Below are 563656 nucleotides of genomic sequence, written 5' to 3' on the forward strand. Positions count from 1 at the left end.
CTGTATGTTTGTATGTTTGTAACCGACTTCTTTGGGCGCGATTTTGACCCACTTTAGAGCGTTTTCACATTATCCGATCCGATATCGGATATCGGAAGCCGATAGCCGATATCCGATATCGGAGGGAAGTAAAATGTATGAAATATGTACCTGTCTTTCACATTGTCCGATCCGATATCGGATATCGGAGCCGACACCGATATGCCCGTGAGCTATCGGACGATAATGTTCAGTGTTGCCAACTCAATTTTCGAAAAGGCAGTATACCAACAGCAAAAAAGCACTAGTTTGTGTATTTTCAGTCTTATAGGGCGCTAAATCTTTAAAAAAATTCTTTGCTTTAACCTAAAATCCTTTCTATAAAAAGAAACCTTTTTTTATTAAGAAATCACACATTTAAGTATTTATAGGCATTAAAAATACGATTTATACGGCAGCTATTTTAATTACCGTATTAAAATATACGGCAATTGGCTGAACTGAAGTAAACAAAAATATATTGCGTTCTTAAATTCAAATATCTATCTTCGAAAATATTAGTGTCTATCATCTTTATTTTAACTCATTCTGCCTCGCTCCTCCTCCTACTCGGATGTTGGTTGTGCTGTTTATTGTATTGTTGTCATTGAGTGCTTTGTTTTTAACCGACTTCAAAAAAAGGAGGAGATTTCACACCGATTTTATTTTTATTTTGAATTAACAACAAAGAATATTTGAAAACTCTTACTTCTAAAATAATTGCTTATGACAATAAAATAATTTATGTATCTTTACTTACAGGAAATTACAACAATCATATTATAAAATATATATTTGAACGGGTGACAATATTATTTACAGTGTAATAAGAAAAAGAAAAGAAAATGTGAACAAAGATTGTATCACTTAATAAATTTATCATAGGTTCTACATGAACTTTTATAAATGTATATAGTGAAAAAATTACTAAATGACTAGGTACGTCTTGTTATAAATACATTAAATAGATTTTGAAAGGTATTTACTGATACATAATATGTATTACTAAAACTATTAACTAATACTAGGCTGTAGTAGGTATTGATATAAATTTATTTAATTTATAATGTGTTAACATATACTATACAAATGACCGATATCAAAACTATTTACATCACATCTAAATAATATGCAGTAATTAATGATATCAAACCTTTTTTACATTTTACTTTTCTTTTTTGAAGTTGTTTTTTTTACGTAGTTATTTTTTATGTATGTAAAACTATGATCTATCATTTGAATTTTTTTTAATTATACCTTTTTTATCAACTGGCAATTTAGTTTAGTTTTCTCTAAAAATTTCTGGCAACACTCATGATGATATCGGAAGAATTTTATCGGACAATGTGAAAGGGAAAATTGTATCCGATATCGGATATCGGCTATCGGCGTCCGATATCCGATATCGGATCGGATAATGTGAAAACGCTCTTAAACGGCCAGATTTCGTTCAAACTTTGTAGATTTATTGAGGACCGATGACAATACACTAATTTGATAAAATTTTCTATTTTTTAGTTCGGTTTTCTATAAAAAGCGTGTTTTTTAGTTTTTTTAAACTATTAGGTATTATTTTTTACACGCTTTATATTAGCTTCACCTGTATGTTTGTAACCGACTTCTTTGGGCCCCATTTTGACCCACTTTAAACGGCCAGATTTCGTTCAAACTTTGTAGATTTATTGAGGACCGATGACAATACACTAATTTGATAAAATAAATAATAGTTTAAAAAAAAAACACGCTTTTTATAGAAAACCGAACTAAAAGCGTGTTTTTTAGTTTTTTTAAACTATTATTATTATTTTCGTTTTTATCAAATAACATGTCGATCCAAACGAGATTCAGGTTCGGATTTTTGACGCAAAGATGAATTGTGGTTTTGTTCGGGATTCCGTAGCAAAAAGCCATGCACGGAATTCTGATAATTTTGTAGGCCATTAAATATGACATTATGATCTTTAATTTTAAAATATTCACACTTTTTACATATAATGTGTTTAAAAGTCTTAACTCATTGTCTCACATTACATTTTCAGATACCCACTTTATCCTATAGATATCTACATCGAGATATATGTACTACTAGAGAGGTTATTCCATACAAAAACATTGCGCGCGGCCGATGTGGTGGGGTACGTGTGGAACGAGCGAGGCGTGGCTTCAAGTTCAAAGATTAAGCAATGCGTGCAGATGCGACACATTGTGCAATCTGTTTACTCGGTACTATCTGGTGGTACTGATACTAGGGAATTAATAAAAAGAGGATTTTATATTAAACTATGTATTTTAATTTCCTTTAAATAATATCAATTTAGTAAGCTTTTGTCGTTGTGTGTAGTAAGCAATAGTTTTATCAGTTTTTGCTTCATGATGTAAGAGTATTGGTTTATAATAGCCCTAACTAAATGGATACGATGATTCAATGTTGATGGCGTTTACGTATAAGAAACTCACATTTTGAAAAATCTCACGTGAGATTCGAGGATGGGGGAGGGGCTTGAATAAAATCTCACGACATCTCACCAGGGGGGAGGGAGGGGCAGAAAATTTAAAAAAAACACCTCACGTAATTTATGGACGCCCCCTTACTCGATCACAATTTTTGTAACGAATGTGAAAGACGAAACAATAAATACGCAAAGTGGCTTTTACTATAAACGGAACTACATTTAAAAATATACTTTATTTATTGAGTTATAAGGTTGCTTCCATTCTGTTTATTTACATTCTCAAAAACATCAATCGCCGCAGAGGCGGCTTGCGACAAAGGCGGCTTGTGTCAAAGGCCTCGGCGATATCATGAACATAATATACTTTAGGCAAACTTGTAATAAGATCTATTTTACTTTCTTATTAGTCCATTTGACAAGGATATTGGGTAAGATACCTATTGGAATAATTTTATTATTATGTATGTAGTATGTACTTATTAAATCCGCGAATAAAAAAAAATTTAGTCGTGAATATAGAAATTGGGTCGCATTTTTTTAATCCGCGAATAGTGAAAACGCGAATAAAGGAAGCGCGATTAAGGAACTTTTACTGTATTTGTTTCTGTGAATGTTGTGTTTATTTGTAATTGTTGTGCATAATAATTTATAAATCCTATTGGAACAACTGTTGATGAACCTTTTTTTAATAAATAAAAATAGGCAAATAAATAAAATAACCTACCGTTTTACTTTGCGTAGTCGGGTAAAAGTATAAATATTTAGGTACTACACCACGGTAATCTTTCCTAGTATATATTGTATATAGATAGTTAAAAAATCCAGTTACATTTTTTTAACAGACTCATCGATAGTGTCACGTCTGTGCTGTTAGTCTATGAAAAATGGCGCGAAACGCAGAACGCGTGGTGATTTTTCGCAAAATGATAACAATATTAGTAAAATGCATGACTTACTCATAATAAGGAAACTTACTGGTGAAAAGTCACTCCTCGGGCTTTGTTTGTATTATGGGAACTGTTAAAACAATTTCTTAGCACACGCGAAGGCATTTTGAACAGAGCAATAACACGTGTTGACGCGGCAAGCGGGGGGCACAGTCCGGCACAGACTAAAGAGACTTGTGATTCTTACCTCTAGCTCGTGTTAAAGAGAGTGTAGTAGCGATCGCCTCTCTAGTGTACATATATCTCGATGAGATATCTATAAGTATTTTTGGTAACTCATGTTTGCAGTATAAATAAGTTTACTTTATCTAGTATTTCACTTCCCATATAAGATCTTATATAACCGACAACAGTTTACTATCACCCCACTTCATAGAAACAGTTCCGCTCGCTTTAATCCTACTACTATAATAATTATAAAGGCGAAAGTTTGTAAGTATGGATGTATGGATGTTTGTTACTCTTTCACGCAAATTCTACTGAACTGATTACAATAGAATTTAGCACACATATAGAGGATAACTTGGATTAACACATAGGATAGGATTTATCCCGGGAATCCCACGGGAACGGGAACTATGCGGGTTTTCCTTTGAAAACGCGGGCGACGCCGCGGGCGGAAATCTAGTAATCCATAATCCAGTTAGGTGTTTGCGATCGTTAATTCACTTAACACACTAAACGCTGCTTAATTGTGAAGTTCGTGATCGAGCTGCTGGAGTGACGAGCAAACAGGAAAATTAAACAGATTTTACATTGTTACGCTTAATTATTGCCGCATGCAGAGAGTCTAGATAATATTGCTTAAGTTTACGTTTTATGTTTATTTTGGTTATACAATTTCTTAAATTAATATCCAACCCATTCAAGATATCTGGTAACAAGAACGCGGTACGTCGTTGGCCATACATGTTTTTTGAGAATGGTTTAATTAATTTATTAAGAGTAGTGTTCCGTGTATGGTAAGAGTGTGAATTTAATGTTTGATATTTTGTGTTGAAGAAGTTTTCTTTGAGCAACTGAAATTCAAATTTATAATTAATTGGCAGGACACTGCAATGTTTGAAAAGTTTAGGTATGTCATTTTTAAATTTTATTTTTATTTGCGGCGACACAATTTTTTTGAGAATTCGAACTTGTAGGTTCAGAATGTGTGATGAATGAATGTAGGAGTCGACAGGATCAACAGTTTCACATTCGCAAGTTGTCGCACGTGGTTTACAATGCATACACTTATGCGTATGATTTTTTATACCTTGATATAGATTGCCGTTTATGTGGGGAGATTTGATATGCATTAATTTCGTTTTTCGTGAATTTATTACTAATCCAGCATCATGACACCATCTGCACAGGTTATCAAAGTCATCTTGAAGCAAATTCATCGCTGTGTCAACATTTTTATGGGATACTAAAAGGCATGTGTCGTCAGCAAATTGAAATATCTTGGAGTGTTCTATTGCTTCTCCCATTTTATTCACGTATGCCAGAAAATGCAAGGGGCCCAGCACAGAACCCATGTCCACCTTTCGCGCGTCCACCTGCGCTGTTCCCATGTCCACCTTTGTAGCATCACTATACGTACTACCAATTCTGACAAAGTTGTTGCGATTTTGCAGATAACTTTTGCACCAAGCCAGTAAAGTACCGGCCAATCCACTATCCTCCAATCTATATATTAGTTTCCCATGATCAAGGGTTTCAAAGGCGCGGGAAAAATCAATAAATAGCACCAGAATGTGTTTTTTTTCGTTCAGATTTAAGTTTACGGTATCAGTAAAGTCTGATAGAAGGGCATTGGTGCTTTTTCCAGATTGAAAGCCGTATTGATTAGTAGAGATTATATTATTATCATTATAAAATTTATGTATTTGATCACTAATAACTTTTTCGACTATTTTATCAATTGACGAGAGTAATGTAATTGGCCTATAGTTCACAGGGTCATCGTGCGTCCCTTTTTTAAATATTGGTCGGATACATCCTACTTTTAGCTTATCTGGATATTTACCTGTCTGGACCGAGATGTTTATAAGGTTAACTATAGCAACAGTAAGATTTTCTGATATATATTTAACGTCCACATTTCTTATTCCATCTATGCCGGGACTTTTTTTATTGTGTAGATTTTTAATAACACTGGAGACCCTATTGTGTGTTGTTTTTTGAAATCTCATACATACATTTGGCGGGACATTTCTAGACTCTTTAAATAGGCGTTCAGTGCAGTTTGGAATAATATTTTTTATAGAGTTATAAAATTCAACGGAAAATTTATTTGCAATTTGTTTCACTGATTTGGGCTTCAAACGCTTTAAGTATTGATTCATCAATACTTTTTGACTCCCTACCACATATGTTATTTATAACTTTTTTTTGTTGTTAACTTGGTTGCCGGCGGCAGTTTGCTTGCGGTTTCGATACGGAGTGGTAGCGTTGTCGTATTCATATAATATACAACATTATTTAATATAAGTTTATAACGAAATGACAGAATTTAACTGGGATGACAGTGCAGTACTTTTATTAATAGAAAAGTAAGAAAGAAAATGAACCATTATGGTAAAGCCGGCGGCCTGCATTCAGCGGCAGGGCGGTCTGAAACCTGGCGGCATAAGCCGGTGGCATATTGTGTGGATGCGCCAAAACACACAAAAGGTGTGCAGTACGTGCAAAAAGTTTATATGTTCTGACCATTTTGAAATTGTATGCTTATTTTTTTTGCAAAATACTGATTAGACTAGGTATTTTATGTAAATATTTTTTTTGATCTCATAATATAATGTGAATTATGTGATATAGCGACTGAAAAGGAGGTATTTTTTGTTATAGTTGTTTTTTCTAATCACAAAAGATATAGTTGTATGTTTTATTGATTATTTTAAATAGAAAATATATAGTAATGGAGATTTATAAATAAATGAACAGACTTTTTAATTTATTTGTGTACTTTTTCTTGTTCATATTTAATATGGTATTTTACCCTTGTAGACCACGCGACCTCACACGTCACTTTTAGATACGCGACTACTGTAGGGTTAAATAAAAAATGATGATTGCTTCAAATTGAGTTAACATTATAAACAACATATTGAGTGTTTAAAATTGAGAGTATATTGAAAATTGTTTTAATTATTAAATTTTATAAAATCAATATCAGGCCGCCCAGGTTTCACCCATGGTAGAGGGTACATACGTATTGCTATAGCACTTGGGGATCACTTACTTATCCAATGATATATTTTTATCAGTCCAGCAGATTAGCGTGTTCAAACAAACAAACAAACCCATCAGCTTTATATTGTTATAAGTACCCACATAGATTTAAAAAACCATGCTAAGCTGTTATCTTACTGAGTGTATCATGTATGGAAAATACTTTACCTTATGTATTATCTCGAAGATTACTGGCTGACTTATCAGTTATCATATTAGATAAACTAAATGCGTCACTTGTAGGAATCCGTAAACGCATCCGCATGTGTATAAATAGATATAAAATTTTCTATTACTTACGTAACTTTATCGATTGCTACAATGCTATTTTATGGAGAAATAAAATATACAGGCTCAGTGGCGTGCCATGACTGAGGCCTATGTCCAGCAGTGGACAAGTGTAGGCTGACAATGATGATAATGATGATGATAAAATACACACACTTTTAAAAAAATGGGAAATATTTTGGTTTTCAGAATATTTTATTTATTTTTATATCCTAGCGAAACGCCAATGTAATAAAGTATGCTAATAATATGTTAACAAAGTAAAATGACGTTGAAGAATTGAGTTCTAAATTTTTTTATACGATTTTACTAACCGACATCTAAAAGGAGGTTCTAAAGTTGATTGGTACATATTTGTTTCTATAATAGCGGCGATTTTATAGCTTATAGTATGTACCAATTTTAAAAGTATTATTTAAAATAAGGGATGTTAACTTTCCATTCACATATTTTATATATTTTCATGTGTAAAGTATGTTTGCTTTTCAGTGAATGGTGTTAAGTGGTCAATGTTTGATCTATCAATCAATTGTTATCTTAACATTACGGTCACATTCATATGATAGCATAATAAGATTTTAGTAAATACTATTATCGTGTAACTCAAACAAGATTAGATAAATATAAAAAAGTTACTAGTCATTAGTACCGACTATTGTAGTATTTTTATTTTACTATGACTTTGCGTAATCCCGCATGCATGTGATCAATGGTAGATATTATACTTTATCTGCAATGCTTTCTTATAACGACTTATTCATATAAATTTTTTAAAAGAATTCAGTCATAAAATGAAGCAAGCAACATGCATGATCTGAACGAAATTATAATTAAAAGATTCCCTTCTTAACCTTCAATATTTAATGCCATAATAGAGCAAGAGTTAATTTATATCTCTAATTTGTTGGACCCTTCTCAGTGGTCTGTCTAAAGCTGATTATCAAAGTTACTAACTAACAAATTAAATTACTAAAGATGTAGCTAAAGTTATTAAAGGCCTTTGCCTAATAGGGACCTGAACCTCCTCTGATAATGTTATTTCGCGTACTTCAAGCAAATTATCACTGTCATCAAATACTGTATAATTATTTTAATGAAGAACCATGAAACTCTTCAACTTAATAGTGTAAAACAACTCCTTAACTACTAACTACGTAAGTATTTAACACTTAATAACTTTCATCTAATATCAAATGATAAATGCTTTGGAAATTCATGGTACAGCTATAGCAGTGAAAAGCTTAAACATGACGAACATGTCACATACGCATTGCTCTATTGTAGGACACTGAAAATTTCAGGCATTTTTCAAACACTTATTACAGTTGTGAATTATTAATGTATTTTATGCCGAGTTATGATTTTTTCTACAAAGTATATATTTTGTACGCAATCATTCACTTAAAAGAAAAGTGTAAAGAAAATAAGAAAAGAATACACATTTTATTGTTCGTGAAAATCCTTGTGATTAATGACGGTGAAAATAAATATTCGGACGTAGGATTGTTAGCAAAAGTAGGCCTATTTTGGAGATAAAAATAATCTTAGTGGAATTAGCTGGGTAGACGCCCGCGTTCAGACGCTCAGACTTAATTCTGTCATGAGACTTGAAATTAATTTATATTAATAAAAGTTGAGTCTAAATAAATTTAAAAGTCATGATTCCGAATACAATCTTGATTTTAAAATATCGATCGCGTGGTTTTGGTATAAAATATTTAAAATCCTGAGTGAGTTGAGATCTTGTCAATACCAATTTATTTCATTGTTTTATATTCCTTTATTTTGTAGCTCTAGCATCTAAGGCCTAGCCTTAAAATTATATCACAGTGCCATAGTATGCACATATTATAATCTTATTAGACACTGATTAAACGCGCGGCAGAATCCGCGATAACAGTTAACACAAGCGTAATAATTTAGTTTCAGGCTTCCCTAATTATTAGTCATCAGGCGAAATGTATGTATAGGAAACTAGGAAAGATTAAAGTATTGACTTAAGACTCATCAAAAATACGATTTTTTATATTGTGTTAAAACTCAAATGACACTAACAAAAACCGAACATGTTTTTTATCGTTCTAAAATATCACGGAACTAACAATGAAATTTATTTATAAATTGGTGAAATGAATTAATATTTCCCTCTTAACCTTCGCATTTATATACTTATTATATTAGTTGCTACCCGAGGCTCTTGATAAAGTTTAAAATATAAAAAAAAGACGGGTTGCTCCGGGAGTGCCGGCAGAAGTGAAAACTTGATTATTAACGTTGAGCATGTTTGATATCCATCCGTCTTACGCTTTTTCGATCAGGTTACGTGTCCTGACGCGAGTTTAAGATTTTATACCCATTACAGAAAAAGTGCTCAACGCCGCTAAAGAAGTTTTCTCTTCAAAAATATTCAAAAAATGAATTGAGAACCTCCTCCTTTTTTTTGAAGTGGGTTAAAAATAATAAACTAATATAATTTCTACAACTAGTACCCAAAACAGTGCTGTGCTCTACTCTACTCTACGAAGGTACAGTTACAATGAAAATTCTGTGAGCTAGCACTCTATTTTCACCGCAACCGCACACTGCATATTCATTAAAATTAATCAATTTTGCAAATGGCGTTTACACGAACTTACTGTGCAATAATTTCTAGCTTTTGCTCTATTACCGAGAATAAAACAACACATAGAATTAAGAGATTTGTGACGTTTCGAGAGAAGAGAAAGAGAGAAGAAATTCGAATATATTATACAGGGTGTCCCGCTCTTGGTATACTAAGCGCGAAGGAACTTGTAGTTTTGCATACACTGATCACGTAAAAAATACTTTAAAAAAAAATTACGTCCAAAATTTTTTTCTAAATTTTTCCTGAAAATCCATGTTTTCTTCTCTAGCTTCGCGCAGCCGGCATATACCGCTTCTCTAATATGAGCATTTTATCTATGAAAACATAATCTTAAACGATAGCTCACGTGCTGGTGGCAAAGTTGGGCGGCTCGCTTGTTATGGGTGTACATAGAGTTTTAAGAATTCATCTATTTGAAAAAAAAATGCATCTGGAATTTTTTAATTATTTTTTACGTACTCAGCGTATGCAAAACTATAACCTCCTTTGAGCTTAGTATACCAACAGTGGGACACCCTGTATAGTTATACAAAAAACCTAGTTATAACAATGCAAAAAAAAATACCAAAAATCTATATATACATATCTTCTTATATATAAAAATGAATCGCAAAATGTGTTGGTAAGCGCATAACTCGAGAACGGCTGAACCGATTTCGATAATTCTTTTTTTATTATATTCCTTGAAGTACGAGGATGGTTCTTATGTAGAGAAAACGTAAATATTATGTACCACGGGCGAAGCCGGGGCGGACCGCTAGTACATAATATATAAAACTCAAAGGTGACTGATATAGTGATCTATCAACGCACAGCCCAAACCACTGGACGTATCGGGCTGAAATTTGGCATGCAGGTAGATGTTAGGACGTAGGCATCCGCTAAGAAAGGATTTCCCGAAATTCTTGCGGGAACAGGGAAAAACGTACAAAGTCGTGGGCGGAAGCTAGTATAACATAAAACAGTAATTATAATAATAACTTTATCTAATCAACATTGGAATGTGTGATTAAATAATGGTATATCCTTGAAGAAGTAGAAACAATTGTATCTATCTATTAACAATCAATTACCAAATAGTAAGAATTGAAATTTTCAGTAAACGAGATACCAAAGGATAAAAACAGGCTTTCAAAAAATAAACTTATGAAATTATTGTATTGCCACAGAACTTTGGTAAATGTACTTTTGGATTAAATCTGTCCGTTTAAAGTGGGTTAAATCGGATCTAAAGGATTCGGTTACCATTACTAATTTTTTTTTTTTAATATAGATAAATATGCTTTATTGATATCTGACGGAAAAGATAAATCTCGATCGCGTCAGTGGGCGTTTATGGAAGCAAATCGTAATTTGTTATCAAAACGAACAATATAGGTACCTATTATGAAACCGTCCAGATACAATTGAAAATATTTTGTTAAAGTATTTTAAATATCAATTTAGTATAATAAAAGGTATTATCATAAATGACATCTAGAACATTTTGATAACTCATAAGTCCTTAACGTAAGTATAGATAAAGCTTGGCTACTGAAGTAACAAGTACCTAAGTATTTAAATCAAACTATCAATATTCATAATTTCAGTGGGCTATTGGCTTACATTTTTCAAATTCCTTTTTACCATCGCTGAAATTGATTTTCACGATACCGAAGGCTAATAAAGTTAAATAAATGATGACCAAGAAATACATTTCGTATTTTATGTTGCATTAGGGTTCCGCAAGGACGCTTAGAAAATTTATAAATATTGGACCGTTTATAGCGTCATTAAAGTAACTTAATGTTCATTACTTTGGAACATTTCTTTTAATTCTTTAACGAGTATTTTACTCATCAGATTATTTTCTTATTGTTAGATAGAAATGTGTCATTCAGCCTTATATTATACCTACAAATATAAATAATAAAATGAATGAAAAACTTAAATTCTACAGTTTTCCTTGTTTTTTTTTATGTCCTATTTAAAAATAATTAGACTTATAAGTATGGAACGTATCGTTTATGTAAGTTATGAATTCACTGTGACCACACAAGCGCAGCCAACTCTTTAAAGTGTGGTTAGTTGTAAGCGATAGTTTTAGTTAACACGTGTACCGTCATAATATTAAGATTGCTAATATGTTTGCTTATCATCCCTAAAAAATATACCGAATTTACGTTTGTACTTACGTTACGTAATGGTCGCCTTATCGATTACACAAAGGACTCCTCTGTAAATATGTAAGTTTATGGTTATTGGTTTAGTTAAAACGATCTTTTGTTGGATAACTCTTGACCCGAACCAATATAAAATTTGGGGAACGTGGACGTGACATTTCATAACAAGATTTTCATTAAGACTCGGAAATTTCATATTGAAATTTTAGTCACCTTGGCGTTGTCTATAAATTATGTTTAACTGTTAAGACCAAAAATACACAGTGTATTTTTGGTCGATACTGATTTTTTTCAAATATTTATCGTACTATACTTACTTATCACGATCTACAAAATCCGCAATATGTATAATTTGTCCAAACTGTGTTTTTAAAGCCTTTTAAAACCAAAAAAAAAACTGTACTGTCAGCATTGAGATAATATTATTATGGAGACGACACCGCCTACATCACTCATGTTCCGCTCAACATACGCCATATGGCGTATGTTGAACGGTTTTTTTTAATAATGGTTTTAAAGTGAAACGCATCAAATATGCCTTCGTGTGTGTTACGATATTGCACAAATAATACAAATAATACGGAAAAGTGCAAAGGAATAACTTTCATCGGTAAGTACCTAACTACACTGGTCATCAAAAAAATCGACCCACCTACACTATGTTTGCTATTTATCGATTATTTCACAAATAAGTCGTCTTTTATTGTTGTATTTTGTTGTAAGGGTCTGATAACATGCTAATCATTATGTTTTTCGTAAATTTTACTGCACTTAATGATTCTTAACAAATTTTTATACAGAAATACTGTACAGTGTTGATTTGACGGTTTACGGCGGGACAAATTATGCCCGTGTTCCCAGTTCCAAAATGACTTTTTTCGGGATCTCTTGTTCATAACGTTAAGTTTAATTATTGATGCTGTAGTTTTGATTAATTTTCTCTCAAAATAATGGATACTGCTGTAGCTGAGAGGGCCTAAACTGTGGCTCTACTAAAACAGGGGTTATGTCAACTTGCCGTGGCTAAAAAGTAAAATCTGAGCTGTTATGCAGTTCGGTGAGTTTACCAAAGGTTTCTAGAGACTGGGCAGTATCGATAAAAATATTGATCTGCAAGAAATAGGGCGGCAACTCAAAGGGACGACCCCTAGATAATGTAATCAACTCTACAAAATCGACAACTGTCTGGTGTAGATCTCTAGTGACGCCTGCGTGATGATAAGGAGGTGGGTATAAATGACAGAACTGTTAGAAGAAGACTTAAAGAGTAGAACCTAAGACCACACAAGCCAGAAACAGGGCCATAATCAGCCACAGCTCATCGACAAACCAGACTTCAATTGACTCGAAATCACGCAAACTGGACTATAGGCCAATAGGAGTCAGTACTTTTGAGTGACAAGATGCGAATGACTTTATATGGTGCTGATAGACGTCTTTATGCCATGCGATGACCAAATGAACGATTTGTTCAGTGCTAGGTAAGAGAAACGGTCGATTATGATGGAGGCTCTGTAAAGTTCTAGAGGGGCATTTCTTTGACAAGACGCACGGAGCTTGACGATAAAAAGATGCTCATTAAATGCTGTTCAATACATTACCGAGGTTTTGGACTATCATGTGGTGTAATATGCCGGCTGTATCTGCAAAAAGTTTGAGTCTATGCATGATAATGCTCGGAAACACGTAGAGCGAATCGTGATCCAGTATTTAGAAGAGGTCCGCATTAGAGTTACACTCTGGTTAGCAAAAAGTCTCGATTTGAAACCTACAGAGCACATGTGGGACAATTAAAAAATAAAGCATAGAGCTCGTAATTCAGCCCCTACAACAATAGGAGACCTGAAAACCGCCATTAGGGAAGATTGATAACGAATTCCTCAAGAGACCATCAAAATCTTGATTATTTCTTTAAAATAGTGAACGCAGGCTATCATTCCAGAAAGAAGAGAAAGTACTGAGTATAAATTCGAAAGAAACGTGATCATAAGTTTCATGATTACAAAATAAACTGCATTTGAAATTAAATAAAGAAAAAGCTGAAAATTGAGGATTTTGATCTTTATTCGAAATTGTCAATTTTTTTATGATGTTAAATGATTTTATGTGTTTATATTCGTGTAAATATGCACGTTGAATTAATCAGTTCAGTTTCCAAACAAATTTTTTCTTTAGTTTGTGAGAAAAACGCAATTTTCCGTAAAAATGCAGGTGGGTCGATTTTTTTGATGACCAGTGTAGATAATAATTTTTAAAACTTAGTTAGAGCAAAAAAATGGCGCACAGATTTCGTTCGTGGTGTCTCCTCGATATGTACTATTATTATCTCAATGACTGTCAGTTTTCTCTTGCTTCTGCCACAATTTTACGGTGTATGAAACTGCCCGCTGATGTATGGCATAGCCTAGTTGCAATTCCAAAACTTACCTTTATTATTTTTACGTAGAAGAATAATGTTCACTCTTTCTCAATTATTGAAATTTGCGGAGCTTTATTTCTAAAATGATAATCTTTAAAAGTTCAATTATCATGTGTAGGTACATGTTACTTGTATGAACTTAAATGCATGTATAATGCTGTTAACCTTTTTTTACTACTACTCACAATAAAACGGGACATTATGTAATATTTTTCCTATTTTTTGGTACGTTACTGCCACAAAGTAAAGGGTAAGTGTCTTCATTTCCGTTTTGAAAACCTTTTACTGAGTAAAAGAAAATTCAAGATCTTTGAATCCGTCGCAAAGTTTTGCAGGATAAGGAAAAGGATTTTATTAGGTACAAGATCCAGTCTTTATTCGTCAATAGGCTTGAAAATAAATCGATTACATACAATTAAAGCTACAATTCTAATTCAATTAATATTTTTCCTTGAAAATATGAGTAAATTAAGTTAGAAGTAAGCAAACAGGAGGCCATCAGCACCCATCAGCTTGTCAGGTTTTTAATTTTTATTTATTTATTTTAAACGGTAAGGTAAAATGATAAAAAAACTACATAATGACACTTATATTTATATTTTTCGAGACGAAACTCTACTTTTATAATGTACGAGACCCATTTAAAAAGTTTACAGCTCATTAGCTTAGAGCGTATACGCACTATGCGGGTAGCCGCATTGCGGCCTGCGGGTAGCCGTCCGGCTGACCGCAAGCACAATTATGTACGTAATATTCATTTCTATGCGCACTGCGATGCGGTTACCGCAGACCGCACAGTGCGCATAGAAATGAATATTACGTACATAATTGTGCTTGCGGTCAGCCGGACGGCTACCCGCAATGCGGTTACCCGCATAATGCGTATACGCTCAAGTGTCGTAAAACGTTCTCCCGACAGCTACATTTTTACCGCCCTCCTTTTAAATTAAATAAAAATGACCCTAAGACACTTTTGATATTGAAAAATCTAGAAAACAAATTAATTATACAAAAATTATATTTGCTCAAATGCAAAATTGACAAATTTAAACGTTCGTTAGGCTGACAATTTGTTCAAGCTGAAAGTGGAACGTGATTCCAATTAGTTGAGTTATAACGTTGAGTGATGTGGCTGACTCTCATTTACGGCCGAATTTGCAATCAAAATGACAAAGCATCATTATAGTAAAGAGCTATCTAAAAATAAATAACAATTTAAACAGCTAGAAGTATGTCATTTGTTTCACAAAAATCTTCGAAATGAGATAGACAGTAGAGATGTTCAATTGTACACCCTTTGAAAGAAGAAGAAAGAAAGAAGAGAAAGTCACGAAAGTGTTCTAGTCTAAATAACAAAAAATTAATATTAGATATATTATGTCGGTAATACAATATGTAGGTATTAGTATAATAACACGGACCAATTTCAAGTTTCTACCTACTGCAATAAAAATATTAAATCAGAACATTATGTCCTCTTATGCGCGACGGCTATTGTTTTTTTGAAATACCATTCCAGTATGCCAAATCACAATACAGCGATATCGATTTACAGCATTTTGCAGATAAACATACTTTCCTTTTTATAAAATTAATCATTTATCACACTCACAACTCCAACTTGACTCGAGTCACCTGAGTACAAAAGCTTTAAAAATGTCTAAGAAAAGATTTTCAGTGTTTGTGATTTTATTTTTATTTTGTAAGTACAAGTTCTTTTAAGAAGACAAATATGAATTTGTAAATATTTATATGTAATACAATTTATCGATTATAGGTCATCCACAACATATTAAAAGCGAAACATATTCAACAATGTACAATGACGAAGAAATTCAAAATCTTAATCAAGGATCTAAACAAACGGTCCATACGTTAAAGGGTCGTTTTAATGAAGAAGCACAAAGGCTCGTCAAATGTGGAGAAATAGAAGAAAATACGAAAAATATTACTCAAACGGCCCCGACAAACAATGAGTCCCATATAAATCAATCAATTGATGAAAAAACTGGCAACGGTATGGATATTGCGGATGTAGAAATGAAAGTTTTAGCTGAAATGTTGAAAGACTTTGAAGACCATCCCTTGCGACTTGATGAGGATGAACTCGTAAAAACTGTTAACAATAATACAGGTTCACATTCAAACGATTACGTAGTGGACAAAACTCACAAAGAGTTTGAATTTGAATCTTTGTTGATTAAAAATGAAGCTGCAAGCATGTTCAGATATACAGATGATGACAATGATGATAATGATGACAATAATAGTACGATAACTACTAATAAAAATATCACTCGAAGAGTTTATCCTTACGATTCAAACCAGGCACAAATTCCGCGAAACTACTACAATCCGTTTGAAAACCCACCACCACGATCTAATATGCAATCACCTGTTACGAATGCGGATTTAAGTCGTAAGGTTACGAAAGCTAATAATCTTAATAATCAAAATCATCAAAATAATCTAAATAATCCAAATCATGCAAATAATATAAATAACTTAAATAATCCGGGTAATCTAAATAATTTAAATTACAATTACAACTCCAACCCACCATTGGGCAACGTGAACAAGGAAATATCTCCATTGAATGCCGCTCGTGAAACAACAACAGTTTCTAACGATATAGCAAGTGAGTACAAAAACAATGCGTTAAAGCAAGACATTGATGATATGGACATAGATTTATTCAGCCATTTAAATCGCAATTTTTCCTCTGAGGAGTTAAGAAATATCACAAGTGATCCAACTAAAGGTTTTGGTATTTCAGACATGGTCAGGTCGAATTTGATGCTAATCGATCACCCCCGAGTTTGTTATGCTTGTAGTAGCACAGTTAGCCCTTCGTGCTGGTCTCCAGATAGAAGAACACCAACAAAATACTGCCGACAGGACCATAACGCGTGTTTAACGAAACTCTACCGACATAGAGGTAAATAAATAATTAGGAACCTTCAAATGTAGAAAACATTAATTTCCTATTGACAAAGTGTTTATTTGCAGGTATATCTTTCATTATTCGGGACTGCGGTGACGCCTGCTTGAACAACAACTTAGCTGAATACGGCATTCGATACAAATCTTGTACAATTTGCCACTCCGATTTATGCAACGGTGCTTACTCTGTACAAATTTATGCACTAAATATTATAATTATGCTATTAATATCATCGTTTTACAAAATCACTATTTAAGCTCTGTATAAAAGTAATTATATTGGTCCTTATAATATACTTAACCTATTATTTTGTTACTATGTCTGTATTTTTATTTAGTTCCCAATGGGAATATATATAGCAATGTTATTATGAATTATAATAAGGGAATCTAGTCATCCGCACTCACGGTTTTTTTAAAGATTATCAGCAATCTGTCCTTTCAAGGATGCCGTTTGCTTTTGACTTTATAAACACACACGCATATTTTTTTATGATAGGTAGGTACATATTTTCTGGACCGTCATATATTTTCTTAAGTATCACTAAGACATTTTTTATTTTTTGGATATAAGGAGGCATATTTTATTTCTTGATGTGCTACCTCGGGCACGTCACGGTGCGGTTTGCGGATGACTAGTACAAAAATGAATCTCTATAAATGGATCGAAAAACAATCACTGTGAAGTAAGTAAAAGTGTAAAGGAGGAGTAATTATATGTACTTATAAGGATATATTATTTCTTGTAATCATATTTAATTAAATACTTCTCTAGTACTACTCAATTTTAGAGCGCATAAATGCATTTGGATGAAAAAAGAAAACTCCTTCACGAGTAGTACTAGGTATACTTAGTCATATAAAATAACACTTGGAAATTTATGCAATTTTATAGCAAAGCACAACCAGACCAAAGTTTTCTTTAAAAATTCTATTCGTTAATCATTAGTATAAACTTCGGAGTTCAGTTGCGCCTGCGCCGGTGTTGTGTAGTGGTTGTGTATGTACGCTGTTAAGATTTGTGATACCATTGTGTTTAAGAATGCAAGTCGCCATGAATAAACGATTTTTGAACGAGTGTGGAAAATCATTTAAAATAAAAGGGAATTTAACAATTGTGGAGATATTGTGTTTTTCTAACAGTATTTAATCGTAAGTAAGAAGTAAACTAGAATAGTTTTGGCAAGAAGGTGAGAATAGTTTAAGAAAAATAAATAATTTACTTCACCGTCTTTAAATAGCATGTACAGTGTACACACATACCTACGTCTAGTTGTCTCGTGATGTGTTTAACAATGCTTGGCACTGAACCGGACCGAGTAGAAAACATCTAGGTTTTCTAACTGTAGAAAATATAGAAGTGTCAATAATAACGCATTTAAATTCAAACATTGTGCCTACCAAAATTACACTTGTAGGTACACAGACATAGTGTAGGTACATCATAGATCATCCGTATCTCTCCGACTAGAATCTGTGCGGTGCAAGTTGCTAAAAGCTAATCTAAAATTAAACTCTGAAACTTAGCTCTGAAAGTTCGACTTCTATTTCTTGCTTTTTAATAAAATTTTAATTACCATAATTTTAATTTTAATTATTATCAGTATGATAATAATTTAAATTTTAATTATATACCTACACAACGTTTACAACAATCACGCTTTTGTATTTACATTATCTTATCAACATTCTGTAAAAATATGCTTACGCTTTGTAAGAACTTTCGGTGTCAATGAGCAAAGTCATAGATATTCAGCTCATTCATTGACTGCCAAAAAGGCCGCGCACGTGTGGTTTTAAATACAATAAATTAATAATACTTCAAATACAATGCTTGGGAATGACATTTTTATAATGTAAGGATTTTACAGAGTAAAGATTTTTTAATCAATGTGATCATTGCAAACTTTTGCCATAAGGTCGCGTTGGTCGCGTCTGAAAATAGGCAGGAAGGTCCACTTCAGCAATAGAGTAATGAATTAAGTTCAAAAAATAATTATTAAATGATGGAATCTTGAAGAAATTATAATTCCATTTATTTAATTAAACCCCTGTAAAGGACGAATACTATGGACGTCATTTGCCAGTTTCTAGGTAGAAATTCTAACCACAAATTAAAAATGTACTGTTAACGTTCCTGGCATATGCTATTATATATAACTGCCAATGATAAACGTCAGCCAGGAGTAAACACTTAGTAAACATATTAGGATAACAATTTACTCAACGGTTTTGGAACGGGACGTTCCCCGAAGCGGGGGAATAAAATTAAGAATTATAGCTTTATAGAGTGTAAAAACGAGAAAACAAAAGTATTAAAAATGTCCCTTTATGGGATATTATAATATGTATTATGAGGGTAGCAACTGTAGATCGGCGTAAAGGCTAACAGGCAACCGACCACAGCCACCGTTTGCCAGCGAATCTACCAGGTGAAAGGTAAGACGTCAGACGAATTTAGACAGGAGCTTCTACTCATGAAACTGAACAACTTTTGTTCTACAACTTTTCTGAATTCGTAAAAAAAATTGGACTTTGAAAGGAAACTTCGCAAATCAGCTGACCGATTTCCATACAAAGTCCAAATTTTTTTCTACGAATTTAGCAAAGTTGTAGAACAAAATTTGTTCAGTTTCATGAGAAGAAGCTCCTGTCAAAATGCGTCTGACGTCTTAACCAGTCACCCTGTATACAATATACACCTATACTATCTATACTTCTATACTAATATACTAATTATAATATTATAAAGAGAAAAGGTTTGTATGTATGTATGTATGGTTTTCACGCATAAACTACTGGACCGATTTTGATGAAATTTGGCACAGATAATCTTTAGACCCTGAGAAAGAACATAGGCTATCTTTTATTGCGAAATGTGTACCACGGGCGAAGCCGGGGCGGACCGCTAGTATTATAATAAAATCGTAGGAAAGTCAAAATTGTACATTGAACATTTTTTTAAAAGAATACTTGGGGCGTGATCCACACTAGGTACCGAAGCCAAAAATATAGTTTTTATAATTTTTGTCTGTTTGTCTGTATGTATGTCCGGTCTAATCTCAAAAAGTACTGCATGGATTTACTTCAAATTTACTTACAGAGATAGCTTTAGACCTGAGAAGGGACACAGGATAGGTTTTATCCCGGAAATCCCACGGGAACGGGAACTATGCGGTTTTTTTTTGACTAAGCGCTGGCGAAAAGCTAGTTTTTCATATATTTTGTATCGACGCACCGCACACGTTAGCTGGTGGCAACCACTCGTAAGTGTCTGCGACGAAACATAAACGTAAAAGAATGTGTCAAGTAGCTGTCGCTGGCCACTAGTGGCCTGTTTGTGCCGACTCTTACAGTTACGACTAGGTAGAAATTTTGAAAAATAATTATCAAATTAAACAAATAGTAACGGATACCTACTCATGCTGTTTCAATTTATTTAAAATACTATAAATACTTATTAACATTTTTTCAAATAATTTCTAGGTAATAGATAGCTTAGTAAAGCTAACTGAATAATTATTAGTCTACCTACCCTCCATGACACAAATAAAGTGATCAACTTTTAAAATCCTTGATGAATTAAACTGTTTATACATAGATTACTCTTTAATTAGTTAATTATATTAGGTACGTACTAGTTACGTAATACAATCGTTACAAATGTGTTTAGTAATTATTAATTAACAATAATTTTATTATTGAATACTGACGCATCATGACTAATGACGTCGATATTATCGGCGGTCGATATCCTATAGTGACACTGACGTAGCAACACGAACGATTTGTAGGTGGTAGGTGTAAAGTGCAAACAATTTTATCAATTATCATTCTCTGTACCATGTCTGTACCTAAATACAATTAAGTTATATCTACTTATTTTCAATTTAGTGAACTGTTAAATGATAAGCAAAAAAGAATTACCTTCGTATACCTACTTACCTAATAAAACGGATCCTAAAAATTGAAAAGTATCTTATTCTAATGATATTTCGGAATTAGTATTCGCTCCCGGTATAATATTCGCTCCCGGTATAAAATAAAGTACATAATAAATCAGATATTTTCCTAGGAAAATTGATTTTTATAGTTACCTACTTTGTCAACAAAAGTAAGAATTTTTTAATTCTAGTTGTATTTGAATATATTAAAAAGTTTGGAAAATCCAAAAGTGCACGCCTCATAATTTTTTTTAATAATTATTTATTAATTATTATTTTTGTTTATTTAATAACAATTAAACCACATCGAATCAGACCCTGAAAAATGAAAGGGTTCTATTCCTGAGCATACTCAAGCGTAAGAGAAAAAAAAAGACTCGATTAGTAAAGTATTTCGGTCGCTATCGTGTTAACAAGAAAAAGGATCCGCACATACAGACACACGGACGTCCAAGACAGAACTTTTTTAAACTGTTTTTTAACTAGTTTAAATAACAAAAATGACATCAAAAATATCATGAATGTTAAAAATAGTGTTTTTTCTTAATATATGTGTGTATGTATTATCTTACAAGTGCAATGTATGATACATAAATAGATTTTATAGATTTATAGATTTATTTATTTGTCAGAATTGTGGTAATATAATATAAGGTCACATGATTCAATCAACAAAACAGTCCACACAATTCGCCAAACAATTGGCATACAAATTTTTCACGATTACATTGCAGATTATATAAACATACATACATCCAATAACATCAAAATTAACAGGTTTTTATTAATACATATCACGCTTTAAAAAATTCATTTAAAGAATAGAAACATTTTTCCGCCAACCATATTTTCAACCTTCTACGCATCAAATTTCCTGGCATTTCACGCAGCTCTTTAGGAATGTGATTAAATACCTTTATGCACATCACACTAGCATTGTTTTGAAAGAGCTTAGATCTACAATTTGGCAGCAATAGGCGAGTAGGATCCCTAAAACCCAATTGGGAATTGTTTTTGGTTGGTTTGAAGAGTTCACTGTGCTTTTTTACAAACATACATATTTCCAATATATACAAACCAGTAAGTGTTAAGAGACGCTTTTCTTTGAATTGAGGTCTGCAAGAATCAAGAGGACCAATATTACACAAAGCTCTTATACACTTTTTTTGTGCGAGAAATACGTTGGAAACATTGGTAGAGTTACCCCAAAATATAATCCCATACCTTAAAACTGAGGTAACGTAGCTGTGATATGCAGTTAGTGCAGCATTAAAAGTTACAGTTTTTCTCAACCTCCTTAACGCAAAGACAAACCTGTTTACCCTCCCAGCCATCGCTTCACAGTGTGCCTTCCAATTACAGTTTTCGTCTATGTTTAATCCGAGAAATTTCATTGATTTCACCCGCTCCAACGCCCCACCACAGTGCGCAAGAGTTAGGGGTTTATTCTTAGTATTGTAATTGGAGAATTGTATATATTTAGTCTTCGTCATGTTAGCAGATAAATTATTATTTTTAAACCATGTCAAGATTATATTTAAATTGTTGTCAATTATCATATTATAATTAGAATCAATTACTTTACGGTCGTCAGGGAAAATTATAGAAATGTCATCAGCAAATAATACGCAATTGTAGTCAATAATGTCAGGTAAATCATTTAAATATATCAAAAATAATAAAGGTCCCATTAAACTGCCTTGGGGCACACCGTATCTATTAAATAAAAAAGGTGAGTTATAAGTCGTCATTTCCAGCTTTTCATTGATTCCATTAATTACAACCATCTGTTGTCTCTGACTAAGGTAGCTTTGAATCCAATCTAATGCAGGACCTCTAATACCAAATCTCTCACATTTATGTATTAAAATTTTATGATCTACACAGTCAAAAGCCTTTGTCATGTCGAAAAATATTGACGTAACAGGAATCTTTTGATTAATGCATCTAGTAACTTCATCTATCAAATAAAAAGTTGCCAATGTAGTCGATTTATTGGCTTGAAATCCTGTCTGTTCTTTCTTTAAAACTTTAAATTTAACTAAAAACTCCATTATTCTGACGAACATAGCTTTTTCAATTATCTTTGAGAAAATTGATATTAGTGTAATAGGACGATAATTTTGTATGTCAGTTTTTATTCCTCTTTTGAATAAAGGCTTTATGACTGATAATTTTAAAGATTCTGGAAATACACCTTGCGTGAAAGATTGATTAATTAGGTGAGCAATCACATGACATAAGTTATGTTTACATTCTTTAAGAATTTTTGTAGATATAGAATCATAGCCTACTGCCTGAGTATTTCTAAGAGAATTAATGATCTTAATTACTTCTTGGCTTGTGCATGGACTGAGAAATATAGAACTGCTACTTGCATTTATTTTGTATTTATAATGTTGTTCGTCGTTCTTAATAATGTTAGTATTTGTCATATTTATAAAAGACTTATTAAATATATCAGCAATCTGGAATGGATTTGTTATATTAATGTCATTATATGTTATTATGTCAATACAGTTATTATTTGTTATATTATATGTCCCTTTATTTTTTATTATATTCCACGTTGCTTTCGTTTTATTTTTAGAATTTACTATATATTTATTGTTTATAAGTCTTTTAGAACAGTCGATACAAGATTTCAGTATTTTATTATATCTTCTGTATTTTATCTTTGTTTCAGCAGAATTCGATTTGTAATATAGAAATCTTAGTTGTCTTTTAAAGATATTTTAAGTTTGAAAAATCAGATGTTTTGCGCGAAGTGACAGTAGTACTCACCTCAACGCTTCGCTTATGAGGCGTGCAATAATAAATTTTTAACTTCTATGATTATATCATGATTTTCTCAACGTCGATAAGAAATCAATAGGAAATTAATAAAATGCAAGAAAAATAAATTCTTTATCAAGTTTTTGTTGGCTGGCAACTCAGTAATCTACGATTTCTGTGCGCGGCTCGCGCCCTTCGCGTTCCACATTTCACAGTCGTGCGTAGGTCGTTTGTAGTACGTCGTGTCGTGTGATTTTAGCGTTAGATCGGGACGGTTGTCACTGGTTGTAATTTATACAAAGCTCAACAGAAAATTTGCAGCTTATTATTCATTCTTCGTGTATAACAAAAACACAAAAAGTAAGCATTTTAATTTTATAATTATTAACAAAAGAAATTTTAGAATTACACCGTTTTCGTAGTTTATTAAATATTATTTCCTCTATGACTATAATATAACCTCATAGCGTTTTGAAAATTACTTGGTTGTCAGAAATTAACAACACGCTAATTTTATTGTGTTTTTCTGTTATATTCGTGAATAGTTACCCATTATTAAATGATATTTCTATTGTAAGGTTATTGCACATGCTTACGTAATGTGCTCGTGACAAAGCCAAGTCTAGTTTTCCCACTGACATTGATTTCCACGTTATCCTGACCTACTTTGAATGGAAACTTGGTATAGTTTAAAATTAGCTTAACTTCTAATACGGTTTCATGGTCTCAATGGCACATATCTAACATTGCTTGCTTTCGTCATTGACCTTTGTGTTATGTAATGTAGTCTTGAAATAATGATTCAAGTGCACAATATAATACAGGATGGTGGGATTAAATGAGTTATCGTCTTGATAAGTCTATATTGGTGTTAATAGAAGATAGATTTTCTGACAGATATTTTTTTAACACTTTTCCTGTTATATATTTCGTATATTTTTTACAGCAGAACAATGGGTGTACCTGCTGGTAATGCTGAAAATGGAAAGAAAATCTTTGTTCAAAGATGTGCACAGTGCCACACTGTAAGTTTAATTACCTACAATATATTATTTTATGAAATTGTTCAAGGGTGTGATATTATGATTGTTTTCTATGATAAGGGAACTATTAATAACTATTTGTTTTAAATAAGAAAGAGTAATTACTTACACTAAGAAAAACATTTCTAACCATTGCAAACATTTTACACCATAGCATAAATTATTACATCATACCAATGCATCCAATGAGGATAAATTGGTATTCATGGCTGTGGCATATAAAAACTTCCTTGTAATTTTTTAATTAATTGGTAAATTTTACTTTTCCACAGGTTGAAGCTGGCGGTAAACACAAAGTAGGCCCCAACCTAAACGGTTTCTGGGGACGCAAAACTGGCCAAGCTCCTGGATTCTCATACTCAGATGCCAATAAGTCCAAAGGTAATATAACATAACCTTATTTATTTCCTTCTATTTTTTCATTGAGATAGTTTTACTTTTTATTTTACATTTTTTTCATTTTGTTAATTTCATGCGTGACTAAGCATTTGTGGTAGTGCTCTACATTTCACTTGCGAAGATCAAGAAATTTTTAGTACTTTCATAAATGCACTTTCTAAGATATTTTTTCAATTTATATATTATAAAAGAAAATAGCATGTTCCCATTACGAATAGATACTAGGAGGAATAATATTAAAATATTATTTTTTTTACTTGATATCTTAGTTTCCATCTTTTATCAACATTCCTCTGATGGTTACATCATACACATCAAATTATAATCAATCAAATGCTGATTTTATATTTGCAAGTCACTAAAACAAAATATGAAAAGATTATTTGACTGTATATTAAAAATAATATTTCATTCAAACACTTTCCTCTTTTTTTTTTAATATTTCACTTATGTGTGAAGAGTTAATAAAAACAGAAAATTCCATTAGGTATATTATGTTGTGCTGTTATCATTATATTTTTAATCATACATACTTCCATTGTTACAACTTACAATATAATTATTAGGTAGATTCTGTGAAAAGTTAATATTTTCATTTCATATCTTATAAAAAATGGAAGGCGTTATTCAAAGTTCTACAGGCTTATTAGTATTTTTAAAATGTAAAGTATGAGCTTTGTAAATTTCTCAGGATTGTCCTTGAAACTTATTTAAGGACAAAGAATGGAAAATTTCCAATCCATATACATCATAGTTTATTACATACTGTAGTTATTATCAGCATTGAAATTTGAAATTCTCCATATCAATTACAATAGCTTCTTTGAAAGATTGATGTGATTACACACTTATGTAACATATTCTCTAAACCCTTATCATATCTAGGTTATGAAAGGAGATATGATTTTTGCCCTTGACTTTAGCATTGTTATCTTAAATTATCATTAAATTCTATCAAGTAATTTATTAATAATAATGATTGCATTTTGCAGGCATCACCTGGGGTGAGGACACCCTGTTTGTGTACTTGGAGAACCCTAAGAAGTATATCCCTGGAACTAAGATGGTGTTCGCCGGTTTAAAGAAGGCCAACGAACGCGCGGACCTCATTGCATACCTCAAGGAAGCCACTAAGTAACTTATATGAACCTAGGAAAAAATCATAGAAATAGAATGTTCCGTTGCTATTGGCGCCCTTCTAATTTCTTAGCTAAATCAGTATCCTTATTGTGTAATTATGTATTTATTGTACAATCATACTTCATGTGACACAATAGTATAATTAAAGTTTTGTCGCTGTGATTATAGGTATAGCAATGGATTGGTCTGGTGGTCCAGACCTATCCTTTTTCCGATGGCCCACCATAGAATCTCGTTGACAGTATGTAACAGTTAAATTGTTTACTATTGAAGTAAATGCAGTTGTCTAGTGTTTTTGACCTATGTCACTAGATAAAATTTGCTATACCTAATATTACACTGTGACAAATGTGTGCGAGTACAGCAAATGTGCGTAAACTATTGTTTGACAACAATAATTGTGTATGGTAACTATGTTGTGAATGTTTTTGATGTTATTAAATTATTAATAAGTAGATATCATTCATAGCATTTTATTTGTACCTTAAATGGATCTATTTAATAGATTCCATGGTTTGTTACCGACTATTAGTTTAATTAAATTTATGATAATTAATAAACAATTACTAAGTTTTTTTTATTTATTTTTTCAAATCCTTTTTTATGTTCAAATAGGTATTTAAGTTTATAGTTATCTCTATATTTTATAGGGCACATTCTATGAAAAGGTTCCGATTATGATATAGGTAACATTCCTAGTAAGGCATCCTACATAATGGATTAAAACGCGATACGATTATGCTTACGTAGAAACAATTATACAGGCTGATAAGGTGTGTAAGCCAACCCTAATCTGTGTAATGAGGAATAACATGTGATCGTATTTCAAATAGTTTCCAAGTAAATAAATTTCAAGTGCTTGTCAGATTGCAATACATGAACTCACTGATGTAAATAATATGAATCCTAAAATCAATTTATATGTGTAACGAAGAATAAATAGCATGTTCGATGAGAAAGAGTAGGCATAAGTAGCTAGCTATTCTGTGGCATAAGTGCAAACGAAAAGGTTTGATGAAATTTATATTGAGAAATATTTAATATCTCTGCATTGTTCACACGTGTTCATAAAATATATAAGTAGCAGTAGTTAATAGTGTTGCTAATAACTCGGTGGCTCGATAATGAACTTTTAAAATTTCGACCAACGTATGAACACGTAGGTACCTGTGTCCGTATATACATAGTAGTCTTTGGGTACCTGCTCGATTTGACCCATCAATGCAATGCTTAATGCAATGCGTCATTGGTTATGCACTCGTGCACAGTGCTAGGCATAGAAATCTAAATAACAAGACACATAGAAGTGCTATAATGTCATAATTCGTATGAAATAATGAAAACCGCTGTCGCCAAAATCAACACATTTACACCTTGGCCACGGACACCGGCGGCGCGACGGGCGGCGCGTCAATTCGCGCGGCGCGGTAAGCACGCCACGGGCAGTTGCGTTCGCCGCCGCGACCAGTGTAGACGAGGAGACGAGATGGCTTTATCAAAGTTAGCTCGACATTGTTTGGAGAGTAGCAGCTTTTTTGCTCAAGATTTAATGTTTGGAAGATATAGTGGAGTACACGAATTAAATAGAAATCGTGTTACAGACGGAGAATTCCACCAAAAATATGAAAAATATAGGCATGATGAAAAATTATGTTGCGGGTGGCTAGACTTCCAAATAGCTGGTCTAGTTAGAATTTCTGCAATAAAAGCTTCCGTCTCCATTTTCGCGAAAAAAAACAAACTATTTTAAATTAAGTTCGCTCCGGGAGTAGTCGCCGCGTCTGCCGCTCGACTCCGTGGCCTGCGCCGTAATAACTCATACATTTGTTTCGATCGCTAGTCGTGCCGCGCGATTCGCTCGGGGAAATTCGCCGGTCGTCTCGCTGGTCGCCGCTGCGCGTGGCATGCCCAGTACATTTCCATACATTTGATTCATTCGCAAGACGCGCCGCCAGTCGCGCCGCGCGAATTTTCGCTATAGCGAATTGTCCGTGGCCAGCACGTTAAACCGATAGCTAAACAGTACACACAAGTAAACTATGCCTTATAATGGACAGCTTGCTTTTAGTGAAAACTAACTTAAATATTAAATTAAGCTTTTTAATATGTATCCTAACGCACGAATTTACGGTTTATTTTAGAATAACATCCCTAAGTATATGAGACGTTTTGTTTCTTTTTAAAGTGAAACTTTTATTACATCGTCTCAAACTTTTTGGTCTGTGTAGCGCATGTCGCGTGTATCGCGGCTGCCGAGTAGGTATACCTACTCGGCACGCGACATGCGCTACACAAAGCAGTGTTCGGAACCGTTCGAACAGTTTCACTTTTACCGTGGTTTCATAAAACCACACAACATTTTTCTCCAATAAGGTTGAAATTTGTGTTAAACGTGATAATAAGAATGCTCGACTGTGTCATTCATTGTTATTTCGATTACTATGGTGACACTCGTAATACTTTTAATCTTATATATAAAATTCTCGTGTCACAATGTTAGTCTGCATACTCCTCCGAAACGGGTGGACCCATTCTCATGAAATTTTCTGTGCATATCGGGTAAGTCTGAGAATCGGCCAACATCTATTTTTCATATGTACCACGGGCGAAGCCGGGGCGGACCGCTAGTATTCTATAATTTTAAGGAAAAACGGCATTATTTCTAAAAAAAAATATTTACCGATGAAATATTATTCCTTTATTAGTATAACTAGCGGTCCGCCCCGGCTTCGCCCGTGGTACATATTTACGTTTTCTCTACATAAGAACCATCCTCGTACTTCAAGGAATATAATAGAAAAGAATTATCGAAATCGGTTCAGCCGTTCACACGTGATGCCGTGACAACGCGAAACGGGTTCAGACCCGCCGCCTTTTTATAGCTCCCGCCGCGAAGCGCGTCGAACGCGGCAACTGATACACAAAAATAATCCTTATGGCATGATTCTGTATTCACGCGCGATGACTTATAGCGTATTTCATGTATAACTTTGGTGTTTCTACACCGATTTACATGATTCTTTTACTATAACCTGCCCAGGAGTATGAAGAATAATTGTGCCAAATTTGGTTAAAATCCGTCGTGTAGTTTTTGTTTCTATAACGAATATACAGACAGACAGACAGACAGACAGACAGACAAAAATTTTACTTATTGCATTTTTGGCATCAGTAGCGAGCCCTTATCACCCCTTCATAGTTTTTTTTTAAATATATTTCATGTACAGAATTGGCCTCTCTACAGATTTATTATAAGTATAGATTACAACTTGTGGAAGAATTTCCGCAATGGGAAATGCTGAAACACACCATGTTTACGCACATACGTCTCCAGAGCAACTGAACTGTGACGAACACACTGGTGGCACAGCTGGTGATGTGAAAGTCACCTGAGTGGCGACAAGGTCACGCGCGCTTACGACTTCTAGTGTCTTGTTATTTAGATTTCTGGTGCTAGGATAGTTTCACGGTAATAAATATAACCTACCGTTATAGTGTTGAATAACGATTCATATGGAGGGTCATAAAGAAGTACCTTTACAAAATAATACACGGTAGAAAATAATGACGATTCAAAGTGAATCGTTTGGAAAAATTATGAACTAGAATTTAAATTAAGAACTAAAATTGATTAGCGCATGTGCACAAAGCACAATCGATACCAACTTGCGAAAATATTGATTGAAATGTACAAAACATGATTTAGGCAATGTGCGCTGTTTAGGAAGTTTATTAGAGACCGAGTAAAAAGTTAGACAATTATTTAAAGTTAAATACATTAATTTACGTGTATTTAACTAATTTATGTGTTTTATTAAATGGTTCTTGATAAATTAGGCCACAATTAGGCAAATAGACTTAGAAATTAGTCACGATTTCTTCGTAAAACCTTGAATTGTGAATTAAAGTCTTAGATCATTACATAACGATATAAGATTAAAGTGCTCGTGGCGAGAACTTTGGCAACTCATTGCTCGCCACGAAAGAAGTCTCGAGTCTTGACGGTAATAATTAAATTCTAAATTCTAAGGCTTTTCCCGTGTTTTCCAATTACAGCACTAGAGCGCATTATGCGGCATAATGCTTAACGTTGAATGTTCCAACTACAGCAACGCTTCGCACAATGGAGTATTATTTTTCGTGTACTTTTCCTACAAAATTAATTTTCTTTTGTCTATGCTCTGATTTGAAAAAAAAAATGTAAGCATGACATCTGACAGTTCTGAATTCTAACGTCACTGTCAAGCAGACATGAGGCAAGTGTCATCTTAAATGACAGTGATTATTGCTGCAAAATAAGATTTGCAGTTTATTTTTGCTTTCGTAATGAATTAAATGAATGATTAAAGACTATATAATATCATGAACATGATCCATGAACCTCGCATGTGTAACGTGAAAGAGTGATATACAATTATTCTTAGAATATTTTACTGGAAAATTAATTTAAAATTTAAATGTTGCGTGAGTGAAAACCAATTCAGCGTGTTTCAAGTTCAATATTAATGCCCACCTGTGTTTACTGGTAAGTTGTATACAAGATTATTAAAATTAGTATCGTATAATAATTTATACTGTGTAATGCCCGAATATCCTTGTTTTCCTTTTACTATCGATTATTTTGTTGCTTACCAGATGATATCAAGAGCAATTCTATTGATAACCAAAGCAGGGTTAAGTGACGACAGTTCTTGTAAAAATGGCAAAGGCGTACGTGGTATTGAGTTTTCATGAAACTTTGTTGCACCAATCTGATGTTGAACTTTTGACTGGACCACACTGGCTAAATGATACAATTATATCATTTTACTTTGAATACTTAGAGAAGGTGAAGTTTAGTGATTCGAATGACATACTATTTGTGTCACCAGAAGTAACTCAATGTATAAAGATGGTATCAACGGAAGAAATAAAGATTTTTTTGGAACCTCTGAATATAGAGGCGAAAAAGTTTGTGTTCTTTGCTCTGAATGATAACAGTTCACCGGATACGGCTGGTGGATCCCACTGGAGTTTACTGGTTTATTCTAAAGTGGAGAATTGCTTTTTTCACCTTGACTCTTCTTCAGGAAGCAATCATAATGTAGCATGGGATTTTGCAAGTCATTTAATGACTTACCTATCAAGAGCAGGTAAGATACTACATTATTATTTTATAATTTACTTTTCGTTTTGATACTTAAATTAACATAAGTATGTATGAAACATTTGAAAGCAAAAATTTTAACTAAAATTATTTTTCTCCTTAATACACGGGTATCACCAGAAGGAAGATACCCATTTCTTTAAATATTGAAAAAGAATTATGAGTAAATTATGCTTTATTTCAGATTTAATTAATTTTGTGGACAAGGAGTGCGTGCAACAAAGTAATGGATATGATTGTGGAATCCATGTTATTTGTAATACAGAAAGATTAGCGGAATTTGCTAGAAGTCATAGAGAAATTAATTCATGTGATATGATGATGAGAATAAACCCAAGCTCAAAGAGGAAAGAAATACTCTCTATAATACACAATCTCGCTGGTTCTCGATAATTGTGCCTCATGTTTACAATAATTAATGTTGTTAATATTGTTTCGCTTTGTTAGTGTAAATTAATGTTGATTAAATGATGAAATTGTTATATAGTTTTAGTTTAGTTTTATTAACACAATTTGATGTTAGAAAATTTTGTAATATCTTAAATATGATCTGTTTAAATTATAAATTAAAATTAAATTTATATAAATAATTAAATTTGTATAGTATGCTAAGCATGAATTTAACCCAGGATATAAATGAGTCATTTACTTATATAGTTCTACATAATTTGGAAAAGTCTCATATAATATTCATCAGATTAGATAGCGGTATTTGATTAAAATAAGTTGTTTTGGATAGTTTTTCCAGGACCAGATTAATCCGTCAGTCCTCGGATCACAGACACAATAGAAAATCTATTGTGTCTCGGCCCGATCGGGCCGCTCGGTGGTCAATGGGTTAAGATAAAGAAAAGATAATTATTATAATTGCTTTTTTATTTGTGACAATAATCCATATAATATTAATTCATAGAACAATTTCAAATTTTAGTGCAAAAGCATATTAATCTCGTTAAATCTCATTAAATGCTTATTAAAATATACTTTTTTCAAACATTTACAAATTATTTATTATTTTAGAATTTATAATTTCCAACTTGTTTTTGAGTAATTATTCTTTATTAAACTTTGACGATTCTTCTTCCATTTAATGGCGTATTCTAGGCACATACTTTTCAATTGTTCAGTAAATATTTTGTAATAAAATACAAAACATGTGGTGTAGCATGTGCTACTTAATCTGCTTTTTTATTTAAAAGCCTTTCTCATATAAATGTATTAAGTTAATCCTATAATACTGATTTTAAATAAGTGTCTATTTTGAACTATTCTGTGGCTCTATCCAACCTCCGAAAGCTTTGTCTAGTTCCTCAGCGAAAGCGAGACATAATCTGTCATTGTTATGATTTGCAATTACTTGGATACCAACGGGAAGGCCTTCTCGGCTGAGTCCTAATGGAATAGTAGTAGCGGGGAACCCAAGACAATTTATTATCGCAGTATACCCGAAATTCATAGATCGCAACACTGGTTCGTTGTGATACAACGCTGGGGTCGGATGTGTCGGGTACAAAAATACTCCGTCATCACCCAACATGTCTTTAAATATATTTTCCAACTCTTGTCGAAGTTTAACATACGCTTTGTACTTTTCGTCTTCGTATTTTATTCCTCCATAATCAAGGAGCGAAGTAAATAATGCGATCAACGTATTTTCCGAGCAGCCAATGATGTTTTTAAATATCTCCTTTATGATGGACACAATGCTACAATCTTTCATGAGGAAGGTGCCGAATAATTTGGTACTCTTCATATTTGTAAACCAGATTGGTAAAGATTTTCTCAGCAGTGATATTTTTTTCTCTTCTGCCACTATTTTGTGCTTTACGTTCAAATATTCTACGACTTTTAACATGGCAGTTTCAATATCTGGGTCAACAGGGTCTGTGAGTGGAGCATTGTTGTTTATTTGGTAGAAAACCTTTAGTTTCCCAACATCAACAGGTTCATTAAGGTTCAGTTTTTTACTGTTCTCACCGGATATAATCTCTAATATCGGTTTCATATCAACTGCGTGTCTCGTCATTGGACCAACACCTGTAATAATTAGAGGTTTAGTTTATAATTATTATAAGTTTCTAATATGTAGGTAGGTACCTACTTAAAAAGTGAAAAACATGGAAGTCACACGTAATTTCAATGTCATATCTGTGAGATTATAGAATGTTACGTGTCCTTTGTTTATTTCCCGTTATTACACATAACGTAAGGAAATTGTAATCAATAAATTAAAAAGTACTGGTAGTATGGCTCTAAAAAAATAAATAACAAAAAGTCCCAGTAGATACAATTTCTTATATTTATTTCAATACAACTAAAGTGCAAATAGAGTGCGGAACTTCAAACAATATGTTACTGCCATTAGGAAGCAAGGTCCCGCTTTGAAGGCAAAACAAGGAAAATTACTTATCAAGATCGCAAATCATTTGTACGGTAACTATATCATAGTAATATTTATGTAATTCTTCTTTATTAAATCTACAGTCTGAAAACTTACCCAAAAATGAATTTATATATTGGGTGTTCGGTGTTGGGTATTGCCCATGGTTAGAAACTATGTTACGTGAAGGCTTGTGTCCAAATATTCCATTAAAGAAAGCTGGCATGCGGATTGATCCTCCTATGTCCGAACCTGCAAGAAAAACAAATTATTATGAGTATTCAATACACTTCACGCATTTTTATAATTATTCTAGCTGTCCCGGCACGTTTTACGTTTTTTCTCTCCATAGGAACCTTCCGTGAGTCGTAACAAAAACGTAAAAAAAGAATTCCGAATTGGTTGAGTTTTACGCTTAGCAACAAACAAATTCATTCAGATAGATTTGAGAATCAATTAGGTATGTCGTCGGTATGAATCTGAAGTGAACCGGGGGTGATGTAGGAATGCTTTAAACAAGTGAGATAAAACTATTACTGTAAAGTGATTACCTACAGCTTTAACTTTCATGATTTTTATTAATACCTATGTAACTATAGTGTATGGGAGGAATTTTTTCACATTCTATTAATAAACAAAGATAACCATACATATCTAATTTCTAATAACTTATATATACCTACCTACCTAAATCGTTTAACTAAAAAAAATATATAATATATGTACCTACAAATGATTGTGTCTAATTTAAATAATTAATTAATTGACAGAGAGGAATTAAATCTGAATATTTTTACATATACAGGGTGTCCCACTGTTGGTATACTAAGCTCAAAGGAGCTTATAGTTTTGCATACGCTGATTACGTAAAAAATACTTATAAAATTCCAGACGCAGTTTTTTTTCAAATAGATGAATTCTTAAAACTCTATGTGTACATCCCTAACAAGCTACCCGCCCAACTTTGATACCAGCACGTGACTTATCGTTTAAGATTACGTTTTCATAGACAAAATGCTCACATTAGCGAAGCGGTATATGCCGGCTGCGCGAAGCTAGAGAAGAAAACATGGATTTTCAGGAAAAAATTAGCAAACATTTTTTTATGTCATTTTGTTGTTTAAGTATTTTTTACGTGATCAGTGTATGCAAAACTACAAGTCCCTTCACGCTTAGTATACCAATAGTGGGACACCCTGTATAAAATTCTCGTGTCACAATGTTAGTCTGCATACTCCTCCGAAACGGGTGGACCGATTCTCATGAAATTTTCTGTGCATATCGGGTAAGTCTGAGAATCGGCCAACATCTATTTTTCATATGTACCACGGGCGAAGCCGGGGCGGACCGCTAGTTTTTACATAAAGGTATTAGTAGCCTTGGTTTGTATAATTGTTTGTATATTGTATTAAGTAATAAAAATTGTAGGTTGTAACTTGTAATATGTATTAAATAGGTAGGCCAAGGCGAAGTTTGAAGTACATTTTGTACGCATAATAAAGTAGAGGAAGAGAAAGTTTGAATGTCTTACCTAGAAGGAAGGTTGAACAATTTTTTTACCAAGCATTGTGCAAAATTTGCAAAATTTCTACCCATTAATTGCATACTCATTACAGTTATATGTAAGAAAAAAAACGTACTCAATACCTAATATACACAACCTACGTGCTAAATACATACTACATATTATATTTTTTTTATATTTAAGATACGTCTTTATACCATTTTATATTAGAAAATCAATAATTTATATGTACTAAGTATTATACTAGATACCTACTTATAAGTTTTAGCCGAGTCTCGGTGCACTGCACGGCTCGTGATAATAATATTATTTCTATAATAACGTCCTTGAAGTAAATAAAATAATTGGTGATGTATACTCAGACGAATTGTGATATTTAATTTTCAAATGTCCGAGTGCACTTAATTAAACCTGTTATGGCAAATTGTTCAAATGGAGGTATCAGTCATGAAACGAGTTTATACAAGATAGAATAACAAGAGTAACGCCCGTAGCACACCTCCGCTGCGAAACCATGACCGCGGAACCGCTAGATGAATTCCGCTGTGATCAAGTGTAGTTTGAGTAGCGGAACCGGCATCGGCGAAACCTCATGCGAGTCAGTCCGGAAGCAACGATCAAAGCGAAATGTCGTCGTTATCGGAGTCAGAGGAAGAAGAAATATTATTGTGGACTTTAACTTTGAAAAGACATAAAACTCGTAGAATTTGGGTGCATGAGATTAATAAAAAAAAGAAAGAAATCAGGAGAAAACCTACTATGTAATGAACTCGAGTCCCATGAAGATCGTTTCTATACATATACATATGTATTTTTAGAATGATCCCTCAGAGTTTTGATGATTTACATACTCTTTTACAAAAACAATGTAGTTCCGCGTTTTATTTTTGCCGGTTTTGACAAACACGCGCGAAAACATTGCGGCACCGCAAACAAATAGCGGCGTGAGCGCGGTAGTGTGGCTGGCTTTAGAAGAGATCGGCGAAACCGCGCGAAGAAAGAGATAAAAAATAGTTAGATGTATGTGTTAGAACAGGCAGTTTCGCTACTGTTCCGCTTCTCGTACACGGGACAAGACAGAGCGAAACTACTGCGGTTCCGCTGTTACAGTTCTGCAGCGGAGGTGTGCTACGGGCCTAATAGGTTTTATCTTATGCGTGTACAACTACACAATTAAGATTTTATTATATTTCTATTTAAAACAAGCTTATTGAGCCCGTGTCACACGCGCGGCTTCACTCGCAATTTACGTGTGTAAAAGTTCCTTAAGTATACACATCCGATCAGTGGATTTTGTAAAGAGTAAAAACATCTATACTTAAGTACTTTCTTATAAAATTTTACTCACCTATACCAAAAATACTGCCACCAGCGCCTTGCATGGCTCCCTCACCCCCTGAGGATCCACCGACAATCCTTGTAGTGTCATAAGGATTATTGGTTCTTCCATATATGTGATTGTGTGTTTCCCACCTGGAATAATACTGCGTATTAATAAAATTTATAATTCAAAGAGATCTAACATAACGTCAACTAGAGCAGAACTAATACTTTACAGACTACACTAGATAACTAAAATAGCCATAAATGTTTTCGGTACTACATAATTTATTGTACCAGACTATGAAAAAATACAAGCGATAACCCACACAGTATTCGAAAAGGAAAATAAAACTTAACCTTTGGCACAATATTTCTATCACAAAAACTAATAATAATTCTATCACGCTAACTGGGTGGTCATTTTATTCGAGAGATTCTTGCCTAGAAATGGTCTGCACTCAAATAAAAATGAAAATGAAAGTAACTACACTAGAAACGGATTACGAACGTCGGACAGCATAGAAAGTTGTACTCTCGGGCAAAAAGCCACCTTTTATTATAATATGTAATTAATAAAATCTGCATTGGAGATTAAACAACGATGCACGTTGATAGATGACTATAAATACTGCATTATGTGTATTTATACGTACTTATCTTGACCCTGAATGTATGCTTAATGAATATTTATCGCCATAGTGACCGTAAAGCTAGAAATAAACCATCTGTTTATAGTTTAAAATAGCCTTTATCCCCATGCCGACTGCATTCAGCTGATTTTCCCACATTCTCGACAAGTACGTTATCCTGACTTTCAGCATAAAATTGATATACATATTTGTCATGATACTAGTCAACGAGGGTGTAGTTATCTTTTAATAATATCATGCAATTAAAAGTTGCATGATACCCTCCCATCAAGATCGATCCGGGCCTTATTTTATAAGCTATAGCTTCACGTTTTCAGTGGATTAATGTTTAGATACCATGGTAAAGTATGTATATTCCTTACCACATGCACACTTCAGGTACGTTCGAGGTACCAATTATTATGGCTCCTTTATTACGTAATAGTTTAATGACTTCGGCGTCCTCTTCGGCTATGTAATCTCTCCGGGACACGACACCAGCAGTTTGGTGAAGACCTGAAAGTTTTAATAGCGCAATGAATTTCTAATATTGAGAAATGTTTATTCGATAATAAATAGGTTTTATCTGTACTATTACCTCTTCTGTGGTTTTATGTAGATATATAAATATTGAATATAAGTATATAGCGCAATGAAAGCTGCTTATAAAACGGTGCAACCGCTTTGGATATTTGCCGGAGACAGAAAGTCAGAGAGAATATGTTCAAAACATGTTGTTTTTAATTATAATATAAACAGATACTCAGAGTATTTAAAAGATGATTCAGATAAAGAAATTACATATAAACAAAATAAGAAACTAGTCATCGTAGCGTAACGAGTAAAAGGTCGATTTTAAAAACAATTGGTGCTATAGCATATGTGCGTGTTGTTAAAAAACAGTAAACATGAGTTCTACAAACCAATAGCACAAAATAAAAATGCCAGTACAAGTTACACTTTTCGTGTCATAGCTGAATGATTCTAGACGAACTACTGGTTATTTACATAACATGTTTCTATAATATATTATGCATATATAGCGACTCATTTAAAAAAACAAAAAAAAATGTTTTTTTTTTATAATCGTAAGATTAGGTTTTGGATCGTATCATCAATCATCGTGTGTTTCTTAGTTTATACTTCTTATTTTTACTTAGTAATTTGTTCAGAACATTTCTTCTTGAGTTGAGATGATATCCTGAGGTTCAAAGGTCTAAGTTGCAAGTCATATATTTGTGAATTTATATTTAAACATTGGATATGAGTCAAAACATAGTATACATACTCATACATTATATACTATAACATTATTGTATTAAAAATCTCATGATATTATCATTCATAAAAAAGTGGTTTTATGTAAACAAAACAAACAAGCAATTAAAAACGAAAAAAAGAGACGTTATTATATTTTATTAACATAACAATACATAGTATGTCATGTATACAGTAATCAGTATACATGCAACAAATGAAAAGAAAATTTTTGTTGGCGTTGATACTTTAAGCTGATAATCGTACTCTTACCTTTTACACCGATACTGTCTTTACAAGTAAAAGGGACGCCGAGGAAGGGCTTCTCTTTGAGCAATTCGTCAGCGGATTTAGTTCCACTCTGTATGAGTGCATCGGCCTCCCGAGCCTCTCTATACGCTAACTCAAATCGATTTTCTATGAAACAATTCATCGGTGAATTGATATCGTTTATTCTTTTGACGCATTCTTCCAGTACTTCCACACTTGTTATCTGAAAATATTCAATAGATAATTAGGAAAATAATACAAAGCAGTAAGATGACTTGATCTTAAGGTATTATAGTTATTTTATGTGATCTTTTTGCATTTGTACCTATAGCTTATACTTTAAACAAAAACTATAGGCAGGATCCTAATTTAAAAAATCTGTAAATGTATGTCAATTGTTATTTGTTAATCATTACTATAACTTGAAACTTCAATTAACATTCCTAATCGAAACTACAAAGATATTCAATTTTAGTGGATAAGAATGTTGCTACAGTTGGGAAGTACCAGCAACCAACTGGACGCTTTATCTTTCAAAAGGGCCGGTTTAGATTAACTAATTGGTAGTTGACATACTATATTTTTACAGTTGACATTCCCATAGAGAACATGGAAGTTTCCGTAATTAATGTTTTATTGAAATATGACGCACCTAAAATATTTACGTACGCTTGGTACTGCTCAAAAACTTATTTCACTGCTCACTGTTACCTATTGTTCGTTCTAGTACTATAATTTTAGTGTTTATTGCAGTTTTACGGCTTTACCGTTTGATTTATATATGAAATCATAGCTCGGGATTAAATCAGAGCTCTACAAGAAGACCCTGATGTGCAATAAAAAACACCACGATAAACAATTTCGTGAAATTGGAACGAAAGAATAACAGATCAGAACATTTTTTAGAATTAGTTTTGGAAACGATTAACAGTTCTATCGTAATACAATAATAGTTGTATCATTGTATGCATCTAAATAGTAAGTGCATCGTGCCCGCGGCGACTCTTCAGTGGCCAATAACCTGTGTGACTATTGGTTGCTCTTGGAACCGTGTTGGAAGCAAGTGGAAAGTCATTTACTGTTAAATTTTGATTAAACGATAGAGACAGGTAGTCTGTCTTTTTGTTCTCATTGAATGTAATGATGTAAAATTATTATTTGGGGAAAACAAACGTAGTTGATATTGAAAATGAAGTGTCTGAAATTAGATATTGAAACGGAGTGTGATTCAAATATTCCAGGCAATAAATAAATATTATCTATCCATGACACATACTGATAAAGCAAACTTCGTAGGGATATGGAATTGTTATAACAATATTGCAAATTTTAACCTCACCAGAATTGCTACCACCTACTTCGTATATACTAACTAAATAAATAATATTAATCTCCGCAATATATTAAAAGATATGTAAGTCATGCAAATTTGTATAAACACATGATTTACATAAAACATAGCAAGTAGGTATTCCAGCTCTAAAAGATTCGCAACGATTGTATTTTGGGATGTTTTATAGGCAGACACTTGAAGACATAAACTAAACAAAACGTGTTTATTTGTTTCACCTAGATATCTTGCACGTTTTTATTATTTACTTTTCTGTAAAAAGTTTATTTGATATTTGATTATTTGCCATATAAACGCTACACATAACATCATTTCAATAATTCAAAAAGTATAGAATTAGTAATTATTGCACGACTCATAATGCCAAGCATTAGAGAGTGCTCTACGATCGAAAAATTTGTTGTGCCTTGGTTCCGAAAAAATTTAATTTATTACACGATTAGTGGATTACCCACGTAAAATACTAAATCTGCACGTCATTTTATAGATAATTTAATTGAAATTAATACTGTCACTGGTAAAAAATGGATTCAAGATAATTAAACCGGAATGAAATGTTGAAATAGAGAAAAGAAAATTCCCGTCGATCAACACCTTTTTTCGGTTGAGACACGATAGCTTGTGTAAAATTTAATCGTATTATTTTTTATTAGCTTTAGATATACTATGCGGAGATTGGTATTGAAAATGATGATATCATTCAACATCGTTTAAATTACGAAAAACTAAAATTATATTCTTCTCTTTTCGTCGAAGGAATGAGCATTATGAGTCGTGCACTCTTGGATTTTCCAAAATATTTGAATGATTTATAAGTAATTAAAATTTCATCAGATATTAAAATAGAAAATGTTTCATATTTTTAGGGATTTTTATAGTCATCTATCTTGTGATGAACTACCTACCTAACGATTCTAAATTTTTCGGGAAATTAATTGAGGATCAAAGGGATAACGTAATTTGTATACACAGGGTTGTTCTTCTAAAATTGTATTCATCGAATTTAATTTTTAGTTTTATAGCTTTGGATATTTTTCTATTCGTTCATCATTTCATCGTTCAAATTTAAATTACTTTTATGCAGTGTGATAGAGTTGCAAAGATGAAAACCGATCACATAGATGAGACAATTTTTATTTTCCTGTTATGTGTCGACTGCTAATATAAGTCATCTATGAAAATACTCCGTTTTATAATAACTGTGTTGATTATACATAATGTTATCACGTAAAGTATGACGTAAAATAATAAATTAATCGCAATTATGACCAAAGTTGATTATTCCAAAGAAAGTAAATAAAAAAATATACAAGGCATCATGCTACTCTTTCTCTTTGTGCAATCTTTACCTATTATCTCCTAATCATCTCGATATTATTAAAAATTAATAATCAATAAAATATAGTATCCAACTAAAGTTATCAACATATCAAAAGACCTTCATTGATTTTCGTAGCTTCGTCTGATAACTTATCTCGGTATACATATCTTTAATTATGCAGTGAGTGTATAAATTGCAAATGACAGTTTGAGTTTATTTTCATAGTGATCTTTTTTAATCTTCACACTGAAGATTCTGAAAATTTATAAATAACTAGCAGTCCGCCCCGGCTTCGCCCGTGGTACATATTTACGTTTTCTCTACGTAAGAACCATCCTCGTACTTCAAGGTATATAATAAAAAAGAATTATCGAAATAGGTTCAGCCGTTCTCGAGTTATGCGCTTACCAACACATTTTGCGATTCATTTTTATATATAAGAAGATTTCTGATCAGGGGAAATTACCCACGAGTTCCTTAAGAGTTTACGCCATAATAAATGAACTCACAGTTTCGGAAATCTAATTTAATACGGTATAAACATTGTCTTATCATTATCTTAGAAGTTAAAAAATAAATAAATATTGTCAAATCTACCTCTTTATTTCTAATTTTTCTGGCCACTTCAATAGCCGGCTCTTTCAGAATATCACTTTTTATCGGTGGGATTTTCTTGCTATCATTGTAATAATACAAACTGAAGAAAATTCGAGCTATCCTAGCTATAAATCTTCTTAAAACATGAAGCACTTTAAGTTTCATGGGTGTTTGTTTATCTAGCTCCATATTACCGGCAACACGCACTCAACACTAAAGAATTTTCACTGAATATTTAGCACTGTATAGTCTTATTTCAATCGTGAATCAAGGGTCAGAATAAACGGGTATATCGTGATGATAAAACTTGTAAAAGTGGAGCTACGCGCGTCCGCTCCACGTTGCGTGTAGCTACGACTCAATTATTACAGAATACAGAACTCCAGCGGCAACAGTCAACACTGAACTTGTTTTGTATATATGTATGGTATTAGTCACTGTACGTCTATCTCCCTCCCACGCCTCGAGCCGGCGAATGCGGGGCAAATGGCGTCATATTATCCAGTAAGTACTTAAGTATCGAAGAATATGAGGAACTGTCTGAATTGTCATCCCATTGAGTGTCTGTGGAGTTAAATTCTGAACGTTCATTCACTCAGGCATGTATTTTCTCATATCTGTTATCAATATATTACCTATACGTTCGGTACATTCAATTTGTAGGATTTTTTGATAAATCTTAAGCAGTTGAATATGTAAATTTCTCAATTTCAACACATAAGCAGATTTCAAATTAAATTAAAAGTCTAGAAATCCACGAGTTTTATTTTTGGACCTCACCAATGGTCCAAAAACAAAACTTAAAATATGCATTCAGGTAAAATTAAGATCTTCAGGCATAAGACATTTCAGGATGAAGGTGTATCTTAGTTTTGGTGTTCTACTATATTGTATAATTAGGTTTCCTTCATTCACATTTACCATATAAATGGAGAAAACTGTGTTTTGTGTAACGCAATATATTATGTGAATTACCCCCGAATGCAAATGTACGACATCTGTAACTTGTAAGCTTATCTACCTGAACTAGCATGCTTTTTTAAGAAGATTCACTTATAATAAATTCTTCTAGTTCCATTTTCTAGTTACTTACTGAAATATATTTTAATTGTTTTAAATAATCTTTAAGCTAAATATTAAAATATCAAAACTATTCCTAACCTTTGCGGAGTGATTTGAATTTCAACATTCCTACGATGAATTCAATATTTTCCTCGTTTATAATTGGATATGAAAGAGACGCATTAATAGTAACAACATCGTCATTTGTATAATATATTTTTTATTCATTTTATTATACTGAATTAGATTTTTTTTAATGTTTAAAAAAAGTATCGTTCTCAAAAAATAAGTAAAGTCACAGAATAATAACTAGTAGATAGCTAGCTAGCTACATCTTGTACAAACTACATCATAGACACGTCATTCACTGGCATCTATTTTTATACTGCAAATAATTATTTTCCTTGTAATGATGCATTATAAAATAACAAACCGTTTTAATGCAGGACTTTGCGATCACTCAACATTATTTGTTCTGTGTTTCTAATTAAAGTTTCTTGTGGTAAATTTAAAAATTACGAAAAGTGATTGCGAAAGTAGTAAGTACTTAATATTCTAAATTTAGCGAAAACTGGTACAATATACTTAAATAACTATTACTGGTTTGTCCTGAAATTACTCGAATAATGAGAAAATAGTGAGAGTGTTTTACGTGCCTCCGAGAGTCAGCAGCCTCGAGTCTCGAGTCTCGACCTTCTATTATAGGTACATAATTGAAGACAACTTCTTTCAAGTTTTTATGAATATTGATTCTATTCAAAAAATATTTACGTCACGCTTTAAACGACTTTTGTGTATGTGTGTTGCAAACAAAAAAACGGCAATTAATGGCTTTACGAAATGATGACAAATTTATGAAAACAGCCATTACCGGTCAAAGATACATTTGACCGGAGGCCTTTATATCAATGTAAGTGACAACAGAAATCAATAAAAGAAGTTATTAAAGTTTTGTTAAATTCACATTTATTTTTTAAATTATTTCTCCATTTTAAGTACCTACTACCTACTTTTATTGATAGATGACACTAAAAAAGTTTCGAAGACCAATAGTAAAAGGTCATCGAAAATCCTGTTTGGAATTCAATATGCTCACTTTATTTTCTCCTTTGGGGTTCAACCCAACCACCAAATTCTTTTTCAAGTTCTTCTGCGACTGCTAAACATAGCCTATCGTTATTATGATTGGCAATCACTTGTACTCCTATTGGAAGCCCACTGCGGTTCAAACCTAACGGTACAGCAGTGGCAGGAAAACCAAGGCTATTAATAATGGCAGTATATGAGAAGTTGTGGGGCCTAAATAGCGGTTCATTATGATATAGTGCTGCTGTAGGGTGTGTTGGAAATATAAATACGCCGTCCTCTCCCAGCATCTCTTTGAACATATTCTCTAATGTTTCTGCAAGCATACGGTTTTCCCTATATGCATCACTCTTTAGATCAACATTATCAGCTAACGCAGTCCATAAAATGACAAATGTGTTGTCAGAACGGCCACATATACTTTTGATGATTTCTTTTATAATCGCTTGCTTACTGCCGTCACTGTCTTCCATTATATAGGAACTGATTTTTGTCTCGGACGCTGTACTCGCATACCAAATAGGTATGGACTTTTGTAAAAGCGTTATATTTGTCTTTGCCGCCTTAACTTCGTGTTTTGTTTCGAAGAATCTAATAACTTTTTTTAAAGCTGATGCTATTTCATGGTCGACTGGATCTGTTAGAGGAGCGTGGTTATTCGTTTGGTAGTATACTTTAAGTTTTCGCATGTCAACAGGTTGATCTAACTTGAGTTTGTAACCGTTTTCTCCAGATATAATGTTTAGGAGGGGTTTTAAATCTACAGCATGCCTCGTCATTGGTCCAATTGCTGCAAAAAGCATATATATTACAAAAACATTAAAGCTAATAATACAATGACCAATTCTTTTGACACTAAATTCTTAACAGTTACCTAAACAGGCATTCTCTTGCTCTGAATTTACTTCGGGGAATTGCCCATCATTAGAAACTATTTTCCTGGTAGGTTTATGACCAAAAATTCCATTAAAAAAAGCTGGCATACGAATTGAGCCTCCGATATCCGAACCTGAAATAAATGAATGAAGTTTTGTTTATATAATTATCTTATAAGTTTTTTTATAAAAATTAAAAAAAATAAACTTAGCATTTTATACATTTATATCAAGTAATCTTTTTACGTAATAAGTGATTCATTACAAATTGGAAAAATTATAAAAACTTATGATAACGAACGTACTTGCTAATATGATAAAATTTGATGCTAGTGATTGCACAAGATCTACTATATGAAATGAAAAGTGTAAAAAAATATAATTAGAATCATGGGCACGATGAAACGAAACTATGTATTTTATTTACTGTATAATTTAAAATCATGTATTCTTTACCAATTTATAAAAGTTCTGTAGGTATCTATTTAGTAAATTATTTTGCATAAACCGTCACTGTTTAAATAGTTTAAGTTAACAATAATATTTCATTACATTTTTTATCATCGTCGTTGACTATATCTGCAGTAATTTGCAATTTAATACGATAAACCTTGACAAAGGTTCAACTGTGCAAGCATGAAGCATCCAAGATAATCTGTAGGTTGATAATATCAATCATTTACCTACAGCTATACCATTGATTATAGAATACATATACATAGGATATACACAGTATACTCTAAGCTATACTGTGTATTAAAATATTAAGGGTGCACTCACACACATCAGTCACCGTCAAGTCACCGATGACTGATCGGTGACGGTTTGTGTACGTATCCACAAACACCAGTCACCGTCATGTTGTCCGTCAGTCACGTCGCCGGTTTGACTGAATCATTGAACACATACATCAGGTTAGTCAGTGATTAGACGTGTGTCACGCTAGAGAACATGTAGCAATTATTGACGGTAGCACGACGCTGACTGAACTGAGACGTGACGGCACCGGGTGAGTGGGGATAAAAGTATGATACATGTATGGAAAGATTATTTGACGTGCCTGACCGGTGACGTCACTGATAGATTTCGTGCCGGCGACTGTCGTGTGGGAACAGAGTCATACTAGAACTATTGATACATATTTTTTTTTAATCCTGTCCGGTGACGTGCCGTGACGGTGACTGATGTGTGTGAGTGCACCCTAACACATATATTCGTTATTTTTACCAATAAAATCCATACTAATATTATAAATGCGAAACTCTGTCTGTCTGTCTGTTACACAATCACGCCTTAACTACTAAACCAATTTCCATGAAATTTGGTATAGAGATATTTTGATACCCGAGAAAGGACATAGGATAGGTTTTATCCCACGGGAACGGGAACTATGCGGGTTTTTCTTTGCAGCGCGGGTGATGCCGCGGGTGGAAAGCTAGTAGTTGTATACGTAGTATATTATTATTAGTCTGTGCTAGTAGTAAATAATTTTAATCCACTATTCTGAAGAAAAAGAAGAGAATTGCGTCAGGACTTGGCGAAGCCAAGAGAACTCACGTTCCATCAGAATACCTTCGTACATCCCGCATCAACATACTGTGTCAAACTTCATAGCGATAATACGACGGGAGAGAAATCATGTATTAGATATTTGAACATTAGTTGAATGTTAAGGTAGCCCGACCACGTTAACTTCAGCGTTATCGGCCAGTGACATTACCTACTATGATTTTAGAGGCTCGCTTTATTGCAGAAGTTCTATAATGTAATGTAATTGACTGAGGTATATTCCTTATATAACGATGGGGACTCTTCCTTCAATTTGGCATCCTATTAATCCATCATTGTCATTTCAATTGTGTTAACTTACCGATACCAAAACAACTTCCAGCCGCCGCTTGCAAAGCTCCTTCTCCGCCTGATGACCCACCAACTATTTTCGTGGTATCGTAAGGATTATTTGATCTACCATATATTTTATTGTAACTTTCAAACCTGGAAGAATATATTGTTGTTAAAATATTTAGCATAGGGAGTAGTTATACAGAGGCATCAGTTTCACTTCTTGTTTCTGGCAGTGAGAGTTGCTATGAGAAATCTCCTTGCCAAAAAAATCTGAATTCCAGTTAAGTGAATACTGTAATACACATTAAAATACCAGTGAAACATACCATAAGCACAATTCTGGCACATTTGTTATACCAATAATAATGGCACCTTTGTCTCGGAGTAATTTAATCACTTTGGCATCGTTGTCTGCTATATTATGCCTTGCAGAATATATACCAGCTGTATTATGGAGGCCTGAAAATTATACGTATTTCGGTTAAAATGAAATATGTAGTACCTACCGAATATGAACCCATATAATAAATTACATACTTCATGAAATATTAGAGTCTATCTAACTAGTCTCTTTATTTATTGCGTATCCACGGCAATTAAATAACTATACTATTTGCAACTGATAGTAAATAAATGTAAAAATGGGAAATAACAGCAGAGATAAATGTCACAAAGTACTATTTTCAATCCTTATTGATGTTACAATACATTGATCGGTTATTCAACTTCCTTGTTATCTGGTACATTGTAGTATGCATTGTACAAAAAATTGTACCTACTTAGATAAAAATCTGTTTTTTTTTTTTATTATTTCAATTTAACAAGTAATCGGATGTTAGCACTAAAATAAGTTTTTTTTTTTTTAAATGTATTGGCTGTTTTTATTTACGGGCACTAAACGAAAAGCGAGGGAAATAGAGGGGGTATTTATAGGTATGTGAAAACTGAAACGGCTATCGTGCAACGGTGCGATAAGCAAACAAAGCCGCCTGCGAAAAGCTAGTAACTATGGACTATAGAGCATAAAGGATTAATACGAAAATCGATGGCTGAGTCACTTGGCAGACATATCACGTTTCGTAATAAATTGGACAACATTTGTTATTCACTGTGTCATAAAGTGAAACAAAATAACTTATATATATATATGTATATCATTCCTATATTCTATCTAAAACAAACTCCTTTTTTTAAAAACTATGGTTTTTAATCTAAAGTTTAGGATCTACGAATGTTTATTACCGATCGGCGATCCTTTTAGATTAGTAAGATATAGTTAGGTACCGGTAAAATCATTTTTTTTTAATGAGACCATTTGAATGTATTATGTAATCACGTTTCCCTAGCTACACACAACTTTCAAATATAACTATTACATTATTATTATGTAGTCATATTACATAAATACGTAACATTAATTGGTTAACAATTGTGTGAAAACTATGAATGTTATTCTTGATTTAGTGTTAGAGGTAGTTACGCATTGTTTGTAAAAATTATTTATAATTTATAGCAATACCGTAACAATTAGTAAATAACTTGTTATAACAAAAAGAGACCTTTAGATTTCAGAGCAATGGCTATATTTATTTATTATAGGTACACGCTGAAATTTAGAACTGTTGATGTAACGTATTACCTATTAAAATTAAAGACATGATGCCATTTCTTATTCATTATGACCTATTTGTAATTTCTTTTTGATCTCTAGGTACAAAAAATATGAAAACGTTCTTTTTATACGTACTTAACATAAAATGGTAATACCTTTGACAGAAATACTGTCTTTAGTTGTAAAAGGAACGCCAAGAAACGGCTTCTCTTTCAATAATTGTTCCTCGGACTTAATTCCACTCCTTATGTATGAATCGGCCTCTTTAGCTTCTTTTAAAGCCTCGTCGTAGCGATTTTCAATAAGGCAATTGAGTGCTGAATTCACATCGATTATTCTTTTTATACATGCCTCTAAAACCTCGACGCTTGTTATCTAGAAAAAATGGAGAGTATGGTATTAATTACCGGCTTGTCATTTTAATTAGAATTTATTTATGGAATCTTTTTTTAGAACACGTATTGAGATATCTGCAATGATACTATAAGATAGCGGATGTACTGTAAGTTTGTATTATTATCCTTATCTCTCTACAGTTCGAGGAAGTACGTAAATAGGTGTATAATACGGGTATATAGACTACGATAAAATATAAAAAAAGTTGGACGAATGCCGAAATTCATTCACTGTTCATTTCTATTTTATAAACTCATCATTATTTTCCACAGTTTATTATTTTATACAGTCAAAAATTAAAATTGTCATTTTTATATTTATATGTATTGGGACTAGCGGTCCGCCCCGGCTTCGCCCGTGGTACATATGAAAAATAGATGTTGGCCGATTCTCAGACTTACCCGATATGCACAGAAAATTTCATGAGAATCGGTCCACCCGTTTCGGAGGAGTATGCAGACTAACATTGTGACACGAGAATTTAATATATAAGATAATAAATAATTTACCTCTTTACACCGAATTTTTCGCGCCACCTCAATCGCCGGTTGTTTCAGAATATCATAATGGATTGGAGGGATTTTCTTCTTGCGACAATATGAAAATATACTGAAAATAAACCTGGCTACACCAGCTATAATAACTCGCAGCCAATTTAATATTTTATATTTAATCGGATGTATGGAATCCATTGCCTCAATTAATTCCGCATGCAGATTTATTACGGTTTTGTATTAAAAGTGGGAACGAGCACTGGCTAAGACTTATCAGCCGAGTATAATGATTTATGAACACGATATGAATTCCTTAATTGTTATCACACGGAACGAAATCTAGCATACAGTTATATATATTTTCCAAAACGATGACTGATAACAAACATGTATCACAGTCACAACTCTCATAAATATAAATATACAAAATATATAGTTGTTATACTAATTGGAATTTCGAAGTTGTGATTAGGTTCACAAAAAAAAAGAATTACGTAACATAGAGTGAAAAAAATTGGCAATGGTCAAAGTTCAGTTGTATAGCGATTTATAAAAAACATTTTCTTAACAAATATAGAATTTTGAAAGTTCCACTACGAAAAAATATTTTAATGGCGAATGACGATAAGGTTTTCTAGCGCGCAAGCACAGTGCAAATCTTAATTATTTTAATTTAGCATATTTTATGAAAGTATTGTAGTGTAGTACATATAACATATATTATATGTGGTGCATATAATAGCGATTGAGTATACATAGTTTATTTATGCAATATAATATCTTGTTACAGATAAACATGTCGGACGCATCCAAAGATGAAGAAGACGGCGCGTCGCAGAACGACAACCTAAATATATCCTTACCTACAGTTTTATGCACCGATACCTCCGACCCAGAGCCTTCTCAAGCAAATATTATATCTTCAGAATCTAAATTATCCCTACCGTCAGCCTTAGGAACACCTACTTCACCTCTAGTGGTTAATAGTCCATTGTCTTTGCCCAACTCTCCGACTCCCTTTGTGAAGTCGCTACAAACATGTTCCAATAAATCCTTAGACGAACCTCAGACTGGATCAAAGCAAAAGCAACAGAACAATACAATGAGCAATTCTGTAAATAACTCTGGATCAGCGACAGGTAAGTTTTGAATCGTTTCTTATTCAGTCAGTTTACTGTCAGGGAATTTCCTGTTAAGGTGATGAATTAATTTTTCTAACATTTACGGCCCTTTTCAAACCTTCGTAATTTTTATATTATTAAAGTTGTCGTGATGAAAATTCTTGACAAGAAAGTTCAATAGTAACACAATACGTCTACCGTTTTAGAAACATGATTCCATGATATTTTCTCGATAGAAAAAAAATACAAAGTTCTCATTGTTATTTTTTTATAATCTCTGGCATCTTCAAAATAACAAACGTAAAGTTACGACTTTTTGGATATTAACTATAAAATATACAACCTATACGTCTACCGATTTAGAATTTTGAAATATGCGATGGTTTTGAAATAAACAAGAAATACTTGAAATTAGCGCGCGACCAGCCAATATAGCGAGAGCCGCCCTGTACCTTCCTACCCCGATCGCTGCACGAGTCATTCCCGCTACGGCCGTCACACGGGGAACTTGTGTCGCTCGCGCAATCGTAAAAAAGGGTGACAACACGATAAGACAAAATGAGACAAATGGGGACAATAAAGAAAATAAGAAGAAGAAACATAAAGGTTGGAGAAAAAAGAATGCTTACAATTGGAACAAATTAATGAAGAAGTTGGTTTTATTTTAAATTTGATGATAATTGTATTATAGACGATGTTTGATATGTACCCCTGTTTTAAGTACATAACGAATGTGTAAGATTTTTTTCATTTATAGCATAGATAATCTTTTCAGAAATCCGGAATCCAGAAGGAAAATAAACCCACTGATTGTTCACAATGTGAACCCACTCCTTTGTAAGTACCTTTATTCAGTCAAAAATGTATGTTATCAACGTTCTACTGGTTTTATCGCATGATTCCATTTTTAGCAAAAAGCAACAAAGTGCAAAGAAATAAAAAATCATGGTGAAGTTAGTGGAAGTATGGCGGACGTGATACGGAACAGGAGCTCATTGGAGTAGTATTATATTTAAAAAAAATACGAAAAAATTTCAAGAATTACATTTCTTAGTAGGTGGTAGATAAGTATGTTGTATAAAGAATTTGATGTTGATATTTATTTCATTTATACTTACTACACCTGTGCGGGAAATTGCTTAGTACTAAAACAGGTTTATATTCATATTTACATAGTAATGTGAGTTTTAATTTCGAAAAATTTTGTGTAAGAATATTAAATTGAGTTCCTGGGTGATCTGGAAACACAATTGGGCCCGGAAGATGGCGCTGCAGTCACTCCTCCTAATCACATGAACCGATTTGGATGAATATTTGTGTGCACATTTCATTGTTGTGGGATGATTGGTTGATTCGTTTTCACATTAGCTAATATTATGTATTTTTGTTGTAAACTTAATTTAATGTTTATAATACATTATTATTGGTTTAAATAAGCCAGTGTTCGTCTCACATTGCTGTACCTGCCTACCTACCCTACCAGGGCCTAACTTTGTTCTGGCTATTTTATTTTGATTATTTGTAATGAATAATATATGATCAAACGAACTTCAGAGTGAAGTTCGATCATTATTATATGAATCGCTTCATTCGAAGATATTATTTACTATGTAGTTCCCTTTTTCAATGCTAGCAACCACGCACGCCTTTAGATTTTTTTAAATTTTTTATTTGAGGGTATTACGACCTGACAAGTATTTGCTTGCTTTGTACGATATTCATTATTTTTAGAGCCTGTTGTTATCTTACAAAACTTTGGGTTAGGGTGTGGTGGGTGTTAATATCTTCGAATGAAGCGATTCATATAATAATGATCGAACTTCACTCTGAAGTTCGTTTGATCATATATTATATTTCATCGCTTCATTCTTCAGATATTATTTACTATGTAGATGTTAAGAGATAAAAGTTTTGTAAGAACCATTTTGTGTGCAAGTTTAGAATACCGAAAACGTAAACATCAATATTATTAATTTTGTTTTATAAATTAACAAACATATAATTTAATACTATTTCTGTTAAATCGATTATGCAAATTCGTTCTCATTAATTACATTAAGTTTATAGAACCTTGCAAAGGTTTTACGTATATTATATACCACTAGCACAAGCAGCGGAAGTTGAATCGTGTCTTGTGCTATGTGAACTAAATATTGAAATGTTGACACCACTTTCCGATAACACATATTTTTTGATCCAACAACTGATTGTTTGTGACATAGATGTAATCAGACAGTACAGTAGTGGGAAAATACTTATATTTTGTTTGAAATATGGAAGTATAAGAAAAGGTTGGTCTCTACTTAAAGCCGAAGTTTTTAAGAGGTCTGTAATGAAAATTTTAGCTCCACTGTCTGAGAAATAAATATTATTAATATTTATAAGAGATAACGTCTGCACTCGCTGTGCTGTACACAGCGCTAATAAAATAACTAGTTAATTTTTTATTCAATTGTACCAAATTTACGTTTCTATTAGGGAACCAGCTTGAGATATGGTTCAAAAGTCAAAACTAATTGTGGGTCCCAAGAATAATTGTATTTAGGCATTCATCTGACCCGATATTATTTCCTAATATTAGAGATAGGCAGACGTGTGAGTTTAAAGTACCACACGAAGCCCCTTTGTTAAACTCTTCTGTTAAAAATTATATAACAGCCGCTACTGTACTTTCAAAATTGGAAATATTCCAATTTAGACAAAACTGCCACCATAATTGATTTGTTACGTTATATTACTTCTTAGTATTACTGGAAAGCAATGCCAACATTAGTTCGATAGTTTCCGATGGGATGTATCTCCGTAGGAAGGCTTCGCGGAGAGCCTCGCTGCAGCCAGCGTAAGATGTGAGTGCAGTGGGCGCGACAGGTGACTGGGATGAGAATTCTTTAGATTCGTATCTATTTTCAAATATATAATGTTTGATGCTATTATAGCTCTCTGACGAGAGGAACCCATGGCTGCGAAGGCCACCACGGAAAAACTTGTATCCCACACGCTTCATCATTAACTATTTTTTGTAAACATCTCAAAAAATAAAAATAAATGGGGAAATGCGTAAAAAATTATATTATTCCAATTTATGGTGAATGCGTCGACACATGACGCATGGGTCGGGACTCGGGATGCCACGACACTTACTTTCTGCATTTAGCATTGGTGCGAGAAGCGAACAAATCAATATCTGCTTTACCTTAATGCTCTTCCAAATTTTTTGATATGTTTCATTACATAAACTCCATTCGATATCAGGATTTATAATTCTTCTTGACTCTTTGTCAGTGTCGACGTTATCTTTACTATTAATATAAGACGCGAACCACCATAATATGTTTCGATGCTCGCACCATTGCCACATTTGCTTTGTTAGTTTGTTAAGGTGGGGAAATTGTATGCCACCCATTCTATTTATGTTACTAACAGCAGTTTTATTATCAATTCGTAATAATATTGCACAATTAGAATAGGTATTTGCGAATGTTTTTAAAGTTAAAAAAGACAGCCATTAACTTTAAATAATTTATGAGATTTTTTCACATTCTTTCCATGAACCATGTACTCGATTATTATTTCAAAAGTCACCCTAAGAAATCTCTAATGTAAATTTTGGAGATTTCATAAAATTTGTTTTATTATATATATATGTTGTTGACCACCGGTTTAATTCACCCAGAATATAACTTGATAACTGAACTTTGGAATCGTAATTATTGTTATGTTGATTTAAAAATAAATATTTTTGCCGTTCTAACATCATAGTATAAAGCCGTATTTAATAGCAGGACAAGCTGCTATCAATACACCTATTAGTTGTGAAAATTCTCGGATTGTACAAATAGGTAATTTTGGAAATTTATTAACTAAATGTGCAATGTTATTACCTTGATCATCAGGCAAAGAAAGTAGGATACATGAATCGTATATATATATAAACCCAAGGAATTTACATTTCTGACTTGGAATCAATGAAGCTTTTTTTTTTTTTTTAATTTTGATTACAAAGCCTAGACAAGACAATAGTTTCATTGTCTCGTTAAAATTATTTAGGCATTCTGTATAATTTTTACCTATACATAAAATATCGTCGAGGTAAATCATTAATTTAGTGAACACTCTTAGCGCAATGGAAAGACCATAGGGCATAGCTTTAAACTCTTAAGTCACACTATTACCTTGTTTATAAAATGTTTATAAATTTTGTTATTTATAAAATGAAAACGTAAAAATTTGCGAAATACCGGCTCAATTGGCATTAAAAAGGTAAGCTTCTTCATGGCTTCTTTAAGGTCTATTGTAGCCGTTGAAACCATTTTCGGGAATAAGTTTCGACGCCGTCCTACGATCTTCGATTTTAAAGTGACATTTTGATATAAATTTATTAAGATTAATTAATTATTATATATTTGAGATATATTTGCCCTTTATTGGGTTACAAACATGAATAGCTCCCAAGTCTATAAGGTTATTTATTGCCAAAGACATGTCAACTTTATCTTGCCCCGACCAAAATTGAGTACGCACTGAATTTTGAAAAACTTCGTTAGAAAATGGTAAATCCACACCGTCTTTAACCCATTTAAGAATGGTTGTATTATTAGTAATTTTACGCCAGAAATCGTAAAATAACGTAATTCTTTATTGTTATTGTGGTGCACAATATTTGCTCGAGCTGGTCATCTTTGGCTGCGAAGAGGGGGTTGGTCTCTTGTAACCTCCTCGCCCCCCCCCTGTTTGACTGAAAGCGAGAAGGTGTGTGCCAGTTTCTGGAAACTACTGCGAGATGTGTATGCTGTATGAGCATGTGAACTAGAAGGTTTTGGTGTGGAGGATGTTCTTTATTTGTTGACCCTGTTTTGTAATAACCTTCGAAGCTTTTATTGTATCAGATAAATTGTCTCCAAACAATGTATTATCCCTTTCAGAATGATCGACAACTTGCAAAAAGTTTTGTCAAAGCAAGGCGTAATAAACTTTTTTCTTGTTTCCGTTTGTCGATGATGGAGGTCTGAGAGTATGCGACATAATATATAACTTAATGGCCTCCATCTTATTTTCGTTACTACGCAAGTTTAAGCCTTATTAACGGCTGTTATAACGGCCCCCAATTGTTGCAGTGAATTAGCCATTTTCTTATCCCGGAATTTACCGGATTCAGGGGTAGCAGCCTGAGTCTCCGGATTTTATGTAGGAGCCTGGAGTAATACGCAATTTTCGGGAATCTAATAAGTTTTAAGAAAACTTTCTCTTGATTCCTTTATCAACCCTTTCTTAAGGCTCGACAACCATATTTTGGCGAGACTTTCGTGAATTTTTTCACCATATTCTGGAATCTCATCATTAGCAATGCTGCTAAGATATCAGGTTCTAAGTCAACAGGCTCCGATTGAGGAGCCGTGATATCAACCATTACTGGTTCATTCGCTTGAAGCGCAGTTGGATCAGTCGTATTGTTCATAATTCCCGGCAAAGAATTTGTTGGTGGATCATTTACTGGGATATCTGGATCCGGTAACAAAAAGTTTGTTATCGAGGGTACTTATAAAATTATGATTTAGGGCTATTTTATTTTTTACATAAGCTGATATTCAACTAACAAACCATCGTGCTATTATCTCGAATAGCCTCCTGGTAATCTGGTAATTATTAAATAAGTAATTATATACCAATAAAGATTAATAATTTTCCAATAAAATTACCATTGTGATATCATCGCGGATATCCTCCCGGCTTTTATTTTTATTTTTTATTCTATTAAAAAATTTTCGATTTTAACCGTCGTGATGCTATCTCGAACATCCTCCCGGTATAAACATGTATATATATCAATACATTAATGATACTTAAGTATGCACTCGAAAGTAAAAAATTACATAACCTTTGTGATGCCATCGCGGACATCCTCCCGGCATAAATGGAGTAATTTGTAAATATCATTTCACTTCTAGAAATCATGAGCTATTAAATTACCTTTGTGATGCTATCTCGAACATCCTCCCGGTATAAATATGTATATCAATACATTAATGATACTTAAGTATGTACTCGAAAGTAAAAAATTACATAACCTTTGTGATGCCATCGCGGACATCCTCCCGGCATAAATTGAGTAATATGTAAATATTATTTCACTTCTAGAAGTAATAAGCTATTAAATTACCTTTGTGATGCCATCTCGGACAACCTCCCGGTATAAACGAAAAATATTTGAATATTTTTCTACGCTTCAATTTCGTAAGTTATAAGAAACTTTCATACGTCGTATTACAGAACGAAATAAAGACACTTTAAAACTCCAAAGTACTTACTTGTATCGTCTTCGGATTCCGAAGATGATATTATCTATAGGTTTTATGCGACGATGTTTTTTCTTCAACTTCCTAATCTTCATACGATACTAATAAATTTTCTCCTTCGAATTTCTCTTCAACATGACGAAACTTGCACTTATTTAAGACGTCCGTACGTTGCGGCGCACGAAAAAGGAATGAATATCGTACAAAGCAAGCAAATACTTGTCAGGTCGTAATACCCTCAAATAAAAAATTTAAAAAAATCTAAAGGCGTGCGTGGTTGCTAGCATTGAAAAAGGGAACTACATAGTAAATAATATCTGAAGAATGAAGCGATGAAATATAATTACAATTATAATAGAGTGCAAAAAATAAATACATGCGTCAATATATTTTGTGTTTTTTTTAAACAATTTTTCTATTTAAAAAAATATCATTCCGACCGCGGCTTTGCCCGCTTGGAATTAGGTTATATCGTGAATCCTGTTTTATCCCACAGAAGTGTTCAGTTCGGATAAAAAGTATCCTATGTGTAAATCCAGGCAATTAGCTATATTTTATCAAAATTGGTAATGTAGTCTTGACGTGATTAAGTAACAACTAACAAAAAAATATACAAATTAACATCCAAAGTTTCGCATCAGTTTTACTGTATTAGTGATATCTTCCACTCTTGACTTTGACTGAGAAGAATTAGGGTTTATAACTTCTTTCAGAAATAGTACCTTTCATTTCTGGGCATGATGTAATATCTACGTCAGCATCAAATTCTATCTAAATCAATTCAGTAGTCCGCGTTATTGATTACCATTTCATTTTTTCAGAGTAACAATATTTTTTGTTATTTTAAAGATTATTTATGACCTGTATTATTTTGTAATAAAGTAAACATTACGAAATAATAATAATTATTAATAATGTCTAAGTAGTTGTTGGAAAGAAGATTATTTGTTTATAAGCAAGAAAATAAAACCAATAAATCAACAATTGAATAAATGTATAACAATATTATAACTGTATGACGACTCCATACATGTTTGTCCCGAGTCGGCCAGCGGCAGCGCGGCGAGTTTGCAAGAATGACTTCGCGCACACCCGCGTTCGCGATAGCGAGCTATTAGACTCCGCCCGCCAAGCAGTGGATTTTTTTTTGTGTATCGTCTTAATAATTACAAAAACAAAGGTAATTCTGAATTTTAATGAAAGTTGAGCCATATATTTACCTATTATCATAACCTTGCGTTTAAAAATAGCTACAAAGAGCAAATATTATCCTTTTGTAATAACGAATAAAGATAAGTAGAAAACTTCTAACTTCTTATCTTCCGAAATTCATAAAACAAAGTTTATTAAAACAAAGTAATGATTACACTGCGGATGTAAAATATAACGTTGTGAGGGCCAGTTAAAACCGTTGCTGGCGAAGCGAGTAAACACACTTATGATAACAGCAATCAACTTGCATAATAATCTGGATTATAATTTGTAGACTATCCAGTTTTCCTCATAAATCTGGCTGAAAATGGAAAGCACTGCCAATGCCATGTTCCGCAGTTCGGCGCAGAGCGCGGTCGAGGGCGGGCGTATGTAGCTCACAATATGCCGCCTTTAACTTAATCATATACTTTCTTCTATGCGTAAGAAGACGTGAGGTCGACACGCGTAATTTCTTACGACAAACAAACCTTGATATTATTTTATTGTTTAAGAATACAAATTAACTTTTTCATATAGCTACAAGCGAGTAGAGGATGTGCATCTCTTTTTAAATTATTGAATTATGTTTATTGAAAAGTAATTGGATGGATTGTGAATGATGCCGTGTTGTGGTTGCTGGTGGAACGGCAGACAGAGGCATCGACCGCCCGACTCTACCACAGGTGGAATAATAAATATTTTTTTGAAATGTTTATAAACAATTATCTTTTTGATGATGGTTAAAAAAACTAACTATAGTATCTTAAAATTCATCCCTAATTTTAATTATTATGGTCTAGTGCATTTCTATATGCCATTTGGCATTTATTGTGCCATGCCATAAAATTATTCGTAGTGCAGTTACTAGTATTAAAGTTTTGCTGATTGAGCTGATTAATAATGATTGATATAATGACTCTAAACAGAGACTGTCAATTCTATTTCCGTTACTTTTTATTTACTTACAAAACTCCCAATTTATTTTATAAAATTCGATTGGAATCGATTCTATAAGTATCCACAACTAAAAAAATTTTATGAATAGCCTTTTACTTTTTGTTTTACCCACTAGCAAAACACAAACTTCGTGAGGTTTCTCTCAAAAGGTGGCATTTTAAATAATATTTTCATCGGTTATTATTTCATATTATACATGAGAAACAATATTTTTATCAATCTTTTATAAATTGATTATTTTTAAAACTGGTTATTTAATTTTAAAACACATAAAATCGATTGAAACATCAAAACAATGGAATCTTTACTTAGATCCTTTAATAAAAAATGTTTTGCAGGTCATTAAAAAAAAAACCTCTACTAGCCAGTGTGAATGCATACAATATTTTTATTTTTACGCTGGCTGTAGTCACGGAATGTAAAAAAAAAATTGTAATGTTCCTAATTCAAAACTCATTACTGACGTAAATGAAAGACTCCAAACGAATACTTTGTTCGCACTTATTGTAAATCAATCATGATTTTTTCAATAAATGGTGTGAAACTTGGTATATTAAGTAAATTGTGTAAAATTAATCTCATTTTGCATATAAAGTGTTTTTTAAATACCAAATAGTTTAATAAAATTGTTAAAAAATTCGTCAATGCAAAAATAAACACCTCGATACTTTGTGTTTCAACTTATAAGTTATCTTCGTCACAGGTTCCTATAAGGATCGCATTGATACGTAGCATATTAATGAATATTATTCATTGCGTGGCTAATAGTTTAGTTTTTGGAACACCATACGATTGCAAACATGTGCACAATGTTCTGGTGTGTTTCTCGTGAAAATAGTGATTTATCAGAGACTAGCAGTGCATCAGGTAAGATAAATACCTAAAATAGTTGTCTAACGATAGGGTTACCAATAATTGTGTATTTTATACATAAGTGCTTTAAAAACGCATTATAATACAATTTAAAAAATATTACAAGTTTTCTGAGTGATAATTACAAATATAAAATCCTATATATTAAAGTTGGGAATAAAAAAAAGAATGCTTTTGTAAAAGTTGAAAACATCTTACAAAAGAACACTAAATGGAAATGCGGGAAATGGAAATTAAAATGTAAAAGCGAACTATCAAAACTTGAGTCTGCAGAGTTAACTAGCTGAAGTGAGGTTTATTTAAAATTCTTATTTGTGTATTCAGTGGAGGACGTCAAAGCGAACTAACCAACCCGGGATAGTGGGCTGAATTTGTGAGAGATTTTTTAATTTCCTGAATTGGTGAAACTAAATTGAGTCACGTAGGGAGTTCGCTGGGTGTGCTTTGTGAGGACTTTGATCATACCTTTTATATCTAACCAGCGAATTGTTGAAATCTAGTTAACTATGGTTATATCTGCTGCCAAGTAGAAAACAAAAGAGCAAATGATATGTGATGCAATTGATCTTTGCTGCTTATGCCTAATGTGAAAGATATTATTATTAAAAGAAGGTTTTTATTTCATACTATGCATGACATACAATATATTTATCAATCTTTTATAAATTAATTATTTTTAAAACTGATATTATTTTTAATATAATACGAATCTATCCGTTTGCAAACTCAGAGTCAGAAACGCGAACTAAAAATAATCGTGATTAGTGCACATGAGAGAATGATTATTAAAAAAAATATTAGATTATTATTTGTCACATTGAGATGCGTGATTTTCAAACTATTGCATATTAGCATTGCCTTTTCAGTTTTCACCTTCATCGCGTATCAGAACAAGAAACTAACAACCAACTACAAACTCGGTTTAGGTACTACCCTATAAAATAGAATAGAATTTCAGTTAATTAACGGGTTGTCCGAGTAGAAACGTTTTAGAAACGATAGATAAAGTTGTCCATCGGACGAAGGTTCCGATAAAATCAATTATTTTGTCAAAGTATTGAAGGAAAACAACTCGAGATAGGATTATTCGAGCTTGGCGAACCACATTTTAATACAAGTTACATTGAACTCGACACGGACTCTTTAATTATCGTAAAATTCATGAACGCTGCAAGATAATTATACCTACTAGTTTTTAGGTTGTCAGAACTTTCATCGTCTCAAATTGTTGTTGTATTTTTAATATTTAAAACTATAAAGTGTTCTTGAAATTAATACATGCAACAGTAATAGATACGTAGTATATTATTATTAGTCTGTGGTAATAGTATAAAAGTACCAATAAATAAATAAATGTTTAATTTATGACCATGACCAAATTCTATTGAATAGAATAGAATCTATTCCATTGTGCCACCATCGACAATTATTAATGTAGCATTACTATTCTAACTTCCAGTAATATAAAAAAGATAAATTAATAATACTTACAATTCAATTGAAATATATGAACCACCACATTACCTACAGTTAAGTCAATAATGACGTTAAGAGTTAAATATAACCCTGAAAATATAATTCCGAATTGGTCGGCAAATGTTTGCAAAAGCCAAATTTGGGTCAACTCTGTTTGCCGCTTGTAAAAGTCCCGATGTCCGATGTTTGCTTGCATGATGTATGGGATGAATCTCTGGGGAGTTACGGCTCAGTCATAAATCCTGAAGGAAATTTAACGGCAAGCATATTTCGCTAATTAGCCCTGTGGTTTTGCTTAAATTACATTTACCTTCAAACTTCTAGCGAATTTATTATGTCGTAGCTTAATGAATACCTAATATTAAAATATTGTAGGTAAAACTTAAAATTATATTGAAATAGAATTGATTGATATTAAATAGAGTTAACCTACATTTTGGACATTGAAACTCCATTATGTAAATTGTTTATTAAGTGGTCGATTTTTCACAATATCTACAATTGAAATAGCGTCGGTGGTATAGGGCCAAAAATAGAAATATAAATTCTTACATAATATATGTATTTATATCTCTATAAGAACGGAGTAAAAGCAATAAGGTACCCATTATTTTATTACATTGTTAAGAGCCCCTTATACTGAAAGTTTAGGCATTTTAGGCACTGAGACGGCTCGCGCCCGCGTTGCGCAGGAGCCGGCGCGGCATGAACTCCGGTGACCTATGAAGGCGGGCGAATACGCCACAGTATAAATAAATCAGTAGTTCGATTTTATTTGCTATCGTAGGAATGTATTTGATAAATAAATTTACTACTTATCCTATACCATTAAACGAGCAAAATTTGCATATTTATATATTTGTTTGTATATATACAGTGTGGAAGCTTTCGATGTGCCCTGAATGGAAAGTACTTGAAATACTAGGGGTAGCAAATTTTTCTGAAAGGTAAAAAAACTTTGCCGCTATTCCTATTCAACAACCCATATAAAAGAGGATCTCAGGCAAGGTAATTTTTAAAACATTTTACAAGGTAATTTTTTTAAATCACTACATAGTATATAAAACAAAGTCGCTTTCACTGTCCCTATGTCTCTATGTCCCTTTGTACGCTTAAATTTTTGTAACTACGCAACGGATTTTATAGTTCTTTCGATTCCCGGTCGAAGAAAATGAATTTTTGAAAATCTTTGAATGCAGTTCTATTTCTTTTTAAAAATAAAGGAAATTTGCTATCTCCAGTATTTCTAGTACTTTCACCCAGGGCCCATCGAAAATTTCCACACTGTATTTACAAACAAATATATTAATATGCAAATATTGCTCGTTTAATAGTATAGAATAAGAAGTTAATTTATATTTACAACAATAATCCTAGGATAACAAACAAAATCAAACTACTGATTTATTTATACCGTGACGTGCTCGCCGTTTTACTCGCCGCTCGGTTCTAATACGCGAGCGGCGACTACAACGTGGTCGGGAGCAAAACTAGCACAGGTCCTCCTTCGATGACGTCCGGCTGGACTCTGGCGGCACTGACGTGGTGCGCGCGAGTCGCATTTTACGTATTATATTTTATATAGAAAAAAATAAGGGCTAAATTATAAATCTATCCAAAAATTTCCCTGTAAAACCTGATTAGTAAATTAAATGTAAAATTTTCATAAACATAGCGTTCCCCTAATTCTCATAAAACTGATTATGCTTTCAAAATCGATGTTACTTCTGATTTTTTTTTGATCGAGTTAAATGTTTAATATTGTGTTTTTATCCAAAAAAGTCACTAGATCAAACGTTTATCTGTGCTATATATTTTTTTAGGATTTTAAATATGATGATTTCTATCCAAAAACCATGATTTAGAAACATACATTTTGAACAATGGGGCCTTAATTAAAACACATCGGTACAATGTACATAATATACGTAAAGTACACACGATGTGACGCCATGCAAAACGTCTAAGTGAACTTCCCACTTTGCCGATAAATAGCTTTACAATGAAGTTACCACAGCCTCTTAGTAATAATATACTGGGTATAAACTACGTACAAATATATTATTACCAGGATAGTATTAATCATTGTAGCTGGATTATATTTCTGTTTTATCTAATTACTTTGTTTGTTATTTGATATCCCCGGTTGTTTTCTTGTTTACGATGTTTCGCTATATTATTGGATTTATTCGCTCGGGAACATTATTAAAGGAGGTAAACATGAAGCTATCATAGCCGTGTATGGATTATGGGTTGAGGTTACAGTTATTAACAGTATGAACTATATTGTTATGCACACGTTATGAATATGACTCCTTGACATTTATGTGTTGTGAGAAGGAAAGTCAATTACATAAATAATAATAGAGCTGTGAAATGTAAAATTAATAATACAGTTTGTAGAATATAGTCCGAACAGAATTTCAAATAAATTTTTCACTTCTTAATAAAGTGTAACGAATTAATTAGTCTATTTTCTTCGGCATTGAACATTAAACTATATAAAGTCTCAAAAAATATTATAACATTATTTAAAACTTTATAGTTTATTAACTTCTTTATAGTTTCTGTAACAATCCTATAGGATTGTTACATTCTTAAACTCTAGTATAAGTATCTATTAAGTATTTACTCTTTCTTAATTCATTATGTTTCACCACAAACAAACAATTTAACGTGTTTACACTATTTAGACAGCTGAAAGATACGAGGTATATACTTTATCCATATAAAAAATAGTTCCAAAACGTACTCTCTTGGAGGTTATCTAAAAGAAAACAGCTGTTAGTAGGTATAGTATAAAGCTAGATCTCCAAATAAAATAGTTGTGACATGAGTAATTTATGAGGGTTCTGTTTTGCCATGAGTCTGCGGAACCCTAATTAAGTGCGTTGGCATACCGGGATCTCGTGGGTTTTGTCTTTTGTGTAATAAGCAACTTGCATTGCGATTTATTCATAAAGTATTGCATTTCTAAATAAAGAGAAATTAATTTATATCTTTAATACATACTTTATTTTTGATAATGATAAGACGATCTTCCTTTATTGCTATACTGCAGTAGGTATATACCTAACGTTAAGAATTCAGTTTTACTTCACACACTTCTAGTTTCATGGTTTAGGAGTAAAAATATTGTAAAAGATAGCGAAACCTCCGCGTTTTAAATGTTGGTACGATATAATTTCAGCTTTGGGGAGTCGATCAGTTCCTAGTTTTATCTAATGACTACTACTATCTGAATCTGAATGTAAAATTATTGTATAAACTATTTTCCCGCTTCATTTGCTATGTCCCTGTCTAGCTAACCTTGTATAATAATATCATATACTAAGGCTATTCTGGACTAAACTATAAAAGGTCTAAGTCTAGATATCACCAGTACCTACAGTATTACTTATAACAACCTGTATTATTTTTTTTCTAGCAAAATATATTAATTTCATTGCATATTATCGGATATACTTTAGTCTAGACTAAAAGAAAGTTTCTCATTAGACACAGACAAAATAGTATTATTAAAAACAGCCCAAACCGGTTTAATTCTAATTTTGGAAATCTTCGCGAAAGCGGTTCAATGTTTCAGATTTAAACGCTATCAGATTCTATTATATGCAATATCTATTATATTGAATCGTTAACAATGGACTATTGTTAATTATTTAAAATAATAATTTAAAAAATATATTCATGAGTTTTCAATCTATAGTGGTTTAAAGTTAACTCAAAAATGGAGCATTTTCGTAAATTTTCTAAAAAATCTTAGAGAAAGTGTAAGAAATGTTATAGTATGCTATATATTCGTGATCTACTCAATAAGCTCTTTCATTTGATACCCCACACGGCATGTTTTGGAAATTTTTATTTTTTTCTTTGTACCTATGCCATATTTAATTACCGGGGTACGGGGAGGGGGACCACAAAACTGGTTGGCAACATCTGTCTATAGGATGTCTGGGATCTATACAATATATATCAGAAGTCAGATTTAGGTCCGCTATTTTTGCAAACGAACATCTTGGAGCCAGCCTTGGTGCATTTAATTTTTATATTTGTTACACTTCATTATGCTGGCTGGCTGCTATACAAATAGATCCTAATAGGAATAATTAAAACTTATAACCAGACCATTACAGAGTTAAAAAACCTTCTTTTCACTATGTTAAAACTTAGAAGTACTATTTTTTTTATTAAAAGAAATTAAGAAAATCAAAGATAGTTCCCGGTTTGATAGCCATTGTAAACTTATTCTAAGAACGTAAACGGAGATTGTAGAGATTGCACAACTGTCGTAAAGAATAATTTTACTCCCGTAATAACGATAAAATTATGCTAGAGCCTTATTTTAATATTGTTATTCGCATACATTTGTAGGATTTTCTATACTTTTGTTACTAAAGTATTTTTATGTAGCATCCACGTTCAGTTATTATAAAGAGTCGAGACGTAAAGTAGACTACATACACTATTTTATTTTGTAATAAATTACAGATTTAATATGCTATATTTCAAATTATGTACCATAATGAAATATACATATACATATCAAGTACTTGTAAATATTTTTTCCCGATTATTAATTTGTGAAAATGAAAATAGATTTGAGCAGCATACAAACAAAATTACTATTGAAAATGGAATTGTCATATAAAATACATATTTATTTTTACGTTAAAAGTTAACATAAAGCTGAACAATGAAAACGACAATTTATTCAAACACACTTTGAAACTTGTGTTATTGATTTCTGTTCTTGCAATGCTTGAAGCTGAAAGCTCATTTCATACAATCAATAGGACGGCCTTGTTGTCTCTACAGTCAACAGTGTTATTATATAAACAAAGAAAAGCAATAATATAAGTAGGTACCATATGTGAAGAGCGAATGATTAGATATTGTGATGTAGTATTTTTTACTAACGTTCCCAAAAACGGCGAACGGGTCTCAATTCATAAATTCGTAAGCGTATAGACTATATCCATTATTCTTACACCCTTACCGTCTTACAGTTACGTTAATGTATTTGTTTTTCTTGGAAATATCGCATGAATCATTGATATAGACCAAAATGTATGTGTTCTTAATGTTATGCCTAAAATGTTGATCTTTAATGGCTTATTTGAAGGCTAACAACACTTACCTATACGTAGAGAAATATTATTAAGACTTGATTAATTTTGTACGATGTTCAATGTGAATGTTGACGATATCACAAAGCCTAATAAGTTATAGAATATTATTATAATTGGAAACCAACCAAGCTTGGGGTGGATAATTATAAATGCATAATTCAAAAACTTTTTACGACTCCCATGAGAAACAAATTCTTGTTTCATTTTCTGAATTTTTTACGACATAGACACGACTGAAGAACAAACTAACGTATTCATTATTCAATGTTTATCATTGTCTATCATTTTAAATATTATCAAGGTCGGCTCCATATTGGTCAGATCGAGAATTTATAGTTTTCTGATATAGATTTTCTGCCTTTCGGCGTTTACCGATTTAGCTTTGATAGCAAAAGTGGAAAATATATTAAATATTATGTTATTATATTTTTGCATTGACTAGTCTATTATTCGTAATATAATTTATCGCTAATGCTTTAGAATTTTTTAGAATACCCAACCATACAACATAGATGTATGTACATATTATTATTGGTATTGAGAACCTGTAACAACCGAATATGTAGTGTACTTAATATATTGTGTTCTGCGCTCATTTAGATAATTACGGCCAATCATCCTACACTAAGTTTCCCTTGAGTGATATACAAATTACATCTCTATAGTCTATACTCTATGTAATCTCGTGTATCCCGTAGATATGTGAGCAAACATTCTTTGACTAGCTTTTGTCGATATCATGAATACCTTTACACATTAACAACCCTTAAATTTCGTCGTGTCAAATATCTTCAAAGTTAAACATTTCAATGGATCCCTTATCCCAATATTGGATCATGTACTTTTTGTTTAAATTCTGTCAATTTATTCTTAATGAAAAAAATATTTTTGAAGGGGTATTTTACATTTTTTTTTTTAAGAAACATCAACTTAGAAACACACAGGTTTGAGAAAAGCAAAGTTCTATGTGCAACCTAGATTCAAAACATCTTTCGTTGAGTGCTAGAGCCGGTATTACAATATGGATCCGAAAAATGTCTCTAGAGAAAATCAAAACACAAAATAGTGTTATCATAACAATTACAACAATTCAAATGTCTGTACTGTTTTTGTCATATCATAATGTTAAATTAATTTTTTTGACAAAATCGAAACCATATTTTATTCAAATTCAAATTATATTTATTTGCAAGAATGTAGTTTAAATTACAGATGTTTTAATTACAATATTACGTGGCTAATACATTCTACGACAACAACAAACGAACACACTACAATTTATACACGATTACAACACATACAATTCAATTTACATCAGCCCCCCTAGTCAAGTGGCTTTCTGTTAGCGTAGCGTTCAATAGAATAGACTACGAATGTATGAGATTGACGTAACCTGTAGATACGTTTATCTACAGCCTACGTCAATCTCATACATTCGTAGTCTATTCTATTGAACGCTACGCTAACAGAAAGCCACTTGACTAGGGGGGCAGATATATTTTCATAATCGAGAAGTATTTTGTACTACTCGTTTCATAGAAATGTTACATCAGTCAGTGATTAGTCAATAATTAATAATATTTTAAGTAGCGAAAATATCAAATATCTATAGATAATATCCATCATGTGATCAAAAGGGATTTTTATCACATGATGCCTTTGTAGGCACTTTTTAGCTTTTAATAATAATGACTCGTTCTAATTTCCACGATTGCGTAGAATCTTTTAAGATCCACTTTATCCTGTTAAAGTGAAATTTGATATAACTTACTTTAATAGTTCAACCTAGTGGTATGCAAATGGATATTAATTACTCAAATTAACAATATTAAAAAGATTTTTCATGTACTTACTGAATTGGAAGATAAATCTAAATTAATTGACACAAGTAGATGAATGTTATGACGTCAGAGAATAGATTCATGTCTGTTTTATCGACGTGATTGATTTTTACTCTCATAAATATTTTATGAAGGTTAATACGTATAATGCCGTCTATAAGATGATATCTAAATATATATTTATAAGAAGTTACTTATGTAAGAAGTTTCGTAGGGAAATATAGTTTCTTTGTTATTTAGTTAGCTTTCAAACGAGTAGGTATACTGCCTATGCATCCAAGTATCATACAATAAATAATACGTTATACCTACTTATAAGTAAAAAAAAAAACCTTTAACCTGATCAAGGAAAATCAAAACATTTTTAACGAGGTCAAAACTGGTTTTACGCTGTGCTTTATTTAACAAAAAATATTTCCTTGACAAATTAAGTATACTTAATTATTATTAGAGACAAAAGTTCATAAAAAAATAATTTTTAAAAAATAAATAAACCACAGATGAGATGAGATCATTTATATATTTGAGATTTTTTTTAACTCTATTAATTAAAGATTTAAGTATGTATTCAAATAAATAGAATCATCCGGTTTGTATAGAACAACTGAAATAGCATGCACTACGCTTCATTCACGGCAAGGCTTGAATACTCTTCTGTATAATCATACTTTGTGACATAATTCATTTCAATTAACAAACCTGTGGCAAACGTTTCCAACATTCTGTGTTCTTCACACATTTCAACGTTTAATACAACACTGATATTATATTATTTATATAATTATCTTAATATATATAAATCTCGTGTCACAATGTTTGTCCTCAATGGACTCCTAAACCACTTAACCGATTATAATAAAATTCGCACACCATGTGCAGTTCGATCCAACTTGAGAGATAGGATAGTTTAAACATGTAGGTACCACGGGCGAAGCCGGGGCGGACCGCTAGTATTCATTATATAAAAGTTCAAGTGCTATCAGTTTATTATCAGTGTTTTGTCTCATTTTTATCAGAATAGAAAACGTGTGTAAAAAGTAGCATGCAACAGTATAAAATAGATTCTATAAAAACGGTATAAATCGAATCGCGCTTTACCAATACTACCTCTTTACAGTGTATTCTGTAGAGTCTAAACCCTCTTAAAGTACTTGCCTCTTTATAGTGGCATATTTTGCATATGTCACCGTATTATCATGAACTTGACAACAATCGTATCCCTCATCAAAGTTTCGTTTCGTTTCCTATTGTACACAGATGCTAAGTCGTATTTATATTGGCAGTGCTATTCAATACCAGATGTATGTTTTCATAAGTTAGTATAGTAAAATATAATTTAAAAAAATAAGCAGAAATATTTTCGTTAATATAATAAGTTAAATTTTCTAGGTACATATTACGTGCACAGTTAAATATTATCTCAACCGTCGCTCATAAGCCTGAACCGCATACTGATCATAACAGAATGAGGGCTTAATAAAAATCCAGCCTACCTAAAATTCTCATTTTCATGACGATGCTAGCTCCCACGAAAATACAGATTCCCGTTAGGAATATATTTGATATTCGCTCATAACTTGTGTACCGCCGATTCGATATTTATGAAATTTGGTAAACGAGGTGGAATATTTGACACAAATTCAATATTTAAACTTAACATGTGTGAACTCTGTCAGACGTTTGAGATATGAGAGGGTTGAAAACAAGGTCTTGAATGAAAGGATCTCATTTGTACTTTACAGAACAGTTTTATCATGTCTTCATACAACTGGATTTAATTTGGATTCTGTATTTCATGTCTTCGTGTACCTATAGGGATAAGTTTGTTAAAGTCTCGTTTGTGAACTCCGACGTTACATAATATGAGACACGTACGAATATGAAGATTTCCGTTGTTAATTAACGCCAAAATGAAACTGACGGTCCTAGCTGACGGCAAACTGTCTTTTACTTCTAATTCTTTTTGTTCTATAACAATTGACGATCCCCGATGGATTCTGGAAATGTCAAGTTGAGTTTAGAGGCTTTTAAATCTGAGATTTGTTAAAAAAATCCGCTGCGCTAGACAGTAGAAAATAGTTTTTAAGGAAAATTTATTTATACTGATCTTGTTAGAGATTAATAAATGACTGTTGGGAATATAAGATAATAAATATTGACACCGATGAAAATTGATCTGATAAAAATTAATGTGGCCGAGTACTTCTTGAAAAAACTTTAACGTTAATAAGGACAACCACACTGAATGTCAAAAGGTTTTTGTTTAGCAAATTTGCATCTAATCAATATTACATAGAGCTCTGAAAACGATCCATCCAAAAAACAATTAAAGGTAACCCTTAATCCGCTGGCTTTCATTTACCTTTCTAAAGCTTAGGTCGGATTGTGTTAAATAAAATATACAACCAAATGGAATACAATTGTAGCAACACATAATAAACTTTTAAAATTATAAGTATTTTATTTATTTCACACTTTTAAAATTTGTATGATGGCTTATTTGCAATTATAGCAAATGGTATTTAATAAACATGCTCTATATTTTCATGTAACTACATTATAAGATTAACTGGATCATGTATGTAATCTTTAATATGTTTTATAAATAAATATTTCCTTCAGGCAATTGAAACGAATTTCCTTGTTTTACCATACTAAAACAATATTGCTGATCCGTTATAAAAATACCCCAGCGTTGTAAAAACCAATATAAGTCCACTTTTATCTTTTCGGGATGTTATATATTATTGACAAAAGTAGAAAATACTGTAATCTAACGTCCGTATTTTTTCCCAAAGCCTTTGATTACTACATGTCTGGCAATAAGACTTGCTTCATTGTGCTTTTATATAACATAGAATCACTTTATTGTCTTTGTTATATTTTTAACAAATAAGATAATGGAGTATGTAATTTCTAATAAATTAAAACCCTATTAATGAACAATTTTTTTTCGTCTAAAATAATTATTTACCATAGCATTTGATTGAGTGATGTTAACACAGATGTTTGGCGTATAAGTGATTTGAGATCGTTAAATTTACTAAAAATCCTAAATATTTCTATTCAAATTTAAATCGAAAATCCCACACACGTCTAGAACATAAAAAAGGATGATTTGAACCTTATCCGGCTATGAATCTCGAGTACCCTGTAAAAGTGAGTAATTTCAAAAGGGTCATTTAGCCCACAATATGTGGTATGAAAAGCGTACAAACCTGTAAAAAATTAACAACACTTCACACTTGTTTTAATGTAAAAAAATCATCTCAATATCATTCCGTGTATTATAAAGAAAATTATTAAGTTTATTATTTTCTAATTATTTACTGTTACAATCAAATCTTGTTAATATTTCTCAATTAATCATATTATTTAGTACTGCAGTCTCTTCTAGTATTTGGTACTACTACAGTACAAACATTTCTCTCTTAAATCTCTAAAAAGAAAAGACCTAAAACAACGTAACATTCTTAGCACATGACTTATAACATGGTTACACAACTACCCTCGCTTGCATAGAATTACGATACGTTGGGAAATGTTTCCACAATAGCTGTGTTTTACCTGAAAATAAAACACATATTAAATACTTACCTATATTTGAAGCTTACTTCATTGAGAAGGCACCTAGCTTTTTCCGCCTATTTTGCCCTCTCTTTCCGTTGTATATATGCTATCTCTCTCGCACATCTCTCCACCAGGTGGCGGGGCGCACGATAATGTGCGGGCGCTGGATGTTTTTTCATTGAGTCGAAATCCACAACAGGTGGACGTTAAGTGTAAGCTTCAAATATAGGTAAGTATTTAATATGTGTTTTATTTTCAGGTAAAACACAGCTATTAAACACTTGACCGTAATTTGAAGCTTACTTCATTGAGACCTGCTTGTTACCCACCTGGTGTACAATGTGACGCCAATGTGAATTTGAATACATAAGTAATTACTTATTTCTTTATTTGAAAGAGTAAGGTGTGCAGATAGTATACTACTAATAAATCACACAAATTTTTATATTATATAATATATTAACAATCCCAGATGAAAAGTTAATCAAATAAGAACCAAAAAGTTAATCATAATGATTAAAAGTATTAGAACTTATGAGATTGGTTCAAGCGTACCTTAGTTAACCTTTTGGGCTTGAAAAGTTAAAGTTACTACAATTTCCACTATCTTTAGCGTAAATCTGCGAAAGCGCCAGTAACGACTTTCAATTACGCATTTAGATGTTACTTACAAAATGAAGCAACAGCTGATCCCGACGAGGCAAAAATACCTCAAACTCAAACCTTTATTTATTCAATTAGAACTCTGCAGAAGCATCATTGAATCATCTTAACATAGAATTACCAAATGTCTCAACTCACACAGTTTTAACCCAACCTGCTACAAGCGGACAAGAAGAGACCTTGGTCCTTACTTTTGGGGTCAGAAGTAAATTAAAAAGGTCACCCCTTGAATAAGGCAATAAAATAACAAAACAGGTAAATGGTTTAAATTATAATACAGATTTTTAACATCCAACTAAACCGTGCGGTATCTTTTAATGTTTAGAGCCAACGTCGCAATCATAATCTAAACATGGCTGGTACTTTCAGTACAATGCATGAATTATTTATTTAAAACTGATAGGTCATAAACTCTGTACTGGAAACAAATATACTGAACTCAAGAGACTAAAATGATAAAGAGCTTATCTGTGTCCCAAAACTGCAATTACTACAGCTAAGTACGTTACTTTTAATCAATTCAGTTTTAAGATATAATTATGATTTACATCAGAACTTATATACCGAAAGTCTCGGGAGTCGGGACTACATAACGTGACTTATTTATAATAGTGTTTGTGCATAACACTAGGCAGTCAACAGCTATATGAACGTCAGATAGGAAAAGAGCCAAATTTATCCAGTCAGTAATAAAGGATTTTAACTATACTTATTATAATTCAACCAACTACTACTAGCTACTCCGTACGTCTTTTGGGTAGACGGAGGCAAATAGGATTTTTATTCCAACTATATCATTTGATATTTTGAAAATGTACTCCACATTTTCATACCGTCAGTCATTTTGCAGATTATAGTGGTGCAGCACTGAACACGGTCTATTAGGTGGCTGGTGCTGCTGACCGGGCCTTCAGTTCCGCTTTCCAGAATACCTTCACCCTTCTAGGTGCTACTACTACTGAAATAGCGGTACTCTATCGCGTCGTTCAGGTCTCTAACTGACAGGATTTCTCATATTATCGTAACAACCTCGCTCGTTCTAATGCTGGGGCCACACTAACGGGAAATGCCAATAATTAACGCGATAATGGACGTTAACTTTAGGTGTAGCCAGTATTATTTAACAACGGCATTAACATTGCCGTTTGGTGAGGCGATAGCTTTATCGCGAGAATTAACGCAATGAAGCGGTCACACTACGTCCATCTTGCTAGAATTTTAGTAAAATTAACGCCGTTTTTATCGCCAACAATCGGCATTCACGTTGACCGTTCAAGTGTAGCCACCCACTTAACGCCTTAAAAATTATCGGAATAATTATCGCGATAAAGGGCATTAGACGTTAGACGTTAGTGTGGCCCCAGCATTACGAGAACAAATTATCGCCAAGGAATTCTGCTGCAGGATAATGGCAAGAGAGATTATAAGCTTAACTATGCATTATTATGCTCAGGAATATGGTGGATTTTGAATACTATCGTCGTCTGAAAGTATCTCCTTTCGATTAACTTCATTAAGGATGCAGATCTGATCCCATCTTTGTTCCGTAGGAATGCTACGACAGTGTAAACGTTACACTGGACAAAGAAAATTGCCCTAAATATAGTCGGTTATTCCAACATCCGTAATATGGCTAGCCTACCTTGCTAGCCCTTGATTGTAACTGCTACCAATGCAGGCATTGCTCTCGTGTTGTCCACAGTTGTGCGAGTGCAAAAATGAAGAACTGAGCTCGTGGGGAGCTATGTCCAATGAATCTGTGTTAAGATTATGACAGTATAGGACAGTTAGCTGTGGATGCGAAGACAGGACATTACTTTATTCATCCGTAAACACGCGAGGCAGCCACGGACAGCGATATAGCAAGAACTAAACTAGCAAAGTTTAGTTCGCTTACCAGACTTATATTTTAAAAGCCGTATAGTCTGTACCTACTGCATTTCATTTATTGCCCCCCCCCCCCCTCAAAGCAAAGAAATGAACAGTCATTTGGCAGAGCTTTCTCGTTAGGGTAGGGGTTCCAAGTAATATCTAATAATAAGAGGCTTTTGTTTGGATAGATTGACTTTCCGTTATTAATTATCCTCTATCCTATGTAACTCAACAGTCAGTATTCTCAGCATTCGTTGAGTACTTAAACGTTTTACGTTAATAGTTGTATATAACTTTATTATACAATATAATAATCCTGGTGGGATGACAAGAAACTTGTCTAACAAACGATTATCCTAATCCCTCAGTGATTTATTGTTTGAGCCCTGAAGAAAAATCACATGGGTGCAATAATGAGGTCAAATGGGTTGAAAAACGAGTCAAATAAATTGCCTACAAGACCGGGCAACTAAAATAGGCCTATGAGAGGTCAACTATACGTAATCAATCGTCATTTGTTACATTCAATCGCTTTGCGATTAAAAAATCTCTTCCGATGTTTCATGTCAATTCCAATTTCCATAATTGGTAAACCAATGGTGGTTTCCTGATTCCTGAAGCGTAAACTTTTAGGATACGAAGTATCAATTTCATGCGCCCATTATTTGACGTCTCTAACCTTTATTGTATTTATTAGGTCATATTACTATACTGCCCACTGTGAAGTAGATTTCAAAACCTTTTTCTACCTACCTTAGAAGAGTGAAGATCCGATACGGTCATATCCAAAACTTCTTTCGTGGGTCCTCGTTGACGAAAGCAAATATCTATGATCATTTTAATGATCAATCCTTTGTATATTTGCACCAACCGCCATCAAAGCCCCGCGAGGGCTGATATATATTTGCACCATTTCCCCGTGGGGACGGTTGTTATCAAAGCCCCGCGAGGGCTGATATATATTTGCACCATGTCTCCGTGAGGTACTGTTGTAATCAAAGCCCCGCGAGGGCTGATATATATTTGCACCATGTCTCCGTGAGGTACTGTTGTAATCAAAGCCCCGCGAGGGCTGATATATATTTGCACCATGTCTCCGTGAGGTACTGTTGTAATCAAAGCCCCGCGAGGGCTGATATATATTTGCACCATTTCTCCGTGAGGGACGGTTGTAATCAAAGCCCCGCGAGGGCTGATATATATTTGCACCATCTTTTCCGTGAGGGACGGTTGTAATCAAAGCCCCGCGAGGGCCGATATATATTTGCACCATTTCCCTGCGAGCGACAGCTGCGCGAGGGATGTTTGTAACTAGAAATAAGTAGGGCCTGCCAAAAAATGCTTAAGAGACACCCTGCGAGGGTGGATTTGACCTGGCTAACCCCTGCGAGGACTAGTGGCCACATTTATGTATTCTGCTTCGAGCAAGAATACACCTTAGTGCTAATATAAAATTAGCAGTAAATAATCATTCAAATAATATAGCAATTAACAAGGTCCTTTAACTTATTTTCCAATGTTAGCGACAACTGTCCAGGATGAATTAATAAGAATTGATTTGACAATGGTAATTAATTATTATGTTTATATAAAAAAGGACTAACTATTTAATCAATTCATAATTCAAATCAATTCACTAAATTTTAAAATGAACTTCGATTCATATTTATTTTTGTTCATGCAATCGATGTAACATTTAGTTGCTTTAAATCCGTTAACATTCCTTACGAACGCAACCATACCGTCGTAGGACGTTATATTTAATTGCACAAAATAATCTCCACTCACCCGCAATTTTTTACTTTTTGTCAAGGTGTACAAGTTTATAATATTATTCTAAAACGTTAGAAGTGAATTGTAAATCCTTTGAAATAAATGTATCTAAATCTAATTTATATTAATGTATATCGATAATTATTATACGATAACCCTTTCAGCACAAGTTCAGTAAACCAAAGAATTTAATTGTAAAATTTTGGTACTTACTCGTTTTAACAAATCAAATTAGCCGTGTGTAATATGTCTATTTTCACATAAAAACGGATCAGAATAATACTCATAAAAGGACACGTATAGACTACGGATAGTTTTGAATGTGTGGTACATTCATGGTACGTATCTACTATAGGTACATGAGCGAATTCCATCATTATTCAGTTGAGCGGTAACTCCCGTACGATTTATAAAATAATATCTCAACATGTTCTGACATGTCGTGACTTCTTGGAGCTGACTCATCTCGTTCGATAATTTTTAGTAATAAACTATGATAGGAATTCCGAACCGTTCCTAGCGATAACGACAATGTAATAAAGTCGTAGCAATGGATTGTATGCCTGTAAAGCTTTGAGTTGGCTCATATCCATACTAAGTATTTTTATATTTTTATATTATTGTAATTTTTCTACGAAAAATTCACTTGTAACCTTGTAATAAAAACACATTATTAAAAATGAAATAAAATATTAAAAATATCTATGTATATACAAGAGAGGGTATTTGATATATCTAGTAATATCAAATAATCACAAAAGTAATATTAACGATTCGAGTAAAGCCGAACGGTAACACCGTTAAAATAGCTTTAGTCACAGTATTAAAAATTCAAATATTAATTAGTACATATTGCATAATGAAATATTTCAAAAGAAAAGTTACTATTTCAAGTAAAATGTAACGGTTGTATCGTTAATTTTAAATATCTTTATTCATGCTATTAAGTATTTAAGCATATTGAAAAATAAACTATTGCTGAAGGATTCATTAAAAACCTCAGCATTTTAAATAAAGTCCAACGATTATACCGTTGACTTTAAAGATTTTTACTCATTTTTAAGTAAAATATCATAAGAATAGATGTAAAAATAACTCACTGTACCGATCCGACGGGATACACTTTTTTAACACTTTTAGCACTTGCTTTAAGCAATACTTAATAGCACCAAGGTTGTAGTCTTGTAGACAACCTTCTCGCGGCGGAAGCTAGACGCCAATGAAAAAACATCCAGCGCCCGCACATTATCGTGCGCCCCGCCACCTGGTGGAGAGATGTGCGTGAGAGATAGCATATATACAACGGAAAGAGAGGGCAAAATAGGCGGAAAAAGCTAGGTGCCTTCTCAATGAAGTAAGCTTCAAATTACGGTCAAGTGTTTAATAGAATATTATTCAAAAATAAAGCCACGCTTCCATTTTGTTTTATGGAATGAAATGAATAAAATTATCATTCGTATAGGGTTTAGCTTTTAGCGGCGGGGAGCGTGAAGGTTTGTTTGATATGTGAATCTAAAAATGTTTAAAAATAAGTATACGAATTCAAAGACAAAGGGTCTCTGTAATTTCGAGATGTACGATCACAACATAAAGATAATGATTTATAAACTGATATGATATAAAGTAAACAACGGGAAAAAACAAAGAGCTTTTTGGTAAGTATCATTATTTTTTTAATGCCGATACATACCAAATAAATTTCAACCTGATATTCCTGTAAAATATTGAACACGGCTTACAAATAAATTCGAACCTTTTGTGTAATTGAAATATAAAACGTGGCTCGTACGTTTAATAAGTTTGAGTTTACCAACCTTGTAGGCTTTAGGTATAGAAAGGATTTTATCCGAAAGAATGAAGAGACCTATGTAAAGAAGACGTTCGATTATTTTCTTGTAACAATTAATTGGATTACTTACACAATAAATTATAACGCTCATTCGTTAAATAAATTACAGCGTTAACGCTAAATTTGGAGCTGAAAAGAAAAATTCCGTCAATTACTGCCATCAAAGGAGATAATCCTAAAGTTTAAACGAATTTCTTTGTTAGCGTTCCTCGTCACGTCTTTTTGATCTACCTTAGCTGTGTTGTCTATTTTATTACCTTTTATGTTTCGTTTTGTTAAAGATTTATCACCTTGACAGCATCGATTTAACTATAGGTAACATTTTTCTCGAATAGTCTATGTAACATGAGTCTATTTGCGTTAGTTTAACCGAGAATTCATCAAACGATTGAGAGCACTAAATCTAAAATGTATACCGAATTTCGTTTGCATTGAAATATAAATTGGATGATTTAATGTTGGTTAAAAATGTAAATGAAAAAATGTGATAAAGTATTTCTAATAAAATTAGGTACCTATGTACAATGATATTATATATAGAAACAAGAGGTAGATACGTTACTAACGCACCAAAACGGAAACCGTGAGGGCGTTTGTCCACTACAAGGAATTTTACGGTCCGGCATTCCGATTTTTTACGGTCCGGTATGGCACGCAATTAATCTAAATACTAGCTTGTGCACTATACGTAATTTTACTGTCCGACATTTTACTTTTCCCTATTCCGGATGGTTTTTTGAGTTTACGAGTCGCTGTAGGTATAATTGTTTTCGAGTGCCCACTTGCTTGGATTTTACTCTTTTTATTGCATATGCCAATTGAAAGCAAGCTCTTGTTTTACTTTCTTTTAGCTGGCAATGAGATTTGAGAAGTCGGTATTGTTATTTTATATACATTGACCAAGCATTGACCTATAATTATTATTATCTAAGTAAGTGTTGGTAAGTTAAAGTTCAAGTGGGAATAGATTTAGCTCCTCGTCACCGATTAAAATAAATAAGTGAAACACGCATTTTAAATCTCTTACGGAACTTTACTTTTTATTATAACGAAGTAATATAATATTTCACCTTCTATATTTTTACTCTTTTCTTGTAAAATGCGAAAACAATCATTTATGATAGTATTATACCGCCATACTTCCTTGAACTGTACCGCACTGATCCGAGTAAAGACGGACAGGTGCACAAGCAATTCATCGGTTTTTTCATGCCACACCGGACCGTAAAAAATCGGAATGCCGGACAGTAAAATTCCTTGTAGTGCACAAGCGCCCTGAATTGGTCCTAATTGGGACCAGTGGAATCAGTCAGATTGTGACTTGTCACAGCGAACGCACATGCTGATATATACGTTAAAACTATCAATAATGCCTTCTTGTGTGTTCAGAAAGTGCACAAATTACGATAGTAAAATAAAGAAAGATAGAGGAATATCATATCACAGGTAAATGTATTAAAATATTATAATTTTAGAGCAAAAATAACAATTTGCAATTATTAATGAATGACACTTGCTTGACACTTGTATTGAAATAATGAAAGGGATAAAACATTGCTTCAATCACTAGTGTGACAAAGCTAGCGTACACTGTGTTCAAAGATTATTATGTAGATACGGTTATTTTATTAGTTTGGATTAGGGTAAGTACTTGACTATTTTAATATTTTAAATTCACATAGTGCATGTTATAAACAAATATATCTATTTATTCTGTACAATAAAATCGTAATGGCACAAATGTTTGTTCATTGAAGATAAAACAACCCTGGCGACTCATTATGGTCACCTTAACATTAAGTCATTTTTATAACATTTTTTTAGTATGTTTATCTGTCCGCCTGTTTGGACATACATGACGTAAATGCAGATTTTGATAAATTAACACAAATCCATTTACATAAATACAGAATAACATCATCATCATCATCATCAGCATAAGCCTTGAGACGAGTATACATACATTTGAATTAATATGTTAACAAGCATTTTCTGAATGTAACTACAACTAGTATTTCATTTAAATCTGAATCGTTTTTATTTTTGAATAATTTCCTGTATAAATACGTTGAAGGATTATTTAAAAGGTACATAGCTATTTGACTTTTCCATAGATTCCCTTCCGACGAGGTCAATCTACAATTTTGGATCTCAGTTGTTCGTCAACAAAGGTGCGAACATGACTGGATGCCTTCAAGTAGTAGTAGGATATGTAGTAGTCATTTTAAAAATGAGGATAAATATACATCAAAGAAAGGATTAACGCTACTGATGAAAAATTCTGTTCCCATTTTAGAGGTAATAATTTCCACGAGTACCTTTACTGTATGTAATTTTGTTTGACATGTTTTAATTGATTACTTTTTTACGAGCCTTCATGTTGAAATAGCTGGATTAATATAGATGAAACTTTGAATGAAGATATAGATTAAAGCCTAGATAATTCAAACATCTTATCTCGGTTAATTTAAAAGTTTACAAGAAAATAACTGCCAGTAACACGCGAGACGCAGCTATTAGTTAATAGGATTTTCAGCTAGTGAAACAGGAAATATAGATTTTAGCTATTTTTAGTATTTCAAATATATTAGACTTTAATTTCTGTTAAACATTAATAGCTGTTAGGTTACCGGAGCGCCTAATAATATGTATGTAATTAATGATTTTACTAAAATTATTTCTATCCCTTGTTTTAGAATAATGAGAATTTAACCCCCGAATGTAACTCCCCCAGCTGTATCGAAGACGTAGACATATCGGATATGACCTCTATTTTCGATAGTCCCAGAAAGTTTGCTCTGAATAAACGAATTAGTCGGCTCATTGCAGAAAAGAAAAAATTACAAAAAAGGAACAGAATTCTTAATCAACAAAATAAAAGGTTAAAAAAAAAGATAAGTAGCATGAAAACTATTGTAAAAATATTGAAGAAGAAAAATTTTTTATCAGAACATCAATTTTTGGAGCTTAATCTTAAGTCTGAAGTGATTGACTTATTTAATAGAATTCATAACAAAAAAAAGTCTAAAAAATCTTTCCGAACAAAATATTCCCCATCACTCAGGAAATTTGCGTTGACACTAAACTTTTATTCCTCTGCAGCTTATAAGTACGTAAGGCGGGTATTTCATACAGCCTTACCACACCCGAGAGTTCTTGGAAAATGGTACGAGAACACTTCTATTTCCCCAGGATTTACAAATCAATCCTTTGAGATTTTAAAAAATAAAAGCCAACAATCGGGAAAAAGATTATTATGCACTCTAGTGGCCGATGAGATGGCCTTGAGACACCAAACCGTATGGACAGGCAAACGTACAGACGGACTTGTAGATTTTGGTTGTGGTTCTTCTAGCACTACTATTGCCACACAAGTTTATGTATTCGTATTAGTGTGTCTTAACGAGAGTTGGAAAATCCCTGTGGGGTATTTTTTTGTTAATAGTTTGACAGGTGAATCCAAGGCTGAATTGCTAAGGATATGTTTGGTCAAATGTTTTGATTCAGGAGTAGATGTCGTTGCCTTGACTTTCGATGGTTGTGCGACAAATATAGCTGCCTCTAATCTTCTGGGTTGTAACTTAAATAATGCAATGAACTTGAAAACAACATTTAAACACCCGTCTTGTAATAAAGAAATTGCTGTACTTTTGGATCCTTGCCATATGATAAAATTGGTACGCAATGCATGAAAAAAGTAGCATGTATGTATTATGAATTAGACTTAGTAACAAAAGTATCATTTTCTAAAAAATTGACTTAAATTATTTGTATTTCAACAGATTAAATAATAAAAAAGTTAACACAACATACCTTCAAATATGAGCCGTTTTATAGCACAGTATTAACACATTCTATTAAGGCGTGGCTTTTAGCAGAGCTTTCAGGTTTATTAAACGATAAATGTGATTATAAACACATTTCTTTCGTAATTGGATTGAAACGATTGTTAAATATTTTTCTTGACACTATTTGGTGGGGTTTTTTTTTTTTTTATACAGAATATCTATAAAATCTTGAACCAATTGACTATTACGAGCATTATATAGTTACTATTGACGTATTCTGCTTTATGTAAACTATGTATTCAAATATTGTTTCAATTAGTACAGTTAACAAACACCCAGCTCTAATGAATGGAGATCAATCACACACAATTGAACTATATCGAGTTGAGTTACAGCTGCTGTGAACCGGATTATTTTGATGTATTATTATACAAATCTCCTAGAACATTTCTCAAAGAAACTGAAGAGCTTAGGGTACATTAACAGGCAAGGAAAGCAAAATAAGCTAGATTTAGGTTTAAGTAATCCCATTTCCGAAGAACTATTGTTATATTGAGCCATGTATTGGAACATAAATCAAACAAGAAACGTCATAAGAGCTGCTACATTATTAAACACGTCGTGTAGCTCATAGCTACGACTGCGAGTGCCTTTTATTCAATTTAGCATTCACCTTTGGGACAGACATTCAAATATCGCGTAAAAGCCTCCCATATCATCGTCCTCATATCTCTATCACAATTTTCAATATGACAGCATCTATACAAAATGATATGATAGCATTATTTTAATAGGTTTATAGGCATTAGATCAATAATTTGCTAGCTTCGTAGAGGCTGCTTTAAAATCCATTAACGTAAACCTCTCAAACTGTTTTGTTTACAGTGACTACAGGCCGATGTATCTTCGTCACGCTTTAATAATGTATAAACATTCCACGCTGAAAAAATGTTATGTCAATCATCTGATTTAAATATTCATGATGGTACGGGAGCCAGGAACAGATTTTATGACCAAGTTCCTCTCAAGCGGTAATTAGTAAAATGCATCAAAGTATAGTATTATGAAGCCTCGTGAACGTCAGCTGGAGCTCGGTTGGGGGGAAGAGCGGTTGTAGCCTCCCGTATCAGCTGACGGTTTTTCCACCAAGATACAGCCAGCTGACCTATATATTTATCCACAGTTACATATAAGCTATCATCAGGTAAATTTTTGTTTGAGAGGAAATCACGGAAAATAAATTTTTCTTTAAATTTAACTTTCATGTTCGAGACACCAGCTGACATATATTCCACCATGTTGTAACCAGCTGATTATTTTTTTTCGTTGAGATATTGGGTTAGCTACAATTTGACAAATTTTTAGCTGAGAGGAAATGAATGAATGAATGTATTTTTTTTCCTACGTGCGTGGGAGGCTACAACCGCTCACCCCCCCAACCGAGCGCCAGCTGGCGTTCACGAGGCTTTATAATACTATACTCTGAGGCGTCTGACGAATTATCTCTTGAGAGGAAATAATTAACCAAATTTGCACCTGGCTCCCTAGATATCTTCATAATTTTGTAGTACCTATAGAATATATTTCTGTGCTGAGTGATGATCCATGTTAAAATGGTAACTTTCTTCCGTATTTCATTTGAATAAACATTTTATTTTTGTGAACTTTTGAAGAACAAAATTGCGAAAAAGATCGATACGTTGAGTCATAAAGTAAACGATCCGTGAATAACGATTTGTTTACAAAACAATAAAATACGAGTGTTTATTTGGAAACTCCTATAATTTACAAAGTTTGCAAATGTTGGGTGTACATTTACTTACCAAATTGCTAATTGGAGCTCAGCTTTACTCAAAAGTTATTGCATATATCGTCCCTCACATGACTAAATGTCGTAACTAGCAACGGGAAAATTTTACAGGGCAACCTATTTTCTGTTTAGAACTTGATATCTAGAGCTGTTGCAAATGCCAGACACGTCTTACATGCAAGATTATTGTATACATAAAAAGAGAAGAGCATCATTGTTCATACAGTACATGGTCCATTTACATATTATATGTATTTATTTATTTATTTACACATAAAACAGTTACGTCACTATGTGATAACTTTGTTTTTTACTTATTTCCGGAAGGTGACACTTACGCCACCATGTATAGGGGTTTGGGCAGGTAAAATAAAGTATAACTGTTTAGATTATTGTTTATAAATAACAACAAAGTATATTGTTTTATAATTTTTTATTGGCAATCACAATATCTTATCTAATCACAGCATATTTCGTTTAATCTTAACGGTAGGAAATGCACTTAAAGCAGTCTTGGAATTGTAATGAATTGTTATTTGTAATGAATAACACTTTGTTTGTTTGTTAGTTATTAAAGTTACTAATTACAAAAAATAATAAGAAATAGTATGCAGCTAAGTATACAAATATTATTTTATATTTCTATCTAATTTTTGTAATTTTTAATTTAAATTACTAACTTAAACATTTTACACAGTGTTTATTAATCTTATTATTTTAATTAAACATTAGGAAATGCCACTATCAGTATTAAAAATGTTAATGTATAATTAAAAAAAAATACTTCCTGAAAAGCAAAATAAAATCAAAAATTAAATTAAATATCAACTTTGATAACTTAAACAAATATAAAACTGGAACATGTTACCACTTTGCTAACAACAAAATCAGAATCAACAATAATGAAAACTACCTAATGCGAAAGTGATCTATAAAACTCAATATATTCTGACGATCTAATTACTGGTGTATTGCCACTAGTTAACGACATCAAGTCGTTATATTTTTCTGCTGAAATTTTAGGTCGCTCAGGATTAAGAACAGGAATTTCTTCATGAAGGCAAGCTGAAACCTGTCTTTTCAAAGATAAAGATCTTGTTACTGTATCAGCATGACTTGTTTTGAAAAATAATTTTCCTGGTTCAGTTTTAAACACCGCATATTCCATCATTTCAGTCCAATTAATACTTTTTCCTGTGTCGTCTTTTCGGATTGTAAGCAACCGTAATTCAGTTGCAATTTTTTTAAAATTTAGGAAGTCTGAGTAATCAAATTTTATCACCTCGTACGGTTTGTTCCTTCGCGCTAATTTGAAAATAGGTATTAATTGGCTAGGTATAAAAATATCACCTGCTTTCTTCAGTGCGTGAGCAATGGCACTGTGAGCGGAATCTCCCTCACTCTGACCGTGGCAAGGTACTGAGAAACGTAAAACAATTTCCTTTATGTTTAAAGAATTATTTATAACATACAGTAACGTAGATGCAACGACCGAGTTTTTATTTTGGCCGCTGCATCCATCAGCAAACAAGTAAACTAGTTGGATTCCTTGGTCGTCACTTTTCTTCAAAAAATAATAGAGTGCAGATGATATTTCACATGATCCCCTTTTACTTTCTCCTTCGTGCCAAGTGAAGCAGTAACAATCTCCCGTTCCCATGTCGTAAATAGTAAAATTATATACCGAGAGCCGCCTTTTGTAGAATACTGCACTTTCATTACTGATAGGTAAGTTGATGACCTGTTGTAGATCAAAAGTTGCACATTGAACTTTTGATGGCGTTTTTTGAGCTTCGTTTTTGCATACTGCTCTTTTCTGACGAAATAAAGATTTATCTTCTTGGTGTTTATTGAATCTTTCACTCAAACGTGATTTTTCTTCGTCTGAACCTTTATGGAACGTCATGCAAAGACTACATTGGTCCTTTTTAGGACGATGGAATGACAAATTCTTGGATTTAAATACCCGGCGGTATAAGGATAAACTCGGCTTTACTGGACTATCCTTAAGGTCGTCACGAAACATTTGATACATTTTTCGTACAGTTAAATCGGAATTAAGGTACTCACGAGTACTCTTTTCGCGGCAATAATGGGATTCTACCTTTGGGTACCGGTCTATATGTTCTTCTATCAATCGCCAACATTCCCTGTCATTCTCTAAGTGTGATTCTCGCCGGCCTCCACGCTTGTCCTTTTCAACAACACCTGTGATATCAACTTTGTCAAGAGCAGTTCTCACGCTTCGTTCAGAAATATTCAGAGTAGTTAAAAAGAATTTCTTACATACTTTTTTTAAAACATTTTCAAGTGGCATACGGTAAATCAAAGTGTATTGTCTTCTAGAATTTGTCTGAGCAACCTTACGTTTCGGGAGCACTCTCTGAACATGTCGAACTATGTATTCTCGTTGACATTGTAAGTTACCTTGTGCCCAAAACTTCACAAATATATTTTGTCGAATATCTTCATTAAAAAGATAACAATCTCTTTGGTATTTTTTACAAGTGACAACGTTACATGAAGCTTTTATTTCTCGTCTTGGTATTGTTTTTTTGGTTACCTGGGTGGTATATTCCTCCCCAGTATCTTTCAAAACTTTATTGAACTTTTTTTTATCAAACTTTTTTTTTCTAGTAATATTTGCCTCTTTTGGCGCTCCTTCCACATAAAAATCTTCTGGAATGGTTTGTATTTTATCATAATCATTAAGCAGACTTGGAGATTCGGAATGCGTTTGGCCGGCATCATTAGGTCGAATATAAAGATGATTTTCGCAAGAATTATCATTTATTTCGAAATGTTCCCAGCAGAGTAAAATCTGACACCTAAAACATGAGCTGAAGACTTCACCGTGACATCCAGTTACCTCACAAGATTGAATATGGTAAGAATCTTCATTTCCTGAATAAATTAACTGTTTTGCGTCTGAAAAAGTGTGTTCTAAGGGTACATTATTGTTATTATCGAATATTATATTATCTTCCATACAGACAGTTGCATCACTTGAGACTGATCTTCGTCGTGGGCTCGATGGTAGGACATAGTCAGGATCATTGGGCTCTTCAATATCAACATTGCAAAATGGTTCTTCCTTATCTGACTGCATAACATGCCGTTTTACTACGTTAATCAAAGGCTCATCATCTGAAGAATCATCCTCTTTGCTGTTCTCCAACGGATTCGAATTAAGTTCTTCTGTCATAACGACAGTTCCGTAGTACCACTTTTTCTTAAAATACATCTTTACATGGGCACCAACACGAGTAACGGTATCTCCTTTCTTAGTGCATTTTAATTCCTTTGTAGAAACACAGTTCCTAGTTCCATCATCCCACTTTACTATGACATCCATTTTTAATAGAAATCTGTAAAAAGCAAAACAGTATTCATTCATTTATTTAATTTAAGAAACCAACGGCTTACAATATTTCTTATAAATAAAATTAACAATAATTATCAATGAAATTTTCATTTCATAGTAAAGTAGCTATGTACCTATACTTAATCGAGAACATTTTATTGTTGCGTTGTCGATATTTAATTTAAACACTAATATGTAATTAAATAGATTTCCTTTTTCGAATGTTAGTACCTAGTAATATCATTTAATTTTAACAATCGTCAAAATATCTATATCAAATAAAGAACTATCCACGATACAGGACTTTTGTTAGCATTTTAGATATTTTAAATGTTAAATAGAAGCAAGTAAAGGTATAAACATACTCACGATAACAAGTTCAAACACGTTTTCACTCCCCGGTACTGCCACAAAACACACTATCATACGCGTCGTCTCGTCGCGGCAAACTGAGACGCGGTGGGTGACGTGGCGACTGGCGAAACGGACGTTCTCCCCCCGCCCCCGCCCGCATTTCTAAGTCATTTACGATTCTAACGCTTAATCTTATATATAAAAATGAATCGCAAAATGTGTTGGTAAGCGCATAACTCGAGAACGGCTGAACCGATTTCGATAATTCTTTTTTTATTATATTCCTTGAAGTACGAGGATGGTTCTTATGTAGAGAAAACGTAAACATGTACCACGGGCGAAGCCGGGGCGGACCGCTAGTATTTTATATAAATCAAACGCGTAAATGACAGCAGTTTAAGTCAATATTCTCAAAAAGAATATCACTAAATGTCGTATAATACCATACGCCACAAAAAACAAAAATGTATAGTTAAAATGGATTTCACTAACAGTCGTATGGCATTTACTTCAGTTAGTCATATTTGTTTTTTTTTACCAAGCAGATACGTCAACAGTGCAGGTAGCTCTTTCTTTACAACGGCCATAGATAGAGATACGACGATTAGTGGAATACGTTTGGAAATTAATTTTAAATATATACAAGTAGATAAGTCAGTTTTGACAAAAATGTCAGTTACGACAGTTAGTCATGCGAGGGACGATATGTGTCTGGTGCGTATACTTTAAATTTGCCGTTAAAAAAGTCTATAAACGTTATTGTTATTCGTAGAATATTTAACTTGAGTGAGTAACAATATACTACTTAACTATGGATACGGTTCAGTATTATTATGCTCAACATTCATGGAATATTCAAGCTGCAAATTTCATAAAAAAAATGAAACGAATATTATTGCCTTCTTTTAGTGCATTATCCTCCTCTCGACAAACACCCTCGTTGCTGAAACAAATATAAGCGCTATCAAAGCAGAGTGCGAAGACCGAGTGTATAAAAGAAAAAGTTATATCGGCAATAATTTCCTCGATAATAATTTTCCTCCTAGCGGCAGTTATTCCGCCTCATTTTCCTTGTTTAGTTAGGTATAAAAATAAAAACACTACGGAACCCTCATAAAAGTACCCTTGTGATATAGAAGCTTATATTTATCGCCTCTGGTTTTAATATATCTTGATGGTGCAGACTAGATACTATTTTTATTAACGAGTTATGTTACTAACCTAAATCTAGCCTATTTATCACAATTTCACTTGTAACTGCCTCGGAGATTCGGTGGCTTCGTAGCAACAAGTCGTAGTAAAAATCATGATATATTACATATTTATATTTAATTACAAATCCATTCAATTTTCCCTTCGAAACTTTTCTCATCGTCATTCATTTCATTCCCTTAAAAAGGTCGAAAATATGACATCCAAAAGGCGGAGTCGTCTTACAACGAGATTATATTGTCAATATCCTCGATTTCCTCATGATTCAAGGAGAGTACAAACTTTACTCGCTAATATTGATACAGTGAGAGCCAATAATCAAACACTCCAGTTGAGCTAGAGCACTGTGCGATTAAAGCATGTCTACAGAATAAATAAGCTTTATTTTGACTTGTTTACTTAGTGCAGTCCTGAATAAATTGGTATCACTCAACGGTTCAGCTTGCTTTCAACTTTTATAAGATATCTCGGAGCTCTTATAGCTTAGCTATAAAATTTCGACGAAATTGGATTACACTTGTAGTTGATATTTTGTATTTTCAGGTTTCTCGACGAGAACTGCAATTTTTCAAATTGTACAACATAATAAAAACTAAGACCATTTTGATTCTTACAAAGTAGGTCAAACATTTGTCAGTATAAGTTTTTTTCATTAATTCCTAATGAACTTTTTATTTATATTAGAAATCTCTGTATTTTATTCTAATACTCTGTTCTAAATAATTATAGCATTTGCACAAAGAGTAAATACGTAACACGGAATAGGAATTAATTACGAAGTTTATTCTCACCTTGCCCATTTAAACATGAATATAACTCTTATAACTACAACATAAGGCGTTAATTACTTTTCCGCTACCGAATATGGTTTATTTCATATACGTTTGTATTTTATAGCACCCACGGTTTTATGGAGATAAAATATTAACACCGTTTAGGATACGGGTATTGTAATTCAGAAAAATAGTATTATAACTTTAACCAAATTGAATGAAAAAAGCCTTACCTGATCATAGATTAATCTTCATTATATGTATTTCAGATACCTTTGGAAATTTAATTAACCGGCCAAACTATCAAGGGATTTTGAGATTATACGCTCTAGGCTAAAATGATATAAATTTTCAATGTATTGAATAGTTAATGCAGTAGGGTCAAAAATCAATTGAGATATTTGAATATAATTTTAATATCATGACGTGGTAAAGCCCTAACACGGACTTTTACATGAATGGCGGACACGATGAAAAAAATTAATAGCAAACTTTGCGGCTACATTCCAGGGATAAATATTACTTAGAAGTTTTATAAAACAATTTTAATTTACAGGCTCGCTTCTGCGTTCTGTATGGGGATAATGAATATTTTATCTTGTAGATATATATTTGGATATGATATACCTAGCATTTGAATTTTTATTAGCCCTTGATATAATCGTCTTATTACGCCGTAAATGTGTCAAAAGTTTTTGATCTAGCTTGTGTAATAAACTCCTCAGTGTGTTATTAATAGGGTGTCATGAGAAATAACTGATCATTACCCAGAAATTCTCTCCATTAACCACGTTAGAATTATTATGTAGGTATTCTTTGCTATTACCGCCGCGGCAAGCTATAATGTCTACATTATACCGAAATTATACCTCCAACTTCCAAGGCTGTACTATCTTCTTTTGACTCCGTTTTGCTCGTCTTAAATAGGTATCATTATAATAATGTTATGTCTCTTATATATTTTGTTTTTTTTAGAAAACTCAAACCTAGTTTACTTTTATCTGTGATTTATATAAAGCATTGATGTGATATTTATTAAAAAGCTCTATCAACATACGATGAACTTTATTGAGATAAAATTGCCTATACTATGTTGAAATATTTAATTTTAATATCCAATGTAATTAAAGCCAAAATTTTAACGAAGTTACCAAAAGTATTACGTCAAATATGCTATTTATAGCTTTATCCTATTTGTGAAAATTTTACGTCATCAAGAAGGCAATGTAATTGAAATCCCCGCCCACATACACTGATGAAACTTGATTTTAGACCTTTGTAGAATATTGGAGACTCCATTACTTTAATACAACGTAATGTGCGGATAAATCCATGAGCTTAAAAGATTTCATCACATTTTATAATAAGCTTCAATATTGTTCCTTCACATGTACCAAAAAATGTTTTCTAGTATTATATATCTATCATAATAAAAAGCAAACTTCTAAACAATTTCATTAACTCCCCAACATTTTGGTATCCTCGAATTGAATTCCAATGGTTCTTCAAGAAACCTGTCTGGATAAACTTTGAAAACTTTGATGTCGATTTATATTTCAACTCGGAACGAAAATTAAGCTATTTATTTGTTCGGAACTGTTAAGTTTCTGTAATTTGTTTGATTATCGAGTTGCGGGTTTTCATATTAAAATAATTTTTACTACGCAATAAGTTTTAAGTAATTCGTTTTTGGATGTCAAGTTTGGTAAATAATGATTTAATACTCATGCATTTTTCTAAATGTGGTAACTCTTATACATAATGTTATTTTTAGCTTTCTCTAATGTTATGATTTTGTTATAGGCAACCCTCGCAACAAATGTGCTCTTCAACCTGGCCACAGTCTTATGGACTGGATACGATTAGGGAATTCCGGAAAAGATCTCACAGGCGTCGGTGGGCGGATGCGACCTGTTTCGCCTTCAGAACTTGCTTTACATAAGACACAAAGTATGTACCTATCAGTTTAAATGTCAAAGTTACATATTACTAACTTATACATATTACTAACTTAACTCATAATTTTTTTTACTTACATAAATTTACTTCACGTTCTTACTTTATAATTATTCGGATTTGGATTGATCATTAGGAAAAGCATTTTGTTTTTACTAGAGAAAGTTTAAATTGTTTGTGTAGCATATTCATTTAATAGATAAATTACCTACTGAACTTTTATTACAGATGATGCTTGGCTAGCTATTCGTGGACGAGTTTATAACATTACCTATTATTTACCATATCATCCGGGAGGTAGGTAACTCAATAATTTGTTAAAATCTGATTTATTTAACATTTTATTAAGTAACAAAATCTGATCAATGTATGTTATCAGGTCCCGAAGAATTAATGCGTGGTGCTGGAATGGATGCTACAGAACTGTTTGATAAAGTACACCCCTGGGTGAACTATGATTCCTTATTAGCCAAATGTCTGGTAGGTCCACTTTCGTTTGATCGACCAGACGCTGAAGAACTATTCAATAGTTCGATATCAAGTACAAAATCAGACAAACTAAAAGAGCCATCGAAAGCGCAGGAACTCGTCAGGAAATCAATGGAGAACCTAGCCAATTGCATAACGCCCGTTAGGAAAAAGATAACGGCTAAAAGCGAGGAAAATGTCAAAGGTAGTCCCCCGAGTAAGATTATGCAGAGCTTAATTCAGTCGAGCGATTTACCTGTATCGATCAGCCGAAGGGCAGCGTCGAGTCCTGCTAAGACGATAAACAAATTGAAAGACTCGCCGGCCTCATTGCGATTCGATTGGATACAAACATCAGCAAAGCTTATAATTTCCATTTACACTGGACCTTTAGCTAACCCCGGTGGGTGTGCGAAGTTGTTAGAAGGATCCTTATTGATCGAGGTTGCAACCGACAGCTGGCTCAGAACAATTAGACTAATACCAGAAGGAAACTTAGTGGAACCGTTGCAATTAAGGGTATTTTCTGAAAGCGGTAAAATTGAAGTAAGTTATATTAAATATCTTAAAATAGAAATATGGCTTTAATATCATTATAAATGAATATTTATTTGCTAGTGCGTTGAACTTACGTCTATACTTTTCTATTTTATTGTTATGTTAGTGCTTTTTAATTTGAAGGTCGATACCCCGTTCAGGGTTCACATGACTTGTTATTTTGCTTTACAAAATAGATGGAATTAAATATATGAACGGATTTGATCTACACTACTGAAAACTCGTGGCTCCGTCAATTATTTTTTTAAACTCTTTAGCGTATGGTACCTATACTCGTTGACATGACATAGGATATGTTTGCCAATGAAATTCACCGAAAATGAACAAGCAGCACCTTTTAAGTCATTAAAAAACCTTTTTACTACACCACATAGATATACTTAAATGTTAATACCATACTATTATCTTTACTTGTCCTGCATAGGTAGTGGCCATGAAATCCGAAAATAAAGTGTGGAAGGGATGTGGTGAAACGATTTTCGGGGAGGCTATTCAAATAACGACTCCGAGGAAAATGGAGAGCCGTGTAATGGACGTCTGTAAAGTGTCCCATGACACCAGCCTTATTACATTGGCTCCGATAGCAGGGCCGGCTCTGGTCCCTTTGGGCCACCACGTTCGAGTTCATCATACTACAGGTTATTCTGCTGTGTATTTTGAAGAACTAATATTTTTATTTTATATTAAATTAACTTGTCAATTAGTTTAGTAATTAGGCAGTATATAGGGGTAAGGAAGACCCTTGTGTAAGGGTCTAAGATAGAATAATTAAATTGACCTACCTTATTGCTGAATCATGCCATCGTGGTTGTACCTCTAATGTCTTTATTAATATTATACTTAATGTGTTCTTAATGTGAAATTTTTCTAGATTCTGAATGTATCCGGTCTTACACACCGATTGGAGACGGTTGGGACAATCAGCGCAATGAATTCAGTGCTCTAAAATTAACGATTAAGCGCTACGAACTTGGAGCGCTATCTCCGCACCTAACATCCTTGAAACTTGGTGATTTAATTACGATATCGGGGCCTTATGGGAATTTTCAATTGCTACAGGTATGTTGGAGAGTGATTGCTTTTGGTATATACTTCCTTTAACTACTTTAGTCGCATATATATTCTGATCAATCCCCTTCTGGGAATAGAGCTAGCTTTAGGATATTAATAATTTTATTACCTTTCGTCACGCTTCCATATTTAGGTCCATAGTTCCGTGTATCTTGATTCATATAGAATTGGCGTGATCCACACGGAGTAGAAGTACGATATATATGTATATACTTATTACATAACCGTGTTCCGCACGAAGGTTGAAAGGGTATATATAATACATTCCTAATCCTTCTTGTAAAACAAATCGCACCAAGACACATGCGGAGGCGTTAGTGATTAATTGCTTAGGATGCTATTAATTGGTGTGTTGAATAACATAATTATGTAATATAGACCTAGGGCTACTTTTAAACGACCTTTACTTTGTTAAAAAAGTTAGACATTTGACCAGAAATAAGCACAAAAAGCTATTTCAGTGGTTGTGCCTTTAATCGTGTAATTCCTGTCTTACAATATGGAATATTTATTTCTATTTTTCCTCAATTTCTTAAAAGGGTCGACTTATGAATCGGGTTAGTCCCGGACATCAACTACGATTCAGTAACACGCCTTATCACGAGCAATCTTGCGAGAAATATCTAGATAGTTGAACTATACGTTCTCGTTGATACCTTTTAGGATTGACTTCACAGATGTTTATTTTCGATAACCTTTAGGATTTAAGTTTTTGCACGTAAGGTTTCCCTTTTTTCATATCTATATTTTAATATGAAAATAACATAACAATTGACACATATGAAAAAATGAGATAAAATATGAAATAAAGTAGAAGTAATCTGTAAAGGAAGACGTCTAACCGTTTGCTCTAATAGGTACATATACCATACCTACACACATTAAATTTTTTGCGTAAAAGAATTCACCTCGTAAAATTTACACACATAATAATATATTGAAGTATTGGCCCGCAATTCATCAATCATAACTTCTACGTCATCTGTTACAACGAAAACAAATTTTAATATATTATTTTTCGTTCTAGTTGAAAGCAGTGAAGACTTTATACCTTATAGCAGCTGGTACGGGAATAACACCAATGTTAGGCTTGCTGAGGTTTATGTTGGGAAGATCTAATCCTAAATGGTAAGGTATAAGCTCTAGAATAAAGAAACTAATTGGCAGACTTAAGGTGATAACTGATTATTATGATGTACATATTACTAATATTCATTGATAGCTATCATAATATGTAGATACATTTTGGTGAGGTTATCCCTTTTTATGAGGTTTAGATAAGTTTATCTTAACTACAAACTTGCTCGAAAAATGTTGGGTGAGCTAGCGATAAAAACGTTTCAGCTATTAAGTATATTGACAAACAATTTATATTCTCAAAAAAGCCATAAAATTCAAAAACACGGTATTTCAAGAAAAACACATCTTTATCTCATATTTCAAAATGTAAATAATTTAATTTAAAGTTTTAACATTACCACCAATAATGTAATAAATAAAATTACACAGCGATTTTCAAGACCTTGGAACGTTTTACTTGTACACTAGATGCTTATTAAATTAAAATTTTAATAAATGTTTCTCATTTCAGCGAACGATTACATTTAGTATTCTTCAACAAAACAGAAGAGGATATACTTTTCAAAGATAAATTTGATGAAATGTCTCGACAAGACGACAGGTATTTATTAAATTACATTTTGTAACGATAGATATTTTCTCGCCACTCTTTTACGTGAACGAGGTTATCTATTGTTCACTTGATACTAACAACTATTAATTACACTTAATGAAAGTATTAATTTTGTTAACCATTTATGATTCAACTAATTAGTTTTATACCTTGACCTATATAGGTATCTTTTGCTTGGCATTTTTCGTTTAAAAGAGTTTATATGCTTAATTCCTTAGACAATTTAGTTATAAGTAGGTATTATACCTACCTATAATATATACCTACTTACTCTTTAATGAAATTATTAATTTTGTAAAGTATTCACTCCCATATAATATAAAAAAGGAAAATAGCACCTATGGCTATATTTTACTACTAGACTCGTATTGTTTTTTTTTTTCGATGTAGTTGTTGATCCTAAAAAATTGATTGATTACAGATTAAACGTATTGCATGTCCTGTCAAACGAACCAGCTTGGACGGGTCTGAAAGGAAGAATAAGCCTCGACATACTCTCTCAAGTGGTTAAAAAAGAATCTATCAATTCCTCGGAAGAGAACACTCATTTCGCATGTCTCTGTGGACCTACGGAGTTTACACACACCGGCATGGACTTATTAAAGAAAATCGGCATGAAAGAAAGCCATATACATGCGTTTATCGGATAATAGATATATAGAGCTAATAAAATTATTATAATAATGTGATGTGCAATGTATTTTTAAATAGTTTTTACATGTCCTGCACTTTTAAAGTATATTTCTATAAATATGAAGGTTCTGGTATTTAAAAGACAAAATAGGTTATATATTGATTACCTAATTAGTATTAAATAGAAATCATAATTTAGTATTGTTAAGATTATGCAAAAAGCACTAAGCACGTCCGGTGAGTGAGACATAATGTAAGTAAACTTTGAATAGTACTACGTGGCAATTTTATTATTTCCTTAAAATCCGAAATACTGTAAAATAAAATTATCATCGCGATATAAACTAGCTACATCCAAATACTAACCTATTGAATATACGTACATAGGATAAGTTTTATGTATGTTCCTTTAGGCCTCGGATACACAATGAAGCTTTGATATATTTACCTACATTATTTACATATTGATTACATACCTATAAAAAAGTGAAAATCGAAGTTTTATTTGGGGTATTGCTCGCTCAGTGTGTATTACAGGCCTTCATATAATCCATCCATAAAAAAATTAAAATACCTTTGCATTTGAATAACTACCTACAAAAAATCTCATTTATTTTATATTACGACAGAAAATAATAAATAGCAGTTTAATTTTCTATTGACGCTCAAATAAATAGTCTGCATTGTTATATAAAATGGATCAAAAAAATTATTTCGGATTAGTTTTTAAATTATAAAGTTGTAAATAAATCTTCTATTATACGATAGTTCAAACTTTAAAGTTACCTTTAGAAATCAATTTATATTTTCTAACCTTTAAAATTAAATTTTGGGACAGTGTCTAATATAGATTTAATATAGTTTTAGTAACAAATTTTATTTAATACTTAGGTGATTTGGTTTGTTGTAAAAATTTAAAGTGCCTACATTCCAAGTAATATTTGTTTTAAGTGTACATTGTATTTTTTGGTATGCAGTTGGTTTATAAATAAAATGAAAATACTGACAGATATGTTTTGTTATTTTCTCCCAATTTATTAAGTTTCCCAATATACTAACTACTACTTGAAACTCATAGCACGATTTTGATAAGGTGCTGAGTGAGCATTGCGAATAATTCAGAACACTAGAAATAAGATCCATTACATATGCGAATATTTCATTAGCAGCGCCACATAGAGTCAACTAAGATTGTGTTTCCCGGGAACTATATTATATAACACCAAGAAACTTAAGTCTTTAGGGTCAGCTAATACTCTCCATGGAAAATCTGAGTAATTACTAATGTTATAAGCTTTCCTAGAGAAATTTATTAAATATCAAATTTCATAAGATAAGATCAGGGTCGTTAGGAAAAAGGGTTGTTAAATAAAACACAATATAAAGGAACATTGTTATATTACAACAAAACATTACACGAATCATATCAAACTAAATGCAGTAACAAATCCTCAGCACCTTTGGTACTCTCACTGCCCTTTTCATAACTTATCACAAGTGAAAATCTTCACCGGCCATATTGCGAGCGTCGAAAAGCAAAATAAAATGCGAGAAAGCAATGCGGGATGTTTTGAAATGTAGTATTACACGATCAAGTACTAGATATAAGATATGACTTTATAGCAATGATATTGTAAGTAGAAAGCTGTAGATAGGTTAGGGAGCGACACGTTAAAATGTGCCTTATAAGTTCAGTTGTCTCTTTTTCGCTAACGATAATTCAATCATGCCATCTCACTTTAACGCCTGTGCGTTATTGTGCCGTTTTTGAAGATCAAAATATTATGTTGTGTTGGTAATCTTTCCAGAACTTTTTACTTATCATTGCTTAATAGAGTATTAATATTCTAGCACTGGACATGTATGAAATTGTGTTGTTTGAAAATCGGCTGATATTTTTAAGACATTTGATACGTTTCCTATTAGCGACTGTTATTCTGTGCATGCGCCTAGATAACCTTTTTTTTAATAACCGAGATAATATTAAGTGACACAAATTGACTTGTCGTCTAATACATAACTTATTATTTAGTTTATGGAACATTGGGATAATGACGAATTATATAGTGCCAAAATTTGTAAATATGTAAATATATTTATAGACAATATATGATAATAAGTTGTTAATCGTAATTCAAATATTCCAGATAGAATTTAGGATCATTCCTGATATATTAAACAATAGTTCACTTTTGCCGTTATTCCAATGCATCATAAACCTTGAATAGCAGATAAAAATAAAATCTATTTTAATATAGAGATAATAAAAATATCCGAATCATAACAAGCTTCCCTTTTGGAATGCAACCAAACCAAACTTAATTTATAATTTGACGTAGTAAATGGTAATGCCAACCGTTAGTTTTACGAACACAAAAAATGTTTTTGTTGAAATTCATTCAATTACAATTTAACATTTATATACTTACTAGTTACATTGTCATTATCAATGCGGTTCATATCCGAAATTTCACGAAAAAATTAAATTTAACGAATGAAATTAGACAATGGATTCCAAGACAGAGAAAAAAGCTTATAGTCCGGGATACATCGCCCATTTTTGCAAGTGACTACTATCAAGCTAATTTTTCGTGAGTAGCTTTATTTTGATGAGATGCCCAATAATTTCATGTACAAAACTCTCGATTGTGGTAGCTAACAGAGGTAACAAGGATAAAAATTTTTGATTTGACGGTTCTCAAATATTTATTACGCCATTTGTAGGACAATATTTCTGTTGAATTATATAAGTATTAAATCAGTGAAAATAAAAAAATCAGCTGGTTAGTAATCATTTATGATGACTTCGTTATCGATACACATTGGAAAGGGGGACTCTTTGATCAAACCATAGATTTTGTAGGACAAATATTTTTTCGAATAATTTAGATAATTATCTTGAGATTGAACAAAAAAAAACATTCAGCTAGTAATTAATATTTGAGAACCATCAAATCAAAATATTTTATCCTTGTTTCCTCTGGTAGCTACCACAATCGAGAGTTTTGTACATGAAATTATTGGGCATCTCATCAAAATAAAGCTACTCACGAAAAATTAGCTTGATAGTAATCACTTGCAAAAATGGGCGATGTATCCCGGACTATTATTTATAATGCTTCTTTGTATTCACAACATTACATTTTTAGAGACAAATTTTTGATAGAACACCAATATTAAAACATATTGTATCAATATTTTACGTAAAATTAAAGACACCGCACATCAAACATCAATGCAATATTACATTCCTACCATGTCGTATACCCTATTTACAATACATATTATTTTGAACTACTGTACATATAAAAGGATTATTATACAATTATGTTTCTAATTACTCATAAAAACACATAGAATTTGAAAAACAGAGAAATCAGAGATATGTAATCAAAATTGTCTTTTAAATGCATACTTTGAATTTGTACTGTTGTGTGAGATTTACTAGAAATTTTTGAACCAACGTTTTAATTTGCTTGTGATGTGTTATGATAATTAAATTTGAACACTGAAATTTCCGTCTAATTAAATTACTGAAATAGACATCGAGACACAAATTTTTCAACATCGAGAATATAATATAACACTCCGCTAAAACATTTATTTATAACTGTGACACGCAATACTTGCTTATAGAACATGAAAGTTAAATGCCTAATTTTATGCAATATATTGATACTTACTCGGTTTCAAACATGAGTACAAACTAAAGTTGACTTAAAGTTAGCATCTTCTAGCTACTTTCTTAAATATAAGGGATTCAAGTCTCAAGTAAAGTTCAAATACAACCCTGTCCTTGTAATTTGGGATTTAAAAGTTATGTGAAGGCACAACATTTGTTGTGATAATTTTTTGTTCTTTTATGAGAACTTGTGACCTTTAGACAGGTTATGAACATTTTATAGGATATTCTAGGGCTTGTATATTTTATTAAGTACTTACTCATATTAATTTTTAATATTATTATTGATATAATCGACGACTAAAGACGGGGACATGGATATCGTGAAATGTCTTTTTGTTTACTTTTTCAATTTTAATTCCATATATAAATGGACACATTATTAAAAGTATAATCCAGCGACATGTTTTTAGAAATATCTTTATTGTCAAAGAAAATTACGTAGATACTTTACATCGAAAGAAAATGGTATGACTCCTATTTCAGAAAAACTACTTATTTTTTAGTACATAATATTATGCCAAATATGTAATTCTTTGAACTGTCCATAGTAATCATTTACTAATGAACTTAAAACTTAATGCTTCACAACTAAATGAGCATAATGAAAATATTTACAACAATAAATTACACAATTATCAATTATATAGGTACCTTTACACCATAATTTGTCCGAATTTATACAATATGCATAGATAATAAAACATTAATTTATAAAAGGTTTTCAACCAAATTATTCGTACCTATTGCTTTTATGAACTAAACATATTCTACCAATTTGTAACCAAAACCGAAGAACAAAATTTAAAATTTGAATAAATATAAGAAATTTCGCGCACATTCGCCACAGATAACAAAAAGATTTGTATTCTAAAATTAAAAAAAAAGAACAATGTTTCTTAACGGCTAGTAATTTAATCTTTATTGACATTTTATGCGTTTACATCGTTCACGAAGAGAACATCGCGATCTTTGAGGCCGACGTCGACGAGCTTAGAATGGCCGCGAGATAGGACACGTTTCGGGAAATTTGTCGTGATTTCAAACTCTTCAGGCGATTGTGGATGGCTGAAGACGAAATCGTAGAGATCCTGAAATGATAATGTTACTTTCATTATACAATTTTTTATAAATTAAAACCTTACGGTATGTTTCACAATCTCTAAATAATATGTTTCTAATTTGGCTGAAACTAAACCAACAAACATATAGGGTCTCAGCACACATATGGGATCGGAAAGGGATCGTAACCGTAACGCCTTTCGCCTCGCTGTCAACCAGGCGTCAACCTACCGTATGCACATAACGAAAGCGTATCAGCAGCGCCTGTACGTCAACTCGGCTACGGCTAGGCGACACCGCGCTTACGCCTCGCCGGCCCCTGGCTGACCTGGTTGGCACCAGATCAGTTTGAATCCAAACGTTAAGTGTAGCGCACGGTTATGTCTTGGTTTACAATACGTGAGTTGGCTATCATAGCCATAGCACTTGATGAAGAGGAAAAAGAAAATAGCAAGAAAAAAAGAAAAAGATATTGGGTACACAGTATGAATAAAGCAAGGAGTACTGAAGGGGAATTTCGGACTATAAAAAAACATTTGATGGATGATGAAGAGAAATTTTATATTTATTTTCATATGCCGAAATATCTCTTTTATAACATATTGCAGTCTATAGATGAATGTATAAGGAAGAAGAATACAACATTCAGAGAAACAATATCGCCCGAAGAAAAACTAGCTGTAACGTTAAGGTGAGAAATTGCATTTGATTTTGGAATTTTTAATCTGGTCTACATAAATATTTGTACTATAATTTTAATGTTTGTATTATCTCTATTGTTCTTTTTTTTAAGTGTACAAAAAAAATACTCGGTTCCGAAACTACAAGATAGATTAATTTTTATCCTCTGTCGATAAAAAATATTTCTTTTGGAACGCAACCCTCATTTGCGATCAGGTGTGCACAGGGGATGTACGTTTTATGTCTGGTGTATGTGTGTATATATTTTGTGTGATTGCGTAAAGTATTTTAGTAAATGCAACTTTTTTGTAGTTTAGGTAAAAAAAAATACCCATAAATCACATATTTTTTTATTATACAAAACTATATTATTAAATCCAAAAATTATGGCAATTAAACAAAAATAGCGCCACAACAAAAATACAATCATTGTATAAATTAAAGATTGTTTGAAGTATCAAGATCGTCAGCATTTGACGCGCCATTTTCTTCTAAGTTTGAAATATTAAAATCATGAATGTTTGAAGCGCCAGATGTTGATTGTATCTCGTGGCTAATGTTATTTAGAGTGGTATAACCTCGAGGCATGTCATCTTCTCTTTGGGGAATGTAAGGGTTGCGATAACTATAATAGCTTTGTTTCTCTGCGATTTCTTTTAACTCCATTTCCGAAACTGCATTATATATTTTACTTTTCATAACAGCTTGGTTATATTCTGAAAATTTTTTAACCGTTGCCGCAATGCTCTTAAAAAATGTATCTATCTCATCTTCTTTTTTGGTTTCGTTGTGATTTAATAAATATTTCATTAAAGTTTGTGACGCTGAATTTTTTTCAATATTAAGTTTTTTTTTTTTTGAAATTTTGGATGCAACTGAAGATGCAGAAGACTCAGGACGCGGCGAAAGTGGAGTAGTTTCCGCTTGTAAGTTTTCTGGAGACTGAATTATGTTTATTGAGTTCTGTGAATCATCATTACCCAAGAAACTGCTAATATCTGAACCGTCATCATCATCAACCGAAGAGATCGTATTTCTTTCTTTGTAATGAGGTACTAAAAAACTCATTTCATCTTCAAAGGTCCACTTTTTCGTCGTCGGGGCTGCCTGACCACTTTTAGTTTTACGCTTCTTCATAGCTCGTCGGTGAGACTCTCTAAGATTTAACCAAGTTTTCTTGCACTCAGATTCTGAAATAAAATAAATCATGGTTAACTATATCAAGCGCATGTAGTTACACATGTATGTGTGAAAGGGAGTACGTACACACACATTCACATAAACATATACACGTATTATAAAACGTATATTAAATATACATTTATTGTTGCAGGTACTTTATAACTGGATCTACATTTACTAATTTATCATCGAGCTTCCGTTTAGGAGAATCAACTATTCGTTTGATAGTAATAGATGTGTGCAATGCAATAATAAATAAATTAATGCCAATTCATATACCTCAACCAACTACAGCCACATGGCAAGGAATCGAAGAAGGATTTAAAAATAAATGGAACTTTCCGAATTGCATAGGCGCCATTGACGGCAAACATGTAAATATAATTGCACCTCCCAATAGTGGATCGTTGTTTTTTAACTATAAAAAAACATTTTCTATTGTTTTGTTAGCTATAGTTGATCCTGAATACAGATTCATAGCGGTTGATGTAGGAGCCTATGGAAAAAACAGCGATGGCGGAATCTATTCATCATCTACATTTGGAAAGGCACTTGAAAGAAACACATTCAATATTCCATGTGACAAACCATTACCAGGAACTAATCATGCAATGCCACATGTATTTGTGGGAGACGAGGCATTTCCATTGAAGACATATTTATTAAGACCATATCCTCGCTCAAATACACGGAGACTATCAGATCCTGAACGGCAATATAATTACCGCTTATCACGAGCTAGAAGGGTAGTTGAAAACGCTTTTGGAATTTTATATCAAAAATTTGCGATTTACAACAAAAATATTAAATTGCATCCAAAGTTTGTAGATAAAGTGGTATTAACAACTTGCATTTTACACAATATGATGAGGACATATAACATTGAGATGAATTTACAGGAACCGAACAGAACAGAACAGGACATTACAGTTGAATTCGGCGAAGACCGATTGTTAAGTCAATTACCAAGTATTAGTGGTGCCCATATGGCTACCGCTTTTAATGTACGTGAAAAGTTCAAAACATATTTTCAAACTTCTACCGGACGAGTTCCATGGCAGTAGCTTTTAGCTTTAAATATTAATGTTAATTCTTAATGGATATTCCAGTTAAATTTTTCATTATAATTATATTAATCACAACTGTTTTATTTCCCATACATACCTACATACGCGAAAAACATTAAATAAATAATTAAATAGGAGTAGGTACTTACCAGATTGCTTTAAAGTAATACTTATTTGTTTCCAAGCCTCGTCCTTTTTTATAGTATTGCTGTATTTAGCATCACTTAAGTCATATAAATATGGATATTTTCTCACTTCTTCAATAAGTTTCTCCCTTTGCATCGTTATTTTGTGTTTGAATCGAACTTAAAATTTTAAATAAAACATACGCGCAACACGAATGAAATACTCCTTGCGAATGGCGGCGTCTTTAGCAGGCAAGTCGCGGGAGGGGAAAGGGGAAAGGGTGGACAAAGAGATGTGAGCTCGGGTACGGAGAGACGTAAGCGCGGGGACGGAGAAACGTAAGCGCGGGGACGATGAGCCGTAAGCGCGGGAATTCAAGTTCGGAGCCTGTTCCGAGGCGAGGCGATTACGTTATTATTCCGATTAGTGTGCGTTGCAGTAGGGAGTTTAATACAAACCATTCTGAACGGCTCGAGGCGATACGGTGACGATCCCTTTCCGATCCCATATGTGTGCTGAGACCCAGGCGAAAAGAATACAGAGTTAGTGAAAATTTGGAAATTAGTTCGTAATTATGCGTTTATCGTTCGCTATTATTAAATTAAAGTATATTTAATAAAACACATCCAAGGAACAAAACTTCAATTAAAATTAAATCCCAAAAATTTCAGTCATTTTTCCTTCTTAATTCTACCTTCTCTTTCGTCCAAATAATACAATTACTCAAACAATGATAATAATTATAGACTTACCTTAGTGGTGTTAGCAAAAAGGAATCGCCTTGTTAGCCTCTCTCCAGTTGGCAAACGGATAAGTAAAGCCAATGCTTCTGGACCAGCTTTTGGCTCTTCAGGTAACTGTTCCGCTATTGCAACTCTTGCTGCTTCCACCTGTAGATAAATTTTAAATTATGAATTAATAGTTACCAATGTAATGCATACTTTTGTTCTTAAAACTACATTATTACTTAAACAAATCTATACTAATATTATAAAGCTGAACAGTTTGTTTGTTTGAACGCTCTAATCTCAGGAACTACTGGTCAGATTTGAAAAATTCGATGTTAGATAGCCCATTTATTGAGGAAGGCTATAGGCTATATATCATCACGCTACGACCAACAGGAAGGGAAATGCGGGTAAAACCGCGAGGCACAGCTAGTATATCTATAATTTAACAAATCGCTAATTCTGTTTGTATTTTTCAAATAAAACATAGGAGTGCCAAAGTCGACTTCATGTATAAATTTAAAAATTTTCAAGTACGTAATAAAAGGCAGTCCATCATGCCACCTGGTTACAAACCTCCAGTTTATGCCGTTCCTCCTGTTCCCTTCGCTGTAGATCCTCGTGCTCGCGTTGAGCTCGAGCAGCTCTATCGGCTGCACGACGCCGCTCCTTCTCTTGGTCAGCGGCTAAAGATTCGGCGTATGCTTCGTCTTGGGCAGCTCGGAGACGCGCTGTTACTTCGCGCTCCACTCTGAAGATAGTAAAAAGTAAAATTTTTCTTCTTCTATGCATTGCTGAGATAATGAAATATAATAATAATATTATTTGACTAGCTTACCGCCCGCGGCTTCGCCCGCTATGTCTAAAATCTAATAAATTATATACTAAAACCTTCCTCTTGAATCACTCTATCTATTAAAAAAAACCGCATCAAAATCCGTTGCGTAGTTTTAAAGATTTAAGCATACAAAGGGACATAGGGACAGAGAAAGCGACTTTGTTTTATACTATGTAATGATGATGAATGATTAAATTTAACAGTTATTTTTTTTTAAGACAGTTTTTTTTTAGTAAGAATAGCTATCATGTATTTTGAAGTGCAGAGTTAACACAAGTGAAGCCAGAGCATGTGGAAAGTGTATTAATATTTACAAAGTGCTATATTTGGGTATTTAATTTAAGTTTCAAACTGATGGATGAATACAGATTATACTGCTTACTAATGTATTTAAGAAAAACTTAAACATTTATGATAAGTAAATGAAATAAAAAATAAATTATATGTGTACTTCATTACCTGTCGGCTCTAGCAGCAGTAAGGTACGGTTCATTTTCCGAAACGATCCTCTGTAATCTATTTATGAGTTGGTTCGGTGAACATGACCCTTCGCTCCTCGCTACCACAGTCATACGGTGATCTCGCACACAAACCACACATAGCAATGGATATCTCCGCCCACCAACTGATTGTGCGACCCTCCAACCCTCTGAGGTGTCAACTGAACAACCCCAGAAGAGAGCATGAGTATTGATATATTGGATTACCCCTGGATCTGTAAGAGTATTCCTGGAAGAAAATAAACAATGTGTGTATCAAGATTCAGTAGCTTAAAAGGTTTGCTAAAATTGTTAGTGTTATTTTTTATTCGCAATATCAAACAATTATAAATTAAAGTGAGAAGAATATTAAATTTACCTACCTGTAAATTGAAACAGTTTTCTGAGTAAGAATCATACAATATACAATATAATATATAAAACAATAAATGGAATGCAATTAGGCATTACATTTCTGTTGTATACTGTAACAGCATTGTATGCATAGATTACCTGCAGAAATTTAATGTCTCTGGTGCAGACTCTGAATGTAAGTATACAATGAGGAACCTCAGTTCATTTTTGGCATCATTCAGTGCCTGAGCATAAGTGCCCTGGTAGAATACAGGGTGTGGGTTGAAACGTGAATTGTAGTTGTTTATGAATCCCATGACATCCCCCAGGGGATCTGTGACCACTGAAATAAATATAATTATTAAATTAATTTAATTTATAAAGTAGAAAATATGGATGCAGTTAAATGTTTACAAGTAAAATATGCAGGTTCATTGAATGAATTGTTAGGTAATAATATGTTCAAAAAATAACTTCCACACTACAATCAATTCATAATAATAATAGTTTAATAAAACTAAAAAAACACGCTTTTTATAGAAAACCGAACTAAAAAATAGAAAATTTTATCAAATTAGTGTATTGTCATCGGTCCTCAATAAATCTACAAATCGCGACCAAAGAAGTCGGTTACAAACATACAGGTGAAGCTAATATAAAGTGTGTAAAAAAAATTATAGTAACATATGAATACTTACATCTTCGGTCATCATTCCTTATGAAACTTAATAATAAATTCAAAACTGATGATATTGTACTATAGCACACAGATACAACTAGGTTAACTACATAACGGAAGAGGCCAGTTACGCCGCCAGGTCCTTCTGGGGCATCGTCTGTGAAGACTTGTTGTGCTATGTGGTCGTGAACGACTGGGGGCGCCCGCGCTTCTGTGGCAAACACGGAAGGCCTGCCTTCCCTTATATTTAGTTGCTCTTGTATCGCTACCTTAAATTAAACACAAAAATTGTCAGTAAAAGTAATATAAAGATCTGTGACCTAAAAAACGTTGTTTGATCGATATAACATACTTTCGATATAAACTTACCTCCAAATCCCACTGATGTCTTTGTAAAACATCTCTACATATTGACATATCCTCGATACCCGTTAAATCTTGAAATTGCAGTATTTTATCAGTTTGTTCTGTGGTCAGGCCCATCGCATTGTCTTCTAGATCCATTTTTTCGTAAAAATAAACAACAACAAAATCGCAAACAGTTATTAAATATTCGTAAATCTACATACGTGTACTTATCTCCTTAAACCTATGCAATTATTTTAAAGTTATATTTAAATACTTTAATTTTATTTTTAGTTTTTAAATGAACAATAACTAATCTTGTTTCAGTTTTCCGACATCATCTATTGAGATATGTCATTATTGTGTCCATAGATAATACTGTTGTGTCATTCATCATTGTCAAAACCAAAAACTCGTGTCAAATAAATTAGCGCTATCCAAGAAGCATATATCTAATCTCGCAGTTAACAATTAACAGGCTAGTTAATTGCTCCGAGTATAAATTATTACACTCTCTACACTGGAGATTGCACTATGATCATTAACTTGTAACAAGAAAATATGACCTTGAATGACGCCTGTATGTTTTTTTATCCCTTTCACACCTAACTTGGCAAGTTGGTGTGAAAGGGATAAAAAGAGAACCAATTTTTGATCGTTTTTTTATTGTAATATTTATTTAATAACATATTATAATCTTAATGAATGTTCATATAGAGAAATAGAGTTCATACACGGAAATAAAATACCAATGTAAGGTGAAATAGGACTTTATTTATTTAGAATCTTTTAGTGGTGGTTGTTGCATATTCTCTGGGACAGCTTCAGGTGGAACTGAGGGATCTTCATCAGGATCGTCATATAAGTATCAAGCTCAGCTCAAGTGGCTCCCAATCCGTCTTCGCCGGAACGTGCATTATTTGCAGCTACTATATCGTATCCTTTTTGACCCTAAGACCCCTTCCTATCTCAAAAATAAATTTAACTTCCTGCATTGTGAAAATTATTCTCTTCGTTCTGTGGATAGGCTTGTTCTGGGCATTCCTTTTCACCGCACACACTTCTATGGCGATTCCTTTGCGGTTACTGCCATTAAACTCTGGAATGCCTTGCCGATAAATATCAGACAAGCCCAAACGCTATCCACATTCAAAAGCCTTGTCAGGAATCATTACTTGAATCTTGCTTTTGACTCGGGATAGTATATTTTAGCTCATGATCTCTCTTTCGCTGTAATTTGCCTTTTTATACTATATTATTTTATATATATTATTTTATATTATATTATGTAAATGTATTACGATATGTATTGTATGTATTTATTTTACTTATGGTATGTATATATAATTATAGGTATATACGTATGTATATATATATGATATCTATTATTATATCTATTTATTATTTATAGTATATTTATTAGTATTTTTTTTTCTATTAGTTTTATATTACATAATTATTGCGTATACTTTTTACCCACCTCCTTTTTTTCTATTATGTTATCCCATCATCAGTTGGTTGCCTGGAAGAAATCACTTATAAGTGATAAGGCCGCCATCTGTGCTGTGTCTTCTTTTAGTATAAGTTTTCTTTTTGTAATTTTTTTTTGTTGGCAGTACAATAAAGTATTTAAATAAATAAATAAGTATTCTGCCTAAGAAATTCAATGAAAAACAAAATAGATTATTTTATCATTTCAATGAATCTACATTGCATCTACATCGAATTAAATATTTATATATTTATAATATTTAATAACACATATTGTAATATTTATTTAATAACATATTATAATCTTAATGAATGTTCATATAGAGAAATAGAGTTCATACACGGAAATAAAATACCAATGTAAGGTGAAATAGGACTTTATTTATTTAGAATCTTTTAGTGGTGGTTGTTGCATATTCTCTGGGACAGCTTCAGGTGGAACTGAGGGATCTTCATCAGGATCGTCATATAAGTATTCTGCCTAAGAAATTCAATGAAAAACAAAATAGATTATTTTATCATTTCAATGAATCTACATTGCATCTACATCGAATTAAATATTTATATATTTATAATATTATAAAAATGTATTTATTTCCCTTTTCCTACCTTTATTTCATTTAGTTCAGGCGCCCGGCTAAAAATACTTTCAACAAATTCCTCATAGAACACATTTCCATTTCCAGAAACATTTGCGTCACGTAACATTTCTAAAGTTTCCGATTCATTAAAAACATCACCATAGGTATTCACAATTACTTTTATTTCTTCTATGTCTAAAAAACTTCTCTTTTCTGTGTCGAAAACCTAACAAAAATATAAGTTTTAAAGTTTATTTTGTTAGAAATAAAAACAAAAAACATAAAATATCGCAGCTATTGGCCCGTAATAAATAAACAAGCCATTTATTTCGTATGGCGAAGAGCATTTTATGCGTCATCAGCCATTTCAAAGTCTAGGAATCAGCTTTCAGTTTATAAAATATGTAAATGTGTGAAGTCCCATGTCCCCTGGCTAGTGAAGTAAGGGACAGATGCATTAAGCTTTACATTATGCATACATCTGTTTCACTGATGGATTTTTCTTTAGGGATAAGTCTGTAGGTGATCAATCTGGCAGGCCAGACCGAACTTTTTTTTTTGATTCCACCGGGTATCGACCCCAGGACCCCTCGGTTCTGCGCTCTCGCGTTAACCACTGTACCAATGAAGCGGTCCTATTCACTTATTATTCATTCCGTTATTTTTGTGGTACATACGTGGGTACATACATATAATTATTTAAATAACCTCTTAATTATGATATATTTTGTTAATAATTTGTAACACTTTTTATACCTTAAAAGCTAATTTTAATTCGTGTTTTAAATTTGGTATCAACGTCCATTTATTCAACATATAAATCATTTGTTCTTTTGTTAACATTCTTGATAGACCAGCTTTTAATTTTTCTGCTTCAATCATAATTTCTCCATAGGATGGATAATGAAAACTTCTTCTATGAATTCTACCAATTATGAATTTTAAAATGTTAATCACAATATGCGATAAAAGTTAGAGAATAATAGAGTTTTTTTTTTGTTTAAGATTCTTATAAAAATTGTGCGTGACACTGAAAATTCTGAATACCAAATCATAAAGATATAAGTGAATACCTTATCTTAATATTTTAATTATTAAACTTTTTCTTTATTGAAGTGAAACTTCTTTTATAAGCGCATTGAGAGTAAAATTTCACGGTCAAGTCATGGCAATACCGTTACGTCATGGATTAAGGCGACGATTTTGCCAAAGAAGTTTCACTTCTGACACATCGTTTATCGATCTTTTTTTATATATTTACTTTTTAAGCTCCAAAAACTGTTTGAGATCGTCTATAGTTATAACATTTATGGGATCTCCATTGTTTATAACCAAACGCGGCTTAGAAGTTGCATCAAACCACTCTGAAATTTCTATTAGTTGCTCTTCAGTAAAATTTATATTCACATTTCTCAATGGATCATAAACATCAAATGTTCCCATCTTTTGTAAACTGGTATAATAATTTATTGATAATTAATATTCAAAAGTACAACAGAGAAATTTTGAAAAAAAGACGTCTTCCAACTAGACAATATTATTAAATTAGCATATTGATTGTCATGAGCTGACATAAACATAAATACAAATTTATCTATGACTACAAAATAAAAAAAAATAGCCGAGCAAAGAGTATATTGTGGAGGCATGTCATCAAATCAAAAGGCATGGTAAAACTGTGGGAAAAACATACAAAGAAAGTACATGTGTATCTATTATAAATGTTTAGACTAAAAAAATAATACCCAGTTATAATAAATATTTATCTAAGAGGGACTTGACTGTGATATTTTTAGGATCCTACTAGCACTATGTTGCCCCATAGAGCTATAAATTACAATAATTTAGAATACTAAAGTAAAAACATCTCTTTGTGAGAACGGTTTCAGTTTTTAGTCAAAATATATAATTCGGTACAAAATAATTTTGTATTTTAGAGATCTGTGTGTCGAAGGAATTCAATATGTTGATTTGATGTTTAGCAATACATAATATATCAATATATTATTATCAAATACTCATAAAATATTTCGTGAACATGAATGCTAATATTCAAATCGACTCATCTTCTTACCAAGAAAAAGCAAAAAAAAAAACTGTATAATGGGTTTTGACAATTGACAGTTGAAACTGACATGAAAACTGAATTTGCGGAAATTTGATCAGAAAATAGAAATACAACAAAACATTAGTCAAATTACAAATAACAGTATGCTAATTATCTAAATAAAATGTTTGAATCTGATGATTACGATCAGGTACATAGTAATAACTTTCGACGGATAATTTATTTTAAGTATTAAGTTTTTTAATGTATGGTTTTTTGCAGGTATTATCCCAGTTAGATTTGCCCGAGGTGTCCGAATCGGGCAAACTTGTTAAAACACCACAGTTTCAGAGCAGAAATGCAACCACTATTGATACATCCACGGTAGAAAAAGTGCCTTTGATTAATAACAAATTAGAATGTAATTCTCAAAATAAAATAGGTGATAAAGCAATAGAGCTTAAAAGAAAAGCAAATAATGAAAATGAAATATCACCAAAGCATACCAAGAGAAAAATTATAAATTCACATTTTGATCATACAAATAAAAGAAAGTTCCCAGGTCCTGCTGGTTTACTTACAGGAACTTTGGAGGAAACAAACAACAATCCATTATGTCAGATGGAATTACTTTCACAGGTATTATTTATGAGGAATAAATTTTATCTCCATGTAACCATTAATTTTATATTAACCACTCAACCACCGACAGGCCAGATCCGACCGCGACACAATAGATTTTCTATTGTGTCTGTGATTCTGGGGCCTGATGGATTAAACTGTTATCTAAAAGACTTATATGTGACATTTTTTAGGACATAGACTCAACACAAAATAATTTGCAACAAGGTCTCTTTGAAACACCCCTGTGGAAGAGGCTTTTAGAAGATACAAAAAGTATTAAAAATATCAACACGATCAAATCAATAAAACAACAGGCATTAGCCGGCAATCTCAGGAGAAGGAAGGCGGAAATTGTACAAGCTTTTGTAGTAACTATAGATAGATCTGCTATAGACCCTTTAATAACATTAAGAGATGCAACAGGTATTATTAATTAGCTATTTTTTTGTTATTTACATGAATTTATGATTATTACATTCAATTACCTTAAGGATTTAACTATTATTCCAAATTTATTATAAAGAGACCAACATTATCTTAAAAGAGATGCAGTCTGTAATTATATGTATCAAATATGAATTTGTATTCATGCTATACGTATCATCAAAAGCAAGAATAATATCAAATTTATAGAGCCAATCAAATTTCATACATTATATATATTTCAGGTCACATAAAATGCACCCTGCACAGGGATGCATGGACAATCTTTGGACCATACATTGCATCGGAATATTGTGCTCTAGTCCTCAAAAATCCAACTGTGCTAACAACTGGCAGTGCTTTTAAAAACCATTACCTGAATATTACAATAAGTAATATATACTACATATATAGCACGGCAATTGTAAATGATGAAGAGTTGCCGAATGGTTTTGTTAAATTGTCTAATGAGGAATTTATGATTATAAAGCGTGAGAAACAAATATCAGGTTAGTGATTGCTTTCATATATGATATACCCAGTTCAATTCCTTTTTTTAAGCTGCATAAGGGAAGTCAAATGTAAATAATGGAACAGCCACTTGATGCTATGAAAATAATGTTCTTTATGATTATATTATGTAACATAAAATTGATTTACTACAGAATATTTACTTGTAATTGAAAACCACCATTTAATTTAAAGTAATTTACTTAATCTGATGCAATATAAATAGAAAAAATAAAAATTGTAATATAAAGCCTTGTTTATCATTTAAATATTTAAGTATATCTTTTCGTTTCAGATATTAATAGCTCACCTACCATACAAGTTGATGAAATGGAGGAACTTGAAGGCTTAGATTTTTCTGATATCTTTTAAAATGTTAAATATTATGTTAAAGTGTAAATATTATATTACAGTTTTCTATGCAAGTAATTTTTTTATTACCACCCTTGATCATTACGATAGACTAGCTTTTCGTACGAGAAAGAAAAACCCACATACCCACACAACCACATACATACCCATTTCAGGTATAAAAACTCCAAGTTATATGTGTGCTAAATTTCATTGTAATTGTTATTTGCATGAAGGAGTAACAAACATACATACACATACATCCATCATCACAAACTTTCGCATTTATAATATTAGTAGAGTAGGATTATAAGAAAAGTATTATAAAATCTTGCATTGGTATTTGTTAAACAGACAAGACAAAAATTGTGCTTTTCATTCTTTATTCAATAAATAAATTGTATATTTTATTATCAAGTTGAGATCCATACAATATGTACATTCATAGTCAATTCATTCAAATGTATAATTTGTATTATATCATAAAATTATTAAAATTACTGCTAATACCAAAAGAAAAATCTTTTATCCAACTTTGATATGCTTTCTTAAAAGATGTTTTGAAAGTGAACCCGCATATAAAAATATAGAAGAACACATCTTGCATTTGTATCTTGCGTCTGTTGTTTGTTCACTGTCATTTGATTCTTCTTCATCTGTGTCCTCGTCAGACATTTTGAAGTGAGATCTAATATGTCTGAGCATCATGCTGACTCTTGATGTTTTATGCTGAAAAATTGAGTGAAATTTAGCAGGATGTTATTTTATTACCATACCCAGTATCCTTTAATTACACTTTAATTATAAAACTTACAAAAAAAAAAATATTAAATCTTTGAAATATCTTAAAATAAAAATTAAAAAATCGAGAAGTAGAAAATGTGCAAGATGTTTCTATATCTGAAAAACAACCTAAATAAAGAACAAACTAGTCTTAAAAAATTAAAAACAACTTACGTGACATTCATTACATACAAATTCCTTTCTGTGACCCAACTCTACAACTTTATAGGGGTTGTTGGTATTTTTAGAATGAATTCTGAGAAGAGAATCAAAATCGAAGTCCATTTTGTGAACCTATAAGAAAAAAGAAAGGCACTTTATTAAAAACGTTGGAATTTCAAAAAATTCTTAATAATTGTAAATTCCAAAGCGTGTTTGTAGGTTTGTCTTTCTTTTGCGTCGTAACGGAGCAATATAATATCTTCATTTTTGTGACTAGAGATAGTTAGGGTAAGCTACTTTTTACAGCCGTAAGACATGTAGATCCCACGGGAATTGCCTCCAACTACGGAGGCGAAGCAGCGGACAACAGTAGAAAGTAATATAAGACTATACAGCAAATACAATATTAGCAATAACATTAAAAATACATTATCATTAATAAATAAATTATTATCATTAAATTAATATGATTTCTTACCTGTAAGTGACATTTTAATTGCGCTTTCCTCTTAAACACGGCCGCGCACGCTGTACACGCGAACACCGGTTTGAGTTTTGGAGATGGTATTTGTCTCTCTTGTAATTCAGTTAACTTTTTAGATTTTAGAAGAATAACTGAAAAAAGAAAATATTTTTTTCTAAGTTTTTTATAAACAATTTTATTGAATATTAATTACTCTTCATATGACTCTGTACTATAATCCAGAGAAAACATTTGTATTTTTTTTATAAGGAATGAACTCAAGAAACTACCGACGCAGAACATAGACCCTTTTTTATCGGGCGTAGCTGAAAAAAGCAGTCAGTGCACTTATTTACATTATTCATACGATAGATTACTAGTTATGGTATAGCCCCTGGCAAACATCTTGGCCAAAAAGTAGCGTGGTGGGAGGAAGCTATAAAAATTAAAAATGCATATAAAAATGTTCTAAAACTTGATGTGCAAACTTTCCCCACCACGCTACTTTTCGGCCAAGAAGTTTGCCCGGTGCTATACTAAATTTTGAATCAATCCAATTAAAATCAAGCAAGAAACAAACCTCGTTTATTCAATGTAATAGACATGCGTGCTAGGCCATCTGGACTGTTCACTTCTTGCACATGAATTTGTAGAAAAGTGACGTCAACATCGCCACCTTCGTGCGGCCTTTTGGTCTCTTTGTCCTTGTCATCTACAGACACAAGAAATTAAATTAGATTTTTAATATTCGCAGAAATTTCTACGTTTATAATAGTTCCCATTACGCACGGCAAGTGCGCTTTTTAAATTTCCCTAACAAATGCTCTATAAGAAATACTTTGACGATAGTTTCCGTCTTGGCTCTTGCGCTTCTGAATATGATCTGGTTATTAGGCATTATTGACAAGCAATCGTTAATTGGTTTCTAGTATAAATTTAATATTTTTGGTTTAATGGCATTCAAATGCTTTATAAATATAAATTTATAAAGAATAGAAAAAATTCGATCACGAGTTTGGTTTCTAGTATGTCTAATTCATTATATTATAGGATAGAGATAGTTTAATTTAATTATAATTAGTAGTTAAATATACCTTTCATTTCTTTTATCTTTTCAAGCATATCTGGTATGTATTGGAAGCCCCACTTTTTCTCATCTTGTTGAACTACTTTTCCTGTAATAATCATTGGATCACTTTCTTCAGTAGAGGTTTGATCTTTATTTTCTGTAAGTATAATCTGGAAAGAAATATAAATATAATATTATGCATAACTAAAAGTAATTTTAACTGAGTAAGTCAGTAAATATTAAATTGAAATATTAACTTCCAAAATGTTTTAATTAGTTTCTAATCTCTTATTTTCCTAAGTCAAACAATGTAACAAAATACAACATACAATAAGGCAGAGATAAGAAAATCGAGATTTCCAATCAAAAATTCTATCTATGTGCTTACAAGTCGTAACTTTGGCTATATAAGTACTTGTAACTATATACCTTGGTCAAAATTAATTTCCTTTCTATAACCGCGGGTTTGAACGCCGGCACTCGTAACAATTGTTGGATAACTTTATCCACATTGGCAAATACTTCTTCCTCGCTCAATGGTTTAATGTTACCTCTAACTGCTTGCTGAATTATCTTTTCTATTTTTTGGTGGAATGCACTTATCGTTGGGTCTAAAAAACATAAAATTTACCTTTATTATTACAAACAGCTAATAAGTTGATGTTATGAAACAAAAGATGTTTCGGTATTTTTATTTCTAAAAAAAAAAAACGTTATTAAATATAAAACGTGCAACAATTCGATAATTTCTGGCAAATTAAAAAAAAAGGTAACAAAGTTTATATTTAAAGATAGTCGTATTGGAATAATGATATTAGGGATACATACAAGTTTTAGGTTTGCATTTCTTTGATATGTCTTCTGGAGTAGTTGTTTCTATTGGTGGTTCAGGTTCTTTTGGCTTAGCAATTCTCGCGACCAACCTTTTACCATTTACTGTTTTACCTATAATAATTTCTTCAGGAATTTCTGAAAAAGTGTTAAATCTTTTTTATTAATAACTGCCCGAATCCCATTATTTAGCATCAAACAAAAAAATTTCTTATTAGAATAATGTTACCTTCCAACGAAAATTTGGTTTTAATTTTTATCGTGTTACTATTGATTCTTGGATCACTTTTCTCATATTTCTCAGCCAGTTCATTTATAGTGTTCTCAAGAAATTCTGTTTCTAGGGGCATCAAATCGGGAACTTTTTTATCACAAATTGGTAGGGCCTCTGGTTCTATAAAAAAATTATTAACAATGCTATTTATTTTGAAACATACACAAACTAGGTATTAGTAGCAAAAAGTACTTAACTATATTTTCATTTTTCAAGTAGTTGTTAGGAATACATACTTAAAAAAAAATTATATATTATATTTTTTGAGGCAACATAAGCATTTTTTAATTTTTAGGTACTTAAAAAATTTGAACACACGTCATGTATATTTGCTATTTTATTTACATATTAATGATTACAATCAATTATCTGTATTTTAATAATATATACTATTAGAGCTAGCGCGCACGAGCAACTTTGTCTCCGCAACTATTTTGTCTCTCCCATCAACTGTATGGGGAGTTGCGTCGCTACGTGCGCGCACTTTCATACTAGCCCATGGGTGGAGAGACAAAATAGTTGCGGAGACAAAGTTGCTCGTGCGCGCACTGTCTTATACATACCATCAATTGTTTGATAGGACTGAATATCTATTGTTTGTAAGTTGATTTGTTCGCTGTTCTCAGTCACATATGGGATAGTTGCTTGCTCAGCATTTACATTATTGGGGATACCTTCGTTTAATACCATTTTAGCTGGTAATTGATTACTGCAAATAAAAAATAAATAGAAAGGATTTGTTATTTATTTTTAAATTATTTAAGAAGGATACTATTTACAATTTTATTGATATTTTTAAACATTAATAATACCTTGCAAATGGTTCACTATAGCTTGGTTCTGCACTGACCATCTGTGCTCTTAATTTTTGAATTAACTCTGAAACCAAACGAAAGAGTATTATTGAATAAAAAATGAAAGCTACTGTAAAAAACAGTTAAATAAATCTATCAGTTTAATATATCAGTATGTATTACAATTAAATAAAACTATACTAATATTATAAAGCTGAAGAGTTAGTTTATTTGATCGCGCTAATCTCAGGAACTATTGGTCTGATTTGAAAAATACTTTCGGTGTTAGATAGCCCATTTATAGAGGAAGGCTATGGGCTATATAATATCAACAGAAGCGGAGCTACGCGGGTAAAACCAATGGGCGCAGCCAGTTAATAAATAATAATAATAATAATACGGGCATTTCTCCGCAACTCGACGTCAAGCGCCTATTTTGCGTGAGAGAGGGAGGTGGGGGAAACCAGCTAAAATTGAAACCACCCGAGCTCCTCCATGAAGCCAAGCAGCTTGTGAGGGCTGCCAAAGGCTTCGGGGAGGGACCCGGGAGACCCCAGGTGTCTTGCCCTGTACTCCGCAACCCCCTTACATTCCATGATGACGTGGGCTGCCGTTTCCTCGGTCTCCATGCATGCTCTGCATAGCGGACTGTCTGTGATCCCTAGATTGAAGAGATGTTTGTTAAAGGGGCCGTGCCCTGTGAGGGTCCCTGTTATTACGCGTAGTTGCACTCTACGTAGGTTGAGAAGCCGACGTGCAAGTCTCGAGTCAATGTCCGGTAGGGCTTCTCTGGCTTGCTTGCAATCAGATCTGCATGACCATTCCGCTCTCTGAGCAGTGCTAGTGAGCTGGGTAATCATCATCCGGGTCCAGCTAGCAGGTAGCGGTATAATGGGAAAAGGTCCCATGACCGGTGTTTCAGATGCCCTTCTGGCTAGTATATCAGCGGCATCGTTTCCACGTGAGCTACTGTGTCCTTTTATCCATTGTAATACTAGGGAATTTCCCAGGTCACATACCTTAGTGAGGGCTAAGTGACACTCAAGGGTCAACCCTGAAGTGAATTCATGGCTTTTGATTGCCATGAGTGCTGCTTTACTATCCGATAAGATCCGAATCGAATAGTTTGTTACATTTCTTTTAATTATGGCCGAAGCTGCAAGTAGAAGTCCTAGGCATTCAGCCTGAAAGACTGTATTATGGGGTCCCAAGGGGTGCGAGATGTTAATGTTTAGGTCCTCAGAGAAGACCCCAGCACCCGTGCCATTTCCAGTCTTAGACCCGTCCGTGAAGATTAGTAGGTCTTCAACGCTGTTGTGTTCTGACGTGTATTCACGTAGCTATATCTTATATTTCTTGTCAAAGATGAATTGTTTTGGGATCTTATCACTTATGGCGCAGCCAGTTATTAATAATATTAAAAATTGGTCAATAAAGTTATAAAATACTTACGAGTATCATTAGTTATGTCATGCAGACCCAATGTATCTATTAAATAAACTTTATCATTAGTATCTAATAGGATCCATCCTTTTTGTTCTAGTATTTTATATTGTTCATCAGTTATCGTGATCTAGAAGATGAAATCATAAAAATTATCCGATATATCTTAACAGCTGTTTGCATGTAGTATATATGTTACGGCTAAAGGTAGGTGAGAACATAAACTTAAGATTAGCCGGCTAAACTTAGGTTTATTTTCGACGAGGTGTTAATGTTAGTTTGTTCTATCTTTAGCCGGCTAAACTTAAGTGTAACCGCAGGCCCGTGGCTAAAAATGTCGGGGTGGGTAGATTTGGTTACTATAATACATGTAAGGAACAGGGCGAGTGTTTTCTGGCACTTCGCCGGCTGCTGCCGCAGCACGCTCGCTGCGCTCGCTCGGCTCGTGCGGGTCTTAAGAGTTCTAACCTAACCTAACCTAGCCACCAGCTTTCTGCCCTGAGTCGGGGTGGGTAGATTTGGTTACTATAATACATGTAAGGAACAGGGCGAGTGTTTTCTGGCACTGTGCGGGCCCCTCAAGCCCTCCACCGGCCCGGCGCTAACCAAATCTACCCACCCCGACATTTTTAGCCACGGGCCTGCGGTTACACTTAAGTTTAGCCGGCTAAAGATAGAACAAACTAACATTAACACCTCGTCGAAAATAAACCTAAGTTTAGCCGGCTAATCTTAAGTTTATGTTCTCACCTACCTTTAGCCGTGACATATATACTATCTATGTAAATTACATTCAAAAACATTTTCAATCTACTGGTTCATATTTTTACAAGTATTAAGTTGTAAGTGACAACCAAAACTGAACTACATAATATTGTAGGTTTCTTTTGCATATATTGTTACAAATTGCAGTTAATATTTAAATAAATTGCAAATCAACAATTGATACCTCTGTACATCCATTATTTTGTATAGCATTGGCCTCTAAATTTTCATTAATATTTACACCCATAGGAACATTCATATCAGGCAAAATCATCTGTTCAACAACACTCTCTGCTATTTGGCCAACAGTTTGTTGCATCTGTAAATAACATTATCACAATTAAAAAATGAATAAATTAAGTACTTTTTTTCTTGCTAGATGAGCCGGTGAACTTTGTGTCACCCGTGACTTTTTTTTTATATTTCTAATCATAGACTAGGAGGCTTAAATGATGATATAACCTTCAATAGAAAGTTAAAAAAAAAACGTAAATATAAAATTTAATATTCACCTGAACTTCAGAAGAATTAGAAGGTTGTTGAAGCAAATAATTATTACTATACATGCTATTTGATTCTGTAGGTAAGATAAATTCATCTGGAAATATATTTATAATTAATGCCTAGTTAATTGTAATATAAATAGCAAATAATAATAATTATGTAAACCACATAGATTATTATATTTTCTATTTCAATACAATTATAATAAATATTATTATCAAATAATAATTTAAGTAACTTAAAAATAAAAATGGAAATCTCTTACCTGGTACCGAAATTAACTCATTTGAATTGTTAACATCAACATAAAATTGCTGAGGTGCAACATCATATACAGGCTGCACTTCTTCTAACACATTTTCTACATTTTGTACTTGTGTTACATACTCGACAGGTCTATTCACTAATATAAATAAAAATTGATATTATTATAATTAATAGTAATAAATTTTCCCAATATAGTAAGTTGTTTCAATTGATAACATGAGCTAAATTTAATTCTTTTCAAAAAATAAGTTATATTTTGTATTTAATATTAAATCTTGAATTATGTATATAAAGATGCAGATTTTCACTTACTTGCAAGAAATGTCCCATCATTCTGAAGAATAAATAGTTGGTCAGTGTTTTCTACATTGTTTGGTTGAAGATATTCAAAAGTTTCATATCCATTTGCATCCATTTTTTATATAAAGTCTATAAATCAATACTCTATAAAATATTCCTATGCCATTTCAACCCGGTACATATTTTTAAATGAACACAGACCAAATTTTGCATATTACAGATTTGTGTAATGTTGTTTTCTTTTTCGCAAATTATGATTTAAAATGTCAACTGTCAACGTCAAGTGTCACTCAAAAATATTTTTTTTTATTCGTTGAGAAACATAGTTTCGTTTTACGTTTTGCCTTAGGGCATCGTAAAATCAAATATGTAATTAAGTACAGAAAATGCTTCACAGGGAACAGTGTTTCTAAAAGCATGAACATAATTTTTTAATTCTATCGATTCATGAATGGGAGCCTTAAAATCGCCAATGACCATCATTTGTATGATATTATTCATCATGATATCTTTTTGAACAGGTGTAGCATGCGTATCCCAATCACACAAGTGAAATTTATTGTAGTGTACATCAGGCCTCAGACAACATTTTGCAAGTGGCAAATCAAATGCAAATCCATAGTAAACAATAGTGCCATTGGATTCTAAAAGTTTTAGCAACACATCTTCATACCTGCCTCCAAGGCAATTTAGGGCTAGTACAGGTCTAGTTAAAGATGTGGTAAAACTAGACAATTCTTCAGCTTCTTCAAGGGTGTACACTACAGTTGCGCCTAAATTTAACAGATTCCTTTTAACACTTTCAAAACCACAGTGGTTGGCAACTATGTTTATTGAATTAATCCCCCAAGCTCTACAAAGTTGAATAACAGATTGTCCACATGCGCTGTTGGCAGTATTTTGTATAATAGTTTCACCTGGTTTAAGTTTTCTAAAATCTCTTAACATTCGATATGCCATACAAGGTGAGGTGGTAAGCATAGAAGCTTCAGGTAGGGGTAGATTAGGTGAAATTACATGAATGTCTCTTTCATGGTAAATACCGTAATATCGCCAAGTACCCATCATTTTAGAAGTGATGACTACTCTTTCATCAGGTTCCACTGTGCACACATGGCTCCCTACTTCCACAACTTCACCCACACCTTCATCTCCTGGTACGATTGGCAACTTAGGCAAGCAAAAATTCCTTCCTGCAAACACAATGTTTTTTTAATAATGATGCAGAAGATATTATTAATTAGTCTTTTAATTATAATTGAACATTTTAAAAATGTCATTCTTTTTATAATTTAAGTGTCTTTAAAAGGATTAATATTGTGAAATAAGTTACTTAAGTATTTTAAAGTACCTAACTGTACATTGGACGGTCATTGAAACAAAAAATAAATTATGATACAATTTTTATTTACAACTCTAATTATTGATAGTCATTTTAACATAATTTAAATAATAACATAAAGTTCATTTTCTCAGAAACTTTTGTACTATGTAATGGTTATAAGTTTCCAATTGCACTTCTAGTTGGTATAAGCAAACCATTCAAGGAATGTAAATTACATTTACATTACAAAGTAGTAAAGACACCCTTTTATTAATCACCAAATTCAAAAAGATATTTGCATCCAGCAAATCCCTGAGGTGTGAGTGCATTCTTCAAAGCTTCCTGATAATTATCAAACTTAACCATTTTATGTATTGGTGCCTTTAGTCGTTTTGATAACATCAATTTGATAATTTCTTGAAGCATTTTTTCTTTGTCTGCCTCTGGAGCATTTTTATTCCATGCAGTCATCCAAAATCCTCTGCAGCTATTATTTTTGAAAATAAATGCTGATGTGGGAACAATTACAGGTTCCCTTGACATACCTCCATAGGTGACCATAATGCCACCATGATCCATATATCTAAATAATTCTGTGGCACTTTTGCCACCAACACAATTCAAAGCAAGCTGTGGTTTCTTAACTTCACCTTTAAATATAGTTATTTTGCGCATTTCCTCTTCTGTGAAAACATATGTGGCTCCTAGATCTTGAAGATACTTCTTTAATTCTGCAATATCTGGCCTATTTCTGACAACATTTACAGTCTTGATACCCCACGCTTTACATATTTGAATGACATTCTGACCACAGGCACTATTTGCTCCATTTTGTATGACAACATCTCCTTCCTTTAGGCACACAAAATCACAAAGCATTCTTAATGCTGTGCAAGGATTAACAGTGAGTGATGCTGCTTCTACATTTCCTAATGCATCTGGAACAACTAGTAATGATGATTTCTGAAATGTTCCCAAGTTTCTCCATGTACCCTGCAGAGGAACTGTGACTATAACTTTGTTTCCTTTCTTAATTTCTTTCACATCCGATCCAACTTCAACTACGCAACCTACTCCTTCATTTCCAGGAATTGAAGGGAGCTCAACTTTGACTGGATACTTTCCTTAAAAATAAAAATCTTTTTAATTAGAGTTTATTAAAAATTCAATGGCACATGGTAAATACTAAATAACAAAAAGAACAAAAATATAATACCTTATTTACTTCTTCTTAAATCAATGAAATCACAACACAAAATTAGTAATTACACATGCAATGTTTTTTTTCAACAAAGTTATTTTATGCCAAAATCTGAAATTAAATAAATACCGAAAGGATGTATGGTATAGTACCTTGTATCGTATTTATGTCTGCAGGATTGACTGGAGCAGCTAGCATTCTAACTAACACTTCCTGACTTCCTAGAGGTGGAACTTCACATTCTCTGTATTTAACCACTTGTAGAGGATCGCCAAATTCTTGGTAAATAAGCTGCTTCGACATAAGGTTGCGATGCTGGTTTTCTCGAATTATTGTACATACCTTCTTTGGTTTGAGAATGTTCAATGCAGTTTTTGAGAGTGATAAAATTGTCAATACCTTCATTGTACTTTGTCTTGTTTAAATATTGCTACTTGTAGTTTTATGAAATTCGTGCAATATTATATAAGGATAATTTGATAGTAGTAAGGTGATTGTTAGAAATCTATGAAAACATTTTAAGATAAAAAGAAAACCGCTGAAAATTATAGGTATATTTATGAAATTGTGTTATCAATTTTGACAGTGACACTTGACAGTGATAGCGATCCAAAACAAACGACAGCAGGTCACTTTCGGCAGAACAGAGTAATAATTCTATAATGAAATGTATAATTTAAATTATTTTAAAGTATTGTAATATTATGATTTCAGTAAAAGTAATAACTGGTAATAGTGGTAAAATAGATGATATTTCAGTTTTCCTGAACATCACATACCTTCAAAAAAAAAAAGATTATCTATTTATCACCTAAGTAGCTTTGATATCTCTTGGATATCCCATATAAATACGATACAAACTCTCAAACTCAAACAAATGCATGTGGAAAAGCACTTATGAATCGTCACAACATGGTCACAGTGGTCAAAACTTTGGTCACAACATATTTTACCACTAACAACCGGTTCAGAATGCAGATTCAACTGAGAAGACCGACAAGAAACTGTCTAGTTTATGATTTCCGTTTTTCAGCATCAAAAGATTAAGTTTAAGAAAAGTTTTGATCCGTAACTTATCACGTCTTGCATTAAGCGCATCATACCTACTTCGGATAAACCTTAGGACAAAATAATGTTCTACTTGGATGAAATAAAACTTAACTTTTACTTTAGAGCATAAATTTTATTACAATAATAATATGAAAATGGAAATTAAATAATATATAGAAATTATATGTTAGTGTTTTGTGTTATTATAGATAAGTAGGTACAAAATTTCAAAACTACGATTTACAAATACTTTGTGGTGTAATGAATTCATCAGTGAGGAAACGGTTAACACGCATGTCGAGGTCTTTCTTCGCTGTTGGTGCGGTTGAACTATGAGGCGCGGATGCTTCAGGCGACGGGAGCCGTGGTTTAGGTGCTCTAAATTTTCGTGCTCTAGTCAATTGCCACGCGTTACTGCTGTTACGGAAACCGCCATGTACTAAACCGACATCTTTGTCCACAGTCGCTGGAATTGGTCTTGGGGTACTGGGGAAATCGAATTTAAATTACGACTTATGATATTAAAAGAATTGTAAATAAGTTATTACCCATCTACATACAAAACTTTCAGAACTACACAAGTATACGAATATGTAAATTACAATTACATATTTTAACGCAGAAACATCTCAGAAATTACAATTTATACTTACTAGCCTACTGCATTTGCCGTTCTTATTTTCGCAGGCGCAATAACTGATGGTAGATCGGTTGATATATTTCTTTTGAGTCCTGAAAGTAATATTAGTTATTTATTTTTTTAATCGTCATTATCACTCCATGATTAGTTACTATATTACTCGGGCCTCAGGCCTGCTGCTGTTATATTTAAAACTAGCTGTGCCCGCGACTTCGTCCGCGTGGAATAGTGACTGCATAGTAGTTACTACTTAACACACAATTATTGAGTAAACACGTCTTGAAACACGTACTATCATATACAACTAAATTATAAGTACTTATTACACATTATTATAAAGTTAAGAAATAAAATAAATAATAACACAAAAGAACTGTTAGTAAAATTTATTACTAAACTGAGCTAGGTATAAAACTTAGGTACAGAAGAGTTCAAAATTTCCAGGATGTGGTTATTCTCCCGCTCCCATATTCCTTCTACTTTCACAGACGTTCAACTTTTCCCTTTCACCCCTAGTAAATGGCAGAACCGATTTTGATCTAAACCATGTCTAATCATACCTATATATTATGTACATGTCATATCCTTTCGTTTGGTAGGTACTCCATTTGGATCATTTATCCCCACTATCACCCCTAAGGTGCCCTATATGTAATAAACAGATTAACCAATTTTGATAAAACATGACTAATTGTAATTCACACGTCATTTGATATGCCGCTTGATTATATTATTTGACCACATTCGATTATTCATTCCCACTTTTACCGCTATAAATCAATAAATGGATGAACCGATTTTGATTAAATATGCCTCATCATACTTCTCACGTCAGGTCATGCCCTTTCATTTGATATGCCACTTGGGTATATTATTTGACAACTTTTATTCCCACTTTTATACCTATCTATACATATAATAAAATCGTAGGAAAGTCAAAACTGTACATTGAATATTTTTTTAAAAGAATACATAATCCATGATCTATAATCGATATAGAAGCCAAAAATATAGTTTTTAGAATTTTTGTCTGTTTGTCTGTTTGTCTGTTTGTCTGTTTGTCTGTATGTTTGACCGAGCTAATCTCGAAAAGTACTGCATAGATTTACTTCAAATTTTGCATGAATATTCCTAAGAGGTCGGGTGAGGATAGTTTAAACATATTATCATGATATCACCTTCGGGGGAGGAGCTGTGAACCTTTATTTTTCTTACATATTCTGTGTACTACGACAGCGTACAATCTAAAGACTCATGTTTAAATGTTGGTTTCGAGTAAGCCATGCTATTATCTAGCTTTACAAAATAAAAACTATGTCATTTACGTAATTTGGGCAGAGAAACAGTTAAATGAATCTTAGCAGTATAAAGACAAATTTGAAACAGCGCCATCTATGAAGTGTTAGAACAAACACACGTTAACTATTGGAAATTAATAATCAAATGACGCATATATAATATGTTGTTTGACAATATCTAGATGGACACTATAAAAATTATGCCATTTAAGTAACTTGGGAAGAGAAACATAGTTTAAAGAATGTAAGTTGTATAATGTTAATTTTGTAACAGCGCCATCTATGAGATTTCGTAAAAATCAAATCAATTTAGATGTTAACACTACCGAATACACAGTTGGAAATTAATTAATAATTTAAATATAATTATGTTATTTATTTAACTCTTTAGCCCATATCTTCCCTTCCCTATAAGGTATATTTCGTGTAAATAATAAATATACTACATTTTTTAAAGTGAGTGAGATTTTTTAAAGTTAAAGTGAGTAAGTAAAACAAGACACCATTATCTACAGTTAATCTAATATTGATTGCGTTCATTAGTTACAATTTTAAAAATCTTTGTATTTTATAAATTTACTAGCTTACCGCCCGCGGGTTCGTCCGCTTTGTCTAAAACCTAATCACTACATAGTATAAAACAAAGTCGCTTTCCCTGTCCCTATGTCCCTATGTCCCTATGTCCCTTTGTACGCTTAAATCTTTGAAACTACGCAACGGATTTTGATGCGGTTTTTTTTAATAGATAGAGTGATTCAAGAGGAAGGTTTATATGTATAATAACATCCATTAAATAGTGGAGAAGTACTGTTATTTTTGAGGTTTCTAATGTGATGTCGTAAAAAATTACATTTTTTCCGCTTACATTGCAAACGCAGGCTGAACCCTACGAGTTTTATCAAAATAATATACTAAGTATTATACACATTGAAAAGGTCTACAGAAAAGTCCGCGATGGTATATGTCTATCTCTTATGGATAACCCACAATACCTTTTTTTGTCATTTACTTTTTACGACAAATAATGGCTAATTTTCGAAGCGATTTTAACCAATACAGCATTAATCCTAAACCAATTAAATACCTTGAATACATTGTTCATTTAATATAGATCTATATGGCCCTTTACACCGTATGATTTAAGTGAATATCTTCGAAGATATTACAGTTTTAAAAATTGCGGGACGTAGCGTTTGCGGCGGTACCGGCTGGCCGCCCGGCTATAGTATATTTTATACCCGTCCGAAGCCGGAGCGGGCCGCTATGTTATTATATACAACGTTCACAGTTTTTCTGTAGTGTATTTAGTATCAGCATTGCACCCGTGCGAAGCCGGGGCGGGTCGCTAGTATCCAATAAATGGATGAACCAATTTTGATAAAATATGTCTTATTGTACTTTACACGTCATGTCTTTCATTAGATACGTCACTTGAGTATATTTGATAAAATTCATTTATTTATTCCCACTTTTACCCCTATATCAAATAAATGGATGAACCGATTTTGATAAAATTTGACTAATTGTTTCTGACATGTCGTCTTTTTTCATTTGATATATCACTTGGGTATAACCTACATTAACAACCTACATTAACAACTAACATTCATTTTTTTCATTCCCACTTACCCCTATATAATATAATAAACAACTAATGTAACAAAAAAACGCATCTAATTGGTATTACCCGTTAGCGAGCTACGGTGGCACAGACAGACACGCAATACACACATAGCGGACATAACACCCCTCTTTTTGCGTCGGGGGTTAAAAATAATACCTACGACATAATTTCAAAGACCTTTTATATAGAAACTTTACCTAGAAGTAACCATAATGCTACATATTTGTGCAGGTTTTAGACTTATGAGCAAAAATCTAAATAAAGGTCCTTTGACCCCCCCTACTACCCCCTCAGCATAACCACCCCCCCCCACGCTTGGGGACTTTCGATATGATCATCTGGACATGTCAAGGAATAACTTTAGCGTATAATTTACGTAATAAAGTACCTAATTCATGTATAGAATGCCTTAGCAAATGTTCGCTGTGATTACTTAAATGGTCATAACTTTTTTATTTATGAACCGATTGACATGAAATAAACACTAAATGTTAAATGAAGCTTACCACAATATATTAGTGAAAACCGCATCTAAATCGGATAAGCCGTTTCTGAGATTAGCGTGTTCAAACATACAGACAAACAGACAAACCGACAAACAGACAAACAGACAAACAGACAAACAGACAAAAAATTTTTTAACAACAGTTTTGGGTTTGGGATCGATTTAGTAATAACCCCTGCTAATTTTTTTCTACATATTTTCATTGTACAGACACCACTTTTCTAGAATTTTATTATATGTATTGATAAAGATGACATCTTACTTAATTTATCACAATCTCAGATGAATAAAAACTTTACATTGGTTAAAGATAATTTTATTTTACCTGAATATTTAATTTTTTTGATTGCGCTACGATCTCTCCATTTTTGTGAGCACACGGGACACATTGAACGACGAATAGACCAGCGTGGTATATCCTCTCTTTCTGGAGAAGTTGGTTTTTGAAACGCAGGTATTTCTACTTGAGGCTATAACGAAAAGAAAATGGAACTATATAAGAGACAGAAATAGAAAATATTTTATGGATAGATGCAATTCATCCGAAAAATCATAAGAATTATTTTGAGAATTATAATGATTTTAATTCCCTATGCTCTCGTATTTTTTTAGGATTAAGTAATGATTTTTTTTGTAGCTGAAAATCATTAATTAAGTACCTATTACATTATGTAGGTGCTCATATTAATTTGTAGGATTGACAAATATTTTTTTGTGGCTCTGAAAAACATTACCAATTAAAAATGTGAAATAAAAATAATATTACCGGTGACGTAACAGAAGCTGTAAATGCCAATATCGAAGGTATGTCCATATCGCGACGTGTGGATATGCGCGAGAAACGTGAGCGGGAAACGCTGCGTTCCGTCATACGCATGTTGAATCCATGCATGCAGTATGGATCGTTCGATGGGTTGCTGTAAAAATATAAAAAAATGTGCATTTAAATTATATGTCTTATTCACCCGTAAATCTGTGGTTGACTTTGAAAATGCAGCAAGGTACAAAACCTAATGAAAATTTCAAATTCGAATATATAGAAACCTAATGAAGTTATAATTGCGACTAGCGCTTTATATTGTCAAAACTATACCTATACATAACATATACATACTACGTTAATTATTATTAATTACATATTTCACAGCCTTAGAGCGTATACGCATTATGCGGGTAGCCGCATTGCGGGTAGCCGTCCGGCTGACCGCAAGCACAATTATGTACGTAATATTCATTTCTATGCGCACTGTGCGGTCTGCGGTAGCCGCATCGCAGTGCGCATAGAAATGAATATTACGTACATAATAATTGTGCTTGCGGTCAGCCGGACGGCTACCCGCAATGCGGCTACCCGCATAGTGCGTATACGCTCTTAGACGTATTTTATCAGTCTGAACTGCGAATATCCTATCGAATAAACTTATTAACTTCTTCAAAGAGTAGGAATTGACCTGAAACCATGATACAAAATATTTTTGAATAGAAGACCTTTTTATAGTCCTATCAGCTTTTGTAAATGACTATATATACTTTTTATTGAATCACTTATTGCCGTTTGCCACGAATTTTTTACACGGCAAGGCAATTCTCATTTTAATATTCAATTAATCACAATTGCATTTACGAAATGTTGTAATCAATACACTGTTACTTAATAGCCTTTGTGTTACTCGGCTGTGGGAATATGAATTAATAGACATAATTTTATAGAGAGTGAAAGCTGCGAGAAAATTCAATAAAAACCTTTTTAAACAACCTTGGCTCTTATACTAGGTATTGTCTCGTTATAAATAGGAGTTGTTCATTATTCTATCATGGATTCGTTTTACTTCCTCTGGGGACGTTTTTGTTTGTAATGTACGTATCGTAAAAAATGGCGATGAAATCTTTTCCAGTATGCTCTATGTTAATGCTATCACACATTTACGTTTATTTGATGATATTGCAACATGGTTTGAATTTGAATTTGATGTAATTACCTGTAACCATGTACCACCCATATTTTTCGACTATTATGTTTAAAGAGACCATTTATATTTCAATTAAATAAGACCATTAAAATAATAACGTACATTTCGCCGTTTTATTATCCAACTTTGTGCTTATTTAAATCCTGCCTTTATAAACTATAAAATATAGCAGAATATGTTTTACAACTTTTACAAGATAATAAATGAATTTCTAGGAAAAATCTGGTAATTCAAGAAACTGATAACATTACTCGTCCACGTTTTCACTGGGTAAAGCAGGCGTGATGTCTTGTATTTCATCTCGAATTTCCTGGCTGCGTGATCGAACCATGTCCAAGAGAAGAGTATCCATTCCCCCTAAATCGGGATATCTGTCAACACAGATAATATTGAAATCTTTAACCTTTTTATATAAATTTTTGTAAACTGCATATCTTTAAATATATCAGTTTATGGACTTTATGGTAGTAATTAGGTACTTAATTATAGAACAGCCTTACAATATGCTTAGTTTAGTTACAATACATAGTCTACCTCCCATTTCGAAGAACTCGAAATTTTGATGTTTTACATAATATGTACTTATTATTAAAATAATAATGTTCCTACAGCCTATTTATAAAAACTCTCTCCTACTCGTGTAAATTTCTAGATAAAGATCAGCTCTAATGAATCATAGTTCAAGTGCAGAATAATAGAGTTATTTGATATTCAAATAGACATTAAGACTCGTGCTTCTATGTATTTATTTAGAGCACACCCCAGACGGCTCATAGACCGTGATATGATAACGATTGATTTGAAAAGGTAGAAATCAAATATTTTCCGAGACAAAATCACTTCCACTTTGTTATTTCACTCGCTACTTCTAAGAACTGTCTGAAGAACAAATATTTTGATAAAATATTCTTGGAATAATTAAATAATTGTAATGATTTATGTGCAATAAATCATTAGTAGAGCATTTTATTGACTAAGTATCAATTCACATTATTTCTTTCTTAGAGATTTATTCATATTTTTTTTATAGAAAATATAGCGACTAACTAGCTGATAGTAAAAATTAAAATGAATTACTCTGACGAGTCCTTTATTGCACCAAATTATCTTATATATAAAAATGAATCGCAAAATGTGTTGGTAAGCGCATAACTCGAGAACGGCTGAACCGATTTCGATAATTCTTTTTTTATTATATTCCTTGAAGTACGAGGATGGTTTTTATGTAGAGAAAACGTAAACATGTACCACGGGTGAAGCCGGGGCGGACCGCTAGTTTAGAATATTCTTTTATATAGCATTTTTTATTAAAGTTGTAATTATTATCTAGCTGCTGATCTATTCACACTCTACTTAGTTTTGGCTTGTTTTCCTAATACATACAACAAGTATGTAGTTATAAACATGTTTAGTTCCGCATACAGCAGATGTCTTGAAGATGATACGTTATTTTCTATTTATGCAACGTATTTATCTAGCTTCCGATATGGTTAATGTAAGCGTCGTGCTTATGTTATGCAATAATGCTATTTACTTACTGCTGACAGCTTCGATACGTGTTTTCACTATGCTGTGACATGAGGGACCTAAAGTACGGTGGAGTTGATATCGCAGAGATCGTGGATTCCTCACGACTGGCTCGTAGTTTAACGAGCAAGGAGGCGTAGGGAGAGGACTCATTGCTCATGAATGAAATACGGCGCGGCGGATCTTCTTTTGCCCTAAAATATAAACTATTGTAGAACCTTACCTATTTAAACAGACTTAAGAAATACACACAAACGAATGAACAATTTTTTATAGTCCTGAAGCTTGGGATAAAACAAGAAGGTATTTTTAACCAGTTTCCGATTTGCTATCTTACAATGGAGGTAAATACTAATCACTTCAGTATTTCCATATCTTAGGTTTTAAAAACATTGATTTAATGAAACCTTTTTAGCTAAAATCCAACACAAATTTATTGGCTCTACAAAGTATACCTACAAAACAAATAACTTTACTGCTCTATAATAACTTTAAACCGTAAAAACTTAAAATAGCTTTAAATTTTACTGAGAAAAACGTTCATATTTATTGTGGTTTCAGTGCTTATTGAGAAACACATCTCGTCGATTTCTGACATCCATGATTCACTCGAGTGACTCAGCCTGGAGGTAACATTTGATAGTCGATGCAACTTACGGTCCAATCAGTCTTGGCGAGAGGCATTACATTAGTTAGACTGAATAAATGGCATAAGCGGAACAGGTATTACTTAAATGTGTATGATATTTAGAGCAATACCTGTAGGTACCTAATGTGCAGCTTACGTATTAATTATCGCATTTAGAAATTATTTACTGATGGTGAAGGGTTTAAAACTCAGCGTAAGTACAGTTAAGTTTTAATGTAGGCTATTAAGTTTCTTAAACTATGCCGGAAATAAATTCAAAGTTAAAAACAGTTGATAAATTATTTTACAAGTATAAAAGTAAATGTAAGTTGTAACGGTCATCGTAAATGTTTTAATATGTTTTACAGTTGTCTGTTATATTTTATTATATGACGAGGAAAAACATTCGACATTGTTGTTTTAAATATACATACAAAGTTAAACCTCTCGAAGAATATAACTTTGAATATCGCTCTTTCCAATCACCATCTTTCTTCCAAGCCATTTGTACGGATCTGAAGCAAAAAACAAATGAGATACATCAGCAAGAATCCAGTATGTAAGTATCCATTCAATAGGACATCGACTTATTCATAATTCTGATTGCAGTTGCAATAAAACTACAATTTACACGAAAAACATTTTGAAAGGCGAAATTTTTTTCTGCAAAATAGAGCAGAATTGCAAGTAAGAAATATGTCTTTATAGCGCTTTAGAAATAACGTTTACTTTCATCTTCGTTTCTAATCATCATTATCATCAATCATAACTAATATTTATTAATTGTTCTGTGGAAAATAAGTTGCATTTTAAATATTATGTAGACGGCTATCTTATGTACTCCATTGAAATGTTACATTTTTTAGGCCTAACCTTGCATTTTTTAGTGGACGCAATTTTATGTTTTTGATGTGTAGGGGGGGTCAGTGAGTAGCTAAAACCAAGTTTGTGGGGTTGCCACCCTTGTCCCACGGCCGCCATCTTGAAAATAGCGGTTGAAATGGTTTTTACGATATATCTCTTAAACTATTTATCTGATAAAAAAAATTGTTAGCATTATTTGTTGCAAATTAAATTTTTTACAACTTTTGTCCAGTAACTTTTTGTCGTAGAACTATAAATAAAAAAGTTATAAGTGAAAACGTTCAGAAATTAGAGCTTTTTATATTTTTCAATAAAACTTTTTTTTATCATTTTACGAAGAAATGATATCAGACCATTTTTGTAGATTGTTTTTTGAGGAACAACTTTTATATACAACATTTTTTCATTACGTCAATAGCTCTCGCGTTATAATAAGCGCGTTATAATAGTTAAGAGTACTGAAAAATAGTACTCACTTCGGAGCGCTGTAAAATCTTAGCTATTTACTTAATGAAAAAATGTTGTATATAAAAGTTGTTCCTCAAAAAACAATCTACAATAATGGTCTGATATCATTTCTTCGTAAAATGATAAAAAAAGTTTTATTGAAAAATATAAATATCTCTAATTTCTGAACATTTTCGCTTATAACTTTTTTATTTATAGTTCTACGACAAAAAGTTACTGGACCAAAGTTGTAGAGAATTTAATTTGCAACAAACAATGTTAATAATTTTTTTTATCAAATAAATAGTTAAAGAGATATATCGTAAAAACCATATCAACCGCAATTTTCAAGATGGCGGCCGTGGGACAAGGGTGGCGACCCCACAAACTCGGTGATAGCTTCACACTGAACCCCCCTACACATCAAAAAAATAAAATTGCGTCCTCTAAAAATGCAACCCCAAATGTAACTTTTCAATGGAATAATGTGCCTCTTGATTATTTTGAGATGGTAATATGTATATATGTAGTATTCTCAAGAACAAGATACCAAATATGAACTTTATTTCAATGTCACTAAAGTGAAACGTACCAAATAAATAAATTTGGCAAACTCATACTGTTATTTTCAATTCTGGTAACCAATATAGCATTGTTTGAAAGTTGCTAGAATCCAAGTCAATGTTCAAAGTCGAAGGTCGTTAGAGTGTGGTGTCGCAAAACCGCATACGATTTGTACTTGTATTTAAAACAAACGAGTTAAATGATTGATAGTTATAAACTTAGCCACAAAAGAAAGTAGAGAGCAAATTACTATTTTATTTTGGCCAGTGTAAATATTTACTTTCGAAGAATTAATCAACATTACCTGAAGTTGGTAAACGTTTCGATTTATCGTAATTATCACTGCAAGTTTACTAAGTGTGCATTAATGCATTAGTTTAAAAAAAAATATAGATTTTATGTGCTGAAGGCATTACGAGGTAAAAGTATCTTTTAAGTTGCAAACAACCTCGTCAAGTTCTTGAACTATTTTGTGAAAGATACTTACTGCATTTCAATCGGCTCAGGAATGGCTAAGGTCTAAACTAAACAAATATTGATAAAATCTTAATAAAATATTCTTCTTGCAATCATTGTATAAATATTTTTGGTTATGTTTGAAATGTTCAATTTATGACAAACTCTGATCCTGACGCTATAATATGAAATAGGTTTTATTCAAATTGATAATATTGATGTGTGTATTGATATTGTGAGGTTTTTCATAATTTAGTTACCTAGGTACCTACTATTTTTATTTTATATTACATATCTACATTTAACAATATTAAATACAACAAATGGAACGTCGTAAAATCTTATTAAAAGTTTAAATTTTATTGAATAACAGAAATTAAACAAACATTAATATTGATGAATGAAAACAAGTATGCATGTACTGATAAGCCTCTTGTAATATAAGCAAATTACAATAATTCAAATGTCTAGTTGGTACTTATGTAAATTACTTCAACGTAACCAGAGATTATGTATTATGTTCCTTATTGTTGTCCACTTATCTAGTCCTGAATACCATTACATAGATTACTGTATATGAACACGATTGCCTTGAAACTGATCCATATAATGTAAAGAACTATACTAAGTTGTACGTATGTGTTATGTAAAACCACAAAGTTGAATCTAGATTAAGTTATAAAAAGTAATAAAGTTATTTACGTTGTAGTTTCATTAAAATTCGCAGTTAAAATTTGAATTAATATAATATTTTACGAGACTATGTATCTCTGTAAGGTTTTTTTACGATAAAATCTTTTGAGCTTGTAATATCAGTTAAATTTGACCCTAATTTGACCGTAATGTTTATTAAATAATGTTTATTTATTAGAAATTTTCATCGATTTGAGAACTTGGGAATTTTTTTCACTTTTCATGTGCATAATATTTTGTCATAAGTAAATATTTATGTACCTATTCATTATTTTTAGATGATCTTGATAAAAATGTGAAAATCATATAATAAAAAATATTCTTTCGTTTTCATCAATACAATAATTTCTGCTCTATCCATGCTCTCTATCATGGATAGAGCAAAAAACCCTTATGCATAAATGATGTACCTATGTGATGTGTGATTTTTATGAGTATACGTAGCTAAAACTTGGCACTAAATCTGTGAGGTGAGGATAGTTACCATAGAATTGCTAGTTAGATGGACAAATACTGTTACGGTTCCGTTAAGTGGATTGAGAGCGTCCTGAATCAATGTCAAAAATCTCGTGGGAGCGTTGCTGCTCATTGTGAAAGACAAACGAACATTAGTAAAGTGTCATAGCTTTGATACAGCGAGATTCGATAAGTAATTGGAAGTCTAGCTGTTTTGTTATGGCGCGGCCGCGGCGGGGGCGTTCGCAGTTCGCGCCGCAGCCGCCTCTAGTCATTGAGATTGCGAACAACCGCGCGCACGTCGCGCTCTGTCCTCACCACAGTGATAACGCGCCCTACTTTACCGATATATACGAAACCGATCAACGTAACTTTACATTTAAATTTATTTCGAATCGTTAAATTGTTTTTAAATTTCCGTCGAAATAACCGCTCACAGTGGACAATCGGCGCAGCTTCAAACCGGCTCTGTGACCATATGATCAGCCGGACCCGTCGAATTCGTGCCCTCTCGTAGTAACGATGCGGATTAACAATTGAAAAGTGCAACGAAAGACGGATCTGTAGGATGAGTCAGAGTTGAACTTTCTCATGCTAAAAAGTGTTCAAGTTTTGTGACTTTGCGGGAGATGTGATTGTTGACATCGAGATAGTGTGTAAAGTGCGATGGCTGGTGCTAGTGAGGAAGGGGTGGGGGTGGAGGATAACACGCCGGCTCCAGAAGCCCGTAAACGTGGGCTAGGCGGGTCTATGTCGTTGAGGACCCGCAAGCTGGGCCGGCGGCTTTCGCGCAGCATGTCTATAGTTGCGCTAAAGTTGCCGGAGAAGGCACAAAGCATCACGCGCACATCGACGAAGCTTATGCGCTCCGGCAGTAGGGACAAAAAGAACAGATCCTTCGAGTTGTCTGTTATTCTGCCGGACAAAACACAAAGACAGGTAAAAACCTTTTGCTACTAACGGCAAAATTATATTTGTAGAGTAGATACCACACCTGGTTCGTTTACAAAAGGTTTCCTGATGTTTTATTGTGCTACAATATTATGTATGATTCATTATCTATTGCAAATTTTACTTTTCATGAAAAACTTGTTGCAATAAGCGGGTATATAAAAATAGACACATGTTATGCTCTACATTTTCTTGTTAGCAACACAATACGTACATGGATAAAACTTTACCGTTTATGCATGCGGCTTTAATCTATTTCTAGCGGTAAATAATAGATTATTGGAAAAAGTATATATGAAGTGTAAAAATGGAAAATAATTATTCGCAAGGAAATGTTTACGTTCGATATATTCAAAGCACGTACGAAAAACATTAAATCGTATCCAAATGCGTTTTGCTGTAGTTTCGCTGCTGTCGCTTCGCCCACATCACTGATTTCTCCATTGATATAATAACGATCTACAATCACATTTGAATCCGTCAAGCATTGTTTGCCATTGTCATTGAACCAGGGAATTGCGCGCTTTACTCGACTATTGTTTGACTACCGGCCAATTGGCTGCTAATACATCATGATTTCATATTTATTTTGTATGACTATAAAATTTTATGAATTGTGTATTTTATCCCTTAGATCATTACTTTATGATCTAAGGTTTTATCCACAATGCATAAACCAGCTCTATATCATAATTTTTTGCACGTTATATGTTGAACTAGGTATTTACAAAATGCTTAATCTTTGTGATAGTAATTACCTAATTAGTTAATAAGTTTCAAAATCATACGGAAATTAAGGTTAAATAAAGTTCCGTAGTTACTGTACCGATTAATTAACACTTTTAAAGTAACTTCCTTTTAAGTAAAGGACGCATTTGATTCCGGCAAGCATTCATTTAATTGTTGCAACCAATTAACAACACTGTTATGTTAGAATGTATTAAATTTTTTAAATGAATGCAATGATTTATACCCCGGTATATTTTTTAGGGTTAAACATATTGTGTAATAAATACAATATATTAAGTAATACCTACGAGCGATATTTCTATTGAAGAAACAAATTATGTAGAGTCCCACTGTGTCCCACATAAAAATTGACGTTATAATCGCAAATTATGTGGCAAAGAAAAACTAATAAAACATATATAAAGATGGATTTTTTTTTAATTCTATGGTTAACCCTATCTGCAGGTACGCACTGTCCCTGAAGTTGGACTTTATACCTTCCATATTTTACCTGATCATATAATAATTTATGGTAAAACATAGGTGTGTCACTTTAAGTTGTCACCTTTGCGCAGATTTTCTTGTAATCAGTGTTTCCATGACATTTTAATGCGAGGTCAACATAAAAACACTTTAAACAAAAACAAAGGACTTTTTGCTTTATAAAAGATTGCATGCACTTTCAGTACCTAATGACCTGAGAGAATACTAATAATTTGTCTCGTTTAGCGAATAAAATACAATCATCTTGTACTTATCCCAATGAGGAAGGACGCCTACATAGCCTGTGCTTGATTGTTGTGGAATTGTGGATTCAGGAAATCACAAATCATCGCCACATATTGCTAGCAATTCTAAGCAATCTGTGGATGTCGTCGATCCAAAACAGTGGGTAATGGGGCCTAGATTGAATAAATTGGCATCGGTTAACGAGTGAAAGTGATGTCGCAACTCGAGCGCACTTCGTCAGTTTGGCGTGTGCATGTTAACATGCGGGCTATCAGCTACCGGCTTCCGGCTACCTGATGCTTCACTAGACGGCCTTATGATTCATGACGTCAATTATATAATTAGGAATACCTTCTAGAGTCACACCTAGTAAATAGCTTTTGGCGTCTGTTTATTTTGGCAGGGTATTTGTGATATGAGCGAAGTGTTTAATGTATGATCAATATTGCTCTTGTTTATATCGCACTAAAATATTTCTCGGCACGAGAATGCAAATGAACCATTTCAATATATATTTTCAAGGGTAAATCTTTAATATAACCTGTTATATGATCACATCGATAATAATAATTATTAGATTCACTTTCACTAGATTAGTGTTCTTAAACCGGTTTATGTCTAGACTCTTTACTAGGACCCTTCCAGCGATTTAATATTTCTTTACATAACCTTTAAAAGTATTGCAAATTCTAAAAATATTTAACGGCTCTTATTTTAAATACCTATTGATTTCACAGCTCGTAAAGCAATAAGAATGTTTTTACCGTCACTTAAATGTAATGTTACGTCTTAAACATACGTTTATTTTCATTCGTTTGCTCACTGTTAGTAAACATTAATCTATTGTGTTTGGAGTTGTGCCATTTTCATTGATCAGCAATTTCATTGTATGTAACGAAAGGACACTTTGATTAGATCATAATATTATGAAGCATTTTATAGAAGTGATGATAATAACTACAATTATATCTCTCTTTACGTAATAGTTGCATTCCATTTTGTAACTAACTTATTTGTTTTCGTAATTGCGATGTTATACATGGTCATAAAGGTATAATTTGGTTGATACTTACATTTTGACTTATAAAGGTTTCACTACGAATAGTTCGTTATTTTAATATCCAAGGCTACTTTTTGATGAACACTTTTTCTGAATCAAGAAGCTTGAACCGGTATAATCGTTAGCAAACTGGACATAGACTTTCCTATGTTTACTATCCATATACATAATTTTACTGTCTCGTAACTTCGTAAGGTAGTGGATAAAAACTAGGGATAAGAAACGTAAATAGTAAAACTGAAATCGAGATAACTTTTAAGGGTATAAAAACAGGCTTTCTTTATCGGTAAATAGAACTCGCTACCAAACTTGGTAATAATTAGCAATTTGCCCAATGCAGTTATCTTAATTAATCAAATCTTGGTTAAACGATTTATTGGAAAAATTTATCTTGAAATACGGAATAATCTGTAGGCTACAATTAGAAATAAATCGACACTATTTATCCTTACAAATGTTACACAAAACATGTCATTTTACACTTGCAATCTCCGTTGTATCACGTTGTAGGTAGATATATTATTATCTTCCTGTAATTATTAATCTTATCTTTAATATGGTATGCGCAGCACAACAAAACAACATTTGGTCATATTTTTGCATCATTTTAATTTTTACTATTCTGCCGTATAACGATGTCTCGTGTTAACAATGAACCACAATGCTTTGTGACATCTACGTGACTTGATTCTATAAATACGTGAATAACACAACACACAAAGAATGAAATAAATTACTTTTAAAAATCTTGGTTTGTTTTCATCATATTTTATATTAAATTAAGTAAACTGGAAGTTATTACATTATAAACTGATTTTTTTTTGTGTAACCATGTACAAACGGTTTATTTTATTGGGTTTTTAAGGAGCGTAGGTATGATATTATGTAATTTCCTTTCTTTTTTCTATCGTATATCCGTTCTTTTAAAGCTGACGAGGCATTTGCAAAGACATAACTTTGGAAATGTTCGTGTTGATAGCTTTTCTACAGGCGACCCAAAAGCTCAATTTGCCAGTTACCTAAAACTAAATACTTAATTAATTATTGAATACTAGGTAATAATATACGGATCACTGCTTATAAAATGAATTCAATTGAAGAACTTTATAGTTAAGCAATTTTAATTAAAATAATCTGTTGTGTTTTGTGCAATTAATTTTATCTTTTGTTACAACATTCAGGGGTCTTGTAATGGTTATAGCTGTTGGTTAAATCCATTGTGCAGTTGTCGTTATAATATATTCTTATAATTAATTATTATTTGAATTCAAATAAATGATTATCTGACAAACATACACCTACGAAATAACATTAATACTGGTAATCGCGAACTCTCACGTATAAAAATTCACAATAATGCTGCAAAATGTGTCTGACAAGTGTGAGACGCCGACGCGGACGCTTCAGCCTTCAAATGTTTGAAAATTATGGATTTCTGCAGATTGAGGCAATCATCATGACGTATCAATGACAATGATATAGGTTTTCTGAGCTTCTATTTTATTAAAAATTAGTTTATTAATTGCAAATATTCCATTTAAAAATGATAAGTATGCAAAAAAAAATGTTAATTGTATATTTCAACTCTATCGATTATTCAATTATTACACTAAAATTGTGATTCGTTTAATGCAGATTTTATTACAATAATGACTTGATATACTTTTTCTAGTATAAATACAGGAGGCAATCGATTGCGCAGTGAAGTGTAAACTCTTTGATGTTCAATGAATCATGAAATCGGTGTAGGCGATTCAACGATTTTCAGGGACAGGCCAAGACCACAAGTTCTTTCGCACACTTTAAAGATATCAACAATACTACTACCAATTGTTTAGACAAAAGCCCATCTGCTGCTGCATCGCCTTTTACTTCGCAATGTTTTCAATTTGCGATTGTATCATTATCATACTTGAGGACATAATATTTAAAATCGACCACGAATTTCCTGTAATAATTGTTTAATATGGTAACAATGATACAATTTTTGGGTAGGTTATTATTATATTATAACATGTTTCCAGTGGTAACAAATTATCAAAAGCATATAATCTGTTTTCTGGATAATATAGGAAAAATGCCGTAGGATAATTAATGCCCAATGCTTATTTTAAATTCAGTAATCATAGAAAGTATAATAGTAGTGGATATTATACAAGATTGAAAAGTCTTCCGTTATAACTTAGGTATAATGAAATGCATCAACGAAATACATATATAGATCACACTCGGCCAATTCATTATCAAAAGATTTTATTATCATACGTATGAAAGCAATGATGACGAGTTTATCGTTCATAAAAACACTTCGTTATTATTATACATAAAAATTATGTCTTTTTTTTATAAAAACTAGTTTTAGGAGAAATATGAAACTAGTTAGGTACATTTTAAAAATCTTTAGGCAAAGCCCTACGTATATTTTAAACTTTAAAGAGTTTAAAGTTTTCAACAGCCCTTTATAAAATGTTTACGTACGCAAATAAAATGTATATAAATCAGGTACATGAATCTCTAAAGCAAAGTTTACGTTAACTATGAGATTAAAACTTTATTTTTATCTACAGTTTGACGTCAGATAATCATTGAGCTGAAACAATACACAGCTGTAATAGCTTTTGTATAGTTTTTCAAAGTTGATCTCATTTCAAATGACTATGTTATTGTAGCGTTATTTCAATATTGTGATAGCATTAATCGTATTAAAAAGCGAAGCGAGGATTAAGATTAAATGTTTAATAATAACTAGCTGTTGCCCGCGACTTCGTCCGCGATTAGGTCGTTTTTCGTCATTCGTCGTTTAAAAAAAATACGTGACACTTTATTTTTGAATGTTCTTAATTATTGTCTCTTATAAAATTTAACTACTTACATTAAAATTGAACACTCTGATAAGAAAATCTTAAAATCTGAAGAAAACATGAATGAATGTGATTTAAATTCTACATTACTTAGTATCAAAATATAATAATCTAAATTAAATGTAGATTAACAGTTTGAGCACACCATTATAGAATATGTACTTAAGTATTAAATTACGTTAGTTAACATAGTAACTTTACTAAAAACACGATGACTATCTTTCGCGCTCGGTACCACAAACTAAGCATGTTTGTGGTAAGTGGCCCGCGTGACGCGTCACTTGACCCCCTGCGAGTTCCCCTCCGTTGCTATGCGAAAATACATTCGTTGCTCTATTTTAGGAAAAATTTGTAATACTGTGGCCTGGGCGTTATAACACGTCCAGGGAGTTCCTGAGTGCCGATATCACCATCTTGAGGAAAAGCTTCTAATGTCGATTTAAAACTGCATACATACGAATTAACCTGTTCTAAAATTGTGAAATGAGTTCAGTTTTAAATTTGAGAAATATTGATTTCTTGTATTCCACTATTCGTTGTAGTCGAATACAAAATATACCTATTTAAACAAACTTAGGTTGGCCTACGCCTCAAAAGGGATCCTATCAAAATATGGTAAAATTGACCTTGTATCTTAAAAGTAAGCATGAACGGACCTTCTGATAATTATTGAGCACCAAAGGATCATTTGAAACGCGCTACTATAAGAGCGAATATTGTCTAATAACAGTTTACATTGCACAGTATGTTCCTCTAAAAGTAGTGATTTCAAAGGTTCCGGTGTATCTTCAAATGAAAGCCGACTTCCTTACTACACTTTAAAGCATTACAAAAAGAACATACTACGCCTTTACAGAAGATGATCTGTAATCAATTGTGAGGTTATAAGCAAACCCACTTTTATATTTGTCAGACCACACCACCGAATTCGTAGATTGTTTACCTCAAGTCATTAAGACTATGACGAAATCTGTCTGCAGTAAGACGGGCCTCTCGCTATTCGTCCGTTTCCAGAGACCGAATAGTTTCAATTCTTAATCTTTCATTAAACAAACTTATTAATCGTTCTTGTCTCATATAATTGTAATATTCGCGTCCCTACTCTAGTCATTGCTTATACCTACTCATGTTCATCTTCAAGAGATCGAATAATATTATGATGCACCCTATTATTTGTCAAACGGTCTTCATATTGAGTAAAGTTTCAGATTCTCGAGATAAAATATGACTGTCGTGATCAGTAGTGAGACGTAATTCCCTCTCAGTGAGGGTTTCGGTCTCACGGGATAGTACAATATGCCGTTTGCGATCAGCTGTGAGACGTCATACCCTCTCAGTGAAGGTTTCGGTCTCACGGGATAGTAGGGGAGACCGGGTTTGGTTGTCTCACGGGTTGGTTGTCACAGCGGTCTTAACACAAAACTGAACTATCGAATAAGTCTGTTGAACAGCGTGGCAAGAGCGATACAGTGACAACGCTGTCCCCACTTCGCGTCAGACGCGCCCCGATCTGCCGTGAGGGCCTCACACGTGTTTATTGTTTTCGCACAGATTTTTTATGATATGAGGACCGAATATGCTCCTCATAACATCACTTTTTGTGAACGAAACGACAGCGCGGTTTAATTTAATGCCAACACCATTAGAAAAAAGGATTATTATTAATTGGGAAAAAATCTCATGATTTAAGCGCATCACACACGGTGAAGATACTATAATATTTTATCTTAAGATACTGTTATATTTTATTACCCACAAAATTTCGCGTCATTTGTAAAAGGATGGCGGTTCTACAGGGGTCTTAGTACGCAATGACAAAAAGAAAAATGATGGTCCGAACGCTGATACCGGATGCGTTAAGATACCGTGATATAAAATATAACAGTATCTTAAGATAAAATATTATAGTATCTTCACCGTGTGTGACGCGCTTTACACTATTAACACTCTTTTAACATAAAATATAAGTCTGTGAGTGTGTAAAAATAAATCCAGCTAATTACACATCAAACTTATGTTTATAATTAGGTATACGACATGAAAATATATTATTTACCAAGCAATAATAATACAGATAAGCAGTGGTGGCTCAGTGGTGAGACCTCGGACTTCGAATCGATAAGTCCGGGGTTCGAGACCAGGCGAGCGCGCAGGAAATAAATTGATTTTTCAATTTATCTGCGCATGTTGTAACATCACCACTGCTCGAACGGTGAAGGAAAACATCGTGAGGAAACCGACATGTCGAAGAATTAAAACAGTTCGATGACATGTGTCATCCGCCAACACGCACTTGGCCAGCGTGGTGGATTATGGCCTGTACCCTCATAAGAGGCCCGTGTCCCAGCAGTGGGAACGTATATGGGCTGATGATGATGAATAATACAGATAAATACTGAACATAAGTAGGTATAATAGATATTAAGTAGTATTAGTTAAAATATACTTTGACTGTTGGTCAAAGTTTATTTTTACTAACAACATGTAAATGAAGAAGAAATAATAATTACCAACGAACTAACCTTTTCTATAATACTTAACACGGCACATTTTTCAAATTATCTTGATCAACCCTGCTCAAAAATTTGAGGGTTTTGTTGGAACTTTAATATGTCAAAACAGCTATGATATATCTAAACTACGATACAACTTGCTTGCGGAAATGCTCATTACAATTGTGAATCTAAAGAATAACTAACAACATACTATTCAATTTTATTGAGCTGATGAATATCTTTTGCCTGGAAGAAATCACCGTCGCCTAATAAATATACTGTGTTTTCTTATAAAACCGTTACTGTATAATTTATTTTATCTACTTAAATAATGAAAATGATATTATATTTATAAAATATAAAACATATTATGTAAAATGATTAAAAATAAATAAATGAAGCAACTACGATTCAAAGAAAACATCTTTTTCAGTGTTAAAATGCTCTTAGCAATCCTGGATGATGAACTGTATCATGTACTCTGATCCCAGTACGGTCGGTACCTCGATAGCCATAACGATAAATATTATAATCAGATAACCGCAAAGTCAAAATAAAAACATTACTTGTACAGTTGTTTGTGCAAAATTTACGTTTCATTTGGAATAACATTTTTTTCGGTACTAAAACGTAGTCGTTTGATATGTGGTTGGCTGCCCCTCCTCTCCTTCCTGAAAAATATCCTCCAAAATTTCCCGATATACTTCCAATGATTGAACCATTGGACGTTGGACATTAACTTCAGTCAAAAATTGACGAAGCGGATGATTACTAATTTCCACTTAATCCTCGCTGCTACTATCTTTACCATCAAATCATCAATTTTCAAGTGGTGTTGTAAAAATATCAGCAGAAATCGTCTTCCAAAGGCGATATAATTTTATGAGCATTGAATCAGTAAATAACAAAATCAAAAGTTAACTGTAAATCTATAAAAAAAGCTACTTACAAATAAAATTTTATCAAAAACTACTGTTCCCAATGCACCTCAAAATAATAAAAGAATTCATCATTTTATTATTTCATTCTAAAAGTGTAATATAATACCTACCAACAAAAAACATGAATTGCTATCATTATAAAAAATAAATACCTATAAGTAACAACTTACTTTTTGTGGGAACGCATGATGGTGAAAATTCACAAAACACGAAGATTGCATTTGATATTTTTGGTTTTATGGCATTCAATTGCTTTATAAATATCACTACATAGTATAAAAAAAGTCGCTTTCTCTGTCCCTATGTCCCTTTGTATGCTTAAATCTTTAAAACTTCGCAACGGATTTTGATGCGGTTTTTTTAATAGATAGACTGATTCAAGAGGAAGGTTTTAGTATATAATTTACTAGCGACCCGCCCCGGCTTCGCACGGGTGCAATGCTGATACTAAATACACTACAGAAAAACTGTGAACGTTGTATATAATAACATAGCGGCCCGCTCCGGCTTCGGACGGGTATAAAATATACTATAGCCGGGCGGCCAGCCGGTACCGCCGCAAACGCTACGTCCCGCAATTTTTAAAACTGTAATATCTTCGAAGATATTCACTTAAATCATACGGTGTAAAGGGCCATATAGATCTATATTAAATGAACAATGTATTCAAGGTATTTAATTGGTTTAGGATTAATGCTGTATTGGTTAAAATCGCTTCGAAAATTAGCCATTATTTGTCGTAAAAAGTAAATGACAAAAAAAGGTATTGTGGGTTATCCATAAGAGATAGACATATACCATCGCGGACTTTTCTGTAGACCTTTTCAATGTGTATAATACTTAGTATATTATTTTGATAAAACTCGTAGGGTTCAGCCTGCGTTTGCAATGTAAGCGGAAAAAATGTAATTTTTTACGACATCACATTAGAAACCTCAAAAATAACAGTACTTCTCCACTATTTAATGGATGTTATTATACATATAAACCTTCCTCTTGAATCACTCTATCTATTAAAAAAAACCGCATCAAAATCCGTTGCGTAGTTTCAAAGATTTAAGCGTACAAAGGGACATAGGGACATAGGGACATAGGGACAGGGAAAGCGACTTTGTTTTATACTATGTAGTGATTAGGTTTTAGACAAAGCGGACGAACCCGCGGGCGGTAAGCTAGTAAATTTATAAAATACAAAGATTTTTAAAATTGTAACTAATGAACGCAATCAATATTAGATTAACTGTAGATAATGGTGTCTTGTTTTACTTACTCACTTTAACTTTAAAAAATCTCACTCACTTTAAAAAATGTAGTATATTTATTATTTACACGAAATATACCTTATAGGGAAGGGAAGATATGGGCTAAAGAGTTAAATAAATAACATAATTATATTTAAATTATTAATTAATTTCCAACTGTGTATTCGGTAGTGTTAACATCTAAATTGATTTGATTTTTACGAAATCTCATAGATGGCGCTGTTACAAAATTAACATTATACAACTTACATTCTTTAAACTATGTTTCTCTTCCCAAGTTACTTAAATGGCATAATTTTTATAGTGTCCATCTAGATATTGTCAAACAACATATTATATATGCGTCATTTGATTATTAATTTCCAATAGTTAACGTGTGTTTGTTCTAACACTTCATAGATGGCGCTGTTTCAAATTTGTCTTTATACTGCTAAGATTCATTTAACTGTTTCTCTGCCCAAATTACGTAAATGACATAGTTTTTATTTTGTAAAGCTAGATAATAGCATGGCTTACTCGAAACCAACATTTAAACATGAGTCTTTAGATTGTACGCTGTCGTAGTACACAGAATATGTAAGAAAAATAAAGGTTCACAGCTCCTCCCCCGAAGGTGATATCATGATAATATGTTTAAACTATCCTCACCCGACCTCTTAGGAATATTCATGCAAAATTTGAAGTAAATCTATGCAGTACTTTTCGAGATTAGCTCGGTCAAACATACAGACAAACAGACAAACAGACAAACAGACAAACAGACAAAAATTCTAAAAACTATATTTTTGGCTTCTATATCGATTATAGATCATGGATTATGTATTCTTTTAAAAAAATATTCAATGTACAGTTTTGACTTTCCTACGATTTTATTATATGTATAGATTAAGGTCAAACATTTATTCTTCTGATAAAACATTTACCTACAGATAAATACGCATGCACAATATTTTATGTAATATTTTAATTAAAAGCTTCTTAATAGAAACATTATGTCACATTAAATAGGCCATGTGAAGTGGCGTTACAACATCAGCTGAAGAATGATAATAATATCTCATTAGTTTACAAGACGCTCAGAGAATGTTGTCAAGTTTTTCAATAGCTGAACTAATTATGAATTACCGAAATAGACACCCCCAGGAGAAAGTGACACGTGCGTTTGTTACTTTCGTTGAACACAAAACATTTTTGGGTCACACAAGATACTCCCGAATACCGAACGGGTTTTAAAATATTTGTGCCATTATGTCACCTTGGTCTGACATATCATAATTTTGCTAATCAACGAAATGTCTTCTTGTCACGTGAGTAATGAGCGTTTGGAAAAACTTTTATTAACATAAAGACAGCCGAAATAATTCAGTGGTCGGTATATTTAAGTGTGTATTAATCGTCCGCTTGCTCTCTTTTAGTAATGAAAGCATGTATAGAATAACAAGATATCTGTGTTAAAAATACAGAACGTTTTTCACATTCTTCGTATGCCAATGCAAGTGTAAACTTGGCCTTAATTAAATCATACAAGAACAAATAAATTACTATGTTATATTATGAAACCTCTTTGCATAATTTTAGAAGACAATAATCGCTCTGCTTCTGTTCATACCTCGCTCATTCGAGAACTCAAGACCTTTAATTTTTCACTATTAGTTTATGTTATTCTATAGACTTCACAGCTCTACAATATCATTACTAAATTATGAAGCATTCATAAATAGGATACCTACCAAGTACCAATAGAATTTTTAAAATAATAACTTTCTACTAAGAATGCTACTCATCGTTTGAATATTGTTTCTCAGAATTTCTTTTTACTTCAGAGTATAATATTATGTTGAAATTATAATTATGTATGTTATAAATTATAAACATGATTCAAATACATACAGCATTAAATGTCCTTCTCGGTCATCAAGCCGTTGGAGGTAGAGCCGTAGGATTTATTATCGTAAAGAGCACTTGCAATTTGCATAAGAAACGATCTTGACGTGCGCACTTCGAGGCAAGGCATTCGGGCCAGGGGTGAACACAATTTAATAAACGACCGTACATCTGTTTGCATGGACATGATATTTTGTCACAGCTTATACTTTGTTGCTTTCATTAACACATTATTGCACAATTACATAATTTCAATATAATCGTGGCACGACTCGCTTTGGAGGTTTTCTTTCTAGCACGTAGAAGCGTTTTTTAAGGCTGCAAAATGTTTATTTTATTTTTTTAAGTCGTACCTACGTGACAATGTTATTAACTACCTACTGAAAACGTTTAGAAATATTTTTTTAGTATGTTGTCGAAAACATAATTTTGCTATTATGTACTTCTAGTACGTAGCATACACAAACTAAGCTCTATATTTTTGCTATGTTATACATATATATGTATTACGTTTGATCAAGGCATATACACTAGAGAGAAAGCTAAATGTAACACTATGAATTTAAATGTAAAGCAATATTGCTTATAGGAAAGTACACTAGAAATGCTGAAAATTTGAATGAACATATTTTATTAGAATAAAATGAGTCGGTTACGTTTCAATGTGGCAAATTAACTTCACAATTTCTTGTAGAAATTCCACTGCAAATTTTTTTTAATAAAATCAAATGAAAATACTACAATAATAGGTACTTCTAATACATGCAAAGAATTTGTATAATTTAAAAATGTATAAATAAATGAAGATAACTTTTGCTATACGACGAAAAAATTTTTTTTTCTGAATTGTAATGGCGTGGGCGTGGAAAACTGCTTTCTATTTGGATACTATCATCTATTCTACAGTTGCTGCAGCAATCATCTTACAGAAACAGAAAATGTATGTACCTGTAGTACGAAATTCACGTCATAAATTACAAAAACCCACCCAAGAAGTTACAATTTCCACAATTAGATGGTTTGCGTGATGTCGTATTACGTGCGAAATAAATGTTACACCTAGTTTCATACTTAATTATCGACTTCCGTTAATATATCTGTGTCTAGATAAAACAGGTGCAACATAGAAATTAGTTATCATAGTCTAGAATTACTAAACTCAGGAGTCAGGCATAAGCTTCGCAGATTGAATAACCAGTACCTTATCCAGATTCCAGAACCATACTTGTACCAATATGACTTATGAGTTATGTTTGATGGAAAATGTCCATACTTTTACGATTTAAGACTTTTAACAAATGTAAAGAGTCATTTTTTTATCCAGGAAGATACACAAGAAATGGAAAAACTGGTGAAAAACGTACACTACTTACTATATATTACACACACAATAATTTATTCTGACACGAAACTCTATACGTATGTACATGAACAATTAACATGTTTAAGCGTCTAGTTTGAATTTCCTTCATATATTGATAATTTGATAATCCGTTATTTAGTTAAACTGAATAAATATGAAGCACGGAAAGTATTTATTGCTAGTTAAGTCATAACGGTGTGGCTCCTTTCTTTTAAGTAGGCAACGTTTTGAATGCATTTCGCGACTCTTTGAGATAATAACCGTTCACAGTAAATCGATAGCTTGTATGACACTTTCTTTATATTTTACTGTGAAATTAGAAAGATAGTGCTTTTACCTCTTTAACTTTCATATTCATGTTCAGGATTTCGCCGGATTCGATTAATTATTATCCGATCGTGTTGAATTGTGTCGTCAATCAAAAGGTAATTAAACATCTATTTGAGAAACATCCAGAACAACTAAATACTAATCCGAATTTGAGTATCGATTAAAATGTAGAGTATGAAATAATTTGGGGAAATATATACTACTCGAGCTAAATTGTTTATAGGTAGGTATCTCGAATATTTCTCAGGAAAAGATAAAAATATTGTATTTATAACAAAGAATTAATATTTACAATAAAGCGATCTAATTAAAAAAAGCAAAAGGAAACTCACAGTGAAACCTAATAAAGAGCAATGTGTAGGATTTAAAGGTTATCTGCACTTATAATAATAGAATGGCACTTTCGAAGGCAAGCTCCGATTCCTAACTACATCCGTATTCATATCGGTCTTATGTTAATTTCAACCTTTAACATAATTTTATTAGATAAGCAGCAATTTTGTAATGTTTTTCATTCGTACACCTACTTTATAATTATTGTGTTTATGCATCATAAAATACCCCATGAAATATCGTCTATGTATGACAGTATTCAATTCATATAAGGTAAGGTTTGTTTTTTTACGCAGTTTGTAAATAACTCAAAGTTTTCCAAATCACTTAAATAATTAACTTCAATATAATCCTAATCTAATATACGAATTATATTTTGAGTTGACGCATTAATAGGTACAGATATTCTTAATTTCTTAGGCGATATTAATTAATTTGTTGTTTAGTGACACTCGAATTGTCTTGATTGCTTTTGTGATTTAATATTATAGGTATTTTCATAGAATAGAGTTGAGTTCATAAGCTATAATGGTATGTAACCTTGTATTACCACAGGGTTATAGTATTATTTTCGTTACTCGTCAATTACAATAAGCGATTATTATCTCGCTACGGTTGCATGATCGTAACTCGTAAGCCAAGTTGAGGCATCATCTATTTTATTTTATTACTGTTAAGAAATATCTATACAATAAATGCTATCAAAGGCTAAACATTTACTACTATCGAACATAAATTGAAAGTGAGAGGTACTTTCTTAATATATCTATAGAAAAACTTTTTTTAACGATATTTTAAAAATTTAAATAATTGATAGTGTTAGTCTATCTTAATTCTTACTGCACTTATAGTCATTCAACTTACAGACAATAATATGACAAATCCAAAAGTTATAAGTTGGCTAGTAGAAGTTGTAAACTATGATATCTTCTAAAATATGTATAATAAGTCCGTGTCTATGACCTGAAGATGGCAAATAGCGCCCAAAAGTTTCACACGATAATAGACAAAAAATCCGCTTGTTATATATTCTTGTTATTGCGTAGTACCTACCTATGCATGTATTACACGAAATGTTTTAACCTAGGCCAGGATAAATAAAACCGGCCAAGTGCGAGTCGGGCTCGCGCACAAAGGGTTCCGTAGCAGCAAATATAATAAATTACAGTTAAATCAACCTATCTCAAAAACTATAAGAGATACTTTGATCAAACCAAAAATCGTTGAAAGAGTTAATTAGCATGCATCACCTCTATTTTTTTTAGAATTTTATACCCCGTAGTTATAAAAATAGAGGGGGGGGGACATACTTTTTACGACTTTGAGAGCTGATATCTCAAAAACCGTTCACTTTAAGAAAAATGTTTTTTAGAAAACTTTATATCATTTTAAAAGACCTTTCCATTGATACCCCACACGGGTATGTACATCGAAAAAAAAAATTTCATCCCTCAGTTACATGTATGGGGGGCCCCACCCCCAATTCTTTTTTTTACTATTTAGTGTCATATTTTTGTAGCGGTTCATACAACACATATTCCCATCAAATTTCATCACTGTAGTACTTATAGTTTCCGAGTAAATCGGCTGTGACAGACGGACAGACGGACAGACGGACAGACGGACATGACGAAACTATAAGGGTTCCGTTTTTGCCATTTTGGCTACGGAACCCTAAAAACGGTTTATTTTAGCAAATAATTGCAGCGCTAAACCGCATAATCGAAAAAGTAATGTAGGTAGGTTATAGGTACCTACCATATTAACACAAGTAAGTATAATTAGATTGTTCTAGTATTGGAGTGTTACCACATTTACCCTATGTGACAAAAGCCTTTTTTCAGATAACAAGAATATCAATATCGAAGATAACATCATACCTATATCTATCTTAAACATTAAGTTTATGTTTTAAAAAACACGTCTAATTTCCTCAAACGTGAGTGTCGATGGAGAGTAGCTACCTAATGATAGTTTTATCTATGTGAGCAGGTATATTTTTATTTAAACACATTGAATATTTTAGTAGGTACTTCTGTTTTCTGATTTCTTTTTAAACACATTGAATATTTTAGTACTTCTATTTTCGCACTAAAGCTAAATAATTTGGAAAATCCAAAAGTGCACGCCTCATAATTTTTTTTAATAATTATTTATTAATTATTATTTTTGTTTATTTAATAACAATTAAACCACATCGAATCAGACCCTGAAAAATGAAAGGGTTCTATTCCTGAGCATACTCAAGCGTAAGAGAAAAAAAAAGACTCGATTAGTAAAGTATTTCGGTCGCTATCGTGTTAACAAGAAAAAGGATCCGCACATACAGACACACGGACGTCCAAGACAGAACTTTTTTAAACTGTTTTTTAACTAGTTTAAATAACAAAAATGACATCAAAAATATCATGAATGTTAAAAATAGTGTTTTTTCTTAATATGTGTGTGTATGTATTATCTTACAAGTGCAATGTATGATACATAAAGACATTTTAAGTTTGAAAAATCAGATGTTTTGCGCGAAGTGACAGTAGTACCCACCTCAACGCTTCGCTTATGAGGCGTGCAATTGTTATTACACAATTCCTACAAACCGAGTGCCTAAAACCTTTCTTGTCTGATGAATAAGAGAAATGTTTTGAGGAATTTTCTGACAGTTTAATGTTTACCTGTACTTTTAAATATACAACACAATCTTATCAAAAGATACAGAAGAAAGTGTTGCATAGAGTTCTCACAGAAATCGGTAGTAGCACTTACTTACGTGAATTGCTTGTATTGTTTCGTTTTTTACTCTGTTTTGCGGCGTTAAGCCACAATGACAGTACAATAGGCAATAGATTAACGAGTCGCAATAATTGCATTGAAGAGATATGACTCTTATTAGAATGGTGTAATGGTCATTATTGCGACGGTCATTTAAGAGTAGATGGCTACTGAAATTGTCCGGGTGTTCATTACATTTTCAACTGAATAATGGTGACGACAAATTGTTGCCGTAATGATTGCGGAGTTGCAAATCAGCGTCTGTATTTTTCGAAATACAAAATCCGATTTTAGACATGGGGAATACATTTTAGTTTGTAAAGTTAAAGCTACGGCACAGGTTACGGCAAGCGAAAAAGTTGAAGATAGATTTTTTTATTTTATCTAGAAATTCCTATTTATTAGATCACTTTTTTAGTTTCTTTATGAAAATCGAAGTCAAAATCTTCTGGTTGTAACGCCAACGCACTAGCATTCAGACCAAGGAGACAGTAAAACGATATATTCATAGCTGTAACAATGATCGTCAGTAGTTTTACAAAACTGTGTCGTTCTATAAAATTTATCGATGCCAAACTATAAAACTTCAATTTGACACGATTATGGAGGAAGCTGAAAGCCCAAGGTTTTGGCTGCCACCATTGTTTACTAGTCTTTTGTTCCGAAAAGCACGTTTTTCATTAATATCAACAAAAGACTAATTACTGGTCGCCAAATGAGTATAAAAGAGAAATACTTTTGTTACGACATTCAACTATTCGTACTTCTTTTAGTTATTTTCTGTGAAAAATAATATTTCTACGTATTACTAAACCATAATAATAAACTATACAGTATACATTGTAGTGAAGACTGACCCAGTAAAAGAAAACGTATGTAAATACGAGTTACGACTGCTTATTAGAGTCACCAAGTGTTACTCATGTGTGTAAGGGTGTACGAGTAGGTCACATAATTGGAGTGTTTCAGGAAAGAAAAGTTGTTTTTTTTGTTTAGGTGTCTTAGAATTTATAGTCAAGAAAGGTTTAATGTGAATTAGGGAGTGGTTTTCGGGGACACTTTCCTAGATTTGCCCTCATAAGACCATACGATATTTTAATTTAATTTTTACCTAAGTACGTATTATTTAAATCTAATTGCAAAGTAAACTATTTGCTTTGAATGAGACTTTGCTAATTGTGATGAGAAAATAAATAAATTTAATTTAATTGAATGATATCATTTTTGTTACAAATATTGTGCACGTAAACAATGATTACGCCTTGTATAGTAATGTACAACAATGGATCTACAAATAAAAATGTGTTTGACGGACATAACACTATATTCCTTACAAGTCTATGTTGGAGAACAAATATTAGTGTTCATATTGTATTATACACCAGATTTGTACACGTGTATAGAACTTGGCAAATAAAGTGGAATTGCATTGTGCTCGTGATCGTGCGAGAAAGTTATAAGTGGGTATAGTATACAAGTTCCCTATTTGGCATTTAAAATTAGATTCAATTACGTATGGATTATTTGTTTTCGATTATGTATAATTTTTCTTTATTTACTTACGTTGTTTCATAGAAAAAAATTTAAACCAAATCGTTTTAATACGTTCAGAAATATCAAATAAGTGATTAATAAATAAATACATACTTAGTTAATTAAATTTAATACCTATATTTTGTTTACAGCAATAATCATATTAATATTCCTACCCATAGATAAGATTAAACGCTACTTTATTTGTTAAAGCTTAGGAAAAAACTGAAGATACATATTTTTAGGAAAGTAGGTACTTACACTATATGGTTCTTAGCATTACTTTCATAACTGATAAGTCATAACCGAAGAGATAAACTAGCGAATAGCCGATAAAATCCGCTCCATAGAAAGGAAACACATTTTGTTACGCTCCAAATTTCATAATTGGGGTCAATACCGATTTTGGCGATTATACATAAGTGTGACCAGCACATTGACAAAATATTGTTCAAATAATATCTCGAATACATCGCGTGAAAGAATTTCATATACAACTACATATTGTATACTCACGTATTTCCTTGACATTAACTAATTGTATAGCGTGATATAAAACAAGTAAACTTATCTTTATTTCATATTTGCGACGAGGAAATCCCAGAAAGAAAAAGTTCTGAACTATTTCCTCAATAATTAAGACTGCGTTGGTCTTACTCAAGATGTTTCCATTGCTAAATTGACTATTTTGTTAGATTCTAGTCTAAATTTCATTTCAATTTATAACATTCTAAACGGTTACAAATTCGAGGCTCATAAGAAACCAAATCCTTATTAAAATTATGGTGAACGACGATCATATAAATATTTCAAAATTTCAGAAAAGCCTTCGCGAACCAAACAGATTTTCAATGATACAGCTATATATACGTTTCACACCTACGTATCTCCTTTCATGTTGGTCACCTAAATGCAAATGTAGTTTAGCCTTTTGTGTATAATCGTTGGTCGTGAAGTAGAACAGAGACTGAGTAGTAGGTAGGCGTAATATCCTTAAAGACACTTGCAAAACAAGTTAAAAGAAATAAAAGTAAATATGGCTAACGGTTGCACATTGGTCTTAATAATCTAGACTAGATATGTAAATAGACTTTTATCATTACATCTCTCCTATCCTAAAACGCAAAATTGGAGAAAATTAAACTTGCTAGTTATTTAGTTTCTGTTCTCGTGTTCTTTATCAATTCCAGGGATTTTAGGTTAAAAGTTTCCAGTAACAAAAAGTGCTTTACACCTCACATGAGTATGATGTTTGGACTTTAGATATGAATAATACGACGACGGCAATAAAAATGCAGCTAGGCATACCTAGAATGCTAAATACGCTTATGTTCCTGTATAGAATCTTTGTGTTGCTACAACACAGAGATCATTGTCCGTGTATGTCAAACGAATATAAATCAATTACTATAATCCACATTGATCACAGTAATTGCTGTTTCAGCCCACGTACTATCCCGTTGTTTTGTATGAAGCCACATTTGAGCTTTGTTTAAAAACATTGACACAAATGGTAATGGCAACTCGAATATAGTTTAACAGTCTGGGTTAAACTTGCTTAAAGCATAAGAATTAACATATTTAAAAGTATATAATATTACACATTATAATATATTCCTTATATTAAAAAATTAAATAGGGAGAATTTACAACAGGAAAAGATAGTACAAAATATAGGAATACATTCTGGAGCCGTAAAAAAGTAATCAATCACGTTAAACTTTTTGTCAGTTGCTTTGTTTTTCCGTCGTTAATCTATCGCGTAAAAAGTGAATCGATTTTACCTGGTACTACTAGAACCTAAGTGTATTAACGAACAAAAACATAATAGACCGGGAGATACTGACACAAAATTTCGAGTCATTTGTAACAGGATGGCGGTTCTACAGGGTTCTTAGTACGCAATGACAAAAAGAAAAATGATGGTGTGAACGCTGGTACCGGCGGCTTAGTCGCGTGGGCGTTAGTCGAACTCGTCGGAAAATAGCGAAAGTCAAACGATTTGTAACAGTATGGCACTTATTTTTCCTGGAAGTTTGAGGATCAAATAATATAAATACAAAATTTCAAAGATCTAGGTGTTGGAAATCTTCACTTATATAAATTAATACTAAATTAATTTTTCAAGTATGACAGCACTTTTTCCCCCTACTAGAAGTATGGCAAATATAAAAATGGTCACATTTTATCAAATACTCTCCAAAAATCCAAATGCAATACTGGTACAAAAAGTTTGGCGAAGTAAATTTTTTTTGCAGATTTTCGGCGGTATGGCGACCATTTGGAATCGTCCGAAAAGTATGGCATGGCGATTTTCGTAAATTGCTGCACGACGATGGTTACCTGTGCAAAAGTTAGCCTGGTACAAATGGTTGAATAATTGTTTTATTTAAATCAACATATTCGCGTCGGTATGGCGGGCTGTAAGTCACACCGGAAAAGTATGGCATGACACTACCGCCTACTTCTTTTTTATGGGCTATCGGTAAATACTAAAATTTTTGTGTTACAAATCGTTTGACTTTCGCTATTTTTCCGACGAGTTCGGCTAACGCCCACGAGACTAAACCACCGATACCAGCGATCACACCATCATTTTTCTTTTTATCATTGCGTACTAAGACCTCTGTAGAACCGCCATCCTGTTACAAATGACTCGAAATTTTGTGTCAGTATCTCCCGGTCTATAAACAATTGATTTTAATTTAAACTGTTATGATTGTTATTGATACCAACAAAAATATATGTCTGACTGAAATAGATTCAAATCAAAGGCCTTGAAAAATATTACCACTAGGTATCACCAAAAGGATCTAGAATGAATTGCAAGTAAGGTTAAAAAATTAGAATCTAGATGATATTTTTTATGCCCGACTTACGTAATAGATAGTATTATACTATCTGTAGTAAAAGCATCGTTTTTGAATAAAAAATAGCTCGAAATTTAAACAACTTTTAAAACAAAAACAGTCGATAATTCATTCGCTTTGCAATTCAAAAGAGATCATTAGTCAGTGTTAGATAACATTTTGGGATCGATAACATTACCTCTTTCTATTTAAACAAAATCGTGAGGTTTATGTTTTTGTAAATGCACTTTCTACTATGAATTATGTTTTATATGGAAACGTGAGTTGCATTCGTGCGGAACTGGGTCTATCACAGTTTTGTTTCTTGAGGTCAGCTTGTCTTAGAATTCAATCCATAATTGTGACATGCATGACGAGTATTTGAAATGAATGAATATTCCAATAGAGCATATTTTGGCATATTCTGATAGAGGAAATTTGTTTTTAGAAGCAAAACTTGAAGAAATACTGGCAACAAGATAACTTGAAGGAATACTATACTGCAGAAGATCATTTTATACTCTACTGAATATTTCAATAATTCCGTTATTACCATTATAAGAGCAGCAACAATTCAGTACTCAAAGCTTGTTCGTTCGTTCGTTCGTTTCAGCCGTGGGACGTTCACTACTTGACAAAGCCCTCCCCTTAACTTCCCGAACGCTGCCCATCCGAGTCGGATTCGACGATTGACAACACATTCCCAAAGTTGGACCTGCCTAATTGGACGGTTTGTCCTAGGTAGACATAAGGACATGAAGATATTAGAAAGTAATGTAGAAAAATAAAAATTTATCAATATTGTCAGCATTACTTCGATAGTGTTAGAATTTAAAAACATAATGGATATAAAATGGACATCAGATGAAGCCAATTAATATGAATGTCGCAACAAGGCTTCTGGACTTCCTTCAGAGTTCTGAGAAATTCCTTCCCTTCACTTTTTATTGGAATAGCATTACATATTTATAAATACAGTTTATGGATGTTTGATGAGTTTATTGTCTGATTGATGTATTATTTAAATCCACTGGTAAGAAGACTTGAATGATAATATGTAGCCAATGTGTAGCACATTAATTTAGATAAAAAATTGTCAGCACCTTTCATCTTAAAAGCACTTTCATAGAAAAAAGTTTATTCGTTTTGCATTATTTTTTGCTTTTCAAGGGCGTTTATAAATTATACTTTTAAATTAATCCTATTGTGAGATCTTTAAATTGAGAAAAGCTATGCTCAAAAGTCCTTACATCTAGAGCCATATTTTTAGTGTGTTTAAACTTTAAACATAATCTATATCACAAATACTTGCTACTATCTATAAAACCAGTGTCACATTATATACTAAGCTGACCCTTGAATATATAACAGTATTATGTAATGCGGAAGCTGAAGTTAAACAGGCGGTTATTGCTAATTTATGATTTAAACTCACTCGAGTTCCTACCGATGTCTGTGAGAACAAGTTATGTTCTGCATCTCTTCTATATAAATAATAAATATTTATATTTACATTTGCACGAATGTATAATGAGTTCAACGATATCCTCTATAATGATAAATATTATAAAATGCAAAACATGAATGAAGCGGTTGATTTGTTTATTCATTACTTAAATACCGAGGAGTGAGTAAAGAACGAAGTGCGGATTCCTATGTGCATATAAACTATTGTTAATTGTTATGAATATCTACCAACTTACAATAAAATAGGTAGGTAGGTACTATAAATGGACGCCTTGTCAAATTTTAAATTAATTTATTTGCGTGATAAACTGTTTTTCTGCAGATTTTAAAACTAAGAATTAATGAATGATAGTATTTCATAGTTGACTGATTTTATTATCATTGCAGCGACTCCAATCTAGGTTAGAGGTATCGTGTTAAATAAAGAGACCTTGGTGCCATTAGTATTATGATTCTTAGATCCCGAGGTTTAATAGCTAATAGAGAATAAGAGGGCTGGCTTACGGCTAACTGCAATGTGGATGGTATTGTATTTCTAACAAATCCGATCCGATTAACTGATAATACTTATAAAGCCTTATTTTTTATGAAGTATATTATGCTACGGCTATAAGGGAATTGTCCCTTCAGGATTTCTTACGTACGTTCTCTTTATACTATGTACCTATGAACTTTATTATGTCTGACTCATACAACATATTAACTGTAGTGACTAAAAGTTATTTTATTATAATTTATATTATATCATTAACTGTTACCACAGTAAAAAGACGAGAAATTAAGTCATCAAATTAACTACTTATCTACAAAGTTAAATTAATTTACAGGTTTCAAGAAACATTCATTCAATAAATAAAGACACTAGGAAATATTCTATTTACAACCGAATCACATGTCGATATATTATGATGTTTCTGTAATTGTCTAGATGTTTCGGTTAAATCAGAGCACGCAATCAGTTTTCTATTACGGTAATAGTTAACTGTTTTATAAGATACCCGTATCAAACAATTACTTATCCACGCACGTAATTATTGACAAGTTTTGTTAACAAGCTTATATTCGCTTCATTGGTTTTACTTGGAATATTGCTGATTATAAAAATAACAAGTCTGTTATAAAGTTTATGAGAGGATTATGCAAAATTCGTTACACGAAAGTATGGAAATCAATACATTTTAAAAAGTATAGACATAATATTATTATGAGACACAAAATCTGATGAATTAATGGCTAGTGAATATTTAGCCACATAATATACAGCTGGCTATCTATAAAATATGTTAATAATCTTTGTTTGTATAACACTGAACAAGATTTTTGACAAAAACTTGTTTTAATTTAATATTAATGAAGTTTGCATTAGAAAAAAGAAATAAAAAATATCCTGTCCACCTTTTATAATATTAAAAATTTTATTCTATGAAATCAGTGAGACATATTATAAAATTTCTAATTAATTTATTATATTCTTTTAAACATGAGTAATTATAATGGCGGAGTTATAAAAGCGATGAGGTCTTCGTTAGCGACCAAAGGATACGTACCTATATCGAGAATACGGATTGAGAAGAAGAGATTATATGGATATTTGGGTTTACATAGACTGTCGAAAATTTTTTCAAAGTTTTTATCTCAGTTTGGTGAAAATCTAAGGTGTGGCTCTATATGATATTAGACTAAAAATATCTATGGTTACTTCGTTGAGTTGTGTTTAAGACATGTTTTAAGTGACAACTCATTTGTAGAGTCTGTTTTATTTTAATTTATTGGCCTGTGTTCGCCAGCTGTAATTTAGAACGTACATTATCACAAATATGACACTAGCGATTGATATTCTTTAAACTTATTGGTTAGATATTAGCATCCAATATAAACGTATGTACGTAATATAGAAATTTGAGGACCTAATTATTTACAAAAAACCTTAAAAAAACTATGAGTATAAATTATGTCAATTAAGAACCGGTGCTAAAAACCGGTCATACAATATTGATGAGTAATTAACGTTATCATATAAACAATGCGGTTTGTACTACATGTGCCTTTGTAAGAAATTAGGAAAACGGCGATAAAAATTCAGCCAATGTACGACGGATATATTTTGCGTTGTTTAAGTACATTGTATTACTCAACTTTTTCCATACCATTGAAGGTAAACTGTTTGTCTGCCTTGCATTTTTATTAGCAACTCTTGTCGCCAAAATGTATGACGCATAGTGCGATTCGTTAACGTTCTTATATGGCACAATAGAAATCAATTGAAACGTTTTTACTAGCCTATTGCATAATTACATTGTTGCTTCGACTCTCAAATACTGTGTCCACAACTATTCTCTAGCTTCTCGCCAATATTGTTCAGATTTTTAAGATAATACTTTGGTATGAAATGAGTCATCCGTGCACTAATCGAATTTTTAGACTCTACTTTATCTTAGGAATATTTATATGTATTTCAATTCATTAAAAGTATTTAGTGTTATCTATGCATTTGGACGATAGTAGTCGCTTGCCATGACGTAAGCATGTGCTTGTTACCTCTTTGTGAAATAAAAAGGTAAAAAATCGTCCTACATTATCTCTTTTGCGATAATCACGTTGTGCACACTATACTTGCTTGTAATTGACTCAGGTAAATTGTAGACATAAAAACAAACTATGAGCGTAAACTGCATACAAAGCAACCCCTTAAAAATAAAATTGAACAGAGTAAATAAATTACTAGGCCAGTGATTATGTTACTTTTTATTCTTTTTAGGTTTCTTTTAACGAAGTCACGCCTCGCATAGGATACGAAAACAAGTTATGTAGGATTGAGCCGCTCGATTCTACGAAACTGAATTACGAGAAGGATATAATCCTTATAATATGAGGAAAACGATGTAAAACTTGGATAAAATCTTAGTTCTTCGGGATAATTAAATTCAAACTGTATAATCACTTTTTTAAGTGAAAATAGCGTAAAGAGATTGTGAATCTAGTCTTTATTTTCCTAGAAATATAATTACTTAATTAAAAAAAAGTATTTTTATTTTTTTTAAACATATCTGGTTCGCCGTTAGTTTACTGGTAAAGATAGGCAGCTTACTACTTAAGTAGTAACTTTTGTATTTCTCACATCTGATAACCTTATGCTGCCTAATTAAATTTGCATAAGTGCTGTTATAATGTAATGTGTATAATTGTGTAAATATTTTTGTATCTGTCACTCTTCGTCATAAACGGGAATGCATCATCTCATAAATTGAAATTTATGCAAACGGTAAATGCCATTCAATTTGATAGTATTCATTCTATATTTAACGAGTCATTGATCTCTTATCTGCCAGGAATGTGTTCCATGCATGCTATATAGAGTACTAGCGACCCGCCCCGGCTTCGCACGGGTGCAATGCTGATACTAAATACACTACAGAAAAATTGTGAACGTTGTATAGGTATAAAAATATAGCGGCCCGCTCCGGCCTCCGGCATCGCACGGGTATAAAATACATAGCCGGGCGGCCGCAAACGCTACGTCCTGCAATTTTTAAATCTGTAATATCTTCGAAAATATTCACTTAAATCATACGGTGTAAAGGGCCATATAGATCTATATTAAATGAACAATGTATCCATGGTATTTAATTGGTTAAGGATTAATGCTGTATTGGTTAAAATCGCTTCGAAAATTAGCCATTATTTGTCGTAAAAAGTAAATGACAAAAAAAAGTTATTGTGGGTTATCCATAAGAGATAGACATATACCATCGCGGACTTTTCTGTAGACCTTTTCAATGTGTATAATACTTAGTACATTATTTTGATAAAACTCGTAGGGTTCAGCCTGCGTTTGCAATATAAGCGGAATAAATGTAATTTTTTACGACATCACATTAGAAACCTCAAAAATAACAGTACTTCTCCACTACTTAATGGATCTTATTATACATATAAACCTTCCTCTTGAATCACTCTATCTATTAAAAAAAACCGCATCAAAATCCGTTGCGTAGTTTCAAAGATTTAAGCGTACAAAGGGACATAGGGACATAGGGACATAGGGACAGGGAAAGCGACTTTGTTTTATACTATGTAGTGATGCCCAGAGTCGGATTTAACCTAAACGCTGCCGGTAAACGGTAGTCAAAAATATCGTTTAGGCAGCTTATCTTTGCAAAGATGTACCAAAATACTGAAGATTGTTTTTTTTTGGCCATAGTCTAATATTTGTCTTTTTCTATCACCGTCTTCATCGTGAAATATAAATTGTTTACAACACACATTTTTAAATTAGATATCATTACTATTGGTAAGGCAAAAAATATCCCAATTTTTGCCGCCCACGCCCTGCTAGTATCTATAACTTTATACTATGTTAATACTATTTTTTATTCTTTGCTTTCGTGTAAATCCAGCGCTGGTTATAGCCATATATCCAGTAGATACAAAATGCCTGCGGTACCAATAACTGGTTTGGTTGCACGAGCCTTTATCTATGGCAGTCAGGTTGTGGATTGTGGCTAATCGGTCACGTTTATTGAGATTTTGCAGCTAATATTGTTGATCATTTCGAGCAGCATAATGTGTTTATTATGAAAATGTTATGCGACTTAAAATTGTAATCTTAATCTTAATACTATTATAAAGGCGAAAGTTTGTATGGATGTATGGATGTATGGATGTTTGTTACTCTTTCACGTAAAAACTACTGAACCGATTACAATGAAATTTAGCACACATATAGAGGGTAACTTGGATTAACACATAGGATAGGTTTTATCTCGGAAATCCCACGTGAACGGGAACTATGCGGGGTTTCCTTTGAAAATGCGGGCGAAGCCGCGGGCGGAAATCTAGTATATTATAAATTACATAATATATAATAATATTATCAGCTCTCTCCCAAAAGGATTATAGATTTATTATAAGATTACCATTGACTATTGATTACTTCTTCAACATTCCAATCTGATGAGGAATGTCTTTAAAAATATACATTTTTGTAATTGTGCGTACCCATGTAGAAAACAAATTTATGTTTGCTTTTTAAATTGTATAAAATAAGTTAATCAAACAAAAATAATTGCATTACAATATTTGTTATGTTTACTTTGAGAAAGCAAGGTCGATAAGAATATTTTTCACAGGGGTACAAGTATTGGTTAATTATTGAAATGTTTATAAAATCCACATTTGGTAAACAATTAAATTAATATACAGTGTGTCCGGACATGACATACCGATATTTGAAGGGGCTATTCTCCAGGTATTTTTATCGACAATTCAACCCCTCTACAGTCCCCTACCTCACCCCCCTCAAAATGGCAAACCTATCAATTCGGATTGTGAATTTATGAAAATTGTAATAACTTCGAAAGTGAGTGTCACAAAATACTAAATTTGTTTTTGTTTGAACAATAAAAAGTTATTCTAGGGACCACTAAACAAATTTAATTGATAAGAGTGATGAAACATACTTTAAAAAATTCGAAAACCATTTTGATTGGAAGTATAATCTATACTAATATTATAAAGCTGAAGAGTTTGTTTGTTTGTTTGTTTGAACGCACTAATCTCGGGAACTACTGGTCCGATTTGAAAAATTCTTTCGGTGTTAGATAGCCCATTTATCGAGGAAGGTTATAGGCTATATTTCATCACGCTACGGGCAACAGGAGTGGAGCCACGGGGGTGAATCCGCGCGGAGCAGCTAGTACTACTTACTAGTATATAACCTTATTTATTACGTTTGTTGAGTAACCGTCCACAATGATCGTTCCGTATCAATGAATCACACTCGCGTCTCCCATTTCCGAGTATAATAATGTTATTGAATATTTCTCATATCATCGTAGTTTACTAAATATATGTGAAATATTAATCACGTTGAAATCCTATTACCAAGTCAAACTCATAATATGAAAACCATTATTTGATACTGTTTCTAAAAATTGTGATTCGTAATATTTTTGTTTTTAAGTAGATATTTATAGTGCGAGTTTCCTTTATAAATATTTGTTTGTCGCAAAACTTATGTACCTACAGCTCATATCTATATTTAACCCACCTAATTCATTCCTTCTAAATTATACTTTGGAGACTTGTAGAAAATATTGTTAGTTGCTAAAAATACTGCTTAATTTATTTTGAATGCTCTTAACTCTTGGATATGATGTAAGCCTGATCTTTTTCCGAATCAGTTCATTTAGGTCAAAAGTACAGCAAAAGGGCGCCCTGTAAAGAGAGCGTGTCATATCCGACGTTGAAATTCGTGCAGTATGCCAGCAGACGTAGAAAGTAGCTAAAGGTTGACAAAGGTCGGAAACGATTTTCCACTACCTAATAGTTAACGACCCTTGAAGAGTATCGCAATCAAATGGTAGCGTTTGTTTGTAAATAAAAGAAAGTCAGACGATCCAAGTGTGACGAGGATGTTATTATATTTGCGGTTTCTTTTTGTATATAGGTATGATTATAATTGATACGTGCGTGGTGATTGATTAATTATACGCATCTTATGAGCTTGTCTCTACGTTTAAAATACTAACTTTAGAATAATTGTAGAGCAGGCAGTATTTCAAATCACCTGATGTCAGTTGTTATCTGTGTTTCTGGTAGATTTTTATTATTCTATATGCAACGAGTAGACGTGTTATCGATGGAAGCAGAAGCGTTATTATTTACCGTAGAAAATTTCATAATTAATTGTTTACTTTACAATATTCGTAACTCTTCTATTAATCTATCAGTTAGGTAAAGATAACGCGAAATCTCTTATAATCTATAAATATAGAGCAGTTATTAGTTGCAAAAACTGTAAATAGGTAGACCTTAGAAATCTAAATAGCAAGGTAGAGACTAAATAAACACCTGCCCATAGGTCCAACCTTATTTTATACTTTTACAAATATATATTAAATTAATATTTATTAAATTATTTAAAATATTGCATTGTTCCTTTCTCGTATCTTTAAATAACATACGCCTTGACGCGCCTACATACGCGGAAATCGATTTTATGTATGGAATATAACTACATTTTTTATCATTAAGATATTTATCATTAACGAGACTTTATTGATTATGAGTGACTTGAATACGAAAAATCTCTCATTCTAGAATTTATACTATGTAATAATGTAACCTAATTTATATTGATCTTCATAAACTGTTTTAGCGAAGTATGGAAAATATCAGTTCCAAATGTAATTTCCTCGAGCGAGCCTCTTATGAGTGCAACTTGACTCAATGTTATTCAGAAGTTGTTTATACCTAATTAATCAAATGTGAATGACAACACAATTGCGTTCAAAAAGATAAGGATTGTTAGACGTATTCTTTAATGATATATTTAAAAAAATGCTGTAGGGTTAAATTCGTCTGATATTACAATACATACATAGATAAATCGAAACTAGTTTTTATAGCCAATGTTGATGTTGACTCATTGCTGATTGGGAAACGTTAGGCAGGTAGAGCGATTTAGTTTTGTGCAGCTTTTTTTATTTTATTACTTCAATGTAATTCAAATCATATCTCTTCCCGGAATAAGTATTAAAACCGAGTTAATTATTTTATGTATTAAATTGCAAAGACATTTGATAGAATTAACTATGAATAGATAATAATATCACGAAGAAAATTTAATACCCCGCGGTAATTCACTTAATTGAATATTTTTTTATAATTAAAGCTGAAAAATTATCTGTAGGTAATAATAATTAATAGTTATGTAGGTATGTACTTTTCTCTGTGGTGCACAATAAAGAATTTCTGTTGTTGTTGTAAAGGTAGTTTTTTATTATATCACGATTTTATCAACAATATTGTTTTCGTAAATCACCGAAATTGCTTTTTCACGACTTGTTTGTAATAAAGATTTATGCTATTTGCGTTCCATTTACACGTTTCCTCCTGAACTTTTATTCATGGATATGGGTCAGTATTTCAATTACAAAATTTGCGAATACCTCATTGATAAATAAAAACACCTCATACATAACATACTTGTAAGGTTCAGATTTACAAATAACAACATTTAACTTATAATTTTTATCTTATGTACCCACTATTGATATGGTGAAATTATTTTTAGAATGAAATAGTTACGTTACTTTCAAATTTGAAATTTACAATCATAAAATTTAAATACTGCTCTACAACGATACCGCTAAAGTTAAACCAATTTGTATGAATATTGAATAGTGGACGCTGATGGGAAGCTGCAATGTCACGTGCGAAAAAACCGCATGAAAAATGTCAGAAGGCATGACCTTCTATGAAACGTCAAATATTAATTTATAACGTACTTATGTGCTATGCATGCAAAGTAGGATGCAGCTTTCGTTTATTAATATCTCTTTCACTTGCACGTTAAAACATATTATAGTCACTGAACGAATGTGGACAGGTCGCCGACTGACATACTTTCTGCTTCGCTTTGTACATAATTATATGTTATCAGTACAAAAACATATGTGTACGCGCTCGAATTTCAATATTTTAATCAGACGTGTTTTCACATATCGATCAATAAGTTTAACCTCGATTTTATTTGCGTATTCTATTCAAATAAACCCTTTTATCAATGAAACGTGATTTAATGATTTTCCGGGACTTATGGTTATTAAACTATCATGTACGATAAAAGAGATTAGAATGTAGGTAATTAATACTTTATACATGTAATAATATTTGAACGTCTGTCTGGCTGTTGTGCTTGGACTAAACTTGTACGTACCGATTTATGATCTTATTCTGATGACTGATCTCACTAGTCAATTTGGAATATTATGTTCTTAGTAACCCCGTACAAACGCTATTATATAAGTAGGTTAATACTTACCGAAAGAAGAGTTAATGATTTTTTTCTAAAAAATAATACTTTCTATAAAAGTATTACCATTAGTTGACCATATTTTATTCGTCAATAATTAATGTAATTACGGCGATGATAAAACATTGCAATTTATAATATCAAAATTTTACTGTTGATAACATGTTTAAATACTAATTTATCGTAGTAATAATATCGATAGCCTTTATTTATTTATTTTTTACTTTAACATGAAAGGCTCTTACAATATAATATTGCATCTTTAATTCTACTACATAATTGCAAAAGTAATTTTGGTTGTAGGTAAGTTGTAAGCATGTCAACTGCTGATAAAAACAATTGGGAACACAACATAAAAAATCGATTTTTCCTTAGGATTTTTCATACCTATTGATCGGTTAAAAGGTTATGAATCATAATATCTCATTACTAAAGCAGTCGTTCTCATTTCATATTTTAATCTGCAAATATTATGAAATGTTTAACGTTACGAAAGAAGCGGTTTACTCAAGGAATTGGATCAGATTCTGTATATTTATTCGCCATTTCCGTTCCTAAAGAGGAAAATTATTTTCTGATTCAAACTTAAAATTTTAGAAAACAACTTTTTTTGTCCTATCCTACTGCCTACACATAAAGGTTTAGATAATAATAATTGATAAGTATTAAATAAAGATAGAATGTATCCATGCATTTAAGGGCTGATTTTTCAATCGCGAGATAAACAGTCTAATAACTACCCCTCGAATAGATTTATTCAATTATTTATCTAACTCATTACGGCTCGCCTATTTTTCAATCGTGATTTATTTGATGAATAACTATCTGACCAAATATTTCCATATTGGCAGCACTGCTCTCGGAGTGGCGAAACAAACATATTAAATTAGTCAGGTTAGAGCGGGATAGAGTCAAATCTTGCAATTTGTCAACAACCGTCATTATGACTCACGTCAGGAGTGCACTTGTCTTCTATGATTGTTGATTGTTGTTTTGATTCGAGTAAAGAGTTTGATTAAATTTGTGTTTCAATTTATATATTTTACGATGGAAACGACATACTTAAAGGCAGCGTTCGGCAAATTTTCAATGGCATGGTCATCACTCATCAGTACTATCAAAAACATCAATTTCAATATGATTTTAATTGATAATAATTATATAGAAAGAGGTATAATTGTTAATAATTCTACGCTCTATGTTATGACATACGAAAATGTCTCAAATTTGACGCGTCAGTTGTCAACTCAAACGCCTAACAGTCGAATAGCGCGCTATCTGGCCGTTGGAGCGGCAAATAGATTTATTCCTCAAATAACGTAGTTATTCGATAGATAAGTCCTATTCGTCTATTGAAAAATTGAATATTTTGTTAACTGAAGAATAAAGTCTATCTAGCTGTTTATCTGGGCATTGAAAAATCGGCCCTAAGTAAATATTAAGTAAATATTAGTCCAGGATCCCTCGCCCGTTTTTGCAAGTGACTACTATCAAGCTAATTTTCCGTGAGTAGCTTTATTTTGATGAGACGCCCAATAATTTCATGTACGAAACTCTAGATTGTGGTAGCTTACAGAGGTATCAAGGATAAAATTTTTGGATTTGATGGTTCTCAAATATTTATTACGCAATTTGTAGGACAATATGTCTGTTGAATTATATAAGTATTAAATAAGTGAATACAAAAAAATCAGCTGGTTAGTAATCATTTATGATGAACTCGTTATCGATACACATTGGAATGAGGGGACTCTTTGATCAAACCATAGATTTTGTATACCCGGCTCGGCGAATGATGATTCCTATGACACTGACAGTTATTCTCAAGAGACAAACTTGTAATGGCGTCACCATTAAAGTAGAAGGCGTCTAAAAATAGCATTTATTAATTTTTACGTAGCTTTATGCCATTACATTGATATTCCGTTGGAATTATAAAAATTCTTAACATCTACGAGAAATTATATCAATCTGACTTTACGTTTACGTCCTACAAAACTTACATCGTTGGCATTTATCGACTAGTGCGGAAAGTATCGATAAATAAATTTCGATAAAATGAAACGAGTTCACATTTTTTCCATGCTTAAGCTTTAGTTCATTCACTATTGAATGGAACAGAAGATCACAGCATACAACAATTGTATACTCAAGAAAATTAAAAAAACTTTCGTTTTACTTACCTACTTAATCTATGCTAAAAAACTTAAATTAATACAACAACAACATAATGGACGTTAAAAATTAAGTTTATAATAATTGTAATAAACATGATTACCGACGTGGCTGAATGCAAACCACGCCTTTGCCTATAAAATAGTAAAGTATCGACACGTCACACGACCCATCATACGAGCAATCACTAAGACGAACTGTCATAGGGATCATCATTCGCCGAGCCGGGTATAGGACAAATATTTTTTCGAATAATTTAGATAATTATCTTGAGATTGAACAAAAAAAAACATTTTTAGTAATAAATATTTGAGAACCATCAAATCAAAATATTTTATCCTTGTTACCTCTGTTAGCTACCACAATCGAGAGTTTCATACATGAAATTATTGGGCGTCTCATCAAAATAAAGCTACTCACGAAAAATTAGCTTGATAGTAATCAAGTGCAAAAATGGGCGATGGATCCTGAACTATATAAAGTTTTCACAATTTTCATGAAGATACTGTCAATTTTTATTTTTATTTTTCATAAATTGCATTTTTTTTATACAGCGCCATCTAGGTATAAACTAGTAAAACTCAGAAACATCACTTTTATCTTAATCGAAGTGGTGCAACACCGTAACCATAGATGGCGCTCCAACAAATGCCGTATGCGCGATATCTTATGTAGATGGCACTAGGTGCAACACAACCAAAATAATTTCTTCGTAGATTAATGTTGTTTATTTTTCAATTGAATTAACCCATTGACCACCGTAAGCCCCGATCGGGCCACGACACAATAGATTATCTATTGTGTCTGTGATTCCGAGGACTGATGGATTAAATTAGTTAAACGGAAATATTTTCAGAAACGTTGCACATTCATAAAGGTGTGTATCTAATGAAAAAAAAAATAGAATATCTAACCTATCAATAATTATTAATCTGTGATGCTATTAACAACGTAGGATAAGGGACCTAAGTTCCTTGGCTAATATTGTTTTTTTTAATTCACATATATGTACCTACATATTATTCATATTTGAAAGTAGTAAACCTCCCCTTTTCGTTATAAATAAATAAGAATAAATATTTAAAAAAACATATTTTGTTACCTATTATTAACATTATATCACATTCTTGTTTGATCTTCTGTTTATATCAGACGATTACTGTTATTTCAACAGGAAACAAACCTACTCATAAATTGAATCAGATAACAGGAGATAATATTTATGTAGGTAGTTTCATCACAAATTCAGCTACCGAGTTCCAGGTAATCAATTTTTATACCAATAAATTGCTTGTCCGTTGTATGATTAACACGACCGTATAATAAAATGGTCAATACCCATATTCATCAAGTAAAAAAGGCGGAGAATAATTAAATTTGACGACGTTTAATCTGAACGTAAAATAAAACAACACGCGCTCGTCTTCGCGTCGTAATATCGAAACTCGTAGTGTGCCTCGAAGATGTTTTTTTTTTAATTTTTTCTCGTTGAAGATAAATTATATCAACGCATTATCCTGTAGGTTTCGGTTTGGGTGCGGCGTCCGCGGGGAATCGTGCATAACTTGAACGCTACGTCATAGCCAGTAAAAAACTTCGAACTCAGGCAGTCAAGGCCTTCGGAACTCCAGCATTTACATGTTGTATACTATAAACATCTACATCAGCATGTATTTAAAGTTGAAACCGCTGCGTGGTATCTTTTCGTAATGTACACGCATTCCCCGTTGGCCAATTTTCATTCCTGAATATAAATATTTTCCATTTTAGGCTAATGTGCGCTTTGAGGTATTCGAGTTGCGAGATTTCCTTGTTCAATTAATTTTCTTAACACGGGATTATTTTTTTTACTTACCTACGTACCTTAAGGATTTATTTCTTGGAGCCCTAATTTACGGGTTTTAAATTTTATTGTTGTTTACCAATTATTAAAACTTTGAGCTTTTAAATTGACCAGTTTCAAGCCATTCAAGGTAAGAGCTTAATCTTAATCTTACAGTTTTAATGTGAAAAATTAATACAGCTCTAATAAATCATTAATTTCGTTCTTGGTTAATGACATTATAAATATAAACAAACATTGCGTTTGCGAGGTAGTTAAACAATTTTAACGGTTTCATTTCGAAGAAAAAGTAACAGATATCCGAGATGGTCGAGCTGTTGTTTTTTGTGTCGACTTAAGATGCCTGAGCTGATTAGTTTTGAGAAGTCTTCTGATGTGATATTTGTGCACTTAAAAAGGAATTTTAATCCAGAACCCCGTATCAAAATTAGAATTATACAATGTATTGTTTACCTATTAAACAGTGGTGACGCATTCTTCGAAAAAGAAAGAAATCTAAATAATGTTGTTGAAATAACTCGTATTTATATTTTTATCACTTCATCATCACTACATAGTCACTACATAGTATAAAACAAAGTCGCTTTCTCTGTCCCTATGTCCCTATATCCCTATGTCCATTTGTATGCTTAAATCTTTAAAACTACGCAACGGATTTTGATGCGGTTTTTTTTAATAGTTAGAGTGATTCAAGAGGAAGGTTTTAGTATATAATTTAATAGGTTTTAGACAAAGCGGGCGAAGCCGTGAGCGGTAAGCTAGTACATTATAATTCCCAAAACTTTATCATCGGAAAGTTGCTAGTGTTACCATATATCTATGTAGATAATGCAATATTTTTTATAAAAACCAATCTACATAATTATTAAATAGTTGGAGTAACATCTTACCTACCGTACATTTTGTGTATCTTTTACGTATTATAAAAATATAGACTTAATTACGAATTAAAACGTGCTTCTTTTGTTACAGGTGACAGTATGGGGCAGCAGTACAGTCGCAGAAGTAATCAACGATCCTCTACAAGAGGCTGGAGTTGTTATAGCTGGGCTTCCATCTGGACCTCTGTCAGTGCCGCTATCTCTTCCTATTGCTGGACCTATTCCACCACCAGAAGACGCAGTAGCACCTCCCACTGCGCTCTTGTTCCTTGGTGGCTCAAAGGCCCCTGTGGAACCAAGGGCGCCAGCAATTTGCCTGGAAGGAGAAGTTATCGTTGTCGAATTCGAGCCACCACCGTGGGATGGAAAGGATTTAGAAGTCTTTCTGGCTTGGGAGAAAATATATGGTGAGCTTATAATGATACCTATAATACTTACACATAATACCCGTTTTCCGGATGCCTTATTGATTATAGATCGAATAAATCAATTTAAAACCATTCAAAAGTTTGAGTTTGAGTTTGAAAAAAATTAGTCAATCAATTATCAGGTGTAACAAAATAAAAACCATAAAAATAAGGTCAATAATAGCTTCGATTAGTTTCACTGGCAACCAATACTTATTAAAGTACATTCAATACAGAAAACTAGTGCCTGTACCAATTCTGAACAGGTTAATTCATAATATCGTGTCTTTAGACTTTCACGCCTACGATAATATGACCATAAAGTTTTCTAAAGACAACTGAATGAGTACTCGTACATTGACTTATAGTTCTTAGCGAGTCATATCTTATGAAAAGTATTTCCTTAACTTTCCTTGTGCCTTGGAGCGCTCGTCAATACGAGTCGGTTGTGTATTAAGTATTCCATCAGCAAACTATGTTTGTAGAAAGCGGTTTGGCAATATTGAAACGTGTACGCACGCCATTGCTATTGTCCGGTAATCTTTCGCAGAAGCGACTCGTATGCAAAGCTAATGCAGTCGCCGTGATCGCCATACTGATAGAAGTCGTCCCGATACTTGATCCTTATTATCGCGGAATAAGGCTTTAAAATCACACGCCATTTTAGGTTAAAACCTTATGTGTAAACGTATAAAAAGACTCCGTGTAATAAATATATGCGACCAAGTTTCGCCTCTCCAGTTGCTATACCATAAAAAGGAATATCACAGATACTTAATAGATCACATACAGACCATAGATATCTTAGTATGCTTATGCTAAACGTTTACAAGTTGAAACAACATACGCATTTAAAGGACCACCTAGATGCTTAAATATTACATGGACGATTAATATTATTTTTTAATTGGTATATTTATATTATAATTTTTGTTTCAGCGTCTATGCTGTTCTCAGCTGTAGAACTTTATGGCAAGCCATTACTGCGAGCTGCAGTTATTACCAAAGAAGAATATCACTTGCTGTTCTACTACTTAGAGTCAGTTTCAGAAGCAAGCGAAGCATTAACACAACGTATGCGAAAATACATTGATTCTGGTTTACTAAAAAGCAATCCTGCTAAAGATGACGACACACTTGCCGCTCTTAATACACAGTTAGACTCCATTAATATTGAAAATGAATCGAAGTCGAGTCTTTTGACGGAATTGATTCAAGAGGGTATTTTATCCCAACATGACGTAGATTGTGCATCTGACATGGCTAATTCAATATATAGTGAACAACCTTCAAATAATAAAATCTTAGATGATGATAACAGGTCAAGCTCATCTTCACTAGGTGTTGCCCCGCGTCAAGTTGTAGTTGATGTTGTTGTAGACAACGGCGAGGCAGTTGTCGATAGTTCATTAGTAGAAGAGTCGGAAGAGGTTACCACTGTGAGGTTAAAAAATGGAGCACAATGTTGTGCTGACCATAGAATATCAGCTGATATTACAGAAAATGTTTGGTCTAATGTACGGTGGGACTTCCTTAACCCAGCAGATTTTGGATATGATCAAGTACCAAATGTAAAAAGAAGCCGGTCAGAGTCTGCATTAACTCCCGTTGTAACAAGGCGTCACGAAGAGATTTACGAGACATTAAGAGACGACGAAGAAAACTCCTGTGGTAGTATGACACCTTATGAATCTATAGAAGATTTATATGATTGTATAAAAAACGCAGCGTATAATAATGTTATTGTCGCTCAATCATCACCTTCGACCGAGAGTCAATCTGAGCCGCAATATCCGGACTTCGATGAAAAGTCGATCACAACACGCCAGAGTTCCGCTAGTAGTGAAAAAAGCGGAACCTCGTCCGCTTTTCCATTCTCGAAGTGCGGTTCGAGCGATTCGACCGGCGCGTACACGTCTTGCGAGTCTTCTAGTGGGATCAATACTTTCGCTCCGAAAAGCATTCCAGAGTTAATTAAATGTAGAGAACTACCTCCCCCGCCCGCCCGCACGGAAGTCGAAATGAATGAGAGTACTATTCTATTGAAGCAACTGTTTATGGGTGAATTGATGGATGCATACGGTGAATACCTTTCTGCGTACCCGTACGCTCGATCGCTGTTGCGCCGGAAGATGCGACGAGACGAACATTTCTCTGCACTGGCGGACATCAGACGAGGCGCCGCCAAGTACACCATCGCCGATTACTTGGAATTACCGGTAAGTCGCTTTATAATAATATTACTTCGAACATGTTGTAATCGAAGATCACGATACATTGTATTCATTGCACGAAGGAGATATATTCAGCTTTTATGTTCGTGTCAAATGGGGCAATTTCATTAATTCGCCATGGAATCGAGAACAATAAGGAGAGTATCGGTGGTATTCCGTTCTGGAGTCGATTTGATGGCGGCCGTGTGACAATGATACGAGCCTGCGCACGCGTCGCCATTCAATGCTAATGGGCCGGAAGAGTGCACGTGTAACTCTCTCCCTGATTACAGGCATTGTTTCACGCCACTTCAGGGCTTCGCTTCTTTACCGTGTAAAATGCTGTAAATGATATTTTTTAAAATGTTGGAAATTATAATTTCGAACATTATAATTTGCTTTTTAAAATTAATATCTAAATCAATAATCAAATAATTTTAGACATCTAAATTTAATGTAGATAGTTACCTTAAAAATTTACGTAAGCCTTCAGTTCATTTTTATTTGGAATGTGAAATAAACATTGTTCTGATTTAAGGTCACTGACCATAAATATGGTATTCTGTCAGTTATGACAATTATGCATTAATTTAAAACCTACAATAAAATTTATAATCAGAATTTAAATAAACACGTTATGATAAATATTTTGTAGAAAAGACGTTAAATATCACGGTCGAACAGGCTGATATTGGTCACATTATAGAAGTATAATAATACCTATGTAATAATGCAACACAAAAATACTATTAAGAATTTCATATCGTAAAATACAACATAAAATTAGGCATAGCTGCAACAACGTGTTCATGACTCAGGTTAAAATCAAGTTGCAATCGATGAGACATTATAGGCTACCTATATTATATACTAGCTTCCGCCCGCGACTCCATCCGCGCGGATGTCGGTCATCGCGTGGATGGTCTCCATTTTGATTAACTCTGACAATGACATCTTATAAATATCTATTGGACCCAAATACGGCTAGGCTTATAATCAACTTATAATAATACGCAACGTGTGTTCGCGGTTCTACAGAACAACCGCGTCTATGGATAAAACTGAAAAAATAAGATTAATTTATTTTCTACTTCTATTGATTTAGTTATTTCATCAATGATCTAATTGTTAAAAAACTTTTAATTAATGTTGACTTCATAATGCAATAACTCTACATTAGATATCATTAGTGTACTTCAACCCTGCTTAGAGTTTAGTAAATATTTATAAACTACTAATAAATTTAGATTTTCTAATATATTACGTAATCGTTAAACAATGTAGGTACCACACCCCAGGGGTGCTCCCGCCAACGTACGAACCTCTGTAGTCTATACACCACCCACGTCTTATTCATCAGATCATAGACTAGACTCAAAATGCCAAATCAATACTAAATGATTGCGAAGGTTACATTGATCCATTGTTATAAAATCGCAATTATTATTAACCCTCTTTTTGTTATGACTATTGATTATAGAGGCGTGCCGTGTGATTCTTGCTTTGATCTTTTTTATCGCAAGTACAATAATGTGTTTCAAGTATGGGCTACAATTAATAACGATTAAAATAGCACAACGATTTTCTTTGCTAAATGAAGATAAAAAAAGAAAAGGCCGGTTTATGATTGATCTCTACATCTATATTAAAAACATTTTGTCTCTTTAAAAATCTGTAAAAAAAGCTCTCAAGATATCACTTAGGCATAAATTCCACATTTAATCAAAATTATTATGTTTAATAAACTGTTGTCCATTAAAATAGTTAAAATTGACCTAAAATGAAAAAAATATCATTATTGCACCAAATTACCGTTAAGGTAGGTATGTAACTTTTATTAACGGGGTATTCCGTATTACATAAAATAAAAGGAACTCTAAAACTCCAGGTAAAAATTAAAACACTAACAAAATTGAAAATCACTGCATACTTTTATCAAGATATCGCACATGTTACAGTTCTATTAGGCCAAACCTTATAGGAAACGAAACATGCAGGCGCGGTGACCATATGGGCTTATCTGACTGAAGTCCTAATTTGCTTGTTTGCATACAAATAGACACGACTTACTGATAACGTACTCAATAATTGTTGTAGTAACTTAAGCTTTTTACACACACGAACTTATGCAATGAAATTCAGGTGAATTCTCAAAATAGAACAAAGTTTGTTGACGTTCTCCTTAAAAATTTGGGAATAAAAGTAAATAAAAGAGATCAAATTCAGTGTTCTAAAAAATTAAGCAAATTCGAAAAAGCGAAAGCTCTTTCGCTTAATTTGACTGAAAAGTCAGAACTTTCAAATTAGCATCATAATTCGTAGGTACATAATGAAATCGAAAAATTATTATAAAAATGTGTACAATCTACTCAAAAAATCTTATAATTTAAAGTTCTAGTTATAGAAGTATATTTGAAATCTTACCTCTTATAACAATATACTATTTACATTATCAGGTATTTGCTCGATAAGCCTTAAATATTCATTAGTTTGGGTTTAAAATAAATTGCATATAAATTGAGCTATTGAAAAATTCGAACACGTATAAGTTTAACTCATGTGGAGTGTGAACGTATGGATAGAGTCAACGCCACCGTGTATGGAATAATAAACCTAGTACAGTGTTGTAAATGAAAAATATAGAAAAATGTTGTAGGTACATAGGTAGGTATATGTGTGAAAAAAACTATGAAAATAAAGCTACATATTTTAATATTATGCAGCAGTTTTTTTTCATAGTTTTTTGTATAAAAAGTTTATTAAGACATATAAATGCTATTTAATCACTTCATCGGTAGAAGGTATTTATTTATAGGAGTATATAGAGCAAAATGTAACAGTAACTTGTAACAGTTTAAATGAAAATTAAATTGTATATGTCTTTTGCGTCTTATGTAGAATTATGTAGAGCCCTGTATAAAAAATCTAAAATCCATACTTTCAAGTGTGAGAAACAGCTTCATATGTGAAGCTTTATATCTCGGTTTTAATATCCTATTAAATTAGCAAATATACGGCAGCCCCAATCAGCTAATATTATTCTTTCCAGTCATTGTACAGTAAACGGCTTTAAAGATCTTGATTGCTTGAGAATTTGCAAATGAGGCTTATCCAGGGTTATTAAGATGCGAGGGCCGAGCTATTTGACTCTTTACATTCAGTCATGTATAATTGTATGCGCTTAAAGCCATGATTATTCGATTCTTCTAGATTCCGATTAACTTTTGTTTGTTACGTTGAATCTTAAAGAGTTAAATGGAGCTCTTCAATTATTTGATTTATAATTACTTATCTCGTATTAAAGGTTATTTTCTGAATGAAAATACGAAAATCCTAATGAAATATCGTCAAGCTTCAATATTTATCGCCCTCATAGTGCTCACATTCGTTAAGTTTAAAACAAACAGTATCGGAAGTATCAAGTATGAAAAATGTGATGGTTATGCGTGAGTCGTGACTACTAATAAAATTAGTGGACAAAGAAATGTGTGAACATTAGCTCTTACCTATTTGTATCTTTCCGTCAGCTTCCGGAGCGGACATTCCTAACATGATTTCTATTGCTTCACAGTTATTATCTTTGAATTTAGTGGCATAATCTAATCTAAATGTTGTTTAAAATATGATCTACATTTTACCAATTGAACTGTAGATTGGCACAGTTTTAAATAGAACCGTCCGTAATTAAAAACACACATAAAATATATATTTATTTATTTATTTAACCATTTATTGTACCATACCATTTAACATTACAATGTACACTGTACAGTATAATTATTATATACATAGTTGTATAGATGCGAGGTAAAGTACAAAAGGTGTATTTATAATTTTATATTAATAATTTGATAAATAGCTATTTATTATCTATTAAATGCACGGCAATGCATCTCTGCAAATCAAATTAGCGAGCGTTTACACTTCTCAGATTACAAAAATAAAATCGCGTTACCATTTATTACGAAAATGCAGAGCAAGCCAATAAGCTATGATGCATGTTTATTTAACGTGACTTTGTGTTGACGACGAATTTCTTTGATAAATTTATCTCTATCATTTAATATTTATATGATAGTTTTTAATGCTCTATAGTTTTTTTAATTGTAGAGATACAATCGGAAGAATTAACTATGGTTCATTCTTCATTTTAGACTAGATTAAAGTTTGATTTAAGACAAAATTAAATGCCATTTTTACTTCACAACAAAAGCGTTCAAATAGGCACTACAAAATATGCAGCTGCAAGAATAAAATATTTAATGATTTTAGTTAAATACTGCTGGCTACAACTATTAAAAAATCTAATTAATCAATCAAAGTATGTAAAAGTCTCGTTTAAAATCTTTAATTTATCTTCAATAGGTAAATAAAAAACGATGGAATGATAAACGATATTCATTAATGGGTTTGAATGATTAAGAAAAAATAATATCATAAAACACGATAGATCAGATAGATAAAACATTTCCATTGATGATATTTGCGTGCATCTCATAACGAGTATGTATTTATTGACTAATGAATATTCAACAGTTTACACATATCTTCTCGTACTTCATCAGCGTGGTAATAATCCTTTCGTAACGTATCAGCACAGCACAAAAACACACTTTCAATATTCGTAACGCTCATATTTTGTGCTGTTCACGTGTTTTTCGCCAATAAAATCTCTAATGTATGCAATGTATGCCACTGTTAACTTTTTCGCTCGCATTTTTTCTTCACGATTGAGCTCGGTGTGTTTCATTTTGCTGTGATATTGCCTTTTTAGGAGTTCCGCTCTGGTGTGAGCCGTATGACTTGCTTAAAAATCTAGATATTATTACAATCTTAAACCTGCTAGAGATTCATAAATTTAAGAAGCTCGTAGGTAAGTGGGTTAGTTTAGTTTCTTTTTTGATAGATCCAGTATGTTATGACATAAATTAAGTGTGACGCATTTGCGACTCCCGTCGATAAACCGAGACATATTACATCATGTCCCAAAAAAAATGCATAATTACAGAGGTGCTTTTAGTGTAATATATTTATCGAGTTTATTATGTAAGCTTTTTCGATTTTGAATTCTAATATGTTATCGATTTGCTTAATTTTAATATTAATTAAGGTCAATCAAATTCAACCACGTAACTTCAATGCTATCATATGCTATACACATACATATGTGAGCTAAAAACGTCAAGTGATTTGCATAAAAATACTAGGTATACAAATTATATACAAATTATAATTACATAATAATTTAAACTTTAATTAAATTAGATTTAAACCACCTATAGATGTAAGAACAGATAAAACTGGAACATGACACTTCCTTTAAAAGAGTCGGTTAAAAACGAAAGCCACCGACCCAGAAGCCGGTGTTCAAGTTTCTTGTACACCTTTATAATGTATCTCAAGAGGACCTTTGCCCTTCAATGGGATAGTAATGGGTTATTATTATATTGCTACCGCTAATGCAATGATGTTCGACCGGCCGCCCCTCCCGGTTCTGCTTTCTACGCGCGGTTTCACTGATTGAGGAGCCGACCGAACCGCTTTTTGTATCCACTATCGCACGCAATTGTCACAAACCTCCGCCGTTTCAACACAGCTTACTTATAGTCTTTGTTTTCACAAATTTTCCACAAAACCACAGACAACGCGTCGATTCACACGGCCGTTAAAGCTTAGCTATTATGTAAATTCAATAACTTTCTCTCGTTAAAATGAAAACTTACACAAGAAAACGCACTGGGGCTCCTTATTGAGTAAAACGTTCAAAAGTGACAGTTAACGCTTCCATGAGTTTGGCCCTCCGTTTATTTACCTCCCATTCAAATAGTGACACTCACAAAAGTCCGATGGTGTATTCAAATATCTCGTATTTGAATGATTCATGATTTAGTAACAATAGTTTTACTGCGGAGTGCGCTGTAGTAGCATTGCTAGATAAGGTTATAAATTGTTCGGCGTTTACAATAGGATTCTTCGGGTGTTTCAGTGCGCGTAAGAATGTCTACCTTCTCTGTACGACAGGAACGGTGACTCACCTTTGAGTCAGAATAAAAGCCGGGACAGCGAACATCGCACTGAAATTACCCTCTATATACTTATCTGTATAATGTATTCGAGTTTTAATAGAACTACATACATACTTGCATTACCTGTAAAGACTATTCTAAACGGATAGCTGAGTCTCATCCATAGCATTGAATATGGAAGTATGTATTATATATTTTCTAAAACGCCTTATTCTTGTGTCCGAAATATGTAGAGAAGATGTACATTATTTTTATGGGATTCATAAAAAATACTACCTCATTTCAACACGTGTTAAAGTTACTAAACTCTACTAACGATCATAAATAAGGTGTTAACTTTAAATCGAGTTAGTAATAAATTTTTAAAGATTTAATTTAATGGCTGCGATAAAAGTACCTTAATACTTATTTATAGTGATAGGTAACAAATGTCACAGACATTAAGTAACGCAATAGTTGGAGGTTAAAAGTACTCCTAGAGAAGTACAAATATGTAAGTAGGTAAGACGAAGGTCTCCGAACAGGTTACGGGCAAAGCAGTCACGTTATAAGAGTCAGATTGCACTATGGCTTTAATAGCAGTAACCTTGCTCATGAGCATGACAGCAAACACGTTTTAATGTGTTTATTATATGTTTGCCTATCTGAATGTGAAAATAATCTAAAAATCTAAGTCTCAATATACGACTCTGCCTTCTGACTCTGCATTCTGCCGGTCATAATTATTCAAAACATGTAAAAACTAAAAAGCCATCATTTTAAAATTTCATCATTTTAATAAGTACTATATTTAAAACTTATAAAAATAAATAAGACAACTCTACAAAATTAATCCAATTACACACTTTCATAGTTTCATAAAATACCAGACAACAAAGTGACGCAATTTTATAAATTACAGAAAATTATAGCAAAACGCAGGCCGTTCTCAATACTTTTTTCCATAAATGTAGAATTGTAATGTGCCACGGAAGTTCACCTGGCCTGATTATACCCAGGTCGGTGTGTCCACGCAACATCCGCCCTATTGTACATGTTTAATCCCATTGCAAAGCTATTATGATGCAGTTCTATTATGTCTCTTATCGAATTCTAAGAACATATGTCTTTTGGTCATATTGAGTGAGGTCATCAACGGGTTCCGAATTTATTTTCGATTACGATATCATACAAAATAATGGAATATTAAAGTACCTAGGTACGTGTTGAGCAAACTAGAGATGTGCCCAAATTAACTCTGAACTAAGATGTCTGTCGCACGTGTCTTCAAATATTTTCGGACTCATTAAGACCTCCATTATAATATTGTGCTAACACCGCTATTTGGCCTAAAACCGCAAATATGTTCGTGCTTGCATTCTGCAATTCCAGTTTTGATAAATATATATTCCTGTTGTAATCTTTATTCAATCTGAGTTTAGCGAGGCATGAATTTAGGCTTTTCGAAGACTCTTTTAATCAGGATTCGAGTGGGCGGAGATGCGTCAATGACCCGCAAAAGTTGTGGATCCGCATTCAGCAGGTAATGCCGATGCTAAATTTTGACAACGGTTCAGCTAGTCAATACCAAGAGTACCTAATAATATTGAATACGCTCTATCTGCAATACAATAAACACTGCCTTTCAATGGGGTGTTTGATAAACATGTGGAAACCATGCATATAATTCGAGCAGATCTTGGTGTGTTCTTCTTTGAAGACATGTCATTTACAACTAGTTCCGTGACCTCGCTCACGCATTCCCGCGCCTGCACCTAACTGTACTTTCCCGTTGACTTAATGCCGACTTTGGACAGAACCTGATCTTAGGCAAATGTACATTATAGCAATCGTTGCAATTTAATTATATTTTGAGTATGTGAGCGGAGGCAAAAGCCACGTAGATCAGAACATACCGGCAAAACCCGTAGTCTTTGGTTGAGCTTGCGTGCCGCGCATTCCATCTGAGCGACGCCGACGTTAGCCGATGATTGCCGACGCTCTAGCTGTCTGCGGCCGACTTCACACTGGTGTCTGCGCGAGCGCGGCGTGAACGTCTCGGTTGTCTGAAGTAACTGTCAACAAAGTTTTGCGTGTCGAAAATAAATGACGACTAAACTAAGTGCGTTTATAAATTATCGATGTAACAAAATGAATTAAATCGTGATTTTTAAAATAAAATTTGATTTATTAGTTCAACATTGACTTTAAAGAGTGCAAGAACTGTGTTATTTTTTGTTTTGGATTGCGTGCAACGTTCGCTGTGAGCTGATTGCTTTAGTGTGTGAGTGACTATATTGCCGTGAATAAAAAACTGGAATTATCTAATTAATTATTGGAAATGTTCATAACACAACGGTAACTATAAATTTGTTTACAAAACTTTTGTTATTTAAATTATGCAAAGGGAAGCCAATCCTGTCTCTAATGTCCACGTTGTGTTAAAGTTTTTGCCGTTAAATTGTAATGAAGCACATTCCGAAATGGTATTAAAATAACAGAATAAAACTACATATAGGTATATAGAAATATATTCTATGGTAATTAAATAAATACATATTATTTTTACAGTGTTTATGCAAGTTTCAAAACCAAAATGTTACTATTTATGGATTGCAATAATTACCTATAAAGTTTAACTTAATCGGTATTATATTTACCTGTCGTTATCATTAAAAACAAATCATGCATTTTATTAATGAATCATTGAAATCACTACAGAAATAGAAATGTAAAACACAGAGCCTATTAGAAAAAATTGTAAAAAGTAAAATTAAATTGACGCGAATAGGTATTAAAATTCTGTGTCAATCGTAGCGAGAGCGCGCGCCGTAAACACACAATCTACCTAGGTATTTGGCGATTATAATTTATGTAGCCAATAACCGATTCTTTGAATATAACGTCATCAGAAGCACATTTAGACAAGATAATATATTAGACAGGTTTCTATCCAACCAACCGCCAAAACAAAAAAAGAAAAAACTGAAGGAAATATGCGATCCCATCTTGCAAGTTAAACATGCGATGAAACCGGTACAGTAAAGGTTGCCCGCATATATTCAATATTTCGTCAGGTTATAAGATAACTCTTCTTTCATTACATAGCTTCATAAAATCTTTTGAAGCACGCACAAAGAAGGATCGATTTGATTTTTACTGCTATATTGTACTACTAAGACAACGGCTCTACATTACCTACATCTGTGCAGCAACTGCGTTCCAAATCTTGAGGCGAAATGTTTACAAATTACAGTTACCTTTATTTATTTTGTGTTTGTCTTTAAAAACCAAAAGAACAACAATTTGAATAGTTTCACATAGGTAGTAGGTACCTACCTACCTATGCAAGGAGGAACGAAATTCTTACATTTTCAAAAGATGGTCATTTAACATTGTTATAGCTAAGTTTATATCATTTGATCATGTACCATTAAGTCAATTTAGAGAACCTTACAAATATTAGGCTTCTAGCAGGGTTTTAGAAACCAAGTAGATACCTACCATACCATCAAAAAGTATTAGATATCGACTACTACCTACATTATTATGCTCCATACTCACGCCTCTAATACAGTTAAGCATCTAGATATAATCTTGTTTCCGTGGGACACAAATTGGCCACACAGCTTTTGACAAGTATATCTACTCTTCACCACCGGACGTGGCGCCGGAAGCTTTGATTATAGCCTCATTACCACCTTGACACTGGGCTCATACACGTTTTGCTTTCGTTAAAGTTCCTAAGTAGATTAGAGAGTTACACATAAAAATGAAACTGAGCAATGCAAGGTATTTAACAATGGATTAGTCACTGCAATTCGACGTCGAGCTATCTAGCGTCGTTCATCTAATTCCTGAACATTGGCAACTAGAACCCGCACCACCTTTGTTGAATGCCGATTTTGATACCAGCATTTGCGAATTGCGAGCGAAGCATGGTGTATTATATTATTACATAAATTCCTATGAAAAGTTTATAAAATAACTACCTTTTTATAGTATTTAAGTATAATGCCTGCAAATAAAAACAGCATTTTATTTATGTTATCATAGTTGAAAACATGGTCACCTTAACACGATTGCAATGTTCTTGCAAAACACGCTCAATCACGCGTAAGGTGCAGTGGAGGAAAAAGTTGAGAAATATCTCAGAGATTTGATTTGATTATTATATTTAATTACGTCTGTAACTGAATTTTGATATAAAATGAAATTCATTCATGCTTAATTTATTGTATCATATACGATTTGTCTTCAATTCAAAAGAATATCCTCAAATAAATTGATAGGTACCGAATACCGATGACAAAATATATTGTTTTTGCAATAAAGTAGGTATAAATGTATAATCCAATTGTAATTACAGATAGAGCACTAACTCATTTATTTTACATTGAGAATACGGATAGAATACGGATTAATGATAGGGGGCATAGTACGCACAATTCGATTACATAATTGTATTTCATTGTATCATAAGCTAATTTAAATAGGTCGTAGAGGTTTATTGAAACGAGGCAAAGAATGAATGGACTTATAGGACTTGCTATGTAGAGTGCTTGTAAATAGGGTTAGGCTAGGATATGGCTTCTTTAGTACTAGTAGACAGGGTGTGTCTTTGTCTATACTTAACTCAACGTATAAAGAGTAATTAATGACATTATTCAATAAATAATTTTATTAAAGGGTTTTTAAAAATATAATAATCAGTATAAATTATACTTCTAAATAGCTGCTCCTTGTTATATTTTTTCTTTATTGTGAAATATCATGAGAAACGACGACAAGAATAGCATTAAATTTAGAAAACACGCAAATGTATAAATTGGCCAATAGACTGTATTGCAATTATATTCGTATCATATCTCGGTTGTATTAGAAAAATAATTTGGAAAATCCAAAAGTGCACGCCTCATAATTTTTTTTTAATAAATATTTATTAATTATTATTTTTGTTTATTTAATAACAATTAAACCACATCGAATCAGACCCTGAAAAATGAAAGGGTTCTATTCCTGAGCATACTCAAGCGTAAGAGAAAAAAAAAGACTCGATTAGTAAAGTATTTCGGTCGCTATCGTGTTAACAAGAAAAAGGATCCGCACATACAGACACACGGACGTCCAAGACAGAACTTTTTTAAACTGTTTTTTAACTAGTTTAAATAACAAAAATGACATCAAAAATATCATGAACGTTAAAAATAGTGTTTTTTCTTAATATGTGTGTGTATGTATTATCTTACAAGTGCAATGTATGATACATAAAGACATTTTAAGTTTGAAAAATCAGATGTTTTGCGCGAAGTGACAGTAGTACCCACCTCAACGCTTCGCTTATGAGGCGTGCAATAATTCCCTAATTATAACTTTCTCTGTACAACAATACGATATACGTTATTACAATTAAATTGTGATATTTGAAAGTATGTTAACATCTTGCGTAACAGAGTATAGAGTATCGAGAAATGCATCTATTATGACAGGTCAAGACAAAATATAAGGTGTTAGATTCACAGGTACAGTCGAAAAAACTTTAAATGATTCTTAGAACTAATCAATTGATATTTAATTGTCATTGACCTACTAATATCCAATTATTATTTTTTTAATATTGAAGGTTACAAAATGCGAACATCTGAATTGCAAATGTTTAAAATTGTTTTTTTTTTTAGCTGTAATTAAAAGAATATAATATATTGAACACTAATACCAGTTGTGTTTTTTTGGGTAATTTTAGAACGGTCAATTTGACAAAAAATCCAATGATTCAGTGAGTAAGGTTGCCAAACGTAATGCGGCCTTTAGAATCTACCTGTCGTAAATTATTATAGTATAAACTATAATGTAGATACTTTCGCTTTAAAAACAAGGGTCGGTAATAATAGCCAATATTGTGTTCCGTCACAATATAATATTGTGAGGTAATTTCATCGATAAATAATACTCTATACAAAGAATAGTTTTGTCACAGTTTTGTGTTATGTTTAGAATTTAGATACATTGTTTTTGTGTTTATAAAAGTTAATGATCACATCTGCTTGCTATGACGCAATACCGTGAAAATGATATTATTTGAATGTTTTATAAAGTTCATTTGTTTATAACCAAGCATATAAAAATCCATATTTACTTCCCACCCACTTATATAGAGTCACAGTATACGTTCGAAAGAATAATATAAATAATAGTTTATTTATAACTTCGTATGAAATATATTTAAATAGGTTTATTTACAAAACTTATTAATGATTTTCAAGATCATGATCTGGTTTTAGACATAATGTCGGGCCGCGAGCCAATGCACCTACATCAATAACCCACGTTGGGCACCCAAACAATGACAAGGCTTTCTAGTTAACAAAATTACATGTATGTAACTAGTAAACTGTATTAACGAGGTACTTAAAAATGACCCAAATGTCGTTCTAGTAAGTGGGTGGAGTTAATGGTGCAAGATAAGATAAATTCTCCAAGTAATTATCAAATTTCACGTGTTTCCCTACTATCTGAGAACAAATATTGTTACTAAGATTTTATCATTCATCGTACATTGTTTCGTAAGTTCTACTCCTAAGTTTCTAAACAAGAAACCAGATTAACGTGTGAATAGGGATACTAATCATTGTACTCACAGATTTCTTAAAAGCTCCAAGCATTTTTTATGGTGTTTTGGTAACTTCGAACGGATTAACATCTATAACAGAGTTGACTTATTTTAGTGCGTAGTTAAAAGCGGATAGAAGGAATTTTTATTGCCATCAGAAAGGGAACATAAAATTTTATTCCTTTCTAGGAGACAAGCCACTTGATGTAAATTAAAAATAACATATTTAAACATACATTTCGTTTTATGTCCTGGGCTTTCATTAGTCCGTCGATATTTTGTACTCAATAATTAACACACCAATTCTTAAAATTCAAAGTTAGTCAAAAATACAATTTAAAATACAGCAATTTCATTAAGCTTATTTCCATGGCAAAAAAAAACTGAGAAAAAGTGTTTAACCATGAATATTGTTACTTTCTCCCATCTTGTGTTTTTCTGGCTCCATAAAAAGTTCTTTATATTTAGCTTTACTATCCCCATTCCTCGTCTATTGTAACTTGTAAGCATTGAGCATTATTTTTCTTTATCTATTGACTATTTTAACTTCTAGGTGTCATGTCCAAAACTGCGAAGATTGCTAATACATATTAGGAAAGTAGGTATGTTTTTCCACCTATAAGTCATGTCACTATTTATACATATAAAACCACCATCTTCGCAAAAGGAACTACAACTTTCATACTTAGTAATCTTATGAAGTATAATATTTATGAATTTATGCTATCTAAAATGTCTAAAGTGTAGTTAAATGCAAAAGAAAGTGATCAAAATACGTAATGTAAATAGAGCATATTTAGCGAACGTAAAATCACTTGTTTGAGATGTAAATATTGAGTTATGTAATGACATTTTGTAGATCTTACGATTAACACATTGAATAGAGAGGTCACGCATTCTAAGAGTAATTGAAATGTTGAGTAAAATTAATTTTGTAGGTCATCCTAGAATGTTTACAGATGGCCTACTTGCCTTGGACTGGTTTGAGATAGGTTTGTGTATTGTTTTCTAATACCACTATGAATATTAAACGCATAGAAACTCGGGTTCAGGTATACGGTCTCAATATAAACAATTTAAAGTTATATTTAATGCAAAGTGTGATTTGATTATTTATTAGATTATTTATTATACTTATATAAAGAATATTTCACTTTCATCGGAATACTTCGACTTTCATCGGAAAGACTATGCTTAATGAAAGGCCGGCGAAACGAAGCTTATATTTCTAACTACATATGCTTATACAAAATCAAAGGCTTCGTGGAATGAATTTGATAAATTCCTCCATACAACTTGTACACTGACCGGGTTACATCGCCTGTAGGCTAGGCTGTAGCGTGTAAACAGTTACAAAAATTTAAATAACTCTGTCACGCGGTAGTTAATATAAATTATAAACTAATACAGGCGAGTAACGGTTCACGCCCTTCCTAACGTCTCTAATGATCCAAGACCACTTCATAGTCACAATTTAGTTAATGTTTGATTCATCGTGACTAAAGTTGTTGACATAAGTAAAGAGCAGCAACGCAAACATGCCTCGCCTAGCTGCAGTTACTTTATTATCTTCTGTGATGTCTATTGTGTTGTGCTTCATCTCAAAAATAATAATTGTTAAAATGCCTGTCCGTAATGTTAACACGGAAGAAGTAAATTTAAACGCACGTAACGTAAAATGTCTTCATTGACAATTCAGTGGTCCACATTTATCCATTTTATTCCTAACCAAATTATAAAGTATAACCTGACAACAACCTTTTGTATTATCATAAATGAATTAAAGTGGTTTAAAAATAAGCTAAAATGTATTCTATTGTTATTGTGTTAAGTGTTAAAAAGGAACACAGATAATATCTCTCTTGTGTTGGTATGACGCCAGCTGAACTATTATTAAATTTATCTGGAATATTTTACAAAACAAGATGAGCTGAGAGCCTTGGCTTTCACTCACGTTGTCATGAATGTAAACAATTGCATTTCTATGGGCTGCACAACTTGTAGTTTTCCTAAACATTATACTAATAGGATATTTTGCGTTTGCTGTTAGTTTTGATACATCTTAAAATACAATAGTAAATTGTGTTTGTCATTTATACCTGATTTTCTTCTAGGCGTTCCGCGTTTATCTATTGATATGTTTATTTAGTTGTATTATGATATTACGGTGCTTTTCATTATGTATGTAAGTTGTAAATTTTAAACGCAGGTGTTTTGCCTAGTCCATCAGTCCTCGGAATCACAGACACAATAGAAAATCTATTGTGTCGCGCCCCGATCGGGGCTTACGGTGGTCAATGGGTTAAACCCTTCTCCAATGACGCAATTCGGTTGTATAAACTTATCTTTTAATCACCACATTGAACGCATATAATACTGTATCCGTCGGTAAGTTGTAAAATGTAAAACTTGAATGATGTGAGGCTTATGACATAAAAATTAAAAACCATACTGCAACTGGTAGTAAACGGTGAAACATTGCGACAGACTCGGAGACGCGCCTCATAACACCTGCTTTCGATTCTCTTGACTGCTATCATGTCATATATTTCATTTTTATTTACACGACTCTTATTACATGTTAATAAAGCTGATGCACAGTGACATGTCCACGTGGTTAATTGGGTTTTAAATTACTTTTCCAAAATCTTAATTCAAATTGGTTATTTAACGTCTTCATTTATTCAGAATTTTATGTTTTCATTTATTCAGAATGTTTGTTTAGGTATTTCTTATGAATAACTATTTTCTATATATTATATCGACATTAAATAACCATAGTAAATACCATTTGAATGATTATAAAATATAACGAAAGATAATCAATCTTTGAAAAATACCTTGCACTCAAAAGTAACCACATGTTACAATTTCGGTAACAAATGTGTTAAAATATTTTGACATTTCCCCTGGATGCAGCGGCGTGTGCGTGCTCATCGATCGAGATACGGGTTCGTGGGCTCGAGCGTGACGTCTGCCCGGTGACATCCGATAGCCCATCTCACGACCGACCTACTTACTGTCCAAGGTCACCGCTTGACCTGATGTCGCTTCCGTGTCCGACGGGAGATAGTGTCTAAGTTGCGCCTGCGCACGTAAACATCGTGAAGCCTTTTTAGGAATATGACGCTTCTGCATACATTGTCTTATTTAAACGTATACTTCATTTACCAGGAATGTCAACAGATAGTTTGATGCTGAAGATGTTTATCATTGTTAGAAATTATTACATACTTACATAGGTAGTATGCATAATATAATGGCCGGTCTAATGTGTTTGCAATATTGACGGACACTCGAACTATTTGTTCCTTCCTTGAAAACAATGTTGAACATAGCGACGCTTTTAGCAATGAACGGATTTTCTTGTAAAGCGTGCTCTATGTTCGGCTTATCCACGTAGCTGAACGGTACTGTTGTGTCATGGTCGTGCCTGCGACAGATTTACAGATAGGGCGCCAATCAGAGCGTGTGCGCGCACCGTATCACAGGCTCTCTGATACAAAACCCAACACACTTTCTAATCTACGGCTTTGTCACTACGCTCAGCTATTGGTTAACTAGTTATACCAGACTTTCGCCAATTGTTTTCACGCTACATTAGATTTCTTCTCGGTATCAACGTAAACAAAAATCATCCACTCTTGCCGAGATTGCATCACAATATAGCATTGTAAATCGCTGTTGCATTACAAACTCATTGTTTGCGTACTCTATCCTCGGAAAGGTATTATTACGTCCATATTTAATTTGAACCGCGGTTAGTCGGATCGCTGGTTAGATATCGTATTGCCAGTTTAGCCGGAGTTGGCTCCCAACGTTGAATTCGATACGAGTTATCTGTCCGAGTGGCCTGTGTAATAGGAGAGCGGATAGACAACAAACTTAGCCGCAATGGGAGTCTTGATAAGGCGGTGTGGATGAGCGCATATTAGAGGCGAGGGGTGATAGCGCGGGGTGGGGTACCGGTCTCTACCGGTTCACGTCCACGTCGCGTCGGATGGCTGTGGACGAACCGTTTTATTAGCTTAGCTATGCTCCACAAACGATAACAACCGGCTGAGGAGCCAGCCCGCAGGCGATGCACCCACAACACCTCCTAGGGTAGTCATCATAAAGATTTGTAATTATACATCAAGCTCTATCAAACCAAAAACAAAAGAAAAACTTCTTTTATAGGCATGGTCTCTGTGATAATTTGAAATGTATTAAAATTGTATTCAATTTACAATATTTGTTGGATCATTGGATGATATATCTACCAATAATTTATTACAAATCATAAAGTGCTCACTAACATAAACATCAATTTTGTTTATGTACATTTAAATCTTTGAATTGTAAATGTATGCAAATAAAAAGTAGGGCAATATAAGCAGTGTTAAATCAAAACGTGCGCATGTAAAACACACGTTAATGTTGCATAGTTGCACTTGTTGTGAGTGCTAGTTTAAACTAAGTATCGCATGTTATTCAGAAGATGCAACTTCTTGAAATTGCTCTACTGCCTCAATATCACATGACCTGACCGCCCAAAGCGTTGGCAATCGGCGATGACTACCTACCATTGAAATTATTTCTATTTTCACTATCAGTGATTGGCCTTGCTGTTTCTATTTTTACGCAGCACAAGTGGCAAAGTGCCATCACAATGTTTTGAGTGCAAACGACAGCGGCACACTTTCGACATTTTCCATCGCACCTTAGATACGCGATTCTTTTAATTACGAAAACTTGGTAACCAGGTTAATTCTCTTTGCAACACACGAACGTGAGAAAAAGTTCATCAAAACCTTTACGAATTACTTTCATTTTTCAATAAATACGCACCAAACGTGCGGTGTTACAACGCGTTTCCGGATTGCGTACCTTCCGTCATGGTATGCACACGGTGTGAATGATATATCAAACAAAAACCATTACGAATGTGCTTACAATATACAGTTCAATGACAATAGCGTCACGATTCGGTCAACGATCTAGCATACGCGAATACATTAGCGACGGAGGATTGGCTACCCCTGAAACTGGATAGTTCGTCAAACATTATTCTTTTCTTGTAGGCATCCACCACGTGTTAAAGACATCACAATATGGATTATAGAGAGAGTTGTATGAAAATAGCACGTGACTGGTCATCGAAATATCGTAGCGGCTAGCACGATGTTCGAATCCCTCGTGTCGAGACTGACGTCGCCGCCGGTGTCTCGGCGGCGGCACACGGTACACGCGGCTCGCGAAGTGTGTAGTGAACCAGAAGAAGAAGCTGCCCCAGTGCAACGTAGATCGAGGACTGCAAAACAGCTACTTGACAAGCGGCGGAAAGCCCGCCTCTCTTGCGCCGATCTGACTGCAGCCACAAATGCTGAACCAGAGCGCACCTCGCGCATGGACGCGTTAAAAGCATTCTTGCCATTACGACAATCCAAATCCTTAGGAAGACTCGACGGTCTCAAAGAGGTGAGTTAATCCTTTTTTTTATAGAGTAGTGAATAAAAGTAACGTTCTGAAATAATTTTCAATGAAACGCGCGAGATTGACCTTCACATTAAGGAGTACGTCCTCGCCGCGTTACGTTTATGTTTATTTTGTGACAAAATGATGAATGAGATAACACATCGGTATTAATGATCTCGCATACATAAGTTCTGCTAATATATTCTTCAAACATAGAGTAAACCCTAATGGTAATGTCTTTACAGTTAGAGCCTAGTTGTTAAACAATAGTAATGTTAGTAAATTGCATAATTGTTAACAATCAATTATGTTACCGTACTTATTCAATAACAATCCACTTGCTTCAAAATGACTGGCTATTTAGGGTCACTCGACCTCTGTATAACGTCCGTCAAATTGCGAAAGAACTTGTAGAGGGCGTTCCTCTGAACTATGACATCATACAAAGTTTAAAAGATACAAGCAATATAGGGGTACAGCATTTGATGGCGTGACTTGTAAATATTTCGTAATGTTTGGAATTTTCGGGTTCCAAGTATTTTATTTTGATGATGATCCTTCTTTTATAAAACATAATATAATTATTAGTAGTAGTCGTAGTTGTTTTAAAAAAAAAGCTTCTTCAAAAAAATCATAAACCTATTCAAAATCATTTCATAACTTTTCAAAACTCGATAAACACTATTTTACAAACCTTCTAAACTATGCCAAAATACAAGTTTGTTTTGAAATCAGCTATGTATATATCTAAACCATATGTCAAATAACATAAAGCGAAATCGGAAATGACCAAAATTTGCATTAATAATATGTAATTTATACCTAGTTTCCTCTAACAAGTAGCAATCCGTGGCCTACATATTGAGCTTTAAAATCGAGAGCGAATATTTAAGCGAATATATTTTTTAACGCAAGTAATGATTAAGCCGACATATTATTTTATATACAAATATTAATCTATGCCTTAATATTTATATTCATTAAAGTTTAGAACTATCCTACTCATGCATCATGCATTTAAAAAGATAATATCTGCGTTTAATCGAGTGTATTAATAGATATCTATGATCATTATTATTTATTATGCTGAACATTGTTCTTTTGTATGTTTTATTTTATCACAAGATATACCGACATTACAATATAAAATAACAGTTACTTTTATCTCTTACACATGTTTTAAGATCAAGTTTGACCCTACAACACGCTACATGCCACACATACTAGGTTACTTCAAAAAATGACATCAAGATGGGCTACATACTCCAAAAATCCGTACTGACATCGATTAATATTTTTATAAAGTTTAAATGCTTCTTTTAAGCTGGTGCTTTACATAAGTATAACACATTTATTATAATTATGATATACACATAAATCTAGAGATATGAATGCTTATGAGATCTTGGATTTATTGCGCTCCGCGTTGAAACATTGAAGGTTATTAATGAACAAGTTTTCTGCATTTATAATTACATTGTCAATCAGCCAGTCGGCATTACCGTCGAAGTTTGATTCTTAGCGAGACAGGCCGAGATGCCGAACCGTTACAAGTTACGACACACGCGAACCTCTGATATTCCGCAGATAGTGCAAGAATGCGATAGGCAGGTAGGGGCAGGTACGCTCAACCTTGACTGCTACGCACACATTCACCTCGTGTCACGACGAATTATGTTTTACGTGTGTGCGCTATTTGCGCATGTGATTTACAGACAAATGCCACGTCGTCGTGCGCATCTGTTTGCTGCTTTGTGAGAGCATCTCGACGCGTTAACGCCTTTTGTGTCTTCTCAAAAGGAACATCTGCGCTCAAAAAAGCACTTATTAAATTTGTACCTGCCCGGATCAACGGGTTTATAGCGTGCCTCACTAGATTAGCGTCTTCTATTTATTTTGTCTATTTTTAATAGCATCTTAATAGAGCTTTTGAAAGCGTAGGTAAATAAGGTACTTCTGATAATCTCACAACGGTTTATTATTCTCTAAGTAAAGAGACGTTATCTGGGAATAAAAATGATTATTGACGTCATATTTTGCAGAAATCCGCTGAAAACCTCGTATAATTTGCATTATTTTTAATTTTCTGTTACAAACCAATTTCAAATCAAAGCGTTGAAGCCATTAAGTTATAATGTCGGCATTCCAAGAAGCATTTCATTCCATTTGTCAATGTTTTTTGCAAGCGTAGCAGTAGCTAGGAGTGATTTGTATAACACTGAGTCAGAGATAACGGGACACGAAGAAACGTCAACGGCGACGATCAATTAAGAGATTGTAATGGACGCGTAGATTTTGATGGGATACGAGACAAGAATGGACGAATAGTCATCAGATGTTAATAGAAATTTTAACGGTATTAGGGAGGAACAAATTGCAAACATGTCACTTCATGATAAGTACAAGGTTTTCAATAAAAGGGTCAAGGTGTACTATTTCGGCACTAACATCTCTCACGTACCTACTACAATTTTTCGGTTACAACACAATAAGACATGAATCAATTATAGTTTATCGATAAGCAATTTTATCACAACCAAAAATAATTTTGAAACCTGTATTTTTGTGATATAATGAATACAGTTTGAGATGAATCTGTGTTTTCGTACCTTATAAACATCGTCTCATTTACCCCGTAGTATAAAAATACGTTATTATAGCTTTGTTTACTTGTTAAATATTATATTTCCTCATATTTAGCATAATCCCAAAGATGTGTTAAACCAATTCACATAAATCTTGATGATTCACGAAGGTAGTGTAAACCTGGTAGTGTGACCTTTAGCATTTAAAAGTTAAAACACGTCGATCACGAACCCAAAACAAATCATTGTCAGTCTTGTTTATTAATTGCAATACAAATAATACCTATCTCATCTCTTCATTCCGAAGACGTGATCGATCATGAGAGCAACGATGCTACAAATATTTATGGGACCTTGAATCATTCATGATGTGCACTTCGGAACATTCAGACATAGACACAATTTGCAGTGAATAAGAATAACAACTTACAAATAAAGAATAAGAACCGATTAACCCGTAAAATAACGTTTTCCTTAATCCTATGATTACCATTAAGTGTAAAGTTAGATTTAACATTTCTCCGTAATAATGGTAATGTAAAAACTCATTCAAAATGAGAGTAAATAGCGAGTTTACCGGAGAGTGAACTAGATTGATTACTATCCCAGCGGTCTTTCAAGCTAGGTCTTTAACGTGTACTGCCAACCGCTTTAAGTATCTTAAAAGCTTTTTAAACAACTACCCACGTCAATGTCAAGTTCCGCTATGCTATGCGGCGAATTGAAAGTAGGAAGATTGTATATATTTATCTATCGCATGCCGTATAAACAAAGTGAGAAATATTTTCAAACAATATACAAATGACTTCGGATTGCGATTGATTGATGTGAGATTGAATTGTGTAGGTTAGTCTGTCAGACCAACAAAACTTGTTCTTATACTGTGTCAATAATTAATTACACCAGACCAGTGTCCTACTTAATATGTTAACCTTACCACAGTTCCCCAGTGTAATTTAGTTATTATTTTTCTAAATTAATGTTCAGCTTTGTACCGACAGCAAAACTAGTTCTCCATTTTAAACAATGATACTATTTTGTTTTAAAGATATTCGATTGTTATTACTTAAGTATGTAATAATTAATAGCCAACTCCGAACTAATAATGCTTGTAAATAAGAAAATATCTAAGGTAAACAAAACAACTACTAACCAACCATTCCTTGAATAGTTTAGCGATTTCTTTTTTATCTTTTGATGCTGTGTGTTTTAACCGCTGAGTTGCTTACGCGCAAAAAAAAAAGGGTCTCGATTGCCACCTGACCTTTGACGGAATCTGGGAATACGACGCGCCGTAATAAATCTTTGATTGTGACTCGCTCCTGAGGCCCACTTGAAATGTTTTAACTGTTCTGAATAGCCAATAAAACAAGCTTATACACTGTGTTTGTTTTTTTTATAGATCTTGTTTCCGTATTTTTCAATGAACCTTGAAACTTTTAACTACCCAAAATATTAGCTACTTGTATGAAAAAATGCGTTTTACTAAAAATTTAGATCGACAAGAGCATTGTTTCTTATTTTATTCATAAAGTAGATTAATTACTAGACACATTTAATCACACATGGATATATTTTATGTGGAATAAAATATTTAAAACATAAAGGGAATCCTAGCGTAAAATGCGCTGGCTGAGTAATTTACCGCTAAATATTTACGTAACTTCCATGCGACTTTGTAAGAAAACTATAATACATAGAACAAAAATAAAAGTTTGTATGTAAAGGACATTTCATTATCTTTGTTTTAAATGTAAAAGTTTATAAACTTTTTTGTGAATTCGAGTCAATATTTACAAATAAAAAACAAACAGCGCGTTTTTTAGTCAATTCGCACACTGTGTTTTATTTGCTAATTTAGAAATTATGACCAATCTTTCAACCAATCAAATCTTTACATTAAATATGTATAATAATCAAGAATTAAAAAAGTACAATACTTGTTGTTATTGTATTCATATACAATTAATAAAAATTAAAAACTAAAAGCAAATAAATAGACCAAATCCGCTGATGGCTAATGTCGTCACGTGACATATCGCAAAGATGGCGGCCATTAGAGCAAGGGTTGTCGCGCGTTTGGCGTGAAATAAAATACAAAGAAAATGTATGACATTTATTTATTCGTTTCTTAAAAAATAATTATTTTAATTACACTAAGTTTTATATAAAAACATATTATGTTTATTTACAAAAAAAAGTATAATATTAATATTAATTATTTACATATTTTTTATTTTTTAATAAATAAATATACGTATACGCATATTTATTTATTAAAAAATATATAAAATACTATATATATTAAAAAAATAGTATATATATATACTTGAAAATAGTATGTATATATACTTAAATAAATAAATAGTTAAGTACCGCCAAAGCTTTATGAAATGAGTAATAAAATCGTAAGTCAAAAAAAAATCGAGTAAATTAGTTTGCCGTTAACCAATGCATAAAAACCACAAACACCTAGAAACCGCAAAAAAAATACAATTAATAAACAAGCCACCAACACATATGGTCATAATAAAATGAAAAATGCAAACGTGACGCGCGTGCTAGGTGCCAGCCCTGAGAGCGAAACTTACTTTGCTTGTGGTAACGATTCTTACCAAAACACTGACCTGTTTTGTACATACTCACGGGTTGCATAGATTCGAATAATCCAGAATATCTATAAAATGTTTTAGGATTTTAGAACATATTATAGTTAAAATAATGTCTAAACTATATATATAACGCAAGGTTTTACGTATTTTTGAATAAAAGAGTCAATTATCCTCTTCAAAATATGTAAACCACGCGACGCCGGTGTGAATGTGTTCGAATCATTCAATTTTTGTTTCACGAAACATAAAATATTGTATAGAAATATTAAAATATGAAAGAATAGTCTTTCTAGATTAATATAATACCTCAACTGTATTAAATAACAATATATTAAAGTACTTACGGCATTTTTTCTTGTAGCACACACAGACGTTCACTTATCACAACACAAAATGGCGACGTCAAGCTTTATTTCGTCTCGTGTATTATGAATTAGTTCTATTATGTTGCCAACTTGTATTTAAAGGTCGGATAATCTATTAGTCTATGGTTTAAAAACGTTTCACGAGGACTTTATGAACTACAAAATAAGGTTTAAAGTCGTTTTATAAAAACTGGTCGTTGGTAACGATCATAACCGGAAGCAATCAAGGGAATTCAGTTTTGGTAATGATCCTTACCAAAAGCAACTCAGCGGTTAAGACTGCGATAAAATTTGCCGTCAAATTATTTTTCGCGTTTTATAAAAAGAGGAAAGTTTATCTAACTCAAAACATTCGCGTTGTTTTATGGGCTTGGGATCGTAATAATTTGTAGACGATTCTTCGAGTTATCGTCATTTCAAAATCTTTGGATGAAATATTTCGAAGAATACTAATACTTGTTTCTATAAACTTGGTCTTGAGTCAACTTTCAAACTATGAATGTTGATTTAATTTAGATTCATTGATATTATATTAAATTTTAATAACAATAGTAAGTAGTCTGGTTTTTGTTTTTACAAATGTACAAACACGACTTAAAATATTGTATGAATATGGTCTGTTCATAATTGTTATTTATAGTATGTGTAATTATTACTTCTTCGTGAATTATATGCTATTACAATTCATCTTTAATTTATTTTTATAATTATGAGTAATTTATTTCTTTAAATAATCTAAATTTTACGTATTTCATGTTTAATCGAGTAGGTTAGTAGAGATAATTTATAATACTAATTATTTCTTCACAAAAGGCAATCTAAAAAAATAAACTAAAGTTTCAATATATCCGACAAACAAACAATATATGTAGTTTAATACTTGGTTAATATAATAAATATATCATTAAGCTAATAATGTGATAAATAATTAGCTACGTGCTAAATTTTATTTAAAATTAAATGAAGAAATACAAAAATACATCAAAACATGACGTATTGGTTGTGCGGCTGTCTGATAAAGGGCAATGCACAACCAAAGTTCCCTATTTTTAGACGTTGCGCGTACTAAGATGTTTGTTTAGGATCGATTACAAACAATGTCTGCAAACGATAAAATATTTTTAAAGGCATCAAAGCAAACGTCACGTACTTATAGCAACATGCAAATGTTTGTAGCATCAACATTGTGCGCATTATGCCGGAACGGATGTGTAAAAATAGGAAAAATATTACGGATGCTGCTGATTAATGTTCAAACATTCGCCGAATAAGGAATACCTACAGGGCGGTACAAATTTATCTTGTAGAGTTCTTAAAAATATATCGTTTTGTCATTTAATCCTACGTTTCTTCTGTTTAATTTTAATTGCTATTCTGTAGGTTAGTTAAAACTCTTTACAGATGAAAAACAGTTTTCGATGTACAATATATTTATGTTTAATGTATTGTTGTCAGACTCGTAACATTTCGAATGCATTAAATAATACAGTGAATAAAATATTGCCCTTAAAATTTTCTTTTTAGTGTTCAATTTATACGGTACATCGTCTCAATTTATTTATTAAAAAGTAGAACAATGTAGTCTATTATAACAAGTGTAACTCGCTGCTTATGATTATGACAGTAGCTATTTATTTTACTGTAAAAACGCCCATATATTATGAAATAATCTAACGCATTTTTGAATGTTTAATGATGGGACATTTACCTGAGACGTTAGATGGTGTTTAAGGAAAACTGTCCCCTTAATATATCAAATGCTAAGTCTTCTCTCTCTGCTTTCTATAAAAAAACTTTACTGATATCGGCTCTGAGAGCGATCGCGCTATAACTTGGTACCACGAGTGTGAGTACCAATAGAAATAGGGAAATTAAAATTTAGTTAAATTTCGTATTTCTACACTGGTCATCAAAAAAATCGACCCACCTACACTATGTTTGCTATTTATCGATTATTTCACAAATAAGTCGTCTTAGATTGTTGTATTTTCTTGTAAGGGTCTGATAACATGCTAATCATTATGTTTGTCGAAAATTTTACTGCACTTAAAGATTCTTAACAAATTTTTATACAGAAATACTGTACAGTGTTGATTTGACGGTTTACGGCGGGACAAATTATGCCCGTGTTCCCAGTTCAAAAATGACTTTTTTTGGGATCTCTTGTTCATAACGTTAAGTTTAATAATTGATGCTGTAGTTTTGATAAATTTTGTCTCAATATAATGGATACTACTCTAGCTGAGGGGGCCCAAACTGTGGCTCTACTAAAACAGGGGTTATGTCAACTTGCCGTGGCTAAAAAGTAAAATCTGAGCTGTTTTGCAGTTCGATGAGTTTACCAAAGGTTTCTAGAGAATGGGCAGTATCGATGAAAATATTGATCTGCAAGAAATAGGGCGGCAACTCAAAGGGACGACCCCTAGATAATGTAATCAACTCTACAAAATCGACACTGTCTGGTGTAGATCTCTAGTGACGCCTGTGTGAAGATAAGGAGGTGGGTATAAATGACAGAACTGTTAGAAGAAGACTTTAGGAGTAGAACCTAAGACCACACAAGCCAGAAACAGGGCCACAATCAGCCACAGCTCATCGACAAACCAGACTTCAATTGACTTGAAATCACGTAAACTGGACTATAGGCCAATGGGAGTCAGTACTTTTGAGTGACAAGATGCGAATGACTTTATATGGTGCTGATAGACGTCTTTATGTCATGCGATGACCAGATGAACGATTTGTTCAGTGCTAGGTAAGAGAAACGGTCGATTATGATGGAGGCTCTGTAAAGTTCTAGAGTGGCATTTCTTTGACAAGACGCACGGAGCTTGACGATAAAAAAATGCTCATTAAATGCTGTTCAATACATTACCGAGGTTTTGGACTATCATATGGTGTAATATGCCGGCTGTATCTGCAAAAACTTTGAGTCTATGCATGATAATGCTCGGAAGCACGTAGAGCGAATCGTGATCCAGTATTTAGAAGAGGTCCGCATTAGAGTTACACTCTGGTAAGCAAAAAGTCTCGATTTGAAACCTACAGAGCACATGTGGGACAATTAAAAAATAAAGCTTAGAGCTCGTAATTCAGCCCCTACAACAATAGGAGACCTGAAAACCGTCATGAGGGAAGAATGATAACGAATTCCTCAAGAGACCATCAAAATCTTGATTATTTCTTTAAAATGGTGAACGCAGGCTATCATTCCAGAAAGAAGAGAAAGTACTGAGTATAAATTCGAAGGAAACATGATCATAAGTTTCATGATTACAAAATAAACTGCATTTGAAATTTAATAAAGAAAAAGCTGAAAATTGAGGATTTTGATCTTTCTTCGAAATTGACAATTTTTTTTATGATGTTAATGATTTTATGTGTTTATATTCGTGTAAATATGCTTGTTTAATTAATCAGTTCAGTTTCCAAACAAATTTTTTCTTTAGTTTGTGAGAAAACCGCAATTTTCCGTAAAAATGCAGGTGGGTCGATTTTTTTGATGACCAGTGTATTTATAAACTTAACACTTTTACACCATTTGCTTCAATATGAATAACTATATTTGTATATCGTAAACCGCATAGCGCAAATCAACGCGCGATGCCAACATAGCATTTCTTGAATTATTTATTCAGGCATCTGAGGTGAGGTAATTTGCAGCATCGCCCCGCAGACTGCAGTTGTACAGGGGTTAATATACTCGGAAATTTCTTAAGCACCCACTACATTACTCAAACATTATTATAGGAGCGATTTTATGCGTTTCATACGTCTTAACTGTTATAACGGTGTTTTTTGTGAGCTTTTATTAAATATTGCGGTCGTTTAAATTCAAACAATGATATTATACTTCAGAACATTATGTATTTTTTATTTCAAATTATAAATTTACGTATATTTTTAGATAATAATTTCTTGAAGATAGAATCAAAAGCAATTTTTTTGTACGATTTCAATTTAATATTCTCCACCATATGAATGATAACATACAATACTAGATATTATAGTAAAAAAAAATATCTGTCATTTTTTCGAATTTCGAGTAAAATGTACATGTACTTTAAGGACATACACGCTACGCATCTCGTTCACGCACACTTTACCTTATAAGTTTGAGCTTTAGCCTTCTTTGAACAGTCACGTATCTCAAATATTTGAAACAAAAACATTAAGAATTTAAAAATATAGATAATATATAGTATAATTTTGATATAATAATGTGAAAATCACAAACAAGCTTAAGTCGTTTTACATTGATTAAGAATTGGAAAGTTAATACGACATAAACCAATATTGATCGACCTTTAATAAAAAGCATTACGCAGTAATAATTAAGACTTTCCCAAAACTTGTGTAACTGAAACTCAAAATTGAGAGTCATATTAAATAAAATAATAAGGATGTGGACACATCGATGGTATTTAAATGGCTTATTGAGTGTTGTCGTAACTGTTAGCTTCAATTTTTTGTCTTATTAAAATGTAACTTCACGATAATTCTCACATATCTTTATGACTTTCCTGGCTTATTGTATCTGTTTGTGTTTGATAATTATCATTTTTAACATTTTCTCCACCTATTTTAAAATTATAGCCAAGAACTTCATTCTTGTAACGTTTCACAATTATGATTGTTGATGATTATGAACAAAGAACACTATTTCCTTAAGCAGGTACCTAATGCATGAACCTTTACCAAAACTGACCAAATAAATCCCTACATTTATCATCTCACTTTCTACAATAGCCGTCCAATGTGCCTGCAGCCTAATATCGATACAATCAATGGTTGAAGAGCAAATGTATTGAATGAATGACGCAACAAGCCTGGATCCAATGCAGACAGCCATTCACACGGGCAATGACAAGTGCAATCAATCTAGCCTTTATCGTTTAAAAATATCGCTGCGTATGTTTTGTACTTTTGCTTGTTAGTATAATTCAATGTTTCGAGCACTTGCTCTGTTTGCATTTGCATGTTAATTCGGCTAGCTTTTGTTAATTGATGGACAGATTTAACACATACAGATGTGAAATATTGCTCTACATTTTGTGATGTAAGTTTCCTGTTATAGTATCTTACGCTACTTATCGCGTTTGATAAAAGTTTTTGATATTATTAAAATGTAATTGCATTCTTTTTATCCTCATATTTTCCTTATAACCTGCTCAGTAAGCACTGTGTGAAAGCACACATTATAAAATCCCCAGTTAAAGCTTTCCTTTATCCCGCTATATTTATAAATGCCTGCGCAACTATTTTTATATAACTAACAATGATCTCGTAAATAAGGTTCCAACAATGCAATTTCTATTTCCAGTTTAAATAATATAGCATAAATCTCTTCACAGAGCTTCAATATTGTCCGCTAATGTAAGTTATGTGACTTTTCAATACTCGATCAGGCATTAACACGCTCGTATATTGGAACAACTACAGAGCTTAACCTGCTCAATGTGACTCATGCTTGACATCGGACAGAGGCTTGTCGTATTTTATTATATACTCATTACACTTTACGGTATATAAATACAAAGAAGTCGTTTGTGAAACGCGAGAGATTTTTGATTCCTCACGCGCTACAGGGAAAATGGTGGCTTACGTAAGATTCGTGTGTGACTTGATTTACTTTGCATGAAACTTGAAAGCTTTTTTAATAAGAATAAATAAATGCCCGTTCGATAACATAAAAGTTCAAATGCGACTTTATAGTACTTTATTTTTGCGAATAAGAAGAAGTAATCGCATTATTATTAAATTGTCTAAGATAAAAATATTAAATTCATATCCCAACCTAATAAACAGGACTTAATGTTTGTTTGAAGGACTTGAGCTTAAGCCTCAAGTGTCATAAACCTTATCAGATATGTTAAACATGAGTATCAGCACCTGTCGTCACCCCATTCATGGCACGGCATCAACCCCACGTAGGTGTGAAGTGGAAGCACGTGTGTTGCGACATCTAATGTAAACGACCACGGTCAGACCAAGCACGTTGCTACTAGGGTTGCCAAAAAAATTTAGAACGCATTTTTTGTTCTTTAGAATAAATTATAGTGAATATCTCTTTATATAGTGCTATTTTTAACGGGTATTGTGTTTTACTCGACCGTTGAATCTGCCCTACTTATGTGAAAAAAATGAGTATACACACTTTTTACTATGCCTTGTTTGAGAATATAGACTTTCCAAATTTCTAAGATGTTTTTCATGAAACTTCATTATAATACCTCCAATAAGATAAGGTTACAGCTACTTTATATTCATAGTATTAAGTGTATCGCCATCCCTATCGGCTACCCTGTCGGTGTACCTTACAATTCAACGTTACGTGTATTTGATAGTAAATTTACGGTTACAATTTACGCCACGAAGGCGTGTGGATAGTGCATTGTTTGCACTACAATCAAGATGTTACTTTGTTGCTGCAGGTTTTGTTTCAATATTTGAATTGATTGATCGATTGAGCATTACAACGCTCACAGTACATGTATGATCTCATGAACCTAAAAAAATACATGTTGTTTCAAATGCCTGTCAGTCAACTTAGGTGTTATTATTTCCTCTATATTAATATAAAAGCAATTGCTGGTTTAAATTGCTGAAATAAATAAAAACAATTTTTAGTTGTATGGAGTTCAACGGGGTTTGAGTTCGATTAATAAATAATATTCATAAATGTTAATTATCTGTTTTGACTCTTCTCACTTCTGACGTTTTTGGTATCGTATATTTCAATAATATTATTCTATATGTCCGTTAATTTACCAATTCGCGTAACATTAAAATAATTTAGACTTCAGAGTAACGGAATAAAATATAAGACAATTTGTTTAAACCATACGTTATGATACGATAATAATTATTAAATTCTATTTCTCACACACAACAATATAATACAGATGATTACGTTATTAAGTTTCAGCTGTATTGACTTTTCAAGAACAGTTACGTTAATATTGTAAACAGCGTTTAATTTCATATGGGCCTTTATGAACACTTTTTTGCCTCACACTTCGACAGTTGATTGACAATATTGATGACGGTCTGTAGATCCATAATGACCTTTGGTGTTATTTATCGTTGAGTATTTTTCTCATTTTAATACAATGGCCTTCATTTAGCTGAGATATTCCTTGAAAAGATTTAATTATATGCTGCATAAAGAACACCCTAATTTATTTAAGTAGTATGTTTGTGCTCTTGCCTCTCTATCTTAGTAGTGAAATAATACATAGATTTTAGAATAATCTCCTTGAAATTTGAACTCCATTAATACACATGTGGCAAATGGATATGTAAACACCTTATAATTAAATTGGCCGTACTCTATAGTCTATTATTTAATATTTAAATATATCTATTTTCCGTTTTATTACAGCTGCTGTAAAGAAATAAAGTTTTATTTTTCAATAGCAGTTATTAGCAAGCCAGCACTAAACCACTTCATTAGAAATCTTAAAGTATCTATCAATTATACAGTTTATCAACAAAACCACGCACTTTCTAACGATTCACATTACGTCCTGTTACCACGATCGAATGCGTGTGCGCCTGCAACCAACCGTTAACGTCTGTCACAAATTGTCGCCATATTAGTACCAACTATGACCAATTACGCAGTGAAAGTGCTCTTAAATGTTTATCTCACGTCCATCTCGGCTAACAGATCTAATTATGAACTACTCCATCTCGATGGCTCCATAGATAACGCTATTTGCTAACAAGCCCCGTAATTCGTGACTATTAAATTGATTAAATGCCGTAGTACACATTTTTCGGTATGCGAATTATGTAAACGGCATAACAAAATGCGTTATGTAAGCGAGATTCCAATCGTTAGATAGCTTCGAGTAACGGAATCAATTGTCTTTAATATTAATAATGATCATTAAATTACAATACGTAATAAAGCGGTTTCCTGGGTACCTACCATAGTACTTAAAATAAATAACTGATAATTGTTATTGTTCAAATATAAATTTAAAGATTAAAATATATATACAACAAATATTACTTTCATAATTCAATTAGTTCCTCATGGCTCATTTAATCAATCTAAACTGCATCTATTATGCTTCGTTAAAACTTAAATCATATCAGTACGTGCAGTAATCGCTCTCAATCTTGTATCTATATTGAAAATGAATAGTAAACTCTACCGCATGCCTATGTAGATCTGCTAGGGCTAATACGAATACTTAGCCGATCGTAGGATCATAGGGTATAATGGCAGTAATCCAGGCAATCCCGCTGATTGCTCGGGATGCCCCGCAGATTGTAAAGCGTGGCTTCCGCAACAACGGGACTGGAATTCCTTCATTTATAACCATCTTTTACAGTTTGTTTTGCTTTTTTAAACGTCTCGAGGATAAAGGATGATTGAAATCAAATAATGCATTCGTATGTTAATGTATACGTATGAGAGGTGTTACCTTTCCAACATGCAAATGCTTTGTAATAATTCATTTCGAGCGTTGGAATTTTAATATATTTTATAAGGTTCATCTTCCTGTCTGTCAAGTTACAGAATTTAAAAATAAGTCTTGGTCATGCCAATTTAAAGGAAATATTTGTATAATTTTATTTACTGTTGGTGTATCATGATTACTTGATTAAGTTAAGGAATCTTATAAGTTTTCTTAACTTAATTAAATCTCTATCTAATTGAATTGGTGGTACTTACTAGAATATATCCATAATAGAATAAGCTATCGTTTTAAATATAATATGAAAACAATTAGCAAATGTCTGGAACTAAATTGTGAATAGAGACTAGATTGGAGTGAGTATGGAATAGTATTATTTCAGTTTTTATGTCTGCTGACAATTGTAGTAATATTAAAACCAATTCCGTTTTTTGTGCTGAAATTAAACTTCCTTGCGCCGCATTGCAGTCGTGCTTCCGCCATATGAATTTTATTATAAGCATTTATGTTAATAGTTCCCGTTAAAGTCTATTTACAGATTCCTTAATAAGTGTAAATAGTAAACACAAATTTCGTTGAAAATTGCTGATGAAAGTGATTTAAACAATTTTTTTTTCTCAAAGGTTCAATGATACGCTAGCGTTAATGCTCAACCAGTTACACAATGTTTATGAAGCGTTGGCCTTTATATTTTTTACCCTTTTGTCAGTATGAGTTACGAATACTTTATCATCGTTTAGAATCTTGTAAGTTATGTATTTGCATGTTTACGATTCTCCCTGTAGGAGGTCTGTCGCGATTTGTTTAGCAAAATGGTCACCATTTGACAGCCGCTTAACTGACCACTATTAAACGATGGGGTTTTGTTGGGCTTTAATTCCATTCTTGTACAATCGTATTTTAACATTAAATTATCTAGCTCTAAGTTATCTTTCCGCTATCATTTACCTGTGAAACATAATACGTATTTTATTGCAACCGCAATGTTAATGCCATCCTATCTGATGCTGACTCTACTCTGTGGTAAATAGAAGCTAGGAGTTTTTCTAAGCATCCAATAATAACTGAGTTCTTTACATTCTTATTCAGATTGCTTTAAGAATATAAAATCAAGTAATTCTTTGTGTGTGTTCTTTGTTATTAAACATGCAGTTCATGTATATTTACATATTCTTTATACGCTCTGCGTTTTACGTGTTTTCCTAAAGTGTTATTGTCCATTTTGGTATTAATTAAAGATAAAGTAAATGTAAGCTTAATGTTAACGTGCACATTGAACAATAATTAATGCATTTTATTTGGCCAATTATAATTTGGTGTTTGTTTATATTTTTTATTTATAAAATCCATATTTCAATTAGATTTGTCTGTTTTCTGAAAATGTTTATGAAGTTCGTACGATTATAATAATGAAAATATGTTTCCATAAATTTATTTTCAAGTTTCCTTATTTTAGAATTCATCTATACGTATATAGGCGCAGGACAGTCCAAATGCCAAAATTACTCAAGGCGTATAAAATCGCGTTCAATCAAATATGAGTTTATATCGATTCAAGCTCTAATGTTGGAAGTATTGCGTGGCCGAGTTCACAGGTCGCGCAGGTTGCATCTGCACTTTCGATTTGAACAAGTGAAAGGCACATCTTCGCAATACAGGTGCTAGTTCTTCAAACTGCAATAGCTTTGCCATCGTGATGCGATCGTGATGCCATCGACCTGCCGTGCAATAACTCTACGTGTAATGTTTACTAGGATTATACGCGTAGATGCATAATCGATGAACCATGATGAAGAATATCATTGCTTGTTGGATTCAAATAGAGTTGAAGCTAAAGCTGTTCACCCGGATTTTCCTCATCGTATCGTAATATATCATAGTCAAGTCTTATAGTGGTATGAAAATTAATAATAGTTTTAACATATTCACGTAGGTATATTATATTGTTTAAGAAGATTTACTTTATGTTTTCTTTTCTGAATTAAAAAGCAAATAACATTGTACCACATCAAAATTTGTATTATTCCAATCAGTAGGTATACTATTTAACTAACTTACTATTTATAAAACATCCTTATTTAATCAAAAAGATAAACACGTAGTCTGTTCATTTCCATAAAGCTAAAATAGTAAATTTAAAACAACCGTACCACACCATTTATGAGGTTGTGTATTACCCTCTCAGTGAATATTTCCTTACAGAGAATATTAATACATATATTATTCCTGGCGGAAGCTTTGCCAGGGAAGATACTTCGGTAATACTTAATAGATCTACGCTACGGTTCATGAATTAATGGAACACATCGTTATTTATGTTTGTAACCAGCTAATAACAGTTTCTCTTTTTAACGAAGACAGCGCGAGTGCACCTGGGTGGTGATTTAATGAGTTAATTTCAATATTTATTTTAATTCATTATTGATCCATATTTAACGACTTCCGCTCTTGAATCCATGAATTATAAATGGTTTTTGATTGATTTAGAACCGACGGGATCCACTTGATCATCGCGACGGAGAGAATGTATCCTTTTGATATGAGGTTATTTTTTTGCTACACTTGTATTCTTTCAATATTAATCATTGATGAATCAAAGGAATTAGCAACCTTTGATTTTGATTGCAGTGCCACTTGAAAATTCTATATATAAAAGGAATCCGATTATAACTTCTTTTGGTGGTTTATATACCTAATCATAATAGAAATATATATTTAACGAGCCTCCAGAACTATTTATGGTCGCAACAAAACATACCTATGCCTATCTTGTAACCAGTTTTCGAATGCAATTAAATATTACGCATTAACAAAATTACATAAAATTGTGTATATTTACATTAACAATCATTAATGTCCCATTCGCATTGTTCTAGTTAAACAAACACAAAACACGAGGTTTCTAACAATTTACAATTTCTATAGAAATCGGTTAGCCGGTAACCGCGTCCATAATTCGTGCAACGCCATTCATTACAGAGGAAGTGCGAGCCTGTTGTTTCATTAGATGCTGTTACAGGGCGGTCTCAGAAAATTGTCATCGAATGCGGCTGACGTAACGGGAATCACATCGCGTCGTGCCAATTATAAATGATCCTACTTTAGTATTGCGGTCTTTTATGGATGCTATAGAGATGGCAAGATGAGTCTAAATTTTCTAATATATGGACTGAAGTTTCACCGCAGGAAATTAGTAGTATTAAATTCGTAATTATGCAATGTAGTTGTGCATTTACGAAAGCGTATTTACATTGCAATAAAGTACTAAAACTATCTACAATATTGATGCGTCGAGATCTATATACATCTCGTTACTTTACGTTATAAATTATAATCTCACCACCGTACTTCAAAGTATATTGTCGGCACTATAATTCATCATTAAAAGTTAACATAAAGGGATAAAGTGTCAAATATGACCCCAGATTGTCCGATAAGCGGTGCAATGTACCCCGTATACAATGAGGCTTCTGTTGTAATCATACTCCAGAGACAACTAGAAAAGGCATTCGGAAGATAGAATGTTTCGCGTATCGAACCACATTTCTGAGCTAAAGAGAACGCAGAGAGATAGCGAATCTGCGCTGTGATTGCTATTTCGTCGATAACTAGTTATTCGATCGAGTTTCCTTTTGCGGCAATTAATAGACCCGCCCTATTGATTCTTCTTTATATCCTAAGGCATTTTTAATGTTTTGTGGTTTTGCTAAATGTCACTCAGCAATTTTATCTTTAAACGACTTCCCTAATTTTGTTGTTAAGGTCAGGTGGGGTAAGAGGGTCACTGGGGGAAGAGGGCCTAAAGACCATAACTAGTAAACCGAAACGTTTATGACTATGTACTTTCCGTCGGTAAAACAGTGAAGGCGAATTAGTTTGAGCGGTTTTGAGTAGATGTCGCTACGTAGCACAGACGTTACAAAAAATGTAAACAAATGTGACAGTTGCGAATTTGACTTACACCAAGTTGGCGCGTTTTTTTGCGAACCCATATTTTGTTGATAAAATAGTCCTAGAAATATTTGAAATACAGTGATACACGGAAAAAACTGTAAGTATTTCTTTTATTAATCATTTTAGTTAAGAAACAACTAATTATGTGAATTTATTTCGCTTGAAAATCCTAGCCTCCAAAAACAATAGCTGGGGTAAGAGGCTCACTATTGACGGTGAAAGAGGAACATACGTTTCTCTTCCCCCGTGTCAGGGGTGACCAACATTTTGATTAATTTTTTAGTATAATTTATAATTTATAGCCAGTGTTGTCTAGGGGCTATTATAACAAAAAATTTTTTTTAATCGGTCTTTTAGTTTTTGAAACCATATTATTATTATCACAAACAAATAAAAATTTAAATATTTTTTTTTATTATATTATACCTATATAGATAAATAAAATTTCATGCGATTTGTATACGTCTCTTTCTTTATAATTGTAATAAGTATTGACTTCTTGTTGTTTGACTGTTGCAGGAATATAAGATAAAACATGCCGCGAAAATATATAAGAAAATCTAATAGAAGCAGTTATGATAATGATAAATTAAATGAGGCTGTCAATGCAGTGAAAATGCAAACAATGCTTGTTTGAAGCCATTGCCGATTAAGGGTTAAAGACTGAATCGCAATGTTGATCTCATATCACATAGTTTATATGATTAAATAAATATAGCAGTATAACTTGTCGACTTCTTTTTAGTTTGCCACCCCTGATCGAACCTGTATGTCCCTCTTACCCCGAATTGATGTATTCTTGTTTTTTATTCCAAATTATACCTTATTTCATCGATATTAAGATCTAATATTGACCAAAGACATTCTACCTACAAATTAACGAACATTTAGCAATGAATATTTTAATTCAAACTCCAATCTTAGGAAATACAATGACTGTCCCTCTTACCCCATGTAAGGGGGAAGAGGAACGATTACTCAATCTTGACATTAATGTCAATATCTTCGTAAGAACTGTTATTAGAGTAATGACATTTAGCCTACGGGAAGCTAATACATAAAGGTAAGTTTTGTGTGTTTCAAACATCTTAAAAAGCTATAAATGTTGTTCCTAGCAGTCAAAATATTTTACTGAAAATGAATTATGTTCCTCTTACCCCACCTGACCTTATGCTAATATGGCTTAGTAATAGCCGTGAAATCTGTTTTGTTGTTATTAAAGTTGTTATTCGTTCGTTTCTTATACACATAATATGATATACGAATAAAGATCAAAGCTTCAATACATCAATTTCAATAACTTTAAATATGATAAATACGTTTATCGTATAATACATTACTCTCGTTAGAGTTAGATATAATTTTGCATATTTCAGATAACATTAACGTGTCAGTAGAAAGCCATTGAGCTACAATTGAATATCAAGTTGTGAAGGATAAGTGAATAGTACATGCATATATAATCTTGCAATCACTCTACTTTCTCGCTTCATGCAACGCTGTATTTATAACACATACGATATTCCTATCACATAACGTATAATTCGCAAACCGTTATGTCTATTTTGATGCTAAATCAATTACTGACTAGTTAAGGTAATTTTTTAACGACTTCTTTGAATGCTTTTGTATCGACGCAAATGTAATTGAGTAGAATGATTAAAATACCGTAAATTGTCCTTCTGGTCACTGCTTAGCATTTAATATAATTAAGGTTTTGTTCAATAATAGTTTAAAATAATAAACGAGTCACCGGTAAATGTATGTTATAAAGTTATATCGGTAGAAAGTCATGGTTGTCAGAGCTGAGCACAACATTGTAATTGGATCGTCTTAGCGACATGTCGTGCGTGTGGATTACAGTTCTTACTGTACAGAGTTGTATCTTGGTTGATATTGTAATTGAGTTGACCGATAAATATCCATATAAATTATATTTTCTTTTTTTAATTCACAGTATGACGCTATGATATGCAATTAGAATTATCAACACGGTTTAATCTTCATGTTATACGTAATATGGAATTAAATTAAAATATTACGTTACATTTATGTTTATTAGCAAGTTCAACGACCGTTGAAGTAAGCTACGGTTTCAAATGTCATGATTTATATTTACTGAAACTTGTAAATAATCAAAATCAAATTACGAATGGTATTCGCATTTCAGTTGCTATTTTATGGAGTATCCACAAATAATTTTCACGATTCCAAAAATAATTTATGCCGCAAGGCGTAGAATCGTATATAATTAACACTTATGCTCGGCGAGGAGTTGCGGTTATCTCGAGGGCTGTTGCACAATCAGGAGCATCCTCGCTCGGCAATATTTCAGCCGGGGGTTTCGCGCGAAGGGCAGTAATTAGCGGCAATCGATCTTGCAGCTTCGCCCGTATATGGAAGGGGCGGTGCGGCGTTCGCGCGAACGCAGCAATTGAGTGCATTCACTTGCGCACTCCCCGGCTAATTTCTCTATCTTTAGCCCGCGGTGTAACTGACCGGGCTCGGCTACCGGCTAAAGAGAAACTGCATTAGATGCGTCCGGTTTGTGTGCTCACGTCAAACCGACGAACGACCACTTCCCCTTAACCGCTCAAACGCGAGATTGCAAGACATATCGTGTAATCAATACAGTTCTATATTTCATTGCCGGCTCGATCCCGTTCCGCGTCTAATATTGAAAGTGGATCCAGTAATTGTAAGCTATTTGAGCGTTGATGTTGATTGTAGCTACTCGCAAACTACGATAATTTTCTTGAAAGTGCATGTCATAATTCTAAGCTATTTTCATATGATTAGAATAATAAGGTGCCGCGGTGGGTAGGAAGTAGGAAGAATAGGAAGTTAGATAGCGGACACGCATATAAATAGGATGTAAAAGTTGAATAAACTCACATATATTCAGTATGTTTATAATAAAGTAGGAGGAAATTATAAATAGGAGATATTTTGTGAATTCGTTTCTATTTTAGGGATAATTTAAATTTTAATGCAATTAGAAGCCGATGTGTGATATGTGTTATCGTATTTTGTATAGTTGTTGAAGATAGATGAAACTATATAATTCCACAAGTAGAAAATAAAGTGAAACAAACGCTAATCACATGATGCAAGAAAGTAAACAAAAACAGCGAAATGTAAACAAACTTTCGCTACCACTCTTTACTACAAAGTTGTTTGTTGTTTTAAGCACTTCATAAACAGGTGTCCAGTATTCACTAAACTCGTAAGTCGACAAAATTATGTGATTTTTTCCTAACAAACTGGTTGCAAGTTTTCTTCAACCATATTTAGTATGATATCAAATCTCTAAGCGAGCATGTGATTGGGTAACATAGTAATAACGACTTTTTGTCTCTACTAGCAAATGTTGTACTCATTCATCACGTTTTTAAAACTATATAAGACGTAATAAACAGCCCACGTGTGAGCCTGCTATAAAAAGTGAGAATTTTCCATGTCTTTCTACAATATTTTTATTTTTTTATAAAAATGTTCTAGAAAGTTAAAGAAGTTCTAGAAAGCTTATAAAAACTTTTGTGTTACGGGCAGTAAAAATTTTAATATAGAATCAAGAGCTATAATCGCTTTTTGTTAATACATATTTCATGCATTTTTAGTTTTTACATACTTGAACATACATATTATTATGAAATTATCTTTAAAAATCGCTGTAAACGTTTGCACCTACAGCCACAGCAGTAAACACCCTCTTATCTTTTATATTGAAAGGGTTTTCAAAACAGAACCTAATGGAAAATGTAAATAGGCTTTATATATTGTGTAAAGGAAAATAGCATACAATAATTAGAACACGTGCGCTAATGTCACGCGGTCCGCCATCAACGGATGTTGCATGGCCATTGCGAAAATGATTTATAAACTTCGCTTGATATTAAAATTGATTTCAAGACCTAATCATGTATGAGAAATAGTAAATTACTTGTGTGTAATAATCGTTTGTTTTCTTTTTCAGGTAAGCTGTTTGGTATTTGGTGAGGCTTTATAATGAATAGGTATATCACCTGTTTTGGACTTTTGGGTATGTTTTTGCAACTGAACGAACAAAACAAATTGTGTAAATAAATTGCACAAATCATAAATAATGTATATTTATATGACATATTAATGATTAAGTTAAAAGAAAGTGTTTAAAAATCATCGTTTATTTCGTTAATCTCATAGGAAATTAAAATATTCTACACATTAAATCCAGTCAGGGGCGGGCATTAACACATTAAATATTTTGAAACACATTAATGGCAACATCGATACATTAGTAATAATATATGTAAATTGTCAAGTAAGAATGTAGAAACAAGTAACATTACGCAGTAACGCGTGCACTGGATGTTAATGACAAGTGAACTCACTCATCTGAAAAATGCCCATAGCTGTCTCATTATACGCACTGACTATTCTATGGACGTGACTATTTATCTCTGGAATTAGAAAGTTCTAGGACGTAATTAATATAGAGAGAAGTAATTATTTTGATACCGTGACGGGAGAGCGTGTAAAGATAATGACCGACCACTCAAAATCCATATCATTATCAGGGAAAGTAAAGGTCCATGTCTGAGTACCTTATATTAGTCAACGTTAACTTTAAATACCGAACACGTGCCTGTCATTCCATCAGATGGTGCAAGAGCCACAACAAATACAAGATCAATAAACCGAAAGAGTAAACAAACAACATTTAACGATAACGTCTTAGCTGAATGCACTTGTAATGGTTGACGACAATTTCACATCATTACTGTCCGTGCAAACGTTTGTTATTAATTATGTATGTACGCACATAACGTAAATAAAGTATTAAAATTATACCGAGATTAAAACCGTAATTATGAACTGAATCACGAAACCTCTGGCATGGCCGTTTTTACAGCAGCGAGAGTGCAAACATGTCGCCCGGTGACATGCGCCGGAGCACACTTAGTAACGCAAATATGCCGCTAATTACACGAATCCCCAACATACTGTCCCCTGTAGTGATGAAATGTGAATAAAAAAACATTACATAACACAGCTTTCATACACTCGAGCTTTAATTTAGCGTTACGCTTTACTTTTAACATAGCTCGTTATGGCTGTTATAATTGCACTTAGTCTCGTATTGCGACATTCATAGAGCCCTAAGAGTGAAAGTTGTGATCTTGTCCGCTTATCTCATTCGTCTCACTCGATCATGTAGTGGCGAGTTATCGCAGTGAGCACCTAATACATTTTAAATATCATTAGTCATTACTATTATCCATTATCTATTACCGTAGTTACATAACAATCGTGAGGAGTTGCATGATAGCCTCCGGTTATCTTTCATAAAGGCGCTACTTACGCTGTTCGTAGATAAACAGTTCCGCGCTGTAAACTTGTATTGTATCTTTAATCTTCGCAATTTATTACCCCTTCTGGTTACCTACATGTATAAACTCTCATATTAATACATGAATTAGAATTATTTTTACAATTATATGTGAATATTTGAATAATTGTTGTTATTGTACTAATAAAACATTGCTATTGAAGATGTGTACTAATTAACTATGCCTGATGTAGCATATTCATTAACTTATTAGTTAATACGATAGATTTAAAGCTTTACAATATACTCATTTTTAATTAGTCTCCAAAATTGACTCTTAATTGGTTTTCATGAATAACGAACATCGCTTACTCACCTTATATAATATTTATCAATAATAAAGATATAAAATTAATCGTTTAATACTTGAATCAACGTAAAGGCAGGTGTTCTTTACGTAAGCAGAGTTCCGCTTAATTAGTTATAGATATTTCCATTATGGCATATATGGTTACATATAATAAGGATTATTAATTACATAGGTAGCATATTTTAGTACTAGTGTGTTAGCTTGTGCCATGAAGTATATCCATTATAAGTACATGACTATATTATGTAGTTTATCATTCACATGTTAACTATAAGTATGCCGAGTTATTCCTAATGTAGAGCGTATTTATTCAATAAAGCAATGTATTTTATATATGTTTCTTATAGACCATTACTAATTTGAACTAACAATAAAATAACTTAAAAAAATATGTACTTTTCAAAAATAGAAATATAGATAAACAATGACATGCTCTTATTTCAATCTCGATTTCCTTGGCTCATTACAGAGTGAAAGTGATTCCTTTTGAAAGAAGCAAGATTTATGCAGCTCATTACCTGCTTGAAATAATCATTCATTTTCAAAGATAGGTCGAGAGAATGATGCTTCAAAAGTTACCCGCGTCATTATTTTCGGATGATACCATGACGTAAGCCGTATGTTTTGAGTGCGGGATTGATTGCAGCAATCTTTTTAATACGGGGAATATTGTTATCCAGAAAGAAATGTTACTAATGAAGATATTTTTATGGCTTCAAATTGATGAACGTATCATTCATTAAATTACGCTGTGGCTGTACGTTATCCATTACCAATTAATAAGATGAGGAAATCAATCATAAATCACGTAAATATATCAAATTGATGGTTTTGTTTTGTACTGAAAATTATTTATTTTTATGCATGGAACCAAATAGATAAATCTTCTATCTAGGGCATTTCAAGTTCAAACATTATTTATGCAATAATTCAAAGTAATAAAATAACTTATGCACTTTCTTGAAATGGGTTAAACGTTTACTGGTTATTATATAATGTAAATCTATTCTAAGAAATCATCTTGAAGCGTGTGAAGGGCTTATTAATGAAAATGACCTTTTAAGTGTATAATGAGTGTGAGGCCTCTATCAGATAAAAGATTATCGACCATTGTGTTCGTTAGCTTACGGCGAAAATTGATTTGGTATTCTGTAACGTGTTAAGTAATATCCAGTAGAAGGGACGGCACATGACGGGAATGACAAGCAGTTTCAACTTGATATGTATTGGAATAAATACTATATACGAATTGTGTATGTACTTATCAATAATCTGAACGTGGTCGCTAGCTAACCCGAATACTGAATTGAACGAAGATAATATTATGCAAACTTGATGAAATTAGACCGGAAAATCGGTTATAAGTTAAAGTAAATTTGATTAAAGTAGTACCATTACTCCTAAAATATTCGTAATTCAATTTTCTAGTGTTTGAATGTCTTCATCAAAGCTTAACTCCTCTTATATTATGATAATCAAACAACCATGCCGCTATGAGAATTATTACACGTTATTACTTCTTCCATGAACTAACATCGTCTCGTGCACTTACGTCTAAATTAGTCAATTTGAAGTTATTCTAACATAACCATCGGTCAAAGTCGATATCCCATACTAAAGTGGCACGCAAGTGCGTAAGATCGTGACTTAACTCCTAAAATGGTCCTATCGGTCGCATGATAGCTCACGGGTGGCTACTGCTCGCATATTTAACGTATTATTTTTCTTATTTTAATGTTAATAAAGTATAAAGTCCTCTGGCGACCTTGGCATATACAAATGGTCATGTGTGGGTGTGTAAACAATCGATAGTACCGCCGCGGACATTGCAACCCTACGCGCATGGCTAATGCGCGCGCGCATCGACGATGCATGACGATGAGGACGGCATTAATAAAAGTCTGAAGACTCTTTAATATCAGATTTTATTCGTCAACGTATTTTATTGCCTAATTCGTATTCAATGCTTCCTCGGTATGTCACATCGAAGGTAACCTCAAAGACGGAGTCGATACATGAGCGTCGAATAAATCGTTTATATTTTATTACAATTTAACTAATCTTCTTCTTCGCTTCTGGACACTTTCATTACGTTTCAAACTGAGAAAGTACCATTTTTAAGGTTAAGAACATTATCATATAACATATATTGATATTGAAGACTAGAAAAATAACACAAAGCTTAGTTTTTTATGTGCCACTATCGTATAATCGAGTGGTACGACTTACATAATATTTCGTTAACAGCAAAAAATATCACGAACTAAGACCTTAGAAATCAAACTTAATCAATTTTCCAATCTCCTTCCTATTCGCAATAATAACATTCTATAAGAAAGTTACTTTGTGTACGAATATTTCATTATACGAAACAAAAGAATTATATCGAGCAAGCTTTTAATAAGGTTAGTGGAACAAACATCGGAGATTAGACTATAGTCACTAATATTGTAAGTACACAATGAATAAACCATCATGACTTGCAGGATTTGTTTATAAACGATAAGCATTTAAATACTAGTTTTTTCATTTCAATTTTCATCACACAAACAATAGCATGTTTTGACTTTGAAGTCCGTAGTTGGATATCATAGCTTGTAAAATATTGAAACAATATTTTATATTTGATAACTAACTTCCTGTATAATCTATCTACATACAATCTTATTCCTGCTTCTTTTAACATAAATACCTAACATAAATAAGTACCTAATTATGTATAAGAGTATTCAATTTAAAGAGCCCTTTGCACTTTCGCATTTAAATCTTAAACAAAATATTATTAAAATATTTTCGAATACGCAGTACCCTAATCTATAAATTTTTAATTAAGTTATATGAAAAGAATATTAAATTTCAACTTATTTAATAAGATAATAGAGAGTTTGAATAGAATTATTTTAATTTAGATCTATCTTACAGTTAGGCTTCGTGAATAGATCCCAAAATGTTTGCGTGCAACCTCCTTACTTTAGGTCACGCACAACACAACAGGACTCATTCATATAATAGCTCTGAATGGAAAATTGGATAATGCTTCATGAATAATATAATATAATAGCTCATTATACGGTATACCCACAGACCTATTTACTAGAACCGTATTATTTTTTGCTACGTCTTACTAACTATGTTATTTAAATCACCGTATTGAAACATTAACGTACCTAATGATAATAATGATCTTGTTTTACGCTATGAATAAAATTAAGTTTGAATTATAATCTATTTTGAATTATGCGTTTGCACACGTACTTTTACGACATTAATTTTGCGTCTCATAATAAAATATAAATTAATAGCATCTTTCGTAAAAATCGTGATACCAATTTTGTTTCTTAATCATCGTGACAAATGCGATATTTCGCAGCGAAGTGTTATTTTCTTTTCCTAGTTTCGGCATCATTAAAATATGGTGTTTTAATAGAGCCAATAAAAAACATAGAACTAAAATAACATAATATGTCAACCTAATTAATATGAATAGGAAGACACGAATTCATATTAATTAACACCCAAACCAAACAATAGAACGTATCGACGGAATAGGAAGACAAGAATCGGTTTATCAATGAACTAGAAACAGACTTAATATAAATGAAATAAGCGACTTCATGAAGACAACATAATACGATATGCAACTCGGAGTGTCAAATCATAATGACTTGAATTTGCATTAACAACCTATTGTCGATTCAGCACGTCTTTCATGCGCACCTACTTCTTTAAACCAGTTTGGCAATGACATATGTTCATATCGTAGATGGGAGTGAAAATAGACGCCCGTAAAATAATAACGTATCACAAAATGAGGAGAGCTTATAGGTATCCTTCATAAATAATTATGAATCCGGAAATCTGTAACATATGCAACTTTACGTAATAGAGCAAATGTTCGTGACACTTTCGTAATATCGTCAACAGATATTTAATATCTAGGACGGTTTTTGCACACTTTATTAGTGGCAAAATGAGATTTAAATGACGGAGCTAAAATTGATTGCACGTCAAAGATTTCGGTTTAATCATATTGTGCAGGAACGCAAGTAAGAGGCCACTTTAAGTGCTGCGGTACACCGCAATGAAGCGTATCGTACGGTAATTAATTAAATTACAGTGGACAGACGACCAATGATATAATTTAACTGGTTTAATTTGATCGGACACAGTCAGGGCCATCGAAACTGGGTTACTATTTTTGAACAGCCTCTCTATATTATCACACGTGAATGTGTGGTAAAATAAATGATTCTTCTTAACAATTTACCCCAGCGTGACCTCTTGTGAAATCATTTCAGTGTCATTGGTCTCATATTTCATACAATTCTGACAACGTATGGGATTAATACATATTTATAAGCTTATTACATAATAAATGTTATTCAACTGACATACTTGTCAACCAAATAAGCTCTCGATACTTATTAGAAGTATGTCGCAAGCTATCGGAAGTTTCGACACCACGCCTGCTACTCGGATCATGGACAACCATATTATGCAAATGGATGCGGGCTTTAGTATGGTTGTAATCCAGTTAATTGGTGTGGATGTGTGGGTTTTGTTTCCTACTGTTAAACGTTTTGTATTAACGTTGGTGCTGTTGGTCAACGATTATTTCTCAATACATGTCATCTATCAATCTACGTAGCGTGATGTTTTTGTTCATTATATCTCAGTCGTGTAAGCTCCGAAGGCATTGCGTATGAATTCAATTAAGGCTAGTCCACACTCCATAATATTTGTGAGCAGTGAAGTTATTAAAACTGATCTAGATTTTGAATGCATCCTAAAAATTTTGTGACTTGATTAAAAATTTTACTTAAAATCCAATCTTTATAAAAATTGAATTGTTCCTTCAAACATAAGAATGTCAAAAACTCTGAAAATATTGTAATTAATATCAGGAATCTTATAATATCACCTTAGTATAAATATAGTATTTTGAAATTTATCATAGATTTCAATTTATGGTTCAGGATAGTGTGTAAATACCTCAAGAGGCTGCGAGCGCGTGCCGCCCCGCACAATCACGAAGCTTTCGTTATTGTATCACTTATTACTCCATTCATATATTACGCGAATGATTTATGTAGGTTTTGTCTTTCAGATCCGATTGTATCGCATACGTTTTGATAGGCTGCTTTTTGCAGTCCCACTTTTAAACTATTCAATCGTTTATCACTTGCGTTTGCGTGCTATTTAATACCGACGATAAATTATCCTATTGTGGTCCCTAGTCTCTACGTTTTTTAAAGATATAAATCATTTTATGGTTTTATGTTGGAGGTTCTATTATGAGATTGAAATTCGATTATAGCACAATACTTGCAGCTTTCTGTGTCAGCTATCGCAATTACAATCGTAACAAAAAGCATTACCTACTGCCATAAGTGCGTCCTTCATCTAAAAATAAATTGAAGATGCGTTTAAGAAAATTAATTGCACCTGCTCAGAAGTATTGGAAACTAAAAACCAGAACCTATCCAGTTCGAATTGCTCCAGTTGCAGCTGAACGGTTTTAAAAATATTAATTGCACGTCCACATGTCTGCTATAAACGTGTATGATAGTTATTAACACATAGTTTGTCTTTTTATGGTGTTCTTTAGTTGGTATTAGTAGTGCATCTGCAAGTACGGCGGCGTCCGGCGTCTGCGCGGGCGTAGCGCGCCGGCCGCAGGCGCAGCCGCTAGGGCGCGCGCACGCTCAGTCAATCGACAGTCTTCGCCGTGTGCGCGTGTATGCGCATCAGTGGCCTTAGTACCCGGTGTAAACAACAGGGTGTGACCCACGCCTTATCATGTTTTCGTGTTAGTGGTTTGAACTTTGATCCGGTTACGCGCGCTTTCGAAAAAAATATGCATGTAAGTTATTATGGCTTTTTAAAGCTTTCTTTAATTAAATAAATACAGCTAATTAGATTTTAATTTTTGTTAAAACTACCTTCAATTGGTGATTATAATTTTTAATGAACAATCTTACAAGAAATTTTCTTTTACTTTCATTCAAAGTTTAATTAACAGAATTAAAAGTTTTGAAGTTTCAAAAACTTTAAGTTTATGAAGCTTAAAGTTAACTTAATGCTATAAGTCAATAACCAAGTTACTAAAATAATAATTTTATTTTTATCCTGCAAATACTTGAACGTTTTAAAATTCTTACGATATATTCATACTTAATGAGCTTATAAAAAGAGGCTTTGTACAAACTTGCAATGGGCATTTGTATTCATAGCACAGTAAGTAGGTAGGTTTCTACTTGTTTTAAAGGTTGATAAGTCTAGTAAAAAGTTGGCATGCATTTATAACGTCCGTTGACTTATATGTCAACTCAAATAATTAGCAAATTACCCTTATAATTTCGTTTCAAAATTGTATTCTTAGTAGATAATCTACTTTATAGTTCGAAGAAATATGTAACGTATTATTAAAAGCTTGTTTTAGCGCCTGTTATTAAAAATGTATTAGTAATGCCGCTTATTGTTTTTTAATAGCACACCTTGCATTGTGTTTTGTTTAAAGAGGGCTCAACAGCTTAAACGAATTAGCGTAGGATTATAGCAATTTCTATAATTAAAATGTATATTGTATAAAGGACATCGTTTTCCTTTTCTTTGCATTCTTTATTATCTATATATATTTATATGTACGTTGTGAATGAATGAATGAATGAATGAAAGCCTTTATTGCAAGAAATTTACAAGTAACAATAATTTATAGCTTAACTAGGTTTCTTCTGGGTATCTTGCTTGCCTTTCGACAAAAGCCTCCTCCAAACTCTTCCATGATTGCCTTTGAAGTGCTATTCTTGTACGTTGTAGGTACACAGTCTTAAATAAATAATCATACTTGAAAATAACTTCGACCCAATTAAAGCCATAGTAAATTGTAACTCCGCCTATTAAGATTTTTTCGATATATAAAATAGGCATTATATTAATAAAATGATTACCTATAACAAAGTAAATATGTATTAGGTATTTATTTTAATACACCACTACACATAGAACATTCTATAAATGTAATTGTAATGATAGATCATTACAAAACATTGCTTTACTACTAATTTAGGTTAGTATCTCTGTGTAGTAACACAGAGATTTGATTCTGCAACACACATAATATAAGATTGTACATATTGCATAAAGTTGCCAAGTGGCAATCCTGAATGTGTACAACAGCTTACAACCAAGCTCACACATCAAATATCTTCCATCAATCTAATTTCTACAGTATTCTGACTCGCTAATTACTATAGATGCTTATTAACACCTTTTTCATCTCAAGCCTCATGTACGTTCATCTGTCGTCTTAAAAAAAGCTAATCTGTTCATCTTCATTTTTTACTGTACTGAAAACGAGTTATGAATATTTTAAACTTGCATAAAAACCATACATGGAATAAAACCAAAAGAATAAAGATATATGATGTACTAATATTATAAATGCGAAAGTTTGTGAGGATGTGTGTGTGCGTTTGTTACTACAAATACTACTGCACCGATTACAATGAAATCTTGCACACATATAGATGGTAACTTGGATTAACACATAGGATAAGTTTTATCCCGAAAATCCCACGGGAACAGGAACTATGCGGGTTTTTCTTTGAAAACGCGGGCGAAGCCGCGGGCGGAAAGCTAGTAAAGTATAAACGCTAAATCCTCTCGGAGTATTATTTCATTATAGAGTCAGAGTTCCATTACGGTTGGGATATCATTAGACAACTGTTTTCAAGATTGTCACTCGATACCAAACGATTACCATCTCATGATCTCAACGTACAGCAATTCTATGAAGGTATGTTACGTGATCCGCTTACAATATAAAGTACCTACCTATCTTAGAATTGACAGTGGCATATTTTGCAATGTGAGCTTCGGATGTCGTAGAATATATTATGAGCTTTGTAGTAGGCACTTCTGTGTGTTTGTTATATTAGTATAACAAATGCTTATCACTGAAGTCTTTTAGTTTTGTTAAAGTTTTAGAGTCAAATAAAATCCGTTATATGCCACTTACAGATAAACTTCTAAATAATAATTCTTGGTAGAATACCTTAACCTCGTATGTCTTTAGATTATGCCGTTCCTTTAATCCGTTCTTTAGAATGCGTCCACGACAGTGAAGCCATTGTGTTTTGTTATCTTCGTTTTAAAAATGATGCAATTAGGGTAACAGACGTATTGTTATTATTTATCAAAACAAAAACAAAATCCTTTAGGAGAAATGGCTGCAAGACATTTTTACCTGAGGGCAATAAATATATAATTACATAATGAGTATTTCGGACCGCAGCAGGAAAACGGGAAGTCTTATACTTGCGTGTTTTATCACAATTTCTAGCTTCGCCGTGTGTTGTGTAAGTTTATAGTTTTTAATTTCCAAGCGAAGATTCGACTGATTGGATTTACTTTCGTAATTGCACCGTAATTATTCGGCACGAACGAACCAGATTCGTATTCGTAACCTAATAGTCTATTTAATATACACTATAAAACTAGTTTTGTACTAATAAAAATATTACGTTATTATTACAACGTGATCATTCAAAGATTTCAATTACACTGATTGAAAAGTTTAATTTCTCGGCTTGTAAAGTTATGCGTTTGATTATTAATGGAATGAATTTTTTGTCTATTTTAACCGTTATACAAAAAGTACTTTAATAATTAAGAAATCTTAACTGAAAATTATCTCAAACAGTTACAATACCTACTTGTAAAAAGATTGCTCTGTAAAATTGTCTTATTTAACACGTAGCTTACATTATAATTTATTTTATGTTTATCTTAGAATAGGAAGTGTTAGTCATACAGCGATTACTTACTATAATAAGTAATAATGAACAACGTGAATGAAAAATAAGAATCCTTGATGACTCAAGATCGTTCTTGAGTATGTATGCAGATTAAACCGTTCGCATGTAATCTAAATACAAACAAAACATGTAAAATACAACTTGTTTCTTTTACGCTGTAAATTAATATATCATAGAACCTTTAATGTGTTTCTCGGAAATAAAGTGGAAATAAACCATGTTTTTGAATTAAAATAGCTTTATATTTTAATAAAGTTTTGCAATAACTTTTTTTTTCATTGGCCAATACATCAAAAAGTAATAATAATAAATATTTATACACTTTTTCCATTGTATTTTCGTATTAGTACATAATATGTATTTAATATAATATGATGTGCTTTGTATAAATAATAAAACAGTAGCTACTTAACTATTCATAATTTTAATTTTGATTAAACTTTTTTTCTTAGAAGTCTGCCTTAAAATTACAGACTTGTTGTTTTTCCTCTAGCACGTTTGTATTAAATGATAAAAATCTAATTCACTAGTTAAATCTAGGAAGCGTGTTCAAGCCGACATCAAAACGATGGCGTCCAGATAAAGTTATCACCAGCCTTGTATGAACAATAACCAGCTAAGAACATGTAGTAAAATGTAAAGGTTTGCGTCATGAGTGCGAGGTAATAGGAGGACATTACAAAATACTCATACATACACACTATTGTTTCTCATACGCGGAACACAGCTCCGTCCCTAATAGTTGCTGCATTGTGCATCTCCTTTCCCACACCCGTGTATACAAAACGGTAGCTTGATGTGTTAATTCGACATGTGTGCGAAATTCACATTATTTGAAGCTGCGGTATAAAAACCAGACCAAGTGCAAGTGGTCTTTGCACAATTAATGTTTCGTACATCGTTTGTTTTGAGCACAAGCACCTGCCGGTTTCTTTTGGAGCGTGCTGAAGGCTAATAATAGACCTAGTTTACAATTATAACAATTGCAATGGTAATTATAAATTTATCTTGATCAACCTACAAACATTTCATACAGAATGTGGACATTAATCATTATTATATGAAAAGTAAATATGATAATGTCTGGGTAGGTACATATAGCCTAATATCAGATGACTTAATCTGAGAATAAACGAAATATTAAATAATTCTCATAATCAAACTATTATTCTCAATAATATCCACAATTTTGTTCGATGCATAAATCAAATTATGGGTAATGTTATCAAAACGCTTTGAAAACGTTTGCAGTACCGTACAACTGGCGAGGCATTACGAAAGATCTCACGTATAAGCCTAACAGTAAAGCACAGAATTGTAGAAAATCTAAGAGCACATTCATCGGCGGGATTGAAGTCACATTCAGACACAAAAGTAACATTTGTTTCTGACATCAGTTACCACGTTTTATTGTCATTAGTCCACGTCCCGCGGTGACGGCCTACCCTCCGCAGCGCTCCATTGATCATTTAATTGTTTTGAAACGTGAGGACATAACAAAAGACAGTAGGAAATCGTCACGACACTCACAGATTTCAATGTAATTCTTCTATTTGTGTACCTCGGCCCATTAGAAGTACGTTTAAGTTAATTATGTAGATCTACCTGCTCAAATAAACGTGACTGAATGTTAAGAACACCTTATAAAAACGTTCAAAGAATTATTTAATTAAGTGTATTTACTAACGTTCTATGTGGCAATGTTTGCTATTACGAAGGCTATTTGCTATTTATCTCCATATGTATAATATGTATATTCAATATTTATGGTCAAAATATTCCAATACGATTTCCTCTGTATTAGCATACACGCATTTTTATAATTCTATAGCAAGGAAGAAGAGGTTGTTTATGTGGCTGTAACAAGAATTTCAAGTACACACGACATGAACTATTGTTCCCACTACGTACTATAATTCCAATCGATTAATTTAGATCGAGTTTAATTCGATTAAAGCGTGGTTACAGAATTACAAAGCTGCGGGTTTGAGCGCTACCATGTTGGAGTCGGTTATTTAATGCCACTCTCATTCCTTTAAAATGGTTAACATTAATGACTGTAAACAAAGTGTTATTAGAAAATCAACGTTATTTCGAGCGTAGTTAATTCTCAATTTTATGACCTACTTTAGTTGGTTTCAAGTTTTAGTTTGATGTGGGTGATGGAGTCTACAAAAAATACAGCCCTATCATTATGTGTTGAGGTATTTGTAAGGTTGACTTATTTTGAATATCTTTGTCGTATTATCCCTATTTTTTCCAGAAGGATAAAAAATGCGAAGTTTCTGCTTAAATATCTTAAGAGTTCTTATGAAGGTTAATATCTGCATGTTCTGTCACGACTCATGAATATGGTTAGGGATTTCGTAGTAAATAATATTATATGGAAATCTTACCTCCAATGTATTTAAAAAAAATGGGATATGTACAGGAATATACCGTACTTAAAGATTCTTATGTAGAATAAGAAATATTATATTTCTGTCTGAAATAAATTGGGCAAATTGCGTCTTATAAAAAATGGTGTGTGGTTTTATGAAACCACGGTAAAAGTGAAACTGTTCGAACGGTTCCGAACACTGCTTTGTGTAGCGCATGTCGCGTGTATCGCGGCTGCCGAGTAGGTATACCTACTCGGCAGCCGCGATACACGCGACATGCGCTACACAGACCAAAAAGTTTGAGACGATGTAATAAAAGTTTCACTTTAATATAGCGAATATCTTCAAACATAAACGTATGATAATTATCCTAAAACTTGTATTTCATTACGTTTTTGTACTTTATTCCAAGGTGGAGGTCACGTCTCTGAATATTATTTTAAAATATTAGAATCCAAATGTTGCAAGGGACGGTCACAGATGATTTATATCAATCTTAATGCCATTTTGAGGATTACTCTGATGCATTGAGTTGGCGACTCGCCTAATGATGTCCCTATTTTTGTCGCAACTTATATTTGTTGCTGATAGAAGTAAATATAACGCGAATATACTTAGAGTTTTGATATATGTATTTATTATGATAAGAACATTTTTTTACGATATGTACTTCTTATTTCTTTTTATGTTGATTGCGTATTAAGATACTGCGGCATAGACAAAGCAATAGGTTTTTAAATATAATAATAAGTAGTTCTATGATCATCGATTATAGCTGCCTATGACCACTTATACCACAGAAGTAGAAATCAAACAATAACAAACTCACGTGCATGACGAATATGTTACATATCAAAGTTAATCCATTTTCCGTATTGTCTAACGTCTAAACTGACATAAGATTGATATTACGTGATCAATACGATTTATTGCATACGATTAATTAAAGTAATGATATATAACATATTTAACGATTGTTCAAAAACTAGGGAAACAACTTCACTTCCTGAATACAACACGCCGATGTGTTCATACAACGCGAAGTTAAAGACGCTAACCACTTACATAACTTTGAAAAGTGGGACAATAGACGACTCATATACTCAGAATCGATATCTTACTAAGAAACGTTTTTAAAGATATTTGTCACTTTCTACTTTGTTTTGACCTAGGACAGATACATTCGATTAACATTTAAAAGCTTCGTGACCGATTGGATTGTCATTATCTACCATGTCAACTGTACAAATTCATTTTTTAGAGCTATGCACCAATGCTTGCTCTAAAAAGTGTATAAAATTCCTTTAAAAATATAACATTTTTACATTTTAACAATATAATAAAGGGTAAATTACGTATAAATGGGGTTTATATACTGTTTCAAATCATCGAATACACATAAAACAATTTTTAACTCGATATTCAATAATATTAACGCAAATCAATGGAAAAATATGATTGCGTAAAGAGAAAGCCGCGCCGGGTGCCTTATTGCTAGTTTATTACCTTTTATAACATTGCTACTTTAATTAAAACTCAACGATATTTAAAAGGGGTAAATAGGCATATTGAATTGTTTAATTAAAACAAGTTTATTTGACTAAAATCACCTACTTAATGATAATTAATCCATCAGTCCTCGGAATCACAGACACAATAGAAAATCTATTGTGTCGCGCCCCTATCGGGGCTTACGGTGGTCAATGGGTTAATTTATGTAGCTTATGTCAGTTTCAATGATACATAACACTTTTTTTTTCGATTCGAATACGATATTTTGTGCAATAACTATTTATTATGCAACTAATAATAATATGTGTATAGTATGTACATTATAATTAAAAATTATACAAATTATTGCATGACAAAATCAAACGGATACCTACAAAAATAAGATCACAAAACTAAAACCGAGTAAACAATAAAAATCTATTTCAAGCCCTTATTTTCCTTAAGCGGGGTATCGAACTTATACATCACAATGTGACATAAATCCGCTTAAATATTTAAAGATTTTGAAATCGTTTTCTTCATAGCTATTCTTAAGAACTCATTTATTTCCTGCAGTTGCATCATCGAATATTTATAATTATTGAAATGTAGAGTTGTATTGTAATATAATACTAATTAAAGTTTATTCACATATAGTGTTTCGGTCGTCTTGTGCAAGTCGAAATTGGCTTGCTTACGATAGAATTACTGCACACATTATCATTTAATCGAGTCATTGCATGTAGGAGTAACGCGTGGAGTATGCAACATCGGGCGTTTGGACACGCTGAGTGACCCCAGGGCGCAGACCCCGGTTCACCTCAATTAAGCCACCCATACATCGATGACTTCGAATCGGGCTACGCACATCACATAATAACAACGTCCCCGCCCAAGGCAACCGATGCACTTTCTCCCGTAGACTTATTTTAAAATCGTCTCCAACGCATGATTGACGTTCGCCCTATTGTTAACCTAATGTTACATAATCTCATTTGATATGCCGTCACTCAAACTGGATATTTTCAAAAGATAGTGTTTTGTTAATGTGAAATGATGCGTACTATTGCCATTTAATTATTGGGTAAGAGTCCGTTTAACCTATGTCCCAATAGTCAGATTAGGAGGTTTTAAATCACCCGTTGGCCGTTAGGTATGATTTAAACGTCGCTATCGTATAGGGTGTCCCAACAAGAACGCAAGATTTAAATTTGACATAAAACGCAGATATTAAAAAAAAAATTGTGAAAACTATATTATATCGTAAAGTAGACAAGATGAGGTTTTGTTTGGAACAACACATCAGGGAGATGGCCACCGCGGCTTTGCTGGCACATACGCGATCTTAAATGAAATTTTCAATGACCGTTTTACATAAATGCTGTGGTATTTCATTAATACAGCGTCCAATTTCGTCTTTTAAGGCTTGAGTCATCGTCGGCTTAATTGCATAAACCATCGATTTAAAAAAAACCCCTAAATCGCATGATCTAGGTGGCCAATTATGGTCCCCAAAGCGTGAAGTAACATGACCGAGAAATGACTGATGCAGCAATTGTATTGTTTCTCTGGCTGTATGACATGTGGCGAAGTCTTGTTGAAACCACATCCCCTCCAGCATGCAAGACGCAAATCTTTTGTCAAAATTCGCTGCATAGTGGATTCGGAACCACCAATTTTTGGAGCTCAGTGTTGAATTGAGATGGATGGAGTTTGAGCGATATCATCACATACAGCTGCGATATTTTCAGTTGATCGACCAGGTTGAAGGCGCGTTGTTGTCTTTACATCACTAACAGACCCAGTTTCAGCAAATTTTTCCATTAATCTCTTTTACTGATCGCAATTTCTTTGATCGCAATTTGCGTACTGTAGCCGCAAAACTTTCACTATTTTGGTAAAACAAATTTTACAATGAGAATGCGTTGATCCTTCGTTTAGCGTTCCATTTTCACTAACCTTATACCTTCTACTAAAAAAAAATAACACTTGTTGATATGTCAAACAATGACACTTCGAATGGCGCCAAATTTAAATCTTGCGTTCTTGTTGGGACACCCTATAGTTAGCACATAACTGACATTTTGATGGTATCCTTTCAAAATTATTTCTTCTATTCAACAGCCGTCGATAGAATCTGAAAGATACCATTCTTCAATCGTTCAAGGCTATGCAATAAAATTTAACAAATTAACCATCCATTATTACTATAGTTATTATTAAACTTTACAATAACTATGAGTCATTAAATCATAATTACAAAATTGAAACAAAGCCTTAAAAAGAACGAAGTCCGAAATTAAGTACTTGTAACTGTTTTAGCTAAACATTAGTCTTTGAATGTGGGTTGAATTAACATGTACCTGTTGATTAGATGCTCGTAGAGCCTTCAAAGAAACCCTGTGCTTCGACATGTTATAAAATTAACACAACCTTCAAACAAAGCACGTTATATTTCTCTTATTTTGTTCAGAATAAACGATGTTGAAATTTTATAGCAGGCTATTATCTAGAGCACCACACATTTTTAAAAACAACGCATTGTTTTCTTGCCGAGAGAGCAATGTTTTTTAAGTCTACGTCTGTCAACGATGTTTTCAATCCAGCATCGTATTTCTATACAAACATTTGTGGAGCTATGTTTAGATTTAAGAAGAATGCTGTTAAATCTGTATTGTGGATAAATTTTTGTGTTCATCGAGTGATTTATAATGTCTGAAATTTAAAGGAATTTTTTCCCGTTTATGTTGCTTTTTGTTTTTATTACGATCGCTGTCGCGACGAGCACGAGGGATGCAGTAAGGGGGTCAACGGCCTCAATCTCATCGCAGTGATTCGGTCCAGAATGCATTATTTCGATTCACCGCAGTCCTACATCATCCCAATCGAAAATTCCACGCTTGATGTCTTCTTCGGTAACAACGCTGCTTTCTTTATGATTTATGAGCGGCTCGCATCGTAATTACGTTACCAGTTTATTTTTTGTACTTTACATATTATAATAAACAACGGAGTAGCTACTAGCGACTTCTTTTTACATTTGATCTTCGGTCTTGTAACTCACGATGATAATAATATAAATGAAATCGATACAGCTATAGCGAAGCTCACGAACAATTTAAGGTTATTTTCTTAGCCTGCGACATTGGAGAGTTTTATCAATGGGCAATCTGGCGGCGTGTTTTCACCGGAGATGAATCGACAACTCTAAAGTTTATTTGGCATCACGTCAATACAATGGCGAAAGATATGTGTGGCCATTACTTTCGTCCCGTCGAGTCTCGACCTTTTGTAAGATGTCTATCTGATAAGAAACGCAATTTTATAACAGAATTTATCCTCAGTTCAGATAAAAGTTTATTTCCAAAGGCCCGTTTTATTAGTCTACTTTCAATCTCAATTTCTCAGAATGTGTTTTTTTAAGTACCAATAAATAATTCTAAGTAGCGGTAGGTCACTACCATAGGTAAATACTAAATATCTTTTGAATTTTCACACAAATCGGCTATCGAATATAAATGTTGATAATTCCGAGAATCGACGATATAAAACATAATTATATATGTACAATCTCGATTAAAAGCTCAATATTATCAAAGACTCTTAGATTCCTTTTGAGGCCGCGCCATGTTCCGAATGCTAACAATCTAGTACATTCCAGATGAATCATACCCTAATTGCAGCTTTCTGCGAACCTGTAAAGTTATGTTGCTTAAATTGAGTAAGTACCGTTAATAATCGTGAAATCATAAATACCTCCACTCTACTTTATCACTTCAGACATTTATGAATTATAACGATTTATCGCTTTATTTCAGATCGATTCAATGTTATTTTCAACATGAATTCGCTCCATTCATTAATCAGAAAATAAAATTAAGAACATACCTATCTCTATTGCCCGTTGACAGTGTTCTGTACCATAAAGATCGAAGTTGAGATATTAATCTCAACGATTACTCAGTCAGACGCTATTATATAACAATAAACAAACATTAGTTTCGCTTAGAAACATCGTGTTACGTGATTTCGGCTGTTGACTCTCCTTTCGGCAATATAATGATCATGTCAACTAAACTTAAAGATTGTTGTCGAAGGGCGAAAACTCGTGTTACGTATTGAAAGTGAAAGGTAGTTGAGTGGTCTAGTCAAACATATTTTATTGCCTCTATGTTACATGAACTGGCAAACCTTCGGTATTTCCGATCTAATGCTTATATGAGATTATAACCAGTAACGAATTAACCCTTTTTTTTTTTTTTTTTTTTTTTTTTTTTTTTTTTTTTTTTTTTTTTTTTTTTTTTTAAGTGGGGAAATCTTGCATAGATACCCACGGCCTCCGGGGAAGGGGCCGTGGGTTATGTCGGATTCCTACCGACCAAAACCCCACTGTGTTCCGTCAAGCCGCATCAACGACGGGACCACGGGTATGGTAGAATTCTTCCGTGACCCCGTCAGCGGCTGCCCGTCGCCGGGCCAAAACAAATTGTGAGCCAACCAGCTCTAACCTCATGGGGCGGCGTGAGCGGAACACGTCTCACGCCACCACATCTCTCCGGACGATGGACTAAATCCCCGCTCCATCGCCCGGCTCCCCTCGTTAGGGAGGCTGGTTGCGGCCGCGTAAATCAGCCGCAACACGACGACGACGCCCAATAGGGCGTCGGCGCCGGATCGGGTCCGCGTGAGGATCCCTCTCGCGGACCCGCTCAGCCTCCTCTTTCCGCGAGATCACGTCCTCAGAGAACGTGATCACCGCGCGCCAGGATCTGTCGCTGCCCACCATTGCACGAACTATGGAAGGCAGAGAGAGATCCGACCCGACGACCGCGACCAAGCGAGCACGAGGCTCGGCCCACGCGGGGCACACGGCAAGAGTATGATCTGCCGTGTCCTCCGGGCAGGCGCACCAATGGCAAGCCATGCTGGGCTCCCTCCTCGCGACTTTGCACAGATACCGCCCGAAACAACCGTGCCCGGACAGTACCTGTGTAAGGCGGAAGGTTATGGCCCCATGCCGCCTGTCGCACCACTCTCGCAGCACCGGTCGAATTGCTGCGACCGTCCGCTCTCCAGCGCTGGGCTCTTCGAGCCGGCGTTCCCACTCCCGGAACCGCCGTTCGACGGCCTCATCCCTCCACTGCTCAACCTCCTCATAGGATGGGTTGAGCCCAAGTAACTTGGACGCCGAGACGCGGCGATACACGTCCGCGAGCATCTCGGCGTCCAGTTCCCACGGTGGCGTTCCGGCCATCACGCACGCTGCCTCGAATGAGACCGTGCGGTACGCCCTCACTACCCTAAGCGCCATGACCCGCTGCGGTCTCCGCAGGAATGGTCTATTACGGGCGCTTAAGGCATCTGCCCAGATGGGGGCCCCATAGAGGGCCATGGAGCGGATTACGCCTGTATACAAACGGCGACACCCACCCCTGGCACCCCTAAGGTTTGGGAGCAAGCTTCCCAGTGCCCCGGCCACCCCAACAAGACGGGGGGCGAGGCGACGGAAGTGCTCCACGAACCTCCATCTGCTGTCCAGCACAATGCCTAGGTACCGCATTGTGGATCCAACCTTGATGGGCACCCCGCTAACCCGGATCTCCGATCCAGCGCTGTGTAGCCTTCGACGGCCGGGAAAGAAGATAGCCTCCGACTTCTCCAGCGCCACCTCGAGACCCAGCCGCCGAATGCGACCCACCACGTCCGCCACCCCCGCGGCAGCTAGGAGAGCCGCCTCGTCATACGAGGCACCACGCGCGGTCACCAGGGTGTCGTCCGCGTAGCAGGTTACGCCGACACCTGGGAGATTTGCGGCGCGCAGGACCCAGTCGTATCCAATGTTCCACAGGAGAGGTCCGAGGACTGAACCCTGTGGAACACCGCACGAGACCTCCTTCTCGCTCCACCCATCCCGGGTAGGATACGCCACAGCCCTGTCCGAAAGATATGATCGCAGTAGGCGCATCATATATTCCGGAACGCGGTGAAAGTGGAGCGCGTCAAGAATCTTCTCCCACGGCAGGGTGTTGAAGGCATTGGCGATGTCCAAGGACACCGCCAGAACAACCTCGCCGCTCTCAGTCGCGCTCTCCACAGTCGCCCTCACACGCGTTATGGCATCGAGCGTAGACCTCCCCCGGCGAAAACCAAATTGGTTGTTGCTGAGGTCCGGACCTATTCCCTCTAAATGGTTGACGAGGCGAGCTGCGAAAACGCGCTCAAAAAGCTTGCTCACCTCGTCAAGCAGAACGATAGGCCTGTAAGCAGTGGGTGAGTTCTGCGGGCGTCCATCCTTCCTCAGAAGGACCAAGTTCCCCGTCTTCCACCTGCGGGGAAATTGGCCCTGCCGAAGGCAGGCTGAAAATAACTGCTCTACTCGGGGTCCGAGAGCCTCCATCGCCAGCACCCAGGCTCGACCAGGGATTCCGTCTGGGCCTGGGGCGGTGTTCTTCTGCTTGAGTCGCCCCACCGCTGTTTCCACCTCGTCCCGGGTGACATCTGGAACAGATACACCTGCAGAGTCTTCCTGTTCGTCAGACGTCGCCGCCGTTGTCAAGGCATCTGGGCCGCCGTTGGCAAGGCTTCCCCTCTCTGGGAACAGGGTTGCTACTATCTGTTCCAGTAAGCGAGGCTCGAGGGACTGAGACAGGGGAGGGGCCCACGGGCGGAGCTTCTGCCTTACCCGCTTGTACGGCCGACCCCACGGTTCTTGGTTTAGGCTCTCAAGCATTTCGTCCCAGGCCCGATCCTTGGCGCTGCCGATTGCCTCCTGCAGAGCCGTCACGCACTCCCTGTAAGCGGCATATAGTCGCGTTTCCTCCTCCTCATCGCGCCATCTCCGGCGCCGGTGTCTGGTGTACGCCCGCCTCGCAGCCACACAAGAAGTGCGCAGCTGGGCGATTTCGGCAGACCACCAGTACATCCGACGTCTGCGCGGAGTAGAGCGGGCTCTGGGCATCGACGCGTCGCAAACCTGCACCATAGCGTTTGCCAGCCATGCTGCTTCATCCTCGACCGAACTGTCCTGTGGCGCAGGCAACCACGACTGCACTATGGCAGCCTCAATCAGAAGGTCCCTGTCGAGACTCCGAAGTGCCCAGCGTGGACGCCTATCAGTCCGGGAAGACCGGCTGGAGGCAATCGAGGGCGCAGATATGCTGAAGCGGATGTAACGGTGGTCCGACAGCGTCTCCACATCGGTAACAACCCTCCAATCCTCGATTCGCCGTGCAAGGTGGGGGCTTGCAAACGTGACGTCGACGATGGATCCACCCCTTTGCCTCACACACGTTAATTCTGACCCACGATTGAGCACCGAGAGATCGGCCGCAACCGCCCAGTCTTGTAATACCGCTCCCCGCGCATTCCTCACCGAAGATCCCCATGCCATTGACTTGGCATTGAAATCTCCGGCCAGAAGTATAGGCTGAGGACGGGCGAGCTCAATCAGCTCCCCCAACTCTGCCAGAAACTGCTCGAACTCGTCCAGTCCGCGGTTGGGAGAGAAGTACACTCCGACCACCGTGTATCCTCTGATTGAAGCCGAGACGCAGCCCCGCCGTTGGACAACTCGTTCCATAGTCACACCCCCCTGAGCCACTAACGTCACCAAGCCATCCACGTCCCCCACCCAGTTATCCCGGAGAGGTACCGAGTATGGCTCAGCTACCACCGCCACATCTATCATCCACTCCGCCAGACTCTGGAGCAGCAGATCTTGAGCTCTGGCGCAGTGGTTAATGTTGGCTTGAAGAAAGCGGAGGGCCATCGCTACGTCTCCATTCCTTCTACCTCCACAGGCGCCTCTAGTGGCGCAGGGCAGGAACGCGATGCGACTACTGGGCCATCGCGACTCTTGCCTCCTCTCTTCCGCTTAGGGGCTTTGCAGGCCGGGCCCCCGAGCCGGTGTCCCGCAGGCAGTCTTGCATCGGCGCAGAGGACACAATGAGCGGTTGCAGAGCACCCTGCAGCCTTGTGCCCATCTTCGCCACACCGATAACAGACGTTGCTCCGGTCCGTCGGCGATGAGCACATGACTCTTACGTGCCCCACCTCCAGACACCGGAAGCAGCGTTGCGGCTTCACTGCGCCAAGCGAGACCCCCGCGGAAACCCATCCAACAAGGATGCGCCCAGCCTGCGCCACCTTTTTCGCGGCGGCTACCGGGCAACTCACCCACGCCGTGGTGGAGCCCCACGAGCCCACGCGCAGACCACTACACTTGACCTGGTCCGCGGGGCACTCACCCACCCGGGAGACTGCAGCTGCGACTTCATCGGCAGCCACCGAATCGTCGAGACCAGTGACCCGAACCTCCGCGCACTTTATCGGCCTGGATACCTTGATGGTATCTTCGCCCCACACCTCGCGTAGTCTACCAGCAAGGGCGTCCGCCTCCTTTGCACTTGTAGTGCCCGGTATTTCCAGAATTCTGGCCCCGGTGGCGGCACGCTTAAAGCGCAAGGCGCTAACGCCGATCGCCGCGAGGTCGATATCTTTCCGAGATCTAGCCATCACGGAGGCGTACGTTACACCGCGCTCCTCCGCACCCGGCTGCAGGGTTATGACCACAGCCGAGGACGAGGGAGAGCGGAGTTTAGGGGCCCTTTCACGTGCTTTATCCCCCGCCTTGTTTTTCTTCCTTTTCTTCTTCTCCACCAGAGTCCACCCTTGTTTAGGCGGTTGCTGCTGGGGAGCAGTAGACGTAGACGGGGCAACCTTTTCGGGACGCCGCTCCGCCTTCTTACCTCCCTTTCCTTGATTGGCCTTTGGGGCCGGACCGGTACCCACAGGCTGTGCAACAGCCCGCTTTTCGCCCTGATTTTTATTCGCAGCCTTTGCAGGCGCCCTCTTAGTAGCCTTTGGAGGCGGGAGTTGAGGGAAGTCCTCGGTTAGCCCTTGGCTAACCGCCATCCCCCTAGTCCTATCATCCGCCGCTAGTGGCGGCCTCACGCGCCTTACTGGAGGTAGGCGTTCCTCCAGCACATCCAGCCGGGCGTTTACCATTTCTCCAACCTGCCGCATGATGTTCGCGGTCAGGTCAGAGTCCGTCTGCTGCTGCTGCGTATGATGTGCAGCCCCTAGCGTAGCTTTCATGTCCGCCATCTCCTTGCGGAGGGCCGCAATCTCCCCATGGAGCCTGGTATTGTCGGCCTGAAGCCGCCGTGTCTCTTCGGAGGCGGTGCGCTGCACCAGCAGTGCGACCGCCTCTTGGATCGCCTCCGACGCATCCTTTAGGGTCCGTTTCGACGTCCCCTTCAGGCTTGAGGATTTTGCTTCTATTACAGCAAGGTTCTCCTCAATGCGGCGCCGGAGGGCTGCGGTGGATTCATTTTCGTCTGTCCGTCCGCCGCCAGCTTCTGCTTCCACAGCCTGGGAGCTTCTCAAGACCTGGGTCTCTCGCTCAGTCTCGGGCTTGTCGCCTGCGAGCACAAGAGCTTTTCGTGCGGCGACCAAGTCCGCCAGAGCTCTCCTTGCGGCCGTAGGCCGCGCCACACCTGATGATCGTCCCTTGCCCCTCTTGGCACCCTTCTTGGCCGTGCGCGTTTGTCCCTCTGTGGAGGAGCCCGAGCAGCTCGCTCCAGAAGACCGCTTGCGCTTTGCCCACAATCGGTCCTCTTCGTATGACTGGACCGTCATGAGGCTGTCTACAGACGTTGCCGTAGACAGTCCACTGGGTCCAGCTTTCCTCCCCCTAGTTCTCACACGCTCCGTTTGAGCGCGCGTCCCTACCCCAACATCCGTATCGCTTTGCATAACATCGTTGTAGTCCATTGTCCGTTTGCCAGTGTCGTCATTCGATCCAGTAGCTTTTGGCACCGAGGAGGCCTGGGAACCCACCTCCACAGTGTCTCTGCGTAAGTTTTTGCCCCCCCCAGAATACGTGGGGCAGCCTGAGTTGGACTCAGGGAGGGATTCTCCACCTTTGGTGGTACCCTCCTGGGGTAGTTTATTTTTAAAACTTACCTCCATCATCTCCTCTCTCTCCTCCAGTTTGCAGTACGCCTGCCGGGTTAAACCCGCCAGCCGCTACCTAGGGCTGGGCCCTTTCGGCCCAGCGGCCTCATCGGCCCCAACCCCAGTACTAGGTGATGCTGCGCACATACCATCACCTAGGAGTATTATTTAGCAGCCCTCCGGCCAGTGAGTGAGGCCTCCCGCCCCTCCTCGCTGGTTTTGGTCCGCGCCGGCTGAGTAGCCGGTACCCCCCATATCTGGGGGGCCTGCCCCTATCCGCCACCTGGGGACGCGCCCGATGGGAGACCAGAAACTCCACACGGGAACGAATTAACCCTAAGTAGCTAGTATAACATAGAATGCACGTTATGTACATTACTGAAATGTTTATATGTTTATGATTATTTATAGTTTTATTTAAGGTATGTTCAAACTTCAAAATCTTGACAATACATTATTAACCTCTCTCAAGTTACTTAACGCTTAGTTCAGGCGTGTCCAGTCAAACAGGAAATGTAAAATAGTGATAAAGATAATTTGTAAAAAGCACAAAGCCATAAAGCACTGGCGACACGCGCGTCACTTTATCTATCTGTATTTTAGACAGCATTCGTTATCTAAAGTCTTAGCGTGCCCACTTACTCTGAAGTAAACATTTGACTTAAAAAGTGCAGTTCCGTGTAACTCGACCTAAGATAAAAATTTCGTGCTTATTTGTAATGCTCCGAATTCTTGGTAGGTACATACTTAGATTGAAGAGATGGGATAACCGCTGGCGCCCAGTAACGAACAAACAATTGGGTCTAAATCTAAACAAAAAAAAATACAGCCACTTTATCGCATAATAGACAAATATTTTACTGCTTAAATGCTTATCTTAACGATTAACAAATATATGAACCGTCATTTATATTTTTTTTTAAATGGGGATAAAATAAATCGTTATCCAAATATGACGAAACGCTTCATTCGATTGAAGTGCAGCGTCTCGTATTTACTTTAATCAAACACATTAATCGTCATTATCGAAAATAAACAAGATAAAGGAAATTATGAAATGTAAAAGTGGGTTACATAGTACCTGTAATAGTGATAGTAAAGCCTTTAACTATCGAAAAAGGCTTATCATAGAGCAAAGCACGTTGATGTAATCGCGTTATGAATTGGATCGCGTAACGGGGACGCTGTCAATATGTCTGCTCGGATAAGTCTCACGAGCGTCAGCCCGCGGTTATGTGCACTTACAATTACTTACAGCACAATAAATTCATGTCATGTGCCCACTTTACCCTTAATACCAATAAAATCGCCTCTCGTTTTTTGTGCCCGTCAGCCGTCAATCCATCGAAACCTCCGATTCGAGACCCCGAATTAAAGTCTCATCGCGCTGTAAAAACGTTAACGTGCTCGTGTAAATGATGTTTTAAATCGAAATTTTAGCACCCGTTAATGTTTCCAAGAAACGATTATAAAGATTCCCAAATGTTAATGTTCGCAGCACGGATTACACTGGTAATTGATGCATAAACTGCATCGGTTATTGCATTTGATATCACAAATTCCTCAGACACATAACGTACTGCGTTTTGTGAGCGTAAATGGCCTATAGAATTATCAAGCGACTTCTGCTGTCAATACTCTCTACTCTCTCTATTTAATAAGCAATGTAACTAAGAAAATATTGAAATTAAAGCGCATTGTGAGAACGTGAGTAAATTAAAATGAAATGCATACAATGGATATCTTCTCACGGTCCGCATCGCGTTATTATACAGGAGCATTGTCGTGGGCACGCTACACTGGAGCCGAGGAAGCTCCCTCAGGACTCCGTATGCCATTAGAATTTAGATTACTATCGTTACTTGACAATAGTGTAATTTAATGAAGCGTAATATAACATAATAAATGCCTTAGCTCTATCTTTCTGCCGTTCGACATATTTATGAACGATTTGAATATTTAGAATATATTGTTTTTGTAAGACTGAGAGGTGAGGCTTCATAATTCGACATAATGGAGGCTACGGGCGGACGCATAGCTTAAATATCTTCATAAATCAAGCGGTGCCGCTGGCGTTGCATTGCATTTTGAAGACAATTTATAACATACAGAAGTAAATTACACGATTTGTTTTGATTATGCTTGTGTTTATATAATATGTTATATACATAGTAGTGCATTTGGTATCAAAACACTTTTTCTTTTCTTAAAAATATGCATGATGATATTTAACACAAAGTTTTTTACCACTTCAATTACTTTTAATTAATTATGTTATATATAATATCAAGTTATTCTTATTACCCCCTAATAATAATATAACATTGTCAACAGATCGAACGGTTAGCGCAATATGAGCGCCTGGTCGGCGGCGGGTGCGCGCGGCGGCGGGCGGCGCGCCTCTCTGACCTGGAGAGAGTGCAAGACCTCTTCCCTCACGACTACCTTGCCCTGCATGACGCTGATGCACCTGCAGCACTCGCATCGCATCATGCACAGGTAATATTTACAGCCAATATTATACAAGTGCTGTTAGAAAAGAGTAGAGCAAAAAGGTCATTCAACCCATTAATTAATAGATTTTTCTGCCATTATAAGTCAACAGACATAAAAAATAATGATGTGACGTGTCCTTTCAGAAATCTAAGAGCCTTCGCAAGCGACCAAGCTTGGACATCGGCGGAACAGTCAGCTCTAACAATTCCCTCACACCAAGGAACTTCATCATGGAAGCTCCAGTCCAACTCTGCCCATTGGGCTCTACCTCCCCACCGTTAGATAGACATTTCTTCCTCTTCAACGACCTGCTTCTCGTGGGAAAGTCCAGAGGAACTAATTGCTTTAAATTAAAGGAAAGTGTGAGACTAACCGAGCTTTGGCTGTCTCTGCCAGATAGTGATGATACCGGCTTCCTTATTGGTTGGCCGGCCCTTAGTGGAGTTATAAACTACCTCGCTACTTACCCAACGCAAGCTGCAAGAGACACGTGGTACAGGTATGTTAATTTACTCCTTACTTTGTTTTAGATTATTAAAGCATGGCTTTACGATTTGAAGTTGTTGTGGTGTTTATTGAATTGGAACATACTCTACCTACAAAATATTTCATTTAACAGTGGTTTTATACTTTTATTTTGTTTTGTTTCAGAAAAATCCAAAACGCACTAAACACGCAGCTGACAAACGAGCCAAAGTCAACAAATATTCAAATCTTCTACAAAGATCTGGCGAGTTCGATCGAATTCGTAAGTAACCACAATTTCACTATTGCAGTTTATACTTTAAAAAATCCGCCATTGCATCGGTGGGAAATCTAAAAAGCTATCATTTCACTTTCACGGATATGTTCACATATCCTGAAGTACGTTGTTAACAAGTAAAGCACGTACTGCGGTGAATGTTCGTATGCCAAAAATAAGATTGCGAGTAAAAGTTGACGCATACATCAACCACGAAAGCCTAGAGATCTTTACAAGCGTTATGCCTGATACTAAATCATTTTTTTTTTTTTTTTTTTTAACAATAAACGCAATTCAATATTCTCGTAAAATAACTATTTATGTAACTTAATGAAAATGAAGGATAATAATAATCAATCACGTCAAAATCCATTGTCGAATAAGATACCCTTCCTTTATGTAACTTTGTTGTTAACACAAGCCTTTTACGAAAAATATAGCATTACAAATTTTTTCTGTCACTTTTTTTGTATATTTTTCTCAAATAATACTTCCCTTCCAGTGCAAAACAGTATCAGTGAACCCAGACATGAGCGCCCGTTGCGTGGTCCGCCAAGCGCTTCACGTGCTGCAGGCGGGCGCGGAGGAGCACGACGAGGGGGAGGGAGAGGACCGCTGGGGCGCCGCTAACGACTTCAGCCTGTGGGTGCGAGCGGGACGGGACGCTCCGCCCACGCCGCTGCAGGGGAATGAGAGGCCGCATGCTATACAGGTAAGAGATAGCATGCTTATTCTGAAGTTATCTGTGGAAATTAATTTTTATACGAAAATTTCTGTAATACATTTGTAAATAAGTCACTTTATCATATCATTCGCGCATTTGTTTTTAATTTTTAAACAATAATTGTTATGGAGGCTGTTGCTCATGTTTATGACGTCTGATTTTATAGCAGATAGAAATGCAATGTTTATATTTTTTTTTCTTTTACTTGTAGATGTCCAGAATAAGACAAACCCTGTCCAATGAAGACGGCTTCGATCTGGAACATGTCAATGCTAAAAACAATCCATGCGGACTCGTTTTCGAACTGAGGAAGAAGAATCAAGCTCTAAAGAGGTAATTTATCTTATTCTATTAATAAAATAATACATTTTTACACAATTATTTTCTGCAAAAAAAAGAAGGTAGATTATATTTTGAAATTCAATTATATTCACCATGAAAAACCCAATAAAAAAATGGTTGTCTGTAAAGTCGGTTTACTGACGATAGTTGAACGTGACAACGTCCGATTGTGCTTCTTTGTCGCTCGTTCTGCGCTCTCGCTTGCACTTCAAGCCTTACATGGAACGCCTCAGAGCGAGGTAACGCCGCATGAGTCATGTTTTTTCGTGCGTGCAGCCGGCTCTATCGAATTATAAGACGTTGTCACGTCAAAATGATACATATTTCATAGAGCCTAATAAAATTACTCTCTTCCAGCACAACTGGCGGCAGTCGCGGTTTGCGCCTACTACGTCGCGGAGGACGTTTATTCGGCGTGTCTCTATCTCGTCTATGTGGAGGATCCCCGCCCCCCGCACTACTGCATGCCCTGAAACGTCTGCGAGCACACGCACCGCACACGCATGGCGTCTTCCGCAGGAGTGCCAATGCAAAAGCGCTCAGACTGCTTAGAGATAAGGTTGGTTTTTGATCGTATGTCTAACGTATTTCTCTCGCTGGTTCTCCGCCCCTCGCACTACTACATGCGATGAAACGTCTGCGAGCACACGCACCGCACACGCATGGCGTCTTCCGGAGAAGTGCTAATGCAAAAGCGCTCAGACTGCTTAGAGATAAGGTTGGTTTTTCGTTGTTTGTCTAGCGTGTTTATGTGGTGACTCCCCGCCTCCCGTGCCTCCAAGACATAGCTTGTTTAATAAGAGATTTCTTTGTTAATATTTACTACTACTTTTCGTACTCGTTAATATTTTTTACTTTAGAATATTACACTTTATCATTTAAACACGTAGGTATTTCTCGATCTTAATATTTATGGTGATCCTACTTTCAAATTTACAAATTTATGAAATACTAGCTTTCCGCCCCCGACTTCGCCCGCGTTTTCAGAGAAAAACCCGTTCCCGTAGGATTTCCGGGATAAAACCTATCCTATGTCCTTTCTAGGTTTTCAAAATATATCTATACCAAATTTCATGCAAATTGGTTCAGTAGATGATTGAGTAACAGACAGACAGAGTTACTTTCGCATTTATAATATTATATTAGTATATGGATTGAAATTAATGCAACGTGTCCTAATAATAATGTCTGTTTTATTTACAGCTGGACGCATTAGGCCCTAGCGCTGGTACGTGCCCAGAGCTAGACCGAGCGCCGGTACTATTATTGGCGGCGCTGGTCAAGGAATTCTTTCGAGCACTGCCGCAGCCTCTCTTACTAGCGGAACTATACCCATCCTGGCTTCAAGTGCTAAGTAAGTATGAATGTCCAAACCTTAACAAAAATTTGAAATACCTTAATAAAGTTCGGAAAATTTATTTCTAGTTTTAACTTTGTAAAAATCTGTAATGTAGTTTTAATTCGCACTAGTTGTAAATATAACGAGCAGAAAATACTAGTAAGTTATTAGTTCATATTTGCATATGCTGGTATGAACACACTTCCTTAATTTTTTTCTGATACTAAGTTTACATTCGAGATGTGTGAAAAAACTTAACGGTTAGCAAATATTTGGCGCATACTGAGACAACATATTCGAATATGTACTTTGCCTTATTATTTATTTAACATTAAATTTACAATTATATACATGAACTAAGCTAAATTTTGTTATTTTTGTTACAGATTTACCACAAACTGAAAAGGTATCTGCTATCCGCTCTTTACTGCTCAAACTGCCGAAGCCACATTACACTATGCTAACATACTTCGTGTGTCTTCTTCAAGCGATCGCTAAGAAATCAAACATTAATCTTATGTGCCCTATGAACCTTGGTGTTTGCGTTGGACCGAGTCTTCTATGGCCGAATGTCCCTTGCGATAAAGCTCCTAAAGCTGTGCCAATGGTCGTCGAGCTCCTTATTGTGAAAGCTGAAGCATTATTTGGACCTCAAATAACCAGTCTACTAGGCAATGGATCTACTGAAAACTCTAATGCGTTACTTGATTCAGGCGCTGAAGAAAGTGACAGTCTCCATTCTGTTGGAATCTCGTTAGACTCTATGGAACTTACAACCCCACGTAAAGAAAAACTATCTTTAAGCAGAGATTCCGGCCTCACACTATCGGAAGATGATTCCAACAGTAATGGAGGCAACAGTCCGGCCCCGAGAAATATCCTACATAGCCTATCAGCGCCGACTTGTAACATGCAACAAGATGGCAAAATAAACTCCCGTTACAATAATGATAATCACAACGTTAACGGGCTTCCGCCGATTAATCAGCGACAAAATATTTACTCAAACAAGGCAGAAATATACAGTACCGTAAATGAAGAGCTATACACGATGCCATATATGGGAGATAGATATGTACATAATACGATAAACGTCGGCGTTTCTAACGGCATCGATGATAGAAATTACGTGTCGAAGACTGCCGTACAACGATCGACCGCTGATATTTATGGTCAAAGTCCTGCTAAATATATTACCGGGCTCGAACCTCAGAAACCACCGAGGAGCAATGTTTCTAAGGCGGCTCGTACCTCAAAGGTGTACAGTATGTATGCAGAAACGCAAGAAGCAGACAAAAATATTGCCAATAAAAGCTTTAACCGCGCCAAAAGTTCAGATAATTTACTTGAAACGAAACAAGAGACGATCGATTCCAATCGCGATTTAGTTTCTAGTCAAGAAAATATCGTATACAGTAACATACACGACCTTGCCATGTTTACTGAAAGTATCCAACGGCAGAATCAATACCAAACGCATTCAGAGTTACTGGCGAACATGAATACTAATTATTCACGCGTTTACACCGGCTGGGAGAAAAAGAGCCCTAATTACAATAGCCATTCGAATAATGCAAGTGAAAAAATATATGGGCAAGTGAGTAAGCAAGGAGAATCCTCGCAGAAGATAGAAGGTAAAGCGTCTCCGGCAGCCACCATTTTTACTAGAAATGACTGGTCTCGTCAAGCAGCGAGGACGAAAAGCTTGGAAGTGAGTGACGAAGGACAAAACGTCACGACAACACGTAACGGAAACTACGATGTCAACATCGTCAACTGTTGTCGCAAACGTCGCTTCGATCCTGCCCACATGTGCACTAAAAATTGCATTACGCTCTCCATGGTTAATGGCAGCGGTAGGGAAAAAGAAAAACAGACAATGAACCCGCTTCAAAATTCGTATTCTTACGTTGATGATATTCGAAGTAACAATTCCGAAGATAGCAAAAAATCCAGAATGCGAACCTATAATAATAATAAGTTGAACCAATCGAAATCCCTTGCGAACATAATTCTGCACAGTGACTCGAGTAGCAACGACACTCTGTACCAACCGCAGAGTTCATTCAACAGTCGGTCGACGGAATCGCCGGCGAGCGAAAATTCCTTCGAAAACTGCTACACGACACAGTACATTGAACCTCTGTATACGTCTGTATACAACCGCAGAAGAGACATTTTCCACGAGGACAAGAGCTCTAACATGTTCGCTTCCGATATTTACAAGGCGACGCCGACTGCGGTTCAACCAGAATACTCGGAAACGGAGCCTAATAACAACAAGAAACCTCCGCACATGCCACCTCCAGTGCCACCGCGAAAAATGGTTTACCAAAGGGTTTTGAAAAAGTTCCAGCCGGTTCACGTCAATAAAGATGATAAGACGTCACGATCTAAGTCTGTACCGCCGGTCTATCGAGATCCGCCAAACGGAACTGAGAAAAATGAAAACGGCATCGCGTTGGATGCCTCTGAATCTGATACGGAATCTGAATCATATGTCTGAACTTTGTTTGAGCACAATTTTGATTTGTATAAGGGTGCAATAATCGATATAACTTTTATAATGAGTTGAACTTGTATCGTAAATGTGAAATTAATGAATTTTAAACATTATGTGTAAATGGAGAGATTCATCTTATTTATAGTTGTTTTAACCTTCGATTATATTAAAATAGCAATCTCAAATTACGCACTTTATAGTTATTTTATATAACAAAATATTCGTATTTTAATCTTAGCGTGTGATCCCGCCTTAGAGTTTTTAAATCATGTGACCATAACCTGAATGTTCCGGTGATGAGTTTCCAAAGACGTAAAATAGTTTCAGACTATGTACAGGTGGTTGTTTTCTATAGATTTGTAATGAAATCGTATTTTAATATAAGATTTAGGTAAAGTAAACACCAGCCAACTGTTTAATGTATAGATTAAGTAAATTTTTATAAAGTATACTGTAACGTATTGTTAGTACCTATCTACTGTGTCATGTTTGTGTATTTCTTTGAGATAAATAAAAATAATATATGTATGTCTAGGTATTGAGTGTTCGTGTACATAGTGTATAAAAGTGTATCTAACTGTACCTTCAAACATAAAATAAACATGTTTTATATTTAACTTCAGTTTTATTTTCCCTTTACACTTGTTATATTAGACAAAAAGTATTGTACTATCATAGTAGTCACTAGTCAGTAGTCATATATTATTTCAAACCTTAGTTGACAAATGACAAGTAAGAACCTCGGTTCCCAGGTTTATTATGTTCGATTCCTAGTAAAGACAAAAGATTGGTACAGAAAATTAGTTACCAACTTTCCCCTAATCGAAACGATAATTCATTAAACATTAAGGTTTACACTTTACGTAAACAGTTAACGAAAAGCAAAGAAATAGCTTTACTTAGCTTTCAAGTTGTAATTGTAATTCCGACTATTTGAAATGAAATATATCTTTGAAAAATAATATATTGGTGCGTACAATGAAGTTTTCGTTGTTGGGTACCGTGTCAGATAAGCGGACCGTAACGAATTGGTAAATATCGCTAGAATAATAGATATAGACTGATTCAATGTTTTAATATTTATTATATTTTAGACAAAGCCGCGGCCCGAGCGCTAGTTATATGTTAATTAATTTATTTACCTTATCACTTATGTTAACTTAAGAATTTACTGTAGGTAGTAATTATTTAGTATATTTATGTATAGGTAGTTAGCAACGTTAATACATAACATAATATAGTTACAAAATATTAAGAACTAAGTCAATACTATCGTTTTTTTATCGCTGATATGTTTCACTATCTTATTATAATTAAATTCCCAATACATTTCTCATTAATGTTTTTAATAAAATCTGATATAGGTAGACCGCAGATTAACCATAGAACCTACCTAACATACCCTAGCGCTCTATTATTTAAACAGGACAATAATGGGAACTGGGAAGAAATGAAAAATCTAGATATAAATAATTTAATTTTACATTTAAATAATATACAATAACATATAATAAAACATCACAGTCACATACATAATATCATGGATTAAAATATAGGGGATATAAACCACATTAAGTAATTCGTTTCTTATTCTTATTCATATAGTTTATTTATCTCAGGGTTTATTTTAATAATATCTTTTTTTAGTTAAGTAAATAAAGAAGAGATAAAAAATGTTTCAAACAATTAAGTACAACAGGTAGGCAAATGTGAAATCTATATGAAAAAACAGAATTTAAATACTCGAACAAATCATAGTCATATATTAAAATTATTACATCAAACGAACTGTCAGTGTACAGCAATTTTTTTTTATTCACTGTAATCGTACATAAAATATATTGGCCTCTGAAACATTATTACTTGAGAGCACTCATTATATCTTAAATAATGTTAACATTTTTTTTAAACTTAGTACATCCGCAATAAATATATCGTATAATATATTCTATTTAAGTATATGAAACATTGATAAAGATTTAATTTTTATCGAATTAATACTAAAACACTTTTCTCTGCAGCTACCTTTGTAAAAAGATTTTATGAACAAAATTCAGATCTCGTCAATTACTTTAATCGTTTTTTATACATTTTGCAAAAATCTGAATTTAGGTTTACTTAACTTTTACTTAACATAAATATTTAAATTCGACAATTTTTAATACAACGTAAACGTAATGTATATAAACACAAGTGAGCATACAATCTATGCATTGTTCAACAATTTAAATAATAATTAATTTTATTCTTTTATTTTTTTGGTGTGGCAAGCAATTATAAACGTCAAATAATTTCATCACTTCCTGTACGCGCTTCGCGTAATGACTTAAACCAAGATTAATCTAATTGAAGTTTAATTTTTTATCTGTACTGTAACTGTGGTGTCATTAGAATTCGCACTGGGCCTCTTGTTTTCCTCTTCAACCGGTTCAACGTAGTTCCAAGATTGCGTAACTCCTGTTCCGAAGAGTATGAAATAAACCGCAGATATGATATAGAGGGAAGCACCCGTCAAAAAGACTGGTCGCCAATCCGCAAATCCGTTCTGGAAATAAAATAAGTTGATTATTTAGGAGAAAGCATAATAGGTATATAGTTTGAACACTGGATAAAATACTACGATAGTAGTAAATAGCATGAAATGAATAAAGATTATTATAAGTACAATAAAAAATAAGAACGTGTATTAAATATACCGAGAATACATTATCAGGAAACCATCGAGCCGTTCACTATGATTCATACAAACAAAACGCACAACATTTTAATAAATAGAATTCAGATAAATATCATCTGTCCGTTTTATACTACGAGATATCTCAGACATTCGTTTTGCAATTGTTTTATCCTTCAATTAAAATCCTTCGCAGTGTTTTTCCACAATGAAAATTCATAATAAAATTCTCATCATTCGCCCATCAATCTGCGCATTTATGGCGTTATTAATAAAGATGAAATTACTACTTACGCCATGCTTAGTGAAATACGCCGTGACTAAAGGTGTGACGAAACCAGCGGTGTTGCCGATGCCATTCGCGATGCCGTACAGTGTTCCCGCAAAGTTTGGTGCCAGGTCTTGATGGTTGACAAGATTGGTTAGTGTGGCCGCACCATTAGAGCCCATAGAGAAGGTGATAATGGCCACAGAGAGTATGGGAGCACATCCCGTGTAACCGAGCCCGATTAGCAGTAGCCCGGGGACTACGTGTGAGAACAGACAGAAGAACTTCCTCATAAATGTGGTAGATACCATATTTTGTTTGACGATTCTGTAAATAAAACATATTTTAATGAAAAACATTTAAACGTACTATATAGACTGGACACCAGAAACATGTAAAAATAAAATGCAATAAAAAGAATACACACAAAAAATAAAAAATGTGTGCGTGTACTAGTGTACACACCTAAGAAGTGAAACTTCTTTATGACCTTATTTTTCAAAAATGCGCGTAACGGAAAATTGTCACGCGTAACGAAAAAATGTTACACTAAATTTTTTTCTAACCCCGATAAAGAAGTTTCACTTCAAAAATGTCACTTGGTTACTGACCTGTCACCAATAGCGCCAAAGATGATGGAGAAGATCATTCTAGCCAAGTATGGTAATGAAGACAATGTGCCCGTAGACGTAAGGTTGAAGCCGAGGGCACTGGACACGTATTTAGGAGCCGCTGTCATCACGAAGTACAAGCCCCAATTGTTACCATAGTGCAAAACTATCATAGCCAGGAACGGTAATGATGTGAAAATCTTACGGAAAGGCGGGACCATCTGAAAAACAAAAGATTTTATACAGTAATAAATTTCACACAAATATTAATTTCCAAAAAGTTCTATTTAAAAACTTTGGTGGAATACATTTTCAGGTTAAATTTAGCTCTACCATACTAAACTTTAATTAGCAAAAAATTACTACCGAGCGTAAATATACCCGTAGGTACTACAATCATAAAGCAGATTACGAACAACATAATGAGCTATTGTCTAAAATTAAAAAAAATGTTTATCTGAACTTACCTTTGTGTGACTGGAACTAACAACTTTATCGCCAATAGCTCCCAGAATATAGGCTTTTTCCTTGTCAGTAATTCTGGGATGTTGGACAGGGGAGTCGTATACGAGTATCCACCAAGCCACACACCATACCGCGGCAATTATTCCTATAAAATATAAAAATGTATTAGGAACTATAAACAAGGAGAAATCTTAAACAGGTAAATAACGACAAGTAAAGAAAATTTGTGAGTAGTGAGCATTGTTTTCCTTCTTTCCATGATATAGGTAGAGACAACAAAAGTTTTTTTACTATGGTTGAAGTCTGAAGAAACTTCTTAGTAAAAACTAAGCAGTACATGGCAGTACTAATGTGAGCACAGACACACAATGATATAAATAAAAAATAATATATGATTATTTATCTCATTGTGCGTCCAATATACCTATTCTATTTCACTAAGTCATTTTAGGACCATTGCATTATATAACCTAGTAACACACATTGTTTTACATAAAAGGGACATTAATTTTAGAAGAGTAGGTATGACAACAAGATATTCTTGTACAACATTATACCTATAGATTTGAATATTTAAGTAGGTACGAACAATCTTTACATTTGCAATAATTGGCAACAGACCGGCACGGGCATAATATCACTGATTACGTTTATGAAATGCTTATTTTTATTTCCAATAATATTATGAACTCGCTATGCATCCACCTCACGTCACAAAAGTTAGAAAACGCCACAATAAAGACGTATTGAATTTAAATATATGGAAAAGTGTGTTAACAATAGATACTATACTATTTAGAACGTTGTATATATATCGTCTGAATATTTTACACCTAGAAAATAGAAATATAGGTATGTGGAAGCTGAGATTTGACAAATTTATTTTCAAGTCAAATCTTATAATTAATTAAAATCAATATCATATTACCAGGTACATAAAATGCGTAATCCCAGCCGAATTTCTCAATTAGTGGTCCGGTGAGAGACCACGTGACCACCGTTCCAATAGCACCGCCAAGCAATGCGCTCACAAACTTCCCTTTTTCAGCTGGTGGCGCCCAATGGGCCACTAACGCGTGTAATGCAGGAAATAAGAAACCCTGAAAATAAAACACTTCATTATAAAAGACAGTCAAATTGAAAAGAACAAAGATCAAAGGTCAAGGTTTTGTGGGAACATTTGCGATCCTTAAATTCAGGTTTCAAGTGATTAGTATTTAGTAACGAGCTTTGACCCTCGAATTCGTTTGCTTATTTACACTGACAGCATAATATTCCATTTTAACTTTAAAAGGTTTTAACACTAAGTTTATCTTAAGCTTAAGGCTGCAGTCTAGCAAAATTGCGTTTTCAACAAGTTATTTGACAATTTTTTCCCGGCTAATGAAATGATAAACTGAATTTTTTTTTCTTGTTTATCAATTAGTGTTATATACGCAATGCGCGTGAATTTTTTCACATTTATAAAGTTACTTTATTTTACCTTAATCAGGCCTTTAAGATAAGTCTCTTTCCCCCAAAGACATTTCGAGCTAAGTTTGTGCACTCACTACGTTGCAACCGATTACAATTTACACAATCTGATCAGCGCATTATTATCCTTATATAGTCGTTATTAAAAACTGCTGAATACAATTGCCGAAAAACTTATGATTTTCTTAATTAGAACGTTATAAATTCATGAAATTTCCCATTTTTTGCCTTACAAAATCTATTGATAAATACTGCTAAAAGTTATTTTTTCCATTAATTTATTCGAGTTGGTTGAAGACCAATGAGTATAAATCCTTTAAAAAAATTTTTTTTTTGAATTTTGATAATTCTTTATATATTAAAAAAATATTTAAAATAATTAGGAAAAATCCTAGCGAATTTCTTTAGTCGCGCTCCTTGGGCCGGAGCGTTCTGACGTGCGCTCTACGCTCGATTTTCCTTCATACCGAAGTGAAAGTTGCTCTACTTCATTAAATTTAATATTTTTGTTAATTGATTATTTTTATCTTAGTTTTGTGCAAATATTCGTATTTTTAAACATTTGATTTCGATATGGAAAATAAACGAAAAAAATACGCGTGTAACTACTAGAAAAAAAATTATCTTCGAACATAAAGTTAATGAAACCAAATAGATTGCAAAGGTGATTGGCAACAATTTCTTTATTTTACGGGGTGTCAGTAAAGGGATGTAAGTATATTTCTTTAAAACTAAAGTAAGCTCATAAATTTTCTTATAATATAATTTTTTTGAAGTTCCAATAATGTTTATTTTTCGTTTGAGAAATACGAAATATAATATAAACTTGTATTGAGAACTTGAACTTCCCAAGTTCATCCGGGGAAATCCCCATACGGGGAAAATGATTTGTTTACTCCAAAATTGATCCGAGGTGTTTTAATTTTTTCTTCTAGTCATTTTCAACGTAGCGGCATGTTGTTTGATTATTAATTTTGTAACTTAAATACAGGATGTTGGTTTTATATTCTGATCTTACAGACGCGCTGACAAATTTAGTCCGCCATTTCTAGTTTAGTCTACCAACTCTAAGTACCAATATTAAAACGAATGGATTATCATCACATCATCAAAACTCAGATGTAATGGAAGATCACAATAACATAGAAAATTCAGTGGGTGTTGAGAACTAAACAAACAGAAGTAACAGAGACGCGAAGAATAAAAAAAGAGGACGAAAACGATTAGACCGGGAGATACTGACACAAAATTTCGAGTCATTTGTAACAGGATGGCGGTTCTACAGGGTTCTTAGTACGCAATGACAAAAAGAAAAATGATGGTGTGAACGCTGGTACCGGCGGCTTAGTCGCGTGGGCGTTAGTCGAACTCATCGGAAAATAGCGAATCAAGCATTATCAAGATTTTACATAAATTGCCTACTGTCAGAATTGATTGATTCGAGACTTCAGCATTCGATGCCCATCAAGGACCCATCCTATATCATTCAAGCGATTGAAAAAAAAGAGATAAATAAAGTGCAACCGATAAAGCATCAGAATGCTAGCAAAAAATTTATTAGGTTTATCAATATAAATCTATATATTACACATAATATTATAAATCTGTAGAAGACGCGAAGACTGACATCCGCGCGGACGGAGTCGCGGGTGGAAGCTAGTCGGAAATAAATATCTTTTGTTTTCATTTGCGTATTTTTCTATTTTATAATTTTTTAACACAAACATTACATTTTTTTTATTATATACAAAATTTGTTTATCCGTTTTATTAGTTAAACTGAACAACTTTCACTAAGAAACTTAGGTCGAAAAAAATGTATAGAGTTATGCATTTTGTATGGAAAGCTTATTTTTTTTTATATTTCGTCCAAATTTCTTTGTAAAAGTTGATCAGTTATATAAACATGAAGTTGAAGATATCAATAGAAAGTATTCGCAAATTTTGTGTACTGATAAAAAAAAATCACCCGGTGTAATTTTCACGAAAATTGTTTCAAATTGTCATTTTTGGTACTTATTACGAATATTAAATTATGCATACGAATGATTTAATTTTTAAAAATTAAGTGGAGCAACTTTCCCTTAGTACATTTGTATTATTTACATATAGGATGACAGGATGCATTTGTTTGCACTACTAGACCAAGCCCTTAAGTGGTTAGAATCCCAAGAAGTATTTAATAATTTACAGGCATGCCATACACAATTTAATTGAGTGTTGAGAATAATTATTTATTTATATAATGATGCTAGTTCTGTAATTTACGCCTTTGTAAAATGACGTCGCACAAGTGGCGCAGGCCGCAGAAGTCGCCTATTCATTTGGTCACGTGATTTTTATCTACTACCGATTTTTTTGTCACATTTTCCAGCTGAATATTAATGAGATATACATAAAGGTTCTTAAGATTTCTGGGGACATAACCGCGAATAGAAATAAAACGGAATGTGTCCTTACCTAATGAGCCAACATAAGTACTTGTTTTTACGTCTATTTTGAGTTTACTCGTCAATTTGAATAAATTAGTATAAGGAAATCATTGAGAAAAACTAAAATTCGCCGTTTTATCAAAATGCAATGTCTGTTGAGCATATTTGTTCATCAATAAATTTTAAAATACTTAACTTAGATATTCTATACTATGTTTGTGTCTATAACTACTTGTATGACTGTACAAATTTACGTTTGATGTTATCTTTGCGGAAAATTAATAACTTGCGAACAATGCAAATACATCGTAAATTACAATGAACATTAAAATCTTACCGCCGCAAGTCCGATCAGAAATCTGACAGCAACCAAAACCATATAATGCAGTCTCGCAGCCTGCGGGCTAAGTATGGTCAGTATGGCACTGATGAGCATCGTGATGAGCACCACCCGCCGGGGGCCCCACAGCTCAGCTGCTGTCCCGCTCAGCAAGCTGGTAATAGCATACCCCCAGAAATAACCAGAGAGTACGTACGCCTGTTCTTGCGTCGTCCAATCGAATGTTACTACGCCATCCGGCTGAAGAGGAATCAAAATATAGGGAATAAATAAACAGTAGCTTTTTATCATCAGGGTTAAGAAGTTTCTGTGCTTAACTTTAAAAACTTATAAAAAGTATTTAGCTCACAAATATGTTACAATTTAATGGCGGCTCTCCTCTCCTGCTTTCTCCTGCTAAATAAATCCTTTCATAAGGGTGTCATACCTAAAGAGTGCAAAACATCGAGAATAATACAGAGAAAAACAAATAAAATAGAAGTAGGTATATACTTTCAAGTCTAAACTCTATGGAGACAACAGATATATAAAATGGAGATACTCATTTAACAAAACATTCATTATTATAGGTACTTAATGAACCAACATGTTATAGGTTTTTGCTGGCTATTTGTTTTATTTGAACTTAAGAAAACCACAAATATGACATCACACAGTCCTCGCAGTAGCAATTTGACTTTAATGGATCAAACAAAAAACATTGTAATCTTCATATTTTTTCTGATATCTACGTAACCCCTTAATACATTGACCAATGTAGAGTTAAACGACGAAGCAATTGAGAGAACTTTAATCTAATTTGGTCATCTTCTTGGAAATTTTAATAAAATGAGTACAACGAATTGTTAAGCATTGTCAATTTTACAGTAATATTAAAGTTTAGCTATAATAATTTTTTTATTTATTTCCACGCACAAATTATAATTATTGTTTTAAAAACTAAGTAAATAATACCAGTATATACATGCGTTTGTTTCCGTTTCGTAAATACTTTAACTGTTTACATTTTTACTGTGAATTTCCATTTTATTTTTAGAAAGTCATAGCAGATAGAGAGATATCAAACTTATTATTGACAGCCTTTACATAATTTTGATGGCTTTCGTTAGCGCATCATAATATGTAATCGGAATCGATTGTTACTCTTACTTGTATAAACAAAACAAGTAACAACAGATTCATATCATGACATTACAAATATCGGGTCTTAATGTTGATGGGTCTAGATAAAAACATACATTACAATCCCTTTATAGCTGCATTTATTTGAATAAGTACCTACGTCGAACAAAATATGAATTACCTGTCTCGGCTCTGCCTTTGTGACGGTCATAGAATCATTATGTAATGAAATGTCAGCATTCGCGATGGCCTTGCATTCGCTTTCCACCCTGTGAATAACAAAAGAATTGTTTGTACTCAATGTTCGTTACAATTTTATTATTATTGCCGTTAATAGAACTGTAAAAATTACAACAAATCACGTGTCTTATTGAATGCATGCGATTAAAAGACTAAAAAAATTACAGCCGTATTCAGATTTATTTTAAAATTGTTTTGAAGTGGTTGAATATGGATTGCGTCAATACTTAGTTGAAATTCTAAGAAACTGGTAAAAAATAGTTTTTAAGAATTTGATGTAACCTGTCGTCTGTAGACTACTTTGTCCTCCTAGAGCGGCATTTCTTTTTGTTATAAAAAGTGTTTCTTTTGATGGTCAAAATTATATCCCACTAGCTGCGCTCCGCGGTTTCACCTGCGTGCCTCCGTTCCTGTTGGTCATGATGATATTCTAGGCTAGGCAGCCTTACTCGATAAATGGGCTATCTAACACCGAAAAAATTTTTCAAATAGGACCAGTAGTTCCCGAGATTAGCGCATTCAAACAAACAAACTCTTCAGCTTTATAATATTACGTATAGATTTAATAAATACGTCATATTTTTAAGCACTATTTGATAATATAAACTTATCAAGATTTTAAGAATACCTAGAAACAAACAGCAGAAGATGATAAAATTTTCCAATTTCACAAATCCATCTTGTCATAGCTGAAGACCACTTATTTTTTATCTCAAGAAAGTAGATAAAAATATTGTATATGTTTGTATTATGAAGTAAGATAATTCAGTGGAAAATATATGCATAATATTATGTTACAGTTAAAACCAGTATTTAGATAGGACGTGTTTTGCCTAGTTAAAACTAGTTATTACCGAATGCCATTTTTAAAACTAGAATTAACTGATTTTCAAAATTGAATATCAGTTAAAGTTGAGAATGAACAACCACACCACCAATATGTAGTTGCTTAATTCTACGCTCATAGTGATTCAATACGATTCACGTAAGTACCTCTATCTTAAAATTAAGTTACGTTTGAAGCACTTTGAAGGTGACTCGTGCACACATCACGAAATCACGTTTAAATCATTGCAAAACAGCTGATCACAATAGTATCTACATAGTAATGAAGGGGGAAATTTTTATTTTATATATGGTGTACCTATATTTTACGCATTTTAGATGTCAATATTTTGTAGACGCTAATTTTATATATGTAGATAGAGATTCTTGGCTCTTGCACGCTAGTTGTAAATATTTTGGCCACTTAGGTACTTAAAATACAGACCTTGACGCTTCTCAATACGGTCTAGACTCCAAAAAAAGATTTTATAATGTTTACTTTTATACATAGCATAGGTACCTATCCCGGAAAAATATTGTAGCTTTAGGTAGAGTCACAGGCAGAAAATGTGTATTGAGAATTATGATCATAAAGTATTATACTTACAGGTAATTATATAAATACATAATATAGGCTATAAGATTATATTGCTTCTTAATTAGAATACATAATATTTTCAGCTTTATTTTGTTTAATATTTAATACGATCGTCCTCCAGAGATTTCATGCAAGTTTTTTTCCTGTAAGACATTATTGTTTTAGCTTTATCTAATAAAATCATTGTTTAATTACACAAAGTTTTCTATACGATGTGGTTGGCATTGATTTATAATTCCAATGAGAGACCTTTGCCTTTTATAAGGTAATAATAATGGATGCACAATCTATTGCGGCTTTATTTATAGGATGATATTTTAATTAATTTTTGATATCGATATTTTTTTTAATTGCTATTTAATTACGGTAACGCATTTTTTTATAGGCCGTATCGTTAGAACAAGCAGAATGACACTGAACACTTGAATTAAAATATTATGTGCAGGCCATTTCACATAACCTAAACACACTCGATCAATTGATGAAAACAAAATATTTTGCAAACGTAGAAAACCTAAACCGAATGAATTAAAACTTAATTGAAGATTAAATTTTATAGACCCCAAATTACAAGACCACCTTGTGTGTTGCCTGCTATCTTAAATTTGAAAATATTGGGATTTACTAGATATAATTTGCTACTAGAAAACGGCTGATGATCATCAATCAGTTAAAAGAAAACGCAAAACAGATTTTGATGAAACATGGCTAAGAACACTCGGGATAAAATTGACCATATCTTACAGAAAATAACTAAGTAAATGAAAATCGGTTCATCCGTTATGAACACGGATTGGAAGCTATGATATCACAGACACAGATAGACAAATTAAACTTTATTTATAATTTGCCGCGAGGGTTCAAAAACTTATTTTTAGCTTTATAAACGCTTTAAATATATTTCTTTCTGTTATATTCCTTAAATTATAGCCCGAAAGTATAAAAATCTATGAATTTTGACAGAAATACCTTGATTGATTAACTGCTTCGTGTCATCGCCGAGAAGGCATCTAGCCTTGATGGTTCACGGAATCCGATAACGTTATTTTATTTATTTACCTTGGATTTTTGCGAGATGATATTATGTGGGAATGTACCAAGGTGTTTAGTTAAAATAACAATAAATCTATCAACGGCTCAGCATGAATTAGAATTCAAGGAAATTTAAAATCTAACTGCAACCACAGATTATATACACTATACATGTAATTAGTATCTTATCTAATAAGTTATACCTACATGTAAAGGGAGAATAAACACTTCATTCAAAACTTAACGATAGCATCCTTATTCCTTATATGTATACTAACTTGATTTAATGTTGAGAATTTGTTCACAAAATGTTTGTTTATTAAATTGTTGAAATATTCACACATTTATTAATTAATTATATAATTAATTAAGCTATTTGAATATTTTTTGAAGATTCAGAGGTTGGGGATATCAATACCAAGGAAATATTAACAAAATCACTATACAAGTATACATACTACATTCTGTGAACCAGTATTGCAACATTAATATTCTAAAGATCACATTCCATTGAAGACAACCAGAAAATGTTAAAAACAATCGCTATTAATCAAAATTTCTAGACATAAAAATAAATAAATTCATTTATGTATGCTCTATCCATTAAATGCCAATCAATAAAGCTTGACGAGCATATATTATTAAAAAAACCCAATCCAAGAAATCTTGTATGCGATTTATTTGACGAGCGTAGACAGAAATTGCGTAAAAATCTTGTTTTGATCAAAACAAACAACTATATATTGAGGTCAAAAAATAAGTTGAATATCAGATAAGTTACGTAGTTAGTGAAATGTAAATCAATAGTGTGTTGACAGCTACTGTAGAAAGCGTAATGGCACTTGTTATTGAGAAAAATATATTTTCCCTTTGAAAGGTTATATAATTAATTAATGAAAAATGACTCCTAGATCAATCAGGGCACAATCGACACCAATACATTTTAATAAGTATTTTTCTGTGTGCAAGGTATCATGTCCATTAGATTGAGAACCAAAAACCTATTACCTAACTTTGTGAATATAAGAACTACTTTAAGTAGATACAGAAATGAAAGAGCTACAGGTTAGGTAGGTCTTAATCTAGGTACACCTAGATTGAAGAGTCTAGGTTAAATAACGATATTCATAATTATAGACTACTAAAATACAGTATAATTCATGAATTTAAAATACTAACGTTTTTGACGACTTGCTCTCTGGCACCATCGCTATAATGTTGACACTCATATTCACTCGCAACATGTAGTTCACCCAACAGGCGAAAAATAACATGATCGCTACATTGAACCTCGCCGGAACCGCGTCTGAAACAAAAAATAAATTAAATGAAGGACTGGACTACAGCAATATAAATAAAAAAAATATAAGAAGTTCTTATATTTTTTATATTATTATCTTTTATTAAGATTGCGAGAACAAAAAACAAATTTTGTCGAGATTCCGACGAAAAAGCTGCAAGTTCGTATACAAATCTATATACCTAGGTATATATAAAACTGAAATAGTGACTGTGAGGAGAGGTGACTGAAATAGTGATCTATCAACGCACAGCCCAAACCACTGGACGTATCGGGCTGAAATTTGGCATGCAGGTAGATGTTAGGACGAAGGCATCCGCTAAGAAAGGATTTCCCGAAATTCTTGCGGGAACGCGACGGGGAAAAACGGGGATGCACGTACAAAGTCGTGGGCGGTAGCTAGTGAAGTAATTAATATTTATTTAACACGCAATTAGATTGTGTAAGTACATTACTCGATTAATTCATATTTTGCAATATTTGAGTTCATAATTTAGTAGATATATAAATTATAGTAGGTATCTCTATGTACGGCTGTATCTATTATTTATCTAGTATTACCACAGATTAGTAAATAGTTACTACGTTTTATTATGCTAATAATATTATCTCCCATATTTAATGTCGTTTGTTTATGTACTAAAGCATAAACTTGTAACTATAATGAAACAACAAAATAACTGTAAATTATTCCTCTAGGCAACATCTACTTATTGTTAAAAAGTAATAGTATAATAGCCTATCTATAATTCTATACGTAATACGTAAAGATATTTACTAATAAGACATTTTTTCAAAGATTTGTTAATCAATATATTAACAGAATTGGCATTTTGCTTTATGTAATCCTAAGGTGCGAATGGAGCTTGGGGATTCCCCGTACCAGTTACAAGTTTGACGCTAATATAACCATATAACGAGGCTTTTCACTTACGACCGAATTAATTGCTTTTAATTCACAGGTAAAAAATCTTATTATTAATCGTCTTATCTCTTGTGTAATAACTTACAGTGTAATCCGTCGTTTGTCAGATAAATTGGGTTTCTTATTCTAAAGTTATGAGGGATTTGCGACAATCGAAGAAATATAAAACAAGTAGGTATTACAGTAAAGGGCAGTTTCCTGCTTGTCAATTTTTGTGTCAATAAAATTTTAAATACAGTTATTAATATTTCACAATTAACTTCTTATAGTCGACCATACATAAATACGGAAATATTCTCTTGGTTTAGTTAAATATCTCATTGGAGTCAACTGTCAAGTCAAGTGCACGGCCTCGCAGAAACCTGAAAGTGTGCTTGCGGAAGATTACTTTCGAAAACAATGTCAATAGCAGACTGACAGCGACTAGTTATTCTACAATAAGTAACTAACATTATTGCTAGACAATTACTAGTAAATCGAGGCGACGCAAGCGAAAGCCAGTTTATAAATCTAGTTCAGATGTCTAAAAATCAAAGAAATTATAATATACATTGACACTTCATTTGAAGCGAGTAATTAATTATTTTTTATTTACTTTCTTTAATACCTAGACCTAGATAGCTATCTGATTTAATCAAAGAAATTAATTTTTAAATCCTATTGCATGATACCGTTCATTTCGCCAATAATGGACTGATAAAATAGGTTTTTCTGTTATAATATGAATATTCTAGACAGTTTATACCTGCAATTATTGCTAGAGATGGTTTTTGCTCGGCCCTGGCCCGCATTTCGACCAATTAAATAATCAACATAAACAGGTGCTACAATAATAACTATCTATATACCTATCTACATAATGCAGATTTCGACACATACCTAGGTGTAAATTTCAATTCTTGTGTATTAAAAAAATTATACAAATATTCCATTTTAGTCTAAAGCCATTGCCAGAAACTGTAAACACATCCATGGAATTTTATTAAATGAACACAATATTTTTTTATTGCAACTACTGGACAAGATGCGTAATCTTTTTCTATCTTTTTTAGTTGAACCTGTTCTAGACCTTGTTTAATAAAACAAGGAACTTTGTCTATTCTAAATTCTTTAGGCAGGTAGGTTTTCATCTTAATTTCGGATAATTTCTTAAAATGCGTATGATAGAGTAAACGGAAATTCCTACTTTTGTTGCGAATACTCTCTTAAATCTAAATAGATTATAGTTGTGTTATTTCGCTCTCATAATATAATATAATATATTATGTTGACACAGTTTGTTATACCCAGTTTACATACAAACTACTAGACTAGTCTACTACACCGGGACATCCGGACAAGGACATATTATTTTACGATGGAACCAATTGAACGTCTCCTTTTGATATTATTTTTATTTTTTTACTAGGAAAACGAATATTTTAGTTAGCGCAACGAGGCCGTGTGTATACATTAGCCTCTCTAGAACTGACACATTCTATGTCGTGTACCTACAGAATTTGCAATATACAGTGTAAAGTCAATTTTCCTAGGTTTTCGCACATGCTATTATAGAGAAGAAAGTTCCAAGTTTTGCTTACAGTATGTGAAAGTGCAAAAACGCTAATCGCGACAAGTTATTAGCCTTTGAGCCGTGGGCAGAATGTCGCCGCGGTCTCCGTACTCGCGGCGCCATGTCGCCGGTAAAGCGAAAACTTTATACACATTACTGAATGACAGATATCGAACACACACTTTCAAGGAACTAATTAAACACGGCGCTAACGGTAAGCCCTACATACTTGTGCATAAAAATATTTATCGCTGTCGCACGCCACTAAATTTGCAAGTCAGTCGTAACAATGTATTATCAGTTGCGGAAGATTGTGTGAATAACGGATTACGATGACTTACCATATGGAAATATTATATTCAGTTTACACATATTTTACTGTAAACAAATAATGCACAGGTTCAAATGCATTATACTTATTAAATATTTTCTAAGATATCAGCCTTAGTTCTCGGCGAAGTATAGCAAATTGTCACGTTCCTGTTTATAGATAAGAAAATACCCAAGATTGGCTACGTTTCATTAATTTCTATGCGTAATGTTTTTCAAGAATTGTTTCTTCTCTGCTTTTTGTTAATTGAAGTAATAGGTCAATTACACCATTTCCGTTGGAATTCACGTCATTCTATTTATTTGCGCAAACTGTAGTGACCATAGAGCGACCACTATAATTATGCATAGTTCCGCAATCAACCACCGATTTACGAAACTAACGTCAAAAGGATGAATATTGAATGGGTAAAAAAATGCCACCCATGACCCAATGTTATTGTGTTAAAACTTTAAAACCATTTATACTAGTTAGGTGTATGATATACCTACCACATAATTATGTAACTACTATGATGTATGCTCGATTTTGTAATTTTTTTTTTCATTTTGCAAAAATACGATGGATACCTACCGCAGATAGGTAATTTTAAATAGATATATGTATATATAAGAAGACCTATATTTGAAAGAAATTTTCTTTATTTTAATTGTAAAAATATCGAATAGCACAAAACTTATTTTTAAGGTAAATTACACAATGTTAGCCTCCATGAAGGGTTTATTACCTACATTTTTATAACCTTTCGTATAAGACATTAATGTTAAACAATTAAACAGTATCGTTTATTGCTAATGAACACAATAAAGTTAAACCAAAATAAGTTTCTGCGAAATTTCTAGAGCTAATAAAGCGAACAGAAAGCCTCCTTTTGGAACAGGTTATATGACAAAACTCTAATCAGACAAGCACAGGTAGGTACCAAGAGGGCAAAATGCGTTTGTTTATTTTGATTCATATAAGTAAATTAAGTATTTCATTGTTATAAGTTCATTAACATTACTTAGTAAAAGACAATAATACATAATATTATGTTACTTTTGCTTGATATTAAAATATTCGTATGTCATAGATTACCTGTTACTTAGCCGTCTTCAAATTTTGTCATTCATAGGTATGCACTTTAGAAGACAAGTCAATTGAAGATAAATGGGCGAAACCACTCGTCCCTGAACATCTACAGAACAAATTAATTCTGTCCTTTTTATTAAAATGTATTACCCTTTAACACAGAATAGTTAATATAATACAGCCTTTAGGTTCAATGGTAGATACTAGTAGGTATGTAGAAGTAGATACTTTTGTGGTCATAATGATGAAATAATGTATTGAAAATAATATTACGCATAAAATATACAAAACAATTTATATAACTACAAACAAATTTTATGTTTAATGCCTTTTTATGTCGCAGCCATCTAGCATAATCAGACGTCTTATAATTAGCCTAGACTATTTAAATTTAAAAAATCATCATTTTACACGACACAATTAGAATTTGTCGTAAAAACTTGGGTCTAGTAGTTTATATAGGAACAGTTATGCGCGAATAAAACGTGACTGAAGATATTATTCATAAAAATAAATTATAATTAAAAAATATGCGTTAATTGAACCTATTTAACATTTAATACGAATAAATCTTTTTGGAATGTGTGTGCTTTTTTGCATATTTATAGTGCTCCAACTTGTTATCATGGGTTAATTAATTATACCGAATCAAATTGTATTTCTTAGGCGACCTTCGCGATCTTCGTGGTTAGTTTTTATGTATTTTTTGGTTAAAGTTATTTATACTGATAATTTACTGACAAGAAGTTAATATTTGATGAAGCAATCGTATTGCAAAATTTTTAAAATTGTTACATATTCTTAGCATTACTTGATACTTTATATTATTTTTGGAATTACTTAGCTAAAGTATCTCAAAGATTACTGACTAAATATGCACAACTTTTTTTTAAAAACTAATAATTATCAACCAATCATAGTCGTCTATGTACAAAGACAAACCTTACAGACTGCGTTTTCTTTCAAGAAATCTGAAGAATATTTTATTGCTCTATATATGTAGTTACCATTTTTCGTATAGTTGGGGTTTGGGGGTTTAGGCGAATAGAATTACTAAAGATACCTTATTATATTTTTTTAGTACAAATTATGCTACAGTATATAGCTATTTTTATTTTTACAACTAAATAGCAGGTAAACATGATTTTTTTATAAATTCACTGATATAAAATGTTCACTTTAGTGAAGATGATTTTCGATAAATTTGGCACTACGTAAATATAAGGTAAACCACAAGAGATTATTCACATTGAATTATCTTTAACCACTGTTTGTAATTTATTTTGAATTGTAGGTAGGTACTTATAGTTACGCAATTTATAAAACAATAGAAATGTACTTGTAATAAATCTCACATCATAAAAACTATAATTATTCCTTACAAAACTAATTACACTTTTAATTCACCTCTTTAAACTGTTATAATTTAGATATTTAAAAAAACGTACTCACCAAATAATTTAAAGTGTAACTTCATGTTTACAAATTTAATTGCACTATGCTAAACACAAATTCACACACACAAAATAAAATAGAAACTATATCCGCGCGAGGTTACAACGCAAGATGCGCGCGCGCTTGCCGTATTGCCTCTCTGCGACTGCCTTCCGCTAAAGCCTCGCAACCACTCGACCATACACTATTGTCAATGAAAATTTACCACTTCACTGAAGCTACATACCTATGTTCTACTTAAATGGACTAAAATTTCTGTTTTGTATCACATAGATTTACTCAGGTGTATCCGATATATGCGCTTGCGCACGACAATTCCGAGTATCAGAACGAAATCATATAGCAATCTTCGATCGAGTTCATTAAACATTTAGTTAACAATAAATAATTTATAACGCTTGCTGTAACTGAGATATAATTTTTGAATTATGTGTAATTTTGATTACATAACAGAATACCAGTAAGAAGATGATCGCTTATGAATTATGCTTTGTTTGTAACGAATAACAGTAGTTAACTACAGGTTTTATTAGCCACAATTATTCATTATTCTCCGTAAAATGTTAAAAAATACATTCTAAAAATATCAATAAATCGTAGTGTCGTGAATAGATTGTATATCATTCTAATATTTAGCTAAAATGAATTTGTACATATTATGTCGCAGTCATCTAGTGGTCCTCTAGTTGAATGTGCTATTTGATTGAATGCGCGCTCATTGAATGACAGCATTTAATTGAATGACTTTGCCGAAAGTTGATAGACGTGGAGTAAACGTAACGTAACATAGCCCTTTGAATAACTGCTGAGATGTTAAGAGTGGATAGCACCTTCACCGCAAAAATGCTCTTCCCCTTACTTAAACAAATATGGGAAACGGAGACAGCACCCGATGATTGGAAGGAGGGTATATTAATAAAAGTTCCCAAAAAAGGAGATAGAAGCAATTGTAATAACTGGAGAGGGATAACATTACTCTCCATTGTGTCGAAGGTGCTAACTAAAATAATCTTAAACCGCCTTTCACTCGCCTTTGAAGCGACTTTGAGAGAAAATCAAGCTGGATTCAGAAAGGGCAGGTCATGTGTGGACCATATCAGTACGCTACGAATAATAGCTGAGCAATGTACAGAATGGCAGTCTGATGTCTTTTATATGTTTGTTGACTTCGAAAAAGCCTTCGATACAATAAGATGGTCCGCACTTTGGCAATCCCTTGAGAATAGAGGTTTGCCTTCCAAAATCATAAATATCATACGGTCTTTCTACACCAACAGCTCTTGCAGAGTTCTTCATAATGGCCAGCTTTCCAATCCCATCAAGCTTAATTCTGGAGTGAGACAAGGATGTCTTTTGTCGCCAATTATGTTCATTGTTCTTCTTGACGATGTACTGTGCGAAGCTACAGCGCACCGAACGGGTATTCCATGGGGTAACGGCAGTCAACTCCTAGATCTTGACTACGCAGATGATATTTGCTTGGTATCGAATAGCATAGAACACCTTAATATAAATGCATGCGCACTTCAATCTGCAGCAGCAAAAGTCGGATTGAGAATCAACACCCAAAAAACTGTTGTCATGAAAACTGCATTGACAAATGAACAGCTGCAAATATCATTAAATGGAAAATCAATTCGAGAAGTACCTACATTTTGCTATCTAGGAAGTATTCTGAGCCCTAACGGTGGTGCAGAGGTTGATATCGAAAACAGAATACAGAAAGCAAAAGCTGCTTTTGCACAGTTATCTCCGATTTGGAAATCAAGTCGCTTATCCCGTCAGCTTAAATTGCGAATCTTCGAGAGCAATGTGAAGTCGATACTGCTATATGGTTGTGAGACTTGGAAAGTAACACAAGCTATCTCCAACAGACTCCAGGTATGCCTGAACAAATGCTTAAGAAGTATATTACGAATTTTTTGGCCTGATACAATTTCCAATGAAGAACTCTGGAAAATAACCAATCAGCAACCTATAGACCAACAAATCTGCTCCAGGAAGTGGGGGTGGATAGGACACTGCCTTAGGAGGCCGGAACAAAATATAGCAAAAACAGCTTTAGACTGGACGCCCCCGAATGGTCGTAGAAGAAAAGGTCGTCCCCCTGCATCGTGGAGGAGATCCGTGGTTGCTGAACTAAATAAAACCGGCCTGTCGTGGCAAGAAGTCAAAGCAAAAGCCCAAAATCGGCGTGACTGGAAAAAGTTTACTGAGGCCCTATGCTCCTCGAGGAGTTAAAGGAACAATCATCAACATAGCCCTTTGAACAGAGCAGATATACCTAACGCTCGGCATGTTGTATAGCAGGATTGAGAATTTACTTTTTTCAAACGTCCACAAGCTGACGGTTGCGAGCCTTGTGTAGTTTTAAAAATACAACGAACCTAACCTAACCCACCCCCATATCGAAACCAACGACTTTGCTAAATGATGTTCAGTCAAGACGTTGAACATTACATTAAATAAGTTGACGAGTTGTCCATTAGTCATTCAATTAAATTTTGTCATTAGAAGAAAGTGCCACAGTCATTCAATCAAATATCAGATTCAACCAGATAACTGTGACAAATAGGTATCTACTAAATGATAAGATTTGATCAATGTTGTGAAGAAAGGATATAAAAGGCCCCTACGTCAGCAACTATATCGCTGGAAATAAAATAATAAAAATAAATAAAAATTGTTTATTTCTTTTAAACAAGTTTTCATCTCGGGTTGGAGGTAAGTGCCTGAAATAAAGTTGAATTTTTAAAAATTCTAAGATCATTTTTATCTTATCATAATACCTATTATCTTAATAATTTTTTATCGATTAACTTTCTTGTATTTCCCGAAAGTTGACAAAAAGAGGAAATTTAGACGTTAATTTAAAAACATCAATTCAACCATTTGCATCATACTAATTCGCACATCTAAATAGGTAATTTACGAATATGAACATGCCATAACACACATACAAATTAATCATAAAATATTGCAATGCAATATATACCGCTCTTTCACAAAATGTTTGAAAATACATTCTAAAAATATCAATAAATCGTAGTGTCGTGAATAGATAGAGGATAGTCGTGCCTATCATTCTAATATTTAGGTAAAATGAATTTGTATCATATCATTGGTACCTATATTATAATGTACATAAGAAAATTCAAGGATTATTAGACACGCTCTGGAATTATTGATAAGAGATTTAAAACAAAGATGTAATTTATAGACCATATTTTATAGTATAAGCACGTATAAGTAATAAAGTTATTACTTACCTATCTTTGAAGGGGACTCATTTTGGTGAAATTTCACTTATCTAGATGACTTTTTCACAGTATTACAATATACTGTGAGTTTTTAACCATTTTGAGAGCTTTAAGGAGTCTGTTAAGCAAAATGGCCCACAGGAAAGTGGCTGGGAGTAGTGAGATCTTATTTTTAACTGTAAATTCTAAAACATAATATGTTAAAATCAGCGATGAGAAAATAGCTAAGCTAAATCTTACACGTGTGTCGATTAATTACGCTTGGCGCACTTATGTATCGTTAACAAGTAAATTTGGCATAAAAGGTCGTGGTGAATATCAATATAAAATAGATCTTATTAAATATATACGAAATGTATCATCAATCATTCATGAACATCAACGAATATTTTAATTTTTAACAGACTACATACAACACTTTTTGTAACTTCGCTATGACTAGAGAAACAAGTAACTTGAGCACACATGGAATATTTTCGGTTGGCCAATGGCCTTGTTAGATTAAAAAAACTGACGTGAACTTTACATAGGTACCTACAGAATAAATGACCTATTAAATACTTGATATTTAATAGATCATTTATTCCTCATAAGTATTTACGGACATTATAACTAAATAGGAAAAAATGAAACATTGAACAAGCATTAAATACCGATTTTAATCAGTTAATTCAAATACCAATAAACAATATACACCAGCTTGTAATATCTTCAAATATTTGTAAGGTTTTTAAATCATTACACATAAACGTACACCGACGAGTTACGATTCGAATAAATAAGAGATAACACATAAGTTGGCACAGCTAAATAATACAAAATAACACATGAGGTGGGTAATGAAAAATGCATGAGATGCGACTAGTGAATAAGTACAGAACTGACAAATAGAACTAGAAACCCAAATTGCAGATAGGAAAAATTTTCTCAAAAATTATCTGACCATGATCAAACTTTTGGCAGTTTTCGCGCCAACTAACCGCGCGTAATCTAACAGTTCCTCCATGTCATTGTTTTTCCCGCTTCTTCGTTTATACATTTTATATATCAACACTTGTCCTTTGAACAATATTGGAATATAATTAATGTCAGATTCGTTGGGATAATTATCGTCTACACTATCTATGTCAGGGTCCAGTCTTGAATATGGTGTTATCTCCAGTTTTGGTATGCAGTCCTTTAAAGGGAACCATTTATAGGTCTCTGGGCAAAGTAAATCTGATGGGAAGTAGTTGCCCTTATATCGCATTTTCCGGCACGAGTGTATGTAGAAGCCCATATAGTAATATTTAAGCTCTGGGCATAATGATTGCAAGTGTCTTGTGAATTCAATCTCTCTGAAAAGAGAAATAATTTTTTTACAGGATTAATTTTTTAATATTAATAAATTATTTAGTAATTTACGGAAACAAATAATTGTGAAAAGTATTTTTGGTAAAATAGTACAATAAAGTTTATTTTAGCAAATACATAGCATAAAAATATTATAAAATTGAATAAAATATAATCCAAAGAGCAGTAGTTAAAATATATAAAAAATGTTTCAAAATATTAAATACACTATAATAATCACCTTAAAGCCCCATAAGTTCCTAAAGTGAGGTTCATATACTGTGGGTCATAGAAGAAGTACACAGAGGAGACACATTTGGGCAATATATCAATAACGCCCACGGCTATAATCTTCCCATCAAGTAGGTATTGTTGGTGAAAGGATCCGTAACCACACGGTGGACCTACTTCTGAATACTCCTCCTGTTCACAAATTAATTTTATTACTTACAAAAAAAATTGGTTGTTTGTAAAGTAGGCTTACGATCGAGATGTTTACGTGATAACATAATGCAGTGACAGCGCTCGAGATGAGATGGGAGATTGGTCCGCCTCTCTCTCGTTATACCTGCGATCGCCCTCGTGAGGTTTTGGTGTGACACAAGTTTCTGAACATGTCACCCGACTAAAACGGTTTTAAAGACGTTATCACGTCAAAATGTGGTTCCTGTACCATAATATATCTTGAAACCGTCACTTCAACTATTTTTTTAAGCAATAATTTAAATAAAAAATCTACAAGAAAATTCTAAATCAATAGATGAGACATTGTTTTTAGTCTACAAATATTTGCAGTACAAGCTCTGAAAACACACCCATATTAAATATGAATTTAAAATACAAAAAAAATTATGTGATTTACATATTTACAATAACAACACAAGAATTATAATAGTACATATTTACCATTAACGGACTTTGTACTAAGAAGTCGCTGAATTTTGGTTCAGTGCATTTCTCGGGTTTATCGCCATGCACTGTCATTTGATATTTCACATAGACCTCATGGGTTTCTTTGGCAGAAGCCAACCATTCCGCACTTGGGGGATTGGTTCTCACTAATTTTACCTATAATAAAAAATAATAATTCAATATTTCATATGCTTTGATGGGTGGAATAAAAAATATGAAACCACGGTAAAAGTGAAACTTTCCGAACACTGCTTTATACCTACTCGGCAGCCGACCGTCACGCGACATGCACTACACAGAACAAAAAGTTTGAGACGATGTAATAAAAGTTTCACTTTAATATTTTAATTATTATTCTTTGGACAAGCCTTTGTTAATCACAAAATAGAAAAGTAATGTGAATAAACAATGTAGTAGATACCTATGACAAACTCTTGTTTTTTTAAATAAATAAATTATTTATATATTAAATATTTACCTCTAATTTATGTTTAACATCCTCCGGTAAATCTTTTATAAAATCTTCTATTTTTTTTTCTTTATTCTTGTTAGTATCTAAGTTACTTATATCTATACCCTGTGCTTTTAATTTCTCTAGTTTCCTCTCTTTTCGCATTTGTTTGGCCTTCTTGCATGGTGGCCTCGTGGGATCAGGTCCTGCATCTAAAATATGTAATATTTTTAGTATTTATTATAAAGTATACATATCAATTTCAAGGGAATTAAGTACTGCGTTTAAAAATGTTTTTAATTATATATTATCATTGATGAAAGGGTTTTTTGCTAAAACTTTTATTCACCTTTCTTAATATTTTCTTTCACTTGCATTGGAGGGGTTTCATTTTGGGTTGAGTTACTTTGATTTGCTGATGTTTCTGAAATAAATAATTTACATGAGTAATTACATGGATTAAATTGATAAAACAAAGTTTTATTTGATGTCCCATCTAAGCTACCTTGACATGTTCCTTCCTGTTCTTCCACAAAGTTAAGATCTTTTTCAGTCAAATTAACCATTTGTGGCTTTTGTTTGCTTTCAACAAATTGTTCACCCCCCTCCGCCTCACCCTCATCAAATTTCATATCATCACTTGAGCTTGATATTTTCCTATGACTACATTCTGGTTCATTCTCACCCACTAGATACTTATTAAACCTCTTTAGAACCTTCTTTTGAGACTTTGATGGTCGAAATTCAAGTGCTCTGCACCTGGAATCAAATAATTCAGTATGAATAATTACTGTAGGAATTACCATATGCTGTTATCTTTAAAATGATGAACAAAATTGTAGTTAAATATAATAATTGGCTTCTTCTATACCTCAGTAAAAAATTATGCAAGGAATAAGGAATAAGGATATAAAGTTATTATTTACATACCGAATAGTATACATGGGGCAGCAAATTATATTTAGCGTTGGTTTGTAACAATATTTTCCTGATCGCCGCCAGCCTCTGTCTATCAAGTCCTGATAGTCCGAAACAGACATTGTATGAGCCCATAATCCTAAAACAATACTAGTTCAATACAAAAGAGAACAAAGAAATGATCCGGTATTTCAATTAGAAAAAGACGTTGGTAAAACTGTACATTATAGGGCGTGGAATTTGGGGGTAGTGGGGGGTGGAGAGAGGGGGGGTGGGTACTAGGAACTTCCCCTGTAAAGGGGGGGGCGCGAAAATTAATAGTTTTCGAGATATTTACAAATTAAGTTTTGGTCCGCCTAAAGCAAAGGGGGCGCAAAGTAAGGACTTAGAAAATTTTTGATCTAAAGTGAAAATTGTATAGGTATCATAAAATACATAATTTTTATTCAAAACGCTAAAATAAGCATGTTTTATAAAAAAAACTTTTTCTCCAAAATAAAAAATGGCCGAGATATTCGCCCTCAAAGATTGATGATAAAACCTAACCTAACCCTTTCCCTATCTCCTCATGTCTTTTTTATATTGTCTCAGACACTGCCTTAGCTCCGGCGCTACGGGAAGTGCAGCCCTTCCGCCCTTGCGTGACAAAGCACGGTCGCTCGTACTCCACTTCGCAGCTTCAGCTTATTGGTCGCCTTCGGCGACCAGCCACAGCCGCTCCGCTCCGCACGGCTCCCGAGCTTTGTCACGGCGGGCGAGGGCTGTTCTCCCTCCGCGCCTCCGGCTTTTTACATACACTCTAGGGGTAGGGCAGACAAGACCACGTGGAATTCGGGGTTGACAGCTTCGGTTCTGTGGCAAGTCTTATGATAATGCAATGCTTATTTTAGCGTAACGTTTTTTAGCTAGATTCGGACTTTCGCAGCTTAATATTGAATACATAATATTCCATCATTGAAAAAATTTACATTTTACAATCCGTCATGTATCTTGGTAATTATCAAGTTTAGAGAAAAGTTGCCCCAACAAAACATGCTTTTATTAGCGTAATCTTTACGATAAAACAATAATAAATAGGTGTTAGAAAATTTTAAGTCCTGCGCCCCCTTTGCTTTAGGTATTTTTTTCCAGTTCCACATTGATCTGAAGCAATTAATATTAATTATTACTTTACAATAATAGTTTTCAATACTAGTAATATTGCATTAGCTCTTTGATTTGAAATATGACAGATTTAATGTAATAGACATTAGTATGACCTGTAGTTTTTTTTTTTTGTTTGAGTGGGAATCACCCTAAAGTCGCTTCTGGCACTCGCCGGCCGCTGCCGCGGCACGCTCGCTTCGCTCGCTCGGCTCGTGCGGCAGTTCAAATGTTAACCTAACACGCTCGTCGCTTCGCTCCTCGCTACCTATTTGTATGCTAAAAGTAAAAGTTTAATAGTTTTGTACAGTTTTAGGGCTTAACAGGAGTACGCACGAAACGATCTCGACTGAAAGGCAGCAAACGAACGGTAACTGAAAATGACGTCGTTATTGTTTTGTTCCACGGTACAAAGCGTACAATTAATATTGGACAGCGCTAGTCGTCCGCTAAACGGATGAATAAAATAAATTAGTCGTCCGATTACCGGATGAATAAAATAATTTAATCGTCCGATAACATCTATTTATCTATATAGTTAGGTTATCGGGGTTTCTTTAGAGAACTGCCGCACGTATTATAGGTTTTTTGTGGGGGGAGGAGGGCACACGTAGGTATTTGATTTTTTTTTGCGCGTCGACGGAGCCCCGCGAAGCGGGGCTCCTATTTCTGTGTAGTTTTTTTTTTAAAGAAACCTAACCTAACCTAACCTAACAGCTAACCTAACCTAAACTAGATTTTTTTTTGCGCGTCGACGGAGCCCCGCTTCGCGGGGCTCCTATTTCTGTGTAGTTTTTTTTTAAGAAACCTAACCTAACCTAACCTAACCTAAAGGCTAACCTAACCTAAACCTAACCTAACGAATTGAGGGTGAATATCTCCGCCATTTTTTATTTTAGAGAAAAGTTGTTCCTATAAAACATGCTTATATTAGCGTTATCTTTACGATAAAACAATAATAAATAGGTGTTAAAATGACACCAACTCCATCAAAAGTCCTGCGCCCCCTTTGCTTTAGTCCAACCCAACTAGCTTTAGTGTTAAAAGGTTATCTAGTAATCCGAATAATCGGACGATTAAATTATTTTATTCATCCGGTAATCGGACGACTAATTTATTTTATTCATCCGTTTAGCGGACGACTAGACACTTCGATTAATATTTTTGTTAAATTATAAATTGCGAATATTAATAATTTTATTTTATTTAATCTATTTTACAAAAACTATACTTAATAATAATTATTTTTAATGTTGTTGTTAAAAAATATACAAATTTCATAAATAAAATTTAAATTATAATATTTTTTTTGTTAGATAGAAATGTTTTACCTGAAATGAAACGCGTTTGACAATCGCTGTAGGTCAATTTGACACTGTCATAACAGTAAGTTCGCGTTTCAAAGATAAAATGGAGTAAAATTTTCCGATTTTCAAAAATTCGTGACTCAAAAACAAAAAGTTTTCGCGCTGTGAAATTTCAGATTTAGGTTCCATAGGACAATAGCTAACCACAAAAAAAATTACGACTCTCAACTCCACGCCCTATAATGTACAGTTTAGCCAAGACGTTCTTACCATGACCATAATTTGTGTCTGGTTTCTTACAATATCCACATTTATAACGTTCATGCTCAGCATAATACTCGATAATACTCCGAGGCATTATGGTAAATATTTAATTTATTAACACTTAGATGTTTATCTTTTAAAAAGAATGTCTTATTGCACAATTAATGGGAATATTTCTAATAATTAAAAATAAAATCACTTTCCTCATTTCAGAATTTACATGACAATTGACAATGACAGTTGACAATCATATGAATCATGAATCATCTGTCCTATATCGTGACGTATTCGTTTAGAAATAATGTGCGTAACAGATTTTAAATATGGCTCTATAAAATCACTTGCTGATAAAAAAGAATTAGGCGTAAAAAATTAAAATCTTTAATCAAAATATATATTACATAACGCAATGGGGATCGACTGACCTAGGTAGTGATAAGAGATCTATCAAAGCACCGCCCAAATCACTGATTGGATCGGGCTTAAAGTTTATATGCAGGTAGTATGATTGGGATAAAAAAGGGGATGAAATAATAATTCTTAACGCCAGCGAAGCCGAGGGCAAAAGCTAGTCTGTCGCATTAGCCTCCGACTCATAGTCGTCATGCTCATCATCACAGCTAAAATCATGAAAGAAAACGCCACTGGAATATTTTAAACTCAAACTAATTATATGTACCTATGTGTATCACATCATTCATCCAACCCGTACTTAGACAGTTGTTGATTATCAGAATGTCTTTTACAGTGTTAAGAAGTAATAAAACTATCAGATATTTGTCTTAGAATATTCTTTATTCTCCAGGCATAATTCGGTTTCTTTCTTATTTGAAGCTTCATCTTATAGACATCTGCATCTTAGACCGCTTCGGTGTAAATGAGGTTCGAATCCTGTGACATAAAATGAGATTAATTATTATAAATTATATTACATAATAAGGAAACTTATAAACATTAAGATGTCATATTTTATTTGCAAATAAATTTTCAATTTTAACAGCATTGATCCGCTTCTGTTTGTTTTAGGCTGATGATAGTCTACATCTGTCGACATCTTTCCTTGATATCTAATATCACAGACTAATAATAATATATGTACTACGTATACAACTAATATTTAAAGAATTTTTCAAATCGGACCCGTAGTTCCTCAGATTGGACCGTTCAACCGAACTCTTCAGCTATTAAAATACGTATTAGGTACTTATTAGTATAGACTATAGACGCCAAAATCCTAACTTACGAACTAATATTATCTTCATCCACTTCTATAATGTTAGACATCCGGGAAGGGGTAACAAACCGCCTTTTTCGATTTGGTCTAAAAAATAATCATATCATAACTAGTTACCTAGTTAATTAGTTACTGTTTTTTGGATAAAAATTACAATATGCACTAGTAAAGCAAAATGGCATTTATGCAGGTATAGGTACTATGTATTGTATTTTTACGTCTCTTAGCGAACAATAATATACTCTACATGTTACCAACCAGCACCAAGTTTTTTATTATTATTTTTTATTTGCCGCCTCTTTATTATGCAAAAATGTAGACTGGTCTACTTGTCAAACTACAAGTTAGTTACTAATGATCTTAAAAAACCTGCGCTTTATACTATTCCACGGCTGTACGTGCGTGTCACCCCATATTAGAAAGATAAGGCCACATATCAAAAGAACTGTTCCATGGAAAGACCATACATATCTCCAAATGTGCATCTTATTCTGAAATTCATTAAAAGCAATTACTCTATTATACTAGATTAAAAGTAATTTAGGTTTTTAAAACACAAATAAAGCAAAAATCATTAAATTATTAAGTAATTCAATTATTTGAAACATCGATTTTGGAATAAATGTTTATTTCTTAAAATTTTTCTTTTCAAGAAGCATAGAACATTCAAACGCACTTATAGGTACACTAGCCGCTCCGCGCGGTTTCACCCCCGTGGCTCCTCTCCTGTTGGTCGTAGCGTGATGGTATACAGCCTATAGCCTTCCTCGATAAATGAGCTATCTAACACCGAAAGAATTTTTCAAATCGGACCAGTAGTTCCCGAGATTAGCGCGTTCAAACAAACAAACAAACAAACAAACAAACAAACTCTGCAGCTTTATAATATTAGTATAGATATAGGTATAACCGTCACCTAAAGTTCGTCTTCGTATTATTTTTTCTTAATTATCTAATCACTAATGGCTACTTTATCTTTTTATAGAAAACTTGTTTAGTTTTAAAATATTAAGAACAAACCGCTGTTGTATGCCCATAAAATAAATGAATCATTAGATAGGTATATATGTACCTTATATCATATCGAATATTTACATGAATACTTAGATTAGTTGTAAAATTGAAAATTAAAATTACCTACTTGCAGCTTATGCGTGACTTCTCCAACACAAAACGGAACGAAGATTCCTGGTAAGTTTCCTATGATTTTAATTACAGTATTTATTGAATTTACGTAAGTCGGTGACAGTTTCTGTAACAGACACAAACGATGCTCAAAGCTTTATTTAATATCCATAATTTAGAGGATAACAAAAAATGAGTTCTCCAAACTTACGTAACATATATCAAATATAAGATCCATTCCAGCTGCTGTTAGTGTTACAGCAATCGTCAAAATTGTAGGACCAGGAGCAATAGGAACAAACCATGACATAGAAATTATGATACCCGGGATCACATGCGCTGTGGAAAACTACTAAATAGACTCAAAAAGGCATTCAAAAGAACCTTTCAAACTTATTTAACTTACAAAAAATGATAAAATATTTCCTTGTATTCTTGATTACTCTAAACTTAGTATTATGTTTATACCAAAAATAGGTTTGAATGATTATTGTACCCAAAATTAACCTCAGCAGAAATGGTAGAGCCGTTAATGTAGAGGCCTGAAATTTCGAAACATATAAAGAAAAAATAACATTAACGTAAAATTTATTGTCATTTATAACAAACGTACTTCATAAATACTATATCTCAAAATTACAGTGTAATACAATGGTCCGTGAAGACACAGCGATATGATCATCCATGCATAGCCAAAATTTAATATACAAACTGCCCAAAAGGGTATTGACTTCAATATTAATTTCCAGGGAGCTTGAGAATTCATTAACTGAACAAAAAGACAAAAGTTAGACAAGGGTGAAAACCAAGGTAAGTCATAAATTATTAGAAGACGAGGTTAATTAAAGGAAAAAATACCTACTAAGTACTACCTATTAATCAAGAAAATATTATCTTACTTGTATCGTAAACACTGAACCAATAGTATTCTTCAGATATGTCAATTCGTCCTTTGAAATGAAGGAATGTTTATCTGGAGAATCGTTAACCACTAGCAACCATATGGTAGCCCATAGAATTTGAACTGCACCACACAAATAGAAACCAACAGACCATTTAGAATAAAATTGTACCGCAGCACAAATAAGAAACGTGGAGCAAGTTCCTGTTGTTATTCCTGTCCAACGAAAATCAATATTAAATTGAACAAGTTAGTGTGTAATTAAATAGAAACCACAGAACTTACCACAGTAAGCCCACATAAAATAATGCCTTTCTATTGGAGGCACCCAATGCCTCAATACCTGAATCATACTTGGTAACATAGCACCCTTAAATAAATATTGACGATATTATCTAAAAATGAATTTAAACGACACACCTAATGTTTATTTAAAACTTAAAAGACTTAATTTATATCAAGAGAATTAGATTAGGTACCTAGAGAACGTAAAAATGCTACTACCATAGAAATCTAAATAACAAGACACTAGAAGTCGTAAGCGTGCGTGACCTTGTCGCCACTCAGGTGATTTGCACATCACCAGTGCATTCGTCACTGGTCAGTTGCTCTGGAGACCTATGAGTGTATACATGGTGTGTTTCAGCAATTCCCATTGCGGAAATTCTTCCACAAGTTGTAATTATACTTATAAAGGAATAATATTTCATCGGAAAATATTTTTTTTTAGAAATAATGCCGTTTTTCCTTAAAATTATAGAATATTTTACAAGTATTACGAGTGTCACCATAGTAATCGAAATAACAATGAATGACACAGTCGACCATTCTTATTATCACGTTTGTTCGTATTGGAGCAAAAAGTCTCATATACTTAAGGTGCGTATAAATTAAGCGCGGCAGCCGCGCGAGCCAATGTTCGACCAGAGTTGACGTTCATTTGCTGCGCGAGCCAATATGTAGATATATTTTCAGTTGAACGTAGATGCCGCGCGCGGCAGGCGATCCATCACGAACATCTCTTCTGTAGGACGCCAAAAGTGTAGAATTTTTTTTTTCAAGTCAGGAATAGGTATATCCATTTTCTTACTGATTTCTACCCACGCATCATACCTCAGCGATTTATTGTGGTATTGGGAGGATTTGCTGTTCCACAAAAATTAATTAGCGTCATACAATTGTATTAGTAAACGGCACTTTTCGTTGTCCATTTTTACGTATACGCCGCGCGAGCCGAATCACCAAAACTACAAACCGTCCACACGGCGCGCGAGCGAACGACTGAAGCTCCTTTGATGCGGTCTCAAAAACCGACAGCGAGCGGATCGCCCCGCGGCACGTTCGAGCGCGGCAATGTTCGCGTCGCCGCGCGCGGCAATCCCGTCTACATAATGCGCGGCCGCCGCGCGCTCCAATGTTCGATGGTTTGCCGCGCTTAATTTATACGCGGCTTTAGGGATGTTATTCTAAAATAAACCGTAAATTCGTGCGTTAGGATACATATTCAAAAGCTTAATTTAATAGATAAGTTAGTTTTCACTAAAATCAAGCTGTCCAATAAAAGGCATAGTTTACTTGTGTGTACTGTTTAGCTTTCGGTTTGAATGTGTTGATTTTGGCGACAGCGGTTTTCATACGAATTATGACATTATAGCCCTTCTATGTGTCTTGTTATTTAGATTTCTATGGCTACTACACTGGATCTTGAATATGATAATTTATGTATGATTCTAAGCCTGAAACTTCATTATTTTCTTATAATAATTCAATTCAATTTCAATAAATATCATACGGCATACCGCACAGAATCCGTTCAAAATTCTGACTATAAAAAATAGCCAGAAACTAAACCAAGCGGCAGAGGGTACGAGACAATTTAACGCTCCTGAAATAATTCCAGCCACTCCAACAACCCATGTCGGTCCAAATCTAAAATATTTAGTTTTATTTACGTTGTGAATTGTTTCTTTTTACAATGTGCCTTTGTCTTACCGATCACCAAGATTGTGAAATATCGGAAAACAAATACAATATCCAATATGATAGGCAGCAAGTAAAAGAGCTATATTATTTTCATTCCAATGAAGCAAATCCATGCCATACTAAAAAATAAATAGATTTTTAAATGATGATAAAGCGATAAAGTGAATTCAGGAATTTTATAGCTAACCTGAGTCCTGAAAGCTTTCGGCCTTGTTCTCAACATTTCTGTTTCATTGTAATACGAAAACCAAATTCTTTTGGAAATTTCCACCATATCAACAATATGGACACTCAAATTGTATCGCACGATATAAATAAGAAAGTATCCAAAAAATATCATTATGCCCACCTAAAAGAAATAAGTGTAGTTAACTCGCAGAAGGAAGATTCTATATACATAGTGGCTAGGATCTTTATGGATGCTCACAATTGCGCGCACACAAATAACCATGTTATAAAATTATTGTCAAAATCATGGTCATCTCGATTGTAAATATAATATTTATCGCAAGTGCCCATAAACGCAAAGAGCGTAACAAATTAGCCCATTAACAGTCAAGATTATAGTAGCCTTTAGCTACTATTATGTATTCTGTGATTATAGCATGCTTAGTTTATGTACCTTTATCATTTCTTATGGAAATGATTGAATAAAATTGTTCTATTTAGGTATTCTGAGAAACAATGTTTTATGAATGAAAAAATAAATATTATAATTTTATTACAACAGGTTATTTTTCTATTAAGGCTGCAGTCTAGCAAAATTGCGTTTTCAACAAGTTATTTGACAATTTTTTCCCGGCTAATGAAATGATAAACTGAATTTTTTTTTCTTGTTTATCAATTAGTGTTATATACGCAATGCGCGTGAATTTTTTCACATTTATAAAGTTACTTTATGTTACCTTAATCAGGCCTTCAAGATAAGTCTCTTTCCCCCAAAATCATTTCGAGCTAAGTTTGTGCACTCACTACGTTGCAACCGATTACAATTTACATAATCTGATCAGCGCATTATTATCCTTATATAGTCGTTATTAAAAACTGCTGAATACAATTGCCGAAAAACTTATGATTTTCTTAATTAGAGCGTTATAAATTCATGAAATTTCCCATTTTTTGCCTTACAAAATCGATTGATAAATACTGCTAAAAGTTATTTTTTCCATTAATTTATTCGAGTTGGTTGAAGACCAATGTGTATTAATCCTTTAAAAAAATTTTTTTTTGAATTTTGATAATTCTTTAAATATTAAAAAAATATTTAAAATAATAAGGAAAAATCCTAGCGAATTTCTTTAGTCGCGCTCCTTGGGCCGGAGCGTTCTGACGTGTGCTCTACGCTCGATTTTCCTTCATACCGAAGTGAAAGTTGCTCTACTTCATTAAATTTAATATTTTTGTTAATTGATTATTTTTATCTTAGTTTTGTGCAAATATTCGTATTTTTAAGCATTTGATTTCGATATGGAAAATAAACGAAAAAAATACGCGTGTAACTACTAGAAAAAAAATTATCTTCGAACATAAAGTTAATGAAACCAAATAGATTGCAAAGGTGATTGGCAACAATTTCTTTATTTTACGGGGTGTCAGTAAAGGGATGTATATTTCTTTAAAACTAAAGTAAGCTCATAAATTTTCTTATAATATAATTTTTTTGAAGTTCCAAAAATGTTTATTTTTCGTTTGAGAAATACGAAATATAATATAAACTTGTATTGAGAACTTGAACTTCCCAAGTTCATCCGGGGAAATCCCCATACGGGGAAAATGATTTGTTTACTCCAAAATTGATCCGAGGTGTTTTAATTTTTTCTTCTAGTCATTTTCAACGTAGCGGCATGTTGTTTGATTATTAATTTTGTAACTTAAATACAGGATATTGGTTTTATATTCTGATCTTACAGACGCGCTGACAAATTTAGTCCACCATTTCTAGTTTAGTCTAACTACAAAACTACCAAAAAACTCTAAGTACCAATATTAAAACGAATGGATTATCATCACATCATCAAAATTCAGTGGGGTTGAGAACTAAACAAACAGAAGTAACAGAGACGCGAAGAATAAAAAAAGAAGACGAAAACGATAATTCGTTGATGCTTTCCCTTTTCGACGTATTGTTAGGGTACATCACCAATCTGCAAAAAACAAAACTGATGATTCCCAATTGCTGATTAAAAATGAAAAACAAATAATCGACAACAGTGGTGAAAATTTGCTGATCACAATGAAACATCCTTCAGTGGTAGCAGATTTACTCATTTAAAATGTATCGGTGAACAGCGTAAAGGAGAGGAGGACAGGAAAACATTATGAATGTGGATGGTGGATTGTATACAGGGTGTAATCGATAAGTATGTGCAGGCGATTATGACGTTATTATTGCAGGTATCAAAAAACTTAAAACTGATATCGAAATTACTTTACCTAATGAGCAAAATGACAATAATAACTTTTTAAAAGTATAACGAGAAATATCTAAAAAATTTACTTTATACACTCCCATATCAAAAAGGGAAAATGGGACTAGTAGAAGTTAAATGTCTAATTCCGGCAAAAGACATGAATGCGGAAGATGCGGTTAAAAAAAATTTAATATTTGAAATACAATGCAAAAAATAACACTTTTGTCATAGATAAGAATCATGACTATTTTTTCCAAATTCAGGGACAACTAAACGTTGCAGAAGCAGAAGTCTGCTTATTTGCTGTTTGGACTGGAGTGAATCATTCGTTAAAAATAGAATATATAAAAAAGTATGTAACGTTTAGGCAAAATAAAATGATGGACCATTATTGGATTTTACATAAATTGCCTACTGTCAGAATTGATTGATTCGAGACTTCAGTATTCGATGCCCATCAAGGACCCATCCTATATCATTCAAGCGATTGAAAAAAAAGAGATAAATCCAGTGCAACCGATAAAGCATCAGAATGCTAGCAAAAGATTTATTAGGTTTATCAATATAAATCTATATATTATACATAATATAATAAATCTGTAGAAGACGCGAAGACTGACATCCGCGCGGACGGAGTCGCGGGCGGAAGCTAGTCAGAAATAAATATCTTTTGTTTTCATTTGCGTATTTTTCTATTTTATAATTTTTTAACACAAACATTACATTTTTTTTATTAAATACAAAATTTGTTTATCCGTTTTATTAGTTAAACTGAACAACTTTCACTAAGAAACTTAGGTCGAAAAAAATGTATAGAGTTATGCATTTTGTATGGAAAGCTTATTTTTTTTTATATTTCGTCCAAATTTCTTTGTAAAAGTTGATCAGTTATATAAACATGAAGTTGAAGATATCAATAGAAAGTATTCGCAAATTTTGTGTACTGATAAAAAAAAATCACCCGGTGTAATTTTCACGAAAATTGTTTCAAATTGTCATTTTTGGTACTTTACGAATATTAAATTATACGAATGATTTAATTTTTAAAAATTAAGTGGAGCAACTTTCCCTTAGTACATTTGTATTATTTACATATAGGATGACAGGATGCATTTGTTTGCACTACTAGACCAAGCCCTTAAGAATCTCAGAGAACATATAGAAAAAAATCTTAATATGTATGTCCCACAGGTATGTCCAGTGTACACTGTACAATAAATTTAGGGAAATAATAAGAAAAATTTAGGGAAAAGGTTAAATTTTCAGTAAATCTAACAGTTTATATAGGAGTTTTTGCCAAGTTTTGCGAAATTAATTATTTGGCTGAATTATTTGATAATTTTGAAATTATAGCTCGTGACATTAGATATGTTTACCTACCAAGTACCAACCAACATGTTGTATAATATTATGACTACCAATATAAGGATTATGGTACCAATACCATAGGTAGGTAGTAAGATGATTTTACTACCTACCAACCTCAGCTACCAACGTACATATTCATACATACTTCATGAGATAAAAGAATGAGTCAAATAAATATAGAATCAAAATAATATAGAGTCACAAATTTATTTATAGTTATATGTCACAAACAATAAACAAATTATTATTAATCGAAATACATAATATTATACTTAATAACACTAAAATCTAAAAGTAAATGCGCAAATGAGAACTTACGTAAATAAATAATAACAATAGTCAGTGAAGATAATAATACTGATCTTAACTATGAAACATTTCGACGATACAACAATATTTTTCAATAGTCCATTTGGCAATAATAATCACAGTTTCCCATATTCATTTAACATACCTGCATGTTGAAAATGTCCTAAATCCTTAATAATTGGTAATATAAACAACAAACCCAACAGATAAAATACTTCTATAATGGCAAGCACTACAATGATAAATTTCTACAAAAATGATTCTAACTATCTTAAACTGACCACAAATTAAATAAAATCAGGGATAAATTACAATCGCTCAAATGTCAAATGCTCAAATCACATCTATGCGCGAGTAACGTTTAACGATATTTCTTTTGAGTCTTTCAAATTTCCATTTTTTGAATCATCGCCCATATCTTTAAGGTCACTAGATTTTGTTTTGTCATCTTCGGCTTTATCGTCACTAATAAAATTCCATGGCTGAATATTCCCAGTGCCAAATAATATGAAAAAGATTGCGGATACTATATAAACTGAGGCTCCTATGAAAAATACTGGGCGCCATTGTTCAAAAGTATTCTGTAAGAGAAAAAGAAAATATTAGCAATACATTGACGAGATATTGATTATAAAATTGTATTTTAAACAATTGTAGTATGACATTACCCCGTTTCTCGTGAAATATGCTGTTATCATTGGAGTAAAGAATCCAGCTGTACTCCCAATAGAATTGGCAATTCCATATAACGTTCCAGCATAATTAGGTGCTAAATCTTGATGATTCTGAAGATTTGTTAGAGTTGCCGCACCATTAAATCCCATAGACATTGTTATTATAGTCACAGACAGCGCAGTCGAGCAACCCGTATAGACCATTAAAACAAGTAGGATACCAGGAATGATGTGCGAAAAAAGACAGAAAAACTTTCTTATAGTTGTAGTTGTCATCATTTTTCTGGATAATATACAATCGCCTAATGATCCAAATATTGTTGCCAGTAATAATCTAGCGAGATATGGAAGTGCTGATATAACTCCAGCAGCTTGTAATTGAAAGTCCAACACACTTGAAACAAATTTCGGTCCCACTGTCATAATAAAGTAGAGTCCCCATAGATTTCCATAATGTAGAATGACCATGGCTAAGAAAGGAAACGATGTACATATACTCTTGAACGGTGGTAAACTCTGAAACCAAAACATATACCTACATATAATAAATGTAGGTAATTACAATGATTATCTCATTTTGGTATTACCCAGGTTACAAAGGAAGATTTAATATAATCTTTAGCAATCACTTTTAAATTTATAGTTCAAATATTAACCGATGATGTAGAAAAATATTCAAGTCGTCAGAATCGCTCTATATGGAATGTGTAGATTATTTAACAATACATATTTACTTACTTTTGATTTCTTAACCTTGTCACCGAGTGCGTCCATTATGTATTTTTTCTCAGCGGTTGATATTCTGGGATGTTCGTTGGGTGTGTCGGCGACTAAATACCACCAGAATCCGCACCATATAAATGATAATCCTGCTGGCACGTAAAATGCCGAAGCCCAGCCAAATTTCTCCATTAGAGGCCCAGTGAGAGACCAAGTCGCTACAATGCCCAGGGTCCCGCCCATCATGGCACTAACAAATTTTCCCTTCTCGGCCGGTGGAGCCCACCGAGCTACCAGCACATGTAAAGCGGGATACGTAAAGCCCTAAAAAAAGTCTCTTTTAATCCATCAGGCCCCGGAATCACAGACACAATAGAAAATCTATTGTGTCGCGGCCGGATCTGGCCGTTCGGGGCTCAATGGGTTAAATTGATATGTTTGTGATCGATCCTAATATGGTTAACTTAACAAACTGAGCAGTTATTTTAATTGCAAGTTGTATGAGGTAATTTTAAATTTGTCAACATTTAATTACTTCTTATACCTTATTAAACAATACCTTTAAATATGACAAAAACATGCGACATTAATCATTATGAAATATGAGCATGAAAATCCCACAATACAAATCTCCAACTTCGTCAATCAACAAATAAGTTAATGTTTGAGTCACGTGTACGGTGTACATGTTAAAACAAATAATTTCATATAAGTACTCGTGAATCTTATCTAATAGGTAACACGAAGATGGAATATAAGTATGAAGATTTATCCTCAATTGTGAGTTCATTTATTTCATTTTTTAAATACAGAGGAAACATTTGTATTGAGTACCTATTATATTAATGGTGGTATATCTTATTTTCCTTGGTGTTTTTATATTATGTTCATCTGTACAAATTCAAGGGCATACAGACTAGTTTTGCCAATTTTAAAAACAATAATACTAATAACTTGTTTAAAATCAATAATAGTTGAGAGAACACAAATTGAGGGAGTAAAATGTGTACAGAAATATTGCCTGTAATAGTATTAGCTGTTGTAGTCAATGGTACTAGTAAAATACTATTAGAGACAAACTATAAAACTGCTGATTCCAAACAGATTCTTACCCCCGCACATCCAAGAAGGAAGCGTACAATAACCAATGCGACGTAGCCTAAACGAGCAGCAAAAGGGCTCAAAGCTGTCAATATCCCACTGATAAGAGTTGTCACTAGAATGACATATCTGGGACCCCATCGCTCAGATGCCATACCTCCTATGAGGGATGTCAAAGGGTAGCACCAGAAATAAGCACCAATTATGGTACCCTGTTGGTCTGCGGTCCAATTAAAATATTCTCCGTGCACCTGGAAATGAAGAAAGAATAATTTACTGAAATCTAGGAGAACAACGAATATATTCTTTTTTTTGTAATGTACTGGCTAGTGGCTGGCACTATTTATTATTGAGGTTTTTGTTAATTTGGTTGGATAGAATTGAATAAATTTGCTATAAACATTTAAAAATGGTCGGTGTGGATTTTGACCGCGTAAATGGAACTAAGTGAATGTGAATAAAATGATGGCCATACCAAAATTCGAAAAATCTTTGTCATTACTACTACTACTGTCATGCCAATTTCATGTGAATATTTCGCAGTTCATTCCGATTTCAGTAAAAAAGAACTTTTTATAACAATAAACGTATTTGCACTTTGCAAGACAATAAACATTACTCTAATTTGAGAGCAAGTTCTGAGTTCACTGAACTCGACGATTTAAAAGCGTTTGGAAAGAAAAAATAAAATGAGCCATTAACGTGACATATTTTTCAAAACTAGTAATTAGATTAGAACGTGCTTAACTATCGATACGTGTGTAATTATAGTATCGCATCACGCAAAAAATATTTCGTTTGGAAATGCTTTTAAAAGGATGATACGATTTCTAAGTAGTGATAACTGATAATACATAGTTCGTCGGAAAATAGTTAAAATTCTATATTTCTATCAAACTACGAAATTACATTTCTGCGCTGGATTGTAAGTTCTAGAGTAAACAATCACATTGTTAGTTCTATAGTTATAGGAAAAGAAAAGATATTCGATGGTCCTAACCTAAGAATAATTTTGAGTAAAATTGTATTATCTTATTGAATTATGAAGCAGTACTGAACACATAAAATTTATCAGATAAAAGTAAGATGGACCATTTTTTATAGGCGCAAAGTTACTTTTAAATTAGCTCATCATCGGCCTCTCTAGCATCTAATATCAAGTTTTTAAATAAAGCTAAAAAAAATAGTTATTTATTATAAAATACAACTAACTAGTTACTTACGCTGTGAGAATTTTGTTATTCCCATTCATTTTATTTTTGCGTTCTTATCATAACTGTACCTATCTAGTATCTAATCTTATACATGTATCCAAAAGTTGTAGGAAATTCGTGTTAAGCTTTCTTGGAAGGCATTTTCGAGCCTCAGCGTCTCTCAGCGTACTGCCCCTTCTACGATGTACTTTAGACGTTATATTTTCTAAATAAAAAATATTACGAGGACATATTTTACCTGAGTGCGTAGTTTTGTCACATGATCATGAGCCACAGTAGCATTGGCGTTCATGGTATCATTATAAACATCGATTTTTGAACCACACTGCGATCGCTTCCTGAAACCGAAAAATATAATTGTTTCTTGTTCTCTACTCAAACCTGTATATTATACGGAACGTGCCATCAAAATAGAATATATTAATTTATTAACAAATTTAGTGTAATTTAAAAGGCACGAGTCGAATCGAATCGAATCTTTTAAATGATAAAATTAATTCTTAATAAATGCATTTATTAATAAATTACTGATTCGTTGAAAAGGAAAAAAGAAGCATGTTTTTTTTTGCCTCAGTTCAACGATTTTGCACATTTACATAAAATATACATAGATTTAGTTCACAGACATTTATCAATGACTTGGTTATTTTGCGCAAAAGATAGGTAAGGTAGGCAAATAATTGGCTATAGTAAAATTAAATCTACTATAGTAAATTTATTTCAAAAATTCGGAATATTAAATAACACCTAAGGCCAGGTTTCCATCTGCAAGAAAACTTGCGCAAGAAATGTCCGACAGTCTGTCTGACAGCAGCTTGCAAGTCTACTTGCAGGTGGAAACGCGGAATTAGACTTGCAAGTTGCTGTCAGACAGACTGTCGGACATTTCTCGCAGAAGTTTTCTTGCAGATGGACAACCGGCCTAAGCCTAGATATTACCACAGACTAATAATACTACGGATATTACGCTTTTCTCATTGATAGTCCTGCCAATACCTCTAGAGTACATACGTAATTTGTATACCAAAAAGAATTGCAAAGACGTAATGCAACCTATTGAGCTAATAGTGCTTTTGTTACAGGTAGATAACTTTAGCTGGTTTGGTTTACTTGAAAACGTCGATTAGCCACACTACACCGGACAAAAACAACATTTGCATTGGTCTGAAAGTTTTTGAAATAAAAACAAACCTTTAGGTACACAGTTAATAGTCTAGAAGTATTCTGTAGCAATATTTAATACATGATTTATGATATATTTATTAATTAATTAATAAATAAGATCGCATACGATACGATGTCGTTTTGATTTATTTATTGAGCGCTACTTATATCGAATTATGTAGGTAATATGTGACATACCAGCACATAATAATATGTTATAGATTACATGTACTTCATTCAGCTCAGATTATACAGTGGATATACTTAGATCTTAGCAAGTATAGTCCAAAGTCCTTTCACGCATTATTATCCTCCACGGAATGCCTGCTTCTGCAGTCTATTTTTATTAAAACAGGATTCACATGCGTTAATCCGTAAGAAAACAAACAGATAAGCGTACATAATTGCTATGCAGTTATGTTACTAGTTTATTTTGTTAAGGATTACATAAGTGAGGAATTTGATCTGACTCCGTGTGGATACTTAGATACTGAATATATCGCCTACTTATATCAGATTCAGATGTAATTATATTACAAAATGCCAACCGTTTATAAACGGCGAGATTATACAATTTGCCTGCGACATATAGGTACATGTCTTCCTCTTTCTAAAAGTATAAATGTCAAAGAATTTCACTTACGACGCGGCTTTCATAGGTTCCGGCACCATAGCAATCAAATTCAGGCTGATATTAACTCGTAGCATGTAGATCACCCAACAACTTGTGAATAACATGAGCCATAGATTCAGCCTCACTGGGATCACATCTAAAATAATAAACATTCTTATCATTACACAAATTCATCCATCTAGACTTCTGTACATGTACATTTTCCAAAAACAAATATAACTTTGTTTCGGATAAAAAGTTATAAGTCCTATACATAACCTTCTAAAGGATAGGATAGTTAGGTATCCTATTCTATTCTTCCTACTAATATTATAAATGCGAAAGTTTGTGAGGATGGATGTATGTGCATGTGTATGTATGTATGTTCGTTATACTTTCACGCAAATACTTAGAGGGTGACTTGGATTAACACATAAGATCCCGTAAATCCCACGGGAACGGGAACTATGCGGGTTTTTCTTTGAAAACGCGGCCATAGCCGCGGGCGGGTAGCTAGTATGTCATATTTGTTTGAAAGGTAGGTAATTAGAGCTTAACGAATGTTAAGTTTAAGTAGCTAAGTAGGTACATGAACTCTGTTCACGCATTATTGAAAGTCTAGATCATATTATATAAATATTTTAGGTACCGGTAACAGCATTTAAAGATTTATTAGCGGTATTAGGCAAATATAAAGTTTTTAGAATTTTTGTCTGTTTGTCTGTAAGTAGGGTATGTCCGGAATAATCTCAAAAAGTACTGCAGTCTGCATGCATTTACTTCAAATTTGGTACAAAGATAAGTTGAGACCTGAGGAAGGACAAAGGAAGGTTTATCCCAGAAATCCCACGAGATCGGGAACTTTGCGGGTTTTTCTTCGACTACGCGGGCGAAGCCGCTGACGGAAAGCTAGTTATAAATAAAAAATAGGCAAGTCATTCATGATACCGTTTTGTTGGATGTATTCTAATAAACATTAAAGAAGGACAAATTAATATAAGACGTAGTTTCGGCAACGTGTTTGTCTTCTATTTACATAAATCCTAAAAAAACACTACCTAAGAAATGTGCAAATGTTGACATTCTTGTATTTTATTTTTTGCTTTTACTGTTATTACTACTGTCTACGTTAAATAGAAATTTGTTTGTGGTAGGTATACTTTAAAACCAATTTCATAAGGCACAAATATGTAGTTAGTATGTACATTAGTAAATTATGTATGTACGCACACCAAAAAAGTATTAAATTTTAAACGACTAGAAAACAATTTCTTATTCGTATTATGTAATACTCTGCGGTAAATTTCCAGGCCTAAATACAAGCGATTTATACATATGTATTCTATGACTTCGTTTTGATTATCTCTTACTACATATCATAATCTATGTAAATTAGTGCATTACGAAAAACATACGTATAATTACACAAATAATTCTAAGCGACATACCAAACCCCTATGGGGTAGATACTACTTTATGCGGAAAATAGGAATTAGGACTCAATATCTATAAAAAATATGCTTTTATAAATTCTCAGGTCTAGTTTATAACATACAGGTAGGTGCATTTTTCTTTAGGTTTCGTTTCTAAATATTATATTATCACCGAAGGTACCTAAAGATAAATTTTATGGGATTAGCTGCATTGCTGCATTTTATTAGGTTCACCTTTTTTTTAAGAGGGGAAATCTTGCATAGATACCCACGACCTCCGGGGAAGGGGCTGTGGGTTCTTACCGATCAAAACCCCACTTTCCGTCAAGCCGCATCAACGACGGGGCCACGGGTATGGTAGAATTCGTACCTGAATTTTTGTAAGTAAGTATGTGCAACCGACAAGTTTGTATGTTACCGACTCGATCCTTAACACTCGAACAACTGTAAACGGGCAGATTTAATTCAAACTATGTACACTTATCAAGGATCGGTGAATATACAAAATTTTAGCGTATTTGTTAGTTTTGTTAAAATATTGGTAGTTTGGGTACCAATTACTTACTTATTAATGGAATATACCTAGTTTTAATTAGCTTAAGAGATTGGTTTACTTTCTTTATCCTTGTGTACTTTACATAATTTAAGTCCATGTTTCTTATTTATATATTCTATATACTTAGTACAAAGTACAAACGTAAGTTCTAACTTGATTTCACTTCCAGAATAACCGATAATTAAACAAGAACATAACAACATGCATTAATGTAGGTACATAAACATACGGTCTATTTCTAAAAGCAGACATAATTATTATTGATAAAAAATAGGTATAGTGTGTATTTAAAATACATATCTGTTTTGTGGTATTTAAATACTCGATTTCCTAAAATTACTGTAATAGATAAGTAATGAAACCAAGAGAAATTTCGCTATGTTACCAATAAAATAAATGTTTTCAGTAAAAATACTTAAATCTAACCACACTGTTACCTCATAAAATTGCAATAAGCTGCAATACTAACCAATGAAGCGTATAAATAGAAGATTTTTATTACCATCTATTCTCATTGTCATTTATTTATAGTCAATTTATATAAAGAAAACTACATATATAAAAACAATTATCTTATATATAAAACAATGGTTACACATTTATTATAAAAATTGTTGTATTAATACAAAATAGTAAACAGCTGTTATGACATTAAGTACATGTTATTGTCATCTTAAAAGTTAAAGCCACAGGTTAAAGCCAACTAGAATTAATATAGTTTATGTGTAATATTAAAAAAATATTTAATATTTAAAATAATGCTTCACGGATCTTTTGGCACTTAGCGAAATAAGAGTAATTTCCGTAAAATAGCCTAAAAAAAGTACATAAATTAATTTTCCTATTTATTTTTTTGTCAAGATCAGTTGCGAATCAATTAACCAATAACTTAAAAGATTTTCATTTAGATATTATAGTGATACTAATTGTCGAATATACTTTTCAACGTAGAGTCAACACCAAACACCAAATGGGGAAAACCAAAATAATGGTAACTATCTTTAGCTACTTACTACTTTTATAACACTACGAACAAATACATATATGTAATATCTAATGTTTATTATAGGTATAAGATTTGTTTATGTACCATTAACTAATAAGACAAATACCTTGCAAATACCTGAGGCTGCGATAGTTTAATATGGACTATGGAGCTGCGCTCCGCGGTGTCACCCGCGTGGATCGATGATATTATATTATAGCCTATATTATAGATGGTGTATTAAAGGCTATGAACCTTCCTTGATAAATAGGCTATCTCATATCGAAGTTAAATTAATAAAAATATAATTTATTCATTATATAGGGTGTCCCACTATCGGTATACTAAGCGCAAAGAGACTTGTAGCCTTGCATACACTGATCACGTAGGTATATTACGCAAAAAATTTTTTGCTAAATTTTTCTTTAAAAGTTTTTGCGTTTTCGTTTTCTTCTCTAGCTTCGCGCAGCCAGCATATAACGCTTCGCTGATGTGAGCATTTTGTCTATGAAAACATTATCTTAGACGATAGCTTACATGCGGGTGGGAAAGTTGGGCGGGTTGCTTGTTAGGGCTGTACAAAAAGAGTTTTAAGAATTCATCTATTTGAGAAAAAAATTCATATGGAATTTTCATAACAAAAATTATAACCTCCGTTGAGCTTAGAATACCGAAGGTAGGACACCCTGTATACTTAAACAATCTTAAACTCTTCAACTTTGTAGGTATTGTAAATAAGATCCGTGTATTTGTTTTAATATAACTCTTGAAAAATTATTTAGTAATTTTATCATTAAGTTTATTCTATTCCTCGACGACATTTATATACTATAGCATTATAGCGATCGCCCAACCGCACCTAATCGCACATGATAATAGCAACATACGTAGATACCTACAATAAAACGTTTCCGATCAATTACTTACCAATATACCTACCTACTTAATACCATTTTCTACTCGATTTCAATTTGTATTTTTCAATTATGTTTTTCGTATCAGTGAATATGCTATTGTAACCAAAACAATAAATCGACGGATCTTCATCATTTTGATGTTTTTTATAAGAAATTTATTACATACCATACAGGTAATTAGGTATTGGATGTATCACTTCTAGAGATAGGTACTATTCTATCGGTTAAACCTTGACTATTGTACAAGCTGCCTGCCATACTTTCTTTTTTTTTCAGGAAACAATTTCGGTCGCATCGCGATCGCAGGCATTGTATTTGTTTATTACTAAATTCGAATGTCATGGTGTTTTATTGTGTGACGATTGACGAATGACCTCCACAAAGATCATTCGTGAGTACCAGGAACAACGCTATTTAAAAAATAATTATAACCGTCATATTATAGTTAAATGTAGTTTATGTTGTGTTTTATTAGTATAATTTAGATATAGCTAGTCTTTATGCACCAGGTAAAAACGAGGAAACAGGCAAAAATAACTACAGTTATTCATGTTTACGAATACGGACTTAAACTCCAGTTAAGGACATGTTACTATCCAAACATGAACATTTTAACTCCTTAGAAAATCGTTATAATAATTAACGTCACTGTACCAGTAATTCTCGATTACCAGCTACCTATCTATAAAGACTAGGTATATTTTGCATATAAAATAACGTAAAACGAATCTTGAACGACACGGATCGCGAGATAAAAATCCTATAAAATCACGTTTGTAATGTATACGACTCAAATTCTATTATCGTAAGAACGCAACTTGTAAACTGTAAAACAACGATTCATATTTGATAACAGTCGGTTTAAGCAAGTACTGTTGAGTGTTGATGTAACTGTGTCCACATTGATTGAATTTCAAAAACATTTTTCTTTGAATGTTTTTAAATGAAGACGACGTGGACAATCACTGGAACAAATCAAACATTCCTTTATGTTTAGAAAATACTGCTAACTATACTGACTACCATCTACTATAATATATTCCATAACAACTTCGGCCGAATTAGGTTTGAAACCTATGTGAATTTAATATGTTGTCTGGACTCTGGACACACTGCTTTATTTAAATAAAGAAATACCTACATAAAATGCATAAAATATTCTGTATGTCAACATCTTCATCCCAATAAACATATATTTATTTTAAATTCAAATAAAAACAAATAACAAAATCATAATATTAGATGGATTATATAGATAACACTGTTTTGTTATGGGAAATTCAAATAGTAAAAAATAACGCTATTTTTTGTAAAAACAAGCAAAATTCTGTAAGTTGGCTAAAAACATGAACAATGTTTTAGAATAAAAGGCGAGTTTATGTGTTCTGTAATAGAATAATGTTCTAAACTTGTATGAAATCTGTGAATATCAATCTATGAGGAAACTAAATATTATGTAGTTTGCTAAACCATAAAAAGTGCTTTCTCTCGGGCGCAGTGATATTCCACTTCATTATATATTTTATTAATTTGACTTGCACACCCATAAACAGTTTCACAGAAAGATGGAAACTATAAATATACTTCGAGCACTACAACAGGCATTATAAAGTAACTATTTAGTAATCTGTGCTATTACTAAAACCAAAACGTTTTAATGCTCTAAGTCTAATAAAACAGATTTTGTGTAGGTAGGTTTTTTATTTTTTTTATTTTGTAAATAAAAAGAATACCTATTACTTGTTTACTGACAGTATTACGTTTTTCTAGCTGCTAGCCCTTTTATTTTGTAATCTAAGCTGCTAGTATATATTATAATTTTTCTATATATATTAATTGAATAAACGAATGCAATAACATACTTTTTTATTTTGTTTTTAAAATGCATAAGAAAATTATATATTTTTACACCTAGAACTATAAGATTTCCTGTATCGAGGTTTTAGACTGAGCACTTGATTGACACTGAGATTGATGAGGTAGGTACTTGATAATTATACCTTTATTGGATTATTTACAATAATCTCATAATATAAGGCAAAGTTTTGAATAAAACAACAAGTTATTATCAGAAAAGACATGCGACATGCTACGATTTCACAGTTCCTTTACCGTAAATCTATTATTATTTTTGTTTCACTGTCTTTCCGACAAACAAGTGCTATTAAGTAGTTATATATATGCTCTGTGGTTATATACTGTAGTTACCATAGAAATACACAGTTTTTTTCAGTATTGTTAATGATTCAACTGAAGTTTAGACTAAAGTTATGAACGCTTTGTTTTAATATTATATTGATGCGGGCACATGCGCATACGCAGAAGTGCTAATTATTGTAAATAAATATTCACAAGGAAAGTTATATTTTATCTTAACTACACTTTGTTCTATTCCTTTGAAAGAAGTAATAAAAATTCACTTCGAAAATAAGCATTACAAACTTAGAATAGATTGAATACCTACCTATAATATTTTCTATAACTACATAAGTACTTTTATATTTGCAAATAAAAAAATTATTTGATTTGCAAAAATATGAAATCTGCACGTTAAAAATTAATGATTGAATATATTTTATACTTTACCAATCATAAATTTTTTAATTAATTAATTATCATCTAAACATAGCGGGTACAAGAAAATAATCGTGACTACGGTGTGTACTTACCAAAAATTTTTATATTTATCACTGCCATTTTTCACAATAATATCGTCACAAAAAAAAAAAACTATTTCATGCTGTCATCATGGTTTTAAATGGTCAAGTGATCGGTGTAACGCGCGGATGGTGTGTGACTTTGTGAGCGTATCGTGCGCCTGCGACTAACAGCCTACACCGCGGACGTTCTTTTGTCAACAACTACTGAACATAGAGCCTACGAGAATTCGCAATACCTAAGCATGAAATTGTTTCTATAATATTCCATGGAATTTAAATTTTTTATTGAATAGCGGTTGGCACTTGGCAACGTGCTAAAAAAGAGGGGAAGGTAAAACTGTACATTATAGGGCGTGGAATTTGGGGGTAGTGGGGGGTGGAGAGAGGGGGGGTGGGTACTAGGAACTTCCCCTGTAAAGGGGGGAATTCCTGCATGCTCATTTTTTTTATTTATGCAATACAAACTCGAATATATAATTAAATTATTAATGTGCTTATATTATACTAGAGGTCCGCCCCGGCTTCGCCCGTGGTACATATTTCGCAATATAAGGTAGCCTATGTCCTTTCTCGGGTATCAAAATATTATCTCAATACCAAATTTCATGCAAATTGGTTCAGTAGTTTAGGCGTGATTGAGTAACAGACAGACAGACAGAGTTACTTTCGCATTTATAATATTAGTATGGATTAGTTTGGTTTTGCTTCTACTAAGTCATATTTTAGGCTTGGTAAATAACCTACTAGTGTTTGCATCTGAACCCCGTCCATAACGGCTGGACAGATTATAATGATATTTTTGTGGCGCTGGATTTGAGAATGGTTTAAATTTACAATTTAAACGCGGGCGATACCAAGGACAAAGGCTTGTATAATAAAAATATTATTAATTTAAAAATTTCTTAGTACAAGTACCTATTCTCATATAATTAAGACTAGAGGATTTTTTAAACCTAAATATTGGTCAGGCTTTTACCGTAAACCATCATTTAATTGTTTTCTAACTATTACAATATATAATACTAGCTTTCCGCCCGCGGCTCCGTCCGCTTTGTCTAAAACATAATAAATTATATACATACTAAAACCTTCCTCTTGAATCACTCATCTATTAAAAAAACCGCATCAAAATCCGTTGCGTAGTTTTAAAGATTTAAGCATACATGGGGACATAGGGACAGAGAAAGCGACTTTGTTATAAACTATGTAGTATACAATGTAGTGATGATACAATATAAGTATAAATATAGTATGCTAAGCTCAGTTATGCCACTTTTACACTGCGTCGCGTCCGCGTCGCGTCGCAGTCAAATAAATTATGAGCAAAAAGAATGACTTTCAACGCCATCTGCTATCCATGGCTGAAACTAGGGAATACATCTTCTTATATATAAAATTCTCGTGTCACAATGTTAGTCTGCATACTCCTCCGAAACGGGTGGACCGATTCTCATGAAATTTTCTGTGCATATCGGGTAAGTCTGAGAATCGGCCAACATCTATTTTTCATATGTACCTCGGGCGAAGCCGGGGCGGACCGCTAGTATTATATAGACTGGTTAACCATAAAAAAATATTATGCATATTCTAAATAAATTGTAATATGATTGATATTTATTTATTTATGAAATGAAAATCTTATTTAAATAATCGGCCTTCGAGCTGCGCAGTAATAATTAAAACGACAGTTTAATAATTGCTACTAAAGCAATAGGTACTGTCTAATTATACTTGATTATTGAAATTTCATTCTAATTAGGTACCTTAATTTTCAATCACCTTTTTTTGCTTGCTAATATTTATAAGTTCTCACTTCTTGTCTCGGAGGCCAAGACCCACTTCGGGGCCCGGAGTTTCAGCGCCACAGGCTTGCCACAGGAGTAACAGTAGTAATAGTTCTCTTATTCTTGTGTAAATATAAGTAGCTAAACTTGGCAAAGAATGCACCTCAACGGGAAAATACTTTTAAAAACACCATATATAGGTGATAATTTCGCGCTTCTACATCTCTTAATTTTTTTTTTTTTTTTGAAGATTTAATGGCAACATCTCATAATAGGTGAAAAATATTTACATAATAACGTTCAAAAATGTAATAATTAAATATGTAAGTTTTAAGTAAGTACATTATATATTAAATATATATTTATTTAACATAAAAACAAATATGTAATTTAAATTATGACGCTCGATCATTTATCTTACGACTTATCTCCACTTTATCTCACATCTTCTATATTTTGACAATTGACACTTGACGTTTATGACACATGACGTTTGTGAATTAAAAACTAATAAAAGTAAAGTTATCGCTTCAACTTCATTCAATAGAAAGTAATAAATATAAAGTGGAATTTGAACGTGTACGCTAAAAGATAATCTCTAAAGCATTAAATATGTTTGAGAATTTCCAATCTTAACGGACTTGAAATAAAGTCACGATTTAAACAACAAAAATTATTTAACATCAGGCGAGTTTTTAAGTGTTTTTATCATAACTTATTACCTATTTATGTATCTGCCTACAGCCTAGCTTAGTTACAGCGTCGTAATTAAAATTCTATATAATGTTTATAGGGCGTTTATTAAGTACTTCTCGTGCAACTATCAGAAGATCTTTCCATATATCGACCAAATTAAATCAAGCAATGGGTATCGATGGAAATAACATTTTAGCCGAGAGCTTAAAAAAGCAGGTAAGGAAAGTTGGTTTGAAAAAAGAAAAACCTAATTCCGGTGTTCTATTAAAATGTGTGTCATTATTTTTATTCGCTTATTATTTCAGGGCATAGAATATGTTTTCGGCATAGTAGGTATTCCTGTTATTGAAACTTCTATGGCATTCCAATCTGTGGGTATTAAATATGTGGGAATGAGAAATGAACAAGCAGCGGCTTATGCAGCTCAAGCTATTGGTTACCTTACAGGTAAAAATTCAGTTTATTATATACTTTGCGTTATGAGTAGTTTTTGTTCTTTATTGATTACTCATGACATGAATAAGCAGCCCTTTTTTATTAAGTGATTTTTGTTCAGAAACACTGCCATTGAACTTTATTCACCAAGTTATAAGTAGTTAGCTATTTAATCTGCCTTTAATCCAATTTATTCCTAATCTTACCTCAAATCATTAATTGCTAAATTTATCTAAATTAGATTTTTTGTGTAATAATCAGTAATTATTTAGATAATATCAGAATACATCAAGCGCTCAAGATTAAAATTCTTACTTACATGTTTTTTTCACGTTTTTCCTTTACCTGTTTATGATGTACATTGAAATTATATTATAGTGCCAATTGACTTATTCATAATATTATTATATCATGTTAATGTAATGGGTATCCAAACTATAATATTATACTACTAGCGATCCGCCCCGGCTTCGCCCGTGGTACCTACATGTTTAAACTATACTATCTCTCAAGTTGGATCGAACTGCACATGGTGTGCGAATTTTATTATAATCGGTTAAGTGGTTTAGGAGTCCAATGAGAACAAACATTGTGACATGAGATTTATATATATTAAGATTTATTCATTCACAGTTATGTGTAACTTCATGGTGTCATCAAGAATTATAATAAACTAGCTGTGCCATACGTTTTTACCCGTGTGCTCTGCTACTGTTGGTCTTAGTGTGATGATATAATATAGCCTTCCTCAATAAATGGGCTATCTAACTTGTGTTGTTCCCGAGATTAGCGTATTCAAACAAACTCTTCAGCTTTATAATATTAGTATAGATAAAAAAGAACATTCATATTTTTATTCTAGTAGGTTTTTTATATTGAATTGTATCAAGGGGGTCGCTATATAAAGTAAACATGGATACAGTGGATATAATCTTCGTTTATCATGAGATAACATTTAATCTTTCATATTTTGTACAATGATATAATAATTGAATTTAATATCAGAAGTATGTGGCATAATTGATGAACATTATTAAATTTGAACTCATATTTTCTCAGGTCAAAACTTTGCCAGAAACACAATTTTATTTAAATTTAAAATATAATAGCTATGAAAATAATGAACATTCTATACCCTTCTACAATGTAAAGCTGATTAAAAACCATTTGTTCCATAATTAAAACACTTTTAAATTAAAACACAATTATACTATTAAAATTACAGTATGAGTAATAGATAAAACAAATAGAATTTTCAGGGACACTTGTTTAAAACTTGGTTTAGATTGCTCTTTATTTTTTTAATACATCAATAATATTATCAAATGACAAATAAACTACAGGCAAGCCTGGAGTATGTCTTGCGGTATCTGGCCCAGGGCTCCTCCACTGTATAGGAGGTATGGCCAATGCACAAGTGAATTGTTGGCCTCTGCTGGTCATCGCTGGCTCTTGCCCAGAAGACCATGAAGGCATTGGAGGATTCCAAGAATGGCTTCAGGTAATCCATACTAATATTATAAATGCGAAAGTAACTCTGTCTGTCTGTTACTCAATTACGCCTAAACTACTGAACCAATTTGCATGAAATTTGGTATGGAGATATTTTGATACCCGAGAAAGGACATAGGCTACGTTTTATTGTGAAATATGTACCACGGGCGAAGCCGGGGTGGACCTCTAGTATTGTATAAAAATATACACTATCCCATTTATATATATTAGATACACAATATAGATAATTAATTTGTAGACAGAATTGTTATGGATAATTATTTATTGTCAGTGACAATATCTAAAAACATATTGATAAAAGATAAAAATTATAATGTGGGTTGTAAAGGCATGCATAAATTGAGATTGTTGAAATTTACTTGTAAAACCGAAAAAAAAATTCTGGATGAATGGTATTTCAAAGACCATCAGCGAAAACATACACATCAGCATCACTTAAAAAAGGCCGTCTTTGACCTTATTGCTTAAACCTTGAAATGTCATAAAAAAAACATACTAAGTTTTTTTTAAAGAGCACAAAGACTGGCTCATAATATATCAAAAAAATAATCATACTATTCATATACTCTTTAAGAAATGATTAGTTTCTTTGTTTCCTCTCTACCATAAATGCTGACCTTCAACTGCTTGAACAATATGTAAGCGTAGACTTTTTCCACTGAATCTGTTTTTTTTTTGTTTATGTTCATATTATGCTAATTTTAAGAATAAACGAAGGTTTAACATAATACGTAAACAGATGTATTACATAAAGATTGTTGTAATTTTATGTAAGCAAATCTTTATTAACCCATTGAGCCCCGAACGGCCCGATCGGTCCACGACACAATAGATCTTCTATTGTGTCTGTGATTCCGGGGCCTGAGTTATTAAGGCAAAGTTTTCTAGCTTATGTTTCCTTGCCCCGATTAAAAAATATTTCTATAACCAATTATCAAATAATTGTATTATATTATGAATTTGCAGGTGGAATCAAGTCGCCTGTACTGCAAATATGCAGTGCGACCTCCTTCACCGAAACTCATTCCTTTGCACGTAGAGAGAGCCGTGCGCAGTGCGTGCGCGGGACGACCCGGTGTAGCTTACCTGGATATGCCCGCTACTTTGCTCATGGTAAGATTAATAAGTATATAGATAAACCAATTTATTATATACAACAACTAGAATCTTTTACAATAAGACTAATAACAAGTTATTAATGTAAATTCATTAATTTATCATATAATTATTAAAGGTTATGCTTTTGTCGGCATTCTAAGTTGTTTAAAAAGCATCTATCGTAGTATGAAGTATTTCCTAATAGCTTTTGTATAGATACTCAGGAATGTAGCTTTCTCTGAAACTGAAAAAAATCTAAGGTAAACATTATTTAACACACTCCCCCCCCCCCCTTAAAAGTGTGAATGATTGAATAAGCAAATTTATAAAACACCCCATCCTTACAGGCAGAAGTAGAAGAAGACAAAGTTCCACTAGACTACTACACAGCAGAACCTCTAACCTTAGCCCATCCGGCCCCAGAATTAGTAGATAAAGCAGCAGAATTACTGTCCAATGCTAAAAGACCATTAGTAGTAGTGGGAAAGGGGGCTGCGTATGCGCGGGCTGAAGATGCAGTACGGAAACTCGTGGATAGCACTGGGATACCGTTCTTGCCTACACCTATGGGTATGATATTTAATACTAGGTTTTCGCCCGCGGCTTCGCCCGCGTTTTCAAAGAAAAACCCGTTCCCGTAGGATTTTCGGGATAAAACCTATCCTATGTCCTTTCTCGGGTATCAAAATATCTCCATACCAAATTTCATGAAAATTGGTTCAGTAGTTTAGGCGTGATTTAGTAACAGACAGACAGACAGAGTTACTTTCGCATTTATAATATTAGTATGGATTGATTAAGAATCAGGAAAAATAAAATACATAAACCGTTATTAAAATGCAAATAGGAAGTCAAAGAAGTCATATCATAACAGTAGACTCGTATTTGACACTAGCTGTGCCCTGCGGTTTTACCCGTAGTGCTGCGCTCCTGTTGGTCTTAGCGCGATGATATATAGCCATAGCCTCCCTCGATAAATTGGCTATCTCTAATGGCTATCGAAAGAATTTTTCAAATCGGACCAGTAGTTCCTGAGATTTGCGTGTTCAAACAAATAAACTGTTCAGCTTTATAATATTAGTTTAAATATGATATTTGACACGAAATTCTATGGTATTTATTCCAACGAATTGAATTTTGATTTTTTATTATAATACACAAGCTTACCGCCCGCGGCTTCGCCCGCTTTGTCTAAAACCTAATATATTATATATTAAAACCTTCCTCTTGAATCACTCGTTCTATTAAAAAAAAAGAGGGGTTGCACTCCGGGAGTGCCGGTAGAAGTGAAAACTTGATTATTAACGTTGTGCATGTTTGATATCCATCCGTCTTACGCTTTTTCGATCAGGCCACGTGTCCTGACGCGAGTTCAAGATTTTATACCCAATGCCGCTAAAGAAGTTTTCACTTCAAAAATCCGCATCATAATCCGTTGCGTAGTTTCAAAGATTTAAGCATACATAGGGACAGATAAATCGACTTTGTTTTATATTATGTAGTGATTACAAATGAAATGTACAGGTAAGGGCGTAGTACCCGACGACTCAGCATATTGCGTGTCGACGGCTCGAACGCAAGCATTGCTTCATGCAGATGTGATACTCTTACTGGGAGCAAGATTGAATTGGATGCTGCACTTTGGACAGCCGCCGAGATTCGCGCCTGATGTTAAAGTTATACAGGTATTTTTTTTAATTTTTCTTCTGTTATTACTATTGTATTCCCATTTCCCACCCGTTTTCAATTCATCGTTCGACAAAAATGTTATTACTTTATCATATTCCCAACTGTCTTCTTTCCACATAAAGCATTAGCAGCTATAGGCTACAACTCAAAATACATTATTTCAATTATATGTAAAATTATGCAAAACATTTTATTTTTTCTTGTTCTTTTTTCAAAAATTTAACACTCGTTTAAATTAATAAGTTATATAAAGAAGCAAAGTAATAAATATAAGAGTTGTGTTTCTTTGGAATATCTATGTTAATTTTTTTTGCTGTGTAATTCTCAAATACTGTTATTAGTAGAAAATCTATATTATCTGCTAAGAATTACAAAGAAGAGGAATTATATTTCTCTTATATACGTATTTGTCCTGAATTAATTAACGAAAAATCCAACAACTCATACATGCTCATATACTACCTTTTTTTTTCACAGGTAGACATTTCACCAGAAGAATTCCACAACAGTATCAAATCAGAAGTGGCAGTACATTCCGACATCAAGCCATTCACTGAGGCTCTTTCACAAAGACTTTCAAACAAAAAGTTCTCATTGCAACCCAATAATAATGCATGGTGGCAGTCGTTGAAGGAAAAACAAAAGAAAAATACTGAATTTGTTGAGGTGAGTTATTGAAAAATATTTAACGATTAAAATATCAATTAACTATTTATCAATCAAATAAATAAACTATAGTTGAGCCAATTTAATAGGCAACATTTGACGTCTATCAATTTTATCTTCGAAGAGAGGTAACCTGCTTAAAAATATCGATTAAAGTGAATTAATCGATACGGATTTGAAACATTTGTCAATCGAATTTATTAATTTATGATGATTTTTATTCACAAGTAATCAATGCATTCGATTCTAGATTTCAGATTTCGATTTTTAGAGTAACGTCTCTGGTATTTAAAAAGAAAAAAGGTTTATTGACACAAAATTGTAGCGACGTCAGTTCTTCAATTCAGAAATTGTTTATTATGTTTAGAATGGTTTATCAGTAAAATTAAATCTTAAAATTACTTGTATCGGTCATTATTATTATAAATATATAATCGTAATTGAAAAAAGTTTAGCAAATGTGCAGTTCTAACAAAACGAAATATCATGTTATTCTATGTCGTCGTTACTAGGTTACGTTTTTGAATTTTGTTGAACTGTCAAATGTTGCCTATTAAAATGGCTCTACTATACGCTGTCTAAATAATATATAAATTGTGTCTTTGTCAATGTTATACATATCTAGTGTATGATTACCTGTAAGGTACCTTGTACAAATAAATAAATAAACTACGCTGAATAATAATCGTTACATATTATAATTCAAACTTGAGTTGTCAATGAATTTACATTTTTTTATGTCCTTCTATGGAAGCAGTACCTTATCCTTTGCTAATCACAAATAGAGAAGCCACTGAAATATTTTTTTTATTTACAGGCTCAAGCAAACAACAAAACGCAGCCCTTAAATTACTACGCCGTGTTTAAAGCAGTACAAGCTAATATTCCCAAAGATTCAATAATAGTCAGTGAAGGAGCAAATACTATGGACATTGGTAGAGGAATGCTACTTAACAATCAAGCCAGGCATAGACTGGACGCTGGTACTTTTGGAACTATGGGGGTAAGTTAAATAACGTGTCAAATAGATAGATTATATGTTTAAATTGGAGATAATATTGCCCGCTTCAGCAATGTTAACAATAATTTTAGTGCTATAAGTTAAAAATTATTCACTCAATTGCAATCTCACCAAATGTTTTTTTTTAATTTAAATAAATCAGATCATTGTTTTCCGTTTCTTAAAATCGTTAATTTATCTATATATTTTAAAACTGCATCATTAGTTTTTCATCAAAATCAACCTTGTGGATTATTTTCAGCAGTTTTCGATACTATTCTAGTAGTTTTTCATTTTGCCTAACATGCCCAGTTGAAAATTTTACTCTGTTTATTCGGAACTACATAGGAACAATAGGAACTACATTCGGAACTACATAACTACATACATTCTTGTTTCTTGAAATACTCTCAGATTACAAGAAACAACAATTTATTACAATTATATTGTACTAGCTTTCCGCCCGCGTGTTCAAAGAAAAACCCGCATAGTGCCCGTTCCCGTGGGATTTTCGGGATAAAACCTATCCTGTGTCAATCCAAGTTATCCTCTATATTTGTGCTAAATTTCATTGTAATCGGTTCAGTTGTATTTGCGTGAAAGAGTAACAAACACACATCCATCCTCACAAACTTTCGCATTTATAATATTAGTAGGAATATATGTAATATGTATACAACTGTAATCTTAATCTTATCTTAATACTATTATAAAGGAGAAAGTTTGTAAGTATGGATGTATGGATGTTTGTTACTCTTTCACGTAAAAACTACTGAACCGATTACAATGAAATTTAGCACACATATAGAGGGTAACTTGGATTAACACATAGGATAGGTTTTATCCCGGAAATCCCACGGGAACGGGAACTATGCGGATTTTCCTTTGAAAACGAAGCCGCGGGCGGAAAGCTAGTATTAAAATATTTGTATGTTTGCAGGTGGGACCAGCATTCGCGGTAGCATCGGCGATGTGGTGCAGAGACCACGCGCCCAACAAGCGAGTCGTTTGCGTTGAAGGAGACTCCGCTTTTGGATTCTCGGGTAAACATTTATACATTACAAACATTTATATTGATAACCAGAGGCTGTGGGTTCCATTCCCAACCGGGGCAAATATTTGTATGATGATAAACATACATTTGTTATACAGATAATTATATAAGTATTTATTTATAATAAATAGTTTATGTATGTTTATCAGCCATAACACAAGCAAAAGCTTAGTATGGGATCAGATCGAGCCGTGTGTGAAAATTATTCTGAAATATTTATATTTATTTATTTATATCTACCAATAAGTAATAGAATACGAAATAATGTAAGAAAATACCACGTCTTCTAAAAAATAATAATTCCAACCATTATTAGGTATTATCCAACATGGACTATTTATTTTTCTTTAGTTATTTGGCTGTAAATTAAAAATCTCTTGAATTCTCTCAATTAAATACAAATTAATTCATGTTTTATGACCTTAAATTAAAAGAATTAATTACAAGCTTACCAATAAAATATCATATCAATACTTTTACAGGAATGGAGATTGAAACGATGTTCCGCTACAAGCTGCCAGTTATTATTATAATTGTGAACAATAATGGTATATACAGTGGCTTTGATAAAGAAACTATGAAGGATTTCCAGTCTTCTGGCGACATCGCTCAATGGTAGGTTGAACATCATGTGCATTTTGGAGTGGAAGAGCAAAATATGTATAAAAATATACAAAATAATCTGAAAAATTAATGTGTAAAGACTAAAGACGCTTTTAACTCTTGCTTCAATAAAAGAGACTGAATATATTTGTGTATAAAATACAAGACAAATATTTCTAAACAGTAATGTGTAGATGACTATCCATGGCCTTCAATAAAAAGTGACTGAATAATAATAAAGAAAGCATATTTCTCGTAAAATATTTCACATCCACTTTCATTTGTGTAACTTACATCTTTATTATTTACTAGCTGTTCCCCGCAGTTTCACCCGCATTGCTTCGCACCTGTTGGTCTTAGCGTGATGATATATAGCCTTCAAATCGGACCAGAAGTTCCCGAGATTAGCGCGTTCAAACAAACAAACTCTTCAGCTTTATAATATTAGTATAGATTATAACATGTAAAACAATCTAATATTATATCTATTTACAGTACTCCTCCCACCGCATTAACCAGTGAGGTTCGTTATGAGAAAATGATGGAAATGTTTGGCAGTTCTGGTCACTTGTGTCGAACGGTAGAAGAAATCGAAACAGCCATTAAAGCCGCTATACAAGTCACAGACAGACCCAGCATTATCAACATATTAATCAGCCCACAAGCCAACAGAAAACCACAAACATTCAATTGGCTTACCGAGTCTAAACTGTGATTATATTGTTGAAATTTGAAGAGATTTTTTTATACTTTGTTTTTGGTGCTATGGAAAGATTATATTTCTATTTTTGGTGAATCGCTTTAATGTATACAATTGTTATAATCAAATAAAAAACAGGTTAAGGTTTAAGGATAATTTTTATATTGTCTGTCTATTGAGTCATTTATAATGTCACATCACATGTTTGTATATGTTGAACTTAAAATTATATAATAATAAATATATTATTTGTTATAAACTAAATCCCTGTATTTTCTTTAACTTCACTGTAAGCAAATGAATCGGCTGTGTAGGTGATCCAAAGCAAACAGAACATTGCTATTGTTATTTCTTCACACTTTGCCGAGGCAGCCAATCAAGAAGTTTTCTATCACAGTTTGTGCTGAAAACAATAAAACAATATATTAATGACATATACTTAAACTATCACAAGGCGAGTTTAATAATTATATCAAATTTTATATTTGTTTAACTTGGAAAAATTCGGCCCAAAAACCTCATAATTCCTTCAAGGCCGAATGTGTTGTTTCACCATAGAATTTTTCAGATAGTTTCTTATCGAATAAGGAAGTCTACATTATGTTTACAAACATAATTCTTCCTCTTTCCTCTTCGATTGAAAGATCTATAGCTATGTAATAAACATTGAATATTTAGTTTTTATAGCATTCAAATACTATTTCTAAATGAGAAAACTTTTCAAGAAAAGTAAAAAGTCGATCATGAGGCCGGGATTCGAGCCCGCGTCTTTTTGCCAAACCAGGGCAATGTTTAGCCTCTCGACCACCCGTGATCACGCCAGAAAAACATTTTATATAGCACATGAGACATTTTGCAATAAAAAATTGGTTGTTTGTAAAGTAGGTTTACGATCGAGATGTTTACGTGATTGGCAGCGCTCGAGATGAGACGGGAGATCGGTCCGTCTCTCTCTCGTTATACCTGCGATCGCGCTCGTGAGGTTTTGGTGTGACACAAGTTTCTGAACATGTCACCCGACTAAAACGATTTTAAAAACGTTATCACGTCAACATGTAAATCGAAAACAGTATATGCAGCTCACCTAACTTGCAGTTATTTGTAGTAGTTAGAGTGTAAGCATCTTGATCGTAGTCATTAGTGAGTGTGAGATCAGCGCCTCTGATGAGGAGCTCGTTACAGGTGTAGGGGAAATCTGCCGCCGCGGCGTACATAAGGGCTGTGCTACCGGACTGGAACAAAACATGTTTATTTAATTACTCAAACTCTAAACATTAAGACAATGGGCGCACTATTTTGTCTCTCCCACCTATGGGCTAGTATGAAAGTGCGCGCACGTAGCGACGCAACTCCCCATACAAATTGATGGGAGAGACAAAATAGTTGCAGAGACAAAGTTGCTTGTGCGCGCTAGCTCTTATTTATTCAATTAGACTTCTTCTAGAAGCACTTTTGTCAAACGTCATTAACGTCATTAGGTTAACGTTACTAGCTGCGCTCCGGTTTCACCCGCGTGGCTCCACTTCTGGAAGGCAGGAAGGCCAACGCCTTCCTCGATAAATGGGCTATCCAACACCGAAATAATTTTTCAAATCAGACCAGGTTCTTGAGATTAGCGCGTTCAAACAAACAAACTCTTCAGCTTTATAATATTAGTATAGATAGTGGAAGTAATGAAGTAAGTATAGTCCTGCTAAGATTATAAACATCAAAGTTTTTGAGGATGGATGAATGGATATTCTGTTACTCTTTCACACAAAAATAGTGAATAAGATAAAGAGAACAAACTGAATAGAGAGTCCATTGTCTATTTAAGAACACCATTGTTTGCATATTTCTAAACTCCCTTCAACTATGCATGGATTATTTTTACAAGTTTACTACAGACCACCACTACTCCTATAACTCATTACTTACTGTTGGTCTTAGCGAGATGATATTATATAGTCTATAGCCCTTCGATTAATGGGCTATCTAACACGGAAATTTTTTTTTAAATCAGACCAGTAGTTTCCGAGATTAGCGCATTCAAACTAACAAACTTCAGCTTTATAATATTAGTATAGATACATATAAAATAAAACTTACATCATCTTGTATGTCTGCGTCGGCACCTTCATTCAATAGAAATTTCACAACCTCATGGTGACCGCCGGCTGCAGCCAGGTGGAGGGCCGTCTCGCCCTCTGGGCCTCGCATATTAACATTGGCCCCGCACCTTAATATTACCGAAAATTTAAAACTTGTTGCTTTTTTGTAAATATAATTATTTATAATGCAATCCAAATGCCAAGAATTTTAAACAAACATTTATCATTTAGTTTGAATTTGTATTTTTCTAATATGATAATTTATAAGCAAATGTAATTTAAGATTAAAATTATTTTATAATTACCCGACTGCCAAAGAAGGAGGGTAATGTTTTTCGAGTGTATGTAAGTATGTATGTATGTCTTTTCCTTTGTGACCACCTGTAGCCTAAACGGCTTGATGGGTTTTGATATATGAGGTATCGTTAGATTTGTCTTGATTACGGGAGTGTCATAGGATACATTTTATCCTAAAAGTCCCACGGGATAAAGACATAATAATATTTTTTCTAAATTTTTACTCTTTTTTTAGTGTGCAGTCGGGTATTTTGTTTTTTTAATAATAATTACTTGTTTTTCTAATAATTATTAAATGTGAAGGCAGTGTTAAAGTTATATCATTTATTACAATTTACAGATCAGAATTTTTTCATCTATAGAACAGATATTATGTAGGGAAATAAAATATTAATACATATTACCAAGACAATATAATACACCAAAATATAAAAAATAACATACAACACATACACATGATAACATATTTCGAAAAAATTCGAGAAAAATCAAAATCTAATCCACTTGAGAGAACTATCATAAACAATAGAGACAAAGCAACATCCCTTGAACAAAAGAAGGCCACACACTTACCAAACAAGGTCCTGGCAACTGTTTAATTGTCCATAACTTGCTGCCCAGTGCAGGGCAGTAAGACCATGCTCATCAGTAATATCAACATATTGCTCCAGTTTCACGTCGTCACGGGTTATTTCACCGCGACCTGCCTTCGCGTGAAAGCTACAATCGGGCTGAGGCAGCTCAGGAACCCGCGCCTGCGTGTTACCTACAAACACGACCTTGAATACTTCACAACTAATTCAAATCCTTCAAAATAGATAATCGATAAGAATCCTTATAATGCGCTAAGGGCACGGATAAAATTCAAAGGTCACCTCTTTGTAAATTTGTCAATGCTGTACACTGCACCGATTTATAAGGCGTAAATGCACTCTTTCTAACTCCGTTTAAATTGGGCGCCCATCGTTGATATCCACCGCTGCCACTTTTACTACTATCTTGACTTCCAGAATCGAATTCACATTTAAAATTCTCCAAGTTCTCTTGCTTCTCTTGTTTTATATCAAAATTCTTTTCTTCGTTTTTAACAGAAATACCTTCTTCCATTTTTGCTCTATCGTTTACTTTTGCAGCTGAAGCTCTCTGTTGATTTCGTAGGTACGCAATAATCATTAATTCATTAATAAGAGTTGCCAACTCAATTTACAAAAATAACCATTTATTAGTAATCTAAGTTAAGGTAAAAACATTTAAAATGTAAAGCATTATACAATTATTAAAGAAAGATGTATTTATAATAAAAAAAACACATTGCATAGTACGCATTTACGAGGAAGATCCAGATAAGAATACCTTTTCAATTTTTAAATAGGTAGGTATCCAAAATAAATTAAAATGCTTTTATGCTATTGCATAGCTTTTATCTCAGATTTTGAGTGCGGCGACCGAATGTAAAAATTCCGTAACGAAAAAACCTAACACCCCCCACTCCAACCGGCACAGCTGCAGCGGTGAGATGCTAATTGCTAATTGCTATGCAGTATGCAGTAGCTTTACCACGGATGCGGCATTCCTCGAGTGCCACACGTATTTTTTAGTTATTCTTCTTTCAGAAGTATAGTCAAAATGATATAAATTCCAGTTTGAAAATAAAAGTAAAATGAATGTGTTTTTTTTTTCAATTACATACTATAATATTCTAAGTTGAACAGCTGTTCAACTTACTTTAATTTTGTCATTGTATAAATCAACTAATATTAAGAACACTTGAAATGTAAAACATATTTTATTAAGGAAATAATATTTATTTATTTTATTTACTATAATATTAGCATTTCTTCATGACCGTTGACGCTCACAGGTCGCACATTTTAGGCAAAACTGCCTAGAGCTGTCAACATTGAAAATAAGTCAGTAAACATTCATCAAAACAAGATCAAAACAATAGAGTATAGAATAATTTATCACAATTGAATTTTTTTATCTAGCAGTATTAATTATAAAAATTAAATTAACACAGGACATGACGGATATGATGCTACTTCAGTACCTACCTATTTATATTATGATCTTAATATTGCAAGCAAATATGAATGAAACTTTACACAGTTTCTGTCTACATCTACATCTTGTCCAATCTTGTCCTGTGATCTTGTCTACATAGTACATCTTCCAGATTTATAATTATGTTAATAAGTAATTTATAAGTTAATCTTGTCATTGTAAATTCGATTATATAGTTGATTTTTACGTTCAGAGAAAGCTAATAGAAAAAAGGGAGTAAAATGTCTTTGGTTTATGGCTGTATGCACATATTTTTAATCTGTCTTATGACGTTTGTAAACACTAAACTGTGTCAGTATATGAATTCGGTTATCATTTAAAAAATATTTACTTTACGCAATTGTGGATTTGATGATATTTCAATAATTTTTTAATATTCTACGTTAATTTTGTTTTCTTAATATAATGTCGGCATCAGCACCAAAAACACAACAGCTTCAGCAAGATTTACAAAATGAATTGACTTCAGCAAACCAATTATTACGTCTCATGTAAGTATCTTTTGTTGTTACGTATTATTAGACTAATTTATAATATTAATATACTTTAATTTATGTATTGTGTAAGTATTAATATTATTTTATTTTTATAAAAATCGTTAGATTTATAGAGTTGCAGAAAATCAAAAGTTTTACTATGGCCGGAGGGGAATTTGAAGAAAATATTAAACAGGTACTTTTGCGCTCTACGATAATGTTTACATCAAAACTAAATATGCTTATTTCAATTTTAAGAAGTGATAACTGTTCCATTTATCATATCATTACAATTACAAAGAATTAAAAATGTTTATAATTAATTTTTTTTTGAGCAAATGTAAGTTTCCAGAACTATATTTTGTGACTTGAATTCCATATTTCTTGCATGATTACTTATATAACATGGCTTACTTATGATGAATTTGAATATTTAGATATCATGATTAAGATTTTACCCTATTCCAGAATGTATCAATAATTGGAGATTTAGCTAAGATACAACAGATAAACATAAAAGATTTGCCGCCACTTAAAAGGATGCAACCACAACTAGACATGACACAAGAAACAAACCAAAGTTATCAGCAACATGACAGCTTCAGGAACAGTATGGATGATAGTCAATAGTGTGTTCATTTTTCTTAGTTTGTAATGTTAAATTTAATAAATTATTATTTCATTTTCTATTACTATGACTATGAGCATTTCTCTTATTCCTTCATACATTTGGTCCTTTCAGTACTCATTGTCACATTGTAGAAAAAATTTTATATTCAGAAAATAAAAATGGTATTGCAATAATGACTTGTGTGCATTATTAAGGTTAGGGGTCAAAATTTTTAGGAAAAACAATCTACTAATATTATAAAGCTGAAGTTTGTTTGTATGTTTGAACGTGCTGATCTCGGGAACTAATGGTCCAATTTGAAAAATTCTTTCGGTATTAGATAGCCCATTCATCGAGGAAGGCTATATATGATCTCGCTAAGACCAACAGGGGCGAAGCACAGCTAGTGTATAATATTTATTCTTAAGCATACAGATTGTCTGTATACTTATAACTGCAATCCAATGACCTTTCCGTCTGTCTATCTATATTGTATTGATTGAATATCACATCCTTGCTACAGGATGGTTCCAAAGGCAACTTGGCCTGCCTTGAGTCCTTGTACTTGGAAAATTGAAATAGAATACCATGTTACTCATATAATTAAAAAACTATGTAAACTAGTAATTAAAACATTTTAATTGGATAATATGCTGCAATTTTTTAATTTTTTATATTATAACTTAAAATTCACTAAATTCTTATTCATAGAAATTACTATTATCACAACCTAAAATTTATTTTAGCTATTCTGCTAAAAAACGAGCAAATAGACCGCTGACTGATTAGAAGTTTTTAAAGCACAGAGATGAGAGAAGGTTCATAGGAAAAGAAAACAGAAAAATAAAAAAGGGTCAATATTGCGGAACAATGTCTGCAGAGGCAGTAAAGTTTGTCGTTTATTTTTTAATCATCTCTGCTAGGTCCCAAATATAACATAAAACAAATAATAAATGGAAGCGGTTCAATATGTTATCTAAGGTTATTTTTAAGCATAATTAACTTGCTAAACGATAAATAAAAGTCAGCAAATATCATTGTTCCAATTTTTAATCAGTTTATTTTTTAAATAATAATAACATTAAAACTTTTTACATGATATACTTTAACATTACAAAAAAGAACTAAACATTATCAGGCCTGCACAATATCTGTTGCACATTTTAAAGGAAAAAAAGACAAAAACGATACAATGATTCTAAACAGGAATGTTGCGTTTATTTAATTCATTGAAAGGATAATACCAAAATTGTACGTAACTAGTTCACAATTCTATTCACAATTTATTCATCTATTAGCTGATTTATTGTTTAAAATAATCATCTATACGTAGTAACGATGCTTTATTTATTCTTAAAATACAATTTAATTACATTATCTACTTACATTAAACATACATATATCTAATTTAACATAACACCTTTAACTAATTTGTGATTTTGGTACATAATTTTTTATCTTATAGATTTTATCAACGACATTAAAAACTTGCCTCGTCGGTTAGACATGTTTCACGGATTGGTAACAGCTTGTCTTAAGACTAGATACATAACAAATTCAATTTTAAACACTGTTAGTGTTGAAATATGGCCGTTTTCTCCTTGAACCTTTGTTTTCGCAAAGCCTTCTCTTCCGCTTCACGTCGTTTTTCTTCTTGTTCTTGTATGATTTCATCATGAAACTTATTCGTTTTAGCGAGCTCTTCGATTTTTGCTTCGAAGAAATTCTTAGCTCCGTTTACACCGACTTGGTCTACGTTTATTTCGGTGAGAATTGCTAATGTTTCCAAACCGGAGTCCGTCTCGAGTTCACCTGCTCGAGCTTTCCTGAAAACAAACATCGTTCTAAAATTAATCCGCTTTAGATGCAACGCCGTCGACATGCTTTCGACGTTAAGCAACAGAATCTACTTATAAGCTACCAGCAACCTAATTATAAAATTATAAAAATATACTCCGTGGGAGCGTTATTCTAAATACTCGCATTAGTATCGCTTATGGCATGTTCATTAGTCAGATCTATTAATGGTATAAGTAAATAAAAAGTCTGTTTATAAATACTGAACGTGTTTATAATACGACTGTTTACGAAGATAAAGAGTAATCGCACAAAAAGACGATTCAACAAAACATGATTTGGTATCGATTCGTTTCATTGCCTGAGACGAGACTGGATGTTGGCGGCTGGCGCCTTATAAGGTCTCAGGTACGCTTAGCTCGACATCGTTCAGGCGATGCTAAAACTAAAATAATAAAAGCTTGGAATATTTTCTAGGTTTTGCAAAAACTCAAATTTTTGCAAATACCTACTAACCTAAATACATAATAAGATACTAACGTATGTAATTGAAATTTAGATATTTGATTAACATACTTAATGGGGAAATCAAAATAATAGCATAATCTTGAAGGAATGCCGGTGATTACGAACTTAATGATTACTTGGTTTGAACTTAATTGATTAATAGCCGCGTCCAGACCGACCGAGCGCGGCTCGCGAGTCCCGCTCGCGAGCCAATAGTTCGGCCGGTGTGGACGGCGCTCGGGCTTCCTCGGGCGCACGTTGGCTCGGCCGAGCGCCGCTCAGCCCCGAGCCATGCGTTGTCGGTTTTTGGCGATGCTCAAAGGCGGCTCAGTCTGAGCTGCTCGCCCGGTGTGGACGGACTTAACGACGCTCGCGAGCCAGAATCAAAAATGGATAAAGAAGACAGTATTTGCTTGATACAACTTTACGGAAGCTTCAAAATGTTATGGGATTCGAAAGATCCAGATCATTTAAATAAAAATTTCGGTTTTAGTACAATTTTTTAATCCAGATTTTTTGTTTCTTTTTTCTTTTTTTTATGATATATCCAGACAACACAAGCGCCGCAGAAGCTAATAAAACGCGGTTTTCCATCGTTATACGGAGATAAACTGAATGCTCAAACCGGCTCACCTTGGCTCGCGAGCGCGGCTTGGAACTTTTCACAAATAGCTCTGGTGCCACGGCTCGCGAGCAGGAAGTCTGAGCGCGGCTCGCGAGCCGCGCTCAGCCGGTCTGGACGCGGCTATTTATCTCCAAATGTATTTTTAGCCAAAGTTAAAATTCTAAGTGTCACAATTAACTACACCGATTAGCCTATTTTTTTCACCGTTTTGCACGTATAATTGAAACGCTGTGATTATTTTGAACGAGTCTTTAGAATACATGTGGGCGACTATTAAAATATATACTTGTTTCATGAACTTTTAGAGGGAACATAAAAATTATAAATATATAATCATAATACGATTGTGAAAAATAGACATTTCTTTTCTTGGTATCATTTTCCGTAGTACAATAGGTACAATAATAAATTCACACGTAGATTATAATTTTTAGTGTCATATTAATGTATGGATAATAATTCTTTAAAACAAGTTTAGATACAAGATATATTAACAGAGTAGGTACAATGACAGAGAAAGGATTTAGTAAACAGCCTACCATACCACGCAAATATACATACCGATATATAAGTAAAAATTCCCTGAAGCTTATTTTATTATCTCCATCTTCGTCCACTTCAGAGATCATTGCTTTTAATCCAAGATGTGTCTGGGGCGCGCCAAGTCGCTCCATCATGCGTTTTACTTCATTTAAATCCAAATATCCGTCGCGACCTTCATCGAATCTGAAATAGAAATTATATTTTGTTGTTATGATGTATTTTAATGTTAAGCTTGATATTGTTACAATGTTTTTTTTTATTCTCTTACTCGTTTTTCCATTGTAATGAATGATGATGTTGATTAGTTTGATAAATAAAAGTCAATTTGTGATAAAATATGAATAGTTACTTAACTTTAGAATTTGTAATCAGTTAAGTATTAATTTTTCAAAACCTCAATATAATCTATTATTAGAAACGGTACGGTAACGATATATTAAATATTTGTAATTTAAAAATATAAGCTTTTAATATCGAATAACAAAATAAAAAGAGTTCGCAGCTGCTTTATATCCACTTTTATATTCAAACATCGATCGATAAATTTAATTAAAACTGGCCTTATGTCCTTTTCCATCAGTCTATTCAGATTTCAGCGTTTTAGCTTAGCGACTACTTCATTCAATGTTATTTCGCATTTTTATCGATTTTATACTAGAAAATTATACAAAACAAGGTTGTCTTTGTCTACGACGGTAAGAATATATATGTATAATAATACGCGTCGTACGCTTCGGTTCATTTTTAACATTTGATGTTTCATGATATGTTTTCTCAACTAAACTTGATTCCCTGAATAAACCTCATGAACTTTATCAGGCAATACTTACTGCTTTATAAATTTAAAGCTACAATATATCATGCGAATAAGTATGTATCCTAATTATAAGAAACGAGGTGTTGCAAAGTGAGAACGCCATAGAGTAGCAAAAGGACCGTTACATAAGAACTTCCTATTCAGTTTTATATAGAAAGTGTGATGTACATTATGAATACCAATCATGATATTATGCGACTATTAAATATGTAAGTAAGTCACACGACAGAATCGACACGAACTGTTCATAAAACTATAAATCATTAGGTTCCTTTCAATTTTGGTTTTGGTTACATCATCGATTTTGCTATACCCGTCACTTGTAGGTATACCCGTCGTTTGTAATTAATGCAAATTGTTTGTGAAACGACGCAAGCGATATAATATAGCCTACATTTTATACAACAGAGATACGGCTAATTCCTACAACATATTGATTGAATTTTCGTTTTTATACGATACATTAAGTCCTTGCAATTGTTTGGCCTCAATAGCAGACAAAGTTTAGCTACCTACCATATTAGTAGTAAGACCTACTTTGTCAACGAATTAACACTCAAAATGAATGAGGGACAAAACACAAAGGCAACTAGTAAAAGTTACTAGTACCTATATATTTTGTTTGGTTTAACACAGGATTCTATGAAGGTTCTCAATTCTACCATGCTATCTGAATTAAAATCAATATTATTTTACCAATTCTACCCTTATCTGTTTCAGTGTAAGATGAATTGAAGAAGCATTTGCTAATATCGATATTCCTATTAATTAGTCTAAACTTGCAAGGACCTCATGAATTTTAATTTTTATGCATTGTCTAGAAACAGATATACAGGGTGTCCCACTGTTGGTATACTAAGCTCAAAGGAGGTTATAGTTTTGCATACGCTGAGTACGTCAAAAATAATTAAAAAATTCCAGATTCATTTTTTTTTCAAATAGATGAATTCTTAAAACTCTATGTGTACACCCATAACAAGCGAGCCGCCCAACTTTGCCACCAGCACGTGAGCTATCGTTTAAGATTATGTTTTCATAGATAAAATGCTCATATAAGAGAAGCAGTATATGCCGGCTGCGCGAAGCTAGAGAAGAAAACATGGATTTTCAGGAAAAATTTAGCAAAAAATTTTGGACGTAATTTTTTTTTAAAGTATTTTTTACGTGATCAGTGTATGCAAAACTACAAGTTCCTTCGCGCTTAGTATACCAATAGTGGGACACCCTGTATATAAATCACAATATATTTTTTTATTCCAAGGTTATCCATCTACAATGACCCACATTATTTATTCACGAAAATCGAACTGCCTTGATTATCCACCGACGCTTTTTGAGAAATTAAGGAGTGGTCGCACTGCTACCTACGACACCTACCTACGTGCATAACAAAATGAAATTTTAAACTGTTTCTATTTATATTTTAGGTCTACTTTTTATTAGATATAACATTCGTATTCCGGTTTTCCAAATATAAAAAAGTATAAAATTATTTTTTAGGTATTCCTTATGCGTAGAAAAACTGCACCCGGTCACGCAGAAGTAGACGTTGGTCTAATTAAAGAAATGGCTACACGTGCTTATAAAATTATTTTTTTAATTAACAAGCACAAAATCCGTCATAGAAATTAATTTTGATTTTTGAAGCACCTAACCTGCGTTCCGATACAAATTGGTTGCTCGTAAAGAACCATTGACCTCGCTAAGCAACAAAGGGAGGCGGGATCTCACCTACGTAACAACTCTTGTGGCCCAAAGGTCCACCCTCGACATTATTGCTGACATACAAACGGATTCTCAGCCGTAAAGAAAATCATGTCATTTCAGATGTGTTTCTGTTAGCCTTGTGTTAGCAATTCTTTCTGTTTCTTGTATCTAGTATCATCGTCAAATAATCACAAACGCGATATTTAAATGATCCTTTTAAGTTTTATATTCAATCAGAATCTTCTTAATCATGAAAAAAATAATAACAGAACTGGCCTTGCCCTTGCCAAGTTTAGCGCTTAGCACCACAATTGGCAATTCATTTTCATTAATACAATACGATAACATTAATTTATTTTTACCCGTCATTTCATATCCAATTAAGTAATTATGGTAATTAATTTAACATATAATCAGCTATTGCAGAATTCAGTTATTTGTAACATAGTTAATATTCAGATAAAATAATAAATTCTCTTTAACATTATGCAAGTCGTTATGCTGTAGGAATATTGTAAAGAAACAAGACAATAACAAAACCAGATTATCTACTTAGGTCTTTTATACAAAACAGCGTATTTGATGTCAACATCCTATTCAAATTCATGATGCTGAAGTACCCACATTGAAATTCATTCAGTGAGGAACGACGTACGTTGCACTAATATCAAGGAACACATAATTATATTGAATATTGTGCCATTGTTTTTGCAATTTGTATTCTAAAAGCCTAGTCAATATACGTTTAAATTGTAATTGAATCCAAATTTATAAATGATTCTATCATAAAGTAATAACAATAAGATACATAAATGTTTTGCTTGATAAAAATATCTATAAAATATATATATCTAATAAAAAGTAGACCTAAAATATAAATAGAAACAGTTTAAAATTTCATTTTGTTATGCACGTAGGTAGGTGTCGTAGGTAGCAGTGCGACCACTCCTTAATTTCTCAAAAAGCGTCGGTGGATAATCAAGGCAGTTATTATTTTTTTCATGATTAAGAAGATTCTGATTGAATATAAAACTTAAAAGGATCATTTAAATATCGCGTTTGTGATTATTTGACGATGATACTAGATACAAGAAACAGAAAGAATTGCTAACACAAGGCTAACAGAAACACATCTGAAATGACATGATTTTCTTTATTACTATCGATAATTGAACAAAATATAATAATTTACTACTCATTTACCTCAATCGTGAAAATGTATAAGTTTGGATATTTTGTTGTTCAGATACTAATCTGGAAATATTACCTATATCTATTCTTAAATTGAATATTCCGCATAATGTTGTAATTATACTGACAGCGTTTTTTATCCATGAGAAGAAAGATACTAATAACCCTGGGATGGTTCATGGTGTTAAACGTAAATATTTCACAAAAGATCAACGTAGGTATATTTTTAAACATTTGCCCCTAAGGTAGTTCACGGTATGCATACAGAATGCGCAGTGGGAGATATTCCTTTTGTGTACGTTTTTCTAACGTTACTTATATTTTTTTTTCTATTTAGAAATTACGTAATGTATTCAAAAGTTCCGACTAAACTACATCCTACTAAAAATCTCTAAAAATGTATATTTATTTTTGTTTCTATTCATTCTAATATCTATGTAATTGACGATACTAATTTAGGCCAAGACAGCCATAAAATTAGGATATTGCAGGCATAAAATAACGAGGGCAGTGATGAAAACGAACTGTGCCAGAATAACAAAATGCTTTTGCCTTTTCTCGAAAGCAATTAGACAATAGTATTGCTTGAATTGTTGCCCTAGAAAAATATATAGGCTCCACAATTGAGTAAGTAGGTTATGTTTTGTGTGCAAAAGTGTCATCATTAAAGAACAGTCAAAGCTTGTATATATATCACAATTGCTACTGTTAACATTCGGTAATGCATGTATAATTGTATAAGTATGTATATGGTACCTATTATTATGTTCTTTTGGTTTGTACTGCTAATATAATTGTCAAGGTTTTATTATTGACCCTTATAGTAATACAACTACCGCACAGAGTACTTAACAGAAGCTAACGCAAACTACGGCTAGAATAAATTCATATAAAATCTAGATATTGCTTAGCTAAAATCTTAGCAACATAAAAAATAGATGCACATTTATGCTGAGAGTCTAGTGCTTGCGAACCTACTTAATAATGCAAAAATGCAGTATTATAAATCGTATTTAGAATACCTACTTGCATAAATTAAATTTAAACATTAACTTACATAAGTTTACGGTCATAAATGACCAAACATTCTTAATACTAATTGCTTTATGTAACATGTGGCTGATCATCACACATTTCATTTATTCTAATTCATACATAGGTAATTAATAACCAAATTAAAATCAATAAATGCACGTTAAATAAGGTAAGGCATTTAAAGACTACTTTAATAATATTTAACAATTTTAATGACGCTAAATAATTGTAACAATTATGAAATATGTTAACTCCGAATATAAAAACTTAAAAAGTTATTTAAAGTGTTTATATACGAAATATTTTATGTAATCTAATCAGCACTCCATGATCTGCTCGTTTTGAGTGAGTGTATTAAATAGTATTGTTGCAATATGAGCATATTAAAAATTTACCGTGAAACGTAACGATTTCCTAACAATCGTTTATTATTGTTTGTTTCAGAATACTGTATTACCGACTTTTGATTTCCTCTACCGCTTTACTGACCGAATTCTCAATTAGTTTTCAAAACGCAAATTTCCATGTCAGTTTTATAAATGGTTTATGTCACGATATATTATTTACAATGTTATATAATATAGTAAAATACTTATACAAAAATGTATCAAAAGTATCGTGATACCGACTTCAATTTTGTAGGTAAAGTTATAGATATTTAATAAGGTCAAAGGACGAGGTTCAATATTTTTAATGTAAAAGTATTTTACACCACACCACGGTTAATTTCTTCTAACATTTATTGAAAATACAATATTCATCCTACCTATAGCTTAGGGCCATTTACAAAATTGTGTTGTTAAAAAGTAAAAACATTGAATTCTTTCAACAACATTGACCCCGTGATTTGTTTTCACTTCCATTTATTAAATGTGACAATTGACAAGCTCGCGTCACATTGTCATTGTACACCAATCACAAAAGTGTAAACATTATAGTAACGAGCAGTTGTTTATAATATCAATAAATAATATTTGTTCACATGACTCATTTATTACTATATAGTTACTTTATGGACGATAACCACAGACGATAACCTAACCAAGTCATCTCATTTGTTAACCTGTCTAGAGTATGTATTGTTATTCGATTTTTTTTAATTTATATGTAGCTAACTACAACAATTTTTTTTACATTTTATGGTATTTAGCACGCGGTTTTTTCCAAACTGATGATAAGTTATTAGCCTCAAATTAGCCATCTTTGTTTCGAGGATGCCGGCGATTTTCGTATGCGGGAACTATTTACAGCATTATGAAATAGTAGGTTACATTAATAATTATACTTAAAGTAAAAACGAATTGATTGTTGTATTCATACTTCATAGTCATTATCTTATCCAACTCTATGTATCAAGACAGTCATACAATAACATAATTGATATAATTGGGTGTCGTAAAAAATAGGTTTTTTGCTCGATTGAATCAGCTGTTATTGTGTGTCAATTTACCACAGTATTGCGTGATTAAAAACGGGAAATCTCGTAGATAACTTACTCCGTGGTAACTGGTAGATAACATTTACGGCAAGGAAATAAAGTAAAATTTGCTGATTGAAATATTGTCGAAAGACTAAGGAAATACGTTCGGATGTTGTTTCAAGTATTTCTTTTAATTCATCCTTCAACGGATCGAGTTGATTATTATCTATAGTATGATTTACCTATAAATTGTAAATTGTAAATTGTAAATGAATAATTAAACAGTTATATTATTAAGTATCAGGAAACCTTCGCTTGATATTATTACCTAATAGATTTTACAGAATTGAATTCATAATTACTTGAGCGGGATTTTGTTATTGAACAATATGATTCTCACGACAAAACACTTAAATAAACTGTTTAATAGTTTTAACAATTATGGGTTTTGTACATGAACAAAAATGTGTAAGCAAGCGTCTGCATAGAGTCATAACTCATAACGGATTTAAATTGAAACGTTCTAGACTCTAGTGCCGTACACGTGACTCCTTATGGCTGATATAAAATAAAATGACCTCGGTCATGTGTGATAGCAAATTGCGAGGGTGATATGTGAACAAATTGCAGGAGCACCGGCCGGCGTGAGGGAGATCAAGGTTTCATTCGATTATAAAATCGATGTCTCGAGAAACGAAGTTGTTGTTATAAATGTATTTTATTCGCAGATTTTATTTATGTAAAGGATGAATGCGTGTGAATTTAGACCATTAGACTGATTGACTGAGAGCATTAAGCTACCTAATCTAACAAACAGAAACTGCCGGAAAAGCGATAACATTCTGTTAAGGCGCCATCGCTCGGTTATTATTTTTTTTTGTGTTTTATTTTATTTGTATCAAACATATTTTTGGTCTTTTTTAAACCTATTTAAACAAAGCCTTTGATAAATGTAATGAATACTGATGCTATATAAAATTCATACCATTTTAAGCAAAAAAAAAAAATACTTCAAGTTTTAATATAATAAGAGTTGATAACACCACCCTCACATTTAATCACTTTCAAAGGGTTACATTTCCCGTCACCCTTCGTACCTATTATGATTAAATAGTGGTTGATATGCAAACCATGAGTCATTCGGCAGCCGGCATTGATTGTGTCGTGTGATATCTACAGAGTTCAGACTCACTTCCACGCTGATCAATTTTTACGAGTGTCAAACGATGACCATAGTGAACTGTGAATCATTTAAAAACATATTTAATGAAAATCTTAATGTAATAGGAAGATTCACAAGGCATATTATTATAGGTACCCATCGTATATAGGGTTGTTGAGGATTCCTCTTCCGCTTCCTCATAATGCGGAAGTTCCGCAATATTTTGGGTTCCTCAACCGTTACCGCATCCTCAAAAATTAAATCAAAAAATTCCTCTTCCGCTATCGCTTCCTCAAAATTAAGAGGAAATTTATGAGGAATCCGTGTATCTACGACAACGCACTCGCTGCAGCGCGATGCCGGGCCGATCCGATCGGGCGGAGACTATTCGACTAGGTTTTATTCGTAGATATGTAATGTATGAAAATATCTCGACAAAATCTAATCGATTTGAGTCACTTTTTTTTACTGAGATAGATTAGGTTTTGTCGAGTATTATGCATAAACAAAATCATATCTGAGTCCGACTCGTGACTCAAATAGTATAGTATAGACTAGGCTTTGTAAATTCGCGATCGGGCGAGCGAGACCATGCCACCCGCGCTGTTACTTGCTTGTTTTTGCATATAATATTTTTTTGCAATTAATAAGCTCGAAAACTGTTGGACTAATTAATATTTTTATTGAATATGAACACTAAGTAAGATGCTTTTTTATGACAAAGGGGCAATTTTCCTAGTAGTTAAAATATCAATATTCAATATGTACAGAAGGAGAGTGGCTTTTGTTTTAATTTTTAATTTTGATTATAATTTCCTATCATCCTCGTCCTCATCCGCTTCCTCTTCCGCTTCCTCATCCGCATCCTCTTCCTCAAAAAAATATCCTCATCCTCATCCGCATCCCCTAAATTTGCGTGTGAAAATTCCTCTTCCTCCTCCTCTTCCTCATAATCACTTCTTCAACAACCCTAATCGTATAATATCTTAATTTTGTGTTAGACTGCTTCGTCTACTCTTCTTAATTATCGTCTGTGATCCTAACATTGAAATAATACGTTTCAAATAGCGGAATATTAGGGTACCTACTTATTAATAATAATTTAAAATGCATCTAGTTTTATTCTTGTCTCAGTAATAGGGTCCCGTCCCTCTTTCGGTACGGAACCTTAAAAGAACAACTCGAATAATTAAATATGAGTAGTATGAATTATCGGAAGTGATTTAGCCGAAGGTCACTTTAACTACGCATAAATGATACTTTTACACATAAACAATTAAACGTGTTTTGAATACGGAAAAGTAAACTATTATGAATCGCGGATGACTAACCGTTGACCACATTTATAAAACCAGGTAATATTATACCTACGTAATACGCGAAATGGTGACTAATTTACCAAACATAGTGTTATTCATTTTATGAATTATTAATGACAACAATGATTAATAACGTCTACCCTCTTTACTAAATGAAAACACTGTGTTATGTCATATTATGCTTATTGGTTATTATAACCTAACTAGCTGCGCTCCGCGGTTTCACTCGCGTGGCTCCGCTCTTGTTGGTCTTAGCGTGATGATATATAGCCTATATAGCCTTCCTCGATAAATGGGCTATCCAAAAGTAGTAGTTCCTGAGATTAGCGCGTTCAAACAAACAAACAAACTCTTCAACTTAATAATATTAGTATAGATGAGTACAATAAATAAAAAGTTGTCTACTTCAAATAGATATGTAAGTACTGAATGTACAAAATGAAATACTATATTAAATATACACTGATTAGTGACTATACAACTTTTTTAATTTTGTATGTACATATAGTATATGCTAACTTGAAAGTTTTGCAGATCACATTTTGTAACGATAGTGAGTCTTAGAATTTAGAAAATAATGGATTTAGCCAAAAATGATAACGTTTAGAGATGTATGCATGCATATTTGCAAACAATTCCATTGGATAGAAAATAATTAAGTTACAGAAAGCTGAAGAAGTTATAAGATTATTTATAATTTAATATTTTTAACGCCTTGCTAGAAATCTATTGCTTGAAATCGGTCCTAAATTAACTATGAAACTAATATAAACTAACCTGAAGCTTATGAATTATGATATGGATTTGTCGTTGGTTTTTATATAATTGCCATTTGCCATACTGTACATATGCCACAGTATGGCAGAACACATTTAAAATATTAAATACAACTATTATGAAGGTTCATATTTTGTTCATAACGATAATATTATATTTATTGATAGAACGGCTATTGTTTTAATGAAAACCGAACGGCTATATTATTCTAGTGTTAAGTCCCTAGGGCCTAAAGCATTTCAGGATAAATATTATATGAATATCGTCTGGAGTCTGGAATAATCCAGGATGTGGTCTGTCTGTGTGCTACATTTTAATTCAAATTAACTGTAATCTAGTGGTATCAATTGTTCCTTGGTTATTTTATTTATATATTCTACAGGGGACTGCACAGCTAAGTTATATCAAAATATAAGTAAATTATTATGTATCTGCGTCATATTAATAATAAATTATTAACTACATACGTAGGTATGCGTTTACCTATTAATTTAAATGTTCAAAACAATATTTCCTTACAATGAAATAACGACAAAAAATCATAAGTTCAAGGAAGGAAAGTTTATTTTTTATACCAACGCGACGCAATATAACGACAGTGAAAAATAAATATACTTTTTTAGCTTCTTTTCAAATTCTATATTTATATTCAATTGTACGGAGATATACTTTACCGTCACTTCTAGACTGGGGTAGAAGCCTTTGAAAATAATGAAAAGATAAAAAAAATCGCAGTCGGATGAAACCCATTAGAAAAGGAGGGGAATATGATAAAAATGTAAGGAAAAATAAATTACGGTCAATCCGAGTTCGGGAAGCGGGAGGGGGGAGCTTTTAAGAGAAAAAAATGGTTTCTCTCGATTTCCGACTAAACTACAAGTCCTATAGAAAAAAGTTCAATGGCAAAGTTGTAGGTAATTAAAAGTTCTACAACTTTTGTATTCACAATTTTTTCACATAACCTAAAAATTTAGGTGAAAAATTCAAAAAAACAAGTTTTTGGTCTTTTATTTCTATCTACTTCAAAATTTATTTTTTTTCTACGAAATTTGGTGGAAACTTACTTTATTATGTCCCAAATACACTGTAATTTATTTGATTGAAAATATTTATTTTTTCGCCTTATTTTGAATTAATACCAAAAAAACAACCTAATTTTCAATCGAAAAGTCACCCGTCAAAATATCAGCTTTTTTCAAAAACTTAGGGTGCCTTTTATTCATTGAAATCTCTACCTTCATATAGTGTAAAAAAAAATAAACACCACCATAGTAAATGTTCTCAGGAAATGCATACAAACAGTGTGATAATGAGCTTTTACTAAATCAGGCACACTTCTGGAACTCTATATCTTCTCTTGTATCGGCTTTTCGGTAATATTTCAAAAAAAAAAAAATTATCTGTTCTAAGTTTAATATTTTACAGCATATTCAAAAGCAAAATGATGTCGATAAAAACATTTAAGGTAGTTCGAGAAGTGTGCCTGATTTAGTAAAAGCTAATTTTCAGACTGTTTGTATGCATTTCCTGAGAACATTTACTATGGTGGTGTTTATTTTTTTTACACCATATGAAAGTAGAGATTTCAATAAATAAAAGGCACTCCAAGTTTTTGAAAAAAGCTGATATTTTGACGGGTGACTTTTCGATTGAAAATTAGGTTGTTTTTTTGGTATTAATTCAAAATAAGGCGAAAAAATAAATATTTTCAATCAAATAAATTACAGTGTATTTGGGACATAATAAAGTAAGTTTCCACCAAATTTCGTAGAAAAAAAAAATTTTTGAAGTAGATAGAAATAAAAGACCAAAAACTTGGTTTTTTGAATTTTTCACCTAAATTTTTAGGTTATGTGAAAAAATTGTGAATACAAAAGTTGTAGAACTTTTAATTACCTACAACTTTGCCATTGAACTTTTTTCTATATGACTTGTAGTTTAGTCGGAAATCGAGAGAAACCATTTTTTTCTCTTAAAAGCTCCACCCTCCCGTTTCCCGAACTCGGATTGACCGTAATTTATTTTTCCTTACATTTTTATCATATTCCCCTCCTTTTCTAATGGGTTTCATCCGACTGCGATTTTTTTTTGTTTCAAAAATTATCTACTCTAGTCTATTCATTCTTCACATTCACAAGAAAACATCTGGTCTAACTTAGGTAATGGGAGTCTGAGATACCTACTTTAGAAAAATATCATTGCGGAAAAACTAGTTAGTCGTGGAGTTTAACTTAAAAAGCACTAAAATGTGCACCATAAATAATTGAGTGTCCAGAACACTAACTGTGTGAAAATATAATTGTCTCGTGTGATAACTGAAAATGAAAGTTATGAATAAAACGATAAAGATAATTTGTATAATTCTTGTAAACACTGCGCATTCACATCACCCATTCAAGTTTGTCTCCCACGTCGCTCGTCGATCCCCATTACCTAATTAATTACTGCAATTGTGTTTATATCATAACGCTTTTACTGTTTTTTATATATTAAAATTTCATAAAATTCGCTCACAATAATTGCACGTGGGTGTTTCATTTGAATATAAATATGTTAGATTAGAAATATTAGGACATACGTACTAGTGTTGATGATAACGCGAACATTAGCTTAGAAATGTTATCTTTACGGTATGTTTATAAATTGTGTATCGTGGGTGTATCTTATCAAATCTTAGGTAAATTATTTTTTACGCGTTAGTATTTTGATATACATTACGTTTTATTGAGATACCTATATAGTTACGATGAGACTTTATAACTAGAAATTTTTAGCTTTTACCAGGGAGCGGTGATTTAAAATGAATTTAAACCTGTTGTTCTTGACTAACTCATTAGCAACCTTGCTTAAAGTAAAACGACATCGACATACAGGTAGGTGCCGGTCAGGATGTCTCCTGCAAAGCGTTCACATGTCGGTATCGATAAAAATCACCTTTATACCCACTATAGTCTTAAATTAACATTTGTACTCACTTGTTGAAGGTCTGCTCGTACTGTTTTATTTCTTTCCTGGAGAATTCGTGGAACTCCGTAAATACATTGACGAATTTATATTTCGGTTTAATTTCGATGCCCTCTTCTAGCTTTTCATTAATTGCTTGCCGCCTCTGGAGTATTCCGCTGAGTTCTTCGGTAGCTGCCATGTTATATCGTATAGTTTTGTGCGAAAAGTTCGGAGAGCGGTAGGCGAGGCTGAGACGAAGACGCGAATGTGTTCACTTGAGAGCGACCTTACAAACACTGGCAGTTTGGCCGGTCCACGGCTGTCGGCTCGTACTCCGCGCACTCCGTGATACAATCGCGGGGGACGGATCGACGCGACCGTATGCCGCGCACTGCTTTACAATCTGCTTAATCTTACCGCACTCGAGTCTCGACAAATTACAACAAATACCACATAAACCACAACAAAACATTAGCGGCAGGCAGACTAGTCAATCGTGATTCATGAATGACACCATGAGGCATGAGTTTGAGAGATCTTTTCGTATAATGTAGGTGCGGTAAAGATCTTTAGTAAACATTGTGCTTTAATCCTAAGTTGGTTCCTTTTGCTAACCAAATAATAATGGGCAAGGTGAATTAGTTACTTGGTTGAGCTTAATCTAACCACCTAGGTCCTAGGTGTTTTTTACCAATTATGTCCTAGGTCCTAGGACATAATTAGTAAAAAAAAACTGAGTACCTATACGTGAATAATTAACAATAATCAATCGAATTTCTCCTTTAAAACTAGATATTGATTAAATAAAATAACAATTTAATTTAATTTAATTATGTACCTATAACTATTAACTACTGTATATTTTGATCTTAGTAAGCATATAGGTAACAATTAGGTAGGTAATGTAGTAGAACATTTTTAATAGTTTATACTTTATAGTTAAAGGTAAACTTTGTATAGGTACTACTATATAAATTATAAGTATACATATAATAAAGTTCACTTTTGGGAGAGCTTTTACCAATCAAATACGAAAAAAAAAGTTTACAGGGAATCATATCTCATTTATTTTGTCTAAGAAGTTGAAGGGGATTTGCATTCGAAGTAGGTATTTTTTTCTTAATTATTGTATTCAATACCTTCTTTCTAGTCATGAATGTGCCTTAAAAACAAAAATTATTAGGTACATTTTAGGTATATTTTAGTTAAGAGTTCAACGTCTTAGGAAGTCGGGATGTGGTTGCTTTCAATTGAGTATTACAAAATTTAAATTTATATTCAAGAAAAATAATTTATATAGATTATAGATGAAAAATCTTACGACCATCTTACGACTGTAGCAATTACCTTTCCGGCCGTGTATGATGATTGACACATGAATTAATACCTACACGCCGAAAAAACTGAAAACAAAACAAGAGCAATAAATTTTATTCACGTCAGGTCAAAATAAAACCTCACTGCTTCTTTTTTCACACAAGGGCATTTCTTCAAAAATTCGGAAGGTCATATCAGACCCAATTTAATTTATTCTATTGAAATATAATTTTACCGTAACTTAAGCATAGGTTGGTATAATTTGTACGCATTATAGGCATTTGTATAAACTACATAAGTATAATATACAGTACCTAATAAATGTAACTCATTTGCAAACTATTTATATTCACTGGCTATAATAGTTTTTCCCACGTGGCGTCTGGGACCCACGCGAGGCGTTTAGATGCAATAAGTAGATGAATGTGCATCTTACTTCTTGAAAGTATATTTTTCGTAATGTTTAATGATGTCACATACCCACACGTTAAGATAAGGACCGTGAACTAATTTCATCATCAAGTAATCCTTTAAAATATACGAAAGATAATATAGAGTAGAGTCTGTTGTAGACTGTAGACGTACGAACATACCTGTGGTATTTGTATAGTACAGTAGAAAGAGTCTTCATATCTTAGCGCACTGCAATGTCTAAATAAATATGATAATTATTTTATTTGTAACTAAGATTAGAGCCACTTTTTTATATATTTGATTAGATAACATGAAATATGAGTTAATATTAAATAAAAGTAGCCGCGTCTAATGTATTAAATTAATAATCTTAATTTTGTTTGTTCCTAGTGAAACTTTTGTCGGTTCCCAGAAATAACGATAACTTTGTGAGTCAAATCACAACTTCCTTTTTAAACGGAATTCATTTACAATTTCGAGAGCCCCAGAAGCGAGTAATTCAAAGGAAGTGACAAACTGTCACTAATACTCATAACATTTGATTAAAATATGTGAAGGGTATTCTTTCTTTTAGTTTTACTTCCATAATTTATTAATTTAATATTTTATGACTTTTTAAATCTTAACACCTTAGATACATTATACAACGATATAATTAATGTAATTCATAGTACCTACCTTTATGCCAAATTTCTACATATTTATAGATAAATTCAGCAACTTCAACCATTTCTTTGTTACATAAAAAAGAAGTTTCATATTTTTGGATGTTAAATGGAAAAATACTTCCCATATGTAATTTAAAATTGCGTCTTCTTAGAAATATTTATATTGTTTATGGCCAAAAAATATACACACTAAAAAATAATTTCTAAAAACAAAAACATACCTAAAGCTTAACCACAGAATACTTAATAGTTAATAGTAGCACAGACTAATAATAATATAGGTACTAGTTACTACAGATAGTACTAACGCTAGCTTAACATCACAAAGTGCATGTGCGACAGTCCCTTCTCTAGCAAAAATAGGGCCAACTCAATCTACTCAGTAGACTGTCTACTATTAAGGAACATAAATCAATGCTGTCATATTGAGTTATTTGTCTCGTCGCAATACTTACGTTATGCATATTACATAATTTGTTTTCTAGTCAAACACTATAGGACAACCGTAGCCAATCGGCCCTCAAAAATTCGAGTGAAACGAAAACAGTCGTTACAGTGTTTGTTTTAGATCCGACGGATTAAGTTACCTACAATAAAACAAGAAATCCCGTCTTACATCTAACATACTATTTTATAGATTGAACCTGTGTACCTTTCTATTCTATAGGAGAAAATATGTAGTATTTTTTGTCCGTAACATTATGTCACATCTTCTTGATAAATTATAACATACCAACTCATAATGAGCTTTCGATGTGTCATTTATATCACCATGCCATCACGAAATCCCCGTTATGCTGCACCGGTATCATACAATCATTATACACATTCTATAGAGCAAAATAACAAAATAGTTAAAAATTCGATCAAGTGCAAATCGGACCCGCGCTACGAGGGATCCGTACAATTTTTTTCATTTAATTATATATTGGATCTTTAAATTTATGCTTTTCGCAATTTTCTCTTTTTTTTGTGCAGTTTATGATGTTGATTCGTACCAAATTTTAAGATTCTGAGTTCACGGGAAAGTAGGTAGGTTTGGATTACCTTGCAAATGTCGAAAATTTGCTGCCATAACGGCTGTATCTTAGAAGTTAGTTTTTTTCATAGCTACAATCGCGTCAGTGGAATTGATGATTTTCACAGAAAAGTCTTGACAGACATACAAAGAAACAAAAATGTTTCTACTAGGGTTCCGTTCTTTCTTTTTGTGATTTGGTACCCTAAAGAGAAAATTGACAATATACAAGAGATGAGATATAGAATTATTATGTCTGGTAAGCATCGAAGTAGCTATAAAATATTATTATATTATCACTACATAGTATAAAACAAAGTCGCTTTCCCTGTCCCTATGTCCCTATGTCCCTTTGTACGCTTAAATCTTTGAAACTACGCAACGGATTTTGATGCGGTTTTTTTTAATAGATAGAGTGATTCAAGAGGAAGGTTTATATGTATAATAACATCCATTTAATAGTGGAGAAGTACTGTTATTTTTGAGGTTTCTAATGTGATATCGTAAAAAATTACATTTTTTCCGCTTAACACGTTCGCTGCGGCACAGATATATCTGTACTTTCCATTACTGCGTTACGGGTCGTTTTAAACCTTGTCCTATACCAGAGATTGTGGCGGCACGAGGCATATTAAACCCCACCGCCCGAAGGAGACCAAAATCCTTTTTTTGGCGCCAAATAAGACAAAGTGTGCGGCTTTTGTCGTGATTATTATTACCAATGAGTTCATTAACCTAAATCTACCGTCGCCCGTGGTTAGATTAGTTAGTTTAGATTCTATGGGTAAAATAAAATGTGGGGTCTGATGTACCCCATACCGCACTGAACAATAGCAGTTTTTCATATAATTTAGTGATGGGAAAAGAAATATCGATTTTATTTAATTGTATTTATTTATCAAACTTATGGATGTTTTTTATTAAAACAGGCCAAACCAGAATATTGTTTGCAACCAGTGCATTCTGTGAGAATTTCCTTTACTTTTTTTGTCGGCCTCACGACTTGTTAAGAAGATGCGGAGTTTTTTGTAACATCCTACACATCTCCTCTTCTTTGATCCCTTTAAGAGATGATGTGCCTTGTTTGTTGGCTTGTTGACTTGGGCAAGAGTTAAATTTTGATGAGCCATACACCGATTGCCGGGTGTTTTGGATTTGCCGCTAGTTGATTCAATGAACAAACACGCTAATAGCAATCATGATTATCAACATATTTGAAGAAAGTTACTCAACATGTCACATTCACGTTTCTATTAACGATATTTATTATAACGAGTAGTTTGAAAATTAGGTACCTGTATCCACATTCAAGTCCTTCTTTGTAAAAGCTTCAATAAGTTGTTCCACAAATAGTCTCGAATGCGTTGCACAACACTAACCGCGTGAAGCTAGCTTAGGGTGCGGTACGAGGTGCGCGGTGGTACGAGGTGTTCGCAACCTCGTTCCGCACTGTGTTAGAATTTTTATTTATTCAGTGCGGCACGAGGTCTAAGAAACCCGGTATTAAGGTCGGTATACCATTGAACTAGGAATCAATAGCACATCTCAGATATATAGATATCACTTTCCTACACTGAACCAGATGGAAGTTATGCCTCCCGCACGACAGAGAAGTTTAAGTTTTTTCCTACCGCTATAACGACGAGACACGGACAGGGTGTTTCAAGCCCTGTTTCGCAGCGACGTGTTAAAAACGCAGGCTGAACCCTACGAGTTTTATCAAAATAATGTACTAAGTATTATACATATTGAAAAGGTCTACAGAAAAGTCCGCGATGGTATATGTCTATCTCTTATGGATAACCCACAATAACTTTTTTTTGTCATTTACTTTTTACGACAAATAATGGCTAATTTTCGATGCGACCAATACAGCATTAATCCTTAACCAATTAAATACCTTGAATACATTGTTCATTTAATATAGATCTATATGGCCCTTTACACCGTATGATTTAAGTGAATATTTTCGAAGATATTACAGATTTAAAAATTGCGGGACGTAGCGTTTGCGGCGGTACCGGCCGGCCGCCCGGCTATCTATTTTATACCCGTGCGAAGCCGGAGCGGGCCGCTATGTTTTTATATACAACGTTCACAGTTTTTCTGTAGTGTATTTAGTATCAGCATTGCACCCGTGCGAAGCCGGGGCGGGTCGCTAGTCTACTAATAAATAACATACAATTACAATTATTATGTGCATTAAAATTTATCCAACATTTGATGTAGAAGTTAGAACCATACAATAGGTATAATACTCTGCACCATAAATATAATTCGTATCTATACTTACTTATTTTATTTACTGTTTTTCAACCTGTCTTTTAATTAATTTACCTTGTTTTTAATAAAATAATTGTCCTTTTATGAAAATTATACTTGGCAAGTTTTAAATTACTTTTGTAACGCAATATGTGTTATTTATCTTTTACGGGGATCTTTCTATTTTAGTACCTAGGTACTAACCCTTTAGTTCACCCACTCAATGACACACCTTACAACTATCATATTATTTCGTTACATTTGTTAATTAATTAAACACATTATACAATGCTTTGTCATTATCATTTAGAATGGAATATTATTGCAAAATATAATTCCAAGTAACGAAATTAATTTCGTAATTGGTACGCAGGTATCTCAGGGGATCCCAGTTATGTTAAAAGTAATGAATTAATTTGGAATACAAAAAACCCAGCCCAAACAATGGCTTTAAACGTTGTTTTGAAGCTCGTCTCATCGAACGTCCGTCATGAAGCGACATTCAAGGTATTTTGTGGCAATTAGTTTTAGCCAATATTACTGGCAATGCTTCTGATTGAGACTTCACTTTTCAAAGTTACCATGAAATACCAAAAATAGCACGCTTATGATTTTTTTTTCGTAATTGATGACACACTTTCTAAATTCACCCTTTAAAATTAACATAAAATTAAAATATTTTTGATAAAAATCTTATCTAGTTTAATAATTTAAATGAATGGATACAACTTAAGAAATTGAAATAGTAAACATTCATTTTATGATTCATATAAAAATTATAATAAACAGCATCACATAAAAATTTAATTACATTATTTGATAAACACTTAGGTCAGGGAGTCTCGGCAACATAGTCGATTTACCATCAGAAAAAATAATCGAGAACGGCATATCCGTTAATTCGAGCCCAAAGAAAAGAAAAGGAAAGTTTTCGATAATAAAAGAATATTTGATCGACTACACTGCTAATTCAAATTTGCATGGCCTAAGATATATTGGAGAAAAACAGCGAACCGTCGTCGAAAAGTAAGTTTGCATTGAGAAATAATGTCATCATCAAATGTGAATAGGTAGTAAAATAAGACTAATGATCAATTTAATTTCTAGAATATTCTGGCTTTTTATGTTCAGTTCGAGCGTTATTCTTTGCTCTGTGTTGATTCGTAAAGTATGGATCAAATGGAATGAAAGCCCAGTCATCGTAAGCTTTGCGGAAACATCCACTCCAGTTTGGCAGGTATTTATGAGTACCTAGCTTATATGGAATCCTGCTTAAATGTGCTCACGCCCTGCATAATTATTTGTCCTTATTAGTCATTTACATCGAAGTTTTAGCATTAATAAATCGTAGATTAAAGATTGCCTTTAAAATTTATTGGAGGTGTTCTCTTTTCTCTACATCTATTGTTTTGTTTCTGTCATTTATCTAGACAAATGCATCATTCATGGTAAAAAATAAGACCTTAACTGGGTCTTATTTTTGAAAGTCTAAATATTTTCAATTAAAATATTTATTCCTTGAAGTAGGTACATAAAATGTATTTTATTCTTACCTTTCTCACAGATACCTTACCCTGCAGTGACGGTCTGTGTCGAAACAAAAGCAAAGCAAACTCAGTTTAACTTTACCGACTATTACCACCTTTATATCAACGCCAGTACTTATGCAAATCTTACAGACGAAGAGTAAGTATGTTTTTTATACATTTTATATGTTATAATTAAACTGTCTGCTTTTTGTGTAACACTGATTTTGCCGACATAAACGAGTAAGCAGATTATTAATATTATTATAACCATTAAAAAAACTAAATGAGCATATTATAAAATTAATTTCTTTTTAGGCGCTTTTTATTTGAAGACGTAAGTTTACTCTGTGATGACCATTTGGCACCACCTAATGGCCGGAAATTTTCCATAGTCAATGAGACAATTGAAAACTTAAGAGGGGTATGTAAAATATATGTACATTTCCATATCGGTAAATGAAACAACCAAATCGTCATATAAATCTCATTTTAATGATGTAAGTAAAATAAACAATACTTAGTATTAACCGAAACTTGATATTCCAGCTAGCTCCAAATATATCTGAAATGTTCTTTGCGTGCAGATGGAAGGATATTTCGAAAGATAACTGTTCAGATTTGTTCTCAACCATTATCACTGAGGAAGGTTTCTGCTACACGTTCAATAGTCTCGGCGCTGAAGAACTGTTTAGGGTTGAACAGTAAATATATAAAACAATTTTTTCACTTATCACCATCTTTATGTCTTTATACACTTGCTTTTACAGTTGGATCTATTGGATTCTGGTAACATTTTTTTTACATAAATGAAGAGTAAAGTATACCTAGGTACAATTATAATTATACTATTTTGTTTCCATTTTAGTTTGCATAAAGACTATAACTACCTAGAATACAGCAATAAGAACGAATCTTGGTCACTCGAGGGCGGCTATCCTCCGAACACTCCGCTTGAAACCTATCCTCATAGAGGCTCTGTAAGTATTCTAAATTCTAAGCACATAATTATTACTATTAACATGTTTTTTGTTAACTAAATATTATTTGAAGAGTAGGCACCTCATTTATGATTATTGGTTTGTGTTTTTATCGTCGTTGTAGTCGTTTATTTTTCACTTAATTCTAAAAACAAAAACGGTATCTGCGCCCGCGCCATGATGTGTTTTTGCAAATTTTCTTTAGGTATATTCCTATGGGGGTTTCCATTATCAACCGACTTGAGAGGTTCTCAATTTTACTCTTTTTTCTCTTATCTCAGAACTTTCAATTATGTCAATACGTTTAGACGAATCTATTATTGTTAAAATTTGGTCTAGTAAGTACAAATAGGTATTGACAATTTGAAGTCGGATTACATTTTTTTTAAAAACAATTATACAGAAATCATATTGTATTGAGGAGGAACGATTAAGCATTCACCTCTTAAAGCATGGCAAGATGAAACAAAACAATAGCAATTCTGATGTGAACACTACACGAAAGGTGAAAATAAGTGGAAACATTCCCTGGGAGATTGCCAAAAACATACCGCATAGCCTTCACTATGATGCTGCAGGTTTTAAAGGTTTTTGACCTTTCGCTTTATGTAACGATTAACTATATGGTTCCGTTTTATGTAGTTTTTAAAGTAGATCGTTTTGTTAGGCATTATAGCTTATCAGTAATTACATGGCAATGTAGCTTGTATTCAAACAAATTATCGGTAGGTACTCGTGCCAAATATCTGTATGAAAAAAAATACAACCTTCGTTTTTAAGAATGTCAGTTAAAAATTTAATGTGTAGCTGATAATGTTAGGTACCTAATTATCACCCAGTAATAATCCTTTTGATTGTATTATTTTCAGGGATACGGAGCCAAGGCTGGATTGACATTTTTACTTACCACCAAACAAACAGATTTGGATTATCTGTGCAAAGGTCCGGTACAGGGATTCAAGGTATTTAAACTGAATAAATTTACTTACAAAAATATCATTTTTAAATGAAATTTTTTTCAATTTAAATAAGATTGTAAACGATTTATTTCATTCATTCTAGTACCTATCTACACATACAAAATTCTTACTAAAAACATATTATGCACAAATTTGTTAGATTCTTCTCCACAACCCAGCAGAGCTACCGCGTCTTTCCCAACAATACTTTAGGTCTCCTCTCTCACAAGAAGTTATTGTTGCTGTTAAACCTAAAATGATGACCACCTCCGAAGGTTTGAGACCGTATGATCCTCACAGGTATTTAAATTATGGATATTTAAATTGTTATATTTCTTCTTTGACACAATATTATGTGAATAAAAAGGCAATTTTAAATTTTATCTAAATAATTATGGATTTGTTGAATAGTCTGCTCGAAATCCAAACGTTCTAATATAATTAATATATTAGAATATATTAGAATTAAAATAACAAATAATTTCTATATAATAGGTACCTATGTGCCTTATTCCTACTTCTAAAAGATGATAATAATAGATCGATACTTCATTCGGAATAGGCAAAATAACTTTTAATCCAATTACATTATTTATCCTTAAATAAAATATGTATTTTGATTTCAGACGGCAATGCTATTTTCCGAGCGAGCGCTATCTCCATTATTTCAAAGTGTACACACAAGCCAATTGTGAAATGGAGTGCTTAACCAACTTTACGTTTGCGAGGTGCGGTTGCGTACATTTTGGGCTGCCACGTGAGTAGAAAACAGAATATGTCCTTATTAAATAACCAATTACGAAGTACACGAAGACGTGGGCTGACGATTTGTGGTCCTTCCATTATACTATATCTTTTTAACCTATATCACCCTATATGTTGTTGAAAAGAGTCGGAATATTTGTAAACCAAGCAATAAGACCAGTAAGGAAGATATAATTAAATGGCTGATTAGGGAAGCTGGTTGGCTACGACACATATACATAAGTGGTCATAAAGGAATCAAAACCTTTACAACAACATTTAATTACAAGAATAAAACGCAACTCAGTCCTTAGGTACAAGTATTTTACTTAGTTTGGGATCTTCTATTATTATTTTATAAGTAGGTCAATGTGATCATTTAGAAATGTCTCCGTAGTGTAAGCACTATCTTTTACTAATATAATATGCAGTCACATATTGGACAAATAATATTATTTCATGTCGTTATTTCATTCAAGCATAAGAAGCCATCCATTTAAAGATACTTGCCAATTACGAAAGCTAAATTTCTTAGAATTTTTTTTTACTAAACACCCATGTTAGTCTTTTATAACATTCTATATGCTAGCAAAGCAGAAACAATATACGGAAAATATCCGTTACGTAATTCGCATTATGTAGTTACCTAATTTGTATTTATTTTGAAGATGGCCCGGACATGGCTGTCTGCAACGCCGGCAGCGTGGCCTGCTTAAAGAAGGCACAAAGTAAGTTATTACTTCAATTATGTTTCATGTTTTTATTCCAGGTGTTTATGATACGTATTTTGTACGTAGGTAGAGACGTATTTTTTCCCATCTTATGATTTTAAGGAAATCAACAACTTCGCAATTCAAGGAAATAAGCAAATAAGGTTGTAGGTTTTGTTTGTAATAATAATTTGTTATATGTGTTATAGTCAAAGTCCGATACACAGTCTCTTCGCGGAAGGACTGGTTTATCCTAGGTTTGGCCAAAGCCATCAGGCAATCCCCGAAATACATTTCAATTTCGCCCTTTGCCTGAAGTATTTTTAGTCAAACCCAGGAGCTCCTAACTTTTCAGTCAAACGTCGAAAGTAAATTATTCTGTTTCGGTTTTGGCCTAGTCAATCCTAGAAGCGACTGCAATTCTCGGTCAAACGTTGAAAAATTTCTTAAGATCGAAGATGTGCCTGACGTTCGGCTGTCTCTTAGAGAAATCAGTGCAAAGGATTCAAAATTTGGTGGCCAAGGCTTTATAAAATGCCACTGCAATAAAAAATGCTCTTCAAAATTATGCAAATGTAAAAGGTCTAATGTATTGTGCGATTTTAAATGTCATAATGCCTCACCATGCCAGAATAAAGATTAATTTTTCATTTTAATTACCTAAGAAATTATTAAAACAATTAACATTAATGCCTCACCATGTCAGAAAAATGATTAATTTGTCACTTTAATTACCTAAGAAATTATTAAAACAATTAACATTAAAGTTAATGCCTCACCATGTCAGAAAAATGATTAATTTTTCATTTTAATTACTTAAGAAATTATTAAAACAATAAACATCAAAATTTTAAAAATGTTATTTTTTTATACAATCTTATACAAACTAACCTCCGTATATTCCAAAGCATTTAATTATTTATTTTATACTTTATTGCACATCGTACAAAAGGCGGGCCTAATGCCACACGGCATTCTCTCAAAGCATCTCAAATATAAAAGTGAAAATCACGTAAGCTGACCAATCAGGTGTCAGAACTGGCAGAGTTAAGCGGTTCTTAAGACTTGAAAGCTGCTTAAATGATAAAATGCTTCCAAATATACGAAGATAAGACACTTCATACCTATATCGGAGTTTGACTCGTCAAACCCCGATTTAATAAAATTGTGTTTTGACGTTTGCCTGACCAAATTAGTCTCTCCCAGGTTTGACGAAAATTGTTTAGTCAAAGGCCGAAAATTTACATTTGTTTGGGCTTTGACTAAGTCATTCAGTCTGACCTGAGGATTGACCAGTCCAACCTAGGAGCGCCGGAGCTTCGGAGTTTGCCTATAACATATGCATTAAATTTGTGAATATTAATATTCGTTAGTGTGTCTGTCTAACAAAGAGAATCTATACTCTAAATCCATACTAATATTATAAATGCGAAAGTAACTCTGTCTGTCTGTCTGTTACTCAATCACGCCTTAACTACTGAACCAATTTGCATAAAATTTAGTATAGAGATATTTTGATACCCGAGAAAGGACATAGGATAGGTTTTATCGCGGACGAAGCCGCAGGCGTAAAGCTAGTAACTAATAAATAATAATGCTGCAATCCATTATTGTAATCCGTTAGAGTTCTTTCTGCACTCTACCTGTACTATTAACTATTCTCAATTCTGTGACTCTACATTAAAAGTTTTACATATAAAGTATATCTTATAAATTAGTACATATGTATAATATAAGGTACCTATACAATTCACGTCTTCAAGTAATACTTGCATAGTTCTTACAATAAATGTCATAAATTGCAATACAATGCTTCACGTATCGCAGTGAAATCGTGACTCAAAGTGACCTTAACATTTACCTTTTTGTAATTATAGCATACTTAGAATATTACTATCACTTAGACATATAAGGCATATAATATAGGTGCTTATTCATTCCTTCATAATTTTAGATATTAAAAATTACTCTTGGTTTTCCCGGAAGATGAGATGATTAACCTATCATTATCTGTCTTATTCTTATTCTTTATTCTTATCTTTATTACCCGTATGCCGTAAACACTTACTGAAGTTTTCCTTCACATAGATTCATAGAAGACATTATTTTTGCTATACTTTTTGGTGCCATTACGATATGTGATCAATCTCATCTTATTATACTTCTGATCTTACTGGATATTATATTAAGTTGGTTTGAGAGGACCGATAGATGTAAGTATGTGATCTCTTTCTCGCGAAAATCTCGGAATCAATTTTGATGATAAGTTATTAATATTATAAGCTATATCACTGCCAGAAAAGCACACGAGATATAGAAATACTTTATTTTACTCACGGGTTAACCCGCGGGTGAAAACTGAATCTGCGCTGCACCGCTAGTATTCAATATGTATTGTATAAAATTATAATCATATACATATCACATCCTTCTTTAGTTTTGCATTCCTTAATCCATTGAAACGTCTTATCCAGTGGAACTAGTGACGATCGAAATAAAATCGGGTCTGTCAAGCGACGAGAACTCCAACGACACGTTGGGCGACGCGCGCAAAGTGGCCGCGCGCTGCGAGTGTCTCCCCGCGTGCACGTCCATTGAATACGAGGCGGAGACGTCGCAGGCGGACTACGACTGGATGGCCATCTTCAGGGCGCACCATATACCGGCCGACAACATTGATCCTGAGTGAGTGACTATGTTATATTTATTTATTTATTTGATACTTATATACCTACCAAGCAGAGAAAAATAATAATAATACAATAATCAAAAAAACTATACGAAGGCACATACAAAATTATTGCGGCCTTATTGCTTAAAAGCAATCTCTTCCACGCAACCCTGTTCACCCGGAAGTTATAATTTGAACTCAAATTCATTTTTCATCAATCGACGACAGCATTCCATGGATTATCATCTTCAACATATGCAGAGCAATAGCTCTAGTGAGCTTTTTGGAGTTATACATATTTTATTATAAAGGTTTTTAATAGTATCTAACTCAATGGGATCGTATGGCTCTTTTTGTACAACAAACGTTGTTTCAATATCTGCTGCCCTTCCCCATAGAATTCCATTGGACTTGATACTGGGAAAGTAGCAGAATTAAATTTATCATTTATCTTTTAACTTTTCAGTCTTCTCTATGCTCGGGTCATGATATTCTTCAAGGAGGCTCAATTCATAACATCGCGAAGGTCAGAGCTCTACGGTCAGACCGATTTTCTGGCTAACTGTGGTGGACTGTTGGGTCTTTTCATGGGCTTCTCTATATTGAGCGTTGCTGAAATATTATACTTCCTTTCATTAAGGTAATTAGTCATCCTATTATATTATTATTTATTAACTCACTATTTAATTCAACTGCCCTTTGTACTGTAAAAATAACTGACGAATCACGAAAATTCAATCAAGTTTCACACATATTTTGTTGATGATTTATATTATGTATCTTTACGCGTTAATTATTAGTTGATGAACCTAGGAAAACGTAAATCACTCACAGAATCACAATATTTCCGCTAAGTTGAATAATTATAATTAACGTATATTTACGTTAATCGAGATAACAACAGTTTCTTTTAAGAATGATCGGATATTTTGTTTAATTATTATAAGTGAATCGGCCTTGGCTTTTCGTTTTCCTAAGTTAAAATGTACGTTCATATAAATGTAGTATGTATTATAAATGATGCAATTAGCCTGCACATTTTAAAACTGTATTACTTCCTTTATGAATAAATTATTTAATTCATAATAATTTATTGTTTTAGGCTATGCTGTGTTATTTGGCGCAAACAAAACAAAAGACACAAGGTTGAAAGCAATGGAGTGGACCCTAAACCTGCAAAAATGAAATACACGGATTAATTTCATTATTACCTACTCTCCAAATGTGCACGATATTTTCAATATATTTTGACTTTTCATGAGGAAAATTATACGCATGTTAATATTAATTTTTATTGTACTTCATGTTTCCTATGATTAATAAAAGATTTAAAGTTTACTGGATTTTTTTTCATTTCCTAATTATTCCGCTCGCGGCTTTACTGCTTGCGTGAACTGCATTTTATACTTCTTTTACATTTGGAAGAGAGTATTGATTTAAATTGAATTTAGGATAATCATAGTCATAACAAATAAGTTATCATTTACGATTGAATTCTGCTTAAAATTTTGTTTCCTGAAAACTACATTAAACAGTTCGTAGGTAACCAAATAAAAGATGATTAAAAGATTATGACAATTTTATTAGTGAAAACAGGCAAAGTGAAATCTAAGCTTAATTTATCTCTCTCTTATCTAATTACTACATGTAAATTATTATTCTACATTCAATTTAAAATAAAATATTTTTAAAGCAAACATTGATGCAGTTAAGGGGAGGCTCCCTAAATTTTATGTGAATTTGCATAAATATTCTGAAACAGTCACACATACCATGAAAATGGAACTTTAGTATATGATTTGGGTCTTTTTCAATAATTGTAACATTTAATTTGTATTTATTTGTAATTGTAACATTTTCGCTCGATTCATTTTTTATTAAAAAATTATGCCTTTTTTCAGGATTATTACATTTTTTTAAAGATTTACTTTGTGTCTAAAATAAATGTTAACATTAAGAAAATATGGTTTACTATCCAATCCCAAGATATTTTTTCTCTAGATCAATTACATATTAGTTTAGTTATAAACGAAATAAGAATTGAGACTTACGAGATTTAGTTTCGAGCTCGAACGCGATCAATCTCTCATCAAATCACGCGATATTCAACTTTATTACGGCTGTGTTAGCGTCTAGCACCGTAGCGGTCTAACCGGTCTCTCAGTGCCAGAAATTATGTTAGGGCACATCCTCATAATATGTAATAGCTATCTAACCTAATGTTAAAATAGTCGGTTAACAAGGGATAAAGTTGCATACGAGCGCTTATTTTGTTATCTTTAAATATTTACAGGATTGTCTCTATAGAACTTGGCTCTCATTTAGATCTCAATACTTACTTTTTTCTGCGAAGTCAACCACCACACTTATTCTTAGCAATGAACTTGGCTGGCAATTTTCACATTGATGTTTTTGGTGGGGTTAAAATATAGGAACTGGATAGAGATTTTAAATTTTTTTGTTGTTTATACTTGATTTTAATTGTAAATTTCGTACCTAAGCTTGTATGCGTATTTTTATTTTCATTAAGTGCATATAATTGAGATATCAAAAAATGCTCAAATCCTTTTACTATGTTGAAAAAAAATACAACTAAACTATGACGATAATAAAGAAGTCATTTAAACTTGTATATAATAAATTTTACATTTTCTAATTTGGAAACATGTCCTCATTAATTATTATTTATTGGTTCACCCAATTAATAACCTATTAGTTCCATTTGTTAATTAATTAAACACATTAACCAATGCTTTGTCATTATCATATAAATATTATGACGGCTCCACATCCGTGCTTGCGTGAACGGGGTAGGTTTTGTTCACGCGCGTTCGCGTCTGTTCCCCGAGCATTGTCGATATTTTGATTCTCACCTCCTTCGCGCGGCGTTAACGCGTTCACATCAACAGTCGCGATCCCGTGGTGGTCATAGTAACCCATAGTACAGATTAGGTACTAGACATATACATATACTGTATTATGTACTGTGCCCATAGCTGGCTCCATTTCAAGGCAGGTTTCACGAACGATTGCGAGCGTCCTATGAACGTGGAGGACGACACGATTTATGCCGCGAATGTAGGTACAGAGGCGAACGCGCGTGAACGATACGAAATACGTCCACATTCACATTCTCGCCTGTTCATGGAGCTTCACGGAACTATGTGGAGCTACCATATTATTAAAAAAATTATAATTCCAAGTAACGAAATTAATTTCGTAGTAATTACTATCTCAAGGGATACCACTATATCAGTTATGTTATAATTAATTAATTAATTTGGACTACAAACAACCCAGCTCATACAATGGCATAAAAACGTTCTTTATAAGTCCTCCGCGTCTGTCCATGAAGTCCGTCATGAAGCGACATACAAGGTATTTTGTGACAATAATTAGTAACCTATGTTATCACTACTGGAAATGCTTCTGTGATTGAGACTTCCCAACCTTTCAAAGTTACGATAAAATACCAATAAGTGCACATTAATGATTATATTTCCGTAATTTATGACACGCTTTCTATATTTACTCATTAAAAAGAAAATATTTTCGAAAAAATGCTATCCAGTTAATACTGAAATGATAAACCGTCATATCCTCCAACATTGCCTTTCCAGCCTATCTTTGCCCAAATAGAAATTTTAACTTTCCCGAGTGTTTATGTGGAGTAGCATGACATTTAAGGCTTGTTTTGTTTTTTGGTAGAAAATTAAAGTCTTTTCTCGCAACACTGATTAGATAGCACATGTATAACATCAATCAGTCTGCTGCTACATGTCGACAAAGAAGCAGGTGTTTTGGTGGTGCCAAATTTTTCTAAAAAAACTTGTCTCTGATCACTGGGAATCAATTAGAATACGTGAATATCTCTGATTATTTATTAAACTAGAATATAAAAAAGGAGGTTATTCGTTATTTCCAAGCAAAAATACGCAGTATTATAGGAGTTTTGTCGCTGGGCAATGTTAGGTTAAAAAACGTAGTGTGACCTATCCCAACATTGCCCAACCGTTTTGAGGTGCTAGGGCTGACACATTTTTAACAGACTTCTCAAATAGGTAGCAAGGTAATTTTTTTTAGGTATAAATTAAGTACACAGCATGTTTTTTCTTTTAGGTACCTAGGTAGGATTGTACGAGTATGTATGCCTACCTAGGTACTTTTTAAATGTTTAGTAGAAGTTACGTATAGGTACATAAATATTCATAATTTCAGTTTCATTTTAAAGATATACCTAGAAACAGTATGAACGCAATATTATTGCATGTGTACCTACCTATAACTTGTTACCCACCTACATATTTTATTAAACTTAATTTTTTCATCCTTTACCTAGTTGTTTTTTTTTGTGACAACCCTAAGCCCTAAAAATTTTTGTATGAAGATTGTGAGAAAATTACACCTAACTTTGCCCATACAATTTAATGAAGATCTACTTATTTTGGATCATTTTTTGTAAGAGATTCGGCATCTTTGCCTTGTCTTGTACTTTGTCTCATAAAAACAGCTACGTAAGTCTTAAAATGGCTGAAATATTAAAGGTGGGCAAAGTTGTATACTTTTCCACCTTATTTCGCCCACCTCTTTCTTCCTTATTTTTAGAGAAACTATTAAGAATATGATTATTTCAAGTATATCTATTTATTCTAAATTCAATTCCCTACTGAAATAACAGCATCAATTCTGTCCATATTTTGTTTTTTCTTGTCTAAGATCAAAACACTGTGAAAAGCGGGCAATGTTGGACGATATGACGGAAAGTAAAAAAAAAATAATTAAATAAATACTAAACTATAACTAGGTATACATTCATATTATTATCCAAACAGTCATCTGAGACAACACAGTTAATTTATTAAATTACAGGAGTCTCGGCAATATAGCCGATTTACAATCAGAAATAATAATTGAGAATGGAAATGTTGCTTCGAGTACAAACAAAATAAGAGGAAAATTTTCTATAATAAAAGAATATTTGATCGACTACACCGCTTCTTCAAATTTGCATGGCCTTAGGTATATTGGAGAAAAACAGCGAACCATCGTCGAAAAGTAAGTTTGCATTGCAAAATAATATCATCAATAAATATGTAAGTATAATTATCTAATATGACTAATCGATCAATTAAATTTCTAGAATATTCTGGCTATTTATGTTCTGTTCGAGCGTTATTCTATGTTCTGTGTTGATTCGCCAAATATGGATCAAATGGAATGAAAGACCAGTCATCGTAAGCTTTGCGGATACTTATACTCCAGTTTGGCAGGTATTTATACTGTAACCTGCTAATATGCGCTCACGCCTTCTAAGACTTCCCAGTCTTTAGTAGGGACCTCACACGGGCACCGAGCATATTATTTCTAATAGGGGAGCTAGGGCCGCAACCTATATAGTTGGTAGAAGCACAATATACCTACTCTCGACCTACCTTTACAACTTAATTGAGCTGATTACCTTCTGCCCTGGTTGCCTGGAAGAGATCACTTCTAAGTGATAAGGCCGCCAAATACACTAAACTGCTCCTTGCTTTTATTTTTGTATGTTCTAGTATGTAAGTCTATTTAGTTGTATTAAAGAGTAAAATAAATAATATACAGATACAACCAGTAGGGAAACTTCATACACAACGTTCGAAATGGCTCACGGTCACGGCTCACGCACATTAACAAGCGTGTTTACTAGAATCGTAAGGGCATTATCACAATTGACAGATATAAGAATACAGATAGATATAAGGAAGGAATGTGTTTAGTATAGAGCTTTGTTCGTAGCCAAGGCGCGTCATGCTAGGTGCAGACACCTTCTTTTTTTTTTTATAGTGGGGAAATCTTCTTAGATACCCCCGGCTCCCGGGGATGGAGCCGTGGTTATGTCGGATTTCTACCGACTAAAACCCCACTCTGTTCCATCGCGCTGCTTTGGACGGAACTGCGGGAACGGTTACGACTCTACCGCGTGTCCCGCCCAGCAGATGCCCGTTTCCAGGCCCACCACTAGAACCCCCCTCGCTGGTGGCTGCTGGAACGAAGGCTTACGCCACCAACGCGCAGACAATGGATTTTTCCCCGCTCCATCATCCGCGTTCCCCCGAACCCCCGACCCCATCACCGACCGGCCGGAGGGTGCACGCCGGAAGGTCCTCCGATGTGTGAAATACACGTCGAGGGACCCTCCGGCACACTTTTATAGAGATTAAGTACCTCGCAGCCACCACCTCACTAGAGGTGGCGGCCCTCGGTCCGGCCCCACGGACCGGATTACGAGTTGGCAGACGGTCGTTTTACAGCGGCCGCCGCCCCACACCTCCCTGCAGGAGTCTCCGCGCGTCATCACAATGACGCGTCGGGATCCCGCCCTCCGCTGCATGGCGTGGCTTGCTAAACCAGCGAGCCCGCCGCGCCGCGACCTCTGGCCGCCATCCACCGCCGCATAAAAGCCGGCTCCTCTCTGGTCCACAAACAGGACCTCTGCCGTCAGGTCAGTCGAGGCTTTCCAACCCCAACTGCCGTTCAGCGCCACCTTTGCCTAGTGGACACGTCACACGAGGTCCGCCAAGCCACGACCTCTGGCCGCCATCCCACGCCGCTCACAGCGGCCGCTGGGCCACACCTAGCCCTGGCCGTCGGGCCGGTCGAATCTCCCTGACTCTAAACCAGCCGTTCAGCCCCTCGCTGGTCCAATTTCGCTTCACTCAGAGGGCCATAACTCTAAGCTACTGAGCCCCTCCGCCGCGACAAGGCCTGGACCGTTGGGGGGAGGTGCAGACGCCTACACAAATCATCTGTAATAGATGCCAAGGCCTACTTAAAAAAATAAATAATAATAAACCCTTTATTAGCAAGTAGGCTACATTACAAATTTACAATTATTGTACTTATAAACAACTTAACAGCCTAGTACATGCTAAAAAGAATGCCTACTAAATAAGGAATATGTACTTTAAAGTGTTTTATTGTTTACTTTCTCACAGATACCTTACCCTGCAGTGACGGTCTGTGTCGAAACAAAAGTAAAGCAATCCAAGTTTAACTTTACCGAATATTTCCGCCTTTATAACGACCCCACTACCTATGTAAATCTAACAGTCGAAGAGTAAGTATGTATTTTATATTAGAATTAAACTGTCTGCTTTTTGTGTTCCACTGATTTTTCGGACATAAATTAGTAAGCAGGTTATTAATATTATAATAATTAATAACCATTAATAAATTAATCATAAGTATACAAAAACTTATTAATTTTCAGGCGCCTTTTATATGAAGACGTAATGTTACTTTGCGATGAGCATTTGGCACCACCTTATGCCCGGAAATTTTCCATAGTCAATGAGACAATTGAAAATTTAAGAGAGGTATGATGTAAAATAATGTAGGTACCCGAGCCCGGCATATTTGTTGATCATTATAAACATATTCCATCAGTCCCCGGAATCACAGACACAATAGATAATCTATTGTGTCGCGCCCCGATCGGGGCGCTCGGTGGTCAATGGGATATTTAAATATCAAAATAGGATAAAAGCGCTATTTATAAGCCACCTATTATTCGCTAAGTTTTTGATTGTTGCAGCCAATTGCAGCGCAATTGGTTTTGAAGCTTCGTTAAAATTAAAAATTACCTTCTCATAATATACTGTAAGTACGTAGTGTTGACATATTTTTCTGCATAGTTACCTACAGTCTATTTCAATGGAAGACGTAAATACACCTCTATTCATTATGATTTCCAGCTAGCTCCAGATATATCTGAAACATTCTCCGCGTGCAAATGGAAGAATGCTCCTGAAACTGATTGTTCTGAATTGTTCTCAACCATGATCACTCAGATAGGATTCTGCTACACGTTCAATAGTCTTGGCGCTGAAGATCTGTTCAGGGTTGAAAAGTATATAGTATACGTATTTACGTATTTAAAACTGTTTTTCTTTTTTTATAGATACTATCTTGCTACTTACCTACTTATAAAATTATTTTGATAAAATATTTTTTTACTTACTTATTGACAATAATTTATTATAAATTTATAAAGAATAGAAAAAATTCGATCACGAGGCGGGACTTGAACCCGCATCTTTTCACGCCAATACGGGGCGGATGCTTGACCAACTCAGCTCTCGTGACCCGCCGTGAAGATCATCTAAACGCCTTTTTGTAAATTCGTAAAAAAGAAGATTTTTGATCATTAACCCGCTAGAAGGAAATATTGGAATTTCGAAACATTTTGATACTACTTAAAAAGTTAAAAGTATTAAATGTATTTCTGTGTGCTTTTTAGTTTACATACAGACTATAAACATCTAGAATACAGCAACGAGAACGCATCTTGGTCACTCGAGGGCGGCTATCCTCCGAACACTCCCCTTGAAACATATCCTCATAGAGGCTCTGTAAGTTGTTTAAGTACCTAGGTATATTATTCAAACTAAATATTATTTCAAGAGAAGGTTGATTGATTTAATCTTTTTATGTCTATATAAGGTTATCATTTTTTAGGACTCCGAACCTCAAAAACCAAAAATATCAAACTCAAAGACGAATGTTCTTTTTTCAAAACGTTTTTAGAGTTCCGTACAAGAAGCTTATATCTAATACACTGGAGATTTCAGAATGAACATTAACTTGTAACAAGAAAATATGACCTTGACCTTTCACACCTAACTTGCCAAGTTAGGTGTGAAAGGGATAAAAAAACATACAGGCGTCATTCAAGGTCATATTTTCTTGTTACAAGTTCATGTTCATACTGAAATCTCCAGTGTATTAGATATAAGCTTCTTGGTTCCGTACCTCAGAAGGATTAAAAATAGAAAAAAAATCGTTAAAGCCTGTCTTAAAAACAATATACTACGCATAGTACCTACTATATACAGGAAAATTAAGAACTCACTTAATTTCTCCTTCAAGTAACTAACTATGTAACTTCAAAGGTTTTCTATCCTCTCAAGTTAATTTGGTCAGTATATATTATATATGTACATATTATTTATATATATTTATTTATCTATTTTCCATATAATATGTATATTATATTTATGTTTATTTAGTTTAGTATCTTAATATTTTAAATTTTTAAGTTTTATTTGTTAATTTTATCTTGTATAATATTTGTATATGTTATGAGAATCTCAGCTCTCCTTTGCTTTTTGGTTGTCTGGTAGAAATCGCTCTTAAGCGATAAGACCGCCTACTATACCTTTACCTCTTGTGCTGTTTTTTATGTCATCCTGTCAATTTCATCTAAAAATACAATAAATATTTTTTATTTATTTAGGTACATACCACTAAACCGAAAACTGCAAAAAACCGTGTCTCCGTGTGAACGTAGGCTTACAGCAATTGATTTCATTTCAGGGATACGGCGCCAAAGCTGGATTGTCGTTTTCACTAAGAGTAAAAAAAATTGATTTGGATTATGTGTGTACAGGTCCGATACAAGGATTTAAGGTAGGTATATTAACCTAGTTACTTTGATTTAATTTTAATGCTTTTGACACGGACCTTATTGGGATTATAGTTTCTAATCTTGTAAATTATATAATACTATTCGAACTTATTTCTAGATTTATCTCCACAACCCAGCAGAGCTGCCGCATTTTTCCCAACAATACTTTAGGTCTCCTTTCTCACAAGAAATTATTGTTGCTGTTAAACCTAAAATGATGACTACCTCCGAAGGTTTGAGACCGTATGATGCTCACAGGTAGTTAGTTTAACGATATTAAAATTATTATTCTATTTCAATTAAATTTTGGCGACTGACTGACATATAGATAGGGAGGCGAACAGGGGAATTTTCGGTAATACACGAGCGTGGCAGTTTAAGATATGAGAGATACCTTAGACCTAATAGAACAAACTTGTAAACTATTTAGCTCTATATGTAGTGACGCGCGCCTAGGATAGACTATCAGATTAGTAAAAAAAAATCGATAGTCTGAAATACTCGAGCGCGTTAGATTAAGATATTGGGGGTTGATTTTAGTGTTATAATTTAACTAATCTGACGATAAGTCCTTGACGCCGCCGAGTTATAGGGTCGCGAACTTGTAAAAAAAAAAACGTTAATCCGGCATTCTCGAGCGCGAATTTTTTTATTTTTTATTTTGAAGAATATAATCTAAAACTTACTAAAAATACAAAATCTGCCGGTTTCCGCATGACCGGAAGTCTGGAGGAGCCATTTCGTCTTCCGAAAAACGCGTTGCAGTATATAAGTCGCGAACGATACATTTTACAAAAAAAAGTATAAATACACAAACAAGGTAATTTTATTTTACACAAAAAAGGTCTCTTTACATTTTTGTCCAATGTTAAAACTTTTTGACTTGAAGCATCATAAAAACTTAAACTCCCGGTTTTTTGAGTATATCTCAAAAACTGAGGGTGTTAAAAAAATTGATATGAAATAACAATGATTAAGAAAAAGAAACCCAAAAACCTTTTTCGGTCAGATTTAGAGAACCCACCAACATTTTTGTCAGATTAAGAAAATATGCTTTCAGGATACCGAGATAAACCTCCCCTATGAAAATCTGACGCGCTCGAGTATTTAAAAAAGACTTATTTTTTTTTTACATTTTCAATAATTCATTGTAACTTACCGTCACGCTGAAATCGTCAGTTTTTCTAAGGGGAGCTTCCTTGGGGCCTACCGCTCGAGTAATTTTTTTTTTGTGCATTTTTGACTAATTTATATGCCTAGCCCCACCACGCAAACCGGCAGATTAGTATACCGTTGTTATCAGAGGCACTTGGGGCATGTACGTAGTATGAATATCTGACGCGCTCGAGAATGCCCAAGTAACTGTTTTTTTTTACATTTTTGAAAAACCGTACACGCCAAACCCACAGCTAAAATGGTTTTTACCATACAAGCTTTTCTTTTCGAAATTATTTTATCTTTCGATTTTGATAAGTCTCGACTCTCGACGGCGCCGTCGAATTACACCATTTAGCTACCTCGCCTCCCCATAATAGTGATCTATCAACCACACGTCGGATCGGGCTGAAATTTGCATGCAGCATTGGCATGCAGATAGATGTTAGGACGTAGCCATCCGCTAAGAAAGGATTCGGATCAATTCTACCCCCAAGGGGATAAAATAGGGGATGAAAGTTTCTACCATGAAAATTTATCTTTTCCACGCAGGCGAAGCTGCGGGCAACAGGCAACATATGTAAATAAATGGTCAATTTAAATTTTACCTAAATTCTTATACGAACTAATTCAATAGTCTGCTTGAATGCCGAACTTTCTAATACAAATCATTAATATATATTCCATATACTTATAAACTCTTTCTTGGAATAGACAAACTACAATTATTAGAATGCAAGTAACATAACATGAAATATTTTGATTTCAGACGGCAATGCTATTTTCCGAGCGATCGCCACCTCCATTATTTCAAAGTGTACACACAAGCCAATTGTGAAATGGAATGCTTAACCAACTTTACGTTTGCGAGGTGCGGTTGTGTACATTTTGGCCTGCCACGTGAGTAGAAAATAGAATCATGAAGAAACGAGGATGTAGGTGTATGGTCATAAAAATATCCTCATCTCATGTTTTGTGGTTCCTCCATATCTATCGTATGTTGAAAACAGTCGGAATATTTGGTACCACCAGCCAAGGAAGAGTAATAAATATTATAATACATTGTAAAGAGCTAGCTTATTTATTCAGAGATCCTATCTCTTTATCCAGCCTATCGGCCATAGTAAGGCTATTTGGCTGCGACATGAGTGGTCATATAGGAATCGAAAGCACTTAGTCTAGGTGTGGTCTAGGTAATTAAGAAAACTAAACACATTTTTAAAATGCAATTTGAGGCTTTCAAAACATAGTTACTATATTCTTTGGGTAATATGCTAGCTTAAACAGAAAAAAAATAATATCCTTTACGGAATTGACATAATGAAATTAGGTACGGTCTACCTAATTTTTTGTATTTATTTTGAAGATGGCCCGGGCATGGCCGTCTGCAACGCCGGTAGTGTGGCCTGCTTAACGAAGGCACAAAGTAAGTTATTACTTATTACTTTAATTGCTATACTAATTTTATTGCTATACTAAGGCCATTTGTTTCTATATACGAGGAATAATGTTTATTTCCTATCTCATAATTTGAAGGATATCAACAACTTCGCAGTTAAACTTGGGATGCCTAGTATATAAATTGGAGCCTAGATATTTACAGATATAGCAAATCTGTAAAACGCGCGTTCATCTATGGGTGAAACCGCGCGGCACGCCGCACGCTAGTATTCACTCCTCTTTAGATTTTCATGTCTTAATGATTAATGCATCAAAACGTCTTATCCAGTGGAACTAGAGGCGATCGAAATAAAATCGGCTTTTGCAAGCGAGAATAACGCCAACGACACGCTGGGCGAAGCGCGAAAAGTAGCCGCGCGCTGCGAGTGTCTCCCCGCGTGCACGTCCATTGAGTACGAGGCGGAAACGTCGAAGGAGGACTACGACTGGATGGCTTTTCTCAAGGCGTTCAAAGTATCTTCTGAGTATCTACAATCGTAAGAGAATTTTCGAAAATATTTAAGTAAATGCAGTTCTATCACTAGGTACATAGTATAAAACAAAATCGCTTTCTCTGTCCACATGTCCCTGTGTATTAGTTAGTTCTTTAAAGAAACGAATCTTCAATGGCGGCGCTTATCATTCCCTCTCGCTCACACACGGCCGTACGGTATGCAAAAAAAAAAATGGAAAAATAAAATCACTAAAATGTATTTGATTTTCCCTATAATAGTTTTTATCATAAATTTACAATGACAATTATGCATTTGCGAAAGTAAATAATGTTTTATTGGAATTTGACAAAATATGTTCTTTGGGAAAAGTTGTTCAGTTTTATGGGCTTATTACAAGTATTATGGGGATTTTATTACATTCTGTATACGTAAATATGATAATTCATATAAATACACAAATACAATAACAAAACAGTTTGTCAACAATCAATTTGAAATAATTAATAAAATAATTATCAATTTACGTTATTTTTATTTTCTTTTTTGATGATCCTACCATCTGTCAAAGTCAGCTTTGGCCGCCATTGAAGATTCGTTTCTTTATTGAACTGACTAATATGCTTAAATCTTAATAACTACGCAACGGATTTTGATGCGGTTTTTTTTAATAGATAGTGATTCACGAGGAAGGTTTTTTTATAAAATTTATTTGGATTTAGACAAAGCAGGCGAAGCCGCGAGCGGAATGCTAGTTTCTTATAAAAAATAAAGAAATGTTTCCTTCCAGCAAAGGAGATTGCCCAAGTGACTATGGCACTTGGTATCGCAATCAAACTTATTGTGTCAAGATCAGAGGCGGCTCGTGACAAAATTTTATGGGTGTTCACTTGAAATAAAACACTGAAAATACATGGTGTAAAGCAGTACATTTATCGAAAAAATTACTTATAAAGGAAATACATACGTCTTTCTTTTTGGTGTGCAAAAATATCTATAACTTAAAGCGACAAGACATTCGTAGGTAAATGTCTGTTGTTGCTTTCATCACAACCACACAACCACGGTGTTTTCACATAATATTGTTCGGATTTAAACACACGCGTATATGTTTTCGTTTTTGTCGTACATTTTTGCGTAAGGTCAAGTTCAGGCCGTGGCAGTCCCTGCTTTCAATTCAAGCCGAATTTGTAACGTTTTAACACATTTTTAATGAACGCCACATTATAATTGTTCATTTTCACACTCACAAGTAATACTGATAACTACAGACTATTTCAACACGTATCTTATGATTTTAATTAGAAAATTCCCGATTTGCATTCGCGCACGTGCATTGAAGTTGACTCGAGAGTCGAGTGTTTGTTTATAATATAGAGAGTGGCAACATCGCGCGCGGCGGTAAAAACGAACCGGCAACGTTTGCGGGAGCGGCGCTCCGAATTTTGCTATCTTTCCATAGAAAATCTTCTGTTTCACGCGCGCAGGGCACTGGCAAACCCTCTCTTTCACTCCTATTGGATTTCGTATTAGGAAATGTACTAAATATTTTTTCATTGGAGCGCAATCGTGAGCGCTCCGCTTCGCGCGTTACTGTATAAATACAATATTATTCAAGTGTATGGAATGAAGGAATGATGGATATATTCATTGGTATTGACAGTAGTTTTTTACGATTACGATTGATTTTAAATAGTAATAATTAATATTAGTTAATAATGAAATTAAGGAGTATGATTTTATTATAATTATTCATGGGAGTTCACTGCACCAGCGCTCCTTAGGGCGAGCCGCCTCTGGTCAAGATGAAATTTAGCTCAATTTAAAGCTTGATGTTAGTACTTTTAGATATGGTTAAAGTTTTTATGTACCTAAATAAGCCGCAGTTCGCGACAATAAAAATGAAACAATAGTTTTATTCAACACTTCAAAAAATACTTTATCGAGTTTAAACTAACGATGAACGTTAAGTTTTACATTTATTACATAAGTATTTTTTTTAATTTACAAGACAAATGTGAAAAGTAAATCGTAATAAACATTATTTGAAAATAAATAACGTCGAACACATTCATTTCAAACACCAAATATAAACTATGACACTTATATTGCAAGAGAGATAGATGTGTCAAAACAAAAACTTTTACTTTTGTCTTTTATTTCTATTTATTCGGTATAATTACGACTTAATAGTCATAAATATGATCATTATAAATAGAACTAAGAATTAACAATATCACGAACACGTGAAACAACTAGAATTTTACCGATCCATCTGTGGTCATACATGTTTTTAAACAAAAACTTTTACTTTTATTTCAATTTATCCGGTATAATTAAGACTTAATAGTGATACATATGATCATTATAAATACAAATAGGAATTAACAATTTCACGAATACGTGGCACAACTAAAATTTTACCGATACCAACCGTGGTCATTCTCCTTTTGCTATCTCCATTATTTTCCCTCCAGGGCCCATAGAAAATGTCCACCCTGTGTATTTAACGTATAAGAACGTATCGCTTTTTTTGTAACACAAATAGGTGCGGACACACAGAAGAATTCCAAAGGACCACAGAGCAAGTATGCAAAGGACATGATACTGTAAAAGTAGCTGAAGTAAAGTTATTTTTTTTAATATTTCAGTTTTTGCTTGGCTCGGGTCCGAATATTCTTCAAAGAAGGTCAATTCATAGCATCGAGAAGGTCAGAGCTCTATAGCCGAACCGATTTTCTGGCTAACTGTGGTGGACTGTTGGGTCTTTTCATGGGCTTCTCTATATTGAGCGTTGCTGAAATATTATACTTCTTTACATTGAGGTAATTAATCCACTTTTAACAATCAAAATTTATTATTATTAAGTAATTACTTGAATCAACTACTCTTTATTCTAAATGGCGATAGTTCAACTTTTACATAAATTTTGTTAATTTTTGGATTATCTTTACACCTTAATTTTATTAGATAATGAACCTAGGAAAACATAAATATCACTCACAGACTCACAATATTTCCGCTTAGTTAAATAATTATTATCTATTTTTGTTTTCTTTAAATAATTATGGTTCGTATTCGTTATTTTAATTATAAGCGAATCGGCCGTGACTTGTTGTTCTCCTAAATTAAAATATACGCTCATATTGTTAAGTGTAGTATTAAATACCTAAATGTAAAAGCATGTACATTTTAAAACTGTATTATTTTTTACAATATTTTTGTTTTAGGCTATGCTGTGTTATTTGGAACAAACATACCAAAAGACACAAGGTTGAAAACATAGGAGTGCAACCTAAACCTGCAAAAATTACATACATATACATGGATTAATTTCATTATTACTCTCCAAATAGGTATGCACTATAATCTCAAAATTATTTTACTTTACACAAAGGATACATCAGCATACGCATGTGCAGATAAATTTTTATTGTACTTCATGTTTCAACAATAAAAGATTTAAAGATTATTGGCAATTTTTTATTGCACGCCTCATAAGCGAAGCGTTGAGGACTACTGTCACTTCGCGCAAAACATCTGATTTTTCAAACTTAAAATGTCTTTATGTATCATACATTGCACTTGTAAGATAATACATATACACACTGTATATTAAGAAAAAACACTATTTTTAACATTCATGATATTTTTGATGTCATTTTTGTTATTTAAACGTTAAAAAACAGTTTAAAAAAGTTCTGTCTTGGACGTCCGTGTGTCTGTATGTGCGGAGGATTTTCTTGTTAACACGATAGCGACCGAAATACTTTACTAATCGAGTCTTTTTTTTTCTCTTACGCTTGAGTATGCTCAGGAATGGAACCCTTTCATTTTTCAGGGTCTGATTCGATGTGGTTTAATTGTTATTAAATAAACAAAAATAATAATTAATAAATAATTATTAAAAAAAAATTATGAGGCGTGCACTTTTGGATTTTCCAAACTATTTTATTTATGTACTACCTTTTATACTTCGTAGATTTTGGGAGAAGAAACTATAACATTTTTTCCTACTTTAAATGTTTATTTAATCATAAACATATTGAGAAACCTCAATTTCATTTAGAAGACCTATCCAATGACACCTCATTTAATTACCTATTCAAGAATTCATCTTTTAAATCGGATATCGGGATTGCTAAATGGAGATAGTTAAATAAAAATAAAAAGACGTGTGGCACTCGGGGACTGCCGCCATCCTGTTACAAATGACTCGAAATTTTGTGTCAGTATCTCCCGGTCTATTGTGTGTGCCTGACATTGCATATGAAGCATTTTTTTTTGGATATATTGTGAGTATATAACGTATACCTATATTAAGAAGAGCTGGAACGTCAACACATTTACACATTGCACATGTTAGGCCGGGAGATACTGACACAAAATTTCGGGTCATTTGTAACAGGATGGCGGTCTAGAGCATGTCATGTCATGTTCATATATTTTCCTGCGCGGGTTACCAGCACTGACAGGAAAATATATGAACATGACAAGCGCCGATAAGCGCTTATAAGTTTCAAGCTTTCTTTCTGAATACGCCCCTATGATTGCTTGTGACAGGATCATCTTGATATGACGTCATTGCATCTGTGAACTATTGCTGTCATAATATTATTGAGTGACATTAATAAAATAAAAGAAAAAATGCAGTTGCAATGCATTTATTTTCTACAATTATTACAATCACTGAGTAATTTATACATACATTATACATCATAGCGAATACACAATTATGTACTAATATATATACCCAAAAAAACATTTGCGTTTTCACGAAAAAGAGTTTACACAAGTATATTTTATTTTCTACTAAGATGTCCAATTATAAGCATTGTTGCTTTATAAATCTAAATGGATCATCATAATTCGTACATAATTGCCAAAAACAATGCAAACGCTACCTTAAGATTACAAACCACAATTACATAGTAGGTACATACTGAGATTATTACTGAAATACATTTTATACAATTTAGGTTAATAATATTTTCAGTTTGAAAAACGCATAGATTCCAATCGGTTTGTTCTCGATAGAGGAAGTTTGACATTTCGAGATGTGCAGTATATACTGCAGCGTAGTTTGAGAATGATAAGTTTCTTTTAACTAAATTTAAGATGAGACGAAACAATTTTTATAACTAAATTGAAGACTGAGAATCATACTTAAATTAAATACCTACAAATTATTTGTTGAGGAAATTAAATAAATTGTTAAAAATATCATAGGTTATTTATTACTTTATTTTGGTAAAAATATTAAGAAATGATGAAAGTGTTCCATTTTTAACGTAACTAATACAAATAATGCAGATAAAGTACTGGAATTAGTTATATAACTGACCTTTTTCTTAGTAGCCAATTTGTTAAACAGTATAATCGCTAAAGATTGTCCTACAATAATACCAATTACCAATTTTATAACAAATGTACAATTGTGTACAGATAAGCCTTTCATATCTCCGCTATCTAGTATTATATATATTTAAGAGCGTAGTAATAATAAAGGAATAATTATAGAATCATGTTCCAATCATTGAGATAATATTACTACGTATGGAGGAGACACCACGAACAAAATCTGTGCGCCATTTTTTTGCTCTAACTAAGTTTTACAAATTATTATCTAGTTAGGTACTTACCGATGAAAGTTATTCCTTTGCACTTTTCCGTATTATTTGTATTATTTGTGCAATATCATAACACACACGAAGGCACATTTGATGCGTTCCACTTTAAAACAAATAAAAAATGAGCGTGCAGTTACGCCATATGGCGTATGTTGAGCGGAACATAAGTGATGTAGGCGGTGTCGTCTCCATATGTATATCTCAATGGTTCTAAAGAATATTATAATTAATTCTTGCGATTAGCGCGATTGCGGCGCATGTTGGTGTGACACTGGGGGCAGTACCACTTGCCCTTGGGCGGCGCCGTTATACCCACGCACGGGTAGTGGAACCATTCGTATGGACACTGCGAAGTAAAACGAATCAATTAGTCGTAAAATAATAATTTTACTAAAATTGTTGTTAACAATAAACAATAATTTTACTAAAATTGTTGTTAACAATAAACAATAATTTTACTAAAATTGTTGTTAACAATAAACAATAATTTTACTAAAATTGATGTTAACAATAAACAATAATTTTACTAAAATTGTTGTTAACAATAAACAATAATTTTATTTTCCAAAATATTATAACACAGAAATTAAGAACGAGGGTTCTGGGTGGGAGCGAGGGCTCCCACACTAGGTTTTCCTACGTCGTGGTAACTAGTAGGTATCTAAAAATTTTATGTTTTTAGTACATTTGATTTTCATACGCATTGTGGCGATGAAAAAAGCCACAACGAACACATACCTTTTCTCTGAAAGCTGTAGGTATGCAAGAGCATTCTCCAATAAAAAAGAGCGTTTGCCGAGCACACGTGTCAGAAGTGGAACTTCTTTCAAAGATAACAGAATCGTCGCCTTACTCCATGGACCATGACATGACGATATTACGATCACGTGATTGACATTTCACTCTAAACGCGCCTAAAGAAGTTTCACTTCAAAAAGAGCGTGAAAAAAAGTGAAACTTCTTTGGCAAGATTCAGAGAGAAAATTTTACTCTCAACGCGCCTAAAGAAGTTTCACTTGAAAAAATAAAAAAAAGACGAGTTGCACTCCGGGAGTGCCGGCAGAAGTGACAACTTGATTATTAACGTTGAGCATGTTTGATATTTTGGAATGGTATCCGTCTTACGCTTTTTCGATCAGGTCACGTGTCCTGACGCGAGTTTAAGATTTTATACCCGTTACAGAAAAAGTGCTCAACGCCGCTAAAGAAGTTTTTACTTCAAAAATATAGGGTAAGAGAACTCACGTCATGATTGTCGCAGGCGACCATATCGCCGTAGGAGACCTGGTTGCAGATGCAGTAGCGCGGCTCGTTGGGGTCGTACGTCCACTCCTCCTCCATGTGCTCCTCGCCGCTCGGCTTCAGCGTGCTGTTCACCGCACTGCAATAACAAATATTTATTACACAATCCTACTATCCTTTTTTTTATAGCGGGGAAATCTTAAAATACCCACGGCCCCCGGGGAAGGAGCCGTGGGTTATGTCGGATTCTTACCGACTAAAACCCCACTGTGTTCCGTCGAGCCGCTTTAATGATGGGGCCGCGGGTATTGGTTAGAAATTAGAATTCTTCCGCGACCCAATCCTACTATCCTACTTCCTACTAATATAATATTATAAATGCGAAAGTTTGTGAGGATGGGTGTGTGTGTATGTTTGTTACTCTTTCACGCAAATACTAGTGAACCGATTACAACGAAATTTAGTACACATATACATAAAGGGTAACTTGGATTAACACATAGGATTGGTTTTATCCCGGATATCCCACAGGAACGGGAACTATGCGGGTTTTTCTATGAAAGCGCGGGCAAAACCGCGGGCGGAAAGCTAGTATTACATATTGTGATTTTTATAGAAAATTTTAGGTATTAGAGCCACTTATTTTTATAGATTTATAAAATTATTCTATCGTATAACCTAGGTAGATCAGAAACAGTAAATGAACAATATAACAGATTTGCACAAAAGTCGGCCCTATTACTGAACAGTAATGTCTACCAAGCAACTTAGTAGAAAAGGAAATAGTTTATTTATTTATGATGATACAGCAATATCCAATTTTTTGTGTTAATCAAATGAATGTAGAACCACACAATTTTAATCAGATTAATTGAAAGTTTCAGTTAATATCCTGAAAATCTTTACGATTTTCAGGATATTAACTTGCCCAAAAATTTTCATATTTATAACAAAATAATCAACATGTCATTCCGTTTTATTCATCCAAGAAGCTTTAAGTTATATGTACTAAATATTTAGTAATAGATTATGTCGAAAACTTACACAGCGGTGGGCGACGAAGAGCGACTAGCGGCCGCGGCTACGGACTGCGAGTGCATCGATGTATTGCTTGATGTGCTGTAGCTGCTCTTCCTGTAATATTATTTTATTTATAGTACACTAGTTTTCCGCACGCGGCTTTGCTTTAAAACTCAACAAATCATGTACTAAAACCTTCTTTAAGAACCTTCTATCTGTCAAAAAAAAGTCATCAAAATCTGTTGTGTAATTTTAAAGATTTAAGCATACGGCGGAAAGCCACTTTGTTGTGTACTATGTATTCACAATAATATATTCAATTTCGTAATAAAACGAATGTTAAATTGAAATAAATACACACCTAACAGGGAAAGAGTAGAATAAATTTATATGTGCCTGTTGGTCCAAGCGGTTCCTGTTTAAGCATTTTGTCAATACGATAAAATATAATTGACAGAACCACAGGGAGGGCAAACCAATACACGAATTTATTATTCATACTTCTATACACAATTTATTTGGTTCATTATGTAAAAAAAAACCAGTATAGTGTATACTTACTTCTGTTTAGTATGCCGTTTGTTGGAGGACGACGCTGTAGCGTGTCCGTGCACGGTGGTGTGGTGGCCGTGGATACTGGCGGTTTGACTGTGGGCCGTCGGTACTACGCCGTGACCTGACAAATATTTTATAAAAAAAAATCTTAAATATAGTTCTAAGTAAAACACACGATTTAATGATAGAATCAACTGAAAGTATTTTTTTAACAATATTTATTTTGTATTATTTTAAATATTGTGTATAAGTGTAGTGTGAGGTCTACACCCTAATGTATTGTATAATGTGTATGCGGCGTGTAGTGATGTGTGTAGTTTGCAGCGTATAGTATAGTATGTAATGTACAATGTGTAGTGTGGTGTGTGCAGCGTGTAGTGTACAGCATATAGTTGGAACGTGTAGTGTAGTGTGGTGTGAAGTGTACAGCGTGTAGTGTGCAGCGTGTAGTGTAGTGTGCAGTGTGCAGTGCGTACCGTGATCATGGTGCGTGGCGTGGTGCGTGGCGTGGTGCGCGTGGTGCGCGTGGTGCGCGGGGTGCGCGTGGTGCAGCTCGGCGCCCGCCACCGCCTCGTACGACGCCTTCAGCGACGCCGTGCGGCGACCGTGCTGCATCTGCACATAACTTCATATTATAAATTTCAAGTTCAGATTTTTTTTGCAATAAATAGTTGAAAAATACAATATAGACGCCTACAACGACCGTGTTGAATCTGCATATAACGTCATTATTACATAGTATAAAACAAAGTCGCTTTCCACCGTCAGTGTGTTTGTACGCGATATTTAAAATTACGCATTAATAGATACAGTGATTCAAGAGAAATGTTTTAGTATATCATATATTAGGTTCTAAACAAAGCGGGCGAAGCCGCGGGCGGAAAGGCAGTATTTTATATTCAGCAAATTCCTTGTTCAGATTTTTTTTTCGTTTTTTTCAATAAATAGTAAAAACTAGACCAAAATGTGTATTATAAATACAAAACATTACCTGTTGCGTGGCTGCTATAGCTTGACTAGCAGCTGCTGCAATAGCACTTCCCGCATGGCCCAGTGAATATGAATCTCGACCCAATGCAGCCTATAAAATGCACATACAATTACTGCACTTAATTGTGAAAACATTGTATTAATTGCACGACTCATGATGCGAAGCATCAGAGAGTGCTTTACGATCGAAAAATTTTTTTCGCCTCATTTTTGCAGCTATTCTTATTATTATAGCCTTGTTAGTTCACGGAATCAAGATATTTTGCATACTATTGTCGAGATAATTTAATGGAGATTAATCCCATACTTTTTAAAAATTGATTTACTTCAATAGAATTGGAAAAAAACACCGAAATAGGTCAAAAAATTTTCCTGTCCGTCATGTGTGAAACCTGAAAACACTATAACTTGTGAAAAAATCCATCATTTGAGTTAAATTTTTTTTTTAAATATTCTAATCGACGATTGTAGGTCACTGAATGCGAATGATTAATTAATTCAGTGTCGTTTAATTGCAATTAATAAAAAAAAAAAAAAAATAGAATAAGTTTTTTTTTAATTAAAAAAAAAAAAAGTACAATACGTACGAAAAGTACAATAAGTTTTTTTTTTTTATATTTCATAATTAAATGAGCATTATGAGTCGTGCACTTTTGGATTTTCCAAACTTTTCCTAATATATTCTTGGAAATATCTTATTTCTAAACATGTATAGATTATATTTATAATTACCTGAATGGCTGAATCAGTTCTCGAAAGGGTTCCATTTGTAGCATGTGCGCGCGAGTCTCTGTTATTCCAACTTTCACGGCGCTTCTCTGCTCTAATACGATATCTATAAAGAGTAAAGTATTTGGTCCATGACATTGTAAATAAGGAAAAATAATAAATTCAGACTAGACCTGTGATAATTTTTGAGTTTTAACAATGATTAACAATGACGTAGAATAACAGTATGGACGTCTTATTGTTATATGAGTTACGACTTATCAGACACCGACTTAATAATATAGATGAGTGGGATAATTAAATTAATAAATTTATTGTTTGAGTAAATATCTGAATTTATGTTTGGTAGATATCAAGTGCAGATATAAAACAAAGATATATAATATTTTCGGTTCTGTTATCAGTTTTTAGTAATAAAAATAAAAAACAACATTTCATAAGCATTCTCATCTAACACATACCTACTCTCCTTGTAATGGTTGTTACTAGAAGTTGTTGTATGATTTGTGTTTGTATCAAGATCCAAAGACCGTTTCTCTAATAATTCAGTGATTCCTTTGTTATCTGCCTCTAATTCACATTTAAATTTATGTAGTTCTGTATCTGTGAAATTAGAGAAAATACATATACATACATAACTTAGATTCATCTGCTATAAGCCTATTTTAAAAAATGAACTGACATGCAATTTTTTACAATTTTATTAATTTTGATATGTTAAATTTAGATTAAATGCAATAACTTGAAATAAAGATTCATGCACCAAAGTTTCACGTTGAAAATTATAAAATGGTTTAATAACGTACCCAATCTTCTTAAATATCTGTCAACTAAATCATACATCTGATTTGCTAAAGCTACTTTCTCATCTGCTTCTTCTAAAGTCTTATTGTAACCCTTCTTTATATCTACAAATTCAGTATCCGCCTGATCGGTGTTTATATCACCTCGCCGACATCCCCCGAATAACATTCGGACCCGTTTTTCCAATGTATCCATATTATCTAGGAAAATTTATCATGTCATTATTGTTTGTTGAATTAAAGAAAATATAAACATTTAAAAAAATCATCAAAATTATAAACAAACTACAAAATAGTTACTTTGAACGGATAAATCCATTTCTCGCATTTCTGTGAAGCGATCTCTTAATTCTTGAGGAAGATGTTCGATCACTGTAATAAATAAAAATTTCTGTATGTAAATAAATGTTGCAAATATAATCAAACACTATTAAACACGATTAAAACGTAGGATTAATATAAAAAAATAAATATAAATAAAAAAAATATATTTTTTGTAAATATTTTGAATTTCCCGCCAATGTGAGTTATTGATCAAAAAACACAACAAAAAACAATAGTGCCAACCGTAATGGCGATTGCGAATAGCTAAGGTGATAAGCAAAAGGTCTACTTACTTTCCAAGTAATCTTCGAGATACAACATTTTTGTGAGTACAGTTATTTACGTTAACTTAATAAATTTCAATTCTAATAATTATTTAAATGAAATAAGTTGTTTATTATCGTATTAATTGTAAAACAAATACCAGTCAACGTGGACTATAAACAACGTCACCGGAAAAGTTGCTATAGAGTATAGACTATAGCATAGAGTATAGATTAGAAACTACGGATTACAGACTATTCAAATATAGTATACACTCAGAGTATACACTATAGAGTTTAATATGGACATTTTATTTGGACGTATTTATGCGAAAAGGGACCAACCCACACCGAATCAATTTCGAGAAAATGAGGTTTTTGTGAAAATCGTTTGCAAAAACTATATGTTGTAAAATTTGGGGGAAAAAAGTTGTTAGGCGTGTGTATCATATCGAATCCTATCTAGGGATACCAGATACATGGATATTTATTAAATTTTAACAAAATAATCCTTGAAAAACCGCCCGGTTCTGTCTTGCAAAAAAACACTTTTGTGGGTTGGTTCTTTATAGCAAAATTATTTTGGTTTTTATTGTTGCCATAATTAAAGAAAAAAGTTAAGCATACGATCAAAACAGGCTAAATAAAGCAGCGACAGTTCGCTGGAACTAATTGCAACTTACGTATGCCCTTAAAGTTAACAGGAAATACATAAAAATCCTTGATTAGACTTGTCGTACTGTATGGATTGGAAAGCTGGGCAGTGAAAAAGATGGAAGAAAAACGATTGCATTTAGCGCACATGAGAATGTTGATATGGATGTGTGGGGTGACAAGAATGGATGAAGTAAGGAATGAATATATAAAAAGAATATTTAAACTGGTTTTATTACAGAAAGATTGAAAGGGAATTGTCTGTCTTGGTATGGACATGTGGTGAGGATAGATGACACGCATATGACTTAGAAAGTGATGGATATGAATGTTGATGGATGCAGAACAAGAGGAAGGCCAAGGAAAAGAGGTGTAAGTGTGCATAGTTATATTTAAAAAGAAAAATGAGTAAAATATGCCCTGATGTTTGTCAGGAGAAAAGAAAAATAAACCGTGTTAAACCGACTCCAAATAACATGGATTAAGGACACAAAGGTCACGATAATTTTGTAATAATATCAAAATACATATATTTGTTTCACTTTAATGACACTACTTTTGTATCTAACTAAGATACAGTAGACCCATCTTCTGCTTTCATCTGTCTTCATGATAGTACTGATTCATTTTGTTTTTTTTTTATTTAGAAGAGATTTGTGAAGACAGAGTCTTTTGTTTAAGTCTTTTTACATATTAAATGATTTATATGTAGTTTTCCAGGATATAAACAGTCTTTGTTTTATTGAGCTCAGTACTCAGTACTCAATCGGCCAAAATCGATAGCTTTGGATAAAAAACTGTGACCAGACACAAAAAAAATTATGACTGATTTGTTTTACTGTTGGATGGTCAATCATGAATGCTTTAAGCAGCCTCGTTAGTTTGATTTGGATCACGGAAAGATTAAAAAATGGTGTTGAGCGTTTAATATTCTGAAATAACTCCTGCGGGGCTCTGCTTGCTCTGGCCCACAACCATACGTACTCCCGAGGAGAAATTACCGGATTGAAAAAGTTTTTTTGCATTTCATTCCGAACAACGCTCAAATTTTTTACAAAAAAATTAAATAAAAATAAAGACCAAAGATATTGTAGAAGATGATATCAATGGCTTTTCCGCGACTCCCGATTATGAAGTAATAGATGTTTACTTTTAAATAGATACATTTTTTTTTTGTAAAATTGTAGTAAATAATTTTGAAAATTCTTATTTAGTGCTTTTTATAATAAAAACATGATTAAAGTTAAAAAAATAGAACATATTAATCAAATTCAACATAGAACCAAGCCCCTTGCATACTTAAAGGCCGAGAAATTTCATTATGCAAACAAGAACCAAAGTCAGTTGGTTCTGGTTACCTTGAAAACTAATGAAGCTTTTTGTGATAAAATAGAACCAACCAACTTTGGTTCCATCTTGCATAATGAAAGTTGGCGAAATTGGGTTGGTTCCGCAACTGACATGTAAAAAACTGTACTTACAGTTATCAAAGCTCTACCAAATTTTTTGAGAAGGTAGAAAACGTTTTTTTAACACTATCTGTGTACTTAACTCAATTTCGCAAAAGATGTGGGTTGGTCCCTTTTTGCATAAATACGTCCATTTGTAAATGATTTTTACGATAGATTTATTTTGTAAAAATTATATTTATAAATGTGTTGCACTAGAAAAATATAATTTAGTAAATAAAAATAAAAAAATATTACGTATATATAACACATTTTTATAGACGATCATAGTAGAATAGGTCATATGTATATTAAAATTCATGAAAATTTTCCGAATTTTTTGTTTAACTAAAAATAATTTACTTATTAAAAGTAAAATGATTTAATAAAGAACATTTTCAGCCAAAATGATACGCAGACCTTTGACGGAAATAAAATTGAAACTCGAAGATCTACAAGAATATGAAAATTCTCGGCGAGAAGCAGCAAATCGATCTACTCAAGAAGCGAAAGAAGATACCCCTAAAACTTTAGCCAGTTCGAAGACTGTTGAAGAGATACACAACAGAATTGGTTATACTGCAAAAAAACGACATAGCGGAACAAGTTCAGTGTAGATTTAAATTAAGTATATTTATTCCACAATAAAATATGATAGAATAATTGCATGGTGTTTTACTTTTGATAAGTTTACGATTTCAAATACTTCTTTCTTAAATTGTGCCATATGACTATTTTAAATTTACATTTTAACTTCATAATTGCAATGGTTGCATAATTATTTTTATACGCAATACGCCTGCATGTTCTGTGGCAGTGAGAGTGAAATGTGAATTTTACGCTATATTCTGTGGAACTCCACTAGAACCACAGACTACAGAGCAAGTATGAAGTAATTGACAGTTGACTAGAACTTTCTTGATTCTTGAAAGCGCTCGAAATACAAATTATTTATTAAATTAATATTCTATTTGGCTATTTCGTGCTTAGAGCATTAAATTTCGTAGTTCGTATCTTAAGATCTATTGTTGAATTATTTTCTTTGCTACTCTAATTAAAGCAACCACTATTATGTCCGATACAAAAATTAGTGAGGTAAGACTCCTTTTTATGTTCAGTGATTTGTGATAATATTATAGAACCTTTCTTAATTTTTCGTATACAATCTTTTACAGCTGAAGAGCGATATTGAAGAATTGCAAGCATTATTGAAACAGGCCAAACGTAAAAAAGTTCAAGACTTATTGTCGCTTGAAATTCGAAAATTGGAGACAGAATGGATAGATTTAAAAGAGAAGTCAAAAGAAACTCCAATGGAAGTGTCTGTTGCGGCATCTTCGGTACCTGCTCAGAACAAGAGATATCAAATCAAATTAAATGGGTATGGTAAGTGTCAGTTTAACAATTTATTTACGATAATTTTGAAATTTGCTTATAATCCATCAATCTGCTAGAAGCGTTCATTTTGAGGTTGTTTTTGTCGGTGTTCTACTCGTTTCCGCTCTCTAATAAGAAGTAATCAAAATAAAACATAATGATAAATCTAATTGAGGAACATTCATATTAAATGGTTTGCTAAACAGTAAAAAACAGAATGCATACAAGTAAATCAGTTTTCTGTTTCATTAAAAAAAAATTATCATATCAATAAGTTTGTCAAATCAAATCTATTATAATTTCAGGTTGGGATCAATCCGACAAATACATTAAGGTGTTTGTAACCCTTAAAAATGTACACACTCTGCCTAAAGAACAGGTTTATTGCAAAATAACTGAGAAGTCCATGGAACTGTTTGTTGAAAACTTGGACGATAAAGATTACACATTAGTAATTAATAAATTGCTCTACCCAGTCCTTGTCGGTGAATGTCATTGGAAGCAGAAAACAGGTGAGTAATTTTAATATTGTATTTTTCAATATCTAGTAAGTACAACGCGGTCACATTAACTTGACGCATCGCTGGAATGCGAAAACCCGCCTGCTTCCCCCCGCATTCCCTTAGCTCGCCCGGCAATCGTCAGTATGGTTAGCATCTCTGTTACCGATACAAAATATCGTCATCAAAGCCATACCATATGGCTTCGATGTCGTCATTTTGTCATTTTGCCCATGGCCCATGCGTCAAGTTAATGTGACCGCATTGTAATCGCTTATATTTTTCAATGTTTCATATTCTTGTATATTTTGTACAATTGACATAAAGACTTATATTTAGTCACATGTAGAAAATGAAATGTCTATATGAATAAGTTTTTAGATATTGCTAATTTCATTGTGTTTTGCATTAGTATATCTGAAGATTTTCAATCTAAACATCTGCACTGCAAAACTTGGGCACTCAGTGATGTAATGAATATGATCAATATTTACTATTTAGGTTAATTTAAATAACACATATATATTGTGTATAATTTTTAAAAATATTTTTCGTTTTAGATATGGTTGTCATATTCCTTGCAAAATCTGACAAATCAATGAAGTGGTCGCACATGACAGAAATTGAAAAGAAATTTGATGACAAACGCAATAGTCGTTTCAAGACAAATCCCGAAGATATGGACAATAAGGACCCTCAGGCATCTATTATGAGTCTCATGAAGAATATGTAAGTTCAATATTATCTATTACTAGCAGTCCGCCCCGGCTTCGCCCGTGGTACATATTTCGCAATAAAAGGTAGACTATGTTCTTTCCCAGGGTCTAAAGATTGTCTGTGCCAAATTTCATCAAAATCGGTTGAGAGGTTTATGTGTGAAAACCATACATACATAATTACAAACTTTTCCTCTTTATAATATTAGTATAGATTAAATGGAAAATTGTTATTTTCTGTTAACATTTAAAGACATTCTAAGGGCGCTTTTTCATCAGCGATGTGTGAGGATGCATGTGTTTGTGAAGAACCAATAGTATCGCTTCAAATGCTAAATGAATATGGTGGAAAACAACCTTGTAGTTTTAATATGTGATTATATATTTTAATTTTTTTTAACGTGATAACGTTTTTAAAATCGTTTTAGTCGGGTGACATGTTCAGAAACTTGTGTCACACCAAAACCTCACGAGCGCGATCGCAGGTATAACGAGAGAGAGACGGACCGATCTCCCGTCTCATCTCGAGCACTGCCACTGCATTATGTTATCACGTAAACATCTCGATCGTGAACCTACTTTACAAAGAACCAATTTTTTCTTATTTACTATTGTCCATTTTAGGTATGAAACAGGGGATGATGAAATGAAGAGAATGATTTCTAAAGCATGGTATGAAGGACAACACAAAAATAAAACTGACACCTTAGACCTGTGATGAAATTTCTGCAAATTTGAGTGCTTGAGTATCTGAAAGTTAGTATGTAAGATCTCTTATAATCATAAGCTTTATGTTAATGAATGAAGATTAACTTCGAAATAAATCATGTAAAATAATGTGTACTTTTTATTTATTTATACTTATCTATACTATCTATAAAGCTGATGAGTTTGTTTGTTTGAGCGTGCTTATCTCAGGAATTTGGGGCCGATTTCAAAAATTAATTCACCATTGGATATATTAGGGAATTGAGAGGGCTAAAACTATATAAGAAAATTAAGGACTAGAGTATATAGTACAGAAAAAAAAACACATTGCATTATGCATTATGCCATAAATTTATTAAGTTTAATATTTGAAATCAACAATCAACAACAAATTGCTTGAATAATTTAAGATTTTATTTTATTGGTTTTTCTGACAATAGGTTTCATTCCATTGTTTTTCACAATCTATCTTCAATTTTTCAGCAAAAGGAAGCTAATTTAGGACCCTGAAAATGAAATGTTTTTATTACAACATGTAATGAGGAAATAAATATTCAAATATTTTTGCATTTAAATATTAGGTATGAACTTTACAGAAAACTTTTCAGTAAAGTAAAAAAAAAATTTTTGAACTTCTGTAGTGAACTTAAAAATTTTTTCTTTAAAATCTAGAAATAGGAACTATGAATGACATAGTCTTACTTGGATTTCTTATCTGTAAGTTCACTTTGAGTCAATACTTGTATTACTATGTTGCATAAATAGATTGCTTGTACCTAGTATGTAAAACATAGTCGTCCAATTCAATAAGTACTTTAATAGGTACTTTTCATTTACTGGGTGGTTCGATATATCCCTTGATGCTTCAAAACGCGAATGTTTAGATGTTTCGCGTAACATGTTCTTTCTTTCGTGTCCATGTATAGCTCGTATCGGTTCTATAGAGAACATCCGTGATCTTTGTTCAGATCTATTAGTATCTTTATCGAAGTTGGATGTATCTTTGAAATGACCCTCTATTTTATTATCTCTAGCATAATATTTGTTTACAAATTCCTTCCGTAAATCCCTAACTTCGATGTCTCTGTTTGTTCCGCGTGCTACTACAGATCGCGTCTCTCTGTTTATATTATTTAGATATTCTAATTCATTATTTTCTCGTATAGTACTCAAAATCTGTCTGTTATTTGGCAAATTCGATTGCTTTAAAGATCGACTCTGAGTATAACTTCTTTGAAAAGTACGAAGTTGAGTCCTTTCAATGTGTCCTCTGACTTCTCTTCTAAGTGACATAAAACTATTTGTATCTTGTGAATTAGCAGAATCCGATGCTTCTAAAATATCACTTGATTTAGCGGCGATGTCTGTTCTAAACAGATTTCTTGTATTACGAGTTCTTAATACGTTACGAGTACGATCTCGGTTTCGGAGAGCATAATCAGTTTGTATTGTTTCCTTTTCTCTATATGTTGAAAACCTACGTAACCTTTCTACTTTTACAGTTTGCCTGTCCTCAAGTGAACCACTGTACCTGGTATTTCGTTTTTCACTCTGTCTTAAACTATCAACACTTCTTGATCGTATCTGTTTAGTGTTCTAAGCTTAGCATCAACAAAATTACGCTCATTCATGCGTTCCATCAATTTTTCCGTCTGTCTAATTCTCGATAGTGTTGCTCTTAGTTCTAAAGTTGCTTTTCTATTATTATCAAAATTATGCAAAGCATATCCATCAGAAGCATGTCTTTCAGAGAGACGCCATGTTCTTTCACGTCTTACAGAATTTGTTGTATAGTGTTGCTTCGTATTTACAGCACGTTGATCGATTGTTGAATCTCCGATATCTTCTACGTTTCGTAAATGAGATTGTCTGCTATTTCCATCTCGATTTAATAGATTGTCTGTAAAGAGCCCTTTCTCTGGCTGACCTTCACGAGCATAAGATATTCTCTTAGTTCTAAATTGATTTGTTCTCTGCTGAGTGTATTCTATAATGTTATATAATGAACGAGTAATCCTTGTATCTTTACGAGCACTGCCACGCAAAGTAGATGGTATGTGCTGATTTTCCCGGGTTAAACTGCTTTCTGGTATAAGCTTTGTAACTCGGAGATCTCCGAAATAGGATGGATTGTAAGAAAGAATAGAGCGCAGAGGTCGTTCGTAACGATATTCTCTTCCAACATAAACTTCTCTTGAATGTGCTGTTAGAAAAGTATTAAAGGAAGCTATGAGAAGAAAAATTGCGCAGCACATTGTCAGCCTTTTTTTCTATATTTTAGTTGTTTAGCTGAAGATGATTACTTGTGAACTGGCTTAAAGGATATCACTGCAGCCTTTTATACAGGTTCGGGATTATAGCAATAGTTATTGAATTTACCGCAAGAACGCATCTAATTTCAGCATCCCACGCGAAGACGACGCAAACGATTGCACATATTTGTCATTTTATCGTTCAATAGATTTCAATTTAATTTAATCGGTTTGACATAGGGATAATGGTAAATTTCTATAGGGAATGGTATTCAAGTAGGTATTATAGAATTGCTTTAAATATACTTTTAGGGCTCTTTCAATTTTTATTAAAAAATATCGATATATCGGTATGATTTGACAGAGAATATTCGAGCTTTAAAAATTAATTTTTTAGTCTAATCTAATTCACTCATCTTACATTTCTACGGGTACTCAAGTGCAAGTGCAAGTACGGGTGCTCTTTTACGGAGGCGTAGTTTTTGTTTATTTTTTTGTTTGATGTTCTTCAACAAGAGCACTAACAGTAATGTTTCTTCGTCAGAGTCCATGGCTTAACTGGTGTCAAATAAATTTAAAACAGCACTAGCATACAAACGCACGGCAGTCAGAAACGCTTTCAATTTAAGCGTTTGGTAACGGACTGCTACTGTACTGCAACGGCACGGCAATTAACTAGCGGCACGGAAAACGTGCGGCAGCGGTCCGATACGAAACGCATAAATTGAAAGAGCCCTTATAATTACATATTAGATTTAAAAATTGGATTCGGAAAAAAATCGAAACTTGAATCTTGATATAGGGTCAAATTTGGAATTCGCCTGCAGTTGGTTGAGGCGCGAGTATAGTCAATTTGGTGTTCCATCCCTACTACATAATTATAACCTAATAAAGGACACACAGTATACAAAAAAAGACACACAATAAAAGACTAAAGGACACGCAATAAACAAATCTTCCACTTTTATCAATAAACAATGTACTGCTAGGCTTGTGTCGCCTTTGCGTGGGATGCTGAAATTAGGTGCGTTCTAGCGTTTAATACGGTATTAATCGCCTTCATTCTCAGGCCGTATATAAGGGTGCCGCTGCAGCCTCGAAGCCAGTTCACAAGCAACCGTCTCTTGTTTTACATCTTAAGGAAAGAAGAAAAATACCAAACCAGGATTACTATGCATTACGGGAATTACCTATTCCTAACATTGCTTTGTATTTTCCAACCAATAATATCAAATGGCAATATCGTTGATGGCAGGGAATCCCGTTCTGACCGTTCATTACGCTTTGAGCTTTCAGACCGACAAACGTATCGAGACGTACGTGAACGTTTCTCAGTAAGCTCTCCGAATAAGCTCTCGCTGGAACATTTCTTAATTCGAGATGACCACCGCGGACGATCTTCTTTGCGGAATCTAGATACGATCGATTACGTAGATACGATCTTGCAACGACATACTAGAACGATCAGGCATTTGAAGACTAATGAAATAAGATCTCAGAGACTTTCTCGGTATCAAGATAGAATCATTCCTGATGTTAGATCGACCAATGACCGCACTTTTGATGATGCCTCTCGTAATGTGAGATTTGAACGCGGTACCGCACTATTGGACACTAGGAAAATTGCATCATCGACAGAACGTGTGGATGCGAATGAAAATAAATTGAGCAGGAGTCGAGGAGTCTCCAAAAATGCACGTTCAAGAAGTGTTAACGATTTAAGGCAAAGTGAAAGACGCATTTCACAGAATCGTTTTTCACCGGAGCGAAATACTCATATTTCTCGGGATGAATCTGAGCGAAGCCATAATGTAGAAAGAAGATTATCTAGCAATGCATATCATAGAAGACAAGAAACCAGACAAAGGACTAATGTTCTCCCAAACCATTCCCGATCATTGGGACGGGAGCAAATTCGTGAAATGCGAAACCGAAATGATGATAACCTGGTGAGAAGGGAAAGACGCATTTCAATAGAAAATCGACGCAATGTCGATAAACGTGTTGCTATTTCGGAAGACTTAAGGGATATCAACTCTCAAAAGCGTGAACGATTTAGCGTTACACTAAATAGAGATGTAGCCGGAGACCGTTTTGAAAGAACTGTTCGAGGTCATTATACTCGATCGAGATCCCTTACACGTTCAAACCTCCGAAATAGTGTAACTGAAAATATGCGTGAACGCAACATTAATATTATACGAGCAAAAAGAGAACTAGAAAGACTAGGCGGAAATCGACGCAGAGAATCAAGAAGCTTGTCTATGGAAATTAGAGATATGGAGAGGGATTTCGCTGGCCGACAATATGCCAGAAATAGCAAAGCGCTCGTCCGTGAAATACAAGGAATTTCCAAAATGAGGAAGCTTTCTAGAACATTGTCACGATTGAATATTAGAGATGCCCGTAGTGAAGATAGAGAACGTGTTTCTAGATCAGAATTGAGGGAAAGATCAGAAATTCTTTTCCGTGAAACGGAGAGAACTGCCGAAAGAAGGAACAACATGTTGCGGAATACTGATGAATACGGATCACGTTTCGATGTATCCAGAAATTTGATAAATTCATTCAAAAACGAAGAAAAAACTGGAATGATGAATTGGCAAATACTATTTTACACTTTACAAGGCATATACCTGTGTAGTATTTTGGTTAAAGCGATGAATAAAAATGATTATTATATGAAAAAGACCAGGTGAGTGGTACATGTTTGCGTACTTCAAATCTGAGTACATCATATTAGGTTGTTTTAGCGTGTACTTTTGAGATTTTTATGCTTTTAATTAAGTTTTAACTTTAAATATGTATCTTACAGATCCTTTGGGTGGTTTCCTCTATCTACTGCTATGAAGATTGATTGAACAATAATGATATTCATCGGCACGCTTTTCGAAAATATTACCTTTCTCTAAGAATATATTGTTACAAACATATTTAAATGTGTATAGACTACTTAAATTTTTACTATATGAAATAAAATATGGTTATTCTGATTTCCTGTTTTTTAATGCACGAATTTATTTTATTCTGATTTATAAAAAAAAATACATTATATAATATACCAACATCCACAAACTAAATAATAACCCTGTACCTTACTAAACTACCTACATGAAAGCTGAAATATGTACAACCTTGTTCAATTCTCAAAGCTTATAATAAATTAATTTTAATGTATCGAATAGGCCACGGGAATAGGCAATATGGAGGAGGATAAAAAATGTGTAGTTATTCTAAGGTTTTCATTTAATTATTATTTTCTTTTCTTTGTGAATATTCTATTGTGTTGTGAATATTTCGAGTGTCCACGTCTTATCGATATTAATATCGAGCAAAAAAAGTTTTGTTTAGGGTTTTTTGTATGGGAGCCACCTTGAATACTTATTTTATTCTTATTTCTAGGGTTCCGACTTCCGAGCCTCAAAAGGCAAAAAACGGTACTTTGTTGTCCGTCTATCTGTTTGTCTGTCGGCTTTCTGTCTTGAGATAATTTCTCTCAGAAACGTGTAGTTACCATTATAATTATTTATAAAAAAAAAACAAAATCGTCGGGGCTGCCATAGTCAATTCCTTTCCCGTTTTAATCTCAATAGAAACAATTAAGCATAAACTTAAAACAAACTACGTAGATAATGATGGTATGGCAATTGGCAGCCCCGACGACTTTGTGTTTTTTTTTTTTTTAATAATTATAATGGTAACTTTGTAGTAACATAATTTTAAAGATTGTCGGGAAGTTTGTAACATTATTTGTTCCTTTTTGTTGCGTGGGGGTTTTAAATTTGATTAACTAATCGATTTTCTTTCATCATTTTCATTTTTTTGGTTATCAGATCGGTGAAGGTCGAACTTTCACGGTCTCCTCTACTCAGAGACATTGTCAACAAGTTCATCGGTTCACCGTTCAGTATTTTATGCGTGAAAGTTTACGTCTTTTTCTGCATCCATTCCATTTCCATACGATTTATGAAGTATCAAATAACAAGTAGAACAAGTAGAGCGAAACATATATTGAGATAGGACTTAAGTATTATTTGTGAAAAATTACTGATATCAAAACTAGCACTCAGACAGTGGTTTTATTTTAAGGAGTAGGTACTAGGTACAAAATAGTTTGATCGATTTTCGTGCTTTTAGAGTTCCGCAACCGCAACTTCAAAAGGAAAAAAACGAAACCCTTTTAGCATCACTTCCTGCCTGCCTGTATGCATCAAATTAAAATTTTATTCTTAAAAATAAATTACAGGTAGGTAAGTATAAGAGCTATTACGCACTGTCGACCAGTCGCCGGCGACTGTGTCGCCGGCGACTGTGACTTACTATAGTTTAAATAGGGGCTTGCGCACTTAGTCGTCAGTCGTCCAGGCGACTCGGCGACTCGCCGCGTTGTGGCGACGCACAGGCAACTGGCGGTCGCCGGCGACCAATAGAAGCACGGCTTCAAATGGGAGCGTTCACACTGCAAGCAACTGTCGTAGCGACTCTTGTAGGGACCGGATTCTGCACGAATGTACCTACTTAGAATACTGTCGCTCGGCTTGGTTTCCTGCCCCTAGTTTCTCTGTTTTGGTCGCCGAGAGACTGAGTCGCCGGCGACTGGTCGACAGTGCGTAATAGCTCTAAAGGTATATTGCCAACAACTAGCTAGATAGGTAGGTAAGAAGTTAAGTTTCAACTAAATGCGTCTAGTAGTTTTTGTATGAAACCGGGATCATATTCTCATAATACAGATCTCATTATACCAGATTCTCAGAATACTTTTTTTTGTTTCCCATCGTACCATTTTCCAAATAAACTATTGCCAAATTTTCATAATCTTTTTATTTGGTTCCCATATAATCGTATAACAGATAAACTATTGCCAGATTTTCATAATATTTTTATTTGATTTCCATACAATCGTGATTATACCTTTACTATCAACTGAAAATAATCATTGTCAGTAAGTAAATTTATTGTTTTACTTGTCCATTACAGACCAGTTTTAGTGTCAAAGTCGACTCAGTAGGTTAGGTTTGAACTACGACCCCCACGCTAGAACTGACTCGCTATTGTTTTACTTGCCTATTACAGAAAGGTTTAAGTGTCAAATTCGACTCAGTAGGTTAGGTTAGGTTTGAACTGTGACCCCCCACGCACGAGCCGAGCGAGCGAAGCGAGCGTGCCGCGACAGCGGCCGGCGAGTGCCAGAACCGACTCGCTATTGTTTTACTTGCCCATTATAGAAAGGTTAAAGTGTTAAAATCTATTCAGAAGGTTAGGTTAGGTTCGTACTGCGTCCCCCTGGAAGGATTTCGTTTTGCTGGATATCGTTTATTTGAATTTCAAAAATCTGGACATTGTTTGTCTGGATATCAATTAGCTGTATTTCAAAAATTTGTGTTTTAAAAATCTGGCTTTCGTGCATATGGATTACGGTCATCTGGATTTTGTGCATTTAGATTTCGTATGTCTGGAACTCATTCGTCTGGATTGTAAAACGTCGTACAAATAAAGAAATGGGCAAATGAAATTCGGAGTTGCGATTATATGGCAAACAAAACTTCGAAATTTTAAAATTCGGGGTTATGAAAAAATGTCCAAACGTTTTCTGGATTATGATATTCGGAATATTAAAATTCGAGATTAAGATAGGTGACCGTAGTAGGTACATATATTGTTAGTTTTTTTAACTAACTATGTTCTTTCTCAGTTAAAATTATTTTTGTATCAATTTTTACCCAAATCATTTCATTCAGCAGCTCTCAGGCCTGAAACAGACAGATTTACTTTCGTTTTTACAAAATTAGTGGGGATCAGGTATGTACTTTAGCTAAATATATTTTTATGTAACTACATTTTTTCAATGGGTAAAACTGAACAAAAATAAATTTTCTGAACGACTTTTACCTCATATACATATTTTATTTATGTGATTCTATTATGTTATATGTATCATCTTTACCTACCCGCCATTAGTTATTCATTACTAGACATTGGCTTCTCCTATAGCTTTTAAAAGCTTTTTTTTTTCAACCCGAATGCACAGGAATCAATAGAAACACGTTATCACAACAATACATTTATTTTAAATTCACAATAAACATTTTTACATTTAAATATGTTTGTAACAATATATTCTTAGAGATAATATTTTCGTGAGCGTGCCGATGAATATCATTATTGTTCAATCAATCTTCATAGCAGTAGATAGAGGAAACCACCCAAAGGATCTGTAAGATAATAATATGTACCTAAAGTTAAAACTTAAATAAAAGAATAAAAATCTCTACTACAAATCAAATACAGATTTGAACTACGCCAACATGTACCACTCACCTGGACTTTTTCATAGAATAATCATTTTTATTCATCGCTTTAACCAAAATACTACACAGGTATATGCTTTGTAAAGTGTAAAACAGTATTTGCCAATTCATCATTCCAGATTTTTCTTCGTTTTTGAATGAATTTATCAAATTTCTGGATACATCGAAACGTGATCCGTATTCATCAGTATCCCGCAAGATATTGTTCCTTCTTTCATGTCTAGAGGCAGTTCTCTCCGTTTCACGGAAAAGTATTTTTGATCTCTCCCTCAATTCTGATCGAGAAACACGTTCTCTATCTTCACTACGGGCATCTCTAATATTCAATCGTGACAATGTTCTAGAAGGCTTCCTCATTTCGGAAATTCCTTGTATTTCACGGACGACTGCTTTGCTATTTCTGGCAAATTGCCGGCCAGCGAAATCCCTCTCCATGTCTCTAATTTCCATAGACAAGCTTCTTGATTCTCTACGTGCCTCAGATCGTCGATCTCCGCCTAGTCTTTCGAGTTCTCTTTTTTCTCGAATATTATTAATATTGCGTTCATGCATATTTCCAGCTACACTATTTCGGAGGTTTGAACGTGTAAGGAATCTCGATCGAGTATAACGACCTCGAACAGTTCTTTCAAAACGGTCTCTGACTTCTTCTCTATTTGGTGTAGCGGTAAATTGTTCACGCCTTTGAGAGTTGATATTCCTTAAGTCTTCCGGAATATCAATACGTTTAACGACATTGCGTCGATTTTCAATTGAAATGCGCCTTTCTCTTCTCACCAAATTATCATCATTTCGGCTTCGCATTTCACGAGTTTGCTCCCGTCCCAATGATCGGGATCGGTTTGGTAGTACATTAGTCCTTTGTCTGGTTTCTTGTCTTCTATGATATGCATTGCTAGATCTTCTTTCTACATTATGGCTTCGCTCATATACGTCCCGAGAAATATCAATATTTCGCTCAGCTGAAAAACGATTCTGTGAAATGCGTCGAGAGTTGATATTCCTGTCTTCCGGAATATCAATACGTTTATCAACATTGCGTCGATTTTCAATTGAAATGCGTCTTTCTCTTCTCACTCGATTATCATCATTTTGGCTTCGCATTTCACGAGTTTGCTCACGTCCTAATGATCGGGAACGGTTTGGGAGATCATTAGTCCTTTGTCTGGTTTCTTGTCTTCTATGATATGCATTGCTAGATCTTCTTTCTACATTATGGCTACGCTCATATACGTCCCGAGAAATATCAATATTTCGCTCAGCTGAAAAACGATTCTGTGAAATGCGTCGAGTGTTGATATTCCTGTCTTCCGGAATAGCAATACGTTTATCAACATTGCGTCGATTTTCAATTGAAATGCGTCTTTCTCTTCTCACTCGATTATCATCATTTTGGCTTCGCATTTCACGAGTTTGCTCACGTCCTAATGATCGGGAACGGTTTGGGAGATCATTAGTCCTTTGTCTGGTTTCTTGTCTTCTATGATATGCATTGCTAGATCTTCTTTCTATATTATGGCTACGCTCAGATTCATCCTGAGAAATATTAATATTTCGCTCAGGTGAAAAACGATTGTGTGAAATGCGTCTTTCACTTTGCCTTAAGTCGTAAACACTTCTTGAACGTGCATTTTTGGAGATTCCTCGATTCCTGCTCAATTTATTTTCATTCGTATCCACACGTTCTGTCGATGATGCAATATTCCTAGTGTCCAATAGTGCCGTACCACGTTCAAATCTTACATTACGAGAGGCATCATCAAAAGTGCGGTCATTGATCGATCTAACATCAGGAATTATTCTATCTTGATATCGAGAAAGTCTCTGAGATCGTATTTCATTAGTCTTCAATTGCCTGATCGCTCTAGTGTTTCGTTGCAAGATCGTATCTACTCGTTCCAGATTCCGCAAAGAAGATCGTCCGCGGCGGTCATCTCGAATTAGGGAATGATCCTGCGAGAGCTTATTCGGAAAGCTTACTGAGAAACGTTCACGTACGTCTCGATACGATCGTCTGTCCAAAAGCTCAAAGCGTATTGAACGGTCAGAACGGGATTCCCTGCCATCAACGATATTGCCTTTTGATATTATTGGTTGAAAAATACACAGCAATGCTAGGAAAAGGTTATTCCCGTAATGCATAGTAACCCTTGTTTGGTATTTTTCTTCTCTCTTTTAGATGTAAAACAAGAGACGGTTGCTTGTGAACTGGCTTTGAGGCTGTAGCGGCACCCTTATATACGGCCTGAGAATGAAGGCGATTGATAACGTATTAAACGCTAGAACGCACCTAATTTCAGCATCCCACGCAAAGGCGACACAAGCCGCGAAGCATATATATTATCACATTTAAAATTTTATAAAATATTGCTATATTTTTATATTTATATCAATTGAATTAAATGATTGTTTATTTCATATTGTGAGTGTTAATGAGGAAAGTCTTTGTTATATATGTTATTATAGCTTTGTTAATTGTTGTATATACCTAGGCATAAGTGATTCCAGCGCGGAACGACGCCGACACGACGGTTATTTCAGTAATAAAACTCCGCATCAATCCGAGGTATATTTATTTTTGGTATTACATAAGTAGGTATACATTTTTTATAATATAAGTTTAGTTTAATTTTCAAATTACCAATAGAATCCTCTACATATTTAGAATTTTTATGATATAAATAAATAATATTTACTTTTACTTAGTTACTATACTTAGTAGTTACTTAAATATATATAAATAATTCATTTCAATGCATGGAAGGTGAGGCTAGACAACAAAATTAAAAAAAAATGTATGCGTGTAGTAGAGTACACACGTAAGAAGTGAAACTTCTTTATGACCTTAAGGGGGCGCATAAAGCAAAATAACCAATCTTCTATTAGATGATACGTGTAATATGCAAGACCAAATCTAAAAAGTAAAATATATATCAAACTAGATGATATGTTCAACGATTCTGTTTAATCAAAAACATAAAATATTAAAATTTACTCGATAAAAAAAAATCAACAAGTTAGCTCTAATTTTCACACTTTTACGTTTTCTACTTGACATGGTAATACTTATTATGATTTTTTTTTCATAAACAATTATATTAAAACATTTGCAAGATATTTGTCAGAGCATTTTGTGTAATTACTTTTAGTTTTGGTTTTATCTGCGATAAACCACTTTTGGCGCTCTTTTTTTCTCGAGATAAACGTTTGATTTTGTCACGATAAAAGTGGTTTATCGCAGATAAAACCAAAACTAAAAGTAATTACACAAAATGCTCTGACAAATATCTTGCAAATGTTTTAATATAATTGTTTATGAAAAAAAAATCATAATAAGTATTACCTACCATGTCAAGTAGAAAACGTAAAAGTGTGAAAATTAGAGCTAACTTGGTGATTTTTTTTTAATCGAGTCAATTTTGATATTTTATGTTTTTGATTAAACAGAATCGTTGAACATATCATCTAGTTTGATATATATTTTATTTTTTAGATTTGGTCTTGCATATTACACGTATCATCTAATAGAAGATTGGTTATTTTGCTTTATGCGCCCCCTTAAAAATGTCGCGAGTAGGGCGTAACGCAAAAATGTCACGCGTACGGCGTAACGCAAAAATGTTACACTAAATTTTTGTCCAACCCCGTTATAGAAGTTTCACTTCAAAATTAAAACAAAAACTATTTATTTTTCTGATAATTTGATAAAATATTATTTACACCATTTTGCCATATAAGATTTTTCAAGTCGACGTCATTGAAGTACCTACGAACCAACTCACTGCAGGCACTATATCTATATCTAAAGTCACTGGAACCAGGTTGTAATTTAAAGGTCTCATTTCGTCGGAATTTCTTTTATACATATGTTCATCGATTTATATAAGACACATGACCGATTTCGAAAATTCTTACTCCTAACTCCCAGTCGATTCCTATGATCATAAGGTCAGATCATGGAGTCCAGAAAAAATTGAAGGATCTCTTCGTTAATATTTGAAAGTTGGTACCAATTAAATTTGGTCTAGTTCTGACAACTTGAAGGTGAACATTTTTGTTTAAACAGAAAAATTGTTTAAAATAGGTTGATATAATCGACATAAGTTTATAATCTATCATTTGTAAATTGAAATTACTTAGCGAAGAAACATAAAATAATCCTGAATGAGAAATGCGTCGACATTTAATTATTTTAAAGAGAAAAGCTGAACCTGAGTTGCTTACCGTACGTCATTCCCACTTTATCTGTGGTCCCAGCTGCACAAGAAAATTTGTCTCCGTGCCCTACATTTATTATCTGATTTAACCCATTGAAGCGATTGATTGCATATTACTATTTTATGATGCGTTCTTTATTTATGAAAATCGAACATGATAGAGAATCTTTCATCAAAATCTGCTCAACTATTAACGATACCTATATAGGTACTTATATCTATACTAATATTATAAAGCTGAAGAGTTTGTTTGTTTGTTTGAACGCGCTAATCTCGGGAACAACTGGTCCGATTTGAAAAATTCTTTCGGTGTTAGATAGTTCATTTATCGAGGAAGGTTATAGGCTATATATCATCACGCTCCGACCAACAGGAGTGGAGCCACGGGGGTGAAACCGCGCGGAGCAGCTAGTTACGTATAACAACTAAAAACATCTCTGTACCTGTAGACTGTATATCAATTACTCTTAATCTTTTCTGGTTGAAATGGTTGAAACCACGTTGAAACAATATTGATAACAGCTAAGATTGATAATTTCCAACGTTTTTTTGTCAGTAGCTCAATTTTAAATCTGACTGTGTTTGGTTACCTATCATAACTTTAAAGGTAATTTTGTGAGAATGTATGTTGTTAACACTTTCGGGAACACTGAAAGGATTTTGATGTAGGATCAAGGATGTAGCTTATATGTACCTACCTGAATAACTATTCAGTGAATACTATAACGGATTCGTCCGTGGTGTGAATTAAACATCTATACTAATATTATAAAGCTGAAGAGTTTGTTTGTTTGAACGCACTAATCTCGGGAACTACTGGTCCTATTTGAAAAATTCTTTCGGTGTTAGATATGCCATTTATCGAGGAAGGTTATAGGCTATATTTCATCACGCTACGGGCAACAGGAGTGGAGCCACGGGGGTGAAACCGCGCGGAGCAGCTAGTAATATATACATAGGCCACACATAGTATTGATGTCAATTCATGTTCTTTGCAAAAAATACGTCAGATCTATTGGTCAGAGACTGCGGGAACTCGACAATCACCGATCTCATCCAAAACTACGTAGGTACTCTTTTTTTTAATTTTGATATTATAACTTTTACATAATATTATAGGTTTGGATTTTGTGCCTTAATTATGATTGGATTTTATAATTATATCGAATCACATATCCCAGGTAGGTATTGGCTTTCGGAAATAATGTTTAATTTTATTATGTAGACTTATAGCTAGAGAGCTAGCGCAAAGCTACCTGTATGTATTTGACCAGACCTGGATTTTTGTGTGTTGATTCCCCTATACCTACTATACATGAGATGAGGAGTCACTAAGCCCAGAGTGGTGGACGAGCCGCGCGCTTAGGTAAGACAGGTGGAAATTTTTGGCGAACTTTGAAACCATTTGACCACGTCTGCCATTTTGATATTTGAAAATAGATTATTATTACTATCGGAAAATAACAATGGCAGACCATTATCACGCGGATAACATTCTGGCAGACACTTATGAAAGTGCTGAAAAAAATACAATTTTGAAAGTATTTGACCAGATCTGCCATTCATATATTTTATTTATTAGGGTCTTAAAAACTTATTTTCGAAACGGCAGACATTTTCATTGCGTACAGACTTCAGCAGACAACAAAAACTAGCTACTACATGGTCAGATCTATGCATACAGTACTATCTCTGTAGCTATTTTTTTCCATATATATCAATATTATTCTCACTCTAGCCTATAGTATTTTTATTTTATATAGTTACTAGCATTCAAATAGTCTAGGTTTTATACCTGAGAGGGCTCTTTTCGGTTCCCACTCTAACGGTTATTGCCAGATGTTTTCAGTACAGATTAGATACTAGCAGATACATCACTTCCATGCAAAAGTGAAAATTACTACGCTATAAATAGCCTAAAAAATCTTAATAATAATAATTACGCTTCACAGCAAGAAGAAATGTACCATATGTACCCGCACAAAGTCGATATTGTGTTGCCTACCGTTCGACTCAATGGCTAGGGTTGTAACTACCTTTAATAATTATTACCAAACTAATAAACCGAGTGATGCGAAATAACCATAATTCTTTAAGAGTTTGATAAAATGATCAGGCAGGTATTTTCTTTAATCCTTCTCTGAATAATTATCGGTTACTAAATTGTATCGTTGAAATTATTCTTAATCGCGTAAATTTAATAAATAATCATATGGAAAACACTTTTCATTTGTTTTTTTACTTTCACGCCCAACTACTATACAATAATTACGTTGTTTCGGTATTTTGACGAGAAAACGCAGGAAACATCCGTTGTATCATTTTAGATAGATTGTATATTTTGTATCTGTAGAATTGAAATCAAAGCTATGTATATTGTATATGTTGTCTCCATTCTTTTCTTATCGGATTGTTGATCCCAATGCGAATGCGTCACTTAAATTTTATAAAAGACAATTAAGAACATCAAAAATAAAGTGACACGTAAATATTTCACAGTGCAATATATTATGTAATTAATAATAATTATATATTTATGAAAAAATAATTACATCAGATTTAATAATCGCAATTATTTTGAATGTACATATGAATAAATGATTACATCATAATAGTAATAATCACAATTGTTTTATTTCCCATTTGTTGCAACTAGGGCATGCAGAACCGAGTCCGGTTCCAAGTTTCTGAAACCCGGTTCCAAATCGAGCTCAGAACCGGGTAGAACCGGGTTACCCGGTTCTTCGGAAAAAAATACGAAATTAAACAAAAGTAACTGTAAAAGTACCTGATGGGCCTTTTATTTTACGCGGCTTGTGTCTTATTTTATTAAATTAGTAAAGAAACAAAATTTCAATACTTCTCTTTATTTATCAGTCTTATAAAAGTACCTTGTTATCATAATATCACATATAAACTTAAACCTTATTTATTAATTGCAAACTGTAAAGCAAAAAACCGGCCAAGTGCGAGTCGGACTCGCGCTCCGAGGTCTCCGAACAAACCTATTTTTTATAATGTTGTAACTTAAAAATTTATGTTTCTAGCAATTTTTCGTTTACCTGTGTTATAAGACGTCACTTTTACCAAATTTAAAGGCTCTGTGTTCATGAAAAGTACCCAGCTGTAGGTTTTGAGTCCCATGCGAACGTCGAAATTTGCGAAAATTTTCAGCATTTACGGCTGTATCTTTTGATGCGTTGGCTTGTGAGTTTGACTTTTTCACATAAAAGGGACCGAAGACTTGAGTATGTATTCGATATAAATTTCAGCTTGATATCAAAAACAAAAACATGACTGGATCATTAAATGAAACAGTAAAATCAACAGCTTTTCAAATTCACGACAAATCTAATAAAAATATTTCTCTAGTCTAATTTTTGTCATTTTCGAAGCCTAATTTTTTTTTTTTTTTGGTAATACAACCGTAGGAAACTTATAGCATCTAAGGTTAGACAACCAATCAGAGCCACGCTTGAGGCATGGCACGAAAATTCGCGATGCACGTGAGTCTGACGTTGCCAGATACAATAAATTTGTTAAAATAATGCAGCAAAATATAAATAATACTTTATATTTTAATATTTTGTTCGGAACCGGGAGAACCGGGTTTCATACTATTCAGACCCGGTTCTCAAGATCATCAAAAAACCCGGGTTTACCCGGGTTTTTCGGAACCGGGTAAACCCGGGTGCATGCCCTAGTTGCAACCCTAGCATATTTTCATGTAGCAGCAGAAGTACCTACACTGGCGGCGCGGCGGCCGCGGCCGCGGCATCGTGCGACATCAAAGGCATTGCCTTACTAGGTAAGTTAATAATGATTAACTCTTTAATAATTATTTTTGACTTTACTCATTTCTTTTATTATATAATTTACGTTTTACTTTTACAGAATCAATGGATTATGAAGACGAGTCACACAACGCCATACGATAGTGATGATGAATGAACATTTCAATGAATGCATGCGTGTTTTTTTTATGTTGTTTTGTAATTGTTAATTGTTTCTTAAATAAAGAAATAAACTAAATATTTAAATGATGATTTGTTATTTGCAACACAACTTTATATTTGAGATTCTTTACAAATGTATTTAGTTTTGTATCATCAAATTTATAAATTTTATTCCATAGTTTTCAAAATTAAATGTAAATGACCATAAAAACATTAATAAAGTAAATCATTGATGTAAGGTCAGGGAACGTATTACGTAATACATATATACATCTGACCATGTAGAAGCTAAGTCTTGTTGACTGCTGAAGTCTGTAAAGTTTTGTTGTCTGCTGAAGTCTGTACGCAATGAAAATGTCTGCCGTTTCGAAAATAAGTTTTTAAGACCCTAATAAATAAAATATATGAATGGCAGATCTGGTCAAATACTTTCAATATTGTATTTTTTTCAGCACTTTCATAAGTGTCTGCCAGAATGTTATCCGCGTGATAATGGTCTGCCATTGTTATTTTCCGATAGTAATAATAATCTATTTTCAAATATCAAAATGGCAGACGTGGTCAAATGGTTTCAAAGTTCGCCAAAAATTTCCACCTGTCTTACCTAAGCGCGCGGCTCGTCCACCACTCTGGGCTTAGTGACTCCTCATCTCATGTATAGTAGGTATAGGGGAATCAACACACAAAAATCTAGGTCTGGTCAAATACATACAGGTAGCTTTGCGCTAGCTCTCTAGCTATAAAACTTCTATTCCACCTCATGATCATGTTCATCAATCTAAAACTATTTTTTGATCTGAACTAAACAGTTTCATTGTGAATGAGGTTTATGTGTGAGTTTCTAAAATGTTATTTATCACATATTATAAGGATAATGAGTTTATATCACTCATTTAAAATAAAACAACAAAATGGGCAACCAATGGTTTATTTTTTGTAAATCTTAATCCTAATTATATCCGTAGGATTGCATGATAGCGGTGAAGGGTGCTGTCGTCTTTGCAACTTTCTCACCGGCCTCCTTAGTGATTTTCTGTAACAAATTAGGTTAAAAATAAGAAACTTATCACATGTGGAGCTGCTATAGTTAACTTTATTTAATAACTCAGTAAAGGTTTTCAAATCACATTAAATCAGATAATGTAGGTAAGAAGTTAATCATCATTTCATTTTGCTGATATAAAATAAAATGGGAGTAGCTATTGCTACAACTAAATACACAAAGGATAAATCAATTGAATATAGTCAATAAAATATGTTTTACCTTAAGTTTCCTCTCATAGGCAACTTTGTGGACAGCCTTGAACTTCCTCTTGTCCTCAAGTTTGCGGACAACTTCACGGTACTTCCAGCCGACTTCGTGTGAGAGGCGGCCGACGTGACAGTACTGCAATTAAAAATCGTGTTAGACTTGTCGTGATACAATCATTTACTAAAATTCTTTTATTTGTTATCAGAATAACAATTTATGCAACATATGACTATGTCTTCAGTCGCAAATTACCCAAAAAATAACATCATTTAAATACACATATTTTTGCACATACTGATGCTTAAACATTTGTTTCATAATCTTATTTACAATTTACTTAAAATCATACTTGAAAGTGATTAATGTGTTACACAATTACAGTTCTCATAAAAACAATAATTTATAAAAACATAAAATTAATATTTTTGTTATTAATGCAATAATACTCAACATATAAACCTCATCTTAATAACTAGATCACAAATGCACAATGAAAAATTGTTGATATAATGAAACATGATAATAGTTGTACAACATAAATGTTAGAAGATATTCTATAGCTTTTAACTTATGACAATTACTTTAAAATGTGCACAATGTGTGATTCATATTACTAAAAATAATAAATAATAATAGTTAAAAAAAATTAAAAAACACGCTTTTTATAGAAAACCGAACTAAAAAATAGAAAATTTTATCAAATTAGTGTATTGTCATCGGTCCTCAATAAATCTACAAAGTTTGAACGAAATCTGGCCGTTTAAAGTGACTCAAAATCGCGCCCAAAGAAGTCGGTTACAAACAAACATACAGGTGAAGCTAATATAAAGCGTGTAAAAATGTTATTTACCTTGCGGCCAGGCTTCAGGCAGAATACCCTAAGGGCTGCAGGTACGACAACACGACGGCGGTTGTCATAAGGCGGAGGGCAACCGTCGTAACTACGGAGCCTCCTGAGGGCATCCTTTCCACGCTCTGTCTTGTGGGGGATCATGCCTGGAATAAAACTTTACTATTAGTAAACATTCTTAAATTAAACTAAAAGTCAAGTTAGTTAGGAATGTTCTCATAGCTATTGTTTTATCACAGACATCAGATAATGTAGGTAATTGTGTTTGTATAATCATTGAACTTCTATACTAATATTATAAAGAGGAAAGGTTTGTATGTATGTATGTATGTATGGTTTTCACGCATGAACTACTGGAGCGATTTTGATGAAAATTGGCACAGATAACCTTTAGACCCTGAGAAAGAACATAGGCTACCTTTTATTGCGAAATATGTACCACGGGCGAAGCCGGGGCGGACTGCTAGTATTTTATAAAAGTAGGGGGGTATCCCTACTTTTCCTACTTTAGTTAGAGTGTGATGGAAGTGCCCCTTTGATTATAAACAAAAATGCCCCTTAACCCTGCTTCTTACAGCTCTGGTTGGATATACATAATTTTGTAAGTTAGCCCCCTAGTGGGGACAAATTTATTGAACCAAAAATAATTTATATAATCCATTCTTCAGTTGTTATAGTTGGTGTAACTATTACAACTTTCTTTAATTTGTTAAGATTATGTTCCATTTTTAAGAACTAGCTATACAAATACATACTAATATTATAAGCGGATGAGTTTGTTTGTTTGAACGCGCTAATCTCAAGATCTATTGGTCTGATTTGAAAAATTCCTTGGTTTTGGATAACCCATTTATTGAGGAAGGCTATATAATAATAACATAATAACATCACGCTAAGACTAACAGAAGCGGAGCCACGCGGATGAAACCGCGGAGCACAGCTAGTACTTATATACAACCTAGTTTTAGTTTTTCTAGGATTTATTAAATTGATTTGAGTTTCGGTATTAATTGGTGATTTAATTATTCAAAAAAATTCAATTATAAATATACCAAGTAATAAATTCTGTGCACATGGAAATAAATATTTCTAGTAATATTTTACAGTTTTTAAATATGTTATACGACAAATGTCTCCACTTCTAGGCAATGACTTAAATGCTGTTATGATACAATCTCTTGAATGGAGCATCATATATCTTAAGCTATAACACAACAGTCCGGAAAGAGATGAATAATGTCTGTTGTTTAGTGTAACATCAAAAAGTTATATTCTTGCAACAATTAATCCGTCAGTCCTCGGATCACAGACACAATAGAAAATCTATTGTGTCTCGGCCCGATCGGGCCGCTCGGTGGTCAATGGGTTAAATTAGATTGTGCTTATAAATCTATGAACATTACCTAGCTTTATAATTTCGATAAAGTAAAAATAATAGTTTAATTTACCATGTTTGGTGTACAAGTAGTAAACTTATCTATACTAATATTATAAAGCTGAAGAGTTTGTTTGTTTGTTTGAACGCGCTAATCTCGGGAACTACTGGTCCGATTTGAAAGATTATTTCGGTGTTAGATAGCTCATTTATCGAGGAAGGCTATAGGCTATATACTATCACGCTACAACCTGATTCATACAGTTACCGTTTCCTAATATTTAATTTTAGTTTGTGTCATATATTCTATTTTGAGGATAAAAAAAGTTTGTTAAATTATATAAATAAACTTACCTCTGACAGTCTTCCACAGAATCTTGGATGGCGCTCTGAAGTGGAATGGACCACGCGCTGGGTTCACATTGCAGCGTTTGCGCAAAAATGACATGAACTTCAACTTGTTTCTGCAAAAATATAATCATTAGTTCGAATATAAGTAAAAAAACACGAATGAATAAATTTAATCAGGCATTAGTGGTATTTTACAACTTATTTACGTTAAAAAGTACTCGAGTATATAACATCTATGAAATTTCTGTTGAAAAAGAAAAGATAACATGCAAAATGCAAATACATTACCTGAAGAAGTTTCCTGAGATGTTAATTTGTTCACATCTTACAACAACAACTTTGTTTCCTTCGAGGAGGACCTTAGCAATGATGGCAGCCAAACGGCCGAGTAAATGGCCACGGCCATCGATAACTATGGCCTGAAATTGTAAATGTTTATTTTAGAAAATCGACATCACGTTTTCATCGCAGCGCAGGAAATGTAACACACCGCACATAACCTCAAATAGACATTGTGAGCAATGACAACAAAAGCAATTTACACTGATAATTAACTTATTTCGTATGGTATTCAATTAAATATACGTTTAAGAAAGTAATTTCGCTATTACTTATTCGAAATAATTCCATCTAAGCAGTTTCAAGAAGCACTTGCCACCGAAAACTACACGTGCATCACTAGTCATATTACTACAACATTTTCACTTGAATTTAAGAACAAATATATAATTTATAAAGTAACTTTGTCACTTTAGGGATACTTATGATTTTTTAGTGAGTAATTCATCAATTTTCACAATTTTTACGCTCACCTTATTGCTAAAGCCCGTCATTTTCACGACAACAAAACGGAAAAGGCTAACTTTTTAAACCAAGATGGCGACCGGAACTTTTTTGACTGATAAAGTTGCGTTCAACATAATTTTGTCTATGTTTTCGGTATAAGAAAATTTAAAAAACATTTAATTTCAATTTATCTTATTATATTAATTGAAAAGAGAACTGCTGAATTGAGAAATATATTTTTAAAGGTGCTTGTATGCTTTTTTATAAATATGAATAGAAATTTCTTAAAATATGTAATAATTAACTGATATGTGTAAAGTACTACTGAACTTATATGAAAACATGTTTATTAAATGCAAATGTATTAGACACAGAACAGTAAAAACAAAAATTTAATTTCTAATATTGTTTTGAAAAACGATCGAATATAGTGCGACACAAAAGAGATGAAAATAAATGAGGGCGCCACCGTCGCTCATATAGCAACACTGATACTGCGACGCAAGCGATCTTGATACTATAGAATAAAAATCCAAAAATCTATATATATAATCTAAAATAAATACCGCGATTTAAACCGTTATAATTGTTTCATTGTAGCAATAGTGTAAATTTAAGACAAAAATACATTAGTATTTTAATTGACCTACCTAGGTCAAGTTTTACTTAAATGTATTTGGAATTAGTTATTTTATAAAAATCGGTCAAGTGCTTAGACTGCAGAGGCGCACATAGAATCAAACATACAAACAAACAAGCATACATGCAGCTCAAACACATTACCCTCTTTCTGGGTCCGTCGGGTAGAAAAAAACAAGGCGATTTGAAAACCACATATTTTTATTTTTTTTTGTAGATAAATTTTGTACATTAATATAATTCATCAAAATCTAAATATTCTACTCCTTCAAAGGACTGATCATCACTCTGTTTCGAAGTACTGGCAAGAGGGTACGGGGCATCTTCAGTATCTGTAAATATGATACAGTAAATATGATTTTTTTTCTTATGGTTTGATTGATTAATAGATAGATAGCTGTATGAAAACAGTTATCACTATACTATGTAGTAAAATCTAAACTAGGTACTTTATTTGAGGCTGGTTGGATTGGATATAACTTCTTGACTCAAATTGTGCTGGTCGCACTATAAAAACTAGTTTTTGTTTACATACAAATAACCTCAAATTAAATTGCGAAAACGTAATAATCGCCATACATACATACATTAAACACTCGTCACTAATGGAATATTCTATTTTACGTAGTACTGAGCAAAAATAAATGGAATCTCACCGGTATATTCTGCTGTACGTTTGTAAACGTTTTCCAAATCAGTCAATAAATTTCCAACTTGAAATTCGGACAAACACCGAATAAAAACTTTATACACCACATCACGGACACCGCTACGTTTAACCTTTTTCATGATGTCTCCTTTTTTATTTAAATTTCTTGTTCTAAATAACAATTTTATCTCAATAATTCTCCACTTCACGAAAAAAACAACAAATTTTTATTCAACTTGACAGCTACATTGCCAATTCAGGGTTGCCAGGTAATGAAAAACGAATTAGTTCCAAAATAATTAATTTCATCTCTTTTATGTCGTACTATATGTATGATTGTATTGTAAACTTAGTAAATAAGTAAAAATATTAATGTTAGTTCTGTATCTTATTAAAATTATTTTATTTTTGTTTAATGTATGTTTTATATTACAATATTGAAATGTATATTACTTTAAGATTGCGACTGAAGGACTTGTATCCATGGTTATGAATAAATTATTAAAAAAAATGTCATTTGTCATGTCTAATTTGTAATGACATCTAGATGACAACAAAAATATTACATTTTCAAATTGGAATTGGATTCATTTTAGTCATATACTATCATCAAAATCTATTTATAATCAATACTTACTCAATAAGGTCTTATTAAATATTGGACCACGTCAGTGTATAGTAGTCGGCAATGAATATTAAGTTAATGTTTAGTGCAATAACCAAGTCCTCTTAGCAATATCGTCTATTCAATTCATAAAATTACTTTACATAATGGATATCCCATATAGAAAAATTTTCATTTATCTCTTAACATTTGTCGCCTATGCTTATACGGGTATAGGATCAACAATGTTACGAAACTTGAAAGATGCAGTCCTATCAGCAGAATCTGTTTTTGGCGATGTATTCAAAAATGTCATAACTGTTGCTGAAAAATTTAGATCATTGCACGATATTTTTGATGCAGCAGTGGAAGAAGATTGTATATTTACATGTCCAGAAGGTATGTTTACTATTTTAATTTGTTTATGAATCACCTATTAAATTATCTTTGATCTCATTAGTGTTAATTATTGTTGTATCACTATTCCTGTGATGTTATCAGTATTAAACTATGTAACTTCAAATTATCATATATTTCCATATTATAATTTTTAAATTGAATGAATAGTGGTGTCACTTTGTTCATTAATAACAACAATTTAAGATTTTGAAAAACACAAATTTTATTATGCTTATTTGAAGCTTTTTTAGTCTTAACATATACTTTCCAATATAATATGACTAAAAATACATTAATGACAATTTGAGAAGTTTTAATGGGCTTCCCCATTTACTAATACATATTTCAATGATTAATGGCAGATTATATCTCTGTCATGTTCTTATTATAGAATCTGTGTAAACTCTAAATGTATAAGTATTTATATACATAGTTTAATCAAATTTGAATATTGTATTGATAATGTTTATGAATTACAGGTCATAAGCCAGTGCGTAACAAAAACCACATACCTAAATCAGATGGCTGTGGCTCATTAGGTTTTGATATATCTTCTGAGTATTTACCAATAGAACAAATGACCAAATGCTGTGACGCCCATGACATTTGCTACGACACATGCAATAGCGGCAAAGAAATTTGTGACTTGGAGTTCAAACGGTGCCTTTATAATTATTGTGATTCATACAAGAGTATTAATGTTGCAGCTGATGCAATTACCAAAGGTAAATGATAATAGTAACAACACACACTTTTTTTTACACATGTTTATGTTTGGTTCAACCAACTCCATTAGATTTGATTTTGATCCATTTTAAATAGACAGAATGAACTTTGCACACTTTTCTACAATCAGTGACAATACATCTTATTAAACTATTTTTCAACTATATTTATAACACATAAGTTTATCAGTACACATTCTTCATTAAGCAATGATATAATGATAAACATAATATACATATTATCATTTTCAGGTTGTAAGGGAGCAGCTAAATTACTGTTCACTGGTACTCTAACACTTGGATGCAAATCATATTTGGATGCTCAAAAAAATGCATGTTACTGCCCTCCATCAAAAAATAAATATAAGAAATATACAACAGGGGATGGAGACTTATAATATTAACAGGACTATGTATAAGTGTGATTCTTTGTTTTTATTTATTTTATGTTATAATAAACTCGTTTTGTTTTTCTTAATGTTGGTGTTACTTCTGAATGTATGCCTGTAAAGTTTTTTGATGGTTGTTTTATTGTAATTGTCTTGATATTGTAGATGCAATGTAGCGTTAAAGCGAAAGCTGTGATTTTTATGCAGATATTTATCTGGGAATGAATTTATTTAACATAAGTTGGCTGTAGTAGTAACTAGTCATTTTTATTTATCCTGGTACGCTAACAATTTTTGTATTGTTACTGAAGTATTGTGTAAAAATATTCTCTAACCTTGTAGATATTATGTTAATCTCACAGAAATGGACATCATTTAGAATGTATATTTATTATGATTTATGATTATGACCAATAAATAAGAAGAATAATATGCAACTTTTTTAAACGAAACGGATGGTCTGAATTTCATGTTCTAAACTTAAGTTAAACAAACTTGTCATAACAATAAAAAAATAAACAAATATATGAATATCACTTTTTTATTTTAGCAATAAAAATTACATCTTACCCTCTTGGGATTACACATCTTATTATAAAATAATTTATTTGCTAAATTTAAGAGTATAGGCCTCTTGAAGTCAGCGATGAAGAGAGTAAAGTAAAGTTACACAAAGGTATTCGACTCCATAAAGTGTGAAGGCCATTAATTTTCCAATACATATTAAAACTAATGGACGCAGTCAATGCATGTTTCTTTTCTTATGTTGAGCTTATAAAAATAAATGAATGTAAATAAATGCATTTAATAATATATATTAACTTTACTGTTTGCTCTAAAATAACTCATTTAATGCATTAAAAAATTATAGAATGCAAACGATACATTTTTATATAGATGTATTCTATTTCTATGTTAAGAGTTCCTTAATCTCATCTTTTTCTGCAGCTTCAATGTATGGTGCGCCATCTGGTGTCTTGCCATTTTTAGATGCACCCTGTAAAATTATAAAGGAAATAAGTAATATTAATAAAATTTACTAAGTACTGATCAGGAGGGTTACCATGATGTTGTGGAAAAAAACATAGGTTCAAGGTTGTATAGCACCATGCCGGACATAATACTACTTTAAGACACCTTGGTAACCTGTTAGAAACTTGTTTCATATAATTATAAGAAACACACTATCTAATACTGGAGTTGAAGTATTCAGGACTGAGGGGTATTTAGCCAGAAGGAAAAAACTATATTTTGACAAATATACTATGTATAGAAATAATGTAATGATATCCAGTTCTGATAAGTGACACAAAAGATTTATTTTTATGATATTTACTTAGATAAAAGTTCTAGAAAACATGACAAATCATTCAGTACATGTATTGCAATGAATATGAAGAATTGTATAGACAAATGGCTATATTAATGACATACAAAATCTTACATGTTTCAATAGGGTTTTCACACAATCAGTATGTCCTTCCCAAATAGCTGCTAAGATCACAGATATGCCATGCTTATCTACCATCTGCAATTAAAATATTATGCAATTGTAAAATAGAATTTGAATAATCAAGTAAAACACAAAGTAATATTACTTATGAAATACATACATTAGGATCAGCGCCTTTATCTAATAAATAATTAAGAACAGCAGTCTGTCCATAGTCGGCAGCATAATGAAGCGGTACCCGGCCGTCAATTGAAGCATTGACATCAATTTTCTGCAATAAAACCAGAAATATAAACGCTTTTTATTGAGACACACATGAGGCTCATGGGATATATAAAAGCTACGTTAGAATAAGAAACTACAACAACAACAAAGCTATGGCCGGACACATAAGCTCAATGATGTGAATTTTATGGTTGGCTAGTTAGTCATTACTTACTTGTTTTTCTACGATATCCTTAACTTGATCGATGTCGCCGTTCTTAATACCCCAAACTAATCCACTCATTTTAACAGGGTTTTAATTTCTTCTGTATATTATTTAAAAATACTTTGGGACTGAAATGATTCTATCAAAAGGTACCTAAGCTGAAGCAGAAAATATACAGATGACAGCTGAATGATAATTGGGATTCGGGAAAAGTGACAGTGACAACAGAATACAAACAAGAAACAAGTAAACAATGAAATACACAGATAAAAATGTACAAAGCCATAAACAAACACGCTTTCCCTGCACTTATATTACAAAATTGTATAAAATATCCAGATACGCGAGGGTTTTTTCTTATCCTATACTTCACAATGTCAGATTTATAGTTTAGGCCAAGAAGCTTATATCTAATACACTGGAGATTTCAGTATGAACATTAACTTGTAACAAGAAAATATGACCTTGAATGACGCCTGTATGTTTTTTTATCTGTCACACCTAACTTGGCAAGTGGGTGTGAAAGGGATAAAAAAACATACAGGCGTCATTCAAGGTCATATTTTCTTGTTACAAGATAATGTTCATACGGAAATCTCCAGTGTATTAGATATAAGCTTCTTGGAATAACATCACATCAATATCACAGATTATAACCTATCTTTCTTTTGCTTTTAATACGTCTTTTTCCTACGATAACACTATCATGCTTTTGAATTCACGATGTTACAAGATTTAATAATAATTTGTAAAACGATTTTCAATTAATTCGTTGTTAATTTGAAATTTCTGCATCCGCTATTTCTAAAAAACTTGTAAATTCCACTTTCAGATTCAGTAACTAAATTAAGGGCAGTGTGATCGGAAGTTGTTAATTTAAAAAAAAGTTTCATCGAAATTTGGACACATAGGGCGTATTCAGAAAGAAAGCTTGAAACTTATAAGCGCTTATAAGCGCTTATCGGCGCTTATAAGCGCTGGTAACCCGCGCAGGAAAATATATGAACATGCGCTTATAAGCGCTGATCGGCGCCGACAAGTACCAACAAGTTTCAACAAACTTGTCGGCGCCGATCAGCGCTTATAAGCGCATATTCATATATTTTCCTGCGCGGGTTACCAGCGCTTATAAGCGCCGATAAGCGCTTATAAGCGCTTATAAGTTTCAAGCTTTCTTTCTGAATACGCCCTTAATTCAGTTTAGTGTTGCAGTTTAAATAAATTGTTCCTTATGTCACACTTCAATCTTTTTTGTCCATTGGCAAATGGCAACATATGCCATTAACTGTCATCATTGACTGTTTATTTTGAAATTTTAAAATCTAAATTAGGCGAAATTAGGTATAGTAATAGTTTTTCTCGATCCATAAAATTACAACAAAATTGCAAATATTCATTTTATGAGAATAATTTAATTGTAATTCTATCATTGAAATGGAAAAGAAATCAAATAGCGCGAAGCACCAAATGGTGCGACATAGAACTAAAGCAATTTGGGTAAGATTTTAATATTTTGATAAGATATCCAATTACATTGTATTTACCGCAATTCAGGAGAATTACAGTGTCTGTATATTAAGCTCTAAAATGTATGATTATTTATAAAATCTCTGCTTTTTATTCAGACCTTATTATTCAGGGAAATACCACCACTTCTAGAGGAAATTCAGGAAAAGTTAAATAACGCAGAAACTACAAATGATAGTACGATTAATAAAATTTTAAATGTCTATAATCTTTGTAATGATCAAATAAGGAAGTGTGTACTAATTACAATCGAAATTCTAAAATTTAATAAAGAATTTAAAGTTCACGAAGATGTTCAGGTGAGTCTATCAAAAAAGCTTTTATATCTTATATATAAAAATGAATCGCAAAATGTGTTGGTAAGCGCATAACTCGAGAACGGCTGAACCGATTTCGATAATTCTTTTTTTATTATATTCCTTGAAGTACGAGGATGGTTCTTATGTAGAGAAAACGTAAACATGTACAACAGGCGAAGCCGGGGCGGACCGCTAGTTAGAAATAAAAATGTTTGGTTACTTTATTAAGTGACAACTTGCTACATTTTTTCTAATCAGTGTTTAGAACTCGTAAGTAAATAACTGTGTAAATAACGTTAAAGGATTGTTCAGTATATGATTTCATAACTCTCACTCGAGTGAGGTGTTTTTCCTATAACAATGAAACTAACTAATTTATATTGCGAGTATGTCTCAGATTTGTTAGTTATGTCCTAATTTATGGTTATATTTTTACAGGAAAGTTTACAATGTGTTTACGAGAGGTTGTCATGTTGTAATGAAAAATTGATATCAATAGATGGGTATATTGATAAAATATTGAATCCATCGGATGTTTGCACTGAAAGTGACGACTCTATTGTTTCAAATACAATGTATTTTGTGAATTGGATCGACCAAACATTTGAAGTTCTTAACAACCTGTCTAATATTGTGTACAGAAATGATTGCAAAACTTCTGAAGATGAAAGTATGTGGCAGAATGAGGTAAATTTTATGTTCACACTATTTTTTAAAATACATATTAAACTATTGACCAGTAAAAGAAATGTACAGTGGATTTCATTAATAACGACCTCGGCTGTAACGACCTTTCGGTTATAGCGACGTCGAACTTACGTCCCTAGAATTTGAAGCATACTTTCGTATAAATCCATTCGGCAATAGCGACTCCGGATATAACGCCTAATTCGGGTATAACGACTTGTTTTTATGAACTATTTGGGACAGATTCCTAGAAATTCATTGCGGATATTGAGACGGAGTCGGCAAAGGCGCAAAGACTCATTCATCAACTTTAACTTTAATAGTTGCTTGTATTATGTAGGAATGTAAACAAAGGATAAGAATCTTTTGTTTACATTCGCAGATGGTCAAGTGATTTGTTTCTGTGTAGGATTACTTAGCACGTGCATGAAGTTAAAATTATGAAGAAGAGGATTGCAATGTAAACGAGATTCCAACAATTAGAGATGCATTATGTGCTATTACAACGCTCAAAAAGTACTGTTTATTTGGAGAAGCCAGTAATAATTTAGATGTAGAGGGAATTATGAAAATGGAATATACCTTACAGCGTGCACAAAAGTCTAAACTTAAGCAGTGCACACTATAACTCGTTTTTTTAATAAAAGCCTTGTATAATATAAATAAGTGATAAATAAATAACTACGTATGTATATACACATAATGTACGTGATTTTTTATTATTTCGGATATAGAGACCTCCGGATATAGCGACAACATTAAAGTGGTCCCTCCGCCGTCGTTATAACCGAAATCCACTGTATTAGGAAATTCTAATGTACATATATTTTATTGTGAAGGGTAGTTATAAATTAAAGGATACCTAAATCAAAGTTTTAGAAATTGTTTATGCAAACAATTTAGTATTATTAGTTATCTTATTTCAACCAATTAAGTCAGAATAAATGCTAGTTTTCTCTTCAGTATTATTGATCCCAATTATTTAAATAATTTATATTTATAATTGTCAGCCTTAAATAATTCCATTGGTATAATAAAATGATTTACAGCTTGTTACCTGTGTGACTGGGATCCATACATGTGTGGATGAACTATTGCTTTGCGCAATGACCCTCTGCAGATACTGTCTGCCGTCAGATCAACTTGTTGTTAAAGCTCGATGTCAAGTTGTAAGTTATTATATATAATTATTTATTATTTGCAAATGTGTAATTTACGAAAATGAAGATAATATTTTCATTTAATCTATACTTATATTATAAAGCTGAAGAGTTTGTTTGTTTGAACACGCTAATCTCAGGAACTACTGGTCCGATTTGAAAAATTCTTTTGGTGTTAGATAGCCCATTTATCGAGGAAGGCTATAAGCTATATATCATCACACTAAGAAGAAAAGACCAACAGGAGCAGAGCAATGCGGGTGTAACCGTGGAGCACAGCTAGTATTTATTATAACTTCTTATATATTTATGGGGATTGATTACCTTTTTAATTTTCAGGTTCTAAGAGAAACAAAAGCACTCCTCGGTGACTTGATAATCGGCGATTTAGACTCCGTATTTCAAGCTACAAAGGAAACAATAAAATTGCCAATAAAACCATCCAATATTAATGTTTTAATTGATGTACTAAAAGATGTTCTTTACGTCTTAGAGACAAATACAAATACAGCATTGCTTGCTCTACTTGTGCATTGCTTTGCAAACAATACCTCGCCTGTGGAATTATTAAAGAAGCATTTATTAGAAGGAACTGGTGGGAATTGTAAGGACAAAGACCATGAAAATTGTGAATTTGTGAAAGAGTTTGATTTATATAACGAAAGATTGATGCAAATTGGGTCTTTTGCTATATCTTGTTCGTCTGATGAACAAAGTAAGTAAAAGACCGACATATAACAATAAATTTCTGCAAATTAATATGGAATACCTATTTTGTGTAGACCAATAAATATATTGTATTACATTAAAAGTTCTCACAATGGACTTATAAGCTTATTGAAAAATGTAATTATTTGTTTTGCTGTATAATTAAATTGCAACATTTTTTTATTAGGAGTGCTGAATCTTCGTAGTGGGTTAGCGAGTCTCGAAGCTTTAGATCCACACTTAGTTCCTGCGGTTATGATAGAACCAAAGAGTTACAATACATCTCTCTTGGTTGATATTTGGAAGAGGGAAGTGAATGAGATACGAGATAATGTGTTTTTGATTGTTGATCCTTCTGCATTTGTACAGGTAGGAAAGAATACTCATGATTGTCATCTACATTTTTAGATATTTTTTGAAGTGAAACTTCTTTAGGCGTGTTGGTAGTAAAATTTGAAGGTCGCGTCTTGGCAATACAGTCATTTCATGGAGTAAGGCGACGATTTTGATATCTTTGAACCTTGCCAATGAAGTTTCCTTTCTGACACGTGTGCTCGACACACACGATCTTTTTTTTCATTAATTAAATCTAGTCTTTAGAGACGTGACATATTAAAGATTTCCAGAGGTTCTTTTGTTCATTCAGCTCAGATAAATTCTAGTATTGTAATAATTATATTTATTTATCTTATATTTTAGAAAGCGAAGCAAATGATGCATCAACAATTATTGGAAATTATAAAGGAGGGTACATACAATAATATTAAAATATGTTCTGTGATAAATATTGGCAGTATAACGAAGGAGTTCTTTGATGTATATAAAAATTGTGAACCTGATGCTTTGCAGGACAAAGACAAATTGTTACCTCTACTTCAGGATTTGAATAAAGGTAACTAGAATATCATATTTTATGTTAATAGACAAGATATCACAATATATGGAGAATATAGGCATGAAGGTCATAGAAGCGTTATGTAAATATAGTGAAGTCATAATTATGGCTGATTATAAGCGGAATAACATATGGAAATAAAGAGAACACTGTGTTAAAAGCTTCAAAATAGATAGCATATCGCAATCTTTTCTCTTTTACTGATTGACGGAAAATGCCTTTCTTATTGCTGCATATATGTAGATAAACAATAAGTCGGTGTCAAATATTCAGTTTAAAACTAATAATAAGCATATAGCTTTAAAACTGTATGAGAATAATTAAAATAGTTTTTACTGATAACGATAATTGTTATAGTTTGTGTTGTAAGTACTGGTAGAGCAAGAAATTATAATTATAAATTTTTTTCAGCTCAGCTAGAATGTAAAGTAGTGAGCAACATTCTAAGTTCCGGTGATGATTTCCAATATCCAACAAAAAAGGTTGACAACAAAGAGGCTACCTTCGATCAACTGTTGAAGCGTTTAAAACTCTTATATACAATTGTCAATCGTATCAATACTCTCCTGGGTCCACAAGAAATGGACGAACAGTTCTTCGAAGAGGAGCAGAGTAAAATAAAAAATGTTACGCATACAGTCAATAATTTCAATACATACGTGAATTCTCCAAGAAAAACAATAAACATGACGAAAAGTTTATTCGGTAGAACGACTAATATACGATCGTCAACTGCAAAGTTCCCGCTTGCGATTTTAACAAAGAATTTTAAGCCAAGAAAAGATTTGAGTTTTTCGTTAAAATTGGATGAACTTTGTAACGATGTGTCGGGGATTAAAATGCGTAATACATCGATTTTATACCATTCGCCAATGAAGAATAGATCGTCTTTGCGTAAGGCAGTTTTGAGTAGACATTGTATGAAGACCCCGGAACATTTTATTGGAGATAACGATAATAAAGATAATGATGGTTTAGAAGAAGATTTTATGGATGAAGCGATGAGTTTGCAAATAACAGGTATGATTTCGTATATTTTTTAAATTAAAACTAACGATTATATGCCACCAAAAAAGTGATTGAATAAATTACTTTAAAATACGTGGAATTTGTTGAGTGTGTGTAATATTTAAATAAAGAGAAATAATAAGATAATTTGAATCAACTCTTAAGCATTTTGCATGAGCGATAAGGCCGCCTACTGTACATTGATTAATTTATTGTTAAGTTTATAAAATGTATCCTATAAGGTGTACAATAAATAATTTTTCATTCATTCATTCATGTGAAATAACTATGTTCTAGAATCTAGAGAAATAACTTTGATTCTAGTCTAGACGTCGCATTTTTTTCTTTGTAAATAAATTTAAAATTCATTTTCATACTTTTCAGATGTTTTAAACGAAATCAACAATTTAACATTCACGAGACCACGTCAATTAAACCTGACCTACGACAATGAGGATTCCGGCCAAGAACATTCCAGAAGCAATGTTCTAAATATTTCAGTGAATAATGAAACTATCACAAAACGAGTGTGGAATATTACTGTTAATAGTGATTTATCGAACACAAGTCAGCCGTCAAATGTGGATACTTTGGAAAGATTAAATGATTATAATTTGGTTACTAGCAAATTGAGTGATCTTAGAACGGTACAATTTGAAACTAGTCTGTAAGATTTATAACTAAAAGTTTTTGAAGTGAATACTTCTTTAGCGGCGTTGAGCACTTTTACTGTAATGGGTATAAAATCTTAAACTCGCGTCAGGACACGTGACCTGATCGAAAAAGCGTAAGACGGATGGATATCAAACATGCTCAACGTTAATAATCAAGTTTTCACTTCTGCCGGCACTCCCGGAGTGCAACCCGTCTTTTTTTATATGTATATTATTTCTAGCTTTCCGCCCGCGGCTTCGCCCGCTTGGTTTAAAACTTAATAAATTATATATTAAAATATTTCTCGACAACCATTCCATCTATTAAAAAGAACTCCATAAAAATCCGTTGCGTAATTTTAAAGATATACAGATTACAGACATACTCACAAACAGGCGGAAAGTGACTTAATTTTATACTATGTAGTGATGATGCTTAAAATCTAAAAATAATGTTTAATTTCGATTTACCTACGCATCTTTTTTGATGTTGACATCAATACTTGTGTAATTACTAATTATGATAAGTAAGATTTTCAATTCACTTAATAAGTGAATGACTAAGTACTGTAATATTATGTTCGTATACGGGATCTGATAGGGCTTCCTGAATTTTCTATTTTTATATTAGTATGAATGCTAAATTAATAGAATGTAAGAATAATTTTAAATGTCGATTAAATCCGTCCAATAAGTATTTTTACTATAAAAATTATTGTATGTAGGTATATTGTAAAGGGTGAAGGGGCGAATAAATTTTATATAAAATAAACTTTTTTTTATTTCATGACCTTTGCTTCTAGTTCTAACAGAGTTCAGTTGAGCATATTATTATGTACATAAATATTTTTTTAATTACAAAAAAAAGTGAATTGAAATGTGTATCTGAATGATGTATGTTACAATGTTTGAGCACATGTTTTTAAACTTCAAATTAAATAATTCAGATTATTTATTAAAATCCATCGATGAGCATTTTGTGCACATGCTTCTAAATAAAGAAAATGTGTACAGGTGTAGCTAAGACACGGAATGTAATTTACGATTAAATATAAAAAGTTCACTTCTAAAAGCAATAAATATGCAAAAGTTTATTGCACTTCTTGTTTCAGGTCTTTTATATTTGTAATACTGACAAATGAGATTGGAACGAGAACTTTAATATGAGAATTATTTAAATAGGTAATAGTAAAAATCAATCACGAGGTGGGTTACACATACAATCGAAAGAGTAGAAGAAATTCGATTGCTCTGGCGTGATCACGGGTGGCCAAGAGGCTAGGCGTCACCCCAGCAAGGTGAAAAGACGCGGTTCCGAATTCACTCATGATCGTTTTTTTTTATGTTCTTTAAAAATTCGCACCAATAATTTAATGCTATAAAAATATCATAAAGGGCCTTAATAATATGATGTATGATATACTATTTTATTAGTAGGTATCTAATTATGAATCAATCATATATTATTTTAGTCTGAGGTGGCGATAGTTATTTAAACTGAGTATTATGAAGTTATGATACCTAATGAATGCTTGCATTGCTGCTTAGCGCATACTAATAATTCTAACCCATATTTATTTTTTTACATTTAATAAGAAAAGCAGTAAGAAAAAATCTTTATTTACAGGAGGATAAAAATAAATTGTCAAGATGTTCCCAGCGCGCCCAATCAACATTGATTCATAGCGAGGTCTAGGTAGGTACACTTTTGACCTTTCGCGTAAATGCAAATTTATTTTTAAATTGAAGTTTTTATTTCTGATTAGAAATTTTACACTATATTTACTTATACAAGTTTACTCTGCGAGTCTATTAATTTTATAGTGATTTAAAATCTCGAAAAAGTGGTTAGGTGCATACCTTGGTGCATACCTAAGTGTAGTTTATTTAAATGATAATAATTTAATATATTAAAATGGTCAGTTAATTTATTTAAAAAATATGCTAGGCTAAAATTTAATAGGCACCTATTTAGAATACCTAATCCCTACCTAAACTATGTCAATGACAGCTAGGTACTAAAAGTCCGTCGTTTCTACTAGATTAAAAAAATCAACTCTCCTTCATAATATTACGAAAAATTTTGAAAAGCCTACTTATTTAAAGAGAAAACAAGTATAAATAAAGTTAAATCCCTTCGATTGGAAATACGCTACTATATTTCCAATCTGTTAGACTTAATTCCTGAATAAAGCAAAGTTTCTAAGCTAAATTAATCGACTGAAATCGGGCTTAACATTTAAAACCGCTTTATCCGGAACAAATGGTGCGAAACTTTATCTAAGATAGGAAACAAAGTAACATCTGAAACCAAAACGAAGCTATATAGATGAAGATTTAACTATTCATGTAAAATACCTGCTTAGCCTTGCTTAGCCCATAGCATTAATACCTAAATGTTGCCAACGTTAATAAATGCTTCTTATAACGTAAGAAGTAAGTCTTCATTTTAATGATTTTAATATTCAATCTATAAGTTTTGCGCTATGAAAAAATAAACATTGAGTTATGAATTGATTAACGGTTAAATAAGTACTCAATAATTTTACCCTCACATGAGGCCTGTATGCAGTGCGCTGTGATGCTGGACACTAATGATGATGAGATGAAAGATTTAACCAGACTGTGATGTGTTATACTATGGTCTGTTTTGAGAGTAAAGGTATCACATGAAAAATTTTTTTAGCAACGTATAATGGGCTGATTATGAGTTGCTAAAAACATTTAAAAATACATATTTCATGTGATACTTATACTCTCAAAATAGACCACAGTATAACACATCACAGTCTGGTTAAATCTTTCATCTCATCATCATTAGTGTCCAGTGACCATAGCAGTAATGTGCAATTTTTCTAAATTTATGACATTTTAAAATTCAAGCGGGAAAATCTTCGCGTAGATTAAATAAAACTGTCAAGCTGGTCCCAGGGCGTCCAATCAGCATTGATTTACAATTTACATGAAACTTACGGTTTCCCGCGATTTTTAGAGTTGTATCAAATAACAAGATTTAACCATGATTTAACAGGCTTATTTTAATGACTTCTCTTCTCTTCTTATTCTTATTGATTAATTTCATCCAATTTGCAATAATTCGCATTGTCGATATTAGGTAGGTATATCAAAGCATAATTATTTCCTAACAAGAATATATTATTAGAAGCGTCTGTCAATCGTAAGTTACTAATGGCTCTTTAAATTGCTCAACTCTTTCAGTATTGAAGTGTTCCGACAACAAAGTGAATGTTGGCCGCGTTATGGAAACTTCCCTACCTACCCTATTACCTGTAAATGTTGAGAATTGTATAGTTAGTGTTTATTTTTGTCCAATTAGGTATAATTTCTTGCCGGTTACGTTGGCATTGTTGCTTTTAAAAAAATTTAAACCTCAATCTAAAAACTTATTATAATTTTGAAAATTGAACGGAGGAGGTAAAAATTAACGCCTGATCACAGATAATAAAATTCTCAAATAAAACTATACTAGTACTTACGCCTTTTAGATAAAATATCGGGTATTTAAACAAAAATACGCGATACGCTAGCAATAAATAAGCGAACAGATTTCTGTACCAGACCAACATTTTCATTTAATTAGACCTAATTCGAGATTTAATCCTGGATTTAACAGGGGATCAAAGTAGATTAAGTACATTTTATGCCTAACGTGTTACCTAATGAAAATATGACTATTTTGTGAATTTTAGACACGGCTTAAAAAGGGACTAGGTACTGAGTAAGATTATGTAGGTAGATTTAGGTACTATTTATGTACCACACTTACTAATTAGTAGGTACATAATACAGAAACCGGCAGCCAATCCATAAGCTTATGGATTTAAATATTAATTTCTTTATTCCAGTAAAAAAAATATTATGCAATATTAAAAGCACGTGGATAGTTAGATACTTACCAAATTTTCATCACCTCAGTAAGCAGATATCTACTATCTAATATTAATCCCATAAATATATAAATACTCAAAGTACTTAACAAAAATGAAACTAAGAAGGACAAGTCTCGAGGATTTTTAGCAGAGAACAAACCTCAGCTCTACAAAATCTAATTTTAGTAAGTATCAACCTACTTACTTACATTAAGGTTTCAATTGATTGCCTTCGAAAAAATTAATTTGGATTTATATATTATATTCTATTTTAGATGTATCAATCATAAAGTAAAAAGGAAGCCCTCATTACCTGTGACCTTTAAGCCTCCGATCCAACCTTCCGTCCTTAATAGATTTCAGCCTTGTAAACTTACCTTGTCCAACTATCAATTAGATTGCATTTGTGCATGGGTCTCATAAGCTCCTCCCATGGGAGCCACGCATGCGTAAAATGTCTTCTTAATCTAGTATAAAAGCCAGAGCAGGAACGTCTGCTATCATTCCCATTTCCCGCCAAGAACGCAAAAGTTGACACGCAAAAGTTTGGTAATTGAGACATAAAAAGTTTGCAGTTTCTGTGTTACTGGATAATTGTTGACGACGTAAGTATGCTCGTGGATACTGTTTAAAAGATGACTTTCATATGATTGTATTTACTTTTTTATCCTTTTTTGATTTGTTAAAATATAAATATTAATGTAACTACTAATTATTTATAATAGAAAAAATTGGAAATACAATTAATTTTAAGGGCTTAACGATCAATTTTCATAAAATATGTTAAATATGCTTATTTATTATTGCCCAATTTATAAATATAAAAATATTCAGTTAAATTAAAAATTGTAAATAATGTAAGTACTTAATGCGAATGTAATCAATTAAACAATCTTTTTTGAAGAAACTTTGATTTTGTAAAAAAAGAATACAAATCTTATTATGAATTCCAAAACCTTTCATAAATAATTAAAAATGCCTAAATAAAGACTACAATTCTACTTTTTTGCACGAGTATAAATTTTATTTCTTCATAATTATTTTTATATCTTTTGACTATATTTACATAATGATAAGGTTATTCACATTCATATTAGTTCTGGAATGATTTTATTGAAATAAAAAGAATTTTTTTATCTACATTTGAAGTCGGCTCTACAAAATTAGAGAAATGGTATTAAAAGAGCTTTTGTATCTTAAAATAAAATTAATTCATGTAGATTTTATTAACCAACTAGCCCCGGGTCCACCCTGTCTGGTTTTGGAAAAATAAAGTCTATGTGATTTTGGAAAAATATAGCATTCCGCTGGTGAAGAAATTTTTGAAATCGGTAGGTAATTTTTGTATGAAAACATTGTAATCATAATGTAAAAAAGCAAATGTTTCCACTTTATCTAAGTACTATAATCTACAGGTTATTCTAATTCGTAGTTATATTTTTAAAACCTTTCTCATTTTGTATTATTGATTTTTAAGGAACTTAAATAGTGTCTACAGTTGTTTGAAATGATTTTGTTAATTAAACAGAAAGTGAATAGCTTGATTACGATTATGACGTAAATTAGAATAAGTGAATTATAAAATTTTTGAAATAAATGTCTATTAACCTAAATTGCTAATTAAATAAACAAAAGCGTAATTTATAAATGAATTAAAAAGCAACCTCCATAAAATGTAAAATTTTACTATTTTTTGTTCATTTATCTACTCATTATAGATGAGACTCGGCTACCGGACAAACATGAATAGGCTTCGTAGTTGCTTCGTTTTAACAGTTTCAGTTATTCTCGCCTACACATCATATGTAACAGAGGTAAGAATAAAAAAAGAGAGATAATGTAGAGTTTGATTATTCTATTTCTACAATTATTTATTTTTGTATAGGTTAAGGCTCTACCGACTGAAAGCTCATCAAATCCATGGCCCAGTTTCCCTCGCAGAAATGTAGCCGCCCTTGCCAGGGATGGCTACCTGAAAAGCATTTCTAATGGTTACAAACGAAGTATTTCAACATTAGCCAAGAATGGAATGCTCCCCACTTATAGAGCTCCTTACAGCGACTCTGACAAACCAGAGCAAGAAGATGAAGAGTCTCACGAAAAGAGAAACTTGGCATCTATTGCTCGCCTTCGAAGTTATTCCGCGATGAAGAGGAACATCCAAGCACTAGCTAGAGATGGCTTCCGCTTTGGAAGGACACAATACGGTCAACCAAATGAAAAACGTAACATTGCTGCTCTGGCACGAAATGGATTGATTCATAAACGGGACGAATTAGCTGGAGACGAATATTACTATCCATTTTACCAGAACTCTGTGCCTCCGCTCTCCGAAATGGATGGGCCGCTCGACTTTAACGAAATATATGATTACCAACAATCAATCAATCCAGATGTCTATCCACCCTTGCAACAAGTTTTCAAAAGAAGCGACGCCGCATCAATTGATTATATGAACAAGTTTGAGAATGATGCTGATGATGCTAACTGGTACTTTAAAAGAGGAGTAGTTGGCATGCCCGTGCATGGATTGTATAGACCGATGTTCATTGATTCTAACAGCCCAAGAAACAAGCGATCAATTTATTCAATTCCCGATGTTATTGATCGTAATGACATTACCCCTGATACTGAGGATTATGATTCTGGCAATGATGACAAGCGATCTGTTGGTGAGTTAATTATTGATAATAACAAATATTCCTTCGGCTTTAAAAACATAGTTTATTAAGATACGATTACTGTTACAGATGATGAGACGCTTGACAATTTCCAAAAACGTCATATTGGGTCCTTAGCTCGGTTAGGTTGGTTACCGTCGTTTAGATATTCGGGTGGACGGTACAGTAGGTCCGGAAGGGGTCGATTTCTATTCCCTAATCAAATGGAAAGGTTATAAACTCGGTGATAATAGTTATTGATGTGTAAATGTTAAGAGATATTATTGTTAGGTCTAACTGTTGGCTTCTTACTGTGCTTTTCATTAGGAGGCAAAATGCAATAAATATAGTGAGCATGGAAAACAAAAGTTGGTGTTCACGTTGTTTTTAATTTTACAACAAACAATAACCGACTTCAAGGCGATACACATAATTACATAGAGATACATAAAAAAATGAAGTTATAAAAATAATTGTAATAAACAAATAGTTCTTCGCATTAATTAAAAAAAAAATTGAGGTCGGTTAAAAAGATAAATTTGCACCGTAGTGTTTAGAGTGAATTAGATAAACGTTTAGACTGATAAATAAATGTTAGATTAATTTATCGAAGGTATCGCATGAAAAACTTGATGTTAGAGCTTACTGGAAAAAGTTTTTATGTCATAAACTGTCTATTAGTTTGTGATGTCGATGTTTAGAAAAATCTCGAATCAAAGTTTGAAACATTTATTAAAATATATTTATTTTACAGGAAGCATTCCTATGACGAGAATTTCGGGTCTGGGTAAGTAAGGTGACGTTTAATTTAAAAATGTTATGAAAACAAAAGAGATTGTGCAATGTGCAACGCATTTTTAACGTGTTTTGTTTGTTTAATTTTCACATGTAGGTATACAATTTTCCAACGAAAATTTTCGGCTTTTGAAATTAAGTAGGTAGTATTTACCTTTTGATTTTTTTTATTTACCTCATTTCATTGTTATCATGATTATTTTTTTTAATATATAGGATTTTCCCTGTAGGGATATTTTTTTTTTGTTACAAGCAATAAAATTTGCCTATTATTTTAGGGAATATCTCCTTGATTCCGAAGCTAGCACACTCGTCGATCCAAACGACGCCGACGTACCGCCGCCGGCAGTATCTGCTCACTCGCACCCGACCGGCCGGTACCTCCACAGAACGCTAAACGACCTCCCGAACGATATCCCCAACTCAATGTCTTCCGCCACGTCTAATTCCAAAACTCAAAACGACCCTTTCATCAAAAACCGCTGGCAACACAACAAAGCAGCCCCGAAGTACTACTACTTTCGATCCCTGAAAGTACCATACCATTCGTCGGGCAAACGATATCTCCTACTCCCCGCGGTGGACAATGTGCTCTTGAGGAAAACCTACAACAATAGTTTGCCGAGCCGACGTAAAAATCAGTAGCTATGCCGCTGTCCGCTGGGTGAAGCTAAGATGCGATCGCCTTAAGGAGCCAAAGAGAGCATAAAATACGTTTTCGATCTTCACGTAATTGATATAAAATTCAAAGAGGGACTGCTGAAGTGCTCACTTTTGCTCCTTATTTGACTAATATCTTATGCACTCCATCGGATATTTTGGAAATATATTAATATTGTATATTAAAACACAATATCGTAACGGGATCATGGATCAAATTAAAATAGACAATAAAGTAGATAATAATTATTTTCTCAATGTTGTGATTACGACCTAATATTACGTTCAGAGGTAAGCTAGCGGTTATCGGGTCCCTTTTTTATATAACGACTTTGGCCAGCTCACGACTTACTACGGATTTTAATAAATAATAAAAAAAAACTAGGTTAAGTTAGGATTTGAGAATGTTGTCAATCGCAAATATTAAATAATTTAGATAGATTTAACATTGATATTCCTTTATAATAAATAAAATAATTTCTGTGTTATTTTGATAATTTATATTAAAATAATCTTCTAATAAAAAACTTTCTTGAAATGAGAAACATATTGTAAAACTTAAAGATTTGTCTTTGAAAAGAGTTGTCTCTTTGTTGACTAGAATTAGCTGTGTTTGACAAATAATTACGTACTTTAATCTTTAAATCTAATACATTCGAAGCTTTATTCTAACTTCTCTTCGAACTCTACGACAATAAAATTAACTTAAGCGACCACAAAATGATAATAAATTATACTGTAGACTTGTCTAAATTGTCTTATTGTATTTTAACTTTTACTACAATTTATGTATCCTAGATAATATGTATGTATCTTGTTTTATTCTTATTTTACTGTAAATAAATGGAATATCACAATAAAGCTGTCTTATTATCTCTATAATATTAGAAATTCCAAATAATAATTAGTCTCGTGATCGAATTTTTTTCTATTCTTTATAAATCCAAATAAAGTAAATTGATATAAATGCTATATTATTCATTTATCTATATAAAAATTTTCAACTTTTGCCACCTCGTTATAATTACATAGAATGTAGGTACATTGATGTTTGGTTTGATACTGTAAAAAATTAGATTGTGTCATGTCGTAAAAGTGGAAAAATAAGTAAAACATAGAATTCAATAAGTATGCACTTTAATGCTTTGGTTTAATGCTTTCCATAAATAAATAATAATTTCCGCATTAATTGAGATATAATATGCAGGACTGGGTTATATTCTGAAACAAAATAAATCGTTTATTTTATATATTCCTTAAATTGTTTTTCCAATCCGTTATAAAATTTATTTAAGTCTAAAATATAGTAAGTAGGTATCGAATATATATTATATTTTATACTGAAAGGGAACCATGCATTACCTACATCTGTATATATGTATATAAATCTCGTGTCACAATGTTTGTCCTAAATGGACTCCTAAACCACTTAACCGATTATAATAAAATTCGCACACCATGTGCAGTTTGATCCAACTTGAGAGATAGGATAGTTTAAACATGTAGGTACCACGGGCGAAGCCGGGGCGGACTGCTATGCTAGTACTTAGATAAAGATAGAGAATATATGCAAGTAATACCTATACAACCAATCAGAGTTAAAGTCACGAATAATAAAGAGACTACTTATTTAGTATGTACGTGTATACAATTAATATACTATTTACTTGTATATATGTGTATATACATGTACAAGCGTAGTTCGATTACATTATAACGGGGTGAATGGCAAAGGTTACCTATTAGAGATTTAAGCGGAAGCAGTCCCATTACACGAAGCGCTAGGCGAGGAGGCACAATGCCCGTTATCACAGTATGGAAGGAAGATACTACAGGTGCGGCTGATGCTGACGTTGTTGGGTAAACAGACCTTCACTGTGCTGCAACCGGAGCAAGTGAAACCGGGCTGGAAATACAAGTTATGTTTAATAATGTGTTCTGGTAAAATGCATAATAAAACAAAATATCATTTTTCTGTCAGAATATGTAAAGATTCATTTATCGAAGAAAGCTATTATTACGCTACGACAAATAGGGATGGTAAATAAATGAAATTTTTTGGAAATTACGCGAAAATATCTGCATCTTTTTACTTCCATATGACGATGTTTCGGTTACAGCTTTTGCTTATCTATTCCAGAAAAAATATTAGCTTATATACGTACTTCAGTAGTATAGTTACAAGAACCCATAGATGGCAGGAAGGAAAATGGTGATCTGGGTGGACGAGGTCGGCCCTGATCTCTTGTTTCGTTGGCCAAACGTTTATGACTAATGCTTATTATCCATTTTCTGTTTCCATCGTTTTCTCCCTGTTCTGGGTTTTGCTCTGCTAGTATGAAATGGAAAGCGAGCTGAAAATAATATTTTTTTTATACAATACTTCAATTTTTTGAAGTGAAAACTTCTTTAGCGGCGTTGAGCACTTTTTCTGTAATGGGTATAAAATCTTAAACTCGCGTCAGGACACGTGACCTGATCGAAAAAGCGTAAGACGGATGGATATCAAACATGCTCAACCGTCAACGTTAATAATATCAAGTTTTCACTTCTGCCGGCACTCCCGGAGTGCAACCCGTCTTTTTTTTTCAATATAATTCTACAATAAAAATACAAGACAATAAAAGATCCTACAATAATTATATAATAATACCTGAGAAATAATATCTTTTGATCCATAATAATACTAAATTACGTATATAATGTGTTTTGATTGCCAAAAAAATCGTTATATGATCTTTATTTTGCTAGGGTCATTGAAAAAAATGCAATCTCAGAACTTTTTATTACATTTAACATTTTATTTTTTATTTATTAATTTATTAATAGCCGACATTTAATTTAGTTAAAGACTTACCAAAGCGGTTAATACATAGAAATATAAGTGACCGGCGGCCATGTTGCTCGTGGATCCTTACTTTGAGACTAAACGGAAGTTGAATGAATTTCATCATGAGAGTCATGTTATATACTACAGATACATAATGTTATCGATTAGCATGTAGGGCTGCGTTACAATATTATTACAAATTATATTTTAATTGGTAATTGGATGATTTATTATTTTTTAATAACACCAAAACAAAACAATAAAAAGCTAATGGTAGGTATATCTATGGGTAGGTATATCAGAATATTAGTGGTGTGCAAATAAATATGTTTTAACAAGCTTATCAGTTTTTTATTCTATTTTCATGAGGTTGAGATTTTTTTGAACTATTATAAACTCTTCGTGGACACAATAACTTTTGATAAGATGGTAAGCTTCTTTTCCTGAGAGGCTTATGGCGTTTGTAGGAAACTGTTACAATAGTAGCGTTTTGTTTGAATTCAATGTTTTTCCTTTTAAATCGTAATGCCGTATTTATCTGCACGGTTTTTGCTTGTCTAGTTTTATGAACCATCATATAATATATCATTTCAATTGGGTTGGGTTGAAAACAATAATTTAAAATATAGCCTGGTACACACGAATTTTCAAAATCGGCCAAACAGTTGTTAGAATATATTAGTATGTAGTGTTCTACATTAATATGTATTACATATTACACAATTTAGGAAATCCTCCATTAAACTTATTCTAGAAGCAATGAGGAAAAAAGAACTACTGATTTCAATATAAACTTATTACTTATTTCTTATTTCTTATGAAGTTATGCTTGATATGGACTGAAAAAAAATAGATAGAAGAAATACTTTTATTTAGGTAGTTTCTTTTCAAGGAAAAATTATACAAAAAGTAAAAAAAATGTTATTTTCAGATTCTTTCAAGTTCTCCATAATAATAATTAATATAATCATTTAACAGCAATTTCATCGCCATGAATGTTTATCTTAGAATTCATTTTCTTACGCAAGAGAGATGTAAAGCAAGTGGTATGATAACAATTTCAAAGGCATTGAATTGCTTTCAGTGCAATATTGCATCAATCTATTATTATTATCGTTATTGTTGATCTACAACACAATGGAAATCGTGATTTTGATACTATTCTAGAGATTTATTTGCAATTATTATAAATAACAAAGATTGAAGATGGCGAAGAGTGAAAATACTCACTTCATTTTGTGTTACATGTTTAAAAGTGCACGTGTAATTAATTAATTATTATATTTAAAAAAAAAAACAAAACACTGCGAAAAAACTGTAAAGTTTATTTTGATTGGAACCATCGTTTACGTATGAAGAAAATAGTGCTTCATATTATAAAAGTTCTGATTTCAATTGAAAGGATAACTGCGCTTAATTAGAAAATATATCGATATAATATATCTTTTCAATATGTGGGTATATGCTTTTAATTAGGATCGTAGTTATAAATAACGCACGAAGCCCAGCTCTGTCCCTTGTCAGGGTTCGTAATGAATTAAATGTTGGAGTTTGAAAAATTATACTTTCAATTGATTTCATTGTGTCAAATGCTTCTTTTGTATAAAAAGTCGGCTAACCCTTTGTATTTTCATTTAAAACCCTGTCTTCAGGATCTACTGTTATATAATATATCACTTATAAATTTATTTGTATTATAGGTATTTATTGTTTATTGGAAAAAATGTATTCATAAGCGTAATTTCAAGTTTATGAATATCTATAAGAGCAAGAATGTCTATAATCAGTTATACATATCTTGTGCATATTTCTGCTTAATTCTTGAAAGATGAGGAAAACATAGTGTATAATGTATACAGTACAGTAGTACAGTATATATATTATGTTACATGCAATGATGATATCAGATATTTCTCGAAAACCTAGGGATTTCTGTTTAGTTTTTAAAAAGCCTAACCAATCAACCAAATGACTATGCGAATGACCAAATACGTCATTTATTCATTTCACTAAATTTATTTTAGTGAAACGACATATCACTATACATTTTTAGTGCAAAGACGTAATAAAAAAGAATATTCGCTATGTTCTGTGGTATACTTTGGGATTTCACGAAATCTCTGATATCCTCATTTCTCTGCAACATAATAAATTCGATTTTTTCTGCTATGAACTTGTAAAGCCTTTCTCTATGGTCAAGAAGTAGTATTATGTTGTATTCAAAAATGTTTTTCGCAAGAGAGTTTTTAATCTAGTACAAGGTGCTTAAGGTCCTGTATTTTACTTTGAGTTTCACTAATGTTCATAATATTCTATGGTGTAATTACCATTGGCGCGGGCGGGATAATTCCTATAGGTACGTATTCCGAATACAGAATTTTCAAAAATCTTTATATGTAGTTCTATTATATCTTTAAAAAAAAGGGAATGGTTCATTTCAGAAAATGCTATCTTCGTCAAGTATTTCAATTGAGGAAATGGAAACTATAATATTTAAAAATAATAGGTATGTTAACTGATAAAACATAAATACTTATATTGTACAGTTCAATAACTAAAAGGGAAGTACGTTTAATAAATATAAAATAAAAGATAAAAAGCCTTTGCGAAGTAATTTATTTAGCCTTTATTTCGTACAGACTAATGGAATGTGAAAATACATCGGCTCGGTTGTTTGTTGTTTCATTTCATCTGAAAAAAAAAAGATTATTCTATAGTGCCGTACTTAATTGGTTATACAAAAAATAAAACCTACCTACATTTATTACGTATAGACTACCTGTTGGCCGCGACTTCGTCCAGATGACTAACAAATATATCTAAATGTTTTTTCTTTAATGTTTTCCCGACTCAATTAAAATACACTATATTGATAGACAGAAGAGAAGATTTTTTTTTATGTTATGGGGAGGCAAACGAGCGGACGCACTGCCTGGTGGTAAGCAGGTTGCGTCGCCCATAGACCATAACAGATGTTATGGTTGTTGCCTACCAGGATTAATGAATTAACATATTATTTCACCAAATAAAGATTGCATCGAAGCTTATATATTATAGATATAAGAATATTCACACATGTATTTCGAGTGATTTATTTTTGATAGTTTTACAAATATGTCTTGAAATATGAATCCTACTCCGTCGAGTCAGTTGACCTTAAAGTGAACACTACTAAGGAAAACTATTATCAAACGAATTATTAATAATAATATCTACATAATATAAGTAATACATTGTTAAGAAGATCCCGTAGAGTTACACGAAGCGTTGGGTGAAAAGACGCAACGTCCAGCATCACAATATGGCAGGAACAAGCCACAATTGGTATTGATAGCCACGTTGTTTGGAAGGCAGATCCTCACCGTGTTACACCCGGAACACGACCAGCCGGGCTAGAATAGATTAAACTTAGCTGAATGACATGTTAAACTGAAACTCGAAGATTACTTATTAGCATTGGTACTTGAATTATGCATACAGTTATTTTCTGAATCAATTTAATAAATTGCAGAACTTGATTTATTCTTTCTCTTTTAAGATTATAACTCCACCGTTTTTATAGTTCTTTTTTACCATATTGATTATTACAAGCCTCGAGGAAATGACATACAAATTTTCATTTCATTTCATAGTAAATAATTCTTGAAGTATGTATTAATGAAGTCAATAATAATTGTTTTTAGCACCTTTATTTACCTAATACTATAAAAGGGACTTATGTATAATGTAACACGTATATGAGATGAATAGGATATTAATCATAAAAAAGTGCATCAAAAATATTTTTCGTACTTGAGTTGTATAGTTGCAATTGGTGATGCTGGGCATCATTGATAAGGATCTGGCATAACGGGCATGGTTCTCAACTTCTTCGGCGTGTATGAAAAGGGCTGCAAGCTATAATAAATACTAGGATTAGAAAATTCACAAATATGCTTAATAACAATATTCACTCATAGAGGGAAAGGTTTTTATTTTTTCCTCTTAACAGTGACCAACATCAATTACCCAAAATAAAGTTATAATATGGCAGTTTTTGAATATAAATTATGTTAATTACAAAATCAATAAACTTTACATGAATCTAACGGATACAAACTAAACGGTAATAAAAACAAAACATAACATCTATTCGAGAATTTTTACATAAGCTCGATTCGTTTTTGTTTTCTTATTAAATATGTATTTAATCTAGAATTAAAAATTCCTTACCATAACAGAAAGTACATAGAAGTAGAATCTTCCAGCCATGATGATAGATGGTAGGTAGGAGTTACCAAGTGATAGCTTGATGTGGAGTATGGAGGTCTGATACGATTGATATTATATACCAGAACTTAATAATACGAAAATAGAATACATTAAACTTTAGGGATGGGTAAATGTTGTTAAGCACATATTGTATACTAGGTATATATCGTATACTTTGTACACTATATATCGGACGAATCAACTATCAACGATTTATTATATTCGAGTTTTAAAAAATAGTTAAGGTTATGAAATTTTAACATATTTTTCAATACAATATGCTTGCATGCATACTTTCAAGACGAAATATTTTATATTTGTTTACAAGGATAATAAACCAGATTATGTTATAGCTCTACATATAAAAATGAATCTCTATTTCCCTTGGATTCGGTATCACGGATTTGGATAATTTAAACTTCACGAGGTTGACACTTTGCGCAGAGACAGGACAACGTCTTTCGATTCAGCTAGAGCAATAAAATCGTCAATATTATATATTTTGAAAAGAAAATTTTCCCTGAATGACATGAAATATCCTGTTGATAATAAGCTTTGACAACCCTAGCGCCCGAGTAATAAATTTCATATTATATCAAATTCAATATTTATTGTCTTGCAAAATAATAGTCCGATTGGATGCTTTGATATTATTTTACATTGGAAAGCGTATTTATATTATACATCCAATATATATTTATTATTATAAAGGAAATCGTGAGAGATAAAGATTCTTCGTTAAGATTTTATTCATCTAAAATAATATTATCACAAAACAATACATATGAATATATTTATAATTTTAAATAGCAAACTTGTATGTACAATCGTGTTTTTATAAGAACATGATTTAAATTCAGTTTCTTTTAATCAAATACATACTGAAATATAAACGGAAAATATCTTCAATCAACTTTTATTTTATCGCATTCGATAAATGCAAATATATTATTATAGGTGTAAGGTATGTATTACTTCAGTTGGAAGTCATCAACAATTAATGTAAACGAAATTTCGTTTTCAGTGTTGTTCAGTATTAGAAGATTGCATAGAATCATTTTGAACGCACTAAGAACAACGAAAGAATGCTCTACGCCTAGCTCTAGCCTGTTTACACGAAAAAAATTGACATAGTGGGGTTAGAACAACGACGTCATGATTAGAATCAGCTTTCGTTCGTTTGATCGTTTGAACATGCCGTTCGTCTGTTAGAACGCTAAATGCACCGTTAGGTACAAGATGTTTAATAATAACTGCTGCGACTCTATAATTTTTATTCAAGAAATAGGTACTTAATTTTATTTTTATTTAAATGAAAAGCTGTGTGTGTTTTTTGATGTGAAACATCTATAGGCTCACTTGTAAACCGAATTGTTGACGTGGCGACGGGTCGCCACGCTATACACATCTATAGGCTCACTTGAAAACCGAACGATGTTTCTCATCTGCCAGGCGTCCCATGACGGCTCACATTTTTTTTTATTATTATTTTGAATACAAACCCAAATACAAACAATTTATTGTTTCATAATAGGTAAACAATCCCAATGCTGGAAACATTTCACGTGTTTCCCCCATCTATGTTTCCCTACAAGTTCAAGGAATATTGCCTCATAATTCCATTGGGTTTTCAAAAATATTTTGATTTATAACAACATGTTTTGAATACCTACTACAAAAATGTTTCAGTAGCAAAATTCAAATTAGATTTTTACGTTTTTTTAGGAACGTGCGTGACAGATTGATAATTTTCTCAACAAACTCTATGGTTCCGTCTAGAAAGGATAAAACGGGACCCTATAACTGCAATTTCACTGTCTTTCTGTCTGACCATCCGTTTGTCATCAGACTGTATCTCATGAACCGCAATAAATGAACAGTTGAATCTTTCAGACATCATCTAGATAAAGCAAGATTGGCTTTAGTTGTCATGGATTCCATTGTGGATGATAAAAATTTGCAGTTGCTTTTTAGCTTATTTATAGGATTATACGGAGCCGCGTTGACTTGCAGTAGACCGATTTTAATTTTTTCCGACTAAATATTTTCACCACTTGCTGCGGTTTATCTGCTAAACGTAAAGCATCGGTATGTACTTTGATTGTGAAAACTTATACCAAAGTGTAATATTATGAGATGATAAAATTATTTTTTTATTGTAAAACATTGCATCGTTTTAAACAGTGTTAAATTTCATACCACATGACTGTAATTTACAAAATCTCGGGGTTGACATATAATCATCTAACAAGAATGCAACGCCTTATTTTGCATTTACAAAATGTTTTTGACTGAGATCAAATATCATGAAGTCAGAAATTACATGTTATGGCGTGGTTGTGTTTTGTAAATCAAGTGAAAATTTCAGTTTTCCCATTCCATTTCAATTTCCCATAAAAATCGGTTTTGTGACAGTTTTGTGATGTTTAAACTTGTATTTTACAGCTTGCGGTAAACCTGTTACCTGATATTAATTAAAACATCAATATACAATTAGTTTAGACATCAGCGAAATTTCGCTAACGCTATTTTTTCCTTCAATTTTTTGCATGTTACGTATTCAGTTTTCTAATTTTAAATAGAAATACTTAAAAGGTTATTTCGAAAAAGTAGAGTTATTTTTCATTGTAAATGTAAAAATGTTTAGTTACTTAGGTAATAATTTTTAAATAGAAGTGTTGTTAAAATAGTTTAATTAAAGATGCTTTTTAAAAATAAATCACAATAGGCAGAGGTAGAGTAAATTTAGTAAGTAGTTACTAAATTTACTCTACCTCTCTTATTGTAGAATAATAATAATTTTATAAGTAAATATCTACATTAAGTTGAAGTCGAAAATATATATAAAGTACTTGGCAAATATTGTACTTAATAGAGTTTAGGATGGATATTATATAATTAAACGAAAACTAAAGTTTCACATAATTTGAGTTAGGAAGTATTTTATAGATCTGCCAATATGTTAAAGGAGTATTATAAAAATTAACTTGGACAGATGTTTTGCTTTAAGAGAAAATAATAGGTAATATTTCTATCAAAAGTAAAACGATAAATAACAGAATAATTATAATTTTATTGAACAACAACAATAAAACATTACAATTTTATTAACATTTTATAAAATAAATAAATATATAAACGTCTTACAATCAACTTTAATGTTTTATACAATAATCTTTGGTAATCTAGCGTTACATTAAATGTATAATTTAGCCAGTAGAGTTGCCTGAGAAGCATTGGGAACCGGCTACGAAAGAGCAGCGACCACGGTTACAGTATAGCGTGCATCTACGCAACACACCGACGTTGCTTGAATAACAGGTGAGAGCTTGGTTGCAGCTCGCGCAAGATAAACCGGGCTGAAAACATAAAATAAATACGTAAATAAAAATCGTAGACAGTATGTGTGAGTGTGGGTGCGAGTATGGATGTGTGTGTGTCCGAGTATGTGTATAATACACATAAAATTATATTTTATACATTCTAGTAATATGTTATTTATTTATTTATTTATTTGGTCAACCAACATTTGTTTACAGTGATTCTTACAATATTAATATTACATGCATCAAGATAATATGTTCTTGCCGAAAGTAACAAAGATTTAAAGGTTAACACAGCATGCACAAATTAAACAGAGCTATTTCTTAAAAGTACAATACAGACATGTTATTATTATTATTAAATAGATGGAATAATTTAATTAATAGGCTGATAACAATAATTTACGTTTTTAATTTATGAATTTCTTTTACTATAGAATGAAGCTTGTTGGGTGTATGGAAGAACATATCTATTTTGTCGCTGTATTTATTTACAATTTTTGAAAGTCTAGGTACTGGGGAGTTGGCTCCGGAGACGGTTTTACGGAGAGGAGGAGCTAATGGAGTTAATTTGATGCGGGGATATCTAGCCGGGACACGAATGTTGAGTCTTGTTAGCAATTGGGGGCAGTCAATTTTATTGTTAAAAAGTTTAGATACGAAAATTAGGTTTGTTAGAGGGTGCAACCGTGCTGATGGTTCGTCTAACGACACGTAGGCGATCACCATTACCTATGAACATTGCATTGATAAAAATAAACTAACATTGCGGATTTTAAAAAGTCAGTATCCAAATAAATGTAGGCATTATAAAAAGAAAATTACCGTTGCGGTGTAGTTGCAGGTTGTCAATTGACTTCTACCAAGAGAGAAGAACAGTCGATGGTTTGTATTATTGACTGATGTGTCATTTGAAGCATCATCATCATCCTGTGAGCTTACATCCCTTGTCTGTCTTGAATTACCAAACCCGAAAGGTATAAATTGGCTGAAGTTAAGTCCGAACGGATTGAAGCCGAATGGTAGGGAACCAAAGGGATTCGAGCCGAAGGGAGATCCAAAAGGGAGGGAGCCAAAAGGAAGGGATCCAAATGGGTTGAAAGGCATTGCTCTGTCGTGCGGGTTTGGCTGCGTTTCATTGGAGTCGTCTGCGAATATCAGGTTTACCGCAAGCTGTAAAATACATGTTTAAACACTGTTATCGTGAAAACATAATTACGAAATATTAAACGGTTAAGATTAAGACACAAAGAGCTCATTAATATAGTTTTTGCTAAACTTATAACGTAGATATAGGCTCCATTAATATTTTCTTCGGAGTAAAGAAATTTCTGGAATGAATTTTGAAATTAAATATGTATGTAGGTTATGCTTGTGCACATATTAGGTTTAAATGAGAATAAAGTGAGTTTAATAACGCAGAGTCATAAAATGAAGACGATATGATGCAATTATGTTAGTTTTCATTTTAATGTTATGACGTACGAGATGTTCCACATTTATTATTTTTCCTTGCTTATCAAATACCTATATATTAATTCTAACAAAGAATAGGTACATATATTATTAATGTACGCTATCCAGTGATAGCGTAAAAACAGTTTGTTATATCTACATTTTCACGAAAGAAAGAATTTTTTTAAGAAAGTACTGAGAAAACCTTGGAAAACTCACCAGAGCGGTTAAGAAACAAAAATATATATTTCGCAAAGCCATGGCCGTAATTGATGGACTTCTGGCACTCGTTTCTCAATCGGATCTAATTAGCTGTTGTAATTAAACCGTCTTATATACTGACGGGGAAAATAGAAATGGAAATTCTGCAGAACTATTAAGCGTTGTGACAGAACGATGAATAAGTTATATGGATTACGCAAATTACTTAATGCAGGAGCACGATTTTATTAAATTCAAAGTGGAAGATGGTAGAGCTAGTAGACTTATTACAAGGAAATTATTACATGTTAGCGATAGAGCGCGAGGTTTCGTTTGAAAGAATTGTATGTTTTTCTTGTAAAATATTGGCCCTGAAATTTCAAAACTGGATAATTAACATAACAAGAATAAGGAAAATATATGTGTAACTCTATGGACTCTAAAGTTTATAAATCAAATGAAGATACACGTATAGAGTGTAATACTATCCAAAAGTATTAAATCACGAATATTCAGATTGTTTTATACGAATTTTTATTCATTTATATCAAACAAGTCTTCTGGCAGTAAAATGAATACGGGAACAAACAAAAATTGGAATATATTTACGAAATACAAATATTGTCACCTGACAACGAACGCAATAGTAGATAAAGTAAAGCAAACAACTTATTGTATCTTCTTACAATTGTTATCAGCAAGGAAACAAGACAATACGACTCGTGAGAACATGTTGGAATGAGAGATTCATACAATAAAATCATTGAACGTCATATACATAATAAAATATATAAACTTACAGATTTTATGAAATAGTATAATGTACTGAAGCATATTATAAAGCGTTTCACATCGGCGATTGCTTATTACTTTTCTAGATTTAGTCGTAGCTATTGTAAATAGATGACGTTACAAAATTGTGTATTATGATTATATTGTGTATCATACTTTTAATTCTATTTGCCTGCAATCATAAAGTACGTTAGATTTAATAACAATATATGTATATTCAAAAAGAAAATGTTCGCAAAAACCGACGGACGCTTTCCACGACATATTTTCACTGCATAATTTTTAATGTTATCTATCATCAACTTCTTATAATTTATGTATTCTTTAGTACTACACTGAATGTCTAAATGTATAAATCACGTGAATTCGTGCAAATTTCATTCATTTATTCGTTTAAATAATTAGTTCAATTGAGCAAAATGTTAGTAGGTTTTTGTTTACATTTGGTAACTGATTGCAGTGGTGGTCAAACTTAAATCATTAGTTTTTTTATAGTATAGGTACAGTAGGACTTAAGATAAAATAAATTAACAGTGGATACCTATGTCCTGGACTGCGTGCGTGATTTAATTATGAGGAAAATAGCATAAACACGATGTATCTCGAGATTTACTATTTGTATCGTATTTAATTGAAAGAACGTATTTACCAGAAACATATTAAATGAAATTTTAAATTTACTTGAGTGAATCTTTTAATGTCCAAGGAAGAAATTTTATTGAAGTTCAGCTGTTCGAAATCGTAAACTTGGTATAAACGAAGCTTTTCCTGATAATTTCCGGGCTACCGAGCGTGATATTAAACTGTTTTACGATGCTTTAAACGTAAAATTTAAATACGTTATTGTAAAAATCCAAATGAAAGTAAATATTTCAAACTTTCCATCCGTGGTTTCAAAACAAGTATCGGAACTATAGTACAAATAGTATAAAAACGAAATAATACCAAAGTATCTTGACATATAGTTAAATACAAGTTAAGTGTCGTCTATAGACATCCCAATTTCCTTCACAAGAGTTTACCGCAAATTATTTTCACACATAAACCCTTGTTAAACGCTCAGTGTGACATGGGTCGCAGCTCTTAAGATATCATTGACGTGGCTGTAAGACGGAATTTTCATTAAATCCCAACATACATCCTTACAAGAACATTTGCTCATTCTGTAATTACATTCTTTTCGTTCAAGCTAGCATTCTTCCTCGAATACTACGACAAACAAAAGCGACATTGTTATTATATTATGACAATAGCGACGCGACTGACACATTCTAATAGTAGTGCCCACATTTTTGTAACCTTACACCTTTGATAAAGTCTAGATATTTTGTAGATATTATTATCTAGACACTCCGTAGTGTATCCACATGAATATCCTCTAAGATTATCTCTATTAATTTTATAAAGAATGCTGGTAAATGAAGAGACAATTTCTTGATATAGAGGTTGTTAATACAATTGTTGCTCCTGATTTTCATGTTCGATGAGGAATTCCTCAATAATAGACCTGAATTTGGTACTATTATTGGATTATGGTGATAGATTCGCTCTTTGAACCGCAACTTAACCCTTTCAGCCCGGGCGTGAAGTTAGGCATAAAATGACTTGAGTGAATTAATTTGTAACTTGTGTGTTGTGTTGTAATAAAGGAAAGGTGAAAGTAAAAATAAATATTTAATTTTGAATAAATTTATTACACAAATTGATATCAAAACTGATTAAAGCAAAATCGATATAAAAGCCAATAATTTTAGAAATTACCGATCATTTTTCATAAACATCTTAGGCGCAGCCAACGCTCGGAAGAGCAGAACATATTCCATTATTGCAGTATGGTCTCATGGGATCACGGCACATCTTCAGAAAACCACCAACAGGCTTGCAAATGAGACGGGTGTTACAATCGTGGCAGGATATCGTTGGATCTGTTGTTATATCGCATGTGGTCCAAATTTTGGGGTTTTGTAAGGCTTCTGACTCAATAAATGTGCTTCGTGGACCTTGAATTTGGTGAGGTCCTCCTTGATCGATGTGTGCGCCTCCTTGGACAACCTGGCAGTTGGCAGTCACTAATGCTGCTAGCTATATTAAGAAATTCGTAAATTCAATGTAAAGAATAAAACGTAGCCGTTCAACGAACAAAAAGGAAACAATTTTTTCCTCTTCGTTACGATACTATTACTACTACCTATAATTAATTAATGGCGATTGGAATAAGCGAAAGATTTTGAGGCATCAAAACAAAATTCCTGTTCGTCCATATTTTTCTACATTTGTGCAGATATTATGAAAAAGTACGTTCTCATGGTTAAATAACATTTTTTGTGAAGTTCAATAATTATAGTGATCGAAATGAGTTATTAGGAAAAAATAAAATAAACACATATAAAATAACTTTACCACAAAGAGCACAACAATATTATAAACGGCCATGTTTCTCACTTCAATGTACTCGTAGTTTATTGTACTAGAAAGTAATTTCACCGCTTTTATGCAAGTTTCATTTATCTAAGCAAATATAGGCGGGCGGAAAACATAAACACTGTATTTTCCAATACATCTTGATGGTTTTCCTATATTGTACGAGTCAATAGCAATGTTTGTTGTTTTGTAGGTTTCTCCGACACATGTGTTTACGTTTTGCTAGAACTGCGTATCATATCGATGAAAACAATGCTATAATTTGATTTGAGCTTAACGTTGGTTAATGAGAAAATTTTTCTTCTTTTTAACGGTAATAATTTTTCGTAATAATAAAAAAAAAACGACTTGACGTATTACATTATTATCACCTATATTCCTAACGTTATGAAATAAATTATGATGAATAAATTATTTCTCTATTAGCTCCATGAACGTTTTGTTTTAAAATATATCTTGCTAGTGTTTTTCTAAAATATGACTTCCCCAGCCTACGACGTAGCAAATACAGGCTTATCATATTTATTCCTTTTTACGTCATATAGTAGAACATGTGGTAGGTATGTATGTATGTATATTTACTTTTTTTGTCCAAAGCTGATAAACTACGCACTATCATAATTTGGCAAATAATTTCATACGGTAGCCATTAGTCAAAGATAATTTGAATTTGGAATTTTTTTGTGTTATTTATTTACAAATAAATATTTGTTATTTTGATACCGAGCAATTAATTTACAAAAATTTAATATGAAACATAAATGAAACGAATCGTTCGTTTGACATACAAAAATTTAATCACTCAGAGCTCACATAGCCGATAATTCATCAATATTTGATCAGCGTAATTAATCCTGCCAGTAACGACATTCGAATTCCATTGTTCTTGGCCGACTTCAAAATAAGGTAGAGGTTTAATTTTGACACTATTTTTTTGGGTTTGTTACTTAAGAACTTTTTTTTTATTGCGAATAGTGCGGTTGACCACAATCTCGCCTGATGGTACTTCAGAACTTACGACTGATAGAACCGATTTTGATAATTTTTTTTTCAAGCTCCATTTGGTCCATGTGGGAAACAAATTTGGATAAGTTCTGACAATTTCAAGGCACTTCTTAGTTTTTTGTTAAAAATGATTATTTTGTAATGGATTTTTGTTCATAATAAAAATGTTCTTCAATATATCATACGCACTAGTATTATTTGCTAAAGGTCGGAATATTTAACAAGCTTTTCGTTTTTGTATTTGCGTTGTTCGCAAGTCCCTTGTTGGAATAATGGACTATCCATATTCTATTAGCTGTTTCAGCATAAAACGGGTAAATATTCAAACATGAAACATTTTATATATTACATATATCTTTATACTAGCGTTCGACTATGGTTTCGTTCGTGTTGTTTCGGCACTGTAATAGTACTGAAATTATTATAATATAGTTGTAGGCCATCCAGTAATAAATGTCTCGAATTTAAAGTGGTCTATAGATATCAAAAAATTTATTGATTGTCAAATATTATAAACTCTATCTATTAAATAAGACAATTAGTTACATAATGTACCTATACATAATATACCTATATTTTCCAATCATTTTAATAACTCTAGACTCTAGAGTAGATAATCTACTAACTTTTTATCAACTTTACTCTCGTTTAAGTTAGCTCTGAATAGGTAGATTAGATTAGCAATGTATATCTACATGAATATAAAGGACAGTCTTACAATTATTGGTAAATTTGTAGGTAAAAGAAAACAAAACCTTGCCTTTCATTAGTTTTATTAGTTGTATAACAATAAATAATATTACAAAAGTATATTAAACATTTTATTTTGATGAAAATAAGTGTAACAATTCATTCACATCGCACAGATTCAATAGCTGTACACGTTGGCAGTTAGTCTCATAAGAATTATTCTTTTAAGCATTGACTACAGGTATGGGTGTAGAAGGAGCGCATTCAGCAGTGGGTGTAGCTGAGCATTCACCAAGGTTGCAATACGGCAGTGTAGGGTCAGTGCAGCTACGCTGTAGGCCTCCAATCTTGGTGCAGATGAGACGAGTGTTGCAGTCCAGGCAAGAGGGGCCGACCGTGGTGCACGGAGTCCACTGTGGGAACCAAGGCGATGCGGCTAGCCATGGTGGGATCCATGGGTTCACACCACCCACACCCGGCCAGGCGGCAGCGGGCTGAGCGGGAATTGCCACCGCTACGGCAATCTGAAACATAATTACTGATTAATAAAGTTCATTTTCATTTAGATTGGCTACTGAATGTTTAATGATGTTTGTTCTCGATATTCATATACTAATTAGTAATTATCACTTAAATGATGATGTTTTTATGATATTTACTCACCAGGAGGGAAAGAACTAAAACAATCTTGGAAGCCATTGTTTTTTATCGTTTATATCGTTCGCTTGGTGATCACAGTTAATAATTCAATTGAATAATGATATCATTTCACCTGTACCGTCTTTTATACCCCACATTATTTATAATAGGATTAAAGTGAACAACGAAAATAGATAGGCAACGGTTTTCCCAATGGAAACGAATATTATTCGCAACAGATAACAAAGTTTGTCTAGAAAGGTAAATGTTAAGACTTTAATATCAAGTTGTTTATTTATGAGGGGTCCTTCGATAGTGTATGGTTTGCAAATATTTATTTTTCAAAGATGATAGCATTTTTTCCACATTTATTAAAATCGATAAAGTATGGCTATACGCAGTCATTTGGATGAATGACAATTAAAAATTGTATAAAAGAATCAAAGTTCATCGCAAATATTCACAGCGTTCATTTCATGCAAAAGAACATTTTTTGAATGGTATTTTAACGTGCTGGTCCATATTTAAGCCTGACTGAATTTTAGTACCCACATTCAGAACTGAATGTATCAGTTAGCTGTTAATATGGACCTTTATGAAAATATTTTTTGCAACCCATATAATTTTTGTAATGTGTACAAGTAGATAATGTATCAATATTCCTTATATCTATAACAACCAGGCTGACTAATGATGAAATAACAGTTTATTTTGTAGAGGCTACATACAATTCTTAATTTTAGAATGTAAGCAGCACTTGAGATTTGTCAATCTAATATAATTTCGCGTTACGGTGTTTGTAATTAACTTAAACTTAAGTAAATAAACTTTTCTTTCTTTCTTTCTTTCTTAATTAAATTCCTCCGAAATGGCTCTACCGCCTCCTTGGCACAGTGGTTAACGCGTGAGCGTAGAACTGAAGGGTCCTGGGTTCAATTCCCGGTGGGGACGAAGAAACAATGTATCCTTGTTGATACTTGCATAACGCATCTGCCCCTTACCCCACTGGGCACCCCACGGGACTTAAAAAGGAATTGGCTCTACCGATTCTCCTGAAATTTTGTGTGCATATTTGGTAGGTAGGTAGTTATATCTGTAAGAGTAAGGCAGAAAAACCTTTGCCGGAATAGCAAGTATTAATATAAATATCTATCAATTTGTATATGTAGCCAATTGTGTGCAGTAACGTTATGATTATACATGGATTATACAAGCGCAGAATGCCAAGTAGACTGAAAGCTGGCGTAAAACTTCTTCGTATAAAGTTAAGTCTAATAAAAACAGGTACTTTCTTTATATATAACTGTTTACGTAATATATAAAAGGCTTTTTTTATTTTTTAAGAAATCCATGAGTCACTTCAATTTTAATAATTTGTATTTAATATTACAAACATTAGCTCTAGGTATATATTTAAATATTTTGTCTTTGGCTTAGGCTTAGCAAGGTTCCCAATAAAAAATTCAATCCTATTCAATTAATAATATCATTACAGTAATGATATTTGCGCGTAAATTGTTTAATTACAGCCTTTTGTAATCTTGTTTACGCAGCGTTTATTTGTTTTGAATATCAACACATTTTCATTAGGATTTCCCAGAACAACAGTAGTTTTTTCAGTATAATAAATTGTAATGACGATCATTGACTTCTGAATGAATATTCTAGTATAAATGACTTTTCTGTGAACAAAGATTTTGTTGTTTTTATTTGTGACTAGCTTTCCGCCCACGGCTTCGCCCGCTTTGTCTAAAACATAATAAATTATATATTAAAACCTTGCTCTTGAATCACTCTATCTATTAAAAAAAACTGCATCAAAATCCGTTGCGTAGTTTTAAAGATTTAAGCATACATAGGGACATAGGGACAGAGAAAGCGACTTTTTTTTATACTATGTAGTGATGATAGTGATACCTACCTACTAATTGTTTAAAACAAATTTATTAATATTCGCTGATACACAAAATTGGTATTAATTATGAGTTTAATAGCTATAAATGGACCATAAAACTATTGCGCCTAAAGAAAACGAAAGAGCAAAACATATTTGGTTGGGCATGCGCAAAGCGCTGTTCATGACATAATATAGGAAGACGTTATGATATCAATTTATTTATTCATCTTTTTTGCCAAGCAAATCAACCACACGCAAAAACGATTACTACAAAATCATATTAAAAAGCATAGCAGCTTCAAAATTTAAAAAAGTAAGTTAGGTACGAATCTAACTAGTAGTAGACTGTAGAGCATCGCGATGCTTAAATTGGTTAGCAGCTAGTTTACTTTAGAAACTAAATTGTAGGTACAATTCGACTATCAAAATACAAACAATGGCAATGTAGTTAGCGAAGACGCTCGAATTTAACTGATACCAATTCTGTGAACTACTTGAATACGCAACCCTTTAGTACCTACTACTTATAAGTAGATGTAGAAGTGAAATTTTTAAAAATTATTCTTTTCTCACTATTCTCATAACTCATTGAACTTTAGATTATTTAAAAATGTTTGACCCAGCGAACTTTGTATTGCCTTGGAAATAAAAATTGACTGTTACCATGGCAACTATTGTTATTATAATAAACGCCTTCAATTGTTTTTATTTTGGTTGTCTTTAATTAATTAATTATTACCATGTTTTTTTTCTCAAAAGTTTTTACAGATGCTTATACGTTATAGATATATGCATCTAATCAAATGCTATAAATAATGAATCTTGAAAACGGGTGCAACCATGCTTTAGTTCGAATATTGTAACTACCAACCAAGAATTACTAAATATTAATCATTGTTTTTGATCAATGGTTCTTATCACTTGCACCCGTGATTACTCACGCTTTATGTAATTATTATGTTAAGAAATTATACTTAGGTATATTGTATCCTTGAAAAGCGAATCTGTTCACAAATAATGGAATCTACAATTGATTATAATAATATATAATAAATTAATATATGCACTATGCAATGAAATTGAGAATAATATTGATTATGGGACAATTATATCAGGGGACGTCATAGGTGTTATTTCACACGAATTAATTATCGTAGTTAAGTAATAATGTTTGCAAATAAAGTTAATTTAAAAATTCAAACAAAGTAAATAAAAGCGATCGCTATTGAAATGTAAAGGGTTGACGCGATTTCTAGTAAATCCTATTTTTGAAATTACATTTAACACAAAATTGATACATAGAGGCCTTTAACGTTCATATTATTGTTGAATCGCATAGTAAAAGTAAATCATTACTTTATATTTAACTAAACAGCAAGCAGTCGTGAGTGGTAACTCACTGGTATGGATCGATACTTCAATAGAAAAGCTTCAATAGAAAAGTTCCAAAGTCAACCAGCAAGAAGAAATAAATTGATTTTTCAGTTTTTCTTCTCATCGATCACATCAACACTACTCAAAACGGTGAAGAAAATATCTTGATAAAACCGGCATGCTCAAGACTCAAAAGTTCTACGTCTTGTGACATCTACCTATGTTTGGATTATGGTCTGAAAACAAACTGAAAATTCATTGATCGGAGGCCTGCAGATATGGGCTGATGGCTATGAATTTAAAACGTGTTTTCTGTTAAATCTTGGTCTGATTTTTATTCATTTTTTGATTTTCGTAGATTACACATAAGATTTTTGAATCGGCGTCACAGCATTTCTTTAATATGCTCTGTAAACGACCTGATACTTTTTACTAATGCGAGGCGTCGTTAGATTCATGACATTATAAAGTCTAAAATGATCTGCATAAGAGGTAAACAATCTAAATGCCGCAGGGAACTGTGTGCTTTGACGACAATCGCGCATAATCCCTTGATTAAAGACGCATGCATTGGTGTAATGAACATTCAAACAATTTGTTTTTGCATCGTCAAATTAAGTATTTAGCTTTATTGTCTGTAGGAAAATTTGAGAAATATGAGACCGGTGTGTTGCATCATGCATATAATATCAAAAATGCTAGAAACATAGTTGAAAAAATATAGGTTTATGAACTACAGGTCAGTTCTTTGGCAAGTAACATGACTTAATTTTAAAAGGGCAATTACGGAGTTTCTTCTCAGTTTATCTCTGTAGAAACTGCTTTTCGAATGATATATTTTGACGATTCAAATATTTAAATACCTTGGTAAATACACTTTATTCTTCATCTTTTTTAATAAGTTAAACTTTTTTCAATCATACCGGGCTTTCTGTAGATCTTTAATCTGTTTAACTCTATAACTTGAACTAAATAGTAGGTACTTATTTTTTAAAAAATAGCTAAGTATTTGATTTTTAAAACATGGATGACGTTATTATCTTTTCAAGAAGAATGGATGGAGGCGTAAACACATTTAAATGTAAATATTAAAACTCCGTTATTAGAATTATACGAGACGCATCACGTCATTATTTGATTGTTAAGGTTGGGTAATATGTTTGTTTGTTCATATTAAGATAATGTCACTTTCTTAGCATAATAATTCTTTTTGACGTTATATTTATACTTCTATATAGACCATGGCTAAAGGGTCTCCAGTATTATTAATTTAAAAACTCCAAAAACAGAGTCATTAGCCAAAACTGATAATGCTTTAATTCTTGGTACTTAAGAGACAATAAGCAGGAATGTACACAATGTTAATCTTAGTGATAATTTTAAGCCATCGGTGACTTAATATTTTTGTTAAACGACCTTGTTTTTGAACTGCGGAAGCTATTTTTTTAGTATAAGTGAATAAATATTTTGAGAAACATTGTTTTTTGTTTTTATTGATTCCTTACAAATTTATAAAATTTTATATGATTTGATTGAAAGTATTGCATGATTTAATGTGGTACATAAATATGTATATGTATGCATTTGCATTTGCATTTAATGATGTTCGGATAGTACCTAATTTTAATATGTGTAATTTTTTTTCGGCCTTTTGCACCAGAAAGATGAATTTGTTAATGTATGTTATGTATGTACCCAACTACATAGTATATTTTTGGGTAGGCACTCTACGTATTCGGCTAATGGATGTTCGGTTGACAGTTGTTGTTAAAATCATCTTTAGTGTGTGTCATGAGAAAAATAAAAAAAAAGCAGAAAGTTGGCCTAAAATCAAAGATAGGAATTTAACTTTACTTTCTGTTTTGTTAGCACTTAGCAAAATAATGTTGAATAAAAATCATCATGATAAAAAGGATGAAGCCTCCTCATAAATATGATTATAGTATGTATCCTATTCATTTCAGAATCTATTTAAAAACAAATATGCATATTGAACTTAAAGTTTAAGAGATATTGAATTTAATTCCTATAATTTTAAAGCAATAGAAATCTGTTAATTAAGTACTGAACCTTTATTACAAATATTTGAGTAATTGGAGCGTATCGATACAATACGATAAAATGTATTGTTTCCATAGTAAGAAATTCCATTCCAATGCATAAACACATAGTTTCAAATAAAGTAAGGAAAATTTAAGCGTAGAAGTGTAAATATGTAGAGGAATTAACTAATGACAATAAGATTATGGAAATATTACGTAAGTACTGCTTTTTGATAATTCTCCTTTATCGTTTAATACGTTTGCTTAGGTAAACATAAACAGGTGTTTTCTTTAGTTCTTTTATTATAATTATACTTTCCTCATGTCCCCAAATTAATCTATTTCTCAGTATGCCATATTTTGTTACTGAATTCTACGTTAAAAGCACTATAAGTAATTATGTATTTCGTCGTAGTTCCTTATAAAAAATTTAATTAATTACAAAAGATGCTTTAATTTTTTCAGTACTAAAAATTATTTCTGGAACACGCGACAGATAAATATGCATACATTTAACGCATAACGAAAAATGTATTAGACATCTAATTTTTTCGAAGACTGTATTTTTAGCCCACCTTTTCAGGTTAAATGTTATGGGTGCGTTAAATTGTTTTTAAATAAATAATTAAGAACTATCTTCAGTTTCAGGAAGACGTATTGGATATCATGGTAAACCACTAAATATTAAGCAAAAGATTACATGTTCAGGCAGAAATATTTGTCTTATTGTGATAAGAAATTCAGCCATTAATTCTAACTTCGACTATTCAATTCAGCGTTATCTTAAAGGGTTCGACAGAGTATTATTACTAATATAAAGCAGTCTTACAATATCGATTTCAATTTTGTCTAGATTGTTTTCATACTTTGTTTAAACTGTTTACATGAATTATGTTTTTATAAGCCACATTTCCGTTGTTGTATTTGACGACGAATACAAACATCCGTCGTATCCAACTTTCATTACATTATTGTCATGAGTCAGACTGCGAAAACACTCTATTTGTCTTGCTAGTTATCTCTTCGGGAGTCATTATCTGCCTTATCTCTAATAATTAGTGGCGCAGTATAAAAGGATGGTAAGACAGATATCGGCACAAATAGAAACGAACGAGCCAAATGAAACGCATGTTTTAGTTTGAGTGCGAACGAATTATTTATTATACGAAATAAGTTGATGTTACAATGAAGATAACGCTACTTCTACTAATTGTAAGTACACTTTATATATTTGTTTATTATTTTGCTAGTACCTACATAGTTTACAGCATTTCGCGTAGGATCTCTAATCTCTATATTTATTTTGAATATCACGTGAATGTTTATTGTTTCGTTTTAAATAATTAAATTAAAACCTTATTATGGCCCTTTTAAAGGTTTGTTTTATTTTAGGACAAACAACTGATTACTTTTTTATGAGATAAATTGAAATATTTGAATAACTTGATCAAGTCTTTGCTATATTCTTAAGAATTTCTTATGTGTGAACATTAAATAAATTGATAGGGTAAATTTCAGGGATTGGGTTCGATTAAGGAAAATAGATATTTCTTTATTGTTCTCAACATGTGAAGTAAATTACCTATTGAGTTGTAAGTTAAACAATTATTATTTATTGTTTTAATTGTATTGATGTATACAGTAGATATTATTTATTGAATTGAACGGTATAATATAAGTAGGCAAATTAAATTAATTCAATGGCGATTTTTATAATATGCAATGCATTTTTTAATATATTTTCCAAGAAATATAATTAATACGATGTGTATTATAATACTAACTTTTGAAGATAACTTTTTGTATATCGGCAATTATTTTGCATTTCATTATTCATATATTATGTAATTAATTAATTTTGTTTGTGCATTTCTAACTTTATCTATTTCTTTCTTTATGTTAAAACTTTAATAATAAAACCTTATCGAAAGGTTGCAATTCAAAATAGTGTCGAAATATTTTTTTTAAATATAAACAATAATCTGAAATCAATAATTTGATTGTTGAAATCCAATAAAAGATGTGGACTTATCTATGCTCGCATATTTTTGTACGTCGTATTTTCCCGTGTTTAAACGAGATTACCAAAATTTACTGCTTTTTTTTCAAATATCAATTGATTAATATTTCTTTTCATCGTGTTTCAGGTGGGCGTCTGCCTAGTAAGTGCCAAGTATCTACCCTACGAATCAGATGACTCAAACAGTTTATTAATAAGAAATAAGAGATCACATTCTGAGGAGTCTGATTCTTCTTCAGAACGTGCCAAACATAGTGGTGAGAGCGATGACGATGATGATGATGATTCCTTGGAGAAGAAATTGAGAGAAAGGGAAGAGAAGCGACGTGAAAAGGAAGAAAAATTGAAAAGGAAGTTAGAAGAACAACAAGAAAAGGAAAAGCGAAGAGAAGAAGAACGTCGTCGAAAAGAAGAAGAACGAAAGAAAAAACATGAAGAGAAACTCGCAGAAGAAGAAAGAAAAGAACAAGAACGTAAACAAAAAGAGGAAAGAAAGCAACAAGAACGGGAAAGGAAGGAAGAAGAAAAACGTATAAAACAAGAAAAGAAAAAGCAAGATAAAATTATAAAGGACTTAAAGAAAGAAGCAAATGAAAAGAAAAATGATAATTTCTTAGAAACTGAAGAAGAAAATTCTGTTGAAATGGAAGATATATGGAGAAGTCACATTTACATGAAGTATGGTTTAACATTAGGTAGTACAAACGCCGAGAAACAAGCAGCATTGGCTAGGTATATTCAAGAAGAATTAGGTCTTCAACCCAATAGTACAAGGAGCGAACGTCGCCAGGCTATAACAAATTTAATACAAAACAAATTGCAAAACGACACCGTGGCAATTGAAGCAATACGCACACAAGTTTTGAGTAGACTTAATCCTATTACATTGCAAAACTTACGAAACGATCTTGAAAAGGAGATTGAAGAGATAGATAATAAGACCACCGTATTGAAGAATCTAACCTTACCTTGGGCAGCGACGGCGCAGCAAACGCTTGACGAAAAGAAAAGTTTCTTACAAACGATATCCCAGTTTATGGCAAATATTATACCAAACTGGTTTTCTGGAAATAATGCACAAAATAATGGACCTGTTAGTACCGATCAAGTATCCACCCCAAGCGCTGTGAACAACGAAGCACAATCTCCATTGCCTTCTGTAAATGCTAACGATGCTACATCTGGCAGTTCTATTAATTCACAAAATGATGTACCTGTTAACGCTGGAGAAAGCGCTTTTATCAATGGTGGGTCTCCAAATCAAGTCTCAAACCCAAGCGCTGTGAAAAACAATGAAGCACAATCTCCAGTACCTGCCGTAAATGCTAACGACGCTGCATCCGGAAGTTCTATTAATACACAAAATGATGTATCTGTTGGCGCCGGAACAAGCGTTGTGGACAACAATGGACCTCAATCTCCAGTTTTATCAGCAAATCCAAGCGATGCTTCATCTGGAAGTATTATCGGTTCACAAAATGATGTATCTGTTAGTGCCGGAGGAAATGGTGTCAACGTCAATGAAGCACAATCTCCAGGACCTGCCGTAAATGCTAACGATGCAACACCCGGAAATTCCATTAATTCACAAAATGATGTATCTATTAGCACCGGAGAAAGCGCTGTAAACAACAACGTAGCACAATCCCCAGTGTCATCAGCAAATTCTAACGATGCTACATCTGGAAATACTATCAATTCACAAAATGATGTATCTGTCAGCGCCGGAGGAAACAGTGTCAACAACAACGAACCACAATCTCCAATATCTGCCGTAAATCCTAACGATGCTACATCCGGAAGTTCTATTAATACACAAAATGATGTATCGGTTGGTGCTGGAGCAAGCGCTGTGGACAACAACGGAGCTCAATCTCCAGTTTTATCAGCAAATCCTAACGATGCTTCATCTGGAAATACAATCGGTTCACAAAATGACGTATCTGTAAACGCAGGAGGAAACGGTGGCAACGTCAATGAAGCACAATCTCCAGTATCTGCCGTAAATGCTAACGATGCTACACCCGGAAATTCCATAAATTCCCAAAATGATGTATCTGTTAGCGCCGGAGGAAACGGTGTCAACGTCAATGAAGCACAATCTCCAGTATCTGCCGTAAATCCTAACGATGCTACATCCGGAAGTTCTATTAATACACAAAATGATGTATCGGTTGGTGCTGGAGCAAGCGCTGTGGACAACAACGGAGCTCAATCTCCAGTTTTATCAGCAAATTCTAACGATGCTTCATCTGGAAATACAATCGGTTCACAAAATGACGTATCTGTAAACGCCGGAGGAAACGGTGGCAACGTCAATGAAGCACAATCTCCAGTATCTGCCGTAAATGCTAACGATGCTACACCTGGAAATTCCATTAATTCCCAAAATGATGTATCTGTTAGCGCTGGAGCAAACGGTGTAAACAACAACGTACCACAATCCCCAGTGTCATCAGCAAATCCTAACGATGCTGCATCTGGAAGTTCTATTAATACACAAAATGATGTACCTGTTACCGCCGGAGCAAGTGCTGTGGACAACAACGGAGCTCAATCTCCAGTTTTATCAGCAAATCCTAACGATGCTTCATCTGGAAATACAATCGGTTCACAAAATGACGTATCTGTAAACGCCGGAGGAAACGGTGGCAACGTCAATGAAGCACAATCTCCAGTATCTGCCGTAAATGCTTACGATGCAACACAAGGAAATTCTATTAATTCCCAAAATGATGTATCTGCTAGCACGGGAGAGAGCGTTGTAAACAACAACGGAGCACAATCTCCAGTTTCATCGGCAAATGCTAACGATGCGCTTGTACCAAGCAGTTCTGATAGTGCGAGTATAGGACTAATTAATGAGCCTTCATTGGTGACTGTCAGTGACAATGCTGCAAGCAGTCCATTAGCTGACCAACCTTTAGTTGAAAATAATAGTGGAAATAATCTTGTATCTAATGGCGAACCAGGCAATAACGTAGCCTCAAATCCAGTTGATCAATCCCAAGTATCGATAGACAGTGGCAACAATAATCCTTCCACCGGAAACACCGCCCAATCTAACATAGACGGTGTGAGTGTTGCAGATAATAACATTCAAGATGCTGTTGCACCGGGTGCAGAAGCAAATGTCGCAGGTACTGATTATACAGTATCGTCAAACAATAAACCAGGTGCTGAAATATCGAATGCAAACAATGGTATTACTTCAAGCGGCATAAACACAGGCGCTGCGGATAATTCTATTGTTGGAGGATCATCCGTCTCATCCGACCCTGTTGTAGATGAAGCTACTACTGCATCAGTGAATGTTAACAATATTAATAGTCAGGATCCATCTAACGGTGTCACTCCAGATGTTACTAATGGAAATGTAGTTATAGGAGCTGGTGAAAGTAGTCCAGTTCCCCCAAATACTGTACTTAGTGAAATTGAAGCATCAAGTGTAGTACCCATTGACATCGCTACTGTTAGTAACCTGGGTAATTCAGAAGCAGCTATTGTAAATGCAAATGATAATTCAGTTCCAAACTTAGTTCCAGTTGTTGTGAGTGTCGTGGACCAAACAGGTAATAACAACAAAGACCAGCAACCCTCTACTATTGTCGATAATGTACCAACGGCCAATATTGAATCATCACCATCGTCTGGTATTCCGGCAGAAACTATAGTTTTAGAAGGAGTTGTTACAGAAAAGCCAGCTGGTAATCTACCAGTTAATACAAATTCAACTCAAACGGGTGAAACAACAAATACTCTTGCACAGGAAAACGTTGATAAAACTAATATAGGATCTGGAAGTAACACAAGTAATGTCGATGTAACAAGTGCAACAGAACAAAGTGCAACAATCCCAAATGAAGCAACTGAAATTGTCACGATTGAATCCCAGACACAGACGGTTGTTGACACTGGTGCTACTGAAAATATATTAACTACATTGGACGTTCAAAATGAACCAAGTACTACAGAACAAGCGTATACTATACCCGAATCAGGAATAACTGAATCTGTACCAAATACTCCAGCAGACATAGGCTTTACTCTAGCTAATGAACCAGGCGCAACAGTGGTAGAAATGGTCACCCAGTAATGTAGTTGGACAGTATAACACATTATTATTTGTAAAATAAATTCGATAAAATGTAAATAGGACTAGATAATTTAGAAATTTGGATTTTGTGTAAAAAATATAAATTCATGTAATTTGTATCCAAAATGCATTTAAATACATAATATTATTGTAAAAACAGTTTTTTAGTATAGCTTAAATAAATGCCTTTTTAATTTATAGTTCCTATTATTCATATCCCAAATTGATTTTGAACTGCGAGAATAATAAGATTAAAATAAATTTAATTAATAAATGATTCAATTTGTTTTCAAAACTTTGTCAGCACCATACGAGCCCATCATGAGGTTCTATTGTTTCTAAGCTTAAAAGGTTTATAGTATATAGTCGAATGCTTTTGTATGGGTGTTACAATTAAACAAATAGTTGCTAATACATAAGTAAATTTATTTGCTAATGACTTCTACCATAATTCTACTAACTTTTGGTATTAAAATAGGTATTAAAAGGAATGCATAACAGAGGTAATACTTCAAATAATTAACCTACAGTGCAAAGTTACATAATAATTTATAATACAATACATAATTTATTTATTTACATTAATTTATTATATACATTGCCGTATACTAATTAATTTCATAAAATAATTCTATTCTATATTAGGTACTGCCGTAGAAAGACTTGTCTACTTATTTTTCGATCTATGTTGTACAAAATGTCAAATCCAATATTTGTTAGCAGCATTTGGTGGATTTGGATAATTATGTTGGCTTAAGGGATCTGGTACGTTGGAAAATGCATAAGGATCGTTCATATACTTGTAATCACTTGGAATTCCAGTTAGTCCCATATTGAGTGAGTTATGAGATGGACTCCAATTAGAAGGTGAAGGCTCAACTGGTATCTTTGAGTAGTCTGTAGGAATTTTGGGATATTCGTTGCTAGATAATTCCTTATAATCGCTTGCAGTTTTGACATAAGCTTCATCTCTCGGTTCTATAACATCTTCGCCGCTAACTTTATCACTAGCTTCAGATTCCTTAGGCAAGTAATTTATTGGTTTATTATAAACATCACTGTTAGGGTATCTTGCATAATCGTTTCTTGATGCACTTGCTTCTAATAATTGACTGTGGGATGCTCCAGCACCAGCGCTTACTAAATGGCTAAAGGTAGCACCGGACGAACTCGGGAAATTGGCTGTCTGGAAAGCTTGGTTTAAATGCTGGGATTGGGCCATTAGTTGGTTGTAATTGGTGTACTTCTGATGGTGCCAAGCATCTGGATGTTGCGGGTGGTGCTGTGATAGTGATGGTATGTCTCCTGCTGGGTATGGACATGGGATCTGGGGCATTGGTAACGATGAGTACGACGACAAAGAAGGTGCTGCATTGGAACCCGTATGCTTTCTCAGTCTTGCACGTCGGTTGGAGAACCATACCTACAAATAAAACATTAAACTTATTTTTTAAACCAGATTCTATTTAGTACAGTTGCTATAATAAGTAAATACATATACATTAGAAAACAATTTTTAAGGTCTACTTCGGTCGGTAGACAAAAGGCTAAGTAAAAAAGAGATGTTAATTGGGATTTTATGTATCGAAAACGCCGTCATATCATATGATATGAATTATCATATCAACGAGTATCTCTCTACATTTTTATATTTTTTATATTAGCTCACTCACTGTGTCATCACGTTTCGGGAGCACGTCAAATGTACAATTAAATTCATAACGTTACAATTAAAATTTCTCTTTTGTGCAGAATTTAGCATGATGTAGAATATTCTTTGTTGACTTATACGATTTTGAAATACTGTTATATTCCATCATCATTTTTCTTGCAGTGACTTTTACGAAAGGATTAGTAGAAAATTTATAAATTCATACAAATCAATTATGGACTAGATATTGTACCTACATCTATTTATTTAAGAACAAACTTATTCCTTAAAATTTTGTATTATTCGCAAAACTCTTATTATATGTCTACATGTTTAAAAAAATAAATCTGTACTAAAAATTAAATATGAACCTGTATTCTCGCTTCAGTCAGTCCTGTTTGCAACGCTAATTCTTCTCTAGTATACACATCAGGGTACTGCGTTCTGTGGAAGGCTCTCTCCAAGGCGTCGAGTTGTTCTCCAGTGAACGTTGTTCGTGATCGACGCTGCTTTCGCTTTAGTGTGAGACCTGGTTCTGACTCTATGTCTGATGAATCTGAACCTCGACCTGGAACAAAGTAACTTATTAGTCGATAATAAATGTGTCAGATGTTATACTTTGTGTTTATTTTTATAATACATTATTTTTTAATCTTATTGGTATTAACCTATTAACTAATTAGCAATCGCGTCAATAACTGTTACGAAGCTGTTATGTATAAAATTGTAATCAGTCATTTGTGAATGTATTACTGTATGGAATTAGAATTTCATGAAATAGTGCAAGTTAGAGCACCTGGCCTTTCATTTTTTCAAACAAATGCTACGCAACATAGTCGTATAGTACAGAAATATGTGCGAACACAACATAATATATAATGTGTTTAAACATGCACGACTCGTATAAGATTAGCCACGTTAAAGAGAAGCCTTGTGTAAACTAACGCTGTGAATATATGCATCTCTAGCTGATAAAGCTTTAAGCTCTTTAGAAGCTCGGATGAGGCTTACGTATAGATAAAGATTATTTATTTATTATTTATTTACTCTTCAATAAAACTATACATAGAAAACTTATTGCTAATATACAGAACAAAAAAAAAACAGTATAGTTTATTAGGCGGCCTTATCACTTAGAAGTGATCTCTTCCAGGCAACCTGGGCAAAAGGTAACAAGCTTTAGATTATTCAATTAGGAGACCTAACTATTCTTTATTTTTTTTTGTGTTTAATTATATGCGGGTATTCTATATTTTAAAATAAGTATAAATTTATAGTTAACAATATTTAATACGAAAATTTTTAGTGGTAAGTAATTGGTAAAACTATTTTATGACAATTCCAAAGTGCTTCTAGAAGAAGTCTAATTGAATGAATAAATGTTTGAGGTTGAGTTTGAAATAGTAATCGATTTAGAAATGTTCCGAAATAGGCCTAGCGTATTACGTGGTATTACTATGCTATCTCACGCAACGTAAGAGCAACAAAAAATAAATGGGCTATAAATCTGCGCTGCAGTAGATCAATAAACTGTCATCTTAATGTAGAGTTATAATTTATTTGATATGTCTCGTAGCGATTTGTCTTCATCTGTTTTTTGAAACACGCGTTATTTATTAACATCGTGTTTTTTACACAAACCCACATCATGTTTTAATTCGCCTAAATCAAAAACCGTCGAGACTCGCCGGCCGGCTCATTTATAAATCGGTAGCGGTATCCTACGGAAACAGATTAAAAAACAGATTCAACAATACGCGGCTTTGGCCTCAAAACCGATTTCAAAAATGCGGCTTATATTAATAGCCTTTTGAAAGAAGTCAAAATTGAATGAAATGAAAAAATAGGGGCTCAATGTTGTAAGGAACACCCAGCGTGGCGGCTTCTTTGTCGGCCTCTTTGCCTCACGGTGACATTTTGGCACCATTCAATATTTTGGTGTCGCGATCTGGATTTATGACATAAAACGACGACGCAAATTTTAATGCGTGTTGCACTTTTTGGCTTGCGTTTGTGGTAATTCATGAATAGCTGTGGACGTGGACATCACTTTGCATAATCTCTCGTGGATACGATTTTACATAATTGCTTAAATACGCGACAAGTAAATTAATTACTTTTCAACTCATCTTAAAATCAATTTGCATTAGCATAACATTATATAATTTGTATCAACAAAAAATCTTGTAAGAACAAGACCTTTTTTTAACCACAAACATTTGTGGCTAGCTAAAATGACGTATTGAAATAAAACGACACACATTACTCAAATTCCCTGCGACTGCGGGACAGAATTATTTAGTCTTTTTAATTCCGACTCAGATTATAACGTATGAGGCTGAATAACTTACGATTCGTGCCTGCGTAAATTTAATCCTCATCTCTTTAATTTAGGGTTCAAGTTTGTTGTTTTCTGGTGGTAAAAAGTTTTATGTCTGAAAAATGCGAGAGGCTTATGGTGGTGTGGGAGGTGTGAGAGGGCGAGATTAGCTTTGCCGATTGCCGAAATGTGACCCCGTGAAGCCGGCTTCGTTCAAAAGTCATAATTTGGAAGTTGAAAGCGCAGCGACGGCGGTTTAACACCTTCATAATCTGGGCTCATTAAAATCGTCGGCCGGCCTTTGTTTCAGCAGTTTGTTTCGATTTTAACAGATGGCCGGATTAGCACGTCGGTTATGTGGGCGTACGCTCATTTGGCCCTGGGATCCTTTTGTCATGTTCCAGGATTTGTATAGCGTCTACAAAATTGATTTTGTTGTGTTTCGAAGTGGGGTTATTAATTTACGTTGAATGTGAATAGTGTCAAAATTAGCGGTGTGATTGTATCTAAATACTTGTGAGATTGTCTAGAATACTGATAAATATGTTACAATTTGCAACATTTTCTTGTATCAGTAAAAAAGTCTTATAAAACTTAGTGTTGGTACTCTAGTACTAAATTTCCTATCGTTCCTAATATCTATCCTTGATGAATATCCTTAATAATCTTTTAAAATAATAGAATTTGAAAGTTAACCACACCATTTTTTCCATAAATTATTCATTTCATACATAGAGCTAGGCATACGGCAGTTATATTTTTTCTAATCATTATCCAAACGTATGTGTGGGCATCGTGGAGGTTCTATCAACATAACCGCATTAGCCCATACTAATGGGTGTTGTTATTAAACAAATGTGATGTTTTATCGCTCTCATCTTTGTCTATTCTGATGTGAAAGTGTAGCGGGAGCGTGACGCCATTTGCAATCTTGTAATTTGTTACAATGTAAACATACGTTCCGTTTACGCTTAACTGTTTTAAGATGGCGTATTTGCAAGATACAAATCTTGCATACCTTTATTACTTTGTTTCGAATAATTATATCCTTGCGCAAAAAGTGGCTTTATAGCAGTTGAAAGTTTGATTTTTAAATCCTACACATCTTTATTTATTGCTAATTATGATCGGAATAGTGACAGACAAGTGGGTGAGTCCAAAGAGTGGAACATATTGGAAGACTAGCTCTTCCAATACATACCTATTCATAACATTTAGCGTATATGATGTTCTATTAATAGAACACATAGGTATTTTAAATGCAAATATAACTGTGTGTGAACTATACATAAATATCGTACAAAAATTCAGCTCATACACGAACATGTTTGCGCTTTCTATTAATTGAATAGTATAGCTACGAAGTGCTACAAAAACTAGAGCAAAGGGAATACCGTAACAGGTATCGGCGAAAGTCAAAGTCGCAATAATTGTAAGTGCATAATGCAACAATGGCACAATCGGCAAAACATGTGGATTGTTGTCGTTTCAGCACTATCGAGACGCACTGCAGGCGAGCCCGCGGCACTTTGTCGGCCAGCGTCGACCTGTGTCGGCCAAACACGCCGACAAGCCAATATTTCTCGGCGACAATGACGGTACGATTCACGTTGTGTGCGGAAATTGATTTTTTTCGACGTGAGAGCCTTTGACAGGTTGCTTTTGCTTTGAGGTTGTTATAAGGGAAGTTGCACAATAAGGCGGTAGGGTTGCTTTTTTTGTAAGTTTTTAATGGTTCATAGTTTTGGTAAATCCTGGGTCTAAAACCATTATCGTTAAAAATGTGTGTGCTAAAAATATTAATATTTAATGTACCTAAATATCCTCACGGCTACATATTTCCTTAAGTAACCTAAATGTTTAATGTAAACCCATTAATATTTTTGTTAGACTGCAGTGTACTTATGTAATGGAATTTATACAGTTTTTTTTTAATAAACCATACATTTTATCTAAAATTTCATAGTATATAGGATATTCTCTATCATATTTGGATACATAATTAAATGTCAAGTTGAACAATAGAAAATGGTTATGAATAAGTTTATTCATTTGAGCTTTATTGACTTTTATATGATTTAAAGTTTTTTCTTGTCATTTCCAAATATAGATATTTCTCACCGCCAAGTATTCCATCGATGCTGTAATCCTTTTTCCCGTCTGGGTCCCGTGCACCGCCGCGCAGGAGACGAGAAATTGAAGATATGCTCGGAGGATCTGATACACCTTCCTGAAATTTATATTATTACACATTTATACGGGTTAAATAAACCTAACAGTACTGAAAAGTTAAATAAAGAGATCAATAATGTGCCTGTGAAAAGTTTGTGAGATGTTCTATTGTTAATTATTATGAAGCTGATTAAGTAGATTATGTAAACCTGGTTAATGATATAATGGAAAGAAAGATACAGATAAATTTGACACTTTTGAAAATAATTTAATAGTGGCTTTGTGAACCTAATGTGTATAAGTGAATAGATATATGTATATAGAAGTACTAATGAAATTGTTGGTATGAAATAAGATGTAAAAATTCTATCGAATATTAATTATTCTTTAGCTTATTTGATATGTTTCATAATAAGTTAAACTGAATTATTTTTAGTATGAAATAACTAAAAAATTACTTCGAGAACTCTATGCATAATTCTTCTTTTACACGTGTGTTCGTAAAATGAAATGCATAAAAACAATACACATACTAAAATATAAGGAAAAGAAAGGAAAGAAGTCTTACTTTTAATAGCTTTTCTCTTATCTCCCACGAGAATATGCCCGGGTTTTGTCGCTTAAGCTCCTCTATTCTCGCCTCGACTTCAGGAGTGGCCACCCTTGGCTTGGACCCACCGATCACTCCGGGCCGAATCGACCCTGTCTCCTATGCAAAATACATACAATTACTGAAATTTACTGATACTAAAATAATAGATAGGTAATACATACAAAGTATTAATTTTACATCAAATTTAATTTATAGGTCTTTTCAATACAAAATTTTGTAGCATTCTGGCTTATTGAAATACAAAAAACCATGTACATAAACATTATTTGAATCTATGTCTTCTTCTAACAAAGTTTTGTGTGATTAAAATATTACAACATAAAATAAAATATTGAGTTTCTATCTAATAAGGTACAAGGCGTCGATTAATTTTCTTCTTGTTTTGAGAAAAGAGAAAAACTATTTAGCATTTTATTATATTTTATATAGGAATTAAAATTTCATTAAAAAGGATGATGATGAGAAAGTCTGGAAAGGAAAATTGCCCTGAAATTCAGAAAATTACGAAACACAAGTTCAATTCTTAACAATGGTGTATTTTGTCCTTACCTGATTCCTTATTTTAAATTATTTATGAAGGGTTTTATATTTATACCAATTAATATTTTATTTATCTAAATTTATCGTTTTAAGAATTAATCAGCGAATGCGACTTAATTCTTTATGAATGAAAAATCAAAGCCATATTAGCAAATCATCAGATTACATTCAAAATTAATGCGTTTATGGTTTTGTATTAGAACATAAAATGTTATATTACCTAAATCTACGAAAGCATCCACAAAGCGTGGATAAATGTTTCCTGAGTGAAACAATACTATTGTACCGTGAGTACCCGGGTGAAAATGAACCTTCAGGCTTCACTGCACAGGGATTCAATACCAATTGTTCGCTACTATTTATAGATAGATATATTAGTAATACTAGCTGTCCTAGCAAACGTTGCCTACTCTTATCACTTAGGGGTATGAAAAATAGATGTAGAGTCGTTTCGGAGGAGTATGGTAACTAACATTTTGACACGAGAATTTTATATATTTAAGAGTAGATAGATAGGATACAGATAGATAAAAATAAAAATAAAAATCATTTATTGATCAATTTGTGGGTTAGGTACAAACATGTAACATTTGGACCCCAAACTAGGACAGCCTGTATTTTGGGGTCCACCTTCCTTAATGACACAATAATAACAGAACTATAGCATAATATTAACTTAAATAATGATTTAGGTAATTTAGCTATTTTTATACAAAATTATACAAAATAAAATTTAAATTATACATTTTTTACTCAAGTTTAGTAGATATACTCATATGTTGTGCGTGCGTGTTTGAATGAGTGCGCGTGTTTGTATGCATGTGTGAGCGTGTGTGTATGTATGAGTGTGTGTGTGTGTGTGTGTGTGTGTGAATGTATGTGTGTGTGTGTTAGCGCGTGAGTGGATGTAGTGGCCATAGATAGAGGTTTGCTAAATTTTTATTTGAACTATGTATTGTTCAGTATCTGAATAATTCTGGGTCAGCAACCACTCTGTAACCTTCTTTTTACATTTTACTAAGGTAAGACTGTGTATAGAAAGGCTTTTATTGACCTTTTTATATAAAAATATACTCATGTATGAAGATTGGCGACGAAGGAAACCAGTACGCGGAATAAGGTTAGAGCATACCAGGTCATTTCTTCTCTTACCAGAAGAGACAGCACAAAGAGGTGTTATTTTATGTTGTCTAAGTGTTATTTGCAATATATATGTCTGCCTTACATTCAGAATTTTAGCTTCCCTATACAGCTGGTCAGTTGGATATCTAAAAGGTTTATGAAGAATGACCTTGAGAATGCCTCTTTGTGCTCTCTCTAGAATTATTAACGACGTTTTGAAAGTGCCACCCCATACCGAAATGCAATATTGGATAATTGAGTGGCAAAGAGCTTTGTAAACCATAAATATGATATTGTGTTCCAGTAATACCCTAAGTCTTTTAAAAATCCACGACAGTTTCCGAACTCTAGTGGTTATAAGTTCAATATGTTGCTTCCATTTACAAAGGTTATCGATTATAACTCCTAGGTATTTAATGTGTGGAACCATTTTTATAGCAGAACAATTGCATAATATATTCGAATTGAATGTATCACAGTTGTGAACTTTTAATATAAAATCATTAGGTGGTTGAGAAGAATTAGTGGGACTAAACGCAATAAAATTAGTTTTTTCCAGATTTAAGGTGAGTAGACTATTTCGCAACCAATTTGAAACAGTTCTAATGCCGTTCTCCGCGTGGAGGCACGCCTCAGCCCAACTCTCTCCATGAAAGATAAGTGAAGTATCATCTGCAAAACTAATAATTGAGCCATTGGCAAGATTTAAGTTACAGAGAGAGTTTATATATATTAAGAAGAGAGTTGGGCCGAGCACACTTCCCTGCGGTACACCGAATAACATAGGACAGTCATCACTAAGATGATCATTTATTTTAACACACTGAAATCTATTTTCGAGGTAGTTTTTAAAAATTTTTAACGGAACATCACGAATACCATACCTTTCCATCCTCTCCAAAAGTATCGGAACAGAAACTGTGTCGAATGCTTTTTTTAAGTCTAAAAAGATACCTAGGACCTTTTGTTTTTTATCGACATGATTACCTATTTGATTAACCAAGTGATTAACTGCATCTTCTGTGCACCTGCCCTTTCGAAAACCAAATTGGAAGTTTGAGAGTAGATTATATTTCTCCAAGAAGTTAACAAGTTGTTTATTAAGAATTTTTTCTAATATTTTCGAAAGGACAGGGAGCACAGAGATAGGTCTATAATTATTAGCATCTTTTCTGTCCCCACTCTTATAAACAGGATGAATAAGCGACTTCTTGAAAACATTAGGAAATATGCCGTTAGCTATACATGAATTGAATATATTAGTTAAATAAGGAATTATTATGTGTTTCGCCTTTTTAATGAACTTGGTTGGGATGCCATCCCAACCACATGCACTACTATCTTTTAAATTACTTATAATACCATCGATTTCCAAGTCATTTGTTTCCAAGAGAACCATAGATGTTGATTGATTAGTTTGCTGATTTTCAAGAAAATTAGTACCAGAATTATTATTAGAATTTAGTTTAATATTAGCAGCTAGATTTTTCCCAACCGAACCAAAGAAGTGATTAACTTTATTAATAGAAATTTTAGGATCACTGTTGCACGAGAGTAAATCAATCGGAGGTGTTTTCGTTTGTTTGCAATTAGTTATCTCTTTTAATTTGTTCCATATTAACTTATTGTTGTTGCTTGCTTTTGAGAATTCCGATCTCTCATACGCTAATTTCAAATTTTTTAAAGTTTTATTACAAAAATTTCGATATCTTAAATATGTTAATTTTAGGATCATGTTATTAGGCTGCTTTTTTAATTTTAAATGCATGCGGTCTCGCGTACGTATACATCGTAACATTCCAATAGTTATCCAAGGTTTAATAATTTTCTGACTGCGAGAAAGAGAAATAATTTTGGTATTTTGGTAGATAGATAGAGAATATATCCTACTAATATTATAATTAATGCGAAAGTTTGTGAGGATGGGTGGATGTTTGTTACTCTTTCACGCAAATACTACAGAACCGATTATAATGAAATTTGGTATGTAGGTAGCTGAAGACCCAGAATTAGACATAGGCTACTTTCGATCTGGGAAATTTCCACAGAAACGGGAATTATGCGGGTTTTCTTTGAAAACGCGGGCGAAGCTGCGGGCAGAATTCAAGTTAGTAATATCACAGATAATATTATAATACTATACGTAATATTAAGCTTTGCTAATAACGTTATATTCTAATACATTAGCTAATAGCTAGAGCAATTGCATGTTCCTTGGTTGCTTTAAATAGAATGAAGGAAGATCTAAGTATTTTAAATTATAAAGGTTAAGGTGGATTTATTTTCAATCGTAAGTGATTGTTTTATTTATCACGATTCAGAGAATTAATTTAAATTTATTTTCTCATTTGACACGATTAAAAACGGTAAATGTAAATAAAAAAATTGTATTCATTTACTAAACAATCCACGTGAAAGATGGATCTTCTTATGTTTTTTTTTTATAATATTTCAAAATCGAGATGAAAAAAATAAATGAAACCAAGGAAATTCCAACTCATAATTGTGAAAGCTCGATTCTACTTTGAAAGTATGTTGAGAAAGAGTTTCATTGATTTAATTATTTTTGTTTGTAATATTTGCCAAGAAAAAGTTTGTGTCGCAAACAATATCCTTCAAACTTTATCAAGAGGGCGATAATTTCAATAATTTCCCATGTTTAGATGTCTTATGTAAATAAGCATATTCTATATTTACATATTGGGAAATAAGCATGTTTAATATTACTGGGAAATTTATAAATAATGAAAAGATTGTATCACGAGGCGGTTTTTTTTTAATTTCTCATTTATAAAATATGAAATAGCAAAATGTTTTATGTTATCTAATTAACTTGAAATTCAAAGCTTTTATCTCTTTATGGCAAAGGAATGCAAAGTCGCAAAAGCGTCTTTTGTGAAGTAAACGATGTTTATTCGCAAACATATTTGTCAGATGCCAACATTTATTAGCTTTTGAGATTTAGATTAATCGAAATAAGAATAGGATGCCGCGAATATTTAAGTCAGAATAGGAGTTTCGTCACTTTGGAATATTCTGTGCAGAATATTATATAGAGTAATAGACTACAGGCCCATGTTGAAAAAATTATGGGTCATTTGAACCAACAGGTGAAATTGGTCATTTAATTTTGTACGGCATCTGTGTCATACTATTTCTATACTGCTTTTAATCATAATTCCGCAACGCCGTACAAAAATCATGGAGACAAGAGGAAAAAATCTCTACCTGTACTTTCGAATTCTCATCTGCACTCAGGTGGACAGCTTACAAGTGACGGCATAGTGCTGAATCTTATTATTTTATGTTCTTATATCGTTCTAGATAGGTCACCTGGTGGTTCAAATGATCCATAAATTTTTCAACATGGGCCTGTAGTCTATAAATAAAGAAATAAATGTGCTCTGTGTGACGCCTAGCTCTCTTTTTTTTTCTTGTAGACTAAAAGGCGGTAAGTATATTTAATTATTAACATCTAAAATATAATATCTATCGAGTATTTTTGCACAATTGTATCGGAATTAGATATAAATAAATGCTTTACTCATAAGAAATCGATAAGTTCTCTTTTAAAAGTTATTTTGATCATGCAATAAAATTTGGAAACAATATTATTAGTTTGTTTTATTCATCATATCATTAAATGAATTTTCCTGTTTAATAATATATTTTTATATTTACCTAATTACTTGTGTTAACTTATTTTTACGACAATATCGAATATCTTTCTATTATCTATCTCTATAATTATCTTTTCAATTATTTTGCAACTCTACATGACGAAAATAGGAATTAATCTGTAATACTGATAATTTTATAAATAAAAATATCCTTGAACTTGGATACTTAATTCATCTTTACCTTCTTTATATTCATAAAATATTCAAAGTATATTGCGACAACGCCGACACACAGGCATGATAAGGGAAAATGTGAAACATAAAACCTGTATATGGTAATAGGTGTAATACTAATATATTCGCATCTTCTAAATATTTTAAATATGCATTAGAGGTATTAGAGGAATAAAATAGAACATAATATGTTATAGGTCTACCAGAATCTGATGGCATATTTATATTTATGAAATAAAAGATTTTCATGTGGCAACTTTATTTGACAACTATCAAATTGGTTGTCAAATTATTTGTCTTCTTTGCAATTGATGAATAATTTTTAGGATTTTGACTAAAAAGCCTTCGAAAATGTCGAAAAAGCCGCTGCGATCACAAGCAAGAGGTGTTGTTTATAATGTGTATAGAAAAACATTCGATTAAGAAGGGTCAAACACATCACAATTTTCAATTTTGAATATTTTATTGGTTAATTGGACTTACCCGTTTTGATACTTAAAATAAAAAATATAATAAGTAGGTAACTATAATATTGTTTGTTAATTACAATATAATTTTATGAAAACTTATTACAGGAGTTTCCAATACGGCTATTCGTCAAGTCCAAGCTGTCCAAGTCAATTTTATAATGTGTGTATCTTTAATACTTACGAAAATAAACATAGTTTTATTTTATTTTTATTTTATTTTATAAAAAAATATTAGCAATCTAGTTTTGATCTGCATTATCATTACATCCATATTTTTACATGGCATAATGATAATGAATATAAAAATATAGGTATGTGTAAATAATAATATGTGTTACATAGATAAAAGTAATATGTATATTATACATGTAAGTATGTACCTACATAATATTAAGTGGATATCGCATTATTAAGTACAGTATTGTTCACTTATGTAATGTGATTAATGATGTTGAGGACAAAATAAAAGATAAGCAGTATCAAGATCGTTCAGTCCATTTTCCCTAGGGTTGCACACTCAAATTTTTGATTTCCCAATTTGCCATCAGATTCTGGTTTACCTATACCGTTTAATTTAGAACAACTGAAATGAAGATTATCTATGAATTAGGTAAATAATGTATGAAATAACTAATATAGTATAGCGATAGTTTTTAATTTTAAAAATTGAAATTAGTAAATGTTCATTGAAATACAAAATATTATCTTACAATTATTTTTTACTTTGTTGAATCTTAATTTAATATCTACTTGCTATGTAACTGTCTATTTTTCGTTGTCATTGATTAAATAGTTATTTTTGTTAATTAATAACTTGAATTATTTCAGTATGAACTCTGACTATAAAAGTGTACTTTTGTACAAAAATTCCATATTAATTGGGTAAAAGTCTCTACATATAAAAAATATTTATTTATACATTTTAAAAATGTGACTAAACTAAGTGTGAATATTTTTTTAAGCACAACTTACACCAAGACCTAATACAAATTAGGTCTTGGTGTATATTGTACGTAAGTAATTAACTAGGTAACTATGTAGGTAATTAAACTAAAGCTCAATACCACCCACATCCTGGTCAATTCAATTTCAGCATTCTTGTCAATTCTTCGTACCTAGTAGAGGTAACATTATCTTTAGTTTTCATAGTATGACGCGTGTTTCAGTTTTTAAACTAATAATAATTTGTTAAAGCTAGTAACTCCACATTGATATATCAAGATCCTATGAATTTCTTTAAATTTTCCCCCAAACAAAGTCAGGGTTCACAATTACTACGTATTAAACTCAAGAATAATGAAAGCTTTTGTTTAAACTTGAAGATGTTTCTAAGTCTTCCCTACTTACGTCGCCCTAAACAAACTATTTATTTTAACAGCTTTGCATTTTACGCTCTTATATTTACAAAATACAAAGGGAAAATTTTGAGTTAAAGTTAATTTTACAGAGGACGTAATGTTACAAATTATAGGTAATTATGCAAATATAATTAGTGCTCCGTGCTTTGTTTAAATATTTTTTAATTTTACGAGGCTTGTTTTAAAAGTGCTTTGAAATATACCCACTTAATCAAAAGTTAACGTTAATTCTAAGATTAGATTAATTGTTAGATTTAGAAATCGCATCAAAGAAAACTGAATCGCTGACTGAAATACAGGCTTTTCTTATTAAGTACATAGTAGCTTTAACTTCATGAAATATTTTCTAAAAGAGGTGGTTCTCATTGGTGTGATTTGATATAGGTACATACAATTATACGTAGGTATTTTAAATGTAACGTCTAATTAAACACATACTATTGTATGCGTTTCCTTACCCTCCTGGCTCTATCTTTTTCTGTACTATCTAATGAAATATAATTTATCTACATATTTGCGTATAATTACTTGTTTAATACAGTAACTTTTTATGGCAAGAGATTTGGTAGATCACCTGATGTTTAGCAACCACTATCATTTACAGATGTAGAGTCAAATACGTTGCTTGATAAAGTAAGGATTGAAGACAGGAATGTAGGAATAGACTGGGAAGAGTGAATCGCATGACACACTACTTAGTATTAGATATAGATTTACGTCGATCTTCAGCTTTTCTGATCTCTTTGAGACTGCGGGCTATCCCAATCTAGGGTGTGAGCTGTCCCAATTTATGCCGAAGCTCGACTATTAAACGTTTAATATCACACTAGCTGCGCTTCGCGATTTCACCCGCGTAGCTCCGCTCTTGTTGGTCTTAGCGTGATGATAATATATAGCCTATAGCCTTCCACGATAAATGCGGGCTATCTAACACCGAAATAATTTTTCAAACCGGATCAGTAGTTCCTGAGATTAGTGCGTTCAAACAAACTCTTCAGCTTTATAATATTAAGTATAGATGTAAATCATACCATTTTCTCTCCTTACCTGGTATCTATTGAGTATCTTGGAGACGCAGCCGTGGGAGACGCGTAGTTGGCGCGAGATGACGCAGGGCCGTACGCCCGCCGCTGCCATCTCCACTATCTTCAGCCTGATGTGGTTCGGCAGAGGACGACCGTTGATGAATAAACCTCCTAGTTGGTTTACTCTTCCTTGTCCTGTTAATAATTTGGTATTGATTGTTATATTATGTATATCAATGCTTATTCTTATTCATAATTATCATACCTACCTGTTAATGTGTGAAATTCTAAGAAAAAGATTCTATTTTATTTTTGTAACAAGTTTAATGGAATATTAAGTGGTAGTTTTGACTGTGGCTTCGCCTGCGTAACAAATCCCTATGGGAATGAGGTATTTCGCCGCAGAAAAAAGGAGCCTATATTATGTCACTCTGTAGCCTGTTAACTCAACCACCTCCAGACATAAAAATCATATCATAAAGTCTCTCCGTACGTCGTGAAAGAAAAACTAATAAATAAACGCACATCACATGAATAATTATTAATCCTTTTTATTTACTTAAGGCAGTTAAAGTTCAAATCAACAAACATACACGGCGCTTCGAAGGCGCTATGCAAGTTAACTTCAAAGATACACGATGAAGTTGTAGAGCCAGTTTCTTGTGACACAACATAGTTGAGTTAACACAATGAGTTAAATTTATAATGTTTTAAGTATTAGACACATTTGTTTATCTATATCTTTATTTTTAACATAATATTTTTTAAGCTTTTAAATTATTTAATTGATTTAAATACGTTGGTATACATTTTTTTGTATAGAGTAAAAAAGCTGTTCTTAATATTCTCTTCGAATGAGATAAATTCTTATTAGACTTGTTATAGGTTAAAAACTTAAGCACTAACTTAAAATATAAATATACATATGTATAGAAACAAACAAAATATACCCTTACCTACCCACACATCCATACCATTTTGGTGACGCTCCATAATGGTATATGGATAATAACTCGATGTTACATCAATGATGAAAACAAAACTTCACAAACTTACAAAGAGTATTCATACACAAAAGTTTCATCGAACCATTAAAGCCTCTATTCATTTAACACTTAAGCACTATAAAAACGTCATCTTCAATGATAAACATCTGTTTACAATACATTAAACGCGAAGCACATAATTTAATAAATTGATTATCACCCATCCTATTTACATAATTAAAATGACATGTTTAATTAATTATGCTGTCATAAATATTGTGATCGCTTCAAGTTCGGTCGACGTTCGTTTGTAGAGATTAGTTATGTCCGACTATAGCTACGGAAAATATGAGAAGGCAGCTTTTTTATTAGAATAAAGATCAATAGATCGCGTTATCTTTTTTTCTGCGCGTGAGTGCAGTAGAGGAGGTTGTGTAGAACTGAGAGTACCGCTGTGTTCGTAAGAACAGGGTAGTGCGGTGGTGTGCGTGCTTAAGGCTTCGGAGCTTGTGGGCTCGCTGCGCCTGTGTGAGTGAGTGCATGGAACACTCCCACTTGTACCAGTGTCAGGAGAATAGTAAATCCATATTTGTAGTTGATTTAGAATTATTCATTCTATTATATAAGTAATATTATATTCTATTTCGTAATGAGCGGCATTTTAACTGCTATTGTTGTAGGGATGGCTTGGTTTGAAAGCAAATGTATACTCAAAAAGTTCGAAGTTTATTCTTAATTTCAAATTCGTATAAGTTATGCATTTTGAGAATACTTATAAAAATGATAGTTTGGAGAGGTCAATCAATCTTTATTCTTGTTTCTTTCTGTATAAAATATTTTTTGATGATTCATTCTGTTATTTTTATAAGCAACCATAGCTTGCAAATTTGAAAATTACAATTTTTTGTAATTAATAAAATATTACCTCGGTGGGCAGATGTTAGTTAAAATGAGAAAATAATTACAAAATACACAAGTTCGACATTACGTTACCTACACGTATACGAAGTCTAACTAACTAATTATTATCAAAAGAAAATAATTAAAGTCCCTCATCAATAAATTTATCTTCCAATAAATAAAACTTTTAGTCACCCGAATGTCATACGAAAACAGTCGCAAGCGCAATGGAGGGGGATTAGTTCTGCCCATAGCGAGAGTACTCATAAATATATATCCGTCTCTGTCTGACAGATGAAAACGTAATGTAGAGTCTCCGTTTTCAACCCTTTCTAGCGCGGAGGTAATTTTTGTTTTAAATTATTTGATAGTATTATTTTTAGGTATATATCTATTTTTATATTATTGGGTCTATATTCATTAACCTTGGATACATTTTAAACTATTTGTTATTGCAATGAATTAAATTTGGATAAGTATAGATTAATAAATTGCAGCAAAAAGCAAAAACTAATTGAATATAATTAAATATGAGACGAGGTACCTATTTTTTACATAAGGAAGATACATTATTGAAATTTGATTTTCAATAATGTTTTATTGATATACCTATATATCTACATAAAATAAACATACCTATAATAAATAATTGTGCTCTTAACCCTTCTATATAACAATGTTTTTGTTAAGGCTTTTGTAAGAAAATCTCGATCTTTATTGAAATAATTTGCAGGAATTACCTGATCCTGAGAAACAGTATTCAACAAATAAAAAAATGAAATAGTCTAGGATCTGATTATACAATTAATGCGAGTCAATATTACCAGATAAATTGGAGGTTTTCCTACCTACTCTTGTTTAGAGTATAAATTATTTTTTGCATTTCATCATCCTATCTAATTCTTTGTGATCCTTGAATTAGTGAAATAATTCCTAAATATTTAATTAACAAACTTTTAATCTGTATTTAGTTTTCTATTCATTATTTTGTAAGTAATTCTAATCCAACAAATTATTAATTAATTCAAACAGGACGTAACAAAGCTTCCAGCCATCGATAAACTAAATCAAAGTTAATTAAGTATCTAATTAAAACGATGCTCCGGTTGCAATCGTTATGCTAAAATTGCTTTACCATCTCTTTCTCTATAAATAGTTAAGGATACTATAAATAACATCGTTTAAAATATTCATATACCATTGATTTTTTTATAAGTTACTAACATCGACAGCTTTATTATATCTTGCCTCTTTGGATAGGAAAATTCAATAAAAAAAAATTACCTAAACATCCAGTTAATTCTTTCTCCAGTATATTATCTGTACACGGAAAAAACAATTGAATATATTATCACATTGCTTTAGAAGCTTAATGGTTTATCATTGTGACAAATTTTCTCCATAATACCTAAATAAATTTTCTTCAATATCTGAGTATCCGGTCCTTATTTTTTACTTTTAAAAATGATATTACAGAAGAAAAACCCAATATATCGCAATAAGCTTTCTGTTTGGCTGTTTAGAAGGCAGACAATCAATATAGGATCTTGACCCTGTCAGTATTAAAGATATCGAGTCTGATTTTCGACTTATTTGATTAACTGCAACAATTGTTATCTAGATCCAAGTCCGTTCTTTGTCTCTTGGAACATTTATCTTCCATATCAAGTATTTAGTTTAATAGTGTTAATGTTCGCAACAAAGGCAGAACGTTAATACATACGTTAATTGAAAACGACGATGATATAGAAGGAATTGGAAATTCGTAATGTCACTATGCAACGATCTAATCATATCCTAACACTAGCTGTGCCGCTGTGCTCCGCTCCTGTTGGTCTTAGCGTGATGATATATTATAGCCTATATAGCCTTCCTCGATAAATGGGCTATCTAACACTGTAAGAATTTTTCAATTTGGTCCAGTTGTTCCTGAGATTAGCGCGTTCAAACAAACAAACAAACTCTTCAGCTTTATAATATTCCCTAGAAAGCTATTATTTATTGTGTGTGGGGTGTGGGGTTTCTGACATAAGTAAAACATCTAGTCCTTTCATTTCAATCAATATATTTGTTGTAGGAATCATTGATTCACTGTATACAGTTACACCTGATAACTCGGACTGCCTAGTTCTAAACAATAGAGAAGTCGTGGAAGAGAATCGCAATTTTAACGCTGTCTACTGCGAGTTACGATGGAAAATCGACTCAAATCACCTTAATTAATTTATTCCAAACAAAATTGGCCCCACAGAGTGTTTTCGAGCCATTCAATTTTGCATTAAATTGGTAATTTCCACGGCACAATAATAATTTATAACAGTACTACTTCGGTTTACTGTTTTTTGCCTACTGACTTTCGTTCGTGATGAAAAATTTTTCTCACGGTTTTGGAAGCCAAATAGTTGTCTAGCTTTCTTTTTTGGCACTAAAATTACTCCTTACACGCCGTCTTGCAGATTAGCAAACAGTGCCTATGTTTAATTTTCTAGATTTAACGCTTGAACGATTATAAAAAGTTCTTTTTTGAATTTAGTTACGCGAGATGGGTTTTGATTACACTCAAGATGATTCATATTTTACTCATGTTGCTATACAGAGAATTTAAAATGAAATTATATTTAAATATACACTGAGAAAAATCTTTGAAAATAATTGCATTGCGTTGCTCATTTATGAATTGCTGACGTATATAAAATACGTAGGTTCATGACAAACTGAACGCGTTTAAGTATTATGCATTGTTCTATAATTAACAATATAAATGACGACATTATATATTTCTGGACAATTTTTTATAACAAATGGGAAACTTTTTGATTAGGCTTTATACCATTTTTAATAAGAATCCTTCTTTATGATTTTACAGCAGTAAAAATAACAACGCATTCTTTACGTCTACAGATGCCAATGTGGATAATAAAGCTTCTGTGTTGATGCCTCTTGACAAATGACAAATATTATGTCATGATCGAAAACTTTCGGTTTCCTTCGGAATTCCATTTCATATTCGGAAGTAATTGACTTTCAACGCTCGTGAGACCAGCCTCTTGTAACACTGGTAGCATCAAACTTATCAATGGATTCCACAGAATGAAACGCTATTGTAAGACATCTTTCATTCGAAAATGAGGCGTTGATAGGAAAAAATCGTCGACTCTACTGCATTGTGATAGAGGATGAATTCGCTTGATTTAAATAGATGATGTTTTTATGCAGTTGAACCTACGTCAGTGGCTATCAATGAAGTCCACTATAATGTTTGTGTTAAGTCATCGTATTTTAATGAACCCTCGATGACATGCTGTACGTGTAATAGACTGTCGGTGTTATTCTTTTTAGCGCCGAATTTTTTATCATTTAGGATGTGGCTGGCGGTCAAAAATGAATATTTTTTTAGGGAAACTATTTTGACAATTTGTAGTGGCTTTCTTTAAAATGACGTATCATTATGTTAGGTTACACCTATAATTTATCTTAATAATTATTTTTTTATTGTGTAGACTGTAGAGCTTCTTGCATTATGCGCATAGGGTCAATCGATTCCACAGATGTAGGTGTACTTTAATACACCTACATGTACATTTATGTAATCTGATCAAGAAAATACGACATGCATGCATGGACTCGATCAAAATGTAACATTCATAATCCAATATTCATTATTTTCTATTGCGAGAAAAATATTATCTATAACTGCTACATTTTCTTCATAAATAACAATGTTCGGAGAATCCACTTATAAACATAAAAATGCCACAATGACAGCAATCATATTTTATATTTCACATTTTCTGAGGAACTAAATATACTTACATCACATCTTTCTTTCTCTAGTGCTTACAAAATAAGTATAAATATTATAATATATGTACCTTTAAATATAATTTATACTAAAAAGCTTTTTTCGTTGTCCGTAATCCTTCCTGCTAATCGCTGATTCAATATTGATGCAAATCTCATTTTAAGATAGCTTTAAGTTTATTTATTATTCCTTCCGAGATTAGGAAAAATATCGCTGTTCAATTTTCATGTGGGTGAAAACGCACATACAGCTAAAATAAACTTAACATGTATGTAAACTTAACAGTGTTTTCAAGTTTCAAACCAGTTTCATAATGTTGACTGAAGCTAACTCAATTTTCAATCGTATAAAGATTGCTTATTTTGAATTTCAGCGATCACGATTCCTTTGTTAATAATTATTGCAGTCGTTATTTTAAATTATATTTGCTGTATTAATGGATTATCTGTTAAATGGCAATAAAACATAAAACAAATTGAGCTTAGGAAATATGATATATTAATAAAATAATAATTAATTATATTTTTGTCGTTCATTTTCCAAACAATGTGAAAATTCTTTCTTACTGTATCGTCTCAGAATCTATATTTCATTATTATCTACCTAGAGAGATACTAATCCTTAAAAAAATACTCATAATCTTGAAAAAAATCCGGCATATATTATAAGCCTACATTTATGCACCATTAGCACATACTAACAAAATGCATACTTTTCTTAAAAAATAAGCAAATTATTCTATCACTATTCAAGAACAGAAAAGCTATAGATTGTCCAATAAGCGGCCACACTATCTGTGTGAAGTTCATTTAGTTTTCACCGGAAACAGAAAGCAGTGGAGCGGTACATGGTCTTTGTCGACCCTTTGATCATTCCAATCTCATTTCCTTAGATTCTTATTTTCTTTATTTTCTTTTGATTTTCTGTTATTAAAGCTTTAGTACTTACTAGGTATTTTTTCACAAAACGAATTTGTGAAAATATTTTTATCATCTAATATTAATGCATAACATAATACCTACAGAAGGTATGAATTTCATGTTCTTTTGATTATTATTCTACTTTATTACATCTCTTCTACTTTTATTTGGTTAAAACAATATTTATATTCATTTCTCAAGAAATTGTAGTTGCAAAAATGCAGTTTCAATGTAAATGTTGGTCGTTATTTTATATTTATTGGACATATTCAAAATAAGATAAAAATAGCAACTACCTCCCGAAGAAACCAAGTTTACTTTCTGAATGATGTCCACAAGTTGACAAACTCATATTAAATTGGACCTTAGTTCAACGTAATAAACGTCAGAATACAATTAATCAATTTGATTCATTGTAGCCGACTGCCAGCTACACTTGCATGGAATTGAAGAGCGAATTAAATATATCTGTAATTACAAACATGTAGTAGCTACGGACGAGATATGCTTGTATAGGTATAAAAAGTGTTGTATCGGTCGGTGGGTCCTTTTGTTAAATAAATTAGTTTCGGTGTCTACCAAATTACGCCTCAAACCTATCTATATGGACAGCGCACTCAATCTTCGAACGAAAATATGCTCTACTCATTATTTCACTAAGAATAAATTAACATATTCAAAGACGTACGAACAAAACGGGAGCTGAAACAATACGAGGCGACACATAATTTAAGAAGCTTTCGGGTATACTAGTAGCCAAATACTATTTGTTTTCATTGATTTATTCATGGTCATACTGGAGATAGAAGGCGCCGGCAGCGACGGTGCGTTTGAAAAACTTATAAGAAATGGTAATGAGATTTTTGTTCAACTAGACTGCTACTTAAGTGAAACTGAATACGTAATTGTTTTGAATGTTTAGGAATTTGGAACACGTGTAAAAGTCATCCTGTGTATTTACTCACGTCAAGCGACTCTAATATTTCTAATCGCGAGGGTTTAAACGCACTTTACGATATAATGACTATTGTTTATGTTATAGTATTTTTTCTCATATAAAATTTATCAGTTTTGTGATAAGGCCGCATGTGATAAATTGCCTGTTTCATAAGGCGTTCATTAGAAGCGTGCAAAATGCGCTCCGTTGCGCGGCGATAACTCCACCGATAACGTTTTTATTGCTTCAAATATAACCCATTTGCATATCAAAAGTAACTATTTGCTTTAAAAACGTCTGTAGACAATATAAATCACGTCAAGTTATGAGGCCAATAAGAGCTTACTATATAATACAATAATAAAATAATTGTAGCATACGTACAAATTTACGGTCTATATTTAAAACTAGCTTTCCGCCTGCGGCTTCGCCCGCGTTTTCAAAAAAAAAACCCGCATAGTTCCCGTTCCCGTGGGATTTCCGGGATAAAACCTAGCCTATGTCACTCAGAAATGATGTAGCTTTCCAACAGTGAAAGAATTTTTCAAATCTGCCAAGTAGTTTCGGAGCCTATTCAATTCATACAAACAAACAAACAAACAAAAAATCAAACCTTTCCTCTTTATAATATTTGTATAGAAAAATATTTTATTGAAGTAGAGCCAATTTCATCACGGTCGGGCTTCCAAGACATACAAAATAAAAGTCATCATGAGCAAATCAAACTAAGACTTCTACTTATTGGGCATAATAACAAAATATTAATATATTTTAATGAACTTTAAGCACTTGAAAACACTTTATGAGCGTAATTGATTTTTAATGACTAGTTTATGACCTTATTTGATTTGATTTGCCGTAATATAAGAATTAGTATTTTAATAAGATTTTGTGAAAATTTAGAAAATGTGTTTACACGTCCCTACTATAGACAGTTTTTTTAAATAAACATTTTCCGAGTCTATTTCCCATTGTATTGCTAACCAATCATAAGTAACGTGTTAAATACACTTTATAGCATCACCATTAAAGTTTAACGTAACTTCGTCTTCTATGAATAGTCCATACGAATGGCATGGTCTGAATGTCCTTACAAAGGCATAATGCATCTCGGGAGGGGGTACCAGAGCCATACAAGTCTTAGATTGCACCTGACTCGTAATGCCTTATTCATATCTTTAATTAACTATCACACCGGTGGCTGTTTCGATTATAATTCCCGGCTACTCGGCTTTTGTGTGCTTACACATCGATTTGTGTAAGTTTCACATTGACTGTGAACGATTGTTTGTTGGTTGTAAATGGGAGGCTGGTTTATGATTTCGTCGTTCACATATTGGCTAATAGTAAATAAGTAGGTATCTCATAATATAATCTTTATAATATGTACCTATTCTATATAACTCCGAACTAACGCTGACTCTACATTAAAAGAAAAAAAAGTGCTATAAATGATATTGTATGGTGCATTTTTTGTCCTTTTAAAGTAAAGCTGTAGCCATGATATGATTATTATTATTGTATCATTGTTTTTCTGCAATAAAATATTTTGTATAAAATTGATTTTTATTTTTTTATGATTCACCTAAATTTAAAGTAAGTAAATTCGAATCAATGTGTTTAACACATACACATAACACAATAAGTGAGTAAACTAGGATAATTACAAAATATAAGTACATGGCAAAATTGCCACTAATTTCCTGTCAATGTGAATTGTCCCTTAGCGTTAATTTCAAAGGGCATGAAGTCCAGAGAAAACAGCTTTATATTAGTGTAATAATAAGGTTGAAAAGTAAACTGAAGCTGTTGCGCTGGCGACTTGCTGTCTCGTCTTCGATTTCGGAGGTAAATTAACATTGCATCCTTTTATTTTCTGTTTAGAATTCCAAAAAATAACTTGGTTGGTAGGTAATTAGTTTGACAAAACAAAATGTGTAAGCTTATAAAGTAAAACTGTTTGGGTATCGTCAAAAATAAGAAGGCAGAAGACATTAAAGGATAACAAAAAATTACAAATGATATTAAAATATTCACCTCTATTTTACACATTCCTAGAATATTGCACAGTAGCAATGAAAATAGAATCGAAGGCTCAAAGCGATGTAATCAAGTTCTCCAGTCATCCATAATAATATATTACAGATAATAACAAAAAGGATTCATATATCAAAGGTGACAAATCAAAATAAACGAGTCACGCATTCTCGTTGCACTGCAAGAAAGCTGAAATCAAAGATTGAGGTCTGCACCTAATGTATATTAAATATGAGTAGACGCCTCACCACATGGCATTCAAGTGAAAAACAGTGCAAAAACAAGATGGAATTGCCATTATAGCTTATAACTCAATCAGTCGCTTGCCGGCGGCGTGGCACGATAGGTATTTTGCACTTTTTCAACCATTATTGCGTTCCATCACAGATACGTCAAGTTCTATTACCGAGTAGTAAGCGTCAAACGCTATAAAATTAGTGAGGAATGATGATAAAATGTGATAGCAAAAATTCCAGCATTTTATCACAGTCCTTTTACGTTTAGGTACTTCGCGAAAATTATATTATTCTTTATGATAGGAATGAGGTCGTAGCTTAATTTTAGAGCCACAATGGAAATGACCAAGGTCATTGCAAATCACGATCTGTTTTTGTTGTCTGACATTGGTTATATTATTCATAATAATACTTCTCTTAATTTATTTTTCCAAACACTTCATTGTGTTAGATTCTAGATAGATATTTAAATTTAGAATCTGTCCTACGTTAGTTCCCTTTATTTATATACTGAGAATGTTTACTGTATAACCACGTATAACTTTCTTGTTGTTGTGGTCTGTTAGGAAATTATATCTCATTATTGTGTAGCTTAATTATTATCCAAAGATATTCCTGTTTTCAGGGTATATTGGATTATTTCATTTGTTGCATATGTTGGGTACATTATAAAATCGGCAGGACCTACTGTTTAAATGTTTGTATTCCGATTTATTCAATTCTTGGTTGTTAATATAGTAGTCACGATTCATTTAATTGAACTCAAGCTTTTTCCTTGTTCTTCAACATAGTTCATAGACACAGTATAGCACACTAATATATATGTATATCAGATAAACAAGAAATTTATTTAAAATTTTCGATCTGAAGTAATTGACGTTATCATTTCGTATAATAAGAGGGAGTTCTTATTCAGCTCATCGCACATCAGCGCGAAATTTATCAGATGTTGCAAAAACTTGGGGACAGGTTCCGAACCGCCTTCTTCCAGGGCTGATAATGACTTTAAATATTGTGTTTTGACGTTATTTAAACGCAATCATATTAAAGTTGCATTTGACGTCTGTTTTTAATAGTTTGTAGTTTTAAATTTTAATGTTGTAGAGGTGTAAAGGATAGGTAGAGCTAGAAATTTTTGCTTGTCAATTTAAATATAGTTAGTTTAATAAGATAAGTGAGTTAATTAAACTATTTATGTAGGTAGGATCTCGGATCGTAACGACATTAAGGTTTTGATTAAATCTTTTGTTTATCTATCGCAGCATTAGCAGCCTGCAGCGTGTAACTATTCTTGAATAGAGGAATTACTAAGCGATGAGATATATTACTATGATTTTTCTAGATTCAATATTGTTTTGAATTTCATGCATAAAATCGAATAAATTTATGAATAGAGAATAAAGTAGTCGTAGTTTTGAAAGTATAGGTACCTAATATGTCTAATACTATCACAGATTCAATTTAAAACTTTCAGAGTCGTAAACTATAACGTCTGGAACAATTTGTTTTACAACCTCCTCTGTATGCAGCCCTGGTAAGTTGAGACAGTTTTGACGCCTTCGTGAAATGATGGACAGTCATTACGATGTCATTGACATCATTTGTCTCACCGCCTCTCACCTTATGTGGAGTTAAAAAACCACAGACTATTGTTGTGGTCGGCTACCGAACATTTGTTTACGATTTTGTTTTTAGATACTGTAATTAATGGTACTGTGGAATTTACATGGCTGAATTAATTATCGTTTGTTTATTTTGTAGGAGGTAAAGGGGATGCGGGAGTATTTATTAGTAACGTATCAACTTGTTTTGTCTGGATCAGTTCGTTATTATAAATGTTAACTGTTTCTAGTGTAATATCAAATACCTAATCTATTCGTTGTATAAATACAATGAACAGATAACTTTCGTTTTGCTTTAAATTAATTACATATCCACCTTAAGAAACGACCGAGATTTGTTTTAACTCTAAATTTATTATCGGAGAATACGGTATTATAAAGCCCAAGTTCGCCTGTTCTATTAGGCGTAAACTAATTTACAAGTGGTACATTGTGTCCGACTAATTTCAGATCAGTTAGCAGGTCTGCTGCATCATCGGTGATCTAATCATGTATCGAGCGAGATTAAAACAGGCCAGCGGACCGCATCAAAGGCGGTATCACACTGTTATTTTGACTGATTGATCTCCGCCAACAAAAAAAAGGTTGCATCGCTACCGAGATCGACAGTAGCCGAGAAAAAACAAATTAGTTGGCTAAACCTTTTCATAAGGCATTGTTATTATCACCACCTACCCTGATATTCTTTACCAATCTCGCCCGGACCAAACTTTTTTGCTCAATAACGCTCCAAATGGGATTTATTCGTGTTTTAAGTCGATGCGATGTGGGCACATTGTCGTGTGCAGTCGGAAGGCGAAAATCACGCTGCGCTTGTGACCTTGCCTGAATTTAAAAAACGCAACTCATTTTTTGTGAAGAAATGTTTTTCGGTGTCAGATGTAGCGGCTTCGACTTTGATTATCGAGATTCTCATATTTAGTTTTAATTGGTGGCTTTATCGAGTTTACATTTTACGGTCCGATTCGATGAGAGGTTAATAAGCGGCTTTTTTAAAGGTATATTCGGTTTAGAGGTCCGCCGCGGCAATAGACGCTTTATAAGATGCGTTTGTTGTGATCGTTATAGTATTGTATAAATCTATTGGTGGATTTAATAATTAGAATTAGTTTTTGGCCTAAGACTATAACCCGATATTTATTAATATATGTGGGTGAGTCATCGCGGCAACATTAACTATTTTATTACCAAATCGTACGTGAATAGTTTGCGTTGCTATGTGGTGCTTCAATTTCTTAACGGAATCTTTCATGGGATATTATATAATTGTAATGCCCTGTGCTTAATTTTTTATTGTTTAGGCAATAGCCGATATTGATTTCGGTTCTTTGATTTCGAGTTATTATTGCTTGTTTTATTGGTACCTGGGATCATTGTAATTAACCATATCGGAACGTTTCTCGTCTTAGCTCCTTTCGTGTCTACGGGCGATAATAATTAGTGACTCACCTTGAAATGCGTATGCTCCAAAAATTGGTCTCATATTGTTCATAGAAGATGATCCTGTTGTGTAATCCATTTCGTGGTAATTGCGATCGAAGTTTTTAACACTACACGTTAATTCACTTTATCACGATCGCGATATTATGTAGAAGAAAGATCACGAACACCGATCATAATTTCGCCTAAAATCTAACACATTTTTGTTTAAGGTAAATTTTAATATTGTAATAAAGTTTGTATCGCACATAACGCTGAATAGCGTGGTTATGAGCGAATCAATTACTAAGTTGCTGGCGGTAGCATTATTTTCGGACCCTACGCATGGCTCAAATTACAATAGCATTTCGCTCCACCTCTTTGCTCCCCTACTACTTTTTATTTACTTGTAATAATAGTAAATCACACAAAGTCACGTATGTATTAGCGACGTGTGTGAAAAGGGGTGTTAAATACGTTTATGTAAAAATTAACATAAAGTAAAAACGTATAATGCGTCCTAAATCTTTTGATGTAAATTATAAGCAGTAACAAATTATTAGGATATCAGTGTTAATGCGCTTGATTAATATTGTAGTTACTGTAAGTACTTATTCATACCATAAAATTCATTGAGAAGGACAGAATTTCTTAATATGTTCTCGAATTTCGTAATTTTATGACTTCTGATTGTGAATTGTTGTGTGTCTGAATTTGATGATTCTGCAAGTCTAGTGTAAATGAAAAATATGCATAATATCTTAAAGATACACATTTTACCAAGTCATTGACTCTTCGTAACTTCAATTGTTATTTAAAATTGATTAATATTCCACAATATTTTAAGCGACCCGTTCGTTAAATAAATGTCCAAAATTGAACAGTGATGTTCGCGTTTGCAGCTGGCGGTGTCGACAATACCGTCATGCAAATTATCGACTATTGTATCGATATATTGTATCGAGCGTACGCGAGTGTCCTGCGAAAGCCGCGCGATTCGACGCGCGTTTCGTTTTTGGTGAATCTTTGTTGATTTCCAAACAGCTGTCTATGTTTTACGTTTAGAAGCGGAAAAGTATAGGTAATGTTACCTTCTATGTAGGCGAAGAATTGCGTAATCCTGCGCATCAGAATAGTCTATATTCTGTATTGCACTAGTAGCCCAGTGAAATTAGGTAAAAAAAGGGGTCAACCTCGGAATGAAAGATAATAAGCTGGAAATTGGTAAAAACCTTTGTTTTGGTACCCTAAATATTGTCTCAAAAGTCACAAATGCTATCGTGTCCGCGTCTTAAGATATTGAAGGTCAAAGGTCACAAAAAATGATTTTTCGCGAATATCTCGGTTCCTATTGCTTAAATGATATTTTCACCTATAATGAAAGTTGGAGAGTATAAAATTCTCTACAACTTTTGTCTAAACTTTTTTTTTATACGATCAACCGTTTTTGCGGTAGAGCGCGAAGAGTGCGCAGCGTACAGTCATATATGAGCTAATGCAGGGTCAAGCGTGAGTTACGGTTATAATTAAAAAAATTATAATTATTAAGCAATGCCCATTATTTCTGTACTTATTCTTAATTATTATATTTAATTATTCAACTATAGTATATTATTAATTCTGGATTATCTATTTTAGTTATATTTTAAAATAAAAAGACAGTATGGAAATATATTTTAGATATATCTTTATTTTTCACTAGCGGGCCGCCCCGGCTTCGCCCGTGGTACATATTTCGCAATAAAAAGTAGCCTATGTCCTTTCTCGGGTATCAAAATATCTCCATACCAAATTTCATGTAAATTGGTTCAGTAGTTTAGGCGTGATTGAGTAACAGACAGACAGACAGAGTTACTTTCGCATTTATAATATTATGAGATTGATATGTTGACGGGCTGCTACACTTGTTGGTGGAAGTGTTGACAATTGTACAGGTTTATTTAGTTTTGTTAATTTGATGAATTGCGTGTAGCGGAAATAATCAAGGTTGTCCTCAGATTCTGGAGCATTATATAATGCCAAAAAGATGCGCACTCCATTTTAATATAAAGTTTGTACGGGGCAGTTTTCTTGTTGAAATACTTCCACCAGTTTATCCAAATTGGTAATTTTCTCCAATGCTCTAGTAACACTTTTTTTTCTTTTTTTAAATCGGCTATAAATAGAAATGATCATAGGGTAGGGACAAGTATTTCCAGTTATATAAGTATTTAAAAATTTACACGTTTTAAAGGAAACATATATAATGTCGTTTTATTTTAAAATATAACTAAAATAGATAATCCAGAATTAATAATATACTATAATTGAATAATTGCTTAATAATTATAATTTTTTTGTCAATAATTGACTTTATACAACGTACTGATAACCGTAACTCACGCTTGACCCTGCATTAGCTCATATATGACTGTACGCTGCGCACTCTTCGCGCTCTACTTCAAAAACGGTTGATCGTATAAAAAAAAAGTTTAGACAAAAGTTGTAGAGAATTTTATACTCTACAGCTTTCATAATAGGTGAAAATATCATTTAAGCAATAGGAACCGAGATATTCGCGAAAAATCGTTTTTTGTGACCTTTGACCTTCAATATCTTAAGACGCGGACACGATAGCATTTGTGACTTTTGAGACAATATTTAGGGTACCAAAACAAAGGTTTTTACCAATTTCCAGCTTATTATCTTTCATTCCGAGGTGAAACCCCTAATATGACTGGGCTATAGAAAATAGTCAAAAATAGAAAATCATATTTTCTATTGGAGTTCTTATACTCTAGCGTGGGAAAAATAAAAATTATTAGTTCTTACAATACTTTATCGTCTGTCTATTCATTTATTAATTTATTTCATCAAGTAGGTTTCAAGAAATTATTTATTAAGCATCGTTTATAATAATAATAAATAATCCACGAACAGAAAACGGCTGTTCAAATTATAAGACAAGCTTATAATCTCCGCTGATCCTTATTAGAGAGAGTGATTGCCCTTTTAATACTTGTGAAGATAATTTTAAGTGTAGGCACTTTTACTCGCTATCGAAATCGTTAATGAATAATATTTTGGATAATAGGCACTTTAATTCATTTTAAAAGGCCTTTAATAAAAAATCTATGTAGCTTCAGTTTATTTATTTATTTATTCGATTAGTTAAGAAAATAATGATTTTATTTTATAATAAACTCTGAGTTTAAGTAAAGAAACTTGATTAAAATAAATATCACAGTAGAAATAAAAATAATTACAATTCTTAAAACGTCGATAAAAAGCTACGAGCGTCCGAATAGTTTTCAATAAAAGAATATTTTTTCCAATATTCTCTAAATCGAAACGAGGAACGCTTAGTCACGTTTCTCTTTTCCATTCAAGATGTGAAAAAATCAATGAATGAATGAACACAGTTGGTATGTCAAGTGTCAAAACAAAATCGAGTGGTGTCTTGGGAGAGTCGCGGATTTGAAAATCACCCGCGGCGGCGATATATAGTCGAGTACAAACCACTTGAAGCATTGTTGCACTTGTTAAAGCAACAGTAGCTGTTCCAAATAAAGGGGTTTTAAATATGATAGGTTGAATAAAGCCTTTTGATGTATGAGCTACACCTTAGTTACACGCTTGTGTCTTGACTCTTGTTGATCGTAAAATCGCACTGAATTTTGTTAACGAAAAAGCGAGGCATTGTTTCGTTTCACTTCCTAGCACAAATAAATTTTAATTAAAATTTCGATTTATTAGATTTGTACAATAAATTGAATGAGGCTTTGAAGTATAAAATATATTTGCTCCTTTGAACGAGTGCTCTAGATTTAAATTTAATTATTTTAAATTAAACTCGTATCAAACATTTATTTATTCAACTAGACTTCGATTAGAAGCGCCTTTGAATTGTTAAAATACAGAAAACTAATAATGACACTTATAGCAAAAGTCATGTCAGCTCTACCTTTTCTATCATAATATCAATAGGATAAAAACATCTGTTAATTAATTAAATCTGAAAATGCTATTCTTTCATTATTTTGTTTTGCAACAACATTAACAAATATTCATGTTTAAAGTTTATTGTTACAGAAATATATTAAAATGCTCGTGCAACATCAAATGTCAGCTATTTCAGAAATTAATAAAATCCAAGAATGCTAGTCATTAGCTTAGAGAAAAGATACCGACATACAAAATAAATAAAAACAAGAGTTCCCTCGAAGTGTTTGTGGAAACAAGTCGAGTGAAATGTGTTGAACGCAGAACTGTGGTGAACTGGAAGAGATAAGCGTAGGACATGCTGGTTGCTTTCTTTCTGAACAATATTATCATTATGAATGAAAATAAAATTGTTGTATTGCAGGTTTTTGATGAATTATGATTATGAAACTACAAATGTAGAGTTTGAAAAAAACAGCTATGTTAAAAAAAATAACAAAATCTGATTGACAGTTAAATATTTATGTAGGTATTCAAAATTATATCAATATGTATCGAAGATTCATGGAATGCATATGGTATTGGCATTACACCTCATTATTCAACAAAATACTCACTGAAATAACAAAAATCCAGTTTGACCAAATAGAAACACTAAAACAGGACCGTCCATTATTTCTATATCTACGTTTCACCCATTAAGTTATTCAATTCACAGCTATAGAACATTTTACCTCCCATATTAGACTCTAATACGTCGTCACACGTCCTCAACTAATGTGACGCTTGCATGAGCCACATTATAATTTTTCGTAACGGATCATTACAATGACATAGAAAAATTTCACATGTCATTTGGACATATTTCTACAGGTGTTTGTTTTACTGGGCGGCCCTTTGGAGCTTTTAATTTCATTAGTGAGTATTAGTCACTGTTTTTGAATGTCTGAAATGATTATGAATGTAATTTGTTCATTATGTTATATAAGTAGATACCTATATGTGCGAAATATTTTACAAAATGTTTTTCATTACTAAAATAATTAAGATTAATCTTACGATGATGTATGAATTGGAATCTTCTGGGCATACCTTTCAATTGTGAAATTTTAAGTCATCGATATTTTGTATGTACATATTATGTATGTTTTCTATGAACAATGGTCGAACTTTCAATAAACAGTTATCTTTTATCTATAGTTATCTACCTTTTGGAGTAAGGATACATAAGTATCTACAAATATGAGCAGCTAATTTAATTTATTTTAGAGAGTTGTGCCACATAGGGAGTATCTCTTTCTCTAACGTATATAAAAGATATCATGAAACAATCCAGCTTCTTCCAGTTGATATTATGTAGATTACCTGTAGGTACATAGCTTCTTCATCCATATCGTACGGGTACCTATTTGAATTAATAAAAATATTGTATGAACAATAACAACTCTCTACATTTATTGCAAATAAAATTCTGATTCAAGCTTCAATATACTTTTCCTCTCTTCAATAGGAGATTGTAAGTATAGGATAATCCACTTCAGCTACTAAAGCACGTTTGATAGTATTATGCATACGCTTTAATAGATCACATCGATTTATTTTATAAAAAAGCGATCTTTTATAAGAATACTAAAATAATTTTACCTCTTTTTCTTATAATACGTTATAATATTTTCTAATACATAAGCATCTAATGATGGCAGTTTATTTGAAAAAATAAAAAGTCCCAAAACACAAATTAACAGATCTTCATTTAATACATAGAGGGTATTAATAGTATGACTGTTAAAAAACTTAATGAACGTATGGGTTTATGATAGGGCCGGAACACACAAGGCATATCGAATGCCGCTAATTATGCACGGAGCCCTCAGCTTGACATGTGGCCTCAGTCAGCAGACTCAATAATTGTCACAATTACTAACCGACCAGGTTTTTTGGAGGTTTTAAATACCTTCGTAATGGTCATTAAGACGTTCCATGTGACTAAGACGTTTGTATTTTCTTATTGGAATTGTTTTGGAATATTTCTGAAAATGTAGGTACCTAATCGTGTTTGACACGTGTTTGTGTGTGTTTGCACAGAATACTTAATAGTCACAGACATATATTAAGACTATGTTAATAGTAGTTAACGCTAGTAATAGTAAACTGTTGAAGTAGTATTCTGGAAAATTTTCGGTAGTTGAGCACTCTCTATTGGCATTATGAGTCGTGCGCACTGCGCTACATCAACAAATTTTACGTAAAGGTAAAGCACTGAAATTCTGACTTGAAGGTATAAATTATAATTCGACTCAAATCCTAAATCACATTTAGGGTCAAACATAATTTATACGCAACCTAATTACTGATATACAAATGTTCAATTAAAAATGAGTCGCGTGGACGTCAACGCATCGCGTATAATTTATAGCGGCTTTGCGCCCGCGCCGCACTCATTAGCTTCTATAAAAACACGCCAATTTCATATTCGCGCTATGACTCACACCTGTTGCGATTTATTTGAGTTGATTCGATACAACGCTTAACTAGATTCGTTAATATTGCACGGTTATAGTTTCGCATGGATTTAGTCGGAATGATCGATTCGCCGATGAGAACGTAGGCTTTTAGCCAAATTGATGCGAGCTGTTGGAATAATTGTCAGTTTCGTTTTATAGCGTTCGGTTCTAGTCAGATTTGAAGCATTGTTAAGCTGAGATATATGTATAACGCCTATTAGAATAGGTATATATGTAAAAGACAGGAATAGAGTTAACGTGAGGGTTTCTTCTTATTTTATAAGAGATTTTGTTTTTTTTTATTTACCGTTGATGTATTTAGATTTTTTTTTCATTTACAAATTTACTAGCGTAATAAATAAGTTTACCTAAATAAGTTTGAAATTAAAGGCACGTACCTAATATATATTACGTTTATAGAACTATGGAAAAGAAAACTGGAACAAAATGTATGTAATAAGTAAATACATATAAAAATTGGCCTTTGATAATTTATTGAATGAATGTTGTATCATTAGATAAATAAAGAGAATTATACCAATATGTTAAAGACATTGTAACAATTTTTCATTGTAGTCCTAATGAGAAGTAATTGAGTGCAAGTACCTATGCATCGATATTTAAGCGTTGCACTGCTATAATGCGCTACGGAAATGAGTGCCTATAATTTGCTATGGTAAGACAGTTGTGTTAGTTACTTTGTCGTCGTGTGCGGCCCATCAACGTATATTTTCATCGGCATCTTTGCTGTGCAATGGGCCCTGAAGCGTGTGTGAAGCGATTTCAGCAAGTTTCACGCCTTTTTTGTTTGTTGCACCAAAATCAGCGGCTGCATGCGCTTTCTTATAGAGCGTGAAGTGATGCTGTGCGATTTTATGCTAATAAACATTTAGTTTGGGTACACAAATGTGACAAATTGTTGGATAGGAAAAACTATGTCAAGGTGTAGCGTTCTTTTCTAATAGGTACATGTAAATCTGATACTTAGCTACTTTCTTACATGATTGGTTTTTGTTTGTTTCCTAGGTACAAATAATCTACTCTGTAGGTATATAAGTTTCAATGGTGGGTTAGTGATGGCAATTTTAACTTGCATTTGGATAGATTCCTAGAGAAGGGCGGGCAGCTATTATTATTAAAAATTCAGAAGCTGGTAAGTAGGGATGTTACTCAGTCAATCGATTTTTAAACTTGACAGGGAATATTACCCCAATTTTGTGGGGAGATAAAGGGAGAGGGAAAGAACTGAATGAGATTGAATTTGCGGGTAACTCAGTTGTATTCAGATGTTCAATAATGTCACTCGCATACCGCTGGATCGATCTTTATGAAATTTTAAATTGGGTTAGTTTGAAGTTTCTGACATTTGATTTAGTAATTCTTTAACAAGGATGGGCAGGAAAATGAATGCATTATTATAAAAAAACATTGAATAGTAATATTAATTAAGTTATCTTATTATCTTTAATCTTATTCGATTCTTTAACATTATGAACGAACTAATCAGGCATTATGTGAACTACTTTGATCTTTATTACAACATTAAATAATGGCTAATCACACCACATTGTTGTCCTAAATTTATTATCTATTATCTTAATCTATGAATTAACGATAGTCCAGGAGACAACAGAATAAATTTGTATAAATCCATACTAATATTATAAATGCGAAAGTAACTCTGTCTGTCTGTCTGTCTGTTACTCAATCACGCCTAAACTACTGAACCAATTTGCATGAAATTTGGTATGGAGATATTTTGATACCCGAGAAAGGACATAGGCTACCTTTTATTGCGAAATATGTACCACGGGCGAAGCCGGGGCGGACCTCTAGTTTGTATATATGTATAATAATTATATGAGGAAGTCAATATACGAATATTAAACCCAATTCCAGTAGGTAGTATTGACTGACACTTATCTCACAAAATTCAGAAGTTTAAACGAAACTGTGCAAACAGATCGCTGTCAAATTAAGGAGTTTTGTAAGACGCTTGTTGAAGTGTTCGGTGGATTTTAATTAAAATCTAAACGACAAGGTTACCGTTAATGAGTTACCGATTTCAATAAGTATTACAAAATACCGTTTTGGTTTTCTTTTCAATTACAGGAGTAATGAGTTTCTGTGTTTCGATATTATTGAGGCTATTGTTTTTAACTAAATTGACAATTTTAATGTCAAGGTTCAAATTTCAAGTATGATTTCGTTTTAAGTTACCTATTGGTTTTTCTTAATTGATATTTATCTTTAGAACAATTTATTTTTGCAAAAAAAAGAAAGATAGGTAAACATCAAACGGGCCAACAAAACCAGTAGAATAATAATTTGAATCTTTAATCTTTTTATGTTGAAATTATGCGGGTTATTTATGATCCTTTTAATTCAATTTATCATTACAGAAGAATAAAACAGTTATAATATTTGCAAAGGGATTATTTTAAACGTAGGTAGCTAGTAGAAAATGGATATTATCAAGTATGCACGACGAGGGTAGGGCAAAAGCTCATCAAAGCACTAAATCATGTTATGTAGAGAACGAATAGCTATATAAAAATTTATACATGTCTCTTGTGTTGATATATTTATGAATGAAGGAACAGTTAGGTTAATTATTGATGTTAATGTTTGTGTTTTTTTGTGATACCTATTATTAATAAGGTATATACCTATTATTATCTTATTATTATAGGTTTGATTACTACTTATTAGGAAAACCATCACCATCGTTTAATTTTAATTATTTTTAAAGTCTTCTTTTCACTTTTTTTTCATGACTTTGAATTATTTTTAAAGTCATGTAAAAAAAGTGTTTCAAAGAGGTAGGTGCTTATAAATTTTTTAAATGCTAAAATACATGATGATAAAATACATGATGACAATGAAAATACCACTATTTTTTTATAAAATCCGAAATTACAATATGTTATTTAAAAAATAATAAAACCGTGTTCACAAAGTATCAAATCGCCACAGCATGTATAATACGGAATTACATTTTTCTGAAAAATTATAAATATCGTACACGAATACGGAACGACAATGCAATTAACCCACACGAAAGCGATGTTAATATCATAGTGTGCACTAACTCCGCCTTAAATAAAATTTGACCAATAGCCGATCGTTGTGGGCATAGATCGTAATGCCAGCACGCCTCATGTTTTCGTCACGGAATGCCGACTCAGGCGCGACTCACACATTGTTGAACGTAAGCGCTCCTCGCTTTACAGATACCGGATTTGAGTCTTCGCTCTATCTCGTTTCCACGCGGCTCTACATTGACCACAGCTCTTATTATTCCTTGACGAACTGTTCAAAACATTGGCCTATCGAACTTACTTCTAGATATCAGTAGGTCATTAGTGAATACATATAATAATAGAGTTTTTAATGGAACACATGAAGTTTTGCAGGTTAATTGTAGAGTTGGAGAGCAAGGACTGAATGCGCTCAAGCGTCTGAAAGAGACAAGAGATCAGGTGGAGGTAGAGCCTGCGGAGGCGGCGGGACCGACCATTTTTTGTTGCACCGCTGATTGTGAAAGATTACACTTGAGAGTCGAAATACATCTTTACATCACACGTCAGTGGCCACTGAGCTGTCTTCAAAGTAACACGGATTAGACACACGCAGTTTGCTTTACGTAATCATGCCTGCGTGCCTGTGATATAGTGACAGACTGATACTGTGATTAAACCCGGACGTTGAGTGTTTGAACTTAATAAGCTTCTAGATATTGTTTATTTCATCGATGGCTGTTTCGACGCTGAATATGACGCCATACTTCACAGGATATTCCTTCCAAGGTAAGCGCTTGCGCAACCGCGTAACATCTTCAGCGATCTTTTTTAGATTTATTCGCGCACTTGATGTCGTTAATAAATAATTCTGACAATTTTAAAGGACCCAGTATTTTTCTAATATTTATGATAAGTAGAGGTTACACTAACTAACAAAAATATGCAATAAGTACATGTTATGTTTATATATTATAACAAACCAGGTTCATATTTAGTAATTATGGTTTTATTATCCCCGATAAAGTAATTTATAAACCTATCCCATAAACCCAACCGCAAAATGGAGATCATTAGCCCCAATAGCCCAATAACACATCGTTTACACGGCTGGGAATCACTATAATTACTGCTTTAATAGAGTCCTTCTCGTAAACTTACGAAACATGCCATAAAACTATAAAATCGTGAAATTATAAACTCAACTTTACAGCCGGCCATATAACAATATTTCATCCTCACGCGTCGGGAACAAACTATTTACAAATTTTTATAGAATAAGAAACAGTTATTGGTCGCCTCTTGTTAACTTTCTGGAATGGTCAAGGATAGACTATAGAAAGTGATTTGTCCATTTTAAATGAACAATTTTTGTCACGACTGCACTATTGTCTCGTGTCACTCATTCTTTAAACGATCTTGATCTGATTTTAAATGAAATCGATGACTGACACCAACTGACACTTATTGTAGTATGTCCTCCTTGGCTTTGATTGGAAAGTAAATTTCTGTTATTATTGTAGCGCTAAATAATATGTACAAAATTTATGGGAACTCCTTTTAAACGATGAAGGCAACTTCTCACAAAATTTGTACATATAATATAAATGTAAATAAAATATTAATTTATTTCAATAATTTAAGCATTTATAAACAACCAAGTCCTTCAGTTGCTAACTAGGTAAATTATAATATTTTATTAACAAACTATATTTAAGTTCTTAGTAGATCTCTTGTATTGTTTACAGTAAAGTTATTATTCTTAAAATGACTTCCCATAAAATTAAATAACTTTTGTTTTAATTGCTGTTTCTCTAAGGACCAAATTTTATTACGGGCGACACTTTTGAAATAAACGGTTTTACGGACAACCGTTCTGAACTTCTGTGTTTGTTTTTTGTGTATTTGCTTTTACTTGTAGATGATTTACAAGATTTGTAACAGATATACCTTAAATATTTAGACTCTAAGGATGTAAATCTGTAAAACATAATATAATTATTTCTCATGAAACTGAGATCTTATTTAAAATAATAACCCAACTTCTTTAATTCTGTCATTAAATTTTTTGGAAAAGTGTGTACCTACTGGCAATATTTTACATATCCAAATGTACCGCTCATTCATCTCTTTACCTAGATGTAAAATGAATACTTTTTGGTCTCCACTAAAATAGCTTCATTTAACTGTAAGTTTCATTTTGTTACAATCATTAAAAGCTCTATATTAAATTATTTGAATATATTATGTATTTTGTGCTAGCAATAACGAGCCGCCAAAGCGTTGAGTCAGGCATTCTTTCTGGTCCAGAAACTCCGACAGCTTTCACATAAATCATTACCATACGAAAACATTTCGACTGCATTGTTAAAAATGTCACTTCAACTTATGACCTGTTTCGTCTAAGCCAAATTAAAAAGAAAGGGATCGAAATATGTAAAGGGTTAACGTTTGAAAGAGATGATGACTTGAAAGGACGCCGCGGAGATTGAAAATCGCTTGCACATAGACACAATAATAATATATAATATTATGGTGTAGGTATAAATTACCTATAACATAAAAAAAAAATCTTAGATCTTCGTGATGTCTTATCACTATATTTATTGATTAATACTGAGTCATAAAGGAGCCGCTGTTTGAAGCCCTTACGGTTTATTTAATAAATCCTTTAGTCGACAACAAATTATATAACTTTCGACGAATAAATCGGGCTTAAGTCGTAAGCCGGTGTGATGTAGAGTCGGACATCAAATCGTTCGCAAAACAAAAAGTATTGAGATTACATTTTAAATACGATCAACGTAGTGATTTGTGAAATAATTATTTTGCTTTGTTTTGTAATGTTTGAGCTTCTTGTATGCATACTTAAAGGTAATATCATAAAGATAATTAACATTAGCCACAGGTTTAAAAAAAAAAATAAAAAAAATACAACTAAATGAAGTTTAGATATGAAGGCTTTTTTTTAATGATTTTTATGCATTTTGGATATCGCTGTTAAAAAAATGTATGTGAAATTACGACGCGATATTTTAATACATTTAATATCGATATTATTTCGCATAATGTGCTCGATGATGGTCGATGCCCGCGGGTAGGTGACGGACACGATGAAGCGAGATATCGATCGGCAAACCGCACCTTGTAATTTATCGATGCAAGAGTACATCTCTAGAACTCAATAATTTTCCTCAGAGCCCATTCGATTATTCGATAAGCACCAATGTCATGAAGTCGTGTATTCGGATTGAGCTATAAAACGTATTAAGTGTAATAAAATGTTTAATCGATGGTAGTGTTTGTGAATATCCGCACTGAATTTTATACTATTCATTTTCATTACAAACAGTTTAACATTTGAATAGCTTTTTAAATCAACGTGAGTTTCAAAGCTAAAACGGACAATGGGGAAATATTTATAAAACATTTCAGGGATAGTTCTAAACTATTCATACCGGATTGACCTTTAAAGAGTGGAGTAATCAAGATTTAGTCACATTCATATCACGGTCGGACAGGCGGTGCACGCACACAAACACATCAAAGGCACCGACAGCCTGCTTTGGCTTTATAATATGACGTGCATCTTCCCGCCCGCAGAATACTAAATTTCCTTATTGCTTGCCATTATTTTAATTAAAATTTAATAAATAACTTTCAAATTAAGTATGCAGTAAATTGATTTTTAAGTACCTACCTATACATATAATAAGCCAAAAATGTATACAAAGTCTATAGTATATTTCAGGATTAAGATTAGATGAAAATGTGATGATAGTACGTATGCTCAGAACAAAATTCCAATTGTTGAGGCTTTTGTTTTCAAAAAGCGTGAAGGAATCTCCGAAATAGGTCGCACAAGAGAATTCTTCTTTTGTCTACGTACTGAAATATGTTTAAATATGGCTTCTAATGAAATAAAAGGGATTTGGGGAATTTAATATGTGATAATATGTTTCTTTTAAGGATTTTGTAGAGTTCTTACCCTTCTATATTTATTATTAAATATTCTACTTATATTTTAGTCGACTAAACGTTGCTCAAATCATAACTATAACGTGTGAATATAATTTAAATGCATTTATTTGCCTTCAAAATAAAAATTAAGTAAAATATATTTTTAATGAGTTATTTGACAATAGCTTACTTTGGGTTCGGACCTATAAAAAATCATGCGGCACTCTCTAAAGACTATTTCATATATGAATTGAAAAGTCGCTTCAAATTAGTAAATAACGCGATATGAATACCAAATGAGGTCAAACAGGGCACTTTCAAACATACCAGTATAATGAAATAAAATATTATTCTATCCTATTCATAACTCGTGTGGTGCGGGGACATGCCGAAAGGAGGTTTTCGTTTGAACAGTTGGACCTTCTTCTATGTCCACATAAATAAATTACCTTTCTGAAACTATGCACAACTGTTTACCTTCAACTATTTTATACGTATAAAATATTTCATTAACTATATAGTAACATAGATGATATCTTCTCTTATATATAAAAATGAATCGCAAAATGTGTTGGTAAGCGCATAACACGAGAACGGCTGAACCGATTTCGATAATTCTTTTTTTATTATATTCCTTGAAGTACGAGGATGGTTTTTATGTAGAGAAAACGTAAATATGTACCACGGGCGAAGCCGGGGCGGACCGCTAGTTAATTATAAAAATCATGTGAGTAATAAAAGTAGGTGTATATCAATTAATATCAATGTTCAAATGTATGTGAACTTCAAGATATGATGCAGGTACTTGTAAACAATGTAGCTTGTTAATCAAGTACCGCCCAAATCAGCAGTGTGAAACGTATATGAGTGTTATAATAGAATCGAGCGGCTTGCCCCGCGGCGACGGCCACGCGACCACGCGGCCACACAGATATTCCCAATGCTTGAAGAAGGCTTAATGGAATGACACTGCCTTTGTGAATGCCGCCCAATTCTAATGCCTATTCAAATGGCATGATTTCTTTGTTGCTTGATTTTGGATAGCAATATCTTGTTTTATTCGTCTATAAATGAATTTTAACAGGCCACAATCACAAAAGTATGAACGCAACTCGATTGTCATTTTGAAATATGATTTTATATAACCATGTTTGAATAAATTGCTATGGAAAGTGATTCAGTGCAGTGTTACTTTGATAAGCTTGGAAGTTACAATATTGTAATCTAAAAATTGTTTACAGCGGAATTGAATAAAAACTTATACATAATTGAATTTGTTCGGGATTAAGTTTGATTGCAATGAATTATCTAGCGTCTATTGTTGAAGATAATTACGTTATTTGATTATGGGTGATAGTGGAAATATTATTAGTACTTTTACTTTTAGTCCAACTCGTAATGTTTTCTGCACCATCGGTTTTTATTTCTTATTATGTGGTTATCGTTGGCATACAAATCATGTGGAAGAAAGCGTTGTATGACGTAAGGTCTCATATAAATTTTACTATAGGCACATTAATGTCGCTACGTGAAATTGATTTGCAAGCAGAAACATATTATGATTGTGAAAACGGGGTTTACGATTTATTTACACAATGCAATATCAAACGCGAACATAAACTATCACTGTATCGCTTTTAGCTAGTGCGTATTAAAACTAAAGAAGTGTCCTTACTGTATTCGTAGGCTGTACGTACGTAAATTATTGGCGCAATGCAATATAGAATTACATATTCTGATGAAGTCATGGCACATAACGCACTACAAATCCTCGATTGGGATTTTTACGCCTATTGCGTTTATAACTTTATTGGCCGTTACCCTCAGTGTGCCCGTGCCGGTGGAAAAGCTATAACCTGTGACATTAAACGAGTCAAATGCGATGGAATAAAAGCGAATACATAAAAGAATATCTGTATCGTGTTCGCAATACGATCGCTTTAGGTTAGCTCGAGGTCAGAGCTGAAAATGATTTGGAAATTTATGAAGTTGTTGACATCTTATTCAAATTTCGCCACCAGTTTCCAAAGATCGGTTTCCACTCCGAGTTACAGCGCTGGAGATGAGCTGCGATTAAGAAACCCGAGCCGGACAAATTGAAAACGAAATTCAGTTATGTAAAAGTGGACTTTGAAAATTCAATCTTCAAACAACAATGAGTGATAAAAACGAAAGTATTGCTGGGGTTGATGAAAATGTGATTGCTAATTAAAGTTGACACAGAAATGTGAAATATAAAGTCTTTATTTACCCGGTCACGGTTTAGCTCTTACGGTTAGCGTTAAATGGCAGACTCTGTTTCAATTTCGTCTAACACGAGTGCGACGGTATAACGAATCGGAACAAGATTATGTTAAAGTGAGAATTTTTATGAGTTCTTCTATTAGGTGTCCATATCTGAGCTCAGTGTTTGATTATGTTCCGAGGGAATCAGTATTGCAGTCATGAATAAAACTAGTAAGTAAAAAATTCGCATTCTAGCTACTGGATACTATTGATATATTTTTTTGGGGGTAGGATCAATGTATGCCACCCTAGTAGCAGCCATTGTAGTTAGAAAATGGTGCATGATGCAAAGTGTTTCCGGACGATTAGCTTTACAGAAAGATGTTTAAATTTGTTGTTAACTTTACCTCCTTTTGCGTTAATAGCGTTATAATGTTTGCGAATTCTATTACGCATTGTAATTTTAAGCCACTATTGTGCCTTTTGTGGGTCCTTCAACGATTTTACCTTTGATTGATCTTATTTCAACTGCATTATAGGGATATTGATTATTATTCCTATAGAATACCGGCTCTTCTAGATTGTTGCTCTTGAAAGGTTATTTTATAATACTTCTTTTTCTTTAGTAAATGTATTTTGTAAAATAAAATTTACTTAATTTTATTCCAAAGAGTTCCTGTACTTATAAATCCGGTAGGTAATCCAGACTTGACAACTCAAACTCTAATAAAGTGATACATTATTACTAAGCCACCCACATTTGTATAGAGGGGTTATTATGGGCACGTTATGCGTCATAAATATTTCGGGAACATAAAATTAACACTCAAAAACATGGGTTTCTGAGGCACCACAACGTCTGCAGGGCCTGACAAAAAAATAGGGATCGCTTGCGGATCCTTTGCGTGAGACTTGGATTATACCAAGAGTGTTATATTTGCAGGGAATTAAGTGCTTTAATACTTCGCAGATAGGGATCAAAATATAATAAGGTTTTTTGAAAACTATTAACACCCACTTAGGAATATACTGGATTTGATTTTTAGCCCTGTATTGTTTGGAATAGGGTTTGTTTTTGCGTGAATTGTCTTCCATCTCGGTTCTCGCCTTATCAAAGGACACACTTGTTGACATGTTGTTTAATTGATCGGTGCTTCTCCACAGGGGTCTAGGGTCTACATGCGGCGGTTTCTTTGAGGAATTATTCCAAATTGATAAACTATAAATGCCTTTACAAGTGGAAGATGCCACTGTGATGTATTTTTTTCTATTCGACCAAATTAGATTAAATAAAGGATTAAAGTTACGTATGAAATATTTATATTGTTAGTCATATAAAAATTATGATACTAAAAGATTACCATAAATATCATTAAAAATACCCTATATGAACTATGAAAATATACAACTGAAATGAAATCTACATCTAATATCTAGGTCAAAATATCACTAATAAAACAAAAAAAGAAGTATACGTACATACTTACATACTTAGCTGTTAATAAGTGGTGTCAATAAGCAGATAAATCTTTTTAATCGAGATGTGCTTAGTAAGAATTACAAGAAGAAATTTCTTTATCATCAAATTAACTATGATCTTAGATTTTTTCTAAACGCTATCTCGGCCCGAGAAGATAAAATACAATTTACAAAAGGCGTCGCAAAAATCGACGAAAGGCGGCCTCCTTTGACGATAGGTGGTCTCAAACCATTGGCCGTGATGTGATTATAATAGCCACACTTTACTCACACATGCCTACGATCAATTCCAGAAATGTTATATATTTCATCTCTCTTAAGATTTTATTTGCAATCAATATCGAAGAGACTTAATTACGACGGGATACTCATGATGATAAAAACATTAATTAAATTTTGATGACTTTCTTTTCACTGTGGAAAATTGAGAATGACTCATCGCTTTAATTCTTGATAAGATTTAATAACTCTTAATAATAATTATTACAAGACGCTATGTTCGTGAGTTTGATTTTGTGAAATAATTGTGGAGTTTTACTGTAATATGTCAAAGGTTTACGTCCCTTACGGTTTAGATTCCGCTTAACTGAGTACCTATGTGTTGAAACATATTGGATACTTTTGCTTGAGATCACATCCGATAGAACGTGAAATTGGTAGCAGTTATGTAAACGTCACCGTCAATGCGTGTTTTGAAGCATTTCTTTACAATTGACGTTGTAGATATTATTATGATCGATTAAGATTGTCTATGAATAATGTTGTAATTTTGTTATCATAATAAGGTACCTAAAGATTAATTTTTCCTGTTCCTATTCTGGTAAAATCTTATACCAAGCAACAAAAAAACACCTACTTTAATACCATACTCCTAAATGAGACACTTATAAAAACCTCAGCCTAATAACTGCCAAAATAAGAAATTACGTTTTTTAATAACCGCTATGATAAATTCAAATACAACAATCTCAAACCGGGTTTGATTAATATCGCTAGTTTATCATAACGTTCTTTGATCGATAGTCACTCTTGGAACCATAAGTGACTCATGTATTACGCAGCTTGAAGTCATAGTGGTTTAAATTAGTAGAAGTAGTTATTAAAACTGAAGCATTTGATGATAAGTGTAGTGTTTGGATGTTTAATTAACATAAATGTTATTGTTAAAGGGCAAGGACGCATGAATCAGCTAGGAGGAGTGTTTATCAACGGTCGTCCTCTGCCGAACCACATCAGGCTGAAGATCGTGGAGATGGCGGCGGCGGGCGTGCGGCCCTGCGTCATCTCGCGCCAGCTGCGCGTCTCCCACGGCTGCGTCTCCAAGATACTCAATAGATACCAGGTAGGTACTTATTGCTCTGACCATACTGAAATTTATACAAATAGTTTTTATTTGAAATACCTACCATCATTTTACCATTACCTTTTTTACCGTCATTTTGTTAAGAAATTATCAGTCTGATGTATTATAATATATAAATAATATATAATGTTTTTGTTTAGGAGACTGGTTCCATCCGCCCTGGTGTTATTGGAGGATCGAAACCGAGAGTTGCAACGCCCGAAGTAGAGAATCGGATAGAAGAGCTCAAGAGACAAAACCCAGGTATATTTTCCTGGGAAATTAGAGATAAACTTATAAAAGAAGGCATTTGTGATAAAAACACTGCGCCGTCAGTCAGTTCTATTTCGAGGCTAATACGAGGAGGCAAAAGGGACGAATCAGATCCTAGAAGAAACCACAGTATTGATGGTATTCTAGGTAAGTTCCCTGCCTAACCAATTTTATACAAGTGCTTTTAATATCCCATACTCGAGTAAAGTTATTACTTTATAATGATCACGTAATAAAGATCAGCAGTGCAGAACAAATGAGGTGTTATTTACGATAGACAACTTTCTATTTCATACATTCAAATTGAGCTTAATTGTGCATCTGAATCTTAATTAAGGAATTTGTTTATCAAATTATAAGCCATATAATCTTCGATACAGCTAGTGTGCAAATAATTTGGAAAATCCAAAAGTGCACGCCTCATAATTTTTTTTTAATAAATATTTATTAATTATTATTTTTGTTTATTTAATAACAATTAAACCACATCGAATCAGACCCTGAAAAATGAAAGGGTTCTATTCCTGAGCATACTCAAGCGTAAGAGAAAAAAAAAGACTCGATTAGTAAAGTATTTCGGTCGCTATCGTGTTAACAAGAAAAAGGATCCGCACATACAGACACACGGACGTCCAAGACAGAACTTTTTTAAACTGTTTTTTAACTAGTGTAAATAACAAAAATGACATCAAAAATATCATGAACGTTAAAAATAGTGTTTTTTCTTAATATGTGTGTGTATGTATTATCTTACAAGTGCAATGTATGATACATAAAGACATTTTAAGTTTGAAAAATCAGATGTTTTGCGCGAAGTGACAGTAGTACCCACCTCAACGCTTCGCTTATGAGGCGTGCAATTAAATAAAATCTTGTTATTTCTCAATTAACGTAATGCTCGCGATAAATAAGACGGTTTGTAACGTTTACAAACTCGGTAAAATGGCGTATAGAGTTAATAATGCACGCGAAGCGGGAAACGCGCGCACGCCACAGCAGCGCCCCTTGTGTCGGCTTCAGAAATTGCAGGTTATAAAAATGAAATTAGTACTCAAAGCTGTTATTATCCCATCGCGTTTGGCCGCGAGGCTTGCATTACGACAATCTGTCCGTACTGCACGTCTCCGTATAGCTATCCAATATAAAATGGCGCTTCTAATATCCCCGTTCAGCGACGGAGTGCGGTTTTGCCTGAGATTTTGCGATAAGATTATGCATATTAAGTTGTGTGCGGCTAAAGTAATGTCTACGCCGTAAAGCGGGCCCTTTGCAGGCAGGTTCTCGTATTGAAAGCCTTTAGTGTTCCTATGAAACCGAATAACGGTAAAACGACACAGTTACAACCGCTTTCGTGGAAGTTGGGCACAGTTTTAATTATAAATTATAATTATTCCTAATTTAAAACATACATTGTTGCAAACGCGTTCCTTAATTAAAACGAAATTGTTTTATGACATTTAAATATTTTTTTTTATTATTTAAAAGTATATTTATATTTGTATAGGTCTAAAAAGTCATTAGCTGTTATGAAGCATAATTTATGATGTGGTTACGTTAATTTAATATGAGAATGCGTGTGGCCGGACCAGTGGAACAATGATTATTATACATGTAATGAAACAAATTGATCTAGAAAGTGGAAGTTATAGGTATAAAAAAGTTGAAGTTATTCTAGAGCATTGTAATAACTTCATTGAATTATCGTAAAAATTACCTCATCTGTTATCATAAGCCTTTAACAGTATTGCCTCAATTAAAAAGTAAACATAAAAAAATGTTGATGATAAGAGCTTCCAGCAAAAAATAATTTGAAATTTTCTAAAGGTCCATCATCGTGTGAAGATTCTGACACGGAATCTGAACCGGGCATCACCTTGAAGAGAAAACAGCGAAGATCTAGAACTACCTTCTCTGGAGATCAACTTGAGGCATTAGAACGCGCCTTTACAAGAACACAATATCCCGACGTATATACCAGAGAAGAATTGGCACAAAAAACTAAGTTGACTGAAGCCAGAGTTCAGGTAAATAAACTATGAAACTTATACAGTCAATTCCCCCGACACTGATAAATTTGATATATCCATCTGTTTCACTGAATGATTCTAAAAGTATAACAAATAGCTTTTATCATAATCATTATAATTAATTATAAAATGTAACCGAGCCACCACATGTTGTTCACGCTACCGTTTCTTTACTTTTTGTTAGATTAATAGCCACGAATGATTGTAGCCTAACACAGAATGTAATCGAGCGGTCCCGACCTTATAATTATGGTTTGTGATAGCCGTGTGTATCGGTTGGTTCACGTTCTTTGTTTGCCGGTAATTTTCTGTAAATTTATGTGTTAAATTCATTCTCATATCGGTTTTTACGTGCTCAAAATATTCAATGACTTATAATATTTTTTGTGAACAGGTATGGTTTTCGAACCGAAGAGCACGACTGCGGAAGCAACTAAATTCGCAACAATTAAGCGCTTTCAATACTATGTCTTTACAATCCGCCTTTCCACCTGTTCATCAACAGTATGAACCCCCCTCAACGTTTAATGCCCAATGTGCTTCATGGCAACAATCTTATCCATCATTAGGATCAAGTTCGGTACTAAACTCGGCATTGGCTCCTTCTCTGCATCAAACTGGGCTCTCGGCATCTTCAGTTTGCCAATCGGCAATTGCTGCTTCCTCTTTACACCCTCCGACATCTAGTTCATTTTCATCGGGCAATTTGACGCCGCTGTCGTCTGAGATTCCTTCTTCCTTACAAACATCTGCAGATGCTACTCCACCCAGCTCCAGTCCCGTAGCGGCCAGCCCACCATCTGTAACCAATCAAAGCAGTGGTTTAACGTACCAACATCCCACGTACCAAAGTGCAAACGACGCTGTGTCTCATCCCTATGGCTATGGGGACTACGCGAAACAAGAACATATGTCAGCTCATAATCACTGGACTTCAAGACAACTCGGTCACACTCAGAACAAGCTAGCTGAAGTCAGCGCATGGCCAGAAAATTATAGGTAAGTTTCAACGAAGATCTTAATAAATAATAATATGCATTATTTTAATGTCTCAATAATCTTATGCGTTATAAAATTTGCATAATCAATATATTTCTGCTGTAATAATATTCGAGTAAAAGTACCAATCATCAACTGTTAAACATAAAACGTTTCCAATGACATGAATTAAGTTATTAAAAGATAAATTCATTGCAATTAAGAAAAATGTGCAACAACACGTTCAAAGAGACTCGTTCTGATCTATCTAATAGTTTGCAAATGGGGAAGCATTCATTTTATTTCCTTTCACCTTCCTTTATCATTATCCGAAGCGGCCGCTAATCAATTAAGAGTAAGAAGTCAGCCATTATGCGCCGCATGACCAGTTATTATAGGGCTCTGTCCGTAATATGCCGATGCGATCGTGAATTCAATAGGGTTGCAATTTTCATGCACTTTTTGTATCGTTTATTAATTGATTTTGACTTTAATTTTCTGTTAACTTCGAACGTGAAATTTTGAATCATGAAATGTTGTATAATACACATGATTCTGTCTGTCTGTCGATACTGACTGAAGTGAATTTGTCGTAACTCGTAAGAGATTGTGATGCATTGTCACAGTATTCTATATGGCCACGACATTTATCTGTGTTATCTAGACAAAGCCAGTCAATATACCACACATTGGACCACACACAATATCTCTTCCAGTACAATGAGGGACATTTCAGTAATATATGAGTTCAGTTTTTATGGTGATCAGTCTGCATTATTCAGTCAAATGACGCAAGATGCCAATACAATGTTAAATTACTTAATTCACATTTTTTCAAAATATTTCATCATGACATCGATTTAGTATGAATGCATTATCCAAGAGTACTATAATATCTTTAACTCTTAACTCATAGTAAACGTGTGCAACAATACGTCCTAAGACCTGTTAAATGACGGAATGCATTAGTTTAGATATCTTTGTTTGCTGGAATGGAGAGACCCAATAAGAGTGCTTGCTCCAAGATGATAAGATCTAAATTCGCGTGAAGGTAATATGCAATATTACCCAGTTTCTTACATTGCGGAAAAACTTGTGTTGCTTTGTATCGAGCGGTCGCAATTAATGAAAGGCCGAACGTGACATTAGTCCAATGAACCCTTACATTAAGTAGCTCTAACCGAGTATTAAAACTTGTATGCAGCTATTTGTTATCCACTTCCTAAACTGCAAGGCTTGCGTGTACCTTTTATTGATCACTTTATATCGGAACCGTTCGAAGCTTCGAAATATGCTCGTGATTGATGCATGCAGGTGAACGAAAATTGCTTTTCGATTACAGCTCGATTGAAATCTTAGACTTTCCCTTTGCATACTATTACTATGATGTAAAATAATTATCGGTTGTTTTAATTACTGTTCAATGTTGCACCATGCAATGAATATAATATTATTAATACAATTCTGACTTTTATTTGCAGACGTATCAGAATAGAACAGTTAATGTTGTTTTATCAAAATACTGATACTAATTTAATTCGATCGTTATAAATAATGTTGATATTTATAGCTGTAAAATTTAAAGCTTTTTAAAAATATAATTACTGGTTGGAGGATAAATATACACCGGGGGTTGGTGTAGGCGTTTAATTTAATAATTAATACTATGAGTAGCAACTGGCATTGCGTGTTTAGTTTAATGGCCTGCAGCTTTGCCTAATGGTGTCTTAGGACTCTTATTAAATGATCAGATTTCTACCCACCTGTCATTATAATAAGGTTATAATTCAAATACATTTGTTATTGTTTAAGGATTTGGTAACTGCACGTCGTAATTAAACTTTAAATTTGTTTCTTTTAATCATTTTTTAATTTTGCTTTGTAAAGCATCTGTTTTATTATAGTTGATGTTAGTTATCATAAGAAATGTCAAACAACTTATAACTAAGCATTGTGTTACACTAATCCGACACCAAACTCCCACACTTTACACATAATCTAATAATATTTATGTGTTGCTATGAATAAGAGTTAATAACGTATTAGCCACTGTTCGATTGAATTTATAATTTTATTGCACGCTTGCTCACGATTTGTTTCTGTAAATCGGCATTTATGTATCAAAGTAATTTGGGCCACCTACATTACGTATTACGGTCGATAAGTAGTAATTATTAGGCGTAATACTTAATTTAGTCTGTTATTACTGGTTCTATTATAGTGGCTGGTAGAATCTGAAGGTCGATGAATTTTTATTACGATTTTCTTATGGCCCTCCTACGTGGTGCATAATACAGTTAGGGAGAAAAGTTATTTCAGTTTTTTTTAAATACAGCTTTAAAAAACATGCACATTGTGAAGAAAAATTAAAATTTATTCGATTACATAAAATAAGCCAAGAATTTTTAACATTTTGAGGTTGAAACGATCATGTTGTTGTTTTTAAAGTGAAACCGTGTATCGCGGCTGCCGAGTAGGTATACCTACTCGGCAGCCGACCGTCATGCGACATGCGCTACACAAAGCAGTGTTCGGAACCGTTCGAACAGTTTCACTTTTACCGTGGTTTCATAAAACCACACAACATTTTTTTAATATTATTGCACTTTATCTAAGTATAAATGCCCTATACTAAAGTATTGTTTCTTTTGTTACAGTTCTTTTTTTGGTACTAACCCGTCTCACTACGCTTCACACGCACACTCGCCTACAGAAGCTAAATCTGGATACCCTTACATTGGACAACTTGGCGGCATGGATATGGGAAGAGTGCATTGATTTAAATATCTTTAAAACAAGCGTTAAATAATTATATCGATTTTTAATTCTTACCAATTAATTAATAATACATTGATCTGTATAAGTATTAGAGTTTACGACATATCAATTATTGTGCCTTTCAAGCCGATTTTCATAAATTAAAATAATAAATGCGTAAGAACTTATGTATGAGACTGTACAACGATAGTTTTATAGTAATGGTCTATTATGAAATTTTCTAAATTAGTATTTAAATTGATTATTAATTTTCATTTGTATTATTCAATAGCTTTATTTAGTATTTGTTAATACCGAGCGTTCCTATATGAAATAAGGACTAGTTTATGATCAGTAGATAATATAAGAATATTATCTACTGATCATAAACTACATACATTTAGTGATAATCGTTGAATATTTTTAAGTAGTCAGTAAAATGTTCTAATATTGTAAATGTCGTAGGATTAAGTTAAAATATATTTAGAAATCACCCTTGAAAATGCCTTGTATAAAATTGTGATGTAGCAGAATATATTTATTTTTAGAAAATTATGTGCAAATTGGTTAAGATAATTAATATTTTGTAAAGAATGCCTTGTTTACCGAAATAAATACATATTATAAATAAAATTTTATATTTTTTTTCATTTACCAACCCCTATTTCTTAATTCTTATTTGAATTGAAAACTTGCGCATAGTTACTTACAACAATTAATGTACGTAATGTATTTAATAATATACATTTTCTTCAGTTTAATGACCTTACATGCATGAAGTAAGAATAGGTGAAAATGTTATTGATTTTTTAACATCATTTTCAAATAGAACCCGAAAAACTGTCACTTTTGACAGTTATTAATAAAATTACAATCTATATAATAATTGTGACCTACCTTCTTATATAATTGTGAGTCGCCTAAATTTATTCAATAGCTTTCTATGATTTTGTTATGGCCCTCCTACGTGGTGCATACAGTTAGGGAGAAAAGTTATTTCAGTATTTACAAAAATACAGGTATAAAAAATGCACATTGTGAATATTTTTTTTTCTATCTATAAATTTGAACAACAAATAAATATCTCGTCGATTATTTACCTATGAATATGAAAGGTTTATGGCAAAACCTATAACTATACTTGGGTTATAATTTGCTTTGATTATGTCGACCTTACGTACCTTATCTCTCTCCAGTCATGTCGAATGTTCCGTCCCATCGGCCTAGGAGGTACTTATGTAGGTACTTCTTTATACAGATAATATAACGTTCTTATCACTATCATCACAATATAGTATAAAACAAAGTCGCTTTCTCTGTCCTTATGTCCCTATGTATGCTTAAATCTTTAAAACTACGCAACGGATTTTGATGTGTTTTTTTAAATAGATAGAGTGATTCAAGAGGAAGGTTTTAGTATATAATTTATTATGTTTTAGACAAAGCGGGCGAAGCCGCGGGCGGAAAGCTAGTATTAACTAAATGTAAGAAGTAATGTTGTATACTGTTACCGTAGTTCAGTCCAATCAGTGCAAGTTGTACGCATTACTCGCTCCTAACTTCACTCCTCTCCAAAAAGATTGAAGTGCATTGTATACGTGTTACGAATTCATATGCATATATGAAAATTTAAAATTTTAAAAATATATTATACGATGATATACATAATAAGAAGAGTTTTTGTTATTGCCAAAATTATTTAACATATAACTAGTATTTTCTATTAAATATTTTAAATTTCTATTAAATGTTGTTAAATCTGTAGGTACTTTTGAATGGAAGAATTAAAAATTTTAAACAATACCACCTAGTCAATTAATTCAATTTTTTATGGTTCACTTAGTTATATCAAATTCATAAGAATATAAATAATAAGATTAAAACTTAAGCATTATCTGTCAGTGCTTTGTTAAAATTAAATGTTTGTACTAAACGATTTAGATGAGAAATATATCACCTTATATAACACAATTTATTATAGTTTCTATTTATGTCGCTTCATGCGTGCAGTCTCATGAATGAAGTCACATGTATTAGGTATCTTACATACAGTTAACATAGGTATACATATAATTTTAACGACATATGTCATTACCAGATTTTGGTGTTAAAAAAGTGGCATCTACGCGGTAATGTCATCAGTTTTAATACTTGTATAATAATAAAATTAATATATAAATAAACAACAGGATTAGATTTAACTCGAATTAATTCTACAAAAATAGGTTTACTGGTGATCTCTTTCAGGAATGAGGCAGTAATAAGTAATAACACAGTATTTCATTAGGAAATAATATTTAAATAGATGACATTTGTTTTATTATTTTACGGTGTTCACAAAAAATAGCTCCCCGTTTCGATTCTAGCTACACGAGTAAGTACCTAATTCACAACTTTCAGCAACATCTCTTGTAGCTAATGTGGCGACCTCAATGAGAGTACTGATATTACAATAACAATAGCACAGTATGGGATTTAATTAGGCAGTCAAATGCACTCTTACGTGCCTCATACATTTTGGAGTATAAAAGGAATCGTGAGGTCTAATATATACTGTTTTAGGTCATTTTGAACTTTACTATGTTAATTAATATGTGAAAAGCTAAGGATTGGGCAAAGAAGCATTAGCGCAAAACAGGTAAGTAAGTTTTTTTTCGTTATTTTTCACGACAATTTTCTTTAAAATTTGCTTAGTGCATATTTATGATTGATTGAAGGAACGCGAACGGTACTCCATCATGTTTTAATGTGGGTACTTTAAAAATAAAGTACCTACACTGAAAGCCTTTTAAAAACAGGCGATTTATTTTGACATCTGTTTTAATAAATTCAAACTCAATCAACAAATAATTAGCATGCTAATGTAACAGCTATTAATACTTCAAACATTTATAAACAGTGATTAACGCAGTGTTTTTAGTAACGGCATTTAGATTTAAATTGTTTTAAATAACTTTGAATTCAGCGTTTTTTGCGCTGAATAAAAATAAGCTAGCCATTGCTCACCATCGAATCGCGGAAGGTGTTGAATAGAAAACGTGATTGGATTCTGGTTTCTTGTACAAAAACGAGTGTTTGAGCAAAAACTGGCCGGTAAGGCACACGCGTGGGAACCGAAAATCGCGACCGATTTAACTGAATATAGATGAGTAAGGATTTTTAGATCTATCACTTTTTACAATGTCCTATGATTTAGCCGTACGTTTTTTGTAAGGCGATTTCGAGAAATCCACTCTACAGTGAGATTGTATGTCAACGAACGATTTAATATAATAATTCCAGTGAAGAGTTATGGAATATTATAATTTTTTATGGAGATGAAAACTTTTGGCATAATTGCTGGTAAATATAAAGGTTTCTGTTTTAAAAATCTTTGGTGACAATGTTTTTAAGTAGATATCGTTTTAACTTCTTGTATAAAATTTAATTTACTTGATGTTTATGCGTAAATATTTAGTTACATGGATCTTATTAAGATAAATCCTTTTAAATATTTGAACAGATCATAATATTTTGATTATAGCTCTAAAAACAATTAAAATACCCGTGTAATAATGACACATTGGTATATTATGATGAATACAGAACACCTGTTTTAAATTAATAGTTTAGTTGAAGGATAAACCATTAGATCACAATAGGATGACTTACGTCAGATCTTGGGCTGACCTCAATGATTTCGTAATGTAGTTCATGTCTAACTTACTATTATTTTGCCTATGACTGGCTTATTAGTCACCGTGCATATTCATGCTTCAAAAATGTTTAATTCTATTTATTTTTGATCGAATATCGATTACGTGTTGGTACTCATTTTGTAAATCTTTTGGAGAGAAAGCTTAATTCTAAAAATTTAAAAGTATTTATCTATCACCCTTAAGATTTTATTACTACAAAATCGACGAACAATCAGCTCTTAAAGACACTTCCAATGAGAGAAATTATTCAAGCTCTGTAAAGTTTATTGAAGATTGTAACCGCGCTATAAGCTCAATTATTGAAACATGCCTTTTATCAATGAAGCGGGCTGAGTCATTACTGAATACCTGTTGTTTACCGCATAAGCGCAACGGCCAATAAAACGGATAGCGATTAAAAATCTCCAGTTCTCACATAACATCGTGAGAAAGAAAATCACAACAAATTGATCTGGCTAACTGTCGCTCAATTAAACCTCGTGTCGAAGCGACAGTTATAATGGATATGGTCGCAGGTGGATTCGTGGGTTTCGCTTAAAGTTTGGGGGCATCGAAAATCTTATAATCGGTCATCGACTGATGGTTTTTCGGGAAATTCGTTCGGTGCTTGATCGATTTTCACAGCGCATAGTGCACGCACGTGGTGCGCTCTGATGCGACGAGCTTTCGTCACACCGCTGATCAGGCTATTATTGTTTTAGCACCTTGTTTACTAATAAACCCTTTTTTAATCGATTCGTTATAATTAGCCACATTATTTTGTTTGGGAACGACACTTTTTGTTAATGTCACGGATAAGGGACGGATTTGGAGAAATCAATGATCGATTGTGTCATTTTACAATTTGAAGCTATGAATTTCAGTATAAATGCCAATTATTTTGTATTGACTTATGACTTTCAATTGGGTCTTCAATTGGGATGTAAGGGGATATCGACATACATCTAGATAGCCCAACTGCCAACCTTACCTGCTCGTGGTACATCCTGCTATACAACGGACAAGGCAATGGCGACCGACAAATGGCGGAATAACCATTTCTTAATAAGGGGCTTACAAATCTAAAATAATCGACACTGGGCAGCAGCTTTGTCGATTAAATAAGTCTCTCACTGCGGTCACCAACACGCCTGCCCAGCGCGGTGACTAGGGCATATCCTCCCAGATATAGTAAAGAAGAATATGAAAGTTGCATCCAAGAAACGGCCCCCAGTTCCCGGTCGCTCCGCTATTCCTGGTCATGGTAGCGACCTAGGTAACGGCGGGGCAGGGGGTGCTAGGAATCCCCGGGTTAATGATGGCTACCGTAAACGATTGACCTTGGCTACGTATAACGGACGAACACTTCGGCTAGACGAACACATCACAGAACTTGAGACCGAGCTTAGTCACATTAAATGGCACATAGTGGGCTTATCTGAGGTCCGGAGACAGGGAGAAAATACTATGACTCTAAAGTCAGGCCACTTACTTTACTACCGTGAGGGCGACCAACTTTCCCAAGGTGGTGTGGGTTTTGTCGTTCATAAGTCACTCGTTAACAACATTGTCGAAATCGGGAGTGTGTCCAGTAGAGTTGCGTTTCTAGTACTGAAGATAACCAAAAGGTACTCCTTGAAGGTTATCCAAGTATATGCTCCTACGTCTGCGCACTCTGACGACGAGGTCGAGGCTATGTACGATGACATAGCTAAGGCTATGTCTAATTCCGAGTCACATTTTAAGGTTGTAATGGGTGACTTCAATGCTAAGGTTGGACTTCAGGAATCGGGTGAATCTAGAGTGGGTCCACACGGATATGGATGTAGAAACACAAGGGGTCAAATGCTTGTTAACTTTCTCGAACGTCAGCGGCTATACAGTATGAGCTCATTTTTCAAAAAGAAGCCCCAAAGAAAGTGGACATGGCGGAGCCCAGATGGCATGACAAAGAACGAGATTGACTTCATCCTTACCGACAAGCGCTACATATTCACCGACGTCTCTGTGGTCAATAGGTTCAATACCGGCAGCGACCATAGAATGGTAAGAGGTACGCTTAATATCGATGTCCAACTAGAGCGTAAGCGCCTGATGAAGTCAACTCTACGTCCGAACCTACTCTATACGCAAGATGGTTCTGAAAAGTTTCAACTAGAATTAAAAAATCGATTTGAAGCATTGCCAATTAACGACGACAATGTCAATGCCACTAGCAATGAACTTGTGCGAATAATTCGTGAGGTGGGGCAAAAATACTTTCAACCAAAGAAGAAGGGACATAAATCTAAGCTTTCTAGTGAGACTCTTGATTTGATGAGTAAGAGAAGAGAATACGTTAGCAAAGATACGTCAGAATACCGAGACCTGAATAAGGAAGTTAAAAAACGTATTCGGCATGACATCCGCCAATATAATGCCAAAACCATCAAAGAGGCCATAGAAAACAATAAAGGCTCTAAAGTCTTCTCTAAGCCATATACCTCTCATTGTCACATCACCAAACTGGTAACATCTCAAGGCAATATAGTCTCTTCGAAACCAGATATACTTATGGAAGTCGAAAGATACTATAGCGATCTGTATGGACACAAAAAACAAAGGCCTGAAATCCCTACTGCAGATGAGCCAAGAGCCAAGTTAACTCGACACTATACAGATGAACTTCCTGACATTGACGTAGATGAGGTCAAGATAGCACTTGAGCAGCTTAGGAATAATAAAGCTCCTGGAGAGGACGGAGTTACAACTGAGCTCATTAAAGCTGGCGGATCGCCACTAATAAAGGAACTCGCTAAGCTTTTTAACTCTGTCCTCCACAGTGGCTCAATCCCAGAAACATGGAGTAGGAGTGCAACGGTATTGTTTTTCAAAAAAGGTGATAGAACAGCGTTGAAAAACTACCGTCCTATATCCCTCCTAAGCCATGTATATAAGCTTTTCTCGAGAACTATCACAAATCGTGTCGCTCGTAAGCTTGACGAATTTCAGCCACCTGAGCAAGCAGGATTCCGACAAGGTTTCAGTACCGTAGATCACATACACACACTTAGACAAATCATTCAAAAAACGGAAGAATATAATCGACCTCTCTGTCTGGCATATGTTGACTACGAAAAAGCCTTTGATACCATCGAAACTTGGGCAGTGTTGGACTCTTTGCAGCGAGCCCAAATTGATTACCGCTATATTGATGTGCTGAGGTGTATCTACGAAACCGCTTCGATGACCGTTCAAGTACAAGGGCAGAGTACAAGATCAATCCAGTTGCAACGTGGAGTAAGGCAAGGTGATGTTATATCGCCAAAGCTTTTTTCAAATGCGTTGGAGGACATCTTCAAGACACTCGATTGGAAAGAACGCGGAATCAACATCAACGGTCGATACATCTCGCACCTGCGCTTTGCAGATGATATAGTTATAATAGCGGAATCCGTGCAACAGCTTGACGATATGCTGAACAATCTAAACGAATCTTCACAACGGGTAGGCCTCAAGATGAATTTGGACAAGACGAAGGTAATGTTCAACGCACACGTAGTCCCAAAATCCGTGATCATTAATGAATCCACGCTTGAGGTTGTGCAAAACTATATATACCTTGGCCAAAACATCCAGCTAGGCAAACACAACTTCGAGGTGGAAGCCAACAGAAGAATTCGTCTGGGTTGGGCAGCATTCGGCAAGCTTAGCTACATATTTAAGTCGTCAATCCCTCAGAGTTTAAAAACGCGAGCATTTAACCAGTGCATCCTACCTGTAATGACGTACGGAGCCGAAACGTGGACTCTCACATGCGGACTCATCCATAAGTTCAACGTTGCGCAGCGAGCTATGGAGCGAGCTATGTTAGGAGTTTCTTTGTCTGATAAAATTCGTAACGAGGTTATCCGACAAAGAACCAAAGTAACCGACATAGCTCGCAAAATAAGCACGTTGAAGTGGCGGTGGGCTGGCCATGTCTGTAGGAGAACAGACGGTCGATGGAGTCGGCATGTGCTCGAATGGAGACCACGCACAGGCAAGCGTAGTGTAGGACGCCCTGCGGCGCGATGGACTGACGACTTGAAGAAGGTGGCCGGCATTGGGTGGATGCGGTATGCCGAAGAAAGAGAAAACTGGCGCGATCTGGGAGAGGCCTACGTCCAGCAGTGGACGGGAATAGGCTGATGTGATGTGATGATGATGATGTGATTTCAATTGGGTACTTACCTAAAACAACAAAAATACCTATAGGCTGATTAAAGATCAGGTAATGTGTACATTTTAACAGAAACATACATGATATAGGTACCTACCTACAAGCATTTCTGAAATCAAGCATACCGCCAGGTAGCCGAACTTCCTAAAGAACTTATGTCGTGTCATGTTGCATAATCGCAAAATAGAAAATTTCACACAATAATTTTAAATTATTTTTAATCTTCATCACCATTAAGTTCGCTAAATTTAAACTATTTTGCTTTGAGAGCTATGTGTATATTTCTCACGCTTGTTATTGGTTGTTAGACATAATGCGGCATTTCATGCTACTCGAATATAATAAACCTGTTTGTTTATAAAACGACACTTCAATTAAATTCTATTATAATAACTATGACTCACATAGTGTGTGTCGAATGTCCGATTTGTAGAAAGGTGTAAAATCAGTACAATTCACGGAAACATGGATTGACATGATTCTCAGGACGGGAACTTTCATATACCGAAATACACCTTACCAAAATTGCTTCCGAAAGCAATTTTGAGCCATGACGAAAGCATTTGTTTAGCGAAAATCAACAATCGCATAACGATATGCGTCGATAGCACTTGATGTTTGTCGATTCTCACGAGAAATGATTCAACGACATTCCTTCTCAGTGTCCACCGATTCTTCGACAAACGTAGAAATCGTGCATATCGATCGACAATTCCACCAAAAAAGTAGCTTTATACTCGAGTAGCTTCCACTTTTTATTCATCCGTTAACTAGGGAGGTCCATAGCACCGTTCATGTTAGCTCAGATTGTTAGGCGAAGGTATCTATAGCCGGGACGAGATGAGATAAATTTGCAAATGCATTGGCGCGTGAATAGAAGTAATATCTTTTTTGTCGTATATTAATCTTGCTAAAAGTATATTAAAACATTCTCATTTATCGCGATTCAATCTTTTAGTTTTATGATATAAAAAATTTATTGTAAAGAGACGTCGCCTGTATCGTTTACAATTTGAAGATAAATAGTACATTTAATTTAAACATAACGGCCTTCATCATTGCGCTGTTTCTAACAATATAATGGAGCTCGACTTTTTGTCTTACACAGACACTGCCAAGAATTGTAATTTTGTAGCAAATAAAAGAAACGAGGGTGTCGACACGCTGCTTTGTTTCATAATTAACAATAGACCAACTTTCGTTGCTTCAGACCTCATGCAGTGACCCTTTAAAGGAAAGCACATCTAGGATTGTTTTGAACGAATTATTAGTCTGGTTTAGCATAGAGGAGCGAACAAACGCTAGTGATTCTTCTAAGTACCGTCTTGTCTTGATGGCAACAATAATTTATTTAGTATGTGAGTCATCGGTAGCCATTAGTTGTGCTCATTGTCTTTGAAAACAAATCTAAGGCGATCGCTGCGTGTGCGCAGATCCTCTCTGTGGGATAGCTTTGCTTGTTTACAAACATTTTATTAAGGTGTTGTGTTTGATGGCTTCTTTAGGAGGATATTGCTTTGTTGTTAGACGAATGATTTAGTACATTTTCTAGGATATGTCACATGTTATAAACAAACACTTATTTAACTTTGCAATACATACCTTTTTGGACCCCATCATGTGATGATATTATAATTGATTTATTCCGCTTTTAATATAGCATTTTAAATGTACATTAGAAAATGAATAAGACATGTTGATATGTTCAATGATCAATTGTTACGCTTTTTATTTATAAAATAAAATAAACAAAACAAATTGTCTTACTTGTTGTGATGAATTATCTTACCAGTTTAAATAAGTATATACAGTAGGTAAAGTAAACAAGTAAGAAAACATAAGAAAGCGAAAGAAATCCTTTCTAAATGAACTACCGTAATATCTTATCTGCTCTAACTAAAAACTTGTTTTTGTACTCAGATGGAAAATTTCAAATAATACCTACGGCAAATATTTTTTTGCCATCTCTTGTAATAGATGCCTAGAGATTGTCATTTGCTTCAAAAAATATTACACCGTTTCAGTGCTGTTTTGTCGTGATCGGTTCAACCAAGCTATAACTGGATTAATCCAGTATTGTCCGGTGGATGTCACGCTGGACATAATAATATTAAAGTTAGAGCTTAAAATCTTTGTAATGTGTTTTTATAATCTAGTAGAGTACAAGCGTAGTACGTACATTATTTATGTAATTACCTACCGATACCAACGTACCAATATCAATTAATTGTAAACATAAACATCAAGACACATCAAATGCAACTCACACGCAAACAAAGTAATATACAAAATAAATAATTCGGTCAGTATAAAATACAAAAAATACTATGTAAGTAGTAATTATATTAAAAATATCTTTTATTTTAATTTTATTTATGGCGTCAAAGTTGAAGACTTTCGGGAATTTCTTAGGGAAGCATAAAATATCGATTATGTCACTATTACATTTTAGGCTTAGGCTTGAAAGCAGAAATCGTACAAGATTTATAATATTTTAGATTTAATTTCAGTTAGCTTAGATTTGAAGTCAGTATTTATGTCGTTTGCTTTTAAAAATGCTCGCATTAATAGTGATTAATGATAAATAGGTAGGTACTTCGTCTAATAAAAATGAACATATAATATAATCCATTCTTACTTTATTATAAACGAACAATCAATAATGAATCGATTCAATCGACATAAATTGCCACATTTAGCAGTAAGCGCTGCGACAAAACAAGAGAGAGGCGAGGAATTTTAAAAACTCATTTATTATTGGAAACAATGGCAGTTAGAGTCAATGTCAGTCACAATGAGTATACAGTAAGGTTTTATTGTTTTACAGCTTTGCTCCTGTACGGCAGGAGGCAGCACCCTAAAACATTGTATGAAAACGTTTCAGATAAAAATACTGGCAATTAAATAGATTTACAACCGTTAACTAGGTTCTAGGAATGGAGCTATAATAAACGCCTTTCAAATGCACTGTTCGTGACAATTTTTTATATCGAGTTACTTAGTACAAATTATCTTTAGTTATATCGCGTCATTGTTTTGCAATTAGCTTTCTTTATTGAAGGATTTTCGATGTTCATGCTTATGAAATTGTTTAATGTCACACCTAGTTTGCGAAAATAAAATATGATCGTTTGTAAGAAGATATATTATGATAATCATTCAAAAATAATTACTGGCAATATGCTGGCAATAAATAAAATGGAACGTTGATTTAAATTCAATTATTGTAACACACAGTTGAATATATTTAAATAAAAAGAATGTTTAGTGTATCTCATTTCAACATACACAATTATCAACAATATAAGTTTTGAGAACTTCTAATTAATATGATAGAACGAAATTAATCTTTTAATCAGATTAGCGCACTATTTAGGCGGTCTTTTTCTCCTAAACAATTGTCCTTATGGACACATAATATAATGTGTCTTCTGTCTTTTAACGATATTGTTTTACTCAACCTCAATAAAAGTGAGTATTGATGTCGTTAAGAGGACAATAAAGGGTGGCTTTTAGTTCACCTTCAGCGCTTTGATACGTGTCTAATAACACTTTTATTTTTAAAAGCGTCTTCACATGTATTGTATGAAATGTCACGATATTCTCTGTATACATTTGCACTTTATTGGGTTATCTAAAGGTCGTTTGCTATTGTTTACTTTCATTGTGTTTGGATGGAGTATAACAGCAGAACTGTTCTTTGTGTAAATTATAACTAATTTAAAATATATTTGAGCAATTCACTCTGCAGACGGCTCTACTTTAAAATGTTGCAAAGATGGTAATGTGGACTTATTGTAGCAACTTACAGAATTTTTATAAGGAAATGAAGAAACATGATAGGGAAATTTCAATATTTAATAATGATAAAACAAATATAGGTATGTCATTTATTTTGAGACATTAGTTAAAGAACAATAGTTAAGAATGAGAGAAGTTGAATAGATTGATGAGTTTTTAGTTATAGTTCACACATAATATACTATTGTCTTTTTTATTAAGAGCTGCTTGAAGAGCAATTTATTAGTATCGCGACTGCATCAGAAGTACTTAAATTATTATTAGATTTTCAAGGAGAATTTGATGTCGTATAATTTTTTTCCGAGTTTGGAATACAAGTTATTTAGTGACTGTTGGTTTCAAATGCTATATTATAAAGAGATCTATACTAATAAAGATATCTATACTAATATTATAAAGAGGAAAGGTTTGTATGTATGTATGTATGTATGGTTTTCACCCATAAACTACTGGACCGATTTTGATGAAATTTGGCACAGATAATCTTTAGACCCTGACAAAGAACATGGGCTACCTTTAATTGCGAAATATGTACCACGGGCGAAGCCGGGGCGGACATTTATTTTATTTTTCACATTTCATATACTTATATATATATATGTATATATATATATATATATATATATATTTATTTTATTTTTCACATTTCATATACATAGATAATATTATGATATAATTATACATAGATAATATGCTACTCGATAAAAAGATTACTTAATTATTGCACGCCTCATAAGCGAAGCGTTGAGGTGGGTACTACTGTCACTTCGCGCAAAACATCTGATTTTTCAAACTTAAAATGTATTTTTGTATCATACATTGCACTTGTAAGATAATACATACACACACATATTAAGAAAAAAACACTATTTATAACGTTCATGATATTTTTGATGTCATTTTTGTTATTTAAACTATAAGTTAAAAAACAGTTTAAAAAAGTTCTGTCTTGGACGTCCGTGTGTCTGTATGTGCGGATCCTTTTTCTTGTTAACACGATAGCGACCGAAATAATTTACTAATCGAGTCTTTTTTTTTCTCTTACGCTTGAGTATGCTCAGGAATAGAACCCTTTCATTTTTCAGGGTCTGATTCGATGTGGTTTAATTGTTATTAAATAAACAAAAATAATAATTAATAAATATTTATTTAAAAAAAATTATGAGGCGTGCACTTTTGGATTTTCCAAATTATTCTTAATTTACTGTGGAAATTCAAACAGTCGAAAATAGTGTATTACAACCTTCAGCCACCGACCGCACCACCTAATTATTATTATTCTAAACCCCAATTACACTGAACATAATCTAAAACTCTTCAGTGGTCGTCACGCAAAATTTTCTTCGCAGAATTTAAAACAAACACGTCACGGTGTTAACTATTTACAGCATCCCATAATGTGTGGGTAACCGCAGAGACGTCACGTCGTCTAGAACAAAAGAAAGTGTCCTACTGTTCAGTAGCTGCCTCGCTGACGTATCTAAACCACAAACAAGACAGTCTTCGGTCATTCTCTCAACTCTATTGTCTATATCCGTATGCCTTACTAAGCTCATTGTAGCAAACCAAACTATAATGCTACCGGTGGGTGGCTATCCTTTCAATTCATATACCTGTTGACAGATTTGCTACTTGTTATTGATTGCTTCCTCAATACTATATTGTGTGCTTATGTATACGGAATTTACGTAATGTATTTCTTGTATTGTCTATCGCGGAATAAGATTCTGTTTTAAACATATTTCAAATATTATATTTCACAAATTTAGACTTAGATATGTTTATTAATATTGTATGTTTATGAATTACGTGTAAAAGTGCGATAAATTCTCACCACATCAATCTTTCATATCTAATTTTTAAAGTGGGTACCTAAGTATTTGTAGACAATAATTATTATCTTAGTAATAAATATTCCTGATCAGGATAAAATTACACTTAAAAAAAAAAACTTAAAGGTCTGTTATAATATATAATTTTAGTAACGACCCATGTTGTTTTAAACTTTGAAACATTTAAAATAAAGTGTCGTTTACGTTTAAATAATTAATTAAAAACTGTCTTTAATTAATTATTTATAAAAGCAGACACTCTTACTTATAGATTAGGTACTTACTTTCAAACAATAAGTGTTCGTTTAGAAATAAATGAAGCATGATACCAAGTAGAAAATTAATTATTCAAAATACTATATACTGCGTATTCCACAGTACTTCAATAAGCAATGGGAATTTACGTTCCGAGCCACCCAAGAAATGCCACACAAGTTATGGGCGTAACAACATTGTCAACCCAGAATGTGACATTATTAAAAAAAATCTATTTTATCTGTTACCATAAAGAACTGGCCGACTAATTCGAGGCTAATGCATCAAATACTGGCACGAAAGAAAGAAAATGAAGACCGTTCGATTTTTGAAAGAGCCGCCATATTGACGTTTATGTTGGTGTCTTTGTAGTGGCGTCAAATGTATCAATGGAAGCGGGTGTAACTTAATAGGTGTGAAGTGTTGCTCTATTGTTGTATGTTTTTCAAGTCAGGTATTGGAGCGAGAATCGCGGAGGTCTGCGAATGATATAGGAACGTGTGACATTTAATATAAGAGTGGGTAGAGGCCATTGTGAGCGGCGTCGTTAGAATAAATGTTACTTTCATGATTTCCAATAGCTTTCAGGATTATGCCAATATTTATTTCGTCTTTGTAAGGTATTATTTAGCTTTAGTATACTAAAACACATTTTTTTTATTTCATATTAAAAATATAAGTACTTACTATTCTTTTAGGCAAGTTAATAAGGAAAACCAATTTGTAATGTAACGTAATTTTACCGTTATAGGACATTCTTGAATCAATTTAACGTAAAATTAAAATCTTGATTAAAATATTTTAATATAACTAGTTAAGTTATCTAAATAACCGTTTACCGCACTAGACCGGAAAATCTTTTAAAATATTTTATTTTTTCGCGTCGCTTATGATGAGGCGCTCGGAGTTATTTTTCTTCGCGCTTCGGAATTATACGGATGCAAGAAAATTAAACTAACCGAATTTTCAAGTTTAATTTGTGAAAAATTTTATGCTTGCAAGTCTATTATTGAGCAGTTTTATTTAAATTATATAATTTAATTAAAAAAAAAACGTGTAGTTTGCATCAATTTTATTTCAATTAAACCCTGTAGGTACAGACAAGTGACAAGTCCTACTCAATTTATAAAATGACAACATCGAATTCCAAATTTAATTACCCCTACAGCCTACATATTGTAGTAAATGGTACAGTTTCAGGACTATTTAACACAAACTCCGTGTAATGGCCGAGAAAATGTACGGGGACTAAGTATTCGTAACATGCGGAATATTTCCGACACATTACGTGCTAGTCGCATGCCGCATTGCTGTTTCGTAAGTACATTAAATATTATCAAGACAAAGGCTAGCTTTATACTGGATTCCTGAAGCCGTGTGACGTGCGCTACGTGTCTCAATTTTGTTGTTATATTTGGATATTCGAATGTATGAATAGAAGATTCTGGAGATCGTTTTGTAGGTACGTGTTATATAGATGTGTAAATGTTATTGCCGATTCAATAATTGTGCTACTATGTAGGTTATAGCTAGGAAAAACTGTTATACTGTGATTATTTTTAATAAAGATCAACTGTCGGATGCGCTACGTGTCTCAATTTTGTTGTTATATTTGGATATTCGAATGTATGAATAGAAGATTCTGGAGATCGTTTTGTAGGTACGTGTTATATAGATGTGTAAATGTTATTGCCGATTCAATAATTGTGCTACTATGTAGGTTATAGGTAGGAAAAACTGGTATACTGTGATTATTTTTAATAAAGATCAACCGTCGGATTGATATCTTTTTCAAAATTTATTAATAAAAAGCATCGATCATTGATATCTTATTAATTATATTATGGAACATCACGAGGCATATTGATACATATGCTTTTTATTTAATAAGTATACACGCAGGCCCAATTATTTTGAAAAAACATACAGGTATAGGTTGCTATAACGTATTATGTAGTTTGTAGTTTTTCTAAACGAAATAGTATCTATTATTAAGAAACCTTTAAAGATGTAGTCTGTAGTATTTCTCTTTGTAATAAAATCCTCATTTTATAAGATATCTTACAAAAATATCACATATGAGAAAACAGCATCACATTGGAAAGGAAATAGGTTCATTTTAAGGTTGGGATTGAGTTTTGTCCAGCGTATTTCGTGACATTTTCTTTAGGATTCATTTATCTAAAACTCACAAATAAATAGTTATATGTATAATAGTTATATATTTAGAAAGAGGTCTTGTTGTATGTGTTTAAGTCATGTCTTTATTAATTTTTAATATTGTTCTGAAGCGTGTATTTGACCTTCATCAAAGTATAATATCTTATATTCCTTTATGTTAATATATTTTTTGAACAATATTTTTTTAAATTATTTTTATTATTCATAATAATATATTCATAAAAATTCAAAATAATAAGATGAACTCATGGAATTCTAAGTAAGTTTGTTTTAAATTGGTCGGTGAAAAGGGCCAAATTCGAGTCCAAAGGAATCGGTTGCATATAATTAGCATACAGGTGAAGCTTATATAAGCACGTGAAAAAGATATAATTTAAATAAGCAGCAAATAACTCACTAGTATAAATAATACGCTCGTAGAAGCACGTTAGTATCTACAAGTGCATAGGGCGGAATAATGAGCTAGAGTGCCTCTCATTAAAAATGTACAACGTTTATTCCTTATGATGATCTCGATAATGATGTACCGTGTAATTTCTATAAGTATTTCATAAAATGTTTATTATTACATCTTTGTAATATTTTAAATAATATCTATATAGTGTAGAATTAGACAAAATATGTGTTTTGAAATAAATAATGTTAGTTTTGGTGTGCGTAATGCTTCGATTACGAATAGAGGTTACTTTCGTTATAAGTTCTTTTTAACAAAATAAATCATATACATAAACGTTTAAGTAATACCTAATAGGTACATATTATATTATTAATTTTCATCAATCAATATTAAAATATAAACAAAACAGGTACATGGTTAATTAGTTTTCGTTACCATGGAATATTTTATTCCTGTCGAAAAAATCTTACTAGATTTGGGCGGAAAATGATTTAAAGAATAATGAGATAAGTTGAATAGGCGTTCTGTATCACAATAGTATTCCATTCTTATGAGATTTAGGTTTCGTCTGAAATGATATTGGTGATATAGAATTTATAGTTATATGTTTCGGCTAGTATACTAAGTCAATGCCTACTGGGTATGAAATATAATATATATATATATATATATCAATATTTATATTGTGTATTCATAATATGTATTATGTGTGCATTATCAGATGTGCTCGTGACTCTTTTTTATAACAGGTATATTTAAAAAAATAGATCAAAGGAAATAATATCTTAATAATTTAAGATTTTCCCATGTATATAGTTTGATAAAGTAATTAAGTTGACCAATGAATTTATGCAGATAATATAGGTCAATAAGCCTAAGTAAGTATTTTTATAATTCGGTATGTTTTTATATTTCTAGATCGATAAATATATTTATGGACCACTCTAAGTAATCGCCGTTGTTTGTAATTATAATTTAATTATATTTCATCTTTTAAAGTTAAATGGTAAATACTTAAAGCGCAGACTCTAGAGGCTAGATCAATTACGAAACGTTAATTTTTAATTAATTAATTATATTATACTGCTTCAATAAGCCGTGGATGCCCTGATAGAATAGGAAGGCCATTCAGCTTCAATATAATTTGTATTTTATTCAGAAAATAAAATGCAGGAACATTGTTCATAAAATATAAGATTTTTTTTGTTAATATTTTGTATATTTTGTAGACTGCATTGAACAGAGCTATAGGTACTTACAAATAATTCGCCATTTTTCTTTTATCCCCCTTAAATATTTGCAGAATAAAACTGCAATTGTCAACAAAGTATACACTAAATAAAAACAAATAAAAACAAAGCACTATGGCAAATGATATCTAATAATATTAATGACGAAACCAATATTACAGAAATTGAAGAGATTGTAGTTAATAATAAAATATACGACTCAATGAATGAAATTTGCGAACAGTTTAATAATTTTTTTATTGACATCACAAATCAAACAAAATTTAATTTTGATGTAAATGCCATAAAAAAGACTTTGACTACAGAAAGTTGCAATACTATTTTCTTAACACCTACAAACAGTAACGAAATTTGTAAAATAATAAAATCACTTAATAACACTAATTCAGTAGGAACAGATGGAATAAGTACAAAAATATTAAAATCATGCAGTGACCATATTTGCGAACCGTTGTCTTTTCTTGTAAATTTATCGATGGAACAGGGAACTTTTCCACACGCGCTGAAAACATCAGTGATACAACCATTATTTAAAAAAGACGATCCGAAAGATATTAAGAATTACAGACCGATAGCGTTAATACCAGTGATATCTAAAATATTTGAAAAAGTAATCTTAGAAAGAATTAGAAATTATATTGATAGAAACAAGATCTTATGTAAAGAACAGTTTGGATTTAGGAAAAATAGTTCCACTTCATTAGCATGCTTTGATATGGTGAAAGAAATAATTCAAGCCTTCATCGAAAAAAAACCCGTAAGCGCTATATTTCTAGATATGAGCAAGGCATTTGATTTTGTAGACCATGAATTACTCTTGCTTAAGTTATATAAATATGGTATAAGAGGAATTGCCAAAGAATGGATTGCTAGTTATTTAAAGGATAGAAATCAGTTTGTGGAAATACAACAAATAGTAAATCAATCAAGAAACGTATATAGATCAGTAAAAAAAACTAATAGATCAGGTGTACCACAAGGAAGTGTGCTCGGCCCGTTTTTATTTCTCTTGTATATTAATGACCTACCGAAATCAGTGAAACACAAATCAGTTTTATTCGCAGACGACACTACCCTAATTGTTAAATGTACTGAAAAGGAAACGTACGAGAGAGATATAAATGAAGCAGTTAAAAATATTGTAAAATGGTTAGAAGACAACAATCTTAAAATTAACTTATTAAAAACAAAAATAATTCAATTTTATACAAAGAATTGCTCCAAAATAAACCTAAATATAAAGTGTGATAACCAAGTAATAGAACAAGTAGATCATCATAAATTCTTGGGTGTTTTGTTGGATGAAGGTCTAAAATGGAACAAACATATTGATTACGTTTGTGACAGAATTAATCGTTTCGTTTACGTATTACGGCGTTTAAGAGATACTGTTTCTATGAATGCAGCAATAAATGCTTATCATGCCTACGTTTCCTCTGTACTTTCGTATGGAATCATTCTTTGGGGACAATCTTGTGATGTGCGGAAGGTATTTGTCTCACAAAAAAAATGTATCAGAGCTCTGTGCGGTTTGAACCAAAGAGACAGTTGTAGACCTCTGTTTAGTAAATTACGGATCCTTACTTTAACTTGCATGTACATAAGAGAAGTATGTTTATTTGTAAAATATCACCCGGAATACTTTAAGAAGAAAGGAGAAGTAAATTCGCATATGTTGACAAGATACCAAAACAAATTACATTTCCCAACGTGTAGAATTAACAAAGCTAAAAACAGTGTAATATTTATGGCTATTAAAATATATAATAAAATACCGGACAATTTCAAGGAACTACCAGTAAATTTTTTCAAAAATAAACTGACGAACTGGTTGATGGTGAAACAATTTTATGACATTGAAGAATTTATGACTTTTAAGTAGTGTAAACTGAATTGTGTGTGATAAGTGTGTGATATAATCGTGTTAATCGTAGTGCGTTCGCGTAATTGTGAAAATTGAATTGTGTGTACATTTAAATAATTAGACTAATCAACTTTCTTTTCAATATTTGCACACCCAATCAATGGGTAGAATGTATTAGCCACATAATATTGTAATTAAAAACATCTATAATTTGTAACTACATTCTTGCAAATAAATATAATTTGAATTTGAATTTAAAAAATATAATACCTCTCAAAGTAATGTTTAATGTTGGATCATAAATCAAAAAACGCATTTAAAATATGTAACAAAATGGCGACTAACGGGGGAACACCGAACAAATAATCAGGGCAGTTATGGCGGCCGTGTATTTATTTTTCACAATTTATTTGTGTGGGGTGAATATTCCGTGGGGTTAGTAGTGACGCGGTTCAGTTACGCCTAGTTGGGAAAGTCGGGGGATAGAATGAAACTATTTTGTAATTATTCAATGTCACAGTTACTGCATCTGCGTTTTTATCGTTTGGTTAATGTTTACGCGTTGGTCTATGTATAAATTACTGGTTAGGCCGTTGATTAGTTTATTTAGAGGGAAATTTAGGTTAATGTTATAAAGCTACATTCAGCTTTCATCTTCTTATATATAAAAATGAATCGCAAAATGTGTTGGTAAGCGCATAACTCGAGAACGGCTGAACCGATTTCGTTAATTCTTTTTTTATTATATTCCTTGAAGTACAGGATGGTTCTTACGTAGAGAAAACGTAAATATGTACCACGGGCGAAGCCGGGGCGGACTGCTAGTCTTATATATAAAAATGAATCGCAAAATGTGTTGGTAAGCGCATAACTCGGGAACGGCTGAACCGATTTCGATAATTCTTTTTTTATTATATTCCTTGAAGTACGAGGATGGTTTTTATGTAGAGAAAACGTAAATATGTACCACGGGCGAAGCCGGGGCGGACCGCTAGTTTAGTATAGAAATAAAATATTTTCTTACGTGGGTCTGGTACTTTATATAAACTTTAACAACGTACGTTATACGGTTACCTAAAACTATGTTTATATTGAACTAAATATTGTAATATTGTAAAGTGAAATAACATATTGTTCACAATACCTACAATAAAGCCGAAACTATAAGCTCCGTAAGGATTTCAGGGAAAAATATCTCCTATATTCTTCATAAGAGGCTTACAGCTATTATTGTACTGTATAATTTAGAAAGCCTTTAGTTGCCTACGTATGTTTATTTTGTACCTAGACAGTCCTAATGTGTATACACTATACATAGCTTTTTCTAAAACGGCTAGTACTATATACCTATATACACTTTCTTATACAACAACTATAAATTCAAATTATAAAAAAAGAAAATAAACTCGCATCCATAGAGGTGCAAACAAAAATATTTACATATAATATTAAGTACGTTGCTAATATTCAATGAAATCCATTGAGCCAAGTACCGCCCGTGAAATCCGACATTGAATGCTAAGATACGTGTAAAATTAAGTGTTAAAAATGAGTGTACAAATGGTGATTAGATGCAGGTATTTAGCCGCAGTGTGGCTCGATTGAGCGGTCACATCGCTCATACAATATCACCGACACGCATATGATACACCGGCATATCACAATTCTATGCTTCGTTCGTTCCATTACGTACGACGAATTCGTGTCATATGCCTAATTATATCGAACTAATTCTAACTATGTTTAATCGATAGATGCGCCTTAATCGCCACTTACACTTCACACGTGGACGGACGTTCGATTCTTTCCAGAACAATTGTTTCGACTGACCTTGCACGCAGTACGTACGGACACTGATGGATCTTGCAACTCATTATTGTAAAAAGCCTTTGAAAGACTACTAGTTTTACACATGGGAATCACCAATCAAAGCTTGACGTTTCTGAGACGTTCGAGCGTTTGTAATCAGTCTTTTTGAGTTTTGAAGCGCAGGATGTATTGTTGAGTCGTCAATCAAGTAGCGGAAAGGTTTTCTGATACCTGGTATTACGCTTCTTTTTCTTTTTGCGTTTGAAGAATATTGAATTTTAATTAAAATTCTTTTGATCTCAGATTGAAGTTGGAGATTAATCGTAATGATTCATTTTAATATCTATCTTTATTAGCTACCTATATGATGTTTACAGCTATTAACTGTAATCAATTTGCAAGCAGGTACAATTTTAATAATTATATTTTAGCATTGTCCTTATAATAAATGTATTATAACCTTTAATTTAATTGAATAAGAACATTTAAATAATAAATGTGTTTTATTTATTTACCACTTTATTTATTTACCAACGATGTTGAGACAGTATTATCAACGTCTCTGAGCAAATGAATTTTATATAATTAAATAAAAAGTACATATTATATTCACAAGTTACAACTTATTAATATCTGTAAATATTTATTTAAATCAGACTTAATTTAATGTTTTTGAGGATAAGCTCCTTAAATAAAGAAAAAAAATTAAAAAACTTATTAATAGCTGAATAATTTCGTGTATAAACTGCTTAAAATTATTCTCTTGTTTAAGAATTAAATGGAAACAATCCAAAACTTTATCCATAATAAATTTCGTTAAAACAATGCAATGTATAAGTGCCTCGTTTAGTGTCATTTGTAATACAAAGTTGGCCTGAGGCATAATAGATTTTCCAACAAAGTTGTAGGCTATAAATAAAGCAAAGCCTTCGTTTGCGCGAAACGATAATATGAAGAGATTTGGTTCAAAAAAGATTTTATTCGCTGAAATGGATTCATTAGCTTATTGTTATTATTGTTTGCGTAGGAAGTGGTATGCGCAAATAGTATTGCTATTTTGTTGATGAAACTGCGAGCATATTTTCGGTTAGGGGAAATTTCAACCAGATTAAAAAAACAACATTTTAATTGATCAAATGGATCTGTTGGGTGGTTCTGGTTTGATGTCACACGTGTTATACACGTCAGTATGACATTTACTCCTACGGGAGGTTCATAATATGTATTTTTGTAACAGTGTAAAAATCTCACGTCCGCGTACACTGATGCTAAGTTATTAGAAGAATATATGTATAAAAAGTTTGTTACATTTATAGATCGTAGCGATAATATTTATTTAATTTATTTATTTGTACCTTATAATTTAAGTAGTTTAATTTAGACATTTTGCGTGTATTTCGTTTTTTATGGTCAAGAAAACCTCAAAATTGTGCAAAAACAAAATGACTAAAAGTAATAAGAATTACCAGAAGGTGTTTAATATATAGGAACTCGAATAAAATTTAATATCTACGTATTATAAACAAATGTTTTAATGAAAAAAAAAAACATTATTAATATTCATTCAAACGTCTTCCTACAGTAAATAACTCCGACAACAATTAACTATCATTAATTTTATAAAGAATTGAACGTAAAATTTAATTATTCGCAATCGGCACGCTATTCTAATAATCATAAATAATGACGACAATCGGATCAAACGCGGTAGGTCCGTCGCCCGCCAACAATGTGCGAAACATTAAAAATATCAACAAAGGAACTTTTGATGTTCATAGTACATATCGTGAAAACAAAGTTAACATTACAACCAATAAATAGGCCTACGCAATTGTGACCTTTAGATCTTTATACTTAAGGTGTGTTTTGCGTGTATTGTTTATCGTTCTAAGCGTCTTATATTGGTCGCTCGATCCAGCTGGCATAGCGTGGAAAATCGATTTTCACGTGGGTCCGACGGATGTGACATCTGCGCGAGACTGTACCGTCACTACCGTCTGTATTCAGACACGAGTGAAAATTATCCAAGTGTTAATTAACTCATTACTACATATCAGCTATCCATTTAGGCGTGATGCTGCATATGAAAATAAACATGTTTAGAAGCTAAATTTATAGTATAAGTTTAATTGGTTTGGTTTAGTAATTGATTTTAATAGATAACATTTAAAATATTAATGTAGGTATCTTAATTTATGTCAAATTACATTATTTTAATAAAGTTTTCAAAATACCTACGTTGAGAAGTTGGAGAAGATAATGTTTTTTAAATCTAAAATTTTCTTTGGAATACTTTAAGTAGACGAAACTATATGGAATACGTTTATTTTATTTGTTCTTGATAATGATCAAGATAAATATAATTGAAATGGAAACACGGTTTATTATGTCGTGTAACAAGAAGCTAATGTTATTAACAATAGTGAATTTTTGTAAGATATGTACACGTAGGTATATCCTTATATCGCGTAGGACCTAATAGAGTCTTGACACGCATACAAAATCGAATCATATAACGTAGGCATTTAAAAAATTAACCAATTTGGACGTAGGTGCCATTTATATCTAAAACCTGTCAAAATATTTTCCGCTGTCCGATCACTAAATAAACAATATTTGAGACCACACATGGCAACAAATCGGCGAAATGAGAGCTATCACCGTAGCCAATCGCTTTAACGCACACATATAATCATTCGTTCTATTTGTTTTAAGTTGGCCGTAACAGGGATTTTAAATAAAAACATCAAAGGGGGTGTGTAAGCAGCGAAGGAGTAATAATTATAATTTGTTTCGGTTTACCGGAAATAGTTTGTGTCGCATTTAATTGTGTTCGGAGAACGTCACGTTTAATAACGTCAGTGATAGCCTGCGTAGACGCGATGGCGTGGTGGCACGGCCGTGGTTGCGTTTTATGGAATAAACTTTATAAAAAAACTATGTAATTTTTTAATTTGACATTCGATGCGTATTATTAGGTTAATAGAAATATAATAAACTAGAATATGGGTAATAATACCAGCAGCCGTACTTTAGTTTATATACCTATTGTTTCTACAAGAAGAATTTGTAATATTGTAAGCCTTGATTGGAATGTAATTCATTGCATTTAACATTCAAGAATAAATAAATTTTTTGATAATTAAGTGGGATATACAACACTGATTTTCTTCCTTTCCTTCAGTGAAAAATCCTTTTGGACATTAAATCATAAGATATTAATTTTAATATGGCCCAGAAGAACTGAAATACAAAAATGTTCACTATAAAACTGGGTTACTATACCATACTCCAGCAACTATCAGCCAGGGCCGGCTGCACCGAAAAGTTAGGAACACCGTGACGCATTGCGATTTTCACGCACACATCCCGCCGCGCTGGCCTTTGTCACAAAGGAAATTAACTAGTTGCGCCTCGTGTGTGTACGGACAGCAAATAAACAAGTTTCGGTAAAATTGACAAAGCTACGTGGAACGCAAAATGTAAAGTTTCCCTGTAAAATGAACGTAAAAAGCTCTGACTGTTGAATGGCAATTTCGTTTTTTTTTATAATGTGCATAAAATAAGTTTATTTAAAAAATCGTTTGCGTCTATCTCGCTTGATTGATGTGTCCAATTGTAAGCCTGAATATTATTAAAAAATGTAACCAAATTCTAGTGTAACCAAATTTTAGAAATATTTTAAATTTATAATAATCTTCAAGCATGAAATAATTTCTACAACAAATTTTTCTTCTGACCATACATAATCAACCGTCAGTACGCCAATGAAGGAAGCACTATTGTTATGATGTTGAATGAAAAGTTCTATTTGAGTAGATATTAGACATTTTTTATGATTTTTAAAACTTATTTTCAGCAGCTGTTCCCGTTTGATTAATCAGAAGTCTGTCAAAAGTGTTATATAATATTATATTTTGGGTGCCATGAAATTATTTTCACGCATCACCTTTAATCTTCTACGTGATTATAATTTTAATCAGGTTCACTATAATTTTAGTGTAGTTTATAGAAGGTATTGATAGTTGATAGATTTAAAATGTGCAATGTTTTCTTCTTAACGTGCAGTGTTCCTAATTAGACACAAAATATCTAGGATATAGGTTCAGTTACTGATGAAGTAGCAATTCAATACATCGTTACTTTTAACATAGGTAGTAAAAGTGAGTGACAGTATGTACCTACGTGAACATTAAAAAAAATTACTCTACAAGTTACTATGAAGTCTGTCACATACCAATTATAAATGATCCTATTGAGAATAAAATTAAATCGAATTATCTGCTTACAGTTTAAGAGATATACCTACACGTCAATTAATTATGAGACAGACAATTCAAAGGTTAGGAATATTTGAAATAATCATAGATAATATAAATTTAATAAAGAAGTTTTGGCATATTTATTCAATTGAATGGATACAATATTAAATAATCCCAAGTCACCCAATTTACTTCACTATATCGTAATATCGGTTTATTGTATTTCCAAGCCAATGAACCATTTATCAAAGATACTCCAATTCAAATTAAATTTAGTCCCGGAACAATAACATTAGGTATAATATTACGTGTTATGATCTTTGTTAATTTTCTTTCTTGAAATTACTTCAAACTGCAGACCGTATTAATTTCTAGGAGTACCTATGTTTTTTTTTAACATAAATGTTATAATTTTATAGTTAATTTTATAATAATGAAGCTTCTTTTAGTTATAACTAAAAGAAGCTTCATTATTGTAAACTTATTTCTAACTCAATAGCGTTATTAATTTTTGGGTCTAAATTTTAATAGATAGGTAATTGTTATTATAAAATTTATTAATATTTCAAATATATATCTACTTGTATTATATAAGCATTTTATCTTTTCCTCCCCTGAGTTGAGGCCAACGGATGAAGCAGAAATTTCGTTTGAAGATAGTGATAATATTACTATCATATTTGGACGTCATGAGAGCATAGTTTCAGGCTCAAATTTTTAAGTTAAATCAGTATTAAATTCCTTTCCTATGTAAAACATTCAGAGCTTAGACATTTGTACGTTACCTTAGAAAAATAAAATAGGCTAAATGTAATTAAACATGCTGCAAAGTATAAAATCACAACTTATATTTTATGAAATTCAAAATAGACATTGTATGTTATATGTATATTATAAGTAGTTATTGTGCTTTAATAAATAACTACTAAGCTAACTCAATCAACTTAAAATAGGTAAATGATTAAATCGCCAGACATTTGCTTTGCATTTAATTATAATCTAATACAATTAATTGTTGTATAGGTAAATGTCATTTAATAATACAGTAAAATATGGTAAAATTATTTATTTATTTATTTATTTATTTATTCTTTATTGTACATAATATACCAAACATAAATAAGCTATTCTATAATTACAATTAAGATACAATGAAAACACACGGCACATACGTACTAAAAGGCGGCCTTATTGCTTAAAAGCAATCTCTTCCAGGCAACCCTGATTGGTAAGGAATGTATGCTAGAACGCGACTTGGCGCAAATTCAATTAATAAATTCCTCTTCCCCCTTGGACGCAAAAGCAAACGGACGTGTCACGTATTTTTCATTTATTTTAATTTAAATTCAATTTAAATCAGTATAAAATCAGTGCAAATAATAGGAACGCATAAATTCAAGGAGGTTCGCGTAAAATCACGCATAAGCTTGCCCAGCTACCCCACCAAGCTTCACGTGAGTCACCTGCATAATATTATGTCCATCCTTCTCAAGCTTGACGATTAACCAATCAACATCCGAACCAGCCACTAACTCTGTGCTCCTAGTACTATAACAAAAGGCAAGAGAACACGTCATTGCCCTCTCCTAAAGTATTCTTCAGCGAACTCATTTGTTATTGCCTGCTAATTAGCCAATTGCTTAAAGGACACGCCCCCTGTTTAATTGCAATTAGCGAATCATAATTAACGTGCTAAGACAGTGCTAAGCCACGCCTCCTAACAGCACGAATGGTGCGCTTGCGCATCCTAATGTGTGCCTGATTGGATAGATGATTATTACCTCGTTGGATTATAGCACAGGAGTCTACTAATAGTGTAAGAGCCAGATTACATTTCGCTACAGAAAGTGCTATTTTCACTAATACGAATTATAAGCGTTTTGGGATATATTGATACATCCATATATCTATTTGCATATCTGTTTTAATAATCATGGACGTCTCAGGAGATAAGTCATTTTCGGACTCAGAAATTCCCGCTGGTAATACACCACCAAACTTTGTCGCTAAGCGCAATAAGAGAAAACGGGTAACGGAAGAAATCGACTTATCAGATTTAAGAGAAGAGATGAAGCTTATGATAGAATCTGTCTTCAAAGCGCAAAAGCAAGGATTTGAAAATAACACCACAGCGCTAACAGAAATAAAACAGACAAACATTAACATTGAAAATGCCCTTGCTTTTTTGACCGCCCAAAACGAGGAGATGAAAAATAAGATAGAAAAGTTAGAAGATAAAATAAAGGAAGACCATAAATACATAATTAGTTTGGAAGACAAAATTGAAAATCTACAACAAGAAAATAGAAAGCCCAATTTCGAATTAAAAAATGTTCCGTCAAAACCAAATGAAACCAAACTTGATTTAGTAGACATGGTTATGTGCCTCTCCAAAACGATTGGGTGTGATTTAAATAAATCTGATATAAAAGATATATACAGAGTACGCGGCAAGAAGCAGGATGCAAAGAATATGCCTATTGTGGTTGAAACTTCTTCAACGATCTTAAAAAACGACATTCTTAAGATGTGCAAGGAATACAACTTTAAAACTAAAAACAAGTTATGTGCAAGGCACCTAGGATTTCGTACTTTTGAAGATACACCCATATACATTTCAAACCAACTAACAGCTAAGGGAGCTCGCCTATATTTCCTAGCTCGAGACTTAGTTAAACAAAAACTGTACAAATATTGCTGGACTGCATATGGAAAAGTGTACATTCGTAAAAATGACACATCTTCAATCATCTTGATAAAGTCTGAGGCACAAATACAAGATTTAGTGAAGGATAAATGACTACTAATAAGCAACCACTACCGAAAAATCGTTCCAGTATTTTATAGTTCTAAAATTAACTCCACGGTTCTCCTGATATACCTACATAATATGTATCCACTACTTAAAATTTTAAGTATAGTATTAAGTTATTCTTTTTTTATAAAATCATTGAAAAAATTTTTGTACTCAATCACACACTCACACACCTCTCACAATTACCCACAAAGTATTATAATATATGAATCACAACCAAACAGTACGACCTCTCGAGTCATAATACCATTCCAAATAAAACACTTTAAATTCATTAATTACCGTCAAACTATTTACAATATATCTGCTGTAAAACACATATCTCTTAAACCTAAGGTGCTTAGTTGCTATATAAAAGCTATCACGAATTATCTAAAACAAAAACTGTATACTTCAACTGGTTATGGATAATTATTTACAAACAATAAATGACATCGACAAAACTAATATAACACTTTCGGTCAAATGCGATATGCAAGAATTAGAAAATCATTTTCAAATTAATAAAAAGGACGTGACAATAATTTCACAAAATATTCGAAGTATTTATTCTAATTTTGACGATTTACAAGTTAACCTATCTAATCTCAATTTTAATGCTGATATTTTGGTTTTGACTGAATGCCGCTTAAATATTCACAAGAACATTCCACAACTAAATCAGTACACCTGTTTCGAATCCACTAATCACCTTAATCAAAATGACGGAGTCGTGGTCTATGTTAAAGACAATCTTAAGCCTATCATCCAGGAAATTAAATTAATTCATGCATCATGTATCCAAATCAACATTTTAAATACTACTATATTAGGTATATATCGATCACCCTCCAAAACAAATGCATCTGATTTCATAAACTCATTAGACTCTTACTTAGACACGATTACATCTGAGAATATAATTATAACTGGAGACATAAATATAAATTTGATATCCAAGCAAAATGAAATCTCTTATGATATTAATAATAGAGAAAAATATTTGAATATGCTTGCAGTGCACGGTATAGTACCTGGTCATAATCTCCCGACAAGAGAAAATAGTTGCTTGGATCACTTTATGATTAAGTTTAATAACAAGAAGTACACTGCTAACATTGCTATTTTTACAACTACTATAACCGACCACTGTTGTACATTTCTAGCACTACATTCCTTAAAATCAAATAATTATAATAATAAGTCTAATCGAGCAACTTTCGAGTTTACTGATTACGATACGGCATATACAAAATTATTAGAAAAAAATGTATCTGAACTTTTGTTAAGCGAAAATCCGGACATTATTATAGAAAAACTAACTACGCAGATAAGGCATTCACTGACTGAGAGTAAAATAATTAAACATGTACCAAGATCAAAGCGCTGCATCAAACCCTGGATAACACCTGGAATTCTGCGATGTATTAAGAACAGAAATAAATTGCAAGCTAAATCAAAATCGGCTCCTTTTGATGAAATTTTAAAAATTTCGTATATTAGATATCGCAATTTCTGTAACAAGTTAATTAAAAAACTAAAACGTAAATATGACATAAAACAGCTGTCTCTGAACAAAAATAATCCTAAAGCACTTTGGAACACAATAAAAAATATAACTTACATTAAAAATAATAAATCTACTAACGATCACTTACTTAAAATTAAACCAACCGCAAATGAAGCAGTCGAATACATCAATGACTATTTTGCGACCATAGGGAAAAATCTAGCAAACAATATAATTAATAATGAGCCACAGATTATGCTACATAACAATAGCCCCGTTCAAAATCGTCACTCGTCTTCCTTTGTACTATTAGATACAAACCCAGCGGAAGTTGAGAGTATCATCTCGAGATTAAAGTCGGAGAGTGCGCCTGGATGGGACAATATTCCAACAAAATTTCTAAAAATTTCCAAAAATATAATTTCACCTATAATTAGTCATCTTGCAAACCTTTGTTTTAAAACTGGCTCATTTCCCGACATGCTTAAAAGATCTTTAGTAACACCTATTTATAAGGGTGGTGCGAGAGACGATGTCAACAACTATAGGCCCATTTCTGTTTTATCTGCAATCTCAAAAGTAATTGAAAAATTAATAAACACTCGTCTAATAAATTATCTCACTAAATTCAAACTTTTATCACCTAGACAATTTGGTTTCAGGAAAGGGGTCTCAACCGAAAATGCCATTGATTCACTTACTACATTAGTCTCAAAACAACTGGATCATGGTAAAAAGTGTTTATCTGTCTTTTTAGACCTTAAAAAGGCATTTGATACCGTCTCTTTACCCACCCTTATAAACAAACTTGAAAATATAGGTATCAGAGGGACTCCACTTAAACTTTTTAAGAGCTACCTACTAGGCCGTAGCCAAAGTGTTAAAATTGAAAATCTAACAAGTAATTATTCAGACATAACATTTGGAGTTCCACAAGGAAGCGTATTGGGTCCAACGCTGTTTTTAATTTATATTAACAGTTTATTAAATCTAAATATTGAAGGAGGTCAAGTCTTCTCATATGCTGACGACACTGCCATAGTTTTTACAGGTTCATGTTGGGAGACAGTTTTTAATTCTGCTGAAAAAGGACTTTTGGTAGTAGCCAAATGGTTAAAAACAAATCTCTTGACATTGAATGTTAAAAAGACCAATTACGTATGTTTTTCATTAAATAAGAGATCTCAACCAAAAAGTAGCCTAACTTTAAAAATACACCAGGAATGTACAGGAAACTCAATGAGCTGCAAATGCGATACCCTTGAGCGATTACGTTCCGTTAAGTATCTGGGAGTCGTTATCGACGACAGGCTTTCGTGGCATGATCAAATTGATTTTGTTAACGGAAGGCTCCGCAAACTTATATGGGTTTTTAAATTACTGCGTGATGTGGCTACAGTAAAACTATTAAATCAAGTATATTTTGCTCTGGCTCAATCTATACTCACCTATTGTATTTCAATATGGGGCGGTGCCAATAAATCTAAATTAATATCTCTTGAGAGGGGCCAGCGATGCTTATTGAAGGTCATGTTCCATAAACCAACTAGATTTCCCACAGAAGATTTATATAAACATTGCGGTCTCTTGTCTGTTAGAAAATTGTATATTTTAAACTCTGTCTTAAAAACTCACAAAAACTTGCTATTTAATCCTTCGCTAGATTTTGATAGAAGAAATGATATTATTAAAATTCCACATACTAAAACATCCTTTGCTAAATCACAATTCGCTGCTCAATCTTCAAACTTGTACAATAAAATAAATAAAAAATTAAATGTAGGTAAATTGCTCAATAAAAAATGTAAAAAAGTATTAACGGAATGGTTGAAACCTTTAAGCTACTCAGATACCGAAGCTTTGCTCCAATATAAAAAATAAACGTGCTGTCACACACACACACACACACACTCACACACACACACTCACACACACAAACACACACACACACAAACACACACACACATACACACACACATACACACACACAGAGATTTTATTAAATTCTTTTCTTTTATGTTTTTGCATTGTATTCATTCATATTGTTTTATTTCTGTTTCTGTAATAGTGTTAAGGAAGAGCGGAACCTCCTGACACAAGCATTTTATTTGCTTACTAGGAGTGTTCCAATCACAAATTTGTTTAAGAACTGATGTAAAGGAAAGAAATAAATAATTTTGAATTTAAAAAAAAAAAATTTTTTGAAATTAAGCATTAAAATATAATTAATAAAAAAAATGTGTGCGTGTACTAGAGTACACACGTAAGAAGTGAAACTTCTTTATGTCTTTATTTTTCAAAAAACAATTTACTATATACAATATTAAAGAAATACGTTAGTCACACGCTCGTCGATACCTACTTAAATATTTACACCGGCCGCTGCTGCAACTCGCTCGCTTCGCTCGCTCGGCTCGTGCGGTAGTTCAAAAGTTAACCTAAGATGCTCGTCGCTTCGCTCCTCGCTACCTATTTGAATATTTACGCCGGCCACTGCCGCGACTCGCTCGCTTCGCTCGCTTGGCTCGTGCGGTAGTTCAAAAGTTAACCTAAGATGCTCGTCGCTTCGCTCGCTCGGCTCGTGCGGTAGTTCAAAAGTTAACCTAAGATGCTCGTCGCTTCGCTCCTCGCTACCTATTTGAATATTTACGCCGGCCACTGCCTTTTTCAGCTTATAAATGATTTCGACTTAGGCGGATTTTGATTGGACAGAGAGTTTGAGGTTTATTCTTATAAATTTTGAATTCATAAAATTATAATTGAACACCTGAAACCAATCAAGCAAACACGTGTTTACGTGAGTCATAGATTTATTATCGTATACTCCTAAAATGTTTTCTAAGAAACAATAGTGTACTTACATTGTCGGCACGTTCTTAAAGTCGGTAACTTATTTTTGTTCGAACAATAGAGGTAATAAATTCCTAATGATCAAGTTGTAAAGGTTGTAAAATAAAAAATATTCTATATTAAAACGTATATATAATATGAGCGTCATTAATTTCTGACTGTTTCGAAATTTGGTGCAAAATAAAATAGTGTGTAAATAAAATTTGTAAAAAATCAATAAAATAAAACCATTGAGTAAAGATCTATAGGCATATTATATATGTATTTATACAAGATATGTATATAATATATTTATACAGGGAACTTCTCAACGTGTTATCTATGAAATTATACTTTTACTCAATTGTTTAATTTTATTTACACACTGTTTTATTTTGCACCAAATCTCGAAACAGTCAGAAATTAATGACGCACATAGTACCTAATATATACATATTAAGACAGAGGTTAAGCTTAAATAACTTGAAAAATAAATAACATGATCACGCCCACGTGTTGGTGTTTTAAAAAATTCAATCAAAAACTGAGGTTAACTTTAAATACAATTTTAGAAAAATAAATACCACAATCAACATTCAAGTATTAGAAAAAATTGATACCATAATTCCACCCACGTGTTAGTGTATTGAAAAATACAATCAAAAAGTGAGGTTAATCATAAATAACTTAGAAAAATAAATACCATTATTACACCTAAGTATTAGAAAAATAGATATAATTACTTATTTACTTTTTTTAGAAATTCACTGGAATTAGAATTAAAACAAACCCTTTGATTTTGCTGATCACTTTAATATAACATGTATATAGTCACGAGTACGGCGTAACGCAAAAATGTAACGCGCGCGGCGTAACGCAAAAAATGTAACGCGCGCGGCGTAACGCAAAAAATGTAACGCGCGCGGCGTAACGCAAAAAATGTCTCACAAAATTTTTGTCCACCCCCGATAAAGAAGTTTCACTTCAACAATATATACAATAATAACAATAAAAATAAAACTTTTAACATTTTGCGCCCGCCTAATGGATTCAGGCAGAGCGTTCCAAAGTTGAATAGCGCGAGCAGTGAATGAAGATCCATAGAAATTAGTGCGGCGAACCGGTACAGAAAGAAGCAGAAGATTAGAAGAGCGAAGAGAGAGTGAATTATTTGAACTAAGGTAATTAAATTGAGTTTTAAGATAGCCTGGCGTTTTAGGGTCAAACAGAACACAGTACAGAAGGTTAAGTATGTGGGCATCCCGGCGACGACGGATGGGAAGCCAATTAAGTTTTTTACGAAATTCGGTGACATGATCAAATTTACGTAAGCCAAAAATAAATCTGATGCAGAAATTTTGCACCCTCTCAAGGATGTCTAACTGATACTCAAAAAGATCGGGAAATGAGGAATCGGCATAGTCAAGGAAAGGAAGTAGAAGGGATTGGGCTAACGCAATTTTGGTGGAAATCGGTAGAAAGTTTCGTAAGCGGCGCAAACAGGATGCAGTAGCAAACACTTTTTTTCGAATTTGCTTGATGTGTTCCGACCAGGATAAGTGCTGGTCGAGGTGCAATCCAAGACTTTTAACAGTTTTTCAGATAGGGATGCGAGTACCATCGACCACTACATCCGGCAAACAATCCCAATTAACTTTGCTCATAAGCGGCTTGCTTCCGATTATAATTATTTTAGTTTTTGAGGGGTTTACCTTTAAACCGTGTTCCTTGCTCCAATTGACGATGGCTGCGAGATCAGTGTTTGTACGAAAAATCGCTTCAGAAAGTTCAGGCAGGGCCACGTGCGAATATAGTTGGAAATCGTCTGCATACATATGATAAGGAGAAGAAATGTTATTGGAGATGGAGTTAATAAAGATTGAGAATAAGAGAGGAGACAACACGCCACCTTGCGGAACCCCGGCATGAACATTGCTCCAGGAAGAGGTTAGGTTCTCCACTAGAACACGCTGCCGACGTCCCCGCAAGTAACTTTGAAACCAGTCAATAGCCGTTGGAGATATGTTAATAGAGCGTAGCATAGCCAACAATACCTCATGGTCGACGGTGTTAAAAGCATTGCTAAAGTCAAGCAATGTAAGGATTGTCAACTGCTTATTGTCAAAACCCAGGCGTATGTCATCAGTGATTTTAATAAGTGCAGTGGTCGTGCTATGACCTGGGCGGAAACCAGATTGATAGGGGTTAAGGAGATTATGGGAATTAAGGAAGCGACTTAACTGCTCCTGCACCAGCCGTTCTAACACTTTCGACAGGAAAGGAAGAATAGCAATGGGGCGGAAGTCAGAAGCAGAGACAGGATTCATGGTTTTAGGGAGAGGCAAGATATGAGCATCTTTCCAGATAACAGGAAATGTACTCGAGGAAATAGAAAAGTTAAGGATGTGTGTGATGACAGGATTAACGATAGGTAAAATAGGAATAATCATGCTCCGACCAATGCAATCACTACCAACAGCCTTCGAAGTTATAGACAATATGCTCTTCTTAACACCACAATCGGAAAATTGACTTAAAATAAACGGAGGATGGCCAGAAGAAGATAATGAATTAAGAAAACTTAAGGTGCGCGCTTTAGAATTTGTGTTAAAATCCAAGAGAGGATTAGAAAAGTGAGAATTTAGTTCATCAATAGTAACTGTGTCTGGAATGGAATTTTGCGCGGCCTTTCCAATACCGAGGGATTTGAGAAATTTCCACGTTTTGCTTGGGTCGCCGTTTTCGACCGATGTAGAAATGTGACGTCGTTGCGCATCCCTACATAATGTATTGCAGCGATTTCGAATACTCTGATACTTTTCCCGGTTAACATCAGAATCGTGCATCTTTAATTTTGTTTTCGCACGGGCCTTCTTTTTCAAAAGTGATTTCAGTTCAGCCGTTGACTGGGCGCAAGGGAGCATGCTTGTCAAATAGGTTCAGAAGTAAAGAGTTAAATAACGCAACCTTCTCGTCAATGGAACCAGCAGAGTAAATGGCTGACCAGTCGGTATCAGCGGCATCTTCACAAAGACGATCTACATCGATTTTACCAAAATTGCGCTGCATAATAATTCTAGGCTTAGATTTAGGAGGCTTTAATTTATAGGAAAGGAAGATTAAATCGTGGAAGGAGAACAAATCAGCTGAGCACTGACCATGCTTAGCGACAAGTAAAATTAGATATACTTATGAAAATGTTTTTACAATAATAAATAAAGAGGGTTATATTTCAGAGAAAACAGAATACGTGATAGACCGTATATATCTTTATTTAGGTGAACTCAAGTCGCTCTAACCCTCTTCACTAAAATGAGAGTAACATCTTCATCAATCCATCTGTACCGTGGGAAATAATTCATTTGAATTGTTTCCACTTTTATAAAAATGTGCTTTTCCATTTGATTGCCACGGTTGAGGGCGCAATTTGACTCGCCGCAAGAATGCTTTTAAAAAAATAATTTCAAGTATTCTAGTCAAGTAGTGCATATCGATCAAAACATTTAATTGTGAACAATTGCAAGATATTTCTCATTTATAATCTGTAATTGCTATTAAAAGTATCTGTTTCATTCTTTTAGAACGGAAAAGTTATTAGGTACGTGTTGTACAAACTTAATTAGGTTTTAATGTAAAATGGGTAATAAGGGCAATGTATAAATTATATCTAACTGCAATAACATTGCGAGTTTTTACTTTAGTTTAAAATATATTTTTTTAGACTATAGAGTTCTAAATATTGTATCGTATTGTTTAGTTAAAGTTAATTATAAATATTGTAATACAAATAGCTGTAAGGAATCTATGTATGTAAAAAATAAATAAATATAAGTTTATGAACTTCTATCAGATTATGAAAGTGACTATTATATTTTTAAACATACTTAATTGTCCAATAATATAAATGTTTATCCTATTTAGTTAGACTTAAGTATTTTTAAAACTAAAACGGCAAAAAAAGCTTAGAATTTGAAATACACGACAAATTTAATTATATGGATAATAATAGTAATATATTATATAGAAAGTTACACGTGATGTGAATCCATCTGAACATAATGTTTCGTTCCTTTGGCAACATTTGTGTTAACAACTCCGGAAATTTTATTACGCATCAATGTAACAATATTTGTGAGCTCTTTTATTATAATGTTGTAGAGCGTTTTTGGTTAAATTTGAGAACCAAGCTCTTTACCGCAATGTATAAATTAACTTGACTCTAATGTGTTATTATTAACAGGAATACTAATGAATAGTTTTTAATCATAATACCTAGTTAACTTATCCATACTAATATTATAAATGCGAAAGTAACTCTGTCTGTCTGTCTGTTACTCAATCACGCCTTAACTACTGAACCAATTTGCATGAAATTTGGTATAGAGATATTTTGATACCCGAGAAAGGACATAGGATAGGTTTTATCCCGGAAATCCTACGGGAACGGGTTTTTCTTTGAAAACGCGGGCGAAGCCGCGGGCGGAAAGCTAGTATGTTATATAGTGTACAATAAACGAGGTCAAAAAATAAATATTATATAGGCAATTTTATAAACATTTAGCCAAAATGCTTTAAAATGTAATTTAAAATGTTTAAAATGTAGTATTTCAGTAGTTAAAGAGGAACCGATTTATTATCAGTTTTACTAATTAATTTATCGAGTCGCAAACATAATGTAAAACATAATTATTTGAAATATGTTAACATAGTGAGGAATTTTAAAATTTATTTACGTACAAATAAAATTTTAAGACAACAAATAATAACATAATATTAAAAGATTAACACTTAAAAGTTATAAAATTAAAAGGGACCTTCAAGTCCTTGACCTAGACGAGCGCTCACGTTCCAAGAACGTTTAATTAATTTATATCTGGAGAACATCCTACATGTTTTAACGTTATAGAAAACAAAAATTATGAGAGCTGTATCTAGAAGTTTATGAAAATATATTTAATATTAATTTAGTATCAGGTTTAATTTTTTTTATAAAATATTTTTCATTAATAGAGTTAGAGTACATAGTTGGAATTTTCCAAGCAGTTAATATAGCAATAACAATTTCTCATATCGAAGATTTCAATTTAAAAATTCTTTGAAAATATGATTTTATTGAATAATTTAGTTAAGAGAAAATCAATGTTATTGTGAACTAAATACCATTAGAATGATAATATAGAATTACTAATAGAAAAATGCCAATATTATAAGACTCTTATGAAGGACTAGCTTTCCGCACGCGGCTTTGCCTGCGTTTTCAAAGAAAATCCCGCATAGTTCCCGTTCCCGTGGGATTTCCTAGATAAATCCTATGTGTTAATCTAAGTTATAGTTAGTATGTGCTAAATTTAATTTGAATCGGTGCAGTAGTATTTGCGTGAAAGAGTAACAAACATACACATACACATACATCCATCCTCACAAACTTTCGCATTTATAATATTAGTAGAAAGTAGGTACTACACTTTAAAATTTCAGGAACGTATATCCAGGTGGTCTATCATTGCCTCTAACACCTAAGCGGTGAGTAGGTGAAACAAATTTGCAAAGGGTTTTTCGAGTTACGATGCACAGTTCGCAAAACTCCGTACAACAATACGTCGATAAAAGTTATCGCCGGGCTAAATATCCACTTGTTTGTGTCAAGAACGCTTTGCATATTGTGTTTGCGTATGTATATGTGCTTGCTATTATGATTTTGTCATATAAAATAACGACTGTGATCTTTAAAGAGTATACATTAGCAAGCTATCTTAATGTACTACTAGCGCCATCTATTAGTAGGATGATGATGCTCATGTAGAGTTGTGTTTTTTATTTTACTTTAATTGCTTGAAATATTGTGTGTCGCATTATTTATTTTTTTAGAATGCAAGTTTTACATTTTGCATACAGAGTATTTTGATTTGTTGAAATTGGTTTTTATCCATTAAATTTTGTAGCATTGTTTTTGTATTGTAAAGAAATTGTATATTATACTAGCGGTCCGCCCCGGCTTCGCCCGTGGTACATATTTACGTTTTCTCTACATAAAAACCATCCTCGTACTTCAAGGAATATAATAAAAAAAGAATTATCGAAATCGGTTCAGCCGTTCTCGAGTTATGCGCTTACCAACACATTTTGCGATTCATTTTTATATTATAGACTAGCGGTCCGCCTCGGCTTCGCCCGTGGTACATGTTTACGTTTTCTCTACATAAGAACCATCCTCGTACTTCAAGGAATATAATAAAAAAAGAATTATCGAAATCGGTTCAGCCGTTCTCGAGTTATGCGCTTACCAACACATTTTGCGATTCATTTTTATATATAAGACTAGCGGTCCGCCCCGGCTTCGCCCGTGGTACATAAATTTTCGTTTTCTCTACATAAAAACCATCCTCGTACTTTAAGGAATATTATAAAAAAACAATTATCGAAATCGGTTCAGCCATTCTCGAGTTATGCGCTTATCAACACATTTTGCGATTCATTTTTATATATAAGATTATATAAAAATTGCAATTATAATTTACGTAAAATCCGGCAAATTTGAAGTTTCAGATTAAAAAATTTACAATAAACAGAAAATAATAAGATCGACTCTACAAAATAAAATTAATCTCAGTGATACTTTTTATGTCCAAAAACCATACATTTTTGCTCAGGTACAATAAACTACATTCTAAATAATACTCAAAATTATTAATTCCCATTGTGTGGGTAATATATGCGTAATAATCTTTGTTATATATAATAATTGTTCGGAGCGAATGTTGAAAAAAAAATTAAACAACATTTTAATATTCAGCTCTATTTAAAGCCTGAAAGGTTTGTTTTATTAGAGAGTTGAAACGGTTTCTAGCCATGGTCAGGCCTGTTTATCTTTCTGTACATTGTTGGAACTTTTCAAAGAGAAACTCGACTGTTTCGTATGAGTTTATCGTATTTGTTACAATGTTGAATTATTTCATATTGCTGTGTTAACGTAAAATGCTTGCAGATTTTTTTTTATTTTTTTTTAGTAGTAATTACTAGTTATTTATCATAATCAGCTTTATAACAATGTACCTTCATAATTTTGAACCACTGAATCTTAGTAGGATTAGTTTCTGAAACAAGCATGTAAGAAATAAATTCACCATTGTATGAAAATTCTACTTGATTTAAAGTAGGTACATAATTTATACTCAATAAATTACTTACTTACATACTTACACATTAACTCACAATGAACACCGCAATCTAAGACGTTACTTTATAAATGTACCAAAATTGATTTATTGAAATTTACACGATGCTCTTAAATACATAATCAAACATGCACAAAAAAGCGAGTGAATTCTCTAAATAGTTACCTAATTAGTTAGTAGGGCACGCTTTGCGGAGCGTTTAACGCCCACAGCGAAGTTTCAAGTTCAGAGGTGCCGACGGCTGTACCATATCTCACAAGTGTGATCATAATAAGGGCCGATTGTCCTATAATACTCGCGGCGCTTCACTTTTTGACTTTTGACAATTCATTGGATTTGAGAGGCGTTTATACTTATTAAATAGGTATATAATACAAACGTGTATATTATCTTTGATGTGTCGAAATTGTTATTTTTAACAATTTGTTTCTAAGATTGTTTACATGCTTATGAACAGTTTGATTTAATTTAACATACAGCACAATAATCAATATGAACGATAGATTTTCTTTCAGTTGCAAATTCTTAAAACTGAATTAATATTTTAATGCTATACGTCCAAATGATTGCATAAAACAGACTTCACAAAGATACAACCATGTTTTTCAAAAACTATAGTTAGGTACCTACATATTAGAAATACATCCAACGACCTACGACATTCCATGCACCATGCATAGTCTATAGTCTATACGAAAGCACAGTTTATCGTCGCTCGAAAGGTCGACTCGACTAGCGTTTAGTGACTTGCACATTTCCCATTAGAGTAACAAGCGACACTAGGGTTAATACATTAAATGAGACCATTACAAGTTGTTAGATATCAACGAACCGACGCCGAAACGTATTCGACACGGGACTAGATGACATGTAAGAAATATGATAAATCGCAATACGCATACGATACTACACGTAAAAAAGCGCTTATATGCCCATCTTTAGAACATTAATCTCTTACACACATTATGTTGTGTAAAGGTTGACAAATGTTATACATACCTTCTCATGGTAATGTTGCATGGCGATGTTGCTAAATATATCACCTATTATGTAGCGAGGTGGAACAAAGTTTAGTATTTTAACGAAAATAAGGAATTAGTTATGAAAAAAGAGAAAACAATCACGTGTTCTGTGGGCTTGTGCTACAATGGCACCGGGTATTGTATGGCAAATAAAATACGTTTTATTAATTTCAGTCTCAGACCAGTTTGGATTCAGCTAGGGCAAATACAAATTCAATAACCCTTGAACCATACTATGAAATTGGTCTTAGGCAAATACTAATCTCTAGACTCAAGATAATAAAAGCAGAAGCTAAATGACGTCATAATCCTTAGATACTGGCCATTCTATTTTTTACGACTAACTAGTATAATATTGAAGAATTATTTTTGAAATTAACAAAAAGTATTAGTTGTAATTAATCACACGAACTTAAGTTCCAAGCGTTGCTACACCAACGAAGTGATTACATTATTATGTATATTAAATTAGTTTTCAGTACCTAAATATGATTAAGGAATATGTAAAATGTGTTTACACCTATCTATTTTCAACGTCTTAGCTTTCCATCATGATGATGGATGTTTTGTTTATTCTGTGCTTCAGGAATTTCTTAGGTAATAATACCTTATTTCTAACTCTGGTAGGTAGTAGCGATATGATACTGTACTATATATGTTATGTAAAAGCACAGATAATATTATAATACTGCGTAAGAATACGTGTGCGTAAGAAAACGTACTTATGATACAATAATGGTATAAGAATATAATTTTCAATAATTTAATTTAGATATTTAAGAAGCTATATGGTTAGCCTAGGCTCAGCTTCAGCTTTTATGTAGAGTTGAAAACAAAATGTACGCAAATCCCTTTATTCTCTATTATTAACTATGCTACTTTAAATGTATACCTAGAAGTAATTTAATCCATACTAATATTATAAATGCGAAAGTAACTCTGTCTGTCTGTCTGTTACTCAATCACGCCTGAACTACTGAACCAATTTGCATGAAATTTGGTATAGAGATATTTTGATACCCGAGAAAGGACATAGGCTACTTTTTACCCCGGGACATAGGATAGGTTTTATTCCGGAAATCCCACAGGAACGGGAATTATGCGGGTTTTTCTTTGACTGCGCGGGCGATGCCGCGGGTGGAAAGCTAGTTTCTTATAAATTTATTTCTATTCCGTATGACGTTGTACCCACCTACATTTCGCAATACCGCCCATTATAACCTTTATATTTAGAACACAATTAATGCTGATTGTAAAAGTTTATTACAGCCATTTAAATCGCTAGGAGGGCATTTATTTATTGCAAATCGCTTTAGCTCCAAGAGACAGTTCACAGTACCGATGTACAAAGTGTTTCCATCTTACTAATTAATTAGCCCAGCTTCCACTGAACGAAGGCTATATTTCACAAACCTGACAAATGCCTGCGTTCCATCACACCGGATAAAATATTATTAAAACAAACAAACGAACAAAAAAGGTATCTTTTCGAATGAGTCCAAATCAATGTGCGAGGTTCGGTACTTCGATGGATACATTATGAACGTCATATGATCAAACTCGTTTATCTAATATGAGCTTTAAGTATTTAAATTAAGGTTTAGATTTGAATGTAATGTGCTAGGGTAATAAGTAAAAGAAATCGATCAGTTTCGTAGCAGTAATTTAATGTAACAGTTAATATGACAGCAGGCATGAGTATAGCAGCGGGTTGTCTCTGTAGTATATTTATGCACTCACACCTGGAGGTCCCGAGCATTTCATTGGAGTGCTTCATACGGCCCACGATGATATTTATGTTGATGCCGATTAATATTAGCTATTAATTAATGATACACTTTTGTTAAGTAGTGTGATTAATTGATTGTGTGTTTGATCATGATTCAATTTGTATGAAATATTACTGTTATCAAGTTGGCTGTCAATTATTTTTGTATATGGCAACAGCTGTAAATAATTGTTTGGATAATTGAAAACTTAAATGAGATCTAGTTTACATACTAATTGACAACTTATTCAACTTATTCAGTCAACTTAGTCAAATACTTTCTTTATTACACAATTGCCCAATATCCTTTTACTTGCTAACTCACGACGGGATCTGTAAAATGAAATACGAGTACAAAAGTGCTGAAATCTTTCGAATTAATATGTCAAAAGCATCGTGTTACGTTGGAAATTTCCAGATAGTTAACGCTTGCAAAACGAAACCTGAAATATCGCTGAAATATAAAACTAACTGTCACTTGACCTCAGCGAAACGCTCATCCAATTGGTTATTTACGCGAGTTCTAGACGATTCGATACCCAGGGGTCGAATGTTAAAATCCGTGGAGATTCGTGATAAAATATCTCACTTCCCCATTAAATTTAACACTTTCTTTCCTTAAGTACGGCCGTTTCTTAGATTTCTAAGTGATATTCCAATCGTAAAAGTATTTTTTATCTGTTAACATTTGAGATATCACAAAGAATAAAAAAATTGGTTAAGCATTTTTTTATTTTTTTGGGTATCCGTTGCGATACTTCAGAATATACGACTACATACAGACAAGCCATACTCATATCTCACTCAGTCCCTAAGCTATTGCGCAGTATAAAAATTCCTAATGAATGAATGAAATATTCCCTAACACACTAAGTATACTACGAGTAAGAATTACGACTCATACATTTCAAAATTATGGATTGGAATAAACGGCGAAATCTTTTTTGGGAATGGCTCCAGGCGCTTTTTTAAAGTCCGATTTGAATACGTATTTGAAACTGAACGAAAGGTTATGTCGAGCAAAATTGTGAGTAAACATGTGTTATTTGAGATGAAATGTGAACCAATTGATGTCTTTGTTCCGTACAGACACGTTTTATGGTCAGCCGAAGGGCTGCTGAGTAAACGCTCCTCTTACTTTGTTTACGTGCTTGCCCCGATATTAATTCGAAGAATTTTTATGGGAGATTTTGTATCTTATATCTAGAATTGTATACCTATAGCACTTTTAAAACTTGTTAATTTCGGTAAGATGATAAAGCTTGTAGACTGATCTAAAATATGCACATAATATTTTACTCATAATATTATTATTATGCACTAATCTAATAAATTATCATATTGGTTTTGATATGACGCGAATGGCGCAATTATTAGTAACATAGGGGGTGTGGGATCGATTTTTTGGATAATATATTGTGTGTGTTTGTGCGATGCAGGACAACAACTACAATTACATACATATAAAACTAATAATAAAGCAGTATATACAAATGTCATTAAACTTCATTCTATCGTAACATTAGTAAAATCAAATTGCGCCGTCTTAATTGTCTCGTTATAATCAGAATAAAGTTATTTACCTCATTACATGCAACAACACGTTCACAGATTACCCTTTTATAACTGACGGTAATGAAATGTAAAATTGAAGCAACAATTATCGTCATTATTTTACACTTAAAACAGCGCACAACTGTGCAAACGATTTAAAAAGCCATTCTTACATTAATGCGAATGCTAAAGTTGCGCTCTGATTTAAATTGAACAGTTAGTTATACTTATTATTATGGTATATTATGTTATTTATGTATACAGTTTTTTTAGAAATATACTGAAAACAGCTTTATTAAAAAAGTAGTCATTAGTTATGTTAAGAAAATAAATAATTCTTATAAAATTGACTCTTTATTAATATTACGTGTTATAATAACATGCCAATAAATACTCAGATCATGAAAAAATAATTGTTTCATAAAGTAGGGTTCTATAGTAGTATGTGTTTTGTGTAATGTGTAGGCGTGTGTACTATGTACTTTAATTCTATAAACGTATTGATATTTTTTTACTGGAACGTAATATCCTTCCTTCAACCTTTATCCAATAATATTATAATAAAAAATTCAAAGTATCCGTACATTGACAAGATTCCAGTGAGCTTTTAATGGATATACTTACATAGTAAAATATTTCTTTTTGATAGACCCTGGCTAAGAATATCTTATGAAATTGAGGATAAAATACACGTATTTCATGCCAAGATGACGAACAAGGTTCAGCATAAATGGGGACGGTAATCCCTTTGTTTAATTTGCCCAAGTATTATCCAAAAATATTGGAGGTCCTAAGTGCTGAATTATTTATTTTTCAGCTATTTATATCACTGCTAAAAATATTTGCTAAGTAGACTTCTGAAACTGAAGATTTCTATTGTATTATTTGTAAAGAAAATGATAGGTATATTATTATTCAGTGTGGATTATCCCTTCAGTGTATTGGGAAATACTTATATATTTGGATTTTCTTCCAGATTCCATCCCGCGGATATTAATAAAAAGCCTTTTGGGTCATCGTTGCGACTAAAGCCCTTACTGTAAACCGAATATAAGACATATATATTAATTTGAACAAACTTACATGCTATTTGAGGTCTATAAAGTAAGTATATTTAAAAATCTGTATTAAATTCACAAGAACCTATGTAAAAAGCAAGGCTTAATTAACAACGTTTATCAAACCTAAAATAATCACGATAACATCAGAACAATAAAAGCATTTGTAAGTTATACGACCACCTCGTTATTGGGCATTCCCATAGGATTAAATTAGGTGCCAAAACAAGTCTCAGCCACGCGTGAACATCGTCTATTAGAGGCAATTATCTCAGAGCCTAGACAAGCATCCAAAGGATCAATATACCGACAGCAATAAAGAAATCAATCAGCAGATTAGGTATTTCAAATCAATAAAATGTGGAAAAGCTATTATTGGTGGTCATAGAGATGTAGAGAACTGGATGTGGCTGTGGTTTTTGGATGTTATCATTTAAGGTTTTTATTTGATTGAATGTGAATAGTTTTAGAATATTTATTTTCGCACGCAGTACTTTTTATTTCCGTTATATATTTGTTGAAGTTGTAATGCTGTTTGCTGTAGTAATTTAAACTAATTTTGAGGTTTATTCATGAAAACTATACTACTATGCCTCTTAATAAACTTACCGAAATAAATTTTAAAACCAACATTTTTTGTAACATACAAATATATTAATATCATGGAATAAAACTGAATCATAAAAAGTCCTACTTTCACTCTTTAAAAAACAAAGTACTAGTATTTTCTAGTGTTTGATTTTACGCGAGTATTATACATTTAGAAATTAAAGACTTTTTAACGGTGAGTCTCCCCGTGACCACGCTCGCTGTAAAGTGTTCGAAACGTCGGGAAAATAATATAATAAATAAATCGCGTTTAAAATCCGTTAAAAAGTCTTTAATTTCTAAACAAAGTACTAATTACCAACCATCCAACTAACCAGCGTTTAAACCGTTCCCATCTAGTACACATAATTCACTGTTCAGTCTCTTTTTGTGGTTCTCATGGTTCAGTAACATACGAGGCGGCGTGTGTGATGAGGAGAGGTTCGGCCCGTTTGATACGGCCACAGGTGTTATTCGGGCTTAAAACGGGTTACTGACACGATTTTCTTAAAGCGTGGTTTAGTTAACCGATGGTTAAGATGTAAATTATATGTACCTAATATGTAGTCATTGATTAAAAATATTATAAAATATTATAATTGAGTAAATTTAAGCTTCTATGTATACATTAATATTAATATGATAAAATTTTTGTGTTCATGTCGTTAATGGAGTTTATGAAGTTATTAACGTAAACGCTTTAGGGCTAATCATTAAAGTTGTCGACTATGAAAGTTTGAAAATTGCAAATTAGTTACATAACATTCCCAGAACACATGATATTGTTACCAAGTACAGTTAACAATATCTATAAAAAGTAATCCAAGTAAGAGGTTTAAGCGTCGTTTTAAAAAATCAACAGTCGATTAATAAAACGATGAAACTGGCCCCATATTCTCGGGTCAGTTAATTATTATACCGACCATTATTATCCTGTTGCCAATACAGAGCATTGTTAACAAATTGATATACGCTATCAATAACCAATGTGACATCAACTATCGTATTTTTATTTAAATGAACTTCGCTGTACGAAAGGTGACCCGAGCGAAACTGTATGATTAATATATTTTCCACCACGTGTAATATTTTTGTATTAAAATATGAGGGAAAATATATTTTGTTATGAATACAATGCAATAATTACCCTGAAACGTGGAGCCATTGGCTACCCTTTTGGTGTTTTAATTTTAATAATACTGTACATTCATCTACAAAATATACCCCGTATGAATTAGTTTTTGGAAAACCAAGTGATATTCCGAGTAGACTAAGTACTAGCATAGAACCTTTATATAACCCAGATAATTATAGTTTAGAATTAAGATATCGTTTGCAAGTAGCACATAGAGACGCACAAAACAATTTGTTAAAAAGTAAACAAGTGCGAAAATCTGTATATGATAAAAACATAAATCAAGTCCGATATAAGAAAGGTGATTTAATATTGTTAAAAAATGAAACTGCAAATAAATTAGATACTTTGTATAATGGTCCATTTATTGTTATTGAAGATAAGGAACCTAATGTTATAATTTTTAAGAACAATAAAGAAGAAATTGTACACAAAAATCGAACAAAATTGTATAAAAATTAGGAATTTTCTTTTAATCTCATATTAAGTATAACATAACAAAAAAAAAATATTTAGTATAACATTTTTTTTTTTATCTCCTACCCCTGTGGTGTAGTGTATTAGATATAAGCTTCTTGTCTTGTACTGTAGTGTATTATAAGTTCAGTTATAATAAATCACTCGAGGCAGATACACGTGTTTCATTACCCCGCAACCCGCACTCTACAGTATTATTAACGAATGCTCACATTGTTTTATATTATCTTAATTCGTCTTCAAAATGAATTAAATATTATATATAATTTGAAATAATTATGCTTAAAATTATTAAATTACTTCTGGTATAGGTACTGCTGAATGAAATGAATGTTTCTTTTGGAACTTGTAGTTATCATCTTAATTAGTTTATCACGTTTAGTAAAAACTTTACATTTTCAGTACAATTTTTCCAACCTGTTCTTTTTAATCTATTTTATATTAGAGATTAATTACACCGCTCGGAATCTTAAAAGTTAAGAGTCATAAAAGTGTAATTGTTATAGTCATATAGCACGAAGGTTGGGTCTGAGGATATATCCCGTTGACTCTACGAGCCGAGTTTATGTGTGGTCGTCACGATTTATAATTTCCAATCACTTTTTGTCTAAAATGTGATTGACGTGTTGCGTTTTCGTTAAGTCTCATTGAAATTATATGACGCATTGAAATTCCTTATAAAATTGTGTGATGGACACCTGCAGTCCTTGATTATTCTAGCTAATACGACTGTAGCTAATGAAATTATTGAATAAATCAGAAATTTGTACGTAAATATGTGTGAGCTAAGAGCTGTTTAGTTCTTGTTCTGTTAATGTATTTAAGCATTAAATTAATTACTGTAAATAAAAGTTTCTTTAGCAGCCGCTCAATTAAAAGCGTTGGTGTTGAAACTTGTAGTGGGGAAGTTTCTAACTCTACGGTCAGACTTTGATACATAAATTTTTTTCTGAGCATTTATTTGCTCAGATTTTGAATTTATTTATGATTATGCCAATAAGCTCATATCTTTTATATAATATAATCATTATATATTTTTCTTTTACCATAAATGAATAGCTTATTTGTATGATGTTTTCATTACTTATAAGTAGATATTATTCTTCTTAGTCAAGGATTCCACACATTATTATTTTTAAGATAGTTTTCCGTAACGAGGTCTGTGTTTATTATTCTCATAACATGGAATTTATTCAAATAATTTTACGAATTTTTAAATCATTGGTATAAATATAATTATTGTTTATTATCTGAATAGTCGTTATCATCAGCGGACACAAGTTATAAATATACATATCTCAAACAATAAGGTCATAAAAACTACACGCATCAGTATGCGAATCAATTGATAGCATATTGATTAACAAGTTAGCTCTACGTAATGCTATTAATGTTCTGGAAAATTAAGAATACAGTTCTAGATAGTTCTTAAACCTTAAAAGTAGAATATATACATGTATATACACTTTATAATAATAAGAATATAAGTAATTAGACAAACAAATACATTATAAAAATGTCGTTAAATCGGTAACAGGACAAATTCACAGATCAACGGAGCTTTATCGGAAATCATATTCGATACAATGTATCTATGTATTTTTTAATTAATTGAAATATTAACGATGTAAAGCATTTTATACTCTTGCTAGATATCTAAAAAAAATCATAATCCTAACCATTTTCACAGTCGTAAAAATTTCGTAACCTCACAAAATCCCTGAACCACGTGTAGTTTCACTAACAACGACGTGCATTTATGACACGTACGAAATGTCGAGGAGTAATATCCTTTTTAATATTCATGTATTTGTTTTCGCCCACACGCTGACACTTTACCGATGGTCGAATATTAATTACGAATACTCCGCATGAGCGCGCATACATTGTGCATTTTCATCATAACTCGATAGCAAATAACGCGAGCCGTGGAGTATGGAGTATGCATTTGATATTATTGGCCATTGGGGCAGGTAGAGGAATTTGCGTGGATTTTCATTAATTTGTAGCAACGTAGCGTTTTGTGAACTATGCATTGAAATTAATTTTACCATTGTGTTGTATTTCTTTACGTGATGATTGGCTTCTGCTTTCTATTTTCTATTGATATTCTAAAATGCTGTTTATCTAATTAATAATCAACATATCAACTCTTAACAAAATCTTATTGATTAAATCGGCCAGCAAGAAACTTCTTTTCTGTTAGATGTTTAAATCTTTCAGACGTACAAAAGCGTTGGTCTAGATGAGACTTGAAAATGAATGAAGCTAGGAAAAGAAATAAGTAAAATAATTTAATTGGCTCTATTAATTATCTTGGATATAGGTATGTATGAATATTTCCTTCAGTCACGGCATCATGCTTGAACAGCTGAATAGACTTCGTTAATTAGGTATATTATTTTTTGTGTTTTTGTTGTCAGGAGAAATTCTTATAGATAAGAAATACTTAACAATTAATTTGCGCTAAAAATGAAATAAAAATAATCTAACTAAACAGCTATTTAAAAGATTGCCAGGTCAGTTATTTAAAATATTATTAAATTACCCCTATAGTATTGAATGGACAGATATATAAACTTTTATCTGTTTAAACAATATCTTATTAATAAATCCGACAAATACGTTAAGTATCAATGACAACAAAAGGCTTACTTTCGATACAAAAAATCAAGTACCCTGTCATCAATTTCACTTAGCAAATAAACGTATTAAGATTTCAAACAAAAACAAGAACACACAGATTACTCTCACTGCTTTCACCGAATCTATTAAACACGCATCCTCGAGTACTGTTAATCTCTTAAGAAATCGGATTAGCGAAGTGACAACAAACAAGACAATCCGCAAAATATTTTGTCAATTTTATGTCACTATTGGTGGTCTAATCCCCATTTCCTCGATGACATTTTGCCAAATACCCTTTTAAAAGCGAAAATTGAATATCAACATGACGCTCGGCTCACCTTTGTTGCATTAAGATGTGACAAAAACATTTTATTTCTTGTTACTTTCACTTGAATAAATATGAGCACTTTGTCAAGTGTCTTAGGCGTCGTTATTAAAATGTATTCTTTAATATTCGTTTGATTGAGGTATATAATTCGAGGTTCACAATATTTCAGTCATCATTGACATACGATGAATGTGGAATTTATAAATATGGTAAAATCACAAATGGCTCAGAGTCCATAACGAACAACAGAAGACTCACCTTCTATATTCATAGCACTTTTAAAAGACATAGAGAGACATATTCTAAATATATTATCCGTAGTTATCTAATAAGTTGATGATGAAATGATACTTAAACAAACATTCTTGCATTCAGTAGTTTTTTAACGACAGAAAATTAGTCCCCCAGTTTATATAAATAAATTTTTTTTTAAAGTAGCACCAAAAATGCGAAAGTGCATTTAATAGTTAGTAGTTTTTGATCCTTTAATATTTTAATTCTCTTTAAAATTATTGGTATGATAAGATAGGATTATCTTTATTTACATAGAGACAAATAAAAATACGGTTACATACGTTTTTACTAAATGAAAAAATAATTCGTAGCAGCAATTATGGGTGATTGTTGCTACTTTCAAAATATCGTTTTAAGATAAATATTCCATAATACAATCATTATCAGAGCGGATAATTAAGCTAATGCTTCGATAAATACGATATTTTATGGAAAATATCTCCTCGTAATATTTTCGTAGCTGTTAGAAACGCCTTTCTCAAGATCGTTTCCATGGCAACAAATGCCGGTGCTTATGATTTTCTCAGACTTGAGAACGTAAACAACATTGAAGGACCTCGATGACCTTTGCTAATAATTGAACTTTTCAATTATCAACATATTAGTTATCTATGAAAGTGTTCAATTAAGTGTCTATATATTATTTTATAGTTTGGTATAATATAATAGAACTAATAAAATATTCTATTTTTATATTAAAAAAATATCGTTATAAAAAAAAACACAAATACTCATTTAAATAATCAAAAGATAAATAAAACAACTAGGTTAACATTATTTAAGAAAAATATCTATAACTAGGTGACGTCATTTTCTAATTATGGTGTTATATTTTAATTTATACTTTTTTAATACCTTATTTAATAAGTTCATAGACATTAAAACTTTTCACTATCAAAGAGCTCAAAGACTGTCGCTGCAGCAAAGATGCTAAAAGTATCTCGAGACCTATCAGAGCCTTTAAAATTGGTTCATTTCAGAATTTGGCTTTGAGAATATTAAATTAGTCTTTATAAACTATTTATTACTCTTTCATAGCATCGAAAGTTTATTAATATGCCTTAATAATTTTGTCAAATAAAGTGACTTTAAATATTCTCGTCTACTTAACTCTTCAATAATTTTGTTGACTCGTATGTCTCTCTTTTCTTCTTTTCTAGTCATAATCATTTTAATTAGGTATATATTTGAAAAATAAATTGCACAATAATAGGAGTCGTATTCTTTTCCCGAGTTAGGTTAAATTTGCAGGCAAATTTTTATAGCCATGCATTTTGAAAAATATCCATCTAATATACTTAGACAGTTCTATAAAGCTGGCTGTATTAGGTGCAAGTAACCAGTTAATATCAGGCCTGGAGCGTTCGTTTTTTGCAGGAGCACCCGAATCAAGCACCTTCGCCGCAACAAATGTTCGCCCATTCCGGTAATTTATTTTTTTACTCAATAAATAACTCATATGTCAAAACTTTGGACGGCGGCCGCAAGCCAAGTGATATATTGGATCTTGTCACACGAGTGAACCTTTTTTAATGCGCTTCCCGATTAATTAATAGTTCATTGTGGTTTCACCGTTTATACTAATGAGCCGTCTATTGTACCGGTGCCTTTGGATAACATTCCGTGAATAGCATTTTTTAGGATGTGAACAAATTGGAGGCTCGAATGCATCTCGTTATGATTGACGTGTTAGTGCCATACATGTTATTATGCACTGAGATTATTGAAATCATTTGTGTTGATATTCGATTTATTCTTCGAATCAATAGGCGTTGTGGTCTAATTGACTACTGCTCTTAAAATATAAATGGTGGTTTTAAAATACATTTTGCTAATAAACACACTGACTAATAAGACAGTACTACAGAATACTTTAATGTTATGGCCATTCCCACAAGACGAGAAGCTATTCAAGGAACAGTACTCTCTTATTTATACATGTACTATTTTTAATAGCCCTAATAAAAAAAAAGACGGGTTGCACTCCGGGAGTGCCGGCAGAAGTGAAAACTTGATTATTAACGTTCAGCACGTTTGATATTTTGGAATGGTATCCGTCTTACGCATGGAATATAAGGGCTAAAAATCTGTCTTACGCTTTTTCGATCAGGCCACGTGTCCTGACGCGAGTTTAAGATTTTATACCCAACGCGAACGCCGCTAAAGAAGTTTTCACTTAAAAAAAAACTTTTAACTAGAACAAAAATAATGTGTATTTGCAATAAATATAAGACAATCAGTTTCACTGCCAATCGCATGACCCAGATAAAGAGTTCTAAGGTATAAATATGTATCTCATATTCAGTATTCTGTAGGGATTTTCATAAATACAGAAAGCTAATATTGTCTCATAGGGGCGCAATAGATATGCGCTACTCGAGTCTTGATTATAATCCTTTCATACATTATTCTCTGATATTGCTGTGGATTATATTGCGGTCTCGTGTTCAGTGTTTAAAACAGCCCTGTAATAAAGAGGATATAATTTACTTTTTACCTAAGTTATATTTAAAACTTATTACCTAACTTGCTAACACGTATCCCAAAATCTATTATTACTATTTACAAATATTTAATATTATGAACTATTTTAAATAAATAAATTTTATGTCAAGAAGTTTTAAGGATATAATATATCTCATTGAAATCATATACACACTGTGCATTGAACATAATATTACGTTTATTTAGTTTGTCCTGACCACATAGGAGGGAGAACAATACATAACTATGTATACATATTACAGTAAATAAATCTAGTTGATTTCTCCGCGTAATCATTAGCAATTGCATCCACAATTGTTTTAATGTTTCCGATAAGCCAAGTGTAGTTAAAAAAAAGATGAACTCATATTACCTGCATTGTAAACTTTATCTTCATGAAACAACAATACACCCTGAGACTTTACCGGCGTTACGTGACCTTTTTAACAGTGATTCATATAAAACCAATCAATCACATATTATGGACCAATAATTTATATATTGTTTTGTATTATTTTCTTATCTAGACTTTTTAAAACTGACCCTAAACGATAAAATTATCATAGGGCATTCGTGAAAGTATATAAGGGGATTTTTATAGGTAAGTTGGGGATACTATTGGCGATGTCACGGTTGGTTTTCTGGGCGCTGGCCCTGCTCGTGGCCGGCGGGACTTCGGATCCCGTTGAGCCGAATGTTACTCCACCGAAAATAGGTAAGAAATACAGCAAAGCTCTTGGATTGTTCATACAATTAAATAGTCATAGATTCTTATACAAAGTAAAGTAAAGAAGATGAGCTAAAATGCAGTCACCATGATTTTTCTAAATGCTATTTTCCTTTGCTAAATCAGTGTACTAAAGCCGTCTTTTGTAGAAGTTAAGTTATCTTTAGTATTATTTTTTTAACACCACAATTTACCCATATCCATATCAAAAATACCTAGTTAAGATTTTTGGTACAATAGGTATAAATTCAAAACAATAATTTCGGTAAATTACTCTCACAACGATCGGGATTTTAATTCGCAGTGATCTCATTCAAAATGTTAATTAAATTATTGGGGAGATAGAATAAATAGTATTGATATTTCTGTTAATTTCAGCGGATTCGGTGTTTTTGAAGAAACAAATTGATCTCCTGACACTATACTTTCACGTGAATGAACCTCTTCAAGACCCGCAGTTAAAGGCCATCGCTGACTCATGGGATCTTGAGAGAAACATCGAGAAATACAGTGTACGTATCTTTCAATAATGTTATAATATGTAATGTTGTATGCTTGTAATTTTTTTTACAAACACATAGAAATATCGTCTTAATTCGATTGATATAATATTTCGACAAACAAAAAAAATGTTAAGGTCTGAGCGAGATACATACCTAAGATAAAATACTATGAATTATATTCATTAATAATTCTCAAATATGTACATATTAAGTCAATAATAATATTCATATATGCGAGCATTTTAAATTATAGGATTTAAGGTTAAAATACAACAAGCATGCTACTGATATTCTTAACAAATATAAAAGCCTACTAACGTTAACGAAAGCTGAAGTGTTATGTAAATAATTTTACATATTCTTAGTACTTTTTACCGCATGAGATTCGTATTAAGTTCAAAAAACCGGCCAAGTGCGAGTCGGACTCGCGCACCGAGGGTTCCGTACAAACCTTGTTTCTTTTGATTGCGTTGACATAGAAGTTTGATTTTGTTACAGCTTAAAGGTATTATAGACCTGAGTATTTGGTATGAATTTCAATTTAATACCTCTACGCGTTTATGAGGAAATGGGTAGTAAGTTTAAAATTATTAAAAAAAATATATTTTGTGATACTTATAACTAAAAATTTATGGTTTTCGTAATTTTTCCTTTATCTATGCTATAAGACGTTGCTTCGTACCAAATTTCAAGATTCTGAGTTCACGGGAAGCACCCTGTAGGTTTTGATTCCCTTGCAAGTGTCGAAAATTTGCGGCATAAACGGCTGTATCTTTTGATTGCGTTGGCTTAGAAGTTTGATTTTTTCACAGCTTCAAGGGACAGTATACCTGAGTAATTGATATAAATTTCAGCTTCATACCTCCACGCGTTCCTGAGAAAAAGGGTCTTGACAGACGGACGGACGGACGGACGGACAGACGGACAACGAAGTGATCCTATAAGGGTTCCGTTTTTTCCTTTTGAGGTACGGAACCCTAAAAATTGAAATTGACAGTTCCTCAAACTTTAACTTATCACAGACTCTATTATTTTTATAATTATATTTAACTAGTGGCCCGCCCCGGCTTCGCCCGTGGTACCTACATGTTTAAACTATCCTATCTCTCAAGTTGGATTGAACTGCACATGGTGTGCGAATTTTATTATAATCGGTTAAGTGGTTTAGGAGTCCATTGAGGACAAAGATTGTGACACGAGATTTATATTTATTAAGCTGATTGTATCTTCTGAATATAATGGAGCTTTTAACGTTTTCTATTTTTACAGAATGTCACCGCCGTAAGAATCTTCACTAGTCTCAGGAACTATGGCATGCTCCTGCCTCGTTCTGTGCCCTTCTTAATCTTGGAACCGACTCACCAATTTGAGGCGGTTACATTATTCAACGTCTTCCAATCTGCTAAAGATTATGACACCTTCTACAGAACGGCTGTGCATCTACGTGATGTGATTAATGAGGGGCTATTCGTATACGTTTTAGCAGTCTCTACAGTTCACCACCCCGAAACCCAGGGTATTATCGTACCACCCTTGTATGATGTGTTCCCGTCATATTATCACAATGGGGAAATCATGAACATCGCTCGCAGAGTTAACATTCACGGCAAGCGTTTGACTGATTACTATCCACAAACCTTCTTATGGGATGACAATGTGGTCATCAGGTGGAATACTACAATCTGGCCCTATCTAGAGAACAGTGACATCGTCACATCTTACTTCTCACAGGATTACGCTTTGAATACCCTGTATTATAACAATCACGTGACGTATCCATTCTGGTTGAGCGGAAAGAATGGACCACTCAGAAAATATAAACGTGGGGAATATCTGTGGTACTTCCATAAACAGTTATTGACCCGCTACTATATGGAACGTCTTTCTAATGGTCTGAGTGAAGTTCCCGAACTTGGTTTTGATGTTGTTGAAGATGGCTTCACGAGCGGCCTTGTATATGAAAACGGTATACCTTTCCCTACCAGACCTAACAACCTTCACGTAAATCATCCCGTGTATTTGGACATCGTTGATCAAATAAAAACATACATTCGTCGTATTAAAGATGCTATTGATTTGGGTTACGTAGTATCGGTAAGATTATTTTAGATTTTCTCTATTTTAACTTTTGCAATTGGATAATGTTATATTATATACTCCTTATAAAATATTGACGTTTCTTATAGAGCACGGGAGAGCATATTAATTTGAGGACACCTGATGCTATAAACGTTATCGGAAATGTTATAGAGGGAAATGTGGATTCCCCGAACTTGAACTTCTATGGCAGCCTTATCAATTCCTGGAAACTTCTCCTTGGAAACGCAATAACTAACGGAAATATGTATTCAAAGCAGTAAGTACTTTATGTTGGTAAATTTTCAAATGAAACGTATAAAAATATCTTTGCATGATTATTATTTTATCTATAGAATTTATTATGCTGTTTTCGAGAGTTATGTTTTACGGTGCTTAATAAAATTTAATTATTATTTAGACATGTGCCTCTCGTCGTGCCTTCAGCGTTAGAGAACTATCAAACAAGCATGTGGGATCCAGCATTCTACATGATTTGGAAGCAAGCCTTCAAACTATTCTCATTATGGTCATCGTACTTGCCAGAATATACTCACGAAGAATTAGCTCTGCCAACAGTTAACATCAAGAAGGTGGAAGTTGATAAACTAGTCACTTACTTCGAGTACAAGTATTTAAATGTTACCAACGCTCTATGTTTGAACTCAGAAGAGAGTAAGTATAGATCTGTTAATGTTATCAACTAAATAATGGCGTTTAATAAGTTTGTTGTCATTCTTTCGTTAAGAGCTTATTTATTTTGAAAATGATAGTTTTTCTCATTGATATTTAATCCTTATGAGTTTACTAGATATTGTATGTTTCTTACATAATTATTATTTCATGTTGTTTGTAGGTAAAGTTGTGGCTGATGATGTCAGTGTTTTAGTCCAGAGACCTCAACTGACCAATAAGGTATTCACTGTTCGGGTGAACGTGAAGAGTGATGTTGCTAAGAAGGTCGTTGTCAGATTCTTCTTAGCTCCTAAATACGATAGCAATGGATACGAAATTCCATTACATCTTAACACTGAGAACATATTCCAATTGGATCAGTTTGTGTACCAATGTGAGTATGGAGAAGTTATAAGTTATTTTTATAACAGCGTTAGATTTTAGAAGAGGCCATAATATTTTGCTAAGATAAATTTTATAAAATTTAATTAATGTTTAAAGTCGAATACACCAGTAATGAAACTGTCACTCTCTTGCCAATTTTAATAAGTATCTAACGAGAAATAGAAATGCAATATTAAACTAGTATCTAATTAATTAATATTATAATAAATACCTAATTATAAGAATTTTTATATTTTAGTGCCGGTTGGAGAGCATGTAATCAAACGGGAATCAACTAGTAACATATACACAATCGACCAATGGTACTCCAGTTACGAGGTCTACCAGAAGGCCCTGGACGCATTGAATGGAAAGGGACAGTTTGTTGTTGATGGCAAACAGTTCTTTGATGGATACCCTCGTAGGATGATGTTGCCTAAAGGTTTGTTAATTTTGTGAAATTTTAGGTTTTGTGCGTGGTTGGTTGAATTTTAATGTTTCACTGCTGTATTTGAAGCACTGCGTTGTCTAGAATATGGAATTGATAGTTGTAAGCTTTAAAATCCAAACGTTAACAATCGATAATATAGATAAAAATTAACAATATAAAATCGCGAGCTATTATGCTATGATATAAGATGTCATAGCTAATTAGCTCGCGAGTAGCGATAAATGTAAAAAATTATAATATTCTAATTAGAATAATTGATGGTCTACCCAATAGTCTAACTAATAAGTTAGCGGAATAAAAACTCAATTTCATGAAAGATTTTTATTAGAACTATAATCGTATATGAAATTCGTTTTACTATAATATTAATAATATCTGGTTCAATTACGACAGCCTTATAAAAATTTCATATCACAAAATACATTAGAAATATGTAGCTATATAAATATAATTTTCTACACAGGTCGTGTTGGAGGCATGCCCTTCCAACTCATAGTCTTCATCTCCGACTACATAGCACCAGAAACTCCATACGGCCAGGGGGTGAACCCAGAAAGCACCTTCGGTATTGGAACCGGTGCACGTAGAATGACTGCCTTCCCCCTGGACTATCCCTTCGACAGACCACTACACCAGTACCAAGTTGAGAACCTGAGCAATATGTTAGTCCAAGACGTATTGATTCACCATAAACCAACTCCTGAAATTTATGTACCCCAGTAACATGTATTTTTCATGTATGTTATTTAGTGCTCTTTGCCAAAGATTTAGATATTATATGTAAGTAATGTATGTAATAGATAGGGTTTCAATTTATGTATGTTTATTGTATGTATACTTTTATAGATATCATTGTATCTAATATAATCAGCTCTTTAGATCTCACACATTTAAATATGCCTATTATTATAATTATGTATTTGACGTATAAGCATCCATCCGCATTTGACGTATAATAACAATAGTTTAGATTTAGTTAGTGTGTGTATCTATAGATATTTATATAGTGTAGAATATTGTATTTTATTGCATATTAAATGTACACATGCATAGTGTATACCTTTTGTTTTATTTACTTTATTTCCTTTATCTCTGTTGAAAATATTTCAAGTTTAGATATATCCATAATATCTGATTGCAATAGGCTATGTGCGCCACGGGCGAAGCAAGAAGAACCAGCCAGTTGGTTAAGAAGTAGTAAATTTTAAACTGCTAAAGTGAATTAAAGTAGATATACAGGGTTACTTGTAAAACACCAGCAACCTCGCAGGACAAGATAGCTAACATCATAAGTAACAACATTTGTTCTAAGCTTTTATTGTACTCTCCCAACATTTGTAAGTCTATGTTCTATTTATTATCGAAAGGACGACACGACGCCCCCTTTCCCCTCTCGTTCGTTTCTTGTTTACGTAATTTTTGGGATTCCCGTAGAGTTTATAATATGCAAACGGAAAATTAAATGAATATTTATTTTTGTATCAAAATAAAATCTAACAAATTATGAAAAGTCGGAGAACAAATGTTGTTAAAACAACACATGAATAGAAATATATTATCAATTAAGCAAGATAATTCAAATGAAAGGTATAAAAAAGTTACCTAAGGAAGTTCTGAAAACTTTGTGTACCTACATTCAATAGGTCTGAAAATAGATACCTAACTTGCAGATCCTTACGATAGTTAAACTTTTAATAAAAAACGTAATAACTATCAACGAAACTTTTAAAACACATTGATTCAATTCATTTATTTTTAAATCGATACCCATAGCCTCATGGGCGTAGCCACGGTGGGGCAGGGTGGGGCGCTTGCCCCACCCTGGCTCTGATCTGGAAGGTACCTAACTAAAAAAAAATCTAAAAAACTTAATTATCTAGCTACCGAGTACAAAACTTAATATCCGTTAAAAATTTCTCACTCGAAAGTTGTCAGTCGACACAAAAACTTGCGCTTCTATGTTGCATGATTTAAACCACCTTTGGTGACAGAAAAAGTAGTGTAGTACTGTTACCCCATTAAATAAAGCTGTTTTTATTTAGCCAAATTCACACTCCCATCCAATTTCACTTTTGTTTTAGGTTAAGGGTCACAAAATGCACAAAAAGCTGACAGATCCAGGTGGAGCTTCGCTCGCAATCTTAAATAAAAGTTTTTGGCCGATATCTCGGAAACTATCCACTTTAAGGCAAAAAATATTTGGATTTTTTTGAAGATAGTAAAATTTTACATCTTTTTTAGGTTGTAAACTTTTTTGTAAAACTTTGGGTTTACGATTTATGGCCTATTTCATGAGCCGGTTAATCGTTTTTGGCTAATAACTCGTAAAATATTGGATTAATCAATAAAATGCATGTATGTAGTTTTTAGATAACTTTATTCTCTACAACTTTTATTTGAAATTTTTTCTAGTGCCCATATTTTTTGAGTTGTTGTACATTCAATGTAGAAATGCCGCCGCTCGGCGGGTTCATTAAATAGTCCATAATCCGTAAGCAGTAAGTTTTACAAAAAAGTTTACAGAATATAAAAGATGCGAAATTTGACTTTCTACAAAAAAGTCAATGTAACTTTTGCCCTAAAGTGGATAGTTTTCGAGATATCGGTCAAAAACTAAAAGATTGCGAGCAAAGCTCCGCCTGGATCTATCAGCATTTTGTGTTTTTATGGTCAATTAAACAAAAATGAAATTGAATCGGAAGTGCGAGGTTAAATGCTTTATTTACTGAGTTATGTCTACCATTTGAAACTTAGAGCATTTTAATGCTCTAAGATTTGAAATGGTTTATTTTTCCATTTACATAGACATGTTTAGGATAAAAAGGATTCATATTATTGTATTAGAAAGATAAACTATATAATATAGGAATGAAATTTGCAACATAAACGACTATGGGCCGATTTTTCAATGCTTGGTTAAAACTTATCCGTCCAATGAAATATTACACGATAATATTAAAATGTCACGTAAACTGTCAAATACATACACAATAATAGTTAGAATACGTTTTTAAAATGTTAGTTTTATACATTATTCGACGAATCAGTTTTAACCAAGGATTGAAAAATCAGCCCTGTATCTTTTGTGTTGATTTATTCATTATTATTTCAGCTTGATACCGCCATGCGTTCTTGAAAAAAAAGGTATTTTTAGACAGACAGACAGACGGACAACAAAGTCTGCCTGTCTGTTTGTCTGTCAACACCCTATTTCTCAGGAACGCATGGAGGTATCAAGCTGAAATTTATATCGAATACTCAAGTCTACGGTCTCTTAAAGCTGTGAAAAAATCAAAATCAAAAGATACAGCCGTTGTATGCTGCAAATTATCGCAAATTTCGACATTCGGAAGGGAATCAAAACCTACATTGTAAGTAGGTACTTCCCGTGAACACAAAGTCTTGAAATTTGGTTAAAAGCAATGTCTTATAGCACAGATAAAGGAAAAATTGCTAAAACATACATTTTAGAGTTACAACATAAAAAAAGTAGGTTTGTTCGGAGCCCTCGATGCGCGACTCCGACTCGCACTTGGCCGGTTTTTTTTTGCCCCACCCTGTGCCCATGGCTAGCTACGCCCATGCATAGCCTAAATTATGGCAAACCAACTATCACGTTATTTATAATAGTTTAGTGCATATGCTATATATCTATGTTTAATAATTATTTAGGAAATAGGCCTATAAATTTGAATTAAAATTTATCATCATTAACCTTTCTTTGAAATTCAGTTGAAACTCAGTCTTCCAAATGTTTGAGAAAGACATTGAACTTACGCCATCTATCTTTATTTTCAGTAAACTCTAATTGACTATAATGCCATCTAGTAAATTTTACCAAAACTATATAAAGTAGAGTTCTGTAAGTTCTTATATATTTTTTGGGTTACTATTCAGCTACTACTGGATGGCATTAGAATAAAATAATATATAGTAGATAAGGCAAAGTGTTTAAATAAAGGTTTAGTTATTGTACTCGTTATAACCGGGCCCTGGCATATTAAAATAATATAAATAAATTATCCATACAAGCTCTCTATTTAAATACTCTTTCAATATGTAATATACTAACTTCACCCCGGCTATACCCGGGTCGTAATTTTCTTTTGTTTTTCAAAATGTTATCAGTTATTCTAATACCAGTGGAGACTATTATTAAATCCGTTCAGTTATGAGTTTTGTAACTAACTCTACTCTCTATATATCTATATAGCTTTTCCCGCAGCTTCGCTCGCATTTGAGTTGTAAATTCCATTCTCGAATATAGAAATAATGACAAACTAGCTTTCTCTTATTTCCCACAGCTAACATCGAACCATGCAAGTCTTGAAGCGTTGGCGATTATGTTGCCTATTTTACATAGGTATTCTATCGAATAATTCAACTTTTTTAACGGAAAGTAATGAACAAAAACAATATTTGTTTTATTTTAAGTATTTTTAATTTATAGTTTCTATTTTCAGTAAGGAATTATATTTAAATTACAGTGCGTATCTATAATAAACTAGCGGTCCGCCCCGGCTTCGCCCGTGGTACATAATATTTACGTTTTCTCTACATAAGAACCATCCTCGTACTTCAAGGAATATAATAAAAAAAGAATTATCGAAATCGGTTCAGCCGTTCTCGAGTTATGCGCTTACCAACACATTTTGCGATTCATTTTTATATATAAAAGATTAGACATTATTCCGTAAAGATTAACTAGAATTTAAATGTAGAGTTATATTTAGTTATAAGGTACAAAATAATTTTATATCGTTATTTATATATTATCTAGTAATAATTATGTATCGACTTGCTGTTAGTAAAGCCGTTAGGTAATAAATATTATTAATGCCAAATTAGATAATTTTACACATAGATACTTACAATCCATTTGATTTGTCCTGTAGTCCATACTAATATTATAAATGCGAAAGTAACTCTGTCTGTCTGTCTGTTACTCAATCACGCCTAAACTACTGAACCAATTTGCATGAAATTTGGTATGGAGATATTTTGATACACGAGAAAGGACATAGGCTACCTTTTATTGCGAAATATGTACCACGGGCGAAGCCGGGGCGGACCTCTAGTTAGTTTATAAATGACATTATTAACACTCATACAAATTAATGTGATATCAATAGAGTTGCGCAATGGTATGAGAATTTTGAAAGATTTGTGAGAGTCCTTTTATATTATCTACACCTATTTCGTTACCTTGCTTGAATAATGCTGATTTTCTAAAACATCTACTCTCTCTCTCAAATATATTTTTATGAAGAAACAATATGAAAGTTTGTGTCGATGGACTTATTATTATTTTTCTTTTCACGAAAAACCTACAGGACCGATTAGGCTGAAATTGTACTAACAGTAATATAGGTTACATGAGAATAACATACATAGTATGAGCCTATGGTATGAGCTATACAAATAATTAATAGTGCACGCGAGTGAAACCGCACGGCGCAGCTAGTCTATACTAATATTATAAAGAGGAAAGATTTGTATGTATGTATGTATGGTTTTCACGCATAAACTACTTGACCGATGGACCGATTTTGATGAAATTTGGCACAGATAATCTTTAGACCCTGAGAAAGAACATAGGCTACCTTTTATTGCGAAATATTTACCACGGACGAAGCCGAAGCGGACCGCTAGTAGGTACTCAATAAAACAATGATATTACAATTATAATAATATTATAGTATAGTCGAGAAATTTTTAATGTACATTATTTACGAAAACAATAATATCGTGATAATAACATCTCACCCTTGATAAAGGTAAATGTCACCTTAATTATAAGAGTGGCCCTGATCTTCGACTTAGAGAGATTGATAAGTTTGGAAATGTTCGATTGCTCGTAAAAATGCTTCAATTAAGATAATTCTTATCAAATAATATTCTTACAGGCGAAATTAACTTTTAATTCATTGACAATTGGTTCATTTTTGTATTTTTTTCCAAATTTCTAGATTGTTGTTGTTGTAGAAAGGCTAATGTTTACAAAATTTTCCTAGTACTTAACTATAGTTGTAGTTACAAAAAGTATTTTTTAAACTATAAAAATGTCAAAATATCTATAGGTATTATGGTTTTAATTTATGATAGACAAGGGTATAGGTGCTGGGCAAGTGCTGGGTGTTTACCATTTTATGATAAGCTTTCAAGTTTCAACATTATAAATAATTATGTCATATAACAATGTAAATTATTTTGAAACTACTTAAGTTTTTCATTGAAGTCGTAAAAAGAGCTTGAAATTGCTTTTATTTTTAAAGATATCTAACTACATCCATATTAAAATTATAAATGGGCAAGTTACTATTCCTATCTCTCTGTCTCTTAATAAATCTTAATCACTCAACCGATGTGGATAGATTAAGACCCAAAAAAGGATAATATAGGATACTTATTATGCCGAAAATCCCACCGGAACGGGAACTATATGGGTGTTTCCTTTACTAGCTGTTGCCCGGTCAGCTATTTCTGCCTGCTATGTCATAGCCCTTATCTTTAGATATACTTACCCAAAACGCAAAAAAAAATCATAAGGGTCAAGCGGTTTAGAAAACAATTGGATACAAATGAAATATAATACATACTTATTGATTGTATTAAATTAACTTGAAATTATGTTAAGTCTGTGTTCTCCGTCGAGTCATATTGTAATATGGGGGTATTCAAGTGTAGAATGAATAGTTACTAGGTACCTTCTAGGGAAGTGCGTACCAGACCTTACCACCCAGACTTAGACCACATCTCAGCTTAACATCAGGCGAGATTGTGGTCAAGCGCTTCCCTATCGACAATAAAAAAAGGCACTGAGATAATAGTATGATTTGTAAACAATTCTCACATGATGTGTGTAACGAAATATCATTCCATTCGTAGCATGCATGACTCTTATCATTTAATGCAGGTCATGCAAAAAGACTAGCTTATTTTCTTTTGTTTTAGGTATATGTTCTTTGTGCATATTTAGCACCAATAGATATATAATAAGGTAGGTAATATTGGAAATGGAACACAAATAAATCCACCAAACATCTCACGTTAAATAAAATAAATATATAAAAAGACGGGTTGCACTCCGGGAGTGCCGGCAGAAGTGAAAACTTGATTATGTTTGATATCCATCCGTCTTACGCTTTTTCGATCAGGTCACGTGTCCTGACGCGAGTTTAAGATTTTATACCCAACGCCGCTAAAGAAGTTTTCACTTCAATAAATAATAAAATACATAATATAATTCTTTACAAGTCTTTGCAATAAATTGAATACAAAGTTATAATTTATAGCAACTACTGAATGAAACTGAATAATGTTTATTCTTGAACGTAGAATTGATATAGTTAAAGTAATTAAAGAAATGTTTACATTTTATTCTCTTCTAGTTACAAAATAAGGCAAGCCTTTATTACAAAAGTAAGATGGTATGTTGAAACTGCACATAATGCAACATCGGAGGAATCGCTGACAGTAATGGATCTCTTAATAGACACTTTAAGAGTTTAGATGACTTTATTTTGATATTCCTTTTAAAACATGCACTCATATCGATTCATTAATTTGGGAGTTGCATGACTCAGAAAGACGAACACATGTATACAAAAATTATAATGTCACTTATTTCACGATCTCATTTTTAGACCTAAAAAAAGAGTGTGTGCCGAGCCCACGTATCAAAAGTGAAACTTATTTGGCAAGATTCAAATATAACAAAATCCTCGCCTTTCTTCATGACGTGACGGTAAGACCATGACGCGACCTTAAAATTTTACTCTCAACGCGCCTAAAGAACTTTCACTTCAATGTTCAAATTAATTTTTTTTTTAGTTTTCAACTTAATTAGTTTTGAATCGCAACAAACCTTACATTGGAAAGCCAGGTGCCCAACTAAATACGATTAAGTCAATAAATTAAAGGAACTTTATCCCAGAAAAAGGTTTATTTTTATGAAATTCATGTTTAACTTTACTTCACGAAGTGAGTTATCATCACGTAACAACAACACTCTTGTAAAGCAATTTACAGTTATCAGGTTTCGTAGATATGGAAGCTGTATTATTATTAACTATTTTATTATTGGATTTCATATTAACTATCTTTCTATTAAATCTCTCATATAACAATAGACAATGATAAACCATACCGTAGATAACCAAATAATTAATTAGGGATCGAACCTACTAATATTATAAATGCGAATGTTTTAAAATTTGGTATGTACCTAGTTATCTTAAGACCTAGAATAAGACTTTTTATCTCGGAAATCACACAGGAACGGATTTTTCTTTGAAAACGCAGGCGAAGCCGCGGACGTAAATCTAGTTAGTATTTAGTAATATATATAGTGTCTGATTTTGATTATAAGAGAAGCATGTTTTTCTATCATCCTTGCTCTGCTGTACGAAAATATAACTTACAACAACACAACTTACTTACAACACATTAAAAAATAAATATTAAAAATAGAATACGTAAATTGTACATATTTTATTGTGTATTTTTAATATTTTATTTTGAACTAAACATGTAATGCTTTGGGGTAAAACCCTGGACGAATATAATTTAAAATATATTTGTCTATGGTAAAACCTATTAATTACTTGTTATTATGAAATAAATATTGTCCAGACATTACTAATTTTTAAATATATTTTTTTTACATATTATGTGTTGTGCTAATTTGAACTTACTTTTAGCAGGAAGTACAAAAAATATTAAGTACTTATTATTATTAAAATTATTAAGTACTTATTATTATCACTCAATGATAGAAAAAAGTAATATCTAGACTATAATATTATAAAGCTGAATAGTTTGTTTGTTTGTTTGAACGCGATAATTTCAGGAACTACTGGTCCGATTTGAAAAATTCACAACATTTATCAATCATCACGCTAAAACCAAAAGGAGCGAAGCTACGCGGGTGAAACTGCGGAGCGTAGTTAGTATTATTTATGAATAAAGTACCAGCTTTAATGCAGATAAAAATAAGGATATCGTGTTGAGATAAAACAATAAAAACACAGGTAATAATAAACTTTTATTGAAGCATGATACATATTTAGAGATCGTGGGCTGAAAGAAAGATAAATATTTTATTGAAAATACAGATATCATTAATGGTCGATGTCATGAATTGATCCTTGTTTAAATAATCGATCAATTATATCTTTCTTATTTTCAAAGAATTGCA

At 33.0% G+C, this 563656-nt stretch overlaps 42 protein-coding genes and 3 long non-coding RNA genes across 50 annotated transcripts; 20 read left to right on the forward strand and 25 right to left on the reverse strand.

Moving 5' to 3' along the window:
- Positions 1-15455: 15455 nt before the first annotated feature.
- LOC149481071 (uncharacterized) lies at positions 15456-17345 on the forward strand. Its single transcript, XM_089706148.1, has 4 exons — positions 15456-15831; positions 15907-16767; positions 16906-17067; positions 17139-17345. Exons 1-4 carry the CDS (start codon positions 15786-15788, stop codon positions 17327-17329), a joined length of 1260 nt encoding a protein of 419 aa, XP_089562274.1. The 5' UTR covers positions 15456-15785; the 3' UTR covers positions 17330-17345.
- A 6646-nt stretch (positions 17346-23991) lies between these two features.
- Positions 23992-26948, forward strand: LOC149481072 (cytochrome c). Its single transcript, XM_089705847.1, has 4 exons — positions 23992-24151; positions 24738-24816; positions 25107-25215; positions 26226-26948. Exons 2-4 carry the CDS (start codon positions 24745-24747, stop codon positions 26369-26371), a joined length of 327 nt encoding a protein of 108 aa, XP_089561973.1. The 5' UTR covers positions 23992-24151; positions 24738-24744; the 3' UTR covers positions 26372-26948.
- Positions 26949-30750: 3802 nt separating this feature from the next.
- Den1 (SUMO peptidase family member deneddylase 1) lies at positions 30751-32005 on the forward strand. The gene is made up of 3 exons (XM_089705851.1): positions 30751-30898; positions 31009-31505; positions 31704-32005. The coding sequence occupies exons 2-3, from the start codon at positions 31073-31075 to the stop codon at positions 31910-31912; spliced, it is 642 nt and encodes a 213-aa protein (XP_089561977.1). The 5' UTR covers positions 30751-30898; positions 31009-31072; the 3' UTR covers positions 31913-32005.
- On the forward strand, positions 30754-96842 carry LOC149481074 (cytochrome b5 reductase 4). Of its 2 annotated transcripts, XM_089705848.1 has the most exons (10): positions 30754-30898; positions 50333-50681; positions 91261-91407; positions 91642-91710; positions 91793-92427; positions 92864-93077; positions 93311-93498; positions 94538-94638; positions 95102-95191; positions 95625-96842. In XM_089705848.1, exons 2-10 carry the CDS (start codon positions 50339-50341, stop codon positions 95851-95853), a joined length of 2016 nt encoding a protein of 671 aa, XP_089561974.1. In that variant the 5' UTR covers positions 30754-30898; positions 50333-50338; the 3' UTR covers positions 95854-96842. The 2 variants fall into 2 exon arrangements, with proteins under 2 accessions (XP_089561974.1, XP_089561975.1); XM_089705849.1 differs by lacking the exons at positions 30754-30898; positions 50333-50681 and adding an exon at positions 58499-58833.
- On the reverse strand, positions 32549-42587 carry LOC149481075 (fatty-acid amide hydrolase 2-A-like). Its single transcript, XM_089705850.1, has 6 exons — positions 42173-42587; positions 38907-39126; positions 37760-37892; positions 36773-36897; positions 34017-34151; positions 32549-33556 (listed from the first exon to the last, which is right to left on the reverse strand). Exons 1-6 carry the CDS (start codon positions 42359-42361, stop codon positions 32775-32777), a joined length of 1584 nt encoding a protein of 527 aa, XP_089561976.1. The 5' UTR covers positions 42362-42587; the 3' UTR covers positions 32549-32774.
- Positions 44220-49740, reverse strand: LOC149481076 (fatty-acid amide hydrolase 2-B-like). The gene is made up of 6 exons (XM_089705954.1): positions 49558-49740; positions 48808-49027; positions 47367-47499; positions 47066-47190; positions 45195-45329; positions 44220-45110 (listed from the first exon to the last, which is right to left on the reverse strand). The coding sequence occupies exons 1-6, from the start codon at positions 49738-49740 to the stop codon at positions 44332-44334; spliced, it is 1575 nt and encodes a 524-aa protein (XP_089562080.1). The 3' UTR covers positions 44220-44331.
- Positions 96843-97217: 375 nt separating the features above from the next.
- Faf2 (Fas-associated factor 2) lies at positions 97218-107429 on the reverse strand. Its single transcript, XM_089705932.1, has 8 exons — positions 107084-107429; positions 106734-106983; positions 106195-106378; positions 105662-105931; positions 104941-105115; positions 104389-104526; positions 98941-100609; positions 97218-98368 (listed from the first exon to the last, which is right to left on the reverse strand). The coding sequence occupies exons 1-7, from the start codon at positions 107216-107218 to the stop codon at positions 100451-100453; spliced, it is 1311 nt and encodes a 436-aa protein (XP_089562058.1). The 5' UTR covers positions 107219-107429; the 3' UTR covers positions 97218-98368; positions 98941-100450.
- LOC149481078 (uncharacterized) lies at positions 101598-104148 on the reverse strand. Its single transcript, XM_089705933.1, has 2 exons — positions 103660-104148; positions 101598-102451 (listed from the first exon to the last, which is right to left on the reverse strand). The coding sequence occupies exons 1-2, from the start codon at positions 103790-103792 to the stop codon at positions 101700-101702; spliced, it is 885 nt and encodes a 294-aa protein (XP_089562059.1). The 5' UTR covers positions 103793-104148; the 3' UTR covers positions 101598-101699.
- Positions 107430-108899: 1470 nt separating the features above from the next.
- On the reverse strand, positions 108900-110640 carry LOC149481079 (uncharacterized). Its single transcript, XM_089706026.1, has 4 exons — positions 110393-110640; positions 109888-110056; positions 109160-109357; positions 108900-109031 (listed from the first exon to the last, which is right to left on the reverse strand). The coding sequence occupies exons 1-4, from the start codon at positions 110572-110574 to the stop codon at positions 108933-108935; spliced, it is 648 nt and encodes a 215-aa protein (XP_089562152.1). The 5' UTR covers positions 110575-110640; the 3' UTR covers positions 108900-108932.
- Positions 110641-111254: 614 nt separating this feature from the next.
- On the forward strand, positions 111255-113160 carry LOC149481080 (homologous recombination OB-fold protein-like). Its single transcript, XM_089706190.1, has 5 exons — positions 111255-111389; positions 111461-111817; positions 111994-112225; positions 112471-112734; positions 113031-113160. Exons 1-5 carry the CDS (start codon positions 111363-111365, stop codon positions 113105-113107), a joined length of 957 nt encoding a protein of 318 aa, XP_089562316.1. The 5' UTR covers positions 111255-111362; the 3' UTR covers positions 113108-113160.
- Positions 113161-113452: 292 nt separating this feature from the next.
- LOC149481081 (uncharacterized) lies at positions 113453-120966 on the reverse strand. The gene is made up of 15 exons (XM_089706189.1): positions 120754-120966; positions 120440-120577; positions 120183-120268; positions 119855-119989; positions 118915-119035; positions 117481-117547; positions 117232-117377; positions 116624-116788; positions 116392-116532; positions 115993-116174; positions 115589-115733; positions 115075-115206; positions 114510-114646; positions 114044-114163; positions 113453-113815 (listed from the first exon to the last, which is right to left on the reverse strand). Exons 1-15 carry the CDS (start codon positions 120854-120856, stop codon positions 113612-113614), a joined length of 2022 nt encoding a protein of 673 aa, XP_089562315.1. The 5' UTR covers positions 120857-120966; the 3' UTR covers positions 113453-113611.
- Positions 120967-122119: 1153 nt separating this feature from the next.
- LOC149481082 (enoyl-[acyl-carrier-protein] reductase, mitochondrial-like) lies at positions 122120-123873 on the reverse strand. The gene is made up of 2 exons (XM_089705926.1): positions 123419-123873; positions 122120-123189 (listed from the first exon to the last, which is right to left on the reverse strand). The coding sequence occupies exons 1-2, from the start codon at positions 123669-123671 to the stop codon at positions 122336-122338; spliced, it is 1107 nt and encodes a 368-aa protein (XP_089562052.1). The 5' UTR covers positions 123672-123873; the 3' UTR covers positions 122120-122335.
- A 540-nt stretch (positions 123874-124413) lies between these two features.
- On the reverse strand, positions 124414-133116 carry LOC149481083 (uncharacterized). The gene is made up of 7 exons (XM_089706204.1): positions 132943-133116; positions 131892-132074; positions 130605-130724; positions 129150-129300; positions 128709-128853; positions 124970-125048; positions 124414-124802 (listed from the first exon to the last, which is right to left on the reverse strand). Exons 1-7 carry the CDS (start codon positions 133011-133013, stop codon positions 124550-124552), a joined length of 1002 nt encoding a protein of 333 aa, XP_089562330.1. The 5' UTR covers positions 133014-133116; the 3' UTR covers positions 124414-124549.
- A 3129-nt stretch (positions 133117-136245) lies between these two features.
- LOC149481084 (uncharacterized) lies at positions 136246-248990 on the forward strand. Its single transcript, XM_089706201.1, has 11 exons — positions 136246-136927; positions 173350-173665; positions 174605-175884; positions 242562-242726; positions 242867-243222; positions 243375-243471; positions 243968-244177; positions 244401-244522; positions 244889-245090; positions 245735-245885; positions 246257-248990. The coding sequence occupies exons 1-11, from the start codon at positions 136655-136657 to the stop codon at positions 248374-248376; spliced, it is 5292 nt and encodes a 1763-aa protein (XP_089562327.1). The 5' UTR covers positions 136246-136654; the 3' UTR covers positions 248377-248990.
- Positions 248991-249850: 860 nt separating this feature from the next.
- On the reverse strand, positions 249851-267264 carry LOC149481085 (putative inorganic phosphate cotransporter). The gene is made up of 9 exons (XM_089706150.1): positions 267084-267264; positions 261632-261758; positions 257939-258026; positions 256633-256875; positions 253320-253491; positions 252394-252536; positions 251927-252147; positions 251342-251642; positions 249851-250918 (listed from the first exon to the last, which is right to left on the reverse strand). The coding sequence occupies exons 1-9, from the start codon at positions 267106-267108 to the stop codon at positions 250727-250729; spliced, it is 1512 nt and encodes a 503-aa protein (XP_089562276.1). The 5' UTR covers positions 267109-267264; the 3' UTR covers positions 249851-250726.
- A 3721-nt stretch (positions 267265-270985) lies between these two features.
- Positions 270986-276916, reverse strand: Ate1 (arginyltransferase 1). Of its 2 annotated transcripts, XM_089706195.1 has the most exons (8): positions 276680-276913; positions 273972-274098; positions 273547-273800; positions 273391-273465; positions 273069-273253; positions 272585-272746; positions 271920-272101; positions 270986-271683 (listed from the first exon to the last, which is right to left on the reverse strand). In XM_089706195.1, the coding sequence occupies exons 1-8, from the start codon at positions 276765-276767 to the stop codon at positions 271281-271283; spliced, it is 1476 nt and encodes a 491-aa protein (XP_089562321.1). In that variant the 5' UTR covers positions 276768-276913; the 3' UTR covers positions 270986-271280. The 2 variants fall into 2 exon arrangements, with proteins under 2 accessions (XP_089562321.1, XP_089562320.1); XM_089706194.1 differs by having other exon boundaries at positions 273391-273800; positions 276680-276916.
- Positions 276917-277509: 593 nt separating this feature from the next.
- On the reverse strand, positions 277510-282192 carry LOC149481087 (sialin-like). The gene is made up of 12 exons (XM_089705813.1): positions 282104-282192; positions 281926-282035; positions 281733-281862; positions 280219-280303; positions 279932-280149; positions 279646-279801; positions 279439-279574; positions 279244-279371; positions 279049-279159; positions 278277-278398; positions 277917-277994; positions 277510-277564 (listed from the first exon to the last, which is right to left on the reverse strand). The coding sequence occupies exons 1-12, from the start codon at positions 282188-282190 to the stop codon at positions 277510-277512; spliced, it is 1416 nt and encodes a 471-aa protein (XP_089561939.1). The 5' UTR covers positions 282191-282192.
- Positions 282193-285882: 3690 nt separating this feature from the next.
- Positions 285883-298250, reverse strand: LOC149481088 (sialin-like). Its single transcript, XM_089705452.1, has 7 exons — positions 298051-298250; positions 291521-291647; positions 289952-290051; positions 288511-288750; positions 287417-287722; positions 286673-287194; positions 285883-286585 (listed from the first exon to the last, which is right to left on the reverse strand). The coding sequence occupies exons 1-7, from the start codon at positions 298076-298078 to the stop codon at positions 286349-286351; spliced, it is 1560 nt and encodes a 519-aa protein (XP_089561578.1). The 5' UTR covers positions 298079-298250; the 3' UTR covers positions 285883-286348.
- A 2104-nt stretch (positions 298251-300354) lies between these two features.
- On the forward strand, positions 300355-309545 carry Hacl (2-hydroxyacyl-CoA lyase). 2 transcript variants are annotated; one of them, XM_089706203.1, is made up of 12 exons: positions 300355-300512; positions 300619-300737; positions 300827-300968; positions 302300-302457; positions 303438-303584; positions 303917-304139; positions 305094-305254; positions 305736-305924; positions 306742-306927; positions 307865-307967; positions 308461-308593; positions 309077-309545. In XM_089706203.1, the coding sequence occupies exons 2-12, from the start codon at positions 300690-300692 to the stop codon at positions 309294-309296; spliced, it is 1710 nt and encodes a 569-aa protein (XP_089562329.1). In that variant the 5' UTR covers positions 300355-300512; positions 300619-300689; the 3' UTR covers positions 309297-309545. The 2 variants fall into 2 exon arrangements, with proteins under 2 accessions (XP_089562329.1, XP_089562328.1); XM_089706202.1 differs by lacking the exon at positions 300355-300512 and having other exon boundaries at positions 300550-300737.
- On the reverse strand, positions 309421-312843 carry LOC149481090 (uncharacterized). The gene is made up of 5 exons (XM_089706205.1): positions 312544-312843; positions 312242-312434; positions 311370-311499; positions 310366-310513; positions 309421-309684 (listed from the first exon to the last, which is right to left on the reverse strand). The coding sequence occupies exons 1-5, from the start codon at positions 312839-312841 to the stop codon at positions 309635-309637; spliced, it is 819 nt and encodes a 272-aa protein (XP_089562331.1). The 5' UTR covers positions 312842-312843; the 3' UTR covers positions 309421-309634.
- Positions 312844-314018: 1175 nt separating this feature from the next.
- Positions 314019-314907, forward strand: LOC149481091 (uncharacterized). The gene is made up of 3 exons (XM_089705989.1): positions 314019-314223; positions 314335-314404; positions 314677-314907. Exons 1-3 carry the CDS (start codon positions 314138-314140, stop codon positions 314836-314838), a joined length of 318 nt encoding a protein of 105 aa, XP_089562115.1. The 5' UTR covers positions 314019-314137; the 3' UTR covers positions 314839-314907.
- Positions 314908-315850: 943 nt separating this feature from the next.
- Positions 315851-331073, reverse strand: Swip-1 (EF-hand domain-containing protein D2 homolog Swip-1). Its single transcript, XM_089705703.1, has 3 exons — positions 330694-331073; positions 318309-318473; positions 315851-316644 (listed from the first exon to the last, which is right to left on the reverse strand). The coding sequence occupies exons 1-3, from the start codon at positions 330861-330863 to the stop codon at positions 316392-316394; spliced, it is 588 nt and encodes a 195-aa protein (XP_089561829.1). The 5' UTR covers positions 330864-331073; the 3' UTR covers positions 315851-316391.
- Positions 331074-336574: 5501 nt separating this feature from the next.
- Positions 336575-345259, forward strand: LOC149481093 (pickpocket protein 28-like). Its single transcript, XM_089706137.1, has 14 exons — positions 336575-336850; positions 337175-337369; positions 337451-337580; positions 337908-338029; positions 338188-338293; positions 338419-338573; positions 338738-338849; positions 339719-339811; positions 339969-340108; positions 340435-340565; positions 341221-341280; positions 343737-343947; positions 344400-344573; positions 345036-345259. Exons 1-14 carry the CDS (start codon positions 336834-336836, stop codon positions 345130-345132), a joined length of 1743 nt encoding a protein of 580 aa, XP_089562263.1. The 5' UTR covers positions 336575-336833; the 3' UTR covers positions 345133-345259.
- Positions 345260-347170: 1911 nt separating this feature from the next.
- Positions 347171-359923, forward strand: LOC149481094 (pickpocket protein 28-like). The gene is made up of 14 exons (XM_089706136.1): positions 347171-347311; positions 348803-348988; positions 349074-349203; positions 350908-351029; positions 351183-351288; positions 351667-351821; positions 352212-352323; positions 353288-353380; positions 353497-353636; positions 355303-355433; positions 355900-355959; positions 356263-356470; positions 359077-359250; positions 359656-359923. The coding sequence occupies exons 1-14, from the start codon at positions 347283-347285 to the stop codon at positions 359756-359758; spliced, it is 1749 nt and encodes a 582-aa protein (XP_089562262.1). The 5' UTR covers positions 347171-347282; the 3' UTR covers positions 359759-359923.
- A 1150-nt stretch (positions 359924-361073) lies between these two features.
- On the reverse strand, positions 361074-386564 carry LOC149481095 (uncharacterized). Its single transcript, XR_016316879.1, has 2 exons — positions 386357-386564; positions 361074-361819 (listed from the first exon to the last, which is right to left on the reverse strand). It is a non-coding gene; the product is annotated as an uncharacterized LOC149481095 (long non-coding RNA).
- Positions 361649-368176, reverse strand: Ing3 (Inhibitor of growth family, member 3). Its single transcript, XM_089705427.1, has 11 exons — positions 368012-368176; positions 367695-367766; positions 367398-367595; positions 367053-367194; positions 366595-366697; positions 365864-365953; positions 365349-365487; positions 364879-364993; positions 364342-364431; positions 363301-363436; positions 361649-362401 (listed from the first exon to the last, which is right to left on the reverse strand). Exons 1-11 carry the CDS (start codon positions 368037-368039, stop codon positions 362282-362284), a joined length of 1233 nt encoding a protein of 410 aa, XP_089561553.1. The 5' UTR covers positions 368040-368176; the 3' UTR covers positions 361649-362281.
- Positions 367929-370747, forward strand: LOC149481097 (uncharacterized). Its single transcript, XR_016316878.1, has 2 exons — positions 367929-368043; positions 370486-370747. It is a non-coding gene; the product is annotated as an uncharacterized LOC149481097 (long non-coding RNA).
- LOC149481098 (calcyclin-binding protein) lies at positions 370963-373513 on the forward strand. The gene is made up of 5 exons (XM_089705979.1): positions 370963-371178; positions 371259-371469; positions 371766-371972; positions 372521-372689; positions 373301-373513. Exons 1-5 carry the CDS (start codon positions 371155-371157, stop codon positions 373392-373394), a joined length of 705 nt encoding a protein of 234 aa, XP_089562105.1. The 5' UTR covers positions 370963-371154; the 3' UTR covers positions 373395-373513.
- LOC149481099 (uncharacterized) lies at positions 376320-378565 on the forward strand. Its single transcript, XM_089705902.1, has 2 exons — positions 376320-378331; positions 378452-378565. The coding sequence occupies exons 1-2, from the start codon at positions 376809-376811 to the stop codon at positions 378495-378497; spliced, it is 1569 nt and encodes a 522-aa protein (XP_089562028.1). The 5' UTR covers positions 376320-376808; the 3' UTR covers positions 378498-378565.
- Positions 381692-384140, reverse strand: LOC149481100 (uncharacterized). The gene is made up of 2 exons (XM_089705996.1): positions 381955-384140; positions 381692-381848 (listed from the first exon to the last, which is right to left on the reverse strand). The coding sequence occupies exons 1-2, from the start codon at positions 384084-384086 to the stop codon at positions 381803-381805; spliced, it is 2178 nt and encodes a 725-aa protein (XP_089562122.1). The 5' UTR covers positions 384087-384140; the 3' UTR covers positions 381692-381802.
- Positions 386565-391029: 4465 nt separating the features above from the next.
- On the reverse strand, positions 391030-394863 carry RpL13A (ribosomal protein L13A). Its single transcript, XM_089706144.1, has 6 exons — positions 394758-394863; positions 394234-394364; positions 393949-394058; positions 392220-392365; positions 391382-391504; positions 391030-391150 (listed from the first exon to the last, which is right to left on the reverse strand). Exons 1-6 carry the CDS (start codon positions 394776-394778, stop codon positions 391067-391069), a joined length of 615 nt encoding a protein of 204 aa, XP_089562270.1. The 5' UTR covers positions 394779-394863; the 3' UTR covers positions 391030-391066.
- Positions 394864-396570: 1707 nt separating this feature from the next.
- GXIVsPLA2 (phospholipase A2 group XII) lies at positions 396571-398546 on the forward strand. Its single transcript, XM_089705803.1, has 3 exons — positions 396571-397022; positions 397502-397747; positions 398000-398546. The coding sequence occupies exons 1-3, from the start codon at positions 396791-396793 to the stop codon at positions 398143-398145; spliced, it is 624 nt and encodes a 207-aa protein (XP_089561929.1). The 5' UTR covers positions 396571-396790; the 3' UTR covers positions 398146-398546.
- A 115-nt stretch (positions 398547-398661) lies between these two features.
- Positions 398662-400230, reverse strand: LOC149481103 (myotrophin-like). The gene is made up of 4 exons (XM_089705804.1): positions 400029-400230; positions 399750-399860; positions 399581-399664; positions 398662-399133 (listed from the first exon to the last, which is right to left on the reverse strand). Exons 1-4 carry the CDS (start codon positions 400095-400097, stop codon positions 399047-399049), a joined length of 351 nt encoding a protein of 116 aa, XP_089561930.1. The 5' UTR covers positions 400098-400230; the 3' UTR covers positions 398662-399046.
- A 1122-nt stretch (positions 400231-401352) lies between these two features.
- On the forward strand, positions 401353-407722 carry LOC149481104 (uncharacterized). Its single transcript, XM_089705904.1, has 9 exons — positions 401353-401516; positions 401645-401845; positions 402284-402532; positions 403582-403701; positions 404032-404407; positions 404588-404769; positions 405100-405292; positions 405707-406315; positions 406688-407722. Exons 1-9 carry the CDS (start codon positions 401454-401456, stop codon positions 406972-406974), a joined length of 2280 nt encoding a protein of 759 aa, XP_089562030.1. The 5' UTR covers positions 401353-401453; the 3' UTR covers positions 406975-407722.
- Positions 407723-411366: 3644 nt separating this feature from the next.
- Positions 411367-415765, forward strand: Nplp1 (Neuropeptide-like precursor 1). 2 transcript variants are annotated; one of them, XM_089705705.1, is made up of 6 exons: positions 411367-411451; positions 412565-412660; positions 412732-413518; positions 413597-413738; positions 414261-414293; positions 414580-415765. In XM_089705705.1, exons 2-6 carry the CDS (start codon positions 412565-412567, stop codon positions 414944-414946), a joined length of 1425 nt encoding a protein of 474 aa, XP_089561831.1. In that variant the 5' UTR covers positions 411367-411451; the 3' UTR covers positions 414947-415765. The 2 variants fall into 2 exon arrangements, with proteins under 2 accessions (XP_089561831.1, XP_089561832.1); XM_089705706.1 differs by lacking the exon at positions 413597-413738 and having other exon boundaries at positions 414580-414798.
- Positions 415766-416081: 316 nt separating this feature from the next.
- Positions 416082-417910, reverse strand: LOC149481106 (uncharacterized). Its single transcript, XM_089705963.1, has 4 exons — positions 417819-417910; positions 417127-417315; positions 416701-416867; positions 416082-416182 (listed from the first exon to the last, which is right to left on the reverse strand). The coding sequence occupies exons 1-3, from the start codon at positions 417858-417860 to the stop codon at positions 416712-416714; spliced, it is 387 nt and encodes a 128-aa protein (XP_089562089.1). The 5' UTR covers positions 417861-417910; the 3' UTR covers positions 416082-416182; positions 416701-416711.
- Positions 417911-420390: 2480 nt separating this feature from the next.
- LOC149481107 (uncharacterized) lies at positions 420391-422111 on the reverse strand. Its single transcript, XR_016316942.1, has 4 exons — positions 422004-422111; positions 421584-421688; positions 421024-421183; positions 420391-420482 (listed from the first exon to the last, which is right to left on the reverse strand). It is a non-coding gene; the product is annotated as an uncharacterized LOC149481107 (long non-coding RNA).
- A 2984-nt stretch (positions 422112-425095) lies between these two features.
- On the reverse strand, positions 425096-427149 carry LOC149481108 (uncharacterized). The gene is made up of 3 exons (XM_089705956.1): positions 427040-427149; positions 426191-426538; positions 425096-425401 (listed from the first exon to the last, which is right to left on the reverse strand). Exons 1-3 carry the CDS (start codon positions 427079-427081, stop codon positions 425252-425254), a joined length of 540 nt encoding a protein of 179 aa, XP_089562082.1. The 5' UTR covers positions 427082-427149; the 3' UTR covers positions 425096-425251.
- Positions 427150-429486: 2337 nt separating this feature from the next.
- On the reverse strand, positions 429487-430316 carry LOC149481109 (uncharacterized). Its single transcript, XM_089706037.1, has 2 exons — positions 430214-430316; positions 429487-429895 (listed from the first exon to the last, which is right to left on the reverse strand). The coding sequence occupies exons 1-2, from the start codon at positions 430244-430246 to the stop codon at positions 429596-429598; spliced, it is 333 nt and encodes a 110-aa protein (XP_089562163.1). The 5' UTR covers positions 430247-430316; the 3' UTR covers positions 429487-429595.
- A 1679-nt stretch (positions 430317-431995) lies between these two features.
- LOC149481110 (uncharacterized) lies at positions 431996-432700 on the reverse strand. Its single transcript, XM_089706023.1, has 2 exons — positions 432593-432700; positions 431996-432453 (listed from the first exon to the last, which is right to left on the reverse strand). The coding sequence occupies exons 1-2, from the start codon at positions 432626-432628 to the stop codon at positions 432154-432156; spliced, it is 336 nt and encodes a 111-aa protein (XP_089562149.1). The 5' UTR covers positions 432629-432700; the 3' UTR covers positions 431996-432153.
- Positions 432701-438974: 6274 nt separating this feature from the next.
- On the forward strand, positions 438975-444195 carry LOC149481111 (uncharacterized). Its single transcript, XM_089706184.1, has 2 exons — positions 438975-439093; positions 440029-444195. The coding sequence occupies exons 1-2, from the start codon at positions 439067-439069 to the stop codon at positions 443995-443997; spliced, it is 3996 nt and encodes a 1331-aa protein (XP_089562310.1). The 5' UTR covers positions 438975-439066; the 3' UTR covers positions 443998-444195.
- Positions 444196-444532: 337 nt separating this feature from the next.
- On the reverse strand, positions 444533-460522 carry gsb-n (paired box protein gooseberry-neuro). The gene is made up of 6 exons (XM_089706142.1): positions 460079-460522; positions 459145-459317; positions 450709-450849; positions 450090-450198; positions 446020-446216; positions 444533-445420 (listed from the first exon to the last, which is right to left on the reverse strand). The coding sequence occupies exons 1-6, from the start codon at positions 460113-460115 to the stop codon at positions 444698-444700; spliced, it is 1380 nt and encodes a 459-aa protein (XP_089562268.1). The 5' UTR covers positions 460116-460522; the 3' UTR covers positions 444533-444697.
- A 21432-nt stretch (positions 460523-481954) lies between these two features.
- Positions 481955-496827, forward strand: gsb (paired box protein gooseberry). Of its 2 annotated transcripts, none has more exons than XM_089706140.1 (6): positions 481955-482215; positions 490261-490433; positions 490595-490853; positions 492531-492730; positions 493128-493732; positions 496369-496827. In XM_089706140.1, the coding sequence occupies exons 1-6, from the start codon at positions 482161-482163 to the stop codon at positions 496487-496489; spliced, it is 1413 nt and encodes a 470-aa protein (XP_089562266.1). In that variant the 5' UTR covers positions 481955-482160; the 3' UTR covers positions 496490-496827. The 2 variants fall into 2 exon arrangements, with proteins under 2 accessions (XP_089562266.1, XP_089562267.1); XM_089706141.1 differs by having other exon boundaries at positions 490595-490697.
- A 27080-nt stretch (positions 496828-523907) lies between these two features.
- LOC149481114 (uncharacterized) lies at positions 523908-526069 on the forward strand. The gene has a single exon (XM_089705920.1). It carries the CDS (start codon positions 523931-523933, stop codon positions 524795-524797), a length of 867 nt encoding a protein of 288 aa, XP_089562046.1. The 5' UTR covers positions 523908-523930; the 3' UTR covers positions 524798-526069.
- A 22672-nt stretch (positions 526070-548741) lies between these two features.
- LOC149481115 (acidic juvenile hormone-suppressible protein 1-like) lies at positions 548742-555361 on the forward strand. The gene is made up of 9 exons (XM_089706133.1): positions 548742-548845; positions 550243-550356; positions 550747-550880; positions 552141-552965; positions 553058-553227; positions 553369-553622; positions 553804-554016; positions 554266-554448; positions 554921-555361. Exons 2-9 carry the CDS (start codon positions 550266-550268, stop codon positions 555178-555180), a joined length of 2130 nt encoding a protein of 709 aa, XP_089562259.1. The 5' UTR covers positions 548742-548845; positions 550243-550265; the 3' UTR covers positions 555181-555361.
- The last annotated feature ends 8295 nt before the right edge of the window (positions 555362-563656 follow it).

This window comes from Colias philodice, chromosome 17 (genome assembly GCF_061535455.1).
Source record: "Colias philodice isolate Cphi_HAF_F1 chromosome 17, ilColPhil1 Martin Lab GWU primary, whole genome shotgun sequence".
NCBI classification, from domain to species: domain Eukaryota; kingdom Metazoa; phylum Arthropoda; class Insecta; order Lepidoptera; family Pieridae; genus Colias; species Colias philodice.

Excerpts from the sequence above, each read along its gene's own strand:
- LOC149481090 (XM_089706205.1), bottom strand. The coding sequence starts at position 312,841 with ATGATTATTGCGTACCTACGAAATCAACAGAGAGCTTCAGCTGCAAAA. Across the intron at positions 312,435-312,543 it reads ATTGACAAATTTACAAAGAG|GTAACACGCAGGCGCGGGTT; the intron begins GTGACCTTTGAA and ends TCGTGTTTGTAG. Across the intron at positions 311,500-312,241 it reads AGTTGCCAGGACCTTGTTTG|GTGCGGGGCCAATGTTAATA; the intron begins GTAAGTGTGTGG and ends GGTAATATTAAG.
- LOC149481087 (XM_089705813.1), bottom strand. The coding sequence starts at position 282,190 with ATGGTGGAAATTTCCAAAAGAATTTGGTTTTCGTATTACAATGAAACA. Across the intron at positions 281,863-281,925 it reads TTTCACAATCTTGGTGATCG|ATTTGGACCGACATGGGTTG; the intron begins GTAAGACAAAGG and ends TAAATATTTTAG. Across the intron at positions 278,399-279,048 it reads AAGTCACGCATAAGCTGCAA|AATAAGATGCACATTTGGAG; the intron begins GTAGGTAATTTT and ends AATGAATTTCAG.
- LOC149481100 (XM_089705996.1), bottom strand. The coding sequence starts at position 384,086 with ATGCATTACGGGAATAACCTTTTCCTAGCATTGCTGTGTATTTTTCAA. Across the intron at positions 381,849-381,954 it reads TATTCTATGAAAAAGTCCAG|ATCCTTTGGGTGGTTTCCTC; the intron begins GTGAGTGGTACA and ends ATTATCTTACAG.
- LOC149481091 (XM_089705989.1), top strand. The coding sequence starts at position 314,138 with ATGTCGGCATCAGCACCAAAAACACAACAGCTTCAGCAAGATTTACAA. Across the intron at positions 314,224-314,334 it reads AACCAATTATTACGTCTCAT|ATTTATAGAGTTGCAGAAAA; the intron begins GTAAGTATCTTT and ends AAAAATCGTTAG. Across the intron at positions 314,405-314,676 it reads TTGAAGAAAATATTAAACAG|AATGTATCAATAATTGGAGA; the intron begins GTACTTTTGCGC and ends ACCCTATTCCAG.
- LOC149481079 (XM_089706026.1), bottom strand. The coding sequence starts at position 110,574 with ATGGGAACATTTGATGTTTATGATCCATTGAGAAATGTGAATATAAAT. Across the intron at positions 110,057-110,392 it reads CAGTTTTTGGAGCTTAAAAA|AATTCATAGAAGAAGTTTTC; the intron begins GTAAATATATAA and ends CATAATTGGTAG. Across the intron at positions 109,358-109,887 it reads AATTAAAATTAGCTTTTAAG|GTTTTCGACACAGAAAAGAG; the intron begins GTATAAAAAGTG and ends TATTTTTGTTAG.
- LOC149481099 (XM_089705902.1), top strand. The coding sequence starts at position 376,809 with ATGCATTACGGGAATTACCTATTCCTAACATTGCTTTGTATTTTCCAA. Across the intron at positions 378,332-378,451 it reads TATTATATGAAAAAGACCAG|ATCCTTTGGGTGGTTTCCTC; the intron begins GTGAGTGGTACA and ends TGTATCTTACAG.
- LOC149481083 (XM_089706204.1), bottom strand. The coding sequence starts at position 133,013 with ATGGCTTGGAAGAAAGATGGTGATTGGAAAGAGCGATATTCAAAGTTA. Across the intron at positions 132,075-132,942 it reads TCTTCGAGAGGTTTAACTTT|GGCAAAAGAAGATCCGCCGC; the intron begins GTATGTATATTT and ends TTTATATTTTAG. Across the intron at positions 129,301-130,604 it reads CCCAGTGAAAACGTGGACGA|CAACCCATCGAACGATCCAT; the intron begins GTAATGTTATCA and ends ATATTTTTACAG.
- Ing3 (XM_089705427.1), bottom strand. The coding sequence starts at position 368,039 with ATGTTGTATCTCGAAGATTACTTGGAAA. Across the intron at positions 367,195-367,397 it reads CAGATATTTAAGAAGATTGG|ATACAGAACTACATAAATTT; the intron begins GTACGTTATTAA and ends CTAATTTCACAG. Across the intron at positions 365,488-365,863 it reads CTATAGCAGCCACGCAACAG|ATGCAGCACGGTCGCCGCAC; the intron begins GTAATGTTTTGT and ends AGTTATGTGCAG.
- LOC149481115 (XM_089706133.1), top strand. The coding sequence starts at position 550,266 with ATGTCACGGTTGGTTTTCTGGGCGCTGGCCCTGCTCGTGGCCGGCGGG. Across the intron at positions 553,228-553,368 it reads GGAAATATGTATTCAAAGCA|ACATGTGCCTCTCGTCGTGC; the intron begins GTAAGTACTTTA and ends ATTATTATTTAG. Across the intron at positions 554,017-554,265 it reads GGATCAGTTTGTGTACCAAT|TGCCGGTTGGAGAGCATGTA; the intron begins GTGAGTATGGAG and ends TTTATATTTTAG.
- LOC149481075 (XM_089705850.1), bottom strand. The coding sequence starts at position 42,361 with ATGGAGCTAGATAAACAAACACCCATGAAACTTAAAGTGCTTCATGTT. Across the intron at positions 39,127-42,172 it reads GAAAAATTAGAAATAAAGAG|ATAACAAGTGTGGAAGTACT; the intron begins GTAGATTTGACA and ends GAATATTTTCAG. Across the intron at positions 34,152-36,772 it reads TGGCAGTATTTTTGGTATAG|GTTCGGACATAGGAGGATCA; the intron begins GTGAGTAAAATT and ends TTTTTCTTGCAG.
- LOC149481074 (XM_089705848.1), top strand. The coding sequence starts at position 50,339 with ATGTCGGACGCATCCAAAGATGAAGAAGACGGCGCGTCGCAGAACGAC. Across the intron at positions 50,682-91,260 it reads TAACTCTGGATCAGCGACAG|GCAACCCTCGCAACAAATGT; the intron begins GTAAGTTTTGAA and ends ATTTTGTTATAG. Across the intron at positions 91,711-91,792 it reads TTTACCATATCATCCGGGAG|GTCCCGAAGAATTAATGCGT; the intron begins GTAGGTAACTCA and ends GTATGTTATCAG.
- LOC149481094 (XM_089706136.1), top strand. The coding sequence starts at position 347,283 with ATGAAGTCCGTCATGAAGCGACATACAAG. Across the intron at positions 349,204-350,907 it reads CTTATACTCCAGTTTGGCAG|ATACCTTACCCTGCAGTGAC; the intron begins GTATTTATACTG and ends ACTTTCTCACAG. Across the intron at positions 351,030-351,182 it reads GTAAATCTAACAGTCGAAGA|GCGCCTTTTATATGAAGACG; the intron begins GTAAGTATGTAT and ends ATTAATTTTCAG.
- LOC149481078 (XM_089705933.1), bottom strand. The coding sequence starts at position 103,792 with ATGCAAAGGGAGAAACTTATTGAAGAAGTGAGAAAATATCCATATTTA. Across the intron at positions 102,452-103,659 it reads TATTACTTTAAAGCAATCTG|AATCTGAGTGCAAGAAAACT; the intron begins GTAAGTACCTAC and ends ATTTTATTTCAG.
- LOC149481088 (XM_089705452.1), bottom strand. The coding sequence starts at position 298,078 with ATGGCAGTGATAAATATAAAAATTTTTG. Across the intron at positions 287,723-288,510 it reads TCCTTCTTGGATGTGCGGGG|GGCTTTACGTATCCCGCTTT; the intron begins GTAAGAATCTGT and ends GACTTTTTTTAG. Across the intron at positions 287,195-287,416 it reads ACAAGGTTAAGAAATCAAAA|AGTTTACCACCGTTCAAGAG; the intron begins GTAAGTAAATAT and ends TTTTGGTTTCAG.
- Ate1 (XM_089706194.1), bottom strand. The coding sequence starts at position 276,767 with ATGCCTCGGAGTATTATCGAGTATTATGCTGAGCATGAACGTTATAAA. Across the intron at positions 273,254-273,390 it reads GAAAGAAAATATTAAGAAAG|ATGCAGGACCTGATCCCACG; the intron begins GTGAATAAAAGT and ends TACATATTTTAG. Across the intron at positions 272,747-273,068 it reads ATGTTAAACATAAATTAGAG|GTAAAATTAGTGAGAACCAA; the intron begins GTAAATATTTAA and ends TTTTTATTATAG.
- LOC149481085 (XM_089706150.1), bottom strand. The coding sequence starts at position 267,108 with ATGAAGTTACACTTTAAATTATTTG. Across the intron at positions 256,876-257,938 it reads CAAAGGCAGAGCCGAGACAG|CCGGATGGCGTAGTAACATT; the intron begins GTAATTCATATT and ends ATTCCTCTTCAG. Across the intron at positions 252,148-252,393 it reads TTAGTTCCAGTCACACAAAG|ATGGTCCCGCCTTTCCGTAA; the intron begins GTAAGTTCAGAT and ends TTTGTTTTTCAG.
- LOC149481080 (XM_089706190.1), top strand. The coding sequence starts at position 111,363 with ATGTTTGAATCTGATGATTACGATCAG. Across the intron at positions 111,390-111,460 it reads AATCTGATGATTACGATCAG|GTATTATCCCAGTTAGATTT; the intron begins GTACATAGTAAT and ends GGTTTTTTGCAG. Across the intron at positions 112,735-113,030 it reads GCGTGAGAAACAAATATCAG|ATATTAATAGCTCACCTACC; the intron begins GTTAGTGATTGC and ends TTTTCGTTTCAG.
- Swip-1 (XM_089705703.1), bottom strand. The coding sequence starts at position 330,863 with ATGGCAGCTACCGAAGAACTCAGCGGAATACTCCAGAGGCGGCAAGCA. Across the intron at positions 318,474-330,693 it reads TACGAGCAGACCTTCAACAA|ATTCGATGAAGGTCGCGACG; the intron begins GTGAGTACAAAT and ends TTTCTATTTCAG. Across the intron at positions 316,645-318,308 it reads GAATTTTTACTTATATATCG|GAAAGCTCGAGCAGGTGAAC; the intron begins GTATGTATATTT and ends GTTTGTTTTCAG.
- LOC149481108 (XM_089705956.1), bottom strand. The coding sequence starts at position 427,081 with ATGGCTTTGCGAAATATATATTTTTGTTTCTTAACCGCTCTG. Across the intron at positions 426,539-427,039 it reads TTTGTTTCTTAACCGCTCTG|CTTGCGGTAAACCTGATATT; the intron begins GTGAGTTTTCCA and ends TGTATTTTACAG. Across the intron at positions 425,402-426,190 it reads CCTGCAACTACACCGCAACG|CCCGGTTTATCTTGCGCGAG; the intron begins GTAATTTTCTTT and ends TTATGTTTTCAG.
- LOC149481098 (XM_089705979.1), top strand. The coding sequence starts at position 371,155 with ATGTCCGATACAAAAATTAGTGAG. Across the intron at positions 371,470-371,765 it reads AATCAAATTAAATGGGTATG|GTTGGGATCAATCCGACAAA; the intron begins GTAAGTGTCAGT and ends TTATAATTTCAG. Across the intron at positions 372,690-373,300 it reads ATGAGTCTCATGAAGAATAT|GTATGAAACAGGGGATGATG; the intron begins GTAAGTTCAATA and ends TGTCCATTTTAG.
- LOC149481109 (XM_089706037.1), bottom strand. The coding sequence starts at position 430,246 with ATGGCCGTTTATAATATTGTTGTGCTCTTTGTG. Across the intron at positions 429,896-430,213 it reads ATATTGTTGTGCTCTTTGTG|CTAGCAGCATTAGTGACTGC; the intron begins GTAAAGTTATTT and ends TTCTTAATATAG.
- Faf2 (XM_089705932.1), bottom strand. The coding sequence starts at position 107,218 with ATGGATCTAGAAGACAATGCGATGGGCCTGACCACAGAACAAACTGAT. Across the intron at positions 106,984-107,083 it reads GACATCAGTGGGATTTGGAG|GTAGCGATACAAGAGCAACT; the intron begins GTAAGTTTATAT and ends GTTTAATTTAAG. Across the intron at positions 106,379-106,733 it reads AAGGAATGATGACCGAAGAT|TGGTCACAGATCCCCTGGGG; the intron begins GTAAGTATTCAT and ends TATTTATTTCAG.
- LOC149481072 (XM_089705847.1), top strand. The coding sequence starts at position 24,745 with ATGGGTGTACCTGCTGGTAATGCTGAAAATGGAAAGAAAATCTTTGTT. Across the intron at positions 24,817-25,106 it reads GATGTGCACAGTGCCACACT|GTTGAAGCTGGCGGTAAACA; the intron begins GTAAGTTTAATT and ends ACTTTTCCACAG. Across the intron at positions 25,216-26,225 it reads AGATGCCAATAAGTCCAAAG|GCATCACCTGGGGTGAGGAC; the intron begins GTAATATAACAT and ends TGCATTTTGCAG.
- LOC149481104 (XM_089705904.1), top strand. The coding sequence starts at position 401,454 with ATGGAAAAGAAATCAAATAGCGCGAAGCACCAAATGGTGCGACATAGA. Across the intron at positions 401,517-401,644 it reads ATAGAACTAAAGCAATTTGG|ACCTTATTATTCAGGGAAAT; the intron begins GTAAGATTTTAA and ends CTTTTTATTCAG. Across the intron at positions 404,408-404,587 it reads TTGTTCGTCTGATGAACAAA|GAGTGCTGAATCTTCGTAGT; the intron begins GTAAGTAAAAGA and ends TTTTTTTATTAG.
- RpL13A (XM_089706144.1), bottom strand. The coding sequence starts at position 394,778 with ATGACGGGCTTTAGCAATAAG. Across the intron at positions 394,059-394,233 it reads ATCTCAGGAAACTTCTTCAG|AAACAAGTTGAAGTTCATGT; the intron begins GTAATGTATTTG and ends ATATTTTTGCAG. Across the intron at positions 391,151-391,381 it reads CCTATGAGAGGAAACTTAAG|AAAATCACTAAGGAGGCCGG; the intron begins GTAAAACATATT and ends AATTTGTTACAG.
- LOC149481093 (XM_089706137.1), top strand. Across the intron at positions 340,109-340,434 it reads AGACCGTATGATCCTCACAG|ACGGCAATGCTATTTTCCGA; the intron begins GTATTTAAATTA and ends TTTTGATTTCAG. Across the intron at positions 340,566-341,220 it reads CGTACATTTTGGGCTGCCAC|ATGGCCCGGACATGGCTGTC; the intron begins GTGAGTAGAAAA and ends TTTATTTTGAAG.
- LOC149481111 (XM_089706184.1), top strand. The coding sequence starts at position 439,067 with ATGAAGATAACGCTACTTCTACTAATT. Across the intron at positions 439,094-440,028 it reads TAACGCTACTTCTACTAATT|GTGGGCGTCTGCCTAGTAAG; the intron begins GTAAGTACACTT and ends ATCGTGTTTCAG.
- Den1 (XM_089705851.1), top strand. The coding sequence starts at position 31,073 with ATGGCAAAGGCGTACGTGGTATTGAGTTTTCATGAAACTTTGTTGCAC. Across the intron at positions 31,506-31,703 it reads GACTTACCTATCAAGAGCAG|ATTTAATTAATTTTGTGGAC; the intron begins GTAAGATACTAC and ends GCTTTATTTCAG.
- Hacl (XM_089706202.1), top strand. The coding sequence starts at position 300,609 with ATGTTTATAGGGCGTTTATTAAGTACTTCTCGTGCAACTATCAGAAGA. Across the intron at positions 305,255-305,735 it reads CTGATGTTAAAGTTATACAG|GTAGACATTTCACCAGAAGA; the intron begins GTATTTTTTTTA and ends TTTTTTTCACAG. Across the intron at positions 308,594-309,076 it reads TCTGGCGACATCGCTCAATG|TACTCCTCCCACCGCATTAA; the intron begins GTAGGTTGAACA and ends ATCTATTTACAG.
- gsb-n (XM_089706142.1), bottom strand. The coding sequence starts at position 460,115 with ATGGAGCGTCACCAAAATGGTATGGATGTGTGGGTAG. Across the intron at positions 446,217-450,089 it reads CATCGATGGAATACTTGGCG|GTCGAGGTTCAGATTCATCA; the intron begins GTGAGAAATATC and ends ACTTTGTTCCAG. Across the intron at positions 445,421-446,019 it reads TGACTGAAGCGAGAATACAG|GTATGGTTCTCCAACCGACG; the intron begins GTTCATATTTAA and ends TTTTATTTGTAG.
- LOC149481081 (XM_089706189.1), bottom strand. The coding sequence starts at position 120,856 with ATGGATGCAAATGGATATGAAACTTTTGAATATCTTCAACCAAACAAT. Across the intron at positions 119,036-119,854 it reads AAAATAATGGATGTACAGAG|ATCACGATAACTGATGAACA; the intron begins GTATCAATTGTT and ends TTCATCTTCTAG. Across the intron at positions 115,734-115,992 it reads GGAAATTAATTTTGACCAAG|ATTATACTTACAGAAAATAA; the intron begins GTATATAGTTAC and ends ATTTCTTTCCAG.
- LOC149481076 (XM_089705954.1), bottom strand. The coding sequence starts at position 49,740 with ATGGATTCCATACATCCGATTAAATATAAAATATTAAATTGGCTGCGA. Across the intron at positions 45,330-47,065 it reads TGGAAGTTGTTTTGGTATCG|GTTCGGATATCGGAGGCTCA; the intron begins GTAAGTTAACAC and ends CATTTATTTCAG. Across the intron at positions 45,111-45,194 it reads GCAAGAGAATGCCTGTTTAG|CAATTGGACCAATGACGAGG; the intron begins GTAACTGTTAAG and ends TGCTTTTTGCAG.
- LOC149481082 (XM_089705926.1), bottom strand. The coding sequence starts at position 123,671 with ATGAAGGTATTGACAATTTTATCACTCTCAAAAACTGCATTGAACATT. Across the intron at positions 123,190-123,418 it reads AGACATAAATACGATACAAG|GAAAGTATCCAGTCAAAGTT; the intron begins GTACTATACCAT and ends TTTATTTTTAAG.
- Nplp1 (XM_089705705.1), top strand. The coding sequence starts at position 412,565 with ATGAGACTCGGCTACCGGACAAACATGAATAGGCTTCGTAGTTGCTTC. Across the intron at positions 412,661-412,731 it reads ACACATCATATGTAACAGAG|GTTAAGGCTCTACCGACTGA; the intron begins GTAAGAATAAAA and ends ATTTTTGTATAG. Across the intron at positions 414,294-414,579 it reads GACGAGAATTTCGGGTCTGG|GGAATATCTCCTTGATTCCG; the intron begins GTAAGTAAGGTG and ends CTATTATTTTAG.
- LOC149481110 (XM_089706023.1), bottom strand. The coding sequence starts at position 432,628 with ATGGCTTCCAAGATTGTTTTAGTTCTTTCCCTCCTG. Across the intron at positions 432,454-432,592 it reads TTTTAGTTCTTTCCCTCCTG|ATTGCCGTAGCGGTGGCAAT; the intron begins GTGAGTAAATAT and ends ATTATGTTTCAG.
- gsb (XM_089706140.1), top strand. The coding sequence starts at position 482,161 with ATGGCTGTTTCGACGCTGAATATGACGCCATACTTCACAGGATATTCC. Across the intron at positions 482,216-490,260 it reads CACAGGATATTCCTTCCAAG|GGCAAGGACGCATGAATCAG; the intron begins GTAAGCGCTTGC and ends TTATTGTTAAAG. Across the intron at positions 492,731-493,127 it reads TGACTGAAGCCAGAGTTCAG|GTATGGTTTTCGAACCGAAG; the intron begins GTAAATAAACTA and ends TTTTGTGAACAG.
- LOC149481071 (XM_089706148.1), top strand. The coding sequence starts at position 15,786 with ATGTCTAAGAAAAGATTTTCAGTGTTTGTGATTTTATTTTTATTTT. Across the intron at positions 16,768-16,905 it reads AGTTTCTAACGATATAGCAA|ACATGGTCAGGTCGAATTTG; the intron begins GTGAGTACAAAA and ends TTGGTATTTCAG. Across the intron at positions 17,068-17,138 it reads GAAACTCTACCGACATAGAG|GTATATCTTTCATTATTCGG; the intron begins GTAAATAAATAA and ends GTTTATTTGCAG.
- GXIVsPLA2 (XM_089705803.1), top strand. The coding sequence starts at position 396,791 with ATGGATATCCCATATAGAAAAATTTTCATTTATCTCTTAACATTTGTC. Across the intron at positions 397,023-397,501 it reads TATATTTACATGTCCAGAAG|GTCATAAGCCAGTGCGTAAC; the intron begins GTATGTTTACTA and ends TATGAATTACAG. Across the intron at positions 397,748-397,999 it reads AGCTGATGCAATTACCAAAG|GTTGTAAGGGAGCAGCTAAA; the intron begins GTAAATGATAAT and ends TATCATTTTCAG.
- LOC149481114 (XM_089705920.1), top strand. The coding sequence starts at position 523,931 with ATGGACGTCTCAGGAGATAAGTCATTTTCGGACTCAGAAATTCCCGCT.
- LOC149481084 (XM_089706201.1), top strand. The coding sequence starts at position 136,655 with ATGGCTGGTGCTAGTGAGGAAGGGGTGGGGGTGGAGGATAACACGCCG. Across the intron at positions 136,928-173,349 it reads CGGACAAAACACAAAGACAG|GTGACAGTATGGGGCAGCAG; the intron begins GTAAAAACCTTT and ends CTTTTGTTACAG. Across the intron at positions 242,727-242,866 it reads TCGCATCGCATCATGCACAG|AAATCTAAGAGCCTTCGCAA; the intron begins GTAATATTTACA and ends GTGTCCTTTCAG.
- LOC149481103 (XM_089705804.1), bottom strand. The coding sequence starts at position 400,097 with ATGAGTGGATTAGTTTGGGGTATTAAGAACGGCGACATCGATCAAGTT. Across the intron at positions 399,861-400,028 it reads AGGATATCGTAGAAAAACAA|AAAATTGATGTCAATGCTTC; the intron begins GTAAGTAATGAC and ends GTTTTATTGCAG. Across the intron at positions 399,134-399,580 it reads TGAAAACCCTATTGAAACAT|GGTGCATCTAAAAATGGCAA; the intron begins GTAAGATTTTGT and ends ATAATTTTACAG.
- LOC149481106 (XM_089705963.1), bottom strand. The coding sequence starts at position 417,860 with ATGGCCGCCGGTCACTTATATTTCTATGTATTAACCGCTTTG. Across the intron at positions 417,316-417,818 it reads TCTATGTATTAACCGCTTTG|CTCGCTTTCCATTTCATACT; the intron begins GTAAGTCTTTAA and ends TATTATTTTCAG. Across the intron at positions 416,868-417,126 it reads CTTGTAACTATACTACTGAA|CCCGGTTTCACTTGCTCCGG; the intron begins GTACGTATATAA and ends TTGTATTTCCAG.